This window comes from Sturnira hondurensis, unplaced genomic scaffold (assembly GCF_014824575.4).
Source record: "Sturnira hondurensis isolate 20B ecotype Veracruz unplaced genomic scaffold, ASM1482457v3 Scaffold0010428, whole genome shotgun sequence".
Classification (NCBI taxonomy): domain Eukaryota; kingdom Metazoa; phylum Chordata; class Mammalia; order Chiroptera; family Phyllostomidae; genus Sturnira; species Sturnira hondurensis.
Window position 1 is genome coordinate 6,263,806 of NW_028083059.1, and position 470,273 is coordinate 6,734,078.

The 470,273-nt window shown below is 39.2% G+C and overlaps 4 protein-coding genes and 4 pseudogenes across 6 annotated transcripts; 2 read left to right on the forward strand and 6 right to left on the reverse strand.

Annotated features, from left to right (window-relative positions):
* The first annotated feature begins 4,835 nt into the window (after positions 1 to 4,835).
* Positions 4,836 to 399,983, forward strand: CMSS1 (cms1 ribosomal small subunit homolog). The gene is made up of 10 exons (XM_037058929.1): positions 4,836 to 5,051; positions 359,351 to 359,439; positions 380,629 to 380,700; positions 382,465 to 382,594; positions 386,865 to 386,924; positions 388,301 to 388,403; positions 391,853 to 391,913; positions 393,175 to 393,262; positions 398,231 to 398,319; positions 399,651 to 399,983. The coding sequence occupies exons 1-10, from the start codon at positions 4,988 to 4,990 to the stop codon at positions 399,732 to 399,734; spliced, it is 840 nt and encodes a 279-aa protein (XP_036914824.1). The 5' UTR covers positions 4,836 to 4,987; the 3' UTR covers positions 399,735 to 399,983.
* FILIP1L (filamin A interacting protein 1 like) lies at positions 13,074 to 326,008 on the reverse strand. 3 transcript variants are annotated; one of them, XM_037058926.1, is made up of 6 exons: positions 325,570 to 326,008; positions 133,905 to 134,154; positions 132,987 to 133,160; positions 125,223 to 125,401; positions 35,020 to 37,792; positions 13,074 to 14,996 (listed from the first exon to the last, which is right to left on the reverse strand). In XM_037058926.1, exons 2-6 carry the CDS (start codon positions 134,142 to 134,144, stop codon positions 14,805 to 14,807), a joined length of 3,558 nt encoding a protein of 1,185 aa, XP_036914821.1. In that variant the 5' UTR covers positions 134,145 to 134,154; positions 325,570 to 326,008; the 3' UTR covers positions 13,074 to 14,804. The 3 variants fall into 3 exon arrangements, with proteins under 3 accessions (XP_036914821.1, XP_036914823.1, XP_036914822.1); XM_037058928.1 differs by lacking the exons at positions 125,223 to 125,401; positions 132,987 to 133,160; positions 133,905 to 134,154; positions 325,570 to 326,008 and adding an exon at positions 65,651 to 65,764; XM_037058927.1 differs by lacking the exons at positions 125,223 to 125,401; positions 132,987 to 133,160; positions 133,905 to 134,154; positions 325,570 to 326,008 and adding an exon at positions 37,903 to 38,027.
* LOC118995701 (60S acidic ribosomal protein P1-like) lies at positions 335,892 to 337,110 on the reverse strand. Its single transcript, XM_037058814.1, has 2 exons — positions 337,092 to 337,110; positions 335,892 to 336,392 (listed from the first exon to the last, which is right to left on the reverse strand). The coding sequence occupies exons 1-2, from the start codon at positions 337,108 to 337,110 to the stop codon at positions 335,926 to 335,928; spliced, it is 486 nt and encodes a 161-aa protein (XP_036914709.1). The 3' UTR covers positions 335,892 to 335,925.
* On the reverse strand, positions 370,267 to 370,707 carry LOC118995702 (ARL14 effector protein-like; annotated as a pseudogene).
* A 2,983-nt stretch (positions 399,984 to 402,966) lies between the features above and the next one.
* LOC118995728 (cell cycle control protein 50C-like) lies at positions 402,967 to 430,753 on the forward strand. Its single transcript, XM_037058825.1, has 8 exons — positions 402,967 to 403,160; positions 404,508 to 404,706; positions 410,523 to 410,633; positions 415,866 to 415,967; positions 417,182 to 417,269; positions 417,667 to 417,807; positions 426,997 to 427,206; positions 430,146 to 430,753. Exons 1-8 carry the CDS (start codon positions 402,967 to 402,969, stop codon positions 430,346 to 430,348), a joined length of 1,248 nt encoding a protein of 415 aa, XP_036914720.1. The 3' UTR covers positions 430,349 to 430,753.
* Positions 421,096 to 421,551, reverse strand: LOC118995766 (60S ribosomal protein L17-like; annotated as a pseudogene).
* Positions 430,754 to 432,736: 1,983 nt separating the features above from the next.
* LOC118995729 (60S ribosomal protein L18-like) lies at positions 432,737 to 433,383 on the reverse strand (annotated as a pseudogene).
* A 7,538-nt stretch (positions 433,384 to 440,921) lies between these two features.
* Positions 440,922 to 441,674, reverse strand: LOC118995830 (60S ribosomal protein L7-like; annotated as a pseudogene).
* Between the last annotated feature and the right edge of the window lie 28,599 nt (positions 441,675 to 470,273).

Here is a 470,273-nt window from a genome sequence, read left to right on the forward strand (position 1 = left end):
GGTCTTCCTACCCTAATGGTTCTTACTTCATGTCGGAGTCAATGTGATGGTTCTATCTACTGCAAAGTATAGCCGTCTCAATTATGCACTCAGTGACTGAAGAGATGACCAAAAATTGATGGATCTATTGGAGCCCCTGTGAACCACATTTGGGCCAGGACTCTACCACCTGGCCCCTGTATGCCCTGCTCTAACAGGAAGTTATTATGGTAGCAGTGCAGATTTCCTGCATCAATGTAGATCACCCTCTATCCAACACCCCTTGAAAGGGGTGACACTTTTTTTGACACTTTTCCCCAGTGTCAAATATCTCTGAAAAAAATGGTCATAAGTTCTGTTGGAAAAGGTTTGAGTACATACTGTATACGGGGTAGGAAAAAGTAGGTTTACAGTTAGGAGTATGCAAAACACATTTTATTCATGTATTATTGTTAATTATTGTATTTTTTCCATATGAACAACTTTAAACCTACTTTTGCCCTATCCTCTATATGATAGCCTTGCAGAGAACTTCCTCAGGGAAATTCATATTCCCTCTAGATCAATGGGCTCTTGGTTTGAGAACTGGGTCATTTTTGCAAACAGGTCCAGAGATCATACTTTTCCATCTGGTAGTTCACATCTGCCTTCTGCTCACCCGTTTTTGATTGTGTTGTTTCTGGTATGTAAATCAACCAATGCCTTCATTAGCTTGTGATCTATCTTACCTCTAGGAACATCACAGTCTGCCAGAATGCCACAAACCCCCTACATTTCAAAGATCCCTGACTGGTAATTACATTCACTTTATGATGGTTAAGTGACGCAAACTGCCCTTGCTATTCTGGAATCCTGTCATACTGATTAACGCTAGGGCCTCTCCTACTGTCATCTCTGGCCTGTACAGAACAATCACCTCTGAGCCCCTCATCTAAGTCAATACCTACTCATTACTGCAATCTTCTTGCTTTAGTGAAAGGATTGTCCTCTGGGCCCTCCCAGAGAACATGGCTGGCAAATTCTCTGGTCTCATATGATAAATCTATTCTAAGTTCACTACCCAGAGCCTCCTGACTCTTTCCTTAATAACCTGCCAAGACAGTGCTGAGGTCTCCATCTCATTTACTGTAGATTACCATTGCACCCACGCTTCAGGCTGCTATCCTCACAGGGCGTTAGGACTTGCTGAGACATTAAATCATCAGCTCCTGGATATCAACTTCATTCCTACTCAGCTTTACACACTGCCAGTCCAATACTCTCGAGATCCGTTACCTCGTGAAATCCTTGGTTCCTGCTGACATATATATCAACCTGTGGTTTTTCTTGTGAATAAATAAGTTTCTCCTGTAGTAAAAGCTGCCCTTTCCATTGTATCTACACTGAAATCTAACCCTAGCTATTCGTGAAGAAGCAGTGAGGGAAGGCAAGGGTACAATCACCTTGTGAGGCCAAGACCGAGGTGCAGCCTCGAATCACCTCTGGGTAATGGGAGTCTGCTTTTTTCCAGCAAGGAAGAAGGTGCCCTTCTGTCAGCCCAGAAGGCTAAGGAATCTGGGGTTCAGATACCTCAGGCAAACCTACCTAGGTGTCCCCATCTCAGTTCCAGAGTTTGACTTGGATTTAACATAGAAAACATGTCAGCCTGTGCATTCAATCTCTTTACAGCCCTGCCACCCTTTTGATGAATTTTTGAGCTGAACTGGAAGTACAGTATGGCCTCTAGTTGCAGAAGATAAGGGTCTCTGAATGAATAATGCTATGTTGGCGTGGATCATCTTTTAGTCAGACTGCTTTGGGAATGTTGTAAAAGCCATAGGAAGATGGGAAACCACCTACTAGATGGGTGTCAAGAGCAAGTTATGTCTCTGTGCCTTAGTTTCACCATTTATAAAATGAAGAGAGTAACAGTACAAACCTGGAGCAGATGTTTTTTTGTCCCCCCCCCCCCCAGGCGGCCTTGGAAGCAGTCCATCCTCGGAGGAAAGTTCTGGCAGCTGCCAGCATCCCACCTCAAGCAGGCAGAGGTGTATGGCTCTGCTTTTCTGCCTCAGGGCTTTCTCCAATCACAGCATCCCCTGGGACAATCCTCACCACCCCCACACTCCATGGTAGATTGCAGTGGGCGGATAAATGCCCTAGCTTCCTCCTTCCAGAGGATAATTCTGAGGCACAGTCTACATTATTTCTCAGAAAGTCCCCAAGAGGCTATAAAAGCCCGTTGTTGACCATATCAATAACCAGTTTAATGGTCACCTTTCTGCTCTCACTCTCTCTGCCTTTATTCCTATTCCCCACCTCCTCCATCACCTCCCAAATAAACTACTTGCATCTATGCCCTGCCATCGGTTCTGCTTTTCAGGGAACCCAAACGAAGCCAGGAGGGAAAATGACCACTTTAAACTGGATAATTGAAAATAATTTAGTAAAGGGATCATGAAGATGAGGTACTTAGGGAAATAATGAATGGTGCAGCACACCAGGGCTAGTAATACAGCTAAGGAGGTTAAGTGGGAGCCCTGGCCTTTTTTAGTACAGGTAGGAAGGCCAGGACTAAGACTGTAGCACCCCCAGCACAACATTTAAGAAGGCAGGGACTCTGAGGTTCATGGAAGTGCCAGCCTGAGAATAAGTGTTTCCTTAAACTTCACACCCTAGGTCTCTGCTTGCCTCACCCTGCTCCGAGCCTTGAAAAGAACATATCAGGCGTCATTTTTCTCTCATCCTTTCTTACTGATGCTTCCCATATGCTGAACCCAAAGTTCAGCAAATACCCAGGGGCATTTACATTAGCCTTCTAGAGCAGTGGTACCCAACACTGGCTCACACCAAGGATCATTTTTCTGAAGACAATTTTTCCATAGATGTGGGGGCAGGGAGGGGATGGAGCTCAGCAGCAACACTAGCGTTGGGGAGTTGGATGAAGCTTCACTATGGGGGGGCGGGAGGGCATGGAGACCCCTGTTCTAGAGCATAGAAAGGTAGAGTGTTAAACAGAAACTATCTAATTCCACACAGTGTCTCAATGGACTTATGATGATTATATGAATTAAGATATAAAGTGCTTAGAGAGGTACCTGAAACATGCTGTTCTTGTTCTTATGACTATTGTTCATAGGATGCAAAAATTTGAATATTAGGTTCATGGAGCCCCTGAAGTATATTTATAGACTGGGTTCAGGACTAAATCCCACCTTTGATTAAGTTCTTTTCATTGTATGGTGATCCTTCATAAACTGGCCTTCAAACTTTTTTTTCCCTCCACTAGTCCAGCCTTTCCCAACCTTTTTACATGATAGTACTCAGAGAAAATGGCAATATTTATATGACACTGGAATGAAGAGATGAGGTGGCCCTCAACCTGGAGTAAATGGCTCAGGGACTCTGCCCTCCCCAAAGACTGAGGGCCTCAGTATCTTAGCACACCCCTGCCAGATGGAAAGCTCTGGTGAAATCTATCATTTACCCTGCACAGTAACACCAATTTAGCTTTCCTAAAATATATACACACATCCTCATAGCAATAATGTGTAAAAATTCCTATTGATGCACATGTGCTCTGGAATTTGGTATTCCTAGACTAAATTTTGTCAATTTACTGCATGAAAACAGTATCTTGACATAGTTTTTTTTTTGTATTTGTGGATTAATAATGAGACATGGCATCTTCTCATATATTTATTATTCATGGCATTTCCTCTTCCACATTGGTATTTCTTATCCATTTTTCCTATTCAATAATCTATCAACCATCATAATCTCCTGCTACTTACATTTCCTCATGAAAGATTACAGATCATTTTACATTTGCTACACTTATATCTCCTATTTTCCCTTTTACGACACACCGGTAAAGTCTAACCTGTGCCACCTAAATAGGTCGGTGGGTTTTGGGCAATTGTTCACGTATGACTAATCCTATCCTCATCAGATTAAGATTCTCGGTCTTTGTCATTTACGAGGATGTATTCTACATTAGTTTGGACTTTTATTCTTACAAGTTCTATCTCCTCTACTCCGTGACACTGGAACGGCGCGATCGTGTCGTACACATCTTTAAACCACTACTGCAAGCTTAGCGCCAGCACACTGCGTGTATTTAATACTTTCTATGATTTGTACCGCTGTGAACAAAGGACGTCCTGAAAACATCGCCCACACTTATTTTACAACTGGCACCAACATTCAGCGACCACGGGGTTTTCCTCGCCCATCTCTGCCACTTCATGTTGAAAGTGTGCCAAGAATCACCTGCAGGTCTCTTACATACAGTTAGGCGGCAATGGGCTCCGTTCTTACCTAGTTTCTCAAAACCGAGGGAGGGGTCACGACCGAAGGGGCTGTGGCGGAGAAGATTTTCACCTCCCCCTACAACCTGGACTGTCCGCGGGCGAGCCCTTCCGGACCAATCGTTTTTCTTCACATATACAGCAGAAAAAGAGCTGAAGCTCTTTTACATTTACATCAAAGGCCCAAAATTCATGGTCATGAGTTCTCGTGCACGATTTATAAGAACATACTGGACAAACACAAGGACGCCCAAACACTAACCCACAAACGAAAACACACCCACGTGCTCGGGTCTGGTCCCGCGGCTCCAGGCCTTTGAAACTGAACAGAGAAAAATTATCTTAGCATTCTACTTCCCACTTTCGACAATAACTTTTCGGCAAAAGTAAAATCTAAAGGGTCAAATAATTGATTAAAAATTGTAATCTGTTTTGCTTCTTTATGTGTCTTCTTGTCTTTGTGTTTTTGTGCAGATTAATTTGCGTTTCCATACTGAGCCTCCCCAGGAGCACAGGTGTGGAAACTGCGACGACTGAGGCGCGGCTGCAGGAGAGGCGGGACGGAGATTGTGACGCCATCGCTGCGGGGCGGAGGCGACGCTGTCAGAGGAGAGGCTCCGAGTGCCGCTACCGCCAGACCCCCGGCTAAGAGACGGCGGGAGTCTCTGCCCCCGTGAGCTTATCCGTGGCGGTCCGCCCACGTCGAGTCCCGCGTGAAGATGGCAGACGATCTTGGAGACGACTGGTGGGAGAACCAGCCTGCTGGAGCAGCCAGCAGCCCAGGTACCCGCTCTGCCCCTCTCCTGCGGGGCCTCATCCAGCCCCCACCACCACTTCCCCACTCCCCCCGCCCCACGCTAAGCCCTTCCTGGCGCCCCCTCTGGGGCCACGGTGGGCAGTCACCGGTTCGGTCCAGCTGTGGCGCGCACAGCCGTGGGAGCTCACGAGCACAGCCGAGGAGGTGCGTGCGACTTACTGACACGTGGGACAGACAAGTATGACATCAACTAAGACCTGCCCGCCAGTCTCGAATGACCCTTTTCCAACCTTTGTTTTTCTTTCCCTTATTTCTTAATGGATAAAACAGTTTTCATAAAGGCACACATTTTGGGTGTAGTGATTAAGAACAACTTCTGGATTAGGTTCAGACTGCTTCTGTTCAAATGGCGACTACAGTCCTCTAATACTGTTTTGATTTTTCCCCCTCGTCTGTAAAATAAGAATAATAATAATGCCAATTTCATAAGGTTGTGTTGAGGATTAAATGAAGATAATATAAATGAGGCACTTTAATACAGCGCTTAGTACATAATATGTGCTTGGTAAAATAAGCTAGTTTTTCTTGCTATTATCACCATCATGATGTAATTTGGATTATTAGAGCCTAAAGGAAGCTTAGATAGATAGAGATCGTCCGTTTGAACTCACTCATTTTACAGATGAGGAACATGAGACCTAAGGATGTTAAGTAACTTGACAAGTGCACATAACTAGTTGCGGTCAGGAACAAGCCTATAATTCAGACAGTGTTTACTGTGCTATGTATACCCAATGCCAAGGCAATGAACATTTTACTCTAGAGTAGATTGCATTAATTTCTCACTGTAGGTCTGTACTTGAACTTTTCTTTTCAGGTCCCATAAGGCCTAGTACACAATTATGTACTTTATCTTTATTCAGAGTCTGCCTCTTTACTAGCTTCTGAGATTTTTTTTTTTTTTTTTAGGATAAAGCCAAAGTCTGATTTAGGTCTGTATAGTCCACAGGGCCTTGCACGTGATTGACACTTGATACATTTGCTGTGAACATTAATGTTGAAATATGAGTTGTGAGATATCTGTTAAAAACAACAAAATTCTACAAACCATGTTTCCACAAGGGCAGCTCTCAGATACAAACTGAACAGATGTTGTTTTAAAAAAGGTAGCCTTTATAATACTTCCTCCATTAAACTTCCTGATTCTTTTGCATCTTTGTTTCTAGTAAATGTATAAGTAAATGTATTTCTAGTAAATGTATTTCTAGTAAATGTATTTCTAGTAAATGTATTTGTGCCTTGTGTTTCAAGGCACAAATATCTTTCTTTGTAGCCTGTGTTGTCCCAAATTTACTCTAATAACCCTTCTCCGTAACTCAGGTGTTAAAAGCTATATTTTATGGTATGATTCAAGGGTAGAGACCACTTAAATAATTGAATTCTTTTCTAGTGGTGAACTGGATCCTAATTCTTGATTCTAGTCCTGCCTCTTGCCCCTCATCAGCTATGTGTCTCTGAAGTTAGTTATCCTTTGGAAGGAGGGAAATCAACTTATATAGAGCATCAGATGTTTTCATAAATATGAATTTATTTTATCTTTATAACATCTTTTAAAGGTGTCATTTTTATAGATGAAAAACTGAGAAAAGTATTCTAGGAATACATGGCAAGGAAAAGATCTGGGAAGAGTTTAGTCAAGAGTGCTTGACTTTCTAAGTCACAATTCCCCACTATTATTACATGGCTTGTCTGAGCCACAGTATCAGGTTCTGTAAAATGAGGGATCCCTAGGGATTATCTTTTTAGTGGTTTTACCCACCAACAGTTCTACACATTAAATCTAGTAGAACTTTAACATGTTAAAGCCTCCTTCATCTCAGTTGCCAGGATCCCCGTCAAGATAGTGCGTTGGAGTCCCCAGGATCACCTTACTTCTTAGATTCCTTCTAGCTGTAAGACTAACTATCAGTAACTAAATTTTTTGGAGGCCTTTGCTTTATTAACTGCTTTTAAATAAAGTGAGCATGTAAGCTTCCTTGAGATCTGCTTGAGTGATTATTTACTAGTAATTTGCCTAACTAATCTGTGGTTTTTCTAATTCAGAAGAAATCACAGCTGAACCAATTTAGATTTCCTGATTCTGCCTACATTAATAGGGAAAGATCAGCCTAAGATGTATAAATTATATTTTGTTTTGAAGGTCAAAGTGGAAATAGTGCCTTCAGTCAGAGAAAAGTAAGATATTTATATTGATGGTTTTATTCCTGTTGTGTATTATGCTACTTGTAAAAGTAAACATCTTTCCTTATCACCTGATCACAGTTCATACCTATGGTGATGATACAAGGGAGCATTTTAGTTACTTATTCAACAAATATTTGTTGGCTTTATACTGTGTATAACACTTGTCTAATGTATCCAGCTGTTTATTGGGTGTCTAAGAAAATGTACCATGGTTTTGCTGTTGTCATGACTTCTTAGATGCGGAATGAAATTCACAGGCTCTTACTGTGGCTCTTGACCTAAATATGACCCTTTTTACATGCATTTTATGGCTCTTCAAGACCTGTCATTTTTATATTATAATCCTGCATTGTGCTGGAGCCCAGCATGGGGCCTGGCACTTGGTGTTTCATAGATACAGCTGAATGAATGTGTGAATACATGCATACAGGATGCTGTAGAGTTCTTGGTGACCATATCCATAAGCAGGCATAATTTTTCATCCAATCTAGGCACTTTTGAGAGTGGAAGGCCATGCTATTAGAATTGTGCTGGGACTGTCCTATCCCACCTGGGATGTCTGATCACTCGTTTGGTGACGTCATTGGTGGTGATTGGAGTCACCGTCTAGGATGAGACAACTAAGAGTTACTTCTGTTGAGGAGCACGCAGTGCAGTGCAGTCTGCTTTAGGCAGGAGACCCTAGGAGTCATCTAATGGCATCTAATACTTCGTTTTATTTCACTGATTTTCTTATTCCCTGCCTACTTTAAGGAATTATTTGAATTGATTTATAGCAAAGAATGCATGCAATAGTATCATGATTGCAAACATTAATGATAAAGTCAGCAGAGGCATTTGCCTGAGATTTACTGAGACTCAGTGTGAAGCTGAAAACTGAGAGAATGTTATTCACTGCATGGATTTTGTGACTTGTGAAGTTGGAGGTGGTCACTTAATCAGTCACTGACTGAAGAGAACACTGTTTTCCCTCTTTATTCCAATAACATTAAATTACCTATTTAATTAAATTACCAAGTCAGTGCCCGGCAGGCAGCTGAGTTTGGAGCTCCAGGGTTGGGTCAGGGCTGCACATGCGGATTTAGGGATACTGGCGAGCACATAGCTTATTTTTAAAGAAGATGGTGTTAACAGTCTGCAGACTCTTAGCCTCCACTTCTTTGAGGTGGGTTTTTCATCTACTTCCCTAGCTCATTCTGAGTTTTTGATGCTATCTCTTACCAAGCACCTAACTAGAAAACTGAAGTGTGAAGACAGACACTTTCTAAGTGTAGTGTGGGAGACTGCAGATAATGATACCAATGGGAATTGTTGAGTGCTTACTGTGTGACAGATGCTGTTTTGATTGCTTTACATGTATTAGCTTATTTAATCTTCATAAGTTCACCATGAGGTAGTTAACTACTGTGGTCCCCATTTTATAGATGAGGAAATAGACGTATTAAATGGTTAAGTGATTTGCCCAATGTTTTTCGGTTGGTGAGGAGGTTGTCATTCATAGGCAGGCAATCTGAAACCAGTCTGTGCACTTAAATTTCTCATAAATAATTACTCTAATTATCAATGGTAAGAATATCATTGCTAAAATAATACTCTTTTATCAATTCATAGAGGCCCATACCTTACAAACCCTTCTGTTTATATACATCATTCTTACCAAACTGTGTCTATTAACCCCTAATCTGCTTAAGTTTACTCTTGTAAAGTATATCGATTACTCGGATACAAATATGTGGGTTGTACCATTGGACTTCGAGAACCAGCTCTTTGCCAGGAACTCAGACTTGATCCTGGAGCTCAAGGCTCACATACTGGCTGTCTTCATGAAGTCTTTACTTATTTCATGGCGTGTCAAATGCAGATGAGACCTGATTATTCCCAAACCTGCTCTTCCTCCAAAGTTCCCTATCTCAATAAATCAAATCACCAACTACCTGATTCCACAAAGACCTAGGAATATTTTGATTTATTTATTTCCTTCTCCTCTCACACCCGATCTGTCAACTCTTGTCTCTACCTCCAAAACATATTCTAAAACTTTTTAGAGTAAATCTAAAAGAATACATGCTATCATCCTTTTGTTTCCTTCACTATTGCAGTAAACTAACTGCTTCCAGTTTCCATCTTGTCCCTCTATGGACTGCTCTTCACTCAGCATCCAGAGTGATTCTTTTAAAATAGAAATTGTTCCCTCCATTGGCTCCTCCCTGACACACAGAATAAAACCGAGATTACTGATCGTGACGTGTGTCTGCCAAGTGTTCTGCTACTTACTCCACTCTATGCTGGCCCAGCACACCAGCCTTCACTTTGACTCTCAACAGGCCAAGCTCATTCGGTTTTAGGCTTTTACAGTAGCTGTTCTTTTTCCTTTCTGGGTTGTCCTTCTCAATTTCAAATGGCTAGCCTTTTAATATTAAGACTTCAGTTCAAATATCACCAAAAAGTGAACCAGTCTAGAGTAGTTCTACTAATTATCACATTATGGTAATTATCAGCAGAATGCTTACCACCAGCTTTTTTCCTTGGTAAATTATTATGGTCTCCTCACACTAGAATGTAAGCTCCATGTGAGCAGGGATTCGTTTATCTCATTCTTTGCTGCATCCTTAGGGCCTAAAGTCGTATCTCAGTAGACAAGGACACTTGTTAAGTATTTCTTCACTGAGTAATTAATTTCGTAGCCACATCTTGGAGACCTCAAAATAGGACTTGCACATCTAAAGAAATTTGGTCCACGAGAAGAGTTGTCAAAATTCTGGCTAGGGTTTTGACAATTTTCAGATGCTGCTTTTCTCTTTCAAGAATATGTTAGAAATCCTTGTTGTACAACTGTACAACGTTGTATTCTAACTGTATTTGGATTTAGTTTTATAAAGTATCTTTTGAAAGGGGACAACAGACTTTTGCACTGTAAATGAGCCAATAGTTACAGGTGACAGCTTTCATCACCTAGAACCAATGTGATCATTCTATCCACAATAGCTGAAGTGATCATTGTAAATTTTTTTGTAATGTTTATAGTATCCTTCAAATCCTGTTGCTTTATCTATGCTGAATTCTTTTTTGAAATGATGAAGTAGGGGAACACCTTGGATCTATCCTTCTAACCTGAATAACAAGGGGTTTTGGTTTTTATTCCTTTTTCACACCAAAGTTAGGCCTTTACACTATCAGTTTTACCTATAGGCAGACATGCACAGTAGATGTTGTAAAGCAGTGCCTCAACATACAAAATGCAGACTTGGAATATTAACAGTGGTTTTCAACAACATAGAACAGAGAGTCAACTTCAGGGCATGTCATTTTCAAATAATTTATTGAGTTCTCACACTTGGCCCTATTTGAGACACTTATAATGGAATTAGAGGAGGAAAATAATCTGCTTACATTAAGGGATTTATACATTGATATGGTTCAATCAAAATTCAAATAATATTATTTTAAGACACATGTTCAATGGCAAAAAATGGGCAGGATACATTTTAAAAGGGAAGATAGAGAATGGAGAGAGGGAGCACTCCACTATTAGTCATTCTTCTGAACTTGAAGACTGTAACATGGATCCACAGGTAACTGTCATTGGCTTGTTTCACTTTACTGTATATGTTAGATAGGACAAGGGTCTCAAAGTCCAGGCCATTCTGACTAAATGCTATCCTTGCTAAATGTTAAAATGTAGCACAACATTTTGCAAACCAGCTATAAATAGGATAAACTTGATGGGAACTCAACCTGATAAGTATAGCCAACTGCAAATAAGAAAGCAACATGTAAAATTGATGATATAGCGTATATAAGCAATGACTAAGCCTCCCTTCAGGGAGGCAAACCTTAGGGTATGAACACCCTGTCTCCTTGACTTACTGGAAGTAAAGAAAACTACCTTGCGATATCCACATCTCATTTTTGAATTGAGAGCACCCCAAGTGGTGAACCCCTTGAGTTCAGTAATCATTCTTGCAAATGATTAAACAAGTTCTTGAGAACAATTGTGAACGCTTAAAGATACAATTTACACAAATTTCTCCAAATCACATGGACAGTAGTAGTTATGCTGTAATTTTGCTAAATGTCTATGAATCTCTTCAAAAATACCAGGAGTTTGGAAGGCCTAGAAAGTTCTCCATTTCCTCCCTCAGATTCAACAGTAACACATTATCTTGTGGCATAAATTCTTTGATCTGTTCTTATCTGTTTTTTAATTGAATACTTTAGTGCATTCATAGAATTACATGTACATTTACTAACTATATCACAAAAAGCTTGAAATATAGTTTCCCCATTTTTGTCAGCTTTCATATAATTCTTAACTGAATTATTAGTTTTATTAGCAATTATTAGGATTGCTTTTAAAAATTAGTCAGTTAAGTTTTTCTTAAGCTCCTGTACCTGAGTTACTTGTTAGTCCAGGTCACACTAGACAGAGGGCAGCAAATGTTTTTTTGCAAAAGGCCAGATGGTATGTATTTTAGGCTTTGCTGGCCAGATATTTATTTCTGCATCTACCCAACTCTGCCATTCTAACAAAAATACAATCACAGACAATAAATATGTTAACAAACAAGTGTGACTGTGTTTCAATAGAACTTAATCTATTGACAATGAAATTTGAATTTCATGTAATTTTCACATCTTGGGAAATTTCCTTCTTTTGAGGAACAGATAGTAGGCCAAATTTGTGCCCCAGACTCAAAGTCTGAAGCCAGGCTGTATGGTACATGTCCCCTGAAGAAGGAGAAATTTAAACGTATACCAGAAGGAATTGTGTTTTATATCAATTACTCCACTACTCAGCCCATAATTATCAGTCATATATTAGAACAGTCACATTCCTGGTAAAATCAGATACAGGCACACCTCGGAGATATTGCAGGGTCAGATCCAGACCACCACAATAAAACAAGTATTGCAGTGAAGTGAGTCTGTTGGACGAGCTTGCCCTCAATTTGTAAAAACACACATCTCTGTACCTGTGCTTTATTTCACACAGTTACTAAGGAAAATAGTTCAGAAATCACTGAAACTAAATATTCGGTTGGCCAAAAACTCTGTTTTGTATTGCATATTGCTTATAATAAGTATGGTTTTGGTTGGTAATGCTTTTGTTAAAATAGACTTTGTTAGTTTAAAGACTTTTCTTTAGTTGGGATCAGAACTGTACTGTCATTTAAAGATGGATTCTTTCTTTAAATGACAACTGCTTACTGGATGGAGAAGTATTGCTATCTTCCTACCGTGTTTTAGTACTTTGTACAATATCTTGTCCTTCTTTTCTTTCTTGAGTTTGAACTTGAGCCAGCTTGCCATGAAAATATATTTTAGGGAGTTTCCTGACACAGGAGAAAACAATTTTGGAATCTCTAACATAAAACATATTTTGTGCTCCTCTTCAAGATGAAATTGTTCCCAGGGTGTTTGTATTTGCTGTGACTGTTGGTGCTTGGTGCTTTGTTTTTCCTATTTTATGCTTCTTTTCAGTCTGTTTGGTTTCCACTATAGGAGGTCCAGTGTTTTTATTCTTTCCATTAGTATAATTATCAATGTTGGATATTACGCAGCAGCATACTGTTTTTCCTGACTGTCGTACACCATCGCCGTTTCTTAGGACATCTTCTCATTTATGTGTTAACTGAATAGCTCTTTTCTCCTTCCTTTACTCATCCTCTGCTCACTTAACGTTACCTGATTTCGACAGGCACAGTGCTGAGTTCCCTACACAGTGTTTTCCCACTGCACTATCCACCTGTTACTGCCCTGCACTTCCCTCTGAATTGTCTTTTGTATTATGTTTGGTGTTACAGCTTCATCACCTTCTTTTATAGTCCACTTCTTTCTGCTATTCTCTTACCGCTTTCCTTTACCTTAGATTTTAATTCACCTGGCCTTCCTACCTTTCCCCTCTGCTATTTGCCTTCTGGAACCACTGCATGTTATCCCTCTCTTTGTCTTGCATAGCTCAGCTGCCCTTGCTTCCACTCCTTCTCCTTCTCCTTGAAATAGAGGTAGAACTGGCATCAATGCATTGAATCCGGCTTGACTGGATGGACATGGAGAATCCCAGTTTCTTTGCGCCTGCTCTATTGGCTCCATCTCGTGACAGCGGGCTGAAGCAGTGAATTTAGCCATGAGGATTTCTTCCGGGATCATGCCTCTAGTTCTCCATGCAGGATCGCAGAGAACATTGGGTCATACTCTTCGTATTTTTTTTGACTAAGCTTTATGAAATATAACTCTCTCTCGTGTCAAAAATGCTTTGTCTCAAAAGATCATGTTACTCTGTACACACTGAATTACAGACATATCTTTTTTTTCATTCAATGGTAGTTTTCAGGGTGATGAAAAGAATGACTATAGCTTACTGCTAGGGGGCTGAGTTCCACCTTGTCGATGACTGGTTGAGTTCAACATTTAGTTCGTGAACATACTCATGGGTAATGAGAAATGGAAGAGACATGAAGAATTGTTCAGCTCTCCTGTTTTACATATGAGAAACTCAAAGCCTCAACTAATGAATACCAAGCTCAGTGTCAAATGAGTGAAAAACTAAGGTTGGACTTTGAGTCTCCTGATGACAAGTTTTTGTTTAATCAACTGATTTTTCTATAGAGTTGATTCAGGGAAGAGATGTTGATTAAAGAGTGTCCTATGACATAGTATGTCATTTTATTTTAACACTTAGGACAATGATTCACATCTCCCTAAAATATCTCCATGTTATTGAACTTTAACTCTCAAATGTCCCTATTGCTTATACAATAGAAAGTAGCAATAGCAATTTGAAATGGTTTGCCTTACAGGCCTATGATTGCCTTATCGTATAATCCATGCCTGGTATGTACAGGCGGAGCAACTTACTGGAAAAATGGGATAAGTATCAGAAGTCAAGTGTGTACAGTACACCAGCAATTATCAGGTAGGCCACATAAAGGGTGTGTTCAGCTGTTACTCATTTTCATTGTTCTTTTCCTTCTTGTAACTAAGAATTACCACTTATTTTTTTCTCCAGCTCATCAGGAAATCATAGTTTTAGACCTTAAGTGCGATTTTAATTGCCCCCTTATTTTGATGGAAATATTATTACTTTCTTGAAGCAGATTAGAAATTCTTGCCAGCACATCTTCTTAGCAGAATATAATTCAGTAAAATTCTGTGGAAAGAAGGATTACTTCTGGGTTCACCAGAAAGCTTTTGAACTATTCAAGTGAATTCATTCCTGTCCTAGCATAATGTACATAGTCCCAACTTTGGGTTGGAGTACTGTAGGATGAGGATTTGAGGGGTATGTGTTGGCCAGTGATTGTGTGTATCAGCATTTGCACATATTAGTAAAAATAATTGTAGATATGCTGCTCTTTCATGATGCTCTTTCATAATATTCACAGATCCAGCCACCTATGAGTAAACTGTCTGTCATTTGCTGCTTCACCATTTCCTGGAGAGATGGCCTTTCCTCTTTGGCCTTCCATAGTGGCAGTTGCAGCTTTCCAGGTGTTTCTCTAGATGAATTTATCCAGGCAGTGCAGTGGCATGACTTACCTTTTCCCTCCCATGTGGAGGAAAGTGTTGGAGGTTACAGTCCTTATGATGTGTAGCTTCCCATAACCAGTGTGGTGAATAGGCTTATCCATTGGCCCTGGAGGAGCTTTAGGGTAAGGCTTATTGGTGCCTGTAGATCTTGGTTTAGGGATCCGCATTGGGATTCTCTGCTTGCATACCTCCTTGATCTTGAATTAAACAGAAGAACAAAGGTAGTTAATGATACAGTCGGTGGAGAAGCAGACATTTTCAGGACACAAAGTCACCTTGAGGGATTTGACTTCTTTGAAACCAGTGGGTTCTAGAGACATATCAGATTAAAGATTGTGGCGTTGAAAAAAAAAAAAAACAACGTCAGTCAAGCAATTCTGCCAACATGTGTTGAGCGTGTACTATATGCAAGTCCCTCAATAGTCTATCTAGTACTATATACAGTGATAAATAGGTTATTTTTCTTGCTTTTTAGCAATCATAGTATATGGTGGGAGATAAATAAGAACAGTGTTCCAAATTAGTCTCAAAGGGTCATGAGGTTGCCAGAGAAAGGTTAATTTAACTGAGGGGTCTAAGAGAAGCATGACTTAACTTGGGCCTCCAAAGACTTTTGGACTTTTAACAGCAGGAATAGGAGGGCATTTCAGAGTAAGGAAATACTTTTGGTAGTAGCATAAAGGAATGCTCCTGACAGTATCCATCCCTGGGATAGGAAATTAGACACAGTTGAGAAATGAAGTGACTTCACCTTAGCACCTCAGATTGTATCTGAGAGGTGGAATGGGAATGTAGATGGGGGCCAGGTAGGGAAAATTGTACTGATTCTATAGACAGTGGGTAAGTGGTGGGGGGAGGTACTGGCGGTTAATAAGATAAAGGTTGGAGGAAGACACATTGTACAGATAGACTTGTATTGATATTTGTTCACTGTTAATGAATGAGGGGTAAGCGAGGACTCAGCTAAATGATCCGGACTGGGAGAGTGGGTTGTGGAATGTGAAGAGTGAAGACTTGACTGAGTTCATATTCACTAAGAAATATACTGATTTAAGGAAAACTACTCTTGGATAAGAATACTAATTGTTAAAGAGATAGGGAAAGCTAACTGTAGTTCTTCCATTATAATCCACAGTTGATTGTTGTTATTATTATTTCCCCCTCTTTGGTAGCATTATCCTTTCCTTTCTATGAGCTCAAAAATACAAATCTTTTAAAAATGCATTTTAGTTTTCATCACATATTTCTAATTCAGTTTTTATGGGAACCCTTCTTATATTGTTTTTTTGTTTTCTCATTTTATTGTACTGATAAAGTACAATCTCTACTTATTTAATCCCTTTATCTCTACTTATTTAAAATGGAGACAGCTGTGTTTGAACAACAATAAAAAATGATTTAAAAAAAGAAACAGAAATGTACCCAAATAGAAGAATGATTAGGTGGAAGATGGCAGCTAGGTAAGAGGGAGCAGAGCCCACTTCCCCCAACACACAGGAGAGAAACCTGGCCAGTCTATGGAGGAACAGAGCAGACAGCCAATAGTACCACAGCATATATGAAAATAGGAGATCAAAAATTGTAGCAGACATTGAAAAACCAGACGGTAAGGAGAGTGCCTCAGGACAATAAGGGCCCAGGGATCAGCATGGGGACCAGGGAGGCTGAAGCCCCAGGTCCAGCACTCCCTGGGCTGGCCACAGGGCTCTTGGGAGAGAGCTGGGTTGGTGCTCCCTCCTTGACCAAGCAGGGTTTGAGCAGCACTGGGAGAGACCTGGTTGCTTGAAGTCACAGAGAGGAGAGTAAGGACTGAGTGGCAAACACACAGGGGCTGTGAGCACCCACGCACAGCCCTGGAAAGAATGTGCACCCAGAGGTGGCCTCACCTTGTGCGTGAGCAACCCCTGGGAGAGAGAGCTTTGTGGAACATGTGGGGACCATACCCATGGAGAGAGCGTGTGTGCCTCCAGAAACCCAGAGCCCACATCTGTAAACCCGCCCCTCAGCCTACTGCAGCCAGCAAGAACAGAAAAACTGATTCGGCCAGTTTGAAACTAGCAAAAGGTTTTTGGGGGGTTTTGTTTGTTTGTTTTAGTTTTTTTGTTTGTTTGATTTTTAAACTAATTTTTTATTTTTTAATCTTTATTATTTTTTATCTCTCAATTTCTTTGCTTCTTTTACCTTCTTTCTTGTTTTATTCCTTCTTCCTTTCTTTCCAATTTTATCTCTTCTACCTTTCTTAGTCTGCTTTTTTTTTTTTAAATACCCACAAATGAGACAAAAAAACCCGGAACAGAACTGTGAAAAGATCAGAGTTGGGGGCATCCCAACAGCTGAGACAGAGAGACAAATTTCACTTTGCTATTACAGAGAACCTGCAAGTTATTGGATATTTCTATTATTATTTTTATTATTCTTACATCTTGTATTTGAATAATATTTTTGTATTCCTCTTCTTTCTATTTAGTCTTCTTTGCTTGGCTGGTTATATTGTATCATTTGACAGGTTTCCCCTATTCTCTCATTCATAGTGTAGTGCTAATTTACAGTCCTTCACTTCATTTGTGTTCCATTAGCACACAACTGAAGGTCCAATTCTCCCTATTCTTGTTCTGTCACATCGATTCTGTCATATGATTGTTGCTCTAATATTATTATAAATAATACCTGTTCCATATTATTGTAAATACTACACAACACCCTTCCCAGATCTTAGCCCACTTCATGGTTTCCTGAACTCTATTACTGTAGTAGTTAACTCTATCCCTCACACACTACACCTATTTACTATTCTTTACTCTCACCTTACCTCAGAATCTAACCTCCCACAACCTCACTGCTTTCTAGATCCAACTCACAATCCTTCCCTCCCAAAGAAGAGTCTTATCTTCTGTCCATCCTTTCTAAAAAGTGGCTAGTTGGGTGAAATATCATAGTTAACACTATACATAGCCAAAGTATCTCCTATTTCTTTTTTATTGGCTGCTCCTGTAAATAGCATAGAATACTCTCTTGCTGTCTTAAACCATTTTGCCTTCCCCTCCAACTGATCACAAAAAAGAGTAAGTGGAAGCGGTGAACACCAGGATACCCAAAGGAGACTGCATGACTGAATCTCACAGGTATTCTACCACAGAAGTTCACACCATACACCCAGGGAGTCAGAATAGATCAATTTAAGGAGCTGAGGCTAACAAGAAGAGTCTCACACGACTCTTCTTGGGATAGGAAGACAAAGAAACAACCCTCAAGTGAAAGGAAAGGAGGGAGTCTCACAAAGAATGCTAAATGAAATAGAGGCAACTCAACTATTAGATACTGAGTTCCAAGCAATGGTTATCAGGAAGCTCCATGAGCTCACAGTGAATTACCGGAAACTACAGTGAACTCGCTGCAAACTACATCAACATGAAAAAAGGAAATAGAAACTATCAAGGGCCAAGAGGAAACGAAGAATACAACATCTGAACTGAAGAACACAGTAGAAAGAATCAAAATCAAGATCGATGCAGCAGAAGATCAGATCGGCGAGCTGGAGGACAAAGTAGAAAAAAAACACCCAGAAAGAGCAAGAAAAGGAAAAGAGGCTCAGAAAGAATGAAGAGGGATTAAGAGAAATACAAGACAATATGAAACGCAGTAATATCCAAATAATAGGGGTACCAGAAGGAAAAGAAGAGGAGAAAGGATGGGAAACCTATTCGAAAAAGTAATGATGGAAAACCCTAATTTGATGAGAGTCACACAAATCCAGGAAACACAGAGAGTCTCAGTCAAGAGGAACCCAAAGAGGCCCACTTCAAGACACATCATAATAAAAATGGCAAAATTCCATGACAAACAGAGAATCTTAAAGGCAGCAAGGGAGAAAAAGGAAGGGAGCACCGATAAGGTTAGCAACTGACTTCTCAATGGAAACACTCCAAGCCAGAAAAGAATGGCAAGAAATATTCCAAGTAATGAGAACCAGAGGACTACAACCAAGGCTACTTTACCCAGCAAGGCTCTCAATCAAGATAGAAGGCCAAATAAGGAGCTTTCCAGACAAAAGAAGTCTAAAAGAATACACCTCCACCAAACCAGCTCTGCAAGACATGATAAAGGGACTGCTTTAAGGAAAGGAAGGAAAAGAGAGAGAGAGAGGAACACAGATATGAAAATGACAATGAATAAGTACCTATCAATAATAACCTTCAACGTAAATGGATTAAATGCTCCAATCAAAGGACATAGAATAGCTGAATGGATAAGAAAGCATGACCCACACATATGCTGCCTACAAGAGACCCACCTCAGGACAAAAGACCTACACAGACTGAAAGTGAAGGGCTGGAAACAAATTTTCCAAGCAAACGGACAAGAAAAAAAGGCCAGGGTAGCAATATCAGACAAAATAGACTGCAAAAAAAGGGCCATAAAGAGAGATCCAGAAGGTCACTTCAAAATACTCAAGGGAAGAATCCACCAAGAAGACATAAACATTGTAAATATATATGCACCCAATGTAGGAGCACCCAAATAGGTAAAGAAAATCTTAAAGGACTTCAAGAAAGATATTGACAGCAACACAATTATAGTAGGGGATTTTTAATACCCCACTGTCAAAAATGGACAGATCTTCCAAACAAAATATCAACAAAGATATTGTGGCATTGAACAAAGCCCTAGATGAAATGGACTTAACTGATATATATAGAGCCCTTCATCCCAAAGAAGCTAAATGCACATTCTTTTCAAATGCACATGGAACATTTTCAAAGATAGACCACATGATAGGACACAAAACAAGCCTCAACAAATTCAAGAAAATTGAAATCACACCAAGCATTTCCTCTGACCACAAGGGACTGAAATTGAAAACCAACCCCAAAGGAAAAAAACCAAAATACCCCAAATCATGGAGACTGAATGGTATGCTGTTAAACAATGAATGGGTCAAGAATGAAATTAGGAAAGAAATAAAAAAGTTTCTGGAAACAAATGAAAATGAACTCACAACAACCCCAAACCTGTGGGACACAGTGAAGGCAGTCCTGAGAGGGAAGTTCATAGCAATACAGGCTTACCTAAAGAAGATAGAAACAATTCAAACAAACAATAGGTTTGAAATGCCTGCAAGAACTCAAGGAACAACAACAAAGATAGCCCAGAGCCAGTAGAAGGAAGGAAATAACCAAGATCAGAGCAGAATTAAATAACATAGAGACGAAAAGCACAATTCTAAGGATCAGTGAATCCAGGACCTGTTTTTTTGAAAAGATAAACAAAATTGACAAGCCTTTAAGTAGTCTCATCAAAAAAAAAAAAAAGAGGACCCAAATAAACACAATCAGAAGTGAAAGAGGAAAGATTACAACTGATACCACAAACATACAAAGGATTGTAAGAAATTACTATGAAAAACTGTATGCCAAGAAATTTCAAAACTTAGGTGAAATGGACAAATTTCTAGAAAATATATAATCTTCCCAAACTGAATGAAGAAGAAGCAGAAAGCCTGAACAGACTAATAACAGCAGAAGAAATTGAAGTAGTAATCAAAAAACTCCCGACATACAGAAGCCCTGGACCAAATGGTTCCACAGGAGAATTCTACAAAACATTTAAGGAAGTTTTTGGAATGATGTTAAGGAAATTTTAACATCATTGTAATGTTAAAATGAGCCTTGTAAGCATCTGATTATTTCCTAGATCTTGATAAACACAACTAACCTATTCTCCTAATCATCAAAAGGCTACCCATCTCACCAAACCATTACTAGGCATTGAATTTATTTTTAAAAAAAACAGCTTTGCCTATTTGGAGTATAAGACTACAAAAATCAGGATGGAATAAAGGAATTATGCCATGATTATTTGAAAATATTATGCTTAAAATATTTGAGTAAATGATGCTTTTGAAGATAAACAGTTTATTCAGAAATGTTAAGAGGAGGATTCAAAACTATATACATGCTTTAACTATGAATGTGCGAAGAGAAAATACTAGAGAACATACACCAGTGCCATCAGTGGTTAACTGGTTAGGAGTTACAGATTTTTATTCTTACATTTTATATATTATCTACATTTTCTATAGTAAGTATGCAATTACAAAAGACAACATTAAGTTATACTAAGGGATAAAAAAGGAAGGAGGCACTTCAGAAATCAGAACATTTTTGTGAACATCTACTGTGTATTGTTCAAACCATGCGCAATAGCAGCTGCAGTTGAAATTAGCAGTGGACTAATTGAAGTCAGCTGACCTTGTGACCATAGCATTAATTATAGCCTTTCTAAGATAGGTTTCTGTGATGTCTTTTAATTTTGTCAAGATTTAGATTAGTTCTGCCTATTCAGTATACAATAATCTATGTTGTGGTTCTATTTAAATTATAAACTGCTGTGTCTTCCTCTTAGAAATTATAATTCATTTGTCTGTGGATATGACTAGTAACCCACACTTTAATAAACTCCCAGGGTGATTCGTCTGATGCAGCTGGTCTGCCTGCCACACTTTGAGAAACACCTCCATAGAACCTCCTTTAGACGCCAGCTTTAAGGTTTCTTTCACTGAGAACTCGGGCCTGCCTGGATATGGGAGGTTCAACACTGTGAAAGGCCAAGGCTTCCTGGCCCAGTGGTTTCCTAGATGCTTATCAGAATCACCTGTGGAGCCTTTAAAACAGTGCACATCCGGATCACACCCCAGAACCTACTGACTCTCACTGTCTAGGGCATATGGGCATGTGAACTTTTAATGAGCACCACAGGTTATTCAGAACTGAAATCTGTTTGATAAACCAGTTGACATAGAACACAGTATTGATGGGGCTTGTTTTTTTAAAAGCTGTGCTTATATGTGTTGGTGAAGACCAAAGCCTGGGATAGTGGTCACTGTTAGGGTCAACTGCCCAAGTTGCTTTTCCCTTGTTTCTACACCATTGATGCTGCAAGTGATTTTTTTTTTTTGGTAATTCTGACTTTACTGCATAGACTTACCTTTAGATGGCAGCAAAAGCCAGCAAAGGCTGGTTATTTTATTGGAATGACCCTAAATGTCATTCCCAAATCTTACAAAAAGATGCTGAGTCTTTTCTGTTTGTTTTTGTTTTCTCATATGAATTTTATACTCGGATATGTTTCAGTAAATGAGGTATGGACCTTTAAAATATGTCATCTCTTGGACCATTTTTATAGAACAGTATATCAAATAGCTCCAAGAAAGTTTTATCCCAATTTGGAGTGCATATTGAAAGAAGAATCTGTGCATGTGGCTCTTTTAAGACCACACAGCAAATGTTCTACTCAGAGTTGGAGACTCCTGGATTTCATTAGAAAGCAGATGTCTTGGAGGAGATTAAGGAAGTTGGTAAGCTCATTCTTAGAAGAAAAAAATTTTTTTTTAGTGTTTAACTCAATTCAACATGGAAATTGGGGTTTGGAATGGATTACACATCTGAAGGGTGCTTAGTTCAGTGAGACAGAGGCATTGGTTCTGTCTGTAGAGCAGTAGAAAGAAAAGTGTATTTGAGGAACGTATTCCATAAATTCGTAAAATGTTGGCTTATTTGGTCCATAGGTTCCAAAATGAACCGAGCAACCTACAAGACTTCCTGGTTATAGTAATTCATTAGATGGCAGTGAATTTTAGTGACCAAAAGAAGTACAAAAAGGTGAAGATATTTTCAGTTTTATTTGAAATCTTAGTTCTAGATCCTGGTTTCTACTTTATCCTTGTATTCTTTCATGTTATCATGGACGGCAAACATCTGAGAATATACTGAAACAAAATGGCATTTATGAGGAAGTTATCAGGTCCTAGTTACACAGCTGGAGTCAGGATGCTTTTTTTTCCTAAATGAAATTAATTTTGTAAGTGCTTTGAACTTTTGGAGATATATTGACAACATATTGTGTGAGAAAGCAGTGCTCCCTCCGGAGTGTTCCTGACTGCACGGACTGCAGGGCCCTCGCCCTCGTTACAGCTCTAGCTCTAGAGGTTGAAAGACTCAAGACTCCTAAAGAGATCAGATCATTTTGATTTGTGGTCATTGGGGTGGTTCGGGTGAGGGGTTCAAACCTCACTCCCTCAGGGACGCAGCTGTGGAATGCATGGTCGAGGCTGAATGTTATCAGAATGACAGTTTTTTGTGTGTTTTTGTTTTTTTAAATCTCTGTTTAATGGGAAAGTGCCTGGATAATGATGATGGATATGGTAATGAAAAGGAGGAAATGTAAACTGGAGAAAAATATCTTTGAAATATTATTTCTCCTTTTGTCTCTTGTGTTATTTGATAAATCACTGCTAATATTGTAAAAAAGGAGGGGGCAGGGGTGGAATAGCAGATAATGACTCTGGCAGATAGCCCAGGATATTATGTGCTGCTTTGGCAGTTTTCTCTTGATTTTCTCAGAATTTCTTCATTAAACAGTAAAACTTTATCACTAAACATTTTATAGTTTTGAATGGCAAGAGGCCCTTGAAAAGGAAACTGTGTAGTTTGATTAGCTCATTTTCATTAACCTCCTGTGAGAGAACATTTGGTTTTAAATATTGTTACAGTGCTATGATTTATATTAAAGAGTTGTCCGGTTTCTGAGATGAGGGTTAGAGGAAATTGATGCCTTTGAAAAATAATATAACATGGTTTGTTATTTTATCTATTCACCTCCCAACCTCTCTGTGGTCATTACACCATGGGCAGAGAGGGCAGTCCGAGAATAAACACTGAAATACAGTTTTGAGAAATCCTTCCTAACCCCAGTTGCTCCATTTTATGCTCCAGACACACAGCATCGCATGTAGAAATAGTATGTTAAAATAAAGAATGCTCGCCTTGACATGTCTTCCTTCTTTTATCCCCTTCTTTTTATTCATCTGTTAGTGTTTCATCTTAGCTTTCTTATTGTAACCTCTCCCTTATTTTTTATTCCTTTATTTGCACCAATTTTCTTTTTAAAAATCATTTTCAGGCTTATATATTACAACATCTGCAGCTTAGTGGCTCGAGCACAGGCTGCAGAGCCAAATAGACTTGGCCCTTCATTCTGGTCTGGCAGCAGCTGGTTGTGTGTCCTTGAGCAAGCCAGTTAGCTTTGCACACCTCAGTGGCCACATCTGTAGTCCGTGTCTGGGAATAGAATACCTGTTGGCAAGTTCTCTGGGAAGTAGACAGAATTGTTTCAGAAATTCCCTAGCACATCCAAAGTGCCAGATAAGGGTTTGTTGTTAATAATGCCAACATTGTCATCTTTGTCTTCTTTCCTTATATCTCCTAAGACGTCTATTTCTTGATCATAATCATAACTTATCTTCTTTGATTATTTTACCTTTCTTGTTTTTCTGCCCTGCCCCTTGTTCCTCCTCCCTTGGATTACTTATTGGAGATACGTTACCAAGCCTAGTAGTTGAAGCAGTGCCAAGTCCTAGGCTGTGTTTTTAACCACCTCTGGCCAGAAAAGGATCCCGACACACATCCTTTTCCCTCCTTACTCTACTTGATTTGGCCATTGTGACTCTTTTTTAGAGTTCCCCTGCAGACATTACTTTCTACTCTTTCCTGTCTTTTCCTATCCTTTAATTGACAAATGAAGCATTTATACCACCTATAAAGTCCTTTGGCCCTGACATTCTGTGATTCTAGGAAAAGAACAAATGCTGGTCTGCTAAGGCCACCAGGTGTGTTGTTAGCCGGGTGTGTCTTTGTTGAGCATGAGTAACATAAGGTCTGTTCTGAAATGTTATATGACCCAGGTAGCTTGTTAAGATGCAGATATCCTGCATTGGAAATCTGCACAGTCCTAGGTGCTTCTGATAAAGATGATCAATGACTACATTTAGAAAAATATTGACATGAGTGTGAAAAATAAATGATAGCTGTTTCTTGCTCTCAAGTAATTATAGGATGGAAAGAGTGACAAAGAATTATAACAGGAGGCAAAATGAAGTGCTATAGTACAGGCATGGAGAGAAGCGTTTTGGAAATTCAGAGGAAGGTTGCAAAAAAATGAGTGTTTTCCAGAGTGAATGGCACTTAAGTAATAGGTTTTCAACATGAGGAACAAAGAGAGAGGAGCATCCCAGCCCTTGGAAGAGCATGAGCATAGGAACAGGGTAAGAAAGTGTCATGGTATTTGCGAGGATGGTCAGTACCGTGTGCTGGTGAAGATATAGGGCATGTGCAGAATTTCAAAGGGAGATGAGGTGAGAGATGGAGGCCTAGTAGAAGGTTTGGACTTTGGGCACTTAGTAATGTAAGTGCTAAGTAAGTAATGTTTTGGGGGGACTAGAGAATTGCCATGATCAGAAAAGTGTTCTAGAAAGATCACTAACAGCACTACTGAAGGTTGGATTAGAGAAGTGAGGGGTTAAATGTAGTATATTAACTGTGTTACATACAGTACTGTCTGTACCCAGGGCTGGGGACTTGGGGAGCAGCAGCACAAAGAAAAGCGGGCAGGGCGGAGGAAGAGTGACAGTGCACTGCAGAGTTGGGTGCATGCTTAGCTTGAATGTAGTTGGAGCCTCTGCGTGAACTGTTTGGTAGGCTTTGAAAATTAAAGGTGCTGCTTTGAGAATCATCATAGAGAAATTGTTGATACCATGTGAGTGTCTGAGACAGCCCTGGGAGAAAATGTACTTCTTCCTCACTTTCCAGTCCTCTTCTCCCACCACGGGTGCTTTTACATCTGTTTCCCAAAGTGTGAGAGTTGAATTTTATCTGGCCGTTTTCTGTGCCCATCCCTTACACAAGGTTGTTGATCTTATTAACTGGTAAGAGTGTAATTAGTTCTGAGAGCAGCTCCCTAGGGAGGCATTTCTTTCCAGTACTTGAACAATGCACAGTGCATGAGTCATTATCCAGGCACTGATTGGCTAGCTGAGGGAAAGGAAATCCTGTCCCTCTCCTCCCGTGACCAGGCTGGCCCCTCAGCCATTGTGTCTGTCCTGAGCAGACAGATCACATAAACTTGTACTCTGTGGGAAGATCTGCCACGTCTTGGACCAGGAGTGTTCAGTTAAGGACAGGATGGCCCTCTCAAAGCACATTTCCTTCCTTTCTGGCAGTCTGAGAAAACCTGGAATAGGGCCATAGTTGATAGGTTGGCCTAAAAAAAATAGTAATAATTGCCCATTGTTCTCCCTAGTCCTCTCATTACCCTTTTTAGAAGCTAAAAGCAGCAGTCCTGGCAGCATTTATATTTTCCAAAATTTTTGTAACAAATATGTATTATTCTTATAGTCAGAAAAAATGTTTTACATAAAAAATATTGTTCTGTTTCTGTCACTGACGAAAGATGTCATCCTCCTCAGTGTGATTCCTATCCACCGACTCTGCCCTGTTGCCCTGTGGAAATGTCAGGTATTTACATGTTTCTTATGTTATGGACCCTTTAGAAATCTGTTGAAGTTGTTCATTAACTCCTTTCTGTAAAATTGCCCTTCTGTGTGGCTTTAAAACTGACTAATACCATTGAATTCAGGCAAAAACTCCATTGGAAGGCACAGAAAAGGAATAGCTCTGTATTTTTTTAAGAGAAGGGAAAAACCAATTAATTCACTAATAATGAAGGGTAGTAATTCATTCTTGAGGAATTTTTTGAATTGTTTGAAAAGTGGTTGCATTGAGTCAGGTTTTTAAATGTACTTCATTGTTATGAGAGATGCACTGAAGAACAGCTTGAAGATTCAACTCTAAAATGGCAATTTCATTTGGGATGCTTTCCTGGTTTACAGTTTTTTTATCCTGAATTGGAAGCAGAATTTGGAGACTGACAAGGTTGAACCCTAACACTTCTCTCCCTGAGCTGGGAAAATACACAATGCTTTTTTAAAGTGATTTTTGGACTACTAGTCTTTTTTTTAATAAGTTATGATGTTGCTTGAGAAATGGACACCCTAAATGAGGGTATCCCATCTAGGAAAATTTTCTAGGCTCCTACAAAGCCAGCAGTCCCAGCATCTCTGGGCTACACTGATGGTATTTATCTTTATGTGGCTAGACCTTGATCCCTCCACTGCCTTTTCTGGTGATCTTGGATCTGTATAAGGACTATACGATGGCCTCCTACTTAAAAGCTCTGATGTGCATGATTGTGATGCTCCTTCTATGCATCATCTTTACTCTGTTGCTTTTCTTTCCAGTCAACCTCTGAGGTCCATCAGGTACCCTCCTGCTCTGCACATGTTGATACACTGTCCAAGCTCATTCTTCAGACACTTGTGCCTCTGCTTGTAGAATCTTGCTTTAGAATGGAGTGGACTTTGACTGCAGTTCTTGTACTCTGAGCCCCTGACAATGAGGACTGGTGCTTCTCCTTAGTCATACTTTCTCCCATCTCCTCTCCACAGAACCACCCCCAGGTCCCTCTTCCCCATGCCTCCTCACTTGTGTGGAGCTTGGCCTCTCACACTGATTACCTCTTGTTACCTAACAGTGGCCTCCGGGAGATGGGAGGAGTTGGAAGGGTGGCAGATCAGTCTTGGCTATGGTAATCATGGAAGGTCTTAGAAGAGGTGAGGCTCCAGCCAGACCGTTCAGTGTGGGTAACTTAATTATTGAGGAGAATTCTGTCCATGTGGAGCAGTGAGGGGCAGAAAGGGGATAACCTTGCTTATCTTTAGGGGCAGAGTGTTGCCATGGAAGGAGAATGGGACAATGAAGTGAGATCTATGTTCATATCTCATTTTTGTCACATGCTAACAGAATGATCTGGTACAATTTTCCTTCTCAGAATTTAAATTTCTTCATGTTTAAAATTGGATAATACCCCCTTTATAGGATTGTTGTGGAATGAACTAATGTTGTATAAAGCAGGGGTTTCTAACCTTTAGCCCTTGGACGAGTAAGGTCCCTGGCCTGTTAGGAACTGGGCTACACAGCATGAGGTGAGCTTGAATGTAATGCATTTGAATCATCCTGAAACCATCCCCATTCCCTACCCCCAGTCCATGGAAAAACTGTCTTCCCCAAAACCAGTCCCTAGTACCAAAAATGTTGGAGACCACTGTGCAAAGGATTAATTTTCTCCCCTTTGTTATATGGTCTTACTACCCAGAAGCCTGTTCTGGGGACGCAGAACACTCCCTAGCACTGAGTCAAGGCCTTCACAGCCTGACAGAACTATGCCCTTTGATCCTTGTCCCTGCCCCAACCATCTCACCCTCAGCCCTACTGCACTGCTCAGTGTTCTGTGAACGTTGATTTTCTGCTCTCCTGCCTTGCCTTCACACTTCTGCTCTTGGGGACATCTCCTAGGAATACCTTTTATCCTCTACCCGTGTTCTTCATTCCCTAGCCCCTGATCAAATACTATCTGTTCCTGAAATCTAACCCCCATACTCTGCCCCAGAGCAACCCGCTCCAGATTCCTGTCGTACAGTACTTACTAACTATAGATTTCCTTTTCTGTGTTGTGCTCTTAATTACCTTTTAAGGTTGTCCTTGACTCCCACCTTCAATTCTAAATCTTTTACCTGTAAAGCTGCCTAGCATAGCAATGGGTAATATTAGGTACATCATAAATATTTGTCAGTTTAATCTTGTAGGTGACTTGTTGAGAAATGAATAAAACTTGTATCCTACGAGAAGACATTTATACCTGTGGTGGTTATAATCTAATACAGAGGGAATTAAAACTCCTCAAAGAGGACTTTTTAGAGAGTTTTAAATAGTAAAGAGAGTTATTTCTTAAGTTCTTGGTTAATCCTCCTGAAGATCATTTTTTTCCTCAACTCATTTTTCCCTCCTTTAAGGCAAAGGTGGTTGGTTGTCAAGACTTCTCTTTGCTCATCTGAAAAGTCTAGCTTATAATGTGGTATCTTTGAAAGAGACAAAAAGGTAAAAGGTATTAATACAAACATAAATGTTTAAATATTCACATGCTTTGGGCCAATCTGTCAAGTGAGTGGAAACAATCTTTATGCAACTGTAATCTTCAAGGCAGATACTTAGATTTGCTTTGAGACTTATGTTTTGTCAGATTCAAGATTCTCTTCTCAACACACCAGGCATCTAAGAGTTTTCAAGTGAGCTGTCGAATTTTTTCCACAGCAAGTAATATAAAGGAGGAACTGGCCTATAGGGTCAGTCTGTCTGTCTCTGGAATGCAGCAGTTCTCAACCAGGGCAATTTTGCACCCCAGGCATTTGGCTGTCAGGAGACATTTTTGTTTATCACAGTTGGGGGATGTCAGTTGGCATCTAGTGGGTGGAGACCAAAAATGCTTCTAAACATCCTACAATGCATGTGACACCCCCCACAACAAAGAATCACCGGACTCAAACTGTTAATAGTCCTGAGAAACTTTGCTCAAATGAAAAAAGGGAGCTGATCTGGTGAAGATAAAAGGACATTAATTCATAGACTCTTAAAGAAAAAAGCAAATCTTTAGAGACAATCTCATACATCACCTACAGTCTGGAAAATGAGGAAGGAGAAATTTCATTTCTGAAAGGAAAGAGACTCATGCAGGTAATTGGTTTGTTTATTTATGTCCCAACTTTATTTCCCAAGGAAGTTTTTATACTATTAGAATGGTAAGACCTGGAGACAGTTCAGAAATCTTTGAAAGTTAGAATTAGGTGTGATCTTAGAGATCACCAAGTCCAGTTCTCTTTATTTGACAAAAATTAAATGATTTGCCCAGGACCCCACAGCTGATTGGACAGGCCACGAACTGGAACCTGATCTTCTGTTTGCTGGTCTCAGATGCATCCCCCCCACACAGCCCTGCCCATCACTCCACTTGCCTAACTCTTTCCTTGCCCGGTTTCAAGTCTTAATTGTTAGATGAAGCCTTGTTAATCTACTGTAGTCCCCTTAATCTCTAGATTTATTGTAGGAAACTTAATTTTCCACTTCATTAAATACTATCTGATGCTCTTATTTCATGTCTCCTTTCTTTGCCCATAATAATTAGCTCTTCAAAGATCGTGAATCTTTTGTCTCCATAATAATCTGCCCCAGTGCTGGGCAGGAGGTAGGCAGTTCATTATGCCATGATCAGTGGATCGATCAGCTGTGCCCACGTGAGGCTTTGAAGAGAAGATACTGGGTGCCGAGACACCGTGCATGTCACTGAGACACTGTGCATGTCACTGAGACACCAGTGGTACGTCAGTTGGTAAACCCACTCCATGTTTCCGGAGGCCTAAGGAATGGCAGAAAGTGAGGCAGCCTTTCCAGGCCTATATGCATTGTTAGTTATTCAAAGATGAAAACAAAAACAAAAGTCTGAGATTTTTTTAAAAAAGGTTATCCTGGTAACCTTAACAAATATGCAGGGAAAGTACAGATTCAAAAATGGTGGGTACAAAAGAATCACAGGATGTAAAGTACAGCATAGGAAATACAGTCAATAATATTGTAATAACTGTGTATGGTGCCAGGTATGTACTGGAAACAGCAGGGGAATGCTTTTTAAACTATATGATTGTCCACCACTGTGCTGACACCTGAAACTAGTACAAAATGATATTGAATATAAACTGTAATTGAAAAAATTTAAAAATTTTAAAAATATATAGGACCATTTGGTTATGGGGGAAGGGAACTCACAAACATAAAACCAATTTAAGGCTTTCAAAAAATTGTCTCAAATAATCAGATAAATTTTATTTTTCATGCCAAATAATTTTGTGGAAAAAATAAGTGAAATTTCAAAATGAAGACACATGTAAAGAGGATTACCCCCAGGATAGCTGATTGTAATGCCAGAGTCGATTTTTATGGTACCTTTTTAAGTGTAAAACTGTGTGCCCTGATGGAATGTTGGCAGATTTGTATGTGCTGCCATATAAACAGTGTTAATTCATTATCAAATTATAAAGTACTTAGCAGTGTTGGCCAGTTAACTTGCTGAACTCCCTAAGGATTCCTTATCCTACGGCGTTGCCTTTGGGGGATGCTGCTCTCAAATATTCTACTGCATGAAAGCTTTTCCCTGCTTGTCTGAGCTTGAAGAGTAGAAGGGTCCAGCAGTTGGAAAGGAAAGGACTTGGAGTGTAATCTAAATGAAAATGAATTTTAAAGGGGTTTAAGGTTTGTAGACTTTAATGAACTACTTGTTTTCTTTGCTCTTTCTTGCATTTGCTTCACTGTGGCCTGAGGTGAATGGAGTCCTTTGTTTTGGTTCATCCAAACTGCTCTCCTTAATGTGTGTTCTGGACCATTACCAAGAAACGCTGTAGGCTTACGTTGAAGGCCTGGGACCTGAGAAAGAAACGGAGCTTGAAGGTGTCAGACAGCCTGCTACCGCTGTTAAGGATTCGGGCATCTACGCTTTGCTAAAGTTGTAACACTGGGAACCTTCCCTCCCCATAAAATGGTAGTTTTTAATGTGTGTGTGTGTGTGTGTTTAATCCATCTTGTCTTTTGAATAAAAAGAAAACCTGAGGAACAAGCCTTCTATTTGTCACGCCACCAGAGGGCAGAATAGTCACATTTCGTGGGACAAGTGTAATTCATTATGATTAAGTGAGATTACAGTCAGGACACATTTACTAATGTTTACAATATAGGAATTTATAAAAACAATGGAGTTCCTACTTTAGGGTGCGTACTAATCAGTGGAAAACCTTATAAAATGCAGCTCTGTGGGCCTCTACCCTCAGAGATTCTGATTCGATAGCTTTGAGTGGCATCCCGGATTCTCTTACAAGTATCTTGGATTTTATTTTAACCAATACTTTTCTTAATGTTTTGGACATGCATTGTTACCTGATTTTTTTGATTATTTTGGAGGAAAAACTTAATAGAAAGCAAAGTATAGGGAAACTAGAATGCTGTTAATATAAAGATTTTTGTTTAAGAAGTTTTTAAAAATTTTTCTGTATCTCTTCTGTAAAAAATTATTTTATTTTTGTTCAAGTAGGTTTAACAAGTTTCAAAGGGGACTGGCTTTGTAAAGATTCAGAATCAAACAAGCTACTAAAACTTGTTTTTGTGTGGAGTTAAACTTTAATCAATAAAGATCACAGAATCCTTAGACTACAAGTCTGAGAAATTTTCATTATGAGAATAATTTTCATTATTCTCTTTTATGGCCTTCTCACAGTGCAACCTAAGGACAAAATTAACCGTTGGATGTCCTAAAGACCTCATGTAAAATGCCTTGGCATTGTGAACTGTAGATACAGAGACCTTCATAGTTTGTGGAATCCAGTCATCATCTTGAACAAGTATTGAGGCTTTCCTTTATATGTAAAGGTCCAACTATAGTAATGCACATTGTCCTTCTCCTGAGGGTGATGATTTTATTTTCACCAGCCCCTCCAGGGAGTAGTGCATCCTGGAGGGGAAAGATTTGCCATTGCTTACAAATGGAAAGAAGAATGTGGTAAAATCACTGAAGTCTGTGATAGGTTGCCACAGCTCAAAAAGTTAAAGAGAAAGGGAGATGAGTGAAATGAAACTTGGTTCTGAAGCTGGGGCTCTGACCAGTGAAGGGAAGACACTATTTTTTTAAGATGTATATAAAAGCAGTCTATCTTCATGACCCTCTCCTGGGCCTTCTTTTCTCGAAGAATGCAACCCTCCACCCTCACATGTCTCCTACCAGGATTTTTTAGTGTCACTTCCTCTCTCCTTCCTAGTTTTCAGGGTTCTTCTGTGATTACCTGTGGGTGTAAGCTCTGTAACCACACACACAACGGATATAAACAAATTATTTTTGAAATTAAAGGTTACAAATTTAGAATGTCATTTTAGGGATGATTTTGTAGAAACAGGAATGATTTCTCTTAGAAATGATGCTCTCTTTATAATAGGCTTTAATTAGTAGCACTTTGAATAATCTGTATATGTTGTTAATCTGACAGTGCTCCTAAATTTTGATGCTGATATGAATTATTATACTGAAGTAATCTTCCCAGTAGAACTTCAGAAGGAGGTTGGTACCTTGAAAGTTCAGTAAATTCAATGTTAATCACTTGGAAAGCCTATTTATAGTTAATATCTGGAACAGATGGTAAAATGAGAATCTGTGCATTATAATGGACTTGTGGTATGAACTTTATTGTAGAGAATTGCCCTGGCTCATATAGTATAAAAAAGTTGAATCTTTATAAAATGGAAGGACTGATAAATAGCCCAGAACTCCTCAAACTCTCTTAATTACAGGTATATCAAGAATGAATCTTCCCTTCAGCACTTGGGGCCAGGAGGAACCTGGGGGTGACAGGGGCCCTTGGCTGATCATCTCTGCTTCTTCATCCACTTCCCCCCAGGGCTATGGAAACGTTTTTCTGTTTGTGCCATTATGTGACAAAGGTTGGGAAGCCCTGGAAAGACCTTGTCCTTTAATTCTTTCTAGTTTCTGTTAATAATTTTATGGTCATTTGCTCAGTACCCTTCAAACAGTACCCTCTCTTGATTATTACCTAGAAATGCATCTCATACAGCGGCATTATCAATGTCTACTTTGTAATATGTAAAATGAAATATGCAGTTCCTTCTAACATTCTAGCCCAAGGTGACTTAAAAATAAAAATAGTTTTGAAAAACATTTAGGCGGTCATGTATTTTGTAATACAGTTGGGTCACTGCCGATTCCCAAGATAAATGTGTTTAAACAGAAGCTTTCTCATTCATCACCAGCCTAAACTTTCATCCACATTTATTCAATGATGATGCAAGCCCACAGCATTGGTGTTATAGTTCATCACCATGGAAGTGTTTCTGTCAACAAATCCTCGCTTTGCTATCATGAAACTGATTTTACAGGGAAAAGAAGGATAACTGTGAAAGATTTCTTTTACTTCTAAAGATCTTTACAGTTTGCCTGGGTGTTTAAATGAATTGTGTTTAAAACCAATAACTAGCAATAACATTAATCATACTAAATTAACAGGAGTTTGGAAAAGGGAAAATGGCAAAGAGCTACTTTGTCTGAAACCATCTCTTTGGAATTTCACTTGGGGACTAGATTTATAATTTAAAATGTTCCTTTGAAAGTTGTTCTCTGCTACAGAAGTATGGATTATGCTGAGAGTCCCATGAGCTGGGTATCAGATTTTTTTAGGCTGCCTTGGATGAGATTTTATCACCTACCTTGTAAGTGGCAAAGTGGCATAACAATAATCAAAAGAAACATCCTTAACATACTTGAAGATCTTTTAAAAACATTTCTTTTCTATAACTTGTGTTTGTAACTTTCTTTGGCTTTTATTTGCTTGAGGTTAAAGACAAGACATGATTAAGTGGAAAGCTTCTAAAGGCAGCCCACTTACAAGCAAGATGGGGAGCACCTACCTTAAGTAATCCAAATGATTTGGGGACTCGAATAGGAAAAAGGAACAAAATGACATTTTTGCGTTGGGGTAGACTGTTCAAGAGCACATGTCATACTGGCTGATTCTTGGTCTGAATGTATGCATATATATTTTATGGGGATTTTCATCTATGGTAGAAATACAGTCAACTCTTGATTTTCAAGGTAACTTGTATTTCCAAATGTGCTTTTTCTGGCTTCCTAGCACATTTCAAAGCTTTTTACTTTCACCATCTGCTCATGTGCTCACAAAAGCAAATTATTTAATATTATTTTATTCAGTTGTTATCAGCACATTAAGTTCCTAACACGTGCAAAGCACTGTGCTGAGCCCCGAAGACACTGAGACACATCTCAATCATGAAGTTAAGTTCGTTCCTGAGAGATCTTATAGTTCACGTTGAAATCAAAGAGACATAAATTTTTATTTATTTAAACTTTTCTCTTCCTCTGATATATGATCAAAAGTTGACTGTAAATGGGAAGTAGGTTCTGTTGTTTTTTTTTAAAGGAAGAATTAATAGACATTATGAACAGGAAATAAAATTCTACTGTACATGCAAAAATATAACACAAAATGACCAAAGAAAATTCAGCAAGCAATGGTAAAAACAACAAATTATTTACTGCTTTATAATGTTAAAGTATTTCACCAAAACAAGTTGCAATCAAATTAATGTGAGTTATGGAAAATGAAACACATAAAGATGGATTTATACAAGTGCAGACTACATGTTTTTTATACAGGTATGTAAATGAAAAGATATACAGTAAGTGCACACTTGATATGACTATGCAGGCAACAGTTAGTTCAGATACTCTTGAACAGTTCATGCACAAACCTTCCCAAAGTACAAGTGGAGTCAGTCTCTGGGGGATGTGGAGGAATAATTAAAGAGGACTGAGTTCTTTGCAATAATATCAGTATACATTGGATGAGGGTCAGTTATATATATTACTTACTGTAATTTGTGATTGTCGAGGAAGAGGTGTGGCTGTTGGTGTGATAGTAATACTGCTGGTGACTTTATTGGTTGTTTTGTTTAGTGCTCCGTTAGTTAAGCATTGAGTTCGGTTGTCCTGCGGTGGTGTTGAAGGGCTGGCAGGTCTCACAGGGCTGGCTACAGCTTGCATGTAAGGACTTCCTAAGTGAATGTGGATTTTATTATCCTCAGTAGTTATCACACTTGAACTATTACTGTTTGAACGTTGAAACTGCCATGATGACTGCCGGTCTGGGGAGACTCTGAAAATTGCGTGCTTGGCACTGATTTCTATGGGCTCTGGGGAGCGTCCCTGCTCAGGAGAGCCAGCGGAACCAGTCACAGCCAAAACCTGAATGGGTGACATTGTCCTTTCTGGAGTTATAGAACCACTAGACTCTGGGGTCTGTGCTCTAGCAAAGGCTGCCATGGTAACTGGGGACATGCCTTGCTCTAAATTCATGAGGCCTTCAGCAGAGGTTTTGGGCTTCACTGGTGTTATGGAGGCATTTTGGAGGATGGTTATCCTTTGCTTTGGGGTGCCACAATTTGGTATCACCGCAGTGCTTGTGTAAGAGTGAGGACTTTCCGTGATCGGACTTGTGATTTCAAGAGTGGCTGTGTTTTGGATGTGGTCTGGAGTAACTTTTATATGAAGCGGCTGCCCAGGTGTGTGGCTTAGGACTAAATCTCCAGGTTGCACGAAGTTGCCATTGGGTTTAGTTTGTATTTTTCCATTCTGAGGATGGCCGTCCTTGGATTTCATCCAAGGAATCCACAGCTTCCTGTTAACAGGACAGGGAATAGATGAATTGCATTTGAAGGAGAGCACAGATTCCTCCTCATTAGGATCCTCATCCTGGTCCTCACTCTCATAAAACTGACCATTGATGACTGCTCGTTCCAGAGGAATGAGACTCTTATAATCGGGTGGTTCATTGTCTACTGCTTCTGTTTGCACTTCTTTGGAAAATACTTGAGGGTCAGAGATTTTTCTTCCATTGAGACTAGGTCGTAGGCTCTTACTGAAATGCCGGTACCTCTCTAACTCTGTAGTGAGGTTTTCAATCTCTCTTCCTAAATCTCTGTTCCTGTTTTCTTGTTGATTGAGTTTCTTTTGCAGAACTGAATGGTCTCCCTGGAGGTGACATATCAGGTCCTCAGTTGCCATGTATTCATGAATTTTCTCTTTCAGTGCTTCTACTTCTCTTGAGAGATGCCCTGATTTAGCTTCTTCTTCTTGTAGCCTTTTGAAAAGCCATTGTTCATGGCTGGACTCTGTCTTTTCTGCTAACTGGTACTTGGCAAGTTCCATTTTAACATGCTCCAGCTCTTCAGATAAAATTTGAGCTTTGTCTCGTTCGTTAGCATACCTTCGTTCTAGAGTCTCATACTCATCTTCTGTTTTCATGAGGTCATCCTCAATGGCTTTCATATCCTTTAACCTCAGTCTCAGTCTTTCTACTTCTTGAGAAAGCTCTTTAATCTTATTGTTTTCTTGGTGTAATGCTGTTGTGGACTTACTAGAATCCTGATTTAGTTTGTTTTTAAGGAAATCTTTCTCAATTGCTTCCAATGATTGAAGCTTGTTTTTCAACATATTAACTTTGGACAGGAGATCATTTCCTTTCTCTTCTTCTGCTTTCAGTTTGTTTTTTAGATCATCTCTCTCCTTGGTTACACTGTACATTTTTTCTTCCACCTCGGTCTTTGACTTCAGGGCCCTTTTAGTTTCCTCAATTAACTTTTCAGTGACTGTTGTCACTTTATTTTGTTCCACTTGAAGCTGAGAAGAAGCAGCTTGTAAGTTATCTTCAGTTTGCTTTAATTTTTCACTCATTGTTTTCCGTTCATCTACCAGCATCACAGTTAATGTTTTCAGTTTAGTTAAATCTTCTTTTAGGGTGAATTCTGTCTTTTCCAGCCGACTTTCAATGGCTTCTAGCTCTTTGATCCTTATTTTTAAACTCTCCAGTTCTTGAGACAACTGCTTTGTGGTCATCCTTTCTTTTTCTAAGTTGCATTTTAGAGAGTAACATTCTTGTTTGCTTTTGTTGAAAGCATCTTCTAATTTCTCCAGAGCCATAATCCTTTTATTGAGCTTTTCAACCTCGAGTTTAAAGTCTTTACTCTGTGATGTTTCCTTTTCGAGCCTCTTATTGAGATCTCTGCACTGCTCCTCCATTTTTATGAGCTCTTCATCCTTCCCTTCCATTTCTAGCACACGTTTCCTGAGCTCTTCCACCTCGGCCATGATACTGGAATTTCCATATTCTCCCTTGTTTATTTTTTCTTTTATATCTTGGAGCTCCTCTTCTGCTTTTCGTAAAGATCTGTTTGTCTCTTCTAACTCATCAATTTGCCGGCTGAGTGCTGCCAGCTTTTGTCGAAGCTGTCGATTTTGGCTGTCCTCATTGGTGAGCTTCGCCATAATTATTTCTTGGTTCTGGTGAAACTTTGTGGTCTGTGTTTGCAGTTCTTCCTCTAGTCTGGTTGCCTTCTGCTCTTCTTCCTGAACTCTGGCTTCAGCAAGGGCTAGTTTTGCATGTGTTTCCTTCGTACTTGTGGTTAGGTCTAGGATTTTTTGTCTTTGAAGGGCAAGCTGTGCTGTTAGCCTTTGTTGTTCGTCTACCACCATCAAAGCAAAAGACTTCAGTTTGGTCAACTCCTCTTTCAGGGCGGCGACCCTTTTTTCCTTTTCTTGTTCCTTCTTCTCCTGGAATTCAGTTTCTTGGTCAATTAGCTTCTTTAATCTGAAAAATACAAAAATGCATTCTATTTTGTAATTGGTGCTTTAGTAACTTATCAGCTATGATTAAATTCTTATGTAATTTTAATTTAGAAAGATTGTATCAGTTCTTACAGAATATAGAAACTCTTGAATTTGATGGGAGAGGAGAATCTTGATAAACAGTTATCTTCCTTTTCTGCTTTCACTACCATCAATCCCCCTGACCCTCTCTGATGGGTAACAGTTGCAGTTCACCAGGAGCCTTAGTAGAAAAGTAATGGCAAGAATATTTGGGTTAAATTGCTTGTGTAGTTTGTAATCCATAGGCAGTCTAGCCTGAAGGCGGTAAACACGGTCACAAGTTTGAGACTCAGTTGGACCTGGCTCAGGACTGGCCCTGCTCTTACTAGCTGCTTAATCTGGACAATCATTTAATATCTCTGAGCTTCAATTTCCTCATGAAAAATGAAGGCAATAATTATACTGTATTATCTCAAGGGTCATTTGTGGAAATTAAATGAGATCATTAATCTAAGATTGTCACAGTGCTGGCACATAGTTAGCATATGGTGTTAGTTATAATGATTCTTTTTATTGATGTGGCTATTATTATATTTATCAAATGGTTTCCTTGAATCATTACAATATGTTTACATTAATGTTTGGTGCTCAACTTCCTGATTCATAGTTAAGGTAAAATTTTGTTCACATTGCTTAGAAGTTGTGTAGTCCATTGATAGACTTCTCTGCCAATTCAGGCTTGGTTTACACTAGCATGACAGTGTTCCAGGAATCGTTTCCCATATATCTTTATCCCCATAGTGGATGGTAGTTGAATGAGGGGGAATTGAGAGGCATCTGAAGGGGTTTACGGGTTTTTGTAATATGTGGAGAGAGCACAGGGTTTGATAGGAAAGCTTGTTTGTTTATTTATTTACTTATTTTAATCCTCGCTTGAGGATATATTTATTGATTTTGGACAGAGAGAAACATCGATCTGTTGCCTCCTGTAGCACCCTGACTAGGAATTGAACCCGCAACCTTTTTATATGGGATGATGCTCCAACCAACTGATCCACCTAGCCAGGGGAGGAAAGAGCTTATTGATGACAGTCAGATGCTAGAAAGGATGGAGGAAAAATTTTATATCAGGAATATAATGATACCCTCTTAAAAATGATTCTATTGTAGCTTTTTTTTTTTGCATTTTAAATTTGTCAGCATTACAGGAGGGCACTTTACATGAAACATTAACTGTCTCTCTTCCATACACTTTTTTCCTCAGTAGTAAGCTCATGGTTTTAAATTTGTGGTACTCTTAATTATGCTGGGAATGGGCTGATTATAGAGAGTGTAATTATAGTTTTGAAGTATTGTTATGCAGAAGCTAAAATAGAATGGAATCCCTGAAGAACTGAACTGAAGTACTTGTCATGGATGAAAGTTATAAATATTTATTTTCTGGTCAAGCATGAAAAGTTCATAATATTTTAATACATCTTTTTTCTTAGGAATGAGTTAATTATGCATTGGATAATTATTGGATAATTATCCTTGCCATTGCCAGAGAACTTTCTTTTTGAAAGTTGTTTAAGGACCAGAGAGGACATTTTAAAAGGGAACTAATATGGGTCAGGATTTTTGGAAATAAGAGAGTATGTTTGAGATCCTAATCTGCTCTTCTATAATTACACAAAAGGAACATGTTTAAAATAACTGTATAATGTAAGAATTCCAAACTTTTTTGTGGGAAGCATCCACTTTTAGTTTTCCCTGTTTTGAGAACCTGGCAGGAGGCTGGGCCAAGGGCTGTGGCCTCTGAAATTTTGAAGAAGCTGGGCTGGATGTTTGGGTGGGGTTAATGATGATCTCATCAAAGTCTTGGCAAAAGACTTGCCCATGGTTTACAGCCCTGTCCCACTGCCTATTTGAGACACCTGGGAGCCTGAGAATAGAAATATGGCAGCTCCTTCCTGCATGGTCATGGAACTTCTCAAACTGGTGACAGAGTCCGTGGGTGAACTGCTTTAGTGGTGAAATAGTTATAGGGACTTCAGCAAAGTGCTACTTTTCTCCAACCTTTGCATTAGAATTTGTATTAAACAATGTGCTGAGCATAACTGCAGCTTCATAAAAGCTTTTCAAGATTTCTTTCCAATTTATTAAAATAAAACCATATGTCATTTCATTTTCATGAGAAGGGGGTGTGTTTTCTTAGGATGTAAAGGCGGGGGAGATTGTTTCGCAGTGTAATGAAAAGACCACTAAAATTTAATGGTGATTAGTGAATCTTGGATGCGCTATGACAGACAAGAAGGGTTTTGAAAAAAGTTTAAAATGTTCCCATTGTGTTCAGTGTTTTTAGCAACAAGCATGATGCATGTTTCTCGGCATGGTGCAACCTCACATATCTCTGTGGTTTCTGGAAATTGGTGGGCATCCCCATCTATTCCCAAGCCCTATCTTACAAGGTAGGCACACAAAAATGTCAATTTGAATACATCTGCTCTCAGCATTTCCTTACTACTTTCTTCCTAACAACTTACTATTTCCCTGCGCCAGTCTCATGAGCACAGTGTATGACAGTCAACAAGCAAGTCAGGTAAAGCCTGTGTGGATGGAAACAGGAGTTAATGTGCAGAAAGAGTTACACCCCCAGCCATCATTTAGGGCAGACAACCAGTAATGTAACCCTTTCGGAGCCAGATGGGTGCTTGTAAAGCTATTACACTGTGGCACTGTGTACACATATGAGAAAAAGACAGACAGAGGAAGAGAGAGACAACAGACTAGTTATGCTACTATATTGAAATTAGCACTTCTGGTATGGCGAATGAGCTTACCCTAAATCATTCTCTCTTTCTTGCTTTATATCCAGAAGCATTTAAAGCTTGAAGTTTCAGGTTAGTTTATGGTCTGTAGAAAAGTGTTTTTTTGCAAAGTTAGCTGATCTTAATAGAATTCGAAGATACAAGCCCAGCCTACTGTATGCAGTGCCCTAATGTAGGGATATGTATGTGCGTGCATATATGTCTCCCTTTGTGTGTGTACATAAAAGTATACACACATATTTGACTAGCTGTATTTCTTTCAACTACATATATACATATGAATGCTTTCAGCAAATATTTGCTGAGTGCTAACTATATTTTAGTAATTGAAATCCACAATCATTGTCCAAAACTCTTTAAGTCATGTGTTTTCAAAAACCCTGAAGTTTTCAAATTTTATTTTTTAATGAATTTATTGGAATGACATTGGTTAATAAAATTATTTAGGTTTCAGGGGTACAATTCTATAATACATCATGTATATATTGTATTGTGTGTTCACCAGCCCAATTCAATCATCAATCATTTCCTCCCATCATCATTTATCTCCCACTTTACCCTCTCCTACCTCCCCCCAGTTTTCAAATTTTAGAAAGGCTGGAAGGAGTACCCACCATATATTATGTAATAGCTCCAGCAAAGCCTGTGGCACCACCTTCTAAGCAAACCTCTAACTATTTCTGCAGTGAACCATGTGAATGGTTACATTAAGTGGGATAATTAAGATAATAAGTAGCCTCAAATCTATTCAGGTTTTGCTGCTAAATGAGTTCAGGTAAGAAGCTTTGCTACCACAATTTAGCAAAAACTTTGGTGTAGTCTTTAGGTTTTTGAAATTGCAGACAAGGGATTGTATACAATGAAGGTACAGACTGTTGGAGTCTTTGGGGTAAGGAGGTTATGTAGGTGAGGATCTAAGTCCACCCTTCTTCAGTAGGATTGGGTTTTAAACTAAACAGTAACTTACTTTTCTGTCTCCATTATTTTTCTTTGCTTAACAGGTTTTAGACATTGACGCTGACTGACTTTATATACTTATACAGGTTATCATGGACTCTGGGTTTGCTAGGAAAAGCAAGTAAGTGGTTTTGAGAGCTTTTAACCAGGGTACGCATAATCTTGAAAGCAGTGTAGAGCTTGAGATGCAGAATGTCCACATATGAAATTCATTCCCACAGAGATGTGTAGTCAAATTATTGTTCCTATTTCCATGAATAGTTTCCCCTATTGACATTTTGGGCCAAATGATTCTTTGTTGTGGGGAATGCCCTGTGCATTGTAAGATGTTTGAGCAGCATCCCTACCTAGCCTCTACTCACTAGATGCCATTAGCAACCCAGTTGTGACAACCAAAAATGTCTCCAAACATTGCCCATTGTCTTCTAGGAGGTAGGGGAGGGGGAGAGGGCAGCTGTCCCCAGCTGAGAACCACTGATCTATGCGTGCGTGTTTTTGTTCATATGTCAGTCTATCATTAGAAATTAGGCTCTCCATAGTCCTGCCTTACTCTGCTTTAATTAAACAGATGCAAGAGAAAATTCCCACCTGAGTTACATACACACCTGGTGTTTTCTGTGTGAAGGGCCTGTTCTTTACCAGTGCTTATCACAGTTTTAGGTACATTTAAATCACTTGGGAATCTTGAGTATATGTCAGAAATGGTGTTCTGACTGAGTATTGATGCAGCCAGTTCTTCCTTATTGATTATACCACAATCTGTGCACACAGCCTATATTCCTAACCTACATGGCCATTCATTTTTTCACAGGGAACATCATGACTGAATTAGCTAACATCTGTCCACATTACTGGAAAAATGAATGAATATGCATATTATAGGTGGTTGATCAGTAGCTAAATTTTCACCTAAAAAGGGGAGTAAATAATTTCAGTTCTAATTTGTGATTTTCCTCACATAGCCCAAAGACTAAAATTTGGAGACTATATAATAACTAGCATTCTTTAGTGTCAGTGATGTGTTGCCAAGCTGAGCTAAATGCATACATCTACTGGTTCTAATTATCATGGTAAATTTTTAGGGCTTGGGATTATTATTTCTATTTTTCAGCTCTGAAAATCAAGGGTCAGGAAGGGCAAAGACTGTTTCTGCGTATCACATTGCCTCTCTGACAAAGAACAAAAACTATGGCAGGGACCTGGTCCACATACAAAGTGTCTTTCTCCAGGAACACTCTCTGTATTAGAAAAACTTGAAGAAAAAGTCTCACCATTGTGCATGCATTCTTTTTAGTTCATATCGCACAGAGCAGCAATTTTCAAATGTTTGCTCTTTCCTCTCCTGAAATAATTATTTTATTATGTGCAGTTAGTTCGTTCATATAAGAAGTAATCATGGCACATCCCTTTAGCACATGTTATCCACTTTTTAAATTTAGCTCACTGGGGTATGAGTGAAAAATAAAGTCAGATACTCAAAGTATATATTATTTGATATATACATAAATTGTGAAAGGATTCCCATCTAATTAACACATTAACACATCCATCACCTCATATATGCACCTTTTCCCGTGTGTGTGAGAACACTTAAGTTCCACTCTTAGCCAGTTTCAGTTGTGTCACACAGTACTGTCAACTGTAGTCACGTGTTACACATTAGATCCCCAGACTTGATTCACACTATTACTGTGCCCTTTTACCAGACTCTCCCCATTTCCCCCACCCCACCCCCAGCCCCCGGCAACCACCATTCTACTGTGTTTCTATGAGTTACACTATCTTTCTAAGGATTTTATTTCTTTTTTTTAGAGAGAGGGGAGGGGAGGGTGATTGAGAGGGATAGAAATATCAATGTGAGTGAGAAACATCAATTTGTGGCCTGTTGTAGGTGCCCCTAGCGAGGACCAAACCTGCAACGCAGGCAAGTGCCCCGACAGGGAATCCTGCCAGTGACCTTTTTCTTTGCAGAAAGACGCCCAACCTAGTGAGCCATACTGGTCAGGGAAACTTTTTTTTTTAGGTTCCACATATAAGTGATACTATGCAGAACACACCTGTCTTTCTTTGCCTGGCTTATTTCATTTACTATAATTCCCTCCATTTATATCCACATTATCGCAAATGTCAGGATTTCCTTTTTTTTCCAATGGGTGAGTAATACTACATTGTATATACAGGGCCTGGCACAAATAATGCCCCTGTTTTATTACAAAATCTTTTATTACAAAATCATATGCATGTAATTCTGTAACATAACAGTATCACACTCAAGCACACCATAAGACATTCTAGATGAAATGTTCAAAATAAAAATATAAATTATTCCACCCATGGTATTACCCTACCAACCACACTCAAGCAGGCATTACTTCTGCCGGACCCTGTGTATATATATATGTGCATTCAAGGGTGGGCAAAAGTAGGTTTACAGTTGTTCATATAAAAATAACACAATAATTAATAGTACAAGAATAAATTGTGTTTTGTGTACTTATAAATGTAAACCTACTTTTGCCCACTGCTGTGTGTGTGTGCAGTCATATTTTCTTTATCCATTCCTCTGTTGCTGGACACTGGTTTCTCCACCTTGGTTATTGTGAATAATGGCGCAGTGAACACAGAAGCGTAGCTATCTCTTCAAGATAGTGATTTTACTTACTTTGGATATAGACCCAGAAGTGGGATGACTCAATCTAGTTCTATTATTAATTTTTTGAGGAACTCCCATACTTTTTCATATTGACTATACCAGTTTACATTCCCACCAACAATGAACAAGAGTGCCCTTGTCTCTATATCCTGGCTAGCATTTGTTGCCTCCTTTTGATAATAGACATTTCAACAGGTGTGACTGATATCTCATTTGTGGTTTTGATTTGTGTTTCCCTGATGGTTAATGATGTTGAGCACTTTTTTGTGTACCTGTTGGCCAGTTATGTGTCTTTGGAAAAATGTCTATTTAGGTGGTTTGCCCATTTTTCACTGGGTTATTTGGTTCTTTGCTATTGAGTTATATGAGTTCCTTGTGTATTTTGGATAGTAATTCCTTATCACATAGGTGGTTTGAAAATATTTTCTCCCATTCCACAGGTTACCATTTTATTTTGTTGTAGTTTCCTTTGCTGTGCAGAAACTTTTACTTTGGTGTAACCCTGGTTGTTTAATTTGTTTGGGTGTGAATGCCAAAATATCACTGCCAAGACCAGTGTCAAGGAGTTTGCTCCCTATGTTTTCTTCTTACAGTTTCAGGTCCTGGTTTCAAATCTTTAATCCATTTTGAGTTCATTTTTTATAATGTTTATGATGTAAGTCCAGTTTCATTCCTTTGCATGTGAATATCTAGCTTTCCCAGCACCCACTTCTTGAAGAGACTATCCTTTCCCCATTGTATATTCTTGGTTCCTTTGTTGATAATTAATTGATCATATATGGATAGGTTTATTTCTGGGCTTTCTATTCTGTTCCACTGGTCTCTGTGTCTGTTTTTATGCCAGTTCCATACTGTTTTTGATTACTATAGCTTTGCACTGTGGTTTAAAATCAGGACATGTGATGCCTCCAGTTTTGTTCTACTTTCTCAAGATTGCTATGGCTCTTTGGGGTCTTTTGTGATTCCATATACCTTTTTGGATTTAAATTTTTTTTTTCTGTGAAAAATGCCATCAGAATTTAATGGAGATTTCACTGAATCCAGATCACTTTGGATAGTATGGACATTTTAATATTAATTATTTTAATTCATGAACACAGAATATCTTTCTATTTATTTGTGTCTTTGGTTTATTTCATCAATGTCTTGTAGTTTTTACTGTACAGACTGTTTACCTCCTTGATTAAATTTATTTCTAAGAGTTTTATTATTTTTTATGCTATTGTAAATGGGATAGTTTTTAAAATTTTTTCTTCAGTCCTGGCTGGTATGGCTTAGTGGATTGAGTGCCCACCTGCAAACCAAAGGGTCACTGGTTCAATTCCCAGTCAGGGCACATGCCTGGGTTGTGGGCCAGGTCCCCAGTAGGGGGCAGTGAGAGGCAACCACACATTGATATTTCTCTCCCTCTCTTTCTCCCTCCCCTCCCCTCTGTCTAAAAATAAACTAAATTAAAAAAATTTTTTTCTCTTCAGTACTTTGTTCCAAAAGAATTTTTAAATGCTAAGTACCCCTTCACACATTTTAAAATTGGTATCTGGAATTTTTTATTCAAGGTTAAATACTTTGAAAAGATACATATTAACCTCTGGCATATAATCTAGAGTCGTCATTGGCAAACCAGTCACCCAAATATGATATGCAGGAAAAGTCTGACTTTATTATTTTTTTTTAACTTAAGTAAGTGTATAAATACCATTGACTTCTTAAAAAGCTGAGGCATACGGGCTTGTCTGAATTTGCCTAGATGAAGTAATAGACATTGCTCCATCCAGTGGTGGGTTCTGAAACTGCAGCTGTTCTCTCATTGGACCCTCTCAGGAGTCTTTCCAGTTTCCCCCTTGTCTGTGCCCCAGAGGGGTTTCCAACCCATAAAGAGGCATTTGGTAAGATTTTAAGTAATAAGATTATTTTGAAAGGGTTGTTGGAAGGGGAGAACTCAGAGCACAAGTACTTTTCCTGGCAGATCAGTTTTGGAAAGCACATGTGTGTGAACTGCAGATGTAGACATTGATTCCCTTAAAGCTCTCCAATGCTTGTACCTCTGGAAAGTCTTCGCTGTCCTCAGGGGTGTGTGTACTCCAGTTTGAGGACTACTGTCTTGGAGTACTCATATTCATGTTCAAGTATTGACACCACAGGATTATAGGAACATTCATTGAATCCTGTCCAATAAAAACAGGTTGTGGAAGCTGGTTTTATGGACACAAATGTGAGGCAGTTAAATCCAAACTGGCTTAAAGCAGTATCTTATTACAGCTTTTCTTTACAGTTTGTTATGGCTTAGAACTGTTATAACTTACTGTGGTTTATCACTATTAATATGCAATACCATTTTCTTGTTTGTTTTTTTTTCAAAATATCACATCTATCATCTTGAATGTTCTTTGGTACTAACTATGGTACTGGTTCTTTATTACAAATTATACATTCTGAGGGTGTTTTCAGTTTTTATTTATACACACATGTCAGCGTGTGTGTGATACACTGAGTGTTGATAATAATATGCATTTATATAACACACATATGAAACATATGGTGTGCTCAAATGCTTATGGTAATGTCAGCCATGCCCATAATAATTTATATTGCTGAATATAGTTCTCACCACTTTTAATTTGGTCTTATTTTTGTTCATTACTATCAACCCTACTAAAATATAAGCCTGTTAAAAATAGGACACACGTCTGATTCATTTTTGTCTTGTATAGTGTCCACTACAAAGTCCTTAACCTGTAGAGGGCACTAAGTGAGTATGTTTTGAATAAATGAAAGAATAAGCAAATATACCTTCCTGTTGAAAATACTGTAACATTGTTCTAAGTCAGCTTATTCATCTTTTAAATAGGATGCTCTGTTTTTTACCATATGCATGATTTTAGATATTTAAGAAAATGAGGTGTAAACATTTTTCTCATTGGTGTTCTCCAAGTACATTAGCCTCTAAAGAGAATGGAGACTTGGAGCATCTCTGTCTCTTCCCTCTTCAGATCCCTGTGTTAGAACAGTATGTGCTCACTGGTTGGAGAAGAGAGATGGGCAAACAATGTCTACATCCTGGCCCCTCACTCTCCTTTGGTTATTTCATCTCTGCCAAGATGTGGTTCCTTTATTTATTTTTCTCAGAGTCCAGAACTCTACTGGGCAAATATGCTTGTTTATCACAAGGAATATTACATAAACAGTGAATGAAATTAAAATGGAAATATTCATCTATAATCTGACCATCTCAACACATTAATTACATTTCTACTTTTCCAGATTCTTATCCAGTTTTTCAGACAATGGGCCCATATAAACTTAGAGTGATTATCTAGCAGTAAAGTCAATTCCACAAGCCATTAATGACATTATGTTGTTTCTGTTAGCTATAGAAATCAACCCATAAGTAGTGAACAACTCCAAAAACTTGACTATATTCACTATGTGGATCTTGAATTTAAAGTTTTGATATTATGAATGTGGCAACACCTTTGCTCATTTACTTTGCAAACACTAAATGACTATAGTTAGTACTGGGGCTGTGCTGCGATGAAAAAGGGAGGGTTTCCTGTTCCTTGAGTCTGCGGCTGTTTGGGAAAGAATGAGCAGATAGTTCCAGTGCAATTCAGTACAAGGTCCAGAGTGGTAGTTCTCAAATTTTTGGTCTTGTGACTCCTTTACACTCTTCAAAATTACTGAGGGCTCTAAAGAGCTCTTGATTGTATGGGCTATATATACCAATATTTACTATTTTAGAAATTCAGAGGAAGGCACTATAAAAATATGCATTTATTCATTAATAAAACTATTATATGTTAACATAAATAGCATGTTTTATAAAATAACTTTTTCAAACCAAAACAGTGGGAAAGTTGTATTGTTTTATATGTCTGTGAACTCTAATGTCTGGCTTAACTGAAGACAGCTGGATTCTCAAATCTGTTTCATATATGCCATTAGCTGTCACAGTCCTGAGGTCACCACACGTCGTGTAGCCTCTGGAAAACTCCTTGCACACTTGTGAGAAAATGAGAATTAAAAAGATAGTGTTGTTATGAAAATAGCTTTGACCTTACAGACTTCTTGAAAGGGGCCACACTTTGAGAACCATTTCTCACAAGGACAGACCATTGAAGCCTAAATGGTAAATGTGTCTTTCTCTGGAAAAGTCTCTGGTTTACTAAGCAGTCGCTTTCTTCAAACTGTTACTAAGCAAGCCCTTTGCTTCAGTCTGATGAAGTCGCCAGATTTACTGGCCTAGTCACCATTTCAATGTTTCCATCATTAATAAAACTAGTTGTTTGCTCCCTACCACAGATGGAAGACTCTCTGCTTTGAAATCCCTCTCCCAGTTCTTGGAGAAACCCTAAAGGACAAAACTGTCTCCATAAGATACTGGGTTTTGTTGGAAGCCCCTCTTTGAAATACAGGCATTGAAACCACTGAGTTGCCTGGTTTTTAAATGGGCCCGTCTGCAGTGAGGTGCATGCAGGTCAGCTGACATTCATTTCAGATCTTTATGAGGCAATTACATTGAGCACCTACTATGTGCAAGGTACTGTGCTTTAACTTATCAGTTTACCTTTTTCAGTCAAAACCTGCTTGTATACTTGCATAGATCACTCTGGTCATAACCTATTATAGTTTCCCATCAACAACCAAATAGCATGATATCAAATCTTGCTTGGCTTTTTTCTTAAAGTATATGAAATATTATATCTCTTTTAGTCCAAAATTTGTAACTTCACTTTAACAGAGGTCAATTCCTGTATTTGCTTTCATTCTTCCAGAGATAGTTTAATACATTACTTTTTCTTATGGATTTACATGTTAATTACTAAGCAGAAAACTATATATATATATCTATATATATATATATATACATACATACATACATATATATATCACTGCTTTATTTGATTTTACATCTTCTCTCACACCTAGACTTTGATAATCTGGTTATGATTGTGTCCCACCATCTTACAGCAATTTTTACCTAATGTGTGACTTTAGGTGTTGCATTGCATTGATAGCAGCTATATTCATGGTTAAATAACCACAGAGTTCTAAGCAGTTTGCAGAGTAGTTACATAGCATTTATTGGAAAGGTTCCTTGGGCTGAGATAAATTCTTGGTAACTGGGCCTATAATTTGTTTCCTTGTACTACTCCCTTTTTCAATGGGACTTTTCACTATTTAGTCTAAATTTTAGGGGCACTCTTAAAAATAGCTATGACTAGTCTTTGTTTAATTCCATGTATGCTGCTTCCTTTTATTTCTCTCACAAGTCAAAGGTTTTTTAAAAATTACAGCTACAGCATACCATAGTCATAATGTAATGCTCAATTCCTTTGACTTGGTCAGCAAGATATAGAAGAACAGTAACACTTTTTTTGGCATCTGCTAGCTGAATATGAGTGTACATCTGTGTCTGTTTTATGTCCTTGTTACCGAAAATCCTGTCATCATTATTGAGATCATTTCGAGACACCAAAAATGGGTCCAGACCCAGCAAGCTGGATTACCATTTTCCTTCCTTGTGAAGTAAGGAAAGAAAATGGTAACTTCCTTGTGAAGTTAGGGCATGGAGTGATGGAGGAGTCTTCAGGTGCTACCAGAGGGATAGACAGTATAAACACTGGATATCACGAGTCAGGACTTTTCCTCATCTGAATAATCTTGTTTAGCTCCCCAGAGAATGGGAAAAGGAAAAAAGAAGATACAAATAATCAGATGACCTATTAATTTTCAGGTGCTTGAGAGCTTTTAACAGAGAAATTGGAACTTCAGAGTTCACGAAATCCTCAAATTGAGCAGAGGGACCTGGGTTTAGGGTAAATCTCATTCTTTTTTAAAAGGAGGGGAAAAAAAGGAAAGGAACTAACTGAGACAAAGGCTCTCCTAGAAAGAAAAACTGAAGATGAATGAGGTTTCAGAACCAGAAAGAAACAGTCTGAAAGCTAATGGACACAGCTCGGGGAGTGAGGCTATAAGGAGACTACTTTCAGTTTGAAACCATGGACTCGGGCCTGGAAACGGAAGACTGCATCTCAGTCAAAGGGCCAGGTAGACTTGAAAAGGGAAAGAAAATGGGAACTAATACAGAAACTACCACAGCAGTGACAACAAAGGACAGCATGGGTAAATCTGTACTGGGATAACCACTTTGAGCCTGAATCATGTGCTGTCGGGTCTTCAGTGCTGTATTGTCATTTAAGGAGCTTTTTAGAAAGAACCCTCAGATGATGGATGTTCATTTAACACCACCAAGCTATGCCTCCCCATCCCACATTTCAATTTGTCATTAAAAAATATCTACACAGATGGATTTTTTCCTTTTTGCAATTTACTCAGGTGGATTTTTTGGTCTTGCTTTGAGTGTAGTATAGTACAGCTATCAAGAGAAAACTTTTTAAAAACCAATTACTGTGAATACACTACTATGCTTACTTAAGAGCCTACTCACTTTTCCTTTTGCATTCTTAATTATTTGAAAAAGAGTCCTAAGCCCTCGCTTGGTGGCTCAGTTGGTTGCAGTGCCGTCCCATGCACCAAAGGTAGATTCAATTCCCAGCTGGAGCACACACCTAGGTTGTAGGTTCCATCCCCTGTTGGGGCACATATGGGAGCCAACCAATCGATGTTTCTCTTCACATAAATGTTTCTCATTCTCTTTCTCTTTCTCCACTTTCCTCTTTTTCTCTCCCCCTCCCCTCTCTCTAAAATCAATAACTACATCCTTGAAAAGAGTCCTCTAACATAACACTTTTTTCCAGATTTTCCATTTTAATTACTACTACTATGTCTACCACTACACACGCACACACGCACACACGCACACACGCACACACACACACAACCTAGCCTGTCTTTCATTAGATTGAGACTCCAGGTCTGTGGCAGACTGAAAGTTTCAGGTTGGTACCTCCCTGATCTTTCAAGACCTATCTGGATCTAAGGTAGCCATGATGCCTTCCTCTGGCTGCCTTGCCCCTCTCTAAGGAGAAGCATTCAAAAAGCTACCCAGCATGTGAAGCTTTGGATTGTCACAGGTGTGTGTGTGTGTGTGTGTGCATGCTTTTGAACTCTTAAGAATATCTTGCCTGGCACATAGCATGCACAGCTGCCTTTAAGTTTCAGTTGGTAATATGATGGTGATAGAGGGCTTATCCCCAGATTCCTAGTACTTTCACTCTTGACCATTCTCCCCATTCCTTCCTGCCCTTTTCTGTGGTTGATTTTGTACTCCTTGTGACCTCTGTTCTTTAGTGTCTTACCTGCTTGCCCCATGGTAGCCAGCCCCCTTCTGCCTATTCCCTACTGCCACAGCAAATAACAGTAAACAGTGCAGGTGGCTGAGTAGCAAGAGGCAGCCAGGATGACTGAAAGGGAGCAAGTATGCTCGCTAACACTGAAGCACGAGTAGGAAAGAGGCAATGGAACACTATGGGTGGCGGGGTAGTTGCTGGGAGGAGAAACTCAGATTCTGGAGTTCAATTTTCAGAGTTCAATCTTGGCTTCTCCACTTCTACCTAGTGTGACAGAGCAAGCTATCTGACTGCATTTTCTTCATCTGTAGAATGGGGATAATACTGGATCCTCCTTCATAGTAGTGTCATTCAGACACTAAGTAAAATAATCCAGACAAAAAAGCTCCTAGCCTACTGCCTGTCATAATACATCCATTACTATTAGAAGGAGAAAATTGTACTGATGGTGAGACAACACAGAAGAGCACCTTGGCCACAATGCGCTGGCCTGAGGTAGAGGCCACCTGAATTTACACCGCAATGAATTTACGGTGGTATCTTTACATAATCTGTTTACTCTCGTTTGCCTTTAGGCCATTCACGCATCTGTTCAGCCATGCACATGGGTAGCCATACTGTTTGTCATTTTAGGCCAGGGTTGCTCAGCCTTAGCACAGTGGACATTTTAAAACAATTCTTTGTTATGGGGGTTGTCCTGTGAGTTTAGCAGCATCCCTGACCTCTACTTACTGATGCCAGAAATAACCTAGGAACCCCAGCTCAGCTATGACAACCAAGAAAGGTCTCCTCCCAACATTGTTAAAAAATCTGAGAATAAAAATCACCTCTGGCGGAAAACCAGCATTTTAAGGCATGTTAATATTTTTGAAAAAATTCTGCTTGATCTTTTTCTATAAGCTGTCTCTGACATTTATAACCATTCTTCATTGTCTGCTGCTCAAGTGTATTTGGAACCAGCCAGTATTTTCCATTTCTTTACAGATCTATACCATAGCTCTTCTCCCCTCATGGGAGAAAATGATACTTTGAATGTTCATTATCTGTTGAAATGCCAGCAAATCACAGTGGATGCTAACTGCTGGCCTTCCCAAAGCCTCTCTGATGTTCTGCTCATCTTAGCCCATCCTTCGTCCCTTGAGTGTGAATGTGCACTTTCTTTGTTGGGATCAGATAACTCCTAGACATGTCTATTTGGGGACTCAAATGGGGTGGGCTGACCTATTTGGCACAGACCTGAATGGACTCTTTTTCTATATGTGCTACTTTTGGGGTTAGTTTCCATAGTGAAAAAGATGGAGAAAACTATTGAAGATATTTTATAAAGTATTTGAGCACTTCAGAAACAATACAAAATAATAGGTTGAGGGATGCCCAAACTACCCAAGAAATAGGTCATTTTCAGTTTTTATATTGTTGTATAATTAACTTTGTAATTATACAAAGTTCATTTTGTTCATTTTTAACAAAGCATGTCTAAATTTTACTCTCAGATTTTAAATTAGCATTTCTAAATACATGACATATATTTCAAAGTATGTATATTAAAAGGTATACTATAAAGTCTCTTCCTCCCACCTCATTATTCCATCTGCCCATTCTCCCTCCAACCCATAACCATTGATTAGTTTCTTATGTGTCCTTTCAGAATATCTAATATGAGTAAACAAGCAAATATAAATAAAGGTTCTTATTCTCTCCCTTTTTTATCCAAAAATACAGCTTACTATAAACACAGTTCATCTTGATTTTTGCAACTAAACATTGTCTTGGTAACCCTTCCATTAGACCAGTGTTCTTAAGCAGGGGCAGGAAAGGGAAGTGAAACATGGCTGCCAAATAGATCTTTACTGCTCCATGCTAAAACAGTTAAGATTTACAGGGTATTTTATCAGGTGATGTTGAAGAATAGGAGCCACATACTTTTGTTGTTTTGAAACTTTAAATACCAAGACAAACTATAAAAGTAATGTTATTTGATTATAATTTTAAAACAGCACTTTGACTATTAGTTATATATCTGTGTTTATAAGGTCTGTGTGTGTAGCACCTGCACTTTCTTAGTTGAGAAACTGAGGCCCAGGAAGATTAAATATAAGGATTTACTTAATCCTAATCCAATGATTATTTTTAACATTTTACAGATGAGGCTAGAGACCAAAACACTAAAATTTAGAGTGGTTAAATAATTACCAAACAGCATAAAAACCAAACCAGAATAAAAACTCACTGACTGCAAAGCATGTGTTCTTTCCACTTTACCAGGCTACATTCCAGAAAGCCCAGACAGAGTACTGACCTCAACAGAGTTTCCTCTTTATCCTGTCCCATGTTTTTAGCATTCATTTGTTCATCCCTGCACTCTGTCCTCACCTCTTCAGCTCCCTGACCCCTCCTACCTTTGCTCACGCTGCTCCAATCGCACCAGCTTCCATATTATTCCTTGAACACAACAGAACCTGTGGCTTTGTACTGGCTGCTTCCCCAGGGAGCTTCTGGACTCCTTCCTTCATCTCTTCTAGTATCATCTGACATACTACTATATTTTACTTATTTGATCACTGGCTATCTATCCTGCTATAATGTAACTTTCATGGAAGTAGGGGGACAGGAGTGTGTGTGTGTGTTTTATTCAATAACTGGTCAGCTATTTGTTTTATTCAGTGTTGTATTTCTAGCTTAAGTACAGTGCCTGGCTCCTAATTGGTATTCAGTAAATATTGGTTAAATTTTTAACTACACTTATTCTAGTTTTGAACTAGGTACCATTTAGGGAGTAACTATACAACAGTCACATGGTAAGTAGTTTCTTCTCTTTACAGGCTGTGAATGACATAATTACCATTTATTGAGCAATAATTACCATATTATTGTATGTCATGTAGCATGTTAGTCCTGCAAACAGTCATAGCAGGCAAGTATTACTGTCCTTATTTTACAAATAAGCAACTGAGGCTCAGAATGTTAAATAATTTTCCAAAGATAATGCTAGTAACTGGCAGAACCACAATGCCAACTCCAAATCCTGTTTCTTACCACCATGATATACATCCACACCTCCCATCTCATGCGTGTACCATCATCCTCTGCAGTGAATTTGTGTGTTGCAATATTCTGTCTGTCAAAAGCACAGAAAATCACCACCACTGGCAACCCACTGTTTGGTCACAGTATTTCCTGTAGGTTCATGGCTACTTTGAGCCTTGATCGTGAGACATTAGCAAACATTCTCTTAATCACTGTAATAATAAAGAAAGTTTAGTCATTTGGCATAAATACATAATTATTTTTGGATAGTTTAAAAATTTGTGACTTTGCCAGTAATAACATATCATGTTCCCCAGAGGAGGTGGGTTTGTCATAAATACCATTTCCATAAAACATTTCAAGGAACTTAAAATTCTTGGAAAATATTTTTAACAGGCAGCCTTTTCTCAGACGGGCTTCAAGGGCATAGTACTGTAAACCCTTAAAAGTGTATGTGTTTTATCTTACTAAAAAATTTATATGTATCTCTCTTATTGCTCAAAATCCATTTTGTATCTTGTATCTTAGTACATTGAGGAAAACAAATTAATTCTTCAGAAGAGCATTCTGATGTACCTTCAGAATTTACAGGTTTTAATTTTCATTAGTCCTTTTTTTCTCTTCCCAGATCAGTTTGTTTTCAAACAGATATTGTAAATAGGTGTTTTGGAGGATTAGCATAGTTCCTTTCTCTTAATACTTACTTATTTTTTGGTAGGTTGCTTTTCTTCTTTCCCTTTTAAAAAGTTTCCAAATCTTATTCTGGGCCAAAAAAAAATTTTTTTTTAAGCCTCTAGTTCCTGTAGGTCTTTAAGAAAAAGGCTTTCCTCCTTTATTTGGCTTTCATGCGTTAATTCACTGGTGTTCAGTTTGTCAGATTTAACATGAAAGGCCAAAGCTGGGACCAGTCATGTGCCAAAGGGGATGAGTTCACTGATTTTCTTTCACCTTGTAGTGTGGCTGCCTGCACAGAGGCAGCGGCTAATGTGGTATGCTTGGGAAACCAAAAGTTTCCTAACTTGTTAGTGGGAAATTCAAACTACAGAAATTTAGAAACCACAACAACAGAGGCTTAGGTTTTATTGTAACTATTGAAGTCATACAGTTTGCCATGAGAAATGGTAGACAGGAGCTGAAAGAGTGTAAAATATGAAACGTTTTTATACCTCAAGAACTTTCTTTTTATCCCCCAGTTTATTTTAGCTACAGTAAATCAGTAAATAGGGGAACCCAGAACTGTGAACATTTAAGAGCACTGAATAGTATGTTTAGATGTCAGGGCCACTGGAGGATGAAGGCTGATTCCTGGTCTGGCTTCCTGCTGAGCAGTCAGATCATGAACCACAGTGAGTATCCCCTGTGTACCCTCACCCACCTTTCCTGGCTCCTGAGGGTGATGGTTTCTGCTCCCTCCATGATGTTTTAGAGGGCTCGAGATTGGGCCATATGTAAAGTTTAGTTCCACACGGGTGTTATTCTAGAATCTGTTGAAATGTAAGTGATCATTTTTCTTGTGGTCTGTGTTTTACACGTCCTCTTGTGTACACTACAAAATTAAAATTATTTTGGTTACCCGAGCCTTAATTTTCCCAACTCTAAATTTGACAGTTCAGAGTTGTTTGCATTACATTTTCCTTTTCTGTCACTTCCAAGCAGGAGAAGACAGAATCCATGAACACAGAGTGTGATCCTATCCTCTCTTCTCTAATTTGGCTTCTTTTAAGATGGTGTTGTAAAGGACAGTGTGTGGTGAGGGGCAAGTCAATTGAGATGTTAATGTTACAGTGGTTAGCAACAGGCCTGCTAGAGATGAGAGCAATGACTTGACACTTCACTTCCCTTGGCCCTGGGTCTGTTGCTGGTTTTGTACTTGAGCAAGAGTTTGACCCATTTAGTTATGTTTAACTGTGAGAAAAACTCTGTTTATAGCAGAATTGAAGAAAAGGCTACAGTGTCCCTCATGTATGTGTTACATGAATACCCATCCATTTTTGCCCTGACCATATCTTGTGATTTGAATTCTAAGGGAGGGCAAACTATTTCAAACTATGTAGTTGAAAAAAAAAGTGTTCTTAAAAAAACTACTGACTTCACTATACCTCACTTTTAAAGTTCACACATTCACAGCTAAAAACAGAAAAAAAGCAAAACTCCAATCCTCAATAGGAAAGCCACTTTCAGAAGAGCCGTGTATTCCAATAGATAGGGAACATTAGACACAATCTGCTATGAATTCTGTGACCTTGCCTCATTTGCCTGTCACCTCAGCTGCAACATGGGGAAAGCAATACAATTTATTCTCTTAGGTTTCCCAAGATATTGATGGTCCTCAAATATCAGTTCCATAGAATAAACCCCCCCCCATGAAATATTTAAAGTCCTTTCCCTTAGCATTGAATACAAATTTGCATGTCAAAAATGTATGTTTCATTCCATCAGAAGAGATTTTATGACCTGTCAAGTCTCAGTGGTTCATAACTATATGAAAACTCTAATAGGAATTTCACAGGATTCAGATTTATTTTTGGTTCTTTATATGTCAAACATTTGTTCTCAAGATTATAAGTGTGCTGTAAAAGTAAAGAAGTAAATCTTTGAGTGTCTAACTCTAAAAATGTTATGCTAAATTGAAAGTACAATTAACACCTGGGAAGCAGTATTGAGACTATTAGTTTCTAAAAAGGGAATCTTCATTATCTATGTCTAGGATATGATATAGCCTATTGGGTTGGCCAAAACATCTGTTTAATTTTTTTTTGTAAAATAAAAGACACATTTTTCATTTTGGCCAATAACTTTATTGATTTGCATATTTTGAGTATGTCCACTATCTCCTGCGTGGTATAACATTGTTTTCAATGAATGTGTTGATTTGATCGCTATCAACTTCAATTTGTCTACCCAACCCTTGAGCATCATCCAGAGAGAAATCTCCAGCATGAAACTTCACAAACCCCTTTTGACATGTTCAATCTGTTACAGAACCTTCTCCATACACCACACAAATCTCTTTTTGCATTTCAGTTGCCTTTTTACCTTTCCTGAAATAATAAAGCATAATATGCAGAAAAGGTTGTGTATTTTCTTGCATTTTCAATATTAAAATGGCTACATGAAAATTCACCAATTTTGATAAGTTTTTGTTTTAATGCATGCTGATAGGACAGCTGCCACAATACAATCTAACAAAATTGTTTGGAGTGAAGTTCAAGACAACTAGACACTACTACAGCCATTGTATAGAAAAAAAACAAACAACCCATTGGGCCAACCCAATATTTAGTCCAAGTTGTAAGATTTCTCTTAGGTGTTTGTTTTTGTGTGTGTACCTCTCAGGCATGGTAGGACTTTCCAGGTAAAACAGAAATTTCAGGCTAGCTTTTAAACCTTTATCTCTTTGGTCCTTAACTACTCAGTATCTTATTTCTTATCTCAGGCAACGTATTTAGGAACACTCATGGGTTTCTCACAGGAGGAATTCCCTTCTATCAGGGAAATCAGGATAAAGGATAACCTTAGTTTTTCGAGTGGCTGTTTCAGAGAGATTAGGCACTAAAGAAATGGATTTACTCTAACGAGCTTAACCTTTTGCTTCACTTTATGGCTGGGTGTAAGAGAACAACACCTATAAGGCACTTCTTCTTTGGCCCTGAGGCAATGCCTTGTTGCCCCAGCCTGGCAGAAGCCTGTAGCCCCCCATGAGGGTGGAACACCATTTTGTGGGAGGCTGACGTAACTGGAGTGTAATAGGGTACCATTTACTGAATGGCTGTTATGGTTCTGCCACAGTGCCAACTGCTTTTTCACTTTAACCGTCACTGTAAGGTGCCTTCCTATGAATGTCAAGGTTGTTTTGTTTTATTTTTTTAAAGGTTTTTATTTAATTAATTTTTTAGAGAGGGGAAGGGAGCGAGAAAGAGAGGGAGAAAAACATCAATATGTGGTTGCCTCCCACGCCCCCTACTGGGAACTTGGCCTGTAACCCAGGCATGTGCCCTGACTGGGATTCAAACCAGTGGCCCCTTAATTTGCAGGTCTGCACTCAATCCACTGAGCCACACAAGCCAGGGCAAGGTTGTTTTAAATACCAGAATTTGGGTTTTCTGATCATGGTTCAAGCCTTCTTTCTCTTTTTACCTCATATGCCCTTTTCATAGTAGACTTCCAAGGAATAAATTTGGAATGCTGTATTCAGTAGCCTCCACTTACATTTCAGTTCCCATCTTTTCCATGAATGTTACCTAACTTGTCTGACCCTAGCTGATTCCCACTTTCTGATTCCCTACAGTCCTTACAGTTTTGTGATGCAAATACTCTATATTGTTTTATAGCACTTTCTAATTTGTTTTAGTATATTTGTTTTGCTCTTAAACTAACTGTAAACTCCTTGAAGATGTAATACCTCTCTACCCCCTCTATGGGTCTGAGCTCCTTATATACCTGATAACCAAATGATTGTGGGGAGAGAAGAACCATTTCTGAGGGGAACATAACCCCTGTTAAGCTGAATGACTGTAAAGTTCTCAGAATTCACTTATTACAAGAGCAGAAGAAGGGTGTTGTTCCTCTTGTTCCTGTCACTTCTCAGGAGGGAGATCCATTCAGTGAAATGAGGAAATCACTTAGAGACAAATTTAAATAAAGTTCAGATGCAGGAAATATAGCCAGAGAATCTTAGCTCTGCTGCCTACGATTCTTTGCATCTTTGCTCAACCCACTGAATTTTATGGGACTAAAGAACCTTGTGAGGCCTAATTTTAGGAAAAATGAGTGGAACTCCAAATAACTTGACAAGGTTGTTCTCAACTTTATCTGAAATATCTCAGTGTGCCACATAGCCAGTTGCATGAAAGCCTGAAGGATAATATGTAACCTCAAATATAATGTATGTCTTTTAATAATATGAGTTTTTAACCATCTTGCTAGTAAACTGATGTATTTTTAAGGAATGGATAATCTTTTTTTTATCAGCAAAAGATTAATTTTCACAAAACTCCACAGTGAACTTACTTCACTGTGAATTACCCGCACAGTGAAGGGACCGGACCGGCACAGCATCTCACTGCATAGCCCTTTGTCTTAAGCAAAAAAAACTGAGAACTTTCTCATGCTCTCCCCAATCTCCTAGGCCAAGCAGCCCCTTCTTTTTCTTTAAATGTAATAGCAGCAGCCACTTAAGTCTTGTCAACCCAAATGTGATGAATGTTTTACATTCCTCTTAGGATTTCTGCTCAGAGGTTTGTTTTTGTTTTGACTTTTAAAAAAAGAATTTTAGAGAGAGAGAGAGAGAAACTTAGTTCACCTTTAAACTTTTGTTCCAAGACTGGTGGGCCATGAGATAAGATAAATCTGGCAGATTTGCTCCTGTCAGAGCAGCCAGTCCTGGAGGGCTGACCTCATCCTTGAGGCTGCTCTTGGTGTAATGGTTCAGAGTTCTCACATGCTCATGAACTGCAGTTATGTTCATCTCTGTGCTTGAGGACGGACTTTTTTCCCTCACATTCTTTCCATTTTCTTCAGCTGAATTGTCTCGGTAATGATACAATCAGTAGCTTATAATTTTGTCCTAGTTACTGCCCACTATTCTGTCTTTCCCAGCATTGAGAGAGAACTTACGGTGGATGACACTGTTCCTTTGTATAGGTTTGTGCAAGCGAAGGCTACAGGAAGCTTACCTAGTGAATGGACGGCAGAGCCAGGAAAAGCAGGATTTGGATTTATGAACCATTATTCCTGCTCTTTAGTCTTACCATTGAGATAACACTATTTGTCCATGTTAGTTTAGTATCACTAGTAAGAAGCAAGCTTGAAGACTGACTGTATTCTGCTGAATGTTTTTAAAGAGTCCCATACTGTTTATCCTTACTTAATTTTTATGTACAACTGACCTGTCTTATCTATATTGTTTATCAGTGCATTAAGAAAGAACAGAAAAGTACTTTAGCTGTAGTCAGAGGTGTGTCAAAAGATCCTGGACCATGACCGAGCCCTTGGGCAAAAGCAGCTGGTGATCTTATTAGTCCTTGTCATCAGCACAGTGCCAGTTGGTGCTAAGAGGTAAAGCTGTGTTAGTGACATGGAGTGGCGTGTAGAGAACTCAGTTGCTGGTCTATTGTCCTGCCTGTGCTTAGCACAAGGCTGCTTCTGAGGAGTTATGAGCCCTAGGCTGGCTTTATAGGTTAACATTGGAGTTATCTAACTTTAAAAAAATAGAGGAAAATCACTTTGTTTTCTGTACAATCTGGTAGATGTATGGGACTACTCACAGGAACTTTGGAATCCAAGTGTATGACTGGAAAAAGGCAATCTGAAAGTTTCTAGTTACTGTAAGGACAAACTATTGGGCCCAGTGACTGCATCTTCCAGGTCTACAGCTGAGGCACAGACATTAGGAAATTAGGAAAAACAGAGGAATCTATCCTTCATTAAAGACAAACCATTACAGTCTGCTCCTTCATTGCATTAGAGTTCATTCCATGCCCCAGGGCAATTCACCTGGTATTCTTTGACCACCTCTATTCTCATTATTTTGGGAAGAAGTTAAAGTAAGGTAGGCGGAGGTGGGCAGCAGCAGAGAAGCATCTGACTTAGTCTGCTTCAACAACAGGCACTGTACAGTACAAAGCAGATTGGACTGTCATGACTTCATCTGAGTCTAATATGGTTTCTGGGTTTTGTGTTTGTCAGTCAGTTCTATGTGGTTACCTCAAATAGTGGCAGAGATTTGTTTTGGGCTCCTGACAAAATCTAGGAGAAGGGGCCCTTCTTAGTCCACTTTTCTCAGAAATACTCTTTTCTTACCAAATAAGAAGCTTCTAATTGTAATTTATTTGTTTGTACATTTATCTAACACCCTTTTGACACACCTCTGAAGGTGTGTATAGTATAGCTAGAGTACTTTTCTATGTGCTAGGGTTAAATTGGTTACACAATTGACTCTTAAGGAGTTTCCAGTCCAGGAGACAGACAATAACCAAATAAGCAATTAATGTGTAATTTTATGTCATGTAGCAGTGCAGAGTGTGCACGTGGGATAAAGTAAAGCAGAATAAACTTCCTCTGCTGGTTTTGGGGAGTTGTTTTTAAGGTATTAAGTCACTTTCAAGTTTGAAAGAGAACCTACTAGTTGGGGAGGTCTGGGGAATGCAAAATGCTTAGTTGGAAGATACAGAGAAAAAGTCACTTGTCAAGTTACTGGTTCAGACATAAATGTCTTTGACTGTACAGCACAGACTTTTTCCAGTGCACCTCTCAGATTCAAAGCAGACTGAGCTTTGCCATCCTGAAAACCTTTATGTACATTTGTTTGTTTTCTCTGTCCCCACTTTATCACTCCCTTCCCATTGTTGCAGCCTGGTTGAACTACATTGACTTCACCTCCTTTCCTTCTGCCTTCTTACTGCCTATACTTACTAACAATAACTTTGAACCTTTTATTTTCTTTTTTAAATGGGTTTTATATCCAAATTAACACTCACAGTGTCAAGACTTCTGGGGCTTCTGTATTATTCTCTTCCTACCACTAGTTTACAGAGAAACTAAAGGCTGTAACCTCAAAATCAAGGGGCCCTGGCTCTGCCTCTGAGAAGCTGTGTCTGAAGCAAGTCACACTGTGGATATCAGCTTCTTCTGTAAGGTGAAGCATTTGGATCAGATGGCCTCCAAAGGCCTCTTGCAGCTATACAGTTTTCCTGCCAGTTGTGCGTGTTTGTGTGTACATCTGTGGAGTTGAGTGTTCGGTATTTCTCATGTAATATATGCTCTCTTTTACTGATGGCAACTGTCCTTTAGGCTAGAATCAGTAGTTATCATAAACAGAAACAAGGAGTTGGGTGTATGTTTGTCTGCACTCTTACCTGCGCCAATAAATCACTTACCACTTACTCCTCTACACACTTCACTACCCGCCCCCCACACAAATGTCATTCCCCAAGCTTATTATAAAAAGATAATAATTGTATCTTTAAGATGTAATCTTATTTTGGAACCAGTGGGGCATAGGAATGTGAGGACAGTCAGATTGGAGAAAGGAGATTACTAATGTGCTATTCTCTGTTCTTGCGCTCAGTTAAAACTGCTGCTGTCCTGTCTTAATCTGCTAAAGCATCTGAGAGAACGTCATGAAAGGGGAGTGCTTCCCCATATCTGAAAAAGAACCAAGGGACTTTCCTTGGCGAGCCTTCCCACTTTTGTTTGCCAGGCTTTCTTTCCCAGTCAGAGATAACGTTAGTGCATAAGTCCAGGGAGAGAAAATATCAACTCTGTTTTTAAGAAAAAGGGATGTAGGAGTGCTTACAACAGTGTCAGTGACCACTGCTAGGAATTAGTGCATCTAACATTCAAAGTAGAAACTGACCAGCTAGAGGACGTTTAAAAATCTTTGTAGCCCACATCAAGCTTAAGGACTGGGTTGGTGGCCACATATACTGTAATGATGGCAGAAGCAGTCATGGAAATATTTCTTCAGAAGTTTGTGATGCTGGCTGTATATGCATGCAGTGTCTCTTCATCTCTAAATCCTTATTTAAACATAATTTATAAAAACTAAATAGTTTAAATTAAAGCTAAATTCATAGTCAAATACAAACTAAATTCTAAAGACATTTAAAATTAATGATATGCCTGAGAGGATAGGTAAGATGTGTTAGATGTTTTAAGAGATAATGACTGGCTATGAGAACAACAGATTTCAGTCTCTCAAGCAGGTTGAAACCAATATTTCTTTACATCCTCAGATTATTACTCCACAATATCCAGTCTTTTATAAACAGTTCTCTTCCTGCTCCCCTTCCTTTTTCCTTAAATAGGAGGCTGTGTTTTGTTTCCTCTCTTCATCTTATAAAAGCATTTACTTTGCCCTGAAGCACTAGATATAGACAGAACATGACCTAAGAAGAATTAATGGAATTTTATTCTTCCACATTTTATTTTACCTCAAAATACATTTATTACCAAAGTCACTTTTGGGGGGGTGGGGGAGGAAAGGTATCAGGGAGTCCTAAAGCAAAATTTACAGCCTTTTCAGAAAGCAAGTTAATGGTAATTGCAAGTAGACTTAAAAATTAGGAAGCTCGAAGCTTAATTCATGTTTTTATATTGGATGTTACTATAGACCCCATCACAGCATTAGGAAAATATCACAAAGATACCAGTGGCTTAAAAGTTTTATGGCTTAATCACCATAAGAGAGCAAGTGAATTTAATTAAGCATAAAATTAATATATGCTTTATTTGACAATGTAAAAAATCACATTAATTCTATGTATAACATTTTTTCCATCATATAGATTGTCTGAAGGGCTAAGAAATGCTCACTCAGAGAGCCATTGTGGCATTGCATATCCACGATAAATCTTGTTTAACTTTGAGTTTTAAAAGAGGTCTTAAATGGATGATTTTCTTTGAACATGCTTTTAAGTTAATAAAAGGGAAACTATGGAATATCGAAGTGTGTCATTTAAATTTTTTTTCAAAATTGATGCTTGCCTGTTTTAAAAAAATAAAATGCAGACTCTGGGAAACACAGCTGTTAGAGCTTTGATAGAGGTTATGATTTTCAACAGTTGAGCTACAGTTTATGGTACAGATGGTACTTTGGGTATAGCTGAAACAATAATTGATGGTTTCTGTTTCCCTCCTCCTCTGTTAGATTCAAAAGGGTGGAATACCTTTTTCCCAAGGCAGGACTTTTTCAGTTTCCAATTACAGCCTATATCAGATAAACAACTTTTCTATTGCATATTCCATACTTCACAGTAACCTGGGTGTTGTCTCTCTCTCTCTTCATTATGGTAGGCTTCCCTAGATTTGAAATAATAGTTTTAGGAAAATCCTACTTCTTGTTACTAACCTGCAGTTTATACAGCCTATCTTCAGGACAAATAACATATAATTTCTCTTTTAGAATACTAAAGCCAAAATCTTGTATTGCTCTAAACAAAATTAGCAACAAAAACAAAATCCTATGAAGCAAAAATGGTAGACACCAATGTCTTATACTTTAAAAAACTCACACAGGAATTACTAGAAACACAGATATATCCCAATTTAAGCATATAAAAATATGATGTTTCAAATGATAAATAAAACAGGCTATTTTAAATGGGAAATAATTCTGTCACAATTACTTAAAAGTTTTGTTTTACAATATATGTTCAAATCAAATAAAGTTTGAGTGGTAAATCAGTTTTCATCTCTGATTCTAGTGTTTTTAACTTGACACAACATATTTTATTTTAGTTATTCTGCTTATTTTTATTCTGTAAAATGTGTAGATTTTCAGCATCTACCAAGTGTTCAGTTATCAGACTTTATGGGTTCATTTATAGCAATAACCTGTTCAGGGTTTAAATGTAACTAATTGTGGTTTGAAATGCCACTGATTAGCAAAAGTCTCCCATTGGTTTTATCTTTTAAATTAGTTTTGTACATAATAAACTAATGCCCAAAATTTACTCTAAAGAAACTAGTTTATCTTTAATTTTCAGTGCAGTATGTCATTTATTCACTGACTGGAGTTGAAGTAAAAAATTATAACTCAAAACTGTGATAGTTGTTACTTCCTTTTGGAAACTGATGTACACTTTTAAGACAGAAAAGCGTTTGTAAGAGTTTTTTGTAACTTGAAGACTTACATTTCTCTTAATTACAAGATGTATTCCCAGCAGGAGTTTTTTAGTCTTTTATATTAAGATTTACAAAAGGCGTGCGGGCGGGTGGGGGGGTGTTTCACTAACAAATCCTTTACCATGTGGCAGTGTTTCACACTCTGCTCTTGTAAAATTTAAGGGAGTTCTAGTCCGAGGGGAGAGATCTGGAGATAGAGTTGTATTGCAAATATACTCCCTCCACCCTTTCCCCAAAGATTTCTTAATGCAGGTAGGATTCCATGTGTAGCTCACTTGGGAAGTCTGTGTAATACATAATTATACCCCATTTCTCATCATTTAAAATTAAATCCCAGTCTGTTTTCTCCATGGAGAAAACTTTTACTTTCAAATTTTGTAGCAGTTGGACAATATTTTGAACCTAGAGTTCACTGGACGCGCTTTTCGAAACCTGTCTGCAGTTCATGATGCTGATACCTTTAAAATTCACCTACTGACTATCTGGCATTCTGACAGTAGTGCCCCTTGCTGGAGCAGAGCGGCTCTCGGGCTTACCTGAGCTCCCCGCGCCGGGGCCGGGCTGGGGCCGCAGTCGCGCCGCGCTGCTGGGAGCGGGCTGTGCGCGCTCCGGGAGTCGCCCGAACAATGCGAGCTGGGCGCCGAGCGCGCCCGGCCTATGGGCGTTACGTCACTGCGCTGCCTTATAAGGCGCTCCGCGTGTGCGGCGCGGACGGCGGGGGCGCCGGTGACAGCCAGCCCCGAGGCGGCGGCAGCGCAGCTAGCGCCGGAGTCCACGCTGAGACCGTGTGAAAGGACCTAGGGTCCCAGGTTCCCCGCAGAGAATGGGCGGCGGGCCCGGGTCGCCGGAGCCCTACTGCAGGACAAACCAAGTGTTTGGGGTTCATGGTTAATCCGCTTGTAACTTTTCCTCCTCTGCTGTTGGGCTCTAAAGCTTCTGTTATTGCTTTGGGTTCTTAAGTACACATCCTGTTACTGAATATTTTTAATTTTATTAATTTTATCTTTAATTACAGTTTATATTAAATATTTTGAATTAGCTTCAGGCCTACAGCATAGTGGTTAGACAATCATGCTTCACACACACACACGCACACACACACACACACACACATTGTTATTCTATTTAAACTTTTGTAAATGCATTCTTTTACATTTGTCTTTTGGTTGCTGAGGGGAGTCAGGAAAGGAAAGCCAGAAGTCTTTTTTTTTTTTTTTGAGACATCTCTAGGGGGGACTTAGACTTCAAACTTTCTCTTTCCTCTTCGTAAAGAGTAAGGGTCCTCAGAGGATAGTATTTTATTTCCTGATGATGTAACTACCAAACAATTCTTCAAGTGATGATGGGAAGGCCAGATGAAATCTTATTTTTTCAGTGTTTTTCCTGAAAGAACCTCTTCGTTCCTCATTTCTGCTTGCCTGTGTTTTAATGAAAGTAGAACTAATCAGTTAGGGAGGGAAAATATTTATTAAAGAAGTTAAGTGTTTCCAAGACCAAGTATAAAAATAAGTTTAGAACTGGTTTTAATCCATTTGTTCTCTTCCATCAGCAACAAAATAAAAAATAAAGATATGAGCAGAAAAAGGAAACTGACCAAGTACTACTGAATTAAGCTCGTTACCCTGTAGTACAGGGCAGATTTACTTACATAAATCCTCTTTTTCTGATAAATGAGATTTAGCCTCCCAATTACTTTGCACATCAGTAAGAGAGGTAATCTCTGAAGTATCAGCCAACTATATGAATCTGCTAAATAAATTAGATATGTGGCTGCCTTATTGGCAAGCTTCATATGAGTTGAGTAGTTTTTATTACTTGAGTCTATTTAACTCTTTTTAAATTACATTAAGATAAGATTGCTTCCTATTATGATGTACATATGTTTCTAAAACTAATGTTTCCTTATATTTTGTCACACAAGAATAATGAAAATAGTGTGCTTGTTTTTTAGTAAGCAGTGGGGAAAGTCTGGTTGCAGAGAATGTAAAATTAGTGAAAATGGTGTGCAAAAAAGATATAGGGCATAAAAATAAATGTGTGTCATCATTGCTAAACCGTGGGCTCACTTAATAACCACTCTGCCTATCTACTGAAAAGCCTAAATTAAACTAACCTTTACTTTTCATATATACTGTTTTAAGAGAGATGAATGACCATCCCCTTCAACTGAATTTCATATTTGATTAGCAGTGTTGTATTAACCTTTTAGATGTTGGTTTGTCAGTTTTACTATTCTTAATACTTGTAAAGTACATTTGAATCATTTTTAGTCTCATGCTTGCCTTGTACTTACTAAACATCCTTTTTGAGACTTTTATGCTAGATTTGCTTTGTTGCAACTAAGATGAAATGATTGTCATGAAAGTTGCATGAAGCATAAACACCTGAATCTCAGCTCCAAACTGGTAACATAAACTACCTTTACTTCATGATAGGATTTGTAACTTGTTCTGCCTCCTTTTCTCCATTGGTGGGTACAGAGGGTTCTTAACATTTGACACTGCCTTTTATTTCTTTTTCATGCCTTTTTGTACTCATGCTTAGCATTTATATTCATTCTTTTGACTTCCAGTTCCCCTGTAAAAGTTGCCAGTATTATTTCCTCCTTTTATTTTCCACTTGGGTAACTGCGAAATGGAGAAGTTAAGTGGAAACAAGAGTTGTCTAGGGCTTTTGTAGGAAGAGAAAAAAGGATCAGGACTCCTACTCCTTGTGTGCCCTGCCTGGTACCCTGTAGTACTGGTCTCTAACCCAGTTCTGACTCGGTGTTCCAGCTGAGATTGTGGTATGTGAACATTCTCTTTAGAAGCCAATATTAACTCATTTATTGATCTTTTAATTCAGATGCATGCCAAACACTATACTTAGTGTTCTATGTGTAGTGTGTCATTTAATCTGCACAAAACATTTTGGGGTGGTATTAATCATACTTTTCAGATAACACATTTGGAGAAATAAAATGACTTGACCAAATTCATGCTGCTACTAAAGTAATGAATGCAGGGATTTGAACCAGACTTAGTCCCATCTTCTCTTAATGGTTTAAGATTCTCTCAAAGGTGTTGCTGGTAAAGAAGTGTTCTGATTTAACTGAGAAATTTGCATCTCTATTTTCCAGACTGAATGTTGAACTAAGAATACCAAGACTCTCTCTCTTCCTAGGCTGTACACTGAGCTGCCGTGATTGTGCACTAACTGTAGGGAGTGTGTTGTTCACGTCGAATCTGTCTATTCACTAAGGCAGTCTTCTTGATGATGTTAGCAACATGTCTTGTCCTGATGAAATTAGAATGACAGTTTCCCAAATGATCAAAGTCAAGGGTCTTAAAGAAAGAGGATCTTTGACACAAGAACACCTGGGTCTTGTGTCACGAACTCCAGCCAGCCATTGGCATTGCGCTCCATTGGCCATATAAGTTGAAGAGTAGACTTTTATTTCTTTTCCACTTTCTACCAATATCGTCTTTGAGATGTAATTTTGTTCTCTTGACTTCTGACATATATTTATTATGAAAAGAATGAATAGAGTTATGACCACTGTGCCTCAGTCTTGGCTAAGAAATTTTACTTCCTTTTATTGAAAGTTTTACTCAACCATTGCTATATGACTCTTCTTATTTTATAATCAGGAATTTCTTACAAATAATCATGTCTACAAATCAAAGTCCTTTCTTCAACTAGTAGTCTGGATTTATGATCTGAATCAGCAACAGGTTTAAGTTGTTATTTGGAAATAGTACAAAGGAATTTTCCTACCAATCTAATTACTCTCTAATGTGAAAGAAGGGTTTGTAGGCTACAAGGCTGACAACTAAGATGTATTGATTTGATTGAACTGTGTAAAGTCACTTGTTAGATAGTCAAAAACATTTGAATATCAACAATTTCCCATGATTCAAACTAACACCAAGTTATCACAATGACCACAGCAATTAGTATTAGTAATATCCATGATATTTGTATTATTTAACCGTTTTAAAATACCATTAACATGTTACTAAGCATGTCAAAGCTAGTTCTTCTTTGTGAAGTAACTGTTCTTATTTTCTTTCATGTCCTGTCTCCCGGCCTTTGTTTCTTCTTAGGACTGGTAAAGTCTTCTAGTCATCCAAATAAGTGCCAGAGAGGTAGTATTCATAATTAATGGAACCTTTCTTGCAGTTGCCCACAATTTTTATTACTGGTTCTTTCATCACTTCAGGGGTGATGTACACTGCTGCCTGAAAGCTGTGCTTCAGGATATGGGATGGTAATGCTAACTTCAAATGTTGGCTCCTTTACCTCTGTAACATAGCATATGTGGTAACACTATAACATGCAAAGAAAAACAACAATTCCTAGTATAAACATGGTCCTATATGAGAAACTGAACAGAGTGGAGACAGATCCAGGACAGCATGGGAAGAAACAGAATTCTGTGATCCTGCATAGCCTTAGGCTGGAGTTAATTGGCCAAAGCGCCTCAGTGCCCTTGGCACTAATGTATTCCATCTCATGGAATATTCTGGCACCTCACTTGCATCCTTCTTGCAAAACAGCTTTGCCTCCTTGCCTTGGGCAAACCTGCTGTGGATCCAGTGGTGACCCCTCTGCTGCCCCACAACTTAGGAGAAAGGCTGAAGGGACTGAGCACACAGGTGGGCAGTTTTAGAACGGGGAGCCGAAAGGAAAGACTGAGGGCTAAAAGCATGTTCTCTCCATGCTGGGCGCCATTTTCTAACTACCCTCTTTCTTTCAGTTCCCCAAGTGGCATCTGCCTAACTCTGTAATGTAAATGCCCACAGAATATACATCCCCAGGCAGCGCAGCACTTAACACTGAGCACTGAGAGCCTTCCACCAGCAGTTAATGACCAGAGAACTTGAATTTACCTATAGACCCTCTCACTTCTCTACAGCCCAAATCTCCTGTCCCAGAGCTGCATAGTTCTGAAAGTTTCTAGAGCTCTGCAGCTGTTCCTATTCGTAGTCCATCTAACTTTGATTTTAGAACAGGGACCAATACCCTTGAGAGCTCACTTGGGCTGATTACAGCAACAGTGTCAGTGGTGATACTGAAGAATGGAAATCCATTTACTAACATGAAAGTGAATGCTGTTTTGTGGCTTTAAAAATTAATTTTTTAATTCTTTGAGTTTAAAGAGAGAGGAAGGGGAAGAGAGAGAAACATCGATTTGTTGTTCTACTTATTTATGCATTCATTGGTTGACTCTTTCAACTACCCCATCAGGATCAAACCTGCAACCTCAGCTTATCAGAACAGCTCTCTAACTGAGCTTCCCTGCCAGGGCTAAAAAGGAATTTCAGAATAGTCCAGTGCCCATGATAATTTGCAAAATGTAAAACACTCAAAGACATTTTACGCTTAGTCCTACTCTATGAATACTGCCAACTATTAACAATTTGATGTACTGTATTCCTTTTTAGTCTTTCTCTAAACATTTATAAAACAATTGTTTTCATACTGTGGGTATATGTGTATGTTATGCCTTACCTTTTACCTTTATTAAATATATTTTAATCATGTGTAGACATTGGATTATTTAAAAGCAAATATTTGTCTGTTTTCCCTAGAAATGGTGTCACAAGGTCAGTCACTGCATGCTTTCCCAGTTATCATCCCTGCCATCCCACCCCGGTATTGCCATGGTGTATAAAGCAGGGGTGTCTGTATTTAATAGGGAATCCCCTGCTGATCATAGATCTTCTGGTCTTGGTTTACAGGGGTGCTATGAGTTGGCTATGGGACTCTAGTGAGCTACAAGTAGGTGAGCAAAAATGGCTTGGAGAGAATGAAGAATTGATCATATGATGCCACCATAGATTATTAAATGGGAAGCAGGAAAATCCTGCTATTTAGGTCCAGTCCATTTGCTTATTTATTCCTTCAAACATTTTGAGTTTCCTTGGTAACTAATAATAGTTTTGAGAAGTTGTTGAACTCACAAGTATTACTGCAGGAGTAAAAAAATCCTCAAATCACAGAAATTAGAGACGGAAAAGACCTATTAGATCATCTTTGTCCCTTGCCAGTACAGATTGTTCTCAATGCTTTGTCCAGTCCATTTTTTAAAGGGACCTTGTAAAATAGTTTGTACACCTTATCTGTTTTAAGAAATGTTTTTTTAAAGAAACCACTCTTTCTGTGTAGTTGTGGAGCTTGATTTCAGGGTAAATATTTGTGGAAAAAATACCTTTGAATTTAAAGTACAATTTAACAGGTTTTATTAGTTGGAAGTCATTGTAACTATTAAGTATATAATTGGAATAGTCCACCAGCTAAGGGTGAATAAATGGGTAAGTTACATTTAGTATATGTTTTCTTTGTCATTGGAAATTTAAGTATAGCAATGCATGAGTATTAACTTTCAATGGTATAAACTAATTAAAATGGATTTAGAAAGCCTGAGGAAATTAAGCACCTAAGAGGTAAAGAAAAGTAAGTAAAATAGTTCATTCTAAAATTAATTTTATGAAAGAGACATTTTTAAATCTCTTTTCCTGTCCCCAATTCTGCTTTGTCCATTATTTTACAATAAATATTGCTTGACATTATGTTGAGCGAAATAAGCCAGGCGGTGAAAGACAAATACCATATGATCTCACCTTTAACAGGAATGTAAACAACAAAACAAACAAGCAAGCAAAATATGACCAATGACACTCAAATACGGAACAGGCTGACAGGGTCCAGAGGGGAGAGGGGAGAGAATCATAGGGGAAAAGGGGAAGGACTCACATGAATAAGTATAAAGGACACATGGACAATAATTAAGGTGGGGGGCAGAAATGGGAGGGAGGTGGGGAGCACTGTGGGGGCGCAGGGCAGGGAATATAAAACAGAAAACTGTACTTGAATAAGAATTAAGTAAATTTAAAAAAATAAAAATAAAAAATATTGCTTGATATGAAGGTGGCTTTTAACAGTAAAATCCTTTCCTTCAGTTGGGCAACTTCTTCCAAACCCCACCAAGGATAGAATTAAATTGTCTCATAAAGCACTCGGTGGTGGTGTTATAGACTAAGTGCTTCAGTTTCCCATGTCATGGCTAAAGACGTCTTCACTAGGAAAAATGATGACAAATTAAAACTAAGAAATATACTTTGAGTTTTATTATGAAAGATGATTGTTTCATAAAATCACATTTTAGAGTAAAAAGGACCTTAAAAAACATCTACTCTATTTATTGCCTCTTCTTGTTCCTTCCTTTTAAATAGATGAGATCATTGGAGCTCAAAGAGGCTCAAGGACTAGCCCCAAGGTCAACAGTAAACTGGTGACTCAGTCACTACTATGTTTTCTGGGTTTGCATGTCTGTGTTTCGAAATGTCAAAAAAAAGGCTTAAACAGTGGGATTAGAACTGTCTAAAAGAGTATGTCTGAAACCCTGATTAATATTACATCAATTGACCTAGGTTTATACTAACTACAGAACTAATTTGGAGCATTAATGACCTAGTTTTTTACTTTATTGATTAACAATGCAGCTGTTTGTTGCATTTCTTTTAAATTGGAGATTTATATATTACTGATAATCAACTCAAGCCATTAAGATTGGCCATTTGTTGAAAATTCTGGCCAAAAATTTAATGGAGAGTCCTAAACTTTTAATATTAATTCTCTGTTATTATTTAACACCATTGTCTTGCATGCTTGTCAATTGTTCATTCTCTATGTGAGCAATCCTTTTATAATTTGTCATCATACATCCCATCTACATCATAAAATATAGAATTGGAAGGGATTTCAAAAGTTGTGTGTCCACCCTTATGATACTGAATTCTCTTTCAGGTGAGAACTTCAACTTCTTTCCAGGAGTTGGTACATGCGTGTTAGTTGTCATTAGTTTTATTAGTTAGTACAGAACAGTTGCAGGCATTTGTTACCCAACAAGTCTGTTTTATTTCAAACATAAAAGTAGCTACTTCATAAGTTAATTGGTCACAGTTTAAACTTACCAAATTTTAATCATCTTCTAAAAAATTTAAGGACCTTAGAATACTGCAACTCTGAGCATACCCTCCCCATTAATATATTGTTGTTGTTGTTATATATTACTAGTTCTTTTTTAACTCCACAGATGCTATCATCATCTATTACTATTCTTTTAGTCAGTGTTTCTTTAGATATACCAATATGTTTACCACTTTCTTTGCTCATCATTCCTTCTTTTGTTCCAGACTTCCATCTGGGATCACTTTCCTTCAATCTAAATGCATCCTTTGAAGTTCCTTTACTTGAAGTTGGCTCTTTGCAGATGCTCTCTTTTTATTTATTTGAACATGTTTTTATTTTATACCGTTATTATTGGGAAGATTTAAATTTTGAGTACAGACTTCTGGATGGACACTTGGTTTTGGTCAGCCTATTGAAGATCTTTTCCAGCTGACTTCTGGCATCCCATATTACTGGGGTTTTTGTTTGTTTTTAAGATTTTATTTATTTATCTTTAGAGGGTAAGGGAAGGAGAGAGGGAGAAAAATATCAATGTATGGTTGCCTCTCGTGAGTCCCCTGCTGGGAACTGGTCTGCAACCCAGACGTGTGCTCTGACTGGGAATCAAACTGTGATTGTGCGGTTCACAGGCCCCAGCTCAATCCACAGAGCTACACCAGCCAGGGCCCATGTTACTGTTTACAGTCAGTTATCAGTCTAAAGTAATTCCTTTTCTCTCTGGCTGCTTTTACAATTTTCCCTTTGTCTTTGATATTCTGCAGCTTCATTATTAGCCACTTAAGTATACATTTAGTTTTATCCATTCTGTGTTTCATTGAGGTTCCTGAATATGTGGATCAATACCTTTTTTTCAGTTCTGAAAAATTCTCAGCCAATACTGACTCATCAACTATGACTTCTCCAATTTTTTTCTCTCTTTACCTCTTAAAACACACACACATGTTAGACCTTTTTACTCTTTCTTCATATGCCTTAACTACTGTTTCAGTTATTTCATCTCATTAGCTTTTCAGACTGTGTTGTATAATTTCCTAAGATTTTTCTTCCAGTTCACTATTCTCATTGCTGATCTGGAATTGTATATTTCATTTTCAGAAGTTTCTTTTCCCCCTAATTTTCTTGGCCTTTAATAGTCTGTTACTCTTTTTTAAATATATATTATTGATTATGCTATTACAGTTGTCCCATTTTTCTTCCCTTTATGCCCCTCCACCCTGCACACCCCTCCCACCAGCATTCCCTCCCTACCTTAGTTCATGTCCATGGGTTGTATATATAAGTTCTTTGGTTTCTCCATTTCCTGTACTATACTTAACTTCCCCCTGTTTATTTTATACCTGCCATTTGTGCTTCTTATTCCCTGTACCTTTTCCCCTATTCTCCCCCCTCTCTCTCCCCCCACTGATAACCCTCCATGTGATGTCCATTTCTGTGATTCTGTTCCTGTTCTAGTTGTTTGCATAGTTTGATTTTGTTTCTGATTTTTAGGGTCAATTCTCAATAGTTGTCAGTTTCTTATCATTTTACTGTTCATATTTTTGATCATCATCTTTTCTTAGTTAAGTCCCTTTAACATTTTATATAATTAGGCCTTGGTGATGATGAACTCCTTTAACTTGACCTTATCGGGGAAGCACTTCAGCTGCCCTTCCATTCTAAATGATACCTTTGCTGGATAGAATAATCTTGGATGTAGCTCCTTGCCTTTTATCATGTCAAATACTTCTTTCAGCCCCTACTCTCCTGCAAGGTTTCTTTGGAGAAATCAGCTGATAGCCTTATGGAAACTCCTTTGTAGGGAACTGTCTCCTTTTCTCTTGCTGCTTTTAAGATTCTCTCCTCTTTAATCATGGGTAACTTAATGATGACGTGCCTTGGCGTGTTCTTCCTTGGGTCTACCTTCTTTGGGACTCTCTGAGCTTCCTGGACTTCCTGGAAGTCTATTTCCTTTGCCAGGTTGGGGGATTTCTCCTTCATTACTTTTTCAAATAAGTTTTCCATTTTCTGCTCTTCTTCTTCTCCTTCTAGCACCCCTATAGTTCGGTTATTGGAATGTTTAAAGTTGTCCTAGAGGTTCCTAAGCCTCTCCTCATTTCTCTGAATTCTGGTGTCTTTATTCTATTCTGTTTGAATGTTTCTTTCTTCCTTCTGCTCCAAATCGTCGATTGAGTCTTTCCTTTCCCCAAGGAACCACTGTTGGTTCCTCGTACACTTTTCTTTATTTTACTTTTCATAGCTTTTACTTCTTCCTCTATTTTGCAACCATACTCAACCAGTTCTGTGAGCATCCTGATTACCAGTGTTTTGAACTCTGAATCTGATAGGTTGGCTGTCTCTTCATTGCTTAGTTCTATTTTTGGAACTTTGATTTGTTCTTTGGTTAGGGCCATATTTTTTTTTGTCTCTGCATAGCTGGTATGGTATAAGTGGCAGAGCCTTAGATATTCACCAGGGCAGAGCAACCCACATGGCTGCATTGTGGCGCTATCTGTGAGGGTGGTGTCAGAAAGGAATCAGTGCTGCTTGCCTGGCTCTTGGCTGGCTTTCAGTCACCTCCCCTGCTACCCAAGCAAATTGGGCCCTTCTGGTGCTGATTCTCAGGTAGGTGGTTTTGTGTATGTTCTAGGACATTGTGGGTCTCTCCAATGAACTCTCCTGTGAGGCTGGGAGTTTCTCCTGCCACCCCAAACCCCACAGATTTTTGTAGCCTGAGATTTTGAGGCATTCTTCCCCTGGGCTGGAACCCTGGGTTGTGCAGTCTGTCTTACTCCCCAGTTGTTCCTCCCAGTTTATCTGCACACAAACGTGGGACTGCCCAGTCTGCCAGCCACTGCCTTGCTCCCCTTGTCCTCCAGCTGAAGGGCATCATTTCCACCCCTCCTATCAGTCTGAATAAATGTTTCTTCTTTAACTCCTTGTTTGTCAGACTTCCATACAGCTTGATTTTTCTGGCAGTTCTAGTTATTTTTTGTTTTTAAAGTTGTCCTTCTTTTAGTTGGGCAAGAAGGCAAAGTGTACCTATGCCTCCATCTTGGCTGGAAGTGCTCTATTACTCTTTTAACAAGAAATGTTGACCCATCCTTTTTATTTTTAACATATTAAGTATGTTTTGTATTCTGTCTGATCATTTAAATGTCTGGGGTCTTTCAGTATCAGCAGCCCTGATTCTACTGCCATTTCTCTGACTTTCAATCATTGTGCATTATTTTCTACTGTGTTTTTTGAAATTTTTGATATGAAGTCATACACCATAAAACTTTATATGTGGGGATTCTTTTATTCCCGGGCTGAAGGTGGCTTTCTCTAGAGAGGATTTACATTTGTTTTTTGCCAGATGCCAGAATCTCTAAGCCCAGGTTTTCACTTCTATTCAGCCTTTGATCTTTGAATGTTCCTTGATAACTTGCCATCAGAGAAAGGTATCTTTTATAATATTTTATGTTTTATTTAGCACTTAAGTGGGAATTTTTATTTTGTTTTTAAGTGAGACAATAGCTTAGAGTAGCTAATCAATTTAATTGTCAGAAATGGACATTAGTACAATATAATCTAATACTGAAAATCAATCTGAAAAATGTAGGAAATATCTAAAAGGGAATATTTCAAATTAATATGTTAGAACCAATAGTTTGGTCTTTGTTAGGTCCACATGTTAGTGGAAATACAGGTCTGCTGTCTAGGATTGCTGTGATCTCCTTCCACTTCCTAGTTATGTTTGTATTAAATATAATCATTTCTCTGAGTTTTCACAGTTGTTACTCCTTGTTTAGGCAGACATAAAAAGAGAGATGCTCTAAGAGAATTAAAGGAAGCTTTCTTTATACTTTTAATGCTTTTTATACTTTTCTCGTATACCGAGTATCATTGAAATCTCATTCCCAGTGTTTCAAAAGGAAGTTATTCTCATGGGAAGCATGCCACTTTGTGAGGCAGCTCCAACTTAAATCCAAAAGCTTTTGACAGAGCTTTAGACAAACCTCTAACTTTGTATAGAATACCATATAATGTAAGATGGCTTCACATTTTGGAAGAGCTCCCAGCATATGGTGACTTTAACTTGTTTGTCTCCATTGAGAACCGTCCTCCAAGTAGTCTAGAATGTGAGTAACCAAAAGGAAATGACACATTAGCTAGGATGCTTCCAGCTGCAGGCAACAAAAAACCTGAACTCCCTTTGGCTCGAACAGTGGCGAAATATATTGTCTCACAACAAAAAATCCAAACCTAGGCTTCTGACATAACATGTTGATTCTGCTTTTCTGTGGGTTTTTTTTGTTTTTTTTTTGTTTTTTTTTTGTTTTTTTTTTTGTTTTTGTGGCTCTGGCCTATCACCCTGGATGGCTTTATTGATACTTTGGTAGCAATATGGCCTCAGCAGTTCTAGGCATTACGTCCCGACCAAGAGGTAAAAACAAGAAACAAGGACCATCTCTTCTGGTGTCTCCTGAAGAGACAATAGACATTTCCCATAACTCTGTGCCTCCTCTGCCACCCACTCAGAGGTTTTCCCTTGTGTGTTATTGTATGGAACTGTCAGAGAAAAGAAGGGTGACATGACTGGTTTATAGACCAATCAGATTTTATTCCTGACCTGAACATAGGTTCACACTCATATAAGTCACATGGCCTCAGTGGATTATTAGCCTTGTTTCTCTTTTGTATAAATTTTGAGTATAACATTTACCTATACTTTTCTCCAAAAAGGGTGTGGACACCCCTATTGATGCTGATCCCCACAAAGAGAGCTGCAGGGATGCTATGCTGAGCATACTGTAGCAGTGTTCACAGATTGGATGCATTGAATGGTACTAACAAACTAGTTCAGTGGTCTGGGCCTTCATATTGCTGTCTTTAAATTACCAGGTGACTTGTACATAGTTCTAAGTAAGTGAGTGACCCATTGTTCTATGAAGTAAATTTTAAGGCCAAAATAGGAAGTTAGGAAGTAGTCATATTTGAAATTCTATTTTGTACTCACAAATGCATGATTTTCATTTTTTGCCTCCCCCAACCCCAAATTAGAGATGATTAGGCTTAAAGCTTTGTGGCATTTAAGTCCATCAGTCTTTTTTTAAAAATTATTTTATTGTTGTTCCATTGTAGGTGTCTGCATTTCCCCCCCACAATTACCCTTACTCCAGCCAATCCCACCTCCCTCCCTTGCTTCCACCCTCCCCCTTGGTTTTGTCCATGTGTCCTTTATAGTAGTTCCTGAAATCCCTTCCCCCCATTATCCACTCTCACCTCCCCTCTGGTTACTGTCAGATTTTTCTTAATTTCAATATCTCTGATTATATTTTGCTTGCTTTTTTCTTTTGTTGATTATATTCCAGTTAAAAGTGAGATTGTATGGTATTTGTCCCTCACTGCCTGGCTTATTTCACTTAGCGTAATGCTCTCCAGTTCCATCCACGCTGTCGCAAAGGGTAGGAGCTCCTTTTTTCCCCCCCTCTCTCTCTGCTATATAGTATTCCATTGTGTAAATGTACCATAATTTTTTGATCCACTCATTTACTGATGAGCACTTAGGTTGCTTCTAGCACTTGGCTATTGTAAATTTTGCTGCTGTGAACATTGGGGTGCACAGGTTCTTTTGGATTGGTGTTTCAGGGTTCTTAGGATATTATCCCAGTGGTGGAACTGCTGGGTCAAAAGGCAGTTCCATTTTTTAGTTTTCTGAGGAAATTCCATACTGTTTTCTATAGTGGTTGCACTAGTCTGCATTCCCACCAACAGTGCACTAGGGTTCCCTTTTCTCCACATCCTCTCCAACACTTGTTTGTTGATTTGTTTATGATGGCCATTCTCACTGGTGTGAAGTGGTATCTCATTGTGAATTTAACTTGCATGTTTCTGATGGCTAGTCATGCTGAGCATTTTTTCATATGTCTATGGGCCCTCTGTATGTCCTCCTTGGAGAAGTGTCTGTTCAAGTCCTTTGTCCATTGTTTAACGGGTTGTTGTCTTCCTTGAGTGGATTCGTGTGAGTTCTTTATATATTTTGGAGATTAAACTCTTGTCCCAGGTATCATTGGCAAATATGTTTTCCCATATAGTTGTTTCTCTTTTCATTTTAATGTTGTTTTCTTTAGCCATACAGAAGCTTTTTCATATGATGAGGTCCCATCTGTTTATTCTTTCCTTTATGTCCCTTGCTTTAGGGGACATATCAGTGAAGATCTTACTACATGGAATGTCTGAGATTTTCCTGCCAATGTTTTCCTCTAGGACTTGTATGGTGTCACAACTTATACTTAAGCCTTTAATCCACTTTGAATTTATTTTTGTGTATGGTGTAAGTTGGTGATTGAGTTTCTGTTTTTTGCATGTAGGTGTCCAGATCTCCCAACTCCATTTGTTGAAGAGGCTATTTTTACACCTTTTTATGCTTCTTCACTATTTGTCAAGTATTAATTGACCATAGAGACTTGGATTTATTTCTGAGCTCTCTGTTGTGTTCCATTGGTCTATGTGCCTGTTCTTATACCAGTACCAGGCTGTTTTGATTACAGTGGCCTTGTAATATAGTTTGATATCAGGTATTGTGATCCCTCCTTCTTTGTTATTCTTTCTCAAAATTGCTGCAGCTATTTGGGGTCATTTATGATTTCATATAAATTTTTGAAAAAAATCTATCAGTCTTGAAACTAAAACATCACTACCATTTTGGGGAGGAAAAATCCCCTCTGATTTCTAACTCTTGCCATTAATTTTAGAGACTCTTCCTTACCCTTGGCCTTTAGTAGCCATGGAATAGAAGCAACAGATATAATGCTGTATTGGTAAAATCAGAAATTTCTTTTTTCTGTGAAAAGTGAATGTTAATATTGTGTTGATCTTTTAATCTTTTTCTTTAGACAATATAACATTTTTCTGTAGGCTAAATGTATTCTGCTTATTCTCATAGAATATTAAACGCTTGACAAAGTGAATTTAGACCTCTTTACTTCTACTGCCTCCATAATACTATGTGTGGAAGATTATGTAGCTCATGGGAAGAATATCACATGTGGTTTTATGAAGTTTGTGTGAGAATGTATTGTTAGTGCTTCTTAAGAATATCAGCTGTAAATAATAATGAAATTGATCATTATGCTGGTATAGTGGCTCATGTTCCTATATGCTGTAGTTCTGATATAGAAAAAAATCAGGTAATAAATTTACTTCCTTTCTCCCCAGATCATTCCCTTTATCCTAATTCACTGTCATTCTTTTACCCTTAAAAAAATGGAAGCTAGCCCTGGATTGAGCACGGGCCTGTGAACCACACAATCGCGGTTCAATTCCCAGTCAGGGCACATGCCTGGGTTGCAGGCCAGATCTCAGCAGGGGACTCATGAGAGGCAACCATACATTGCTATTTCTCTCCTTCTCTCCTTCCCTTCCTCTCTAAAGATAAATAAATAAATAAATAAATTTTAAAAATGGAAGATAGTTTTAGAGTAGAAACAGAGGAGTAATAAAATCGAAGAGGTTCAATGGATAGAAATATTTTCAAGGGTTCTGCTGGCATGTTTTCTGATTTTGCTAAAGCCTAAACTTTCTAGTTAGAAGAAACAAGCCACCTGTCTAGGGCTATTTATTGGGATGTTGCCATATATTATTGCCAGATCATTCATGATATGATTTGGTGAATAAATTTGTTTTAAATGCCATAGAAACCATTTATTTGTGTTTGCATATTTTTAGTCATTCGTTATCTTTAAGTAGATGAATCTGAGTACATGCACATGTGTGCAAATACTTGTTATAGTACCTGCTTGTGTGTGTTTGTGTGTTTTCATTATAACTGTATTGCAGTTGCTTTATCCTCAGCTAGAAGTTGGGAGAATGAGATTCTGAAGATAATTTTGGGGAGGGAATGACTTGAAATTCTTAACAATGTATTATAACTATCAAGTGAATAGGTCTGCAGTCCTCATCTCAAGTCAAACCTTCGTGTTTGATGGTCCTGGTCAGCCTTCAAAGAACAAAGCCAATGGCTATTTCCAAAGAAGAGGTGGGGGACTCCAGTGGTACCTGTGGACTAGGAGTGGCAATGCCTTGCTTCGATGAATGCAGGATGCTTTCTGTGTCTGTTCTTTTAAAGTGTTCCTTTGAGAAAATCTGGGGGCTCTTAGGACACATCCTTCTGTGTTCAGGTGTCTCCTTTTCTAGTAACAACATTTTAGAATCTAGGTATTTTAAATGGTAAGCTCAAAAATATTATTGTATGTTTTGTAGAATTTCAAGTCTTCTCTCCAATCTAAGACTAGATAATAGCTATTTAAATATGAGATTTATGGATTTTTTTCTGCCATAGTGGACATCTAAGGATTATGTAGTTTGTTTAAAAGCAAGATAGCTCATTCTTTTAATGTAAGTCATCAGAATTGGCTCTTTTCATAAAGTACCTTCAAATGTCTTAATCTTTACAACCCTTTAGGCTTTTTAGGAAATTGATTTACATGCTTTTATGAAAGAAGTAAAGTTCTATACTAATGAGAATGATTTTTGTTTATCAACATCTCTTTATAGAATATATAGATATTTAAAAATACAATTAGATTTTACCACTAACCCCAAAGGCATTTTTAAGGTAAAAAATTTTATTCCCTCTTTTCTGAATCCACAAATGTTTCATTAATTTCTTCACAGTTTTCTTCTTATTGAAGTTGGGTGACTACACATACAACATTTACTTATTAAATATCTACTATTTTAAGTGAGATAAATTTGAGGTTTTACTTAACATAAAACCAGCATATAAGTAAGGTTCATTAAACTTAGTTCCTTTCCTTTCCATTGTTATATCCAAAGCTTTTTGCTCTGTGGTGGAAAGTAAGACAATCCCTCTGCTTCAAGAAATTTACATCTAAGACTTGGTTGGAGAAGTATTAGTATGGAAGAGGAGACTGACTAGTTAAAAACTAAGTGAGTTGCACAGGTACATAAGTAAAGTGCCCTTTCCATGCAGAGGGAGACGTTCTGTATCTGGAGAGGTGTGAGAAAAGGTGGCACTCAGAACTTCAGGTAGAAAGTTCTGCCCCATTTACTTCTCTGCTGTGGGTACATAAAATGTACAGTCACTGAGGAGGAGCTGGTCTGGTGACAGTTCTGGGTAGGCAGTAGGGACTCACTGACCCCGTTACTCTCATGTGCTGTTCTCTTTTTTCCCTGAACAACCATTTCTTGTTGTTGGTGGTGATGGTGGGGGAGAGTTATGTTTTTAAAGTCTGTGCTGCTTATAGTTTCTTTTGCTTTTGGGATAATGCTCAATATACATAGGTCTTAGAGCAATTTGCATTCTTACAGCAAGAAGGAAAGTGAATGCTTTAATCTTCAAAGTGTAGGAAGTTCCCCATCTTGCAAAAAATACTTTCAAAGGTTTATTTGTAAGATTTCCCACTAAGTAGAGTTGACTCTCACACTATGACAAGAAGGCTTACTAAACCTACAATAAAGCTGAAAACCTGTATGTAGGTAGCTGCGATTGAATGGTGATATTGTAACACAGTAACATAGTTCACAAGATTTATACATATGTGATTATTACAGCATGTGCTGAAGAACAATATTCTTGTAAATGTATAAAATTCAAACTATTTGGAGTTAGCTAGCTTTGCAGGCACTAGCTGGGAGCCCATGTTTTATATAAAACACTATTTATTAGTAAGTGTGCATCATGTTCATACTTTGGATTCCAGGTGAATACCTCCCTGCCATGTCCATGACGGCCCCTGGCCAACTGGCCTGAAGAAAATTAAGTAGCTCTGGAAATACACTTGCCTTCCAGGGGTCTCCTGTTGAGCAGAATGTGGGGCTGACTTTTTACATAGAGGGAACCTTCAATAGTCGGGTGTTTGTAACCCAGAGAGTGCCTGTCTGTAATTTATGTAGCCAGAATCATTCAACTTAATATATTTTATTCCCAGCTCTCCGAGGTTCAAACATGACAGCATGTTCATTTAGGCAGCTTGCAGTCAACCCGTGTCGATGGCTGGAAAAGCTGAAACTATTCCCTTTTAAAGGATGAATCATAATTCAACTACCTTTGCAGTTGTCTTCGTAGATTTGGTGGGCTGTCACTCGGGAGGACTGCTTTTTGTTTGCTACCATATCCATAACGAATGAATGGTAATATTTGTGGATTCTTCAGGGTACTGTATTTCCTTTTTGTGCATGACCAAGAGCTTATTTTTTTTGGCCTATCTCCTTTAACAGAAAAGACCAAATTCCTAGTAGTATCAGCCAGATACAGTTCAGAAACTTAGTTCAACAATAACCTAACTATTAATCCATGGTAATGCTTTTGACCTACAGATTGGTTTCAGTAAGCCAAAATAGGACAGTCAATAAAGACTGAGGACTTCCAGCCAAGATGGAGCCATAGATAGATACACTTTGCCTCCTCACACAACCAAAAGCAGGACAACAACAAATTTAAAAACAGAAAGCAACCAGAACTGCCAGAAAATTGAACTGCATGAAAGTCCAACAACTTAGAGAAGAAACATTCATTCAGACTGCTAGGAGGGGCAGAGATAGGCAGCCAGGGCAGAGAGGACGTGCAGCAAGGAGGTGGTGGGTGGACCGGGCAGTCTCACATTTGTGTGTGGGTACTGGGGAACAACTGGGGAACAAGACAAGTGACTAGACCCAGGGTTCCAGCATGAGAAAATAAAGTCTCAAAACCTCTGGTAATAAAAACTGGTGGCAGGGGAAACTCCCAGCCTCACAGGAGAGTTCATTGGAGAGACCCACAATGTCCTAGAATGTACACAAACCCAACCACCTGGGAATCAGCACAAGAAGGGCCCAATTTACTTGTGGGGAGCAGGGGAAGCGACGGGAAGCCTGTGGAGAGCTGGGAAAGCAGGATTGTCCCCTTTCAGACCCCACTGCCACATACAAAGGCTGTGCAAAGTAAAATAAAGAAAAATGTACAAGGAACCAACAGTGAAGGGAAAGACTCAGTCAACGATTTGGAGCAGAAGGAAGACAGAAACATTCGACCAGAACGGAATGAAGAAACCAGAATTCAGAGAAATGAAGAGAGGCTTAGGAACCTCCAGGACAGCTTTAAACGTTCCAACAACTGAACTGTAAGGGTGCCAGAAGGAGAAGAAGAAGAGCAAGAAATGGAAAACTTACTTGAAAAAGTAATGAAGGAGAAATCCCCCAATCTGGCAAAGGAAATAGACTTCCAGGAAGTCCAGGAAGCTCAGAGAGTCCCAAAGAAGGTAGACCCAAGGAAGAACATGCCAAGGTACATTGTCATTAAGTTACCCGTGATTAAAGAGAAGGAGAGAATCTTAAAAGCAGCAAGAGAAAAGGAGAGAGTTCCCTACAAAGGAGTTTCCATAAGGCTATCAGCTGATATCTCCAAAGAAACCTTGCAGGAGAGAAGGATCTGAAAGAAGTATTTGACGTGATAAAAGGCAAGGAGCTACATCCAAGATTATTCTATCCAACAAAGCTACCATTTAGAACTAGAAGGGCAGCTGAAGTGCTTCCCCGATAAGGTCAAGTTAAAGGAGTTCATCATTCCTAAACCGTTATTATATTAAATGTTAAAGGGACTTAAATAAGAAAAAGATGATCAAAAATATGAATAGTAAAATGACAACAAACTGACAACTATTGAGAACTGACCCTAAAAATTAAAAACAAAAACAAACCAAACAACTAGAACAGGAACAGAATCACAGAAATGGAGATCACAGGAAGGGTTATCAGTGGGGAGAGAGAGGAGGAGAATAGGGGGGAAAGTGCAGGGAATAAGAAGCCTAAATGGTAGGTACAAAATAGACAGGGGGAAGTTAAGAACAGTATAGGAAATAGAGAGTGCAAAGAGCTTATATGTACATCCCATGGATGTGAACTAAGGGGGGGTAATGTGGGTGGGAGTAGGGATGCAGGACAGAGGGGAAATAAGGGGGAAAATGGGACAACTGTAATAGCATAATCAATTAAAAATAAAGACTGAATAAGTATTCATTTCTTGTTACTGTACGTATTATACCAGACTTCCACATTTTTATCTCCATAAATACCTTTCATCTTTGGCAGAAAACCCATTCTTTTTTACTAATCTCCATAGTGTTTTCTCCTCTTGACTCAGGGCAATCAATCCCCTAGCAACCTGAACCCATGGAGCAGGTGGGATATTAAAAGAGTGTAGGTAAATGTTGGATAAACTCTAGCAGAGATTGCTAGAAAAGAAGAGAATGTTGATATTTGGTGATGGTTTGACAAAGGAGCCCCTCACCTATGTTTGATCAAGTGCTGAGCTGTAAAGATAGGCTTTTTGTTGAGGAGGCATGTGGCTCAGGGGAAAAGAGAACCATTTGCTCTACAGGGAATTTCTGTGGTTCCATATTCTAAAGCATGAGTCATGGATGTCTTTATGATTACACATCCCTCCAAGCATATGAGGAATAAACTTTAGAGAAAAGGAAGTTAAGAGAAAACAGAGTGTGAATAACTGCTAATGGGGCTCTCTCTGGCTCCGTTCCGTCTGCCATTTCATCATACATAAAGAGGGTAGTTCAGAGATTCCTTTCCTGGCAAATAAGTGGCAACATATGTTTGAAACAGTGAATGGAAACTATAAGGAGAAAATGACAGGCATATGGCAATAGGAAGGCAAGGGAAAATTTGTTGCCCTCATGTTAGCCACATAATTGGTATGCGCCTCCATAGAGGGGCTGTTTTACTTAAAAAGTCTGTATGCCTCATTAGGAGAGCATTCCTGTGTGTGGAATGTATATACTTTCTAGGGGTTTCGTTTTTGTTTTTGTTTTGTTTTTTGTTTTTTGAGAGAAAGATCCTTAAAAGGAGAAAGAACATAGTCAGGAAATTTGATGATTTTTTTTCTGATTCTTTATTAAAGTAGTAAAAACAAAAAATGGGGAAGCACTTAAGAGTCACTTTGAAGGGCTGAAAACGTACTGTCTTCAGGCATGCTCTTATTTTAACTGATAATTTTACAATAACAATATTTATGATATATTTGTTGTCATAGCAACTAAATCTTTGCTCAATAGTTTAAGATTCCACAAGTTACCTTAAAAGGCAAGGGTTTGATTTTTTTTTGTTTCACAAACTACATATTAGCCAATATTTACCTTCTATCAGATTGAAAGCACATGATTTTGAAAAAAAAAAAGAAAGAAAGAAAGCACATGATTTTGTTTGGGGAAAAAAAATTTTTCTTAACCAAAAAAAGTCAATTTGTATTAAGGGCACTGAAGCGCATTTTTAATTGCATGTATAGCATACATGGCTAATAAATAGGAAATGTGTTTCAAGTCTCTAAAATTTAATGACAGCCTATTGTTCTATCAGTGAAAAATACTAGAGAGAAACATGATTTTTTCTTATAGAAATGATTATGACAACACTATCAGCCTTTAAGTTTCTAGTATTTAATTAACTGCTTGATAAAACTTTAGTTGTTCAGGTTGTGGGGGAAAAATTAGTGTTATTTTTTATTTGGACCTTGATGATCAATAATATTGGCATAAACAAAGGACTTTTAAATATGTATATGTCTATAAATATGGTTTAAACACTTGTCAGTGCTATAAAACCCAGGTATTCTGTACTTTCTTTCCCACTATCCTGTTTTATTATTATTGGCATGACTTTTTTAAATGTCTTACCTCGTGCTTCAAAAATAGATACCCAAGAAGATAGTATCAGTAAAATGTTTTGTTTTTAGTCAGAAATTTTTATGTATATTTACATGTACAGCAGGACATGCCAGAGAGAAGACATGATTAAGTTTTATATTCTGCCCACTACCAATTTTTGTACCACCCACAAGCTAAGAATGATTTTCACATTTTAAAACAGTTGGAGCCCTGGCCAGTGTGGCTCAGTTGGTTGGCATTGTACTTCAAACTGAAAGATCATGGGTTCGATTCCTAGTCGTGGCACATGCCTGGGTTTCAGGTTTGGTGCCCAGTTGCGGTGCATGTAAGAGACAACTGAATGAAATTTGTCTCTTACATTACTGTTTCTCTCTATCTCTTTCTCCTTCCCTCTCCCTCTCTCTAGAAGCAATAAAAGAAAAAAAAAATTAAATAGTTGGAAAATGTCAAAATAATGATATTTCATTATATGTGAACATTATGCGAAATTCACATTGTAGAGCCCGTGAAGTTATTTTTTGGAACACAGCCACACCCATTTGTTTACATGTTATCTATTTTCCTGCTACAACAGCAAGACTGAGTAGTTACAATAAGGCCATTTGACAACACAAAGCATAAAATATTTAGCACCTGAACTTTGCAGGGAAAGTTTTCTGACCACTGTTCTGTAGCTGTGGCAACAAATATAGTGCAAAACAAAGCAAAAAAAAGGGGGGGTGGCAACTAAAAGTTGTGCTTTATATATCAACTAATTTGTGTTTATTTGCCTGATACCAACATTTACATTTTTGGTACTAACTCTTTTTCAATTTCAAATAGTTTATATTCTCTGAAGGTTAAATTTACTGCCAAGACAGTTGATACCTTTTGATTAAATAGTTAGGTAATGTAGTATATTTGAGGGGAAATCTAGAATAGTGAAAATAGAAAACTAATATTTTGGTTTTAAGACTAATGGAAAGCAATGAGGTTCTCAACTGGTTATATTTAGTTTCCTATGTTCCTGTCACGTCACTTCCTCTCCTTCTACCTTGCCCAGAAAGGGGATGTTCAGAATGGATGGTGATGATTATAGGACAATTCTCTAAGAAACCCCACTCCCATGATATATCAGAGCTTTTTGCTCAAGTGTATACAGCAAAAAAAACCACTGTGAAAGGGTCCAGTGCTCGCCACTAAATGAAGGTTTTCTTGTCTGTTATCACTTATGAACAACTGAGGACTGACTATGTTAAGAAAAGATCCTACCTCCAATTTAGATGCCTCATAAGTATTAAATTTAATATTCTAACACTGGTATTTTTATTCCTGAATAAACCATCCAAATGTATTTCTAAAACATATGTATATGTAAAAAAATAAAAAATGTATTTCTAAGTAGACTTAATGTAATTTATCAGACTTTCAGAAAAAAAGGAAATACTGAAACACAGCCTTGTATAAATTGTAGCTTATTTGAGAGTTTAGATGTGATACATTAGGGATTTGTTTTGGGGGGGCATATTTTGAAAGGTTGTTAAGAAAATAAAAGCTGTATTTCCATATTGTAGATAGCATTATTATTTGAGATGTGTTATGGGTATATGAAATAAAAGATATTTTAAATAAATTGGTTGACATGGAATAGCACAGTACCCAGGACCTATTTGCTCCGATTCTTCATACTCAATCTCATCCTTTCCAACATCCCCTTAACAATGGGTACCTAAGAAGATTGGCTTAACAAAAATTTTTTTTTGTAAAGACCAATTTCTAACAGATGACATTTTTTTACAATTCTATAATATATTATCTGTATATTGTATTGTGTAGTTCACCACCAAGTCAGATCTCCTTCCATAACCAATTATCCCCCTTAAACCTCCTTCTGTAGATCCCCCACCCCACTTTCCCTCTAGTAATCACCATACTGTTGTCTGTGTCTGTGAGGTCTTTTTGTTTTTATTTTTTGCTTAATCCTTTCACTTTTTCTCACCCAGCTGCGAAACCCTCCTCCCGTCTGATAGCTGTCAGTCTATTCTTTATGTAGCATGCTCTTTCTATTTTGTTAGTTAGTCACATATAAGTGAAATCATGCGGTACTTGTCTTTGTGTGCCTAGCTTCACTTAGCATAATGCTCTCCAGGTCCATCCATGCTCTCACAAAGGGTAAGATTCCCTTCTTTTTTATGGCTGAGTAGTATTCCATTGTGTAGATGTATCACAGTTTTATTTATCCATTCATCTACTGGTGGACACTTCAGGTATTTCCAAATCTTGACTATTGTAAATAACTGTAGGGAACATAGTGGTGTGCATTTTCTTTTGAATTTGTGTTTCAGGTTTCTTTGGATATATTCCCAGAAGTGAGAGCACTGGATCATGAGGCTGTTTCATCTTTAATTTGTTGAGGAAACCTCATACTGCTTTCCACAATGGCTGCACCATTCTGCATTCCCACCAATAGTGTACAAGGGTTTCCTTTTCTCCGCATCCTTGTCAACACTTGTGGTTAGTTGACTTATTGATGATAGCCATTCTGACAGGTGTGAGGTGATATCTCATTGTGGTTTTAATTCACATTTGTCTGATGCTTAGTAACATTGAGCAACTATTTATGTGTCTCTTTGCCATCTATATGTCCTCTTTGGATAAGTGTTTATTCAGGTCCTTTTCCAGATGGACTTCTGACATATATATACTCACACATAAAAATGCATAAATATTTTTCATATTTTCCTAGTAGGTTTGTTTTGTTTTATTTTAATATGACTTGGACTATCACAAAAATATTAGAAGAAGGTACAATTAAATGAGATACATTCCACAAACACTGAATCTGAAGATCTCACAGAAGTTTAAGTAAATTTTAAGCTACTCTGTTATTAGGTGATTATTAATATTAGCTCCAATCAGATTTCTATTGAGATTTTAAATCACTAGAAAAGGGATGTGGCTAAACACACATACAGAAAAAGATGTAGTCACTTTATTTTACTTAGGGCTTTAGAGACGGCACAATGAATGTGCTTTGATTGTATTAGGTGGAGATTTTTATATGTGCATTTATTTAGAACTTTAAACTAGAAACTCATTCCTTTTATCTAAAAATTTTTAAGAGAAAGTAATTTTTGATTTTTGTTGACCTTCATTTTACATCATATAAAAAGTCTTTAATTTTGAACAAACATTTGGCTATAGTTTTTAATGTTACATTACTGGTTTCCAATATCAGGTTATACACTTTGCAGGTGTTTTGGTCATTTCTTAACATGAATACATACTTGTAGCCTTAATAAGCACTACTAATGCACTAGAGTACAAAATGGAAATTGCATATTTTAAAGTCATATGAGAAATATTCCACCTAATTCTTTCTACAGAGAAGTTCTTCATAAATTATATCGACTATGTAATTAAAATAATCAGAAGTTATTGTATAGAAAGGTTTGGGGGTTTTGTGAAGTCTCTGATTACTGCTTATTCTTTTTTCTAGCACTTTCCTAGCCCCTACTGCATCCTGAACAAAATATATCAAAGGTAAAAGATGAGGGATAACGTAGAAGGTATACTGTTTCCTGAAATTGTTATGATGGACATTTTGGACTCCCGCCTCCATCTTAATTGTGACTCCACTGTGGTCCACTTCAAGGCATCTTTCCTCAGTGCACATTAACGTGACAGGGATGGCCCTGGAAGCAGACTCTCTGTGTTTGATCTTGAGTTTTTCATGTATCAGTGATATACGCTTTTTTGTACCTTTGTTTCCTCATCTATAAAACAGAGATAGTGAGAGTACCTTCCTCACAGGTTTGTTGTAGTGAAGGAGTTACGGCCTGTAAGTGCTTAGAGTCATACCTACACATAGTGAGTAGTCACCTAGTTAGCTCTAATTATACATTGCTAAGATGCCATCTGTGATGTTCTGGTTGTGTTGGATCTTTGAAACCCTATCTCTCATTCTAAGGTCAGAGCAGTCTGGCAGTATTTTAGAATGAAATAAATATAAATGTACATGAATGCTTTTTGAAAAGTTAGAATGTACCCACATCTAGAACAGTGTTAGACACATAGTAGATACTCAGTAAGTAAATATTTATAAAATGAATGAATTAAAAATTAAAAATATACACATGCAACAGCAATGTCATTTTTAAAAGTTGTAATGACTAAATTATGGAAATAATGCTATTTAAGTCTCATGTTTAGGAGAGGTCTTTCAATTCTTGGGTATGTTAATGAGCTGTGAATAGCAATGATGGTGATGGAGGATATTAAGAACAATACATACTAGGTGCTTACTCTATAAAAAATGCTGTTCTAAACAAACACCTTATATTTACCTAATATTTACATAGATTAATTCCTTTCATCTTTACAGCAACCTATAAGGTAGGTTCTACTATTGTCCTTGTTGAATAGATGAAGAAACTGTCTGAGAGAGTATAAATTTCTAGGATTCAAACCTAGGACGTTTGGCTTTAGAATCCATGCTCTTAATTCCATGTCATAAATAAGCTATAATTTAACAACAGCTATCAACATATAATCCACCCACTTTTTTTCTCTACTTAATGTTCATCAGAACAACTGTACAGTACCAAAGGTGCTGATCATTGCTTAGCCCTGCCTCATTCTGCTCACCCATGCAAGTCTAAAAAACTAATACTCAAACTGTGTAGCACATAGCATGACAGGTGCTTTCATCATTACTGATGCGTTGATCTTAGAGATTCTAGTTTAATTGGTGGGTTTTTAAAAGCTCCAGTGATTCTAGCACCTAGCAAAACTTTAGGTCCGCCGGACTGAAGGAGAAAGAAATTGGTATAGGCTGTAGGCAGGGTGTCCAACCTGCGGCCCGTGGAATGCATGTGGCTCAGAGTGGCTCTGAATGTGGCCCAACCCAAATTTCAATATACTTAAAATTTTATGACTTTTTTGTGATTACGTGTCACCATGTATTTAATGTGTGGCCCAAGACAACTCTTATTCTTCCAGTGTGTCCCAGAGACACCAAAAGTTTGAACATTTCTGCTAGAGCATGCCTAAGGAGAGGGTGTGAAGGTATTGGACTGGCCAAAAAGATCGTTTGTTTTTTCCTGTAAGATGGCTCTAGTAGCACTTAGTTGTCTTTAACTTCATTTGAAACTATTTTGTTAGATTTTATTGTGACAGATGTCATATCAGCATGCATTAAAAAAATACTTACCAAGATCGGTGAATTTTGTGTAGCCATTTTAATATTGAAAATGCAAGGCAATACACAGCCTTTTCTGCATATTACGCTTTATTATTTCAAGAAAGGTAAAAATACAACTGAAACATAAAAAGAGATTTGTGCAGTGTGTGTAAAAGGTGCTGTGACTGATCGAACGTGTCAAAAGTGGTTTGCGAAGTTTCGTGCTGGAGATTTCTCATTGGATGATGCACCAGGGTTGGGTAGACCAGTTAAAGTTTATAGTGATCAAATCAAGACATTAATTGAGAGCAATCAATGTTATGCCACATGCCACACAGGAGGTAGCTCACATACTCAAAATATCCAAATCAATAAAAGTTATTGGTGAAAATGAAAAAATGTCTCTTATTTTATGGAAAAAAACATATAGACTTTTTGGCCAACCCAGTAGTAAGACCTAGTAGTAGGACCATTGCACACAGACCACTGGGTAGAAATACTAGGTGATAATGGGTCCATAATTTACTCAGGGATTAAATTATGTATACTATTCTTTATACTTCTTATAAGAAAAATCACATAGGCTTTAGCATTGCTTTAGACATGGGGCCTTACACAGCCATTGAAAATGTTTAGGAAACTTATTTAGAAAAAACAAAATGGCTATAAATGGGAACAGGATAGTGCCTTCCTTTAGGGTTACCAGCTTATTGCTCTAATGAGAAGAGTAGCCTGACTTTACTAAACTGTTTAGGAAAATTGATATTTATTTCAATTGTTTATGGTTTATCATCTCAGAAGATTAATGCCAAATCCTCAAAAATGTTGTGACGAGCAATGACTCATTTTAGCTCATGTCAAAACAATGCACTTTTGTAATTTTCCTGTCCCTGGAGAAGCTATTAAACACTAAACAAAATGCCTCAGAGTGAAACTGATTGAGTGTTTTAAATTATGTACTTTTGCTTGGCTATTAGCCAGACATTCTTTGTAAAAGCTCATTGCACATCAGGACTTGTGATTTGTGCTGACAATGATACTACACAGTTTATGCTGTTTAAATATCAGCGGTGTGTATTCTGAAGCTAAATAGTCAAACACAGCACAGTCTTCTTTGTATAAACAATTTGTGTAACTCTACTCTGAGCCAAGTGATTTTCTCTTTGTTAAACTCTGGACAGGATATACCTAATGGATAAGGTATTTTTCTCTGCATTATCTTGTTGATATATAATACAGACTCCAATAAGCTTGAGCATAGTTTTATATATATATATATATATATATTTAAGACTTACTGTTTGTTTCTGTGTAAGGAGTACTACATATCTTGTCCCCAGGAGAGCTCAATATAGTGTTTTGTATGTAATAGGCACATAAAATACATGTGTTCCTGATAATAATGATATCAATAAAAGAGTGGCTTTTCCACTTATTTCCTACAGTCTGTCTGCCAGGACTGTATGAGGCCTTTTAAGAATCAGCATTAAGCTAAGTACATTTTATTTTTTAAGAGCAAAACATTTAAATGATTGACTTGCTTTCACCGACCTCCTAAGTAAAGAGGATATTTACAATGTTAGATGAGACATTTTAAAACATCACTGTATAGTTGGCTCTTAATATTAGCAACCAAGACATTCTTAATACCCTGTGGCTTTTTTTTTTTGAGTAGGCATTTGGGGGCATTGTTCCCTGACAGCTAAACATGTGGGGTCACTCAGAGAGTTTCTGTCACACCCAGTACTTAGAAAACAGTAAGTACTTAACACATATTTGTTGAATTGAACAGATGTTCTACTCATACTGATTTCTTATGCAATAAGAATGAATTTCTCAAATGCAGTTCTGTGAGAGGACATGAAAAAGGTAGTGAAAATTAAATACCTTTAGTGTGATTCCATAACATGGTGATAAACTGTCATTCCTAAGGAAGTTATTCTGATGCATGGGAGTATCTAGCTATCAGCCCACCCTAAGTTGGCAAATGGTATGAAGAGTTTAAGCTGCATCTGAAAACTATAGTTTTGATCCAGGGAAGAAACCTTGGATTACAGTCACTTGTTACCAATAGACTGTGGACAGCCAGAAGGGTTAACAAGTCAACAAAATACTTGTTAGGAGGGATTCACATTAAATCAATAGCATTATACTTGTTATTAAAAATGTAGCATATTCACAAGTTATACTTTCTGCCATTTTAGTTACCTGTCCTGATAAAGGTTTAACCAGAGTTGGAGGTTTCACAGAAGTGCAAACAATATGGTAATGAGGTAATATCCATGTGAAGATAGTAAAAAATTTAGATTATATCACCTGGCTGTGTGGTTCAGTGGATTGAGTGCTGGCCTGCAAACTGAAAGGTCACTGGTTCAATGACCCATCTGGCTATAAGGGGGGTCAGAGTAGTGGATCAGATTGAGGGAGCAGAGGAGGGCAGGAGAAGAGGGAAGGAGGCAGAGAATCTCCGAAAATAGCAAAGCATATTGCCCACAGCCTGTGGTTGGGGGATGGGGGAAGGGAATGATATGGCACTTAAGATACTTTTTCAGAACAATGGCAAATTGATAGCTGTGCTGCCACCCCTGGCAAAAGGTCTTTGTGATTTTCAGACTCAGACTGGTGACATCCCTGGGCACTTTACCACACCCGCACAGGAGGCAGGGAGGCCGAGGCTCCCCTGTCACAGGGTGCTCTTGCCCTGACTAAAGATGGCAGCCAAAAGAAGGTAAAAGATATAGGGGAACTGGTGAAAGTAACACACTGTAGAAGGGGCCACATATGAGTTCATGTAGGAAGCTCTGGGTCGGCATTTAAAACAAGCATGGGCAGAGAGAGAGCAAGAGGGATTCTGCCATGCTATCTGTAGTGAAAGAGAAGCTACTTCTGCTTCTCTGGGAATTCCACCATGAGGGCCAAAAAGTAGGGTAATAGGCATGTGGTTTGAAAGGGTGTAGAAGGGCCACTCTATCTGCCATAAAGTCAGTAGTAAGTGGCAGCCATAGTAAAGCAACCATGAGGAAAGAGACATGAAGTAGGAGAATTTAGCCATAAGACTTGGAATAAGGAAATGCTGTGTAGTTTTGAATTAAAAGCTGGAGTTAGACAGAGAAGACCTGCCGGGAAGCTGATGGAGCTAGGAATTGCAAGAGCCTGCCTAACCAAGCATGGATTCCTGGGAAATGCCTGGAATGCTGAACTGTGAATGGGGAATGCTAACTTCTGATTCTCTGAAGAACATGTGGAGAGGCCACTCTCCTGGGACATGTGCCTTCCTGGACTCCATCGTGATTCCATGTAACACAGCATGTTTTCCTGGACTACTGCATAAAGGTTGAGGACAACATACCCCAGATCCTGAAGGAGAGAGCTGCTGCAAAAGAATGGCTGTTCTGAAACCCACAAGCGTGCCTTCCAAAGGGGACGGAGGGCTATAGACACGGCTGGTTTAAGAACAGATGAGGAACTGGGGAACTTCTGGGCATGCTTTAGGCTTGCAGCCTAGTGGGGAGCAAGAGAAGTGCTGGGTCCCATTGAAGAATGGGCTCTAAGCAGAAGCGTTCCCAGTGTCCCCAAGGTTGGAATCCTGCAAATAAAAACCGATTTCCCTCAACAGTAATTGTTGGGCCATGCATCTAGGCTCCACGTGCACAAGCACCTGTTTCCTCAGTTACAAGGCCACATACCTGGGGTGTGAGCCAGGTTGCAAGTTGGGACTATGTGAGAGTCAACCTATCAATGTTTCTCTCACACACTGCTGTTTCTCTCCCTCTCTTTCTCCCTCCCTTTCCCTTGCTCTAAAAAATAAATTAATAAAATCTTTTTAACATTTAGATTATGGCCCTGGCTGGTGTGGCTCAGTGGATTGAGCATGGGCTGTGAACCAAAGGGTCTCCAGTTTGATCCCCAGTCAGGGCACATGCCTAGGTTGCGGGCTGGGTCCCCAGTAGGAGTCATGTGAGAGGCAGCCCCACGTTGATGTTTCTTGCCCTTTCTCCTTATCCTCTCTCTAAAAATAAATAAATAAAATCTTAAAAAAATCAATTAGATTGCAAATTGCAAAGATGAAAGTGAAAAAAGGACATAATTAAAATCTGTAAAATCACAAGCATGGTGGCAGGGCAAACACACCCTCAATCACCCAAACCTAGAACTGTTAGAATCAGTCCAGAAGGAAGTGCCTGTACTCAAAAAGCAGTACACTAAAGGCAATACAGACAAATGGCCCAACAGTAGGGTTCATCGTACCTCCCTGCCCATTTCTAGCTCTGTGTTCTTAGGCACCTTATTTATTTTCCCAGGCCTCAGTTTCTTTATTAGTAAAATGCTGCTAATAATAGTACTTATCTCAAAGGGTTGTTATGAGGATGAAGGGTTAAGTGAAAAGCACTCAAAGCAATGGTTGGCAGAGAGTCACTTGTGTGCATACACATGTGTTTTAAAGCATCTGCCATATTGGTTGGTGGGCTAAAAAAGAAGTCGGTTTAAAGGAACTTGATAGAATTATGGATGAAATTCAAAATTGGCTATTAGGAGTAATTCACCTGTTAAGGTTGCATTTTCGCTAGCCCCTTGCATGACTTCATTGGCATACACTATAGGATGCCAGGACCCTGGGCTGGTTGATTGAGTGACATGATCCAAACACGTATTTGATTCTGCTTTTACTAAGATGCTTCTCACTGAAAACTACACAATGCTTCTTTTTTATTTCCCAAGGTGAAATAATGTTAAAGTTGTTGTTCCTGCTGCTTCATTTATTTCTACTAATTTGTCCTAAATGAAAAAGTCTTCATTTGGTATGGCTTCAATTAATTGAAGCAAGCCTAAGCTAATTGAGTTAAGCAAGATCTTTGGCCAGGAAAAGTAACACTTGAGATATGCATCTTGCTTTTCCAAGCAAATACTCCTACTTAAGGTTCTGAGTGGGCCTTAATCCGATTACCTGGCTGAGTTGCCCAGTTTTCAGACAACACTTTACATTTCGGACAGCAATGAGTGTGATGAATGTTTTTGTTATTGTTGCTGTTAATGATAATTGTGTGGTTTTTATTCTCACTGTGAACAAAGGTTTGTAAGGACCATGGACCAAATTGTTTCTCCATTAGAATGTGCTTGTTTTGTTATTTCCATCATTTGCTAGTATTTTGGTTCCTAATCTTGAAATAGATCTTTAAGTAGCAAAAGAAAAACATTGCTTTTCAATCAAGTATTTATAACCACTTTAACTAGTAGAACCTGGCTGATAAAAATTTACTCAGTTTCTATCAAGGCAGTTTTTTGCCACCGGTGTTTTTCAATAACCAAATTAAACAGGACCTTTTATACTCCTTTACAATAGCATATTCCATTAAAATGAGGCCAGAGCCTTCTAAACATTAATTTTTGTTTGTTTGACATCTTCCTATTCCAAACCTAAGAAGCATAGAGGTTTTTTCTACACTTCTTTGCCCTCCTCCCCCTTTTTAATGACTGCTAATTGCTTCTCAGTCAACCTGAGATTCATGCTTATTTCAGCTCCTTGTCACTGTCTTGAAGATACTCCTCTGCCTTTCCTCCATGCCCACTTGTCTTCCCTGGGACTTGGCTCTGTCTGTCGTCTTATTCCAGGATCTTCAGCTTCAGTTGGCTCTTTTCCCTAACTTCATTGTTTGTACAAGTAACCATCCTCTCTCTTCCCTTCTAGTCCCTGACAAACTTCTTGAAAGAATATTACCATACTCAGTGTGTCTACATCCTTACTATCCTCTTTAGATCCTGTCATCAGCACCTGCCATTCTGATGAAATTGTTTTCCCAGAGGTCATTGATTACTCCATCATCAGATCCAGCAGGCTTCATTCTCTGGCTTCTGCTATGCTACTTCTCTAAGCCAGTTACCACCATTGACTTTCTACCCACTCTTTGAAACTTTCCCTTTGGCTTCAAAGACTCTGGGCTCTCCAAATTCTTTTTCTACATCTTTTCTATTTTCCTTCATAGCTTATCCCTCTCTGAATGTAGCTATTTGTCTGGACAATCCAGTCCTTGTTTTTCTGTACTGCTTCCCATTGGTAATTTCATCTACTCCTACTGTTTCAACATTTCCCTCTGTGCTGTAATTCCCAAATCTTTATCTTTAGCTACTGTTTGCCTAGATCTATTCAGTCCCATTTGTTCATTTACTCCTAAACATCTCACCAGCTTCTCAAGCACAATACGCCAAAGTCAAAAACTCATCTGCCTCCCCCAGTCTTCCAGTTGCAGTTATTAGGACCAATCTTCTTGTCAGCAAGCACTAACAGTTGCTGCAAGTCTAGTCATTTCTGTCTTTTCGACCTTTAGAATGTGTAACATACCCCATTCTGCAGTCTATAATCTAAGCACTATTTTTCCACTTTCCTCTTTTATTGAGGTATAATTTACATTTAGTTATGTGTACAAATTTAAACATACAGTGATGATTTTCACATATGTGTGTACCTGTGTAAACTGTCCAGTTCCAAATATGGAATATTTCCACCTTTGCCGCAGGCTTCCTTTATGCTACCTTCCAGGTAATATCTACTCTTTTTCCCAGACGGTAACCACCATTTTGACATCTATTACCATAGATTACGTTTGTCTATTTTGAGCTGCATGTAAATAGACTCTCATATTAATGGAAACTCAACTTCATATAAATGGAACTTATACTCGTATTGCTACCAGAAATGCATGCAAGTCACAGTTGTTCCACGTACTCATCTATACTTGATGTCTTTTTAATTTTAGCCTTTTTGGCAGGTATCTCACCATAGTTTAATTTGCATGTCTCTGTTGATTAATAACGTTAAAATTCTTTTTCACATGCTTACTGGATATCCTCTTTCACAAAGCATCTCTTTACCTTTTTTATATTGGGTTGTCAGTCTTTTTATTAATTTGTAGACCTTCTTTATGTATTCTGGATATTTGTTGATTATACATATACAGATATCTTTTCTAAATGTGGCTTGCCTTTTCATTCAATTGTTGTATTTCAACTAACAAGTTATTGATTTTATTATTTTAATAAAGTCCAACTTATTAATCCTTTATGATTGGTGCTTTTTGTGTTTTTTTTTTCAAGAAATGTTTACCTTCTTCAATATCATAAAAGTAGGTTGAGGCACAGAGAAGTTGATTGGTTTGCACTAAGATTGTGGCAGAGTGTTAGTTTTCTTTAAAATATAATTGTCTCTTTCCTCCTGAGCATATATCTGGCTGCCCAACCAGACTTTTTTTAAAAATTGATTTGAGAGAGAGAGAAACATCAATTTTGTTGTTCCACTTATTTATGAATGCATAAATTCTTGTATGTGCCCTGACCTGGGATTGAACCTGCAACCTTGACAAAGGGGGACTGGTGCTGTAAACAACTAAGCTACCTGTTCGGGGCCCAACCAGATATTTCTAGCTTTTTCTGTATTGGGAACTGGTTCTGTTAGTTTGAATTGAATTAGTAGGATGTGTACAGAAGAGATGGTCACCTCCAACTTGAAAGCAACATACTTTTCTTGTATTTTACCCTTCTTACCTACCCTCTCCACCCCCCATGCACTATAATGTAGACATTATAGGGGTTTAGTTTTGTTGATTTAAATGAAGGCAACACTCTGATCTCAAGGAGCAGAGTTCATATGTTTGTTTAAATAATATTTAAAGTTGTTTAAATAATAAAGTTAGCTCAAATGCTGCCTTTTTCATGAAGATGTTCCTGATCACCCTAATTAGTATTTACCTTTTTTCTACTGCCTGAATGCTTTTCTGCTCCTGAGGACAGGGATCATGAGTTCGGACTAGTGCCCTGCACATGGTAGGCATTCAGTAACTATTTTTAAATGAATGAATAAATTAATTAGAGATAAGTGAATTTTTCCAGGAGTTAACACTGTATATTTAATATTAAGAAATGTGAATCAGTCATGCAATGAGTGTAGACTAGCTGGGAACTTAAGCTCTCCCCACCTTGGTTCTGTGCTTTCTCTGTGGTAAGGTTTTGACTCAGCAGTTCTGAATCAGCAGATTTGCTGTGCTGTATCACTTTCATCTTCCCTAACACAGCCCATACAGCTGGGAATCTTGATACTAATTGCTGACATAGTATGACCATGACCTCATTTGGCCTTTCAGCAAACAAGACCTTTCTGACTGCCGTTTAGTAAGAAAAGGTTCATGTGGGCAAAGAGATGCTATTTTCTATTTGAGGCAAGTGACTTGACTTAGACAGCTATGTGACAACTGACTTCACTCGGGTTCTCTTGGCATCTTAAAAGAACATTTAGACCATATTTGAGATGCCATTGTGTTCCTATCTTCCAGATGCCACAGTTGGAGATTCTGATTCAGTAAGTTTGGGATTGGGCCCAGAATGTACATTTTTAAACAGTTCCCCTGGCAACTCTGATGACCACTTACTTAGTTTTGGGAATCACTGGCAGATAAGGGTTAGGAGCCCAGAATTAGGAGTCAGAGACACCCAGGTCCTAATTTTCTATACTATTACTAGCAGTATAATTTCAGGAAAGATAATGTCTTAAAGTTTAAATTTGATTATCTGAATATTAAGTAGCCAGTAGCAATACTCACTTTAAAAGATTATTATGAGGATTAAATAAGAATCCCTCTCAGGTGCTTAACACAGTGTTTGACAGTAAACATTCAGTAAACTGTAACTATTGTCAGTATTGTTATTATTATAACTAATTATCAAGTTCTTTTAAGGGACCTTTCCTTGTATTGTTTTATAATATAATGTATAAAATAGAACCTACTATCTACCAAAAAAAGGATATCTGTTGTGAGTAAGATGTGTGTGGTCTTTCTCTAAATTGGGTTCTTAGTTTAATTCAAGTTTTAGGATGTGTACAGAAGAGATGGTCACCTCCAACTTGAGAGCAACATACTTTTCTTGTATTTTACCCTTCTTACCTACCCTCTCCACCTCCAGTTAATCTCAGTTTCTCTTCATGAGTAATTTACCAATTAGCCACTCTTTTTAAAAAAAAAATTATTGAGGGGTTATTTCTCCCTCTCCCTCTCTCTTTCACTTTCTTTCTCTTACTCTGTGTATGTATATGAGAGAGAGAGACAGAAAGAGGGAGAGAGAATTACAAAGAAGTGCTATCTGGAAAATTTAAGAGCCGAATGTTCTACTGCATCATTGTCAAATAAGTGGATAGTTAACATGTCATGATTTAGGGACTGGAAGTTGAGGCTGTGGGTAAAAAAAAAATGTAGAGAGCTACCCATCTCAATTTCTTGTCTCTGGTCTCTTTTCATGTAATTCTTTGTCTGGTCCAACATCAGAGAATGGAGCAGAGGTATTCTGAGCTATGTTTTGGTGGTGCCATCTACAAACTAAACTTGAACTTTTGATCTGCATGTAGGCGAAGTTCATGTATACAGGGAGAAGTGATGTGGGATCCTTGGGGCAGGAGGAAGGAACAGGAGTAGGAAGAGGCACCTTGTCAAAAGGTTGTAGGGCCCCTCCTCACACCTTAGTTTATTTGTTGTGTATTTACTCCCAACCTGAACAGTGAATAATGGAACAGAAACACTCTTTCATGGCAGGGGCACGATTTCTGTTAGATTAAAGCAGAAACTCTCCAGGGCAAGAAAATGAGTGGATTCATATGAAGTGTCTTCTTTGCGTAGAGAAGTAATACTGTCTAAGAATAGGGTGTCAAAAGAGGAATATGTAATCTCTGAGTCCACATGTATGCCTTTCGACTACATAGATTAAACAGTCTATCACATTGCAAACTTTGATTACTCTTACAATAACTTAAAGTTGCTATCAGTTCTGCTTAATTTAGGTAACTTGGACATGTTTTGCCACATTGATCCTGTTTGCGTTCAGCTGCTCATTGAGTTCTCCAACTGCCTGGAGAACAGGTGATGAGAGTCACAGTCTACAGCTCTTTCCCTGTAGTGAGCCCGTCTCAGAGTTAATTCATCATCATCCACAAAGAGATGTCGATGTTAACCAGAGTGGGGAGAAATTTCAGTTCTTGGAACAAGAAGTATATTTAGAACTGAAATTTTAATTAGAAGTAAGGTTGATTAATTAACAGTTAAGGTCTTCATTTTGAGGTCAGATTACCTTCATTGGTCTTTAAACTATTAGACATTCTTAGCTATCCAGGACCCATGAAATTCATAACAGTTGATTTACATTTAATTTCTACTCTTTGACTCATATGAACTTAAATCTTGTCTAAAAACCTGTATGGATTTCAGAGACTTAGTGAGGATTAGAAGTCTGTAAAATTTTAAATAACTTCATCTATGGAGCATGTTTACCTAAATGTGTCATCATACCTCTCAGTTTTCTGGTTAGAAAACCGGTTTGGGACAGGCTGACTCACACTGTTGACTGATAGAATGCAAACACATTCAGAATTCTCCTGGCAAGACTAATTCTACAAAAACAGAGTGCTGTGAGCTTTTAGAGATGAAGTGTTCCATTTTTCTAATAAATCTTCCTATCACTAAGAGCTTTCAAAATAAACACATGTCTTCATGGTTGTTAGGTGCTGGGTGAGGTGACATAGGGATACTGATATATCTAATACCCCCTTGCTGAGTAGGGGGTATTAAGGGAGTAAAGGAAATAATTTTTAAAGGTAATCTGGGAAATAGTAGTAGTTAGTCCTTGGATTGACAAAGGTAATAATACTCTGTTATTCTAGATGTTACCTTCATGTATAAATAAACATTGTACTGTGTTTATATTTCACTTTTGACCCATAAATATCAAAATCTTTGCCCAAATAGTTACACATATTCTTCTCTATTAGCCCTTGTGCAAGGAAGGTACATAACAGAAATATTTCTGCCTATTTTGCAGATGGAAACCTTAGCACAGAACTCGTCATTTTTTTAAATCAAGTTTGCTCAACAAATTTCAGGCCAAACTGAAAAGATGGTCAATGACAGTGATAGTCTCTAAGTAAGATTAGCTGAGTTGCTCTTTTTAAGGATGGAGGGATAGAGATTGGAATGTCATCTTGGCAGAGGTCAAGGTACTGTTGCTTTCTCCTTTTCAGTTATATCTCACTGCCATTTGTTCACATGGTTGCAGTAATTAGCCAGCTTAAGGCCAGACAAAATGTCTTCGGTAGCACATTCCACACCCACACCTCCGTTTTTGAGATTTTAGTATGAAATGAGATTTTCTTTTCTGTTTACTTTAGCCAAATGGACAATTACTTCTTCAGTCCCATTTTGTTCTAAAATAAGTCTTTATCAGGAAGTTGTACAGTCATGTATAACATGGAAGCCATTTCTAAAGAGCCTTGCTCTGTTTGGTGTTTCCCTTATAATAGTAACTTTCTGGTTATCGTTGCTACTCTTACTATAATTGATATGCTCTTTCCCAGTTTGACTGGAACACCTAACATGTGTGCTGTGGATTCTCTGACAAGTTAGCAGTGGTGGGTCGAGATTTTCTGCATGACAAATTTCTCTTGGACTCAGGAGAAAGGGGAAACCTGGGCTAATCGCACACAGGGTCTGCACACCCTAGTCCTCAAACACTCATCTTGCAACAGAAATTTAACTCCACATAGTTGTCTTTTTTGTTTGTTTGTACCAGTGGGTGCATCTTTCTGCCTGGAACATCTTTTCCCCCTTCTCTTATACTCAGTCTTCAAGTTAATTGCTCCCTGCTGTGATGGCTTCCCAAACAGACCTATTCCACCCTCAAACAGAGCACTCCCTGAGCGCTCTGTACTCGCCTTCGTTGCAGCCCACAGTTAACTGCCTTATGCAACCTATGTATGTTCTGGGGCCTCATAGAGAGAATCCATGTCTTATTCTTTATTCCCCCCCTACATCCTAGTTTCATGCGTGGTATTAGGTTAAATGAATGTCAGATGGGTGAACAAATAGATGATAGATATCTTCATTGTCCATCTCTTTAATATAGAGAACAAAAATGCTCTTTTTTCTTTTTCCCCCAGCAAATGTGGTAGTCCCCCATTATGTGGATCATATGGTAACTTTATATTGAACTGTTTGAGAAACTTTCAAACTGTTTTCCAGAGAAGCTGCATCAGTTTATATTCCCACCCAGCTGTGTATGAAGATTCCAATTTTCCCACATCCTCATCAACTCTTATGATTAGTCTTTTTGTTGTAGTCATCCTAATGGCTTTGAAGTGATACCTCATTGTGGTTTTGATTTGCATTTTCCTGATGGCTAATAATATTGAGCATTTTTTTCATGTACGTATTGCCCATTTATATATATGTGTGCCCATATATATGTGTGTGTGTGTGTGTGTGTGTGTGTGTGTATGTAGAGAGAGAGAGGCAGAGACAGAGACAGAGAGACAGAGACATATATATTTTTTCTTTTGGAGAACTATCTATATAGATTCTTTTCCAATTTTTTAAAAAGATTTATTTATCTATTTTTAGACAGAGGGGAAGGGACTAAGAAAGAGAGGGAGAGAAATATCAGTGTGTGGTCGCCTCTTGTGCACCCCACCCCGAGTAACCTTGCCCACAACCCAGGCGTGTGCCCTGACTGGGAATCAAACCTGTGACTCTTTGGTTCACAGGCCAGTGCTCAATCCACTGAGCCACACCAGCTAGGGCTTTTTTTCCCCAATTTTTTATTGTATTTTTGTCTTTTTTATTATTGAGTTGTAGGAGACCTTTGTTTATTCTGGATACAAGCACCTTATTAGATAAAATATTTGCAAATACTTTCAATCGTTTTATGGCCTTTCAGCTTTCTTGATGGTTGTCTTTTGAAGCACAAATGTTTTTATTTTGATGATGTTTGTCCAGTTTGTTTACTTGTTTTTGTTGCTTGTGTTTTTGGTGTTATATCTAAGTCTCATTGCCTAATTTTCTTGCCTAATTAAGTTCATGAAAACTTATGCCTATGTTTTCTCCTAAGAACTTTATAATTTTAGGTCTTTCATATATTTTCAGTTAAATTTTAGATGTGATATGAGGTGTAGAGGTCCAGCTTTTTTCTTCTGCTTGTGAACATCAGTTCGTCCCAGCAACATCTATATAGGAGACTGTTCTTTTCCTCCATTGACTTGTCTTGGCACACACTTAAAATCAGTTGACTATCAACATGACAGTTTATTTCTGGACTCTTAGTTCTGTTCCATTGATTGACTTGCGTGTTTTTTGCCGGTACCATACTATCTTGATTGCTGTATCTTGGTAGTAAGTTTTGGAATTGGGAAGTAGCAATCGTCCAGCTTGGACTTTCTTTTTCAAGACTTTTGGTTATTCCTGGGTTACTTTAATTTCCTTGTGAATTAAATTGGAATCAGCACATCAGTTTCTGCAAAGAATTCATCTGGGATTTTGACAGATCAGATCTCATGTTAAATCTCTAGATCATCTAATTTGTGGGGTATTACTATATTAAAAATGATAAGTCTTTTGATCCATGAACATAGGATATCTTGCCATTTATTTAGGCCTTTAATTCTGTCAACATTGTTTTGTAGTTTCCAGAATATAAGTCTTAAACTTCTGTTTATTCCCAAGTGATTTATTTGTGATTGATGCTGTTGTAAATAGAATTGTTTTCTTAATTTTATATTTTGGTTTGCTCATTGCTACTCTATAGAAATACAATTGATTTTTTAGTTTTCTAGTTTCTTAGGATCTAATTATCATCAATATTGTTATCATCGCATTAGTTAACTTCCAAAGTGAAAATGTCCTGAGATTGTTTGTCTTTCATAAACAGGAAAGCATTAGTTTTATTCGTTTGCTAGGAATGTACATTAGCTACTTTATCTCTACCTAGATGTAAATTTTTATGATTTTATGTGTACTTTATATGTATATATCATCTCTCTTATTTTTGTATTTTGAAGAGAAACTCTATTTCACCTATAATCAGTGTTTACATATATTTAAAACTATTCTCAGTGGACATTTTTAATCTTACTGTAAAACTTAGAATAGTTTAGAAAACAATTATCATCTATATCATTTTCTTTGAAAGAGGAAAGTTGTCATGCATGGCAGTGACTCATAGATTAATAATAGTTTTAACCTCTTATTTGGCTTTATTTCTCCTTCCCCAGAAAAAATCTAGGACAATTTGTGTATGAATTACCTTGTATTTACCTCAGTCGTAGTGTTCTGTCCAAATAAGCAGCATCCCTTCTATTTGGGAACATAAAGAAAGCTCTGGGGGAGGACAAACTTTCCTTTACCCTCTATCTTCTCCTGGCTGGTCTAATCAAATAGACTGGAGACAGATTAGCAAGGAAATGTAGCCAAATTTAATATATACATATGTATTAATACAAATTTAATACATACATATGTCCCCACATACATATGGGGACACCACATACATAAGAGAGAGACCCCACCTGCGCAAGAGGTTCAGAGATACAGTGGGAACATGGATGTGTAACACATCAGGAGCTAGGAATGAGGTAAGGTGCCTTGAGGGCTTAAAGGCCACTGCAGTATGATAAGGAGACCAAACATCTAGTATATAAAAGTTTGCACTGCCCTACAGATAGGTCAAAAGAAGTTGTCTCCCATAGTGGCTTATATTATGGGTAAGGACCCTAATTCAAGTTCTAGGTAGTTAGAGGGAGGGGCAGAAGAGTAGGAGATGCACTCTTCTCTTGTGCCTGAGGCTAAAGTTGCCTTTAGCTCAATAATCTGCATGCCAGTGGGCTCTTTCTGAACCCCCACGAAGCTTATGTGGGCTTTGCTTTTATAAGTCTTTGTTTCTTCTGTACTACCCTGCTGGCAAGTAACAGAATATGCCACCCCCAAATATGCCTCTTTGGCATAAGGGTTATTTTGACTTGATCATTTTCAGAAACATCCCATGCAGAAGTTCTAAAATTGAAAGTAGAATTACCCTTTTCCAAAGGAAATTTTACATTTATGAAAAATATTTTGTAAGAGTGTCTCACTTTTCAGTACCTGGAAGAGAAGGATAACTAAATCACAAGAGAACCTTATCAGTAGAAAAGACAGCAATTTAAGTCTGTATAATGCCTTGGTTGGAGTATCATTCTGATATGCCAGGGTTTTGTGTTCCATTCCTGGTCAGGGCACATACAGGAAGCAATCATTGAGTGCATTAGTAAGTGGAACAACAAATTAATGTTTCTCTCTCTTTCTCTCAAAATCAGTAAATACAAATTTTTAAGTTACTAAGTCTGCATAATAAACTTTTACCCTTGCTTTTCCTGATACCTTCCTGCAGCTCCCCCTACCCCATCTTTCCTTTTGTCTTTAGCTGAAGGTGGTATTTAAGTTGGTGGTTTAGGTCATCTTTGCAGTTACTCGTTTTTCCTGGGTGTCTCCTATATATGTATATGTAAGGTATTATATGTGTTAATAAACTTCTGTTTGTTTTTCAGATATATTTTAAAAGAAAATAATTATTAATGAATACAGCATCTGTGAGAAAAGTTTGAATAGGCTATTGCCATTTAATAAAACCAGAACTTCAAGATTGTGAAACATTTTGAAATGTGGTTTCATCTGAATTGTCTGTGTGAACAAAAAGAGATTCTAAGGAAAGTAACCTCAGAGGGTAATCTGATCACAAATTCCTAACCCGGCAGGTCATAGTTGGTAGTCATTCCCCAGGCATGTAACTTCTTTAGTTAAGGGCTTATCTTTGTCTTTAGTAAGGCCTGTCCATTGTTCATCTAGGTTAACACATCTTGGAAATGCCTCTTTTCAGATGCCTCCTTCTAAAGCTTGAGCACCCTCAAGAGAGCACAGAATCTTGTTAACTACCCTGTAATCCAATCTGCCTTGCTTTCTCTAACCTTCATGTAAAGAAGAAGCTGCAAACTGTCATTTGGAGTCATTTATCTCAGTCTGTTGAGGTCTTGCTTCCAGGAGTATTCTCTATGTGTAGCTCAAATAACTTTTGATAAAAATCCTCTATAGACTTGGGCATTTTTACGTCAACATATGTATGTTTGTACTATTTTCCCCCTCTCTAACCTTCCATCTTGTATGCTATATTTGAACTCTAAAGAAACTAACCAACTTTCTTGGGGTCCTTTGTATGATTTGGGCAGTTCTGAAGGCTCAGCCATGGCACAAGAAAAGTCTGTTTTGAAATCACAAATCTCTGTGTATTCTTAAGGCTTCTTTCTGGAACTGGAAGTGAGAGGTAACTGACTGTCCCACATGTTTCCCTAACAAACAAAATAAGAGTATAGTCAGTCTAAAACAATACAAGCCTATTTAGAGGAGACAGGAAGACATGTTTAAAGACAAGATTAAACTTTCGTCTAGAAGAGAATTCTCTTCCTGCCATCCATATTTCAGATGAAGTTTATCTGATCTGCTTGTTCTGTTATTATCGAGTCATGCCTCACTTAGACTTCAACACAGATGAAGATTAAGGAGTAATTTTTCCCCTTCCAACATTTTTTGTTATTCTGTGCCTCGTACTTTGTTTATTGATTAAAAAAATCTTAGGCACCAAAGAAATGATAAGAATCAGCCACTGAATTCTGCATGAAGAAGCCAGTGGAATTCGCTATCTTAGTCTCTACAAATAAACACATAAAAAGACCATCCATTTAATCTAAATACTGTCCTAATGGTTTAATATTATCATGTTTGAAAGTATGGCTACAGAACAGCTGGAGTGTTTTTGAGCAGATGATATGCTGGAGTTCTGATGAATCAACAAATCTGTTTAGAGTAGTAAATTGACATAAAGCAGATGACAGATGTGCCCTATGGAGAAATACTCATTTGTTTGTTTGTTCTTTCTTTTTCTTTTTTCTTTTTTCCTCCCCTTCTACTTTCCAAATAATAGGAAATTATATTTAATAATTTTTCTTTTAAAACATGCAGGCATTTATATGTGTTTTTCTTTTTAATAAATTTTTGTTTTTCAATACATTTTTGCTTTTCAATTATAGTTGATGTATATTATAATAGTTTCAGGTATACAATCCAGTGATTAGACATTTATGTACATTACTTATGAAGTGATTACCCTGATAAATCTAGTACCCACCTGACACCGTGCACAGTTATTACAATATTATTGGCTGTGCTCCCTGTGCTGTACTTCACATCCCTATGACTGTTCTGTAACTACCAATTTGTACTTCTTAATCTCTTCACCTTTTTCACCAATCCCCTCAGTCCCTCTCTTCATCTGACAACCATCAAAATGTTCTCTGTATCTATGAGTCGTTTCTGTTCTGCTTGTTGGTTTATCTTGCTCTTTAGATTCATATTTAAATGATTCACATCTAATTTAAATGAAATAATCTGGCATATGTCCTTCTCTGTCCAACTTATTTCAGTCAGCACAATACCCTCTATGTCCCTTCATGTTGTTGCAGATGGCAAGATTTCATTCTTTTTTTATGGCTGAGTCATATTCCATGGTATATATGCACTTCTTTATTCATTTATCTGTTGATGGGCACTTAGATTACTTCCATATTTTGGCTATTGTAAATAATGCTGCAATGAATATATGGATGATATACTTATTGCCATTTTATTATTCATATTTTTATCTTTTTTTAGCCTAACCCAAGGACATTTTTTCATTGCTTTTAGGGAGAGAGGAAGGGAGATAAAGAAGCATCAATTGGTAGCCTCCCATATACAACCTCACTGGGGATTGCATATGCCCAGATCAGGGATTGGCCTGAAACCCAGGCATGTGCATTGGTCAGGAATCAAACCTGCAACCTTTCAGTTATGGGAGATCATCCAACCAACTGAGTCACACCAGCCATGGTTCTTCTTCTTAAAGAAGACCCTATAATATTTCTTATAATACTGGTTTGGGGGTGAAGAACTCCTTTAGCTTTTTCTTCTTTGACAAACTGTTTATCTCTCCTTTGATTATAAATGATAGCTTTGCTGGGTATATTAATCTTGGTTGTAGGACCTTACTCTCGATCACTTTCAATATTCTTTATGAATCCCTTCTAGCCTGCTAAGTTTCTATTGAGAAATCTGCTGATAATCTTATGGGAGCTCCCTAATAGGTAACTGCTTTTCTCTTGCTGCTTTTAAGATTCTGTCTTTATCTTTAACATTTGGCATTTTAATTATGATATGTCTTGGTGTGGTCCTCTTTGGGTTCATCTTGTTTGGGACTTGTGTGTCTCTTTCCTTCACCAGGTTAGAAAAGTTTTCAGCCATTACTTTTTCCAAATAGGTTTTTAATTTATTGCTCCCTGTCTTCCTATTTGGACACCCCCATGATGTTAATGTTGGTGTGCTTGAAGTTGTCCCAGAGGTGCTCCTTAACCTATCCTCATTTTTTTTTGGATTCTTTTTTCTTTGCCGCTCTGATTGGGTGTTCTATGCTTCTCTATCTGCCAAATTGCTGACTTAATCCCCCACTCTACCATCTATTCTACAGTTGATTTCCTATAATGTCTTCTTCATTTCTAATGGGTTCTTTTTAAATGTTTTCTAGCTTCATTTTTATATTTCTTATTCCTTTGTTGAAGTTCTCACTGTGATCACTGAGCATCATTATAATCAGTGGTAGATTGCTTATTTAGTTCTTTTTCTAGAGTTTTGTCCTATTCTGTCATTTGGGACATGTTTCTTTGTTACCTCATGTTGGCTGCCTCCTTGTGTTTGTTTCTGGTATTATGTAGAGCTGCTATGTCTTCTGGTCTTGGTAGGTGCCCTTATGTGATAAGTGTCCTGTAGGGCTCAGAAGCACAGCCTCCCTGATCACCCAAGCTGGGCACTCCAGGTATGCCCCTTATGTGGACTGTGTGTGCCTTCCTGTTGTATTTGAGCCTTCATTGCCGTCCATGGAAGGCATTTACCTACAGGCTAGTTGGCTGCAAGGACTGGCTGTGATCATAGCAGATCTGCTTTGTGGGGGTTAATTATAGACTAAAAGTTGATTCAGCAGGGCTCTAGTGCCCTTGAGTGTGTTGCTTGTGGTGGTGGTTGGTTGTTGCTGTCCAGTGTTGCGCTTCATTGCTGTCCACTGGGTGCTTTGGCAGGATTCCCAGGAGGTGCAGGCCAAGGTTAGGCACCTCGCGCCCTGCCTGGGGCCACCTATGGTGATCTGTAGATAGCTGCTACTTGTGCTGAACTTGGAGGTTCCAGGTGAGGCCAAACTCTGAACCAAGGCCTGCTACTGCTAGTGCCAGGCTTGGGGCCACTTAGCAAGAGGTGGGAGACACATCAAGACAACATGTTGCTTATCTGAGAGATTTTAGGAAGGTTAGCAGCACGAGCCAAGACAGGACATTTGTATGGAAAAAATACTGGAAAGGGCTTGGGTGGGCCCAGATGTTGGATGAAGCAGGGGGAGGGGGTGATGAGGGGAGATGGTGGTAGCCAGACTGATGGAGGCTCAGATATGGCATCCTGCCTGAAGGGTCTGGGGGCAGGGGGTGATGGCGCAGCAAAAGAACAAATGGCCTCTGCCAGTACTTCGGTCTGGGAGAAAATTGCCCCACCAGCCCTCATCCCGCAGCCAGATAATTCAGTTTCTCCCCATATGTCCCTGGCCCTGAAGCTCAGAGCATGTGAGTCCTGAGTCCAAGTAAGTTCGTGTGCAAGTCCTTTAAATAGAATAGACTCCAGCATCCTTCAGTCTCACTTAGCCACTATCACCACTGGTTTTCACAAGCAGAAGTTTAAGGGACCTCTCTTCCTGGCACTGGAACCCTAGGCTGGGAGTTCTGGTGTGGGGCTCCGAAGCTTCAGTTTTCAGGGAGTACCTCTGCAACCAAGATACCCTCCTGATTTTTAAACATCACACAGGGGTGCAGGACCAAAGGGAAAAAGTCATTAAACCATAATGGGTTAAATGGGTGCAGCCATCCCCACCCTTCTTATCAGTCTCAGTGTGGTGGCTTCTTTATATCCTTAGTTATAGGAATTCTGTTCAGCTAGATTAAGAGATTTTGAAGGATGGCTGTTCTTTAGTTTACAGTAATTGTAATTTTGATGTGGTGGTTGGAGGTTTTGAGTATTGTGTTTACCTATGCTATCATCTTGATTGGAAACCTGGTTATTTTTTCTTTTTAATTGCACTTGTATTTGGTCCTCGCTATTGACTCAAATGGTAAATATTCCATTTTGAGTTTTCTCTGCTATCTTTGAAGGAAATGTTTACTAAACAGTGTTTTGATAGCCACATGAAATTTTCCCATTACTTATACATATGCCAGTTTTTATTATGGCATGAAATGTCTTTAATGCCATATTTACTCAGAACAATAGATGTGTGTGATATGAAGTGACAAAACTGTGAGTTAGAAATCACTTATTTTTAAGAAAATGTGTCAGCTTCATAAATGTTGCTAATATGTTTCTTCTGAAACATCTTCTTAAGGTATAAATTACTTTTCCTCAGGTACTGCAGATATTTCATGCTGTTACTGGGGAATGGAAAATGCTATGGGTATAAATCTATGTGCATGATAAATAGGGAAGAAATGAGAGTTGGTGAGTATAAATTGGGTTTTAAAAGGGGCAAATTGGTGTGAAATTCTTACATACTTCAAACCAACTGAATTATCAGAGAGGGAATTTGACAAAGTGAAGGCTGGATTCTGTAATTTTAAACAAACAAACTTGTTAGTACCCTGTAAGGCCAGTGCTATAAGAATTGAGAACTATTGCCAAATGCCTCATGTGGAGGGAAAGGTGAGCGAGGATCCTGGATTTGAACTCTAAGGCATAGCATGGAGTTGTACTGATGGAGGTTTCAGGCCATTTAGAGGAGTTATAGGAGCAGGTGTTTGGAAGACCAATGATACTTGGCCCTCAAAATCTGACTTTGATGGGGAAAAGGAAATATAAGGAAATTATATTGACAATGGCAAAATACTCTTTCAAGAAAATGTTGTGTTTAAGAACAAACTGACAATGAACAGCAAACAGTGGGTAATGGACAAGCAGAGGAACACGAATAGAGGACTCATGGGCATGGGCAGTGGTGGGGACTGACTGTGGGCGTGGGGAGGCAGGGCAGGGGAAAGCAGTGGGTAAAAGGCGGGGCAACTGTAACTGAACAACAGAAAAAAAAGGGAGAAAAGAGATGTTGTGTTTAAGTATAGTTTTGATGCTATGTGTTAGGACTTTTTTTCCAGAAGTAACACATCTCTAAAATCAAAGTCCAAGTCAGTGTGAAAGTCTGATACGTGTTAGTAACATTCACTTTACATACTATTAAACATACCATGTTTAAAATGTGGTCATATTCAACATTAGTCCCAACGTTATAAAGTAAGACATGGATACTCTCCTTCATTGCTAATAATATACAAATAGAGTCTATTTAATGAGTGCTATTTAGATACAGTTTTCAAATCCTTAAAAGGTTCATAACTTTGGCCCAGCAATTCCACATTTAAGAATTTATTCTAAGGCAACAATAGGAAGGTGTAAAAATTAATTGAAGTCTGAGGCTTTTCATCATAGTGTTCTTTATAAAAATGAAAAAGGAGGGGGAACCTAAATACCCACAATAGGGAATCTGTTAAATAAATTACATCTGTATGAAGCAGTGTTGTTCATGAACTTAAAACTTATGGTATGACTACAGATGATCATATAGGTGAGTTGCTATTGGTTTAGGTATATATCATGATATTTTTGTTAGTGAAAAAAATAGTATACCAAAAAGTACAAATGGAGACTTGTTTTCAGATTTTTTGTAGTTAATGTTTCTGATGTTGTTTAACTTTAAAACCCTTTATAGGATTAGTTTTTCTTCCTGCCCTCTCTTTTTTCTGTCTACCCTCTGTGGGACAATCACAAAGCACTCAAGCTTGTTAGCCTTCCCTGTCAAAATTGGTTTTGTTTTATATACTAGTATTCTCCAAAGCTGAACTAATGGAGATAACAAATCCAGAAGATAATTTATGGTAAGATAGCAATGAAAAATAGTAGATTAAAATGTAACAACTTTTTCTGCATTTCCATCATTTATTCAACAAATTGTATTTCTATGCTCTTGGCCCTGCAGAAGAAACTGTGAAAGTAAGTCCACTTACCATACAGAGGGAATATGTGATTTTTCACAATCACTTTAGGCAAGTCAATATGATAAGTGTAGGGATCTTGTGACAGTGGCAGGCCAGAGAGCAAGTGGCGTCTTTCAGTGCACTAAAAAACCACTACAGCGGAGTTCCCTCAGGTAGTATGCCCATGCCTTCCCCCTCCCCACCCTCCACTCCTCTTCCCCCAGGCACTTTATTGTTCTCTCCCCTAAGCTCTGCCCTTCTTTTGCTTCTGTAACTCATTTCCTGAGCCTACCCAGCTCAGTTGGCTCACTTCTACTACCTCAGTAATCTTCTAAATAAACTTTCTCTTATAATTTAAAAAAATAACCTACCATAATGGGTGACTTTTAATTTTGTATGTGTTGTACATTGTGCTCTTCATCATACAGTGAGAATATACAGAGAAATGTATTTTAAAAAATTTCCTTGAGGGGAAGGATTCACAGAAACTAGTATAAAGGACACATGGAGAACAACTAAGGGGGGTGGAAACGGGAGGGAGGGGGGGAGCACTATGGTGTGGGCTGGGATGGAGTGGGGGATGGAAAACTGTACTTGAACAATAATTAAATTAAAAAAATAAATTTAAAAAAATTCCTTGAGCATATAGTGCCCAGCCCAGTGTTATAGTGTTAGGTCATTAGAACATTCAGTAATATCCCTACTCTGACGGAAATAAGATACAACCAAGCCTGAAGAATGATCTCTTGTTTTTGCCTTCTCTATTTCCTGTTGTCATTGTACCTATAACATGACATTTCACTTGCTTTTCTGTTTGTTTGCATCATACTGAAATGAAGGGTATCCCCCTTGAGCACTCTTACTCATCATCATATCCTTAGCACCCTGCACAGGGTCTAATTAAATGCCTTCTTGGTAATCCTAAAAATGCCCAGTGGTGTGACACAGGATAAAGAAATAACCTACTTTGAAGAAAGGCAAATTTGAAGAGAGTTACAAATGTCTACTGAGTGCTACCTCTGTGGCAGACACCATACTTAGCACTTTCTGAGTATTATTTAGTTTAGTAGTACCAGGAACCTGAGATTCATATTGTTTTTTTAACAGATAGGAAAACTGAGACTTACAGAGATTAAGTTCAAGGTAGAAACATAGTTCAAGCTCTTGTTCTATGTGTCTGTGCCTTTAACTGCAATACCCTACAGTCTTCCAAGGAAAGTCCTTTCTGGAAGGTCATATTTACTCCTTATTTATGCCAGGCATCTCCATCCTCATGGCCGACCAAAGCTATTTATTTGGCTTCAACTTCCCATGAGGAAAAAATATACTTGCCAGGAAAGTTTACCTGCAAGTTGTGAATTCAGGATACAGTCTAATCCTGTTCCACCTTGATTTCCATTTATGAGGCAAAAATTTCCTTTTTGTTATGGTTTAATGACTTTTTCCTGTTTATATTTTATAAGCGGATGGAATAGAAGTTTGAGGTTGCCTTTCCACATTCAGTCTTTGCTTTCTGTTTTAAGGGGCTAGTAAATTAGTAGCTTTGGACTGATTAGATGTATTTGCCCAATGTTTAACATGTGATACATCCTCCATTCTCCTAGGGCTGTGCTGGATGGGATAATTACAGTTTTTAATATTCTTTTTGCCTGACCTTCCATAATGTCGAAACACTGGTATCAGTAATGAATACTGAATAGAATGAATACCTGAATCCTCATTGAATGATTTATAGATTATTTTATGAGGGCCTTGTGTCTTTGACTATATTATATCAATAATTATGTCTTACATTTCTTCTGGACCTCCCAACACCAAGAACAAGGCGTGAGCCTGGTAATGGTTCTAGGGAGAATAGTTCCAAATATGTTATCAGGAGAGCTAGTCTCCAGTCTGGATCTACTACTACTCACTAGCAAGATTTGGTGATNTGTCGAAACACTGGTATCAGTAATGAATACTGAATAGAATGAATACCTGAATCCTCATTGAATGATTTATAGATTATTTTATGAGGGCCTTGTGTCTTTGACTATATTATATCAATAATTATGTCTTACATTTCTTCTGGACCTCCCAACACCAAGAACAAGGCGTGAACCTGGTAATGGTTCTAGGGAGAATAGTTCCAAATAGTTCATATCAGAATAGTCTCCTGATATGTTATCAGGAGAGCTAGTCTCCAGTCTGGATCTACTACTACTCACTAGCAAGATTTGATGATGGCTTTAGCTGAGACCTGATGGGCCTTGTTTTTCATAATCAAAAATCAGAGGGTTGTCTAGATTGCTTGATCTTTTCCAGTTTACGTTTGGGATACAGAGAGATCTCCGTAGTTTTTTGTTTGTTCTTCTTTATGGTTAAGCTGGTAGTCCAAGTCATTGTGGGGGCATTAACAGGAATAGAAACGCTGTAAATTGGCCTGGATCTGCAAAGATAATATTAAGTTCAGTTTTGAATATTTGACATTCAAGAATGTGGTTTGGTGTACCTAAATCTAGATAGCCTTTAAGAGTGAAAGTAGATTGAATTTTTCAGTTGATGATAGCTGTCATTCTCACTGACCTCTTTTTTTAAATAAATAAATGTCACCCCAATGAATTTAATAAAAAGAAATTATTTGAGAAAAGCTAAGGATATTTTAAGAAAGAAAAACTGAGGAAACCTAATCTCAGAGAATTTAAGTTACTTGCCCCAAACCAGACCAGACAATCAGGTAAACATGAAATTAAACCAGGCCTGTCCGACATTATTAAGAAATTCTCTCAACTCGGATGGCTTGTGATATGAAATCGTATTTTGCTCATATTAATATCAAATTTGTCTTAGTAAGGAACTTGACATTCCTGAATATTCCTTATTCCTTCCATCCTGAAATCTCACTTTCTTCTGTCTTTTTTCTTTTCTTTTGATAGGTGTATGTTTGTCTTCCCTTCTTTCTGCCAATACCTTTTCCTCTTACATATTGATATTCTGCCACTTCTACTTTTTGAGTTCTTTTTGTGTATCTGGGTAGGGATTTCTTTGGGTTTATCCTATTTGAGGACTCTGATCTTCTTAAGCCTGTAGGCATGTCTTTCATCAAATTTGGGAGGTTTTAAGACATAATTTCTTTAAAAGTTTTTTTGCACTTTTCCCCTTATTCTTCTGTTACTCTAATGACATAAATATTCGATCTTTTAGTATTATTTCCTAGATGCCTGAGCATTTGCTCATTTGTTGAAGATAAGTTTTGTCCCTGTTTTCCAGACTTCACAGACCTCTTTTGATAGTATGGATTAGAATCATAGGCTTGAAGTAAAAGGACTTACTCATAATAATCATATAATCAAATCACAGATTTTTAGATCTGAAAGAGATGTAGAAATCATATAACCTATCTCATATGTCTCATATTTAAATTGAAGAATGGAATCTGCCCAAAGTTACACCCTAGTTAGCTACAGATGGTCTGCTGACCACAGCCCCCCATCTCTAAGCTCCTGGTTCGTACCTTACTGTGCTTATGTTTCCTTCAGATTGCATTTTAACATTTGTAGTACTCTTTTGCAAGCAATAAATTCACTAATCATTATGTATCCAGATACACATCCAAAATTATTTGTAAAATTTTAGCTCAGTTTTCTGGGAAGGAAAAGCAACCAAATAGCATCATCACTATATCCGAATTGTGACAATCAAATGATGTGGTAAGGAAACAGCTGAATTGTGTGCAGTTACAAGGGTATGGTTTTATGATATCTCTTGAAAGTTAAGTCATGGTGTACAGTCCTCAATAGTTTTTTGGTATTCTTATGAGATATTAATCTCTCTGCCTCCCTGCCCAGATCCTATATTAGGTCTGGGGCATATGAAATATAAGCTGATCATGTTGTGACTCTTTATAGAATTATGATACCAAAATATGTGTTTGTGGTGGGTCTTCATTTTTTTCTGACAAAGAACTGTATATCCATGACAAAGGTCAAATGGAGATCTGGCATCCATTTCACTACTTACAAGACATAATCTCAAGAATATGTAATACACATAACTCTTTGCCAGAAAACTGAAAGGAAATGATTGCATTTAAGTACAATGTATTCTACAACAATAGTTTAGTGTGCATGAAATTTAAAACTGCTGGTTTCTAAGTATGATTTTTAAAAAGCAGAGTTATTTATTGTTTAAAATACTGTACCGACTGTGTTATGCTTTGTAGAATTTTCTTAATAGATGAAATTTAAGACTAAAGAAATTAAAAATATTAATGGTAATAGTTTGCAAGACATGGAATTCTCTAGTACTCTAGTTTAACAAAAAAAAACACAAATTTATTGATTTCTCCTGAATGTTCTATTTTCACGAGCATTGCATGTTATTATGTTATTTTATCATAATACTGCCTTTTCTTGATGCTATTCATCATGATCACCAGGGTCTGTGGGAGAATTAGTATTAAGTTTTAAAGTCTGCAGTGGTGTCTCTGTTTCACATATACACAAACTAGTTGGGATTTTATGTAGGTAGAGAACAAATCTACCTCCTTCACCTAGTTATCTAGTATAGGACCTGATAAGTAGCAAGCATTTAATTCATTGGGTTTGGGGTTTTGGTTTAGAGGGGTTATTTTTGAGAGACTGAATTAAAATTCAAATTATATTTTATTATTATGTTATTACAGTTGTCCCAATTTTCCCCCCTATATCTCCTCCACCCAGACCCCTCCACTCCCTCAGGTAACCCCCATACCATTTTCCAAGTTCATGGGCCATGGATATGATTCTTTGGCTATGGTATTCCGTATGCTGTTCTTTACATCCCCATGACTATTCTTATAGTCAACAACCAATTTATACTTTTTAATCCCTTCACCTTTTTTGCCCATACCCCCAACCTCCTTCTCATCTGGCAACCATCAAAACATTCTCTGTATTTATGATTGTGTTCTGTTCTGCTTGTTTGTTTATTTTGTTTTTTAGGCTCAATTATTGATAAGTATATATTTATTACTATTTTATTGTTCATATTTTTTACCTTCTTCTTAAAGAAGACCATTTAACATTCCATGTAATACTGGTTTGGTGGTGAAGAACTCCTTCAGCTTTTTCTTGTCTGGGAAGCTCTTTATCCGTCCTCAGATTCTAAATGATAGCTTTGGTGGGTAGAATAATCTTGGTTGTAGGTCATTACTTTTCATCTTTGCATATTGCATGCCATTCCCTTCTAGCCTGCAGAGTTTCTTTTGCAAAATCAGCTGACAGTCTTATGGGAGCTTCCTTGTAGGTACTTAACTGCCTTTCTCTTGCTGCTTTTAAGGTTCTCTCTTTGTCTCTAACCTTTGGCAATTTAATTATGATGTGTCTTGGTGTGGGTCTCTTTGGCTTCATCTTGTTTAGGACTCTGTTCTTCCTAATCACATATGTCTACTTCCTTCAAATTGATTTTCAGTTTTTTGCTCTCTCTCTTCTCCTTCCAGCATCCCCATGATATTAGTGTTGGTATGCTTAACGTTGTCCCAGAGGCTCCTTACAACAAACTCATTTTTAATACTTTTTCTTCTTGCTGTTTTGATTAAATGTTTTTTGCTTCCTTATTTCAAATCAGTGATTTGATTTTCAGCTTCATCCGCTATACTGTTTATTACCTGCAAATTGTTCTTCATTTCAGTTAGTGTATCCTTTTTTTCTGACTATTTTTTATGGTTTACATGTTCTTTTTTATATGTTGAACCAAGACAAACCATTGGTACAGAAAAGCCACTGGAAACAGTTTGGGTGGGCTCAAAAGTTGGGCGAGGCAGAGCTTCAGGGAATCACCAGGATTGGGCAAAGAGTGTGAGCTAGGTGGATGGAATCTCAGATGTTGCCGGCTTGTTGGCTCTGTAGGGGTAGGACTCAGAAAAAGAACAGTGGCCTCTGCCAGTACTACTGTCTGGGAGAAAGCTGCCCCCCAACACTTGTCCTGATGCCATATACTCCAGTTCCTCCCTATATGTACCTGGTGCCTTTCAAGCCTCTGCCCCAGCACTAGAGCTCAAAGGGAGTGAGTCTGAGTAAGTCTGTGTGCAGGCCCTTTAAGAAGAGCTGCCTGGGACTCCAGTAGTTTCTGTGTTCCACAGCCTCAATCCCCAGTGGTTTTTACAGCCATAAGTTATGGGGACTAATCTCCTGGCACAGGAAAGCTGGACTGGGGGACCAGGTGTGGGGCAAGGAACCTTTGCTCTTGAGATATCCTTGAGGATGTGGGACCATCCCATTCCACGTGTCTGCCCCTCGTATCAGTCTCAATGTGGTTTCTTTATTTCCATAGTTGTAAGGACTTCCATTCAGCTCAATTTCTTGTGGTTCTGAATAATCATTTTTCTCTAGTTGTTAATTTGACGTAGTTTTGATGTGAGGAGGTGAGCCCTGTTTACCTACACTGTCATCTTGCTGAAAGTCCTATATGCCATTTTATATAAGGGACTTGAGCATATGCAAATTTTGGTATCTGGCATATTTGACAGGGTAGGGAGTAGGGCCTCCTGGAACCAATTCCCCATGGCTACTGAGAGACAACTGTTTGTTCAGTTTTGGGGGAATCAAAAGTTATGTGTAGATTTTCAACTGCTCAGGGGTCGGTGCCCTTAACCCTTTCATTATTCAAGGGTCAGCTGTACTCATTCAAGAGGAGGGTCAAATATGGTTTAGTGTTTCAGTCACCTGTCTGATGTCAGTTTGGAAAACAGGCTTCTTGTTGGCAGAGAAGGGTTGATGATGCAAGTGCTTTTTACAAAGTTGTTTCAGCTAATGGGAAAGGTAGAGGGCTTTGTTTCTTGTTTGTTTTAATTTTTATTTATTGGTGTGTGTTTTTTTTGAGAAATAGAGAGAGAGAAAGATCAATTTATTGTTGGATTTATTTATGCATTCATTGGTTGCTTCCTGTATACATTACTTGAAGTCTATGCCCTGACCAGGGATCAAACCTTCAACCTGTTGTATTGGGACAATGCTCTAACTAACTGAGCTATCTAGCCAGGGCAGAAGAGCTTTGTCCCTTGCTCAAACCTGAACAGCATAGGACTTAGCCTAATGTGTAGGCTTCAGCCACCCTTGAAGCGGGGTCCCTGGTGGCTTTCCTCCAAAGACCCCTCTGCATCCTGAGCCAGTGCTCTCTCTAGTCACACCTAGGAAGGCAAGGAACAAGAAGTTAATTCTGCCTGTGATTCCTGACTCATTCATTATGTGGCTTTTGAAAAGCTATCATTTGAACTCTTGCTTTGTAAAATAGGACTATCAGTACTAACCTACTTGGCCCAGATATTATGAAAAGTAATTTAAGGCTTTAAAAGAATCCATGTTTGAAGCCACATTTTTATACAGAGTTGCCATAACAATACTTGTTTCTCACATTAGTGATTACTTCAAGACCAGAATGCAGTAATGTATTTGGTTAGTATACATGGTTTGTTTTAGTATTTTTTTAAAGAATGCATGGTTTCAAAAAAAGGAAAACTTTTTTTTTGTCTTCACAGCCTTTTACCCCATTGAACTGAAAAAGGAAAAAAAATGCAAACTTTATGAAAGTACAGAAAAATTGGCGTTTCACTTATGGGAAAATTTTGCAAAATTGCACTGACTAAAAGTGATTTCTGTTTTGGCTTTCCTGTGAAGCCATCCAGAAAGGCCAAAAATTACTGGCATTGCTTTTGTATAAAACCTTTCACATAGACTCGACTTGTGATTCAGCCAAGTACATAATTCAAATCACTGGTGACACACATATCCACACGTTGGAGCTGGTCAGTGAACAGAAAGTTGTCATGAAATGTGGATATTATATTATCTTATGGACAGACCAAACCGCATAGATTACAGTGAAGGGAACTGCATTAACATGCTTAAGAACAGGGTTTCCTGAGCTGATCCCTGTCCTGCAGTCCCTCAGTGGGAAAGCCAATTGTTTACTGATTACAACGAAGACATCACTTGGCAAACATTTTGGCCTAAACTCAATGTATGACATCAGTCTCCTTTAGGATTTTCCACATAAAACGAATTCTCCAAAGAAAACACAGAAATTGAGACTCAATTTGAAATCTAAGGTTTCAAGTTAACTATCTCAATCATATACTTCTTAATTTTTATTTTATGTCCAAGTAAATATTATCCAACACTTAAAATACAAGCACTGAACTTTCACAGTGTTTTGCAGAGCTTCCATCAGATAGTCCTTTATAGCTGTTGTCACCCAACCCCCTTTTATGGGGGTGATGTCTTTCTTTGTTTCTCAGTACAGAAGGTCACTGATTTGGGAGTGGTTTTCCAACACTTTGAGGAAGGAAGTAAACGTTATTCTTTGACCCCTTAGGACAAGTTAGCCTTGCTTTTGTGAGGGGTGGCTATGTGCTTGAGAAGATGTACTCTCCCTAAAGTTAGAGAGGCTCAGTAATGATGCATGTTTTGTCCTCTGTTGTTCAAAAATGAGACACATGAATGGTATTTTACTCTATTGTGTAAACACCTCTTCTGTGTATATTTATCTGAAATTATTAGTTTGCCCCACTTCCTGTTTTGTTCATTTAATACTTTGATGCATGTGGCCTTAATCCAGGTGGAAGTGAGTTATGCTTTATGAGGTCCATAGTTTCCCTGCTAAAGGTGGGGGAGCCGGAAGGACCAATTCACCAGCAGTGCCAAGGTAAGGAAATCATGATGATATACAAGAGGGGCAGGGGAATAATTATCTATCTCGGGATGAGAATAGGTTTAATGTAATCATGGCCAAGGACCTCTGTCTGTAAGCTATTCCTTAGCAAACAGAAATAGGTGAATATTGTCATATTTTATGGAATGGCTAGACAGAGAATGAGAGTCACTCCAGCCATGTTTTCCTATTTTTTGGTGATAGTATGTTCACTTTCATTATCCTTCAAGACAAAGTCACTTTGTGTCCTATAAGACTAAGAAATATGATCTTTAATATTTTTCCTCCCGAACTGCTTAAATGCATGTAGAAATACCATTCCTAACATGTTGATTTCATGGTGTGCGGTTTACTTTCACCTCATTTTCTTTTTCCTTTAGCCCATGGCCTTTATTCCCACTGATCTCTTGTTCTCATTTCTCAGTGTTCTTGTCTGCTGTCTCTTGCTTTAAATAATCTTCACCATCTGCCTCCCATGGTTACAATTTTACTTCTGTGTAGCACTTTTCAGCCTTTTGCAGAAGATAGTAGACATACAACAGCAAATATTAGAACGATACTACCAAAAGCCCTCTGCATTCCCATCCTCTATGTGTACATTTTGCATCTCCATTAATGTGGTGAGCCCTCTGGGTAGGGACAGCCAGGGCCTCTCTGTTCTCTGTTAGGCAGGTTACCGACCATGGTCAGCAAAGGGTCATAATAGTGAGAGATGAACGGAAGTGTTGGTCTTCAGCAAGTTAGTGCCAAAGAAGTGTGGAGGCCAAATGAGGCCTCCAGTGCCAAACCACAGGGGTTTGAAATAATATTTAATATGACATTGCCTCACCGAGTATGATCTTATATAGTAATATTTGAGTCAAATCTTCCCTTGGTGGCAGGCTTCTTATGCTCCTTTAACCCTCCCCTGAAGATATTGCAAGTTCATGAGGGCAAAGTGCAATAACAAGATCCCACTCTGTGTAGTGTGTAGACAACAAGCCTCCAGATGAATGTGGAAAATGAAATTGGGTATGAGGGCCATGGATTCTTTATCACTCTTACCAAGTGTCTACCATGAAGTACGTCGAAAAGAAGTAAAAGTGTGCCTTTAACCCAGCTATTATGTAACTTCAGTTACCTACCTAAAATATGAATTGTAAGGAGTTAAGTAAAGCAATTAAGAATACTGGTATTTTAGAAAAAGGAGCTCACAAGTAATTTTTTCCTGCATTTTTCTATAATTGTTAGAAATCAGCATCATTAGCTCTGTAACTCATAAAAGAAGTATACATGGAATAACAAGTGAATTGATGATCCAGGAAAAATTTGTTGTTGTAAATGGTTATTTTCTATCTTTGCAATATCAATAGGGAGTCAATTATCCTTTTAATTAATATGGACACTCATACTTTCTACACTGGTTCAGAACAGGGAGGTCAAAGTGGAGCAAAATAACCTGCCTTCTATATGGTTATAAATGTTTTCCAACCAACCTCCCCATTTTTGCAGCCAAGATTCTCAAAATGCTAATTTACATTTTACGTTTCTCATCCTTTTCTGGAGTATTTGCTGTGATTTGACTGCTTGCTCTTTCTTGAAAGTCTTTCCTTGCTTGATTTCTTTGCTTTATTTCCCTTCTGGTTTTACTAGCCCTTCACCATCTTTCTTAGCTTCTTTTCTTCACCTATCTTCCTTCAGAAAATCACCAAACATTGGTGTTTTTTAGAGTTCTTTTCTCAGAATTCTCCTCACCACACCAACACCCATAGCTTTGGCTAGCACTGGTTGCAAATTCACATCACCAAGCCCATCTTTTTTCCAGATGTATATTTTCAACTATGGGTTGTCTTCAGACGTGCTGTTCTCTCCTCTCTCCAAACATTGGAACTCACTGGGTACCTCACACTCAACATGTCTAAAACAGAACTCATCTCCTACCCCCCGACCTTCACCTTGTGAACCATCCTCCCCCACCCAAATTCTTCAGCAACAAAAAGCTGTGTCCTATTCCTATATTCTGTACCTTGGTGAATAGCTAGTATTTCTCAATAACTTCCTGTTTTCCTTGTTCTGCTCTCCACTCTCATTAGTCATTAATTCAAGGTAACTATACATCATAAATATTTCTTATTTATATTTTATCCTTTTTATCCCCATTGCCATTGAAAAACGTATACTCCTCTTGTCTTTCCTCCATGTTGCCTTAATGGTTCCTTAAGAAAACATACCTGATCAATTCATTCCTCTTCGCACAATGTGTCCTCTGCTCCTTGCCAACAGTATTAAATCCAGTTGTTTGTGGCTAGCCTTTTCTTTCCTCACTCTGCAATAACACCCTGTGCTGTAGCCATGTGGAAAGCTTGAGTTCCCTCAGGACCCACATCTGTTTTCTTCCTCTGTGATGTGACACCTATTTCTGCCAGTGCTTTGTATATAGTTTCCATTCTTGTTTGTATAGAGACTAAACCCATCACCTTCTCTGGTGCAGCTTTTAGAGGGTGGTCGTTTGCAGAATTAGGTGCCCAACATTTGTGTTTCCAGAGCCCTTATTATACCTGGTTATTCTTGCATTGCACTGATAAGTGTCTTTTAACACGTCTTTTTCATCCCCCTGGACCATGAGATCTTTTAGAGCAGAGGCTGTGTCATATGCATCTTTGTATCTCTATCCCTCAGCCAGTAGTGAGAGGTTAGTAAGAGTACAGTATGGTTCATTGTCTTGTTCAAAGTAGCCTTACCTTTCACATTCCTGTTCTAGTAAGCTTATGAACTCATCACTCTTCTCCATGTATTCTTTATGTTTTCTCTTTTCTTCCTCCAACTCCAATATGGTTTGCCTGTGAGATTTTTCTACCATTGAAAGCTGTTCCAGGATTCGTCTGTGAGTTTCTCTGTGTTTTTCCACAACTTTGTCCAACTACAAAAGAAAATAAATTTATAGTCTGTTAACTACAAATTATTCATAATACTGCCATCTTTCACTCTTAGAAATGTCCAGGTTTTGACTAATTAATTCAGCAATGGCTTCTGATCTCTTTTAGTTTTTAACATTCCTCTTGTTCACTGATACTTTTTGATGCATTTCAACACAAATGTATTCTTTTTACTGTCATTTTTTCCCAGAGAGAATAATTGGTGCCTCTGTAGCTATCAGAACAGTTCCCTTATACTCCCTTTCTGACACTTCCTTTTCTCTCTAGGGAAACTATATCAGAGGAATGATATGCCCAATGTTTGCAACTGCAGCTGCCCTAGTGACCTCTCCTGCCCAGCCCTTCCTATAGTAATCTACCAGTGTATGCCTCTTGGATCCCATGGTCTGTTTTTCTTTGTATTATACATCAAGCTCTTTGAGTGTTTAAGCATTTGGTAATCAACTATGTGCTATTAGTGGTGTGAATGTGACCAAATATAAGTATCAGATTCTTTCCGGCTTTCATGGCCTACATACATGTCTATTATAAAGCTGTCACTCTGTGCCTGATTTATGTATTTGTCTTCCCTAACTGGACTATGAACTCCCTGAAGACAGGGCCTACATTCTATTTTTCTTAACTTCTTAGTGTCGTCTTACAAAGTGACTTGCTTACGTAGGTGCCTAGTATGTGTTTTCAGATTGAAAACAAAGTAAGCAAGCAAAGAATCAAGAAAGAAAAGAGGTTGGTTGAAACAAATGTGGCTCAGGATCTTTGGCCGGTGATAAATTGATATCCAATTCAGAACATGGTTTTGAAAGAATGTAACTTTCTAGTTTGTTGAATACTAAGTGCTCTAACTGATAATATGGGTTGATTTTATCCTTTGCCTTTATCATAAAACATTGAAAATTTGTGACTCTGAATTAGAAGCCAGTTTAAATCATAAAACGTTAAAAAGCACATACTTGACAAGGACTCCAAAATAGCCAAGCCATTTCAGAAAAAGAGTAGAAAAAAATATGTAACAGTGTATAGGACCTAATTGTCTTGGACCCCTAAATCCTAAGGCTGGTTGTCTAGTTTTCTACTATTGGTTTATAATGGTGCTTTAATACACATAAAATGCTTTATTAGTCCATGTGGTATTGATAATTTTTAATAAATGTAACCAGTCCTTTTGTGGAAGCTGAAAGTGCTAAACTGTATTTGCCTGACGGCAGGGTCACTGTTAACTAATGACCGTATTCTGAGAGGAAGGTTGTAGCGTTTAATTGTCCTGGGGCTCAAACCCAAACTTTAGAGCGAATTGTAAAGGAAATTCAAATGAACTGCTTTTGGAATTTGAGAATGAAATAGTGATAGGATCAGCCTTCCTTTAGGAAAGTTGTTAGTTGACTTATGAAGACATTTAATTTAATTTGCATAAGATCAGCCCTAGAATTAATGAGTAAATGAATGCTTAAGGGAAGCTTCTTAAGTGCAAGCAAAATGTCTTTCTTTAGATAGCATCTTGTAATTATATGGACATGTGTATTACATTTTATTTGCCTCAGAGAGAACATGTAAGACTTAGTTAATCCACTATTGTTTTTCCATTGCAATTTTGCCTCCTTACATTGTGTGTCTGTATAAAGGGACAAGAAGGGAAGGTTGGAAAGAATCATTGCCCTTCATTTACTACATGATCTTTTTAAAAAAAACATTTTATTTATTTATTTATTTTTAGAGAGAGGGAAAGGGAGAGAAACAACAACGTGTGGTTGGTTGCCTTTCATGTGCCCCAGTAGGGGGACCTGGCCCACAACCCAGGCATGAGTTCTGATTGGGAATCAAACTGGTGACCCTCCGGTTCATAGGTTGGCACTCAATCCACTCAATCCAGAAGAACCACCCCAGCCAGGTCAAGACTGTACTTTTATTTTTTTAATTAATTTTTAATTTTAAGATTTTTATTTATTTATCTTTAGAGGGGAAGGGAAGGAAGGAGAGAGGGAGAGAAATATCAATGTATGGTTGCCTCTCCTGGGTCCCCCGCCAGGGACCGGCCTGCAACCCAGGCATGTGCCCTGACTGGGAATCGAACCGAGATCGTCTGGTTCGCAGGCCTGCGCTCAATCCACTGAGCTACTCCAGCCAGGCATTTACTACGTGATCTTTTAAGTGGTCTCCCAACCTCATCCCCTTCCTGCCTGTTCTCATCAGTGACATTGTGATCTTTCCACCAATGGAATTACACCACTCTCCTGTCCAGAGCCAAAAGGTGTTTTCACCACTGGTCTCCTAACACTTCCCTATTCTCACTGCATACCTTAACATTTTTCTCACCCACTGGACTTCAGGAAATTCTTAGAACATACCATGGTGGTTCAAGACTGCTTTTTCCAGTGCTGAAACCTGGACATGTTTTTACCTTTCCACTCAAAACTTTCCAGTTCTTTTTTTTTTTTGTAGGTTTCTCTGATTATTCCTGGGTAGAATTGTTTGTTCCTTCATATCAGTAAAATGCCTGATTCTCTGAGTTTTCCTTCTTTCACATTTCATGATCTTGGAAGATGGCTTGAACTTATACTTCATGCCGTTTGGTAACTTCATGCAACGGTGATAATTGCAAAGACGTTGAATAGTATTCTGGGAAAGGAAAAGCTCCCATAGAAAGATTTGATGATTCTAGAGATGTTTTAGTGTATATCTGAAGTTTTAGTCTGTGCCTTCGTTTTTCCATGCCCAGAATTCCTTTAGGAAATACGTCAGTGGTTCTCAGTTCAGTCTCTTCTTCATTCCTGACAGATCCAGTGATGGACTGGAGTCTCCCCGAACTCATTTCAGTTCTCACCACCTGTAAGTGTGTGAGCTTGACCAAGTCACTTAACCATTCTCTATTTCAGATTTCTCGTTTATAAATTAAGTGGTTGGACTTAATTTTTAAGATCACTTCTTGCATCAGTTTTCCCAAGGCAACAAGTATTTATTGGGTCTGTTATGCTCTATGGACCCAGTGTTATGATAGTTGCCATGGGGAATAAAAGAGAAGTTTGAAGTCACAGTGCTTATACTTTCACTAGGAAGATAAGATACACATGCAAACAGTTAGGAGAGCAGTGTCAGGTGGTGTATCACTAAGTACTTAGGGACTATCAGAGAGCCACTGTCCCCTTTTTATCTCTCCCCACCTACTGAATGAAGCCTGGGAAAGAAAACGGGAAAAATGATCAGTCATTTCAGGGAGTGACAGGGGAAGAAAAAGTGAAAGATGGTTCCTTAGTGTTTACTGTTCAGTGAGAAGCTTCCTGCTGATCATTTTAACCTCCCTGGTGTTCTGTCCTTTTCCAGCCTCTAATACAAGTTAACTCTTTGCCTAGGATGAAAGAAGCACAATGTGTTTCATTAGGTTGGATTTCTGGTGATTCTTCCATGGTTAGACAGAATGAAGAACGGAGAGGTTTTCCGTATTTTTACTTTAAGTTGCTTGTATGTTTTAAAATGAATAATGACCTTTGTTTTAAAACCACCAGAGGCACAGACCACCCTGTTAGGTTTGAATTGTTTCTGTACTATGGCTTTGGTTCCATGTGTTCTTTTTCTTTGGCTCTGTGAAGATTGTCCTTTTCAATAAAGCTAATCCACAGAGCAGAGAAATTGGCCATTTTAGTAGATCAACAATAACCAAAAACACTATTTATAAAATATCCCTTCTTGTCTTTATTGAAGCCTGCTTTTCGTGGATAACACTGGGATCTCAATTATATAGAGACCGATCGTTGTATCAGTATCTCAGAATCTGGAACTGACATCATGATTCACATGGCTCTCCCCTACCACTACCAGATCCTTCTGAGAGCGCTTCCTTGTTTCCATTGTCACTCGTAATAGTGGTAGTCTTCTCTCATTCTCGTCTAGGTCGTCTACTGAGCTTCAGGTCACTCCCTTTACAATGTACCTTTCCACCTTCAATCTTGGTAGCATTCTGGGTGATTTTCAGATTTAGCCAGACCTTCCACACGGCTCTTTCCCTGTGCCCGCAACAGCCTTTCTGTTTCCTCAAGCCTATTTGAAGTTCATGCTGTTCTCTCTAAACACTAGATCTGAGCACATCATTGCCTTCTTTTTATCGCCTACTTAACTGAATAGACTCTACCAAACACACAGGCTCTTTTTCTTTCTAGTTCTTCTCTTAACTTACCTATAGTCTTCTACATTCTTAATCACCTCACTTATATGAACTTCTTTGCTCCGCCCCTTTTTTCTTCTTCCAGCCCTTGTTTTGTCTATGAATGTCTCTTTCCTATGTCTTTGACCCCACCTCTGTCTCTTCAAAGCATGCCTACAAACATAGTCAAGTCTTCCTTTCTAAAAACATACACATGTGCTCACACACAACGAGAGAGAGGGGAGGAGGATTTACCATGCAGCTTAGCTTTTAGGGTCCTTCACTTGCATGGCTATTTTCCAAGGCCCTGTCAGGGTCCCAGCAGTGTGTTCACCTAATCATATATTTTGTAAAATTTCAAAAGTAATACATTTTCATTATAATCAGTTAAGACCTCCATCTTTCCTTTTATTTTTACTTACCCACCATCATATTTAGTTTCATGTCAGGTAATTTTGGAGAGGCTGTGAGCATTTGTGGGATCCTGCTAAAGGGAAGTTCAGTTGGTCTCACAGTAACTTCCATGTATAGGCAAGTTACTGCTAACAATCTCAGTGTACCAAAGGCTTCCAAAAATGCCTTTATTGGCCACTGCGCCAGCTTACCTGGTCATTGTTGAATAAAGGTGGAAGGCCAGAAACTATATTCCAAAATGAATGTGCCCTTTGGTTCTCAGCAATAGAAGTTTGTGGATTGAGAGGAGAAAGATTCAAAATACTTGGAGCCAGAAGCTAGTGTACATACATTTCCCACTTAGTCCCTAGCTTCAGAATTTCTCTTGCTTCCATGTCAGCTCATACGTATATTGAAGAATGTGTTAGTTTATCTAACTTTTTTGTTTTTGTGTATTTTTGGTGATATAATTTCACTGGACATGTAGTTCACAATATTGCTAGAAATGGAATTTCTTTATGTTCTACCTGATTAACACCTACTCATTCTCTGGATCTTGGCTTTCCTGATTCGTCTATCCAAATCCGATCCTCCGTCACACTCTCTCATAGTGCTTCTTGGTTTTAGCCACAGAAATTAATGTATGTGTAACTATACACTTGTGTGGTCATGTTGTTTGTCATTCTTTTAGACATTAAACACCCTGGAAGAAGAACCACATCTATTTTCATATATCAACCCTTCAATAAATATTAAATAAATGAATAAAATGAGATTTAAAATCTAAATTATATGTTGTTTAAAATAAGTATTCTAAAGATTTCCATAGGGTAATACTAATAAAGTATTAAAGTATGCAGGTTCTTTTATGTTCTTATATTTTTCTTAATATCTTTTCTGGAAGAACTAAGAATATGTTAGGCCATTAACTCAAGTATGTTTTTAAAGGTAACTTCTTGTATGGAACCCTAGGTTGGAAACCAATAGGAGGTTAAATCTGTGTGGACCCTGAGTTCTTGGGTCTCCCTCTCTCTTGACAGCCCAGCTACCACTTCCCCATTATCTTCCTCTCTTGTAGGTCCTCTGCCTCCATCAGTTTTTCATCTTAAGTTAGTATTTCTGTCATGTGATATAACTGAGAACAGTTTGTTCTTTTATTTTGACTTACGAATAGATAAATTCATTTTAGTATACCCTAGACATGTTTAAGATTTTTACATTTTCCCAAAAGAACATTGTGAAGAAAATAAAAAGTAGGAGTAGTTTATATCCCACGATGGGAAAAAGAAAAAGGTTATTTTTTTCTTTAGCATGCAGATCCTTATTCTGATGTAACTAGGGTGTAGTCTTAGTGGAAACACTGCCTTCTCTTCAGCCCTATCTAGGGAATTCCCCTTAGCTGTTTATTCTCTGGATATCTTCCTCTTCACCTATTCCTTCCCATCAGATACAAGAAGAGGGTAGACAACTGGGTTTTGGGTAGGGAGAGTTCTATGGGCATCCAGGAATTTGATAGACTGATAGCTGAGGAGAGATAAATCTACAATGAAAAAGTAGAAGGCAAGAGAAGAAAGTGGGCAAACCATGGAGGTGGGAATGTGAGGTGTGTGTGTGTGTATATATGTAGGGGTATCTGTTTAGGGAGTAATCTAAAAAGGTTGTATTTGTAAAGCAGGGCTAAATTATGGATAACTTTCAGGGATGAGCATTTGTAGAGGGTCAGGGTGTTTCCCGTTTTGCATGTGTGCAGTAGAATTATTTTGTAACAACTTTTTCCTACCGATCTCAGCATAAGTTTGGAAACATTTTGTTTCATTTCACATTGAACACATTGAAGTGTTGAGGGGTTGTGTCATTCGTGGAGTTTTGACAGGATATGTTCAGTATCATTAATTTGCATTTGTGCTCATAATGGGTTGGGGAATTTGTGCCTAATGCTGCTTCACAGTCACTATGTCGGGAGCCAGGATACAGTTTCAACACTGTTGACTTGCAGCTTCAGTTCCTCTGTTTAAAATTTGGATTAAAGCACAAGTTAACAGACTTTGGGTGGTCTCATGCTCACCACTCAGAAGCAGATCCATATGACCAAACCCCTTCACAATTTGGCAAGACAGTAGTCTTCTCTCATGAGACACCCAAGACGAGAATAGCAAGGACATTGGAGGTCAGTCCTGAGGTAGGTTGCCAGAGCTTATGTGGGGGAAATTTGTCCAAAACTTGCTTTCATTCTCTCCAGTCTTAACTCATGCTCCTAGTTGTTTCCTTTTTATAAAAATGAAAAATTATGAAATTTTCCATTGAGGTCTCAGAGGAAAATAGAAGAATAAAAGAAGGATGCCAAAGAGTTTTCAAAGTGTCAGCAAGAAAAAGAGCAAGCAGTAGAGCAACTTTGTGCAGTGGTGGCCATTTCGGGGCTGCTCCGCTTTGCTCTCATCATTGCTGAGCACATGTGGTAGGGGAGAGGTCTTTGTTGTCATTAAACTTCTGAAGTGAAAGGAAGATACGCACTCATCTAAAATATGTGATTTCTACAACTCTATTTTTTTTGACAGATCTTCATATCATTTCTATTCATGGTCAAAATTTCTATGACATAGTATTTCAGTGTTTTCAAAGAAACTAACCTCTACAGTCGAGCTTTATCTGGTTTTTATTATAACTGGAATAGCATTCAATCCCCTAAAAGAGTTCAGACCTCTGTGTGTGTGTGTGTGTGTTTGCATGTGTGCATGTGTGTGCGGTGAGAGAGAGAATGAGAGAGAGAGAAGGGAAGGAAAGAGGGGGAGAGATTCTCTTGCATCTGTTAGGTTTCAATCTGATGTGAAGAAGCAGACCTAGTGAAAACATCCTGTCCATGATTTATTCTCACTTTCTTTCCTGTAGAACATGATATTTATCTACCTTGGGTAGATTTTAAATGACTTAGAGTGTAAAACTTTAATCAAAAACGAGTTATATGTCATGTTCAACTGCCAGGCCTAGCGCTTGGCCAGCCAGTGAACTTCTACCTCCCAGGTGCACAGCCCTAATGCTATACATACCTCGTTCATTGGTTTCTCATAGATGTCCTCCTGCCAAGGGGCAGATTTTGCTTGAAAAGCATCTCGCTGAAGAGCCTCTAACACCTTTTTTGGAGTGACAAATCCATACTGAGCTTCCAGCAAAGCCAAGTCCATTTTTTCAGCCTTTAAAATGCCTATGACTTCATCTCGAGCCTGTAGCAACAAAAGGCACTTGAGAAAACCACTTTATCTCCCAGCAGTCTCCGAAAGTGATTTCTTAGTAGAGTTGAGTGTGTTTTTTATTTCTCTTTCAAATATAAACAAATTATATTTAGTTATAGCACCTTTTTGAAAAGATAGCAAAACTATGTCCCTTCATCCTTCTTACAATATAATTACACATTAATAATGTTTTTAAAAGTGATCGGTATACAACATTGAGGAACTCTACATTTTTTATTATGTTTGACAAGCAGGTATAATATGATACCCTTCAGTGGCCTGGCATTTGTTTTTTCAGGGTTAGGAAACAAGAGTCTCCTATATGTGTAGCAGCTGTTTTGGGGTTATTATGTAGGTTAATGTTGCCAGGGCAAGTCTTTAGAGCTAGTTCACCTTGGGTACAAAAGCACCTATTGTTATTTTAACCAACCCAGGAGTCATCTGGTATTATTGTTACCCATACATGCCTATGCACTGAATCTTGTGAGCAGCATGGGCAGAGGATATGACCTTTCACAACATGCATGCCAATAGAGTGTCATTCAACAGCCCTTTTAAATGTGATTACTTTCCCTTCAAGTTGGCAGAAGAGAATCCTGTGTATGTGTACTTACACTTTCTTTCATGCATACACAAGTATGAACCATAGATACATATTTCTGTGGCAGCAAACACAGCAAATTCACAAGCAGCCTTCCCCTTAAAGCACTGTGGGATAATTTGAACTTAGCTGACCTGTAGTTCTCCCTCCAAAATGCTTAGAAGAAATAATAGGTCATCCCTTGAGAGGTCTTCTCCTTGGTGGCCATTACCACTGTGTGGAGTAGGATGTAGAATTGCATCCGACTCACTCGTGGAGTCTTTGTCTCGTTGCCTCTGCTTCATGTCTTCAGGCCCTCGGAAACTGTGGTCTTTACTATGTCTTGGAAATTGCTTTAGGGCTGAGCCCTCTGTGTCGCTGCTTCTGGAACGCATTCTTTAAGGACTGGAAGGAAGGAAGACAATTTGTGACTCTTAATAGAAGTGGAATTTTTAATAAGGGCACCTATTACTGCTTTAACAAGTCTGCAGTCTTGTATTTACAGCAGAGAACAGCATTATCAGATTCACAAATCACGGTCTTACTTACATCTTCGCTTTTTAAAATCAACATTTAAAAAAATGTGTTCTGCAGAGAGCCCAGAAATAAACCCAAATCTCTAAAGTCAATTAATATTCGACAAAGGGGGCAATAACATAAAATGGAGTAAAGACAGCCTCTTCAACAAATGGTGTTGGGAGAACTGGACAGCCACATGCAAAAAAATGAAACTCGAGCACCAACTTACACCATACACCAAAATAAATTCAAGGTGGATAAAAGACTTAAATATAAGCTGGGAAACCATTAAAGTCCTAGAGGAGAGCATTGGCAGGAAAATCTCAGATATTCCACGCAGCAATATTTTTACTGATACGTCCCCTAGAACAAGGAACATAACGGAAAGAATAAACGAATGGGATCTCATCAAACTTAAAAGCTTCTGCATGGCCAAGGAAAACAATATCAAGATAAAAAGAGAAGCAACAGTTTGGGAAAACGTATTTGCCAATGATACCTCAGACAAAGGTTTAATCTCCAAAATATACAAAGAACTCATACGACTCTACTCAAAGAAGACGAGCAACCCAATTAAAAAATGGGCAAAGGACTTGAACAGACACTTCGCCAAGGAGGACATACAGAGGATCCAGAGACACATGAAAAGATGCTCGATATCACTAGCTATCAGAGAGATGCAGATCAAAACCACAATGAGATACCACTTAACACCAGTCAGAATGGCTACCATGAACAAAGAAACAAACAACAAGTGTTGGAGAGGTTGTGGGGAAAAGGGGACTCTAGTTCACTGTTGGTGGGATTGCAGACTGGTACAACCACTATGGAAAGCAGTATGGAATTTTCTAAGAAAACTAAAATTGGACGTGCCTTTTGACCCAGCAATTCCACTGCTAGGAGTATATCCTAAGAACCCTGAAACACCAATCCAAAAGAACCTATGCACCCCGATGTTCATAGCAGCACAATTTACAATAGCCAAGAGTTGGAAGCAACCTAAATGCCCATCGGTCGATGACTGGATCAAAAAACTATGGTACATTTACACAATGGAATTCTATGCTGCAGAAAGGAAGAAGGAGCTCCTACCCTTTGCAACATCATGGATGGAGCTGGAAAGCATTATGCTGAGCGAAATAAGCCAGGCAGTGAAAGACAAATACCATATGATATCACCTTTAACAGGAATCTAAACAACAAAACAAACAAGCAAGCAAAATGTAACCAAAGACACTGAAATACAGAACGTGCTGACAGGGTCCAGAGGGTAGAGGGGAGAGAATCACAGGGGAAAAGGGGATGGACTCACATGAATAAGTATGAAGGACACATGGACAATAACTAAGGTGGGGGGCAGAGATGGGAGGGAGGTGGGGAGCACTGGGCGGGGGGCAGGGCTGGGAATACAAGAAAGAAAACTGTACTTGAACAAGAGTTAAGTAAAAAAAAAAAATCCATGCAAAAAAAAAATGTGTTCTGCTTTGATTAAGGCCACCATATTCATGGGTAAACAGTGCTTAAAGTTCATCTACCAATCAACCAACCTCAGGGTCCCATTAAGATAGAAGTATCAGAATTACTGCTACAAAATACTTTGGGCTATTCTGTTGTGATGATGAAGCCTAATAATAAAGGAATTAAGGCTTGGTTCCTGGCTGTATCTCTGAACTTCTGCTAAAATTTCAGGTCTATCCTTGGATAAGTCAAAAAGTTGTATTTAGGACCCTCATCTCTAAAATGTGGCCACTACTGCCTATAGTAGTTGATCATTATAGAAACAATAGAAAACAAGTTACTATTTCACATCTGATTGTATAATTGTCCAAACTAATTTATAACTAAGAAAAATTGGCCTACCTTTGATATTTCTAATGTAAAGAGATTGTCAATTGAGCTCATAGTCTGTGTTAATAATGTACTGATTATTAATTTTAGTCATTCCTACAAATCATGAAATTAACTATCAGTAATGCTTTACTTTTATTTGTAATATTACTTTAAAATTCTGAAAAAACTCAAGCATACAGGAAAGTATGGAAAGTATAATGAACCACTACATGCGACCATACAAATTCGTAAAATTTTTGTTTACTATATATACTGGAAAATATTTTTAAGTAAAATATTAGAGATGCAGTTGAAGCCCCTTATGTATCTCTTCCTTAACCTGCTCTCTATCCTTCCCACCCCAGAAATAACCATCTTTAATTTGGCATGTTTCATCCCTATGCATGTTTTATACTTTAAAATATGTATATATGTTGCTGAACAATATATAGTATTGCTTTGCATATTTCTAAACCTTGTATAAGTAGCATATTATATGTATCATTCTAAAACATGCTTTTATATTCTGTATTCTTCCTTATTCCATTTTATTTTAGTTTATGCATTTGATGGCTATATAGCATTTCATTATATGACTGGTCCACACTTTACCTACCCATTTTACTCTTGATGGAAATTTAAATAGTTTACATTTTTTCAGTATTAGAAAAACTGTTGCTATGAACATTCCTGTACATGTTTTTCTTGTGTTCACTTTTCTAGGGAATATTCTTTGGACATAGGAGTAGAATTTTGGGAATATAGAGTATGTGTGTTCTCAACATTACTAGGGATTGTTGCTCTCCTAAATGGAGTGCCCATTTATAGCAGAGTAGGAGAGTTCTCATTGCCCCATATCTTCATCGGCACTTTCTATTAATGAATTTATATTTTTTTCCAATTTGATAAATGAAATTTTTAATTTTTACCATTATTTTTAGTGAGGTGACATCCTTTTCCGTGTTGAGAAGCCACTTAGGTTTCTGTATAAGTTGTTTGTTTTCATGGTCTTTGCCCCTTTTTCATTTGTAATGGCTGTCTTTTTCTTATGGATTTGTGAGAATTAATTACATATTCTATAAATTACTGTTTTGTTGATTAAATGTTTTGCTATTATCTTTTCTAGTCTGCATCTTGCATTTTCACTTCACTGTGTCTATTATGGTATGGTTTTTCTTTATTTTTTTAATCCTCACTGAGGATATATTTATTGTTCCCAGGGAGAGAGAGAGAGAGAAAAAAAACATCTATGTGAGAGAAACATTGATCGGTTTTCTCCTCTGTGTGCCTGGCCTGGGGACCAAGCCCAGAACCTCGGCGTATGCCCCGACTGGGAATTTAACCTGCCATCTTTCAGTTTATGGGACAACACTCCAACCAACTGAGCCACATTGAAGTTTTAAATTTTAACTTAGTCAAATTTATCAATTTTTAATACTAAAAAAATAATTTGTACTGGAACCCTGGCTGGTTTAGAGTTAGTGGATTGAGCACCAGCCTGCGAACCAGAGGGTTGCTAGTTTGATTCCCAATCAGAGCATGTGCCTGGGTTGCGGTCCAGGTCCCAGGTGGGGGGCATGTGAGAGGCAACCACACATTGATGTTTCTCTCCCTTTCTTTCTCCCTCCCTTCCCTTCAATCTAAAAATAAATAAATAAATAATAATAATAATAATTTGTACTGGAAACTAAAACTTGAACAGTGACTTGATAAAAAAGGGGTTAAAAACCATGTACTCAGGAACCATACTGCCTGAATTCAAATACTTACTCCATTAGTTATTGGCTATAACACTTTGGGCAAGTTAGTTAATCTTCTATGAATCAGTTTTCTCATCTATAAAGTGAAGATGATAATAGTGTGTTTGTAACCTAAAGTTGCTGTGAGAATTAAATGTCAACAGATGTCAAAAGTTTGCAAAATGGCTGGTACATAATTAGCACTCAACAGCGAGTATCTATTATTAATATTATGAATTTATTTTTATTCTTAAAACATATAGAGTGAATCTATGTTCCCTTTATAGTTCAGGGAAAAACTCAAGAAAAGAAGCAAGTTTTTTTAATTGTCTCTTTTATTAAATGAGATGTGAGGCATGATTACAGGAGAAAAAGGACTTTGTGTTTTTATGGGGTTCTCTGTTTAAGAAGTGATTCTTCTCAACAGCCTCAGGTTGCAGGCACCACTTGGGAGACTTGATGGTCAGGTCTTGAGGACTTCACACCAGCCAGCTAGGCCTCCATTCATCCTCAGCTCATCCTTCCGCAGGCATATATGGAACCCACTGTGTGTCATGCACTAAGTTGGTTATTTATGGTGTGGCTTTCTTACTTTTCTTAATACAAATGACATACTTTCTCTCAAAAGGTTTATGGGAGTAGACTCTAAAACTGTGGTCATGAGAAATGCGCTGAACTAGACAGAAGTCAAAGGAAAAGAATTACCAGCTGTGGGACTTTGTTAAGACACTAATCCTCTCTGATCCCAGCATCCTGATCTGTGAAGTGAGGGAGAGGGCGATATCTATGACCCCTTTGCCTGTGATTATATAACAATTTCTGCCACTCTGCCTTTCTTCTAGTGTAGGTTGTCAGCAGTATACTTAGAAGAGATGGACGTATGAGTCTGAATCTTATAAGAAATCCACAAAAATCTAAATACTACATGTGGATATGCTGTAAACCTGTGTCTGATGATTTCCACCAGGGGAGAGATTATAGTTAAAAAAACACAGTGCTTAAGGAAGAAATCCCCAGTAATAATTTTCAGCTGAGAATTACTTTATAGTCTCACCATTATCAGGCTATAAAAGCAGAACTCAAAGGTTTTATTGTCTTACATGCTTATTATTTACATGTTTTATTTGTCAGTAACACACCAACTGTCAGCTGATACTAGTGAGCCACTTTGCCTTGAAGTTATATTATCCTGAAATTTAAAACAGTCATTTTCAAAATTTTAACAAGTCACGTATTGTATTTGTTCTATAAGTTATGTTCTTCTCACTTCCCTCCATCTAACATGTAGTGTATTAAACATTGGAGACAGGAAAGCGGTGGCGGTGGTGTTGATGGTCGTGAGAGGGATGGTAATGAGGAGGGGAGCTGATACTTACGAGCACTTATTATGGTGCCAGGCATTCTTCTAAGCATTTGACATGTATTAACTCGTTCTAGTCTCACAACAACTTTATGAGACAGGAAATATTATCTCCATTTATAGCAAAGAAGTAGAAGCACAGATAACTTACTGAAGGTTGCCCAGCTAATAAGGGGTAAAATTGGTATTTGGATCCAGGCAGCCTGGCTCCAGAACCTGCATTCTTAAAAATCATGCCGTGATGCCATTATGCTGTACTGCAAAGACAAATGGTTACGGATTCCTTGTCTGTGTAGCCTCGCTGAAGTGACTGTTTATCAACAGTACAGATGAACAATGATCTGTGACAGTAGCTACCACTGATTCTTCCCTAGGTAGCTACAGAAACATTCATGTATCTGAGAAAAGTGAAGACATAGAAGAGGTATGTTTCTGTGAAGGGTGGAAAGTTGAAGATGTGTGGGAGATACATGTGGTCTGTCCAGAAAGTATTCAGCTCTGCAGTATGATAAAGAGAGACATTTATTGAAGAAGATACAAGAAACATTGTACATAGGATAGTGATACCTCCGTTCCCTTCAAAGTAGGCATCTTGGTACCTCACATAGTTCTCCCAATTGCCATTAGCTGCCCCATCATATTTTCCTGAATCTCATCAACAGTCTGAAATCTCTTGCCTTTCAAAGGTGATTTTAGTTTTGAGAAAAGCCAGAAGTCACAGGGCACTAAATCTGGGCTGTAGGGGGTCTGAATCACCTGGGTGATTTGATACCAGTTTTACCAAAACCACTGCAGGAGATGTGATGCATCACGCATTGTCGTGATGAAGCTGCCAACCACAAGTTGCCCATAGCTGCAGCCTTCTAAATCATCTGAATAGTTTCATGGAGGAATGTTGAAGCTTAATGCAAAATTTAATGCAGATTTTGTTGCTCTACTTGCTCTGTCATTTTGAATGTGATGGCCACACAGTACACATGCTCACTCAACAGTGTCTACCACCCCCACTGTCTAATACAGTGAAGTTGTCATTGTCCACGTATGTGCATTCCCATCCATACTTCTTAGCTGCCAGCTTACATTGAAGTTGCACAAACCATTCTCGTTATATTATCAATGGTTGGACTTTTTCCAGATAGACCTTGTCAGTGGAAAACCCTACAATGTATGTGTTTATGTATTTATAAATTATGTTAATGAACTACCATATACAATATATGATGTGTACTGTATGAGACTATGTGTATAATGTACCTTATGAAAATATTTGAAGAATCAAAGGGGAAAATATTAATTAAAAATAATAAATTATTTGGTTATTTTTCTCTTACCCCACTGGATTGTCTTGAACACTCCAGAAAGACCCTTGCTTGGCTTGTAGGAATAATGGAAGGTTGTTAAAACAAGTAAGTACTATATGCCACTTCAGTTGTGAATATGTTTGCATATGAAGGACAGGTCTATTTAGTCATGTAGTCAATATTATTAATCTTCATTTATGTCTCTTAGGGAGTATCTGACCCGGTTCATCATATATAATGGGTGTTCTGCAAGGTGACTGATGTGCTCCTTCTACTTTGTGGCCTACCCGAAAACTTAGGTAGAGCCTAAACAACAGTGACTTAAAATTCTGAGTCACTCTGTAGTGTCAGTTATCTGGCAGCTCAGGTGGGATGGTTGGTCTCAGATGGGCTCACTCACATATCTGGCCATCACCTCCTTGGGCTAGGAGACTTCAGCTGGATCCGCTTATCTCTGCTATACAGGGGTTCCGAGCCTCTGGTAGGCTAGACTAGGCTTCCCCACGTGGTGATCTCAGGACAGCATTCAAAGAATGTGAGAGCAGAAACTCCAGAGTCTCGTTTTTTTTTGCTGAAAGAACATTACAAGGTCAGTCTCAATTCAAGCAGTGGGAAAATAAATTCTGCCTCTTCATGGGAGAAGCTGCAAAGAATGGGAAGGTTACCTGCAGCCATTGTTAGAAAACTGTCGTTTTACCACACCTACAGTTTCATGTTTCTATAAAAATCTAATAAAAGTCTAGTTTAAAGGAGGAGATAAAGAATTTTTGGCTTTTTACTTCTTTCAGTATCCTAGGATTGTATGTTCATTTTTGTTACTGATATTATGCATTACTGTGCTTTCCTCTTGCCCACATACACTCACATGTGGAACAATAGCCCACTGACAAGAATCATCTCGTGCGCTGCTGCTAATCACTAAGTATTTCTCTGCCATCATTAATTTTAACCACAGTATTCCTTCCAAAATTTCAAGGTAATGTTAACGCTATTTAGCAGAGACTGCTAAGCTTTGCTCGTACGTAATGCCCTTTGAGTTCAAGACAACTTCGAACTGCTACAGAAAACTGAATGGAACTCCGTAAGTCCTAGGTTCCTGTGCCCACTCTTAAAGTGGGTTAGGTGAAATCTGCTGGGAGAGCACAGGTCATTTGCCAGTGATGATATGGATGAGTGATTTAAAAAGGAATGACACGAAATATTTTTATACTGTGTTTATTCTTTTTAAACTGATCAGAGTTTTGCAGGGTGGGATAGTAGTATGAACATTCTCATTGGCATGCACTTTGGATTTGTGAACAGACCTATCATGTGCAGACCTCTGATCTACTGAGTAGGTGTGTCTCTGCATGTTTATAGTGGTGGAGTTTCCTGGCCCTTCTGCCAACAACCACAAAATGATTGGTAATGAGAAATAATTATGTATCTAGAGGAAGAAAACAAAGACATGAATTTCATGACACTCATGCTTTGTATTATCAGTTACTTCATTGTTTCTCTTGGCAAATTTTTAATACATCTGTGCTTTGCCCAGAGGTGCATACTGAGGAAAAGAAAAATTTTGCAACAGCAACAGTGCTTTGACATTTTCAGGTTACCCCCCACCCCCAGAAAAAAGGAATGGAAAGTTGCTTTTGTTTAAACCAAATAATAACACCTTACTACTTTCATAAAGTGCCGGCAGTGACATGATGCCTGATGGTTTCACAAGGAGGAAAACTGCTTAGTTGTCAGTTTAACACAGACAGATGTGTTTTTACCAGTAACTGCATAGCCATAGAATGGCAGCCGTCAGGAATGTAAAAGAACGATGGATAAACTGCGAATCAGGAAACCTGGCTTCTGATCCCAGCTCTTCCTTTAATTAGCCAGGCTCAGGGATGTCACTTATAAAATGAGGATATTGGGTTAAGTTGACCCCACGAGGTCATTTATAATTGAACAAGGATGAGGGTTCTTTCCACTGACCTCTACTCTGTTCCTCCTCCCTTACAGATCCCCAAATGGCAGGATTTGGACCTGGGACTGAATGATCTCTGAGGTCCTGGTACTTCCCACTTTAGAATTCTGTGATTCTCTGTTGTCTAGTCTCTATGGATACAAATGCAGTGCAGTTGGCCCTGAGAAGCGGATTCTGCTTTGTTTTTCTATGTGGTGACCTCAGTCAGTTTTTCTTGGGTTTAGCTGATTGAAATTGTGGTGAGTCTTGGTAAGGATGTGTCCATGTTGGAGAAGGACTAGTGGAAAAATTGCAATTATTTACTTAATTTAGTTACCAGGAATTGGCTAAATGTAAATAGCAGCCTATTCTACCTACTGCCTTCCCTCAACACGCAACCAAACCAGCCAACTCTTTACTAGAAAAGTTAAATTTTCTTAATCATTCTTTATCAACCTTACATATCAAAAATTGCTTATTCTTCATAATTGGGCGCTGTTTAGACATAACTTAGTCTCCATGTTCTTGTTTCTTTTCCTGTTTGAATGGTGGAAAGGAGTATATTTTGTTTATATAAAGGAACTTCAAACAGCCTCAAAGAAAAAAGTGTTTTTTTATCTTGATCATTTACTATGTGATATTGAGGTAGCCAATCAAATTTACTCTGATTCAAGAAGAAAAATGCTAATAATAATGACAGCTTTCATGTATTCAGGACTTAGCAATATACTTCTTTTCTAAATGCTTTCCTTTGAATAATTCGTTTAGTCTCCACAAACACTGTTGTTTACCCTCATTTTGCAGATAAAGAAACTGAGCCTCATAGCTATTAAGTAACTTGACGAAGGTCATACAGCTAGAAAATGGCCAAGGCAGGTCCTAACCTTGTCGGTCTGGCTCCAGAGTCCAGTGAATCATTACATCATAACTACTTAGGGTCTCGTAAGAAGGCAAACATAGTAAAGGAAAAGTCCTGATTCAACTTTATTAATCAACAAACACATATGAAACACAGACACTTGACAAACATCTATGTCAAGTATAGTGCTTGGCAATTTATACTAGCTTATTTTGGTATCTGGACTAATCTCCCATTTATTGCCATGGGGGAAGTTAATTCTAGGTCCCCAGAATTACACACAAATCTGAATAACATAAATTCACCACTCACTGGCCCTTTCAGTAATTTGTCCATTCAGTGAAGGTGTTTTGTTTTTATACATTATTTGTGTACAGAAACTTATTCGAATGGACTGTCATTCTTTAACATGATTTTCTCTACTACTTTGCTGGCATCATAGGGGTGACGAGAGGCAGAGCATAATGGAAAGAGTATGAGATTGTGAAATCAGGTGGAACTGCAGCTAAATTTCAGTATGTTAGCTCTGTGGCCTTGCACAAATTCCTAAGGCACCCTGAGCCTTCAGATGTAAAATGGAGATGATAGTACCTAGTAATAGATTTAGTGCTCACACTCTGAGTACAGGGCCCCCGTTGTTCATATTTATATCCACAGCGTCTGACAGAGTTGGCCCTCAGTAGGAATTCACTGAACGACTGAATCGTGCAGTCCTGAGTAGGAACTGCCTCATGGTAAAAATGATTCATCTGTGAACCACTGACGAGAAATTTAGAAAAATGGTGCTGAGAATCTAATAATAAAAGTAGCTACTTCTCTTACCGCATGCCAGACACTGTTTTAAGTGCTTTGTGTGTATTATCTTATTTAATATTAAAGAGTTTTAGCTTCAAAGAGCTTGCTAAGGGTAAATGAAGGGTGGTGACTATGGTAGGAGATATCAAAGACAAAGAAATTAATATTGCTGTCGGGGCAGTTGTCCTGGTGCCTACCCAAAGTTCAGAGAGCACGCATGAAAGAGAGCACACTCACATGTGCTGGTGGGAAGTGAGACTAGGTCCCCAAAACTTAATAGAAATCTCCAGGTAATGTCACTGAACTTTGAAAACCTTTGATCATGTAGTTCCTGACCTGCTTGTTCTTCCTCATCCCAAGCTTCCCACATATACCCTTATGTGCCTAAAATAAGCTGAACATCCACTACATGCCTTCTTTTATTTAACACTTTTAACAATCGTTAATCCTCTTTTTTAAAAATCTGTGTGAGATTTTATAATGCAGTGTTGTTTAAACTTGGTTTGGTAGGAGATTTCAGGGGTGAATTGTTTTTTTTTAAGATTTTATTTATTTATTTATCTTTAGAGGGGAAGGAGAGAGGGAGAGAAACATCAATGTATGGTTGCCTTTTGTGCGTCCCCTGCTGGTAGTTAGCCTGCAAGAAACCAGCCTGCAACCCAGGCATGTGGCCTGACTGGGAATCGAACTGCGATTGTCTGATTCGCAGGCCCGAGCTCAATCCACTGAGCTACTCCAGCCAGCACTAGGGCTGAATTGTTTTGATGGCAAGATGGCTGCATGATGCAGAGCCAGCCTGTGCAAACTGTAGGTCACTCCTCACCAAGGCACAGACTTGGAAGGGCTCAAGGCCTTAAGTTGAATGTGTTTAACGTCCCATAGTTTGCTGAATTTAGGGAGCAGGCTGTCTGCTAGCTTTACATTTCCACTTGGATTCCCCCCTCTCTCTTTGTGGAACCATTAAGCTATAACCTAGTTCCCTAGAAGGAAATGGAAAGAGATGTAGTAAGGTTGTTGGGTTCTCAGCAGAGCTGGTCAAGCCCTTAATATTAACTGTCTCATGGTAAATGTGATTCATCTATGAAAATACTGGCTATAAATAGATGTTAACAGTGCTCAGTTGCAAACCAGCCAGCTTGTGCTTGCATGGCCACATTTGGGAAAAAATCCTGTGGAGTATTTTATTTGGTTTCTCTTAAAATAAAAATAAAAAATTTGTTTCCTTTTATTGCCCTAGTCACCCCCATTTGAAGCCACTAAACTCACCCAGCTGCAATAAAGCCAGCTGACGGCTAAAACAGGTGCAGTGACAACAAGATAACCTAATTTAGCAATAGCCACCTTTATCTTTTTCTTCCACTTTCAGTAAAAGTCATTGAAACATTTTCTTAATATTGTTTTTCCTTGTAGGGAAGGTGAGGGTAGCTCTTCAAAGAAGGTAATGAAACTTGAGAATGTGCGATTTGGGTTTGTATTCCAAAGGATTCTGAGTCCTAAGAGAATGTCAAAGTTACAGAAAGAAAAATCAAATAATCAAGTGTAGAAGACAATGTCATAGTCATCTCATCTGTCCCATCTCACCCATGATTTCTGTAATCACTTGCTCCATTGTGACACAGATCTAAGCATCTGAAAGTGCTTCCTTGTAGACTGAAACCTCTCTCCCAGGAACTTCATTCAGTTATCCTGCTTCTGCCTCCAGACCTTAATCAAGCAGGGCTACTCCTCTTGCCACATTGCAGTCCTTCAGTGGAAGGGTCTATTTCTTATTTTTCCAATGAAACACCTTCAGCTTCTCCAACCAGTCCTCATACCTCCTAGTTTAGACGGTCACCCGACACACAGTGTCACACACACATTCGATTATACCCCGTTAGACCTATTCTTCATTAGACATGGTGTTTCTTAAATAATACATGGAGTTAGACAAAATTTTTCAGAAATTAAACACAACAAATGCAGTGAAGTGGTCAGAGTATATATTGGTGGGAGATATCAGTAGCTCTTCTGATTTTGATTTCAGCTGGAATTTTTTAAGTATGGTCTAGAAACTTGAAAGTAAGCATTTAATGAAGATTTATTCCAGTTTATCAGGTCAGTGATTACAATACCTTTCATGTGTATTTTGCTTGATACATCAGTAGACAGGTAATTATTTGCCCTGTGTTTCAAGATAAACTTGAGATTCACAAAGCTTAAATAACTTTGACTAATAAACCTTGGAACAGAGATGAAAAGTTACGTTTTCTGATGCCTGTTTCATTCTAGGTTCATGCTAATCAAAAACTCACACTTTTGTGTGTCTGTGACTTGAATGTTTTCTTTGGTTACTTGTCCACTAAGTGCTGGTCAGAGAAGCTGGTAGGTTGTAGATACAGAATAAATAGCCTGCCAGTGAGGTCTGATAGAGCACACTTACATCATGGCCTTTGTTAGCTGTGTGTTCTGAAGAGAGGACAAAAAAAATGTAAAAATCTCAGAATATAAATAGTTGATTTATCTGAGTTTTCCATTACAAATCAGTGGCTCTTTAAAGATTCTTTTCTCATCTAAGGTTGACACAGGACTGGGAATGTTTTCCAGATATTTGTGGAATACAAAAGAAAAAGAAAATTATTTTCATATAGTCCCAGATAGCTTTAAATTTATTTTTAAATGCCATATTCCCAGCACTAGATCAGAGCTCTTGAAAAATCATGATTCTTTTAACAGTTTCAAACTACATCACTTTTCATGTTTCTTCCAATTCTGCTTTCTGGTTTTTCTTAGAAGTACAGTGATACTGAGCCAGTCACTTAACCTTTCTATTCTCTTTGAATTGTTGTCCCTTCAGCTCTCGGAACCAATTTCGTTCAGTCTCCTTACTCTGCAGCTGAGGCCCAGCGTAGTTAACTGAAGTGCCCTTGGTCATATCCTGAACCAGCTCCAGAACTCAGATCTCTTGCCTACAGCTCTGTTGCTATTTTCCACAGCAACACTGCCTGTTCATAGGCCAACCCGTTTCTTCCAGCTCTAGAAAGATGTGAATCCTGAAAAATTGAAATGCACCGTTCAGAGCACCCTCACTCTTCCACAAAATTTTCTTAACTTTCTCCACCTCTTCCTCACACATTAGTCTCCCTGAGCATTTTCAGGCCTCCTCTAGACACACCCGACATAATGAAGATCTCAGAGGTGAATGAGAGACTCATAGGTCAAGAGTTTCCATCTACAAATTACAACATGACATTTTTCCTTTCTCTTTTATCTAAAGACCTGTGAGTAGAATAAATAGATGTGTGTTACAGAGAAAACATTGCAACTGGTAAAGTCTCTGGGGTGTACTAGACCTTGTAGCCATTTTACTCCTTTCCCAGAATCTCTGGTATACTTAGTTTAGACTCAGTTTAACAGGGGAAAGTTTGACTCCTTGCCTCCAGGCATATAAGTCAAGTCTGACACATTTATACTTTCTTTTTTTTCACATTTTTTATTGTTGCTCAATACAGTTGTCTCCATTTTCCTCCTAACATTCCCCCCACTCCAGCCGTCCCTACTTCCCACCCTTGATCCTACCCTTTTTGGTTTTGTCCATGACACATTTATACTTTCTTTTATTAGGGGAAAAGAAGGAAACCAGGAAAGCCCCGATTATCTGTCAGATAATATGATTCATAATTTCTGTTCTTTTTATCTTTTTTTAAATTTGGACACATGGAGTTGGTATTATCATCCTTATTTTACAGATGAAATACTGAGGTGTTGAGAAACACACAACTACCACAACTTAGTGTGGTAGCTATCCCACCAGTTCATGACTAAATACAAAATACCAGGAAATACTATAAAAAATAATGCACTGTACAAAGTGTTTTGGGAACATTTGAAATGAATGACTAACTTTGCCAAAGAGATTAGTATAAGCACCTCAGGGATAAGTTTTTCTTGGAGGATAAGAAAAAGTGCAGGTAGATGGCAAACACGATGTGTGGTGAATGTGAAACGGTCCCTGTCGCTGAAGCACTGCAGGTGTTCACTGGCAAAAGATGAGGGTAGAAAAGTACACCGTGGGCGTGGTTAAAGCTGTTGTCACACAGTTGTTTAAACTAATGAAGGTGAAACAACCAAGTGTCCAGTAATGGGAAATAATTACATAAATTATGGACTATCTCTGTGCTAGCCAATTAGGCAGCAAGTAAGTGTCAAGTATTCAAAGAATATTAAATTATTAATGGGAAATATTCTCAATATATAATAAGTTAAAAACTACAAAAATTAAGGTAATTTATTGAGTCATATTGTTTTCACATTTTGAGGCCTTTTTCAGAGGAGAGAAAATGACAAGTGAGACAAAGCCTTTCAAGTTGTCAGCAAGGCAGTGAAGGTTGTTGCCTTGGCAGTAGCTGTTGACTCTTGATGGAATGTGAGGAAAGAAGACCAAGGAAGTCTGAATGGGGACTATATATTAGATGATAGTAAGAAGTTACTTTTAGTTTTGTTAGATGTCTTAATGGCGCTGTATTTATGTTTGAGATGTCCTTTTATTTTTCTAGATATAAAGAAATGTCTAAGTGCAAGATGACATGATGTCTTGAGATTTACTTCTAAATATTCCAGAAAAAATAAAGGTAGAGGGTAAAAGAGAAACAAATAATAAGGATTGTTGAAGATGGATGATGGACACATGAGCTTTGTTACATCATTTTTTCTACTTTTTGTATAGTTAGAAATGGTGATAATAAGAAGTAGTTCTCTTTAAAAAGGGGAGGGGGAGTAGTGCAAGATAGAGGAAAGAAGAAGGAAGCCCACCAATGCTCAAGTAGCCAGCAGAGACATAGAAGCAGAAGACTGAGCTGTGTCCAGGAGCCGAGAATGAAATGTTTACAAAGAGCAGGAAGCTGCTTTGACCTCATTTTAACAACATTGCCACTAAGAACAGCTTTGGAACTCCACTTTTGGGGTTTTCTGTTTTGGAATATCTCTCAGCATGGCAAAATCTGGTCCACTGAAGGTGAATTTGACTTCTGACAACAGGGAAAGTTCCTTGGAATCAAGTCTAGTGAATCAAGTAAGAGTTTGGGTCAGCTAATACTAGTTTTGGTCAAAGAATCAATTGTGACCTTAAAATAATGGGATTGGCTTTTGTATGTGGCCTTGAAGGGGTTTTGAAGACATTTCCAAAATCTGTCAGCCAGGACACATTTTCTAAATAAGCTTCATAAGAGAATACTTTCAACAAAATGACACATTTGGATTTATAACTTAGTTTTGTTTTTAATATTTGTGTTTTTAATATTTCATTTACATTAGCTACATATCAAAATCCTGGTATCCTGAAGCTTCCGATTGTTTTCGAGAACCCTAGTGTGAGCAGAAACAGCAGGAACAGCATGGTGTGTGGCAGAGTTGAAAGAGCACAGGCTCCAGAGCTGGCCAGGCCCAGTTACAGCCCTGCCTCCATCTCTGCGTGATGCCCAATTTGGGGCAAGTTACTTCATTTCCTCAAGACTCAGTGTCTTTCATGGTTGTTGGGAGGCTTCGGGATCTTATGTATGAACGCTATGCTCAGCATCTGGCAAGTGATAGGAACACGTAATTCATCTTTGACATATCATGATACAGTTTTATCTGTTGGTTCATCAGACATGCCATCCCTCTTGGGGCATCAAATGAGATAAGAAAATTGCTAATGAACATTGCCTTTTAGCATCATGAGGAGAGTATATTACTCAGCCTTACATCGCTGAAGGGGGAGCTCTTTTAGTCAGTGCTAAACCTGTATTTTCGGAGTGCTATTTTATGCCTTGCCAAGATGGAGATTGGCAAGCTGAGGACACTGGAATTTTGCCAGCAATTGGTGCCTGTTGTTTAACAGAGAGGTGATAGGGGACTATGATCCTGCCAGTTTGGAGGGATTTAACATAAAGTGATGGACCTCTTGGTCCAAACTGGCCATAACTGTTCTGAACAAGATGACTAAGTCTGGTGGTTCAAATGGGTTTATTCACACAGACTCTGGCTGGTGTGCCCCTCCCACCAACCAACACTTTTAAAATCTTCTCTAACACAACAGTGGCACACAGCTTGCTGTCTTCCTGGCCAGACACTGTGTGTGCAAAAGCCCATTAGATGCACTGTTCCCTTTGTTACTGAAAACAGCTTCATCAGGCAAATACTATTAACTTGCACTTTTTGGAAAATCAGTAGTCCATCTGGCCTAAGCCACAAAACTGGTAAGTGACAGAGTAGGATATCCAGCTGGCTGGATCAGACTTCACAAGCCTACATGCTGTTGCCTGAGTTCTTCTCATTAGGAATAATGACTTGTGTAAAGACGGAGAGACACATTCTCGACACTCATGGTACAGCTTTGACTATGTTGCAAGGTGAACACTTGTCCTAGGTAGTGTGACTCTGGTTAGACCCTGTGAGTTTGGGCCAAACTGTATCACGGTTCTTCAAACTGATATCAGGGCTCTCTGTACAGCCTGCTCTGAGAAGGGTGTACCAAACCCTTTCCAAGGCTCTTAGCCCCATTGAGCTCTATGAAGAAGAGCATTTCCAGTGCTTTTTAATTAGAGGAGACCCCTTCTGAGTCCTGTTGAGATCTGTACCTCCAGAGACCATGGGACTGGTTCGATTGAGCGAGGGTGTTCTACTCGCTGTGTGTGGTTCTGCACAGCCCTTTGTTAGAAAGCGCCCAAGGCAGCCAGAGAGGGCTTGTTGACCGAGGAGGGCAGTGACTGCTGCTAGGAGCTGTAAGTAAATAAATGAATGTCAGAAGCTTACAATTAGAGGGGTTGGGGGAAGGGAACAAAGAATCATTACCCTCCCTTGAGCATGTTGCTTTGGATGTTTTGTTAATGATTGTGAAGCATTTACACACAGACTAAACGAAGCTCTTTGTGTTCTTTGCAAGGTGGAGAGCTTGCCAAGTCAATTTTAGCATGCAAAGCTCAGAAAATTATTCTTTTGGCATTTAGGGGCCACCAGTGTTTTTGCTGGGGTTGGGAACGGGCAGCCTGTTGACACAGGAAGGTTTTATAAGGGAAAAACAAGGGCAACTTTACCCCTTACTTTACAGGAGGAAAAAAAAGTCAGAGTTCCTATGTCCCTGCCTCTCATGCTAAAGCTCTGTCACAGAGCCAACAGACAAAAGCCTCCGGCTCAGAAATGCCTCACACACTTTGGTGCCCACAATGTGTGACTACTTCGTGGATGTTTTCATTTCCTCTGTCTAGCACCTCACCATGAAACTGTGTATTTCTTTCATGAGTGTGTGCATGCAGACGGTTGATAGCTGTATTTATATTGATAACCATTGGAGAGAGAACATTCTTGAGAATATGGCCTTGGTCCATTACGTAATACATGCTTTGCAGCCGTTGTTTTCAACCTGTGAACGGGAACACTAAGGAGCTTTCATACATGTCAGTGGGCTTTCCCATCCATATTCCAAAAGCGGTATAAAAACTGCCCTTGCCAGCTTGGCTCAGTGGGTTAAACATAGTCCCACAAGGCCAAAGATCACTGGTTTGATTCTCAGTCAGGACATATGCCTGGGTCACGGGTCTCATCCGCGGTTGGGATCCATGTGAGAGGCAGCCAGTGGATGCTTCTCTCACAATCAGTGTTCCCCTCTCTCTCTTTTTCCCTCCCTTCCCCTCTCTCTAAAATACATCAAATCTTTTTTTTAATAAAGCAACTAAGGATGTAAGCTCTCTCCAGAATAGTTATGGTTACCGTTGTGATTGATACCATACAAGGCATTTACATGATTTCTGAATTTGTTTTAGGCTTTTGTGGTTATATCTTTTTTCAGTCCATGGATAGGAAAATTTACAACTACCATCAGTGGGGAATGAGGAAACTTTTTGTTATGGAAAAGGAGTTCTCATCCTGGAAAGGATGGGTAAACAGTGTCTGAAGGTCTTGTTGTAGCTAAACACAAGGCTCCTGTTTCCTTGTTGTTGAACCTTTCAGTGCTGCTTCCTGATGCCCACGGTTTCACGTCTGGATCAGAATTCCCTAATGGTTGCAGTTGCAGCTGAGGAGTGGGCTGGAGACATTTGGCCTTGCAGACTGTTGATCTTAAAAACTAAAGGATGCTTTTTTTTATTAGTGTCAGAAAGGACCTCATGTATCTACCCTGCTGTCTTCAGTGCAATTTAATGTATACACCCTAATTACTTTCAGGTGAAAAATGATTGCAGTTTTACCTGGTCGTGGCTACATGTTGAGGTCTGGATCAGAATATTCTTATTTTCAGCCCTTAGTAGAGTTCGCTTTTTCTAGCATGTTGGCTATAATTTTTTAAATAGAAGTCTGCTGGCTCAGAAGCCCCAAATTGACAAGCATACACACTGTCCCCATCAGAGGGGTGCGAGCAAGGTCATTGCACAGGCGCTAACACTTGCCTGCCTTCTGCAGTGTTTTGTTGTTATTGTAAATGATAAGTTTTAAAAATAAAACATTTCCCTTTTTGTTATTATTGTGTTGTTTTCTTTTCCCTTTTCTGTCACATTTCCCTTTTTTAAAAATTCCTAATTAAAAAGTAATGTGTTAAGCACTAAAAAATGGGGAAGCAAGCATAAGAAAAAAAATTATCTTTAATCCAACCATGCTGAGACTTCTACTCTTTATCTTTTTTGTATAGTTTCTTCCAGGTTTCTCTTCTGTGTCTGTTATAATGGGCATGCTGTATTGGGAACATTATCCATTGTCATTATTCTTCCATACCACAATTTTCAATGGTTGCATAATGTGTCATTGTATAACATTATAACCATTATTAATATAATTATTCTCCTATTTTCTGGATGTTTAGTTTACTATCCTCTTCTGTGTCCTTTCTTTACCCCTCCCTTCATTTTCGCCTTAGAGGCCTGTAGCCTGTGGATTCAGAAGGGATCCAGACCTAACGAGGGAGCTTGACCACTTATCTGGGCTTTATGAAAATAGCTGGAGTCCGTGAGAATGTCTTGGCTCAGGAAAATACCTATTTGTTTTTTTAAAGACATGATTTTGGCCTTTGTATGATTTAATCATAACTCATAATCATTATTCTACCTCCCTTCTAAATTCTTTCCCCTTTACTAAATTAAAAATATTTTGAATACTTTTAAAAAGTCAAAAAGTATAAATACAGCTACAATCACTAGGTACTGTTAGACCACTGTAGCACCTTTTTTAGGCCCTGAAAGTTGAGAATTTGGAAATGAAATAAGAATTGGGGTATGTATCCAAGTAATTCATCTTTAACAGTGGAAGAATGTTTATTTTCACAAATGTTTTCCTTTTGTGGAAGAGGCTGCTATTATATTTACAGATTACTTCATTATGTACGCTTGAATTCAAAAAGATGAGAATCAAACTTGGGGAGTGTATTTTTAAAAAAGTAAAAGCAAAGCTGTATCGACGTTGCTGGGGGTAAGATAAATACTTTTTCCTTTAAAGCAGCTACATTGTTTCTTATCTCTAGAATGAGTGTGTCACTATTATAATAGTCCTTTGTTACCAAAAGACAGTATTTTGTATATAAAACATGGTTACTAAGCAACGTACCAAATATTAAATTGTTATGTGACTTAGGACGTGCAGAAAAGGACTAAATTGGCTTAGAAAAGAGTCTCAGCATCATAAAACATCATCAGAGCTGGAAGAGCTTGGAGATGGGTTTGCCCAGCTCCTTCCAGGGGAGCATGGGGAGGGGGTGGGGAGCACCCTCCTCTGTAAGTGTGCATTTTTAATAACTGCATGCTTTTGAAAACATAGCCAATTTTTTTCAAGATGAGTGCAGAATTCTTTACCCCATAACACTGTTATAGTGACTGCTATATGGCAGTCTAATTCTTTACCTCAGAACACTGTTAGTTGACTGCTATATGGTAATATAAGTTATGGTGAGTAAACTTCAAAGAATTAGAGGAAAGATTTTCTGTATGTGAACGCAGGGAAAAGTTGCCTCAGACTGAGCAAATGACCAGAGTGATTTATCATTAAGGGCATAACATACAAAAATTTTGTCACTGTAAGCTCCTAGTTCTAAAAATGTTGAGGCTAGTCTTGACTGGTGTGACTCAGTAGTTTGGGCGTCACCCCTCAAACGAAAATGTTGCTGGTTCAATTCCTGGTCAGGGCACATGCCTGGGTTATGGGCCAGGCCCCTGGGTTGAGGGCGTGTGAGAGGTAACCAGTCAATGTTTCTGTTGCACATGGATGATTCTCACCCTCTCTTTCTCCTTCTCTTCCCCTCTCTCTAAAAAATAAAAAATATACATTTAATAAATAAATACATAAAAGTGTTGAAGCTAGGCCTATGAAGAAACCTTAGTCTGTTTCCCTACATTCTATTTGGATGTATCAGTACTATTCAGTTTGGTTGTTTTTATTAAAATGACTTTAAATAAAACCTCCCCTAATTGGCAACAGTCTTCTTGCTTAAATATTTAAAATGCTTTAGATTTTTGTCTTTCCACTTTATCTCAATGCTCAGTTGTATAGTGAGGTTTGATTATTCCTTTGGGGAAGCGAGGAATCAGTGTCTGCCTGTGCTTCCATCTGCAATTCCTCAACAAGGCCACTTCCCTCTCAGTGCCTTGTATCAGTTGAGAGAAGGACAAACAAATAATCCAATTGCAACCTCAGGCTCCTTCTCAGAACACTAACCTGGCTACATTTCAAAGGACTTAGTGTTTTCCTAAAAGGTATAAAGAAGGATATAGTGTTCACATTAGCATTTCCTGATCAAAAAGGTATAACACTTAAAGACAGAGTTGCACAATAAAACATTTCTAGTGCTTTTTTAAAGCCCTCTATGTCTGAAGTATAATTTTTATTTTTTTAGTTTTGTGGTTTAAGAATCAGTAAGGCCGATTTCATATGTAAACATAATTACTTTCTTTGATATTGCCAATCTTCACATTAAAACCAGGCACCATGCTTCCCAAGGACATCCTTGGCAGCCAGGCGCGCAGCACATGCACACATGTTGGGAAGAATGGGAGGTGTCTGGCTGAGGCATGTATTTTTTAGCTTACAAATATTCTCAAACGTATCATTAATTATTATCCAAAATGACCTTCAATTCCATAATCAAAAGTACATCTCCACCTTTGACTTTATGTATTTTGCCACCTGCTTAGAAGAGTTGGAGATAAAGTCACTTTAAGGTATTAGTCATTGTGAGTCATTAGGTTAGAGAACAAAAGTCTGTAAATTTTACTATAAGCACTCTAATACAACCAGGATCCACCTACTATAATTGCAGATAAGACTTTTCCACCTTTACTTCCTTATCTGCATCTTCTATAGCTACTTGCACCGGTCTGTATACATCAGAAAAGGAAGAAAACTGATTAGATCTCCTGTTAGATGTTAGAAACGTTTTACATTATTTTACTTAATTCTCTTAACAATCCTGTGATGGATTGTGTTTTACTTAATTCTCTTAACAATTCTGTGATTATACTCATTTTCACAAATGGGGAAACCAGAACTCAGAAAACGTAGGTAACTTGCCCAAGCTCACATACTTGGTAAGTGGCTAAGCTAGATCCACATGTCCTGTTCCTGGGGTCTTCTCCTTGTCTATATTACCTCCTATTTTCTGTAGTCCCCCTGGTGCCTTTCCTTGTCTATTAGCTGCAAGATACTATTCATCGAATAGTATACTTGAAGTTTAAAATTTTGCTGTTCCCAGCAGGAAGCAGCTCATGGTTGTGTGAATATTCCTACCCACTCACCTTCTCAAACGCGGAGAGGAACATTTAAACATGTTTAATACATTAACAAAAAGCCACTTAGTAAATTCTTCTTGTTTTTTTGCTTTTCAACTTATTTTTCTCAGTTCTTAAAGATTCAGTGATATATAACATTATGTTAATTTAAAACATGCAAGTAAATTCATTATTATCTTTTTTCTTTGTTTTTTGCTCACTGAATATGATGAAGACTTACATGAATTGTTTAAATAGAGCTTGATTTTGGTTAGGGTTTTTAAAAGATAGAAAGAAGTGGAGAGGAATGAAAAGGAGAGGGGAGGGGAAAGGGAGAAAGAAAAGGAAAGACGATGGGAGGGGAGGAAAAGGGAGGGGAAGAGGAGGAGAAAAACACTAACTGATCATGAAGACAGTAGTTGCTAAAGGGAAAAGACTGTCACCCCGGGGTTACTAGGTTTAAGTCTGCCTTTAGAGGCGGCGTCCCCAACCACAAGGCCGCTGACTGCCAATGTCCCTGGCCTGTTAGGAACAGGGCTGCACAGTAGGAGGTGAGGGACAGGGACACTAAGCACAGCTTCTTCTGTACTTACAGCCACTCCCATGGCTTGCATTACCACCTGAGCTCTGCCTCCTGTCAGACCAGTGGCGGCATTAGATTCTGAGAAGTGGACACACAAGGAATCTGAGGTGGAGCTGAGGCAGTGATGCTAGCAATGGGGAGAGCTGCAAATACAGATTATTATTAGCAGAGAGGTTCGACTGCACTGAGACCACAGTAAAGCAATTGCTTACAGACTCATATCAAAACCTTTTCAGTGAGTGGTAAGTGACAATTAAGCTGTATCTGATGGCAGGCTATAAAACCACTCCCCAACCCCCAACCTCTTCATCTGTGGAAAAATTGTCTTCCACAAAACCAGTCCCCAGTGCCAAAAGATAGGGGGCCACTACATTAGAGTAACTCAAAATCTGTTTCTGGCACTTCCCAGGCCCTGCTTAATCTGGCCCATAATTTCACCGCGTACCCTTTCCTTCCCTCCTCTTTCTGCTCCAAATGTTCACACTTTTTCTAGCTTCCACCCACATTTCTCCCTATCATCCCTAGGCCTCTGCCTGTGTTGTGCCCTCAGTTTGAACTGCTTTCCTCTGTTCCTCACAAGGTTCACTCCTCCCACCCAGCCTCAGCGCTAGTCATACTTCCTTGAGAAGTCCGTCCTGACTTTTTTTTGACTACGTCATAACCCATTCTATATTCTAGTGGTGCATGACCTCTCATAAACCAATTTTAGTAGCAATTTAATACATACGTACACACACAGATATATAGATATATATCTATATATATAGATATATATAGATATATACCCACACACATATCTGTATTACCTAAAGAATTTCCACCTCCTCCACTAGACTATTAGTTCCATGTGTGCAGATACAGTCTGTTTGCTCACCATTATGTCCCTGGTACTTGGCACACAGCATGCACTCAGTCTATTGAATGAGCAAATAAATGAGTTTATCTCATCATCAAATGACCAAATTTTGTTTTAATCCAGTCTTCCTGGCAAAATTCACATGGACTTAACCCAACCCAGCTCATGTATGTACAGAGCTGTTGGATAGTAGATCAAGGTGGCACAAAGCAATGAGGCAAGTGCTTGTGGGGCACTGTTTCTGCCCAGCCACCTCCGCCGCCAGCATGTCTAACTTGACTACATGACATCTCTTTCCTAATGACATTCTAGTGACCAGTTGGTCCAACAGGAACCCCTAGATCAGGGGCCAGCAAATTTTTTCTGTAAAGTTCCAAATAGTAAATATGTTAGGCTTTGCAAGCCCTTATTTTTTGTCACAACCATTCAGTTCTGTGTTGCCATAAAGCAGCCATAGAACAGTGCACAAATGAATGGCCACAGCTATATTCCAATGCAACTTCATTTACCAAAACAGCAATATTTTGCTGAGCCCTGCCTTACATGGGGTTTTGAAGCCATTGTGATGGAATTTAGGACTAAGTCAATCTAAAGAAAAGAGTGATTCTCCACCCCTTTAGATGAAATTTGTTCACAAAGGTATTATTTATCCCAGTGAGATATGTATAACTGTGTGTAAGACCTAGGGCCAATTTCGAAGCTGTTAAATGCAAGATAAAAAAGTAGCGTGGGCACCACCAGAAGCTGTGAGAGCCACGACATTACATAGACCTCAGTCTCCTGTGGATGTGACTTCTTCACTGATTTAATAAGGGGGATAAGGGACAGTTGCTGTTGGAGATCTGATATAGTCTCTGATGACAAAATCCCTGTCCCTAAATCTAACTAGGGCAAGTTCTGTGGAGTTATTTTTGGCTTTTCTAGGTAGATGTCTGAAGTCTTTGTGATGAGCAAGTTGTAGTTTTGCACTGCAGTATTCATTTTCCTCACCTGTTCTTCAGCAGTCATTTTTTTCTGTTCGAATCCTCCCAACCCCACAAAAAAAAAAAAAAAAGAATTTTTCTGGCTGATCCTATCCCAGCCCAGAAATTCTAATTCAGGATCTGTGTTAAGTTCATTCATGGCTGGTTTAGTCATTGTGGAAGAGAAGCCACGTGGAACAGATCATTTATATTCTCAGATTATCGACCTTTCCATTCTAGAAAACACTGTGCTACAGTTCTTGGAGAAATGCACAGCTTTTAAACATATATACAAGCATAGAGAGAGCCATAGAGGAAGCACAAATTTCCTTTTCCCACCCTAGATTTTCTTTTCTTTTTATTGTTAACACTATTATAGGTGTCCCTATTTTTCCTCTCTTTGCCCACCTCCACCCATCCCCCACACTTCCTTCCCTCTGGCTATCACCCAATCTTCTTATAATGTCTATATTTATTACTTTGAAGAAAGAAGAAAATAAACCTTTAGGTTCTTTAGTTAAATTGCTCATTAATTAAGTTGCTCATTCCTACGGGGATATTAAAGAAATTTTTTTCTCATGTATTTCATTTGAATCAGTTGAGGTGGTTGAGGATGTTAATCTTTATATTTTGAATTATTTTTCTGCTGCATGGTGACAAAGTGAACACTATTGACGTGTATCCCTAAAATGGACAATAGAATTGTAGATAGGCTTGCAAAGAATACAGAGTAACATTTTATCGAGTTTGGTTTTGTTATTGAACCAGGTTTTCTGTGAAGGTGAATTTTCCAACAACTATTTTCCCTATGAAATACCAGAACTCTTTTTAAAAAATAAGGTTTAATGTTTGGATATTTGTAAAGGTAAATTTATATTTCCTTGCTTAAAGTTTGGTGGTGTTTCTATGAACAACATTTGGAGTATTAAATTATAATATATTATTATAGTTTGTTTTCTCCCTCCTCTGTGTCAAATTATAGCCAAGCATTTATTTGCTCCTCATCTGCCTTTACCTTCTACCTTATTTCTAATTTTTGCCTTGAGATCTTCCATGGGGTGATAGAGCAGGTAACCTACAAGGTTCTAAGGTGTGAAAAAATGTTTTTGCTGCAGAGATATTGAGAGAGTTATTTGAGGTACAAATGCCTTTACATCCTTTTGTCTGGATTGGAGTTGTATGAAAATTATGCCCCAGTCACCTATCTCTATTTCATGATACAATGACCATTTTATCTTTGAACAGAGTCCCAAATCTCTACATTTAAAAAGAAAACCAAATCCAACCAGTCTCTTCTAAGGTGACTTTATTAGTATTTGTAAGATTTGTCCCCATTGTTCTGCGTATAGGAAGACGCTATAAATATCTTTGAAACACTTCTTACTCATCATTCCTGCTGGAAGGTGCTTTTCCTAGATATGAAGTCACAGAGATAGCCTTCCCAGGAATTCAGTTGACATTCATAGAGAACTGCCTCAAGCCGTCAACAGGAGCAATTAGCTAGCTTGTTCATTTATAGCTTTTTATGGGAACTCCTTTCTTTTCCTAAATGCCCAAATAATCCATCCATGCTGAAATCAGAAGCCAACAAAGCACATCTGCCATGCTGACCTGATCTGTAGTTAACAGTGCCTCCTTTTCCACATAGTAGGTGTCTTAAATTTCCCCTGCAAACTTCTAAGAAGTGACGTTCCTTATTTTTGTTGTTCTCTAAAGAGAGTTACCACGTGGTCCTCAAAGAAGGAAAGGAGATAGCGCCTTGCTTTGTAGCAGCCTTAGTCTTTCTAAGGAATCCTCTCAGTTAATCCCTTAGTAATTCTGTGAGGTGCCGGTATTAGTCTTCATATTTTATAGGTGAGGAAATTGAGGCTCAGAGAGGTGAAGCACATGCCCAGTGTCACAGATAACAAGACACAGAGCTGGGCTTTGAGCCCAGGTCATTTGATTCCACAATTCAGGTTCTTTCTACTACCTACTGTACCTCCAAAAAGGAAAAGCAGATTTGTGGCAGGTGAGCTTTAGGCCAGTATCTCACATAATCTTCCCATCTACCTTGTGAGGTAGGTATTGTAATTGTTCCCAGTTTGTACAAAGGCATGTGAGACTTGGTAACCTAATGATACTCACACATCAGTAAATGTTAAAGTCAGAACAGGAACTTAACCTCTGCTTGGCTCTCAGCTTCTCTAAGCCTCCATTTTCTCATTGTAAAAGAATAATAATGTCACCAATCTCTTAGGATTATTGTTAAGTCCAAAAAGAGATAATCCTTGTAAAGTGCTTAGCACAATGCCTGACATGTAATAAGCCCTCAATAAATATTAATTATAGCTAGTATAGAACAGAAAAGACAAAGTTGTTTTGAATAGAAAAATCCTGCTCTTTCACTGTCTATTTCATTGTTATAAAGATTCTGTTACATTAATAGTAAAAATGAAAGGGCGTCTCCTTGCACTTAAAAAGCTAAATCAAGTGATGGGTTATACACCCTCCATCACCTGAATGATTACACAAGTGATTCAATGTCCCTTTCAACTCTGTGACTGTACTTTCTAGTGATGGAGTGTTTTTCCTATTAAAGAAGCTTAGTACAGAGGACAGAACAGAGCCCATTAGCAAAGCTTAGTACAGACTTTGATTTTCAGAGTTATAAATGGCAAGGAGTATGCAGAGTGAGGCCTTTGAAATATTTGTTTCTCATTGAAAGATAAGATATCTACAGCATTTTTAAGATGGAACAAAGCCCAGATAATTTTATTTTTTAAGCAAAGGTATTTAAGAAAATACTTCTTTTGTGCTTGGTGCTACAAGTAATAATTAAACCAGAATTTAGTGGCCCAAGTTGGATCAGGAAACCAGTTCCCCCAAATATTTCCCACCAGTGCTTGAGAACTCTAACAAGATGTATGCCACAGCCATATACTTTTTTGCCTGTGAAAAGATTGTGGAATTTTTTGTTTCTATCATATTGCTGTGGAACTCTGTCTTACCTGTCAGACACATTGGTGATCATGAAAATTACATCCTCAGGCATTGATGGTCAAGATCCCCCAGTACTGTTGTGTACAATTACTTGAGTTCACATGAAACATGGTTAAATACCTTTCTCATTAGTGCATCCTAAAGGGTAATGGGATGGAGATCCAATGGCCCATTCTCTATTCTCACAGTTACAGATAGGACTATGTTCATAATTTAGGCAGCTCCTCCTGTAGGAAACTATATCCCTTCTCACCCCTGGATTAAATGCATCTTCTCTCTTCTCCCATGCATCATAGGTAGATCTCTAACATAGAATTTGCTACCTGACCTTATGGACCTTTACTTGCCTGACATCCTGATGGAACCCAATCTTCACTGACCAATTGAATGACCTACTTAAAGAACATGTTTTTAAACTTCCAGCTTCAAATGGGCTCTCACTGTCAGTAATAGTTTTATTCATTCCACATTGCTGGAATTCATTCCTCACTGCTGGAATGAGACATTCCTCATCTCATTCCTAAACCATGATTCTAAACCTTTCCACTCGTCTTACTCCCTCTCTTACCACTCTTGCCCTTAAAGATAACCATTCTTTCTTCCTCCCTTGCTCCGCCCCCCAAGTTCTCCCCATCTTTACACATTTTTTCTCTTCCTATCTTAAAGAATGTTCCTCTTGGTTTCCAAGTCTGTCCCCTCATCTGAGCTTGGTATCAGAGGCATCTCTGGAATCTTGCCCCATCATATACCTCCTTTTCCTTGTGTGCCTATAGGGTTTTTTCTCTTCTCACTGTCGATTTTTTTCTGTAACTACATAACACATCCAGTTGTCCTGTTTTCTAATAAAATCTTCTCTCTCACATTCCTACCTGTAATTGTCAATTTCTGTCCCACCTTCATGTTGCCTGAACTTATTCTGTTAGTCTCTGACTTCCCACCCTCACACACACACTTGTAGACCAGCTTCTGCCTTCACTAGTGGCTTCCTAATTTCCAAATCGACAAACCTCTTGTTAGTCTTCATATTTCTGCCTAGGCTTCTAGCTGAATGGAATGATGCTATCTTTTCTCCAGATAGCCAGGCTAGAAATCTTGGTCCTGTTTTCCACTCCCCTCTCCCTGCCTTAACATACTCCCTTCTATAATAATAAAAGTACTTGTGTGTATGTTTGTAAGTTTATTTTTATGTGATATACAACAAAAGATATGTATAGTAGAGGAGTGACTTGAAAACATTCTTCAGGTATTCTGATTTGGCAGTACCATATTGGTACACACAAAAGGCCAAGCCAGTGAGAAAGCATGGAAAATAGTAAAAGTAGTGAATGAACCACGTGCATTGTGTGCATAGCAGGCTATTCTTGAAAGTTCCAATTTCCACATCTTCTAAGTACTAACAGAAAGTATCTAGTTGAAGAAAGGCCAACCCAACTAAGGCTTGGAGCCAGAATGTTCTGGTTTTTCACAAATACTTATGACATTAAAAAAATACTAACACAAATTTTATGTATTTACATATATACACAAGTTCCTCATTATGTTTTTATATGATAACATCAAAAGTCTTTTAAAGAACAAAACAGTGCTTTTAGTCACGTCGTGTGTAATTGGAATTCCTTGCCTTTGGGGCCTCCGGGACCGTCTGCAGCGCGATTCAGCCCTCAGACTGGAGGTTAAGCTGCTCTCGTAGTTGCTGTGCCTGCCGCCCTCCCTCACCCTTTTACAACACGGAGCCAGCTGCCCACTTGATCTCCTGTGCTCCTCTGTTTTGTTGTTGTTGTTTGCTTGTTCATTTGTTTTAAGTAAAATGAAGAAGGCTTAATTTGAATTTAAGGGAATAGAAACAGAAGAGGGACGTAATCAGCTACCCAGTGTCTGTTTTTACTTCCCCCAGATGGGCAAAGCCATGAAGGTACAGACCAGGGCTTGTCACTCGACCATGAAGCAGTGTATTACTGAGGCGCAGCAGGAAAGGTGTTTACGTAGAACTTGGTCCTACCTTTTAAGTGCTCACAGAGAAAGAGGACATTTGTGAACCAAGAAAGAACTGTGCTATGTTGTGTTCCACCAAAGGGTAGAGAGGTCCATGGGAGGAATTGCTCACAGGTGGTCCACAGTTAGTAGACTAAGATAGCATCTCAGAAAATACTTGAAGTGAAGCTTGGTCTGAATCTCAGTGTTCATGCAGGGGAAGAAGGTAGCTGGGGGCAGAGAGGGCGTCGTGAGATGCAGAGGCATGAACCAGCAGAGCTTGTCCAGGAAACTGCAGAGCAGATCACTGGGCTAGACCTTGAGGTAGGGAGGCTTGTGATATGCTGGTGGAAGGGAGGAGAGACATGGGAGATGTCCGAATGAATTGGAGAGGAAGCCGTATTGACACTCATCTAGCGTCTTAAGTTATTTTTACTTTATGCTTAGGGTAGTGGAGAGCCATCACATGTTTCTAAGCAAGTCATTTTTTATCTATAAAGATGGGAATAATGAGCTCTGCAACACTGAGGTCTTAGGAGTAATACCATAGTAAATAGTCATGCCTTGATAAACATTTGCTCCTTTACTTTTTTCATCACATAAATTATTGAACTATGTTGTAAATCTAATAAAATTTTAAAAGCATGTTAAGATCTAATCATAATTTTTAAAAAATATTAGTGTATTTTTTTAAATGTTCAGGCCATTTTCCCTACTTTAAACATTCTAGTTTATGTATAAATGTAAAAAAGATGAAGACAAATTGGGTTATTAAATTTTTGTCTGGTTCTAATTCATTTTATATCTTGCATCAATTCTCTGGGCCTCCTTGAGCTTTCGTTCTCCATGTGTAAAATTTCTTTTGCAAACTGAATTGAATTAGGAACCTGTAGAACAAAATGCTACAGCCCGTAAAGAGGCTTTAGTGATGTAAAAACCAAAATTAGTCATAATAGGCACACTTTATTTCTGACAAACTCCAAAGATAGAGCAATAGTGAGTCTGCAGCAAACGATCAGGTTGGCTCCCAGAGGGTGTGGGACAATTGTGTAGAGAACGATTAAAGAAAAGAACTTTAGTAGTATAATTTTTTTTGAATTACCTAATAGAACCATGAGCATGGTTCTTAGGCGGAGACTCCAAGTTCATTCGTGTGGTTCGAATAAGACTCAGACCACCCCCCAGGAGGGGCAGGGGAGTGGCATTAAGGGGGCATGTCTGTCTCTCTTGCAAAAAGAAATTTAGGATTTTACCTAGTATTCTCTTTTACATTTTGTCTTTTCCTGCCTTCCTCCTTCCTTCATACATTAATTATCTACAGTGTGTACAGCACCATGCCTCTTACTATTTTACAGATGAACTCCTCCATATGCTGGGCTAAGTTCAACGTCGAAAAAACAGTGGTAGCTCAACCAGCCGGACACCAGAGAGGGCAGCAGTTCTTTTCTCTCCGAACAGATGAAATCTTTGAGGTTTTCTGTGTGTTTTTCCAGTTGTTTTAGTCACCTTTGCACACATGGTTTTAGTTGTTGCTCTTAACAGTGCTATGAGGTAGATTTTAGGATCCCCACTTTACGCAGGAGGACACTAAGGCTTAGAAAAGTTAAGTACAGAAAGTTGATGACAGTGATACCAATGTTAATCCAGAGGCTGCCCATCCCAGCACAGCCCTCTTTCCACGGCCGCTTCTCAGGTTTGCAGCCCAGATGTGTAAGATTTTGAATACTTGTTGATATAGCACTTCTGGTAAAGAATACAGGGTGGGGGAAAAGTAACTTAGTAGTTATGAGTATACAAAAAATAGTTTTTCCTTGTATTATTATTTATTAATTATTGTATTGTTTTCCATCCAAACAACTGTAAGCCTGCATTCGCCCCACCCTGTATAAAAGCCCAGAGGGCTTCCTGAGGTTGCAGTATGAAGATGAGATTGTCTCCCACTTATGCCCGATCTCCTGCAGGTCTTGCCCAAGTCATTCTTAGGGCTCCGTCCTCTACCCCTCTCTCTCTCTTGACCATTTGCCTACCTGCTCTGATCCTTACCTTGCCTTCTGGGGCAGGGAGCTGGGGTACTAGGGTAGGTAGGGGTGGGGAGATCACTTTTGTAGTTACAACGTCCATGCTTACTTTTGTATGATGTAGTAGTTTCTGTTACTCACTTTATGTTTACTTACTGTCTGAATCCATGTCCGTGTGTGTGCCTTTGGCTCTGAACCACCGTTTATATATTTCTGTGTTGTTAATATTTTTAATTGCTGTTTTTAAAGTAGATGTACTCTGCGTGTTTGGCAGACCAACAAAGTGGAATGTAAAAAAGGTCGATTTTGTTTAACCATATAAGGTGAAAAGTCCCTTTTTGTGGGGGTTCATGTGTGCACATTGCAGGTTTTATCAGCCCGATATTCATTAGTGTTTGTTGTAACGTTTGCCGTGTGGCCCCTTGAATCCCTCTGGATTATATGTGTAGTCCAAATGACGTAACTTTGGAAAATGCAATAAATTTTAAAGTTGAAACCACTTCTAATGGGAAGTTTCTTGAAAGTTGTAAAGCTAAATTGCCTCCTCCAGGATGAAGGAGGTGGTGTGAAGGACGTCCCAGGAGGCCCAGATTTTCCTCTTACCAGCCTTGTCCCGTGTTGGAATGCTGGGTTTGCCTTTGGATTCCTTTGTTTGTTTGTTTTGTTTAAAATCCTCTGACTGTTTTTTAGCCTGACATACCCCTTGGTGTGGCAGACCCATGGGGACATTAATATATGATCTATGATTTTCTCTTTTCAGGGCATAGTCAGGGTGATTCTTATCCTGCCACGCGTACGCAGGTGCCCAGAAGTAGAGTTGTATGAGTCACAGAATCTGACTCTGTAAGGAGATTAAGCATCACTCAGTTCGTTTTTGCCAGCCCCTGTGTGAACTCCTCCACTTATATGCAGCTGAGTAGTGGTCAAAGTATCTTATGTTGTACATTTTAGAAAGGTCTTTGCTGTATTGTTTTGAAATATGGCTCCCCAGAGCCTGCCTGCATCGTTGGTCCTGGTGTCTCTTTCTGAAGCTATATAGAATAAATAGTCTTCCATGATATTTGTAGATGTTTAAAACCATTGACAATGACCTTGCCTTTCCCCCTTTTGAGATGTCAAACATCTCCAAGTCTATCAAACTGTTTTCTTATGCTATAGTGCATTTGTCCATATGTAGAGTATAAATTGTGTCAGACACAGCTAGAAACTATGGAAGCAGAGGGGGTAGGCTGTGATCCTGACCCTTTGAGAATTCTGGTCTAATTAATAAAAGAGTGGTAAGAGCTATAGAAGGGGCACCAAACTCTTGGTGATTGGAGATTGAGGATGTCGAGAAAATTTTTCTGGAGGGTATACCATGTAATGGACGTCCAGAAGAATACAATGATTTGCCCAAAGGAGCAGGATAAGTGAGGGGAGTAAATTGTTTAGGGACAAAGGATGGCTTGTTGGAAAAGCTGAAGGTGAGACAGTACATGAGGAGTTCAGGGAAGTGAGGATGGTTCAGTCTGAGTGAGGTGATAAATGAGGAGGCAGTGGGTAGGGAGGAAGATGCAGCAGTGCTGGACCAGAAAGCCAGGCTGAGAAGATGGGGTCAGACATAGGAAGACAGAGAATGATGGACACATAGCCCTGATGAGGAAGGACATTTATTATTCTCTAAGTTACACAGTATCTCTGGGAAACACAACAGGTTCGCTTTGAGGTTATATAGATTTGGAAATATTTTGCATATTCTGTTTCATTGTTAGAGCAAATAGTTTCAGTCATTAGGGTTAGACTAATATGGCTCATTCAGTAGCAAGACCACCTCTCCATCAGCAATGTATTTGGAGAAAGAACAGAAGGAAAGAGATAATACAATTTTAATGTCCTTCTGATTGTGAGAAAATTTGGAGATAGGACAACAACAACAATAATAATAGCAAACATATATCACTATGGTCTCAGGCCTGTTATACTAACAAATTTAAGGCCCACATTAACTCTATGAGGTAGGTATTGTCCCCAGGTACACAGTTAAATAATTTACTGGACGTTAGAAAGCTAAATGGCAGAGCTACTGTTTGACTCTGGGCCCTAAGAACATGTGGGAAGAGATTTAAGTTTTAGAAAAAGGAATGAACTGAGCCTGCAAAATTAATGACATCTTTATATGTGGCTCCTGATGGCTGTTGATGGTCATGATGACGCACTCAGTGGAGTGGTCGTGACTAGCATAAATAAAGCCAAGTATTCACACATCCATGTTTCACGCCTTACCCACAGGCGTTACTACATGGATGGAGCAGGTCATGCTCCTGATGGCTTTCAGGAGTTGGCCTGAGTTTTGCTAGCAGTTGTGGCTACCTGCAGCTTCAGTTGGTCTCCCTGCTTCCTGCCACTGTCAGAGAGGGTTCAGCCTGCCTAGAGAGCGTAAGATAATTAGGGTAACAGTGAACCAAAGAAGGTTTGGAATACCCTTACTTTCTATGGAAACAGAATTGCCTAGCAGTTTTTCTAGGCCAGGCCAGTTACTGCTGGCAACCATGATAAATATACAGTCACCCTGGTTTCAAACATGTGCTTTTCCTCTAAGGTTAATTGTTTCTGTGTTGTGTGTGTACAGATGAGTGCTTCTTGGGGACAGAAGAGATGAAGGTAAGTGAGGGAGAGGTTGCAGTGATGATCCTTGGAGCCTGTGTGTTGGGTAGAAAAAGAAGTGAAAGTACAAGGGTCGATGCAGTAGGATCTGAGAGAGAAGTAAAGGGATTAGGGTCTCTCTGGGTCCAAAAAGTGAGGTGGGAACAATTGCTTGAAAAGATTAGAAAAAATATCAAAGAATGTTGAGTGAGTGGTATATATGAACTTTTTTTAGAAAAGAACTCAGCACTCCTCGCTTTAGTTGGTGTTATCTGAACATACGTCAGTTTGATATGACCTAAGTAAAATGTCTCATGATGAAAATGTTACATAGGCAAGGCCTGAGCTCCCGGGTACAATCAAGTGTAGCTTATCTCTTCAGATCACATGAGTTTATAATCTTCGAGCACGTTTGAATATTTGAACATGATAGTTATTCTGTTGTGTGATTAATAAAAGTGGAGGTCATTAACTAGTTCTGTGATGCAAATTTACACTATAGATTTATATGTCCTGTAGGAAGTGCCATTGAGGTACCATAAACAATGATAATTTCAGTCCTCCAAATTCATTGCACCTCAGTTTGATTTTATATTTACTCATTATTATTTGTCTTTATTAATGATCTCATCTCTAGCTGGATTACAGGTTCTTTGAGTATAGGGGCAGTGTCTGTGTCAACCTCTACAAGATTCCCCTATAGCCCATAGGCCAGCATGAGGCTGATGAGCCCTCATACTGGCCTAACACAGACGTAGGGGTCTCATGTTAGATGAGCCCTTAGAGAAGATCAAAGCAAATCATTTTGCTATCCCTAAGGCAGTTGAGGTCCTGACAGGTAGAGCATCAGCTCAGGGTTCAGGGCTAGGTAGTGACAAAGCCTGAGCCACTACCCAAATCTTATTCCCACTTCTGCTTTTTGCCCCCTATAAAACCTACTCAGCTCAGTCAATCAAGTTTTTACAGTGATATGTGTGTGTGTGTGTGTGTGTGTGTGTGTGTGTGTGTGTGTGGTCAAAAGAAAGTTAGTGTTCCCTAAACTAGTGCTTCCCAGATGATGTTTCCCAATATAGAGAAGATGCTGATGTTTGTTTAGGACATTAGGACAAATAGAGGAAGCTTTTGGTGGGAAACTGAAGCAAGTTACGAGATTTTTGTTTTGTCTTTTAACAGAGAAAATTCTTGTTTCCTTCTTATCTTCCTCTCTTCTTTATTTTCTTCACTTTCTTGTTCTCTTTCCCCTTCTGTTCAACCTAAGGCATCATCCCTCCAGATAAATGTAATTTTGTGGGGGAGAGGGTATATAAAGTTTGAGGACATAGCGCTAGCTATAATTCAGTCTAGCAGATTTCTACTTCTCTATAAATGATTGCTGTTGTGCAGGGCTTATCAAAATAGTTTGGAAACTTAGAATCATCCTAATAAATGCAGTGTGTCAGACTTGAAAAACTATTTGGAAAGTAGGATCTCTGTTATGTGGGCCACCTGTATGAGATGTAACTGAAGAGAATGAATTCAGTGGAGCATGCTGTACTTGGACAACACAGCGATTTACTCAAACTGAATGAACTCAAGCTGGCAGAGACTGGAGTTGCTTTGATTGAGAACCCCAGATAGAAGTTAGATGGAACTGACTGAGCTGTACTACCCCAGATGCTGCACAGATGGGGCATTGGGTAGCTCTTCCATGACCATGACATTCTTTTTTTGTTACCTTTTGAGAAGGAAAAGTTGATAGGAGGGAAAGAGGAATGGAGCACCAAAAAAGAAAGGATAAAATTCTTAAGACTCTTCACACTCTCAGAAAGACTTTTTGAAAAGCTTGTATTAGGTCTGGCAATGGATACAGGCACAAGACTCTTGGAGTATGTTCTTGGCTTTTATCACTGCCTCTGACTTTGAGCGAATCAGCTGACTTCTCTGCCTGTAAAATAATATTCCCTCTGACATTAATACTTACCTCATGAGGTTAACTAGAGGATAATGTTAGTAATAATGTCTTGTGTTTACATCAGTCCTTTCACAGAAAGCTCAAAGCACTTTATATACATTGAAAGTGAAGTTTCTTGTGAGAACTGAATATAAGCACTCAAATTTTGGAAATGAACTTAGACTCTGAGAGCCTAAATTTAACACACTGCAGGAGGATATATGGTATATAGCGATCCTGTGAGTCAAATGAATTTTTTATTCCACTAATAGTCTCATCTCCCTTCTTGTTCTATTAATTGAGAGAATGCAATGAGCCACATATACACATAGGAGATCTCACATGTGCAATCTGAGTGGTCTCTCATGGCACATCTAGATCTTGAAGAATAGTCAGAACATCTTTGATAACACTCTCTGGACCTTGGGAAATCTTAGACACTTGGTAGATCTTAGCCCTGAATGACATACCACCACCAAAGAACCAGAGATAGAACATTTAAATATGGGAGTATTTTCTCTGTTCATTTCAACTCAAATCAACCAGTATGTCTTGAGTGCTTACTATATACATGATTTTGAGGAGTATGGAGAATGAAAGAAGCACAGCATGCTCAAACAATTAAAGTGGCATTAGAGAGAGGAATGAGATTTACAAACAGATATATGTGGCAGTACTAAAGAGAGTAAGAAAACTACAGGATTTCAAGTGTTTAAAGAGGGGAAAGATTACATCTAGCTGAGTAACTAGAGTTCCTCAAACATTTATTACCAAGCTACCTGCTGTTGTTGGAGAGACATGATCCCTGCCCTGAAGACTCAGTGGGGAAGATATGTGGTAATAGTTGGTTTTAGCACATCCAAGGCAACACAGTGATTAAGATGACTGGCCCAGAATGGGAATTTAGAGAAAGCTTCTTGGAAGGCGAGACTTCTCCTAAAGTCTAAAAAAATGAGAAGAAAATGGAAATGAATACCATGCTGAAAGATTGTCATGTGCAAAGCTCTTCTCCCCCAATGTTTAGCCTTCTTTCAATAGAAAATGGCAAGCTGCACAGTTTGGCATCATTATAGCCTAAAGTTTAATTGGGAGAGTAGTGAGAAATAAGGCTTGAGATGAAGGGCCCTGTCTTGCTGCCTTGTTTATTGCTGAATACTGTGAAGTATGAAGTATGGATCATCAATAAGTATTTTTAAAAAACTGAATGAATGATATACTGGGTTTAAGTTCCTGTGGACTGTCCAAGTAAATAAACATGGTGGGCAGTGGGAGAGATTTGGGGCTGGATATATGATGGAGGGCCAAAAAATAGAATTTATTTGTAAAAAAAATTGTGTATTTTTACATATTTAAACTCAATCACCTTCAAAGTACTCTTCATTTGATGCAATACACCTATTGAGGCATTTTTCCATTGCTCAAAACAGTTTTTGAACTTGTCCATTTTGATGCCTTTTAGTGCTTCTGCCATTTTTTGTTTCACTTCTTCCATATCAGCAAAAATGTTTCCCTTTGAGGAGTTTCATCAATTGGGGAAACAAAAAAAGTCACTTGGGACAAGATTGATTGGGCGACTAGGGAGGGTGGGGCATGGGGGTCATGCCATTTTTTATCACAAACTGCTGAACACACAGCGCCATGTGAGAACGTGCACTCATAAATCACCCATTTCATTTGTGAAATGAGCAAACACATTGAAAGCTTCTTAAAAAAATATTCACTGAAACTAAACACAGCTTCTCACGACAACGCCAGCTGGTACACTGATACTAATGGGTTCCTAGAACACTCACCTAATGGAAAGTCTGTACTACAAGGGGCCTGCCCTTCAGAAGATAATTATGGTTTTGGGGGGATACCCCCTTGTACAGACTGTAAAATCACATAATGTCAATAATGTTTAAAATCAAGAGCAAATGAAATTGTATAAATAGAGTATGTACAATGAGCAAAGTACCAAGGGTGAAGCCTTGAGACATACAGACATTTAAAGGTCAAAAAAAAGAAGTTCCCCATGAAGGAGACTGGAAAGGAAAAGACAGAGAAGTAAGAAAAAAATAGAAGAGATTTGATATATGTCCATTAGGTAAGGCATTACAGGGTTCATTGGTGGGCTCACAAGAGACATTTTCAGTGCAACGACGAGGACAGAAGTTTGACTATGGCTTGTTGAAGAGTAAATGAAGAGTAAAAGGTGAGGAAGTTGAGAGAGAAGGTGAGCATAGACCTCTGTTTCAAGTCACTTAGCTCAGAAGAGAAGGAAGGGGGTGGTTTCTAGGGGCAACCCAGGTTCAAGAAGAAAAAATTACCTTAATGTGATAAAAGATTTAAATATGATGCTTCTGGGCTAATGGGAAGGAGCAAATAGGCAATGAGAAATTGAAGATTTTGGCAAATAAAGGGAATATTGATAGAACAAGGTCCTAGAAGAGATGAAAAAAGAATGGGGCCCTGGGTGGAGAGCTGAGCCTTGAGCCAGAGGAAGAATAGATACCTCATCCTCTGAACTGGAGGAAAGAATACAAGGATAGGTCCAGAGATGTCTAGAAAGGGGAAGGGGAGGATGCTGAGATAATGTGTGTGTAATTGTCTCACTGAAGTAAATGATGTCATCTGCTGAGAAGGATATGGCTTTGGTTAGGATCTTGAGCATGATGACAGTTTCGAAGTGTTGCTGAGTAAAATAAGAGTAAGCTAAGCAAGGATGAGTAAAAGATTGAACAGAGTTGATTGCCTACTTGAGATTAAGGGCTGCAAAGTTATTGAAAGCTGGTTTTCTCCAACTGTGCTCAACAGCTGGGTCAAAAAAATATAGAAACTATTTTTTTGAATTGATTCTCTATTGAGATTTTGTTATACAAGTGAAGGAAAAAGAGTTTCAATGTAGTTGAAGATATTGGTGAGAGAGTCATTTGGGCAATGAGCCCTGCTATTCCAGCTGTGTAAAGCAGTGAGGCTAGGAGAAAGGTCAAGAAACTATGTTTTTTCTGGGATCGAAGAGCAAAGGTGGTGAGAGCAGAGGCAGGGGAAGACTGGGAGGGTCACAGATTTGGGTCATCTTTAGCTATCAGCAGCCCTACTTGCTGATCAACACCAGGGTATGGCATTGCTGTGCATGACTGTGGAAGAGAGGAAGGTGAGTAATTAGATAGGTGGTCTAGTTGGATATGGAAGTCACCCAGGATAGTGAGAGGGCAGGGAATATGTTAAAGAATGTAGCCAAGTGCCCTAGTGTTGTAAAGGAACCAGATTAGTAAGGGGATCTCAATGAGAAAAGACCATTGGGTGCTATGAACCTTAATAAATAAGAGCTGTTACATCAGAGGCATTAAGGAATGATGGTTTAGAAGCATCTGTGAGAAGAAATAATAACATTTTTTGAGTGTGTGCTATTCGGTAGACATAGTTTTAAATGGTTGAATCGTGTGGACTTGCTGATGTGTGATCATTTTGACCCATAGAAATGCTAATTTCATATAGTGTAGCCTCATACTTTGTATATGCTAACTCATTCATTCTCACAACTATCTTCGAAGTAGATTACCATTTAGCAGCTAAGGAAGCAGAAGCACAGGAATAACAAGTAACTGGCCCAAGGTCCCCTGCTAAGTAGTACAGCCTGCTTTCAGACCCTGGCAGTCTGGCTCCAGAGCCTGCAGTCTTTCTCTGAGAAGGGAATGCACCTCCTACCCATACTGCCAGCCTCATGGTGTATGAGGTATGTGAGAGTAAATTCCTCTCCAGTGTATGACAAACAGATGAATGCCGTAAAGGAAATGAACGTGGTTCTCTCAGCATTCCTGAAGTCTCATACCTCTGTGTATTATGTCCTCCCGCACTTCCAAATTGTGTATGGCAAAGTATAGGCATATCTCAGGGATATTGCAAGCTTGGTTCCAGAGCACCACAGTAAAGCTAGTATTGCAGTAAAGCAAGTTGTACTCTTTTTGCTGATGGAGGTTCTTGCTTTCAGCTTGTAAAAAAACCCATCCATGAAGCACAATAAAAAGAGGTATGCCTCTACCTTTCTGTGCCTCCTTGCCCAACTTAAACCTAGTGTGTTCCTAGTTTCCTTTCAGGAGTTCACCAGCAGAGAAGCAGGAAAGGGAATTCTCAGCATTGCACATACATGGCTGTAGGAATTTGAGAAATAGCCAGGAACAGAGTTCACTCAGAAAACAAGATATTCTCTGTATGGGACACAAATCGGGATAGTGGGAAAGGTAGAGTTTGTACGAGAGAGTAATAGAGGTTTTCTAAGTCAGAAGCTGGGGTTGATCTTGAAAGACTTTTTACCATTTTAAAGAACTTGAACATTATCCTCTATGTTATTAGCCAGCCGTTGAAAACTGCCGTGAACAAACTATGGCTAAGTTTCTATATGGATGCAATTAAAAGGGGGAAGACTAGAGGCAGGAAGATGAGTTAGGAAGTTTTGCAATCATCCATGTGAAGGGATAGGGCTTGGCAATGATCCTATCTATGTGACTGAAGAATAATTTCCTAACATAAATGAATGAAGAATAATCACATTGGGGGGCCTCTGAATTTAGGTCATCCTAAAAAAGCCATCTGTACACTCTCCTTTGGGGGGATTTGTAGAGGCAGAATTATATAGACCTAGTTCCTGACCGAAATGTACTTGATCTAGATCGAAAATGTGGATTAGGCATGTAATTAGCATACTGACAAGGAGTATGGTCAACAAATGGGTAAATTGGTTAGATCTGACTAAGATTGCTAGATAAGTAGATCTTATCTAATCTAATAAGTGAATCAGTGAGAATATTATCAATGAAAGAGACCTGGTTCTGATAGGAACAGGATAATATTGCAGGACATAAAAAAGTATTGACAAACATACAAAAATGGGAAAAGAATGTGGAAAAGGATGTTATTTAAATGAGCCCTTTCATGAGCTTAATAAATTTTATAAAGAAAGACAGCCGGTTTTTGCCTTCCCACGTGAGTGATGCAGTGGACTTCCCTAGTCCTGTTCATTTGCCGAATTGACTTAGCTTCCAGGGATTTGTGCCTGTGGAAAGCTAATGCCATAGCAGGATTACCAGACCGAAAGTTCATCGGGAAGTCTGACGGTACCATAGACAGTGAGCAGCAGCGTCCTGCAGCAGGCTCAGAAACCTCCCCGTTTGCTCTAGCGTTAGTGGTCCATTTTATTTCTGTCCATTAGTTGTTACAATCACGACATATTGGCCACACAGCCCCACTTTCTGCTGCTAGAGCTGTCTACTGCTGGGCACAGCTGCTCCCAGTCATTCTTTCCAGTGTAAATAATGGTTCATGTTTCCACAGGCTGTTGTGAGATGTTTCTGTGCTTGTGAAAGGAGCCCATGTCACCACCCTGTTGGGGAAGATTGAAGATATGGGTGACGCCAAAGAACCGAATAATAAAGCCAGATCAGCCCCCCACCCTAAGAGATGTTTTTTGCTCTTAATGACTTTTAGATTGACTAGATGTTGATGATGTGAGTTTTCATGAGTGTAGGGCAAGAAAATTCAAATGCATCTGTCTGGTGCAGGCCTTTTATTCTGGAACTTCTTCTTTCATGTTAGATGTAAATAATGAAATCCTTTGTTGTGAGATGGTAAGTTACAGGCAGTAAACACTTCAGCAAAGAGCATCTTTTGATCTTCACGCCTTTGGCAATAAAAGCTGAGAGCCAGAAATAGGCCAGAGAATTTGAGGCAGAAAACACTAAAAGCTTCCCTTTTATCTATTCACAAAATTAGGTACAGAACTATAAGAGTAATGGTTGCAATGACAATTATTAAGAAAGATAAAGGGCAATGAGGCCACCTGAATGCTAAAAGCTTTAGTTTGGATTTTAAGATCCATTTTAGAACCCAGTGAATTCTTTGAGAAATTAGGAGCATTATGTAGACATGGCATAAAGGAAATGAGTAAAAATTTTTCTCTTTTGCTGTGATCTTTATAAGGACTTAGTGGGTGTCTTAAAAAAAATTTTAAATACCAGTTTGAGAATTTGTCAGTAGGTAAACACTCAATTTTTTTTGCATGTGTGGGCAAACTTACACATTTTAAAAACTGTTCTGTTTTAATGCCCTAGTTCTGCAAATCCTATTTCAATATGATTATTAATCAATCTCCCAAATATTGAACCATGTATTTTTATCAAAGAGAAATTTAAAATATACAGTGCAACCTTCTTATCTTGCATATTTTTGACATTGTAAATTGTATTGCCAGATGTTATTAGCAAACACCTAACGTTTGCTTTGCTGTATGAAATTTACCAATATTTCCACCCCAGATCTTAGAGAATTCATACCCACATCCTGCAGGTAAGTAATAGACTGAAAATTAAAACCCCGACCGTGGTAAGGGGAACAACAAATACCATACACACTTGACGAGGGGCGAATGAACTTGCACTTAAACTCCTATTTACTTGAGTGGACATCTTCCCCTAGTTCCTGCAGTGGTGAGGAAGACCGAGACTTGGGGTGCGGTATTCTGTCAGGTGTTCAGTACCCCTGCTCCTAGGCCTGGTGTAACCCCACGCCAACGTGGGGTTACGAGGCAGATTGGCTCTAAAGTTCAGCTGTCCTTGACTGATAATATATAATTGATAAATAACTTTTAAAAGATCCTGCATAGTTTTCCATTTTATTTTTATTCCACATTTTCCTGTAGTGTACAGTTTCAAATAGCTGACGGAATTGCTCTGTGATAAAAGGAAATCTGAGACTATGTACCATACTTCTTCCAAGTTTTAAGACCAAGAAGGTCCTCTGAATATTTTTCAGAGACAGATTGAGAGAACTGTGCTCCATTTTAATGGCCTTTTAATTTGAAAGTTAAACTCAATCCTTCTAATTGCTTGTAGGTATTGGACAATATGAGTATTTCCATTGGATAATATGGAGGGGACAATTTATCATTAAAGGACTTCTCATTTTTATCTTAGCCGAATCAGGTGCCAGTATATACAGTTTGTGCTTTCAAGCACAGGTTGATTTATTATGGTGTGGACCTGCAGTTTTTAGAGGACTTCATAAAACTAGATTTTTTTGTAACTTAGTAAAGCCCACGCTTTGCCATGTTGACTTTAAAGCTGTCGTTATGGGGTCACACAAGTCAGAAAGCAAGAATAAAAACCCAAATATGGAGGGAAGAGCCCATCATTTTATGACATATAATAAAAATTCATTCCATTTTTTTCAACTAAAGATCATAATTTAGGCAAGATGAACTAATAATGAGGGTACGAAACAAGCCTCAAGGAGACAGACAGCGAGCATTTCAGTGTTCTTCCCCACCTCTGGGTTCAGGCTCCTGTGTCTCCCGAACCTGGGTGGATTGAATGTCACCACTTCCTAACACCAGAATAGTGGGCATACTGTTTGACCTTTCTCAGTTTGCAAAACTGAAAATGGTAGCATCCTGACAGGTTTGTTCAGATGAGTTCATGAGATAGGAACAATGATGAATAATTATAGGTATGATGAATAATTACTATTGGGCATCTGCTAATGTTCCAGGGACAGTGTTGAACATTTCAGATTATGACAGGTAAACCAATTAAGCACTTTCACAAGGGCATTCAACTTCTACCAGCTTCTGCTCTTTCCCACCCCAGGTTTACCAAATTCCTTAGGTGAAATGGATTTCTTTTATTTGTTCATATATTTACCCATTCATTTCTGCACTTATTCAACAAATACATAATGAACTCCTAGTTCCAAGAATTACTCTAAGGGCTGAAAATATAACAAGGAGTGACCAAGTCCCTATTGTCATACATTCTAGTGCAGTAGACTGACAGTGGACAGACAGGTAAATAAAAAATATGATACTTTAGCCCTGGCTGGTGTAGCTCAGTGGATTGAGCGCGGGCCAGTGAACCAAAGGATCTAGGTTCAGTTCCCAGTCAGGGCACATGTCTGGGTTGCAGGCCAGTTCCCAGGAGGGGACACACGAGAGGCAATCACACATTGATGTTTCTCTCCTTCTCTCCTTCCCTTCCCCTCTAAAGATAAATAAATAAAAGCTTTTAAAAAATATGATACTTTATGTAGTAATAAATGCTATAAAATTAACTAGGTAAGCAGATAGAAAGTGACCACAGTAGGAGACATGGAAGAGAGTGCTATTTTACATAGAACAGCCTAGGGCAGCAATTTTCAACCTGTGTGCCACAGCACACTGGTGTGCTGCAAGAATTTTTAAAACACGCAGTGCCTGACTATTTATTGAGGGTCAATGACCTCTTTTCTCTTAGATTATCAAATTTTTTTTAAAAAAATACAACAGCCAACGCAACAATAGCTGTCCAGTGTGAATGAATCAAAGTTATACCTATTTCATCAGACTGGCAAAAAATATAATATATTTTTGGTGTCTCAAAATTTTAATAATTAGTTTATGTGTGCCATGAGATGAAAAAGGTTGAAAATCACTGGTCCAGGGAAAGAGAGATTTCAGCAGTCCTGAGTATACTCGTGTTAAGGTCTTTCTAAAAGTAACATTCTTACTTGGATATAGAAATCAAACATGCGATGAATTGTAGAAAGAAAGTTTAGAAAAATTAGCAGTATACATTATTTTATATTTTCTTTGAGCTAGCAAGCAAACAGTAATATAGTGTTTCTTTCAATATATATAAAGCACTTAGAAAGTAAAGCACACTAAGATTGCATAGGTGTGTCCAATTATCAGTCTATTTGAGGAGAGTAAAAAGATACTGTGACCTACAAACACTGCTCATTCCTGCTTATAACTAAACAATAATCATACAGAAAGGATACATAGAGAGTAGAATTGGATGGTAACATGGTGATGTATTTATTAGATGTGTTAGGAAAATTATTAAGCCATGTCTAAAACAAATACAATACGTAGACACCATGAATTTAGGAATAGTCATTCCACAGGGGAACTGCAGCCGGATTACTGATAGGGTTCTTGGTGGATCTAGGCTTTACTACAAGAGCTAAGTCTTAGTCCAGTGGTTTTCTTTCAGCACTTGAAGATGGCACCTCATTGTCTTCTGGCTTGTATAGTTTGTGGCAAGAAGTTTGCTACAATTCTTTGTTCCTCTCTATATAATGTCTTTTCTTTTTCTGGCTGCCTTTAGGATTTTCTCCTTATTTTTAGTTTTCAAGTAGTTTGAATATGACGATTTGTTTATGTTGTTAATGATGATCCTACTTAGGATTCTCTGTGTTTTTCAGATCTATGGTTTGATGTCTTCAATTACTTTTTGGAAAAATTTTTTACTGTTGTCCTTTCCAACATTTCTTCTGTCTTGTTCTCTCCTGTTGAGAGGTTTTTTCTGGTTTCCCACCCTGCTTCCACATTTCTCGTGAGCATCCAGTGGGGGTCCAGGGAGATGAGTTTGGGAGTAGATTTGTACATCCCGTGATTACAGTCCCCAAGAATCGTGTACTCTCACTCCAGCCTAGAATTGTCCTTTAGGAATTCCTTAAAGACTTAGCTAAATTCTTTTTAACTACTTACAGCACCTGGTGTCTCTTGCTCTGTGTTCTGCTACAGATGAGCCAGTCTACAGTTCCAAATTTACTTGGAAGAGTCTGTCCCTTTTTGGATGTTAAGATGTTTTCCCTGTGACTTAAGTTCTCTGGGCTCAAAAGGTTTTTATGTTTTATTCAGCTTTGATTCTTTTGGGGGTGAATCTGACACTCTTTTCACCTTTCTGTACATACACTAGGTGAAATCAAAATTCAAGTTCAGTGGTTGTTAAATAGTTCTACAGACATACTTCAGAAGTTCCACAAACATAATTTAAATTTTAACTGTATAAAAATTGTAATAAAATAAGTGAAGCTAAAATGTTTTATATACTAAAGTCATCACATTGGAGAACTACCAATTTAGATAATTGTGTTGCTCTGTTAACTTGTCTGGTTTTTTTCCCCAGACCTCGTGAGTCTCCTGCCACCCCTTCACATTATCATTGAACTTCTGTCACACTTGGCATTGGTTAGCACGGGTGTGGCTCTGCACACCATTCAACTTCTACCAGCTTCTGCTCTTTCCCACCCCAGGTTTACCAAATTCCTTAGGTGAAAGTGATTTCTTCTATTTGTTCATATATTTACCCATTCATTTCTGCACTTATTCAACAAATACATGATGAACTCCTACACACACTCCTACACACACTTCAACCTTGTGTGTGTCCACACATGTAAAATTCCGAAAGCAGGGGCCACTGGTAAAAGCATGTACACACAGCAGTTATTTAAATGCCAGGCAGGATCCAGGGCACCTGCCTTCATTGCACACAGTTGGTTATGCAGGGACAAGTAAGTGGAGAGCATGCTACATCATGACGTTATGTTCTTAACACGTATTGTTCTTTTCCTGTTACAGACTTATCATAAGGACGTAAACAGTTCTTAAATATTTCTGATAATTCTTTGAAAAAAATTCTTGCCCTTCCTGTTTTAAGCCTTTGGCTCAATTTAATTGAAGACATTTTTTTTTAAGCTTTGCAACTACTTATCTGTGTAAATCAAAATTTTCTTGGCATTATGCAACAAAAATGAAGTATGGGAATAGTAAGATAGAGGTTAAGGATAATTAAAACATAGAAGTATCATCTCTCAAATTAGAAATTTTTATGTGAAAAATCTTGTTAACTGATTAACTTAAAACTACATTATATATTTAAATATATGATATAATTTTTTAGTAAAAACTTTATTTTCCTGTTTGTTTATTGGGGTCCTGCATGATGTTTTGTTTGTTCTTAAAGATTTTATTTATCTCTAGAGAGAGGGGGAGGGAGGAAGAAAGATAGGGAGAGAAACATCAATCCGTTGCTCATGCCCCGAGCTGGGGACCCGGCCCACAACCCAGGCATGTGCCCTGACTGGGAATCAAATGGGCAGCCTTTTGGTTCACAGGTCAGCACTCAGTCCACCAGCCAGAGCATGTTTGGTTTTCAAGAAGGAATTCCACTGCCAAAATACGCTTGCCCTCATTCTAGTTCTCAAAATAAATTTGCCATATTTTGCCATATATAATGTGCAATTTTTTACCCAAGTTTTTGAGGGGAAAATAAGGATGTTCACTATACATGAGTAGTCCTAATTCCTTATCTACATAATTGTTTTTAATTCTTTTATTTATGCTTATGTGTTAAAAGTATAATTCTAGAAAGCAGTAATAATATTTGTGTGAAAAATAATGCCCTGGAATATGGTAATTGGTTTTGTTTTGTTTCTAAATATAAATAAATAATTGAATTAAAAAATTAAAAGGAAAAAAATTTTTTCTGAAAGTTTGGGCCAAAAATGTGAGTGTTCGTTGTACATGGGAGCACATAATATGCATGGGAGCACATTATGCACATTGTGCAAAACCAGCACATTTCACTGGTTTGGTGGAAAGGATGATGACAATGATGGTAACCACTTAAATAGAACTTACGATAAGTCACAATTTTCTGTGCATTTTATATATGTTATTTAATCTTTATATCAACCTTGTGAAGTAGGTATATATCATCCTCATTAATTAGATGAGGGAAATAGACACACTAATTAGATAAGGGAAATGAGATCACATAGCGAATAAATAACAGACCTAGGATTTAAACCTAGGCAGTCTGGTTCCAGAGTGTGGATTTCTAACCATGGACTATGAACTATACTGGTAGATAAAATATTAAAATGAAAATCCAAGTTCATTGTGAAATTTTGTACTTTTTCCTGTACAATGCATCTCTCTCTCCTCCCCTATTCCCTTCATACTTTCATGTTTCCACTTGTAGATTAAGGGACAGATGTGCTATTTTTCCTTAGGGACACAATGAGACAATAACTAAATGCTTTTAAATGTACCATAAGGGTCAGAAAGTAAAGAGCAAACAAATATAGCATAATGGTTGAAGGTAGCTAGGTTTTGGTCTGTTCTTTCCTGAGCGAATTTAAGACACTGTATACATCAACAGAATTGTGTTCATCCCACCACCTCCACCTGCTACCGTGGACATTTTCATTCATTCTTCATTAAACTGGTTCTCACTGAACAGTCACTAGGTGCCTGAGGCGCGGAGTAACAAGGACCTTGAGAATTAGGTAGCTTAAGACGCCTTCTTGCTTGGAGGCGTGCCCTCCTCAGGTCACAGGTCCTGGTGCTCGCAGTTGAGGCACTAGGTGCGCTTATTAAGTGATATTCAAAATCTTTGCTATGGAAGAAATGTCCCTAAGGAATAGCATTTAATTTTAATGGTAAAATTTTGTGTGGGGCTTTTTTAAATCAAAAAATATTTCTCGGATTAAGAAATTAAGCAAAACTTGCTTGCTTGCTTGCTTTATTTATGTAAAGCAGCCTTTCAGCAAACGCCATTGAAAACCATATTTTAAATCAAGTCCTCCATGGCTGGACTTGAAAGGACTTTAAAATTATTCACCTTTGAAGTATGCCTATGGGTTTTATTTTTGCTAAACACGGTGAAGTGGAAAGGAGGGAAAGCCACATGGCCTCTAGTGCTGCCGTGTGTTCTCTCTGTGCTTCTGGGTGTCTTCCTTCTGGAAGTCAGCTGTACATGTCCTGGGTATAAAATATCACGAAATAGTCAAAAATAGATACTTTGCTAGAAAGGTGTATTTTTGCATAGGTATATTTGACATTTTCCTGTCTCACGAGACTGGATTTATGCTTGGAATTCATAAGAATTAATGGTAATATTAAACATGAATGTATACTTAGAGACATTATCTTTCTTTCAGAGGCAGACTCTCATTATTTGGTATATACAGTGTAAAGAGCAGGCATACTCTACACATTTTTAAGAAACTTCCTTTCATTTATAATTTGACAATTTCTTTCCTCCATAGAGTATGCTTTGTTGGCTAACATTTTTATAGGAAATTTTGCAGAAATTGTTTTGTCCAAATAATGATAGAGGAACATAACTGCATTTTGAAACCTTGTTAAATGAGTAAACAAATTTAATATTTTTATGATAGTGTAGATTTGTTCCTGGGGTGCAAATCAGAATTACTTAGTGCTAAATCCTAAAACCCGAGTGTTTTAGATAAGAGCAGCATATGTAGGATCTATTATTTCTGGTGCACTTCTCCCAAAAGTCATTTTCTAATTGAATGTCTGGCTTGAGAGCACTAATAATACAGGTGCATATGCAGATAAAGTGGGAGACCAGCAGAAGTTGCCATGACAGCCAGAGTCCAGGGAAGCCAGAGATTTTAGTTGAAACCGAATGTTTATCAGAGGCTCCACACCTTAGCCCAACCAACAGATGTCAAGAGAGATAGTTAAATTTGAGATTTGTGGCTATTTCTTGTCCTCTGAATGAAGAGAACAGCATGGGCACTAACACAGAGGAATGAAGCAACCTGGCATGAACAGTTCCACTGTAAGGAGCATGGAGCCAGACGACCAGGTGGGCAGCATAGCACGGAAGGAGAGTCAGCCACACTGTGCAGCTGACCATCCCAGAAACATGGAAGCCAGGAAAGAGATTTAAACCAGAAAATAGTATTTATGGCATTACATTTTAGGAAGGTCATTCTGGCAGCTGAGTGCAGGGCAAATTTGGAGGGTGGAGGAATCTGAGGCAGGGAAGCAAATTAAAGGTGGGTTGCAGCAGTTCAGCATGTTCGGATGAGAGTTCATAAGCAATAGAGTGGATTCAGAGAGGAGCTGGATGGATTGAATATGAGAGATGTTAAAGAAGACAGTCAATAGACCGAAATGATTTGTTTTCATGGGGTTTTGCCTTTAAAAGAAATAAAACTCTTCTCTGGTTTTTCCGTGAAATACGTTTCAACGGTAACAACAACAACAAAAATACTCGATTTTAGCACATAGACCTGGAAATGTAGAGTACAAATAGTACAATATCTTGAACTACCTGTTTTTAACTTCCAGAAAAATAATAGAATGAAATATTTTGAGTGGAACACGATACTGCTAAGATCAGGACTGTTGGCTGGGTTTCTTTATGGACCAATTAATTTACTTTGTTTGATGGCCTAATTCTAGCTAGTTATTTACAAAACTGGATGGAATATGAGGAATCCATTACTATTACTAGAAAGCCAATTCAAAGTACATAATATGAATATATCCATCATTAACCTAAAACAAAAGGCTGTAAGAAAAAGAAAAATTGGTTAGTGCATGGGCACTAACACAGAGGAATGAAGCAACCTGGCATGAACAGTTCCACTGTAAGGAGCATGGAGCCAGACGACCAGGTGGGCAGCATAGCACGGAAGGAGAGTCAGCCACACTGTGCAGCTGACCATCCCAGAAACATGGAAGCCAGGAAAGAGATTTAAACCAGAAAATAGTATTTATGGCATTACATTTTAGGAAGGTCATTCTGGCAGCTGAGTGCAGGGCAAATTTGGAGGGTGGAGGAATCTGAGGCAGGGAAGCAAATTAAAGGTGGGTTGCAGCAGTTCAGCATGTTCGGATGAGAGTTCATAGGCAATAGAGTGGATTCAGAGAGGAGCTGGATGGATTGAATATGAGAGATGTTAAAGAAGACAGTCAATAGACTGTCTATAATAAAGAAGACAGTCAATAGACTGTCTATAGACTGTCTATAATAAATTTGCAAATTATTATATCAGCTGTTCCTCTTTTAAATTAATACTCTTTTTAAAAGTATCTCATAGTTTTGTTGCAGGTCATCCTTTTCACAAAATAAAAATGGACCTTTCAAAAGAAAGCACTGTTTTAAGCCCTACCTCTGGAAAATACTAGAAATAAATTCTTAATAGCAAATCATTTAGAATTGTTATATCCAGAATAGGATATAAATATAAAATGTTATCTCCAAAAATTTCCTCAGGGAAACAAAATTAAAATTCTCAAATCCAATTATTTCCTAGAAACTGGTTAAGAATTAAAAAAATGAGAAAGACTACCTAAAATTTCACAGTGTTATCTTTTTATGGCCAACTTTTCGGGCAACACCAAAAATATAAAAAACTTATCTGGATATATGGCTCAGTTAAAAGATGCTAACCAAATTTGTGCTTATGGAAAGTTTTTAAAGATATTACATTATATTTACTTTTCTAAGGATAATTTTTGGGTGGGAACTAGAAGTCAAGGTGATGAGCCAGCATTGGAATCTAGATATTTGTAAGTGAAAATGATTTATTTTTCTTTCCCTATGTTTTAAGGCTCCATTTCGTGAGAAACAGGGGAAAAAATCTTTATGAAAATTCCCCCTGAAAATGGTAATGTTTTAAAAAGGAAAAGACTAAAGCTGTCATTGTGTAAGTGTTAAACATCATCTATATATATTAATACAAAATCATTCATTAAAATTAGCTTTTTATTCTTGCAACCAACATGTACAGAACAATGAAGATAAGCATGGCAGTGGTCTAGGTCTGTGGGGACATGAAGATGAATTGTGCACAGTCCCTCACAGCCCTGAAAGAAGTGACAATTTAGTTAGGAGACAGATTACAACTAGCTATGATGAGGTTGAATTTCTCTAGTGCCCTAGAGAGAGAGAGAGAGAGAAGGTACTCTAAAGGGTGTGGTAGAAAACTCATTTGTGACTGAGGGAATCCAGAACATTGTCTGGGAACTCTAGACACTTAAATTGAGCCTGAAAGGACAGGTAGATATTGTTCAAGCAGTGTCGAAGGAAGGGAATTCTGAGCAGAGATAACTTAGAAGTTTGGAAAGCAGAGGCTGTATCTGACAAGCCATGAGAAGCCTTCGGCGGGTGAAGCAGTAAGGCTAATAAAGTGAGACTCACAGTACTGGAGAGGTGTCTTTGGAAGTCTTTGGGGTTTATTGGACACTCAGAGCAAGTTTAGTGAAATCCTTAAGAATTTAACTAAATTCTTTAGGCGCTAAAGCAGGATTGCTTGGGTTTGAGCCCTGGGTCTACAAAATCTTAGCTATGTGGAGTTAGACAAGTTACTTAACCTCTCTGTGTCTCAGCTTGCTCATATCTGAAACTCTTGCATCTTTTGTTTTGAATTTCAGAATTTTTCAGTTTTTAGGAAGATTATATTGTATAGTGATTAGATGTGTTAGGTAACCTCCCCATGGAGGTCTGACACAGTGCCTCATAACCAACACATTTGTATCACCATAGCAGGCAATATCAGGGATTTATAATAAGTGAGATAAAGATGATACATGCCCTTCTGTACATTCAGTTCAGGTTTTATTCAAGTGACTTTATAAACTTATATAAAACTACTGGCTTTCAGTACTTTTTAGATCTTGGAATTGTGGATAAGGATTTGGGGGTTATAGTAGTACCATTTTTATGTTATAAGAATCAAATGGGACAGTACATTTGCAGAGCTTGTACCCTGCCTGGCACTGGGTAAGTGTTCATTGTTCATATTTCTGCATTATTAGTTACAAGTGACATGAGAGAGCAAGCAGCATTTTTGAAGTCCCTAGTTATTCAACAGTTGACCAGGACAGGAGCTGCCCAAACTAGTGCTTCTTCCAGGCAAGCTAGGCTGGAGTCAAATCATTGAAAGCATTCACTGCTTGTGGAGCATTGTTTGCTGAACAGTTGGAATCCTTCCAACCAAATGAGGTATAATGAAGGCATGAACTTTAGTAGAATAGTGAGACCATAAGATAATGGCCTTGCTAATGAGATAAAGAGGTGATGAGGAGGCAAAGATGACCCCAAGGGTTTGAGAACAAATGACCTTGCATTTGTGTGAGTAAATATTCCCCACTCTGTGAAAGCATTGTCTCATGCATTGGTTTGGTGAGCCTCACACTTTCCCACCTCCCTACCTGTATGTAACCTCGCTGCCTCCACAGCCCAAACCCAACTCCCCCCAGCCTCCTGGCACGCTCCTACTTCATCCCCAGAACTAAGCTTGAATGTTACCTTGTCAGTGAAGCCTTTCTTAAATGATTTATGAAGGGTCAAACCCTCCATCCTCCAGGCCTCCGTGGCACCCGTACCTGTACAGCATTTGGCTGTAGTTGCTGTAGTTCCTCATCTCTCTGTTCTGTCTCTCAGTCATTCTCCTCACTCTTCCCAGCACCCTCAGTGATACATAGCTGGCTTTTAATAGAAAGGAACGAGTGAATCCCCACTTTACAAGTGGAAAATTCAGTGTTTCAGTAACTTTTCCAGCATTGGACAGCATTTAAACCCCATTAGTTGGAAATGGGGTTTAAACCAGGGCTGCCCGACTCCAAAGTCTATTGTTTTTTCATCTTCACCCAAAGGAGGGAAAACTGGGTATAGATGTTTATTCATGTACAGGTGTAAATACTAGTAAAGGTACATGAGAGGCTATTATAAAGCCAAGCATGATGATTTTTGTGTTTGTAGTTTTCTGACAAATACAGTATGCTCTTTTGGTCATTTATACCTAAATAGAAACTTGCGCTTTTGTGATAGTTGTTTAAAAGTCTTAATTGTTTCTACAAATCTAATATGATCTTTGGTTTAAACCACCAAAACAATATAGGAAAATGGGAAGAAGTCAGTAAATTGCCCAAGATCTACTGCCCAGGAATAACCTTCATAAGATGTTAGTGAGCACATTCTAGATACTTCTTCATGCATTATAGACCTGTTTGGAATTTACATAGTGGGAATACGATGGTGTGTAGAAATAGAGATAAATTTTTACTTTCAATACATTTTTAGTGTAGTAATACTCTTATCTTAGAAAGCCTCAGACATGCCAGGTCTAGCCCGACTTTCAAGTCTCTTGACCAGCTGCTCAGCACTCTGCCTAGAATACTGTCCCCCAGAACTGCTTGGCTGATATTCTGGATTCCTTCCAGTTTTGCTCAGAGCGGCCTTTTCAGGATGCCTACCTGACACTTTCAGTCCTTAGACTACTTTTTTTCTTCTTTTTTCCCATAACACTTAACAACTTCTAGTCTGCAGTATCATTAGTTGCTTATTATTGGGTTCACCAAAAGTGTCTGTATGGTTTTCTCCAAAAATAAAAGACACATTTTCCATTTTTACCAGTTACTTTATTGATTTGGATATTTTGTGTATGTCAGCTGTCTTCCACATGCTATAACATTGTTTGTTCTCAGTGCCTCAGTTTTATCACTATCAACTTTAACTGGTCTAACTGACTGTGGAGCATCATCCATTGAGAAATCTCCAGCACAAAACTTCACAAACCATTTTTGACATGTTCAATCAGTCACAACACCTTCTCCGTACACTGCACAAATCTTTTTGGTGTGTTGTAGTTGCATCTTATCTCTCTTGAAATAATAAAGGGTAATACCCTGAAAATGTTGTGTATTTTATCTACAATATTAAAGTGTCTATGCAAAAATTCACCAATTTTAATAACTTTTTAAAAAAATGCTGCTGAGCCCTGGCTGGTGTAGCTCAGTGGATTGAGCTCAGGCCTGAGAACCAGAGGATCGCGGTTCGATCCCCAGTCAGGTACATGCCTGGGTTGCAGGCCAATTCCCAGCAGGGGACACACAAGAGGCAACCATATATTGATATTTCTCTCCCTTTCTCCTTTCCTTCTCCTCTAAAAAGAAATAAATAAAATCTTAAAAAAATGCTGATATAACACTGATATAACATCTGTCACAATACAGTCTAGCAAAATTGTTTCAAATAAAGTTAAAGACAACTAAGTGCTACTAGAACCATCATACAGAAAAACCCAAACAAACTCTTTGATGAACCCAGTATTGTGTGTTTCTCCCTAGACTATCAGGTCCACAGAGGTGGGGGTTCCATCTCTTTTGTTCACTGAAGTATCTCTTTTGTTTCTCGTCCCTATAGTTCATGAGATACATGAAGATGTACATGAGGCACCTAGAGCAGCACCCAGCACATAGGCATTCAGATGATACAGGGGTGGGCAAAAGTGGGTTTGCAGTTGTTTGTATAGAAGGTAATACAACAATTAATAAGTAATAATCCAAGAATAAACTCTGTTTCTTGTACTCACAACTGTAAACCTACTTTTTCCTACCTGTATTTGTCAAATGAATGGAAATGTTACAGAACAGAGTTCTGAATACAATTTCGTAGCTGGTTAGTTGAGGCTTTGTCCTCCCCTTATTTAGTAAATTTATATGAGTTAATGGATTCTTTAGTATTTAGTGAACTCAACAGTAAATTAGAGCTGCAGATGTCTTCCATCTTTACTGAAAAGACAACTGAATAGTCCTAGCTATTTTTTAAATATTTTTATTTATTTATTTTTAGAGGGGAAGGGAAGGAGAGAAGGACAGAAACATCAATGTATGGTTGCCTCCTGTGGGTCCCCTGCTGGGAACTGGCCTGCAACCCAGGCATGCGCCCCGACTGGGAATCGAACTGCGATCATGTGGTTCGCAGGCCCGTGCTCAATCCACTGAGCCACACCAGCCAGGGCAGTCCTAGCTATTCAGGTACATTACCAAATCTGATACTATTAAGAATTTGTTACTTAGAAATTAAAGAGTTTGGCTAAGAATGAATGAAGCACATTTCATATCTGGAATATATACTATTCTATAGTAAATTACCTCATAGATAATTAAGGCTTTTGTTCTATGGACACTTCATTCTTTCTAGAATCCAGAATACTTCATACTTTATCAGAATTCAGAGATGAGCCCAGGCCAGTGGTATTTAAGAGCAATTCATTCTCTGTTTTATTCTAGTTCTGCTTGTTGTCTACAATACTTGTTGTCTATTTGAAAAGATTAATTCCTATGGAGACATGTGGAAATTTAGGGTGGAATTCTATAGAAGTATTTTAATATATGTCCCTTAGTGTATGTCCTTTAATCATATTATTTATAGGTATACATTTTTTCATTTCTTTGTTGTATCATGGTCTCTTTTTTATGATGGTCATGCATATTACACATGTCACATCCACCAATTTAATCCAAGCTTATGTATTTATGAGCAAGTACACATTTTACTTCAGGTAATTTTGAAACTATTTTTGAATCATTGAATTGTTTATTCATAGAAATAACCAGACCGGAATTCATTTGCGTGCATCTTTTAATGCCATATGTAGTATTTCATAGAATGATCCTTTCTCATTTTTCAAAAATGTGCTTATAAAATTTGTGATGACAATTGAACAGCCCAACCCTGTGAAATGGTAATTTATGTAGCAATAAAAAATAAATAAATCCATGTAATGTGGGCTTGCAGCTGAAGGCAGCTGTGTTAAGCATGTTTTTAAGTCTCTTACATCAAAGTAATACATGCAGTGCTATGTGAGAATGTGTAGGGCAGACGTCTTTGAAGTACCCCCATTATCTGTGCTTTTGTGCCCACTCCATGAATATGAGAGAAGTTACTGTTCTGTGTCCATCAGAAATGATTTACACGATTATGAGCATATCAGAAATGCTTTTCTTTCAGAGTGTTCAAAGCATTTCAGCCATTCTCTCACTTGTCTTCAGTGCCTTTGAAAACAATTTCTCAAGGACATTGTTCTTTAACTTATCTGAATTACTGAAGTAGCCAAGAAAGATGTCTTTAGCATTAATGCAAAGAAATTAGAGCATCAAAATGTTCACCTAGCCCTAGCTGGTGTGGCTCAGTGGATTGAGCACGGGCCTGTGAAGCAAAGGGTCGCTGGTTCGGTTCCCAGTCAGGGCACATGCCTGGGTTGCCGGCCAGATCCCCAGTAGGGGACACATGAGAGGCAACCACACATTGATGCTTCTCTCCCACTCTTTCTCCTTCCCTTCCCCTCTCTGTAAAAATAAATAAATAAAAAATATTTCAAATGTTCACCTAGAGTCTTCATTCCCATCCATTCAAACTGATATTCCATATGACTCTGCAGTAGTTACTGAGGAAAGTAGAATCAGAGGACAAAAGCAAAGGAGAATAGGTCTTCTGACAGGATAATTTCAGAATGTGGAAGAACTTGCCAAAAGTAGCAGGAACATGGGTTTTGTCTGAAAATAGGCTAAAGAACAGCCAAGAGAGGAAAAAAATTTATATTACATGATAAAAATCAATTACTTAATAGATTTTCTTTTATTGTTCCATTGGTTAATTTCTTGACTTTTGTAATGTCAATTAGCATGAAGAAGGGATGTGTGTGTGTGTGTGTGTGTGTGTAAAACACAGGGTAGAACAAAACTGAGTTCTGCCAAAGGTTTAGGTGTGAAGTGATTGATCCAAATTTCCAGAAGTACATCACAATTGGCTTAATCAGACTTTTTTAAGGTAAAATTAGAATGTGATTGTTGGGAGCTACAAAATTCAATATTTGAGTACAATTTTACTAGTAGCAGTTCATTTTTTATTATGCAGGATGTCTTCTCAAACTATAGGTTATACAGCAAATGAAATTGAAGCAGTAATCAAAAAACTCCCATCACACAAAAGCCCCAGACCAGATGGTTTCACAGGAGAATTCTACAAAGCATTTAAGGAAGAGCTAACCCCTATTCTTCACAGACTATTCCAAAAAATCCAAAATGATGGGAAACTCCCAAACTCTTTTTATGAAGCCAGCATCATCCGAATTCCAAAACCAGATAGAGACACAACAAAGAAAGAAAACTTTAGGCCAATATTGCTGATGAACATAGATGCTAAAATCCTCAACAGAATATTGGCAAATCACATCCAACAATACATCAAAAAGATCATACACCACGACCAAGTGGGATTCATCCCAGGGATGCAAGGATGGTTCAATATCCACAAATCAGTAAATGTAATACACCACATAAACAAAAGCAAAGACAAAAACCACATGGTCATATCAATAGACACAGAAAAAGCTTTTGATAAGGTATAACACCCATTTATGATAAAGGTACTCAGCAAAGTGGGAATAGAGGGAGCATTCCTCAATATAATAAAGGCCATATATGAAAGACCTACGGCCAACATCATACCCAATGGGCAAAAACTAAAAGCTTTTCCACTAAGATCAGGAACAAGACAAGGTTGTCCACTTTCACCACTTCTATTTAATATAGTATTGGAAGTTTTAGCCTCAGTGATTAGGCAAGAAAAGGAAATAAAACTCATTCAAATTGGAAAGGAGAAAACAAAACTGGCATTGTTTGCAGATGACATGATAGTGTACATTGAAAATCCTATAGACTCTACCAAAAACCTGCCCGAACTAATAAATCAATTTGGCAAAACAGCGGGATACAAAGTCAATATCCAGAAATCAAAGGCATTTTCGTATACTAACAATGAATCAGCAGAAGCAGAAATCAAGAAAAAAATCCCATTTGATATAGCAAAAACAAAAATAAAATATCTGGGAATAAATATAACCAAGGAGGTAAAAGATCTGTATGCAGAAAACTACACAACACTGAAGAAAGAAATCAAGGAAGACACAAACAAATGGAGACATATACCGTGTTCATGAATTGGAAGAATTAAATTAACATCATCAAAATGTCCATACTACCCAAGCAATGTACAGATTCAATGCAATACCTATTAAAGTACCAATGGCATATTTCACAGACATAGAACAAACACTTCAAAAATTTATATGGAACCATAAAATATCCCAAATAGCAGCCGCAATTTTGAGAAAGAAGAACAAAGTAGGAAGGATCATAATACCCGATATCAAACTGTATTACAAGGCCACTGTAATCAGAACAGCCTGGTACTGGCATAAAAACAGGCACATAGACCAATGGAACAGAACAAAGAGCCCAGAAATAAACCCAACTCTCTACGGTCAATTAATATTCGACAAAGAGGGCAGTAACATAAAATGGGGTAAAGATAACCTCTTCAACAAATGGTGTTGGGAGAACTGGACAGCTACATGCAAAAAAAAATGAAACTCGAGCACCAACTTACATCGTACACCAAAATAAAATCAAGGTGGATTAAAGACTTAAATATAAGCCGTGACACCATTAAAGTCCTAGAGGAGAACATTGGCAGGAAAATATCAGATATTTCACGCAGCAACATTTTTACTGATATGTCCCCTAGAGCAAGGAATATAAAGGAAAGAATAAACAAATGGGATCTCATCAAAATAAAAAGCTTCTGCACAGCTAAAGAAAACAGCATTAAAATTAAAAGACAACCAACTATATGGGAAAACATATTTGCCAGTGATACCTCAGACAAAGGTTTAATCTCCAAAATATACAAAGAACTCACACAACTTCACTCTAAGAAGACAACTAACCTAATTAAAAAATGGGGAAAGGACTTGAACAGACACTTCTCCAAGGAGGACATACAGAGGATCCAGAGACACATGAAGAGATGCTCAATATCACTAGCTATCAGAGAGATGCAAATTAAAACCACAGTGAGATACCACTTTACACCAGTCAGAATGGCCATCATAAACAAAGCAATAAACAACAAATGTTGGAGAGGGTGCGGGGAAAAGGGGACTCTGGTCCACTGTTGGTGGAATTGCAGACTGGTACAACCATTATGGAAAACAGTATGGAATTTTCTCAGAAAACTAAAATTGGACTTGCCTTTTGACTCAGCAGTTCCACTGCTAGGATTGTATCCTAAGAACCCTAAAACACCAATCCCAAAGAACCTATGCACCCTAATGTTCATAGCAGCACAATTTACAATAGCCAAGAGTTGGAAGCAGCCTAGGTGCCCATCAGTAAATGAATGGATCAAAAAACTATGGTACATATACACAATGGAATTTTATGCTGCAGAAAGAAAGAAGGAGCTCCTACCTTTTGCAACATCATGGATGGAACTGTAAAGCATTATGCTGAGTGAAATAAGCCAGGTGTTGAAGGACAAATACCATATGATCTCACCTCTAACAGGAAGCTAAACAGCAAAACAAACAAGCAAGCAAAATATAACCAAAGACACTGAAATAGAGAACAGGCTGACAGTGACCAGAGGGGAGAAGGGAGGGAATTTCAGGGGAAATAGGGGAGGGATTTAGAGGAACATATATAAAGGATACATGGACAACAAGTGAGAAGGGTGGAAATGGGAAGGAGGGGGGAGCACGGGGGTGGGATGAGATGGGAGTAATAGAAAACTGTAGTTGAAAAATAATTAAATAAAAAAATTGGGGGGAAAAATTAAATTAAGTTTTAAAAACTTAAAAAAATAACCTAAAGGTTATATTTTGTTTTCTCTACAAGTAATCTAGGGCCAAGAAGAAAACCGCGTAGTATATTTTTAGGTTTTAACCACTTAGTATGACAGATAATGGCAGGACAGAAACAGAAGGTACCAGTTAGTCTGCATTAGCTCATGATCCTGGGATAACTTTTTTGTGACCTCTGAAAGTTTGTGAAATTCTATCACTTGCATTAGCTTTCTGATGTGGTCTGCTGTCCTCTATCCCTGGTCATTGCAAGTCATTCTGCACACCACCAAGGGGTTTCTGTCCTCAGTAAATTTTTGCCAAGTATTTCTCCTTCAGATGCTTTTTGGAAAGAATGAGCACCTTTCCCAAATAAACTAAGCCTCCTCTCTGGTCAAACACTTTAAGCTCTTTGAGGGAAGGATCCCAACATGTAGAAGAGAAAGAGTTGTGAAGTAATAAAAGGAAATCTTATTTTTTTATTTATAATCCTGCCTGATTGAGAAAATAAGGATATGATAAAAATCAAGAAGCATGTACAGCTAACATTTATTGAGGACCTTCTGTGTTGCCAAATACCAGCCCCAAACGGTATATATAGCTTTTACTAAAGCTGAAATGGTCCTATAATTCTAGCACATATGAAATAAGGCCTTTAGATCTGGGTGCCATATTTTAAAAAGGATATTAACATACAAATGACCACAGTAATAAGGAATTTGGACAACTGGAATTTCAGATTTAAGTGAACTGAGGATATTGCTCTTGGAAGAAAAGATTCAGTGGGAACAAGATAAAGCTTGTTAAATATAATTACTTAAAGGGTGTACCATGGGAAAGATACAGGGGTGGGAGTGCAGGAGGAGGTCTGCCCAGAAATAGTTCAGCCATTGTTAATGTAATGAGAATGATTTGCAGACATCGATGTAACCTGGCAGCCAAGGAGAGGCCGGAGTCCTAGTGAATTGGAATGTGGGTGTGTGAACAATGATGACTTCACTGTACTAATCAGTGAGAACAGTAGGCGCCACTGAGTGAGCATGTGTACTGTGTGGCCATCACATCCAAAATGACTGAGTAGAGCAATGAATTTGCATCAAATTTTATGTTAAGCTTGAACATTCCTCTATGGAAACTTACAAAGATGATTCAGAAGGCCACAGCTATCTGCAGCTTGTGATTGGTAGCTTCAGCAGAGCAACATGCCGGCTCATGAATCATGTCTCATGCAGTTTTTTGGCAAAACGTAAAATCACCCAGGTGACTCAGCCCCTCCTATAGCCCATACTTGGCATCCTGTGACTTCTGGCTTTTCCCAAAGCTAAAAATCCCCTTTGAAAAGGAAGGGATTTCAGACCATCCATGAGATTCAGGAAAATACTACAGGGCAGCTGATGGTGACTGGAAGAACCATGTGAAGTCACAGGGTGCCTACTTTGAAGGGGACTGAGGCGTCATTGTCTTATGTGCAGTGTTTCTTTTATCTTCTTCAAGGTGTCTATTTTTCCTAGTACATGGCTGGATACTTTCTGGACAGACCTCATATGTAATTAGAAAGAGCATATATAATGTCTTTTTCTTTATAAAACATATACTACCAAAAGTAAAGTTTAGTAGAACTTGGATTAATTGGAATAAAGAGAGAATTGAGTGAAAAATCATCCTAGAGGAGATCAAGTTTTGCTTTGTTTTGTTTGTTTTTAATGTTGAAGAACATCCAAAGAGCTCCAGAAATGGAATGGTTGTCTGGAAAGATAATAAGTCTTAAGAAGGTGAGCTAGCCTAACTGTACTTTTTAAAATAAGTTTGAAATTTCAGTCTGCTGAGTTTCGCATATAATCATAAGAAAATCTTGGTGTCCAAGGTCATTTCTAAAGTCCTATTGCATATATCCATAAAGCACTTTGAAGGCTGAAGCTAGATTGACCATAGAACACATTTGTATTACAATGCTTTCATACTAATAGGACCTCATGAGATACAATTTGCACATTTACCTAAGTCAGTAGCAAGAAATGTATTCAAGATGCATTAATCGCTATGAGATAATAAAATGTCTTTTCATATGTGTTTTTATGTTTTTAACAAGACACAAGGTAGCCTATTTAATCATTTTCATTTTAATAAGAACCAAATACCCCAAATTGGGTACTGAAATCCTAAGACATAAACATAGCTTACATCAGTGGGGTGGTTGATGGATGGTGCTGCACATGGGTATGTGAATTGATTGTGATGTATCTGTGGGTCAGAGGGTCTTTAATGAAGCTTGCTTCATTAACTGTATGGCCCTCCACCCCATGGCTATGAAGACATGCTATTTTATAAAATAAAGAGAATAATGATATGTGTTCTTGTTGAGTTTTATACCTTTAAAAAATAAAATTATCTCACCAGCATAGGTTACTTTTAACAACACGGTTTGAGAAGTGCTGGTAAAGGTTAGTCTTTGTAAAAGTTCCTAGAGAATGAAAACACAGAGAGCTATAACTACATAGTTGCAGAACTTGAGGTTGGTTGATTAGTATGTTTATATTTTCTTAATTGAGGAAGAATTGAGATGTTAATTTGTCAGAGGGACGAATCCAGGTTTCATAGGGGGGAGGAGAGAGAGAGATTGACTGACTGAGATAAAATGAAGTGGTGATGGGTATGGACCCAAAAACTGAAGTGGAGGGAAGAGAATGTTTCTTTTCCTAGTTAAGTGGTTCTCAGTTGAGGACACCTTAGCCTTCTAGGGCACATTTGTCAATGCCTGCTGACAGTTTTGGTTATCACAACTGGGGCTGTGTGGTGCTGTAGCATCTAGTAAGTACAGTCCAGGGATGCTGCTAAACATCCTACAATGTACAGGACAGCCCCTACGACAAAGTATGGCCCAGTCCAAAATGTCCATAGTGCCCAAGTTGAGAAACCCGGACCTAGTTGGGAGAGCAAGAACATATTGGGAGACTATACAAAGAGATATTTCTGTGCTAGAGATTTAAGCTACATAAATTTGAACCCTATGCCCTTAATTGTATTAAAACAGAAAGCCACATGCCTGACAAGACTAAGAGTTCTGTTATTAACATGAACCAAAAATAAGAATTAGTTTAGCATAGTCTTAAGGCCTCAGTTACTTTTCTTCATGAGTGTATGCAATAAAAGTATTTTGAAATTTCACTTTAAATTGTATGCATATGTTCAATGAGCAAGTCAGCAAAAATGCTCTTGTTAACTTAAAATAACACTCTAGCAGTAAACATTTCATTAGCTTTATCTGGAAATCAATAATATACATAGTTCTAAAACAGAGCTGGGGATCTCTTATCCTATTGGATTCTTAAAAGATTTCTAGGGTAGCATTCTTCCGGGCTATTATTCTGTTTCTGAGGAATGGCTATATTTTGCTAATCAAATCAAAGTAAAAAAAAATGGAATACCAGACCACAAAGATAAGCTTCATTTTCATTGCTTGTCAATATATGCTTCATAAAATTCTTGTTTTTACCTTTGTTCTACTTCAACAACTTTTAAATTTTATTACAAATAAATAAAAACTGAAAGAATTGTTAAAAGGTCTTTTACTTCATTCCAAACCATTTCTTTAGAAAGTGACAAATTTCAATTTTCTGAATTTCTCTTATAAGAACTGTGTTTTAAAAGTCATTTAAAAAATCCTATTTCATAATGATTAGTTCAGTCTTGACTGACAGCTACGTGGTACAGAAAAACAAAAAATGTAACCCCTTCCACTGGCTTCCCCCAAACATAGAAAAGTGGGGACTGCCTGGATTGCCTCTCTCCTTTTTACAGAAACACCCCTGGGTAACACTTTTAACTCCCACCATTGGCCCGTTCTTGGGATCAGCTCTTCCGTTTTTAATTTTGTGCCTTGATCCTGAATCTGGGAGGTGCCTTCACTCTGCTGGCTTCTGCCTTGGTTTTTACTGAAACTTGTTTCAGAGTACCAAGTGATTGGGAACTTTCTGTGTTTCCCGATTTTTGTATGGAATTGTTAGAAATGTGGTATAACTGTGTTTATACCTTTAGAGCTAGGTAGATTTTCTCATGGAGGTCAAAGGAGAAATTGGGGATGATTTTGTTTTCTCAACAAATTCTTCAGTCTAAAGTAACAACATTTATCTAGTGATTATAGTTCATAGAGCACTTTCTTATACATTATCTTGTTTAGATCTAGCAACAAATGTATGAAGTGAGTATTATTATCATTATATTCTTGGAGATAAATCAACTGTCAATTTAAGTGAGGCTTATGACTCACAAAGTCCAAACTGAGCCTCTAGAAATTCACAGCCAGGTGTTCAGACTCCTGCTTTATGTTCTGCAGTCCTGAGTTCTGCTCTGCTTTCTCAGGGATTCCCAGCCACATTTCTGGGACTCCAGGTAATAAAATGGGGGTGGGAGGAAACAGGAAAATTCCCTAGAGAAGTTCATCTGTTCCTATCTAGTAACCTATTTAGGGTGTCCCCACCCCCACCCCATTCTTCTGGAGCCCCACTACTGCAGAAATCTGTCTCGGCCAGTTTCTCCCGCTTCCTTCAGCTCTCCGACTCATTCCTCCGTCTAAGCTGTGACCCTGTTCTCTTCGTCCTCCCCTTGCTGCATTTCAGTGCTCATGCCAGCTACTTTGCCTTCATAATGATACATTTTTTAATTGTGGGAGCAGTTTTTTAAAATAATTTATTAATTCAGTCTCCTTAATAACTTCTGCAAAAAAACACTAAGGTGTAAGGAGTAAGGTAATCATGTTTTAATATGCTAGTATGCTATCAGGAAGTTAATATTAAAAGTGAGGCATTCATGTGATAGGAAGGAAAGTGGAAGTAACAAACCTTTACTTACTCAGACTGGTTTAACAAAACTCACTACTATATATAGTCAATATTAAGGTCTCAGGTGGATAAAGAGAGTGGAATCGTCCTTCAGTTGTAAAGCACTTGGCACCTTCTTACTAGGGAATTATACCCAGCAAGAACAACAGTGCTCTTTCTGAATGTAAATTAAGAAGGTTGAGTCTTAAAATCCCATAAAGGGATTATAGGTGCAATTCTCTATTTGCATTTGTGTTTGTGTGTGAAAGAGAAAAATAAATATATTAAACTCAGAGTTACTGAGCAGTTATTATATGCCAGATATTGCTTAAAGCCTTGAACTACTGTCGTGAACAAAATAGAAAGTGCCAGTCCTATAGCATTTCCACTGGGAGGCAGGGAAGGTGGTCAAGAGAGGAGAGGAAGGCAAAGACAGAGAGATATATATCACACATTGTGTTTCCACATCAGAACCTGGACCAGCAGCCCAGCTGAGTCACGCACATCACAGAACTTCCATTCACCCACCTGTTCACTGTACCACCAGACTTGACACTGAGAGCCTCGCACAAGGTGAACATTGAGTGCTCAATCCCCAAACCCAACCACAACTCCCAACTTAAAATCAGATTAACGCATACTTATCAAATACCTATTATGTGCTCCAGAAGGTTTCAGTCCTGACTACAACTAGAATTACTGGAAAGCCTTTGTAAAATACCCGTATTTATGCTCTAGTTAAAACCAATTGAATCAGAATCTTGAAGATGAATCCTGACATCAGTATTTTTCCAAAGCTCCCCAGTGTGATTCTGATATACAGCCAGAGTTGAAAACACATTTCCAACCAGTGTCCAAAGGGAAGAAAACAAAAAAGTAAGAAGAAAAACCTACCCATGTTTTTCAAAAAGAGAGTACCTTTCTGGAATTCCATAAAGAAGCCAGGGGTTGGGGGTGGGAGAGCAAACATTTAATTTCCCTTCGTATTTTTATCTAACAAATATTCGTTGACTCCCATGAGCAGGAAGGAGTTGGAAAAAGTACAAAGCATGTCCTTTCCTTCAAGGCACTTAATTTATTGTTAGATATAAAAGTCAGAGAGTCTAGAGAATTAAAAATACAAGAGTGCTCAAGAAATATCCCCAAATGGTAAAAGGCACATAATCTAGTCTATGAATTTCCGTAATGGCAAAGTACACTTGTGGGTCAAGATCTTCTCTGATGCAAAACCAGAAGAACAACATCCACACCACATTAACTGTGAAAAAATTAATCTACTCATTAGTTTTGCAGCAGAAAATTACTGCTCATTTACAAATAGGCAACCCATGTCTCTTTAAAGAGAGATATTCTCATTAGGAATTTGTGAGCATTTCAAATGGCTGATCCACGTATTTGTGAATGTGATACCTACTTGCAGGAACATACACCTTGCAAAATCTTTAGAACAGTCTGGGTACACAGTGAGGTTTTTAATGAATAAATAAGATTTTTCAGGAATTTAATAATATATAGGAATAAATTTAGGAATATAATAATTGTTCAAGAACTATTCCCATTGTTAAAAATATATGAAGTGATTTCTTTTTTTAAAAAAAATATTTATGTATTCTTAGAAAGAGGGGAAGAGAGGGAGAAAGAGAGAGACAGAAACATCAGGTGGTTGGTTCTCACATATGCCCCAACCTAGGACAGGGCCCACAACCCAGGCTTGTGCCCTGACGAAGACTCAAACCAGCGGCCTTTCATTTTGTGGGCCCAACACCCAGCCAACTGAGCTGCATTGGTCCAAGCTGAAGTGATTTCATTTATCTTATTTAATCCTCACAAGTGTATTATTGAGAAAATGAATCATATGTCACTGTTAAGTGACAAATCCAGGATTCGAATTTAAGTCTTCCTAGTTCTTTGTTATTTCTTATACCCCATTGGTTCTCAGTCTTAACTACACAGCTGAATATCTAGGGAAGTTTTTCAAAATTGTCCACAGCCCAGTTCACCATTAGTTCTTACAATAGGTAGATGGTGGAAGGGGAGATTATTGGGGATAGGGGGTGTAAGAGGGAAATAAGATGGGTGCTTCAAAAAAATATTTTAGTGATCTTTACTGTCGTTTTCTTTCAAATGAATAATAGATTTGTTAACAGACAAAAAACTTTGTACACAACTATGAAATGAGAAAATACTTCTGAAAAGATAAAATAAGAATAGCATGAGGTAACAGAGCTTTGATATACCGTAAATACCAAATATCTAACTTCTAAATCTCTCAAACTTTTAAAAACATAAATTAAATATAATGTCTTTTAAAGATAATTGCTTTGAAAAGGTGGCCAGGCTTCCCATGTAAAGAATCAAAATCGAGTTGGATAAAATGTTTCAGAAGAGTTGTGTCCATCTCTGGCTGGACCATGGAGTTGAAACCAGTTAATCTTGTATGGAAGTTCAGAATCGTGTGCATTACTGAATGAGTATTTAATCTAAGCAGGATCTGTTACTGTCTGACACAAAATAGTACATCCTTGTTTAGGGATAAATCTACCCTAGACATCCCTATTTTAGATCTAAAAGTATTTTCTTATAATGTTTCAGTAGTAGCCCATTGAAAACCCCTTTAAATAGGATGAGTTTTCATCCATTTTGTCTGTATTTAAGTGTATCAACCCATTCCATGAATGGAGAGAAGGAGATTATGTACACCATATCCAAAGACTGCATTTTGGAATTAGGCATTTACCAAACACAGTTTGCAAGGGAAGGACGATTTGCGGGTGATACCACTTTTCTAGGAGAGAGCGTGCCCTATTCCCAATTTTGTAGAGCTTGGTTATCTTGTAGCCTGTGTAGACCTTTGATCATCCTCATACTTTTATGTCTAGATGCCTTTTGATCACATAACCTACTAAAATTTCTGCAGGCTAATTAAAGGAAGATGAAACTCGAAGCTTTTACTCTTCCTATTAATCACTTGGTATCCACTTCCAGAGAATGAGGAGTTCCTTTTCTTACCCAAGTTAAACTCACTTTATAATCTATGTTCTTAATTCCATTATTGCTGATTTACTATAGGATGGACACCTTCAAGCTGGCCCTCTGTCCTATGTATCTTCAGCCTCCCCTTTTCTTTCCACCATCTTCTTTCCCTCCACCTAAAAACATGCTCAGACTCTTCCATTCCAACTGGTAGGGGTGAGGAGAAAGCTTCCTTGACCTCCCTTTATCTCCTCACACCCAATTTCTCCTACAGCCCCTTCCCTCCCAGCAATACGATCTGCTCTCTCCAAGTCTCCTTCATTCCTCAGTCCACACTTGGGCTGTCACCTCAGAGGTCGTTGCAATGTCCTCATAGTCATACCCAGTGGACACTTTTCTACCTTCATTAATCTTGTATCACCTTTCAACAACATTTATCACTGTAGACCCCTCTGTCTTATTTCTTCCCTTACAGTCTGTGACCTCTTTTGCTCTGTTTTCTCCCTCCTTGTATGACTGCTTTTTCTTAAGCCCCTTTCCTGGCTCATCTTCTGTCCATCTCTTAAATGTTCCAAACTTCTCGGGTTTTACTCTTGCTCTTCATTTTGTCCCTGGATAATTTTGTTCGTCCTTGGCTTCTGCCAGTGGTGTGTTGGAGCCAACTTCTAAGAAGCTGTTGCGCACATCTTTTCTCAACTCTTGATTCAACGACTGTCATGTTGGAAGCTTTAAATTGGCCAAGGGAGTATTTATGCCATGGAAATGGGCAACTCCTACCAATGAGGGAGGGGGTCTGTGAGAGTTAGTTTAAGGCACACCAGTGGCTTTAGCAATGACGTATGTGCTGCCAATTCCCAAACCCGTGTCTCACACTTTCTGAGCTCCACTCATTATTTCCAGCTGATTTCTAGCCAGCTCCACTTGAATGCCCAAATGGAACTCACTTCAGTAGTCTTCCCTTACCCATGGTTCCACTTCCACAGTTTGAGTTACCTGCAGTCAGCTGTGGTCTGAAAATATTAAATGGAAAATTATAGAAGTAAACATGTCATAAGTTTAAAATTGTGCACAGTTGTGAGTAGCATGATGAAATCTCACACCGTCCCACTCCATCCTGTGACTCATCCCTTTGTCCAGCACATACACCCTGAATAGGCTTTCTTCTTGTCAGTTACCTAGCAGTCGTCTCAGTTATCAGAGCTACCGTCGCAAGTATCACAGTGCTCATGTTCAGGTCGGCCTCGCTCTGTTTAACAGTGGCCCCAAAGTGAAGAGCAGAGATGCTGGCCATTTGTATATGCCAAAGAGAAGCCGTGAAGTGCTTCTTTTAAGTGAAAAGGTGAATATGATACAGTACGATATTTTAAGAGAGAGAGGGGCCTCATTCACATAACTTTTATGCAGCACATTGTTACAATTGTTTTATTATTGTTATTGTTACTCTCTTACTGTGTCTAATTTATACTTTAAACTTCACATAGGTATGTATAGGAAAAAAACAGTAAATGTAGGTTTCCGTACTATATAAAATTTCAGGCATCCACTGGGATCACATATTTCCCACAGATAAAGAGGTACTACAGCTGTATCTTCTTCCAAATAGCCCTCTCCTGCACTGGTCAGTGCTTCGGCTAATGGCCCCACTAGTTCTCCTGTCGTCCTTGTAGAAAACCCATGTTTCTCTCTTCCTTGACCATTGTATCTAATTAATTACAATGTATGTTTGTCTCCACCTTGTTTCACAAAAGATTTAAGTTAGCTGACCTATATATACTACTACAGGACAGAATAATTTCTCTCACAGTGATGGTAAAGGAAGGAATCTGGGCAAAAGAGAAGTAAGCACAAGAAAAAGAGAGGAACTCAGAACAGGGGTGGGTGCACGAAACACGTGCCATGAAGCCCAGACAGCTGTATCCTGCCGATTGATTGAACGTCCCGAATTGCTGTGGACCCATCTCTGCTAAGAACTGTGACAGCCTAGTTACTCACCACCCTGCCCGCAGACCTACTGCTTTCCCACCATGCCATTCACTTTTCACAGTGCTCCAGAGAAGGATTCCTAAACTCTAATCTGGTTCTGTCACACCACCTTATCTTCAATTTAGAAACTTTTAATAGCTCTCCCACTGCTTTTGAGATAAAGTCCAAACACACACCCAGAGGAAACTTCCTCCAGAAGATTTTTGGATCATCCTTTAAGATTCATCTCAGATATCACCCCTCTGTGAAACCTTCCCTGACTCCCGTTGGCACTTCTACCGTTCATCTATATCCCTCCTGTGTATCTGTTATTTGACCCAGCTTACAGTTGTGGAATGCCTGCCCTATGCCACGAACTGTATTTGGTATTAAGGATACAGAGTAAAGCAGTCTTTGTTTTTTAAGGACCTCTAGTTGAGAAAACATTTAAGCAAATTACAGAAAGTGTAATTGAGTGTAGAAGAGAGTCCAAGTTTCCGAGATAACAAGGAAGAAGAGGGGCACTTCATCCCCGCACATGTCACGTTCTGTTGTGACCATTACTTGTGTTTCTCTCCCACTGGAATGGGAGAAGTGTGTGTTACATGCACCACAGTGCAAAGGACAGGGTAGGTGTGCAATGGTAGGTTTATGTTAGCTGGATGGGTGATTGAGAGGACATTGCAACAACAGTCTGAAATCATTTAGAATATTATGGACAAGTTCGAATGATTCTTGCTTTCCTTGCCACCTGTTACCAACCTTATTTAGAGTTGGATGAGTGGGGATGTATAAAAATGACAACATTTATATTCTTACACTATATAGGCTCAATCCTTGCCTTGGGAACTTTTCTTTGTGGTTGAGCAAGTTTTGAATCTGTTAGCCTTCAAGGAGGAGCTCAGAGCCTAGCCTTTTCAATCAGCCCTTTGCTAAACACATCAAAGAAATCTGTCTCTTGATGGTTCATTTGCTTTACAGCTTGCCAGAGGCTCAGGCAAAAGTTCCCAATTAAAAGATCTGTGTGTTTCTGTGGTCTCTTACTCAATGGTAAGGGAAGAATTCCCAGGGCTTCATCACATCGTGAAACAATGCATCCACTTAATCTTACTGGATTAAACAAAAAAAGCCCCACACCATTCTAAAACTTTACAGTTCGGTTTCACCCATAGTCCAATTTCCTCTAATCTCTGAAGATTTCTGTTCATGCTGATATAAAACTGTCTAGACTCTAGAACATTATTTCTCACTCCTGGATTTAAAAAAAAAAAAAAAAGGAAGGTAAAGGGAAAATAAAAGAAAGAAAAGCAGTATCAGTCAGGCTGCGCCTCCAGAGAATTGCTGGCCTGCACTGGGGCCCAAGCATCAGAATTTCTGAAAATACCTTAGTTGATTTTAATGTGTAACCAGATTTGAAAACACTGGCTTAGAGTCATAACCAGAATACTTAGCCTGGATATTACTTCAAAAGACTGCCACCTTCTTGTCCTGCAGGCCTCGACCTAAATGTTTCCTTCTCAATAGGGCCTCCCCCATCACCTGATCGCTCAGAACATTTACCACCATCTGAAAAGAACTTGTGCATTTATTTTTTTTCTTGTTTCTTCTCTACCCCTCCTCCTAGATTAGGAACTTTATAACTTGTTGTCATCTACTGTTCCATGAACGTGAGCTGCAAGTCTAGGAATATGTGACTGCTGCTAGACTTCATCAACAGAGGGGAGCAGGAGCTGGAAAAAGGAGTGAAAGCTTAAAGGCAAGAAACTCTGTACACAGAACGCCTTCCCTGTTTGATGAAAGTCAGGAGATAGTACTGAACTGCAGTGTACTATCTGCATGTAGATTGCATGCCTCTACCACTTCTTTACAAATGAAAATAAAACACCTTTCTATTCACAAAGTAATATGTTTGTAAAAAATTCAAGCAGCACTGCTAAAAGTGAAATTTCTAACCCCCATTTTCCAGAAGTAACCATTGTTTATACTTACATGTTTATCATTTAAAGTATTTTACAATGTGTACACAAGTAATATACAGGTTGATTAAAATAGAATTGAACACTTTCAAAATGTGTTACTCAGTAACTGTGTTTTATATAAACATGTAATTAAAGCCTGGAGTTGTCCTATGGTAAGACACCTATAAGGGTAAGTTTATGATTTAGTACAAAGTACATTTTTATAAGATAACCTAGTTACTGAGTGATAGATTCTCAAAAGTCTTCGATTTCTTTTGAATTACCCTGTATTTTATACACACACCCCCCAAAAAATAGGTTCTTAACACACCCATTATTAATGAAGGTTAGTTATTTTAGAAGTTAGTTGTACTCCCAAAACTGAAGATTAGATTTAAATTGGTTTAAGCAGTGAAAATTTTGGTAGTACCTTCTCACTTTATCACAGATCAGCTATTTGGAAACACAGAGCAAGCCATGTATGTGCCTGTCAAATCCAACCCTTCCCCGTTTTTGTAAATAAAGGTTTATTGCAAAATAGCTATGCTCATCTATTTACATATTGTATATAGCTTCTTCTGTAATGTAGTGGTGGAGATGAAGAGTTGTGATAGAGAACATATAGCCCGTAAAATCTGAAATATTTACTGTCTGGTTATTTAGGGAAAAAGTTGGCTGAATCCTGCCCTAATTAATCAAAAAGATTATACCATCAGCAGTGGCTGGTGTGGCTCAGTGGACTAAGCACTGGCCTGCGAACCAAAGAATCACCAGTTCAATTCCCAGTCAGGGCACATGCCTGGGTTGTGGGCCAGGTCCCCAGTGGGGCTGGCACACGAGAGGCAACCACATATTGATGTTTTTCTCCCTCTCTCTCTTTCTCCCTCCCATCCCCTATGTCTAAAACTAAACAAAAAAATCTTTTATTTTAAATTATACCATCAATAAACAATCAGAACAAACCAACCAAGCCTAGTATATAAGCATATGAGCATGTGTTAGTGGTTCTGAGGTTTTATATTCTAAAGTGGACTGTACACATCTGATTGCTTCTCATAGGAAGGAAGTCTGCCAAAGCATTGGTGGGTGATGGGTGGAGAAGGAGCAAAAAGACATGTTCTGTCTAGCTGGGTCCTATCTTGTTAGGCAGGTCACATCTTCTCCCTTTCTATTCTCTTCCCTCGCAAGGGGAGCAGTGCTCATTGCTGATGTGGCCACAGTTTTCAGAACACTTGTAGGTTGGATCCTTTGAATACAGACCGGTCTGCCCTGTCTCTGCTGCCCAGCTTCATAAAGCATTTGGTTGAACAATTAAAAAGTTGGGCAACTTTTTGAACCTGCTCCAGGTGCAGTGCGATCACCCTGTCCCCTCCACAGCTGCTCAGCATGCAAGGTAGGAGACCCCGCACAGTGGCAGCTGTGAGGGAGACACTACAAGACATTTGGTTTTCGTCTCCACTGGGTTCATCTTTTTCCCTCCAATCCAAAATATGCTGGGAATGCCCCTCCAGAGATTCCACTGCAAATCTTCCAGCGGCAGGTGTCTAAGTGTTTGCACTGACCAGCACTGGAAAGGTGTAGTGCCATGATGGTGGGGAGGCATTATAGCAGGACAGGCTTGCGAGGCTGACCACTTCCTCTTAGCTCTGTGTTGGTCCCTAATAAGTGTTTCCTTCTTGTGGAGCTTGTGGTTTGTGAGCTCACAAGCTGCTATCTTTTGGGTAAATCCTATACAGACTGGCCCTGAATTTGATTTAGGGTGCCAACATCCATCTTAAGGTATGAAATATTTGGAGGTTGGACTAGCCTCTCTCTTCTCCCTTTACCCCCTCCTTTTTTTTTTTTTTGCATCCCTTGCGACTCCTTGTTCAAATATTGCCCCTACAGAAAATAGGTGTTAATACTTTATAGCCCCTTAAAAGTATTTGCTTTTAAGCTTCTATGGTTTAGAGTATCCCTATAATTTTTTGTGTGAACATTCACATTTTCTGGAACTATCAATTCTTCCATTTTTTGCCTTGCTTTCACAAGCTTCATACACAGCTACACACTACTAATAATTCAAAAAAAGGATGAAAATAGCCAAAAATTTGAATGATCTATATAGCTGGAAATAAATAAAGCTGATTATATGTTTGGCTTGTATAACCAAACATTTATATCCATTGCATAGGTGTGATTGGCCTGAATCTTTAATGGTGAAATTGCAGAACTGAAAGGCACCTTGAAGACGAAGTAAATTGTACAGATGTGGAAAGGCCCTATGGACCTGGAGTGACTGGTCCAAATGATGAATCCTTGCGCCGTAGGCCTTTAGACCAGAAGGCTTAATCTATAGTTACACATTCTATCCATAAAACTTCCCCTCTAAAGCATGATTTAAACAAAGCAAATACCAGAAACTTCACTTTGGGTTTATATTGCTTTCTCTGATGAGTATGTGTGTGATCTGAGACTCTCTCTGCTGTCTGCAAATCAGACATTCTTGCTGGATTGCATCAGAGTCCAGGCGACATGATTGATGAAGAAAGGGCAGAGGAGGGATGACGTAATGGCTCGTGCAACGTTTACCTGCGAATTATCTCTAGCTGTGTACGGCTTGGTGTCTGTGTGACTCATGCACTGAGGCACTGCCATCCCTGTTATTCAGCACTGTAGTCTCACACTTACCTCACCCTATGTTTCTCTCCTTTCTTGCCAAATCTGATTAGAAGCACTTTTGTTTTAAGCCGTGTTTATGAAGCCATAAGAGGACTTTGTACCAATGACCATGTGGAGAAAATAAAAGACTGTTAGAACAAGCAAATTACATACTGACTTGGTCAAATCTGCTTGATGCCTCTCTCAGTTTAGTTCAGTAAATGCTTACATAGCACCTACTATGTGCCTTGTAGTATTGATTCTGATAGTTTTTTTACTCACAAGGCTGTTTTGTCTGTCAGCTTCAGTTTCACAGATTGACAGCAAACAAATCTATACCATGCCAGTTACTAGGTACATGTTTTCACATATATTTCTTGTAAACCTCAAAGCAAAGCAGTTCAATTTGTACTCATTATAGAGGTAAAGACACTGGCTCAGTTTATTAGCAAATATGTCAGAATTTGAATTGGAACCCTAGTCTCTTGACACCATGTACAGTATTTTTTTCACTATGTTACAAGTGTCTTTGATTTAGATACTCAAGGAATTTTTTCGAGAAAAATGCTCAGTTCTCTCAAGTTGGTCTTCATACTTGAAATAGTCTCTGCCTCCGTTCTTTGTTTAAGCTTGGGACAGAACGAGTGAAGAGAGTGGACGTACACACACACATGGTCTCTCCAGAAAGTAGTCCTCCATGTAATAGGAAAAACAGAGACATTTACTGAAGAAGATACAAGATACAAGAAACACTGTACATAGGACAATGATGCCTCAGTCCCCTTCAAAAGAGGCACCTTGGGACCTCACACAGTTCTCCTAGTCTCCATCAGCTGTCCTATAGTATTTTCCTGAATCTCATTGATGGTCTGAAATCTCTTCCCTTTCAAAGGTGATTTTAGTTTTAGGAAAAGCCAGAAGTCGCAGGGTGGCAAGTCTGGACTGTAGAGAGGGGACCGAGTCACCTGGGTGATTATATGTTTTGCCCAAAACCTCTGCATGAGATGTGATGCATGAGTGGGCATGTTGTCTAGTGAAGTTGCCAATCACCAGTTGCCCATAGCTGTGGCCTTCTGAATCATCTGAATGGTTTCCACAGAGGAATATTCAAACTTAATGCAAAATTTGATTCAGATTCATTGCTCTACTCACTCAGTCATTATAAATGCAATGACCACACAGTACCCATGATCACTGAGTGGCATCTACCACACCCATAGCGAAGTCATTATTGTTCACACATGTGTATTCCAGTTCACTCTCCTTGGCTGCCAGGTTACATCAATGTCACACAAACCTTTCTCATTAAATTAACAACGTTTTCTAGGCTGACCTCATCTATCTTTGTGTATATGTATGTACACACATATACATATATGTTATATGTTCTATGGTGGGTTTGTATTATGTGAACACTAAATTCATTGTATATATTGGTGGCTAAGTATATCTTCCATTTTTTTGTTTGTTGTGCCAACTTGGAAGGATTAATACCAAGGAGATGAGTGTACTGTATTCATAAGAGAATTGTGTTATCATTGAGCCCAGGGGAGGAGAACCAACAGAAGAATAGTGCAGTCACCCACAGTGTAGTGGAGGAGGGTGAAATAAGAAAAGCCCATTGAATTTAGCCACCGTCGACCTTTCAGAGAATAGTTGTGATCCATCATAAGATCAGAAGCAAAATACAAGATATTGAGCATCATCTAATATCAGATTGAAGTAGTCAGGAGGATATTGTGAGTCCAAGAAAGAGAGGGCACAGGGCTGGGAGTTGAGGTCTGGAAACCAGAGCTGGGTGATGGTAGTACCTATAAATGTTAGAATTTGGAGGTTAAAAGCAGAAGCAAATGATGTCTTCAAGAAGAATTCCGGCTTCTGAGATTCCTGCTATGGTTCTCGGGGGATGGTCCAGCCTCTGAGGGGGTAGAGGCAGGAGAATCGTTGGTGCCTATTGGCAAGCAGCTCCTTGCAGCCTTGTACCCATTGCATAGTGGATTTCATGCAGTTATTACTTTTCTAAATAGTTAGGTAATTTGCTTGCTGTTTAGGAAATCAAGGCTGGCTCTCCAAGGATGTCATTGGGTTGGAGAAGAGAGTGCCAGAAGTTAGTATAAGTGGAAGGCCAGTGAAAGTTCAACTCTCATAAATAGAAAAACCAACTCATTCATAATACCAAACCTCATCATATTCAAGGAAGCAGAGTTAAAGGGCACCTCCCTTTCCTGTATTTGTGTAGCTAAATAGCACTTTGCATTCTTAAAAGTCAAATCCTGTTAGTGATCATTTTCTTTCTCTCAGATTGCTCACTTCATACTTTTCACTCACTGTGCAGTGTGAACTGTACAAGGCTTCTCGACTCCTGTCACCGAGAAGCAGGCTGCCTTGGAGAAGTTGAAGCTTGGAGTCTAGGGCACTGCGTTTAAGACAGGGTCTTGCAGTGGGGCTCCTGTATCCCTGACGTATGTGTATGAGAATCCCTTTGGTTGCTTATTAAAAATGTAGATTCCATGCCCTGACCAGTGTGGCTCAGTTGGGCATTGACCCTCGAAGCAAAGGGTTGCCAGTTGGATTCCCAGTCAGAGCACATGCCTGAGTTGTGGGCTCAGTCCCTGATTGGGGAGCATGCAAGGGGCAACCAATCGATCTTCCTCTCTTGCACTGATGTTTCTTTCCCTTTCTTTATCCCTTCCTTCCCACCTCTCTAAATAAATAGATAAATATATTTTCTGAAATGTAGATTCTTGAGCCCCTCTCTAGGCCAACTAAATATAAATCCACGATCAGATGTGGCTCAAGAACACGTATATTAGTAAGCACCCCGAGAAGCCTTATGGAGCCTGTAATTTAAGCACTGCTGGTCTAGGAAATGTGTTTGGGCTGTAATAAGCCAAATTCTAGAAAAGTAACCTCTTTTACAAACCGAATTCTTATTCTGAAGTTAACCTTTATCAATATATAATATGACCAGGCTGATTTTCTTTAATGAAAATTTATAAATCTGTTTGAAACTCTTAGGAGAAAAGTTTAAGTGCAAGCTACATGCAAAATGTTAGCAGTTAGTAGTAAATAAAACAAACACTCGGGGATGAGGAAAGGCAACTTTTATGGATGCTGAAAGGCTGTGTGTTTTGTGAAATTTCTGTCATTTCCCATGAAGGGGTGAAGGAGGGGAGAACACAGGGGAAAGCTTTCCTCGGCTTTGAGGATCCAGATCCTTCCTTGTGCTTGCTTCCAAAATGCAGCTGCTTCCTACTCACAGTCCTCTCACAGGCCAGCTGCGTCTCCTTTATTCCCGTATCCACTACCATTACTCAGCCCTTATACACCCCAACTAGAGTGGAGATTAGCAGAAAAGAGGAGCAAGTTGATAGAAAATAGAACTGCAGCTTTGTAGAAAAGAGGGAGGCAATGATTCTGAGTTCCGAAAAGACCTAACGCCTTAGACCAGAAAGCCCTTAGCCATAGACCTCTGGGTAAAACCGTTTGCTGTCATTAAACTATGGGGAGAGGGGCAGTAAGAGAGACTGGTCCAGTTCCACTGTCCCAACTGAGATCCCCTCAGAAAGTAACTCAAACTAATCTCTCCCCACCCCTCATCTGATCTTTGGCTCTTACTTAAATTTTGTTTTTGTTGTGTTTAAATTGTTAACTTTGTATAAGTCATTTCCCCAAGTAATCTCTAAATTTCTTTATGGTGGAAACTGTTATGTACTTCTTTTAAGTACATTCACAACACACTTCTTTCTTCCTTTCCCATAATCATCATCACCACTACCCACAGCTGGATAAATTGGAGTTTCCCCTTTCACCTCTTTTCATCAAATTATCATCTGTATTTTTCATCTGTAATTGCTTCTTTAAAAAAATTCTTCTATATAGTCACTGAAGCCATCATTTAAATCCCAGAAGTTTTAGATTTCCTCTCTTTATTTTATATTTAAAACTCAGCTTTGGAATGATAAGAATCCAGCTTGTTTATCTTACATCTTCTCTTCCCGTAAGAAAATCCCAATTTGGGATGTACTCAGCCCTAAGCGTAGTGACTTCTACAATTTGCTACTTAGGTTAAGAAATTCATGCTAAGAGCAAATGTTTCTGGCACTGTTTTAAATCAGATAACCAAATTAATGCGGTATGTCAGCCAAAGCAAGCACTCTTGATAGGCAGAACCATGATGCATTGTCTTGAGCGGTTTGATCACTAAACCACTGGAAGCTCCTAAAAGTGACCTATTATTAATATGCATTGTCAGGGATTTAATTTTTTTTTTTGCTTTTAAAGTGTTTTTGAATGGTCTCATTTTATGTACTCTTTGTCCAAAATCTGACCATATTCATCTTCATAACTTTCAGTATTACTGGCTTTCTTAGTGTTTTATTTAGCTGGTATTTGTTTTGTATGAGGTTTACCCCATCTCCTGGCCTCTGATTTTTCCTGACTTGCTGTTTATTATGTCCTTGGCATTCACTAGCCTATTGATGGGTGTTTGAAATGGGAAGAAAAGCAGAAATCACCTGTCTACAAGCCTTATCCCATTTTCCTATTTTCTCTTTGTGAGCATGAGAGTCAAGGATTTTAGTCTCTCAGAGTCAGTGTTTTTATCTATTATTTATTGAAATTAACATATCTTCTTGACTAAAATTTTTGTGACTAGAAAAACCACGTGTATTAGAGCCTTAGTGACATTTTTGTAAAACTGATGTCTTCATGTTCACTCATCCATTTTTGTATGAAATATCAAATTCTAAAAATCTGTGCTTGTACACTTCCCACCACGAAAAGATGATGCAGTAAGAGAAACCAAATCATGAAGGATGCAGAAATCCAGTCGGGGAAACCATAAGCGACACATTACACAGTGAAGAACAGAGGCAGAGGGAGGCCTAGAACTGGCCCGGGAAAGTGACTTTGCTCTGGTTGCAATTAAGGCCGACCTCCAAAGTGCTTTAAGTAGGCAAGTGCTTCACTAGTGGAAGTTAGAGTGTTGTATAAGCAAAATAGGCCTTGTTGCTTTCAGTACCATTGTAATTAATTGTAATATGGGACTGATGGGAATCATTGGGAAAGATACGTTAGTAATCTGGTGGCAACAGGGAGTTGGCAAGAGCTGGCCACAGAGGGAGTAGGGACAGATGTCTGTTGGTATCTGTTGGTGAGCAGATTATCATGGCCTCCCACTCACTCATTATTACAGAACGTGGGGTTATTAGTTTTCTCAGTAGGTACATGCTAATTTTCTTGCAGTTTGGGAAACTGAGGCCTGCCTTGGGGTTAGGATCAGAGTTGGTTTCCCCAGCACCACCTTCCCATAAGATCCTCTACCAAGTTGTCAAACTATTTTCCACCCTCCTGAGCTTTATACTATCATAATTACAATAAACCGCCTGTGCCCTTGGAGATAATCTGTTTTCTCGCATCTGGGTTTTAGTCTTTCAGTAAAGCTGCTTAAAGTAGTGGGGAGGAAGGAGTCTTTCCACAAAGTTAAAGTTCTTCCTGATAAAGGTAACTCCACCCCTCCTTCCCAATTAGTTCCCTGCCAGCAATAGCATAGACTTGAGCCAGTGCCATATGTTTTAATACCATAAGGACTCACTTGATAAAGGCTGTGCATGGCAAAGGGAAAAAGCAGCCAAAGTTTCTAAGCTAAAATTTTCCAAGATTTCCATATGAGATGCAGCCAGGGCACCCTTCATCTAATTGTTACCATGTGTTTGCTGTAGTCATTGGTACCTTGCAATTCTCATTCTCCAGCACTTCTAGAGATTAGACATTACGGGAAGTACAAGCCATGTCACAATGGAAATCTACTGTAGCTACAGAGAATTTGGTCTTTGACAAAATGAAGTACAATGCAAAGACAGGGAACAACTGGGTTTAATTCTGTGATCTTTCCAAATAATTACTAAGTAATTATTGGTCTGTTAGTCAGGAGCATTCAGTATTATGTTTCATTGTTCTATTAATATTTGGCATGTGTTTGCTAGCTTTGCTTTCCTTTTTGTTATGTGCTCTAAATAGGAAAAGGATTATTGTCTTGCTTCAGTCCTTGTATTTTGCATGGAGAACTACACAGCACAGGGATGCCAACACTAGGTAGCTGTTAGTATCTGACTAGTTGGAGCAAAATTATTTCATAGATTCCTGGGCCTAGGAGAGATTAATTAATGAATAATAATTGCAAAATACTCAGATGATTTGGAAGCCTGTATACCTACAAATATAAGAAAGTTATTTTTCGCCCTGGCTGGTGTAGCTCAGTGGATTGAGCGTGGGCCTGCGAACCACACCATCGCAGTTCGATTCCCAGTCAGGGCACATGCCTGGGTTGCAGGCCAGTTCCCAGCAGGGGACTCATGAGAGGCAACCATACATTGATATTTCTCTCCCTCTCTCCTTTCTTTCCCCTCTAAAGATAAATAAATAAAATATTTTTTTAAAAAAAAGAAAGTTATTTTTCTCAATGTGGCTGATATTTTCAGATCTCATATAATGATAATTTTAGCCTCAATATCCACCAAACTTTGTCATACTTGCTAATGAATAATAAAATTGACTGGTTTATGGTAGGCTCAAAAGGAAATATAAAAGATTTATGACCATTAAATACTAGAATGTTCCTGAATGAGAATTCAATTTGCCCACTCAAGTCTTTGCCTCCTGTTTTAAGAAATTAATGGATTTTTTTTTCTCAGAAAACTAAAATTGGACTTGCCTTTTGACCCAGCAATTCCACTGCTGGGATTGTATCCTAAGAACCCTAAAACACCAATCCCAAAGAACCTCTATGCACCCCAATGTTCATAGCAGCACAATTTACAATAGCCAAGAGTTGGAAGCAACCTAGGTGCCCGTCAGTAAATGAATGGATCAAAAAACTATGGTACATATACACAATGGAATTTTATGCTGCAGAAAGAAAGAAGGAGCTCCTACCTTTTGCAACAACATGGATGGAACTGGAAAGCATTATGCTGAGTGAAATAAGCCAGGTGTTGAAGGACAAATACCATATGATCTCACCTCTAACAGGAAGCTAAACAGCAAAACAAACAAGCAAGCAAAATATAACCAAAGACACTGAAATAGAGAACAGGCTGACAGTGACCAGAGGGGAGAGGGGAGGGAATTTCAGGGGAAATAGGGGAGGGATTTAGAGGAACCTATATAAAGGATACATGGACAACAAGTGAGAAGGGTGGAAATGGGAGGGAGGGGGGAGGATGGGGGGTGGGATGGGATGGGAGTAATAGACTGAAAACTGTAGTTGAAAAATAATTAAATAAAAAAAAAATTTTTTAAAAAAGAAAATGTAGAAACCAGGAAAAAAAAAAGAAATTAATGGATGTTAACCAAACCTGCAATATTACTTAACAACATAACATTCATCTTCAGTTCTGCTTATTTTCCTATTGTATTTTACTGAAACAAAAATGATAGCTAATGTAAATTTCCACGTAATTTCTCTGAGCAAGTTAGAGCTCACAGTGATGGTAATAATAATAGTAGCATTAAAAGCAAGAACAAGATTGCCTGCCCCTGTTAGCAACCTAAGCAGTTAAAGGTATTAATGGTCCATGAAAACTGGAGAGTTGGGGTGACCGTGGGTCAGAGCTAAGATACATAGGCAAGCACAGTATAGGAGAAACTTTCATCACCTTCACTACACTGAGCCTTTTCTCTTGATAGAGCAAGCTCTTAATTTCCTCAGGTTGTTAATCTGGCACCTTTCATGAACATCAGTGTTCACTTTGGAAAATAAAAAAAGGAAACAGCCAAAACATCTAAGTGTTAAGGTGGAAAGAAAATCAACAGAGGAAATTGCAGTAGCACTTGATACAGTGGCACCTTTTTCTTGAGTCATATGAGGTGAAGAGATTTGAAAGTTTGCAGCGTTAACAGTCTCTCTTTAAGACAGTAACCAAAGGTCTTGGGAGGGAATGTGGCATATGTATACTGCCACAGTTTAGCTATGGCTTTTAATGCATATGTGCCCACATTTTGAAAATTGGCCTCTTAAAATGTATGTGGGAGTCAAGTGATTTGAAAGCAAATACCACTTCCTTTCCCCTTTGCTTTTGCTCCCTGTTTGCCATTTCCTTTCTAAGGTTAATTACCTTTTCTAAAGGAATTGGTGTTTCCTAGCCTGGTATAGTTTCTGTTTGTTTTGGATAGTCAGTACACCTTCCATAGCTTATGGAATCTAGTATACCTAGGGTTTGATTGTGATACCAAGTTTTCACTTTATTCTCTCTTGTTTTCAGGTAAGTCATCGGATCAGAATAACATTTAACGGAATTTTCCATTTGGTAATGTATTACTATTTTTGTCAAATGATGTAATCTTTCATTTTTGTGATTTCTCAGTCTGTGTTTTCCCACACATTTGACCTCTGTAGTACACTCTGTATGGGAGGCAAAGGGCATGGGGGTGGCTGGGAAACAAGCAAAAAGGCATAGAACTAAATATATTTATAAGTCAAACAAACACTGGGGAAAGAAACCTACCCCTTTATAGCTATCGCCATCAAATTGGGCTTTTAGAAAATGGAAATGCAAGTTATTATATTTAAAAATATTTAGAAAAGTGGGCTTACTGCAGACCCCGCACCAAGTTTTGAACAATGTCTCTCCATTTGTTCTCGGTGGAAACGTGGTGTTCCTCCAAATGGTGCTCTTCGTCTTGGGAAAACATTTATATCATCAAAGAGCTTTTCTTTTGAATCATAGCTTTGAGTCTTCAGATATTTGTTTATTTTACACACAGTTGTTGAATAGAAGAAACAAAATACATAGTTTAAAAGTATAAAACCAGGATTCTGTGGCACACAGATGGTACCAGTGCTATGGTCCATAATAACAGAAGATTAGAGTCTCCAAGAGTGAGCAGAATGAGAGGGACAAGGGGACACATCGAAACATCGGATGGCTTCTCCCTGGTGTTCTGGGGCTTTTCACTAGGAGGAAGGATGTGTGTATATGGTTTCCTGCCGTATACACTTACCCACTTTCTGCAAAGGTAGGCGGGCTAGTTGTGAATCCTAACAATTCTTTTCCCTTGGGAGAATGTTTCTTTCTATAGAACTAGGCATGTATAATCTATTGAGCAATGAGCAACCAGAATCTAAAAAATCCTACTCCCAACATCACACCTTTCCCAGTGTTTTTGACTGGGAATCTTTTGTAGGTTTTATTTTAGAGATTAACCTTATAAAAAAAATATAATACCCAGAGAATCAGCGGGGTGCCATATTCCTTCAATTCTACTATTCTGTTATCTCTTCCCTTTCACCAGTTTTAATTTTTCAAACTAAATACCTGGTAATTTAGTGGCCCTGGTAATTAGTAGTTATAAATCCTATTGAGACCATGAAACATTCATTGGCGTTTATTGTTGCTGACTGAGAAGAGTCACAGTCCTTGTACACTGGATGAAGCAGTGAGGGGACGACATTAACGTTTGATTTTAAAAATGTGGTGGTTGAAGCAAGCTTCTTACTAGATCAGCAGGCTACCCCTTCCTTACTTGGATATAGGCCTCTTCCCGCAATTTCAAGAGCATATAGGTTGGGGACCATTTCTACTCTGCTTTTGGTTGAATGAATAAATAGATGGATGAGTGAATAAATGGATAAATACATATACATTCATATTAGAAATTTTTTTGAGTTTTAATATTTTAATATTAGAAACTTTAAAAATATAACTTCCCATTTTAGTCACAGTTGCCTTGTGTTTGACAACAGGATATTGTATGGATGATTTTTCATATTAATAATTTGCATATCAACAGTCATATACCTATGTTAGATTTTTTTAAATATCTTTGTGAGGGGAAAAGTAGGTGGCAAGAAACGCTTAAATGGTATCCTTTAACTCAAAGTATTCAAAAACAATTTAGAAAAAAAAGTGTTGGTTGATTCTGTACTTCAATTGTATTTTTAACACTTTCCTCTGTCTTTTATGTTCCAAAAGGATAAAATACCTAAAAATTCTTTCTGGTCCTTTTATATCTTTACACTAGAAAGGATATTGGTAGAATGACTATCTTGTCAACTACTCGTAAAGTCTGCTAATTATGAGTTGTATAGAAATAAATTAATTTGAATGATGTTATTCCTTTTTCTTTCTTGAAAATCTAATTTTCTTATTAATGTCATTAAAAGCCCAAAGCCAAACAGAGTATTCTTTGTATTTCCTGAGAAATTGTTATCCAGAGGACACTCCAGCCTTCTAGTATAGTATTTTAGAACTTTGGAGAAAACGAGGAGCTTTTGGAAGAATACATACCATCTAGTAAAAGGCAGGATCAGCTGGGAATAAGAATTCCTAATACTGTGGGGACTGGGTAAGGACTGGGAGATGTTAAGGAGGAATTCAGATCCCCGCACCCACCCTGTGCCAAATTAAGTATTTTATGCAATTCAGCTGAGCTCCAATCAGGACAGGCAGGGACATGCAGGTTCCTCAGTTATAAAATGAGTTGATATCAAAAGTAAGTCACCAGTAATGGATTGATTTCTGTATCCCTAAGCATATTCTGAGAACCATCTCATTTCAAGGCCAATACATTGTATTAGATAAAATATGCAGAAACTGCTCGAAATTAAATTTAATCGAAAATGGAATGACCAAATTTTTAGTTTCTTTTCTAAAATAAGGTTCTTCTAAACGATTGAACAGTATTTTCAAATATTCTCAATCTCAAGTTCATTGCTTCTAGAATTCTGATGATTCTTGAAACTGAGTGCTGAGATTATTGAAGTAAAGTTGCTACAGCTGTGACTGACATTACAGAAGAGACACTGGCTCTTAAATTCTGTATGCCTCGGTTTTCCTCATCAGTTTTCCTTCACTGGGCTGAAAGCCCCAGTTAGGGACTGTGTGTGCTTTTGCTTACTTTTTTACTCAGAGCTCTTGCCACACTGCCAGGTACACAGTAGGTACTCACTGAGTATCTGATAAATGAGGAGAGATATCAAATGTCAGTTTCCACCGCGTATGAGAGTTGTGAGAAATGAGAGGAGATATGTATATCCAAAAATGAGTGCTCAAAAATAGATTTTTAAAAAATGTATTATCCATGCTAATTTAATTCACACATACCAGGGCAACCCTGTTAATTTGAGGCGGATGGCACCTTGTACCTGATAGAAGAGCTAGGGTTGCTTGTATTGTAGTTATTTATGTATTCTCCCTGATAGTGAATATATCTACTTAAGAGAATTAATTACAACTCAGAAATTGCTTGAATATGACATGAGAATAAGGGGAATGTATTAAAACAGGCTGATATTTCCCCTTTTTATTCTAAAGTTTCTATTCCAAATTCGGACCATACCTCCCTTTGAGTAGTGCTAGATAAACTAACAAGGTTTTATAACCCAGTTTGTATATATATTTTAATCTGTGAGGGTTCTATTACTGCAGGCCAGACATTCTCTGATTTTTCCTACAAATATATCCCACTGATCACCTTCATTAGATGAAGAAGTGCCACCTGTAGTCATTTTTAATACATCAACCACTTTCTAACCACTCTAGGTTTGACTGGTAACTTTTTTCTGACCTTGTTCCCTGTTTTGATCTTGAAGTCCACTTTGCACCTTCTATTCCTGTGTTTTGTATTATGGAAAACAGTAGCATTAGTGATCAGGAAAAACCAATATGAGAGCTAATTTGATACTTTTTCAAATACTATTTGTTTCAGTAACTACATATTAAATGTCTATTGTATGGGCATCCTGGAATGTGATTCAACAACAAGTAACATAAATCATGACGATTTGTGAGTTGTAAAACTGAAAGCATAGATTTTCCCTGTGTTCTAGATCTCAAATCCTAGAACAAGAAGGATGCCATGATATCTGGAAGTGTTTCCCAAAGTGTGTTCTATGGAACACCAGTCCTGTGGCATGTACTAACAAAAGCCAAATAAATTTAAGAAAAATAGCAATCAATACTCTTGAAGAGCCACGGTGCAAATATGGTAAATTTTGTAAAATATTTACAAATAACTTTCTAAAATATTATATACAAAGAGACAGATTTAGCTTTGTTGAAATAATTTGATTGGGGATATACTTGGAAGAAAACTAAGAATAGTAATGATACATTTAGAAGCTTATAATTCACTCATTCTATTTTTATTTTGATTCTGTAACAATGAAAAATGATTACCTGAGAAGGTGTTTTCCGTATGTAATAAATGGAGTTAAAATCTGTATTGGAAGAACTTCTCTTTTTCACTTTATATACACAAATTGCTATTGTTTCTATCGTGTTTTTACCATGGATTATTAAGTTTAAAAGTTTAACTACTGCACTCAAAAAAAATAAGTTATGAAGATATTTGCACTATAGAAAAACTCCCAACTCTCTAGAAACTTTGAATGGTGATTTTAGATAGTAAAATTTTCTTCATTCTTAAAGGAACTTCCCCCAACACCACCATAAACTCCAAAACTTCAAAAGTATATATTATTTTAACTGGTTTAGAAGAAAATGTTTCTAAAACATTTCCATTAAGTTGCCTTAAAAGAACATATATGCTGACCATAATTTAAACTTTTTTGATGACCCAGTCTAGTTCACTTTGCATTTCAGCAAGTGCTTATTCTGCACCTCCCGTGGGTGATGATCCTGTGAGGCCCTTTTGTTTACTTAAGTCTGTTCATCTCCACTAGCTGCTGAGTGCTGTGCTTTGGGGCTGTCAGGTCAACTTTTTATAATAGCATTTCTGATTCCCTTGCTGTGAAGACTGGCAGACACCTGTGACGGTGCCCCGCTGAAGCTCACCTTCTAATGTGATGCTGCTGTTCCTCTATGAGTGTGAAGCTGAAACGACCAAACATATGAACATGCATATAAAACAAAAACACACAAGGAAGTTCTTTCATGTGTGAAGGCCATGAAATTTGTAGATTTTGGCTGCTCGAGAGTCCCTCTTTTCCTCATTTTTGAAACTCTGAAATTGTTAACCAAACATTTTAAATACATGAAATGTTGCTATAAATTTATGAAGCAGACACGTCCTTGATCCCTTTCCTTAGTAATGCTTCTAGGAATAGATTCAGAGTTTATATCACCTATCTGTGTTATCTTATGACCTAGCGAGATTTGGTTATGTCTGAAATATCAATCAGCATGCCCTGGCTGGTGTAGCTCAGTGGATTGAGCACGGGCCTGCCAACCACACCATCGCGGTTCAATTCCCAGTCAGGGCACATGCCTGGGTTGCAGGCCAGTTCCCAGCAGGGGACTCATGAGAGGCAACCATACATCGATATTTCTCTCCTTCTCTCCTTCCCTTCCCCTCTAAAGATAAATAAATAAATCTTTAAAAAATAATAAGAAATAAAATAAAATATCAATCAGCATATTTTCATCTAATTATAGTTCAGAACTTTCTTATGAACCATTTCATATTTGCCTGAAACTTGGTTTAATTTCGAACTATAATGGAGACCTTTAAAACCATTCTTATTAGTTTTTCAAATTCATAGTTTGTGAATGTATATATATATATATATGTATGTTTACATTTTGTCATATTACATATACACACATATGCCATAGAATTCTTCATAAAGGCTTATATACCACGCTTATTTTGATATTCTCCTTTGTCAAGTTGATATGTCCTGAGACTATCACTAAAAATCAATATTTACAAAATATTTGTTAATTTATATGAATGTGATAACCCATTAAGCTAAAAGTGAATTGAGTGCTGGAGTGAAGGCCAGCCTCAGGTGTATATGGTACAGAGCTGAAAGAACTGACATGTTAGATCAGGAAAGATTTCCAAGGCTGTGGTACAGATTGGAGCAGTAAAGCTAGATGAGGATTTTAGCACCTGCCAGTGACCATGTTAATCATACCTGTTCTGCAGTTACCTCTCTCTTTATTCACCAGTGTTAACTAGCTCATCACATCCTTCAGCATCTTTTTACCTCCTTAACCCTCTGCTGTATTTACATGTCCAAATCAACCTGGCACCCATATTACTGAGTGTGAGAACAAGCAAAAGGCACTATAATAACAGAAGAATGAAACTCCTATGTGTATGCTTTGTGTTATAAGCAATGTATACTGAGATTTTTTTTAAGTCAGTTAAAGAAGAAATGTGAGAATCTTAGGTTATTTGCCATTTAAAATTAAATTGTGGTATTTTGGTCTAGTTAAAGAGTGTAGCAGATCCTTTTCTTTTTCTCTAAAATTATTTCTAGACTTCTTGAGTACAGCTATTATCTTTCCATTCCTTTTCTACTTAAAAGTCTTCCCTTTTTAAACCATATGAATGTAGGCCAATGCTTGTTTGTATTAGAGTGTGATTTGTGTTTGTATGAAAGTGTGATTCATTCTATAGGACTATAATCTTTCAAGCCATTATCACAACATTAAGGAGAGAATTTTCGTCATATTTCTATCAGGTTTTATGGCTTATTTTAATTTGATTTTTTTTAATTCACTTGGGATTTACGGGAGAGAATTCCAGAAAGCTACAGTTGTTCTTTTTTTTCTTTTTTTCTTCAGTTAGAGGAAGTGGCTAGAGGGAGATTGAGGGCAGGGAGAGTGTGGCACGAGGAAACTGGCTTGAAACCTCTACATGTTAACTGCAATTTTATTTCTGAGTGTATCTCTGATTGAATAATCACCCTGGGCAGTAGCCATACAAATTTTATTCCTTGGAAAGTCTTACTATAATTGAGAAGTTTGCTAGCCTATCATGTACCATGTAATTTTATTTTCTAAAATTATGTGGCACTTAATGTCTTCATTTCTCCATTCAACCTTTTAAAATCCTTGTATCTTCATTTATTGCTCCCACACCCTTTTTCTGTTTTATCTATTTTTTTTTGTTATTCGTTTAGCTATTTTGCAAATAAACCTTTTGCAGATTTTCTGAAAGCTGGATTATCTCACTATGGCCTGATCATGTGGTTTCTTAGTAGAAGACAAGTTTACAACGGGAAGCTGTAAGTTTCTTAAGTTCAAAATCTGTACGAGTTTACATTAGAAAGCCAAAATATTTCCTCTGTAATCACCAAACTTCCAAAAGAAGGCAGATACCATCTACACATAAACCAAGTTGATTCCTTAAGCTTCTGGGTATTTTAAAGGCCTGAGATAGGGGATGTGAGACCCTGCATTGTTTTGGTCTTTTCCTTTTTTTTTTTTTTTTTTTTTGAGAGCTGCGAGATGGGGTATCTTTTGCCAATATCTAAGAGACATAAAAATATAAATTGGCAGGAAGGTAGCCTCTCTTTCGCCCTGTTTTATCCCCCCCCCAAAAGCAGGTTAAAAATGAATAATGAATAACATTTTTTTCAAATAGTCTTAAAAGTTTTTTTAGTGTTTATTTTTTAAATTTATTTTTTTTATTTAACTCTTGTTCAAGTAGTTTTCTTTCTTGTATTCCAAGCCCTGCCCCCCCCAGTGCTCCCCACCTCCCTCCCATCTCTGCCCCCCACCTTAGTTATTGTCCATGTGTCCTTTATACTTGTTCATGGGAGTCCTTCCCCTTTTCCTCTGTGATTCTCTCCCCTCTCCCCTCTGGACCCTGTCAGCACGTTCTGTATTTCAGTGTCTTTGGTTACATTTTGCTTGCTTGTTTATTTTGTTGTTTAGATTCCTGTTAAAGGTGATATCATATGGTATTTGTCTTTCACTGCCTGGCTTATTTCGCTCAGCATAATGCTTTCCAGTTCCATCCATGATGTTGCAAAGGGTAGGAGCTCCTTCTTCCTTTCTGCAGCATAGAATTCCATTGTGTAAATGTACCATAGTTTTTTGATACAGTCATTGACTAATGGGCATTTAGGTTGCTTCCAACTCTTGGCTATCATAAATTGTGCTGCTATGAACATCGGGGTGCATAGGTTCTTTTGGATTGGTGTTTCAGGTTTCTTAGGATATACTCCTAGCAGTGGAATTGCTGGGTCAAAAGGCATGTCCAATTTTAGTTTTCTTAGAAAATTCCATACTGCTTTCCATAATGGTTGTACCAGTCTGTAATCCCACCAACAGTGAACTAGAGTCCCCTTTTCCCCACAACCTCTCCAACACTTGTTGTTTGTTTCTTTGTTCATGGTAGCCATTCTGACTGGTGTTAAGTGGTATCTCATTGTGGTTTTGATTTGCATCTCTCTGATAGCTAGCGATATCGAGCATCTTTTCATGTGTCTCTGGATCCTCTGTATGTCCTCCTTGGAGAAATGTCTGTTCAAGTCCTTTGCCCATTTTTTAATTGGGTTGCTCGTCTTCTTTGAGTAGAGTAGTGTGAGTTCTTTGTATATTTTGGAGATTAAACCTTTGTCTGAGGTATCATTGGCAGAGAAGGAGAGAAATATCAATGAACAGTTGCCCCTCGTGAGTCCCCTGCTGGGAACTGGCCTGCAACCCAGGCATGTACCCTGACTGGGAATCGAACCGGGATCGTGTGGTTCGCAGGCCCGCACTCAATCCACTGAGCTACACCAGCCAGGGCTTAGTGTTTATTTTAATGATTTATTTTAAAATTTACCAGGTCAGTATATGTGTTGCTATTTTCTAAGAAATAAATTAGAGGGTAACAAATAATTTTGAGTTTTCTTTGTAGTACGGTGTTCTACTTTTTTAGGCCTATTGATTGCCTAGACCTCATAGCCCCATGCAAAATTCCCCAGGTTACTCCTCACCGGGAGAAAATTGGAGAACAGTCATCCCTATGTCACTGCTCTTGTAGGCATTAAACAAAACTGTTAAAAGTACTTGAGTTTCTAGTAACACTCTAGAACTGTCCTTCTATATAATAAGTTCATTGTTCTTTGAAATTGCTAAGAAAGTGACACTAAGTTTTTGTGCTCTCAAATATATCCCTCTTGGTTTACTGTTTCCTTCCAAATCGTGCATCTTTAGCACCATCACTCCCAGAAATAAGCTAATGGTGCACAGGATTAGGCAAGAAGCTTCAGGAGAGAATGAACCCTTCCCAGAATTTCAGAAATGCTTCATTGTAGAGAACATTTTAGAACTCGATTTTAGAAAAGTACTGGTTCTCCATAAAGCAATGCTTTTAACAAATTAGTGAATTTTATATCAGATGTCTTAGTCACTTGTATTTTTTAAATCTCAGAATATGCAGAAAGAGAATTCAATAGAAGTCTTTTTCATTCTTTCTAAAGAAAGAATATGTAATTCTTGCTGTTTAAAGAAAGAATATCTAATACTTTATGAAACTCTGATCTTTTTAATGGAGAAAGAATAGCTTGGATTCTAGCTCTCAGCTCACAGGTGTGCATGTGTATGCATGCGCGCTAGTGAGAGAGGGGACAAGAGACAGACCTAGTTACGCTCATCTCCTTTTTTCGCAAAGCATTTGCAGTAACTTGGAAACAAAACATACAATAAAATTGGCATAGGAATTTTAAGTAAGAATTGAGAGGGAATGCTAGGGGAAAAGAATGGTATTAGAATAACTTTGGGTCTCTCAGGAATCCTACAGGTCTTTTGATTCAGATACAGTTAGTAACCGTAGCATTAAGAGGGGAGTCAAAGTGCAGTCCTCTTCTGAAGAAAACAGCAGACCTTCCAGTGGTCCTCCCATGGTGCTAGCCTACGTTGAACAAGTGCCAAGTCCACTACCAGCCCATGGGTTTTACCTGGCCATTCTAGCTCCTCTGGCTTTGCCTGCACACTTGTTATGGCTTGGATGTGCCAGAGTGTTCACAATATTGCTTTGGAAAGGCCTGCACTTTCAACAATTGTGCATCCCATTCAGGAACAGCATTGGGTATGAGTTTGGAAAACATTGCACGTGCATTTTATATTGAGCTTGAGTGTTTAAGAGGCCTTCAAAACATCACTCAGTTTATTATTCTGTTGCCTTCACAGGTGCTTCCATAGGACTGATATAGGTAAGGGGCACCCAGAAACTGGCCAAGCACAGGGGAAAGGAAAGTGAGATTCCATTCAGCATGCCTCAGCTGTATTAGGTAGAAAACCTAAGGATATTTTTCTTCAGTGATCTCCATTCCATCATTTGTTCTCATAGTTATTTTTCCCACCCAGTTGTTATTTGCATTTGTTTCCCAACATCAGTGAGGAGCCTTAAGAGGCAAAGAGAATTGTGATGCTACACGAGTCTAAGAAAATTCAAAGTTTCAGACTGAGGTCCCCACCTCTGAACTCACGCTTTTTTATTACAGTGTTTAGCTGAAGATCTTGACACTAGATGCACTGTAACCATTGCAAAGGTAGTGCAATCTCTTGCTTCCTAGATTTCTGTTGGCATTTTTGCCTGTTGCTAGGCTAACCACGCCTTTCCATGAGTTTCAGGTGTTTTAACCATTTTGGAAAAAGAGGGGAGGGGAAGGAAAAAGAATTGGTGGTAAGGAGATGGCACCTAAAAATGGAAAGGTCATGGATGAAAGTGGAGTACGTGTTACCTTCTGGCTCAGGCCAAGAGGTTGGGTGTGGATGTCATGTGTGTCCCTTGTGCAGTCACCCTTGCAGTGGCAATTCTTCCAGTTTAGCCACCATGAAGTATTGTTCCTTGTTTTTCTATAGTGCTTGTCAAAATGCTATGACAACTGGCTGGTTTTACACAAACAGAGCCTGGCTCTCAAGAGACAGTGTGTCTGAAAGTCAAACATGGATGGCAGCCATTGGCAAGCAAAGGAGTCAGAAACCAGATTGTTTTCTCGTTGGACGAACAGCTTAAAGCAACGTAAAGTTAATTGAAGAATTCCTTGAAAGTGAAGTCAGACTAAAAGAAATGTTCTGAGTCTATAATTTACTAAATGTGAAAGATCTGTAAGTGGTAGTGAGACTAAAAGAGTTCAGAGGGGAAAAAAGAACATTTTTGTAAACAGATCTGGCTTGTATTATTGCCTAAGCACTTTTAATTATTTGCTCTAATAATGTAAATCTGCAGAAGAATCTCTAATTAGGTAAAGCTTGATTTATAGAGTTGGCCTCAAATAAACCATGATGTCATGGTGTGTTGCAGAAAATTACAGGCCTGGTCTTGCCATTGAAAACTATTATTTCTACCTGGGACTACTCACACTCTGCATGTCTTACTGTCACGAAACCAAAGTGTCCTGCGTTCTCCTTCTCAGTGCCTGTTGCCCAGGTATACTCAAAGTATGTTATTGCTCATTAAGTAGTTTATCAAATGTATATTTTAAAAACTGAGGAGACAGGGGCAGTGTTTAACTACTAACTATAGTAGTTAAAAAAGTCTTGGGAACTTAGCGAAGACCAGCCTGGGATCCTCTGCAGAGTGGATTCATTCGCTCGTTAACTGACAGACGAGCGAGGACATGCCACCCTGTCGAATGCCGTATATCTATGGATCTGTCTGCCCTTTCCTGTAACAACCCTAAACTCATGCTCCACGTTTCCTCTCCCTCCCTAGCCACTTCCTGGAAAACCATTCCAGTGCCATCGCTGCCTATGTCAGATGGTTTTAAATAAGAGCATGGGCTTCTGTAACATTTCACCATGGCGCTCGTTCCTTCTACCATTACAGTGGAGCCTTGATGTAGGGCCAAGGCCTTTCCTTTGATTCTAGGTCTGCTGATCGTAATTTCCTAACGTTTTTCTTGCATTAATTATACCTTAATGATTACATTTTCTGTGGCTTCCCATTTCAGTTTTGTTGGGGTAGAAAAGACTTTAGAAGAAACCCTTAGATTTTATACAATTTTTTTTCATTAGACAATTCTATTTTGAGATTTGCCTTTATCAGACATTCTCAAACTATTCTGTGTGCTTTGCATAGAAAACAATTCTTGCCTTTCATTGTCATATTTCATCAGTTTACATAATATGTGATTACATTATGTAATTGTAATAACAAGTCCAACAGGCATTAACAGGTTTAGAAACAAACACAACTCTTTAAATAGTTGGAAGAAGTGCATGGGATGTACTAGAGAATTGTCTTCTAGCCTCCAGCATTCAGTATGTGTGGGCTCAGTTCTGATTTAAACAAAGGGATAAAACTGGGTAAACGGAGCTCAGTTATGAGAACTGAAAATCATGCTCCACATTCTGAATCTCTGTAAGCTCCACATTCTCTTTATTTCACAGATGCAACCTGATGGTTACAGGAATTTCCCAAGATTGTGTAACTAGTTGGTAGTCAAGCTGGTGTCCTGCCTTCCAAGCCAGGATTTTCCCCTGGGACCAGAGGAGAACTGATATGCTGGCCGTTTTTTATATTTGTCTGGCTTTTGGTTGAATACAGGTTTACAGACAATACTTTGATTTATTACCACAAAATATCTGTCTTTATATTTCCCTTACCCATAGTTTTTGTGTTACAGATAAACATATGTTTTTCTTTTAATTCTTCTTCATATCAAAACTAATCCTTTATTTTTCTTATTTTTAAATATTTTATTTGGAAATTAAGTATATTTTTATGATTATGCTATTACAGTTGTCCCATTTTTTTCTTCCCTTTATCCCTGCTCTGCCGTTCACCCCCAACCCTCTAGCATTCCCCCGCCCCGCCACTTAGTTCATGTTCATGGGTTATGCATGTGAGTGCTTTGGCTTCTCCATTTCTCATACTATTCTTAATCTCTCCCTGTCTATTTTATGCCTACCAATTAAGCTTCTTATTCCCTGTACCTTTTCCACCCATTTTCCCCTTATTCCTCCCTGGTGATAACTCTCCATGAGATCTCCATTTCTGTGATTCTGTTCCTTTTCTAGTCGTTTGCTTAGTTTGTTTTTGTTTTTATTTCTGTTTTTAGGTTTGGTTGTTGATAGTTGTGAGTTTGTTGTCATTTTACTGTTTATAGTTTTTGATCGTCTATTTCTTAGATAAGTTCCTTTAACATTTCTTATAATAAGGTCTTGGTGATGATAAACTCCTTTAGCTTGACCTTATTTGGAAAGCACTTTATCTGCCCTTCTATTTTAAATGATAGCTTTGCTAGATAGAGTATTCTTGGATGTATTCTTAGAGTATTCTTTCATGATTTAGAATACATCTTTCCAGCCCCTTCTTTCCTGTAAGGGCTCTTTTGAGAAATCAGCTGTGGGAACTCCTTTGTAGGTAACTCTCTCCTTTCCTCTTGCTGCTTTTAAGATTCTCTCTTTATCTTTAATCATAGGTAATTATGATGTGCCTTGGTGTGTTTTTCCTTGGGTCCAACTTCTTTGGGACTCTCTGAGCTTCCTGGCTTTCCTGGGAGTGTATTTCCTTTGCCAGATTGGGGAAATTTTCCTTCATTATTTGTCCAAATAAGTTTTCTATTTCTTGCTCTTCCTCTTCTCCTTCTGTCATCCCTATGATTTGGATGTTGGAACATTTAAAGTTGTCTCTCAGCCTCTCCTCGTTTTTTTTAATTTTTATTTCCTCATTTTGTTCCAGTTAGATGTTTATTTCTTCCTTTTGTTCCAAGTCATTGATTTGAGTCCCAGCTTCATTCCCTTCACTGTTGGTTTCCTGTGTATTTTTCTTTATTTCACTTTGCATAGCCTTCACTTCTTCCTTCATTTTGTGGCCGTACTCAATCACTTCTGTGAGCATCCCAATTACCAGTATTTTGAAGTCCGAATCTGACAGGTTGTCTATTTCCTTGTCGCTTAGTTCTTTTTCTGGAGTTTTGATCTGTTCTTTCATTTGTGCCGTATTTCTTTCTCTCTACACCTGTTATGTCGTACGGGGGTGGACCCTTAGATATTTGCCATGGCAAGGCAACCCTCTTTGCTCCTTTGTTGCACTGAATGTGGGGAAGAGATCGGAGAGGGAACAATGCCATTCACCTGCTCCACTCTAGCCCCACTTTCCATCCCTTGTCCTACTACCCACAAGCAGATCGTGCCCTTTCAGGTGCTGATTCCCAGGTGGGTGGGCTTGTATATGTTCTAGGACCCCATTGGTCTCTCCAATGAACTCTCCTGTGAGACTGGGAGTTTCTCCCACCTCCACCACCCCCAGGGGATTTTACAGCTAGAGGTTTTGAGTCTTTAGTTTCTGTGTCACCCAAGTGGTCCACTGCTTTGCTGTAAGTCCACTCTGCCCGGCTGCCTGTCTCCACCCCTCCTATCAGTCTAGATGAGTGTTTCTTTAACTCCTTGGTTGTCAGAGTTCCATGCAGTTTGATTTTCTGGTGGTTCTGGTTATTGATCGTTTCTATATTGATTGTTATCCTTCTTTTGGTTGTGCAAGGAAGTGAAGGGTTTCTACCTACACCTTCATCTTGGCCAGAACTCCAGAAATTATCTGTCCCTTTTTTATTTTTGGGAGTTAATTCAGGTCATGAAATTTGTTTACTTCTGTCTCTAAGTAATTATAATTAGATAAGAAAGAGAGAGGCTTCGTGGAAGAAATTTTCTAGCAGGGTTTGTCCTTCTCACTAGTCTGTAGCCCCATTTTGTTCATGGCTGCTTTTGTCCATCTAAAGGCAGTTTTTAAAGGCCATAGGCCTCTGAGACAAAGCTGTTTGGGGGGTAATGCAGAGCTCTAAGGTTTATATTATTTACTGTCTTTCACAAACTGTGTATCCTGATGTTTCTAGTATATAGTTGGATTTTTTAATACCACTTTTCTTTTTTCTATTTATTCCAGTGCTTCCCTTCTATTCTACTTGTTTTCATAAAATATTTGATATTGCCAAGAATCAAAATGTACCTACAAGTGGGCAGTTAAAAATAAAATCAAAACCATTCAAATTAATATGAAGGAAGGGGGGAAATGTTGTACTGAAGGTAAAATGGTTTTGTTACCAAATACTGCATTTAGCTCTGAGCTTCCTGACAGACAAAGCAAAGCAAGATATTTGGGTTCACATTCTTCTCATTTGTTGTAGGAAAACATTATAAGGTCTCCCACAGAAATACTGGTACTAAGCACTTTATTCTAAGCCAAGGACCCTGATGTAAGTGAAGCTGAATAACCATCCAGAGCAGGGGATTCACACACATATTAGAGTTTAAGAATCCCTGTGATAGTCCATCTCCATTGTTTCTTGATGAGTAACAGAAACCAGAGAACATAAGTAACTTACCAGTCAGCAGGCTTGTTGGGAATAGCACCAGCCTGGAACCAATATTCCTCACCAACATGGGACTCAGAGCACCCTTGTTTAGAAATCACAGGTATAGTAGGATATGCTACTGAACCTGATATGGTCCAGCACCATATCTCCCCAGAGGGCACTGCAGACATAGACTGTAAAGTGAGTGGGATTTAGACTTGACAAAGTCACAATATGCAGAAAGTCATTCCTTCAAATAGCTTCTCTGTTCATTGAGAAGAGAGACAGAGAATGGATCTCTGTCCCAGGTTGCTGTCAAATCACTATGGAAAGAAAAATCTATAATAATAGGTGCCCTTTTCAATATCCTGTTTCCCTGTTTTTAAATAAAAACTTTGTCAAAACTTCCCTTTCTTTAGTCAAAGTTATGGGCAAGTTTGTGTTCTATTGTATGACAATAAGTATATGAGATAACTTTGGGTAGGGGTCCCAAACTCAACTGCAGCAGTTAGACAGATACAAACAGCTTTTTACCCAGAAGGCCAAGTGTAAGACACCAGGGAGCAAGACGTACAATGCATCAGAAGGCCAGTGTCCTCCCCTTAGGGGACAGCTACTTCCCAGCTTCAGCTGATTTTTGTCTTTTAGATAATGTAGATATGTAGTTGGCCATATCTCCTAGTATTTTCAGAATAGCTGGAAGTATGGATTATTAAATCTGGGTTTAAATGTTGGCAACTCCTTTCTTCCCTTGCTCAGCCCAGAAAACTTGGAGTTGTCCTTGACTCCTCTCTTCCTTTTAAAACCCACATGTAATCCATCTAGAAATCTTATTGCCTCCACCTTCAAAATATATTCAGAATCTGATCACTTTTTACAGATCTCTGATGCACTACAGCAGCTTAAACCACCATCATCTCGCTCCAGGATAACTGCCGTAGCCTCCCAACTGGTCTCTCTTCCATGCTTTCTCTCCTACAGTCAGAGAGATCTTACTTACTCCTCTGCTCACAACCCTTCAAAGGCTTTCCGTCTCACTCAGAGTGAAAGCCAAAGGCTTCCCAATATTTTAAGAGCCTATCGGACCTCATCACTGCAGCCAGTGGTCTCCTACCTATTCTCAAATACACCAGCTCATTTCTTTATCATGACCTTCACCCTTGCTGTCCCCATGCTGGAATGCTCTTTCCCCAGGTATCTCCACAGCCTATTCACTCCCTCCAACCCTTTGCTCTAATGCCATCTTCTCTGAGGCCTTCCTTAGCCTCACTATCTAAACTTGTAGGCAAACTTATGCATCCTACCTCTCCCCTTCTCAGCTGTTTTCTCCTTAGGACATGCCATGATCTAGTGTACTTCATGTTTTTCCAGACTATAGTTTTCAAAACTATAAGTTTGTATATTTTTGTGTATTTTTTCACTGCTGTATACTTAACATCTAGAAATGCCCTTAACACTGGGTATGTAATCAATAAATTTTTTTCATTGCATTTTATTGATTATGCTATTACAGTTGTCTTAAATTTTCCCCCTTTGTCTCCCTCCACCTAGCACCCCCTACTCCCTCAGGCAACTCCCCCACCATTGTTTATGTCCACAGGTCACACGTAAGTTTTTTGGCTACTGTACTCCATTTCCTATACTGTACTGTATATCCCCATGGCTATTCTATAACTACCTATTTTTACTTCTTAATCCCCTCACCTTTTCACCCATTCTCCCCCTCCCTCCTCCCATCTGGCAACCATCTCGTAACTAATGCCTTTTCTCTTGCTGCTTTTAAGAGTCTCTCTTTATCTTTAACCTTTGGCCTTTTAATTATGATGTGTCTTGGAATAGGCCTCTCTGCATCCATCTTGTTTGGGACTCTCTGTTCTTCCTGGACTTGCATGTCTATTTCCTTCCCCAAATTAGGGAAGTTTTTTTTCCACAATTTTTTCAGATAGATTTCCAGTTTCTTACTCTTTCTCTTCTCATTCTGGCACCCCTATAATGTGAATGTTGGACCTCTTGAAGTTGTCCCAGTGGCTATTTATGCTATCCTCAATTTTTTAGATTCTTTTTACCTCTTATTCTGCATGGTTGTTTTTGGCTTCCTTATGTTCCAAATCATTGATTTAATTCTTTTCTCATCCATTCTACTGTCATTTCCCTGTACATTGTTCTTTATTTCAATTGTATCCTTCATTTCTGAGTCTTTTTTTAACCACTGAAGTCCTCACTAAGTTCCTTGACCATCCTTATAAATAGTATTTTGAACTCTGCATCTGACAGATTGCTTATCTCCATTTCATTTAGCTCTTTTTCTGGAGTTTTGATTTATTCTTTCATTTGGGCGATGTTTCTTTGTCTCCTCATTTTGACAGCCTCCCTGTGTTTGTTTCCATGTATTAAGTAGAGCTGCTTTGACTCCATTATCTTGGTAGTGTGGCCTAATGTAGTAGATAATCCTATAGGATCCAGTGGCACAGACGCCCCTATCACCAAGCTGGGCATCTGAGGTGTGCTCTTTGTGTGGGCTGAGTACACCTTCCTCTTGTAGTTAAGCCTTGGTTGCTGTTGGCAGATCAATGGGAGGGATCCACCTAGACCAGTCAGCTGCAAGGACTGGCTGTGATCACTTACCACAAACCTCCACCCGCTATGGAGGATCAACTGTGCAGGAGCAGGGTGGTGGCGCTCCAATGTGGTATATAGCTGTCCACTGGGTGTGCTGGCCCCAGGGTTTCCTGAGTGGTATAGGTCAAGGTCAGCCCCCACCTGTGTTTTGTTTGAGGTACCCTGCCTAAGCTGTAGAGAAATGTGAGATGGCTGCTACTTATGCTGGTCTTGGAGATTCCCAGGTGAAGCCAAGCTGTGAATCTAATCTGGCTGCCACTAGGGCTCACTGAAGCCAGGTGTTGCTTGTTTGAGAGGATTTAGGAGCCAAGAATAGCCATTGTTTTGGAAAAGCAGCTTGGGTTAGTTTGTAAATTGGGTGGGGCAGAGCCTCTGGGGAACTCCAAGGTGGGTCAAACCAGGTTAGCCAGGTTGCTGGAGTCACAGATACCGCACTAACTTACTGGCTATGTGGGAGGAGGGTTCAGCAAAGCGACAATGGCCTCTGCCCACCTTGATGCTAGACATTTCATTTTTCTCCCTATATACCATTGGTACCTTTCAAGCTGCTACGCCAGTGCTAGAGCACAAAGGGATTAAGTCTGAGTAGGTAAGTCCTGGTGTGCATTCTTTTAGAGGAACTGCTTGGGGCTCCAACAGTTTCTCCCACCAACTCAAACCCTGCTTGTTTTTGCATCCAGAAGTTATCTGAATTTATCTTCCTGGTACTGGAATCCTGGGCTGGGGGAGCTGGTAATTCTTGCGCCCAAGATATCCCTTGCAAATTATTATCCACCACACATGAGTGTGGGACCAGCCCCTTCCACATCTGTGTCCCTCCTACCAGTCAGGATGAATGTGGTTTCTTTAATTCCGTAGTTGTAAGACGTCTATTCAACTCATTTTCATAGTCTCAGACTTCTACTCAGCTTGATTTCTGACATTCCTGAGTGATGGTTGTTGTATATTTTAATTGTAGTTTTGATGTGGTTGTGCGCAGAGGTGAGTCATGTCTCCCTAAGCCACCATCTTGACCAAGTGTTCAATAAATGTTTGGTGAATAAATGAATCTTAAAAAAAAAAAACTGTTTTCAACTTGGGGCCAAACAGAACTCTCTAGTGGGTCAAACCCAGCTTATACCTGCTTTGAGCTAGAGTGAAAAAAAGAGTAAACAGTTCTCCAGCTGCATCTAATATCTTGGAGAAAGACTTCATGGCAGCATCCTGACACTTCCCTGCTCCAAAAAACTTAGAAGAATTCTTCCACTCCACTCTTACATTGTATCTTTCTGCACCCACGTCCTGACCTTTAATGCATGCTTATTATTTTATGTCTCATCACTATTTTCCCAGTGAATTGCTGTGTAGAATATGGAGAATGTTCTGTGATTTAGTTGAGCCTCCTAAGTGAATTTTCAAACCTCTAAAGGTAGGAAACATTTGAATAATTTGACTTGCTTTCCACAACACAGAGTTTAGAGCTAGAGAAGCAATGAGGAAGAGGAAGACCACTACAAATTGAGGGAAGAGCTTGTGTAATGACAAAACTCAGGTAGAAAAAACCTCGATGCTCTGGAAGATAGCAAGTGAAACTATAGCAGGGGGTAAAGTGGACAAGTACTTTAGAAACGTAGGCAGAACCAAATCCCATAGGCTGTGGTAAAAACTTTGGGTGTTATCACTAAGTCCAATTGGGAGACCAGAACTTACGAACTATTCATAATGGTAATTGTTTTAAATATAGTTTTTTACTGAAGTATGAAGTATGATGTGTATACATCTTGTGATGTTTTTCAAGCAAGTCAGTCATTTCAGCACTTAGATTCCATTCCTTTTGTTTTAAGAAATTTTAGGACTTAATTTGCTTTAAAAATATTGTTTGTTTTCACATTTATAACTAAAATATTTGTTTTAAAATACATTACTAAAATAAGTAAATGTCTTTGCACATAAAACAAACTTTGTTTTAGTTACATAACACTATAGAGTTAGATTATTATGATCATTTAATAAAGTAAGGTTCCCCAGGCACATTCAGTCTTTTTAATTGTATTTACTTTAGTTACATAAATAAAATGATAGTCATTCATTTTACTGTTGTATTCCCAATCTTTTCCAAGTTACTATTGCATTCAAACATGTGATTTTTACAACAAAATATTTTCTTGTAAAAATACAATTTTATTGAGTTGGCCAGAAAGTTCATTTGGTTGTTTGTTTTTTTTTCCATAAGATGGCTGTAGTAGCACTTAGTTGTCATGAACGTCATTCAAAACAACTTTGTTAGATTGTATTGTCACAGCTATCATATAAACATGCATTTTAGAATAACATCAAAATTGGTGAATTTTTGCATAGCCATTTTAATATTAAAGATGGAAGAAAGTAAGCAACATTTCTTGCACATTGTGCTTTATTATTTAAGCATAATATGCTTAAGGTAAAAATGCAACTGAAACACAAAAAAAGATTTGTGCAGTGTATGGAGAAGGTGCTCTGTCTGATCAAATGTGTCAAAAGTGCTTTGCAAAGTTTCATGCTGAAGATTTCTCACTGGACAATACTTTATAGTTGGATAGACCATTTGAAATTGATAGCAACCAAATAGAGACATTAATTGAAAACAATCAACATTATACTGTGTGGGAGATAGCTGACAAACTCAGAATATCCAAATCAGTAGTTATTGGTGAAAAAATGAAAAATGTGTCTTTTTATTAGAAACTGACTTTTGGCCAACCCAATCTATACTTACACTGTACCAAATGTATGTTTATTGCAGTTTTCAGAAAAGGTATAGCTTTTATAAAAGGCAAAGCTCAAGGTTTCTTCCATCCTATTTGTTTCAATCATAAAATAGAATCGTATATTGAGCAGTATACTACCATTCCATAGAAGATAAAACAAAACTTTTTTTTAGTTCAGTATATGAGAACAGAAAAACATTATTCATGTGTTTTGGGGTGTTTTTAACTAAAGAATTCTGCAGGCCAAACTGAGCTACTTGGGGGGATTTTGTAGCTTAATCTTGGCTATCTGTTGGCTAAAAGTATAGATTGAGTCATGATAACATTTTAAGATATCAATAGTCAAAGCAAAATCAAGCTATAGATAAACTGGAAAGCTGATATAAAGACAACATGTTAGGCTGGAGTTTAGAAAGTCTTACATTATTCATAGGTAGCCCAGGTGTGATCTGAGAACTATAAGAAGAAAGAGACTTCTGGCCAAGACAGAGGCATAGATAGATATGCTTCACCTCCTCATCCAACCATTAGAAGGATAACAATCAAGCTAAAAACAAAAATCAACCAGAACTGCCAGAAAAGTTGAACTGTATAGAAGTCCAACGACCAATGAGTTCAAGAAGAAACATTCATCCAGACAGGCAGGAGAGGTGAAGATGTGCTGCTGGGGTGGAGAGGATGCATGGTGAGGCAGCTGGCAGAATGGGCAGTCCCACATTCAAGTGTGTATAGAAACCAGGAGGGACAACTGGGGAACAAGCAATTCCAGCCCAGGACAGAGAGTGCAACCCAGAGTTTCAGCACTGGGAATAACCTCTGTCTGTAAAAATCTGTAGGAGTTGCAGCAGTGGAAGACTTTCCAGTCTCTCAGGAAAGTCCATTTGAGGGGCCCACAGGTTCCTATAATATACACAAGCCCACGCATTCAGGGGATCAGCACCAAGGCAGCAGCTGGAAGGGCACCAGTTGCCTACGGGAACTAAAGGAAGTGACTGAAAGGCGAGCAAGAGTCATCAAGAGGCATTGTTCATTCTCTGACCCTTCCCCCACATACAGCACCACAACACAATGAAATAGGTTGCCCACCCTGGTGAATACCTAAGGCTCTGACCCTTACAATGTAACAAGTCCACTGACAAGCTGGAAACAAAGAACTAAGGCCCAAATGAAAGAACAGATCAAAACTCCAGAAAAAGAACTAAGTGACAAGGGGATAACTAACAAATGAGATGCAGACTTCAAAACATTGGTAATTGGGATGCTCACAGAAATGATTGAGTATGGCCACAAAATAAAGGAAGACATGAAGGCTATACCAAATGAAATAAAGGAAAATGTACAGGGAACCAACAGTGAAGGGAAGGAAACCAGGACTCAAATCAACCATTTGGAGCAAAAGGAAGAACTAAACATTCAACTGGAACAGAATTAAGAAACAAGAATTCAAGAATTCTGGGACAAGAATTTCCCAGAGGCTTAGGAACCTCTGGGAAAACTTTAAATGTACCAACATCCAAATCATAAGGGTGCCAGAAGGAGAAGAGGAAGAGCAAGAAATTGAAAACTTTATTAAAAAAATGGTGAAAGAAAACTTCCCCAATCTGATGAAGGAAATAGATGTTCAAGTCCAGGAAGTTCAGAAAGTCCCAAACAAGTTGAAGCCAAAGAGGGCCACACAAAGACACATCATAATTAAAAGGCTAAAGATAAAAGAGAGTCTTAAACACAGCAAGAGAAAGGCAGAGCGTTACTTACAAAGCAGTTACCGTCAGACTATCAGCTGATTTCTCAAAAGAAACCTTGCAGAAAAGAAGAGGCTAGAAAGAAGTAATCAAAGTCATGAAAGGCATGAACCTACATCCAAAATGAGTCTATCCAGCAAAGCTATCATTTAGATGGGAAGGGCAAATAAACTGCTTCCCAGCAAAGTAAAGCTAGAGTTCATTCACATCATCAATCCCTTATTATATGAAATGTTAAAGGGGCTTATCTAAGAAAAAGAACAACAAAACTATGAACAGTAAAATGAGAACAAACTCATAATTATCAATAACTGAATCTAAAAAACAAAAACAAACTAAGCAAACAACTAGAACAGGAACAGAATCAGAAATGGAGATCACTTGGAAAGCTATCAGTGGGGAGGACAAGGGAGGAGAATGGGGGAAAAGGTGCAGGGAATAAGAAACATAAATGGTAGGAACAAAATAGACAGGGGGAGGGCAAGAATAGTATAGGAAATGAAGAAGCCGAGGAACTTATATGTACAACCCATGGACATGAACCAAGGTGGGGGGTGTCTCTGGAGGAAATGGGGGTACCAAGCAGAAGGAGAAAAAGGGGGATAATCAGACAACTGTAATAGCATAATCAATAAAATATACTTTAAAAAATATAATAAAATATCAACATTTATGTGAAGAACTATAAGAAGAAAAATTTCACAGCTCTTCATAGGTTTCTCAGCAGATTTTTTTATTTCAGTACCATGAAACGGATATTAAAGAAGTAGAAAAATTTAGAACTGGAAAAGACTATAGAGACTGTTTTACAGATGAGGAAACTGAGGCCCAGAAAGGAACAAAGACTTGCTCAGTGTCACACAACTAGGGTTAATGTAGAAACTGAACTTGGAATTTGGAACTCCTATTTTCTAGCTCACTATTCTTCTCTCTACTTTTCTGGGCATTTTTTTAACTCTGTTGTCAGTCAAGTTATAGTAGAATGGAATGAGCTGGCTTGGGTAAGGACAGGAACTCTCTGCCACCAGAAGTAAGTTATTGGGCAGAAGCTGAACTATGGCTGCTGGATATGCATGTTGATTTGCCATGAAGGAAATGGATTCAGAATCCTTTAAAAGTTGTTCCAACTATAATTTTAATGAGTATAAATAATTTTCATCATATTTGTAATTATCTAATTATTTGATCTTTCTACCTACAACAGTTAGTGTTCATTCTCATTCATGTAGATTTTATCCAGTCTATTCACAGAGCCTGTTTTCCCTTTGAGGGCACCTGTTCCAAAGTTGCTTAGTAATGAGGTATGACTGAAAAACAGGCCAAGACTCCAAGCTCTGTTCACCACTTGGAATAATGAGTAATCATTTTACCCATAATTAATTTAACCTTCTGCATTAGATGAGTATCCAATAACTGCTGATTTTCTTCTACCACACAAATACAAAATTAGGTATGTATTAGCAAGAGGAAGATCCATGACAATGGAGTCAGTCAGCTTTCCTACCCTATAGCGAGGCCTTGGAATGGTAAGCATTTTGGTGATTTCATAACCCAGTAAGATGTAAATGATTTTTAAATTATATCATGGTAAAGTTTCTTTACTGTGCAACTATACAGCCTACTCTTGGCTTAGGAATGATAATGTATAGTTTTGTATTACAATATAAAAAGCATGAGATAGGGTATGAAGTCTGATTAGAAATGCACTTGTCAACTGATGTCTATGTGAATAGAAAATCTCTGCATATTGCTCTGTTTTGAATATGCAGTTATCTCTGGCCATCCCATCTCCATCCCTTCGTCTAGCTTTAAACCCTATTTTTTCCTCTATAATTTAGAAAGTATTTTCCCAGACATTAACATTTTTAAATTATGTGCTTAGCAGTCATATTTATAATAGGGAATTACCAGAAACAAGTGATTCAGTCTCATATGCACTAAGTATCCCCATTCTCCAGGGGAAGACCATGGTGAATTATTCATTGTAGTGTACACGGTCACACTGTGACCTGTCTGCATAAACTTAAAACTGTGTTTTAAACTTTCATCCTGCAGTCCTACAGGAAGGTTACTAATATCCTTATTTCCTTCACTTCCACTGACCCTGAATTTGGAATTTGGGAAGTAGGATGAGAGAGAAGATGGTAGGGTTTCACATATTATCGTGGTGATTCAGTAAGGCGGTGAAGGACTGACTCTGTTTTCTCAAAGTAAAGGAAACTGAGAGCCCAACAAGGGAGAAGCCATGGTAAAGGACTAGAGGAGAGTGCTTAATTGCCCAGAAGGAAGATAAAAACAAAACCCGAGACCCACATCTCCTGGCTCTTGTGTCAGTTCTTTTTTTTTTCCTGATCCCATTTTACCCCTACCAATAAGTCAAGCTAGACTCCAAAGCTAAAGTCAGGCCCTGTGTCTTATGTGTGTTTGCCTCACTTTCTCCCAAGAAGAAGACCGTGCAGGCAGTGTTGACAGACTTTTGTAATTTCAGATATTAAATATTTTAGGATTTGCCAGGCCTGTGTTCTCCATAGCAACGACTCAACTCTGTCATACACAAAAGTAGCCACAGATGACAATGTGAACAAGTGAGCATGGCTGTGAGCCAGTAGAACTTTATTTATGGTCACTGAAATTTCAATTTTGTGTACTTTTCCTACGACATGAAAAATTATTCTAATTTTGATTTTTTACCAACCATTTAAAAATGTAAAAGTTATCCTCATGAGATCTACGAAAACAGACTCTGATAGAAATTTTGGCCCAGTAGCCATAGTTTGCTAAGCCCTATGCTGGAGGGAATAAGTCATGAAGGATGAGGAAGACTGTAGGTGTTAAACACAAAGGGACAAAATGTGATCCTTTTTGTCAGATGGACAGATGACTTAAATACAGTAGGGAAAATGACTGATGGGTGTGCGTATGCTGGGAGAAAAGGATGGATGCCCTGACCCTCGATTCTATTTTAGATCATCTTGGTTGGTACTCAATCAAATTCCAGACTGCTTATTTTGATTTATTCTCCTAAAATTTACAAAAGGCAGGTTTTAGCTGGCCTTAGAGAAGAAAAGCAGATACAAGAAGAGTACATGGGATTTAGAGTTTGCTCTTCAGTATGTAGAGCCAACAGAAAAGTTTATTGGAAATGGCAGCTGGTGGTTTTTGTTATCAGTGAATCATTGTGAAGTCTGTCTGAGGCAAGGGGGAGGCAGCTAGCTGTATTCCTTGGCAAAATTAGTTCATAACATTGCAACACTCTCCTAGACAGACTTTTTCTGCCTAGAGGTCTTTTGCCGCTCTGAAAGAATCCATAATAATCTCTAGTTTTATGACATAAAAGCTATATTGATAAACTTTAAATTAAAAGGCCTATAAACTCAAAACCATTAAGGGCCATTTTAAAAAATAGTATGGATGCTTACATGCAATGAATATAGCTTTGTTTTTCTGCAGGTCAAATCACCAGTAATTGCACACATGGTAGTTTGGTTATTTATAACAAAGCAACATTAATTATTATGATAATGATAATATAATTACCATTTTTTGAGCAGCTGTCTGCTGCTACCTGAATACATTATCTCATTTATTCCCACAACAACACAGCAAGGACTCTCCTGTTGAAGATGAAACCGAGGCCTAGTCACACACACTAAGTAACAGGACTAGCTCTTCCTGACTAGAAAGTTTTTGCTGCTTCCACTACACCATTACCATGATGAGAAACAGTGGCAAAACAAACAGAATTTGGAAAAAACATCCTGGACTACATTTCTGGCTATTATTACTTTATGCTAATCTTACTCCACATGGTTACTATATAGTAAAAAATAGTAATTACTTCAGCCCCTTAAAACCTTGAAAAATCAAACCAGTTGTGTCTTTTAACATCTGTGGTTTGTGTGTCCATTCATTGCCCGTACCTTCTAAGCAGGCTGCAGCCTTGAACTATTTTCACTGTCTGAACTTGCCCTCAAAGAATTCTTCCTCCCACTCTGCCTCTATCAAGTAACAACCAATGAAAAACCCACAAGCTCAGCAGCTGCAGCTCTGGAAAACTTCCATCAAAACCCTCATTCCTATATCCCCTTTGAAAATCAGTTCCTAGAACTTGCTGTTACCTTCTTGAAGGTCACAACTAATGCTTTTAACATTGTAAAACTTCCACTACACACACTGTCTGCAAGACCCAGATTCCTAATCTTGAGCTCTGCGTTAACTTACCAATAACAAGACATTTACTGCTGTATCCCAAATTCTTACCTAGTGATCAGGAAAGCCAGTACTAGGATATGAGTGTTTTAAGTAGTCAATAGGAAAACTGGAGAGCTTAATGAATTTCAGAAAGTGCTTCTTTGACAGACTGGAATTGAATAAAAATCCCTGTCATATTGAGAATCCTAGGTGACTCAGCCCTGTTCTTGTTTCTCTAAATTTTTTTCTCTCCATGAATTGGGTTTAGGATTCAGAGATCAAGTATCCAGCATACCTGTCTCAAAGGAAACAATTTTATTTTTCTTAAATGTGGAAATGTAGTGCAAAAGTGGCTGTTTTATGTATGACTGAGTGATACCAAAATCTAGTTTCCAACAGCCTTTTCATATGTGAATCGTGTTATTTAATCCAGATTTCTTTGAAACCACAACCAGACACGCAGTATGGATATTTGATTGAAGAAATATGGTTGCTATTATTCACCCTGCCATGCTTTATTTTGCTTACATTAATGACCCAATATACTTAAGAAAAAAAGTAAATTTGCATCATCAGCTATTGAAATTAATAAGACTGGATGCTGGTGATTACCCACACAAGACTGCATCAAGAGATAATTTCCTGATCTGTTTGTATCACAAAACACTGATTTTTCTAGACTGTCCCACAAATATGTCCAGAAACTTGAGAGAAAAAGCCTGCATCCAGGAGACAAGTATGTGCTAATGCAGCACTTACTGTCTGGAGAAAGTGTATGTTCATGGCAGCAGTGAGGAATTATTTGGTTTGCATTTGTTTACTATGAGCAGGCTGCCAAATGTTAGCACTCTGAGTACGCCCAGACGTTATGGAAGGAACTCACTAGCACTTTCTCACTAGCTTTAGTATGGAATACACCTTTTGAATCAACATTGATTAAAAGGTTTTCATTTAGTTCCAATAATTTCAAAGGGTTTTTTATGTTCTCTAAACAATGGAGAAAATGATTTGGAATTTTCAATCCCATCTGAATTGACTGTTCTTGGTCACATAAGCATATTTCCTTATCAGTAAATCTGAGCAAACATTTTTTTAATTTGACAGAAAAATAGATACTTTTTAGGTAAGACAGTGAGTTTAGATTTATAGTGAGGAAACCCTCATAATTCAAAAGACATTGTCTTAAGAAAAAACATTGATAAAGACTATGTGTGTCAGTTTTCCTAATGGAAAGGAGCCAAGGTTTTCTGTTAAATAAGCAGCCTCAGGAGGATGCCCACTTACATCAGTGAGCAGTATATACATATATATATGTGTGTGTGTATATATGTATATGTATATATATATATGTATATATATGTATATGTATGCATATATATGTATATACACACACACACATACACACACACTCATTTGGGTGAGACTCTCTGTGCTCCCCACCCCTACCAGAGTAGGATATTTTAATGCAATTTTCTAGTCTCCTGTTTTGGTATTTTGACTATTGGTTAAATTTAAGTGTCAGAAAACAACTTGGGATGTCAAAAAAAAATCTTTGTACGTTTTGTCAGTAAAATGCTGGGGCTTGTCTTTGTCCAGTTATCTCTAAGGCCTATTTGTCATACATTATTATATTTTTTAGAGGTCAATGTAGCATCAGAAATGTACAGCACAAATAACACCCCTTTTATTATAAAATATTTTATTACAAAATCATAAGCATATAATTCTATAACATAATATCACACTCAAGTACACCATATGACATTTTAGCTGAAATGCTCAGATTAAAACTATAAATTACTACACCTATATTATTACCCTACCAACCACACTCAAGCAGGCCTTACTTTTGTCAGACCCTGTATATAGAAAATGACTATCCACATTATTTGTGTTTCAAGTGGGTGCTTTCCAAGATGAATTGACTAGTGGTTTGACATAGAAAATCATAGACATTTTCAAGTCCCATAGACCAAATATACTAAAAAGTTATGTTCATAAGTGAGTGAGCCTTGTATAAGCAGTTTTTTTCTTCAATTTTAAATGAAGAGGCATTCACTTTAACCTTATACTGCCGTCTGGTTCCTGGTAATCCAAACCCCTCGATGTTTTTCACCACACCAAACTGATAAGAAATTGAGTCGTAGATGAGGCAGAAACTTTTTTCGTTTGTGTAAGGGAGCATTTGTTTCTTGACTGCCTTTAAGTTATTTCATTATTATGCAAAATTTCTTACTCAAAAAAAGGACCCCTGTGACAGCTGCAGCAGCCTCATGGCCTCCTGCATTATCTCTCCCACACAGGATTCCTTTCCCCCACACTACATTCCTGGGAAGCAAGTCCCAGACATCATATAATTTCTATGGATTGTCTATTATGTGATTTGAACTTTGTTGGGCATTGATTTTTTACAAATGAGTGAGACATGGTTCTTGTTCTTAGAGATCTCATGAAATCCATCTATAATCGATGTAATTATAATGATAGTGCATGGTGACATAGACAAAACACTAAAACCCTTAAACCAGCTCTCAACTTAGCAAACCTAATGTAAAAGGAATAATTGTATAATGAGTTCCTGGAACAAAATTTACAAAAATTTTTTAAAGTATGAAAATTTTCCTGGTTCCATTTGCTACAAGGGCCTTGAAGCAATGGCACCCAGTAACAATGAACACACATACCACCTAGATTTTGGCTTCTAAATATCCTTTCCCCACTGAAAGGAAGTAGTGCTCCTTGGAGAAATGGCTTCTTACTCCAGGGCTGATGGAGGAAATGAAGATGAGCCTTGGAATATCTTTTCATACCAGGATGCTAGGAAGTAGTCAGAAAAAAAAATGAGGATAACATGTCAAAAGGACCAAGGAACCAGCTTGAAAGGACTCTCACTAGCCAAATCTGAGGCAACTTGAGCAACACAGTAACTAATAATAATAATGGAATATAGCTCATTGAATAAAATAAGAATCCATGAGTGACTTCATAGTGATAATAATTGGATGCTACATACATAAGAAAGAAAAGCTTTCTTTGCAGTAGGCCAGTTAATGATTGATAGAATAGAAAATTCTTTTGCAACCATGATATCACAAGAAGTATCAGTGGATGCCAAAACTTGGAAGTAAAAGTGAGGTACAGGATATTTACATATTTCAAAGAGTACACAAATTACTTATTATTAGGGATAGTAGCTTTAGAGTGGAGAGGTCTGACAGTGAAGTCTTAACCAAATGATCAAAATTATATTCACCAGTAATGGAACAAATTGACATCATGTACCTCTTGATCGTATGCATTAAGAAAGGCATCGGTGATATTCTCACCCACAAAAAGGGATAATAATATTAAGGAAATAGGCAAGTCCAAATGCAGTTAAAAATGGCAGTGACCTGAAACACAAAGAAAAGCTCAGGAGCTGTTTCAGATTAAAGGAAACCAAAGAGATATGAAAACTAAATGTATGTGTGATCCTGGATTGGATCCTAGACTAGGAAAAGACATGAAGAAAGAACATTATTGGGGCAGTAGGTAGGCCTGTGGATTAAATAATAATATTGTGACTATGTACATTTCCTGATTTTGACCATTGTACTCTCATTAGGTAAATGGTTATCCTTGTTCTTAGGAAATATGCATTGAAATATGCATAAATACTTAGGACATGATGTCTGCAACTTAACCAGATGGTTTAAAAGAACAATGCATATATGGAAAGAATAAAATACATAAGTAGCAAATTCTAACAATTGCTGAAAATAGGTGGAGTATAGAAGAATTTAGTGTTCTGTTGCAATTTTTAAGTTTGAAGTTATTACAAAATAATAAAATTGTAAATGCTAAAATAAAACACATAACACACCTACATACACACCATACACATGAGTACACAGAGTTATCTTCACTTTGAGTAAAGCCAGTTCAAAATATAGAAATCTGAAAATTATACCCGTATCCAAATATAAATTGAGGACATTTATTTTTATTCTTTAAAAAAATCGCAACAGAAATCTTTGAAATAGCATCCTTTATCTGTAAATTATAAAATCTATAAAAATTTAATAAGTATAGAAACACAGTTTTCCAAACCCCCATCTGCAGATTGAGTCACACCTGTATTTGGTTTTCTTTGTCGTGGTACAGTAATAGTTGCTGTGCGCACCTGACTTGCTTTGGGGAACTCCTTGCACAGAGCTGTGTATGAGTGCATGCTTACATCCTTTGAGGAAAATAGTGGTGATGGTATCCTGCACCAAAATACAAACTAACACCATTGTGGAACTAAGGCTCAACTTCAGATTTCTGTCTCCCAGCTATCTGATAGCTTTTTAGGTTAATTGAAGCCAGGTTTTAGGAAACCTGCTCCTTCCACTAACTTGATCTGAACCTCTTGGATTTTCCCTTTTACCTCTTTTCTTCTCATTAAAATACAACTTCTAGAAGCATGAGAACAGTAATAATGTTATGAGGTTATTATTTTGAGCCTATCCAAATATATATTAATTACTAGTCACAGAAAAGAGTAAGATCTTCAATTTTCCAAAAGCTGATTAGCCAAGAACTTGTTTTGCCTCTCTGCTTTCTATTTTTTTCTATCATTTCACCACTCAGAGAAATAGAGCAGGAAGTAGAAACAAGTAAAAGTAGTCAACTGTAGTTTCTTATAAACAGTTTGTTTTAATTTTAAAATTGCAGGCATTGTGTATACTAGTAAAAGTACAAAATGTATTAGCAAAAGTAACCGAAATGTATTTCTGTAGGAACTGGTTGATACTGGTAGAGTACTATGCTTCCATTAACAAAGACTGGAAAGGGCTTTGTGTATTGATATGGAAAGATCTCCAACATGTAATGTCAAGTCCAAAAAGTACAGTACAGATCGATCTATGTTGAATCTACCTTTTGCATATAATAAGAGGAGGAAATAATATTATACTATATGTATATGTGTGTGTTTATACCAAGATATATACAAAATATCTCCAGAAAGATATACAGACATAAAACCGTATGCCTAAGGAGATGAGAATATGGCATTGGGGCAAAAGTTCATTAATTTTAAAATTAATAGATGTTGAAAACTCATAAATTGAATGCTAATAGAAAAAAAACAGGAAATTGCATTTTTACCACTGTTTTATCGCTATAGAAATTACTGTCCTATAATGATAATTCAAAGACATAGCAACACTCTGAGACACTTCACTGTAGTGATGAAAACCATTACGCATTTTACATGATCCAGTCGGTCTAGTTCACTTACTAACTTGATCTCAGAAAACTTGTCAACATTTTCTTCTTAAGTGTTTTTGGTCACAGGAGTACATTCTCTGAATGATGACAAGACTAGCAGGCTGCAGGACGATTAAAGACCCAAAGGGTATGAAGCCGGTTTCAGTAGAGTGCTACCAAAACACCAATATAGTTTAATACCCCATGGGAAGTAGAGGGGTAACACTTATTTTAGATTAGTTCATGTGAGATTCAGTGTTCTCATAATATTAAAGAATATGTGGAATGCCAGGAGTGTCTCAGAACCTCCAGAAACCAAGTGAGACCTAGGAAATGTTTAGGAATCCAAAAGACTATAGAAGAGCATCCTCCCTGGAACTGAAATGTTCATCTGTCATCAGTTTCTTTTCAGCCGAGATCTCAAACAGGGTATTCAATGGCTTGTAGTAATGTTTTCCCTTAATGGTAATCTTTGTACTTTAACAGCCTTCTTTCTTAGTCCACCTGCACTTTATAAGTGGTTACATAGAATCACTCCAGGTTGTCTGAAAGTCCTTTTCTTCCTGCATCTGCCAAAGTCAATCTAAAACAGTAGGAACAGTAAGAACCTAAAACAGTCTCTGGAACAGGTAACAGTCTATTGTCGTTTACCATCATAAAATTAAACAGAGAAACTTTTGTGGCTTATCTGTATATTTCATGGTTCTCCTGTTTAACTCCTTCTTTACATAAATTTATTATCATTCCAATGAAAACTGCTCATCCCCCCCTATATATAGTATATCAAAGCTCTCTCTGCTGAGACTTATTTGTATAGTTCTGCTGCATTTTAATAGGGAAAAGTACATAGTTGTGACATCAGTTTTGGAAACAACTTCGGTAACACCAAGAAACAGCTGTACATTTTTTCCCACAGTCTGATTAACAAAGTAGTGCTTTGTACATCCTTCTCTACATCTGCTCTTTCCCTCCTTCCTTATTTCAGCACATCTAGGTGATTAGTAAATTGAATAGTTTGTATGTGCATTCTGACAGCCACAAGGACTGTCAGAGTTGATAATATACACATCACCCAGTGCTGTGATGAAGCACCTGGTTGGGGGCCCTATACCAGGGCGCTGTGGCAGTTCGAGAGGGTGATGCTAGGAGCTATTTTCTCAGGGAACCATGGAGTCAGTGGCTGGGCAGGTGTTCAGACTCTTGAGATGGGATTTTGCATTTAAAGAAATAGTTTCTTTGCCTTAGAGAAGAGAATGTAGTCTCATCATCTTAAAAAGTAAAGCCTCTTTATCTTAAAAAGTAAAAGGAACAATTTTAATAACTACTTCATTCATTACACTGTGAATTGTGCTGAGAGATCTGTTGTGTGTAAAGCATGTCTCTGCTGCCACGTCCCACGTTTAGCGGTTACCAAAGTGGACTGTATGACCTTTTACATTTTCCATAGGTTGGATGTGATCACAGAAAACTGTTTGCCAAGGTTTTATTTCAGTTCAGATATAACTAAATGCACCTTTATTTTGCCTGCCCCACCCTAAATCACCATTTTGGGGAAAAGTTATGGGATCTACAAAATGGTCTGCCTCTGTTCCAAGTTAGTTTTAAGAATTACTTTTTACGTCTGGTTTATAGTCTCTTTAGAAAAGTAGAACTATGATGGAAACACTGTGACATCCTAAGCTGTAACAAGTAAGCTGTTCTTGGAGATAAATGTAACTTCATGTCTGTGAAGCTATATGTTTACAGATGATTTAGTTTATCTCTGATCCTTTCCACACTAGGCTTACTCTTTCCATGCATCTCTTCATCTCCAAGCTACTTTTTTGTAGCCCTGTTATATCAGTGTTTTGTGATGTTACAAAAAAGCAAAGAGTATGAGGTCAAATTTTCCATTACATACCTCAACAAGAATGCTAGGGAACCTAGCCAAACTAAGTCTACAAAAAATAAAAATTACAGGAAAGATGATTCATTAATCAACAATCACCCTACCAAAAAAATTAGTTGCATTTGGTTTGGGGGAGCAAGGAATTAGTGCAGACAGACCAGCTATGGGGCAAAATGGGTTATTTTGTGCCTACATTGCATGTATTTAATCTATGAAGGATTTTTTATACTGTAAAATCCAGGGAAAGAATAACTGACTTTGTGCCTTAATTTCTCTCAACTTTTTCTCCTTGCAAAATGAAAGTAGATACTGACTTCAACTACAAATTTATTTTTTTTAAATAAAAGCTGCTGAAAGATACCAAAGGAAGGCACGGACTGCAGCTCATGAGCCATGAGGATATGAGCTGTTCCCTTTCTCTCCCTTCTCTGCCACGTGGTCTTCGTTCTTCCTCTTCCTTGGACATTCTACTCCTCTGTTCCCCTTTCTTTTGCCATAAATTCAAGATCTTGGACCCTGCTTAAAATGTTGCAGATGAATAGAAATGCTAGACTTTTGTTTTCTGAAGTTATTCCTAAATATTAAAGGAACTGAAAAGGGTAAAAATTCTGACATGGAGGGAAAAAAATTAGTCACTGAAATTAGAAAAAGCCCCCAAGCTCCTAACCAAACAGAATGATCTGATCACAGAACTATTACCATAAATTTCAAACTCAATGTGAAGCTTCACTTTTTGGACTGCTAATGAGAAAACCAGCCAGTAACAAACACAGACGGCTCTGTGACCCTCAGTGATAGATACTATGCACTGTGTTATCTAGCGTTTCATCAGCCAGCGCCTGAGCACCATCATGCAAATGTTCAAAACAGTGACCCAGAGTGCTTTGCACACCTCTGACTCACCAAAGAAAGGTCATGTTAGGGTCCTGTATCATTCTATTAATAAGTGTATTTTATTGTAATTCTTTGAGAATTAGTATGCAATGTGTGGTTTAGACACTATTAACCAGAATATGTAATTAGAACAATTCCAAACATGTTCAATAATGCTGAATTTACGAAGATTTTTGTTGCCTTTTATGGAGAACATGAGTGAGAAATGGAGAACAGGTCTTTTTTATTCTTTTGTCAGAAAACTCATCACCCAATTATTATCATTTCATTGACACAAAGACACAGCAATACAAGAAAGAAACTTTTTAAATGTCCTAATAATTGAGTGTTTCTTGTGAGAAACTGGGACAGTTCAAGAAGAGGAACAAAGCCAGCATTCCCAGACTTTGACAACTAGGGCAAACGTAAGAACTTCCCATCCACTGTGGAAACAGGTCAAGTCCTACGCACTTTTAGAATCAGAACCCTTGACTGCAGCAACAGAACCTGGCTGCAGGTCCTCCTGCACACATTTAGCAAGGAGAAAAGTAAAGATCTGTGTAGTAAGTTTTCTCCCCCTTTAATAAGATTATATTTTATTAATCTTATTATTTTGTCTTTTCAGAATCTCTCTGCCTTTGCTCTTTTCAGAGTCATGAAAGGTTTGTTTCCTTGGTTTTTAAATCTCATTTTGTTCAGCCAAATAGCAACTCAGCAGTCCCTAATGATGCCTTTCTCTCATCCATGCTCTCATTTCTGTATTATGACTGCTCATGTAGGCCAGTAGATGCTTCTTACATCACATGTACTACAGGAGGCCGGTTTCGCCCCACCCCAGCATACTCCCAGACCGTATTCCTTTTATCTGTCTAACCTTCCATCCATCCAATCATCTACTTATTTGAGGCAGAGGGACTTTGAAACTTGGGAAATTGACATCCCTGAAACTAATTATATGTTGAATATATAAGGAACCCTTTTTCTGCTTTGAAAGATTTTAAAAGAGAATGCACTTTAGAATAACACAGATCTGAGTTTGAATACTGTGTGACCTTGAGCAAGTCCCTTTCATTTAACAAATATTTGTTGAGAATTTCTGAGTGCCAGGCATTGCGATAGGCATGGTGGGTACTTACTGACAGGACAGACATGGCCATTTACCTCATTGAGTTTGTACCACAGTTAGGGAAACTAGAGAAAAACTTCTAAATAAATTTCTCATTTTTAGTAAAAACAATGAAACAGGGGGAGTCTATCAGAGGGAAATAGCCCTGATAGTCTCCTCCTATCAGAGGAGCAGGGAAGACTATTTTTGTGAAGTAATATTTAGGCTGAGGATCAAAGAATAGCTAGGAGTTAGCTAATCAAAGAGGGAGTGTAAGAGCATTGCCAGCTGAAGAGCAGCTTGTTCTAAGACCCAAAGTTGGAAAGGAACTTGGGTACAGAAGAGGAATGACTGAAGATGGGCTGGACAGAAACCCAGTGAATAAGAGGAAAGTAGAAAGATACAGAAGCATGGCCTTGTAGGTGCCAACAGGAATTTTGGTCTTTTCTACAAGCAATGAGTAGCCATTGGAAGTTTTTTTTCTGGGGGAAGAGCATGATCATATTCATGCTTGGATCACTCTGTTGTATCTCATCCCAAAGTAGGTTACAGGAGTGTAGGCTAATGTCGCTTTCCACATGACAGATGATGGTGGCAGTCAGTGGAGAAACAGATGGACCCAGGGCAGATTTAGGAATAGAGTTTACAGGGCTTTCATTCCCTGGGTTGGTGGCATTGCAGAAGGGGAGAATGTTTCTAATGACTTCCAGTTTCCTGACATGAAGTCCTGTTTCCTGACATGAAAATTTTTAGAAAAGAACTTTAGCCTGGGGGTGGAGTGAGGTAGGGGATACAAGTAGATCCCAAGTTCAGTTTTAGAAATGTTTGATCTGAGATGCTTGTCATGCATTCCAGTGGAGATGCCATGTAGGTAATTGTAAAAATCAGGCTCAAAGCTCAGAGCATGAAAATATAAATTGGGTAGCAGTTGACAGACAATATTTAAAGCCATGAGTATGGACGGGATCACCTAGGAAGAGAACATGTTTCCAGAAGAGAGCCCAAGCCACCTCTTTGAGCCTCAGTTGTCTCATCTGTAACATGGAAGTAGTGACCTGTCTGGGCAAGGAGGTTGAGAGGCATGCGTACAGTAGCTAGCCCTGTGTTCAACTCATAGTAGGCACTCAGTAGATGGTAATTGCTAGTATTATTACATGCAATAAAATCCCACAGCCTTGTTCTCTGTAATGAGTTGGCAGTAATTCACAGAGTGGAGAAGAGTGAATGAATGCATGAAGAAATGAACATTAATCCATAGGAATATGCCTGTAAAAATTGAGATGAAAGCATTAGCTTTTCTTGTGACATTATGTTAGAAACAGTTTTCCTAATTTTCATTTTCTAGGCAGCCCTCCTCTTGCAAACAAGTTTCTGTAATTCCTCCCCTGAAAAATCGGGGACCTTCATGTTTTCTAAAATGAGACTTTAGAAATGACCTGTGAGGCTACCACCAGGTTTATCATCTTGGTGGGTTCTCATCATTGTTGCTACAGTCACTGATGAGTTTGTTAAGAAACATCTAAATGTTGTTTTGGTAACATTATTTTTAGGAAGGCAAAGCCTTACATTTGCAGACAGCAACTTCTTTGTGAATGTGGGCAGACCACAGAGCTGTAACACATTGCACATGTCGACAAGGCCGTCAAGGCTGTCTGGGCCTCTTGGCATTACTGATGATGATAATGATCCCACTTGGTGGAGGCAGACCCTCCCTGCAGCTGGTGTCCTTTCTGCGCAAACATGAGATCACTTGGTGGGGAGGGGTGAGATGGAGCTCTGGGGGAGGAGAGGAGAAAGGGAAGAAGGTGTCACATCTGCATTCTTGGTGGAAAAGTAGAAGCATATTTGCCACGTGCTTGACTTATTTACTCATTCACTTATTTTTAAGACACAGGAATGGAAAGGCATGTGGATGGTGAGGAATTGGAAAACGGTGACAGCTCAGTTTTCGCCCCAAACTGCACCAGCTATCAGTGTATCATCATTCACAGTACCAAACAAATGAGATCTCTGGGGTACTGATAGCCCTACGAATCTGATCTCTAGAATTTTTGAAACCGCTTAGATGTTCCAACAATTTAGATCCTAGTAACTTCTTTTAGGCTTCTAAAAGCCTAATTCTAGACAGCTCACTTTTCATTCTGCCTCAAATGTGCGTAAAAAAGAAAAATTTAGAAATACCTTTTTTGGAAATATACTTAATGGCATCAGATTGTTCTTCATTCATTTCTCAATGTCATCACCAAAAATAAATAAAGCATGTTTTTTTTTTAGTTTACCAGTAATAGTCTAATTAGTGAAACATAGGTTTATTTCCAGAACTTGTGTACACAATGACTGTATGTGTCCATGGTTTGGAGTTATTGTTACAGTTGGTTGTTGTTGAGAGTTTTTTTAAGAAGAGCTGTTAGTGAAAGAGGGGTCACTTTGACACCCCAGCAAAAGACCCTACCCTGGGCACAACGAGCCCTTCACAATTAACCATTTGGCCCTATCTGCCTGAGGTTGTAGAAGTGAGTCAACTCTGATTGAAATGAAGAAAATACTGCCCTGGCTGGTGTAGCTCAGTGGATTGAGTGTGGACTGAAAACCAAAGGGTCACCAGTTTGATTCCCAGTCAGGGCACATGCCTGGGTTGTGGACCAGGTCCTCGGGGCGGGGGGGGGGGGAGCACCTGAGAGGCAACCACACGTTGATGTTTCTCTCCCTCTCTTTCTCCCTCCCTTCCCCTCTGTCTAAAAATAAAAGGAAATAAAATCTAAAAAATTTGAAGAAAATACTAAGAATGTTCTCAAAATGTTTTTGAGCCCTTCAAAAGCAAGGCTAGGTCCTCAGTGACTGCGTCCTCAGTGACTCAGTCAGGGCCTAAGACAAAGTAAGTGCTCAGTGAATGCTAAGCGTGCAAGTGACCTTGTGTGCCCATCTAGCTTGGCTCAGGACTATCATTGTTAGCAAGTACAAATGGCCATGAGTGGTTATGTGGAAGAAAAAAAAATAGTATTTTGTACTAACTGCTGGAGAGAGGCTGAATTATTTCAGTGTAATTATTGACTTTCAACAGTGCTCCTGACTTGAGTTTTCAAGACACAATGTAGAGAATATTGACTAGACTGGAGGTTTGAAACCTGACCCTCCAGAAAACCACTAAAATTTCTTAACCTCAGTTTCCTTGTAAATAAAATGGGGATAATAATATTTTCTCTGCCTACTCTTAGGGTTATTTTTAAGATTAAATCCTATCAAGGAAGTGAAACTGGTAACTATAAGGGATATGGTGTTATTGGCTTCTTTTCAGAAGACTATATCTTTAAATATTTTTAGAAGAACAGATTTTTAATTTCTTGAAGAAAATATTTTTGAAAAGCATGTTTATTGGTGCTATTGTTAATTGTTGCTACTCTCTTTAAGCTTTATTTTTTTTTATTTTTTTATTTTTTTTAAATGACAACTCTTCTCTCCCTTTCTGGAAAGCTTCTGTGATTTAACTCCAGATTTTATGTGCTTAAAAATCAAAGTATCATTTTGTTTGCTTGTTCATTTTGTTGATTTGGTTCCAGTTAAAGGTGAGATCATATGGTATTTGTCTTTCACTGCCTGGCTTATTTCACTTAGCATAGTGCTATCCAGTTCCACCCATGGTGTCACAAAGGGTAGGAGCTCCTTCTTTCTTTCTGCTACATAGAATTCCATTGTGTAAATGTACCATAGTTTTTTTATCCATTCATTTGCTGGTGGGCATCTAGGTTGCTTCCAGCACTTGGCTATTGTAAATTGTACTGCTATGAACAAACAAACAAAATATAACCAAAGACACTGACATTGAGAACAGGCTGATAGTGACCAAAGAGGAGAGGGGAGGAAATTTCAGGGGAAAAGGGTGAAGAGTTTGCAGCAACAGTTATAGAGGACACATGGACAATAACCAGTGGGGGTACACATGGACAAGAAACAGGTGAGGGAGGTAGGGAAGGCTGAGGTGTTGGGCTGGGGTGGGGGAAAAGGCAGAAAACTGTACTTGAACAACAATAAAAAATAAATTTTAAAAAATCAAAGTATCAGGTTCTCCTTGAAAAATACCATTATTGTTATTAATGACCTCTGAAACCAGCAACAGTTATGAAGCTATTGACTGCATATGATTAAGTGGTCACAAGAAAACACAGGTGTTACCACATGTAAATTCTTTCCCTGCAGTTTTAGCCTCTGCAACAACAGGTGTCTCTTGTGGACTAGTAGAATTTTGCCCCAGAAAGAGCACTGCATGCGATATTAAGAACAACACCTCAGCCACGTTCTAGCTATGGCTTTAATGAAATTATTTAACCTCTCTCAGCTTCATCTTCCTTATTTCATAACTGAGAGAGCACCTGGTGGCCCTGCATCAAGGTTTTACTGCTTTCCCCAGAAAGCATTTGAGGAGAGAGGGCATTTGGTGCTATCAAAGTGATAGGGTGGATGTATGCTGCTGGCATTTAATGGGCAGAAGGAAGTCTGCTAAACCTTCTAGAGTGAGCAGAGCAGTCTAATGAAAGGAAGAATTCTTTCCCAGTAGTATAATGTGCCCTCCTAAGAAATGTTGGACCAGAGGTTTCAAGAGGGAAAGGAGACACAATTATTAGTGTCTCAGGCAAAGGAATATATAGACCACCTAGCCGCAGTTCAAGGCCACTTTTGTTTGCACTGTCTTCTTACATTCTTGCCCTGTCCTCCCAGATAGCAAGATCCCAAGCAATGCTGAGTAGACCCTACGTGGAAGGGGACAGACAAGTCTGGACTACATACCTTCTCCGGTCTCTATTTTACCAGGAAAACTGGCAGTAGAGTTCAAGTTAGCTCACCTATTCATCCCTCAATTTTGTTATGCTTTAGAAATGAGCCCCTCTCATTTTTCCTTTCCCCTCAGCCTCAGAGTCTTGCTCCACCAGGGCTCAAGTGTGGCAGCCTCCTGAAGCATTTGTTTGGGGTGAGTGGGGAAAGAGGAAGGAGAGTGGAGCCAGTTCTTCCCTGCAGCTGCAGCTAACCAAAGCAAGCTGCCGTCACAGACAGCTCACTCCATTGCAGGGCCACCCTGAAGCCATATTTGTGGGTGCAAAATTATTGTGACACATTTCACCATGGGATGTGAGGGGAGAAACTGCACATGGCAATAAAGGTGCCAGATGATTCTTAACACTACTTTTTTAGACTACCATTTAGAGAGGGAGAAGAAAACCGGAGTCAGGAATCCCACACTGTTGACACCTCCACTGAAGGAAGCAGTCGTGTCTAGATGGGCTTTATTCGGTGCATGGATAAAGACTGGGATTCCAGAATTTTCTGTTTAGTCCCATGGTTTTCTCCTAGTTAAATTTACCTTTAGCTTTTTAAATTGTATTTTACTCTTTAAAGAAAATCTGTTGGGGGGGGCAGGGAATATAAAAGAGAAAACTGTACTTGAATAAGAATTAAATAAATTTTTAAAAAAGAAAAAAAAAGAAAAACTGTTGTGCAGAATCATATAAGGGTTGACATGATGGTATAGACTAATTGCTTAAATATGGACTTGGCAAATTGCTGGTAATTTTGTTTGTGTCATTGAAGGAAAGTTACCACATACACAATAGTTTCTTTTCAAACCTAAATTAATTACCTCTTTAAGGGAATAAAAGAGCATAGCAAAAAAAATTAGGAATAAATGTATTACACCAGAAACAAAGTTGATATTTAAATTCAACTGGAAAGAACGGTGGAAATTTGCCTCTGACATTGACAGACAGGTCTCTTTCCTCTTTTGTGTTTGAAATCAAGTCTTTTGGAATATGTGACTTCTCTACATTATGGAAAAGTGACAAGTATAAGCCATGGTAGCAGACAGACCAATTCTTGTTTTATTTAACATTACTTCAAAGGAATATCACCTTGCTTTCAGGATAAAATCAGGGGTTTGGCCATTGCTATTCTAACTTTCCCATGAAACCCTAGGATTTTCCAGAATTTACCAAAGGTAGAAGAGTTAATTTGGGGAGAATTTTTTTTAATCACAGTGTTGTAGGAGAGTTAACAGACACTAGAGTTTCATGTTTTTAAAAGGGATTCTTCTTTTTATTTATTAATCAGTTATACCTCCCATCTAAAGAACATGCAATACAGAAGATAAAATAGTTAGTTGAGGGAATTCAGGTAATTGGAATATGAAGCCAGAGATGAGAGTGAAAAAGAGAAATAAATATTACTTGGTCATTTTTGATGGTTAGAAGTAAATGTAGAAGTAAATTTAGCTGTAAGCTTCCTAATGACCTTGGTAAAAAGGAACATTCTATTTTAATCACCCAGACTCATCCTATAGAATAAAGTTATTAAGGGCATCATGTGGCATTGTTCAGGAGAAAATAGTTTTTTGTTTGTTCATTTACCAACATTTGTTGAGCACCTTCTAATGTACTTATATTAACAGCCAGCTTGGATAATATCTGAGAAAGGCACATCTTCATTAGATTTGTGTGAAATGCTCTCTGTGGAAGTGTAAAATCTCTAAAATTTAATTTAACTATGTTTTAACATAGAATAGAATGTTTTGGGGTTTTTTTAAGACTTTTATTTATTTATCTTTAGAGGGGAAGGGAAGGAGAGAGGGAGAGAAATATCAATGTATGGTTGCCTCTCGTGGATCTCCTGCCAGGAACTGGCCTGCAACCCAGGCATGTGCCCTGACTGGGAATCGAACCTCTATCGTCTAGTTCGCAGGCCCGTGCTCAATCCACTAAGCTACACCAGCCAGGGCCTCATAGAATAGAATGTTGATCTGTTTATGGACAAATCCAGATCAGATCAGACATTTTTTCTATTTTCTTTTTCAGAGAAGTCTCTGTAAACTTCCCCAGGGCTTGTTAAATTACCACCTTTGACCCCAAAAGATGGCACATCTCTGTGAGACAAGTTCCTTGGAACCCAGTAGTTAAAAGTCTTCAGAGTCAGGACTGGGTTTAAAAGCAGCTGTGGAGCGCCCTGTACTAAACTCGCTTTCACATGTTTTAGGCAGCAACATCCCGCCTCACAAACAATGTCATGCTCACTCTCAGTATAGAAAACACATATATAAGTGACATTTCAGTAACATAAATTTATTTCTTAAATTGTCACGTATCTACCTATTATTGAGACACTTGCTAAGACCAATGAAATGTCTTCCATAAATCAGAAATTTGAATGCATGTTAACTGTTTTCTGTCATTCCCAGCATCTTATTCTTTCCCCACATTCTGTTTTGTTACAGTTTTTAAAAACTCATTTTGATACCTCGATATATGCTATGCAATTAGACTCATCCTGAATCTTGATAAAAGAGTAGAAATCATTTTATTGTGGAGTTAAATAACTAATAAAAACCAACTAGTCACATTCCTAAAAACATACACATTATAAATGTGTAACTTAACATTATATATAATCTTATAAATATATTTTCTGTTAAATCATACAAAATATATTAAATATTTTACATATTATATAAATATAGATTATAAATATATAATACATACAAAATGTGTTAACAGGAAGAATACAAAGCTTATCAATACACCATGATCTATAATACACAGTGAGGCAAAAGTAGGTTTCCAGTTGTGAGTACACAAAAGAGTTCATTCTTATATTATTATTTATTAATTATTGTATTACATTTCCCATACAAACAACTGTAAACCTACTTTTGCCCTGCCCTGTATTATCATGGCATATGTATTTGTAAGGTTATGTAGGCTATCAATGGGCATAATTTATGGTCTGAGAAGTCAGCTCTCACAGAACTGACCAAGACTGAGATACAAATTGGAATAAACAGATATGTTCAAGCTTTTCTTGACATGTAATTAAGATTGACACACATTTGCTATAGTAATGTATTTTATTGGAGTTTTACATGAGCAGACATCCACAATCCAGAAATCAACCAGACTGATATAGAGCAATACCCTTCCTAATGAATGGCACATTTAAAAGAGATTCATTTATGGGTACCAAAATTGCAGGAGGAGTGTTGGGTCCAAGATCTGGGTGGTGGTTTGGTGGCTGGTAGTGATAATGTGGATGTGTGTTAGTCCTCCTAGAACTGAGTCCCTCCAGCTGGAGGATGGGCTTTGTGGCATTGTTACTGTGGCTTTGGTCATTGGGCATCATAAGTGAGACTCTTGAAGCCTCTACTCCCTTTCTCTGGGCTTAGATGAGAAATTCCAGGCTGGCATGGTGGATAGAGACCCCCATGAAAATACAAAACCAAAGAGAAAGTATTGACACTGAAAACTCGAGGATAAATTTATGTTTTGTTTCTATGTTTTTAAATGGTACATAGCTCTTCAACCTTTTGGCTAAGATCAAGTGCAATTTTAAATGGTGCAAAAGCAAAATGAAAGGCACCCCTCCAACATGTAAACCCGTTGTTTGAGTGTATACTATATAAGGAAAACTTCCTGCATATGGGGCAAAGTTGTAAGTAAGTTAGTTAATACTTAATCTTGTTCTTTACATACATAAAGAAAATAAAATACCTGTAGTTATTTTCTTGGTTTTTCACAGTAAGGAAACTAACTTGCACAGAGATAGGATGGCTGAAGTTTTTTTAAATTTGTAATGTGTAAGCTCCCTTAAATTTAGTGCAACTTTGGGATAAATGTTACATATAGCACCACTGGAGTTTGAGTCCTGCTATCCATTTGGTTACCAGTCATTACTTCTCATTTCCATTCTCTCCAGAAACAAGTGTTTTTACGCTCTGTTGATGGTATGTTTCCTGTGCCTTTATCTCTGATACCCTGCATATTGCTCCAATTTGGGGCATAACTGTAAGTCATTGTACAATTCACCATAGCAAATCTTCCATCCCAGAAGAGGCTTGAAAATGCATAGTTTCCTAGGGTGGCCGTAACAAATTACCACAAACTGGGTGGCTTATAACAATAGAAATTTGCTCTCTCCCAGTTCTGGAGGCTAGAAGGCTGAAATCAAAGAGCCAGTGGGGCATTGCTTTTCTCCAAAGGCTCTTGGGGAGCATGATTGCTTTCCTGTAGCATCTGGTTGTTGCCAGTAATCGTTGGCACTTTTGGGGGGTGGGGCGGAGGGTGAGGGGCATAACTCCAAAATCTGCCTCTGTCTTCTCATGGTTGTCTTCTTTCAGTGTGTGTCTGTGTCTAAATTCCATCTTGTAAGGACACCAGTCATTTGATTAGCGCCCACCCTCATCCCACATGAACTCATCTCAACTTGTTTACATCTGCAAAGACTGGGTTTCTAATAGATTCACATTTACAGGTTCCCAGTGAACATGAATGAGGGAGGGGGGAGAGTGACAAACTCTTTCACCCAGTACAGGTAGTGAGAATCTTGTTCAATCCTTTCACTTCCGTGAGTATTTAGGGGTCTGCCCTTGAGCACTTCTGTTTTTCTAGTCTCAAACAAAGCATCATTGAGTTTTTCCGTCCACTGGGATGTGGATATTTGTTTTCAACGTAATATCTTTTACCTGAGAATCTACCCAAAGCCTCAGAAACCCTAAGTAATCAACTCTAGTCACTGGCATGGCACATGCTGTATCTGTATCATGTCTATATCATTTTTTAAAACTGACCCTGGGGGCCAGGTTTTGTTCTCCAGTATTCATATGCAATTTCCTACTGGAATCAAAGTGAATCACATGCAAGTGTTTTCAAGCTTTGACTCTGGTCCATGCTTAACTCCTTCCCTCTGGGAAGGAGTTCCTTCTGTACTTTGTTCTTTGTACATCTGGACATTAGGCTCACTTAAACTTCTGTAATAATCTCCCCAAGGGCATTAGCTGTGAGGAGCTACATTATCCCAGATGCTTTTACCACCTGAGCTTTCCTAGCGTTGTGAAGGCTGGCCAAAGGTCGAATATTTGGGTACTTTCATGATAGCATGTAGTGTTTAAACCTCTCCCTTAGCAAAAGTTGCAAGTGTACTGAGGAGAGGGCGTCCAGGGAAAAGATTACAAACTAGCTTAGGCCCAGCATTCCTCCCCAGATACATTTTCTTTGATCTGCATAATGTTTTTTTAAAGAATTTGAATTACTTACTAACAATAGCAGATTTCACAAAGAAACCCAGATATCTGTCTTCTGAAAACTACGATTTGACAACCCTGGGCCCATATTTCCTCAGCTGTCCCTTCTGACAGCATGGACTTTCACCCACACCAGGACCTCTCTGCACCAGACCACTTCATTTGTTTATGTCACTTGTCTGGCCCTTGTTGGCATCCAAGCTGTCCACCCCTGGCCCAAGACTTAGGAATTCAACCTTAATTTTCCTAATGTGGTTCAAAGAAACTATATTGAACACATTGGGACAAAGGAAGGCAAGTCAGTGGTTTACTCTTCCCTCAGTTGTGCACTGTCTTTTGGCAGATATCCACCAATACGTCTAAGCTCAGGGCGAGATGCACACCTGCAGCCACAGTGCCTCCGGATTCTGTAGCCTTCTCACCCTTTTTCTCCCCATCTCTGGTGTTACAGTTGCATTCAAATGCAAGAGCTGACATTTTCAGAAGTGGGAGATGATTTCAAGTTCTGTCTCATGTTTCTTTCTTCTGTAACAGCACAGTCCCTTCCTGAAATTTTTAAATGCCCTGTTGTAGCTTGTGAAGCCTCTTTTGGCCCTCCTGCTCCCGTCTATTCTGTTTCTATGATCCACCCTTTACCTTTTGGTTCACAGTATTTTGGCTTCAGGTTATAGACACTTGTCTTTCCCTATAGAACAGCTCTGGTCAGTCCCTAGCCTGAGGGTAGGGTCTGCCAGTTCTCCCTGTTAAGGTTTCCTACAATTTCTTCTTGCACCTAAGTGTACCAGTAGAGGCTGTCACTCCAAGGTCTAACCTCAGGATCCTGAATAACACCTCTCTAGCTTTCCTCAGAATCAATGACACTAAAGTACCTTCCTAGTTCTTCATTATCCCCAACCCCATTGGCACATCCATGCCATTCAGCCAGTGGAAGATGATACTCACTTTGCCATCCACTGGGCTGCATGCTCTTCCTGGGGCTCACAGACACACCGTCATCACAGCACTCACTGTCTGGTGCTGGAAACACCCTCATCTGTCCTTCCTCAGGTATTTGTGAATTCTAGAGACCTTGTATTTACCTTTATCTTAAAGCTTCTTAGAGTTTCTCTCTGTAATATGTTCAAACAGGAAGCTAAACAACAAAACAAACAAGCAAGCAAAATATAACCAAAGACACTGAAATAGAGAACAGGCTGACAGTGACCAGGGGGGAGAGGGGAGGGAATTTCAGGGGAAATAGGGGAGGGATTTAGAGGAACATATATAAAGGATATATGGACAACAACTGAGAAGGGTGGAAATGGGAGGGAGGTGGGGAGCACAGGGGTGGGATGGGATGGGAGTAATAGAAAACTGTACTTGAAAAATAATTAAATAAAAAATTGGGGGGGGGAGAGTAATATGTTCATTGCAAAGAATGTGGGAAATACGCAAAGATGCAAAGATAAAACAGTATTACCCATAAGTGCACCTCCTAGAGATAACCACTGCTAGCACATTGATATGTTTATTTTCACATTTACATTTTAATCTCTTCCATTCCCAGTTCTTTAGTCCTCAAACACTCTTGAGAGAAGGGTAATTTTTGTGGTTATCTCAAAAATTTAGAAAAAAAATTATGTAACTCAAGAAAATTCTAATCTTAACATTTCCAAATCTAATCAATATTGTACACATTTTTGCATGTTTTATGTCAAATTATTTTATCCTTAAACAATATGATGAATGTTAGGATTTTTATAACTACATTTGGGGAGTCCAGAGATTATCTGTACAGTCCCCTCATTTTTCTGATTGGATGATTTATATTATGACAACCCATAGATGCAAAGCCTTGGCTTAGTTTCAGGCATTTCTTGTAGTCTGCTTGTGTACTACTCACCCCAAATTCTTATGATGGACCCTCCCAACTGCCCACAGTGTGATGGTATGAGGAGGGGGTTCCTTTGGGAGGTAGTGAGAATTACATGAGATCATGAGGGCAGAGTTCTCATGAATGAGTTTAGTGTCCTTACAAGAATCATGAGAGACTGCTTTCCTCTTTGCTCTCTACCATGTGGATATGAAAAGCTGGCATTCTACAGTCCAGAAGCATGCCCTCTGGACCATGCTGACACCCTTATCTCAGACTTCCAGTCTCCAGAATTGTGAGAAAAAAATGTTTGTTGTTTATAAGACACTTGGTCTATGATATCCTGTTACAGCAGCTGGAACTAAGACAGCATTCAAGGAACAAGGTCCTTCTTTAAATGCTGTCTAGCTGTGGACATAAGATACAGATATAAGACTGTATATACTTGCCCAAAGTAGCATGTGGGTACCAGGTTAATGGTAGGTCATGAGTGACAACTGGGGTGGACCAAGATCTTAATTAAGCTGGGGCTTGAAGAGAATAAAAGACTGGGAGGAGGAGAGCTACTTAAGTACATTTTATGATAGGAAAATGTTAGAGTATCAAAGAATTATAACTGGCTGAGAGTGTGGCAAGACCCTGGGTGAAAACCAAATCGGACTCTTTGCTCTGGGATTTCCTCACAACATTTCCAGCTGATGAACTGACAAATCTCCAATATATCATTCCATAAATACTATTAAAATATCTAAACTTCACATCTACTTTTTTAAGGTATATTTATTTACTTATTCAGAGAGAGCAGGAAAGGGAGGGAGAAAGAGAAGAAAAGAAACATTGATATAAGAGAGAAACATCAGTTGGCTACCTCTCCCATGCCCCCAACCAGGGACCTTGCCCACAACCCAGGCATGAGTCCTGACTGGCAATCAAACTAGCGACCTTTCGGTTCACAGGCCAATGCCCAGTCCAGCGCCCAAAGTAAATGTGAGCCACACTAGCCAGGGCTCACATCTACTTTTTTCCACATCTACCTTTTAAAGTTTTATGTGAGAGTTTGTAGGAAATTTTTAGTTAAAAACCCAGAAATCTATGTTAAACAAAATATTAAACTCAGTATTAAAATAAATGCATCACAGTTTCTGACTGCTTATTAGCTGGTGATACAAAGTTAAGAAAAGTTCATAATATATTCTAGTTGAGTGCAAAAGAAATATTCCAACATTTTAGCATCTAGGTGAGAATTGCTTCTAGCACTTGCTGGTTTATGTGCTACGAATTAACAAGTGTGTCATTATAATCAACATGGCTGATGTTGGATTTATAGGCAGATGTAAACAAATGTCTCATCGCTTTGGACATCCATACAACCTGGTGGCAGTTCCAGACTATAAAAAGTATGAACAAGTCATTTCATTCTCACAACTTTTGGGTAGCTCTGTGAGAGGAATTGCTGATTGGATGGCTCAGGGTGGCAGATTGCAATGGGAAGCCCAGACCTGAAGTCGGAGAAACTCTAGTGCTGACAGAGCCAACACTTAGCTGTATGATCTTTGTGCATTACATAGTTTCTTTGCTCCTCCATGAACTGAATAAACCCTAAAGACTTTTAGTTCTACTATTCTGCAACTCTGTATTCTTCAAGTGTATTTCTTTTAAAAAACAAGAATACAGTGAAATGTTACTTTAAGGAAAGATGACGTGATCTCTAGTTCTGAGCTTCATCCAGCCATAGGCATGTCAATTTCAGGTACTCATTACATCATCAGGGAAAGAAGCCAATAAAAAACCCATACCTCTCAGGCTGTAGAATCTGCTTATAAATTAGAGTGGACAGAATAGCTGCGGTTTTTCCAAACTCTGAAACATTACATGTTCTTGGGTATTACTAAAATGTATTTTGTGTTCTGCGTCTTGTTAAAGTTTTTGTGACGTGTCCCTGTAAAGGTCTGCTGAACTCCTGCGAGCAGGAACCATGCCTTTGGTTATCTGTTACCAGTTAGCTCAGCTGGATAAAATCCAAGGCTGTGGGACCCAGCTCCAAATGGGAGAGTTGGCTTCATGGAAAGCAGTTCCCTCTTGCCCGATCGATTCAGAAATGCTTGCATTCAATCACTGAGGCCAGAGGCGTGAGCATGGCTGGCTCAGCCTACTGGAAAAATCACTCAGAGCCCATGTTCCTCTGACAGGGGTTATTGACCTCAACCTTGTTTAGAATTACCAACTGTGAGCAAAATGCCAAGCCAGTGTATGTATGATTTGAAGTGCCTGATGACCTTTTACCCAACTGACCGTCTAAATCTTTCTACATTATGAGAAACTCTGAAGAAAATAGCTTGTTTTTGGAGCTTGACTCTCTGAAAGGTGCTGTGCTAAGTAGTCTGCATGCATTTTCTCACTCACACCTCAGAGTAATTCCATGCAGTACGCACTATTTTTATCCTCCTTTTCTAGGTGAGAAAACTGTAGCTGCAAGAAGTTGTGTGACTTTCCTAAGGCCCCACATCCACTGACTGGCACAGCCAGGACTCCGAGCTCAGTCTCATCTGAGCCCATACTATTACCCCGTACGCTCTAATGCAGGGGTGTCAAATTCATTTCAGTGGGGGCCACATCAGCCTTGTGGTTGCCTTCAAAGGGCCAAATGTAATTTTAGGACTGTATAAATGTAACTACTCTTTAACAGTTAAGCGAGAGCGCAATGCAGGTGCAAGGCTGGATAAAGCAAGGTGCAGGGCCAGGTTTGGCCCTCGGGCCTTTTGTTTGCCACCTGTGATCTAATGCCTCTGCCAGGATATTGCACGGGGCACCAGTTTGAGATTTTGTCTCAAATTTTGATAAGCCCCTACCTATGGAATGAAAGTTTCCACACTGAGATGCTTACCGGTGGTTATGAGTTTTAAGTTGTAATTTCTTGAAATGAAATGGGTCACCTCTGCAGGCAAAGAAAACTTAACAAGTACTCAAGTGAGGCAGATGTCTGTTCTTGGGTGCTTTCTCACATTTTCCATTCATGACCTCCTCTCTGTCCCAGAAGCTTGAGAAACATCTCAAACCTAAAGCTTTGCTCAGCATTATTTCTTCAAACTTCTAGTTCAAAACACAACTCTCATAGTGGACAAATTAAAAAATCTTTCCACTCTTCTAAATTCCCCAGCACCTCACCACCAACTCAACTCACTGTATACCCTCAAACCCAGGCATCAACAGATCAGTGAGGCAAATTTTTCCTGACTGTTCTGCTCAGCAGTAAAATTACAGAGGCTTTTCAATAGGAGGGGGAAGCCGTAAAGCCTCCTGGGTTAGAACATTGAGTTTAGCTCTGACTTCTCTGAAGCTACAATTTCATGATGTTTTACTTAAAGTTTAGTTATTAGGTGATGTGTTTAGTATTCTGGAACCTTGTTCTTCCTTACCTTCTGAACTTCTCTCTCATTTGAGGGAAAAGGGACAGCTTATATTATAGGGCACACAGAAGCATTTGGTGCAAGTTCGGGAAAAGGACCGTGGTAACATGCATCTCTTACTGTGTATTCCTTTTGAGATTTTATAGGTAGACATGAAACAAAGGTGGCCTTTAGGGTAATTCCTCTTTTACCTAGTCAGCAGTACAAAGTAAGGCATAAAGCTCTGTGGTTTTTCCTTTTAAAAAGGATACAGTGACTCACTTCACTGTTGACATGGTAAAGTACACTCAGAGTTGAAGAGCCTCCTTAGATAACCTAAGTTGTTACTTTAAGTTGGGAAGTTATTTTTTTTAATGAAATACCTCATTAACTACCATTTGAAACTATAAAAGAACAAGGTCTTCCATTTCACGCTCTTTCTGAGGCACTACAAAATGCTTCACTCACGTGTCCTTACCTTTGCTCTCCTTCTATCCTCATCTCCCTGATCCATCACTTTCAGCTGCTTCTTTACTTCTGGCCGTTCTCCCTTCCATTCAGGAAGTCGTTTTTAGCAGCTGGTATGTAAATAGCAGTGTGCTAGGCACTGAGGAAGGGAGGAGATGAAGACACAGGCAGTGTCTTCCACAGACTTAGAGTCAAAGGTTGCAAGCTTAAAGGACTGCAGGAGACAGTACGTTCTGTGAGAGAATGAAAGGGGCCAGACGCAGCACAGAGGAGAGTGTAGTAGCATCACACAACTCCAGCCAATTGAAATCCTTCAGGAGCACGGATCCAGCATTGTCAGAGCTTTCAGTTTGACAAGAAAAATCAGAAATCCAGATTTTTATTATGTGCCATCTCCTGATTTTTTAAAAATGCTGGCAACTAATTCAAATTCTTCAAAAACATTGTGTGGGCCAAACAAAACATGTATGTGGGCTGAATTCAACCCATGGGCCTCCAATTTGGGGAGTTCTGGTCTGGTTAGTGAGGTAAATCACGCATGTATGAAATCATTCACTGAAAATGTGGCCCATATGACTAAGAGTCCTAATGAGTGACACAGACAGTTTGTGCTAGAGGAGTTCAGAGAAAGGAGAAGAAAGAGAAGAAGGACGAGGGCAGAGACAAGAGAAAGATGAGCTCCAGGTGCCGAGGCCTCAGCGCTGCCAGGCACACTGTGGGGCTGTGAGGAAACGGAAGGGTGTCTGTTAGGAATTCGAGGGACGCACTGAGGCCATGTGGTGGACAGCATCCAATGTTAGGCTGAGGAGGTTAGGCTTTATCTTCTGTGTCATGGGAAGCCACTAAATGTTTGTTGATTTGCTATTTCAGGAAATGAACACTGTTGGTGGGTAGAGGGTTAGAGCAGCATGCAAGGGAAAGCCATCAGGAGACCTTTCTCCAGCCCACCTCCCTTTCCACCTGCTGTCTGCGGCACATGCCCAAACCTCCCACCTAGTGCACTTCTTCTGGGGAGAAGCCTCCCTCCAGCGAGGGAGCTTTAAAGTATGCCAATGCCCTAAGCCAGAAAAAGAAAATGAAATCAGACCAAATTAGAATGGCACCCCCACCAAGAAAATAAGTAAACCCTAGGCCACCACCTTACGCTGAGTAAAACCCCCTGTTTAAAAAAGAGGGCATCTCTTTGAGCCATATAGATCTATCTAATTAGCAAGGCTTGTGTGGCTCTAGAATGAAGATGGAAAGGTACAGAGCTACGTTCTCATTAGGTACACATTGATCAGGACTAGCTCCGAAATAGCCACAATCAGAAACCACACACTTTGCACTAACATTGATTAGGAAAGTTCTCTTACTTAAGTAACTGATAGAGATGTGCACAGAAAGTACAGGAAGGCACTGTTATAAAAATATATATTTTAAGGAAGAAAAGGTACAAATTTTTAGGTATTAAAATATATAGCAATCTTCCAGATAAACCTAAAGCATTGAAAATGAGTTACCCCTAAGTACCCAGTGAGTGTGTTTGCAGGATGGTAGGCTGCCCTTGTGTATTCACTGGACAGTTAGTTGCCTGGGCCCCACCTCTGGCCAATCAGAGCTGGTTAGTGTGCGGTGGGGCCAAGCAGGTGGACTTTTGAAAAATCTTCACAGGTGATTCAGAACCCTACACAATTTTGCTCAGAGACTGGCATTTCAATGTTTGGTTGATGTAGGCAGTTCTTGGTTATTCCAGTCCTGGTTGTGCAGGATGTTAATTTTCCAGGGCCCTTGTTTTACTTATTCTTTCTACCTATGTTTTCCCCATTATATTTTTATGCATACTTGAATAGAGAATGAGAAAAGAAAGAGGTCAGAACTTTTTAAAAATTTATCATTTTACCACATAATAGAGCAACAATAATAATTACAACCAATAACAACAGCTAGTATATCTTAAACATTGATTATATCAGGCATTGTTCTGAATGCTTCATACATATTAATTCATTCTATTCTCACCAAACCTATGAGGTACATGCCATTATCCTTCCCATTTTGAGATGAGAAAATTGAAGCACAGAGAGATTATTACATTTACCCAAGGTCTCACAGTTAGGAAGTTGAAGAGGCACAATTTGAACTCAATAGGACTAAATCTGTATATTTAACTTTTTCGGTGATAAAATATATATAACAAAATCTATCATTTTAACCATTTTAACTGTACAATTCAGTGGCATTAAGTACATTCACAACATTTTCCCAACTGAGAGCCTATACTTTTACTTTCTCCCAGTACTATTTAGAGATCTGGAAATGTTTACTACTTGTGGCAGTCCTCACTTCTTTTAACACAAAAGGTTCAGTGCCTTTGCATTCATAGCATCACTGCACTCCACGTGTCCTCTGTGCCACTGTGTGCACTGCAGCCAGCCCCTCACATAGTCACACCAGCCTCTCCATGCTCCACAACGCTACCCCTCTTCCCAGAGATTTGGGTGTTAGCAATGGCAGCTACATCACCTAATCTGCTTCTCTTTTGACATTTATTCTAAGCTTTACCCTAACATCAGAAATCTTTAATGAAAGTTTCAAGGCCATGTAAGTATTTTTAAGCTTGAGGAAACCCAGCGTTCTTCCAGGCTGAGCTGGCACTGCAAAGCAGCTTTGCCCCGGTTCCTCAGCATTCACCCCACCCTCACTCTGTTCCAAGCTTCATCCCCTCTGGCCTAGATTACTGTCATCACTGGTCTCCCAGTTCTCAGTTGCTTTAAACTGGACACAGAACCTCGTTCTAGTCCTGTACCTTAAGCAGTGTGTTTCATCTCTCTGAGCCAGTAGACCATTCAGCAGGAGTGGAGCACAGAAGTAGATGTTTCCTTTTGATGCATGAGACCAAGATTCCAGTCTTCAGGCATCCTCAAGAGGGGATTCGCTGCCACAGTCAAAAGAACTTAAGTCTAGATTAAATGTGTCTTTGTCATTACTTCACCACTTGGTGCCCTGTTTTCTTTGGTGCTGAGGTACCAGTGCCCTTTTCTGCTACTTTTTGGCCATCTAAAAAACTTTTTTACCCCATGAATTCACCTCTTTCCACTTGTTCCCAAATAATCCCTGGTATTTCTTCTCCTTTTTCCCTATTTTCACATTTTAAAGAAATTTAACAAAAAACATTGGCTCTATCATTAATAATGATTTCAGCCAACCTTTAAGGATCTGTATGGCCTATTACTGTGTATTATATAGCTATGTTATTACTATGAGTGTAATAATTATTACTGTCTTATTATTAATATACAGGGTCTGGTTGGTTGGGGTACGTGAATGTCTCACAGGAGATGGACAGCAATTTGAACGTTTCACCTAAAATGTCATATGGTGTGTTTGAGTGTGATATTGTTATGTTGCAGAATTATATGCTCATGACTTTGTAATGAGATATTTTGTAATAAAAGGAGGGGCGTTATTTGTGTCTGACCCTGTATTATCTGAATAGCTTATTACTGTAATTCAAAGAATAACAACCTTAATTTTCTCTGGGTGAATTCATATGTGTAATATATGTATTATATATATAAATATATATAGTATATATTTATATATATAATATATGCGTGTTTACTTTATATATACATATATATAAAACTAAGAGCTATACATTTTATATATTTTTTTAATTGTGAAGGAACTCCATAAACCAAACTTAAAGACTCTTGAAATACGCTACCCTGAACAATTAGCAGCTAATGTTCAGAGAGGAATGTTTTTTATCCAGAGTTTGACAGTCTTTCTTTTAAGAATTATTTGAATTTGGGGGCTTGACTTTTCATTTAAACAACTTGATTAGCTAGTCTGGTTTTTGTTTGTTTGTTTTTTGGTTTACAAGGTCACCTGCATAACACCTCACCAGAACTCTGGACTTTAGAGCACAGTGGATAACCGATTTTTAAAAGCATCTCATTTCTTCTTTCTGTAAAGAGGCTCCAGTTAAAGAGATGAAGTGACTCATCCTGTTATTTGAAGTAGGCTTCACACCTAATCAAATGTTAAAATCTCTTGACATATCTGCCCCCTAAGAATATCACAAATAAATACTGTCAACCATAACCATTGTTAGTACTGAATGCTCACACCTAAGGTTGAAAAAGTTGTTTCTAGTCCTTCTCTCAAAGCTCAGCTTTCAACCTTATAGAAGCATGTGGAAGAGCCCTTGTTTTATTTTGTTTTGCTCTCTGTTTCACCGCTGCTGAGCCAGAGATCGCAGAAGAAGAGATGTTGAAGGTGAATGTGAGTCTGGTGTAAATGTCCAAGGGCTCTCTTTCTTTTAAGAGTTACTGGATTTTCTCCTGAGAATGTATTTGGGATGCAGTGGATTTGGAAAGACAGAGGATGTATCAAAGTAAACATTGTATGAGCTTATACTTTGTAGTTTAATTTACTAAGTAGACAAAACCTCTGAGTATTTCCTGTGTATCTTAAAGGGTAAATTTGTCACCTGCTCCCAGACCCCACTGACTCTCTCTCTCCAACTACCCTCCTCCGACCCCCACACACATATCTTACCATTACAGCCACTTGTCAGATGGCGTGTGCATTTGCCCAAACCCTGCTAGACTGTGTGTTCTAGCCTAATGGGATTCATGGTGTAAACCAATTTTAATTCTTTATCTTTTAAAATGCAGCCCAGTATTCAATACAGAGAACTTAAACAGCCTGCAGCTCTCAAGGGGACAGAAGGCCCTGGAGTGGAGGAAGGGAGACTCTGGCAGAGGGCTTGGAAAATGCTTACAGTCCTAATGGAACTTGTGATTTTCACTTGCTGGTTTTCTTTAGCCTCAGATTCATTGGGGGCATGTTGACAAGTCATACTCATATGTAGGAGCACTTTTAATAAGTTCTGTGTTGCCATCTACCATTAGACTGATTTTGCCAAACAACTAATTTTTAAAGAAATTCAGCAGTTTGATTTACACACAGTGAAGAGATTGATAGAGGGCAGATTTGAGCAGAAAAACCTACATAAAAATAAATATGTATTCGTGTTGCTTTATATATGCTTTATAGTCAAGCCACCAACATGTTATACACCCATACACATACACACACATGTGCTAGGCATTATGTGTATCATAAGGAGGAACAAGACACAGTCCTTGCTTTAGGGTGAGTCTGATAGTGTTGAAAACCGTGAGCTGCAGTGACATAGGAAAGTGATGTACACTGAGAAAGTGAGGTGTGCACTGAGAAAGTTCCTCGGTGTATTGTTTAGTGGCAGCGGGAAGTGCTGCTCAGTGCAGTCCAAAAGCTCGCTGCATCAGCTTCGGAAATGCGGGTTCTCGGGCTCTGTTCCAGAACCTGCTGATTCTGAATCTTGGGGGTGTGACCCAGCAATCTGTACTTTAGAAGGTATCTATGTTTTAACCAGAATCTCCAAGTGATTCTTAAGCCCAACAAAGTTTGAGAACCACTGTTCTAAATTACAGTTCCCAGGGCGCTCCAGTTCTCACAGTTGGTGTTATCGTTTACAGCACAGGTGAAGGAAGGGAGAGTCAGAGATTTAAGTAGTTTTGTCAAAAGCATACTGCTGACATTATGCCAGTCTAAATCCAGTCCCCGTTCTGTTGAACCATATAACCTGTACTCTTTCTCTGCTCTGTTGTCTCCTTCTAGAAATTATTGTCAACCATGAAAACCATTTTTCTAAAGATTCCTTTTTTGGTTTTCCACTTTCCATGTTACTCTTTCTGCCTATCTAGAAAGGTACTCACTTTAATCATTTTACCACTGCCATAGTGCCCCGTAGCTGTTACCACTGTGATGCTGAGGTGCAGATGACACTTTTGAGGTTTTTGCTTGCCATGGTACCACCTGTAACTATGCTCCCATGTCACCAGTATAGGTGGGTGGGGACTCATTGGCTGTTTTGAAGTCTCCCAGTTTGAGAACCACTGCTGTGAGAGATGTGAGAAGGAGACAGTCTTTACTCCTAAAGATTTTATCATTTTAACTTGCCCACCTGTCAGTGGCTAAAGTTAAAATGAGGTTTTTGAGGGCCGACTGCTGATAGGGGTGTTATGATTTCTCTTTACTATGTCTTCAAAAATTTGAAATGCCCCCTGCAGCTCTCGGTGGGTTTTGTTTCTTCTTCCTCTTTTCATGAGAGTCAGCCACTCATTTATAAAACCACTTACAGAAATTTCAGTATGTTTTAGATGGCAATTACAGTTTTTTCTGTCTCCAGGGGCCTCAGCTGCAGAGAATTCTTATAGAACTGAATTGTTTTGTTTGTGTAGGCAGTCGTTTGCCATGTGGTGAGCTTCAGAATGGACTAAATAAGCGGTTTGCACGGTGATGTCATGGACAGTGGTGATTAAAGCAAAGGCAATGCAGATGGCTGTGCTTCCCAAACACCCAGGACCAGACGGACTTCTGAAATCTTGGGTCACAGTTTGAAGATTTTTGTGTGTCTATATTTATAGCCATTCGTTCGGGGTTTTTTTCTCTCAGAATATTTTGTTTCAAGAGAAAGCTGTTTGCCTTCTTCAGAGAGACATCTGAAAATGTGTATGCCACACAGATTTCCTGCCCGGGTATGTTTTGTATGTAGAAGAGCAAGCCTGGCCTAGGATGAGACTGGCCTTCACAGAGTCACCCCCATTCACAGTCCTGGAGAACCAGTCACGTGAAATACAAGAGCTTTACGCTTTGGTGGCCCCACCTCCATTTTCAAATCTTATTTATAAAATAGGGAACTTTCCAGTGCTCCCAGTTTACCTAAATTAGGGGATCCCTATTCAGACTGAATTATACGGACCTTTTCTCTCTCTTCTTGCTTTTTCTCAGCATTTTCACAAGGTACCTGGGTCTCTCTCCTGGGGGGAGAGAGACCCAGGTACCTTGTGAAAATGAAAGAATAGAAAGAATAAATAGAATAGACACTCATACGTTGGAAAACTAGGACTTACACAGTCTGCAACAAGTGTTATTTGTAAATAAGCAAGGTAGACTTTAGAATACCTGTTGAGTCCCTGGGTCTGATTTGTCCTGTGCCTCGCTGGTGTACATGACTGATTTGCAGGTGAAGTGAATGATTGAAAAGTGAGTGATTTGCAGGTGAAGTCTGACCTAAAGTCACTTAGCTAAAATGTTTCAGGTCATCTGCATTTTGCAAATGGTATTCAAATGAGGTTTAATGTCAACATAAACCCTTATGAAGAAGGAAGAACACCTGGAACTCAGATGATCTAGGCTATCCAAGTTGGTATTGTACTGGTTCTGGTAATAAACTATGTATTTTGCTCTGAGTAGGTGATGAACAGTAGTTTAAAATATAATCCCTGAGCTCTCTACCCATGCCTTAAGCCATGAGGGCTGCTATTTCAAAGAGGCTTTGTGGGCTACCTTGGAGGCCTCTGGGTTTAGTATAGTAGAGGAGCACTGTATAGAAACATAATACAGTAAACAGATACAGTGAAAGCCACCCCCACACCACACAACTCATTCCATGCTTTTGTGCTTTGGGTCGTTTTCCAAAGGCCCAAGGAACCTCCAAAGACCTTTTCAAGCTCCTCCACAACACAAAACCTCACAGGGGGTCCTGGAAAGAGGATAAGCTCTGAAGTCAGACCTGGATCTACCCCTAATCATGGGAATTAGGAATAACTGCTTCATTAAATTGTGGGAGATTATGTAGAGCCTATCAAAATCCAGACAGAGAAATGCATGTTTAATTGAATGAATACCATTTTAACATATCAAACTGGCAATTCTGTTAATGATCATACAGGGAAAGAAGTGCTCTTGCACACTGCTGTTGGGAGTGTAAATTACCTTTAAGGCAATTTTGCAATGTTATCATAAACACAAATGGATGATGGATAGACAGACATATCCAAAGACAAGGTCTTTTGACCCAGCAATTACATTTTAAGTTATTTATCCCAAAGAAATCATAAGGGATGTGATGCAAAGATTTAGCTACCAGGCTATTTATCACACTATTGTTTATAATATTGAAAAACTCGAAGTCATTAACATAGGGCTATAACTTTGTCAATATTGGGCGATACTTATTCCCTCCCACCTACTCGGGAACCCCATCCACTGTCACTCGTATCACTATTCCATCCCAGTGCAAACAGTAAGAAAACTGGGGTTAAAAATGTTATGCATCTTCCACAAAACCCCCAGAGCAAGATAACCACCCGTGTTTCAGCCATCTGAGGACACCTGTGCTGGCCCCTGATTTGCCTCTTTTTCATTAAAAGTCAAGAGTGGCTTGTTCAGGCCCATAATCCATTATCCTCAATTCTGAAACCCCAAAATCCCCCGAAACACAAACCTGTTAAGAGGTTTTATACAGACTTCTTTGACAACAAAACCTGAACTGCCACAAGTCCGTGTAAAGTCTTTACCCATTTAGTGTGACTATAACTTACTGCAGGAATATTAATGTTTGATTACTGGGTGCTGCCCAAGATCCCATTAGAAGTTTCACATAATATATACTATTTTATGTTGCTAAAATCTGAAAAATTCTGAAATACTTTCAGCCTAGAAGTTTCTGGTGAAGCAATTTGGGCCCTTAGCTGCTCCAACAAGGAGAAATCAACATATCTATCTATTCCAGGTTAAATGAACAATGCTTAGGATACGACCTAATTTCTTTTTAACATTCCTCAGATAGAACCTAATGCTTTATGTGCAGTGAATCTTTAGCCATACTTTTCTTTTTTATTAGCTGCCCAGAGTTTAGGTGTTTACTATGTTGATGCTGGATATTAAATGTTTTCCTGAAGAGGGTTAATTATGAGTTAATTATAATTAACTTCACCTAGAAGGGACACTTACATTGCTCTCTGCTCTCTTAAAGATAATGAGAAAACCATTCAGCTTTTAAAGGTTATGATTCAGATGACCTATCTGTTAAGATGAGCATGTAGCTATTCAGCATGCAAGGCCCATATTTTACGATCTTGGTTTTAATGCTCCTATTTCCTGTTTGGATGTCGCAAAGGAAATACTCATCACTGGGCTGCGGATGGCTAGGACGGCAGCAGCAATGCAGAGGGCCATCTCCTTCGTTGTGAACTTGCCATCATAGAAAGCCTTGTTTCTCAGTGCTTTGTGTGCAGTGGAAAGAGTGAAGACTTTTCTCCTTTCTTTGAATTCGTAGGTTATGTATCAATCTGAGAAACAGAGTTCAGCTCCTTCCACCGTCACCCAGCAGGTGGTGCTGTGAAGTAGAGGGAAGTGACATTGCTTGGAGCTAGCTGCCTTTCTGCTCCACAAACCCAGTCAGAACCTAGCAAATACCCCCACGACTTTGGCACTTTAATACTATTTCAGCTGAAAGTATCCTAAAGGTCCAGTGCCTCAAATAAGTCTTGTTTAATTTAGTTTCCAGTCTCCTGTAAAGCTCCTACTTCAAGATCAGCTGTGTCAAATGCTCACAATGTGTCTCTAGCATTAGTAGAATCACTAAGGTCCTTTAAAAGGCTATAGTTCTGTTTCCGCACCTGGATGTCAGAATGGATCCTGTCTTCCTGTGTGTGGGGAAAGCCCGCTGTCCTCTTCCAGGTGCAGGCCTTTTGACCGCTCCTTTGTACTGTTGAGGAAAGGATCCATTAACTATTTGAATGAATTAACTGATCTGTGGAACAGCCTTCGCTGAGCCAGCCGTCAGCTGCCTGCTCAGCTGCTCTACTCGGGGCAAGACAGTGATTAAGCGAAAGGGAAGAAAAACTCTGTTGTGTCTCCCAGACCTTTCTTTTCGGAAATTCATTTTCCTTTTCTCCGCTGATAGTGGGGTTGTGGAGCTCTGATACAGCGGCCAGTCAAATCAGTGCCACAGTCTCTAAAGACCAGTGGTTCCTTCAGGCTGCAGTCTCCTGGGCACCGGGCAGTGTATGTTCATAAGAACGTTCACTTCTTTCTCACAGACATTAATAGTTTCCTGGCACTGCCTTTCAGGAAATGTCGTCATGATCTGGAGGAACCAATAAAAATACAAGTAACCTGTTTTGACAGGTCTTTTTTTCTTCCAGAAATTTCGGAATTGGGGGGCCAGGTGAAGGGGGAGGAGGAGTGGCAAACCAGTCCATTTGTGGGCACATAGGAGAAATTGTGGATTTGCCATTAGAAAAGGGGGTGGTAGCTGCCCTGCACATGGCACAGAGAGAGCTCTGCAGCTGAAAAGGCATCTGGCTCATTTTGGAAAACTAAAGTCTGATTTGGTAGGGCAGTTCAAGTCTATGGTACATTAGGAGATTTATGTCATTTTTTTCCTTTTCATTTCAAGCACAATTTTTAACTCTTTTGATCCTCCAATAACAAATGCACACATGAAAATCAACAGCGCCGGACTGTGGAGGCACACGTGGCGTTGCCATAAGGGATGCAGGAAAGAGGCCATGGCTTCAGATAATGCTCACCAAAGGGCGACCCCAGCTGCTCTTTGCACAGCCCCGTTGTGGCCAGAGCAGGAATCTGAACCCCATCAATGTGAGAAACAATGAATGTTGCTCGAGGACATGGAACTTAGTGTGGTTTTATTTTGTGGGGCAGGGTAGGGGGAGTTCAATTGCTACTCCCTTGAAAGTTTTTGAGGAAAGTCGATCATCACGATACTAAAAGAATGTGCTAAGAGTAAAACTGATGAGACATCGGATATGATTGTGTCCTGTTTTCTAACCAGTGAATTAAAAATATTTTTTCAAGCCCCGGCTGGTGTGGCTCAGTGGATTGAGCGCGGGCCTGCGAACCACACGATCGAGGTTCGATTCCCAGTCAGGGCACATGCCTGGGTTGCAGGCCAGTTCCCGGCCCCTGGCAGGGGGCACCCAAGAGGCAACCATACATTGATATTTCTCTCTCTCTCTCTCTCTCTCCTTCCCTTCCACTCTAAGATAAATAAATAAAATCTTTAAAAAAAAATAAAATAAAAAAAATAAAAATATTTTTTCACACTAGTGCTGAATTTCTGAATACTCTGCTTTTTCTTAGGACTAGTTTTAAATAATAATGCTTTACTCTCCAAATCAGTTTAAACTTCAACCTAAATATAATGCAAGATGTGTAACTTAAAGATTAAACCTTATGCCAATTTAACAGAGTGTATGGGGTTGTAATAAGAGGTTGCCCCAAACCCATCAAAAGTTACCTGAGTAAAGATTTAGAATCAGCAATAGCATGGTTTTCTCTGTGTGTGCTTTTCCTTATTAAAGTCTCTCCTATGCAATGTCCTTTTTTTTTTCATTAAAAGAATTTCTTGCTTTTCTATTTGGTTTTACAGAGAAGGTACTCTTCTTACTGGTTGAACTAGCATTTCCAATCCTCCTTTTTATGTCAAGTCCTTGTAATTGCCCCCATTTCAGACATATCACTATCAATTTATGTTGGGGCAGTAAGGGAAAAATAGATTTTATCCTGGTTTTCACTCATCCACTCCACCTTTTAATTAAGAGCCTGCATTTGCTACACAACTAGCTGGATATGGTGGAGAAGTTTATAGGTCAAGAAGAAAGCCAAGAACAGGGACTAGGTCCTCCTGTTCCCCTGGGGTAGAGTTGCCTCTGGAGATGTTTAGTCACTGCTAGACTGTCAGCTTCTTCCATCTTGCTGTCACCGGGACTCGAGAAATGCAATCAGAGTGGGTATTTTTTCCTTGCTAAGCTCTCCCAGTTTTCAAAGTATTCACTAAACTTTGCTTGGAGGAAGTCATAGAGGAAGTTCAGAAAAGCCCAGGAGTGTGACTTCATACTCCTGATTCCAGCCAGAACCAAGCCCCATCTTGAATGTGCTGGGGCCAGCAGCCATGGAGGCTGACCTTAGACAGACCTTTCTTGGTCTGTGTTCAGGCCTTTCTCTCACACTGCTTCAAAAGTGCCCTATCCTGTCCAAGACTGTTCCTACCCAAATGATCCTGTCTAGCTTTCTCCCTTGCTTTCAACTGTTGTCATCCCCTTCTTCCACCCTCATGTATTTTCCTCATAGCTGCCACTGGCTCTTGGTTTCCACCTGAAGAGAGCGTGTCTGTGACAGCTTTCAACCTGGAGAGGGGATGAAGCTCTCATGGTTCACATGCATTAGGAGCCCAACTGCATTACTCCCCAGGTGTGAACCAATGACCTGTCATCAGATGTCTTTAGGGGGGCTTTGCCATGTCAGCTAGTTAATTACATTTTTATAGTTTGCTAATCTTGATCCACAAACTGAAACTGAAATATAGAGAACTTACCTACAGAGGTTCATAGGACCATTCTTCCCACAAAATGGGAAAGGTAAGTAGTACATTGTGATAAAAGTCCTCTCTGGTGGTCTTAGGGCTGTCATTCTTCCAGGGGATGTACCACTCACTTGAGTGTTTCATAGACCATATTTTAGGGCAAAGCACCAGGCAGTAAACTCTGAATTAAAGGTCCACTGGTCTCAGCCATTTTAAATCTTGTCTGCAAGTTCCCTCAGCTCTTGTTTCCCCAAACCCATGGATTATTCAGTTGAAAAGAGAATGTGCCTAGAATGAATGGGAGACAGTTTTATCAGTGACCACCTGCCTTAGTGGGTTCTCTGGATTTTCAGATCTAGACTCACACTTGGGCTTAGTCCTGGGCTCCCACTGACAAGCTTGGGACCTAGATATGAGCTGTCTCTGGCCAGTTTCCTCTAAGTGGTCCTAACTGACTGATTTCTGCATTTTTCTTATGACTCTAAATTTGTCAATTCAGTGTTTTGAATGATGAAGAAAAAGTTTGTTCATCTCTGACCGACAGCAAAATGAAACAAGCTTTCACATCACTAACATACACATTTAAATACAAATAATGTAGGCTTTATCTGCAACTTCCTGGAAAACACTGGGGTAGAGGAGGCAAGAGAGGAAATCTGTAGGCCTAGGTTATGAAAACAAATCTTGAGATTTTTCTTTTTGACCTTTAGTCCAAAACTAAATAAGGAATTTGGGCCCAGGGTGCAAGAAAGTGAATTCTATGAGTAAATATCTTCATTTGGCACATGTTGTTAGGGCTTCTCGGAGGCCAGGAAATGTTCAGTGCCAAGCTCCGACCTCAGGGGATCCTGGGAAATAGCCTGCTGGTCTCCCTACTAACTTGACAGCTAGTATTCACTTTAACATTCAAAGTGAAGAGCAGTTCATGCCGGGCGAGACCTGCCCTTTGATGCTCCTGTGGATTGTGGCATCAGGAAGACATTGTTAAGAGCCCTTTCTATTCATTTGTTCTTCTGAAGCTTGCATCCCTTTTCTTTTAAAAGCCTAGAGTTCAGCATTACCTCTCTCCCTTTGATTACCCACACACAGAGGAAGTAATGTTTTTCCTGTTTCCTTTCTGGAGACATTAGCATACTGTGGTTCTACTCTCTTTTTCTCAGTCCTGCATGTGAGTCAAAGTAGGTCTTCCACAATTAACTGCAGGAAAAGGTTTGTGGGAGCCTTTTTTCCTTGCCTTCCCTCCTCCACAACTGGAAAATATGAGGCAGATCCTGTTTATGTATGCTCTAACCTCAAACGAACGAGCTGATATGCTGTTGTCATTAAAGAAGAATCCGGAGCTGTTTATCCTGAAGAGGAGCAGCAAAGGTCCCTCCAGGCAGACTGTGGAGAGCTCTTCGCCACTCTCCTAAACTGCTGCAAAATGAAAGGCAACATTTCTGCTACTGAATCTGCTTCCTGTGCTCTGGCAACAGCCAAGATGTCAGAGTTGTGCCTTCATAAGAAAGCAGAGGCCTTCTTCCTTTGTGTTAACTTGTTCTTTGAAATCTGTTTTCCAGAGTCTTTTGCACTCCAAAATGTAACTTGAATGCATAATCTTCCTTCCACTGCTTTCTCTATGGATCTTTAATCATGTTCCAGAAATCATTTTGTAAGTCAATTCTATAGCCAATAAATTTGGCAAATTGTAATAAAATGAGCCTTTCCCTGAACACTAGTAAAGCTGTGCTTTGGGAATATATCTTTCTTTTGAAGTTTACTTTCCAATTTTTCTTGTGTTTTTTGATCATCTAATTTTCTATGTATGTCAAAAAACATACTCTGTTTTGTAATAATGATTTTTATTATAAGCTATGTTTATATAAGGCTAATTTAACCTGTTATAATGTTCAATAATATACTTTATTGATTCCTGTTCTCTTTTGGTTTGGTTTGCCTTGAGGGCAAACCCAGGTGCCCACTATAAGATTAGAAATTGTCAAACCAGTAATGGCCAACCTGAGACATTCCCTGGCCAACTCTTACTAGAAGAGGGCATTCTGGTGCAATGTGACTGCTTTTCAAATAACAGACCCTTAGTGAGATGAGAGAGGTGTCCAGAACATGCCGATTGCTGCATCTATTCCTCAGAAATAGTTACGGATACAATCCACAATCTGGTTCTCATCCATATGTCCTTCACCCTGTAGGCCTGTGACAAGGCAGAGATCTTACATTTTTTAGGAAGCTAAAATGTTAAGGAATGACTGAAATTTATTCTTTGAACTTCTCTTCCTTTATCATGTTCTCTTTTTATGGAAGCTTTATTATACTTTTAAAAATGATTTCTTTTTCTAATACTCAAAAGAAGACAGAAGTTAAAAGCCATTGTAAATCAAGGAATCTAAAAGGTGTTGGAATTCAAAAACTGTCACACAGTTATAGGAACAAGGAATATGAGAGATTTGGTGTAATTTCTTTAAATCCTGTGGGCAGATTTTGAGTTGCTGGAACAATAAGTCTGTGAGCATTGAGAAACTATAAGGAAAACCTTTGAGTGCAGAACATCGTGTGGTTCTGTCTTCCACTGCTTTACGTGGCACTCTGTATTCATAAGTAATTTAGCGTTTGGAGAGTGGGTCCTCACAGTGCCATCCCCCGTGTGGTGGCCCAGAGGGAACTTTCCATTTACCCATCTCATGCCCATCTCCTCCAAGATGGCAGATTCCAAGGTAGGCCCTGAGTTGGGGGGGGCGGGGGGATAGGCGGGGGTTGCACAGCCATTCCTGAAATCACCTGGCCCCTCTTTCAAGATGAGTTTATACAAGGTCTATGGGATTAAACCAAACCTACTTATTAACCTCAGTATCCTTTTAGGGCCAGTTTCTTTCTTTCTTTTTTCTAAGTGTATGTTTGGCTGATGGGGGGAAGGGGAAGGGAGTACAGGACTAAAGGCCTTTCTATTGAGACAGTGTTTTAACTTCATGCATTTAAATATTATGGTATCAGCCTGGCTGGTGTAACTCAGTGGATTGAGCACGGGCCTGTGAACAAGAGAATTGTGGTTCAATTCCCAGTCAGGGCACATGCCTGGGTTGCAGGCCAGTTCCCAGCAAGGGACACACAAGAGGCAACCATACATTGATATTTCTCTCACTCTCTCCTTTCCCTCCCCTCTAAAGATAAATAAATACAAATCTTTTAAATAAACAAATAAATAAATATTATGGTGCCTTAATCAGAGGCTAGTCATTTCTGACCAGCTGAGTTTTTCCTATTTCCCTATCTTTGTTCTCTATTTTCTTTCATCTCCCCTCCCTTATTACCCAAGTATTAAATGAAACAACATCTAGAATATGAATTAAATTATCGGAAGATTACATAATACAATAATAAAGGCAATTTATAGATTTGAGGAAAGTGGTGGTATCAGCCTTGGACCAGGACCCTGCACAACTTACCTCTGTGGGCCTGGGTTTACTTATCAGTAGGAAGAGGCCCTCAAACTCTGCAAGCTGCCCAGGCCAATCCCCCTGGCACATTAGGGTCCAGGATGGCTGAGAAAGCTTCTTTTTTAACAAGCTCTCTAGGCAGTTCTGTTCGGTGGCCTGCAGACCTCACTTTGAAGGCACCAAACTAGATCATCTCTAAGATTCCATGATCATGAGACTTATTAGTTTTTTTCTTTTTTAAGATTTTATTTATTTATTTTTAGGGAGTTGGAGAGAAACATCGCTGAGTTGCCTCTCCTACATGCCCCAACCAGGAATGGGGCCCTGGCGTGTGCCCTGACCAGGAATCAAATGTGCAGCCGTTTGATTCACAGGACGAAACCCAACCAGCTGAGCCACACCAGTCAGGCGAGACTTCTTTAATTACATGGTTTTGTGCCTGGTGCTTCTTGTAAATTTGCTTTTTCATCACCATATATAGAACCAAAAAATATATTTGTTAATTGTCTTGCCTGGAAAACCCTTAAATGTAAACAATAATTTGATCAGAGCTAAATACCTCTTTTTGCCCGTTGCTCAGCAGAGTTTTTTGTTTCATTCTTTTAATCTCTCATCACATGCCTATTTCTGTATAAAATTTTCCCTCTAAATCTCTCGCAGGTGTTTTTCTTCTTGCTGAAAAACATATTTAAATCAAAGCAGAAGGTATCTACACTCTTGGACCCAAAAACTAAGTTGTTGCTACTCACGTAATTTTTTTAACCACCATCATCATTTTCTGAGGCTCTCCGATGGGCAGCTGAGATAGAATTTATGTATGGCTATTTCTGTTATATTGCAAAATCCTATCTGTTCTACAGGTTACAATATCCATCTAGTTGCTTTTCATACTTTTGAGGTTTTATCCCCATTGTCTTTCCCCTCCCCTCCCCCCACGTAGTGAATAACAATCTTCTGAGTTAGTTTTTCCTGGATGCTTGTACTTCACTGTATTTTGCCAGACTGAATTCATGGTGTACTTACTTTACTGCCTATGTTTGTAATCTCCATGGGTTTGTTAATATTTGGCCTCACCTGTCTTTCCCACCATCTTCACGTTTATTGCTGTCTGAGGAACTTATTAATGCAATGTCCACTCAAGTTTCCAGATCATTAATGAAGTTGTATAATGAGATCATTATGCAACCTGGCCATTATGCAGGTTTAATTTTTTACAGGTCTGCTATTGTTTCCTGTCTGGCATTGTATCCTGTGTAGTTACAGGTACGATACAGACAAAGGATACTCTTCAAGTTATGGCCCAGACAAGAGATGCCTCTTCCCAAAAAACCCTTTGCTGTTCCACATTGGAAATCAAAACTGTCATTTACTTAGGCCTTTTAGTACAAGATTGGCCAGGGTGTGCTTACATAAGCTTGTTTGCAAATTCTGGTTAGGTCTTCCAAGGTCACAGACAGCTGTTATGAAATTTGCATCCTTTGAAAGAAGAGTAGATGCTGGAATAGCTCTTTTTTAATGTGTGAATACCAGACATTAACACATTGTTCCTAGGTTTATAGGCTAATAGGAGCAAGTGGCAACACGGCCATCCTGTGTTTCTGTCATTATCCTTGTGATTTCCCACGTAGTGGTGCGTTGTGTTTTTAAGGTGTAGGTTCTGGGGAAAGGACCATTGCTGTCTCTCTCTTGGAACCTGAGAAGCAGAAGCATTTGCACCTTGCTTGTGTTTCAGGGCAGCAGCCAGATTCAAAATGTGAAAGCAATTAAACAAGTGGTATTTAGCTACTAGACCATGGCTATATCCAGCCTTAAAGGAGTTTTTAGCATAAAAATTTAATGCGAATCAGTGTGTATTAAATCTTAATTTAAGATTAAGAAGATTTAGGCAGATGGAGAGGGAAGAAAGTAACATTCCAGGTAGAAGAATTACAAAATAACGTTCATCACCAAGAGTTAACTTGGAATGTAAATAACCCAGAATGAAATAAGTTTATTAAGAATAATAAGAAATTGTTAAAATAGAGATTGGCCAGCTAAAAGATTATTAATCATATTAAGAGTATTGAGTTATTCTACTTATAACTTAGAATGGGGCTTTTTAAAAGATAATAGTACCTACTAGTTTGATAAAAATTTCATCTCAGCATTTGAAATAAACATTATATTGATGGAAATATATTTAGTCCCACTTCTCAGTTGGAACAACTAAAGAAACAGAAAATAAGTGAGATTCTCAAAGCCTCGAAGTATATTGAAGAGAAAATAACAGTTCTTATTGAAGTGAAATGCCCATGAAAAATACAGTCTTTAATACTAAACTGTTTGTATTTTAGCCAGCAGTTGACTAATCTAGAGCAAATATAAAAACTTTATATTTTTCTCTGTTTTAATTTTAAGACTTAGAACAGTGACTAGTGTAATACATAGTTGTTTTAAACTATGCTGCAAAGCAAACCACTCCAAAATGTAGTGGTTTAAAACAACAATTTATTGACTGGGCTCAGCCAGGGGTCTCTTCCCTTCCACCAGTATGGCCGGGCTCTCTGCAGCAGCGTTCATCCAAGAGTTCAGCCCAGGCTGGAATGTATAAAATAGCCCCTTCCCTTCCCAGGCCTCTCTCCCGCAGTCTTCTCCGCACCCGGCAGTCTAGGGCAGACTTTTTTACAGCATTGTGACTGGCTTGCGAGAGCGCAAAAGTGAAACCTGCCAGGCCATTTTAAAGCTAACTTAGAGCCAAGAAGTGACAGGGGGTCATTTTTTATACTCCCTGTTGGTCAAAGATGGTATAAGGCCAGCCTAGATCCAAAGGGAGAGGAAGTAGCCAGTACCTCTCACCTCTGGACGGGACAAATGGCAAAGAATTGGTGACCGTCTTTAATTTACTGTCTAGTTACTTAGTATTTGTTGACTGATTGTACAGACACTGCATTTGAAGTTCCTTATGTCCTTGATTGTATCTGAAGTGATGTTGTGCTACAGAATTATTTTATAGTTCATGAAAAATCAGAAGAAATATTTTACCATGTCAGCAAAAAAATCGCTTTTTTTGGATAGAGACAGTAAATATGACTCACAGCTCTTTGTAAGGTTATACAATGAGGAGTCTTTCAAAGCCTTCTGATTTTCTCTTTGTTGTGGGGTTGTATTATTTTATATGAGATTGTAAATTGCCAGAGTGTTAGATATCTATACGCACATTTCAGAACAAAAGTTAATCTCACAATAGAACACAGGTTGGGGAAGTTCCTGCCATTTTATGATTTCTATGGTTCATTACTCTTATGGTAACTTAAAAATCAAGTTTTGATAACTTTCTTATTTAAAAGAAGTCACACAGAATAAAATAGTTATGGATGTATTTTTATTTACTATATTAAAATATCGTAAACTATATATGGCTTAATCTCTATCAAAGATTCCCATGGCATGTTGAGAAACAGAGTTAAAGCTTGACGGAGGTGGATCGAGAACTCGCCATGTAAGAAATTCAGTGCATCAAAAACTTAGTCTCAACCTTGGTCTTCCACAGTCTCTCTTAACCTTTACTTCATCCCCCTGCTGAAATGAGCTAGCCTCTGTTCTTAAACCTCTCATAACTAGCTTAGAGGGGAAAATGTAACTCTAGGGTTCTAATTCTCCCTAAACAGATTCTCTCTACAAAGAGTTTCATCAAAAAATACCCGGAGAACATGTTAAAATGCAGATTCCTGAGCATATATCTAGACAACTCCAACTGTATAGTGAGGGATGGAACACGGGAATCTGAATTTAGTACCATGGGCAATATGGATAGAGTGGTCTGCAGACCAAATTTTGAGAATTCCAGCTTTGATCTTCTCCTACCAACCCTAGAAAGGTTAAAACAAGTTAGGTTTGAAAGGTGATGCCTTGTCCTGTTCCTCCACTGGCAAGAAGCAACTGAGGTGGCAGAAAGGCAATACATGGGTTCAGGAATAATTGGAACTGATGTCATTTCTTGGGCAATATCAGCTAATTCTTTATTTGTGTTGGATAGGGAAGGCCTGTGAGAACAGATATGGAATGTTATATTTATTCACCAGTCGGTTATTACCCAAATAAGGTATGAACTGAGTTTTCATGCTTGGTCCTATTTTGAGATACATATGTATGCTTTCCTACCAGAGTTACCAAAACAATCCATTTGAAACTGGCTCTTACTGCTGTCCTAAAGTATGAGTTTAGCATACAAATTGGTTTGAGGTCTGTATTTGCAAAATATAGAATCATGTGTTTCTATCATTCTTCATTTACTTATTCAGGAAACGTCTGTTGAGCATGTTTTATGAGGCATCGTTCAGGCACTGCCCACAGCCAGTGTTATCTCCACTCGTCTTGCTGATATTCTAGCCCTCCATCTGATGCTCCCTCATTTTAGATGAAAAAGATTGCAGGGCCTCAAACCCCTTCCATTGTCCATAATTCTCTTTCATAAGATGGAGCTTTACCAAGCCACCCAAGAGTCCTTTTTCTGATCTCAACATTTTGAAGATTCTTTAGTACAGTGTATAGTCTGACATTCTTCACAATCTCTGCCTGTCTTATACCTAGTCTTAATCCATACTAGTGCAATTAAAGAAGACTTCTTTTATGTCAGCAATGAAGATGGAGAACAGTGGATCACCTTTCATATAAAACAGATTGTATACCACCATTTATTATTATTCAGCAGACATACTGATGGTTAATATATGTCCTTGGAAACCTAACAATACTTTTTGAAAGCCCAATGTTGTTCTCTTGGGCAGACTGTACACTTTCCTCTCAGTGCTAGCCTCTTAAAAGAGTATGACTATACTTGGTACCCCTTGTCTTCCATGGTTATTTGTGTAGAATGATCTCTCTAAGCTTAGGGATTAAGAATTTATGAAGATTCTTTGGTTTGGGGCTGAGATCTTATAGCTTAGCCTCTGCACCCTAATTTTTGCATCCTAAAACCTACTTGCCAGTATATTTGGATTTTATTAGTGTGACTGTCACAAAAAGTTCTCAAGAAAGTGAATTTCTTATAAACAGTAACACAAGAAAATAGAATGTTTACCAGAATGGTTAAGCTGGCTATGTAACTATTTATATCATGTCTTTTTATTATTAATGTGATTTCTTAGTTGTTTTAAGAGCAGGGTTTTTCAGCAACAGAACTACTGACCTTCTGTGCTGGGTAGATCTTAGTTTTGGGGGGTTGTCCTATGCGTTGCAGGAGGTTTAGCAGCATCCTTGGCCCTCACCTACCAGATGTGAGTAGCACCCTCCACTATGACAATTAAAAATATCTCCTAACATTCCCAAATGTCTCCCAGGGACAAAATTGCCTCAGTCTCAGCACCACTGTTGTAAAGTAGGAGGCCTGGCATATTCAGACCTTAGGCTATCTGCAAAAGAACTGTGCCAATATCTTGTCATATTCCCTCTCTATCTTTGAAAAACTACTACTTAACGTTCTGAAAGTAAGATTACACAAAGATGGCATGCTTCTAGACATAAGTTCCACTGCATCATTAGAATGGAATTGCAAAATACAAGAGCTTCTTGATTCTTCATTATGTTATTTACAAGCCAAGAATGTTATTAAACTAAGGAGTCCTATAATGATAGAATAAAGTATGCTACATAGCTTTCGTAGATTAGAATCTATTCTCTGTAACATACTAAAACCACACTTGTAAAAAGTAAATACTACTTAATACTAATAACTCATAGGCAAGGATTTACAAATACAATGCAGCAAAAACTTAAAAGAGCTCTTCTATACTGTTAGGGAGAAAAAATAACCATTACAGATTCATTCATAAAACTTATAGCTAAAAGGTAGTAATTAGTTAATAGTTTTGATCCTCTTTTATCAGTAAGATATTATGCATTTACAGAAATGTCTTGGAGAAGGTGGTATATGATATCTGGGTGAGGCCTGAGCCACCTGTGACGGGCCGTAGCAGCCTGGCATCTGCATTTCTGGTCAGAAGAATGCAGATCTGGAAGGCATCCTCCAGGGTAGCCACCTTTTACAAGCTCCAACAACTTTTCTGCAGTGAAACTTTACAGGCCGCACTCAAACACACCCATTTCGTAACCCTTGTCTAAATTTATTGTTACATGTTTCTGTTTCTGTGAGGTCCATAAATGTCACAAAATTTGCTTCTCAGCATGATGGTCAAAGACTTGCTTTTACTGATTTAAGATGCCATCGAGTTTGAAGAGGTGTAATTCACCCTCAGGATTTATTTTGTGAGAATGGCTGATTGTACATCTTTCAGTCTGCAGAATTAGCTTGCCTGTGGTTTTGAAATAAGAATAAATGGAGAACTCTTGCCCTTGTGGTTTTATTTAATGTTTAGAAAAGTTCAAGTTTAATCTCGTAATTTAGAATGTGTATGTTTGACTGCCTATATTTATGAAATTACAGTTCTTTAGTAGTAGTTTAAAACTCTGAAAACTTGTGTGGGTTTTATTGTTCAGGGTCAGACATGTTGGCAGTAGTACCTGACAGAGTCAAAATTGTCTAGAAAATTATTCAAAAAAGGATTTTTACTCAATCTAAAGAGTACTAGTGCCTGTAGCATTTTTTTTTTTAATCTTTACCAACTAGCTGGTTGCTAAAGGGTGTTTTTTAGATGAGCAGTTCTCAAAGTATGTTTCCTGGAACAGCGGTATCAGCGTCACCTGGGAACTAGTTGGAAATGTACATTTCTAGCCCTTACTGGTGTGGCTCAGTTGGCTGGGCATCGTTGTGCAAAGCAAAAGGCACTGATTTGATTCTGGTCAGGGCGCGTGCCTGGGTTGCCAGTTCAGTCCCCAGTGGTCTGGGGGTGCACACGAAAGGCGATTGGTCCATGTTTCTCTCCCTTTCTTTCTCCCTTCCTTCCTTTTGCTCTAAAAATAAATAAATATTTTTAAAAATAAACATACATTTCTGGGCCTCATCCCCAGAGCCTGTAGTTCAACAGGCTCTCCAGGTGATTCTGTTACACAACAAAATTTGAGAACCATTGTTTCAGACTATCATACTCATTGTAGTATTTTTTTCTGCCTGATTTGATGATTGTTCTCTCTGATACCATATAAAGCAGATGGTTTTAACTAAGAAGGAAATATTATTTGCTTAGAAGCACTTTATTCTCTTTATAATATGGGGTCTGCATTTACTGTAACATTAAAAAAAGTACTAGAATAATTAGTCTTAACTGAGTTCTGTTTTCAACTTTATAAAAAATTTTTAAACATCACCATTTCTTTGATTATTGCCATAGATATTCTACACTGGCTGTTGAACTGAAGTATTATGGTTGTGAGCATAATTATTACAATAAAAATTGTGTATCCTGAAACTGACAACTGGTTCACAAAAAACATTTCACTAAGTCATCAGTGATTTATGTTATTTCTTCCTTTCACAAAATAATGATAACACCGCGTTAAGACTCTATTTACCCTGCTACAGTCTCGCCAGCAGGAAGGTGCTCAGTATTTACGGAAAATCGGATGGTGCGTCCCACCTCACTTGCTGCGGGTCTGGGCTTCCACTGCACATGTACTCCAGTTAAGTCACTGAATGAGTTCATCATATATGTGTATAGTTTAATGACAATCTTTTGAATGGCTCATTTAAAAGGCCCTGTTAATCTCCTTCATCGTATTTTTTACTAACCCATAGGGAAGAGATTTTTTTTATACCACACTCTTAAAAGTATGCAAGTATTTTTAAGCTCAGGTCAACTTAACTGGTTAACTTGATCCTAAATATGAATTCTGATCAAGGTTGCTTATAAATTCACACTTTGGGCTCACTTTGAGATACATTAAAAATTAAAAGAAAATCTGTAAAGTTATGCAAAGATTTGTTTAAAGGAAGCATCCACTAAAAACTAGAAGACAATATGATATTATGGGAAATAAGTACCTTGTGGGGCCTGTGTCTATTCAGGGGAGCTTTATAAACAGAAACTGGTATGGTTTTATTCTACATATCCAAAGGATTTGACCATAAAAATTACTAGTTAGAGAAATTATTACTTGTATATAAGCACCAGCATATACAGTTGGACCTCACTTTTTCCACTTAGATGGGTTCCTAAAATGTCAAATGAAAACAGGATATTTATAAGTTAAATCATAGTTTTCAGTTGGCTCGTAGTATCTAAGAGGTGCTATACCTTCTCTTCTGCTAGCCTAGGTAGAATGCAGCTGCCAAATATCTACCTATCCCCAGTTAACCTGAGCTAAGCATCCAGTGAGTGAATTATACAGTAGCCACCATTTAAAGAATGGCTTGAGAAAATTCTTTCATAACATAGAAATTCATTCCTGGTCCATCTTTAGCTTCAGCTTTTTCTGTAAAGTTTGTTGAATTATGGCACACTTTCAAATATGTATATGTGTGGTTGAAGGTCTTAGCTGATTCTCCTAACCAAACCATATCCCCAAAACACTAGTTTGCAGCTCCCCCTACTCAACAGAATCACAAAAGGTACTTTTGTAAAAAATATTTTATTTATTTATTTTTAGGTAGAGGGAAAGGGAAGGAGAGAAAGTGGGAGAGAAACATCAATGTGTGGTTGCCTCTCGTGTGTCCCCTACTTGGCACCTGGACTGCAACCCAGGCATGTGCCCTGACTGGGAATCGAACCAGCGACCCTTTGCTTCACAGGCCTGTGCTCAATCCACTGAGCTACACCAGCCAGGGCCACAAAAGGTACCTTTAAAACTACTGATGCCTGATCACAACCCTAATCGATGGAATTAGAATCACTAGGGATGGAATTGCTTAAGGTGATTCCATTGTGCAGGCAGAGTTGATGACCTTGGACCTGAAGAGAATGTTGATATTTTTGGACAGCTACATGATGTGACCATAAACTAATGAGAGTATTTCACACCAAGATAGCTGATGTTTTTGTATCTTCCCTCCTTTAAAACTTCATGTCTTATTATGTTTCTTCATTATGGAAAAATTACTATGTTTCACTGTGTGGCAGAGTCATTTTACACATGTGTTGTCAATCTGGGAATATGATTTTTTTTCTAAGTATTTATAATTTCTCAAAACTGAATGCCAACCCAAATTTTCTTTCCCCTTTTATCTCAGAAGCAAAAGTGTTCCTACTCCTTCCTCTCTCGTCACTAAAACCCTGCTATGATGCTCCTCCATCCTGCCTGTGAGCACAGCCCTAAGGTATGAGCAGATAACATCCTCAGAGATAGGCTTCTCAACTCTAGTGAGGGAGTTAAGTACCTATCCTCCCACTGAAATGTTTCTCAAGTATTTTTCAGCCACCTAAGTGTTATGTCACTTTTGTCTGTCACCTAAGGTCTTCCATAGTAGCCAAGTAGAAGAAATGATATGTCCTCTATTCATTTAGTGTTTCTCTGGAGACCTCCATTAACAGGAACAGAGGTGGTTACTTTTTTGTGAAAGTAACATACCCCCATGTTGGATTTTAATGGATAACTTGGATCCTGGTTAAATTCTTTGGCAAAAAGATTAGTACATTTAATGTGGGGTGTCAGGAATTTATCACTGGATGAGTCACTCAAATGGTTGCAGTTCAAAAGTACTCATCTGCATTTGGATAAAATATGACTCATGTTAGAGAACTAACCTTGACATTTGGTTTCTCCAGGTAATAAAATAACTTCTGATGAGATAAACATGTACCTTTCTGCAGCACACCCGCATAAAGCGCATAGATGGTGACATTTCCTCACTGGCAGTGGTGGGGAATCTTTGACCTGCAGCAGGCTGCTTCATTTTATTTCGTCTCAAGTATTTCACCTGGTTAGCTGATTAGCAGAACAGTTTGGAGCCATTGTCAGTACCACGGATGAAAGGAATAGAAAAGTCCCAAAGTTTGTTGTATCTGTTTGGACATCAGCATCACTGATTATTGTAAGTGCTCCTGCTGAGAAGTCAGCTTCCCCGTGTGTACCTCTAACACTGTTTAGGGTCGAAAGCAAGTTCTCTTGTCTGTATTTGGTCACTTGTCACAGTACCTGACCCCTAATGACACCCTTAATACTTTCTAAAATTTAAATAATTAAAATTCTGTAAAATGTATTATCTACCAGTCTACAGTCAAAAATATAGTGTCTGTTTCTATGGATCATTACAACAATTTAATGTAGAACCCCTTAAAAATTTTTATTGAGTTTATTGGGGTGACATTGGTTAATAAAATTATACCACCCTAAGTCAAGTCTCCTATCACCATGTATCTCTTAACATTTTTTATAAAGACTTGGTTTACTTAGAGGGCAAAGGAGGGAGAAAGAGAGGAAGGGAAACATCGATATGTGAGAGAAACATTCATCTGTTGCCTCTCCCCCCCACCCAACCAGGGACCTGTCCCACAACCCAGGCATGTGCCTGGAGTGGGAATTGAATGGAGATCGTTCGGTATGTGGGACAATGCCCAACCCACTGAGCCACATCAGTTAGGGCTGTCCCCTTAAAATCTGTAACAAAAGTCCCTGTAGAATTGGAAACAATGACTGACATTTTTTCACTTTTTAAAAATTGACATACACTAAAATTTACTTTTTGTGTATAGTGCTGTGATTTATTTCTTTTAGCAACCATCAATTTATTTGTTTTTAAAGTATATTTTATTGATTATGCCATTACAGTTGTGCCTGTTTTTTCTTCTTTATCCCCTTCCACCCTGTACCCACCCTCCCACTAGCATTCCCCCGCACCTTAGTTCATGTTTATGGGTCATACATGTAAGTTCTTTGGCTTCTCCATTTTCCACACTATTCTTAACCTCTTCCTCTCTATTTTGTACCTACCATTTATGCTTCTTATTCCCTGTACCTTAACCCATTCTCCCTGCCTGCCTCCCCACAAATAACCCTCCGTGTGGTCTCCATTTCTGTGACTCTGCTCCTGTCCTAGTTGTTTGCTTTGTTTGCTTTTGTTTTTGTTTTAGGTTCAGTTGTTGATAGTTGTGAGTTTGTTGTCATTTTACTGTTCATAGTTTTGATCATCTTCTTTTTCTTAGTTAAGCTCCTTTAAATTTTCATATAATAAGGGTTGGTGGTGATGAACTCCTTTAACTTGACTTTATCTGGGAAGCACTTTATCTGCCCTTCCAGTCTAAATGAAAGCTTTGCTGGATAAAGCAATCTTGGATGTAGGTCCTTTGCCTTTCATGACTTGGAATACTTCTTTCTAGCCTCTTCTTGCCTGTAAGGTTTCTTCTGAGAAATCAGCTGATAGTCTTATGGGAACTCCTTTTTAGATAATTGTCTCCTTTTCTCTTGCTGCTTTTAAGATTCTCTCCTTCTCTTTAATCTTGGCTACTGTAATTATGATGTGCCTTGGTGTGTGCTTCCTTGGGTCCAACTTCTTTGGGACTCTCTGAGCTTCCTGGACCTCCTGGAAGTCTATTTTCTTCATCAGATTGGGGGAGTTCTTCATTATTTGTTCAAATAAGTTTTCAATTTCTTGCTCTTCTTCTTCTCCTTCTGGTATTGATTCAGAAATTGAAATTTTTAAAGTTGTCCCATAGGTTCCTCAGCCTTTCATTTTTTTGAATTTTTGTTTCTTTATTTTGTTCTGGTTGAATGTTTATTTCTTCCTTCTGTTCCAAATTGTTGATTTCCATCCCAGTTTCCTTCCCTTCACTGCTAGTTCCTTGTATATTTTTCTTTATTTCACTTTTCATAGTCATTACTTTTTCCCCTGTTTTGTGACCATACTCAACCATTTCTCTGAGAGCTTCCTGATTACCAGTGTTTTGAACTCTGCATCTGATAGGTTGGCTATCTTTTCCTCGCTTAGTTGGTGGGGTTTTTTTGTTTTTTTAGTTTTGATCTGTTCTTTCATTTGGGCCATATCTCTTTGTCTTGGTGCACCTTTTATGTCATAAGGGGCAGAGCCTTAGGTATTTGCCATGCAGCTGCGTCATGACACTGTATGTGGGGGAGGGGTCAGAGAGGGAACAATGCCTCTTGCTCGGCTCTCAGCTGGCTTTCAGTCACTTCCCCCACTACCTAAGCAAATTGGGTCCTTCTGGTGCTGATTCCCAGTGGAGTGGGTTTGTGTACATTCTAGGACCCTGTGGGTCTCTCCAACAACTCTCCTCTGAGGCTGGGAGTTTCTCCCACTGCTGCAACCCCCATAGGTTTTTATAGCCAGAGGTTTTGAGGCTTTATTTCTCCACACTGGAACCCTGGGCTGTGTGGTCTGTCTTGCTCCTCAGTTGTTCCTCCCAGTTTATCTGCACACAAATGTGGGACAGCCTGGTCAGCCAGCCACCACCTCACCTGCTGGGTCTTCCAGCTGCCTCCTTGCTGCACGTCCTCTCTGCCCTGGTTGCCTATCTCCACCCCTCCTACCAGTCTGGATGAATGTTTCTTCTTTAACTGATTGGTTATTTGACCTCCATACAGTTCGATTTTCTGGCAGTTCTGGTTGTTTTTTGTGTTTTAATTTGTTGTCCTTCTTTTGGTTTTGCCAGGAGGCAAAGTATATCTACCTACACCTCCATCTTGGCTGGAAGTCTCCTAGATCTATGATTTAGATAGATGCATACAGTGATGTACCACCACCACAATCAAAACACAGAATACTTTCATCACTCCTAAAAATTCACCCATGCTGGCTTTTTAAATTAACCCCTCTCCCCATTCTCAACCCCCGGTAATCACTTGGTTTTCTTCTCTTCTAATTTCACCTTCTCCTTAATGTCATATATAGAGTCATAGCATTTTAAATTTTGGTTTTTTCACTTAACATAATATACTTGAGATTCATCCAAGTTTTTATGTATACCAGTAGTTTGTTGCTCTTTACTGCTGTGTAATATTCCATGATACAGATATATCCTACTTTAGTTACTCACCAGTTGGAGGACATTGGGATTGTTACTTGTTTGTTGCAGTTATGGATAAAAACACTGTTCATGGCCAGGTTTTTAGGTGAATGAGACTTTTTGTTTCTCTGAGATGTTTCTCTGGAAGTAAGATTTGTATGTTTTACTCTAAATGTATGTTTAGCATGTTATAAAGAACTGCCAAACTGTTTTACACAGTGGCTGTACCACAGGCCACAGGCACTGAATTCCAGTTGCTCCCAATCCTCACTAGCACTTGGTGTTGTCGGTGTTTGTTTGGCTCTTTTTTTTTTTAATCGGTTGGTTTTATTTGTTTTCTTTTGTTTTTTTAGGCATTATCTTTTAGCTGTTCTTATCTTTGCTCCTTCCAGCTTTAATTTACATTTCCCTAATAGACTAATGATACACAGTATCTTTTCATTGTTTGAAATGAAGCAGTATACTTTTTGAAAGTATACTTTGAAAGGTATCTTTTTGTTGTTTGTCTTATTGAGTTTCGAGATGTATTTATTCTGAATAGAAGTGTTTTTCAGATAAGTGATTTGCCAGGTATTTTCCCCAGTCTGCATCTTGACTTTTCCTTTTCTTAACAGTGTCTTTCACAGAAGAGAAGTTATTAATTTAGATGAAGTCCAGGTTGTCAATGTTTTCTTTTATAGACTTTGGTATCACACCTTAGAAATCTTTACTGAGACATGGTTGGTGTGGCTCGGTGAATTGAGTGCTGACCTGTGAACCAGAGGGCTGCTGGTTTGATTCCCAGTCAGGACACATGCCTGGGTTGTGGGCCAAGTGCCCAGAAGGGGGCACATGAGAAGCAACCACACTTTGATGTTTCTCTCCCTCTGTTTCTCCTTGCATCCCCTTTCTCTAAAAATAAATAAATAAAATCTTTTAAAAAATCTTTACTGAACCCAAGGTTACAAAGGTTTTCTCCTGAAAAAAAAAATTTGTAAGTATTTTATAGGTTTTTAAAGTTAAATTTAGGAGCTTATTGGGAGCTAGGAGGCAATACAGAAAAAGAGGTTCTCATTACATGTGTTCCCTAAATATCTCTTAACTAAATCAAAAGCTTAATTTGATATGAAAAAATTAGTTTCACATTTGAAACTAATATAGGTTTTCACATAGCCTTCAGACATTATGGAATGAGCACATCTCATTATGGAATGAAGGCTTCCCGAGTTAAAAATAATTCAATGGAAAAAATTCCTATTATCAAAGAAAATATGTCAGACATAACTCATATACAGGCAGATTTCTTTCTGGTCTCAAAATAAATTTCTAAAACCTAAATCATTCCTTTCTGCATATCCAAAATATTAACATTTATAGAAAATACTTTATTCACTAATAATTCATAATAAATTACTGAGAAAAATGGTTACATTTTCAAAACTGTTAGAACAAACAATTAAAAGCCTTGAGGAGGAAATAGAAAGATTTTTCTGCATTCCACTATAGGTCAAAGCCTTATGTCAGGCAAAAAAATATAATGAAACAGGGAAGAGTTTTTAAATAATCATGCTTTAGTTTAACAGAATGGAATGAAGCATTCTTTATTATGGTTCTTTATATGGTATTCTGTAACCCAATTATTTTTTTATCTTATCTTTGAGGGGAACAATACCTCTCTACAGAAGTGGTATAATATAAATAGCAATTTCACTAAACATTTGTATAAAGTAAGAAATTCTTATTCCTTAGTAATCTGGAGGAGAAGATGTACGGGATCTCTGCCCCAAAGCCCCCCTCCCCACCACAGATGAGAATAAGTCTCCCAAGATGTGATCTGCTTGGGAAGGAAAGGTGGTAGATCTCTCAAAGGACAAGGGCCAGGAGCCTGTTCCTCAATAGGCTTTTATTGGGTTTAATTTGCATAGGAATACAGGGTGTCTGTGTAAAGCTCATCAATCATTGTCAGACAATAATGATCAAATAATAGATAACATTCAGAGAACTTCGAGGGCTTATTCTGAGTCAGGGTCAGATAGCTAAAGGGCCATAATACTTTGGGGAACAAACTCATTTCATGTTTGGACCCTTATCATTTTAATTGGGGATACTAGCAAAGCAGGTTTTACAGGATTTTATGCATTCTTTCTTAGGCCTGATCACCCAGGGAACCCATCCTTTCCAGCATAACCACCTCTGGCATTGTTTCAGCCTTAAGCCAGGCAGGGGAAGTAAGGCAGCCAAGAGATCAGGAGGCTTCTTGCAGACAGAATGAGGACTCGGGCTATGTCAAAGCCAAGGGGCGAGAGTCCATCACCTCCTTTTTCTATAGCCCTGCCCCAAGTCCTTCCCTGAGGGCCCCTTCATGACCGTGCCTGTCTTAGGTCGTCCCTCCCTTGAGGAATCTTACCCAACATTGGCTAACCAGTCATCTGCCCAGGGCCAAGCAGGGTGAAGTAAAAGGGGACAGAGGCAGCACCCCTACAAGGAACATAAGCTTTGTCTCTTTAATGGCTTATGGTCCCAAGGTCTTTTTACTCCACCTTAGCCACGGGGGAATTACAGTTTCTGAAACCAGGCAGGGCGGTTCCCATCAAGAAGACACCAGGTATATAACTGGGGAAGATTTGGACAGGCTTTTTAAGTTACACATGAAGTAGAAATAGTTGGGTTCTAGTCTTTATTTTGCTACCTACTAACTAGTTTGGTAGCTGAGATAGAGCAAGTTAGCTTGTCTCTGATTTTCCATTACCTCAACTGAAGTGTAGCAATTGAATTAGATGATTTTTAAGGTCTCTTGGTTCTAAACAGAATTCCAGGCGGGTGAAATTCACACATTTATGTTCCACACCCCACCCCACCCCGAAGCCAGCCAGTTTTTCTCATAATAGACATAGTAGTGCCTATAGCCACAGAACACCGTATTGAGATTTTCTCAAAGCTCTTCAGTTCACTGTTCTGTGCTCGTGGTTGCCCCAGTTCAGTCCAGGGCAGTGACTCCCTGGGCTCTAACACACCCTGTAAGCACCCGCTCTAGTACAGCCCCAGGCCACTTTGTTCGCCTGGGTCCACAGTGCAGCTGTTTGCTGTGGTTTTCTTCAAGATTCACATTTAATTGTCCTGCTCTTCTAAGTCTTTAAGATAGTCAAGGGAACATTAGGTCACTGGAAGTAATTGAAAACACCTTTTGGAAAGTGCAGCTGGGAATGCAAGTATGAGATTCAGTCATGCTGATCATGGTTTTCAGGGGAGAGGTTATTTCTCTACCGTGTAATATTTTCTAATAAATTTCAAGAAGCAGTCTCACCTCAGATTTTCTGAGTCATAGACATTCGGAGCAAGACAGGCCATAGAGACGTGTGACTTCCCCAGGGCCTCCAGATGGTAGGCTGTAAAGCTCTCCCAGGATCCCTCCCTGGGCTTTCTCTGCCTCCCCAGCCTGCTTTTCCAAGCCATGCAGGCCATCCTGGGGTTACAGACAGTCAGGCTGACTCTAGCATTTCCCTCCTCTGACCCACTCTGAGCATGAGTTTCGCCAAATGGAGAAACAGGATTTTCATCAGTAGCCCACCTGAATGTGAAGGAAAATGCCTCCAAAGAACTGCACAAACTGTCCCACCATCACTCTGAGGAGCAGTTTGCAGGTGTGCCAGTGCCGACAGGCCCGGCTCACCCCGGGAGTGCCGTGTCTCCAGTCCTCCCCAGAGCTTGCCTGCTGCATTCCATCCCATGTAGTCTGAGGTGTATTTTAAGAACACTTGACATTAGTGTAGAGGTTAAACTTTGGCAAAACAACCTAGGCTTCCAGGTACTTTTAACACCAGGTCATTTAGAAAATGTCATTCTTGTAACCCTACCCTACCTTTGGGGGTTGTGTGTGTGATGTGTGCTCTTCTTCCCAAATAAAATGCTTTAATAAATGAATTCTGTGGAATTTGATTAGAAAGACTTCTTGTTATGTAAGGGAAGGACAATGTGGGAAATTATGGAAACCTAGAAAGAGCGTTCACTTTTAAAGATACTTAGGAGTAAAAGGCTCCTACCATATTCCCAAGTAATAAGCAGATCATAAGTTGTTCTGTCACTGAAAATATAAACAAGTTCTGATGTAAGTGCCCAGCCAACTTTTTAAAAACATAATGGCTCCTCAATTTTCCAGATGGTCTTTGTATTTGAACCTACTGGAGCACCCCAAATCCCTGTTCCTGCCGTCTCTGGAAGAGAATAAAAATAATACTGGGAAACTAACAATTTTCTACCAGAATCAAGCTAAACTTGTCATTGTGGACATTTTCTAATATTTTCTTAAGACAGAATTTTTGTTCAGTATTTCCTGTCATGAATCCTGCACATTGTTCTGATTTCGTGGCGGGACTAAGTTGGAATTAGGAAGACAATATAATATATGTTAGGGGGTGGTTAAGGACTCTGGATCCCCTGGGGCCAGGTTTCTCAGGTTAGAATCTTAATTCTGACCTTTAAAACTGTGTGTTTTAGGGCAAATTGCTTAACCTCTCTGAGCCTCATTAGTGCAACGTCTGTAAAATGGAGATGAAAATATTAATATCTACCTTATAGGGTTGTTAGGAGCAGTGGTCTTCAAAAATGTACTTTCAGAATAATTTAGAAAAACTCTGTACTTTGTAAAACATTTTTACAAAGTGAATATAAAACAGTTGAATATAAAACAGTTCATCATAGGCTTTAGCTTATTTCTGGTAAGAGGTAGAAAGAAGTAAATATTACATAACATGAAATGAGATGAGAATTGCCTGTGGCTGAAAGAGTTGACGTGACTGGCAAAAATGAGTTTTACCTGCTTTGTTGGATAATTCAAAGGGAATTGGAAAGAAATGATGAGAAAAGTTATCCATATGTTTTAGGTATGTGTTTTGAGTAATTTAGCATTCCCAGAAGACATATACATAACATGTAAAAGAGTCAACATCCTTACCATATTTCACTCTGACTGTTGTTAAGAATTTAGAACATCTCAACACTGATTATAAAACCAGTAGTATTTCTAACCATAACATTTGTTGGATTCCAGGAGGTTTGTATACCCTGAGACGATGAACTATAGTAAGATTAGTCTTTGATGAGGACTTCGCCTTTTAGTAAAGTGAAAGGGCAGATATGAATGGTAGGTTCTCAGGAAGTTAAAAAGTAAAGTACAGAAAATTAAGAGAATTAGAAGGTCTGGAGGCTAATTTCCTTAAAATACCCTTGCATGGGCACATCTTGCAAGACATTGGCATACACAGTGCACACAGCGCAGTTTGAAGACTACTAGTGATGATGATTGAATGGGTCAGATGAGCTCTCAGAACAATCCCTGCTACCCAGTAAGCACTGAACAGAAGTAACTTATTGTTGTTGATGGTGGTGGTGGTGGTGGTGGTGTTAGGCTCCCCTTCAGAAAGAATTTTGCATACTCACTGTATTTCAAGTTCCTACCTTGTCCTCAGATCTTCTCTGTCTGCATTCAGCATTTGTTAGAATTAAGTGACTAAGTATGAGAAAAATCTGTTACCTCAGTATTTGAATCACAGTTCCATTCGTCTCATGAGACAAACTCATTCCAAGTATAAGGTATGGAACTTTCTGGTCAAATTCCTTTTAGTTTGGCTATCCATAAATGTGCTATTTTCCTGGGTACACTTAACTTTCTCTATGAATGGATCTAGCCTGATGCTAAGGTCCCATAAATCGGGCCTCTGTGATTTCATAAGTACCTTGAGAGATTCGAAATTACTGGATAACTGAAGAAACAGAATACAGAGTGGGGGAAAATTTGAAATGTTAAGTTTAAAAGGAAAGGACAACTCATTTTAAACATTCTGTGCAAGCCACTGGACCCCTTAAAATCTCAAAATCAAGACAGGGCCTGACCTAACATATTAGTAAGAATTCTGAGTTTGACTGATTAGATCATTAGAACTTAAGTCTGTTCTCATAGCCAATGTCTCTCTTAACTTTTTAATTAGCAAAGTAATGTATGTTCATTGTAGAAGAAAATAAAAGTCACTGATTCACTACTACCAGAGGAAAAGATTGATATATATCTACACATTCTTTTCTTATGTAAAGACAAAAACATATACTTTTGCTATTTTTCATTGAACAGTGTACTTTGAGACACTTGTAGTGGCATGCAATTGTAAGAAACCATGTGGCAAGAACCATGGATGTTCCTTATTCAGTTTCCTCTAATGGCGATATCTTACAAAACCACAGTACAGTATCACAACAAAGATATTAACACTGATGCAGTCAAGATACAGAACATGTCCATCATCCCAAGGTTGATAACCGCTTAGGACCACAGCCATTTCCCTCACACCTCCACCATCTCTTCAAAACCCTGCAACTGCTTTCTGTTATCCGTCTCTGTACATGGAATCGTGTAAGATATAACCTTTGGGATTGACTTCCACTCTGAATAATTCTCTGGAGATTCATCTAGGTGGTTATGTGTTGCAGTAGTCGGTTCCTTTTATTTGTTGAGTTACAATCTACAGTATGGGTATAATCATATCATTGATCATTAAGGAACATCTAGGTTGTTTCCAGTTTGGGGCCATTAAAATAAAGCTGCCATAAACTTTTGTGTACAGGCTGCTGTGTGAACGTAAGTTTTCAGTTCTCTGGGATCTATGCCCAGAGCTGCAATTGCTGGGTCATATTTTAGTTTTTTAATAAGCTGCCAAATTGTTTTCCAGAGTGACTGCACCAATGTACACCCACCAGCTAGCTACGTATNCCACAGCCATTTCCCTCACACCTCCACCATCTCTTCAAAACCCTGCAACTGCTTTCTGTTATCCGTCTCTGTACATGGAATCGTGTAAGATATAACCTTTGGGATTGACTTCCACTCTGAATAATTCTCTGGAGATTCATCTAGGTGGTTATGTGTTGCAGTAGTCGGTTCCTTTTATTTGTTGAGTTATAATCTACAGTATGGGTATAATCATATCATTTATCATTAAGGAACATCTAGGTTGTTTCCAGTTTGGGGCCATTAAAATAAAGCTGCCATAAACTTTTGTGTACAGGCTGCTGTGTGAACGTAAGTTTTCATTTCTCTGGGATCTATGCCCAGAGCTGCAATTGCTGGGTCGTATTTTAGTTTTTTAATAAGCTGCCAAATTGTTTTCCAGAGTGACTGCACCAATTTACACCCACCAGCTAGCTACGTATGAGTAATCTCGTTTTTCTGAAGCCTCACCAGAAGTTGGTATTGTCACTATTTTTTAATTTTAGCCATTCTGATAAGTGCGTAGTAAGATCTCATTTGCATTTGCATTTTCTTAGTGACTAATGATGTGGAATATCTGTTCATATGCCTATCTGCCATCTCTATATCCCTTTGGTAGAATGTCTGTTTTTGCCTTTTGCCCATTTTCTAATTGGATTGTTTGTCTTTTACTGTTAAATCTTGAGGTGTCTTTATATATTCTAGATGGATGTCCTTTGTCAGATATGTGATTTGCAAATAATTTCTTCCAATCTCAAGATTCTATTTTCATCCTCTTAAAAAGGGTCTTTTGCAGAGCAAAAATTTGACATTTTGGTTAAATCTAATCTGTCTGTTTCTCCCCCCGTGGATTGTGCTTTTAGTGTCAAGTGCAGCCTTAGATCCCAAAGATTTTACTCTTACTTTTTCTCTCAGTGTTTTACAATTTTATACTTTACGTTTAAGTCCGTGATCTGTTTTCAGTTACTTTTTCGGGTGAGGTGGTAGATTGAGATTGTAGTTCATTTTTTCTGTCTGTGTGTTCAATTGCTCTAACACTGTTTATTGAAAAGGCTTATCTTTTTCTCTTTTTTTTTTGGTGGTGCTGCATTTCCACCATTTTGAAAAATCAGTTAGGTGTATTCGCATGAGTTCTTTCTGAGTTCTCTGTTCTGTTCCATCAAGACATGTGTCTGTCTGTCCACCAGTACACACAGTCTTGATCAGTGTACCCTACATAAATTTTGAAACTAGGTATATTCTGTCATCCCACTTTTTCCTTATCTTTCAACATTGTTTGTTTTAGCTATTCTATTTTTTTGCCTTTAATTATCTTGTCTATATATACAAAAATTGCTACATATTTTGTTGAAATTGAATCAAATCTGTATATCAATTTGGGGCAAATAGACATATTTGCTATTTTGTGTTCTAATCCATGAACATAGTGTGTCTCTCCATTCACTTTTTAAACATTTTTAAAGGTTTTATTTGTTTATTTTTAGAGAGTGGGGAGGGGGGAAAGAGAGGGAGAGAAACTTCTATATGCAAGAAAAACATCCATCAGTTGCCTCTTGCACACCCCCAACCAGGGGTCTGGCCTGAAACCCAGGCATGCGCCCTGACTGGGAATCGAACCAGTGACCTTTCAGTTTGCAGGATGATGCCCAACCCACTTAGCCACACCAGTGAGGGCTAGTGGGTCTCTCCATTTAAATCTTTGATGACTTTCATTAGCATTTTATAGTTTTTAACGTGCAAGGACTATACATGTTTTATTAGATTTGTATGTAAAAAATGGGATCACACTCTGTTTCAGACCCACTTTTTTATAAGGCTATGTGTCATAAACATTTTCCAAACCATTATTTTTCACATCATTTTTCATTGACACTAATAATTAGCTCTGGGTTTGGATATTCTTCATTATTCAGCTAATATCACAAAGATTTATTCCTTGGTTTTAAAATTTTCCTCAACCCAAGATTGGGCCTCTGTTCCAACAAAATATTCAGTTAGGATATTTGATACCCTCTAAGTTGTAATGGTTTTATTGCATTTTTTTTCTGAATAGCTTCATGGTTTTTTTTTTACTCATTAGAAACCTTTATCAGTTAATTTGTTGTTGTTGTTTTTTTCAATTTTATCAACAATGGCATCTCTTGTCAGGTGATAATAATTTTGAGTGTTTAGCTAGGCCCAGTGACGATACATGCTACATTGCCATTTGAAAAATCTAGTAAAATCAAAATAGCAACAAGACCATAGGTCAGTGACTGCTTTGACTCCTGTCTGTGATATAATTTGTCATTGTCACACCATTGGCCTCTGCTGGGCTGACGGCAGCACAGCCTGCTGAAAACCCACCTGTGCGTCCCTCCGCAGTTAGCAGGTTCATACTGACAGTGGGCAAGAAAAATAAAGTGAGTTGGTGGTGAGATGCTTTAGTTGGAGATAATGAGATGGAATGGAATAAGTACTGTGTTTTAGTCCCAATTCTACCATTTAACCAGCTCTTTGACTTGAGGCAAGTTACTGAATCTCTCAGGCTCAGGTTCCTCATCTGTTACATGGTGATTGTAATACCTACCTCATAACATTCTTAGAATTGAATAGGTTATTGTATTAAAGTATTCAGCACAGCACTTGGCATACAGTGAGCACTTAGATGTTAGCTATTATTGTCATTTATTTTTATTAATAATAATTGAACTTTGGCTCTTGCTGTCAGTAGATATCAATACATGCCAAGGAAACTTGCTTGTAGTATGGATATGTTTTTGCATTTCTCTCTTCAGTACTGGAGTGTAAGTCCCTATAACCAGAAAACTTTGTGTCACTTAGAGTCTAACAGCGGTGCTTTCCTAAAGAATGTTGAATTTCACAAAAATCATTGCCATATACAGGAGTGGAAACATAACATTAAAATAAACCACTAACTGTAATCCCACCTTTTTTAAATGGCTTCCTTTAACTAGGAAAATATTTTAAAAATTACAAATGCCTCAGATAAGAAAGATTTTTCATTCATTCATTCACTTGGGACTGTAAATCAGATTCCAGTTAAGAATTTAGGACTCGTTTATGTATGGGACGTTGTGTAGACTGGTTCAGCGGGCAGTTTTGTTTTGCCAATTGCATGAGGGAGTTGTATATATAAAAAGGTAGTTTTCAAATTATTGCCAATGGTCATGTTTCATTGGTAACCCAGAAGAGTTTTGAATTGTCATTTTGTGGGCTTTTTCAGAAAGCTTAAATCCAGGATTAAATTAAATCAGAGAACACAAGATTGGATTCCTGCATTTTCCAGTTTTACAATCTACTTAATGTGAGTAATAGAGTGAACATTTATCATGTTAGTGTTCACATTGGGGGCAATGAAATATAACATTACACAGTTCTTTTAAGAAGATCATGGGAGTTTAACCTACAGTCTGGTGGCAGGAGGCCTTGGGAGCACAGACATGCATAATCCTCTCAGAACCATTCATATGTACATGGGATGAAGAAGCTATCATCCTTCTGATTTTTCTTTTTCCCTTTCACAAAAGAACAAGTAAGGAAGGAAAGGGAAGGGAAGGGAAGAAGAGGGCTATTCTTATAGCTGGGATGGTAGGAAAAACCCAGCTGGCCTTTAGGTGGTTGGTTATTATAGACATACCATATAACCTTGAGTAAGTCACTGAACTTTTCTGAGCCTCAATTCAGTATTTACAGAGGGGAATTGTAATACTGTTTCTACCTTCCTAAAGCAGTACTCAAAGGAAATAATAGAGAAGCATATTGCAAACTGAAAAAAAAAGTTAAAATGTACCATGTTATTCATTCTATAAATACTTATTAAACACCTACTGTGTACCAGACTCTGTCTAGGAATAAGGATAAAAGTCAAATAAAATGTGGTATCCAGTGGTGAGGAGCTGAAGTTCATGAAGGAGAGACAGACGTGTGAACCACTTAAGTATAGTCAAGTAACACAGGTGGGCACAGGTGGAACTTTCCTGGTATAGCTATGAAACTGGATTGCTGAAGTGAAGTGTGCACAGGACTTTAGAGTCAAGAAACTCTGGAGTCTCGTTATTGTAAAGGTTATCCATATTCAAAAAGTTGTGGCTACTCACAATGGGGAAGGAATTAGGAAGGAAAAGTTTGACCCAGTTGCCAGTCCTTATTAAGTAGATGGAATGATGAGGAGAGGATGGTAGGCAGAACTGGGGACCGGACAAGCATGGTATGAGTTGATAGCTTGAGTCTTGAGAAAGGATGGGTTTTGATGTGGAAAGGAATGGCCTGGAAGCAGCACTGTGGGGCCTGTAGAATGCTGCTACCCCTCACTTGGTGCTCCCCATGCTCCCACTCATGGGCGGTGGGAGCATGAAGTCTTCTCTTGAGAGACTGAGATGTTGTTCATCCTGGAGGAAGGGTTGGACAAGAGATGGAATGAGAGGAGGGAAGAAGAGTCTGTGAGAAGAGTAAGCATGTGGAAATTCCAGTAACAGCAGTATCTGTCATTTCTTAAGCACCTGGGATAAGCCAGGCATTATACTTGTTTTATGCATTTAATTTTTGCAGGACTCTACAGACTAATTACTGTCCTCTGGATTTTACTGGTGAGAACATAAGACACAGAGAGGCTTCGTGCATCATTTAGAGTCACACAGAAAGTCCATATTAGAATTAATAAATCCAGATCTGCCTGACTGCATAGCTGTGCTTTTGCACGATTCCACATGTCTTAAAACAGTCAATACCATGGGAAGAATTTAAAGGGAAGTCAGAGAGGAAGGGAAGAACCTGAGGGAGAAAGCAGAGTTGTATGGGTATGAAAATACAGTAGAAGAGAGAATAATTGACTAGAGATGGCTGGGTTTTGCTGCTGTCTGGGAATGCAGGCTGTGAGGTCTCTGATAGAGTCTGGGGCCCGGTAAGGCTAGTGATTGCCTTGCTGCAGGTTCAGGTGAACTGCTGCTGTGAAGGTGTCCTAGGCATTTAGTGAAGAGGGCCTCCCTTTCCTGACCTCTCCCATTCCGGTGGAGTGGTCCACAGATGCTTAGTTAGCTCCTGAGGTGTCAGGAGGCAGTCCTTTAGCCCAGGTAATGCAGAGCAGAGAAGGAAGTGTGGGATGATGCTGGCCTCTCACTTGCATGTAGGGAGCCAATCAGACTTTGGGGTACCTTGGCTGCTTTCTACCTGGAGAATTCTGGAGCTGTGTGGTGCAAATTGGAATTCTCATTAGACTATGGTGAAAAGCAAACAAGCAACAACCTCTTCTGAGTGTAGGTTACCAATTACTGTCCAAGACAGCTTTATACAGAAAGTGGGGAAGGAAATATTTTTTTCTTCCTCCCCTTCCAGGCACAGCTGCTGTCCTACTTTCCATGACTAAGGGACAATTAATGCTACAGCTGAAATGGCAACTCCTCCTTGTCCACAAGAAGAGGTGGTATGCTGGCCATAGGCACAAGAAAGGACCAGAGACTTTTCTGGAAGCAAGCTTTGCTACTTGGCTGGGAAGAGAGGTGCAGCTCTGCAGCTGGGTGAGAATGGCCTCGGGCAGGGGCACCAGGTTAGGAGAAGCGAAGAAAAGGCAGAGGGTAAACAGCTGAAGAAAAGTTATAGCCTTGCTTCCAGCAAAGTGCTTCCATTGGAATTCCTGATTGTAGTGAAAATAAATATGCCCTGCAATGTAACTCCTGTGCCATCCGATCCACTCCATGACAGGAGGGATTGGGGTGGTGAGAGAATGAATAAATGTCCTCAGAGAGGGGATAAAAAGGAGAGCAGAAGTAACCTTAAAAGCCTTCCCTCTGCATAGGGTGCTTGTGGAGGAAATCGGATCCCTATAGTAAACGTGATTTCTGTTTCTCCACCAATGGGCGCTCTCCCCTTTGAATCTCCCCAGCACATTTTATCTCTTGCGATACTTTTCCTATTCTCTACTATTTAATAGTTTGTATGTTTTTTCTAGTTCTTCTGCTAAACTTACAGTCCCTCAAGGGCAGGGATTAGTGCTTCATTCCATTCTGTCTCTCCCACAGTGCTTTGCGTTCAGTCGCTATTCAGTGATTGACTGACAGAACAAGCCCAAGGACACTGTGAATCCTCTGAATTTGTTAGGTCTTTACTTGGCTACCGCAGACAACACCATACAAAGCCAACTTTCTCCTTTTTCTGGGGTCAGAGACTGAATTACAATTTTTAAATGTTCTATAATACTTTGAGTACATAGGAAAGATATTTTCTGTTTAGGGAATGTTGCTAAGCCCTCTCATCAAAAATAGCCTTTCCTTCTACCTTCGAGCTCTGCCAAGGCAGAGCAGATTGGCACAGGCACTTTAAAGGAAAAGGCAGTGTAATGCCTTCTGCTCGTGGCTGTGTAGGTGCCAGTGGAGGAGAAAAATATATGTGGTTGATGCTTGGGATGCTAAATGCTATAAAAATGAAGCCAAACACTGACTAGGAGGTGCATAGATCTACACTTTGTGAAAGACCTTCTCCAACTTTTGTGTATTCCTGTGCACTCTGTGATCCTATGCCAGGAGTCTTTAAAAGGCAACTAGTGATTAGAAGTCTCACCACATAAACAGAGTGGCTCTTCGAGAGGAACCCAATCAGGCCACGAAGAAAGCAGCAGCTCAGAATGGCAGTGAGAGCTGGCCCGAGAGACAAGCAGGGAATCCTGAGTCCTGAGCAGAACAGCTCCATTCTGAAGGCTGTCATTGCTCTTTTAGAGATGCCGCACAGGTATTGGCATGGAACCAAACCACTGAAGCATAAGCATTTTAATTTTCCCAAAATCTACTCTCAGCATGAGTCTTCTATGTACCTAAAGATCTAGAGTGTTTAGGGGCTTCTTCCCCAAATCTTGAGCCAGGTTTTTCTAGCAAAGTTGGAAGCATGGATTTGGCAGATGACGAAACCATTCTGAGTGTTGAGCACAAAGGAGGTATGGTCAGAGGAGGGCCGTAGTAGGGATGGGGAGATGCATGCTGGCTGCTAGCACAGACTGAACTAGAAGCCCTAGAATGGACACTTCCAGTGGCTATTACAAACTTCTCCCTGGGAAACTGACAGGAAAACCTTGGGGTTTGGCCTGACTGGCTTTGCAGTAAGCAGGTTTGTTCAAATAGACTGTTGCATTAAAATGGATCTGCCTCTTTACCCTAAAGGGAAAGGTCTTTGTACACTGAATGCTGGAGACATTATTAAAGAACAGCTGATCTTTGTGTGCAGATGAACCCCCACTAGTCAGAACCATGAGCATGGAGCTTCCAGGATTCCCAATAGCTTGTTTAATCAGCTGCCTTAATGCAGAGATTTTCTATTATTAGAAGTGTCCATTTGTACCCCTTTTTTGCTTGTAGGCCCAGAGGCCAGGTAACCAGATTGGGGCTTCTAGTAATCCTCTGCGAAGAGGTTGTTTCTTATTTCCCTGAGATGAAGATAACTACTGTCTGTGTGTGTCGGGGTTGGAGAGGTAGGCTGTAGTGAAGACAGCCCTCCCTAGCCACTCCCACCCCACAGTCGTGCAGGTTGCATGGTGGGGGCTGCTTAGAGGGTGGCTCCAGCAGTGTATCCAGATGGACTGGTTGGAGGCCCCTTCACTGAGTGACCCACCCTGACCTCTGCCCAAGCAAGTATCAGAAGACCAAGATCTTCTGTGGTCACGCAAAGACTGTTAACTACATCAGTTATCTTTATATGTTTATTTAAAAACTCTGAGCTGCTTCTTTTTTTTAACAACGAATTTGAACCAGATTTTGTTTGAGATACCCCAGAGAGATTTAGCAATGTGGTTACCATTCTTATAAACTTTTAAACAAAACTGTTGGTTCACAACTTTGTTTAAAGGACAATGGCTTGGAGCACAGGCTTGTCTTCTAAAGACCAAGAGGACAGTGACCAAGGCAGAGAAGAATCCAGTGCAGTGACCAAGGCCTGCTTTTGCAAAACCTAGGAATCCAAAGGTTAGAGGTGAGGGCCTCCTCCCCTTCTGCAGGAGTGGCAGAAAGTGTAGCCCTGTCGCTTTAGTGATGGCACCAAGTGCCCTTACCTTTTGACTCTCCTCAAGTGGAAAGAAATTCAGGAAAAGTAGGGATAAAAACCATCGCCTCTGTTGTTTTCCTCTTCCCCTGGAGAGTGGCTGAGAACAATCATTTGCACCACTGTGGGCTTGCTGTCTGGCCACTGCCACCCCTGATTCTTCCCATTTTCCACCTCTGTTGTCACTTCTGTTGCTAGCAGCCACACTTCACCTGCGCATTCATTCTGATCTCTCTGTTACAATGTTTGCTTGTATCTAACTCTCTCCTCATGGTATGACTTATATTTGTAGGAAACTTGGAGTGTGATTTGTTTATTCTGCTATACTTAGCTATAGCTATTGTCTTGCACAGAGTGTTCACAAGAAATCTTAACAAGTATTATTTAAGTCTCGAATATTCCTCTAACAGCCTGCAAATATTCATGCCTATATCACTTTTTCTAGCCCATTTACAAAGCTGTTTTAGCACATAATGTATTCTCCTATCAAACATTAAAATTGAAATGGCCTATGACTGACCCTGACCAATAGTATTGATTTGGGGGTAGCAACATTCAATTTCCAAGTACATGAAACACATACAGATTTTAGGAGTTTAGACTAATAACATCCTTTTTGACATGTTTTTGCAAATTTAGTTTACCCTCCAAGAAGAATTTTTCTTTTTTAGACTATAACTAAAATGTTAATGAATTCTGAGGTAAAAGGGAATTCCAGGAAGACTCAGTAGTCACTGAAAGGGTTAGTTAAGTGGCTGTGAGATTTTTAACCTAACATGCAAAATTTTTAACCTAACATGCAAAATTTCTCATGTATTATTTAAGCAGGACCGACATGGCATTACCTGGAGATTAATGGCACTCCAGGTCAATGTGCTGAGGGAAGGTCATTAATCCTCACCCAAAGGTGGTCTGGAACATGGAAATGAAAAACAACTGCTAGGTGAAGCCGATGCCGTCCCAGGATGTGTTCCAGAGGAGTGGTTCCCTTTATAGGAGCCCACACTTGCTGCTGTTCTCGCTCTTCCCTCTCTATATGGCACACCTTAGACTCAGTTGGCAGCCTCCTCTGATGCAATTAAGCTTTTGAAAGTAGCTTGTAATCTCTCCTTTTAACAATGAGCTATTTCTTCTCATTCTTTCTTACTTAAAACCCACCTTGGAAGTCATTCATTTTACATAGCTTCTCACCATCAGACTTATTTATTGGTTTGGACAGAATTGTGCTTGGGAATCTAGAAACCAGGTCAGTCTTGAAGAGAAAACATCTGTGTGTGCTATGCACAAGATCTGCAGAAAATACGGAATTTCTGTCAGTGGAGGACTGGGATAGAGGAACAATCAGACCTGGACACTTCAGTAAATCAGAAGGGGTTGACTCCTTGAAGGGACACAAAAACAAGTTGGTACAGTCAGGACACCTTTATAAGCAGAAGTACAGCCTTCCAGAGTGTGGAATACCCTACAGACATGCGCTCGCAGGTGATGGTGTCAGACTTGGTGGGAGCTCAGTCCTCCTCCAGGCCAGCCTAGGCTGCACCCATTCTGTGTATTGGCTAATCAGGATCTGTTCCACTGACCCTCCTATCTGGCCAGATTTGTTAATCTCAGCATTGCTGGAGATACAGTATGACTTCTAGAGCAAGAACTCTTGTAGAGATGGCAGGAAATGGTGGCAAAGGATCTGGAGCCAGTCTGTGAGGGGATGTCTTACAAAGCCCCACTTTGGCTCTTTCCCCAAAGAAAGGTTGAGAACTGAAGAATGAGTCCTTAGTTGCACAAGGGGATCTCTTTTTGTGCGTGGGCGACATCCTCTGTAATTCTGTTTCCCTAGTAAGGGCTTTAGGGCCCAGAAACTTGCACCCGTGACTGTTCTAGGGCATGTTGCTCACCTTCTGCTGAGAATGTAAGCTTCCCCTGGAATCCTTCAGATGAGTTAAATCTCCTCTGATTCATCTATGGGGTGCCTGACTGGTTGTGTCACTAATCCCTGTACTCTGATCCCTGTAATACATTTTCACATTTGGAAAATTTTAAACACCAGAGGCTATTTTGCTGCTTTAAAAAAACCTGCATTTGGCCCTCTGTAACCACAGGTTCCTCATCCACCAATTCAATCAACCATAGTTAGAAAATATTGGAAGAAAAACGTTATGTCATTGCTGATGTGTACTATTTATTATAGTTAGGCCTATGATGTTTGCATCTGTGCTGAACATGTAGACACTTTTTCTTGTCACTATTCCCTAAACAATACAGTATAACAACTATTTACATAGCATTTACATTTTTAGGTATTATAAGTGATCTAGAGATAATTTAAAGTATACAGGGTTATATATAAATACTGTGCCATTTTATGTAAGGGATTTGAGCATCCACAGATTTTGATGTGGTGGTCCTGGAAACAATCCCCTGTGGGTACTGAGGTATGAATTTACTGAAAATTAGTAATATAGCCAAAATATGCCGAAGGAAACTCTAAGAAAAATGTTTTCTGGTCAAGTGGGGCAAAGGGTAGAAATGCAAAAGCCCCATTAGTATGGCAACTGGCATTTTGCCACTAGAATGTATCTGATCTAACTCTGAACTTATTAAATACCTGTGTATTTTGTAACACAGCCAAGAGATATAAATTTGTAGCTACCAGTTCAAGCTGAGCTACTGTTTTAGAGTTACAAGTACAAGTGAAAATCTTTATGTTCTTCCCTGGTGTTAAAAAAAATTCTTGTTTTTATACAAATTAATTCCACTAGACCTAGCTGGACCTTTCGAATTCTCTTTTCAGTTGAAATTGCCTTGTACAAATGAACTATCCAGATGTACATGGGAATATAATAATAGAATTCTCATTGAAATAACGATATTACTTAGGTCATGATTGCAGTTTTATGATACCATCTGGGAAAATTACCAAGTGCATATGAATTTGAGGTAAACTAAAGAGACATTATGGCCTCTTTCAGCACTTAGCTAGGAGTCCACCTTCCTGGTCATTTTGTTCCCTTTTAAGGGTATCTGCCTCACCATTGCTGAAAAGAGAGACAAGACTGGCAGCCAAACAGACAATGTCTGAAAAGATCTCTAGGTGACATGACTGGAAGAGTCTTTGTACTTAAAGATAATACAACATGAAAAAAATGATGGATCTACAGCTCCCATCTGGCCAGTTTTTTTAATCTCAGGGTTGTGCAAGATACAGTATAGTTTGAGCTGGAGCCTTCCTTCCACACACTGGGCAGGTTTTTAATGCATTGGTGCAGTTTTTCTGAAACCTGACCTAGCCATTTACAAGTAGGATAGCAAAACATTGCTGTTTTGTGTGTGCAATTGCTGTCTTTCCAAATTAGGAAAGAACAAGTAAAACTCCATGGAAGTCCCTTGTTTTAAAAGGAGTAATTTAATGCTTTCCCATTAACATTCTCCCAAGGTAGTGTTGTATAAATAATCCCTGCGACACAGGAAGAGTCATTTCCCATTCTGAAATAATTTACACACATTTAGCAATTTCATTGTCTGCTCAGAATCCTCTGGGCCGTGAGCCCATAAATTATAACATTGTGAGTGTGGAACTTTCATTACATGATTTAAATTTTATGGCAGGAGACAGCAAGATAATTGGAAAAAATAGTTACTTGACTGTGGCTAGAGAATCTCAGGGAATAGAAAAGAATATTTCTACTTCTTTAATATAGACCAAGGAAATGTATGGTTTGCATTTAATAATAAACTTCCTAGGTTTTTTAAATGGGAAGACCACAAAATTTGGCATTTTTAATTCATACCTGTGCATGGGCATCTAGTATTTAAGGAAGTGGTTCTTAGGGTCCCAAAGAAAACACATCATTTCACTGCCAGCTCCCTGGGTTTTTAAATGATGTTTCTAGCTCCAGTCTTATTAATCTGGTCCAAGGGATCCAAGGTTTTGTGTCTTTGTGTATTCTGGGCCTTGTAGCATTGTTTGTTTCTCAGAAGGATCTGGCATACTACATTCTTAAGGCTGAATCTTGTTAGACCCAATCTGTACCACCACAGTGGGAGTTTTCTGTCTTGATAATAATAGCTCCTGATTGTTGAACACTGACTGTACTTATATTTCTCATTTATTGCTCTCCACAAGGCAAGTACATTATTATCACCATTTTATGATTGAGGAAACTGAAGGCTTTGAGAGGTTGAGTAACTTCAGATCACACAGAACTGGAATTAGAACTCATGATGTCATCTGGGAAAACCCATGCTCTTAGACATTATGCATTAGAATAAACACATGCATCTATTGGTTTAGTTCTAACTGGGATTTTATCTGATAATTCTGTATTCAAACAGCCCTTACTATGTTGTAGTCGTGAGCATTGCTCTTTATCTCATTGCTACTGTGTTGTCATTCCAAGATCAACATTGGATTGTAGGACCCAGAAAGTGCCTGGCATTTGTTTGTAACATAAATAAGTAAATAAATGAACAAATGGCTGCCCCTCCCAAATATGACCAGGGTCATCTTCTTTTGTGCCACCCTCCCACAGTGAGTAAGGGCTGTGGTGCTAGTGGTGGTAGGGTGGTGGCTGTTGTTTTTCACAGATACAATGTATACAATATTGCCTAGCAACTACTAAAACCAGCTGATTTTCCCTCGTAATTATGTATTTGTCAGAAGCCAGCAGCCTTTGGCCAATTTCTCAACACAGCATTTGGAAGGCAGCTACTTAGACTTTTTTGCATAGTTTTGCCCATGCCTTTTTTCATCAGACAGTGCAGTTTTAACAATCAGTGTCACACAAGAGTAGAGAGTTGAATTTCTGTAGCTTCATCATTTTTAATGTCTCTAGAAAAACAAGTATCTTTCGTCCCAAGACTGGGAAAACTCCCACAGGTCTCAATTCCTTATCTGTAAAAGGAGGGATAAGAGTGGAGTATGTCAGTTATTTGCCACAGTTATTTGTTTTTTTCTTTGTTTATTTTAGTACTCTATAATTGTGTTTTATTTTTTCCCACTGAAAACCTCTGTAAGAATTCCATATATCAACACAAAAGTAGAATATGCTCATTGAAATTTGCAATGGAGGGCTTTTAATGCAAAGCAAAAAGATGGTGATTCTTAACATCTCTTTTGCATTTATTTTATTAAGGTTTGATTTATATGCAAGGAAGACCTATATAAATTTCAGAGAAATTACAAATACTTAGCTTAAAACATTTTAAAAGAAATGGGCTTTGTTTTGTATTGCATTTACTTTTGTTTCAACTCTATGTAGCTTCAGGAAGTGGATCTTTGTCTCTAATTATCAAAATTCAAAAGGAAAGCCATGGCAGAATCCAACATGGAGAAGGAGTTAAATGGAAGCTATGCTAACCTCCTCCAGGACAAAATGGAATTACAACTAAGAGAAATTATAATTATTTCTCTATAATTACAATTATAGAGAAATCATCCTGAATAACCAACTGAGCACTAGCTGAAGAGAAGCCTTATAACCACGGACAGAGAGAAGAAACCTCTTCACCACAACAAGACTGGCAGGGAGAGTGGAGGAGACATGAAATGGCAGACTGGGCTCGCAGCAGCTGAAGTGCAAGAGGGATGGTTCAGCAGCCAGGGGATTCCCCCTGAGAAGTGTTGGGTCTAAACCCAAGCTGGGCTCCCAACCCTATAGCACCAGAGCTGGAAAGGAACCCATATAACATCCAGTTGTGAAAAGCAGTGGTGTTTCTGTCTGTCAGGGAGAGACAGATTGAGACACAGAGAGCCTCTTAAAGGGCCAACACACAAAATTTTGTTTGCAGGAACTTTTACTGGGCTCCAGCAGAGGGAGGGCAGAGAAGACTAGAGACATTTCAGAACAGTCAGAGGTCAGTGGCTCTATGGAGAGAACTAAAGGAAGAGCCATGAGGATGCCTGTGCTGAGTCATTCCTCATACTACAGAAACCATCTTTCTTAAGCAGAGCACTTCTCTCCAAGTGGCATCAGCCTGAAGGGAAGCAATAGCCCCACCCACAAAAAAATACCCTGCCCTGCCCTGTGGTGCTTAAACTCAATTGCACATTACAGTTTGAGGGAATATCACTGATCAGCAGTTCCCCACTGCTGGGGTCAGGGGTGGAAGGATACAAAGAAGCATCCAAAATGGGAAGGCAAAGGAACAGACCCCAAATGAAAAACAAGAGAATTCTCCAGAAGAAGAACAAATGGAGGCAAGCAGTTTATCAGATAGTTTAGAGTAATAATTACAAGGATACTCAACAGTGTGAAAAATGACATAGAAACTATAAAAAAGGACCAGACATAAAGAATGCAATATCTGAAATAAATAATGCACTGGAAAGAATAAAACATGGGTTAGATCAAGCAGAGGATAGAATCAGCTATTTAGAAGACAAGATAGAAAAATATACCCAGGCAGAGTAGCAAAAAGGAAAAAAAATTTTTAAACAAAAGCTTAAGAAACATTTTGACAACATGAAGCACAACAACATCCCCATCATGGAAATACCAGAAGGAGAGGAGAGAGAGCAAGGGATCAAGACCCTATTTGAAGAAATAATGACTGAAAGCTTCCCTAATCTGCTAAAGGAAAAAGACACACAAGTCCAGAAAGCTCAGAGAGTCCCAAACAAGTTGGACCCAAACATGCCTACTCTAAGACACATCATAAGTGAAATGATAACTTTTAAAGACAAGGAGAGAATCCTTAAAGCCACAAGAGAAAAGCAGGTAGTTACCTACAAGGGAGCACTCATTAGACTGTGGTCCAATTTTCAAAGGAAACATTTCAGGCCAGAAGGGAGTGACATGAAATATTCAAGGTGATGAAAAGCAAGGACCTATAACCAAGGCTACTTTACCCAACAAGGCTATCACTTAAAATCACTGGAAAAATAAGGAGTTTGCCAGAGAAGAAAAAAACTAAAGGAGTTTGTTAACGCCAAACCAGTACTGCAAGAAATGTTAAAAGGTTTGCTTAAAGAAGAAGGAGGTGGAGGAGAGAAAGAAAGAAGAAAATAGTCTAACAATAAAATGGCATTAAATACATATTTATCAATAATCACATTAAATATAAATGGCTTCAATGCTCCATCCATGAGACACAGGGTAGCTGAATGGATAAGAAAACAAGACCCATATATTTGCTGCCTTCAAGAAACCCATCACAGATTAAAAAATACATACAGACTAAAAGTAAAGGGATGGAAAAAGATGTTTTATGCAAGTGGAAAGTGGGGCTAGCAATGCTTATATCCAAAATAATTGATTTCAAAACCAAGGCTATCATAAGAGATGAAGAAGGACATTACCTAATGATAAAGGGAACAATCTAACCAGAAGATATAAACCTAGTAAACATTTGCACATTCAACTTAGGTGTACCTAAATATGTGATGGACATGAAGGGAGAGATCAACAGAACTACAGTAATAATTGGGGATTTTAACATCCCATCAACTTTAATGGATAGATATTCCTGATAGAAAATCAACAAGGAGACAGCAACCTTAAACAACACACTAGATCAAATGGATTTAATTGATGTCTTCAGAGCATTTCATCTTAAAGCAACAGAATATACACACTTTTGAAGTGTACATGGAACATTTTCTGGGATAGACCACAGGTTAGGACAAAAAATAAATCTCAATAAATTTATGAAGATTGAAACATGTCAAGCATCTTCTCTGACCATATGCTATGAAACTAGAAATGAGCTGCAAGTAGAACACTGAAAAACACACAAAGACATGGAGGTTAAATAACATGTTATTAAACAATGAATGAGTCAACAACGAGATCAAGGAAGATGTCAAAAGATACCTTGAAACAAATGAATATGAAGACACAGTAGTGCGAAATCTGTGGGATGCTAGGAAAGCAATCCTAAGAAGGAAATTCATAGCATTACAGGCCTATCTCAAAAAAAAAAAAAAAAGAGGAAGCTCAACTAAGCAATCCAATTTTACACTTAAGGATTTCAAAAAGAATAACAAAGCCCGAAATGAGTAGAAGGAAGGAAATAATAAAGATCAGAGCAGAAATAAGCAAAATAAGACTCTTTTTAAAGTGGTACAAAAGACCAATGAATCCAAGATCTGATTCTTTGAAGAAAAAAACAAGATTGACAAACCTTTAAACAAACTTATCAAGAAAAAGACAGAGATGACCAAATAAATAAAGTCAGAAATGAAAGAGGAGAAATAACAAGTGATACCAAAGAAATAAAAATGATTTTAGGAAAGTACTAGGAACAACTATATACCAACATATTGGACAGCCTGAATGAAATGATTAAATTCCTGGAAACATACAATCTTCCAAAACTAAATCAGGAAGAATCAGAGAATGGAAATAGACAGATTATACCTTGTAAAATTGAAGCAGTACTCAAAGAACTCCCAACAAACAAAAGCCCTGGACCAGATGAATTTTACCAAATATTCTGAGAACTAACACCTCTCAAACTGTTTCATAAAATTCAAGAGAAGGGAAGGCTCCCAAACTCATTTTATAAGGACAGCATTATCCCAAAACCAGATAAAGACCTACAAAGAAAGAAAAGTATAGGCCAATATTGCTGATGAACATGTACACTAAAATTCTCAACAAAATATTAACCAATAAATATAACAATGCATCAGAAGGATCATACGTGGTGATCAAGTGAGATTTATATTGGGAAAGAAAGATTGGTACAACATTGGCAAATCAATAAATGTGATTCACCACATAAACAAAAGGAAGAATAAAACCACATGAGCATATTAATAGATGCAGAAAAAGCATTTGATAAACCCAGCACCCATTTATGATAAAAACTCTCAGCAAAGTGGGAAAGAGAACACACCCAAACATAATAAAAGCCATATATGACAAACCCACTGCCAGCATCTTACTCAGTGGGCAAAAGATTGGGAATGAGACAAGGATGTCTGCTTTCACCTCTCTTATTCAACATAGTACTAGAAGTCCTGGCCACAGCAATCAGACAAGAAGAAATTAAAGGCATCTAAATTGGGAAGGAAGAAGTACAACTGCTGTTATTCGCAGATGACGTGGTACTGTACATAGTAAACCCCAAAGATTCCACCAAGAAACTCTAGAACTGATAAATGGATTCACCAAAGTAGCAGGATACAAAGTTAATACCAGAAATCAGTTGCATTTTTATATGCCGGTTAATGAACTAACAGAAAGGGATACTGAGGAAACAATCCCATTCACAAATGCTACAAAAAGAATAAAATACATAGGAATAAAACTAAGCAAGGATGTAAAAAAACTGTACTTGGAAAATTATAAGACACTGAAGAAGATACAAATGAGTGGAAGAACATATTGTGTTCATGGATAGGAAGAGTTAACATTAAAATGTCCATACTACCCAAAGCAATCAATAGATTCAACACAATTCCTATCAAGATTCCAATTATGTATTCCACAGAAATAGAACAAATACTTCAAAAATTTATATAGAACCACAAAACACCCTGTATAGCAACAGCCATTCCGAAAAAGAAGATCAAAGTTGGAGGAATCATGCTACCTAATACCAAACTATACTATAAGGCCATAGAAATCAAAACAGCATGGTACTGGCATAAAAACAGGCACATAGATCAATGAAACAGAATATAGAACCCAGAAATAAACCCACACCTTTAGAATCAATTAATACTCAACAGCATACACAATGTACTAAAGATAGTTTATTTAATAAGTGGTGTTTGGAAAATTGGGCAGATACATGCAGAAAAATGAAACTAGACCACCTTCTTATACCATACACAAGAATAAATTCAAAATGGATCAAAGATTTAAATGTTAGACCTGAAACCATAAAAATCACAGAAGAAAACATAGGCAGCAAACTCGGGTGCATTGCTCTTAGATATATGTTATAGGATGTATCTCCCTAAGCAAGAAAAACAAATGGGACTATATCAAACTAAGAAGTTCTTACATAGCAAATAAAATCATCAACAAAATAAAAAGACAACCCACAGGATGTGATAACATGTTTGCTAATACATCTGATGAGGGTTAATATCCAAAATTTATCAAGAACTTACAAATCTCAACACCAAAACAACAAACAACCCAATTGTAAAATGGACAAAGGACCTGAATAGACACTTCTTTAAAGAGGACATACAGATGGCCAATAGACAAATGAAAAGATGTTCAACATCACTAATCATCATAGAAATGCAAAATAAAGCCACAATGGGATATTATCTCACACTTGTCAGAATGGCTATCATCAATAAATCAATAAACGAGTGTTGGCAATGATGTGGAGAAAGGGCAACCATTTTGCACAGTTTATGGGAATGCAGATTGGTGCAGCCCCTGTGGAAAGCAGTATGGAGATACCTCCAAAAATTAAGAAAGGAACTGTGTTTTAACACAGCAATCCTAATTCAGGAAATGTATCTGAAGGAACCCAAAACACTAATTTGAAAGAACATAAGCACTCCTGTGTTCATCGCAGCATTATTTACAATTGCCAAGATATGGAGCAGTCCCAGTGTCCATCAGCAGGTGAGTGGATAAAATGACTATGAGACATTTACACAGTGGAATTATACTTGGTGTGAGAAAAGAAAATTTTACCCTTCGAGACAGTATGGATGGACCTAGAGAACATTATGCTAAGTGACATAAGTCAGTCAGAGAAAAACAAATGCCATATGATTTTGCTCATATATGTAGAATCTAATGAACACATTGAACTAACAAGGAAAATGGGATGGACTTACAGATGGAGAGCAGATGACAGCTGGAGGCGGGGGATAAGGGGGTGGAGAGATTGAGCAAAAAAGAAAAAGAACTCGTGGACAACAGTGTGGTGATATGGGGGATGGAGAGTTATAAAAGGACTATGGTAATAGAAAAAAATATGATAAAGATTAAATTTAAAAAGTAAAGTAGACATTGGCAAACAAAAAAAAAGATGGAAACAACAGTTTAATGTTGTCAGACAACCCTACATGTTCATAATATACAGTGGTATTCTTGTCAGCAATATTCTAACAATAATAAGTAGGATATTATGGGCCTAAGCATAGTTATGTATTATCCTAACTCTAGCCAAATGGTTTTATTTTTTTATATTTTTAACCAAAATTGCTAAACAGTTATTATGATGAAAGAAAATATCAGTGATTTTTAAAATTCAACTCCTAAAAACTTAATTTTATTTAAGAAACAAGTCTCCATCTCCATAACATACTTTTCTTCTTTAGTATAATGTTATTTTTGCATTAGCTGGAGTGATATACAATAATAATTTTCAAAATTCTGAACTACTAACTGCACCTGCTTAGGATCTAAAACTGAAATGGAAAACACAAGGCTTAACCCCATGTGCCCCCTGATCAAATGCAAAGGTTCTTAAAATAGTTTTGTATGAAGATGTTCAGAGCAGCTGAAAACCAAGATGTTGGTGTCCCTAGTCACAACCTGTTAGTTTAATACCATGGCTCAAAGGCAGCTGCCTCTTTGTTTCTGGGCCAGAGCAGCAACTCAAAGAAGCACACAGAAGCAGCCTCTTCTCGGTCCACCTTGCCATCCTCCCCTGAGTCTATTTTCCTAGTCAAGGGATTGTCTCTAGACCCCTTTTAAAGACCCAAGACATTCATTTTAAGCCACCAAAACCAGAGAAGAGAGGCTTAACAACAGTCTCTTACAATGTAGCTTACCTCCAAACAATGACAAGAAACTTTAAATAAGTTCTCAATAAATTCCAGGAAAAATGCAAGGAAGAATTGAAGTCTTGTCTGTTTGGCCATTACTAGTAACAGTACTAATTAATTATATGTCTGGTAGCCCACACACCATTACCCTCAGGAGCTTAGTTACCAGATCAGTGTATTCTCTCAAAATCTATCAAAAAGATCTTCTTCATCCATTTGTGACTGCTCTGTTCAGCTCTGTGTATCTGATATTGCTCTTGGTTAACCATGCTTACCATTTTTCCACATAAAGAATGTTCTTCCTGTGCTCTTCCCTCTTACCCAGAATACACTTTTCTCAAGGACCAACTTATGTTTCCTCCAGAAGCAGAATCAAAACTGGGTGGTGATTGGTCTGATCTGATGAGAGTGTTTTATGTTGCCAGGCCAGTGGCAGCACTAATGAGCAGTTTAAAACTCCATTTGCATTCCCATCCAGGTGAAGATACTAGTGTACTGTACCATTTCTGCACCCACCCCTACAAAGGAAAAATACAGTAGCTTTCATCTATTTTAGCTACTAACCTGATTTTTTAAGGGTCAGAGGAAAGAACTGAAGTGTGAGTACCTACCTAGAAGGGAAACAGAGGCAGGATGAGGGTGGGGTGTGGGGAGAGGCCTGAAACTCTCCTCTGGTGGCATAGTTTCCACCATCTGCACCTTCGTCAGTGAGTTGGAGCTGGGAGTACACATGTTGAGAACTCAGAATTCTAGTCTTTCATTTGAGAAGTTACTTAATGAGACTGTGCATCAGAAAGAAATTAACCGGGCTAGTCCCTTAACATATAAAACCTAGTTTTTCCACCTGCTGAACAGGGACTAAGACCTGCCTTTCTTTTTGTGCAGGGTCACCATAGGCTCAGGTGAGTGACTGATACTGCAATTTATAAACAATGTAAAACACTTCATAAGTATAAAAATGACGTTGTTGTTATGAGTAGTATCTTCAACCAAATAATGCCCCTCTTTCAGATGTGGCCTCCAGCGATTGACTAGTTTTGTCAGACAGATTAGATAGAAACATCTTAAATTTCCATCACACTTGAACCCCAAATAGCTATGAGATTATAGTGCAAATTGTGTTCTACTGTCTTCTTTATGGACTTCCTCTCTGACCCAGTTCTAAAGGAACACCTGTCGGTATATGGCCTTTTGTGCAGTCTAGGTCAGCAGAATTGTCCTTTGAACATCCTTCAAAGAAGGCTCAGGTACTTGCACTTAAATGTATATTCAACTTGATTATTGGATTATTTGGTGGGTAACATTGTCTCCATATCTCACAGACACTAAATAACCTTTAAAAAGTAGGAAACGTAATTTTGGGAGTGTCCTTAACTTTTCTTTTAACCAGAAAGGAGGGAGAAAGCACTTACATGGTAAACAATATGAACAATATATGTGTTCAAATCACTAGTAATTGCCCCCTCTGTGAAGATTCCTACACTTGGCACATAGAAACCATATTTGCCTTGTCCACTCCGCATGGTAGGCACTCTCAAACATTTGCCGAATGAGTAAACAAATGAGAAAACAAATGAAGCCCTTTACTACAAATGTGCTTCCCTTAATTATAATGAAACAGGGGCGGGGAAGCTGTTTTGTGCTTATTATGAATGATTACTAAATGCTGGTGGTCAATAGTTCCTACCATAAAGCAAATAAAAGCAACTAATATTGTTTAAATATTTTGTAATGTGGTATCTTAGAGAAGCAAGGAGCTGTATGTCATTGGCAGTGAAAATTGTGCTTTAAGTTAAAACAAATAATATGGACTCTATCCTGAAGAGAGAACACAGGGCCCTTTACTTTTTTCCCATTCTTCAAAACTAAGCTCTTTTAAAAAATTATACTTCTTTGTTTATAATCAATACTTTGCTTTGCTCTAGAATTTTTACAGGGTATTTTTGCATTATCATATAAGCCCAAACCACATTGCTTTGGAAAATTACTTGGAAAACTGTCGTCAAGAATAATCCTGTCTTAATTGCCCTACACATTTGTTTTAAAGAAGTGGGAATGACCTGTGACCATTGTTTGCCTTTAGAAATTTTCAAGAGCAAACAAGTATGCTAACTTTTAATAAAGTATAATGGGAGTTTCATAACAGTATCAATTGGTACTGTGGAGGGATATTTACTTGGAATATTTGAGGGACGATTGATCATCTCAGAGATATTGCAAGTTCAGGTTCAGACCACTGCAATAAAGTGAGTATCACACCAAAGCGGGTCATAATCATTTTGCTGGTGGAGGACTTTGCCTTTGGTTTAAAATTTTAAAAAACCATGGCATCTGTGAAGTGCAATGGAGCAGAGAACAATCAAACGAGGGATGCCTGCACACTGGAAAGTTCCATCACAGGAAAGGCATTCTTCGTTGCACCTAGAGGAACATTGCCTTGACTTGAGAGAGCCCTCCAGGGGTATGATACCCCATGCCCTCTTTTACACAAACCTAACACACACATAAACATGATGAATGTAGGGTGTGTGTATTGCACATCTTGAAGTCCTTCGGACTTGCACAGATACTGAAAAAAAGATATATGTCATCGTGAAGAGAAATAAAAATGATGATGTCGAGCATTTTAGCTGACATATTTATATTCTCTGTTGATTGGGGCTATGGTATTCAAACCAGGCAGTCACCCTAAACACTAATAGTCCCATTGAACAAGTACAGTGAGCAGAACTTTGTCCGGTATCATTTGGCAGCAATTCAGCATCGTTTCCTGTTGACATTGAGATGTGATGTGCCAAGGATATTCAATCATGTTCTGTGAGGTGGTAGGTGACCCCAAAGACCTTCCAAAAGCCCTGCCTCAAAAATATGCTTGTGTTTTTTGGCTGCAACTCATCAAATCTTAGTATCAAAGAAATATGAAGAAGAGTAAAGAAAAAAGAGTGCAATCTAGTTGCAATTTTAAGAGACTAGTTTCTTCTGTCTTTCCATGAAAAGAGAATTCTTCTCCCTAATCTAGTCTATCCAGTATAATTCTCTGTTTTCATAACATCATGATGGTTTTGAAATTGTATATTGATCATTCACAGCAGCTTATAAAATCAAGCTATTAACAAGGAAGGTTATTTGCCTGAACCATTTTTAAAATTTTTAACCATTTGTCCTAAGAGGATAATAATTTAAATTTTTATTTTGGTTTACTTTCAAGCCTACCATTTTGGCAAAACTTATTGTCTGAATAGTCCTTCTATTTTGCAAGCAGCTCTTACTCATATCAGTTTAAAAGTCATCATCCTCATAAGCTCTTAATCGTACCTGAGATTACTGCATCCCCTTGCATAATATCCAGAAGATCCTGCTTTTGGACAGTGGTGTTGGCGATTTCCAGATGTCGGGTTGCACAGAAACGTCCCCAAAGCCCTTCCTCAGCAGCAACAGGGACACTTACCTTACTGTACAGCCACCTTTGCTTGATCAAGCCTGGCAGTCCTCTCTTCTCATTCCCACCAAGGCCCAATAGTGGAATCCAGGAACCAACACCAATGTTTTCTTCTCTTCTTTTTGGACACTCTCTCAGTTTTTGTCCTGTGAACTTCAAAGCCACAGAGGATTTGCAGCCAGGGGCCACTGACAGTTCTATAAAGGAGAGGCAGTGGGGAGCCCAGGCCTGACTGGGCCCGAACACTAAATATAAGCCTCTTCACTTGCGGGGCAGCGTCCTTCATGCTCCGAAGACAGGCGACCTTGCAGAATCTCTCACCCCACGGCTTGCCAGTCTCCACTGAAGAAAGGGTCTAACTGGACGGGGCTTCAGGATGAGGCAACCCAAAAGCCAGGAGCCATCTGTGCAGAGCAGACAAGTAGAGGCAGGTATAGGCTCTGCAAATGTCTGTGTGTGTGTTTGCGTGCCGGTGCCCAGCAGCTGTTCTCCAGTTCAGAAGACACCACTCTTTGGCAGGCAGCTCTGAAACACCCTCTTGGGTAATTTCAAATTCATGTGCACATCTTGGCTGAGAGAAGAAACTTCCCAGTCACAACCTAGGTCCCCTTCTCTAACCTGTCACTTCCCCAAATACACTGTGAACCACAAACACAGCAGTGCCAGCATCTTAGGAACAGTTGCCCAGATGGACATTAAATTGCACCTCATTTTGTACCTTGCAGCCATGAACCACTGCAAGCTTTGTTTGAGATTTAGGTAGCAAGGGCATGACCTCTTCTTTGTCAGTCATAACCCAAGGCATTGTGGAGATTCGCTATTATTAACACTGTGTTGAACTTTAACTTGAATGCCTGCCTGTTCCATTCAGTGTCACATGAAACATGAGTAAAGTGCTGAACAAACTTTGAAGCAACATCCAAATGTGTGGTGGCATTTATTATTATTCAAGTTCTTGCTTTATATTATTCAGTTGTTAAGAAAATCGCATACCTTACTTAGATTGCTAAAAGTTGAAGAGTGTACTTTTCTCTAAGTAGTGTTACTTGGTCCATTTGGAGCGGAAGGGGCAGGAGTAAGGAACTTGTTCATTTTTTCAGCAAGCATGTATTGCATCATTCACTGGGTATCACGTCTTCTACCAGATAAACCCACCACCCACCAGTGCTCAATTTGTGCATTATCTTATGTTATCTTCACAGTATTCCTTTATATTAGTCCTTTATTGTTGATGAAATAAGGAAACCGAAGTTTGGGGTAATTAAATAACTTCCCTGGAGTCTCATGGATGATGAATATTAGACTGAGAATTCAAAATTGGATCTGACTCACACCAAAACCCATGCTCTTTATTTTTAACTGTTAACCATTGAAATAACTTAAAACACAGAAAATATATAAAAATAACAAAAAATTCCCATATGCACGTTTCTCAGGTTCTCCAGTTTTTAACATTTTACATTTGCTTTCTCCCTTCTGTCCCTTCCCCTCCCTCTCCTCTCTTGCTCTCCCACTTCCCCCTGCATCCCTGTATATATATATATAATGTAATACATATGTATATATATATATATATACACACACACAAATGTGTGTATGTACACATATGTGTGTGTTTGTATTTTCTGAATCAATTTATATATTTTAGGGTTACTATTCTAAAAGATAAATGCAATCTTCTACATAACCACAATCAAATTCAGTAAATTAACATTGGTATAATATTAACTTCCAATCCATAGTTCCCATTCAACTTTTTACCAAAGTAATAATAGTAATAATAGTATGTTTTAGTGGGAAAAATTGTTTTTTCCTTTGGTCCAGGATTATATGTTACAGTTAGTTGTCGTGGGACTCCTTGAATCTTAAACAGTTCTGCAGCCTTTCCTTATCTTTTGTGATTTAACATTTTTGAAGAGTAAAATGTTCCTCAAATTTAGGGTCACATGATGTTTTCTCATAATAAAACAGCATTTGTGCATTGTTTTGGCAGGAATACTGTAGCACAGGGGTGTCAAATTTATTTCCACCTGGGGCCACATCAGCCTCGCAGTTGCCTTCAAAGGGTCGAGTGTAGAGCTCCTTGCCCCTAGTTAAGGCGTAGTTGCATTTATACAGTCCTAAAGTTACAGCTGGCCCTTCGAAGGGAACCGTGAGGCTGATGTGGCCCCAGGTGGAAATGAGTTTGACACCCCTGCTGTAGCAGCAACGCTGCTCTCTTCTTAGTTAATCGTATCAGGAGACACATTAATGGAGTCGGTCCACACCAGCCCTACTTGGTTAAGGTGGTATCTGCCATATTCCTCCACTGGGAAGTTAGTTTTTCCCTTTGCAATTAATAAATGTTTTGTGGAAAGATACTTTAAGATTGTAAATATATTGCTCCCAAGTCAATTGTCTAATGCAAGAATGAGCTTTCCCCTCTCCCCTATTTATTTTTATATTTATTTATATCAGTATGCACATGTAGATTCCTATTTTAATCAATGGGTTATAATCAGTTAATACCATTATTTATTTTGATGCCCCAATAATCTCAGATTTGTTCAGTGGGAACCCCCTCAAGCTGTGTTCTTTTGACAAGTCCTCATATTTTCTGGGTACTTTCTTACTTTATGATAGAAGAAAATGTTCTATATGTATCTTGTACTTTCTCTACCAGCCTTGGAATTAGCTACATCTTCAAGAAGGCCTGGGTCCATTATGGAAAATAATATGTGGAAATCAAGATCTGGGCCTTGAGTGTGCACACTGGACTAGAACGTGTCCATTGCTAACAGACCCTCTCAACCAAAAGAACTAGGGAATAGACCCCCACGTACACACATAGCCATGTCTATTACTCTGTCTACCTGTATTAAATATAATGATTAATGCATCTTGATAGCTCCAGTTCCAATCTAATACTGTGGGAGCAGTCTGGCTGTTTACCCTTTCCAGGTCTATAACTTCCTTACCCAACAGTGGTTTCTAGTATCCTCAAACTCTTATTCACTCATAGTCCCTGTGTGTAACCCGTCTTCCCACCCTGCCAGCTACCTTCTCAGTCCTGATGGTTTCCAGCTCCATCAGCCCTAGTCCCTCAAGGAAAGGGAACAGATTCTCTAAAAGTTTGTATTCCTGCCTACCCACAGGCAAGCAAACAACCAAGAAGAGAAATATGAAGGAAAAATAGTCCTTCTCCTTTAGTGGTCATTTTTTCATTGACTCTAAACTTCTCTTCTGTGAAGGTATTGCACTAAAAAAAGGTTGTATCTTAGCGCCATTCGGGCACTAACATTCTGTGAGTCTGTCAGTCGATGACTTGGAAATGATCCAGGAAAACCTAACCCTTGTTTGCTCGACTCTTGCTAGTATTACTACTGCAGATGTCTGGAAAGTGTAGAAAAAGATAAGTAGTACTAGTTCTTGAAAATATATGGTAAAGTTTAAACTAATTTGTCCTCTTTGTTTGTTTTGATGAATTGCAAAAAAATGTAAAAAGGAATTTGTAGTTCTTGATAGCAGAGCTGGGTCACAGCACACCAGAAACCATGCTCCCTAGCACACCTCGCTTTTTCTTGGCCTAGATTCCAGATCCCATCCTTCCTACTGTCCTCTCCCCACCCCAGGTTGGTTATGTTCCTCCGTGGTATTCCCAAGGCACCCAGAGTTTAACCATGCCTTTCGCTCAATCTCACTTTATTGCAATTGCCAGCATACTTACCGCTCCCCTGATAGACTGGGAGTTCCTGAAGTGCAGGGTGCACCTTCTGACACTGCAGCTCCAGCTCCTAGCCCACAGCCAGTGCATAGTAAATGTGTACTAACTAGAGGAAGCATCACTGACCACTTTGTCCAAGTGGTCAAAGGAAAGAAGTGATCCTAGAATAAAGCAATTTTGGAACAGCACCTCAGTGAGCTGGAAGGTAAAGAAATAAGAAAAACACACATATTAAACCTATCCATCATGTTAAATTCCAGGGTGTTAAAGTTTTTTTCTAACAGACATTTTACCAGCAGCAAAATTGACAGATTTAAATGTCAGATATTATCCTCTCCTTCACGTTCTCTACCGATGGGATTAATGACCTATACATAAAAATAAAAGGTCTAGATAATCCACAAAATAAAAAAGTATCTCCAAATAAACAAGTATGTTTAGGAAAATCTGGTATAATTAGTCATGCCGCTCACTTCCTTTGAAACCAACATGTACACAATGTTTTGGAATTTTACACATTTGGGGGCTTCATATTTTTCAGAAGTGAAATGACACTAACAGTTTAACTTCAAGAGAGTGAAAGAGAGATAGAGATAGATGAGGAAAACATATTCTGACCTTGGAATCTTGTTTTTGCAAATAATTTGTACTCTTCAGTTTCCAGGGGCTATTTCTTCATATACTTCAAGAATGCCAAAATACCAGGTGACAGCTGCTTAAGCTCTGAGGCATTCCTCAAGTGTCCTATTTTGATGTCATTATGTAATGCTTTTCTCTTGGCATAGCTGCCATCACTCAATAGCTTTGTTGATATATATCATTGAATGGCTGTCTTCATTTTTGCGTCTATATTACTTTTCCAAATGGGCATGGAGTCTCTGAAAACTAGAAAAAAAAGGAGAGAAGGAATAACTCCAGCAACATCTCAAAATGGACCAACATTTTCTCTTTGGCTAGACGTTCCTTTGTGAACAGGAAAATATGAGTTAGAAGTCTTTATCCCCTTTCAGCCCTTCTTCCTGTTAAAAATGTTAGTTCATTCTTGTCTTTTCTTTTTCTTAAGAGATATTATATGGCCCTGGCCTGTGTGGCTCAGTTGGTTGGAGCATTGCCCCGTGAACCAAAAGGTCATGGGTTTGATTACTGGTTGGGGCACATACAAGAAGGCAACCAATCAATGTTGATGTCTTAAATTGTTGTTTCTCTCTCTCCCTCTCTCTCTGGCTCTCTCTCAGTCCTTCTCTCTTACCCCCTTCCTCTCTCTCTAAAAAAAAAGGAAATTAAAAAGTGTCCTCTGGTAAGGATTTATAAGGAGAGATGTTGTATCAGCAAAGAATCTATTTAATTTTTCAGCTCAAAGCTTGCCTTACTAACTGTTGTCTCTGAAAGCCTAAAGGACAGATGTACACATCCGTAGGTACCCAATTTTCAACTAAGGTGTTTGCTGAGTGCCCTCAATATGCCATGTGCTATGCAAGGTCTTGGTGCTATGTAGATAAAATATTACACCATCCCGTTCCTCAAAAACAGTCTAATAGGACATCAAAATTCTGATTTTAATGTGCCAGTGTTATAACATATGGCTAAACGTAATTCTGCCCAAGTATACCTGAGCTGCAGAATAGGGAAGCTGCACGGGGTGGAGGTGGGGTGGAAATATTTACACTGGAGACCTTGGGGGAGGAGTAGTGATTTCTGCCAGGGAAGGGCCAGGAGGACGTTCTCGGCAGAGGACATGATGTAGGCACGTGGCAGGAAAGCACGTGCTGTGTTCAGCGGTGGCAAGCTGCTCCTGTGCCTGGAGGTCAGGGTTGCGGTATCCAGCTTGGGATGAGGTAAAGTGCAATTTTTATTTGCTCCCAGTATGTTAAAGACCTTAGGTATTTTGATGCTAGAAGTTGTAACTATACTCCAGGCACACAGTGGGGAACCACCAGAGGTGTTTTTGCAGGAAAGTATAGTCAAGGAGGTGAAGTGGGAAACACATAGCGTTTGGAACCTGATGGCTCTTTCTGGGATACTGGAATGTTACACCTGAAAAGAAACTCTGGGCTCATCTAATTTTAGCCTCTTGTTTTACTCATGAAAACTGTGTGACCTGGCTTTAAATGTCACACCATTGGGTTTCCTGTACTTAACATGAGCCTTAGAGAAGCCACTATGTCACAGCGTCCCCAGAGTAATGGCCAAGTTTAAGCAAGGCTATCCTGTGCGCTGAAGGGGCCACTAGTGTCTCCATGTGCTGTTACTGATGAAGCATGCTGGGACCTCAGAGGCCGGCTGTGAGGTGCACATGAAAAATGGGTGAGTCCGCCCCAGCAAGGGGATGAGTGGCATAGATTACAAGTGGGTACGTTAACCCCGCAGGGAGAGTGTGAGCAGGTGGCCGCAGTATTGTTCCAGGTGAGTTGCCTGCATTGGGGCCAGATCCCAAGCACCAGCTAGGGAATGGGGAGCAGGTGACATGGAAAGACAAGAATTGTGCAAGGAAGCTGAACCCCATCCAAATAAACTAGAAGCTGAGCAACTATGGACCTAGCAGAGAAATTAAACACACTGAGGAGAAAGAGCAATCCTAGGGGCTGAGCAAATCAGGCCACTGGAGAAAGGCAGCTGTTCACCTGGTAGACAAGCACCAGGGACCCTGTCCAGGCTCCAGAGAGCATCCCTAAACAGGAAAACAATTCTAGGCCCCCTTCGGTGGTATGGCCAGGCTCCTGGAAGCCTGCCAGATGTGGTCCTTACCGACCAAAGAACCAGGCAGGGCACAGCCCGAAGGCTGCAGATCCTTATTTTTAGCTCTTGGGCAGGGTTGGGGAGGCAGGGACAGTCACCCAGGGCACTTCTGAGTTTCCCCAACTCCGTGGTCCGTCATTCCAGACTAGAGCTAAATGGCAGGGTGAACAAGGTATCCACTCAGACCAGTTTCACACTAACTTCCCAGGAAAACATTGTGTGGTCTTCATTCTGAGTGTTCTGGTGCTTGACTTTAAGGTTCTTTTGTGATTTTTCTTAAGGAACTACATGATACATGCATAAGAGCAATTCTGCTTTCAACCACAAATGAAAGGAGAGAGAGCTAATCCCCCCTATTCAAAATGCATTATATGCCAAACCTGGTGGTTTCAGGCAATCCCTCTGAAACTTTCTAATTGTAGCCATAAGTTAGGTCTCCATTCTCTCAGCCTCTCAAGTTCAGGCAGGGTGGTCCTGGTTAAATGAGTACATGAAAACTTCCAACAGAATTTGAAGCTTTACTTTAGTATAACAGTATTTATGGTGGTAAAGACATGAAATAAAATAAAAAGATGTCCCTCTTACATTGTTTCTTTTTAATTTATTATTTGCAACTTGATTCACATCTCTCCTCTGGTTAAGGATGGCTTACTGCAGCTCTGCCGGGCTGGGGCACTGTCACGCACGCTGGGGACATGGCGTGAAAAGGCGGTGTTATTGGTTCCAGCTGTCTTAGTTTTAAAGTCTATGGGACGAATCAAATAAAAACGAGTTAACAAGTAAGTCAGATAATTGCAATTTGGAACAGCACCAGGAGAAAAAAGTAAAAGAAAATCATGGCCTATTTTTGATGACAGAGGAGACCTGAGTAGTGTGAAGGAGCAAGCCCAGGAGCAGTCAAGGTGTGGGAACAATAAGCAAAAGGGCTCTGAGATAAGAAAAGAGTTCTAGGAACCCCAGGAGGTCAGTGTGGCTTGGGGTGTAGTGGGGCAAGTAGGAGAACCCGGGAGTCCGTGGGGGTAAATAGAAGCCCAGTCAGGGCAGGGCCTTGTGGTTTGTGGTAGGGAATATGGGTGTTATTCTAAGTATAAAATCAAACTGCTGTGGAATTTTAACCTGGAAGGTTACACAATCCCATTTACATTTGAAAAAGATCTTTCTGGCTCCTGTGGAGAATGTAAAGGGTCGGAGCAGTTGCTGGGGGATCCAACGCTGCAGGAGCGAGGAACTGCCAGGTCCCTCTCTGGGCTTTTCCTGAGGTTGGTGACATGAGAGTTCTTGGGCTCTAGGAAACCAGGCATTGACTTTTCTTTGCACTGCTTTTCCTCTAAATGCCCAAACCACTTCCCTCTTTGATAGATACTAGAAGAAAAGATGCCAGAGGCACTGTCTTCAGGTAAGCTAGGTAGGGTGCTGGCCCTGACCAGAATTCTGTTTTCACGTGTCATTTTCACTTTGCAAGTTGGCTATATTCATGCCAACTTCTTACTGTCCTTCAACTTTGCTCCTGGTACACAGAAAGTATTCAGTGCATGTTTGTTAAGTTCATTTGGAGTTGGATTCCCAGCGATGTGAGTAGAGAGAGAGACTTAGAAAGGCTGATGGGCTCTTCTTTACATCTGCTCTGGAGATTGTGTCAGTGGGTTACCATCACTCTTAAAAGAGTTAATATTTTCAGTCTATGTGGATACAGTTCAGGGGTGAATAAAATGACTCTGCTAGAGTAAAAGGTGCTATGTACATGCAAAAAAAAAAAGCTTTTAAAGAGCATCTGGTTAGAGTTTAATGTGGCTGAAAACATCTCTATTTTTTTCATGTTTCAATTACGCAAATATGGCTAAAGTGTGCTTTGGAGATTTTCCAAAATAAAAACATTGGAGGTGAGAGAAATTTCAGCCCCAACAATAACTTGAAAATTGGAAGTTGGAATAGCAACTGTTTTTTCAACTGTCTTAACTCTGTCACCGACACTGTGATGATTTGATTGCATGTGACAAGTCCGGTTTCTGGCCACTAAACTGCACACTTCAGCTATAGGCATCAGTCTTTCCCTTCTTTCCTTTAACCCTGTGTCAATTTGGGTGCAGAAATGAGAAGGTTAGTAGAAAGCAAGAGATTGTGGAACCTTCCCATTGGCCTCAGGTCAAAGCTGGTGACCCTGACCTTCTCAGCAGCCTCATGTGATTCAGGGCCTGTGGGCAAACCAGTTACAGGATCACTCTCTTCCCTTCCTCACAGTCCTCACCATCCCCCTTGTTTTTCATGTGCTGTTAGCCTCCTTGAACTTCAAGGACACCCCAGAAGGGGAATTACTTCCCCAAATGGCAAAGGGCCACCCGGGAGCTGTGTGGGAAGGAAGAGCCAGCACTTGTCAGTGAGGTCGTGGACATGAAGCTCTCGGTGCAGCCCCTGGCACAGAGCAGTCACTTAATGTACGCTGACAGCAGCTGCTGCCGCCTTTGTTTTTCTTATTGATGAATGCTTTATAAATTGATAACAGTGTATATGAGTAGTCTCACGTTGTCAGAGACCAGCTTTCATATCTACTGTTTCTCATACCCACCACCCCCTTGGGCATTCTTTAAGTTAGGGAACTGTTGTCCTTATTTATTCCTTGTATTTTAGAGTCATTCTTGTTCATGGTACTGTTGTTATTCCAAAATCTCCATCTGGAAATTGGCATTTCTTCTTATTGCCACTCTGAATGTCTTTGTTGGGGAAAGATAAACCTTCAGAAGTTCAAAGGTACATACCTGTACCATTCTAGCCATACTGTTCATGCCCTGGCTTCCTCCTCTTTCTTATACAATGGGTTGTTTTGTTACCATCTCACCTCCAGGCTTCTCACGATAGAAATTAACTCAATTAACTTATTCAGTCATCTTTTGCACTTTGCTAAAGAGCTCTGAGATCTCATTTTGCTGGAAAAGGGGGAGCATGATACATCCGATCCCCCCCTTAAAGAGGCAGGAAGTCATTTCGCTTATGGGCCTGGGAGACATAATCTACTTATAAAAGAAAGCTATTTCTCTGACTGTTTGCTGTCTTCTACCTGCCCCCAAGCCCACCCTTGGAAGTCCTGGCTGGGCATCTCTCTCAGTGAAATAAATATTGTAATGGGTCAAGTAATTAGCGAGCAGAATGATGTTTAGGCTGTAACCTGACTCTAATTGCTGACCTCAGAGAATTAATTTCATATGACATAGCACCTTAGCAGTGTGCTGGCTTAGAAGTTTCCACTTGTCTCTCCCTTTCAGCCAGATTGCTTATTCTATTTCTGGGCTTGTCGTGCCCATGAGTCAGATGGCCCCAGACTCTTCCTGTGGATGGAAGGGGCATACCTGACTTGGACGTATTCTCTGCATACATAAATTATAAAAAGGAAAAACTCTGTGTCTGTTCCTTGGCATAAAAGTAAGGGAAACTAGAGGGTTGAGTGAGGAAAGTATAAAATAGCCAATGTAAATAAAGCCTGGCCATGTGGCCTGAAGGCAGCAAGATGTGTAGCATAAGAAACAGCATTCGGGAATAATGGTGTTCTATACTAAAAACAATCATCAGGAACATAACATGTATCAGGTCCTGTTAATTTTTGCCACCACATCCTAATCATAAAGTCAAAACATGTCGCAAAGTAAAATAAAACATCTCTATGAAGACCTGTTTATTTCCACAGCACCATGGGTGGGTTTTTGTCTCTTCCCCGTTGTTGAGTATAGAAATAGTCACCGGTCCCATTTCCCTGGGTCCTGAAACTATTTCAACAACTGATGACTTCAACGGGGTCTTACCTGCTTTGATTGCCATAAATGGGGTTTGCCACAGGAGTTTGGAGACTGTTGTATACTGACAAAACTCTGTGAGACCCAGAATCACCTTCCCCCTGCCCCGAGTTCAGTTTTTGTTGAGTGTGTTACAAAAGAGGTTTAGTCAAAAAGACAAAAGCCCATGTCATCATCAGACTCCTCCGATTCTTTTTTGTTTACTTTCACTTTCTTCTTAGCTGGGGCAGCAGTGATGACGAGGGAGGGACCTTCTCCTTGAGCCACACCAGCTGCTGGGGCAGGTCCACCAGCTCCTGCCTTGCAGATGAGGCTCCCCATGTTGACCTTGGCCAGAGCCTTTGCAAACAAGCCTGGCCAGAAAGGTTCAACATTTACACCAGCTGCTTTAATGAGGGCATTGATCTTATCCTCCATCACCATCACCTCATCATCAAGCAGGATAAGGGCTGAGTAGGTGCAGGCAAGTTCTGAGAAACGGAGGCCACGGTGTGAGCGAGTGCAAAAGCGAGCGCTGCTGGGTGCAGTGCTAGTCCCCAGACGCAGAGAGAGAGCTTCACCCCAGTGCAGCCTTAGCTTCCTCAGAAAGACCCAGTACTGGCCCCCAGCAGCTGAGGAAAGGGGCCAGAATCACCTTTTAAGGCCTAGTTCAAAGCTCTTAAATTATCAAAGGGAGTTGCTGTGTATCATGACCTCTGTTGTATTTATTAAAACACTAAATCGTTGCCTTTCTGAGAAATTGATTGTGTGGTAGTTGTTTAAGCCTATGGCTACTCCCATGGGTTTGAAAGTATCTGAGAGGCATCAACAGGTCCTCACCGAAGGAGAGGGGAGTTCTCTCCTCCTCATCCTGCACATGGCATTTTAATTGTGTGTCACAAGATTTATTATTAGAAACTATAGTATGATTTGATCAAGAAATCAAAAAATATAATTCCCCCTAAAAAGAAAATGATGAGATATGGTACAGAGGTGGTTCGTGTTGATTACAGCTATAAGTAAACACCATAAGAAATCGTATGCTGTGAAAGATAAGCCAAGACCATGGAATACATACTTTTATTGAGGTATAATTTAAATTTATTGAAGTACTCAATAAGTCTTAAGTGTTCTTTTCCATCAGTTTTGACCAAGACCTAGGATATTTCAGTCACACTGGAAGGTGCCCTGGGGCCCCTGCCCAGTCGGTCCCTACCCCGTGCCACCCCGTGCACAAGGCAGCCACTGCCCTGCTTCCGTCACTCTGTGTCAGCGCTGCCTGCTCCCGAAATTCACGTGAATGCAGTCGGACAGGACGTGCCTCAGTTTACCCTGCTTTTCTTCCGTCATGATGTTGAGACTTATCCATGGTGTTACCATTTACCAGTAGTCTGTTCCTTTTATTGCTCAGTGGTATTCCATTACTCAAATATACCATAGCTTATTTATCTGAATTCCTGTTGATAGGCATCTCTCACATTGTATTTTCTATTTTAAGTTATTATACAGTAAAGTTAGTCTGTTTTTCTTTCAACGTACAGGCTTTATGAATTCAGCGCCCACATAGATTTCTGTGACTGCTGCCACAATCAGTACTATGCACACAGTTTCATCACCTTAGAAAACTCCCTAACGCTATCTCTTTCTAGTCCCACTTTCCCCGCAAAAGTACCTCATCACTTCATATTTGTTCTCCATCACTACAACATCACGTTGCATTTTAATCACTTATGCACATTTGTCATTCTCACTTGCCAGCTTCTCAGAATAAGGACCATATCTTATTCATCTCACTTCCTCTGGGCTTAGCACAGTACCAGGTACATAGCAGGTGCTCATTAAATATTTGAAGCATGGATGAATTATGTGTCCATATGTGTCCATATGGGCACATAATGAGTCCTTTCATAATTCTTAAGAGGGAAGGGGAAGTAGAAAACTAAAGGGAACCAACATTTTGTTCTTTTTAAGAAAATTTTGGGTCCTTTTTTGACAATAATAATTTTATGATTTGAAAACATTCTAAAGAGTGCTGTTTGGTAATTCCACTTGAGAGAATATGTTGAATCACACAAAATGAGTAATCACCCATAAAAGGAGTTCAACAAATGTTTAAGTATACCAAATATATCACTTCTGGTTAAGTTTGAACATGGAAATTAAAAGGAGTAAGTTTAACATGGTTCTTTGTCTACTTACTACCTATTTTTAAGTGTGTTCCAGAACTCTAAAGTTCTCCTCCAGAGTCTTCAATATATTTCCCAGGCATTCTTAGCTCCACGGGGATTCTCTACACTGTATTCAGAGAAACTCAATATTCACACTTAACTTTTGAATGACATTTTGGTTTTCATATGTTCTCCAAAACCAGTGTCATCTTTATCTGAAATTTATTTTAATAAATCCATTATTATTGCAAGTGATACTTGGTTCTTGTCATTAGTGCCTTCCCTGGGGTATATTCAGTTCCTTTCAGCTTCAACTTTTCTTTTTTTCCCTTCAGTGTTTATTGGTGTTTCCTTTTTCATTCATCAGAACGCTGAAATGACTCTGTATATGTACTTTTTGTCCTCTTAATTTCACCCACCAAGACATTATCTCTTACACACGGAGCCCTTTGGCAACTCCACATCACAGTTCAAGCAAATAAATTTTCTCCATATGTTTAGCATATACCCCTGAACCCTGTAGCCACTTCCTTTTTTAAAGCAGAAATGGAGAAACAGCTGTTTCTCAGTTCCTATAAAGTGTGTCCTGTTTTATCAATCATGCTGGACAGCTCTGTTTTGATGTCTGCAATATTACTTGGTCCTTGAAATTGTGTGTTTGCTGGACCTGAATTTCCCTCTCACATTTGGGGGAGAAAGATTAATTCTACTAGATGTTTCAATGTGTTACACAGGCCATGAGGTCTTCTCTGTAGTTTGTCTTGGGAGCTACTGAAGAGCTCACATGAAAGAAATTCCTTCTTCCTTGTAGCACAACAAAGTTTTTAACTGTTAAGATTGATATTGTGTGGTCGTCTTATCCTGTGTTTCAGGAAATGTTGTTTGACTAAGTCCTCCAGATTCTCTTCTCCATGCAAAGCACACAGGCATGAAAAGACACCCAGCTCCCAGACAGCCTACAGTCCAGGAGCGGGGACAGATGCAGTATGATGAGTGGTCTAATTAAGTGATGCCTGAGCTGGAACAACCACCTAGAGGAGGAGTTAGTAAGCTGTGGTCCATGGGCTGGCTGCCTATTTTGTATATAAAGTTTTATTGTAATACAGCCATGTCTACTCATGTATATATTTTCAATGGATGATTTCATGATTCAATGTATGGAGATTTGTGTGTCCTACAAGCCTAGAGGAGTAACTATTTGGTCCTCTAATACAAAATTTGCCAACTTCTGTCTTAGGAGAAGGAACATGAGGAGAGTGTATGGTCACTAAAGAATAGGGTAGGGGAGGATGACTTGGAGAATGCCAGCATTTTTAGGGATAGGTGAAAGAAGATAGTGTGCAAAGTGATATTTGAGAACTAAATCATAGTATGCCAGAAAACAAGGGAGGGAGGTCAAAAAGTTGAGGGTCAATAATACTGTCAAATGTCCAGAGCAATCAACTGAAATGATGGTTATCGGGACCATGTCCTGAGAATTAACTTGTGTGCCAAGCTGTATGCAAAGCAATTTACATTCATATCAGGATTCCATGTAACAGCATTATAAGGTATGAACTATTAGTGCCCCCATTTTATAAATCAGGAAATTAAGGCACAGAATGAGCAAGTAACTTTTCCAAGGTCACACTGCTTGTAAACGGCAGAAAAGGTGTTTTAATGTAGGCAACCTGATTCTAGAGAGCCTATAATTTTAATCCTTGTGCCATATTGACTTCACATGTAGGGAATCATTGATGTCCTTTGCAAGATTAATTTTAGTGGCATGATGAAGGTGGAAGATGGCTTAAAATAAGTGATAATGATGTTTGCCATGGGCTATGCATTGGTCTAAGAGTTTTAAACTAAATCATTTTATCCTCTCAACAACTTCATTATATAAGGAAACCATGACACAAGAGGATGAATTTACTTATCCTAAGCTGAAGAGCTATTGAGTGACAGAGGTGTATTTGGACATCTGGGGAAAAATTGCTTACCCTCCACACCTATATCCTTACTGACCTTCATCTGTCCCTGGCACTTTGCCAGCTCTTTCAAAGATTATGGCCTGAATCTGGAGCTCTCCCTCTGGCTACTCACTGTACCCTAATGTGATAGCCACTTAGGAATACAAAAAAGAAGGAAACTCAGTATGGTTTTTAGAATAATATTATAGTATGGTGCCCATAGAAGACTCAGAGGCAGATCAGTGGAACCAGATTCTAATATATGTTTGCTTTATGTTTTTATTTGTTTATTTCAAGAGTTTGTTGATTTTTTTAAGAGAAGGAAACATTGATTTCTTGTTATACTTATTTATACATTCATTGGTTGATTCTTTAATGTGCCCTGACCAGGGATCAAACCCACAACCTTGGTATATTGGATGACACTCCAACCAAATTACCCAGCCAGGGTGTATGCTTTACATTTTGATTAAATGGAAATGCTAGGACAAGACAGTGAGGAAGGGAAGCATCATTCAGGAAGATGTTAGGACAGTTGATTAAATATTTAGAAAAATAATAAAGTTAGAGTTCGCTTTATACCATGCAACAAAATAGATTGAAATTAATCTATTAATTTCATAGGATTGAAATTAAATGTTAAAAAATATATTATCCCAATTTTGGTTTTAGCTGGTGTGGTTCAGTGTATTGAGCACTGGCCTGCAGACCAGGGGGTTGCCAGTTCAATTCCCAGTCAGGGCACATGCCTGGGTTGTGGTCCAGGTCCGCAGTGGGGGGGTGAGTGCAAGAGGCAACCACACATTGATGTTTCCCTTCCTCTCTTTCTCCTTCTCCCCTCTGTCTAAAAATAAAGTCTATTTTTATTTTAAAAATATTAAGTCATCTTTTTAAAAAAATAAAATTTTGAGAACCGAATCATTAATATGGACATTGACTGCTAGACTATCATGTCATTGTCCAAACTGTTTTGCTCACTTGAGTTTTTGTATCTATTTATTTTTATAGTTTTCTCTTCCTCAATTTAAGGATATGCACTATCACTTTTTGCTTCCCTCAAATCTCTGTCTTTCAAAACCTGTGTTCCTTCTTATAAATTACTGCCTTTAATATCAAGACTTTCTGATAATGAAACAATAATACTTGCTATAATAATTTGTAAGAAAACTAGATAAAAGTATCTGTTTTGGAATGGGGGGAACTTTTCTAAGCATAATTGCAATGAAAAAATAGGATATATTTTATCTCATTACAATTTAAAACATCTGTAGATCAAAAATAATTTTTAAATTAACCTTAACATGAAAAGACTCATTTAATTGATAAGGAAAATATTAAAACTCTTTTTGATAAATGAACAAAAGTACATTCTATTCATATAAGGAATACACACAGCCAATAAAAACAGTAAAATATTTACCCTCAAATGAATAAAAACTAAAATGCAATATCATTTTAACCTCTTAGCAATGTTTAAAAATTCAATGTTTGTGGAGGGTGTTGCAACAGGTATTTTTATACATGTTGATGACTTGAAAATTGATCCAAAACCTTTTGTAAATATTCTCTAAGTTAAAACCCTTAGGAACATGCATAAAATTATACAATGTATTTTTCTAGAAATCTATTGTAGTCAGAAATACATAAAATGTTACAAAAATATATATTACAACATATTTGCAAAGGCAAAATTTGAGAAATAATCTAAGTAGTGATAAAAGGACAAATAAATGTAGTGTAGGCAAACAGTGTTTTGTCATACAGCCATTGAAAAAGCTTTCCAAGACTAGTGGATGTGGGAAAATGCTCATGATAGAATATTAAAGTATTTGTTTAGGCTGTGTAATTCCAGATCTGTGAAGTTGTGTGCATATGTGTATATATGCATACATATATTGATATGCACAGAGAAGAAAAAGGTAGAATTAAATGTGTCAAAATTATAATACATTTCTTTTTATAGTGGGACCATCTTTTTAAAGTACTACTATCTTTTTGTTTCTTTTCACTTTTTTAATTTTCTCAATCTCTACAATTAGTATGTATTACCTTTATATCAGGAAAAAGGGTAAAAAATTTTTAATGATGACCCCGTCAAATTGGTAGTATAATATGAACAATTCAGATCTTATTTTAGATTTTAGTCTCTCTTATTTATTTACCTCATTAGATTGTTACATCTCAGCTTTATCCTTCATCGTGTAACAGCTGAGAGCTGTGGTTCTTGAAGGTCATTCTGAACGCAAATCCCTCTATATATTTCCCATGTCGTGGGTGATGATGTGATAGGTAACTATCTCTAAGTCTAGTTTGCCAGTAAGAAACTTTAAAGGTGAAGTAGTCAAGTACATTGTCCTAAGCTACACAAAAAGGCCATTAAGATCTCGTTTTTTCCACTGAGAAGCTAGGTAAGAAAGTTAAGCATTCTGAAGCAGGGCATGTGAACATTACACCCTCTTTTAACAATTCACAAAAGGTACATTAAGAGCATACATTAAGTAATGTAATAGGAAGTTGAAGTCTCTGTGAAGGCTGTAGGGCAGTCTTAATAGAAACAGTGTGCTTTTCCATTGTAACATTTCTCTTCCTTGGGGTCACACTTTATAGCAAGGGTGAGTGTATAGCAGCTCTAACTGCAGCCTCACAGGCTTTTTCCCTATGAAATTTCTGTTCAGAGGACATGATGTAACTCACCCATATAACGGGCCATGTTCTCCTATATATATTTTTAATTTTACCTTATGCCTCTGTACTTCAGCATTCCACCTCACTCTGGAAATTTTGACTTGTCCAGGGATACAGCATTTTTAATAGAAATTGGCCTAAACCAGAAGAGAATCATAAATCACAGCACTATGACTTCAGTTCACAAATGGGAAAACACAAAAGTTGGAACTAGGATTTAAGCCTTCTAGGACCTCCTTCATCACTCCTCTCCACTGGCACTTCCAAAAATGTGCACACAGAGGACTGTTGTGGAGCGTTACAGTCGTGCTGCGTGGACCAGAGGTCAGGGGTCTGAAAAGTCTGAGGATGACATTTTCATTCCCGCACTTGGATAGTAACATGTGTTAATACATTAAAGAATCCTTGCAATAAGACTCATACTAAGCTAGATAAGATGTGGGAACGACAGGCATAAACCAGGACTAGCCTAGGCAAAGCAGAATGTATTTTCTCCCCAGAGAAAATATAGAGTGGGTTGGGGTAGCAGGTGTGGGGGAGGGGAGCGCACAGAGTTACTGACACATCTGGACAGATTGGGTGCGTTTGTTTGCTGTAGTGGAACATAGCTCAGCACTTACAGCAGCTTCTGGCGCAATTAGATGAGTGTTATTCAAATATAAGACATACTCTATCACGTTAAACTGAATTCTACTCACAAAGCCTCATGAATTCCAATACAATGCTTAGAGACCAGGACCACTGGAAGGCTACCCAGTTTGCTTTTTTAAAGTTAGAGGGGCAGCACTGCACAGCGATTAAGAGCAGACTCTGAATCAAGACTGCCTTGATCTAAACCCTGGCGCTGACTTTTATTAACCTTGGGCATGTGCCTCAGGTCTCCACCTCTGAAAAACATTATAATAATAGTACCTGTCTCATAAGATTGATGTGAGAGTTAAATGTCAGTGTATGCAGAGCATTTAGAAGAGTGTCTTGCACAAAATATGCTAGAGGTATTATAATCATTATAGTTTATTCTAGGAACAGAGAATTTATATGGCACTGTTTCCAAATGTATCAAGTATGTTCATCCAATTAACACAACAGTTCTATTACCCAAAATGCCACTGCCGGCATTCATGGGTCTTGAATGCAGATCTAAGAGTGAAGGACCAGGGCTGAGTGACTGTTGGGGGGATAGAATGTGCAGTGCAATACACAGGACAAAGGGATGCTTCCTGTCCTGGGAAGGATGGAGCGAGGTTTCACAGCACTGCTCAGAATGGTGCACAATTTAGCGCTATGGATTACTTACTTTTGGACCACGGCTGACCCTAAGTAACTGAAACTGTAGAAACCAAAACCATGGACAAGGAAAGACTACTGTCTATAAATGTTCCAACATTTAAAACAAACTAGAAAGGAAGAAGGGTGGAGCTCTCATACTCAAGACTGAAGTTGAGGTCCTGCTGCTTAAACTTACCTAATTTCTTTCCTTAAGCTAAAATTAAATAGGATAAAAGAAAAATGCCTTATTGCAGAACAGACAGCGTGCGGGTAGCTGTTCTTCCTGCAAAGTTGTCCTCTGAGAGCTGTATGATCTCCAGCGCATTGTTGTAATGTAAAGATAAGACAGAGTCCTGTAGTACCTTGATAATTGGCATCCAAGGCCCCTCCACTGGCACTGCAGCCAGGCTTAAGAGTGAGCCTTTACACAAGAGGTCAGACCCCTGTGGCTCTGGGTGCTTTGTTCTGATGCGGAATGATGATTCCTGAGGATGTTGTCCTGTGAACATTTTTAGAAATTAGTAAATGAACTATTACTAACCCAGAAGTCAAAATTTCGGAAAACAACACTCCGAATTTAATTCTGCTGATACGTAACTGGTGACACAAATCTTGTAGCATCTAAGCTCCCCACAGAAAGGAGGTGAAACATTTTTCCTCAGTCATGTATTTTTGAGATGAACTTACCGGTCTTAGTATTTTATCTTCTTTCAGAGTTTCAGGAACTATAAAGCAACTCCAGTTTAGAGTTTTGCCATCTTATTCCACATTTTCTATCTTTAAAGTTTCTGTAGGAACTGGCAACATATTTTGTAAGCCAGGTCTGGGTCCACTGCTAGGAACATCTTCACCTGTGAAAAGAACCTTTTGGGGAAGTAGATCAGGCTGTAGCGGTTGACACTAGAGATGGCAAAATCAAAGGCGGTAATAGATTCCCTCACTCCACATTCCAGTTCAGAATGACAACAAAATTTGGTAGAAGCAACTCGCATTCAGAAATACTTGTTTTGTCAAATCTTTTGGAGAGAGGAAGGCATCTTAAAGAGCCTAAGAGATGGAAGAGATAGATCATGCCTAGTTTCTTGCTGGCTATGGGAGTACAAAAAGAAAAAGGAAAAGATGGTAGCTAGGAAGGAAGAACAAAACAGAACAAAACCGGAGAGGTTTTGCTAGTGTAAAACCTGATGAACCACCAGCCTGGAAAAGACTTTGAGTAGTTCAGTGTTCCCAAACCTGGACCTGGACTGCATGGCCAGAAAAGGCTGTGAGACTGATGACTGAGCCTGCCCAAGCTTCTCTGAGCAGCCCCTTCAAAGCAGCCAGAGGGCCTGCAGTAGGCATCACAAACTTGGCCTTGGATTTTCTGCTCCTCCTGCCTCCTGTCACTGAATTCTTCATTTGTACAGTAGATCCTAGTCTTCTTTTCTCCACATTTTCCTTTCTCAGTGAAAATTGTGGCTCCTCGGAAGGTCTTTACAAAGGAGGTGAAACTTTAGCTGAATTTGGGAGGAAAGAGTAAGAATTTGATAGAAAAGCAGAAATGACAAGGATAAAGGGAGAGGTGGCATTCTGAACTGTTAAATGAGAGATGCATTTGCAGACAGTATGATCGCTTTCTGGTTTGTACTAGTTGATTATAAGTCATTATTGTCTGATCATCACATAGCTGTAGTAATTATTTTGAAGAGCGTACACAAGTAAAGGATGGAACACGACCCTAGGTCCTCCCCTCCACTCCTCTCCCATCTTCTCCCCTCCACTGCCCTGTGTTCTGTTTTGCTGGCTTGGCCTTAGGACCTTCACTAAGCTCACTCTTCACAGAGCCTGTTCTTTGGAATGTGGGAATTGTGTTCTTTCTTAGTGATGCTGGTGGGAGTCCCTTAATGAACTGGGAACATAGTTCTTAAAGAGCAGTTCCCAGCCCTGCCTCTCCCGGCCAAATAAAACATTCTGACTCCAAGGGATGAGTAAATTTTAGCAAAATACTTGAGACTGTTGAAGTACAGCTGTGTCTCCAGCATTAGTTGACAGTGCGTATAGTTCAATTTCTCAGAGAACAGCTGACCGCCTCTAGAGATATAGAATACCCCACAATAAGTGAAATTGAACTACATTAAACAAAGAAAATTTTAAAAAACTGAGTCACAACATAATAATAAAAGGAACAATTCAACCAACAGGAAGTTTAAACAATTCTCAACTTGCATGCACCTAATATTATACCATAATGCTTGTTACATTAGAAAAAGGAAAACTTAGTGAGCTAAATACCCAACTTCAAATGTTATAAAATCAATAGAGTAAACCTTAAGAAAGTAAAGAACATTACTTACTGTAATAGAAGTTGAAGATGTAACGCAAAGTATCTATAAACAGAGTACCTGTTTTTCTTAAAGTTTTCTCCAAGGTTGAGCAAGAAAAAAGAAGATGCAATTTTTAAAATGGGAGAAAAGAAAAGGAGACATAGCTACACATAATGATCAACTCTTACCGATGAATTTGAAAGGTTAGAGAAAACAACCAATTACCTAGAAAAATATCACCCAAACAGTGAAAAATAACTAGAAAAAAACGAATAATCATATAACCATTAGAAATTGAAGCATTTGTTAAACAATACTACCCCACCTCACATACACACACAAAGCACCCTGAGGACTTCCAGTCAAGATGGAGGCATAGGTAGACATACTTCACCTTCTCACACAACCATAGAAAAAAGTGCAATCAGATCTCAAAAACAAATAACACCCAGAACCATGAGAAAAATCAAGCTAACCCTGGCTGGTGTAGCTCAGTGGATTGAGCATGGGCCTGCGAACCAGACGATCGCGGTTCGATTCCCAGTCAGGGCACATTCCTAGGTTGCAGGCCAGTTCCTGGCAGGGGCCAGTTCCCAGCAGGGGATGCACAAGAAGCAACTATACATTGATGTTTCTCTTCCTCTCTCTTTCCCTTCCCCTCTAAAGATAAATAAATAAAATATTAAAAAAGAAAGAAAGAAAAATCAAGCTGTATGGATGGCCAGCACCAAGGATTTAAAGAGGCCACATTTATCCAGACAGGTAGGAGGAGTGGAGTTGCGAAGCCAGGGTGGAGAAGGCACAGTAAGGCACAGAGGCAGTGGAAGCAACAACAGAACAGATGGTCCCACATGTGGTGAATAAAAATTGGGAGAGATACCTTGGGAGTGAGTGATCACAGCCCCAGGCCAGACCACATAACCCAGGGTTCCAGCACCAGGAAGATACCAGTGGGAGTTAGGGCAGCAAAAGAAACTGACAGATTTTCACCACTTGAAAGGGCCCTATGGGCTTAGAAGGTATACAGACCCCACCGTAGCAGCTGGAAGGACACCAATCACATACAGGAGGTGAGTGAGGTGGGGCGTACTGAAAGTGGGACAAGGGTGGGGCAGGCCTCCAGAAGCCAGGGAGTGGCACTGACCCTCTCTGAGCTCCATACCCCTACACACTCACTGCCACAAAATAGTGAAGCAGATTGCCCCACCCTGGCAATTACCTAAGACTCTGCCCCACATGATTTACAAGTGCCTTTTCTATATAAGCCATGGTACTAAGAGTAAAAGCAGCTTTACCTAATACACACACACAAACACAGGAAGGCTGCCAAATTAAGGAGGCAAAGAAATACTGCCCAAATGAAAGAACAGAACAAAACCCCAGAAAAAGAACTAAGTGAAATGGAGATAGCCAACCTATCAAGTTCAAAACACTGGTGATCAGGATGCTCAGAGACCTCAATGAATATGGCCACAAAATAAAGGAAGAAATGAAGGATACATAAAAATATACAGGTTACCAAGAGTGAAGGGAAGGAGACTGGGGTTCAAATCAATGACTTGGAACAAAAGGAAGAAATAAATATTCAACCAGAACAGAAAGAAGAAACAAGAATTAAAAAAAATGAGGAGAGGCTTAGGAAACTATACAACATCTTTAAACATGCTAAGATCCGAATCATAGGGGTGCCAGGAGGAGAAGAGGAAGAGCGTGAAATTGAAAACTTACTTGAAAAAATAATGAAAGAAAACTTAACCTAATTTGGTTGAGGAAACAGACATAGAATTCAAGGAAGTACAGAGAGTCCCAAACAAGTTGGACCCAAACAAGACACCTCATAATTAAAATGCCAAAGGTTAAAGATAAAGAGAGAATCTTAAAAGCAACCAGAGAAAAGCAGTTAGTTACTACAAAGACGTTCCCATAAGACTGTCAGACTGTCAGCTGATTTCTCAAAAGAAAGTTTGCAGGCAAGAAGCGGCTGGCAAGAAGTATTCAGTGATGAAAGGCAAGGACCTACAACCAAGATTACTCTATCCAGAAAAGCTATCATTTAGAATGGAAGGGTAAATAAAGTTCTTCCCAGACAAGGTAAAACTAAAGGAATTCATTATCACCAAACCATTATTACATGAAATGTTAAAGGGATTTATTTAAGGAAAAGAAGACCAAAACTATGAACATTAAAATGACAACAAACTCAAAACTATCAACAACTGAATCTAAAAAACAAAAACACACTAAGCAAACAACCAGAACAGGAACAGAATTATAGATATGGAGATCATTTGGAGGGTTAGCAGGGGGAAGGGGGAGAACAGGGAAAAGGTGCAAGGATTTAGAAGCATAATTGATAGGCACAAAATAGACAGGGGGATGTTAAGATTAGTATAGGAAATGGAGAAGCCAAAGAACTTACACGTTTGACCCATGGCCCTGAACTAAGTGTGGGGGGACATTGCTGGAGGGAAGGGGGTACTGGGCAGGCAGGGCCAAAGAGGGAAAAATGGGACAATTGTAATAGCATAATCAATAAAATATACTAAAAAAAGAAAAAACTCTCTGTTTTACTGTAAGATTTTACCAAGTGTCAAGGAACAGATTAATCTCAACTATATATACTATTTCAGAGGATAGAAAACAAGTAGATATTTCCAACTTCTAATATAACCTCAAGATTTAAACTAGACAAAACAGTACTAGAAAGGAAAACTATGTCATCCTCACTTTTAAACATTGATGAGGACTTCCGCCAAGATGGAGGCATAGGTGGAAACACTGTGCCTTCTCCCACAACCAAGTTTGAATACAACAAAGGTTTGAAGAAACAAAGACACAACCAAAAGACAGAAAATTGAATTATACGGAAGTCCAACTACATCTAACTGTTCAACAGGGACGGTAAGAGGGGCGGAGCCAGCAGCGAGCAGGGTCGGGCAGGACACGGCCCCGACCCAGGCGCGCACGCAGACGGGAACCAGTTGGGGTGCGGGGCAGACCGCGGGCGCATATTCGTGCACAGTGAGACAGACCACGCAGGCCCCAGGGGGCGAGGGCTGACGGCGGTGGCACACTCGCATGCACTGGGACGAAACGTGTGGGCCCGGTGACGGCAGCAACTGCGGCACCGGTGAGGGCCGTGGCGGCAGACAGGACGCCATAGTCCCTCTTTGACCCCGCACCCACATACAGCGTCACAACTCAGCGACTTAGTTGCCCTTCGGCACCGGTGAGGGCCAGGGCAGCAGGCGGCAGGCGGCAGACGGAACGCCAGAGTCCCTCTTTGACCCCGCACCCACGTACAGCATCACAACCCAGCGATTTAGTTGCCCTGCAAGACCAGTGAGAGCCATTGTCCCTCTTTGACCCCGCCCCCACCTACAACGTCACAACCCAGCGACTGAGTTGCCCTGTTCTAGTGAACACTTTAGGGCTCTGATCCTGCTATGGAACAGGCACGAACAGCCCAAAAGATGGCGCAAGAAGAACTCAAAGTCCCAGAGCCAATAACTCTAAGCGACCGAGAAATTGCCAGCCTCTCAGAAGCACAATTCAAGACACTATTTATCAGGATGCTCACAGAACTGGTAGATTATAGTCACAAATTAGAGGAACATAGTCACAAATTAGAGGAACATATGAAGGCTAAACTAATTGAAATGAAGGGAGATGCACAGGAAACCAATAGTGATGGAAAGGAAACTGGGACTCAAATCAATGGAATGGACCAGAAGGAAGAACAAAACATCCCACCAGAAAGGAATGAAGAAATGAGAATTCAAAAAAATGAGGAGAGGCTTAGGAACCTCCAGGACATCTTTAAACGTTCCAACATCCGGATTATAGGGGTACCAGAAGGGGGAAAGAAACAGCCACGAGTGGAAAACGTATTTGAACAAATAATAAAGGAGAACTTCCCCAGTCTGGCAAAGGAAATAGACTTCCAGGAAATCCAGGAAGCTCAGAGAGTCCCAAAGAAGTTGGACCCAAGAAGGAACACACCAAGGCACATCATAATTACATTAGCCAAGACCAAAATGAAGGAGAGAATCCTAGAAGCAGCAAGGGATAAGGGGACAGTCACCTACAAAGGAGTACCCATCAGACTGTCAGCGGATTTCTCAAAAGAGACCTTACAGGCAAGAAGGGGCTGGAAAGAAGTATACCAAGTCATGAAATCCAAAGACCTACAGCCAAGATTGCTTTATCCAGCAAAACTTTCATTTAGAATGGAAGGACAGATAAAGTGCTTCTCAGATAAGGTCAAGTTCACGGAGTTCATCATCACCAAGCCTTTATTATATGAAATGCTAAAGGGACTTATATAAGAAAAAGAAGATGAAAAATATGAACAGTGAAAGGACAGCAAACTCACAGTTATTAACAACCACACCTAAAACAAAAGCAAACCAAGAAGACAGCTAGATCAGGAGTGGAACTATAGAAATGAAGAACACATGGAGGGTTAGAAACAGGGGGGTGGGAGGGGGAGAAGAGGGGAGAAGGCACAGAAAATAGCATAGATGGTAGGCAGAAAATAGATAGGGGGGAGGGCAAGAATAGTGGGAGAAATATAGAATCCAAAGAACTTGAGACACGTGGTTATAAACTAAGGGGGGGAGAATGGTGGGGGAGGGAGGGTGTGGGTGGAGGGGATTGAAGGGGGGGAATAGAACAACTAATGATATAATCAATAAAATATATTTTAAAAAAAAAAGACTAGATGGAGGGAGTGAGGGTCCCCAAATGAACGCATAGAGCAGCAGTGGCCTGTGACCTGTGTGAAAAAGAAACTTTTACTGCGACAGCCACTGACACACTGGCATGTTTTCTTGTTGCACTAGCAATTTATCCTAATATAAAAAGGGGGGAAATCTTATTTTACTGTCTAGGATACAGTGACATCAAATATTTTAAATAATAAAAAGATGAAAGAAAAAAATAAAAAATAAAAAATAAACATTGATGAAAAAAGTGCTAACTCCCCCAAAAGGATTATTAAAAAAGAAATAAATCATGACCAATTGTGATTTATCCTAGTATTAATATCTTTATAATTCATCACATTAACAGAATATAGGGAAGAAAACATATGATCATCTTAATAAATGTAAAAACAAAGATCACTGCATTAAATTTAACATATGGTCATGATTTAAAGGGATAAAAATGAATTTTGGCAAACAAGGAATAAAAGGAAACATCATTACAAGTGGATAAAGGTATAGTGCACACAGGGTAGGCAAAAGTAGGGTTACAGTTCATACAGAAAACAATACAATAGATAAGAAATAGTAACACAAGAATAAACTCTGTTTTGCACACTAATAACTATGAATATTTTTGTCCCACCCTGCGTATGCAGTGGAATATTACTTGACCATAAAAAATGAAATTTACCATTTGTGACAATGTATGTAGACCTAGAGGGTTTTGTGTTAAGGGAAATAAGTCAGACAAAGAAAGAAAAATAGCACATGGTTCCACTTATTTGTAGGATCTAAAAAGTAAAATAAACAAACAAAACAAAAACAGCGTCATAGATACAGAGACAAAAAACTGATGGTTGCCAGATGGAATGGAATTTGGGAGGCTGGGTGAAAATGTGAAGAGATTAACTATAAATTGGGAGTTAAAAAATAGTCACAGGAATGTAAAGTACAGCATAGGGAATATAGTCAGTAATATTGTAATAATTATGTAGGTTGCCAGGATCATGTCATAAGTTATATAAATGTCTAACCACTATGCTGAACACATGAAACTAATGTAATATTCAATGTCAACTATAATTGAAAAAATCAAAATTTTAAAAAAAAGAAACATTACTAGGCTGTAAGAGGCATCTTTCCATGAAGAGCTATATTAAGATTGTGGACTCCAGGTTTAGTATAGCTGGGATTCGATCCTACCCCTGCCAATTACTAGTTGTGTTATATTGTGCAATCATTACAAATTGTTTATGAGAGTTAGCTTCTATTATTTTTTAAGTAAGGTTTATTGACAAGTAATTTACATATAATAAAATTAGCCTTTTGCCATGTACAGTTTTATAAATTTTGGTTAACTCATAGAGTTGTGTGGCCACCACAACAATTTAGAGGACGTTTCCATCACCACCTTGCCAGAGATCTCCCATCTCCGGTGCTCAGTGACTGTTGATCTGCTTTTTGTCCCTGTGGTTTTAAATAAACTGGAGTGTTAAATAAATGGAATCACACATCATGTGGCCTCTTGAATCAGTCTTCTTTTGTTTAGCATTAGGCTTTTGGAACTTACTCATGTTGTGTGTTTTAGTAATTTGTTTTGTGAGAACTAATAAGAGAGGATTTAGTAGGTTGCTCACCAGGGCAGACCTAGGCCTTTGTGAATCTTGAAGCTTGTATAATTCGGGGTCCCTCTCCTAGAAAAAATATAAAATTATTGATATAAAATTAGGTATGAGAGAAGTTATTTTATTTTTTTAAGATTTTATTTATTTACTTTAATCCTGAGGACTTCCGCCAAGATGGAGGCATAGGTGGAAACACTGTGCCTTCTCCCACAACCAGGTTTGAACACAACAAAGGTTTGGAGAACTAGAACACACCCAAAGACCAGAAAACGGAATTATACGGGAGTCCGACAACTACGAACCGTTCAACGGGGATGGTAAGAGAGGCGGAACCAGCAGCGGAGCTGGGTTGGGCAGGACAGATCCCCCGACCTAGGCGCACAGGCAGCCCGGAACCGGTCGGGGTGTGGGGCAGACTGACTGCATTCGCGCACAGTGAGAGGACCACACAGGCCCCAGGGGGCGAACCCAGTGGTGGAGGGCTGATGGCGGTGGCACACTCGTGTGCAGTGGAACGAAATGCGTGGGACTGGTGATGATGGTGGCTGCGGCGCCAGGGCCGCGGCGGCAGGTGGCAGACAGGAACCCATTGTCCCTCTTTGACCCCGCCCCCACATACAACGCCACAACCCAGCGACTGAGTTGCCCTGTTCTAGTGAACACTTTAGGGCTCTGATCCTGCTATGGAACAGGCACGAACAGCCCAAAAGTTGGTGCAAGAAGAACTCAAAGTCCCAGAGCCAATAACTCTAAGCGACCGAGAAATTGCCAGCCTCTCAGAAGCACAATTCAAGACACTATTTATCAGGATGCTCACAGAACTGGTAGATTATAGTCACAAATTAGAGGAACATAGTCACAAATTAGAGGAACATATGAAGGCTAAACTAATTGAAATGAAGGGAGATGCACAGGAAACCAATAGTGATGGAAAGGAAACTGGGACTCAAATCAATGGAATGGACCAGAAGGAAGAACAAAACATCCCACCAGAAAGGAATGAAGAAATGAGAATTCAAAAAAATGAGGAGAGGCTTAGGAACCTCCAGGACATCTTTAAACGTTCCAACATCCGGATTATAGGGGTACCAGAAGGGGGAAAGAAACAGCCACGAGTGGAAAACGTATTTGAACAAATAATAAAGGAGAACTTCCCCAGTCTGGCAAAGGAAATAGACTTCCAGGAAATCCAGGAAGCTCAGAGAGTGCCAAAGAAGTTGGACCCAAGAAGGAACACACCAAGGCACATCATAATTACATTAGCCAAGACCAAAATGAAGGAGAGAATCCTAGAAGCAGCAAGGGATAAGGGGACAGTCACCTACAAAGGAGTACCCATCAGACTGTCAGCGGATTTCTCAAAAGAGACCTTACAGGCAAGAAGGGGCTGGAAAGAAGTATTCCAAGTCATAAAATCCAAAGACCTACAGCCAAGATTGCTTTATCCAGCAAAACTTTCATTTAGAATGGAAGGACAGATAAAGTGCTTCTCAGATAAGGTCAAGTTCAAGGAGTTCATCATCACCAAGCCCTTATTATATGAAATGCTAAAGGGACTTATATAAGAAAAAGAAGATGAAAAATATGAACAGTGAAAGGACAGCAAACACTCAGTTATTAACAACCACACCTAAAACAAAAGCAAACCAAGAGGACAGCTAGATCAGGAGTGGAACCATAGAAATGAAGAACACATGGAGGGTTAGAAACAGGGGGGTGGGAGGAGGAGAAGGGGGGAGAAGGCACAGAAAATAGCATAGATGGTAGGTAGAAAATAGATAGGGGGGAGGGCGAGAATAGTGGGGGAAATATAGAATCTAAAGAACTTGAGACATGTGGTTATAAACTAAGGGGGGAGAATGGTGGGGGAGGGAGTGTGCGGGTGGAGGGGAATGAAGGGGGGGAATAGAACAACTGTAATGGTATAATCAATAAAATATATTTTTAAAAAAGATTTTATTTATTTGTCTTTAGAGGGGAAGGGAAGAAGCAAGGGAGAGAAATATCAGTGTATGGTTGCCTCTTGTGAGTTCCTTGCTGGGAACTGGCCTGCATTCCGGACATGTGCCCTGACTGGGAATCGAACTACGATCGTGTGGTTCGCAGGCCCGCGCTCAATCCACTGAGCTACACCAGTCAGGGCTGAGAGAAGTTATTTTAAATAAGAAATCACAACTGTACTGCTGAAAACAAAGGAATTCTGAAAATTTTTATTTTATTCACCTCATCAAATAAGAAATTAGCCCAGCTCTTTTGACTCAGGGGATTGAGTGCCTGCTTGCAAACCAAAGGCTCGCCAGTTCGATTCCCATTCAGGGCACATGCCAGGATTGTAGACCAGGTCCCCAGGAGAGGCAACCACACATTGATGTTTCTCTCCCTCTCTTCCTCCCTCCTTTCCCCTCTCTAAAAATAACTAAATAAAATCTTTAAACAAAATAAGAAATTAAAAATATGATTTCTTTAAAAACTATATAAAATACACCATCTGTTCCTACAGGAAAGACCTTCCATTTTGAATAGACAAAAATTTTCTGCTTAGTTTTACATTTTTGATGATTGGAAGAATTTTTCACTGACTAGTTTCTGGTTCTGTGCATGCCAAACCTGGCTTCTCTTCCACCTCCCACGTGTCTCTAGGATGAGTGCAACAGGCACATTCGTCCATGATCCATAACATCTGGTCCCGCTCTCTCTGTAGCAGGGTGTCTGTTAGCACAGGGTGGAAGGATTGTTTATTCCTTGCAGCAGTCCTGCCCTAGAACAGTCAGCAATAACTTAACTACAGACTGTATTATTGTGAACCACGTAATATCCCATTGTACTCACACTAAATGTGTGGTCAACCAACTTCCTCTGTATCCCCAAAAGTCTCACGTCCACCCGACACCACTCACTAGGGATATGTGACAAAGAGAATTCCGACTGGAACTAGACAGTGATCTTAACATATTGTAGTTAAAACACCTTTCTTTTGCAAATTTTTAAAGAAAATTTGACTCTATGATTTATTGCCAGGGTTCCTCCCAGAACCTAGAAAAGGTTCATGCAAGCAAGTACTTGGAAGCTAAGGAAATTGCTGGGAAATTGGACTTGATATTTCTCATCAAGAGGACAAAGACAGGGATTGAGGGAAAGGAACCTTTTAATTTCAGCCTGCTCTTTTTGCTATATATTTAAAAAGAACAGTGTACTTGAGTACTTTTTTTGGAAGAATTCAACAAATTTTCATCTTTTTTAATATTTTAAAGTACACTCAGTGATTTGGAGACTAGGTGGCACCATCTCAGTGGCTCCATTCCATGGGCTCAGTCAACCACTGGGTCTGATGGGCACCGGTCTGGTGTCACCTCCTCAAATGCCAGCAATTCTAGAGCAGCCCTGGTGCAGGACCCAGGCTGGGTAGCTTGGGTCTCCGTACTTTTCTCTAAGTGTTTTCTTAATGGAAATCACAGAACTAGCATCCTCAATTCAGGAAACCACTGTACTCTTTTGGAACCAAAAAACAACTGATGTATTCAATCTATGGTGATATGAGATGATGTCATTTTATATAGTAAAAGGTTGCAGATGAAATAATTTTTGGAACAAGAACTAATTCATATTTAGAGCACTTGATTAACAAGGTATTTTAAATATTTCCCATGGGTTTTTGTTGTGTAAGAGTCACACACCTTTAAAAATATGCTATTTTCAGCTAGATTGCTTAAATACAAACGATGTACACTTCAGTTTCCAGACTCTGGGCAGTGGATAAATACGGAATTCAGAAAATATTTTTAAAGAGCATTGCTTGATTTTTAAATATTTATGGGTTTCATACCAACAGTTACCTATTTGTATTTCATCCTTCTATCTTGAAGTATCTTGAAGTATTTTTAAAGCTAATAAAAGTATAGAAGCTTTAAGTAAGGGTGTAATGTTTTACAGAGAATACATATTACTTTTGTAATAGAAATGTACATAAAGTGTTATACAGGAGTGCCTTTTACTTGTGATCAACACCAGGTCAAGTACTTGAGGTACTCATGGGTAACTCTCAAACTGTGAGGTGGAGAAAAAGCAAACATTTGTGCAATACCAGCACACACTGTGAGGAAGGATAAAATTACATGCTGATTTATAAGGTACAGTAAGTATAAGTACAGAGGCAAAAGGAAGGAGGGCTGTATAGTTCTAGCAAAGGCTTACCTGAATGATTCCCAATGAAGATGGGTTGGAGGGTATTAAGAGAAAGGGGACACCATGAATGGAACCCAGTAAAAGGATTTTCCCTGGACCGAATGAAGGTTGTCTTTTCTGGGGAAGGATATTCCCCGGGTAGGATTGCCAGATTTAACAAGTAATAATATACAACAACCCATCAAATTTGAATTTTAGGTAAATAGTAATTTAGATCTTCCCCATGTAGTATTTGAGACTTGCCTATACTAAAACATTATTCAGTGTTTCTGTGCAATTCAAATTTAATGGGGAATTCTATGTTTTATCTCACCCTCGTCCTCAAGCTTTTTTTTTTTTTAAATGCCACGTGGCCTCCCCGGGTTGACTGTGGTTCTCTGAACCCAGCTGCCCTCCTAGCTCAGAGTCAGGACTGCAGTGACAGGGTACCCAGCAGCGGGGTGCCGCCGTAGTCCGGGCTGCGGCCAACCACATGCTTCTTAGCGTTTCCACATAATAATTTTTGGCTTCCTGAAGAAAAGGATGAATTTCCTTTAAAGATTATTTTAATTGAACTTTTCATTTTGAAATCATTGTAGATTCACATGCAGTTGTTAAAAACAATACAGAGAAATCACATGTCCCCTTTCCAAGATTCCCTCAGTGATAACAACTTGCCAAACTATAGGACAATATCAAAATAAGGATATTGACATGAATACAGTTAGGATGCTGAATATTTCCATCCCAACAAGAATATTACTTGTTGGTCTTCTGTAGTCACACCCCTTTCCGAGACTTCCTGTTTTGTTTAATATATTGGGTTGGCCAAAAAGTTCATTTGGTTTTTTTCCATAAGATGGCTCTAGTAGTGCTTAGTTGTCTTTAACTTCATTCAAAACAACTTTGTTAGATTACATTGTGACAGCTGTCATATAAGATTTCCTTTTAAAGAACTATTCAAAATTGGTGAATTCTTGTGTGGCCATTTTAATATTGAAGATGGAAGAAAATAAACATTTTATGTATTATGCTTTATTATTTCAAGAAAGATAAAAATGCAACTAAACGCAAAAAAAAAAAGATTGGTGCAGTGAATGGAGAAGGTGCTGTGACTGATCAAACATGTTGAAAGTGGTCTGCAAAGTTTCATGCTGCAGATTCGTTGCTGGACGATGCTCCACAGTTCGGTAGACCATTTGAAGTTGATAGCAATCAAATCAAGACATTAATTGAGAACAATCAATGTTATACCACATGGAAGAGATAGCAGACATACTCAAAATATCCAAATCAATAAAGTTATTGGTGAAAATGAAAAATGTGCCTTATTTTACAGAAAAAATACAGACTTTTTGGCCAACTCATGTAATGCCCAGGATTTTTAGCTGTACTTAGCAGGAAGAATAGGGGAAAATATGATTACTAATATTATCTCCCCAAAGGGAGAAGTTCTATAAATACTTTCAATACCAACTTAATCACTCGTTGAAAAATTTCCTGTTAATCTACCACTCCATTGAGGAGAGTTCTTTTTTTTCATACTAAACAGCTGAAAGTATGTGTATTGATCAGGGTTCTCTAGGAAAACAGAAGCAATAGGAGGTAGAAATCTATATATCTATCTGTATCTATATATTTGGATGTAGATATAAAGTAAGGAATTGGTTCATGCAATTATAGATGCTGACAGGTCCCCAAATTGCCAGGACAGATTGGCAAGCTGGAGAGCCAGGAGAGCTGATGGTGTGGTTCCAGTGTGAGGTCTGGGCTGACACACTCCAGATCCAGGGAGAGCCCATGTTTCAGTTCAAGTGCAAAAGCAGGAAATATTCTTACTCAGAGGAAGGTCAGCTGATTCAGGCTTTCATCTGATGTTTTATTCCCGTGGAATAAAACCGTATGCCCATGGAAATGTTTATCTCGAGAAATGCCCTCACAGAAACTCCCAGGATGACATTTGACCAAGTACATAGGCATCCCAAGTCTCAATCGAGTTGACACAAAATTAATCATCATGGTATGCAAACATTTAAAAACTCAAGACTACCAAATGGGGTAATTTGGATCTTAATACGAATTCTGACCAATGTTTACTCACCAAATACCCTTTGGGGCTGATGTTGAGATATACAGAGAAACTCAAAGGGAATGTTGAAAGTGGTTAAAACCTTTTAAAGATTCAAAAGTGTATTTACAGAGAGCAGCCGCTGTAATCTGGAAGGCAGTATGACATTATGGAAAGTAAGAAATTTATGGTTGCCATGTTTCTTCGAGAGAACTTTATAAACAGGAAAACTATTAAAACTTTTATTTTTCCCAATTTTTTGAGTAAAAATGTATCTTTTTGTTGAAAGATTTTTAAAATTTAAAATCAGAATTTCTCATGAACTATAATCCTCTCTAAGCAGCAGCTTTTTTTATCTGAAAAGGAAGCATTTTATATCTAAAATCAGTGTGAGTGTTCCATAATTAAACATTCTCTAATGTTGGACATCTGGATAATCTTCAGTGTTGTGGCTTTATAAGTAAGACTGCTATCTTGGTTCTGAAATCTCTATCTTCATTTTGAATCATTTCCTTAACTACCTCTTCCTAGAGATGGAATTGCTAAGGAATAGAAGCTTCTAGAAGGGTGGTGTACCAAGATTGTCCTAGCAGTGGTAGCAATTGGGGGCGAGGGGAGAGGTTTTTCTAATTTTTAAACTTTATATCTTCCAGAAGCATCAGCTGATGAAGGAGGAGGAGACATAGAAATGACACAGCCAGAGACAGCTCCAGTTTCTGCCCCGTCAAAGAAAACCAAACAGGTGACAGTCGCTGTGGGAAAGTCACAGCTGTTAGATTCTGCAGTTACCCTCTTCTACCCTCTACAGTATTTCCTGGGCCTTAACATCAGTTGTTGGTCACATTCCAGGGAAACTTTTACCTTCTCTGCCTTTGAAAAAGCCATGTTTCCCCAGTTACAAACAGGCAAGGTTTATTTTTTCCCCTAATACATTTTTTATGATATAAATATATTTTTACAACAATGGTATCTTAGATTTCTGTGTCACATTTTCACCAAAAATCCAGTCTTATTCTTTTAGGTACAGTTCCTAAAAGGAGACAGATTCCATAAAAATATTCAAGATTACCCGCCCCCCCACGCACACAGCAATGCATGACTGCAGCACCCTGCCATGCCGCCTGCACCCTGCCATGCCGCCTGCACCCTGCCATGCCGCCTGCACCCCGCCATGCCGCCTGCACCCCGCCATGCCGCCAGCACCCCGCCATGCCGCCAGCACCCTGCCATGCCGCCTGCACCCTGCCATGCCGCCAGCACCCCGCCATGCCGCCAGCACACTGCCATGCCGCCAGCACACTGCCATGCCGCCAGCAGGTTCCCAGCCCACATGCCACCCAGCGCTATGGTCCGTTGGGTGAATTCTTATCACAGGATCTGCCACCTTCACAGAACCACCAGTGGCCATTTGATAAACTGTATTTCCTGGACCTGTGACCTTTTATTTCTTTTTAACCTTCCTACTACCTATTCACATCCGTTTGCAGCTTTTCCGCATATATCCCTCAAACCTGATTGATTACCATGTGTGATTTTTTTCCTCTGGAAATTTTATTTGTTTTTAACATTTCTTATTTTTAAATTACAGTCGACATACAATAGTATATTACTTTGAATTGTACAACCCCGTTATTAGACATTAAGGTTGTATAACTTACAAAGTGATCACCCCAATAAATCTAGTACCCATCTAACATCATGTAGTTATTACAATATTGTTGACTATATTCCTTGTGCTATATTTTACATCCCCATACTTATTGTGTAATTACCAATTTGTACTTAGTCCCTTCACCATTTTCACCCAGTCCATTAACACCCCTCCTATCTGGCAACCATCACAGTGTTCTCTGTATCTATGAGTCTGTTTCTGTTCTGCTTGTTTATTTTGATTTTTAGATTCCACATATAAGAGAAATCATATGGTATTTGTCTTTCTCTGTCTGACTTCACTCAGCACAATACCCTCTAGGTCTATCATGTTGTTGGAGATGCAAGATTTCATTCTCTTGTATGGCTGACTCATACTCCATTGCATGTATGTACCACTAGTTCATCCTTTCACCTATCAATGGACACTTAGGTTGCTTTCATATCTGGGCTATTGTGGATAATGCTTCAATAAACATATTGATGTATATGGCTTTTTCATTTAGTATTTTAGGTTTCTTTGGATAAATGCCCAGAAGTGGAATTGCTAGGTCCTTACTTGTTTCCTGTTATAGCCTTTGTTTGAAAGTATTTTGTCTTGTATAAGCATTGCTATCCCAGCTTTGTTTGTTTGTTTGCCTTTTCATAAAATATCTTTTTTCCATCCTGTTACTTTCAGTTTGTGTGTGTATTTCTATCTAAAATGAACCTATTGTAGACAACATATGTAAGGGTCTTGTTTTGTTATGCATCCAGCCACTGTATACCTTTTTTTTAAATCCTCGACCAAGGATATGTTCACTGATTTTAGAAGAGAGGAAAGGAGAGAAAGAGACATTGATGTGAGAGAGAAACATCGATTAGTTGCCTCCTATGTGTGCCCTGACCAGAGATCAAACCCACAAGCCAGGTGTGCGCCCTGTCCAAGAATGGAACCTGCACCTCTTGGTGTACAGGGCGACATTAAACAGAGCCACCCTGCCAGAGCTCCACTGTGTCTTTTGATTGGAGCATTTAATCCATTTGCATTTAAAATAATTGTTGATGGATAGGTTTTTATTTCCATTTTTTGTTCATATTCTTTATCTTTTTTCTTCTTAAAGAAGACCCTTTAACATTTGAGTGTAATACTGGTTTGGTGGTGAAGAACTCCTTTAGCTTTTTCTTGTCCGGGAAGCTCTTTATCTGTCCTTCGATTCTAAATGATAGCTTTGCTCAATAGAGTAATCTTGGTTGTAGGTCCTTGCTTTTCATCACTTTGAATATTTCTTTCCAATCCCTATGGCCTGCAAAGTTTCTGTTGAGAAATCAACTGCAGCCTTGTAGGTAACTGCTTTTCTCTTGCTGCTTAAAAGATTCACTCTTTGTCTTTAACCTTTGGTGTTTCAATTATGATGTGTCTTAATATGGGCCCTCTTTAGGTTCGTCTTGTTTGGGACTCCACTTCCTGGACTTTCAGGTCTATTTCCTTCACCAGGTTAGGGAAGTTTTCCATCATACTTTTTTCAAGTAATTTTTTAAATATATAATCTTCATTCTTTTTTTCCCATTACCATTGTGTAAATGTACAATAGTTGTTGTTGAGGGTTTTTTTAACTTTTTTTATTGTTGTTCAAGTGAAGTTGTCTCCATTTTCCCCCCAACTCCCCTCCACTTCAGCCATCCCCACTTCCCACCCTTGCTCCTACCCCACTTTGGCTTTGTTCATGTGTCCTTTATAGGTGTTCCTAAAAATTCTTCCCCCTTGCCCCCCCATTATCCCCTCTCACCTCCTCTCTGGTTAGTGTCGGTTTGTTCTTAATTTCAATGTCTCTGGTTATATTTTGCCTGCTTGTTTGTTTTGTTGATGATTAGATTCCACTTATAGGTGAGATCATGTGGTATTTGTCTTTCACCACCTGGCTTATTTCACTTAGCATAATGCTCTCCAGTTCCATCCATGCTGTTGCAAAAGGTAGGAGCTCCTCCTTTCTTTCTGCTTTGTAGTATTCCATTGTGTAAATGTACCACAATTTTGAACCACTCATTTACTGATGGGCACTTAGGTTGCTTCTAGCACTTGGCTATTGTGTATCATGCTGCTATGAATATTGGGGTACATAGGTTCTTGTGGATTCGTGTTTCAGGATTCTTAGGGTATAATCCCAGCAGTGTTGGGAATTGCTGGGTCAAAAGGCAACTCCATTTTTAGTTTTCTGAGGAAATTCCATACTATTTTTTATAGTGGTTGCACCAGTCTACATTCCCACCAACAGTGCCCTAGGGTTCCCTTTTCTCCACATCCTCTCCAACCCTAACTGTGTATTGATTTGTTTGTTCAGGTCCTTTGCCCATGGGTTATTTATTTGGTGTTGAGTTTTGTAAGTACTTTATAAATTTTGGATATTAACTCCTTATCAGATGTATTGGCGAATATGTTCTCTCATTCTGTGGGTAGTCATTTTATTTTGTTGATGTTTTCCTCTGCTGAGCAAAAACTTTAGTTTGATATAATCCCATTTGTTTCTTTTTTCTTTTGTTTCCATTGCCTGGGGAGATATATCCCACAAAAAATTTCTGTGAGCACTGTCTGAGATTTTCTGCCTATATTTTCTTCTAGGATTTTTATGGTTTCAGGTTTAACATTTAATTTTTTAATATATTTTGAATTTATTCTATTTCTTTGCTCTCTCTTCTCCTTATAGGTCCCCCATGATGCAAATGTTGGTACACTTGAAGATGTCCCATAGGATCCTTACACTATCCTCATTTTTTTAATTATTTTTTCTTTTGCTGTTCTGAAGGGATATTTTCTACTTCCTTATTTTCCAAATCATTGATTTGATCCTTGGCATCATCTACTCTACTGTTGAGTCCCTGTAATGTATTCTTTATTTCAGTTAGTATTCTCATCATTTATACTCTTCATTTCTGACTGGTTCTTTCTTTATGTTTTCTATCTGCACTTTTATGTTTCCTATCTTTTTGCTGAAGTTCTCACTATGTTCCCGTACTCCTTCCCTAAGACCACTGAACATTCTTATAACCAATCTTTTGAACTCTGTGTCTATTAGATTGCTTGTCTAAATTTTGTTAGTTCTTTTTCTGGAGTTTTGTTCTGTTCTTTCATTTTGGGACATGTTTCTTTGTCTCCTCATTTTGGCTGCCTCGCTGTGTTCATTTCTAAGTATTAGGTAGAGTTACTACATCTCCAAGTCCTGCCTGAATGGCCCTATGTACTAGGTGTCCTACAGAGCCCAGAGGTGTAGACTCCCAGTCACCTGAGATAGATATTCCAAATGTGCCCTCCATGTGGGTTATGTGCACCCTATTGTAGTTGAGCCTGGATTTCTGTTAGCACCTCTGGCTCCTACAGAGCCCAGAGGTGTAGACTCCCAGTCACCTGAGATAGATATTCCAAATGTGCCCTCCATGTGGGTTATGTGCACCCTATTGTAGTTGAGCCTGGATTTCTGTTAGCACGTCAATGGGAGGAGTTTACCCCCGGGCTGATGGGCTGTGAGGACTGCCTGAGACCACAATAGAGGATCTGCTGTGCAGGAGCTGACCCCACAAAGAAGAACTCACTTTATCAGGGCTTAGGTTCCCCACCAAGTTCAATCCTTGGGTATGTCACTGATGGAGGTGGTAGCATGGTGCTTTGCCATGGTCTGAAGATGTCCACTTGGTGTACTGGCTCTGGAGCCTCCTAGGAATTTCAGGCCAAGGTCAGCTGCTGCCTATACCCTGACAGGGGCCACCTGGCATGAGCTACAAAGCAGTCTGCAGGCGGCTGCTATGTGTGTTGGACTTGGAGGTACCTAGGAGAAGCCAAGCTGCAAACCAAATTTGGCTGCTGCTAGTGCTGGGCCTGGAGCCATTTAACAAAAGGTACAGGGTACACAGAGGCCAGATGTTCCTTATTTGAGAAGTTTTAGAAAAGTCAGCAACATGAACCAAAACATGGAAAAGCCATTAGAAACGGCTTGGGTGGGCCTGAACATTGGGTGGGGCAGGATCTCAGGGAATCACCAGGGCAGGTCAACAGTGTTAGGCTGGTTGATGGAGACACATGGCACCCATAGGCAGGTTCTGTGTACGGAGGGCTCAGCAAAGGAGCAAAGGCCTCTGCCTGCACTTCTGTCTGAGAGAAAGCTACCCCTCAGTCCTCATCCTGAAGGCAAACAATTCAGCTGCCTGCCATTTGTCCTGACATCTTTCATGTGGCTGCCCTTGCACTGGAGCTCAGAGCAAGTGAGTCTGAGTAAGTCCATGCTGGGGCCCTGTAAGAAAAACTGCCTGGGACTCCAAAAACCTTCTCTTACTCAGCTACAATCCCTGCTGGTTTTCATAGCCAGAAGTTATGGGGTCTTCTCTTCCCAGCACTGGAATCCTGGGTTGGGGGTTCAGGGATGGGGGTGGTGCCCCTGGCTTCCCAACAGACTTCTGCAGCAAAGACATCCCTCCCAATTTTTAGATGCCTTACATGAATGCGGGACCAACCTGTTGGCATCCCTGCCCCTCTTCTCAGTCTTAGTGTCTTCTTCTCTGTGTCTTTAGTCCTTTTGGACTTCTGTTCAGCTACATTTTGAGCAGTTCTAAATGATGGTTGTTCTGTAGTTTGGTTATAATTTTAATGTGGCTGTGGAAGGAAGCCAGTACTACATTGACTTGCACTGCCATCTTGACCCGAAACCCCCCATCTTTGATTTTTAAGGGACTATCTACTGTCAATCCAAAGTTACCATCTTTGTAATAATGATCTGTGGTCTTATTGTAAGTGGCCCTAAACTCTTTCCACTAAAGGGTGACTCTACCCAAAGTGTATGACCAGTTTGTGAAGCAGATGGCATAGTGGTTACCTACCTACAAGATGTGGAGCCTTAAAGAAATTAAGTTCTCTGTGCCTCAGTCTCCTTACTGGTAAAATGATGACAGTAATTGTATTTTCCTCATAAAGTTGCAGTGAGTACCAAATGATTAATACTTATAAAGCACTTTCAATAATGGTTGGCAAAAAGAGTAAACACTGAAGTGTTAATGATTATAGTGAAATACATACTTCAAGTCTCTCTTATTTTTTCCTTCAGGGAAGGAGGAAGGCAGAAAGATATTTTATGTATAGTCATCTTGGTTTTCTCTCCAGCCATTAAAGTGTTTGCCCAAAGGCCCTATATCAGTGTTACTTTTAACCATTCTTTCAAAGACCTACAGGTCCACATCCTTAGCTTTCAGAAAGGTGAGGTATGATTTTTCCCTACATCGCACTGACTATGGCATAGCCATGACCTTCCTGCAGAACTTGTTTCCAAATAGTCTTCATACCTCATTTGGCTTTCTTTTTCTTTACTTTCTCCTTTGGTATTCTTCTTGCTTGCTGCTCACGTTTTCTGGACTCATTGCTAAAAGAAGTTCGCATTGATAAGTTTGCCCATAGCTACATCTTTCCCGTCTTTTCACTGATGGAGCCATCTGTGTTGCTAACCTTGCTGTTTTTAGCTGCTACTTCTTTGCCTCTTCTTTTCCCACAACTGTCACATTAAGATAAATGGCAGGGAACCACAGGAAAAGGAGGACAAAATGGGGGAGGAAAAAGTTAAATATGTTCTTCATTTCTTGAGCATTCACCTATCTTTCTGCGACCCACTTTTCAATAATAAAGGCCACTTATTAGACATTTAATACAAGCAATGTGCAGAGCACTGTGACTTACATAATCCTCACAGCTACCCTATGAAATACAAGCTATCTCTTTTGACAAATTACCTGAAACTCAGAGAGCTGGGTTCTTGGAGTCATGGCCCACTTGGGTGGCTATGTGCCAGGTGCTAAAGATGCTGCTACTTCCACTTCCCTTTTCAACGGTCTTTTCTCTTGCAACTTTGAAACATTGGATTCACCAGGTCCTCATGTGCGTCAATGATTGCATGCCATGGCTATTTTCTGCTAAGAACAAAAAAACTACAAAGGCTTATTTTATGGCCCATTTTATCTATTTTCCTCTTGCTCTAATTTTTTTTTGCTATCAAATTACTTTAAAGAATTCAAGACCTAGGTAGATATAAAATGCCCTAACTCCTTCCTTCAAGCCTCTTCTCATTTCCCTTGCCAGAGAATTTACAAGGGAATCTCCTGTGTCCTGCCTTGTTAGTGTTAACGGTTTAACCCCCCACCTGGCTCTACATCTCGAGGAAAGTGTTATCTGCATCTCCACAGCACCTGGCGCAGAATCTTGCCCCGAATTGATGCTTATTATTTGTGAAATGAAGGACTGAGTGGCTGTAGCAGTATTCCAGTTTTCTCACCACTCTTCCCCTCTCAACAATTTATGTCCCTGTCATCAGCTCCCTGACACTGCTGCCTGCAGAGGTCTTTCAGACCCTGGAGATCCACTGTCCCTCTTCAGTCCACCTCCTGGAGAGGTTTCCTCGCCTGAGCATTCCCCCCACTGAGACAACCACCTGAACTGGGGCTTCTCTTCCTCTGCCTGACCACCCATTGGCTCCTCTGTGGCCCCCTACCTTCTCCCCCTGGGCTTCATCTTACCACCCCCAAGGATGACTTTCATGCCAGACAGACTGTTCTTTCTTGAACCTTCTTCTAGATGTCTATGCACGCACAGCTTGAGTGTCCAACTAGTTAATAAGACCCTTGGGGGCCAGGGCCTTTGTGTTCACTACAGTACCTAGCACAGTGCTAGGCAATTGACTCATTTGGTAGATGTGACTGGATATGTTTTTTAACAGTAATTACATTTTTTCCAGAATCAAAAGAAAAAAATTTTATGCTCTATTTAAATTTTCTAATTTTTTAAAATCAGCTTAGTCACTTTGTCATTCTTTGTATTTTGAGGGGCGTTTATGCTTGCATAGGAACTGCCTGGCACTGTGCTGCCAGCTCTAATGTACACTTAGCTTCAGTTTCACCAGGTGAGTACCTGTCAAGTTGGACAGTATTCCCTCCCGTGCCATAGCTGGCCTCACATTTTCGTTACTGAGCCCATGCTTCTCATCTGTCCAACATTTCAAGCCCCAGATTTATAACTTTATAAAAGTTTTTTACCCATGCAACTACATCATCTCTAGCAACCATTTCACATCTAAATAGTCATCCTTGGCCTACTTAATCATGTAAGTATAAAGATTTGCCAGCGGTTCTTGTTTTTCCAGACATTGCTTCCAAAATAAATGATGAATTCTCCCACTCCTAGAGATTGCATCACCCTCTTCCTTCCTCCACATCAGTTATTTCAGAGCCAGCCCCAGTGACTTTGTAATTATGGTTCCCTGACGGAATATAATCTCTTAGGAGGGGTTTCGTGACTTTTCACTGACGCCTCCATGATGTCAGTGTCCCTTCATGATTCCATGACCCATCCTTTCCCCCTCAAAGACCGCACTGTATTTCTTTTTTTCTTAAGCCAGCCTTTTGTTTATCTCCTTGGTTTATAAAGGAATCTTCAGCAAGATTATTATATCTTTTTCTCCTATTCACCTTTCTCTACTGTTGTATTTTCTTACTATTTCCTATTTCAACATTGATGACTTTATATCTCCCCCACTTTTTAAGATTACCCTTGATGATTTTAAGTGAAAAGACTATGTGCTAGCCACTCTTTTATTTACCTTCTTTGTTTCCGTGCTAGTCTCAATTCTGTCCCTCTTTATAGCAATCTATTGTAAAACAAATTGATGCAGAAGTTAGTAGCTTAAAACATAAAAAATGTTACCTCATACTTGCTCATATCTGACAAACATGGCTTAACCCAGTCCTCTGGCTCTACCTCTCTCATCAGGTGCCAGTCAAGTTGTGGGTGGGGATTGGGGGGTTCCGCCTCATTGTAGGCAGGCCTCAGTCCCTCACTGTGTGAGCCTCTCCACAGGGGTGCCTCACAGCACTGCCACTGCCACAACCACAGGTCTTTTCCAGATCAGCTCTTCTCTACCTGTCAGGGGAATTGAGGAACAAAGCCCCTTAAGCTTGCTAGACGCATGTTTGAGAAATTCTGTGAGGCAGACCTTTCATTTCTTTACAGAGCTCTTCGAATGTAGCTAAATAGTACTCTGAGGTCCTCCTGAGGTCTGAACAAACGGATTTGCAGCCATACTCATGACTTCTTTGATAACCCTTCTCCTAATTGAACTCTCTCCTTGTGCATTTATACTCTAAGCCACAGGAAGAAGTCAGGTGATACCTTCAACAATATTTGGGTCTTCTTCACCAAATAACCCACAGCATTTGAGATATTTACTATGTTTCATGCAAGTGGAGACACCAGGATTGCTAAACTTTCTACCACTACATAACAAAGATTCTATCTTCTGTTTTCAGTCATGTTTTCTTCATTTTCTCTAAGTCCTCACCGTCACTGTCCTCTAAACTCAGAAATCTGCAAAATCAGTACACTTTTCCCAGACACTTCACCATGCATATCATTAACAAATTTCAAGATTTAAAGACTGTTTGTCCTTTTGAGGTAAACAAAACATACAATAAAATGCACAAACATCAAATTTACCATTCAGTAAGTTCTGTCCAGTGTATGCAGTTTCTCAAACCCCTACAGGTTACGAACATTGCCATCACCCCAGAACCCTTTCAGGCCCCCTCCCAAGTGGTTACCATTCTTACCTTCCTTTCCCAGAGGCAGCCCCTGTTCTCACAGCTCCCCAAGTCAGTTTCTCCTGTTCTAGAATCTCATGAAAGTGAAAGTATATAGGATATGGTCTTCATTCAAGGCTTCTTTTATCCAGCACAATGTTGATGTGTAGTGGTTCTTTTTTTAACTGGGTGGCTTTTAAAAAAATTATTGAATGTATTAGGTGACATTGGTTAATAAAATATTTTAGGTTTCAAGTGTACATTTCTATAGTACATCATCTGTATATTGTATTGTTCACCACCCAAAGTCAAGTCTCCTTTCATCACCATTTATCTCACCTTTACCCTTTTCTACCTCACCACACCCTCCTTTTTGTCAGGTAATCACCATGCTATTGTCTGTGTTTATGAGGGTTTTTTTTGTGTTAGCTTAATCCCTTGACCTTTCTCACCCAGCCCCAACTCCCCTCTGACAGCTGCCAGTCTATTCTCTATATCTATGAGTCTGTTTCTATTTCGTTAGTTTGTTTTATTCATTAGACACCACATGTAAGTGAAATCATATGATATTTGTCCTTCTCTGATTGGCTTATTTCACTTAGCATAATAATTTCTAGGTCCATCCATGTTGTTGCAAAGTGTAAGAGTTCCTTCTTTTTATGGCCAAGTAGTATTCCACTGTGTAAATGTACCATAGCTGTTTTATCTACTCATCTACTGATGGGCACTTCAGCTACTTCCAGATCTTAACTAGTGTAAAATGCTGCCATGAGCTTAGGGGCACATATACTCTTTTGAATTAGTGTTTTAGATCTCTTCTTTATTTAACCAAATTTAATTTAATGTTATTAAAATAACAATGAAATGAAACTATGAATATACCATGCAAAGTCACAAGTTGGGTTTTTTTTTCAGTCCAAATAGCAATTCTGATTTTGGACTAGTGAGGTGGACTATTCTCAGTATAACTAGATATTATAAATTTATAATTCTATATTTAAAAAACTCTCAGCTGCAAAATTTAGAAAATCTTAAAATTACATTTTTCAGATACCAGCAGAGAGGAGAGATATTTTTAATTAGAGGGCAGAGTAGAGATGGGAGTATTGGTGAGAGAGAATGAATACATTCACTGTCACATTCTTTGGCTACAAGTAGAGGAATTTGAGAAGACAGAGGAAGAAGGTTATAGAATGACTGCCCATTCTACATTGTTCTGCAGCTTTGGAGAACATGCCTCTGAAGTATGTTTTTTTTTCAGTATTTCCCCCCAAGCCCTAGAATTCACCAGAAGAAAAGGGTTGACTTAAATATAAAGAAGAAATATATCAATTAATCTTTAACAGCTCCTAGTCAGGGGCATAAATTGCAGTGTGCTGATGACCTCTCCAGATTGGGTGACAGTGACATCAGACACCCACTTCCAGCTGCAGTGACACTCAAGCCCACACCTATTGGAGTTGCACTTGGGGCAGTTCTTCCCCAGGCAGTTGCACAGGCCCGCATCATTACAGATCCGCTTGCCGCTTTTGTCATTCTCCTTAACTTTGTATTTTACAGAAAAATACTCATTCACCTTTGATATACGTGCTTGCTTTTTCTGCTGCTGTGCTGCAGGATTAAAGTCTGCTCCCTGTGGTCCAGGGTTTTGAAAGGTCAAGCATCATAACTGCCGCTCTATCTGTTGCAGTTGCTTTTGTCTGGTTTGACAATTTTTCTCAGAACTTTGACCTGTGTGTCCCTCTTCACTGGAATTATTTTTTTCTGATTATTCACTCATTTCTAACCATTAAAAAAAGTAACCAAGTTGGTTATTAAGCCTCTCTCTTGGTTCCAAATCCACCTTTGTGATTTCCCTGTTTCAAGTTTCTTCTGATATATTCCTAAAATAGGAATTTAGAAATATATCAGTGTATAAGGCACTGCTGTGTTATAAGACAGTTCCATTTTTTTTTGAGGTAACTCCATACTGCTTTCCATTGTGGCTGCACCAATCTGCATTCTTGCCAACAGTGCATGAAGGTTTTCTTCTCTCCACAGCCTCACCAGCAATTGGTGTGAGGTGATATCTCATTGTGGTTTCAATTTGCATTTCTCTGAAGATGAGTGATATTGAGCATCTTTTTATATGTCTATATTTCTTACAGTTCTAGAGGCTGGAAGTCACAGATCAAGGTGTGGGCAGATTTGGGTTCTCGTGAGGGCATTCTCCTTGGCTTGTAGATGGCCTCTTGCTGTGTCCTCCCGGGGTTTTTCCTCTGTGCACATCCCTGGTTTCTCATCCTCCTCATAAAAAGAAGTCCTATTGGATTAGGATCACATTCTTATGACCTCACTTAACCTTAATTATCTCTTTAAAGGCTCTATCTACAAATACAGTTGTATAGGAGAGTTAGGACTTTAACATATGAATTGGAGGTAGCACAATTCAGTCCAATTATATAAATATACTACAGTTTGTTTATGCACTTTTCTATGATGGATTCCTGAGGCTATTTCCTGTTTGGGGCTCTTGTGAATAAATTTACCATGAATATTCATATATAAGTCTTTTAGTGAATATATATGTATATATTTTATATATAGTGAATATATTTTATATATAGTAAACATATATATTTTTTATCCTCACTTAAGAACATTTTTTCATTGCTTTTAAAAAGAGTGGAAGGGACAAAGAGAGAAACATCAATGTGAGAGAGAAACATTGATTGTTGCCTTCTCATGCATGTTCCAACCAGGGATTGAACCTCCAACCTGGGTATGTGCCCTGACCAGGAATCAAACTCGCAACCCTTCGGTCTGTGGGCAGACACTCCAACCAACTGAGCCACAGTGGGTATTTTTCTTGAGTAGATACCTAGAAATGGAATTGCTAAATTATGTTTAGGTTTTTAAAAACTGCTAGGCTTTTTTCCCAAAATGATTGTACCATTCTTTCACTCCCACCACCAGTATATAAGACTTTTGGTTGCTTTATATCCTTATCAGCATTTGGAGTTATCAGTCTGTTAATTTTAAAGATTTTGATGGGTGTGTTTTGAATAACTTTTGACCAAACCCAAAAGAAACTAAAAGGCTACTTCTAAATTGTTTTTCTTTTTACAATGAACACTGTTGTTTTTGTTACAAAATGGCAATTTAAATTTTTTTTATCAAGGTGATACTCAAACACTATTAAAGTTTTAATAAAAAAACAGCAATCCCTTCCCCTGCTGTTACCTTAGGTCCTTTCTCAGAGGCAGTCGCCCTCAACTTGTAGTCGTTGTTTTTTATTTGCTACCTTATACTTTTTTACTGCTCTTTCTTGATTTATCAATATCTGACATAATATTTAACTTCTCGAAGTAGAATATAAGGACATAGCTCTCCCATCTACCCTATAATCCTTCTTCAACTGCTACATGCTTTGCCAACACAATATCACACTTTGGTTAAAACAGTTGTCATTATTTCATATTACAACCATGGAAATACAGTTCAATCCTGAAAAAAAGAGAGGCTGCAATCATCCCTCCTTTCTTACATAACTCTTTATTTTAATGACATTAATAATTACCGCATTTCTTCGTTCGTCTAGCTTGCTGTGTTCCTGCTTTTAATTGTTCTCATGTGTTTCAACATCTCTTCCAAATGCCCATGCATAATATTTTCCATATGCTCAAATAGATTATTGTCCTTTTCTACAGACCTCCATGCTCCTATTTCACTCTGAGTTGGTTATTCTCCAGGCCTGTTGAACAATTGAGACTCTCTTTACTGCCCCTTCAACACTCTTCTGGGTTAGTCTCCCTATCTGATGAATCGCATATCTTTCTTTGTATTTGGTTTAAGCCTTTATTTTGCTGGGCTACAGATTTCAGTATCTCTTGGTGGAAGTTAAAATTTTTGAGACCTTAATGTACCATTGATCGATAGTTTGGCTGGGTATAAAAGTCTAATTTGAAAATGATTTAGAATAATAAATTAGAATAATTTTGAAGGCATTATTACAATGAGTTCTAGCATCCAGTAATGCTATTGTAAGATCTGGAACCACTATGTTTTTCTGACCGTTTTTTATTTTGTATGTTATTATTTTGCTCTTTGGAAATTTTTAGAATCTCTTATTTGTCCATAATGTTTTCTGATTTCATGGTGATGCTCCTTGGTGCATCTTATTTTCTTACTTATTATATTCTGTATTTTCTTTATTATATTTTCTTATTTATTATATTCTGTACCTAATAGGTCTTCACTTTTGAGTTTCATGTTCTAGGAAGTTTTCTTCATTTCTATACAGTTTTTCTTGTATTATTTCTTTTATCCCTCCCTCCTCACTATTATATGTGACCCCTTTATCTGAAATACTTTTTATTGGAATGTTGACTCTCTTGGGCTGATACTTCATTTTCTTACTATTTTAAAAGTCTTTCTGGGAGATTTCCTCTATTTTATCTTTAAGCCTTCCTCATACATTTTTATTCCAACTTTTTAATTTGCTTTAATGTTTAAATGTTTTCTGATTGTATCTTTTTTACAGCATCTTGGTTTTTCTTTTATGGATGCAAATTCCTCCCTTATCTGTCTGAGAATATTAATTGTAATTATTTTGAAGAAATAGCCTTTCCTCAGGATTCTTTTTTTGTTGTTCTTTATTCTCTCTTAGGGTGGAGACTCTCTTTAGCTGTCCGATGAACTTTAGCTGTCTATTCATATTAAAAAGAGATACACTAAACAGTTGATAGAAAATTTTAGTACATAGTAAGTCTCATTGATTATCAGACTTTATGGTAGGATGATAGGATAATAAGCTAGATTTTTAGTATGGTACCCTCAAATGTCACTCTGTTGTGGCATTTCTCTTAAGCCATTTCATTTCTCCAGAGAAGAATTTAGTGGTCTCCTGCCTGTGATATATAAGCCTGGATTGAAACATTCTAAAAGAGGGACAGGGAAAGGAAGTGAGCCTCAACCTCTGTTCTGTCTCCCCTATGCCAGACTTCTTGGTCCTCTGGTCCTCTCCAGAAAACAAACCTCCAGTCTGATGCCAGGAAGAGCAGATGAGAAGGAGCAGTAATAAGAGTGTTGCTTAGTTGCCTGGAGAGGAGATACAGCTCTGTGGGAGGTGTGAAGGAATATAATCTATCTAAACATAAACTTTCAAAAACACTTCTTTTTTTAAAAACACTTCCTTCTCTATAGTACATTGTTCGTCCCACTGCTAAACTTTTTCAGAATTCAACAGGTCCGACTCACTTATTATTAGCTTCCATCTCTCTAGAAACCCAGGTGCTAACTTTCTCTTTCTGTTGAATCACTTACATCCAATCTTCATCACTTTCTATTTCCCCAAAACATGTTGAAATCTCTCCAATATTATTATCCTCTCTCCTTATTTTTAAGTTCTTACAGGTTTATGCCTTTCCACTTTTCTTTATTTTCAGTATATTGCTATTTTGAGGTTGATTTGCCACATTTAACCAGAAGAATTGGTTTGAGAGAGGAAGAGATGGAGAGAGAGAGATCAATTATTTGTTCTTATTTATGCATTCCTTGGTTGATTCGTGTATGTTGATCCCTTGACTGGGGTTTGAACCCACAATCTTGGAGTATTGGTACAATGCTCTAACCAACTGACCTACCCAGCCAGGGCTCAGAAGAACTATTATTAAAGAATATAATTTCCCTAAATATCTAGCTAGTTAGTTAGTTAGTTAGTTAGTTTTAGAGAAAAAGGAAGGGAAAAAAAGACAGGGACAGAAACATTTATGTGAGAGAGAAACATCAATTTGTTGCCTCTCATACATGCCTCGACTGGGAACCAAGCCTGCAATCCAGGGAATCAACCAGTGACTCCTCACTTTACCATCAGCTGAGCCATACTGGTCAGGGCAAGAATATAATTTTTGATAATTTAAGGAATTCAGTATATGCCCCAATCACTTCATGTAAAAGCTTAATTTTTAAAATATATTTTTAGGAAGTATGCTTTCTCTAATATTTAAACTACATAGAAGAGATCCAAGATGGTGGAGGAGTAAGTGAAGCTACACTAGCCTCCTCCCAGGACCAATCTGGAATTACAACTAAATTTCAGAAAAATCGTCCTGAATAACCAACTGAACACTGGCAAGAAAGAAGCCCTGTAACCAAGGACAGAGAGAAGAAACCACTTGCCACAATGTGACTGGTAGGGAGTGCAAAGGAGGCACAAGAGGGCTGGCTGGGCTGGCACAAGTGGCAGTTGAAGTTCCAGAGGAATATTTCAGCAGCTAGGGGATTCCCCTAAGAAGTGTGACATCCAAGACCCCAAGCTGAGCTCCCCAGCCAATAGCACCAGAGCTAGAAAGGAACCCAGATAACATCTAGATGTGAAAAGCAGCTGGGTTCCTGTCTGCCAGGGATAGATGGCTAGAGACCCAGAGAATGTCTTAAAGGTCCAATACACAAAATTTCTTTTGCAGCTAATTACCCTGGGCTCCAGGAGAGGGAGGGCAGAGTGGACTAGAGACTCTTGAGGAGAGTCTAGGGTTGGCAGCTCTGAGCAGAGAACTGAAGGAATGGCCACCATGATCCCTGTGCTGAGTCATTCCCCATATTATAGAAGCTGTTTTTCTCAGGCAGAGCACTCCTCTCCCTGTGGCTTCAGCATGAGGGGAAGTAATAGCCCCATCTGCAGGAATTACTCTGCCCCACCCTGTGGAGCTTAAGTTGGGCTGCTGATTACAGCATGATTAGCTTAACAACTGGTCAGTTTAACATCAAAGGTAGAAAATGCAAAGAAGCAGCTAAATGGGAGAACAAAGAAAAGGCCCCCAAGAGAAAGAACAAGAGAATTCTCCAGAAAAACTAGATGAAATGGAGGTAAGCAATTTATCAGATATAGAGTTCAAAGTAATGATTATAAGGATGCTCAACAGCATGAAAAAAGACATAGGAACCATAAAAAAAGGACCATTCAGAAACAAAGAATGTGATATGTGAGGTATATAATACACTGGAAGGAATAAACAGTAGGTTAGATGAAGCAGAGGATCAAATCAGTGATTTTGAAGACAAGGTGGGAAAAAATCACCCAGAGAGAGCAGCAAAAGGAAAAAAGAATTTTTGAAAAATGAGGAGGGCTTAAGAAACATTTTGGACAACATGAAGCATAACAAGATCCACATCATGAGAATACCAGAAGGCAAAGATAGTGAGGAAAGGATCAAGAGCCTATTTTAAGAAATTATGATGGAAAAATCCTGAATTTGATGAAGGAAAAAAGATACAAGTCCAGGAAGCTCAGAGAGTCCCAAACAAGTTAGTAGCCTACCCAAAAAGACCTACACTGAGATCATCATAATTAAAATGACAAGGAAAAGAATCCTAAAAGCTGCAAAAGAAAAGCAGGTAATTTCCTACAAGGGGGCCACAATTAGACTGTCATCTGATTACTCATCAGAAACATTTCAGGCTGGAACGGAGTGGTGTGAAATATTCAAGGTGATAAAAAGGAAGGACCTACAATCAAGACTACTTTACCCAGCAATGCTGGCATTTAGAATTGAAGGAGAAAAAGGAGCTTCCCAGACAACAAAAAGCTAAAGGAGTTTGTTAATATGAAACTAGTACTGCAACAAATGTTAAAGGGCTTGCTTTAAGAAGAAAAGGAGGGGAAAAAAGGAGGGAAACAGTCTAACAATAGAATGGCACTACATACATATCTATCAATAATCACCTTAAATGTAAATGGCTTAAATGCTCCAACCAAAAGACAAAAGGTAGCTGAATGGATAAAAAAGTAAAAGGATGAAAAAAGATATTTCACACAAATGGAAAGAAACAAAAAGCTAGAGTAGCAGTACTTATATCCAACAAAACAGACTTTAAAACCAAGGCTATACTAAGAAACAAAGAAGGATACTACATACAAAGGGAATAATCCACCAAGAGGGTATAACCCTAGTAAATATTTATATACCCAATATAGGAGCACTTAATATGTAAATCAAATCTTGATGGACATAAAGGAAGAGATTGACTGAAATACGATCATAATTAGGGATTTTAACACCCCGCTGACTTTAAAGAATAGATTTTCCAGACAGAAAATCAATGAGAGACAGCAGCCTTAAACCGCACACTACATCAAATGAATTTGATACCTTTGGAGCATGTCACCCCAAAGCAGCAGAATATACATACTTTTGAAGTACACATGGAATGTTTTCTAGGATAGACCACATGCTAGGACACAAAACAAATCTCAGTAAATTTAAGAAGATTGAAATTATATCAAGCCTCTTCTCTGACCACACTGCTATGAACTGCAGTTTCTGGGAATGCAGATTGGTGCAGCCACCGCTCCCCACTATCAGCCATCCCAACCTCCCGCTATGGAAATGAGTATGGAGTTTCCTCAAAAAGTCAAAAATGGATCTGCTTTTTGGCTCAGTGGTCCCACTTTTGGTAATATATCCTAATTTGAATATAATTAGAATATATTGGAATTAGAATATATCCTATATTCTAATTTGAAAGAACATAAGCCACCCCTATGCTCATTACAACATTATTTACAATCACCAAGATATGGAAGCAGCCCAAATGTCCATCAATAGATGAATGGATAAAACAACTATGGGACATTTACACAGTGGAATACTACTTAACCGTAAAAAGGGAGAAGGAGAAGAAAATTTTACCATTTGTGACAGTATGAATGGACCTGGAGAAAATTATGCTGAGAGAAATAAGCTAGTCAGAGAAAGAACCATATAATTTCACTCATATGGGTCATCTAATGAACAAACTGAACTAACAAAAGTTAGGAAAATGGGGACAGACTCATACGTGGAGAGCAGGATGACAGCTAGTAGAAGGGGGGAAGTGTGGGGGTAGATGGACTGAGCATAAAGGAAAAAGGACTCATGGACATGGACAGCAGAGTGAGCATTGCTAGGGGCAGTAAGGTATAAGGGGACTAAATGGTAATGGGAAAAAGTACAACAGAGATTACAAAAAGAATTTTTAAATAAACTACATATTTTGCTACATATTAAAAATCACTATAGTTCATATAATGACATTACTTATCAACTATCAAAAACATATACTGTTGGGATTGGTTTCCAGAAATGGTTAGTTAGCCTGGCCTGCACTTTCCACATCTTCTTACCTAGTCTCTCTGAGTGTAAATATCACCATTCATAAGACAGTTAAGTTGAGGAATTTTCTTTTTTATTATTATTACTGATTGATTGATTTTTATTTTCCTTTTTAAATTTATTTTTTTTTTAAATATTGTTCAAGTACAGTTGTCTCCATTTCCCCCCCACCACTACCCTCCACCCCAACCATCCCCACCTCCTACCCTCAACCCTACTACCCTTTGGCTTTGTCCATGTATCCTTTATACATGTTCCTTGACAAACTTTTCACCTTCTCCCCACACTATCTCCACTCACCTCTTCTCTGGTAACTGTGAGTTTGTTCTTAATTTCAATGTTTCTGGTTATATTTTGCTTGCTTATTTCTTGTGTTGCTTAGGCTTTATTTATAGGTGAAATCATGTGGTACTTGTCTTTCACTGCCTGGTTTATTTCACTTAGCATCATGCTCTCTAGTTCCATCCATGCTATCACAAAGGGTAGGAACTCCTTTTTTCTGCTCCATAGTATTCCATTGTATAGATGCACCACAGTTTTATGATCCACTTATTTACTGATGGGCACTTAGGTTGCTTCTAGCACTTGGCTATTGTAAATTGTGCTATGAACATTGAGGTGCATAGGTTCTTTTGGATTGGTGTTTCAGAATTCTTAGGGTATAATCACAGCAGTTGAATTGCCAGGTTAACAGGCAATTAATTTCATTTTTAATACTATGAATTTGTAGTTTTTCATAAAGCCATCTCACCACAATGAAAATTGATTCAATAAATGTGGCTTCCTCATTAGAACCCTACCTCAACCAGCTAAGGTAACTGCTCCCAGAAAACAAATATTAAACTGCATTTTCTTTAGGATGATCAAAGAATTTGAACCTAATATGTAACCTAATTCTGTATCTTGACTAGAGCAATTCATCAAACATGTTTGTTTTCCCCATGTATGATTCAGAATTACATCTTTATTTTTCTTCCAGAGTCTGAATCCTTGTAGCTGATTTCATTTCCATATTTTTGTCATGTTGAGTTGATTGGCTTTGTAAACCTAGCATAAATGCAACCCAGCACTTTGAACATACCTTAAAGAGCACCCCCCCCCAATTGCTAAGTAAGAAAATGGAACAAGTTTCCGCCTACATCTGCTTCGCAAACACCTTGATACCAGTGACAAGATACTGCAGTATCTTGATGCCTTGATGGATCTGCTAATCATATCCAGGCCTTTGCCTCAGGAGCATGAGCTGAATGTTGGCCTGGTGTGTAATTGGACTCTTAGTACCATCTGGCAGCTTCTGTGACATATTAGTGGCCTTGGCCCAGTTTCTAATTGGCGTGTATCTGCTGCATCCACAAGACTGCTTAACCTTCTAAGCAAGCGAGGTCATAATATCTTTTTATTCGTTAGCTATGGTGCAATTGCTCTCTGCAGGTTTTTTGTTTTAACTGAGAAGAAGCTAAAATTTCAAGATTCCATGTTACTTTAATCTTAAGCCTTTTGAATCTACTTCTCTACTAACTGAAACAGAGTCTAGAAACCACAGATCCTGGTCCCATGTCTTGAAGAAATTATGTAGCATTATATATCTCTCTCTGGCTGCAGGCCACGAGCCTTCTTAATCTGCAGACTGTCTGCAAACTTTAATAGAAAGCTTCATCTGTAATCATTTTAAACAGAGCCAGTGGAGACAAGATTGCTTTAGTTAGTAGCTTACCAGCTTAAACTGAGTACTCTCTAGTTGGAATGGAAATTTAAGGAAAAATTCAGAATAAGTTTTCACTTACATTTTATATCTTACTTGGCAACTTGTTTGAAAATGTTGCATAAAAGATCCAACACAGGAAACATTTTATATTCCTGCTTATGATTAATAAATATGGAATCCGAGGCATTCTATTTTATAAATCGAGCCTCAGTCCAGATTTCCTGTTTTCCTATATTTAAAAAAAGAGACAGGGTAAAAATAGCACTCAACTGTATAGAGTACTCAGGAGTCAAGGCAACAGGCAGAACTGACTACTCAAGATGCCATGGTGCTGAGATTTCTCAGACCATCAGGAGAAACATTCACTTTATAGTCACTGTAGAGAGATAAGACATTTGTTGCAGGTTTTATAAAAATATAACTAAATATATTCTACTTCAGATTTTCTATGCTTTATTGAGAAAAGGAAAGAATAAAAAATAAATAATAAACCAGTGACTTGAAAATACAGGCTCGCACACTGATAGCTCATGGAAAATGCCAGTCTAAACAGTCAAATTTTATTACATCTTCATTTTCATCACATCTATTTCTGCCTGTATTTACAAACCTGGCTGTTGTCTTTAATCTTTAAGACCCTGCACCCCCACCCAAACACACATGTGCACTCGCACATTCGGACCTTTGTTCAAAGATCTTCCCGTCTGTGTGACAGCCCACAGTGGGTCTTCTAGCATCTGTCTGCAGAATATTACCAAGATTCGCCAGAGAATATGTTTATGGAAGTAGGTGTTTTGGGATTGTTACCATTAGTTGACACCTCATCATGCTAAGAGGAAAGTTTTCTCATTTGTATTTTTTATAGCCTAAGGAATGTTTCTTGGTACAACCAAAGGAAACAAATGAAGACACCACCAAGACCAGGAAGAGGAAAAAGGTAATACTAATGATTATTTACAATGGTATGGCCCTAAGTGGTTTACATCACCCTTTTTTATAGAGTACTTTGATGAAGCAATTATTGTAATCACCACTTTAGTGAGGCAAAAATTGTAAGATTCAGTAAGATTGGGTGACTTTCCTAAGGTCACTTGTAATAAGAGTTTCTGCTGGAGTTAAAAATAAATCCTTCTGATTCCTGTTTCAGTTTTGTGGGGCACTAAATGTCTTTCTTACCCACCCTGTGTTTTCCCTGTGGTTCGCAGTCAGACATGGGTTTCTAATTCTAGAAGGGCCACAGAGCTGTCCTGCCCTCTGGCCCCCTGGCTCTGTCCAAGGAAAGAAGTTCGCCAACTTCCTTTCCTTAACCATTTCAAGTTTTGAAACCTTTTATCTTAGAGTATTAAAAGAGAAAATAATAAGCAGATGAAGGTAGTATAAGATATTTCTGACTCTCACTTGGAAGCATAATTTAAAGCAAAAGGGCCCCCTTGTATTTTAATACTTGGCTGTGAGCATATGGAAGGAAGACTCTTTTGCTCCTACACAAACTTTCTTATGGCTCGGACTTGGAGAAAGTGTGGTTAGCTTTGACCTTCCACCACAGTTGTGAAAACAGGAGTGCAATTCTCTCCCTGCCAAGAAGGGTCTACTGCTGAAGTCAGCAGAGGAAATATGATTGAGATTAGAGGAAAGAAGATGGACTCAAACCAATTACTTAACAGCAAGCTTTTAGAAAACTGTAGTGTGTGTGCATATGTTTTCTTTGCTTGCAAATGGCCAAATAGGAAGATAGGCGATGCCAAATTGGCTGAGGTTTGGCAAGTCCTTAAAGAAGTAACTTTAACTTCTCTTTGATAGTTTGTGCATTAATGGCCTTCAGGAGTGTTAAGTTCTTGGCGGCTCAAGGTCAGAGCTCTAGCTAGATAGTTTAGCCTTGGATGAGGTCATGCTAATGTGTGCCCACTGATGACATATTTTAAAAAGTTACTTCATGTGACAGGACTCTGACCATTCTTGGCAGTGGTATAAAAATGAGGATATTGTGGAAGGAGGGGGAAAAAAGCTGGGGCTAGGGGAGGATGGGAAATGGCTCTTTCTAGATCTTTGGTGAAACATTACAAGGAAATGAGAAGGGAAGTTTATGATGAAAGATTGTGTGTTCCTAGTACATTGCAGGCATTCAGTAAGTGCTGCGCAAATAAGTCCAGATCAAAATAGATGTTGTCCTATATTTTCTGTTCTGATTTCCCGAGGACCACTTTAAGACTGTCTCCGAGGGCTTGAAAATTGAGGGTCTAAAAGTTCCCCTTTTCAGTGGGTCTTGTGCTCAGATGGCTTCTGCAGCTTTTACTTTAACCCCAGAAATCCAGACTGAGAGTCAGTGCCTTAAAAACCAGGTTAGGCAAGCAGCTCTCAAAATTCTGCTCTCCCAGGCATGGGGAGGGTTCCACAGCGACAAGCTTTCTTGACTTTTACCAGAAAATAATACCCTATTTTGGAGAGTCCTATAACAATGTCAGTTCTCCTAGAAGTCTTTGTAACTAACAGTTACCAGGAGTCTTTGAGATCACCCATTCATTTTTCAAAGCAGTAATGTCCAAGAAATATCTGTTCAGTTTTCTCAAATCTGTTTATTCACATTCATCCTCAGCCATCACTGAACTATGTACAGTTTAAATGCCAGAGGAATCAATCTCTCCTAAGCCAGATGTCATTCTAAAATTTTTCCTCCCTCGTTTTCTTTCTTCTTGTGTCTTAGAAGAAAATTACCGACATTCTCGCAAAATCAGAGCCCAAACCAGGGACACCTGAAGACCTGCAGAAACTAATGAAGGACTATTACAGCAGCAGTCGTTCAGTGATTGAATTAGAAGAACTTAAGCTACCAGGTATAGCCAGGCCTCTTTGGTTTGGTTTGGTTTGGTTTGGTTTGGTTTGGTTTGGTTTGGTTTGGTTTGGTTGGTTTGGTTTGGTTTGGTTTGGTTTGAAGGGGCGGGCATGGTTCTCTTTTTTTCCTTACTATTCAGAGGTTAGTCATTCAGAAGGACCCACTGTTATTGCTAACAATTTTCCTGATGAGGAGGAGCAAAACAGATTCATCTTTACACTGTAGCAAGGTACCTCAGCCAGACATTAATAATACAGGGTCTGACAAAAGTAAGGCCTGGGGCCCTGGCTGGTGTAGCTCAGTGGATTGAGCACGGGCTGCGAACCAAAGTGTCACTGGTTCAATTCCCAGTCAGGGCACAGACCTGGGTTGCAGGCCAGGTCCCCAGTGGGGAGGCAACCACACATTGATGTTTCTCTCCCTCTCTTTCTCCTTCCCTTCCCCTCTCTCTAAAAATAAATAAATAAACAAATCTAAAAAAAAAAGTAAGGCCTGCTTGAGTGTGGTTGGTAGGGTGATTACATGGGTGTAATAATCTATAGCTTTAATTTGAACATTTCACCAACATGTCATATGGTATGTTTCATTATGTTACAGAATTACATGCTTATGATTTTGTAATAAAAGATCGTGTAAAAAAAAGAGGGCATTATTTGTGCCAGACCCTAAATATTCCCCATGCTAATACTCCTTTCCTCAGCCTTGTAGTTTTAATTCTTGGATGATTTTTTTGTTAAGACGCTAAATGATGTTTGTTCAATCTAATAGAAAGATTTTATTCATTGTATTTTTACTCAAAAGGCTAATTGTTGGTCATGCATTGTTTTAGAAGAATCTTTGAGGAGTAAGAATTCCTAAGGAGGATAGATAGTACATAAAATTAAAGTTAAACCATGCATTTAAAAGTATAGATATGAAACATGAATTTATTCATCCTTTATAGACAAGAATGTTGGCTTTAATGAGCAGCTTAGTTGCTGCTCTTGTCATGGATATCTAATTATGCTTTTGTTTTTAGGATAGTTTTTGGGTCCCAGCCCAGAGTTTTTCAAGCAAACCATCTAAAGATAGGGTCAAAATCCTGCATTTTTAGCAAGGCTGACACCTCACCTCAGGTGATTCTTCAGCCTAGTATCATTTGAAATCTGCTGTCTTAGGGTATTTATAATTAAGTTCAAAGATAATGCAAAATTCTTAAAACAACATATTTTAACTAGTTTCAAATCTGTGAAACATCCTATGACTCTTGGGCAGAGATGGAGGAGACACTGTCGTAAGCTCAGACACACGCGTCTGGGTGCCGTGCCTAGATGGGCAGTCTGTAGATTCCCAAGGCTATCTAATGCTGCTGCTGGGAAAAGTCAAGGGTAGTTTGATTTCCTTTTTCCATTTCAACTTTATGCTTTCTAGGGGCTTGAGAATCTGAAAAACAGCCCATTCCCTGAATTTTCATAATTCCTTTGTGATGCGCTTTTTAATAAAATGCACATTGGATTGGAGGCATGAGCGCCCCGTCTGTTTCCTTTCCAAGAGGGACAGCCTTTAGGGAACTGAAGGGGTGCATTTCCTCATGAGCAAGACCCGGAGTTGTTGACTTGCTGAGCCCAGAGGGCTCCACCAGCAGTGAGAAACCAGTCTTCCCCACCCAGCAGTTCCTACGGAGGAGGGGTTCTGATTGCTCTTTCTCAGGAAGCACATGTTATAGCAAAGCCACTTTGCAAGGTTCAAGTGAAAGTTTGGTTTTGCTGTGGGTCAGTTTTTCTTTCTAGTTTTTAGTGGGGGCAAACCTCCAACTTTGGAAGGACTGGGGAGATAATGGGACCACCACAACTCTGTAGCCCTTATAGAATATCATAACCCTTGTTGCATCCACCAACCGTGAGAACAAATGTCGGAGACTTTCAGGGTTTCAGAGATGTTACTTTATTGGCCAAGTTTAACCTGCGCAGGGGCGAACTCTCAAAGTGTCCAGAGACACAGTGCCCACAAGGGCTGCAAACGAGAGTCGCGCGCAGTGCTTACAGCTAAGTCCTTATATAGAGGCAAGCAAGCAAGCGTTGCACAGAAGCAGATGTGGCGGTTAGCTGTTGGCTCACAGAGCCCAAGCGCGGGAACAGGGTGGGGTCTGACTCAACTGAGAAGAAAATTTTGAAACTAAACAGATGGCAATCAACTTACAGGATGTTTGCTAGGGACGCAGGCTCCTTGGGGCTGAGACTATTTTTCTTGTTCCCAACAACCCTTAATTTACTAGACCTGTAGATAGATGAGGGTCAGAAGATACCTTTGAGGAGTCATTTGAGTTCCATAGTGAGTTTACATTATATTATTTCTGAATTAGAGTTCAGTAATGCAATAAGCAAGAATGTGTGGTCATGTGCTGGTTGAGGGAGGAAGAAAAATGGTAAATATGTTTCAAATACTGTTACAGCCAAAAAGAACAGGTTTGATTTTCAGTTAAGACATTAGGCCATTCTGATTCCCAGTGATCAAAGGCATCGTAGGAAGGTTGTAGAGAAAAGGCCCGTCACTACACGCATGGGACCAAGGACAGAGAGGAAGTCTGTGCTAGGTGAGAGGAGGGACACACCATGTGTTATTTGGTGCAGGCTCGGGAAAGGGCATAAACATAAAGGGGCTAAAAATAATGAAGTATTTTTTCTGCTTAGTTTGCTGAGTGTGTGACTTGGTTTTGATCTGAGCTGGTTTGTGTCTGTAGGACAGGACTGAGTCTTTTCAGTTGGTGCAGTCCCTGTGCGTTGTTAATGTCACACACAGGGGCACTTGATTAGGGTTTCAAGGCAGGAGTCACTCTGAGCGAACCTGCTGTCCTCCTGAGGGCTACATCATGGTCTAGGTCAGTGCTAGCTGCACCCGAACCACCTGCCAACTTAAAAAGCAAATCCCCAGGCTCACCCCCAAGGAACTCCAAGTCACCACGAGAAAGGAAGTCAGCCCCAGGAATCTGTATCTTCTGTAAAGCTCTCCAAGTGAATCTCGCCGTATCCAGGCTTGGGAAAGTAGTTTTAAAGACCAGTGAAGGCTGCACAACAGTACAGGAGGCAGCATCTTTGAAGTTCGTTACTCACATAATGCATAAATGCTAGGTTACAATGTAAATGTCATTTAATTTAGTAATAATTTACTCTGCTGTGTTTATAGACAAATGTTTCCTTGTAGAAAAAATTAGGACAATAAACATGATGCTGTTCTTTATCCATCTCAGTTACAGAGTTGATAATACTTCATAATTGCTAGACCATGGTTGTCACTGGTTGAGTGAGCTTCATGTTTTAGTGTTACGCAGCCTTTTATTGTGGTGTTATATTCCGTTTGACATACTATTTCCTAACGCACACTCCAGTTCCCTTTCCCTATAGGCATTCACTCTTAATCAGTGGTTTTAAATGTAAAATATGTCATGTTGCTCTAGGTGTGTACATTTTACAATTTTTCTAAATGATTTTGTACGGAACCACTCATTCTGTGTCTTCCTGACTTAACACTTTTTTGATATATGCCTATATGGCTTTATGAACATCTAGTTGAGTTCTTCAAAATGCTGCATAGTATTCCAGTGACTTCATCTATCACCTGTTACCCATCCATGTTCTCAGATATGGACACCTAGGTCGCTTCCAGTTCCCCACTATCACAAATAATGCTGGGGTGAATATACTTGTGTATGTTGCTTTACAGAATTTCTTTCCATTATTTACTCAGAAATGTAATCCTGAGGTCACAGGGTGGTGTGCATCCTATTTTTACTACTTTCCAAAATAGCTACACCAGCCTGCACCTTCACCAACAGTTCACAGGAGTTTCTGTCACCCTGCGCTCTAGACAGCACTTGGTGTTATACATCCAACAGTTGCCCTCCTCTTGTGTGTGTAAAAGTTATTGTGTCCTAATCTGCACACCTGTGATGACTAGTGAGTTTGAACACCTCCGCATAGATTTGTTAGCTGTTTCAGCTTTGCCTTTGTACGTTATCTGTTCTTTGGATTTGAAAATAAAGATGCTTCATCACTCCAATGAATACTACAATAGCTTTTATTTCACTATTCTATGAAACTAGGGATAAAGTTTACTTGTTGTTGCTGCTGCTGCTGCTATTGTCTTAAATACTAGACAACGCTTTAAAATACATAATAAGCCCCCAAATCACAAATTTTTACAACCCTATTCAAGAAGACACTCTTTACATTTAATCTATTTTTATTATGTTTGTTTGCAAAATTCTCAACAAAGCACATTTCTCATGTTTCTAGACTCCTGTTTCCTCAAGGCCAATGATTTGACTCACAGTCTTTCATCATACCTAAAAGAAAGTAAGTAAACTTTCATTTAAAAAAAATTGTTCACCAAGTTGTTTTTACATTAAAACATAACTTCAGTCTCTATAAAAACTGTCAAAACTACATTTAAAATAAACTTTCCACATTTTTTTAAAAAAGTTTCCACCTTAAATGGATTTTAAATGCAGGATCTTAAATGGATTTTAAAGGGGAAGCACTCACATGAACAAGTATAAAGGACACATGGACAATAACTAAGGTGGGGGGCACTGGGGGGCAGGGCTGGGAATATAAGACAGAAAACTGTACTTGAACAAGAATTAAATTTTAAAAAATTTTAAAAACTGAAAGTAATGGACAATAATATAAAAAAATAAAAAATAAAAAAACAGAATTTTTTGTGTCTCTCTTGATATTTTTTATTTATTTAACATTATTCTTGTTTTGCTCTGTCTTTGGTAATTTGGGATTTGGTCTCATTTTGTTTTATAACACATTGGAAGTATTGGTCTAGGAATCCAGATGCTAATTACTGTTCTAATCGCAGGTCCCCACTAATTTTCTGTTTGACCTGGGACAAGTCACCGAGTACTCTCTGGGACTTGATTTTCTTACCTGAAAGATAAGGAAGGGGACTGTCTGACCTCTGCTCCAGTCAGGAGATTCTGAAATTCTGTTCACATCTTTAGAACTCAGACCTTGGGTATTATAGAGTCAATCTAATTTGAGTTTTTCAATATGTATTGTGTTGTAGTCAGTAATAACTAGATTATTCACACGAGCTAGTCATTTATTTGTAACCAACAATGAAATAGTTTTGATGTAACATTCAGAGATTTAGCATTCTTCTTTCAAACTCTAATCAATTCTGATGACTCTCAGCTTGAGTTTATAAACCTTTCTCAGCCCCAAATTCAGCAAATATAAATGTAGATAATCAAGTCAACCTCACTGGGTTAGCATCAAACAAGAGAATACATGTAAAGTGCCTGATACAATGTCACACTTTAACAAATGTTTGCTATTATTTTAATGTCATTTTTGTTTTATATTTTATGCTGTGTCCCTTTAAAAGTAAATACTATTGACTCGTATTTCTTCTCCTACTCAATCTTGACTTCAAGCATCAAACAGATTAAAATATTGCAAATGCATCATTCCAAACTTTTTTTAGTTAGTCTTGAAACTAGTCCCATTTAGCTACTTGCCATATAATATATGTTTTGTGTTGTAAGTTAATGATATTTCATTTTAATCTAATACCTAGAATAACCAGCAAATAGAATCTAAATAGTGCTCATGTTTTATTTTACTTAAACACTAGCAAAGAAATAATTGGAGAACATTCAACTTTGGGGGCCCTATTTTGCCACATTTAAAATAATATTTTTCTTATGGTCTTTTTTCAGTCTGTCCTAAGTGGGCAAAGCTTCGGAAAAACCATACTGAGAAGAAATCAGTCCTAATGCTGATCATCTGCAGCTCTGCCGTCCGAGCCCTGGAGCTTATTAGGTTGGAAGCATCACCTATTATTCGTAAACATTTTCTGAAGATCCCTTTGACATGCTGTGTACCTGGAGATGGACTACAGAGCATGAACCAAACAGAGTCCACTCTCTCATAGAACTTTCCGTGAGGAACACAGACAATTAAAAGTCAATATACATTATAATGTCAGGTAGCGGTAAGTCATATAAGAAAAATACAGCATGTCAAAGGGATAGAAGTGGATGGGGGCTTCTTTTAAAAGGGTGGTCCCAGAAAGCTTCTCCACAGAGAAGACATGTGAGCAGAGCCTTAAGCAAACTGAAGGAGAAAGCCAAGCAGATATGTAAGAGCACTCCAGGCAGAGGGGGCAGTGAGGATGATCTGAATAATCATTCTAAAGGGTCGCTTTGGCTGCTGTGTGGGGGCACGCGTTGCAGAGGGCAGGGTGAAAACAGAGCATGGGAGCAGTAACCAGTCAGAAGGAAAAATAGAAGAAAGATCTAATTTAAAGTAAGGAAAGAAAGAACACCAAGAAATAAACTTACCAAAGCCTGTATAAGGGAAATACTGTGCACGCAATGCAGAAGACGTTGAACAAACAAAAAGCCATGCTAGATTCTTGAATAATCTGACTCAATGTTGGAAAAATTCTGCTTTACCTAGGATAATCTACAAGTTCCACAGATTCCCAAAGAAACTCTAAAAAATTGTTTCTATACTAAACTGTTTCTGAGTTCTTATAAGAAGAAATAGGTCCTCGGGGAAATACTGAAAAAGATACTATGAGCAGATGCTATGCCTATAATATCAGATTTTTTAAAAAATCATATTACAGTATGGGACTAGCACATGAATGACAGACAGATCAGTGGACCAGAACTGACAGTTCAGAAATAGACCCATATGTATATGAAAATGTAGCCTATGGCAAAGGTGGCGAATCAGTAGGGAAAGATGGATTATTTAATACACCGTGCTGGAACAAGTACGTAGCATATCTCAGTCACTTCCTATACCAAGATAAACTCCGAATGGGCCAAAGTTGAAATGTAGAAATTAGGCTTTCAAGATAATTTGTCAGTGCTTTTACTGTTTCTTTCACCTACTTTTTCACTTACTGTAGTTGTGTAGAGTCAATGAAAAGGCCTCAGCTGTGTCCGGGTGACACTCAGCCTTCAGAGAAGAACCATCAGAGTAAAAGGGGATTTACTGAGACTTGCCCTCTCCCACAGGCGGGCTCTGTGCCAGGTTTTGACATAAGACAAAGTGAAGGGGAAATGTAAGTCCTGAAAAAGAGGAACTTGATCAAGTAGACTAAGGTGCAAATGTAGACACTTGGTAGTTATCCAGAATCTGTTTTTCCAAATGAACAAATTTGATCATAAATTTAGAAAAGTAGTCGTTATTAAGCTTTGTTAATAGTTATTCATTCAGACTCTCCATTCCCCATTAGGCACACACAAAAGTGATCTTTCAGCTATTTCTGTTTTAAACATAATTGATATTCACGACTCCATCTGCTCCTGGGAAGCTGTATTTCAAATCGTAGGAGTGTACACAGACTTTTCAGTGTTTTAAAATCACAACCACAGAACTTATTTCGTATTCAAACACTAATGACAAAGACATTGGTCTCAAGGTGGCCTCTTAAAAGCAAGTTGTCAAATTGATTTGAATGTTTACTATACATAAATGCCTTTCTGAGGGGCATAAAAGCACTATGTTGTCGCACCTCATTTACCAATTCTCAGTGTTTTTCTGTGTTCCCAAGCAAATACTATTATCTATTTCTAGGTTAGGTGATTTGTAAAAGGTGATTTTTGAGCAAGCACAATGAGCCCTATTCATAAAGACTAATGGAGAATAATTATGACTTTTGTAAGAATCTGCTCCCTTGAGAACCATGAGTTATGTTAAATACGTCCCCTAAATTGTCTTCCTACTTAACCTTGCCATGGAGAAAGCTTGTGTATAAGTAAAAAATCAAGTGCAAGAGGACCTGTATAACATGATTTACTATTTGTGAACTCATAGATTCCTATTGGTCAGTAATATTTCCCAAAACATAATGATATATAAAGGAAAGAAATACTCTTAAGCAGTTTTACCATGGTGGTTCTTGCCCCAAACATCAACTAAAAGATTTGGTTATTTGATACCCATTTATATGTGAAGCGTATCTACATATAAAATTTCATGGAAAAGCTCCCTCTGCACAGTGAGTAGAAGTGGGTTGCTCTGATGAAGGACACGAGCTGTCTCAGCACTGCCAGTCATCTCGTCCCTGTCGCCCCCTCAACCACAAACAACTTTTGTACGTGCCCCTGGGCTCCACAGAGCACAGGCTGGCACCACTGCTGTGTGATACTGGGCTGGCCAAAAAGTTCATTTCGTTTTTTCCACGTGAGGGCTCTAGCAGTGCTTCGTTGTCTTTAACTTCATTCAAAACAGTTTTGTTAGACTGCATTGTGACAGTTGTCTTATCAGCGAGCATTTTTTTAAAAAATCAGCCCTGGCTGGTGTGGCTCAGTGGATTGAGTGTCAGCCTGCAAACCAAAGGGTTGCCAGTTCAATTCCCAGTCAGGGAAAATGCCTGGGTTGCAGGCCAGGTCCCCAGTTGGGGGGTGTATGAGAGATGACTACACATTTATGTTTCTGTCCCTTTCTTTTTCCTTCATTCCCTCTCTCTAAAAATAAACAAAATATTTTTTTTAGAAAACTGGTGAATTTTTGTGTGGCCATTTAAATATTAAAATGGAAGAAGATACACAACAGTTTCAGTGTATTATGCTTTATTATCTCAAGCAAGGTGAAAACAACTGAAAGATTAAAAAAATGATTTGCAGTATATGGAGGTGATGTGACTGATCGAAGGTGTCAGGAGTGGTGTGCAAAGTTTTTGCTGCGGGGCTGTCTTATGCATTGGAAAATGTTTAGCAGCACCCCCAGCCTCAATCCACTAGAAGCCAATAGCAGGAGATAGCTGACATATTCAAAATATCCAAATCAATAAAGTTATTGGTGAAAATGAAAATTATATCTTTTATTTTACAGAAAAAACTAAATGAACTTTTTGGCCAACCCAATCGTTCTCACAACCAAATATTGTATGAAAAATATACTGCAGAGGTTGAAGATAAGTTCTCTGCCAGGGACCTGAAATGCAGAAATTGTTTTGCAAGTAAAGTGTAGATCTGTGTTTCAATGGTCAAGAGAACTAAGTAAAGCTAACCTTAAGTGTGAGAGTTACAAGCCTGATTAAAAGGCTACCCCACTTCCAATTCAGAGATGGCTAACCTGAAAATCTCAGAATTTTTATGTGTGTGTACACATAAAATATAGGTACATATGTGCATGTATACATACATAAATGCACATATTCTTTTGAATAAAGTAAGATATAATACTTAAGTTGTCAACATAGCCCAGAATGAGAGACTTTTCGTATGGATTAATCTATTTCTTTTCATTAGGTCAATGACATCATTCAGAGGAGACAGCAAAGTTATGAAATTATTTGCAAAACACATAAAGGTGAGCAAAGGGCCCGTGGTTCTTGGTGAGAGAGGTCAGTGATCCTTACGGGCCACTTGTAGACTTCAGCTTTTCCCTCCAATCTCTACTTATCTCCTTAGCAAGCATTTGCTTTGGTGCCCCCTTATATAACATGCTTAACGAGTCTGGTTTTCTTTGCATTCCTGCCTCTGCACTCCCACCTCTCCTCCCAGCAGTCACTGCTCTGCTCCTCCATGCTCCAAGATTCCTCTGCAGAGGCTGAGGTTTGACCCCTGGATTCTTTGAAGACTTACCAGTTTTCTTCTATCTTGATATTAACCTTCTTTGCCCTGGAAGTTGACCCTAGACAAGGGTAGACCCTTTTGCTCTTTAACTCTAACTTTTACATAAAATGCTCGAAATTGGCCTATGATTGATTATACTTTCTAATGACTCTTTGAAATATATGGGAGAGGTACTTCCTCATACATCCAAGAAATGCCCTGGACACTACTAGCTTGATGTACTACAGTGCAACTCAATTCTGGTATTATCTACCTACAGGCACATCAGATTTCACAGGTTAGGGGTTCAGTCCTGCAAGACTGCATAGACATCCCCAACCCCAAATTTCACACGCCAGTAGCAAGCCCAGGCTATTACCTATACTTCTGACCAACTGGTTATAAATTAGAGGTTCCTACCACCCCCTCCTTTGAATTCAATTAATTCGCTAAAATAGCTCACAAAACTCAGAAAACATTTTACTTACTAGATCACCAGCTTGTTATAAGAGCACGTAACTGGGGAACAGCCAGATGGAAGACACGCAGGGCAAGGTATGGGAAAGAGTAGGAGCTTCCATGCCCTCTCCAGGCACAACACGCTTCCCGGTCTCCACATGTTCTCCAGCCCGGAAGTTCTTCACACCCCTTCCTCTCCAATATTTTGTGGAGGTTTCAATACATAGGCATAATTGATTAAATCAACACTAGCCATTTGCAGTTGATTCAACCTTCAGCCCCTCTCCTCTCCCTGGAGGTTGGGAGTGGGACTGAAAGTTCCAACCCTCTAATTACATGATTGGTTCTCCTGGACCCAGTCCCCATCCTCAGGTGCTCCCAAAAGTCACCTCATTCAAATAACAAAAGACAGTTTTATCACTCTCAATGTTTAGGAAATTGCAAGGGCTTGGGGAGTTGTGAGTCAGGAACTGTGGACGAAGGCCACATTTATATGAGGATAAATGGTAGTGTGCCTCAAATCACAATTCTCTTTATTCTCTTCCATCTTGAAATAGGTCCAGGAGCAGGTAAAGTTGCTGGAGAAGCGTGCTGTGCACCTGGGCGTAGGGACTCCAGGGAGGATTAAAGACCTCGTTAAACAAGGTATGAAAAGAGCCAGTAGTGCTCTTCAGAGCTAGGAGCTTGCCTTGCCCCCACGTGAGTTTTGGGATACCGCATGTGTGATGTATCAGATCAGATCTCTGTGCTAACTCAGAAGTTGGAAACGCTGCCCTCAGTCTCTACAGTCAGCCAACAGGTGGAATAGGGAGGGATAAGGACTGTGGCAAATGGCAGTACATGTACTCACCTGAGTACCTTCAGGTTTCAACTGCTTTAAGCAGGTTAGTGGATCTACAATTAATTCCATCAGTTTGCGCCCTCTGGAATTTGTAGAACTGAATATGTTGAGTATTTCCCTCTCACTTAATTGAGGCTTTGTTTTCCCAGACTCCTGTTCCACTTAAGAGCTGGTATATAAACCATGTTGAAAGAAAAATGCAGTTCCTGTGCATGAAATACTGGCATTCTGGAATATTTCTCTCAAATGCATTTTTCTTTTAGTGCTTTACTTAGAAAGTATTCCAGACAACATCCACCTGCTAACCTGCTGATGATCTTATTACCTGTTATACCTGCCAGACAGATTAATGATTTCTTGTCATTACTCATTTCCAAATTACTTATTTAATATAGTAATACAACATTGTTTTATAACTGACAGGAGCTATTCCATGTTTTTAAAAATATCTTGCAGTAATGTGTTCCAGTACAGTAGTGTTTCTCTCCAGATAAAAGCTTTTCAGTTAATGAACACACCGTATACAGGGCTTTTTACAATTACAAGTGACAAACTGGAGGCCCCAGATGAGGAAGGGAAACAAATATTTTTTGAGTTCTTATTTGTACTAAATGGTATTCTTGACACGCTTACATTGATCTCCTTTATCATTCAAAACATCCTTGTAGATTGGCATTCTTATTTCTTAGGAGAGAAAAACTAAAGCTCTGGAGGGTTAAGTGCCCCTCCCAAAGTCACTCAGTTTAGGCCTTCCCAGTTCCTGAGCCTTTCCCGGTCAGGGAGCTGCTGATCCTGTTGAAGAGATAAGTACGCAAAGAGACAGTAAGGGCCAAGGGCCAGATGAGCATTTCTGAGGCTAGAAGAGTTGAAATGAGGGAGAGATTGACATGGTTCCTGAATCGCAGGGAAGGCTTTACAGAGGAAAGAGTTTTTAACTGATCTTTAAAGTATGGGGAGATTGAAATAGGATTTTTGAGGTGCGCAGATGTGAGAAGAGCATTCAGGAATGGGAGAACAGCTGGATCAGAGGAGGGCAGGCAGAGATGCGAGTGTGTGTCTGGAGGAGGTGGTAAGTGAGCAAACCTGTGTTGGGTTTTAGAGCCCCTGTTATGGACTTGGGCCTCCCTGTCTAGATCCTGGGCCCAGTAACATACCACACGGGCTCTGTGACCGTGACAAGCTCCTCACCCTTTCCAAACTTGTTTCTCTGTCCATTTGACAGAGATAATAATTGCACCTTTCTCAAAGGATTACTATGGAAATTGAATGTCAATAAAGAGCTCAACACAGTGCGTGTTATTCCTTAAGAATGCAACAAATATTAGTTGTTATTTATATGAAAGAGACCGCCTTTCTTACTTGGAGACTTCATGGGCCATACTAGCCAGTGATTCAGTGGGAAAGAAAGACTGTGGAGGAAGGGCCTGCAACAGTAAACTAAGGAGTTCAGATTTTTTTCTAATAGGTATGAAAATTCAGCTATTTTTTACTTATTATTATTTTTAGAGAGAGAGAAAAGGAGGGAGAAAAAGAGGGAGAGAAACATCGATGTGCAAGAGATACATTGATCAGTTGCCTCACACACACCCCCTGCCGGACCTGGCCCACAACCCACCCATGTGCCCTGATTGGGAATTGAACCGGTGACTTTTTGGTTCAGAGTCTGACACTCAATCCACTGAGCAACATCAGCCAGGGTAGAAGTTTGCACTTTCGTCTTGTGAACATAAAAGTCAGTGAAAATGAAGGAACAGATGAGATGTGCTCATAGTCCGTCTGTGAGACACAGAATTGGCAGAGCTCAGCTGGGCCCCAGGAGAGGCCAGGGATGGATAGATACCCTGTTCCCCATGAGCCCTAGCCAACGAGTCACCTCTCCCTTTCTGGGAGTACAGGTGGTTTTCAGTGTTTCACCAGCCCCCATGCAGTGGAGGCCTGTTCTCTGTATTTAAAGGGGGGGGGGGGCTGAGAAACCAAAGCTATACAGATTATTGAAATTAGATTTCTGTGAGAACTCAATATGAAAGATTATCTCATTTAAGAAGTAGGAAAATCACTTAGAATACTAATAAAGATAATTTTTACTTCTGATTCTGGTTGAATGAATGGTATAATATTTATTAACCAGAGGTGATAGGCTACATACAAAGTGTTTAAAGAGAACAAATTCCAGTGCTCTACAAACTGAAAATCTAGCAAAGCAAGACAAAGAGCACGTAACTCATTGTGTGGAGCTATTTATGACTTACGCATTTATGTGGATCGTACGCATCAAGGAGAGGTTCCAGACGTCAGGTCTCTCATGACATTGGGGCCTGTACAATTGTAGACAGAATGATATTGCTTTAATGTAATAATGAAGGGGATTTGTTTACTGTAAGGGCCTTCGAAAATGCAAAAAAATACAGAAAATAAAATAATCCACTTTAGAGATAATTTCTTGTTAGCTTATATGTCCATTTAATCTTTTTTCTGGGCATTTCCTTTATTTTTGGAAGTAGAGCTCATGTTGTATCATTACCCAGTGACCTCCATTTGCCACATACTCTATCTCATGAGTACTTTCCTTGTCATGAAATAGTTTCAATTTTTATTTTTAATGGCTATATAATCTTCTATTATATAGTTTTTTCTAGGTTTATTGAGCTGTAATTAACATACAATACTGTATTAGTCTCAGATGTACATCATAGTGATTCAATATATGTATATATTGCAAAACGATTGCCACCACAAGTTTAGTTAACACCGGTCACCTCACATAATTACATTTCTTTTCTTGTGATAATTGTTAAGATCTCCTCTCCTAGTGGCTTTCACATACACAGTTAGCTATACCACCATGCTGTACATTATATCCCAGAACTTATTTTTTATCTTATAACTGGAAATTTTTGTCTTTTGACCACTTTTGGGTATTCTCCCCACCCCCACCTCTGGCAAACATCAATTTTTTCTCTGTACCTGTAAGTTTGGTTTTTCTAGACTCCCCATATAAGTGAGGTCATACAATATTTGTCTTCCTCTGTTTGATTTATTTCACTTAGTTTAATGCCCTTAAGGTTCATCTATGTTGTTGCACATGACGGGATCTCCTTTTTTTATGGCTGAACAATATTCTATTGTATATGCATGTCACTTTTTTAATCACTCATTCATTGATGGAGAGTTTGGTGGTTTTTATTCCTTGGCTGCTGTAATAATGCTTCAGTGGACATGGGGGTGCAGATATCTTTTTGAGAGAGTAATTTCATTCCCTTTGACTATATACCCAGAAATGGTATTGCCAGATCTTGTGGCAATAATATTTTCAGTGTTTTGAGAAGTTTCCCATACTCTTTTCTATAGTGGCTGCACCAATTTCCATTCCCACCAGCAGTGTACAAGGGTTCCTTTTCTCCCCAACTCGCCAGCCCTTGTTGTCTTTTGTCTTTTTGATAATGGGTGGGAGGTGATGTCTCGCTGTGGTATTGATACACATTTTCCTGATTATAAGTGATGTTGATCACCTTGTACTTCTTCGCCATTTGGATGTCTTTTTCAGAAAAAAAGTCTATTCAGTTCCTCTGTTCATTTTAAATCAGATTGTTTTTTGCTATGGAGTTAGACAAGTTCTTTGTATATTTCGTATGTTAAAACCAAGTTAGATTGTTTTTTTACAGTTCTATTATGCCAGAATATTTGGATTGTTTCTGATTTTTTGCTATTATAAATAATAATGTAGTGATCATCTTTGCAAGTAACTGTGTTTAAATTTCTGATATTTTTATTGGGATACATCATAGAAGGAAAACTATTCCATCAAATGGGAAGCATTTGAAAGCTTCTATTCTGTAATGCCTCATTGCCTTCTGGAGAGGTGGTGTGTTTGCTCTTCCACCAGCAGTAAGTTATTTTTAAGGGAAGAATGTCAACCCATTGTCATTCTTTACCATTTTTAATTTTTCAGAAAGCTATACAGGAGGCATTGTAATTATAAGAAGCATGAAAAATTCTTTTGGGCAGAGAGGAAAACACTGAAATAACCACAAAGTTGAAGGGAAGTGCTGCAGCTCTGTGAAGGAGGCCTCAGCTGTGTTTCCCCGTGAAACACGGAACAGCGTGGGGCTGGGGCAGTTCATGGGGAGTGAGAAGAGCTAACTGTGTCCAACTCCGAGGCCTCTGAGACTCAGACCATCCCAGAGGTGCTCCCCAGAGGAGCCACATTCCATTACTTTCTCTGGACAGAAAGGACCACAGTGGAAATGGAGTCCTTAGGCGGTTTAGCCATCTCCCCAAAGGAGAGCAGCCTCTGCGTAGGACCCATCCGCCTTAACTTCCTTTTCTTCCCCAAATTTACCTCCCAGCCCTGTCCTCATCCTTTTGCCCACTCACCTCCTCAGTCACATGGACTCAGTAGACTCAACTCCTCTGAAGGGCTGCTACCCCAAACTGCAGGAATCTTACCAAATCCCTGTCAGGAATGAAATTCACCCTCTGGGGCCTCCTGGAGGCTCAGGATTGATTCTTTGCCAGAACCTGAGCACTGGACAAGTTTAGCCAGAGTGGCTTCTCTGCTACTCTCAGAATCAGTGATAAGATTATAAGGAGAGTAAGTCGTCTCAGAGACGCGTTTGTTTTCCATCGGGTAAGAGCAGCGTTTAATGAGCAAAGATTAGTTACTGGGGGAGAGGACAGCAAATGAAGCAAAAAGCAGCCAGGAGAAAAAAACATTTTAATTAGCTTATGCCACGATGTCTTTACTGCAGTAACTCTCTCCCTGTCTCTTTCAGGTGGCCTTAACTTGAACCCCTTAAAGTTTCTGGTTTTTGACTGGAATTGGAGAGATCAGAAGTTGCGGAGGATGATGGACATCCCCGAGGTACCGTGTAACCAGCAATTGCCTTTAATCTTTTTTTTTATTTGAACTTGAGTTCAAACACAGTAACAAAGCCTTTGACATGAGGAACCAGCACATCCTGGCCTTTGACAGTTACTGTAATGTAACAGTTACAGTGGCCATCTCACCCCTTACACACACTTCTGTCCTTTCCGAGTGTTTTCTGGGAATTAGTTTCACTCCTTCATTAAATGGCCGGTGGCTTCTCCCCCCTAGGCACCGCACCTTTACTGGCCTTTCAGAAACAGGAAGGTCTGGAGGATGGGGCACATTTCCCGTGCCTCACAGCCCACGTCTCCACATTCCCTGAAAACCCGCTTACTTAATTTAGAGGCTGTTTTGGTTTAGGGGCATGGGGAAATTTTTGACATTTTCAGCGAATTGAAACTAAAATGCCTTTGTGGGCACAGCATTAGCTCATATATTTATGAAAGCAATTCATTATCATCATCATGTGAAAAAATTGATTTGCTACCAACCACGTTATCATGAGGCTAGTTTGTCAGCTGGCCAATTGATTGTTTACAAGTAGCTGTTGCAGAGAAAAGGACCTGTGCAGCCGCAGACGGACTGCCTGCCAGTCTCCAGCAGGGGGCGAATCACGGCGATGACTGGAGGGGCGACTTGGGGTCACTCCTCCGGCCACGCTGAAGGGATTCGTTCACCACATAGAGCTGCCATCCCAGAGTGACCACACCTGGTTATAACTGATCAGTGAATTCTATCAGGTATCAGTTCACGTTGAGAGAGAGTTTTCTCAGTTTCCTACTTGCTTGCACGTGCGTGCGTGCACTCTGTCCCCTCTGCTGACTGGTTTTTTAAAACTGGTTTAATCAATTTGATGTCCAACACATGAGGCCATATTTGATTACTTCACTTTTAATATTAAATCTGAGTAATCCACCACTAGTTTTCTAATTACAATAATAAGGAGAAATGGTAACAAAAAAACCCCTTTGTTGCCCATAGCTGCTTTCATTATGTTGGTGTTATTATTATCAGTTATCCTGTATCAAAATATTGTGTATAATTTGGGTACACTTTGGATGTCTTTGCATGAGATGTCCCTATATGAGGTTTTGCTTTGGGTGGCTGCACACAAAAGAGCACTTTAATGAGATTGATGATTTGTATAATACAAATCCTCTATTTGTGTGACTATTCCAACTCTGGGCAAAACATGGGTTAGGATTTTTACCCTCCCTGACTCTGGCCATAACAGCTGCATGAATACCACGGAGTCCAGATGGTTGAATTGATCCACCAAGACCATCTTTTCTTGATCTTAACCTTTTTTCTTTTCTCTCATTTAGATAAGAAAGGAGGTTTTTGAACTTCTGGAAACGGGAGTCCTCAGTCTGTGCAAGTCAGAATCTTTGAAGCTGGGCCTTTTCTAAGTCCGTGTCTTCATGAGAATCCCAGTTTTCCTTGTGGGATTTGCATCTCGTTTAATGGCTCTGGCACACTGCATACTCTCAGTACATATCAGCTATTGTGTTCCTGTGTTAGCTGCATCACCACGTGGATTGCTGGGAATATTTGATGGGGCCCTTTTGACCAAAATGAGTGTGTCCTCCTGGCTGGTGTGGCTCAGTGGATTGAGTGCCAGCCTGCGAACCAGAAGGTCACCTTTTGGATTCCCAGTCAGGGCACATGCCTGGGTTGTGGGCCAGGTCCCCAGTAGAGGGCGCACAAGAGGCAACCACAGGTCGATGTTTCTCTTTTTCACTCCCTTCCCTTCTCTCTAAAAATAAATAAATAAATAACATCGTTTTTAAGCAACGAGTGTGTCCTTTGCCAACTCCCTGTATAATAAAGTATCACCAGCTTGTTTTCCTCTCACCAACTGGCCTCTGATGTGACTGCAGAAGAGAAGGGAAAAAGCAAACTGCTTTCCTCTCTGAGCCACAGCTTCGGCAGCTGCGAAACAGGAATGACGTTTCTCAGGACTGTTGAGGATTCCGTCCTATGGGACTTGTGGAGCAGATCTGTCAGCTGCAAAGCCTGGTCTCAGCATGAAGCTGGAGGCAGCAGTAATGGGAAGAGCTGCAAGTGTGTGGCACTTTATAAACATAAAAGAGAGCACTGTAACTACACCTGTCTTACTCCTTTATTATCTCACTTGTTATTTTGAAATAATTTCAAATTTATAGATAAGTCACAAAAATAATATAGAGAACTTCAATATGCCCTTCCATATGCTTCTCCCAATGTTAACATCATATATGACCACAGTACAGTTATCAAAACTAAGAAATCAATGTTGGTACAATATAGTATAGTTAATGGAACTAGAGACTTTGATTTCACCAGTTTTTCCACTGATGTCCATTTTCTATTTTATATTCCAGGATCTAGTCAAGGATCTCACACTGGGTGTAGCTGTCATATCTCCTTAGCTTCCTCAGACTGGGACTGTTCTTCGGTCTTTCCTTTGTTTCATGATCTTGACCCTTGAAGAGTACCAATCAGGTATTTCGTGGAATGTTCCTCAGTGTGAGTTTCTCTGTTGTTTTCCGTGTTGTTTGGCCAGAATACCACAGACTTGCTATCTCCTTCTGAGGCATCACAGCAGGGAGAAAGAGTGTTTACCAGTCTTCCTAGTGGTGATATCAACCTCATCCACCTGGATAGAGTGGTGCCTGCTCTATTTGTCCCCTGTAGGGTCTCTATTTTTCCCTTTGTAATTAATGTATATCTTGGGAGAAATACTTCGATGCTACACAGATATCCTATTTTCCCTCATACTTTGCTATTAATTTTAGCAGCATTAGTAGTTCTTGCCTGAAATCATTATTACATGGTGATTTTTCTCTTTCCCTCATTGCTTCAACTTTATTCTTTGGAATTCTTCTGCAAGAAAGAGCTGTTTCTCTTCCCCATTTGCTTCTTGTTCACTTGTTTATTTACATCAGTATGGGTACATGAATATTTAGTTTGTTCTATGGGTTATAACCCAATACTAATGGTTTTGGTTTTGTTGCTCCAATTCACTTTTTTACTCATTTAAATAATGTTTATTGCATAATCATCTGTGTCAAGCATTGTTTAGGGCTTTCACTTACACATAGTCTGTTGTATTTAACCGTTGACACAGTCTTGAAGAAAAAGTATTATTCACATTTTCTGATGTTGAAAAGGACTCTCAGAAAACATACAGTAGTTTTAAGAAGCAGAATCAGAAGTCCCCAGACCCCCTATATTCACTCTGGACAGCATGATTGCCTATCTAGGGATTTAGGCATGTAAATCAAATAAGAGATTTTTTAAAGGCAAATAGATGCCACTAATGGCATATAAAATTCCATATTTAAATACTGTGAATATTAAGTGAGCCTGGCAGTCTAGCAAATCGAACTCCAACAAACACACACTTCCACACACCAGTAGCTTTTTGCTGCACTTCTGTTGTCTGGAAGCCACACGCAGGGACTCAAGAAAAGAAAAGCAAGTTCTATTCTGTAGGACCCTGCCTCGGCCCCAACAAGTTAGAGGAAAAAGAAAAAAGCCACCACAATATAAAGATTTATTTAGCTATGGCTAAATTTAGCCCTATTGTTTTCATCCCTTTAATCCTAACATGTGAGATGTTCTTGGCCAATGGTAAGGAAAAAAGTGGATCACATGCTTTCCCACTATAGGCATTTAACTTCCTGTCGGTGAATATGTCTTAGATCAGCCTGGAAGAGAACATCGAGCATAATTGCATGAGAGGACAGATTTGCAAATTGAGACATGTAGTATGTGCATTTCGGAATTCACACCAATCCACCAAGCCACTACGATATACCAAAACCAAAAAATGAGACCATCATGATTACTAGGTTTGCATATAAATATATGTGGGTGTGAGTGTACTACACACAAGCAACAACTTCCTGATTCTACATGCCTATTTAGTGCGTTTGCATCCCAGCAGTTACTAGGAAAAGGCCGTGAAATATGGGGCAACTCCATGCATTCAAAGTGACTGGCAATGCCTAAAAAGGCTATCTATCTACACAGCAAGAAAAGAGAATTGAAAACAAGGACTTTAAAAATCACTCTCTGAAGTTTCTACTGACACAATGCAACAGCTGCTAACAGATCATGGTATCCATATCAATTTGGAGCAGTAGTTATCAACCTGAGGCGATTTTGTCCCCCAGGGGCCATTGCCACGTCTGGAGACACATTTCATTGTCACAACCAGGGTGCTACTGGCATCTAGTGAGGGGGTCCTGACTGGCATTTAGTGGGCGCAGGCCAGGGACACTACTCAACATCCTACAACCCTGCCGGACAGCCCCTCACAACAAAGGTGTCCTGCCCAAAATGTCAGTGTTGCTGGAGGTGAGGAGCTCTGTTCTAGGAATTTGAAAAGCAGAGCATATGAAGCATTGTACGGTTAAAATTGGTTTATTTAGAAGCAAGAAATATATAAATACAAAAATACTTATAAAATGTGTATCTGGCTATCTCTCAAGAATGTTGCCCTAGAAATGTTTTTCTGACTCCCTGTGCCGACTTGACTGGGCCATAGAGTGCCCAGATAACCGATCAGATATTCTGGCTGTTTCTGTAAGTATGCTTTTGGATGAGGTTAACATTTACACTGGCGGACTTTAGTGAAGCAGACAGCCCTCCATCATGGGGGTGGGCCTCGTTGTGTCCACTGAAGACCTAAGTAGAACAAAGGTCGAGTCCTCCCTCTCCCATCCCAACCCCCAAGTAGGAAAGAACTCTGCCTTCCAACTGAAACATCAGCTCTTCCTGGCTGATGGCCTTCAAGCTGGGACATCGGTTCTGCAGATTTTGGACTTGCCAGTCTCTTCCATAATCGCGTGAGCCAATTTCTCTCTCTCTCTCTCTCTCTCTCTCTCTCTCTCTCTTTCAACCAATGTTTGATCAAGTACCTAGATTGCAAACATACCTGGTATTTTCTGGGCTAACCTTGCACATATAACCTCATTTTATGGGCTGTTACCAGCTTTTAAACCCAAGCTTTTGACCATGTTTATTTAGTAAAACAAGTAGTAGATGCAAAGGAGAAGTGTTCACTGCTGCCTCCTTACACAGGCTGCCTCATACCAACAGCCACACTACCCTCCTCGCCGCCTCCCACACTGGGAAGCTTCCACTGGCAGTATGCTTTTTCCCCAATTTTGCCAGTGGGAAGCTTCGACTCTGAATTGGAAATCTCCTAATAGAAGTATTTGCATTTGTTTTGTATTCTTTTAAACTAGGGACATTCGCCAAAGTTATTGCCTTCTTTAGTACAAAAATAGTCCAGCGTGACTTCCCTGTCTAATGAAAATAAAAAAGGAGGACTAGAAACTCACCTAACCTTTTAGGAATCCTAATTCTACATCTTAAATGCATCTTAAGAAAAGGAAGTAATTTAATTAACAGCCAAATGAAAATAATGTTAGTGGATTTCTAATATGTGAGAAAAAAGAAACAATAATTACATATTACAGTGTTGAACATTTCATTGTTATCTTCTTCTTTTGCCTCATTTGGGCTACTCCAAAGCATGCACTTGGGAAAAGGTTAGGAGAAATATTTTAATCTACATTTTTTTTCCTGTAGTATTTCTTGTGGATGAAAAAATGGAAGCTGTTGAGATTAGACATCTGTATTCTACAATCCCTGTTTGCATCTCTCTGATTATCGCGAATAGAAAAGTTAGCTGTAATCTGAGAGCATTTTCCCAACTTAATTTATATTCATGCTGTGGGATAGCCACATTTGGAAAAAAGCTGACAATCCTAACTTTTATTTTTCGTATAAATTTCCAAGGACTTAGGCGAGTTTTAAAGATGAATTCGGTTTCCCCCTCTCAGGCAGGTCTTGCCTTGAATTAGTCACCACATCCTAGCAGTAGCCCATTGGAACTGCTTCTCAGTGTCAACAGATGCTGGTGTACCCAGACCCTGCTGCAGAGTTTCCCCCTCAGGATGGCGTTTAGCTCAAGCTCTTTGAGCCTAGGGACAATATACCATGCAGTGGCCGATTGAAGAGAGCTGCGCTCCTGCTAAATGTCAGGTTGGTTAAGAAATAATTCAGGAAGCCAAAAGGCTGCAACTAGAAAGGGAGGTCACAGTATTCTTAAGTTAATAGTACCATTATATGGGATCACTGTGAGTAGTAATGTAAATGACTTAAAACTACATCTCGGTCACCTGCAGGACCAAAATGGACAGGACCCCCCAGAGCTGCCGGTCCAGATCGCCAGACAACACTGCCTTGAAGCAGCAGCGATTACCTGCCTACCGGCTGCAGCTCTCAGCCGCCAAAGTCCTCTCTGGCTTTTTTGCCACAGGGGCATTCTGCCTTGGCATAGGCATCGTCCTTATATTGTCTGCAAAGAGCATCAAGGAGATAGAGGTCTGCCTCCTCTTACATGTCTAATGCAATTTGTAAGAATTCTCATTTGGGGACTATAAGTGGGTGGTCCATTTAAGAACACAGCTTCTCAACAGGGAACTAAATGAAACTAGGCCATCCTGTTTCAACCGGCAGGTGCAGATGGTGACAGAGCTTCATTCATCCCCATTGCCTCTTGATAACAGTGCTTGTCACTGTCGCACTGGTCGGCCCAGCCATGCTGGTTTACAGGGGTCTGGGAAGTCAGAAGGTTTTTATGCTGGCAGAGGGCTGAATGAGCAGTTGGTAGAGGTGGGAGGCGGAGAGGCAAGGCCAGGTGCCTGCCAGGTACCCATGAATCATGCCAGTGAGTATGAAGAGCCAAAGATAGAGGTCTTCAATTTTGCCCCACTTTCAAGTATAGTAACTATGTGTTTGCAGATGAATTCTCTCTGAGATCATCACCATCTAGGAAAGGCAAGAACCCAAATCTTTCTGGCCTCTTAAGGACACTTACCAAAATTAAACAAGTTCTACTCAGTGAGTAAAGCTGAAGCTAAGGGCATACACCTCAGGCACAAGCCTTTCGCCAATGTGACTAACAAGCTGCTGGAGGATGAAACCCCCGCCCCAGAAGCTGGTCCGAGGAGGGGGAATGAGAGCTGGCCTAAAGCTAAATTGGCCATGCCCTTAGTCAGTCAAATGAATTCAGCAAATGTCTTATTTAAATCAGCTCTGAGCAGATTACCAGACACCTCAAACTGTGTGACCTTCCCTCCAAAGGCAGTCATGGGAAGCTGACCTGTTCCGTCTTCCCATGTGGCTAGTGATGAAATTATGAAGGCCAAGTATGTCAACATTGATTTCACATTCATGATTATGTGATGGTGCTAAGAGTTCTGTTGGGCATGCAGATGAGTCAGATAAGTAAAAGTTGATTTCCGCCCTCAATGAGCTAATAATGCTAGAGTAGGTAGGACTGTGTGGTAGCAACAGAGACCTCAGCTGTGGCGGGCTTGTTCACAGTATCCACAGCCCCTTCCAGGTGCGTTGCCCAGTGCATGACAGGCACAAGGGTACTGAAAGAATGAATTACTGCAAATAGTAATAGTGTGGACTTCAAAAAAGAGAATGTCAGTTCAGGTCCTGTTCCTATTGCTTTTCTACTTAATATTTTCTGCTGTCCCTCCCAGCTACCCCCATCGTATCTCTCCAGGAATCAGGTGCCCCTAAATCTTTCAAGTCCTCCAGTGTGATTTGGAAACCAGCAGGCCCCACCAGGCAGCAGAGGCAAAATGGCAGGAAGAAATTAAATTTGCCTTGTGGAAAGGGATAATAAAGGGCTTACAAGGTTAATACTCATTTCCACAAACAGCTCCACCTGTTAACTCCTCTGTTTTCTTCTTCACCAACCCCTTTCTGGTTCTTCCCCCACTTCCTATGTCCTCCTTGCTTCCTTCCTTCTGGTCACCGCCGCACCCACTGTGAAGCACAGCCTCTGTGAAGAGGCAGCTGCTGCTGAATGATGTAGCCTCCTGCATGTGAGGAGGACCTCACCCCTTGGTTCCCTAAGGCCACTCTGCAAACAACTTGAAACAATGTTTTTATCGTGATGTTAAGGGGAGGGGCAGTTCCAGTTGTTTTGTTGGGGGCGGGGGGAGGTTAGTCACTTTGGACAGAACTAACAGTTCTGTTTTTGACAGAACTGTCAAAAGTTCTAACACTTTGCTTTTATACAAGAAAACCAGAAGCCCCCCAGAGAGAGGGATGCCCTTCTACACATGGAAGTGTTTCGTCATGTCGGGTGATAAGGTGAAGCGCATACCCCAGGGCAGTGTGGTCAAGCACAGACCTCGCTGAAAGAAGTTCTGAGTGGGCCTTGCTCTTCTCACTTAGCCCTGGGGCACAACTAGGAAGTACCCTTTTTGGAGGATTTTGGAGGGGCAAGAGTGATAATTTCTGCCCCTCCAAAATTCTATGAGGAACCGACTGGAATCTGTGCTGTCATTTTAGAGCTATAGGCTTACCAAGCCATTTGAGCACCAAAGTAGACAATAGGGAAGAGTTATATTGTCCTCATAAAATTTTTGGAGCTAGAAGGCACCCTAGGTATCATATACCCAAGAATCATTTGACCATGAAACACATTCTTTTTTCTAATCCTGCATTGACAGAATCCATGGAGTAGCATGTGAACTACAACGATCTGTCAACGTAAGAAACATTCAAACCTGTACGGAATTTTTGGTCGAGCAACTGATGACAATTGCAGGGAAGCAAATTCTCAACGGACTGAGAACTGCCCTGGAGAATGGCAGTTCGGCACCTATTTTGTACATTACGACCAAAAGAGGATGCAAGGGGGTTGCAAGAAATCCATTGGTGATAGATTAGGGGGGCAGGAGAAAACAAAGGGGGGGAACTTCTGGGATTGGACAAAAGTAGTAGACCATCTACTACTAGATGAAATAGTAGACCATCTTTTCCATAGATGGGCACAGGGTAGTTAACAGTCGATAATTAACCTGGTAATAATAGCAATGAGGGGATCTGTGGTCTCTCCCTGGTGCACTGCCTGTGCTTTGAGAGATCCAGGAAGAAGAAATTTGACATTCCAAATGTATGTTATCATAGATGCTAAAAGACAACTGACAGGCTCAATTAATGTAAAAACTGGCCTTTGTTAGGGAGAAATACTGGCCTGGGATATGGCTACCTGCCATGAACTGCTTTAGTTAGAAAGTAAATTTTAATTTCAGACCATCCTATGTGGTTAGGTCTCCGAGTTTGTCTCGGAGAGTTTGGTCTCCCACAAGATCCAGCACTTCCCCTGCTCCCCACCAGGCTGTAAGCCAAAACCATGCCCAGAAGTTCCCTATATCCTTACCTGTTGTTAAACCAGCAACCAGGTCTCCATTCCCTCTGGCACGTACATTCGTGGGTTACAGGGTCCCCATCCTCTCCCAGCAGCTCTCTCCTTCAGGCTCTAGAGTACATTGTCTTCAGCCTCCATGTAATGGCTCAGGGAAATGTGTGCTGCATTGCACTGAATCATGGTAAGTCCAGGGAGGCACATGTCCCAAGAGAGTGGCTTCTCTGTATGCCCTTCAGAGAAGCAGAAGTCTACAGTTCAGTTCAGCTCCAAGCATCTCCCACAGATCCATGCTTGGTTAGGCCAGTCTCGCACAGCTCCCTCAGCTCTGCCTGGTCCCTGCACAGCTCCATCAGCTCTCTCTTTACACCCTTTCCTCCCACATGGCTTCCACTACTTCACTACAGACCACGTGGCTCCTTCTTTCTTCTGACACCAGGCTGCATGGTGGAATTTCCTTCTCTTTCAGCCCAACCTTATTTTAGATGCTTGGCCTGGAACTTATTATGTGACCTCATATCCGACCCTCCTATGATGTGCTACTTTGCCAGGTTCCCCATATCTTTTACCTTCTTTTGGCTGCCATCTTTGGTCAGGGCAAGAGTTCCCCATGACACAGGGGCATCTGCCTCCCCTGGCTGTCTCACAAGTCACTATACGCTCTTAAAGTCACGTACTCCTTTTGCATATACTTCTGAGGGAGCACAGCTATTAACTTGCCATGGTTATGCAAAGTACCTCAAACACTGTATGTCTACTCCCCCGTCTCCCAATCCAGGTTTGTGGGGAATATGCCCTCCTATTTGGGGGGACCCCCGCTCCACATTACATTGCTGCCTGTTTAAAGAATGATTTAAGTAAGTATAAGCATCTAAATACGATTAAGTGGTCTTTTGCCTAATCTTTAATTTGGTACTGACACTTTACCTATTTGGCTTCAAAACTCCCAGTGGTTTTGCAAGGAGTTAAAATTCCTTCTGTCTTGTTAGTCTTTCCTCCCAAGGAACCCTAAATCCCATTGGCCATTTACCAAGGAGAAAGTCACTGCCTTGCTTCCCTGCTCCTCCCCCATTTCCCATAATCTTTGTTTTTTTGGTTTTTTGTTTTTTCACAACATGTGTTCTTTTCTACTTCATCACTTCTAAAATAGCGTCTTCCTTTTAGAAAGTTCAAGACTGGAACAAGAGTTGCAAATACTGCAAATTCATCAGCAGAGTTAAGAATCAAAGTTTTTTCTTTAAGTTTGAGAACACAGGGAGAAATAAAATAGATTATAACCCTCATTTGACCTGATTTGTAAAAGGTCATCCCAGCTGTCTTCAGTCCTGCTGTCTCCAGATAGGGTCGCAGCAGGGGTTTGTGTCACTCAGTCTGCCCACCGTAGGTTGGGTAGGATAGTCCATTGTCACAGCCCAGATACCACGTTTCATGCTGGACTGCTCGACTGGCATTTGGCTTTACATTCCATTGTCCTTGGTGAACAGTGCTTTCCAGGGAGGCTGGCAGGGTTATGGCCTCTGTTGTAAACGTTCCAAGTCTGTGAAAATTTTCTTACTGACTGTTGCAAACCTTGAGTCAGCATGTGGTAATGCCAAGAAGGTGCTGGGCAACCTTGGACCCAATGTACATTATTTCTAGGTCCTTGGATAACAGCCTTATTGGTGGAGTGACTGGTTCCATCAATATGTTGAGTATTCAAAACCACTTGGTCTGGATGAACTGGGATCCCTCTCCTTTCTGAAGGTACCATTCTGAAGGTCTTCAGTGTCATCTTCTCAGTACTTTCCAACACACAGAGAAAAGCAGGAGCTCACAGCAGCCCCCACAACAACCCCGGGTGCCTGAGAGGAGCATTTCCTGTAGCAGGGAGGAGCGCAGCCTCTGTGGCCTCTCACCCAGCCCCCCTTCCTTCCTCTTCCTCCAGCTAGCTGCACCTTCACACAACTGAGTCCCTCAACCAAATCGCACAGGATTTGCTTGTTTGGGACATACTGTCCTTTTTTTATAGTGTCCACTCTACCACTTTTACAGAATTCAACTTTTAAAAAAACAGGTGTTAACAACATTTCAAAATCAGAATGATTCCACACATGTCAATAACCCTACACTTTGGAAACAGTTCTTTTTCTATGTTTGGTCATTTTTAATATCTTCCTCTATATGCCACGTAGAAGAATTCATTAGTGTAAATATTTTCCATACACTAAAATGGAAAAACAGTGAAGTGACTTCCCCATAAAGCTGATTAGACTCAGGCCGTAGGCCCAGCTCTTATGAGACATTGACTAATACTTTCCTAATGACACCTCTTTATGATCCAGGCATAAAGCTTCATCACAACAGGTTACATAAATATGCAATAAAAGCACTGAATTCCAGGTCAGTGGCAAAATGCGGCAGGTCCCAGAATGGACTGCACGAGGTCCCACGCCCCCAGAGCATCTGCAGAAACGCTCGTCCTCGGAAGTGGGCTGCTCTGTACTCATGGCCACACAGCACGCCCTTGACCCAGACAGCTTGAAGGCTCTGGTGGACTCAGGGCTTGAATTTTAAGATATATACTCATGTAATTTCTTTTTATTTTTCAGTAAATTTATTGGTGTGACCATGGTTAGTAAGATTATATAGGTTTCCAGTGTACAGGTTCTATGATATGTCATCTGTATATTGATTGCACTGTGTGTCCACCACTCAAAGTTAATTCTTTTTTAATAAAGAAATTTCTTCATCAAATTCTTTTTTATTTTATTTATAGATTTTAGAGAGAGAGAGAGGAAGGGGAGAGAGGGAGAGAGACCGATTAGTATTCCAGTTATTTGGGCATTCATTGGTTGATTTTTATATAGAACGAGGATACAGGAGATCCCACAACCTTGGTGCATCAGGATGATGCTCTAAGCAACTGAACTACCCAAGCAGGGCCCAAAGTCAGATCTTCCTAATTTTTCTTTTTCCTACCTGACAGATTAATTACACAAATATATGTGCAAATTGTGCAGAATTGCGGGAAAACGCTGTTAATTTTGACAAAGAATGCACCTGCTCCATTCCTTTTTACCTGCCAGACACAATGCAAGTAAGTGAAATTTAAGAGACTTCAATTGGCTATGTGCTCATCTCTTCCTATTTCAGACCTTGCAGTAAGTTCATGATTTCCATCAAATGCTTCTCCAAATTGAAAATACAGAAAATCAGACAGGATGAGGGTAGGGGGTCTTACAAAGTTTTGAGTTCATGTATGACTCTTCCTCCCTTTTTTCTCCTTTGGAATTTTGTTCCTTTTGTTTTTAAGTTTCCAGATTCTTTACTTACCCAACTTTGTAACACAATTCTTAACATCAGTCAAACAGGTTTTACTCCAGTGTCAGCACAAGAGAGTATAGAGATCATGCAATCTAACCACTCATTTTATAGTGAGAAAATTAATGGACTGAGAGGTTAAGTGACTTGACCAAGGTCACACAGTGAGTTAGCGTCAGGGGTCACACCTGGTGGGACTCTCCTTGGGTCTCCCCAAGTCATTCTACATATGCAATTGCATAATCCCTAAGGCAAGTCTTGGCCTGCCTCTCAGGCACTGTGAGAAATGCCAAAGAAATAGTAAGAGAGTCTCTACTCTTGGGATGATTAAACTCATGTGTTAGTTAGTCCAGGTCCTCTAAGAAGCTGATGCCAAGACAGGATTAGACATGCAAGAGATTTACTGTGGGAACTGCCTGTAAGGGAAAATGGGGAGGGGGCTGGTGGAGGCTGCGAGAGCTGTCAGACCACCACATAGCTCTGACCCTAAGAAGGAGAGGGACGGGAAAAGAAGGATGGAAGCTAGGTCTTAGACAGTAGTGTATTCTTAAGAAAGTTTCAACAAGGCTCTGTGGAATTGCAAGGTTACTGATGACTTCCATGGGGATAAATCCAACAGTGAGTCCTTGGTGCCTTGTCAGCCCACTGGACAAGGTGATGGATCACTCCCTCGTCCTTGACACACTTTCTTCTCTTGGCTTTTAGGATACGGCACTCTCTTGGAATTCCTCCTTGCTCTCTGGCTGCCCATCTGTGGTTTCTTGCTGTTCCTCCTGCTTTCCTCAAACTCTGTGTTTCGAGAGCTGCAGGATTTTAGTCTTAGTCTTCGGACTTCTCCTCCCTATGTGCACTCGCTTCCTTGGAAATGTCATCAACCTCCTGGCTTTAAATGCCATCTGTTGCTAACACTTCTATATCTCTAGCCCAAACTTCTCTCCCAATATCCACACTTGTATTTCCAATTGCGGTCCTGATATCTAAATTTGGATGACTAACAGATATGTGAAGCTCGACATTTCCAAAACTGAACTCCTGACACCCATTTCTTCCCTCGAAAACAACCCTTTTCCACCCACAGACTGCTCCTTTTCCACCCACAGCTGATAGCAGCTCCATCCTTCTGGTGAGAAGGCCAAAGGCTCAGGAGCCATTCTTAACTCCTTCTGCTCTCTTCCACCTCACATCCACTCTCCCTTTTTACTCCCATTTACCCTTCCTTCAAAATACCGGGTCCCACAGAAGTAATGCCTGCTTGAGTGTGGTTGGTAGGGTAATAATAGAGGTGTAATAATTTATAGTTTCAATTTGAACATGTCACCTAAAGTGTCATATGATATGCTTCAGTGGGATATTGTTATGTTACAGAATTACATGATTTTGTAACAGAAGATTTTGTAATAAAAAAAGGGCCGTTATTTGTGCTGGACCCTGTATATCCAGTCTGCCCACTTCACACCTCTGCTACTGCTACCTAGCTCCACGCTGCAGTCAACTCCCACCTGAATTTCTGCAATAGTCTCCTAACAGGTCTTCCTGCTTGTGTCTGTGTCTCAACAGTGCAGCTAGAGTAAGCTTTCTTAAGCATAAGATATATTATGTTATTCCTTTGTTTAAAAATTCCTGCAGTGGTTCCTCTTTCTGCTCAGTGAAAAAGCCTAAGGCTTTACAAGGCCTTATGTGATCTGGTCTCATATTTCCTTCTAACCCAATCTCTCCATTCTCTGCCACCCACCTTGTTTCTCACATGCTCTTCTTGCCTTGCACCCTGAGCCTGATGTCCACTCAGCTAACTTCCAGCCTCCTTCAGGTCGTGGCTCAGCTCTCACCTTAGCAAGGCTGCGCTGGCCAACCTGTCTAGTGCTACAGCCCATATACCCACCCCACCCCTGCACTCCTGATCCTTGTTACCTTGTCGTGGTTTCTATTTTACCCATAGTACTTATCACCTTCTAGTATGCTATAGAAATTAACAGTTTATTATAAACATGTATTGTTTGTTGTCTCTCAGTGTTGTATCGTAAGTACCTGTAACAGTGTCTGGCACACAGTGGGTGCTCGATTATGTTTACTGACTGAGAATATGAATCTTCGCCTCCCCCACCCTGCACAGCACAGTGCATTTCACATGGCAGATATGCCAAAAATGTTTGCTACAATGTTAAGTGAATGGAGGAAAGATAAAGCGCTATATTGCTTTATGTTCTAGGAAGCTTTGGTTTTATGTGTCTCTTTCTTATGCCCCCCCCCTTAATCCCAGAAGAAAGTATGTTGATGTCAGTAATATTCTAAATATATCTGTATTGATTATGGGTAGCTCTAATCATTTTTGTAAGTCAGATATAAATTATAAGGAAATTATTGAGTTGTACTTCAGTTATAACTGACATCTATATAAAGTCAGTGGGGGAACTTTTACAAATGTGTTCTTTTATTATAGGTCAAAATTCTAGTTCTCTATAGCTAAACCCTCTCTTGTCTTCCTCAGCTCCCTCCCCCCTCAAAGTAAAAGTGAGTGTCACTTAATTCGGGGGATGGGAGGCTTAAAACAACAGATATGTATTCTCTCACGGTACAGGAAGTTAGAAACCTGAAGTCAATATGTCAAGCAGGGTTGTTTCTTCTTGGGGGCTCAGAGTACTTACATTTTTTGAAGAATAAGACACAAAGGGCTTCGGTTCTCATCTATGTTCTTTGAAACCCTAAAGGCAAATGAAGCGTTACCAGCTGCTAACCATTCCTTTCAGGCAACGGCTTTCCCGTAAAAATTCAACCCACTACTTAGGGCAATGACAGGGCCTTCCACTCTGCAGTCAGCACACGAGGCCTGTGCTTGGTGACGAGTCCACGTGAGACTCGAGGCCCTAAACTCGGATCCTGCACCGCGTGCCGCTGGTGTAAACAGAGGGAACTCCTTAATAAAGTGCGTGCCTCCAGGTCTAATGGAAACGATGATGATCTGTGAGGTCTTGTTAAACTAAATCCTGGGCAAAGAATTATTGAAAAAAGGTTATAAAAACACTCCTGTCCCTGGTGTGGTTATTGTTCTCTGCCTATTTATTTCATCATTTATATGAATATATAACTTTGGGTAAGTAGAATTCTCTTTTTAGCTTCCAAGAAAATGTATGGTAAATTCCTTTCTGTGGGTTTCATGTTTTTGTAGTTAAGGGTCAACAACAGAGGTTTCCTCCTTGGGTGAGGAAATGTAATCAGCCATTCCCACTATGCCTGGCTTGTTCGCCTTCCCATCCCTGCTCTCTGTTCAGTGTGTTACCCCTGCCTCTTTGTCATGGCCCGGCATCTCCCCTTCTCAGCATCCAGAGATTTTTCTCTCACAGGTGACTGAGCTCACCAGCTTTTGTTGTTTCTCTAACTGGCCACACTTACTGTTGCCTTTATTTCCAGCCAGCCCTGGGTACCAGTTCCCATTTTCCATACTCAGCCTCCTAAAGATCCTAAGGGTGGGGCCAAAAGCCTTCCAAGTGCTGTTTTGCAGAGTGTAAGAAAATCAATTGACTCGGGGAATTGCAAAGAATACTTTTGTGTTTTTGGCACTGAATGTAGCACCTAACATTTGCGAGGCACTTTAAATAAATGTTAAGCCATCATATATTTTTGGGTTCCTCATTATTTTGGAGGTAGCTCGTATGTTAATTATAAACAGGGACACTGGCCACTTATTTTGCATTATATATGCTATCAGTAAAATCTGCATCAAGTCTGCCTAGAGAATTTCCAGAGCCTTGGTACATCATATTACCATACAGGTAGAAGCGTGATAGTAGCCTGTGCCTGGGCAGCCTCACACAGCAGTGTGCATGAGAAGACACGATCCTCACAGCAACAAGTCTGCTTGTAGCTAAGGTGAAAATCACCTTTCTGGGGACAAGTGAATTATTCCATCTATTTTTTCCCATAACAAGTGGCTCACAATTTCTTGAGTGAGTACTGTGTGCCAGGTACTGTGCTAGATCCTAGGGATAAAAAAACAATGGGAACCAGATCATGAAGAACCAGCACACACATCACAGTGGGTCCAATTTTAATTTGCACTTTGTGGGTTTTCTTTGAAATCACGTGACTTTGACACCTACTACAACTCCAGACAAGACATTTGTCTAGTACTACTGGGAAATAACAACATTTGTAAAGTCAAATTTTATATATATTGAGAATACAAAGACTGGTTATAAAAATTTTTTTCAAGGCAGGAGTGCAGTAGCCCTTATAAAAACTAAAAATAAGTTATTTAGTCATTTTAATGGTTCTTTATAGACCAGGATATTTCAACCCTGATTTTTATTTTTATATTTTAATTTTTTTCAATTCCAATTGGCATTCAATTCAATATTACATCCAACACTGATTTTTAAAAATGATTTCTTAGCAGCACAATTTACAATAGCCCAGTGCTAGAAGCAACCTAAGTGCCCATCAGCAAATGAGTGGATCAAAAAACCATGGTACATTTACACAATAGAATTCTACCCAGCAGAGACAAAGAAGGAGCTCCTACCCTTTGTGACAGCATGGATGGAACTGGAGAGCATTATGCTAAGTGAAATAAGCCAGGCAGTGAAAGATAAATACCATATGATCTCACCTATAAGTGGAACCTAATCAACAAAATGAACAAGCAAGCAAAATATAAACAGAGACATTGAAATAAAGAACAAGCTGACAGTAACCAGAGGAGGGGGGGAATAATGGGAGGGGGGAGGGGGAAGGGTTGTCAAGGAACATGTATAAAGGACACACAGACAAAGCCAAAGGATCAAGGGTGGGAAGCAGAGACGGGTGGGGCAGAGAGGGGAGTGGTGGGGAGGATATGGAGACAACTTGAACAAAAACAGTGATTTCTTGCGTTTCTATTTGATATAAAGAAACTTTCAGTCCCCATCATTTTTTTCTTTACTAGTTTTCATATTTTGAAAATTCTGGCCATATTTATTAATATCCCAATTTATTTTTCTTACTCTCTGTTACTTTCCCCTTTTCTCCTTTACAGGGTAATGTTTATATGTACTACAAATTATACGGCTTCCATCAGAACCTCTATCAGTACATTCTATCCAGAAGTAATAGCCAACTGATGGGTAGAGATGTAAAGGTAGGTAAGGCTTCATTTATTTTGGCATAATGCAATACTCCTTTTTAAAAACCAGATGGATCTCTCAGTCTAAAAGAGAATACGGAAAATAAATTCAAGACAGAAATGCTCATTTCATTCTTGCATAAATTGAAGGGACTGGGTAATCAGGATAACTGCTGTTGAAAAAATGAGTGCTTCCCCCCTTTGGAGCAGTAATGTGAATCTTGTCTAATCAAAAGGTTATGCTTTCATGCACCAACCATTTTTTTATTTGACCTCATTTCATATTAAAATTGGATGCATATAGGGTTGTTCAAATCTTAGTAATGATGAATGTGTCAGAAGGGCAAATCTTTAAACACCTTTCAACCACAATTCAGGATTTTATGTTTTTGTTCATAAAGATGGCATAGTAAGTGGACACATTGATTTCAATATTATTTCTTCACACTCACTATCTATAGTTATCTTTAAATTTGCGCCATTTAGTGGATGAATTCACCATCCATTTTGAAGGTAACTTTGAGCAGTTTCATCTTAATTGAGGTCACACTCCGTCTAGCATTGTCTTTCCTATACTTGGAGCCTTTAATCCAGACAACTTTAAGAAATTGGGCTCTACTTGAACAAAAAGCCTTTGGTTTAATTGAATACCCTTGCAAATCTAGGATTGCAAAATTTTATTCTTTATAGATGATATTCAGCATCTTGGCCAGAAAAGCTAGAAGCAAACCTTTTTTCCATACTGACATTAATATATGAACATAACAAACATTATTTTTAGCAACAATTCTTTTAAAAATATATTTTGTTTTTTAGGTAGATGGATTTCCTATAATAAGTCATCTAGCTATAGATTCATGATTTTGATACCTTTTGGAGTATAAATTATACTTCAATAAAAATGTTTTAAAATGTATTTCATTGTAAATTTAGGGTGATAATTAAAACAGCCAGCAAGGTAAATTTCCTTCCTACAGATGTATTTGGTGTGGTACGTACTCTTAATGAGAAAAAAACTACGCACACATACACACACACACACACATCCCTCCAAAACACAAAACTGGTCTAGTCTAAGTGAAGCCTGGGAAACATCAGTCAGTCATCCATAATTTTGGTCTGTGTCAACAAAGCAGTGTGGGTTGATTTACACTGCCATCGTGCTCACTTTCATCATTCTAAAGGAGGTTACAAAAGCACTTCTCAACCATATATCATCTTGCCTTCAGGATGTTGGAAACTGTGATTCATTCAGAAAGACCCACAACGGGACCCCCATCTGTCCTTGTGGAGCTATTGCCAACAGCATATTCAATGGTGGGTGACTTTTTCTCTCTCCGTGGTGTGCCCTTTCATAAGTGTGAAACCTAAAAGTCCAGAAGATCATCTCTGCAGCTGAGCGGCAGTTTTCTTTAAAAAATTTGTGTCCATTATCCACTGGCTTATGGTACTTCATTTGCAAGTAAGTTCTTCATTACCAGAGATTCAAAGTATTCAGAGCATGAGTTAAATGGAGCTTAAGTGTATTTTTCAATAACTGGGACCTTAGCAAGAAATTTCAAATAAAAATAGTGTTGTAATTTCAGCATCTGTGGCATGTAGGCAGGTGGAGTCTGCAAAAACCTTGGTTTATTTTTCTTGTCTAGTTTTGCGTGTCAGAAGGCGGCAAAAATGCTCACTTGCATCTTTAACACAACTTTTCATTTCCCTATAGACACCATTATTCTTTCATACAACCTTAACTCATCTATACGTATCAAAGTCCCAATGTTATCAAGTGGAATTACATGGTGGACAGATAAGTTCATCAAGTTTCAGAATCCAAATTCCAGTAATCTTCCTAGTGCATTTGCAGGTAAGATCTATACATTAATTTAATGTTTTTCATTTCTTTATAGAAACTTTGGGTTATGTGTGAGGAGATACTTATAATTCCCCCACCTTTCCTTCTCTGTTGACTTCCTTTTTGTTCTACCTCTCCCTTCCTGTGAGCACGTCCATCACGCACCGATGAGGAACACGAGGCATTGGTGCCCGTCTTCCTTGGTTTACTTCAATAAAAAGGCAGTGTTTTAAGAAACTTGTTACTTCATCTAAAATTAAGTTGACCATGTAGTTTTTGCTCTGAACTGGTGCACTTTTGAGAATGAAAAGGGGGTACTAGAATAACTAAAGTTATATATTTATTTGAAATTTGTATTTATTGATCAGTAAATTGACATGACCATTTTGGTAGACCTATAAACTAATTCTATTACAAACTACTTTAAAAATGAAAGTATGTAAAATGTTAAAATATGTCTCTGTACGTTAAACCAACTTTTAAAAAAACTACTCGGTTACCTAAACATTAAAAGATAACATAAGTGCCCTGACTGGTGTGTGTCAGTGGGTTGGAGCATCGTCCCACAAACAGAAAGGTCACTGGTTTAATTCCCAGTCAGGGTATGTGCCTGGGTTGCTGGCCAGGTCTTCAGGTTGGGGTACATGTGGGAGGCAACCAATAGACATTTCTCTCCCTCTCTTTCTGCCTCCCTTCCCCCTCACTAAATATAAATAAAAACTTTTTTAAAAAAATAAGCAAAATAATAATTCTGGATGCATAATCACAGACTTTAATCAGTTTCTCAGCCATATCTGTCTTCATTACATGCCCCTGTGTTTTTCTAATGAAATTTTTCTTTAAAAAATATTTTATTAAAATATTCTTTTAGCCCTGGCTGGTGTAGCTCAGTAGATTGAGCGCGGGCCTGCGAACCACACGATCGCGGTTTGATTCCCAGTCAGGGCACATGCCTGGGTTGCAGGCCAGTTCCCAGTTCCTGGTTCCCGGGAGCGGACACATGAGAGGCAACCATACATTGATATTTCCCTCCCTCTCTCCTTCCCTTCCCCTCTAAAGATAAATAAATAAAATCTTTAAAAAATATATTCTTTTTATCTTTTTTTACAAAATTGTCTACAATCTTTTTTAAGTTGCATTTTGTGGTTAATCAATTTGTATTTATTAACACCTTTAACTGATTCTTCTCTTTTGATCCCAATTTTTTTAAATTGAGAAAATGCCTACAGGTGCTGAGGTACCTATTATACTCACAGCCAATTTTACTAAATGGAGGACATTCTCAGTTTCAGTTTTTGTATTAAAATGTGCTGACATTTCATCCCAAATATTTTCATGGGGACTGTCTTTTCGACCTCACTTTTTTCTATTTATGATTCTTTTGAATGTATTATTAAATGTAGATGCTACAAAATGTTAGACTGTCTTGATATTATTTAATTCTGGTGGAGAAGAAAATTTTATTTAGTTAAAAATAGATGCTCCATCAAAATATACATTGAGATATTCTAAAGTACAATTATATAATTAAACCGTCTTGCTTTTATAGGGGTAAATTTCAATATCTTCTTCTTTGAATTTACTAAATCTTCAAACACTAAAGTTTTTTGGCATTCTAGATTTTAGATACTTTAAAATCTTTTTCAACTATTTTGAACAGAAGACAACCAAAAATTGGATGGCTCATTTACCAAAACAAGTTCAGGATCCTCGTAGGACATGTCATTTGATGTACAAATCAGTCCTGCAAGGGCCCAAACATTTCTAAAATTCTGGTTGATGATATGGAGAAAGACAGACCACATGTCCTACTGTGCTGAAACATTTCTTTCACTTAGCACCCATGTCACTGAAAAAATTTCACAATTCAGTTTCTGTACTGTGAAAATGTAAAAATATTCAAATTTTCACAACAACTCTTTGATTCATAAAATATTGTAGCTTGTTTAGGTATAATTGTAAATTGTGTATGTACCTCAAGTGATTTTAAGTACAGTTCTCTTTGAGTTTCTCAACTAACCAAGAAAATTATCTTTATTCAGGTGTTGTGTTCCACCGAATTGTCATTTATGTTATCACCACAAAATCAAAAAATTTACATTTGATTGTTGACTCTTTACATTGAATTTACAGTAATATTTGTTATAGTGCAAAGGTTTCATTTTCCAAATTTGAATATCAAAAATCTTTGCTCTGATTTCATAAAGAAAACCAAAAAAAGCCATTATTATAATTAACTTATTCTGATTTTTCTGTGAAGCATCTAAAGACACTGCTGTGAAACTGGCCTCTTTTAACTGTTGACAAAGTTCTTTTGTGCTAATGGAGCTAACGCATCCAAGGTTTCCTTTGCCTACAAAAAAAATTTCTAATAAAGTGAAACAAGAGGGAAACTCATTTGATCTAAATGAAAAGTCATGACCACATACTGATATAAATGGACCTTCTGTAGCTGCACAAGGTAAAGTACTGTCTTTGGACACACTCTTAAAAATAAGCACAAAATTTCGAAGTAGATTACAATGCCCTGCAGCAGATTTAGGTCTTTTGATTTTCATGTGGGTCATTGACGTCAGGACGGTTCCCATGGTGGGGAGTAAATGCCAACCAACTTTGCAAATACCACATATATTAACTTCCTTGAGAAACTGTACTTAATCTTACACCAAACACACAGATTTCATTTTTTAGCTCTGTATGTCTAAAGGGATTTACCAGCAAATAAAAGAACTGATACCAAACAATAAAATAGTTATATATTTACATTATCTGATAAATAACAAAACCGATGCTGCAAGACAGTTCAAACTACTCTCAGTGAGACCACTCAGCATCTGTTCCCTACACTCTCCCAAGTACATATAACTTAACCTGTAACTTCCCAAGGTTCCCCCTGACCCCCCTGACTTGCAGCTTGCTGGCTTCATGCATCTCATAGGCCAAGACAGAGGCTATGGCCTAACTGGCTGGAATGGCAAGCAGCTGGCAGGGTTCACAGGGACATGTCATTTTGACTAAAAGGGTCTCTGGTTATCTTTCATTAATCACACGTTAAAGTAAGCACTCCATTCATTCACTGCACATGGGTATCTCACACACTATAACTAAGACCATGGTTAGAAGCTAGAAGGATAAAATTATACGTACATTATTTGTTTGGAATAAGTGCTAAATCAGATGCGATAACAGACAGTAGGCATAAACTTAGGCAAAATGGCATGTATGTCCAAAAATAATGGAATTCCTAGCATTTAGAGTTTTACTCTTTTTACTTTTGTTAGCATTTATTTTATGCACACTTTACTCCTGGGCCATAAGTGTTTGTTTCCTCAGTTTTTTCTGGAATAGCTTTTCCTCCTGTGCAGCCTCCTCTTCTAGTTTAGGAACAACCTGCTCTTTTTCAGTAAGGATCATCTCAGTGCGGCAGGGAAAGCTCATGTGGGGGTGCATCTGCCCACGAGCTCCATAAGTTCTATGCCGCATCCTGGGAGCTTTGTTCGCCTGGATGTGCTCAATGATCAGAGAATCTACATCTACACCCTTAAGTTCAGCATTACTCTCTGCATTTTTAAGCATGTCCAGCAAAAAGTCAGCACTCTTTTGGGGCCACCAACCCTATGTGTCCAGCCCCACTCTGGCCTGGGCGCACCTGACAACTCCAGCATTATAACAAGGGCATGGCACACATGGCTTCTGAGAAGTGATGTCCTTCAGGTACTTGGTGGCTTTTCAGGGATGCATGCCCTTGGTGGCCTGGGCAGTTTCATGGGTGTTCTTAAAGTGAACACGAAGATTCGAACTTCTTGATTTGCATGATTTTCTAGGCCAAGTGAATAGCAAATCATTTTCAGAGTTCACCTCAGGCTGCTTAGGAGAAGAGCAAATTCCCAGTTTTTGAAAGGAACTTGACAATATTCTATTCTTTGTCTTACCACATAACCACAGGCTGTAACACAAAAGGTCCTTGGCTTTCTCTTATCTCTCACTGCCCTTTGTTTCTGCCTTTATTGTAAAAGTTACCACGTTTTACTATAATTATCTGCTTGAATACCTGTCATTCCCACTACATTCTGTGAATTCCTTGAAGTAAGGGGTGGCATCTAGTGCTGTTTTGTATCCCTGGTGCTTGATACATAGTGAGCAATCAAGAAATGCTTATTGTTGGACTTCCGGCCAAGATGGAGGCGTAGGTGGAAACACTGTGCCTCCTCACACAACTAAGTTTAAAAACAACAAAGTTTTAGTAACAAAAATGCAGCCAAAACACAGAAAATTGATCTGTTCGGAAGTGCAACAACAACGAACCACTCAGCCAGACCGGTAAGAGGGGCACAGTTAGCTGCGGAGTGGGGTCGGGCAGGAAAGATGTTTTGGTCCGACCCACCCAGGAGCATAGTCGGCGGCGGTTGGCTGATCCCAGGCGTGGGGTGGCAATGGGTGGACCCAGTGAGGGTGGCTGACTGCAGTCACACATTCACACGCACATAAACCAAGCAAAGGAGAGAACAGTGAGACAGACCACTCAGGCTAGGCCCCAGCGATGAGAATTAGAGGCTGAAAGCACCAATTGGAAAGACTTTTGGGGTCAAGGTGCCAGGAGAGGCTCACAGGGTCACAGAGAGTTCTTTGGAGAGACCCACAGAGTCTTGGAGGGTACACAAAGCCACACCCCCGGGAATCAGCACCAGAAGGGCCCAATTTGCCTATGGGAAGCCACAGAGGGGACAGAAATCTCAGAGAGAGAGGAGCAAAGCGCCATGTTTTCCCTCTCTGATCTGGCCCTCACACACAGCATCACAACCCAGAGACTGGGTCACCCCGCCCTGGTGAACACCCAAGGCTCCACCTTTCATATATAACAGGTGCAAACAGAGTGAAACATTATGGCTCAAGAACTCAAAGCCCCAGAGCCAGTAATTCTAAGCAACCAAGAAATAGCCAACCTTTCAGATGCACAGTTCAAAATACTGGTGATCAGGATGCTCACAGAATTGGTTAATTTTAGTCACAAATTAGAGGAACAAATGAAGGCTAAACTAATTGAAATGAAGGGAAACGCACAGGAAACCAATAGTGATGGGAAGAAAACTGGGACTCAAATCAATCAAGTGGACCAGAAGGAAGAAAAAAATGACCAAACAGAAAAGAATGAGGAAACAGAATTAAAAAAAATGAGGAGAGGCTTAGGAACCTCCAGGACATCTTTAAACGTTCCAACATGCAAAGTATAGGAGTACCAGAAGAGGAGGAGGAACAGCCACAAGTGGAAAACTTATTTGAACAAATAAGAAAGAACTTTCCCAATCTGGCAAAGGAAATAGACTTCCAGGAAATCCAGGAAGCTCAGAGAGTCCCAAAGAAGTTGGACCCAAAAAGGAACACACCAAGGCACATCAAAATTACATTAGCCAAGATGAAGATGAAGGAGAGAATTCTAGAAGCAGCAAGAGATAAGGGGACAGTCACCTACAAAGGAGTTCCCATCAGGCTGTCAGCTGATTTCTCAAAAGAGACCTTACAGGCAAGAAGGGACTGGAAAGAAGTATTCCAAGTCATGAAATCCAAAGACCTACGTCCAAGATTGCTCTATCGAGCAAAGTTTTCATTTAGAATGGAAGGGCAGATAAAGTGCTTCTAAGATAAGGTCAAATTCAAGGAGTTTATCATCACCAAGCCCTTATTATATGACATGTTAAAGGGACTTATCTAAGAGAAAGAAGATAAAAAATATGAACAGTGAAAGGACAGCAAACTCAGTTATTAACAACCACACCTAAAACAAAAGCAAACTAAGAGGACAGCTAGATCAGGAGCAGAACCATAGAAATGGAGATCACGTGGAGGGTTAGCAACAGGGGAGTGAGGGGAGAAGAAGGGGGGCAAGGTACAGAGAATAAGTAGCATAGATGGTAGGTAGAAAATAGGGAGGAGGGCAAGAATACTATGGGAAATACAGAATCTAGAGAACTTGTGACACATGGACATAAACCAAAGCAGGGGGAATGATGAGGAGGAGTGTGCAGGGTGGAGGGGAATGAAGGGGGGAATAGGACAGCTATAATGGCATAATAATAAAATATATTTTTTTAAAAATCAAAAAAAGAAATAAATGCTTATTGTTGAATGAATGGATGACTACAAATGACCCAACCAAACTTGGGAAATGAAGGACGTTGTTGCCTCTCTGACCATGCTTCTCATACTCTCTTGGAGACAGGGGCTCACATGGAGTCATGAGTTAGTAAAGGAAGGTGTACTTGAACCTGCCTTCTTAACAGGCTCCCTGGGTGATTCAGATATCAGTACCTCATAAGACAAATTGCCTGGGTTGTGAGCACTGGCTAAAGTGAGAAAGGGTCCCTGTTTATCATTCTGGATTCTACAACAGTAGAACCAGTTTTATCGAAGTGAACAGTTCATTAACCAATTTTTTCTTGTTGACTAGCTCTTTAAAATTCAGTGTGGTTTTTACCCAAGTCTCTATGGTCAATTAATATTTGACAAAGGGGGAAGAAGCATAAAATGGAGTAAAAATAGCCTCTTCAACAAATGATATTGAGAGAGCTGGACACCTACATGTAAACTCAAACTGCAAAGTGAACATGCAAAATGAACATGCAAAATGAAATTCGAACACCAACCTACACCATACACAAAAATAAATTCAAGGTGGATAAAAGACTTAAATATAAGTTGTGACATCATAAAAGACCTAGAAGAAAACATCGGCAGGAAAATCTCAAACATTCCACACAGCAACATCTTCACTGATATGTCCCCTAGAGCAAGGGACATAAAGGAAAGAATAAACAGATGGGATCTCATCAAAATAAAAAGCTTCCACATGGCTAAACAAAACAGCATTAAAATGAAAAGAGAACCAACTATATGGGAAAACATATTTGCCAATAATACCTCAGGCAAGGGTTTGATCTCCAAAATACATAAAAAACTCACACAACTCCCCTCCAGGAAGACAAAAAAATTTAAAAATGGGCAAAGGACATGGACAGACACTTCTCCAAGGAGGACATACAAAGGATCCAGAGACATATGAAAAGATGCTCAGTATCACTAGCCATCAGAGAGATGCAAATTAGAACCACAATGAGATACCACTTCACACCAGTCAGAATGGTCATCATAAATCAACAAACAAATGTTGGAGAGGATGTGGAGAAAAGGGAACCCTAGTGCACTGTTGGTAGAAATGCAGACTGGTGCAGCCACTATGGAAAACAGTATGGAATTTCCTCAGAAAACTAAAAATGAACGTGCCTTTTGACCCAGCAATTCCACTGCTGGGACTATACCCTAAGAATCCTGAAACACCAATCCAAAAGAATCTATGCAGCCCAAACTTCATAGCAGCACAATATATAATAGCCTAATGCTAGATGCAACCTAAGTGCCCATCAGTAAATAGGGAATCAAAAAACGAAGGTACATTTACACAATGGAATACTATGCAGCAGAGAGAAAGAAGAAGCTCCTACCTTGTGTGGCAGCATGGATGGAAATGGATGGCATTATGCTAATTGAAATAAGCCAGGTGGTAAAAGGACAGATACCATATGATCTCACCTTTAACTGGAACATAATCAACAAAAGAAAAAAAGCAAACAAAATATACCCAGAGTCATTGAAATTAAGAACAATCTAACAATAGGCAGAGGGGAAGGGGGAGGGTAAACATTTTCAGGAACACAGGGACAAAATCAAGGGGGAGGGTGGAAGCAAGGGAGGGAGGTGGATTTGGCTGGGTTCAGAGGGAGTGATGAGGTAAATGCAGACAACTGTAATTGAAAAACAATAAAATAATTAAAAATAAATAAATAAATGAAATTCATTGTGGTTTTTATTAGCAACTTCTATAAGCTTTAATTGGAATCTCTCATCCCTTGATCAAGCATTTATTGAATACTTACTATGTGCCAGGCACTAAATGTGAAAAAAGACGATAAGATACTATACTCAGGAGTCCACTGTAATGTGAGAGACAGACATGACCTCCATGGTAAAAAGAGGGCAGTGTGAGACTGAGGGAAAACTCAGCAGAATCACCCCCTGGTGCCGGCCCTCAGATGGTGCTGCCAGCGCTGCTACAGCACTCACATGCACCAGGCCTCCTGGCATCAGAACAGGCTTGCAACCCCGTTATCTCCGCCTCCTCCCATCTAACAATTCCTCACACCTGTCCACATGCCTGTCTGCCCTATACGAGATTTTCCATTTCCGCTGCCTCATGGATGGTTGTTTTTCTTTTTCCTTTAAATATTAACCCAGTNTACTCAGGAGTCCACTGTAATGTGAGAGACAGACATGACCTCCATGGTAAAAAGAGGGCAGTGTGAGACTGAGGGAAAACTCAGCAGAATCACCCCCTGGTGCCGGCCCTCAGATGGTGCTGCCAGCGCTGCTACAGCACTCACATGCGCCAGGCCTCCTGGCATCAGAACAGGCTTGCAACCCCGTTATCTCCGCCTCCTCCCATCTAACAATTCCTCACACCTGTCCACATGCCTGTCTGCCCTATACAAGATTTTCCATTTCCGCTGCCTCATGGATGGTTGTTTTTCTTTTTCCTTTAAATATTAACCCAGTATCTTGTTTTAATTTTTTCACTTCAAGTTACTAGTGAAGTTTTGATGCTATCAGAGAATGTGATGCTATCACAGAATACAACCACAATTATTTTGCTCTACCTATTTTCAGTGCTTTATTTTTGGTATATAATATAAAATATACATAACTTGGTATTGTACTTTTAATCTTATCAAAATATCAACATGCCCCTTAGAGTCTTTGTAACCATTATTTTTAATGATTGCATACTCAGGCAGTTTATATACATACACACTTTTTTTAAAGATTTTATTTATTTATCATTAGAGGGGAAGGGAAGGAGAGAAGGAGAGAAATGTCAATGTATGGTTGCCTCTCATGAGTCCCCTGCTGGGAACTGGCTTGCAACCCAGGCATGTGCCCTGACTGGGAATCACACCACGAACGTGTGGTTTGCAGGCCCGTGCTCAATCCACTGAGCTACACCAGCCACGTATACACATACACACCTTTTTTAAAAGTCTAATTTCTATTTCTCCTCAAGAACCCGAAAATTATTTCATTCTCTACATTCTAAGAAAAACTGAAGGGGGCAGGTGATTTTTCTCCACCACATCCATCATTCTCTTCCCACAGGAACTGCAAAGCCCCCTTACTGGCCTAAGCCTGTGTATGAACTGGACAAAGAGGATTCGGGAAACAGTGGCTTCATCAACGAGGACTTCATCGTGTGGATGCGGACAGCTGCCTTCCCCACCTTCAAAAAGCTGCACCGTCAACTCAACCGAATACATTATTTTACTGAAGGCTTGCCTGCTGGTAACTATAGTTTCAACATAACCTACAGTATCCTTTCAAGCTACTTCTTTTTGCATTGAAGGAAAATCAGTGTTCATCTGGGTACTAGTTGTTGATTGATTTCATCCTGTGCTTTTCTCTTCTTCAATCGAATCTATGTAAAGACATACATAGATGACACTGTTTTTCCTTCACCGTATAGCCATTTGTCTCCACTTTATGTAATGAAACGTGTACTTTTTTAAGGGCTAACAATTAATAGTAGCAGTATCAAGTAAGCAGATACAGGGAAGTAGGGAAGTGGATATCTGTCCCCCCCAAAATGATTAAATAACACGGCCTAGAGATCTAAAACAGTAAGCAGGAGCCTGCTGTATACGATGTGATGAGATGGGGGACTGTGAAATAAAGGGAGAGTGCTTTAATGAGCAGTAAATTTGGAGTGTGGACTAAAAATAACTAAAACTGAGAGATACTGTAGAACCTTTTATTCGAGACAAAAGCACCATAGACCAAAGGAGCCCTAGACTCAAGGGCAGCTCCAGTTCATCCAACCCACATGGGGAGCCCTCCGAGCCCTGCCCTGCAGAGCTGTGCTCCCCGCCTGGGGGTAGGAAGCCAGCCTGTGCGAGTCGGGGCCTTTGGGNGTGATGAGATGGGGGACTGTGAAATAAAGGGAGAGTGCTTTAATGAGCAGTAAATTTGGAGTGTGGACTAAAAATAACTAAAACTGAGAGATACTGTAGAACCTTTTATTCGAGACAAAAGCACCATAGACCAAAGGAGCCCTAGACTCAAGGGCAGCTCCAGTTCATCCAACCCACATGGGGAGCCCTCCGAGCCCCGCCCTGCAGAGCTGTGCTCCCCGCCTGGGGGTAGGAAGCCAGCCTGTGGGAGTCGGGGCCTTTGGGTTATGGGCAGTCCAAGTTGGGAGACATATGCCTAATATGAGCTTCTGAATTTTCCACTTAATTCAAAAATACAAATGTGACTCTTGATTTTAAAACAAAAAGGATTTCCCTTCAAAATGACACCAAACATTATCTTTCAAAATATTGTATAGTGAAACACAATTTACCCTAACTCTGGTCTTCAGGCTTAAATTCTCTTCCTGATTCCCCCTGAGGCAGAAGTCTCTGGGAGGCAGAATCTTTCCAGGGCTTGTCCACGGCTCCGAGACCTCAGCCCTGGGGCCTGTCAGGGCTGCTGTTAAGAGTGACTCCTGGGACCCCAGCAGGACCCAGCACCAAATGCTAAGGTCTTCCATTTCTTTACCTCTTGGGGAGCTCGAATGAGAAATTCTTGGGGACAGTGAATGACTGCTTGTGCTCCAGTTCCCTGTTCCATCTTTTCTACAGTAGAGTAGAGTGAAGGTACTTTTCTCCTGACAGGGAGTGGGGACGTTCCTCAGTCAGTCATACCCCCACTGATGGGACACTAGATGCCTGCCAGTTTGCTGCCTCATTTTGTTTACTGGCCAGGAGTATGTTTTGCCTTAGTTCTTTCCTTTAGCAGGGCTTCTATTCCAGTCTGTGAATATGAAAGCCATAAATTGCTCTCTTGCAACATTATATATACAGATCAAAGGGTAAGCCATTGAATAATGTCTTTTAAATAAGATTTCTACAACCCCTCCTTCCCTGCCCCCCAAAAACTTGAAATCAAAAGTTGTTTACAATGGTCTCTAGAGCTGGACCTTCTGACTCTCTCGAGTCTGTCTGTGATGGCCTTGCCATAAAGCAGTTACAGCTGCAGTCAAGAAACAGGGTTGGGGGAGGGGAAAGCCATCAGCCTGTCCTTACAGTACAGGGCTGTGAGCTTGGGCAGAGGGAGAGGAAGGGTGTCTGCGTGCCAAACAAAGGAGACACTCTATTTCTCCCCTGCATGACTGCGCTCACAGTCATATTTTAATGCTGATGACTCTCAAAATCGAAATCTTCCACACACAGCCTCAGTCTGGAGCCTCAGTCCCATCCGTGCTCTGCCTGGGTTGAGCCCCCGCGTGAGTGTTACCCAACCAGCCTCGCAGCCTGGCTGATGCGCACAGAGAACTAAGCCTGAGCTGCCGAAACTGCCTACCAGTTCTAACAGAGAAAAGATGTTCTTTGTGTGAGGGAAAGACCTTCTCATAGAGCTGAGGCAGATGAGTGGAGGTGGCACCCAAGGACCTGGTGACAGTGAGGAATTTTGATGCTAAGAGAGAGACCTGGTTTCCTAACAAGGTTCCTGGTCCTTTAACACACAGCATGCTGCCAAGGGATGTGAGGCCTTTTGAGAGCTTTGCTGGGAAATGTTGCTGCCCTGTGCCGTTGCTATGAGAAGCCTTTATTTGTTTATTAGTTGGTTTACAAAAGGCACCAGATGTTTAAAAACCTCAGACCACATGCATAATCAAAATGACATCATTAAAATGCTAACGATAGCAAATCCACTTCAAACTCTTTCTCCCCAGCAGTGAGGGATGCTGGCCTTTTTAAAACTCAGACCAATGTCCCACCTTTAATGTGCCCACCAAAAATGCTTTGCCATCTAGCTCACTGTTTTTTGTTCTTCATGCCTCTTGAAGAATTTTCCCTGAGGTAGGAATTCAAACCTTACTTTGTGTATGAAGGACTTTACCCTGCCCTGGGTCTCCTGATTCATAAAACAAAAATTTAGGTTTACTATAAAACCTATCTGTATACTTTTCATTTTCTTGGGTTTAAATGTATTTGTTCATTTTTTTTGTTTGTAAATCACTCAGATCTATGTGTGTCAGAATCTCTTTTGTGCATTACAACTATGTAGAGAGAAGGCTCATTTTCACTTAATTTCATTCCAGTAAGACACTGTTTGGTAAATATAGACTGTATGAAACTGAATCACCAACCCTGTTTTTACCTACAAAAACAGGGATTGTGTATGGTTCAACCGAATGAAGCTAGGATATTCAATGGTATGCAGATCTGAGAAGTGTGAAGACAGATCCTTAACAGATCTTTCCTTAGACTTTCCAGTAACCAGATTCCAAGGAGAAAAATCTGTCGTTCTTTCCACCCTGACTTGGAGTGGAGGCAGTAGCCTTTTCTTAGGTCTTGCCTACACGGTGACAGGAGCCATGACATGGTTGGCTTCTTTTTCAATGATGGCCATTCACCTGATGCAGAAAGAAAAGAAAATGTTCTTCCCCAGCTGTCAAGTCAAGCTTTAAAAAGAAAAGCAGAAAACACAGAAATGGATGGTGAAGTAATGGAGCCAAAGATTTCTGACAAGGCTTGAAGTAACTGGGCCATTTTTCATCGAGGGGAACTGCGTTGGTGAACCAAGTACAATCCCAGGTGGATAAATGAGGGTTTCAGAGTGAAGAAGAGGAGGTGGGGGAGGAAGAGGAAAAGGCATAATTATGTATAGTAAAATGCCCCTGGGGATTATAAATCATCCTTTAGCTCTAAACCAAGTCTCAGATATTTATTTAAAGCCCTGTGCCTAAAGGCAGGTGAATGCCTAGGAACATGCCATCACCAAACAAGAGCAAGCAGGCCAGGGGCCCAAGATTAGCTGAATCCTTTCAACCATCAGTCAAGGCTCGGACCATGTGTCTTTATTGGCTGCTTAAAATTATTGTAGACTGTGCTACAACAATTGCTGAGCATTGAATTGAGCAATCGGGATGATGTTGAAATCAGATTTAGTCAATGTTCTTTCTCTTCTGTGGAGTCAGAACTAAGTTTCCTCTGTTAAAAATAAGCAAGGCAAAGGTTGTGGCAGTGTCCCAAGCACACATAGCCCGGCAACACGCTGTGCATTCCAGAGAGAAGCACTGGCAGTGACTGATTGCCTCAGAAATGGTCCTTAGCACAACACAATTCCACACCTTATACTAGGGTAACATGCTCTAGAATGCAATGGTGACATGGAGTTATGACACTTGAATTCCTATGTGTTGAGGGAGCTCCTCAAAGTCTATCTCAAAAGGTTTGATTTCCTGCTAAAAATCAGTCACAGGAGACTCAACAAAGTACTTGGTAAGGCCACCAGGTCAACAGGTACATGGAGCTGTGTGCCCAGATGAGCAGAATATTGTACTTTTAGAAACACACTACTTCATTTTTAGTTTTGAGGTGAAGGAAGCTGTACTTTGTGATGACACTAGGAGCAGAATTTTCGTTGTTAAAGGAACATACAGCACCAGCAGGTATTTGTCCCTTTAGCGACCAAGAAAGCGTTTCTTAGTGGCAACTTTCTGTGTTCACCAAACAGTTGAGTACTTTTCCAAAAAACCCAAAGTGGTTTCAAGTACCAACTCTAAACTCTTGGAATCCCTCCCTGATCGAACCTTCCTTGTGTAACCAGTGACATGTCTGACCAGGTGTGTCAGCCTGAAAAATGCCCCACCCCTACTCCAAAGATACCCCTGTTTTAATCCCCAAAAGCTGTGAATGTTGCCTTCTATGAGGTCTGTCCAGAAGGTATCCAGCCATGTAATATGAAAAATAGAGACATTTGTTGAAAAAGATACAAATACAAGAAACATTGTACATAGGACAGTGATGCCTCAGTCCCCTTCAAAGTAGGCACCTTGGGACCTCACACCGTTTTCCCAATCACCACCCACTGCCCTGTCACATTTTCCTGAATCTCATCAATGGTCTGAAATCTCTTCCTTTTCAAAGGGGATTTTGGTTTGGGGAAAAACCAGAAGTCACAGGGCACCAAATTTGGGCTATAGGGGAGTGAGTCACCTGGATGATTTTATGTTTCACCCAAAAAATCTGCACAAGACATGATGCATGAGCAGGCATGTTTTCTTGATGAAGCTGCCAATCTCTACCTGCCCACAGGTATGGCCTTCTAAATCATCTGAATAGTTTCTTCGGAGGAATGTTCAAGCTTAATGCAAAATATGATGCAGATTGATTGCTCTACTCACTCAGTTATTTTGAATGTGGCGGCCACACAGTACATGTGCTCACTCAGCACGTTTACCCCACTGACTAGTACAGTGAGGTCATCATTGATCCTGCATGTGCATTCCAGTCCACTCTCCTTGGCTGCCAGGTTACATCGATGTCATACTGATGCACACACCAGCCTGCAGTGTACACATCATTATGGATGAAATGAGACATTCATATGGACTATCAAGGCTGGCGGAGGAAAAGAGACAGCATGGCTTTTCTCTCAAGGGGAGCAAAACCCATGGCCCTTGCCATGGCCAGCCTTTATTGGGTTTCCCAGCACATTACATGATGGTCCTCATTTACTATGCACAGGTTGCTTTAGGTGGTTTCCTTTTATAGAAAACAAAGGAGCCAATGCTGCTAATCACATCACAGAAGAGGGATACTTGCAAATGAAAAGGGCAAAAGTGGTTGAACTGGTTACGCTTGTCTTTGGAAGGTTTAGCATGGATTTTAGGAAGTTACTTTGCAGTAAATGTTTGTCACTGGGAGCTGGGCCCACACCATGCAGACTGGTCTCCTACATCGTACCAACTATTCTCGTTACATTAACAATGGCTAAACTTTTTCCTGGGACAGATGTCTGTCAAAAGAGACTTTGCTGATCTGATTAAATTAAAGAGATTGCTATAGGAAGATTATCCTGGATTACCTGAGTCGCCCCAATATAATAACTTTTTTCCAGCACCCAAAATCTTTTTAATTGCAAGGTAGGATCTGGGGTTAGTTTTTGTAGTTGGGCTGGCTCTTCAGCCCCCCACATGCTTGAACTCACAGCCTTTGGATAGTAGGAAGGGTTTGCGTGCGGCTGCGAGGAGTCCCAGGGCCTTCCCAAAAAGCCTGTATGACTCTCAGCCCTTGCAAGGACCAGAAAGCAAGACACTGCCACAGCGATTGAGGGAATCCAGGGCCTGCTTGTCCAAGATGAGAATCTTGCCCCCAAACTTGAGGTTGTGGCTCCAGGCACAACTGCTCACACATAGTGCACACACTTTCAGTTTGGGAAACCCCTGAACATGCACATCATTGCTTATAATCCCCACAACCACAGTGATTTTGCCCTCAGAGCCAGGAAGCTGCATCTTCCAGATCATCAGGAAAAGGGACAGAGACAGCCTGTTGATGCAACTCATGAACAACCTCTTCAGTAAACTTGGTTGAAAGGGAAGTTGGTTCTCTGGCCATAAATCTGTATAGCTTGACCAACAGCCTAGGAGATGTCCTGGCTCTGGGGCTCCTTGCACTGAAACTTTCGTTCTTCGTTGTGGGTGATGTCCACTCCCATGGTGGTGCCTCCTGTTCCAGCGGGTCCAGAAAGCAATCACTAGAGTTCATGTGAGGGATGCAGGAGAGCAGAAGGCTAGTGGGAAACGTGATAACAGAAGCAAGAGGTTGGACTGATGGAAGGAAGGGGCCAAAATCCAAAGAATAAAGGCAGCCTCTATTCCTTTTTTTTTAATTTGTTGATTTTTGAGAGAGAGGAAAGGATAAAGAGAGATGGAAACATCAATTTGTTTTTCCACTTATTTATGTATTCATTGGTTGATTCTTATGTGTTCCCTGACTGGGGATCAACCTACAATCTTGGCGTATCTGGATGATGCTCTAACCAACTGAGCTACATGGCCAGAGCTTCAGGCGGCCTCTAGCAGCTGATAAAAGCAAGAAACAGATCCTCCACTGAAGCCTTCAGAAGCTGTGCTATCATCTTGATTTGAGACTTCTGACATCCAGAACTCTAAGAGAATATTTTTGAAACTCAGTGTGTGGTAATTTGTTACAGCAACAAAGCAAACTAGTCAATCAGGAGTTGGCAATGCTCTGGTCATCTGAGCAACTGTTGTTACTCCAGCTTGGAGAGCTATGCAGGGCAGAGACTAGAAAGGAACAGAGCTCACACATGAAAGGTGGCCCAGTGACCTCATATCCTGGATCCACACTCACAGTGCTAACTGGAAAAAGGCGTAAGCACATTGTTACATCCCAACCTTGTTTGTCAGCTTATAGAATACTAAGGGTGCTGCAAAGAAACAACCACTAGTGTGTTTGTGTGTGTGTGTTTACTTAATCTTTATTGTATGTTCTTTTTAAAAATTGTGTTAGTATTGTTCAAGTACAGTTTGCATTTACCCCCCACCCCTCCCCCTTTCCCAGCCATCTCCACCTCCCTCCCCTGCTTCCATCCTCCCCCTTGGTTTTGTCCATGTATCCTTTAGAGTTGTTCCTGAACACCCTTTCCCCATTGCCCCCTCCCACCTCCCCTCTTGTTACTGTCAGATTTTTCTTAATTTCAATGCCTCTGGTTATATAACAAACGAGCAAGCAAAATGTGTTTTCTTCCATTACCATTTAGTCTCTTTTTAGTCCCCTCCCCCAGCAATCACCACACTGTTGTCCATGTCCATGAGTCCTTTTTCCTTTTTGCTCAGTCCCTCTACCCACTAACCTCCCCTCTCCCTCAATAGCTGTCATCCTGCCCCCCCTCTATGAGTCTGTCCCCATTGTCCTTGTTCAGTTTGTTCATTGGATTCCACATGTGACTAAAATCATACGGTAGTTGTCTTTCTCTGAATGGCTTATTTCACTTAGCATAATGTTCTCCAGGTCCATCCATACTGTCACAAATGATAAAATTTTCTTTTTTTTACAGCTGAGTAGTATTCCACTGTGTAGATGCCCCAGAGTTGTTTTATCCACTGATGTGCTGATGGGCACTTGGGCTGCTTCCATATCTTGGCAACCGTAAATAACACTGCAATGAACATAGGGGTACTTCTGTTATTTTGAATTAGTGTTTTGGATTCCTTTGGATATATTCACAGAAGTGAAATTGCTGGGTCAAAAGGCAGATCTATTTTTAATTTTTTAAGTTATCTCCATACTGCTTTCCACAGTAGCTACACCTGTCTGCCCTCCCACCAATGGTGCAAAAGTGTTCGCCTTTCTCTGCATCCTCATCAGTAGTTGTGGATTTATTGATGATAGCCATTTTGACAGGTGTGAGATGGTATCTCACTGTGGCTTTAATTTGCATTTCTCTGATGATTAGTGACATTGAAATCTTTTCATATGTCTATTGGCCACCTGTATGTCCTCCTTAGATAAATATCTATTCAAGTCCTGTGCAAAAACTTTTAGTTTGATGCAGTCACATTTGTTTTTCTTTTGTTTCTCTTGCCTGGGGAGATAGGTCTGATAAAATATTGTTACAAGTGATATTGCTGCCTGTGTTTTCTTCTAAGATTTTTATGGTTTCAGGTCTAACATTTAAGTGTTTGATCCATTTTGAATTTGTTGTGTGTAGTTTCATTTTTCTGCATGTATTTGTCAAATTTTCCCAACATCATTTATTGAATAAATTATCCTTAGCCCATTGTATGTTCTTGCTTGTTTTGTCAAACATTAATTGACTCTAAAGGTGTGAGTTAATTTCTAGGTTCTCTATTCTGTTCCATTGATCTGTTTCTGTTTTTATGTCAGTACCATGCTGTTTCGATGACTATGACCTTATAGGATAAAATGATATTAGGTAGGATGATTCCTCCAACTTGTGTTCCTCTTTCTTAGGATCACTGTTGCTATGCAGAGCCTTTTGTGGTTCCACATACATTTTTTAAATATTTATTCTAGTTCTGTGAAATATGTCCTTGGAATCTTGATAGGAATTACATTGAATCCATAGACTGCTTTGAGTACTATGGACATTTTAATGATGTTAATTCTTCCAGCCATGAATTGTATGTGCTTCCAGTTATTTGTATCTTCTTCCATTTCTTTCTTCAGTGTCTTACAATTTTCCATCCTTTTACATCCTTGGTTAGGTTTATTCCTAGGTATTTTATTCTTTTTGAAGCAATTGTGAGTGAGATTGTTTTCTTAATTTCCCTTTCTGTTAGTTCATTATTGGCATATAAAAATGCAACTGTATTCTGGATATCAATTTTGTATCCTGCTACTTTGCTGAATTCATTTATCAGTTCTAGCAGCTTCTAGGTGGAATCTTTGGGGTTCTTTATGTACAGTATCATGTCATCTGCAAATAAAGACAGTCTTACTTCTTCCTTTCCAATTTGGATGCCTTTTATTTCTTCTTTTTGTCTGATTGCTATGACTAGGATATCCGGTACAGTGTTGACTAAGAAAGGTAAAAGCAGACATTCCTATCTTGTTCCCAATCTTAGGAGAATCCTTGTAGTTTTTGCCCATTGAGTATGATGCTATCAGTGGGTTTGTCATAGATGACCTTTATTATGTTTACGTATGTTCCCTCAAATCCCACTTTACTGAGAGTTTTCATCATAAATGGGTGCTGGATTTTATCAAATGCTTTTTCTGTACCTATTGATATGATTCTATGGTCTTTATCTTTTATTTTATTCTTGTGGTGTATCACATTTATTGCCTTGCAAATGCTGTGCCACATTGCATTCCCAGAATCCCACTTGATCATGATGTATGATCTTTTTGATGCATAGCTGTATTCAGTTTGCTAATATTTTGTTGAGGATTTTAGCATCTATATTCATGAGGAATGTGGCCTGTAATTTTCTTTCTTTGTGGTGTCTTTATCTGGTTTTGGAATTAGGATAATGCTGGCCTCATAAAATGAATTTGGAAGCTTTCCCTCTTTTGAATGTTATGAAATAGTTTGAGAAGGAGCGGTGTTAGTTCTTCTTGCAATGTTTGGTAAAATTCATTTGTGAAGCCATCCAGTCCAGGGCTTTGGTTTGTACTGCTTCAATTTCACTAGGTGTAATTCTGTCTCTTCAGATTCTCTGATCCTTCCTGATTTAGTCTTGGAAGATTACATGTTTCTAGGAATTTATCCATTTCATCCAAGTTGTTGGCATATAGTTGTTCATAATATTTTCTCACAATCCCTTGTATTTCTTTGGTGACAGTTGTTATATCTCATCTTACGTTTCTGGCTTTATTTATTTGGGTCCTATCTCTTTTTTTCTTGATGAATCTGGTTAAAGGTTTATCAATCTTGCTTGTCTTTTCAAAGAACCAATTCTTGGTTCTTTGATCTTTTGTATCTTCTTTCAGACTCTATTTATTTCTGCTCTGATCTTTATTATTTCCTTCTATTCATTTTGGGCTTTGTTGGTGTTCTTTTTCAAGTACCTTTAAGTGTGAAGTTAGATTTTTTTAATTAAATAATTTTATTGATTATGCCATTACAGTTGTCCTATTCCCCCCTTCATTCCCCCCACTCTGCACACCCCCTCCCCCACCATTCCCCCCCTTTCATTTATGTACATGTGTCTCAAGTTCTTTAGATTCTTTATTTCCCATACTATTCTTGCCCTCTCCCCTATCTATTTTCTACCTACCGTCTATGCTATTATCTGTACCTTCTCCCCCCTTCTCCTCCTCCCACTCCCCTGTTGCTAACCCTCCTTATGATCTCCATTTCTATGGTTCTGCTCCTGATCTAGCTGTCCTCTTAGTTTGCTTTTATTTTAGGTGTGGTTGTTAATAACTGTGAGTTTGCTGTCCTTTCATTGTTGATATTTTTTATCTTCTTTTTCTTATATAAGTCCCTTTAACATTTCATATAATAAGGGCTTGGTGATGATGAACTCCTTGAATTTGACCTTATCTTAGAAGCACTTTATCTGCCCTTCCATTCTAAATGAAAGCTTTGTTGGATAGAGCAATCTTGGATGTAGGTCTTTGGATTTCATGACTTGGAATACTTCTTTCCATCCCCTTCATTCCTGTAAGGTCTCTTTTGAGAAATCAGCTGACAGTCTGATGGGAACTCCTTTGTAGGTAACTGTCCCCTTATCTCTTGCTGCTTCTAGGATCCTCTCCTTCATTTTAATCTTGGCTAATGTAATTATGATGTGCCTTGGTGTGTTCCTTTTTGAGTCCAACTTCTTTGGGACTCTCTGAGCTTCCTGGATTTCCTGGAAGTCTATTTCCTTTGCCAGATTGGGGAAGTTCTCCTTTATTATTTATTCAAATAAGTTTTCCACTCGTGGCTGTTCCTCTTCTCCCTCTGGTACCCCTATAATTCGGATGTTGGAATGTTTAAAGATGTCCTGGAGGTTCCTAAGCCTCTCCTCATTTTTTTTTGAATTCTTGTTTCTTCATTCTTTTCTGTTTGGTCATTTTTTTTTTCCTTCTGGTCCACTTGATTGATTTGAGTTCCAGTTTTCTTCCCATCACTATTGGTTTCCTGTGCATTTCCCTTCATTTCAATTAGTTTAGCCTTCATTTGTTCCTCTAATTTGTGACTAAAATCAAGCAGTTCTGTGAGCATCCTGATCACCATTGTTTTGAACTGTGCATCTGAAAGGTTCTATTTCTCAGTTGCTTAGAATTATAGGCTCTGGGGGTTTGAGTTCTTCTTGAGCCATAATGTTTCACTCTGTTTGCACCTGTTATGTATGAAAGGTGGAGCCTTAGGTGTTCACCAGGGCGGGGCAACCCAGTCACTGGGTTGTGACACTGTACAGGGGGGCAGGGTCAGAGAGGGAAAAAAGATGGTGCTTTGCTCCACTCTCTCTCAGATTTCTGTCCCTTCCTCAGCTTCCCACAAGCAAATTGGGCCCTTCTGGTGCTGGTTCCCAGGTATGTGGGCTTGTGTACCCTCCAGGACCCTGTGGGTCTCTCGAATGAACTCTCTGTGAGCCTGGGAGCCTCTACCAGCACCTCGACCCCAAAAGTCTTTCCAATTGGTGCTTTCAGCCTCTAATTCCCGTTGCTGGGGCTCTGGCCTGAGCGGTCTGTCTCACTGTTCACTCCTTTACTTGGTTTATGTGCGCGCGAATGTGTGACTGCAGTCAGCCAGCCGCCCTGCACCCTCACTGGGTCCACCCGTTGCCACCCCATGCCTGGGATCCACCAACTGCTGCCGACTACAGTCCTGGGTTGGTACCGAAGGATTGGTCCTGCCCGACCCTGCTCTGCCGCTGACTCTGCCCCTCTTACCTGTCTGGCTGAATGGTTCGTTGTTGTGGACTCCCGTACAGTTCAATTTTCTGTGTTTTGGCTGCATTTTTGTTACTAAAACTTCATTGTCTTTAAACTTAGTTATGCGAGGAGGCACAGTGTTTCCACCTAGGCCTCCATCTGGGCCGGAAGTTGAAGTTAGATTTTTATTTGAGCATTTACTTGTTTTTTGAGATACTCCTGTAATGCTATGAATTTCCCTTTTAGGAATGCTTTCCTAGTGTCCTTCAGGTTTTTGATTGTTGTATCCTCATTTTCATTTGTTTCAAGGTATCTTTTGATTTCTTCCTTGATCTCATTGTTCACCCACTAATTGTTTAATAACACATTATTTAGCTTCCATGTCTTTACATGTTTTTTCAGTTTTCTTCTTGTGATTAATTTCTAGTGTCATAACATTGTAGTCAGGAAAGATGTCCAATATGATGTAATCTTCTTAAATTTATCATGATTTGTTTTGTGTCCTAAAATGTGGTCTGTTCTAGAAAATTTTCCATGTGCTCTTGAAAAGTATGTATCCTACTGCTTTAGGGTGAAATGCTCTGAAGATACCAATTAAATCCATTTGATTTAGCATGTCTTTTAAGGCCACTGTCTCCTTGTTGATTTTCTGTCTGGAAGATCTATCCACTGAAATCAATGGGGTGTTAAAATCACCAATTATGACTTTATTTCTGTCAATTTCTTGCTTCTATCAAGACTTGCTTTACATATTTAGGTGCTCCTGTGTTGGGTATATAAATGTTTACTGGGGTTACAACCTCTCGGATTGTTCCATTTATAATTAACCAGTGTCCTTTTTTTCCCTCATACTATGGCTCTGGTTTTAAAGTCCATTTTGTCATGTGTACATACTGCTACCCCAGCTTATATTCCCTTTCCATTTGCATGAAATATCTTTTTCCATCCCTTTACTTTTAGTCTGTGTCTGTCTTTCTATGTGAGGTGGGTCTCTTGGAAGCAGATGGATATGTGTCTTATTTTCTTATCCATTCAGCTACCCTATGTCTTTTGGTCGGAGCATTTAAGCCATTTACATATAAGGTGATTATTGATAGATATGTATTTAGTGCCATTTTATTTTTAGACAATTTTCTTCTATTTGTCCCTCCTCCTCCTTCCCCTCCTCCTTCTCCTCCTCTTCCTCCTTCTTCTTCTTCTCTTCCCTCTTCTTCTCCTCCTCCTCCTCCTCCTTCTCCTCCTTCTCTTCCTCCTTCTTCTTCTTCATCTTCCTTCTTCTTCTTCTTTATTCTTTTTTCTTCCTTCTTCCTCTTCTTCCTCCTCTTCTTCCTCCTCCTCTTCTTCTTCTTCTTTTTCTTCCTCTTCCTCCTCCTCCTCCTCCTCCTCCTTTCTTCCAAGCCTTTTAACATTTGTTGCAGTACTGGTTTGGGGTTAACAAACTTCTTTAGCTTTTCCTTGTCTGAGAAGCACCTTATTTCTCCTTCAATTTTATATGATACCCTCGCTGGGTAAAGTAGCGTTGGTTGTAAGTCCTTGCTTTTCATCACCTTGAATATTTCATGCCCACTCCCTTCTAGCCTGAACTGTTTCTAATGAGTAATCAGATGACAGTCGAATTCATGCTCCTTTGTAGGTAACTACCTACCTTTCTCTTGTGTCTTTTAGGATTCTCTCCTTAGCTTTAAGCCTTGTCAGTTTAATTATAATGTGTCTCAGTGTAGGCTTATTTGGGACCAACTTGTTTGGGACTTTCTGAGTTTCCTGGACTCGTGTCTCTTGTTTTCTCATCAAAAGGGATTTTTCTTCAAATAAGTTCTCCATCCCTTGCATGCTCTGTTCTCCAACTGATATTCCCTTTTTTCGATTTTAAAGGAGTTCCTGTTTATTAACTGACCAGATTACAAAAATGATGATGGTAGATACCTTAGTTTATCCTTCTAGTAAGCCTGTTGATCTGGTCCTCCCTGTTACCAGCATCTCCTCCTTCTACAAAATGGGTGGTGTTTTTCTTCATTCCACCTTATGGAGAAGATAATTTGAAGGGTCACAGGAAGTTGCTTGCTTCTTTGAAGCATTTTCCAACAGTATAGATCTCATGAATCAGATCCTCCATGCAGATGATGCCATATTTACCAAGAGATGAAGCAATCAATGCGTTATCTGTCAGGGAAATTCATTTTTTTGTTTCTTTTCCCATAACAATGCTTGTAGATCAGTTCATTTACTGACTTCAGGTTAGGGTACCACCATCCAATGGTTCCACAATTCTCAACATGCTATTCAAAGACTTGTTGAGCTTAACGAAGGTGCCACTGAAGATCCGATGAAGGCAAAGAAGCTGTAGCACCGTTTGGACCTTTGGCCTCACACCACTGATCCTCTTATCCTGATGACAATTGCAAATTTGGTTTCTGCAGGTACATAGAAATTGCCAGCTTTTCTTGCCATTCTAATCTCAGTTCTGTACATCTGCTTATATTCTTCGTGATAGTGCTTAACTTTTTCATAGTTAAGTTTCCTCCTTGCCCTTTGAAACATCTTTTGGGCAAACTTTTTTCTCAGTTGCTTGATTTTCAACTCTGTGAAATTCCTTCACTTTTTCTTAAGGGTTTTTGGCACAGCACAAATCTTCTTCTCTTCTGCTCCCTCCATGGTTCCAGCTGGAAAAAGAGGAAGTTGGTGCATGCTCCAACTTTGATGTGCATTGCATGTTGTTATGCTTCATGTTGTTCAAAATGTTTCTTAAGCTTTCCTCATTTGTTTTTAATTCTTTTTTTCTTTTTGCTGCTCTGCCTGGGTATTTTTTTCTACCTTGTCTTCAAAATCACTGATTCAATCCTCTGCTTTATATAACCTACTGTTTATTCCTTCCAATTAATTTGTATTAATTTCAGATATTGTAATCTTTATTTCTGAATGGTCCTTTTTTATGGTTTCTGTCTTTTCTCATGCTGTTGAGTATCATTATAACTATTACTCTAAACACTCTAGCTGATGAATTGCTTGCCTCCACTTCATCCTCTTCTTCTTTGGAGAATTCTCTTGTTCTTTCACTTGGGGTTTGTTTCTTTGTCTTCCCACGTTGGCTGCTTTTTGTACTTTCTGCCTTAGTTGTTAAACTGAGGAATATATAGCCTCAAACTGTAATCAGCAGCCTCAGGGTGGGCCAGACTAATTCCTAGAGGTGGGGTTATTGCTTCCCCTCAGGCTGATGCCACTTGGAGGGGAGTGCTCTGCCTGAGAAAGATGGTTTCTGCACTATAGGGAATGACTCAGCATAGGGTTCCTGGAAGCTGTTCTTCCAATTCTCTCCCCAGAGCCACCATCCCCAGAGTCTCCACAAGCATCTGTAGTTGACTCTGTCCTTCCTTTGTCAGAGCTCAGGATAAGTGGCTGCAAACAAAAATTCATGCATTGGACCTTTAAGAGGTTCTCTGTGTCTCTGACCATCACTTCCTGGCAGATTGAAATCCTCTGCTTTTCACAGCTCGATGGGGGTTCCTTTCTGTCTCTGGTGCTATAGGCTGGGGAGCCCAGTTTGGAGTTTAGACTCACACTTCTCAGGGTGAAACCCCCTGGCTACTGAAATATCCCTTAGGCACCTCTGCTGCCACCTATGGGAGCCCAGCCAGCTCTCTTGTGCTTCCTCCACACTCCCTACCAGTTTCATTGTGGTGAAGTAGTTTTCTCTTTCTGTCCTTGGTTATAAGGCTTCTCTCCAGCTAGTGTTCAGTTGGTTATTCTGGATGATTTCTCTACAATGTAGTTGTAATTCCAGATTGGTCCTGGGAAGAAGTTAACGTAGCTTCCACCCACTCCTCTGCCATCTTGGATCTTCCCCTCTGTGTGTGTTTTTAAAGGGTTTATTTTAAGGAATCTGCTCACATGATTGTGGAGTCATGGCAAGTACAAATTCCAATGGGGGAGGCTGGAGGCCTCCAAATTCTGATGGAAATCCAGGAAGAGTCAATGTTGCAGATGAAGTCTGAAGTCCATCTGCTGGGGAATTCCCTCTTGCTCAGGTGAGATCAGCGTTTTGTTTAATCAGCCCTTCAACTGATTGGATGAGACCCACCCACATTATGGAGGACAATCTGCTTTACTTCATCTACCCATTTAAACGTAAATCTTATCTGAAAACATTCTGACAGAAACATTGAAAATAGGGATTGACCCAAGAATCCTGAACACCATGCCCCAATCAAGTTGACATGTAAAATTAATCATCACAGAAGGCATCTGCATTCACCAATTAATCAAAACTTTTTTAAAAAGTACCCCTCATCTCACTTTGTGCTGGAGTTGACTCAGTGACAAAGAACTATACAAAATATAAGTCTATCCACAATATATGAGAATAAATGCACAGAGTTAACCTTTAAATGAAATTTACCAATTAATTTCCTACCTTGCGTGACAAATTTGCAAAGCCAAAGATACCAAAATGAGCCAGCTGGTACTCCTGCTCTCAAGGGCCTTACATCACACACATCTTTGTGTCCTTCTGAACCCAGCTGCACTTGCCCCAAACAGTTGTACATGAATTCCACACTCACCTAGGTTTCTGTCAGTTTCCTGAGTATCTGGCATCCTCCACGGAGCACAGAGTATGTTCCCACAGTGCAGCACCAGGCTTCCCACTCCCTCTGTGTGACCCTAAAGCACATCAGTCCATGATGGGCAAAGACAGGTTTTCAAGTTGATTATTAAAAAAAAAAAAAGCAAAACCAAAAAAACCTCTTGACTTGGACACAACAACCTAATCTTTCCCAGCCAGCAAGGCTTTCCTCCTGAAGACTGGCTTTCCATCCGGTTTGTTTCATGGTATAGACTTAACCAAGTGTTAGTAAAAGAACCCCACTTCAGACAACTGCAGGTGGTTTTCCTTTGCAGTGTGTCCAACAGAATCCCATAGGGCCGTGGCCTACAGCTGTCAACATAGTTTGTCTCTGGATGTTCGTGAATGAAAGGACTGATGAGCAGATTTCTTCTGCCTTCTCCAGCAGGTGCAATACAGGGGAGCCACTCAGGAGCTCAGCCTCAGGTCCCTCTCAACAGGACTGGGTCAGAGTCTATTGCTAAATCAGCCTTGCTTTGGCAAATGGAACATGGCCCTTTGAAGTCCTTATCACTACTAATCAGGTTTCCAAAATCTTCATTCTCCTTTTACCTATTTACAGTGTCTGTGTTTCACTGGCACTTGTTTGTTAAGTGCATTTTTAGGTAAGCTGTGGCCTCCTTTTCCTCTCTACCTGCATTCTCACCCTGTTAAAATAGCTATCTGGTGAAATGATTAGAAGAGGAGGTAAAATTATGAGAGTTGGACTGCAGTGACTCAGAGAGCAGCAAGAAGAGCTCACTCAGTTAATAAGAAAATCATTTCTGCAAAGGGTCTGGCTTGTACGATATCACCATTCACATCCTGTGTCAGTCCATGAGATGATTCAGAGCCACTCTGACAAGTCTAGGAACTCTTCAAAGTCTGGAGTGTGAAATATTGTCTTATAATGAAGCTTCCTTTTTGATTAGTGCTTGCTTTTTTGTATCGTGCTTCCAGAGGCAGTATCCAGTTTTTTTATTCATTTTCACCACAGTGGGAGTGGAAAAACTGAAGTCATCCCTCTGATGGGAAGAAACATCTCGTGGTGCTTACAGAGCCAGCAGCCGGTGCAGACAGGGGTGCTTTTTGCTCCTTTTCTGTATGAAAAAGCTTCACTCCACTGAAACAAATGGTTTTTAACATTGTAAGGTTAACGTTGTAAAAATAACTTATACTCTTGTCAGTTTTTTGTTTATAAAGATTTTGAGTTTCTTATTTATAACAACATTCATGGACTGGCTATAAAAATGTATTCTTCAGTCTGAAGTCAGGAACTTTCTTGACAGGTCAGGGAGTTCCAAATGGTTTGTAGAAACTAGAGCTGTAGAACTCCAAAAAGCAGGTTGGGGTGGAAGAGACAAGCAGTGCCTTTGTTTAGGGAAGGTAAGAAAACTTTTGGATTTCTACTTTTCTTCGGGAGCTGATAAATGAGGAAGGAAACCTGAAGAAGAGAGTGGGAGAAATGAAGTAAAGAAATGAGAGGGGAGCCTTTCAAATGCCCATTCCAGTGAAGTACGCCTTATCCACAGTACTGCATTCAATCCTCAACAATAGAGTGAGGCAGGTCTGTTATCCTCTGATGAGTCATTTCTCTTAGGACACTCCCTCATGACGCTGCTTCGTCCGTCCTGTCAAAGCCCACTTCACATCAGTATAAAAATGCTGGATATGTCGTGTGAGCAACAGACCCATTTCTGATCATGGAACATAAGAGAAATTCTGTTGGGGGGATTTAGGAAAAGATTTTCTTCCAAGACAAAACAAAACAAACAAAAAAAACCCCACACACACATGAGAAAAGCTTTTTTGACACCTTACCTGTCCCCTGCTTACTAAATATGAATGTAATTGTATGAAGACATGATGCCTGGGGCTGTAGCATCCATATTGCAACCAAGAGGTGAAAAATCTGAGGGCCAAAAGCTTTCCTACTGAGGGTAGTGGAATGGAGGATGGAACAACCTGGATTCTTCATCCCATTGTTGAGACCATTGATTCAATCCTAGAACCACCTACTTGTGGAGACATTTTTATGTGAATAAGAAACTCTTATTATTAAAACAGCCACTTTTAGTTGAGTATTCTGTTACTTGAAGCCAAAAACATCCTAAGAGATTAAATATGACTATTTCCATTTTATTCACTAGATGTATTTCATCTAACATACCAAAAAAATTAACTCACTGGTCACTGCAGTGGAAATAAGACAACTGCTTTAGAATCTGTTGGAAATCACCTTATATGCAGTCCTATAGTTTTCAGCTTAATACATTTCCTCCTCATTGTCCTTTACATGTTGATGATAACACATAGCAGTCCATGAAATTATGTACCACAGACGATAACCTCACTTCATATTACTTCTCGTGACCCAGTTGCTAAAGGTTTGGTCCCAACTTTCAACCATTTGTCTTATACTTTGGCTAACATTCTTCCCAACAGACTGACACATTCAGAGACTGATGCTCTGAGGCCAGTACAACATATGAATCTATAGTAAAGGTCTCCTACATAATGATGGCATGAGGTTAATGATTTAGGATAGTTCTTTGTTCAAAATGGTTGCTAGCAAAGTCATCAGTCACACTTGGGCTTCTACTCATCGTGTTATGCAGTGTATGACATTCTCAAAAAGACAAAACTGTAGTAATGAAGATTAGTGGTTACTGAGAATTCAAGGTAGGGGGAGAATGTGACAATATAGGGCTAAAGCCAGGGGTTTTTTCAGGGTAATGGAACTGTTCTGTATCCTGATTGTGGTGGTAGAAACCTGAATCTATACGTGTGTCTATTCATAGACCTATATACCCCCGAAAAGTCAATTTTACTGTATGATAATTTAAAAATTAAATTATTTTAGCCCTGGATAATGTGTCTCAGTTGGTTCAGTGTTGACTCACAAGGTAAAGGGTTGCCAGTTCAATCCCTGGTCAGGACACATGCCTGGGTAGCACATTGGTCCCCCCATCAAGATGCATATGCGAGACAACTGATTAATGTGTCTCTCCCTCTTCTTCTCCCTTCCTCCCCCTCTCTAAAAATTGTTTTTAATAAAAAGAAGTAAATAAAATTAAATTTATTTTCATAAAAACTGTTCCCAGCCAGTCATTTACTGATAAGTCCAAATCAATTTACCTTTTCTTCTGTTAGCAAGAAAGAAGGGGATGCTATCATAAGCTATTGCCTAGCTTGAGAAAACAGTAGCCAGATCATAGAAGGGGAATACCTAGATCTAGCTCCTGCAATTGACAACTGTGGTTGGCTTCTCTTAAGAGGTATAGAAGAAAGCAGAATTTCATGAAATAAAACTTTAACTTAACTTTTTTTTTTTGACTCTCCCAATATCTTCTGAGCTATGAATTAGAAACCATTTCCCTGGTTACAGAATTTCAGTGTCCACAATCTCAACTGATGCAGAAAATGCATTTAACAAAATTAAACACCTTTCAAAATAAAACTCAACAAACTAAGAATGGAAACTAATTATTTCAACATGATAAAGGCCGTATATAAAAAACCCACAGCTAACATCATACTCAATTGTGAAAGACTGAAAGCTTTTCCTCCAAGATCAGAACCAAGAGAGGGATGCCTCCTTTCATCACTTCTATTCAACATAACACTGGAAGTTCTAGCCAGAGCAATTAGACAAGAAAAAGAAATAAAAGGCATCTAATTTGGAAAGGAAGAAGTAAATTATCTTTTTTCATAAGTGACAAGATCTTATATACAGGAAACCCTAAAAATTTCTCTCTCTCTCTCACACACACACACACACAAACATGTTTGAACTAGTAAGAGATTGCAGCAAAGTTGCAAGATACAAAAATCACCCCCAAATTACTTGCAATTCTATATACTGACAACAAATAATCCAAAAGGAAATTAAAACAATTTCATTTACAAGAGCATCAAAAGAACACAATGCTTGGGAATAAACTTAATCAAGGAGATGAAAACTGACACATCAAAAAATATAATAAAACATTGCTGAATGAAATTAAAGGCGCTGAAAGATATTCCATGTGTGTGGGTTATAAAGCTTAATATTGTTAATATGTAAATACTACCCAAAGTGATCTACATATTTGTTGCAATCCTTATCAAAATCTCAACATATTTTGCATAAATATATAATCCATTCTGAAATTCATGTGAAATCTCAAGGGACCCTGTGTAGTCAAAACAATCTTGAAAAAGAAGAAACAACGCTCAAGGTATCACAGTCCTGATTTCAAAACTTACCACAATGCTGTGGCAATCCAAAAAGTGTGGTACTGGCATAAAGACAAACATGTAGACCATATAGTGGAATAGAGTAGAGAACCAAGAAATAAACCCTTGTGATTTTCAGTAAGTGTGCCAAGACTCTTCAGTGAGGAAAGGACTGTCTTTGCAACAAATAATGCTGGGAAAACAATCCCACATGCAAAAAATGAAGTTGGACACTTACCTTATATTATATACCAAATCCACTAAAATGAATCAGAGACTTAGATGTTAGACCTAAAACTATAAATCTCATAGAAGAAAACATAGGACAAAAGAAAGCTTCATAACATCGGATTTGATCATTATTTCTTGAATATGACACCAAAAGCACAGGCATGGACTTCATCAAAATTAGGAACTTTTGTACACCAAAAGACTACTAACAGAGTGAAAAGGTAACCTCCACAATGGGAGGTTATGTGATTCACAAATCATATAACTAATAAGGGATTAATTTTAAGAATATAGTTTTTAAAATACAACCCAACAACCAAAAATTTAAAATGGGTGAAGAATTTGAATAGGCATCTCCAAAGAAGATATACAAAAGGCCACTAGCACGTGAAAATATGCTCAATATGCAATCTTTACAGAAATTCAAATCAAACCATAATGAGACATCTCTTCACATCCATTAGGATGGTTATCATTAAAAAAGAAGTAAAGGAAAATGTGTTGGCAAGGATGTGAAGAAAGTAGAACCCATTGCTAATGGGAATGTAAGATGGTGCAGCCATTGTGGGAAATGGTATGGTGATTTTTCACAGAATAAAAATAGAGCTACAATATGACCTAGCAATTTCACTTCTAGATATACACAGATACCCTAAAGAATTGAAAATGATAACTTGAACAGGTCCTTGCATAACCTTGTTCATAGCAGCATTATCCTTAATAGCCAAAAGATAGAAGCAACTCAAATGTTCATCAACGGACAAATAGATACACACATTGTGATTGAGATATCTATATCTATAGTAGTATATCATTGGGCCTTAGAAAGCAACAAACTTCTATCACATGCTGCAACATGGATGAACCTAGAAAACATTATGCTACATGAAATAAGCTGGTAGCATAAGGACAAAGATTGTAGGGTTCCACTTGTATGAGATACCTAGAGTCATCAAACTTAATACAGGCAGAAAGTATAATGATGGGTGTCAGAGTCTGGGAGAGGCTTTGTTTGAGGAATGCAGAGTTTCATTTTGTGAAGGTGAAGTTCTGGGATAGATGGTGGTGATGGTTGTACAACAATATGAAAATACTTAATTCTGAACTCTATGCTTCAAATGGTTAAAAAGGTAAATTTTATGTTGTGTATATTTTACCACCACAACAAACAAACAGAGTCTCAGGGTCAGTGTGCCATGCTTGGAACTTAGAATGGCAGAGACCAAAAAGCCTTTTTGAGTTGCTTTTACACATATCCCAAGCATTTAAACAAGCCAGGTATCAGCAAAGAGCGTGGAGTGAGGAAGGCTGTGGCTTTCAGCTGCAGCATCTTCCAACACGTTAGGACAGCGTGTTTGTTGTGTGAGATTCCTGTCTTGCTGGTTTCATTGCAAATGAATAGTCTCCACATCAGCGGGGAGTTTTATTAACTAGGGTTTATTGGGTTCAATAAATCAGTCCCATTATTTAACCACTCAAAAAGTTTTTCAGTCACAGACATCTTATGTCACTACATCACCAAACAGAACTCCAAGATGCTCTGTAGATAACTTGTTAGCACAAGGAATGCATTCTCCTGGGAACACACTGAAGCCTCCACACAGCTCTTAAGAGGACACTGACGTCTTTGAAACTAGGACTGCAAGATCCAGAGGAGAGGGGATGACTTCCAGTTGCAAAGATTCTTCTGAACCCTGGTTCTCAGAAAGATTAAATGAAGGACTAATAGGAAGACCCAAAATAGAATCTGTCACATACTGATCCTATGAGGTAATGCATGATCTTATAGCAGCATTACGAAGAAGGAAGATGGATAATCTGGGCCTTTTTTAATGAGATTTATTGGCTTCTAGAGACTCAAAGACTGGAAAAATCCTTCTGTAAGAATATATTAAAATATATAGATTTAAGTGGAAAATAATAGTTAAATCCTAGGATCAGGACTGGCATTAGCACAAGAAAGAAGGAATTTCTGACCTCCCAACATCCTTCCCACCAGTGCAGATACCATCAGTCTCCTAGCCAACATAGAAACAGAGTCTGTATATCAAGATTTTCATCTTTGACCTTACTGTCTACAACATGAAATAGCATTGTCAGGGGTTTTAGATAGCCTATAGCTATCATGCAAGCTTCTTTGGTTCACACCACTGAGTTTCCCATATGGACTGAGGGCAATTCTTGACCTCTGGAACCCTCCACATGTTATCCTCAAGGCAGCTGCCTTCTTCCTTATAAATTAGCTGTGTATTTTCTGGGATCAACCACATCCTTGGAAAACTGACTGCAGCTCATCCAAGAAATTTGGCTTCTGTTCCGTACTCTCCAGAGACAGCTGTGTGAAAGTTTCAGGAGGAATAACTCAGGCAGAGAGGGTCCCTATGGTCAGGGAGCCCAAATTTGGATAAGAGTTCACTTGAATATTCATTGGTTTGAGCAGTTTGGCAAAGGAAGGCAAGGACTCCTAGTTCCATGGGGTCAAGTATCCTCCCTGCAACTAAAATGGAAAAGATGAACTGATTCATGGAAAGGATTTTATGGTGAACCTAATGTCCTGGGGCCACTTCCAGAATAGTGCCTCCTCTTCTCACACTCATTTCCCTTGTGTGTCTTTTGAATAATATTATTTCAAGGATTTAATAAACATTTCTCTGTTAGCAGTCCAAATCCAATCTTCTAGAGGAACTGGTACATTGTTTGAAAAGTCCAGTGTCCACCATTCCAGTGAAGTATAGGAGTAAAGAGGATGTAATGAGCAAGATGTCAGTTGACCTGAAACCAACAGCACCCTGGGACCTGAAGGAATTAAGAGATATCAGCCCAATGGTGATGTTTAAACAGATTGGAATTAGATGATATTGGCATGCAGGTAGCAAAAAAGCACATGAAAGGACACTCAACATCATATGTCATTAAGGAGTTGCAAATTAAAACGATGACATGTTATGACCTTCCTCTTAGAATAGCTAAAATCCAAACATCCACCACACCAATTGCTGACAGTAGAAAGTGTGGTGGTTGCTAAGGGTTTGGGGAAAAGGAAGAAGGGATGAATTGGTAGAGCACAGGAAGTTTTTCGGGCATCTGTGGGAACTGTCTCCACTTTCTGGTCAACTTTTCTGTAAATCTAAAACTTTTCTAAAAAATAATGTCTGTTAAAAAAAAAAAAGCTGTTGCCAGGAGGGCTGGTAATGCTTGTCTGAATGAGGATGGCCCAGCAGAGGTTTACCTCTTCTGTCCCATGGAGTATTTGAGCAGCTATCAAATGAGGGTTCTCAGAAGGAGGTCCAAGAACCACCTCCATCAGCATCTACTGGGTTGACTGTTCAATGCAGACTCCTGGGTCCTGAGCCAGACGACCGAGTGAAAGTCTCTTGGAGTGAAACTTGGAAATCTCCACTTAGAACACTCCAGTGATTCCTGTATCGATCTACTAAACTGTTGGTGTTCTGTTTTATTTTTGCACACATGAGGAATAAAGTGAAAATGTCCATTAAATTGTTATCAAATATATGTAACATGCCTATGAAAAGGGCGGCTGGAGTTGGGAAGCATGGGATGGACACGTACAGGTAAGGCTGGCCCAGTGGAAGATAACTCACAAGCTTTGAGTCAAGGAGTCATGGGCAATTTCCAGGAGAAATATGAAAGCATACCAAAACAAACACACACACACACACACATACAAAAAAATGCACCCCCAAATCAAAACAAACACCCAAAACAAAGAAGTAATAATATGAAAAATGAGAATTTTCCCTCAGAGATGTTACATTCATATATTTGCCAGATTGTGGTTTTCTTTCTACTTGAATAAATTACTTTAATTGTAGACTGAGGCTAAAGTAACAAAGTAAATAAGAATGCCATATCCCAGTCAGGGCACATACCCTTGGTTGCCGGCCAGTTCCCGGTTCCCGGCAGGGGATGCACGAGAGGCAACCACACATTGATATTTCTCTCTCTCTCTCTTCTTCCCTTCCCCTCTAAGATAAATAAAATCTTAATAAATAAATAAATAAATAAAAATTTTATGCCCTGAAAAAAAAAATGCCATAGAAGGGAGAATGAAACATCTTTTCATTTCTACAGCATCCACTTGTGTAACAAACTAAGGTCCTTTTATGTTTATGTAATGCTTTGTTTTTGCTATTTTAGCACTCACAGCCAGATGCATACCTATGTATCTCCTTTACTAGGCTGTGAACTCTTTAAAGGCTCTCATTTTCCTCTGAGTTCTCAGGGTCAGGCACATAGAGGGTATTCTGTATTTACATAATACGTGCAGACTCCTGGGCCCTGAGCCCAGGCTTTGTTCATTAAAACAACTCAGAATAGAGTCACACTCTGCGTTGGAAGTTGGGTTGTATAAATAAGAGGAACATCAAAACCTCATTGATTAAGCAGGCAGAAGGGAAGAATGAAGTGGTAAGGAAGGTTAGGAGTCAGCAACTGCCAAGACTAAGGAGGAAGATGGTGGTGAGGAACTAGAGTTCTCGCTTGAGAATTCTCGCTTGAGAATTTCTGTCAGATTATGGAATAGACCTGCATCTGTGCTTGGTCTGCTAACTACCACAGCCATCGTTAAGTATAGGTTTTCCCCTTCTCCTCTATCCAACATTTATCTTTAATAATAAAATAAAATAAAATAAAATAAAATAAAATAAAATAAAATAAAATAAAATAAATTAAAATAAATTAAAATAAATAAATAAATAAAATAAAAAAGTAAACCTCTAGCAGAACTACTCAAAGTCAGATGTAGAGAAGTCAGCTAGTGGGTGTATAAGAATTGGATGAATTTTGTCCTTAGCATCTGGGTTACTAACTTTGCATAGAAAATTAGATTTTCATTTTAAGTGCATGCATTTTTTGTGTGCTAAATTTTCCTGGCCTGTAGTATATATACAGTTGGGCATCTCAGGCTTATGAATTGGGAGGTAGTAGCCTCTGTTGTGTATAGAACATAGTTAGTGTTTCTGAGAAATGTGCAAGGAAGATCAGAAGTTGATTCATTTGGGTTATTTGGCTTACTTTTATTTGAACTAACAAAGGCTGCCCAGAGACAGTAACAGTCTGAAGAGAGCTTGTCCAAATGGAAGCAGCATTCACAGTGCTATTTTTGAGTCACTTTACATTTCTGAGGAACAAGACAAGTAAGCTAGTACAATAAAGTTGGGAAACATCTTGTACTTGAAGGACAGCTGTGGTTTATGAAATGATTTTGTGTATATTAAATCCTAACACAGAATATACCAAGGGTTGGCAAAGATGCGAAGCATCCAGATGTCTCATATGAAGGGGGACCCCCAAAAGCCAGAATTTCTTTATTAAAAATTGTTCATGTTTAAGCTCCAGTCACCTTCACAGAACTCTTCATCTGATGCACTACAACCATGGAGAGAGAATATGGGTATACTCAATAATATTGTAATAACTATTGTGTAGTGCTGTAACAGGCTGCAGCCAAGAGGGCGCCCCAAATAGGGATTTGGGATGGGGCCCAGAATTCAGGGTGTCCAGGAAATATTAGACATGTAAGATGTCCTCATCTCCCCCCATGTGAGTTGGGGGAAGGGACAAATGGAGCAGAGCCATTGAGAGCTTTTTCATATAGCAACAGCTTTGTAGCTAACCTCTGACATGGTCATTTAACATATCTATAACCTTTAACTGGTTGCATAGATATGTGAAATAGCAGTGGCCATGCTTGGAGCCAGGGGGGATGGAAGTCACTTCTACCAGAGATGTAACTGGGGGGCAGGTCCCCCTAGTTTCAGCAACTGCGTGAGTGCTTGGAGATGATTGGCTCCACACCATGGTGCCACACCTGCCCAGACCCACTATGGCAGACCAGTAAAGCTGGAAGGATAAGGGAGTGCTGGTAAGTGTAGCTGATTGTGGGAGGAGTCGGAAATGGGGCTGCAGAGGAGGATTGGTGCAAGGATTTAAATTGAGAATTGGCAGCCATTGAGGAGAGAGCCATGGGCTTCTGGCAGAGTGGGGACCCCTGCAGCCATGTGGGAAAGCTACATGCTTTTGGCCAGAGTGGGGACCCCCACGGCTTGGGTGGAGAGAATCACCATGTGGCTTTGGCAGAGTGGTGACCCCCCACGCCCCACAGCTTTTTTGTCCAGAAGAACTATGTGGTTTTGGCAAGAGTGGGATACCTGTAGCTTTGGTAGAAGAGGACCGCAGGGCTTTGGCCACGTGGCCTGGGAAGCAGGCAGAGAGACTTTGCCTGGAAGAAGGGTGAAAGGACTCTTGCCAGTAGACCATGAGAAGGTGCCACATGGTTTTGGATCAATTAGAGATCCTGCTTGGACAGTGACACAGCTGATGGAGCAGCAGCCAGAGTCAGAGACTTCTACTTCTTTTCCTGAGTTACGGTACCCCAAATTAGGGCAGGTGGAGAAGGAGGCACTGGGGGCATCTGTGAGTATCCTAAAGGACTTTGATATTTTAATGAAGACATTAGGTCACTACTTTAAGTCTGTATAGCTTTAAATAAACCTTTCCTTTCCTTTTCACAAATCTCTGGCATTGACAGACATCTTTGCTAAGGCAGCAAACAAACAAACCTAGTGGGGGGTCCTTTTGGTAATAGTATGTCATGCCCACCTTTGGCCTTGCTGTGTGTTCTGTAACAGTGCCAGGTAGGTGCTAGAAATATCAGGGGAAACACTTTCAAAGTGTATGATTATCTAATCACTATGCTGTACACCTGAAACTAATACACAATAAAATTGAATATCAACTTTAATTGAAAAATTAAAAGCAAAGTAATAAATAAAATAAAAGCAAACATAAAAGTATTCACTAGCAAATTTTTATTCTAAACAAAACCAAAGAAACCAAACCAAAAATCAGTCATATTTTGGGGCATAATTAATATTTTACATATAAAGTTGTATACCTAAAGTTCTCATTTTCTGTGAAAGAAAATCTGAGTAAGAGATAAGCTAAAATATCTTACATGCAATTAGCCACCAGAGCTAATCCTAATATAAAGCAAGAGAAAAGATGATTTCCTGCACCATCAGTCTTAGAACAAATCAAGTCTGACAAAGTTTACAATTATACAATCATTAAAGGAGAAGACAAAGTGGTAAGAAAATGGCCAGAAGTCAACAACCTGAATGCCCTCAAAAGCACTGTAAAGTTAAAGTAAAATCTTAATTTGAAAATAGAATTATAATTATAAACAAATTCCCAAAGGTGAGATTAAGTTTATCTTTTGTTAGTTTTAATCTTTAAAGTTATCACATGACAGAGTTTATGCAATTTTTTCTTTAAAATATCTATTTTCTTACTGAAAAGCCAATAAATAAGTAAAATCAAAAAGTGTTATGGAAAAACTTTAAACAACTAAAATTTTGCTCCATAGTGGAATAACAATTTTTGCACTGTCTTCCAGGTGACTAATGGAAATCCTAAGGTGTGTCCTTTTTTGTGAAATTTCTTTTTACATGAAAATAGCAATATTATACGTGCTCCCTGAAATGTTTTCAAGTAATAGAAGTATGCAAAGTAAAAGGGAAATTTCTGTGCCTCTCCAGCCCCACTCAGGAGGAAGCACTGAAGCACATCCCCCTTTTCCTTGTGCACTCACGCATACACACCCCCTATTTTGTCTTTGGTGACTACCACCTAACATTTTCCCATGTTTCTGCATATCTGCTATTTTTTAAGGATGCATACCATTCCTTTCTGTGCATGTAGTAAGTAGGGCTCTTCATTGTAAGTGATAGAAACCCGACTTAAACTAGCATAACAAAAATAAAGGCTTAATGACTTGTGTAATGGAGTGAGCATGGGTGGAAGTGATGATAGGTATGACTGGATCCAAGGCTCAAACGATGTTTTCAGGAACGTGTGGGCTCAGCCTGTGTCCCTCTTCATCTTTTGCTTCTGCTTTCATATTGGTCTTACTTAGTTTTACCACAGCCACGCTTTCTGCATATAGCTCACAATGGTAGCACCATATTTTTTCCAGTCCTTCACGATAGAAGCAAGATGAGGTTCGCTTGATTAATTCTAAAGGAAAAGTCTTAGAAAAGGACTTTTATTGGCTCGTCTCTAAAACAATCACTGTGGGCTACGGAGATGGGACAATCTGATTGGTCATCCTAGGTCATATGCCTACCCCTGTATTTAAGAGAGATGAAGGCAGTGGTAAGGAAGAAACATGCTAGGCAGGCAGAAATAGTACCTTTCACAGACATTAAATGTGGGCCTTTGAGATTAATTTAGTATTTTAACTGTGATTGATAACCTTAAGAACATCTTCAAGGATGTTGCTCCTATAGGATTTTTTTCTTTATGAAAAATTCTTTGGAGTAAAATTACTGAATCAAACAGCATCACACAGAGATATTCCTATGATTCTTGTTATATGTTGTTTTATTGTCTTCCAAAAGAATCGTGCCAAAGACATAGCTTATAAAAAATGAGGTCCTATTAAAATTTTAAAGTCAATTTATTAATTCAACAAATATTTGTTAAGCTAAACACCAGGCATTATGTCCATCTCACACGTCACACTGAAGTCAGCAGTGTCTAAATCCAAACCCACCTGAATGATCTGCCTATGTCATAACAAGAAGAGGACATGTCTAGATACATTGATTTCTGTTTACAAGTCACTGTGGATCCCTGTGGGTAAGCAGAGGGGCTTGAGATGGATCTATCAATTATGAACTTTCTTAGAAAGGTTTTAGCCATTTTTCAGTTGCTTAAATGATTCCTTTTCATTCAAAAACTTTATTCAACTTAACTTTGCAGGCACAAATTAAATTGTAATCTGAGGCACCATTATCCACCACCTAATTTTTTCATTACTCTGAGCTTTGGTTTGCTCATCTCTGAATGAGAATATCTGTCAAGTTCCCTCCTCAGGGCCACGGAGGGGATCAAAGGTGGAGAAGGAGGGGACAAGGTGATGAGGTGCTTAAGGAGTGAAGAGAAGTGGTTTAGAAGAGCCAATGAGGTGCATGTGGTAGAAAATTGAAAAACTCTCAAGATAAATTTGTTAAACTGTAAAGCACGATATGAATGCAAGATATACTGATAGGGAGAAGTGCTACAATAGCAGGGGGTTTTCATAGAAATATGACATAAAATTATTACTATGGAATATAAAGCTGGGTTTTGAAATTCTGTCAGCACCTTTGCAAAAAAAATCATAGGGAAAGAACATTTCTGAAAATGCCTCTTCCTTTAATTTCTTAGAAAGTTTTATTAGGTTATGACCATTTTATTAAATGTGTAGATGGAATGATGAGTTAATAAAAACAAATGGGTGGATTCACATAGAGTTTCTCTAACTTCCTCCCAGATTTGAGTCACATTAATGGGCAAGAATTTACCATATAAGGCCTAAATAACAGGGCATGTGAATTCTATTCAGGTTTTTCAGCATTAGAGCCACAGATTTTATTTCTTCATGACTGAAAGCAACCTTAGAGATCATTTAGTTCAATTCCCTCATTTTACACACTATTTTGGTTCCATTGCTTTAGCAGAAACTTTCAATATATGCTTCCACTTGGTTAATATCCTCTATTTCAAAAAGACATGTTTGTTTAATTCTCCTTGGCAATGTTGTGGCTCTTTTTGAAAGGGACTTACATAGGGAAACCATTAGAATTATTATGGAGCAGTTGAAATTGTTTAGAAAAACATTTTCATCATGTAATCACAAGATTTAAAAATAGTTGGCATTTACACTAAAAGGTTTGTAAAATGCTTTATAAATGAAGGCCTCATTAATCTCTAAAATGTGTTCACGGTTGTTAGGTTCCATTATTAGTAGGTGGGAATGGAAATTCTAGAATCTCAAACCTATTGTTCAATTTTCAACATATGGTTCAAAGATTTGCGTACTGTTGGGACCACAAGCTGTTTAGAAGCTTCTTTCTGGTCTTGTCGCATATTTACACTATCAAGTGGTTTCAGTTGATTAAAAGCCAAATTCTAGCAGAAAGGAAGATTAATTAAGAGCTTAATTATCATTTCTGCTAAATTGCATTTGTTTAACTCATGCTTTATAATTTTGTCACCAATGTTAGCATATACTAATAATGGCTAATGTTGTTCTCGTGGTAAGAAATTGAAGGCTTATGGAACTCAAATGGTTCCCAAATGATACCCAAACACAGTACCATTTATCACAAGTCGTGGATACCTCAAATCAAGGTAAAAAAATTACAATAAGATGTTTGAAAGGAACACAGAACATTTACAAACTAGCTAATCATCCTTCTTGTAATATTAGGTCCAGTCTTTAGAAGTAAATAAAGCAAGTGAAAATTGTAATTTCACCATTTTGATTGAAGTATGACATGGAGAATCTTTTCTTCAAATTTGATCATTAAATTGTGAGATCTTGGGCAGTTGGCAACACTTAGTACAGACAGAACCACACGACATCACACAAAGTATACAGACTTCAGAGGTGACCAGACTTGGGTTTGTGCCTTGCAATTGGCCATTGGTTGGTCCCATCACTTATCTGATCCCTCTGTTGAGCATCATCTGTGTGTTAGGCGTGGCCCAGAAAGTGGAGCTACAAAGCTACAGAAATGAATCAGATGTAATATTTGCCCTCAGAGAACATGTTTAGTGGCAAGAGATAGGCAACAAATAAATCTATAAAATAGAATTATTAAAACCTACAAGTGAGAGTACTATAAAAATTCAGCTGATAGATATAAAATATATACATATGTAAAGAATGACATATAATATATATAAAACACTTGACACTATCCCTAGCCTACAATAGGCATATAACAAATTCAGTTCTTCATTCAATTATTTATTCATTCAACAATTGTTTTCAGTGCTGAATAAGTTCATGACACTGTTCTGGGCATTGAGCAAGAGTCAGAGTAGTGCAAGTCACAGCCCAGCCCTCAAGCGTTACCATGTAAAAGAGGGGGGAAGAAAAGTGGATGTGAGTGTTTCAAATGTATAGCTGTCTCCAGCAGAAGACAGTGTGGGATAAATGCCAATAATCTCCTACAACTTAAACACAATGTAAGTGAAACAGGGAGGTCACAAGAGCTGGGTACAAGGATTGCAACCATAAATGCCTTGATGAAATTGGCAGTCACAGAAGTGTAGTTTCCCATACAGTAGTTTTACACAATTTTTCAAGTAAGGCTCATCACTCAAGTTTCTCAGGAAAGCAGACTGTGGAGTGACTCAGAGTTAGAAATCAGTCTTTCAGCCATGAGAATCAAAGGATTGAGAAGAACAAGAGAAAGCAACATTAAAATGCCAGACTCTTGAGTCCAAGCTGCTAAACCTTGCTAGGGAGGTAAGAGAAAACAGAAGGAGGTGACTGAAATAGGGGTCACAGAGGGTGGGAGGAGCAGCATGTTCAGTGCTCAGAGGGGAAGTGGATGGTATGTAAGGACACAAGTTTGTAGTGAGAGAAAAGGAACTAATAATAGTGAGATATAGTCTGTACCATAGACTATAGTATAGTCTATAGTGGTGGCTCAGGTGGAGTCCTATTAGGAGCCAGTCAGGGTCCCATTTCTAAGAAAGGACTTGCTAGGTCATAAACATATTTTAAATTTGAGATGATAGAAAGGAGAGGACTATGAAATTAGAAGCATGTAATTAGTGAAAGTAGCTGGTAAACGACAACAGGCATCCACAGATTCAAAAGCTCTTCTTGATAAAAAGGAGGGCCCAAGCAGTCTTCCTACAAACAACTGCATTATTTCTCAAGTTGTACCCAGCAGCTCCCTGGGTCTTTAAGGGACAGAGGGAGCCTGGCAGCCAACATGCCCCAACTGCTCCCTGTTGGAGTTACATGAGTGCCACCTAGTGTTACTTGTTAAAGCTGAAGGGTGCTGGATGGACCATCCAGTTCAGTTCACCTTTTCTGAGGAAACTGAGGCCCTGAGAGCAGGGGTGCTTTAAGCAGCACCACAGTCCACTTGACCGGTGGCTGGGCCAGAACTAGAAATCTGATGTCCTGACCCACAGTCTTCTCAACTGGTGGGAACCTCTGGAGTTTGGGAGTCCGGAGTCCTGGCACCTCAACTGGGCCAAAGAATAAAGCCTAAACCTTCCAGGGCCTGAGTTCCTATGAGTTAACTTCCAAAATAATATTTGTTTGTTCTTAAAGCATCTGAGACCGGAGAGTAACAAGTAACGGAGCACAAAATCAGTATAGGTCGCAATTGCCACAGGCATTTAATCTGTCCCTCTCCTCCGTGAACAATGGCCCTTAATCCAGCTGTATAAGTAACCAAACTATCTCCTCCAAGCAAGTGCTCTGGTCGAGTCAGCAGCCTAAAGTCAGGATGATGCCTCAGCTATCACATTTTTAGGCTTTCTGCCTTCAATCTCTACCTTTCTGAATAAAGCCAGTCTGACACCATCTTAGTGACCAGTGCTGTTAGAACCATTCAGATTTTGATTTCCTGAAGTCAGTTTTCTCGAAGTAGAGTGTCTGTTCCAAGATTAATCTAGGTCAGTGGTTCTCGATGCTGCCTGAATATGAGCATCACCCAAGGAACTTTTGGAACATGCCTGTGCTTGGGTCTGACCCTACACCAGCGGAGTCAGTATCTGTGGGTGCCAAGTCCCCACATCGTTTTTTTAAAGCTCTTTGGGTTATTCCAGTGCTCGGAGGATTGAAAATCACAGTGAGGGGCTGAGCTTGCACTGAATAAAAGTAAAAAAGGTAAAAATAGAAAAGGTGGGGGGTAGATAAAGTCCTCCTCTCCAGGGTCTGGAATAGAACTTGGTGTATACTGAAGTGCTTAATAAATAATTGGTGAAAGGAACTTGTCCAAAGAGAAATGAGATAATAATACTGAAGGAGTTCATAGTCTACTAATGACTTCAGAATTCTCTAAATGCCCTTTATAAGAAACATCTATGAAGAACCACAAATAAATCTAAAGGCAAGAGAAACAGATAGACAAGAAAACACAGCTCAAGAAGAAATGTTTCAAAACATGAGAACCACCACTAAAGTACACATCACCCTCCACTTTCCTTCTCCTCTCCCACTTTTAATTTTCTGCTCCCCCCATTCAGATCACACGTAGTGTCTCTAAAGATGTTCATAACAAAGGGTCTTTCTGTATACTGAAAGGCTACCCTGTCACTGCTCTGAGGCAGTGGTAATTAAGCTGAGGTGTGAAGTAGGAGAAGGCCGTAAATATGTTGGGGTCTGTGTGTGTGCAGGGGTGGGGGGATTTTTCAAGGCAGAGACAGCATGTGCAAAGGCCCTATGTTAAGGGGCTTATTCAAGGAGCCCAGAGGAGGGCAGTGTGAGAAGGGAAAAGGGGTGGGAGAGAGGACTGCACTGTTCAGGAGCAGCCAAACCAGGCGGAGTCTCATCCACTCGCTTCCACATACAGCTACATCATGTGCTCCTCAGACACAACGGAAGTCCATCATGTCTTCTCCTGCCTTGCTTTGATCTATTTTTATGATCTCACATTTAGTATCAGTGACTGGATGCTTTCTTAAGAAAATATGTAAATGATTTTTTAAATCCCAACCCTGTATCCTTATTACAAACATAAGACATGCTCACTGGAAAAAATACTAACAATCTATCTATGTGTAAGGTGAATGTTCCCCCAAGTCCTACCAACCAAAAACTATCACAGTTAACAATTCCACATATTCTTTTAGACCTCGCTAGTTTATGCCCGAATGTATATCTCACTTTTTTAAAAAAGTGACATCATGCTATGCACACCGTTATGAAGTTTGCTTCCCCCCAAGTCTTTTATTTTATTTTAAAATAAATAAATAACATAGTTAACACAATTTCCAGGGAGGGAAAGTGACTTGCTTTTGGACGCAGCTTTTTAACCCCAGATAGAACCAGAAACACACCAATGGACTATTCTGTCAGTGGTTGGGAAATGCTTAAGAGGTTTCTTTACTTGAAATTTTTTACAGCTTTACTGAGGTATAATAAATAAAATGAGAAGATATTTAAAGTGTACGTGGTGATGATGTACATACATTGTAAAAGGATTCCTTCCATCCAGTTAGTTGACACATCCTGCAACTTGCTTATTTAACTTAATAGATCGTAGACATCTTTTGTGTCAGTATCCATAGCTTTACCTGTTCTATTTTAGCTATAATATGGTGTTTTATCATAACGATATACCATTCAGTGATGGATAACTTAGTTGATTCAATTTTTTTAACCATTACAAGCCAAACAGTACATCAATGGACATCCTTGTATGTATTCTTGCTCAATTGTACAAATATCACTATAAGGAAAATTCTGCAGAGCCTGTTTCAATGGGTATATCTTTTAGATGTTGATGAGTATTTCCAAATTCCCATCCAAAAATACTGTACCAATTCAGCTCACCTAGCTGCATATGAACATGCCTATTGCCTTTTGGGCTCCTGAACTTAGCTTACATGAAAGAGACTAGAATCAAAATTGTACAGGATTTGGATCCTTAGACCTACTGAGCCATGGCCCTGTTTCCACCAGCCTACTACATCCAATTTCCATCAAACCTCTATCTTCAACAGGTCACCCTCCTGAGGCTCTGCTCCTCCTGTGGCCACTGGCATCCGGATAACTCCCCCTCGCCTTGTCTCTCATATCTAGTCAGGGACTCTGTCTCTCATAATCTTTCTCTTCTCAGTCTCTCACTTTCATTACTTTTCTTCCAGCTCTGTGGCTAACATCCCAGTTCAGAATCTTACTGCCTCCTTCCTGACCCCCGCATCCCCGATCTCTTCCACCTTCAGTCCAACCTGAACTTAAGTGTACAATCATCTTTGTAAAACTCTTTGGATCATATGGGCCTCTCCTACTTGGGAATCTTTAGTGACTCTCGATTCTTGGCCAAATCCTGGCTGGACTTTCTCTCCCATCACTGGCCTACTCTGCTAATCACCAGCATGCCTGGTGCTTGTCTGCACTTGATCATGTTAGTCCTTCCCTGAAGTTTTTTTTCCATATTTCTGCCTAGGAACACTATTCAAGTGAACCATCAAGATGTCTGAGAGAAGATCTTTCCAGATGGAGGGAATGTTGGGGTTGCAGATTATGTAACGTCTCATAGGACATTGTAAAGATTATGACTAGGCAAAATTTAAGCATTATCATTATATATAAATATATAATGTCTCTGCTGACAGATTCTCACTAAATGCTTTGTACAAATTCATAGTTTTAAAAAAATATTTTTATGGCAGGAAGAAATTATCTTGCTTTAGACTAAAGATGGACAAAAGATTTTGCCTCTCCCAGATAGGATTTCATTAACCAGAAGCAGAAACTTCAATTTAGCAACGGCATCTACTTGTGATAAAAAGGACCCTGAAGTAATGTCTTCCTTATTGTTCATCTTTTCTGTGTATTTATTAACTTATTTTTCTTATTTAATACAAATGACAATCATTTCTCTTTTGAAGAGGTGATTCTTAAATTATGATAGAAAACTACTTGCCTATTTTATTTAACTTGAATTTAGATTATATATTTATTTATTGCTAATTCATAGGGTTGTTGGGAGTATTAAATGAGTTCATAAAAGTGCTTAGAACAATGCCTGGCTTATAGTAAATGCTCTCTAAGTATTTGCAGCAATAATGTTATATGTATATGAGGTATGTCCGGGAAAAGTCCAGCCATTTTCAGTATGGTTTGCAAGACATCCATGTGACCTGGCAGCCAAAGAGAGTGGACTGGAATGTACATGTGTGAACAATGACAACTTCACTGTGCTAGTCAGTGGGAGTGGTAGATGCTGTTGAGTGAGCATGTGTACTGTGTGGCTATCACATTCAAAATGACTGAGTGAGTAGAGCGACAAATCTGCATCAAATTTTGTATTAGGCTTGGATAGTCCTCCATGGAAACTATTCAGATGATTCAGAAGGTTGCAGCTATGGGCAACTGGTGATTGGCAACTTCATCAAGAAAACGTGCCCACTCATGCATCACATCTCGTACAGAGTTTTTTGGTGAAACATCAAATCACCCAGGTGACTCAGCACCCCCACAGCCCAGATTTGGCACTCTTTGACTTCTGGATTTTCCCAAAACTAAAACCACCTTTGAAAGGGAAGAGATTTCAGACCATTGATGAGATTCATGAAAATATAACTGGGCAGCTGATGGTGATGGGGAGAACTGTGTGAGGTCCCAAGGTGCCTACTTTGAAGGGGACTAAGGCATTGCTGCCCTCTGTACAGTGTCTCTTGTATCTGGTATCTTCTTCAATAAATGTCTCTATTTTTCATATTACATAGCTCTGTACCTTCTGGATAGTCCTTGTATATACTATCCATTCACTCGTTTATTCATACAGCTAGCTAATTACAACTATGTGCCGAGTATTATGTCAAGCACCAGAAATTAAAGGCATATTAAGTTGGCTTCAAGGATCCCATGTCTAGTGGAGAAAATAAATGTATAAACACATAGTTAAAATAAAGTGTGATAAATTCAATAACTAAGGTATATTTAAGGGGAAGTGGTTGTTAAAGGGCAAAAGGAATAATTCTGGTTGAGAAAGAAAGTTACAGAGAAAATGTTGCTCCCAGCCATTTGGTTAGGTATAACTCGTTGATGAAAGTTGGTAGAATGTAACAAAACAGAGGAAATGACCTTTAACAAAAACATCAAGTCATGGAGCAGTGGGGTGTATGTGGAGCCTATAAACATGGAATGGCTGAAGTATACTGTATGTATACTTCAAACAGCACAGGGAAGAGGGAAAAGTACTTGAGATTCTGAGTGTAAGGTAAGGAATTTGAACATTCCTTATAAGGGACAGTGAGCAATTGAAAGATTTTAGGTAGATTTCCATTTTGGAAACAAGCAACAAGAGGCACAAATTCAATACCTTGAAGGACTAAGCAAGTACCAACATGTAAATTGGGGGCTGGTCTAAAGTGCTGGGAAGTGGTGGGGAGACAAACTGAAAAGTGTGTAAAGACATTTAGGTGATTAAATGCTACAACAAAATTGAAGTTGCTAAGAAAATAAATCCAGTCTGAGAGCTGCCAGTTTGAGCCCCTGGTATAGAGGCTTGGGGAACAGAATGGAAGGAGGAGGGAATGAATTAAGGAACCCCTTCATGTACAACACAATGAGAAGCAAGAGAAAAGCTGCAGGGGTGGAGAAGGACCAGAACTGAAAAATATTTCCGGAGGAGATCCATAGGCCCTAATGGCCCACGGTAAAGTAGAAGGAAAGAAGCTGGAAAATTTCCACATTTCTGGCTTAGATGACTGGATATATGGTAAAACTATTCACTTCTGTAGAGATGGTGGAGACTCAGAAGCAGGTGGACATAATGAGTTTGGTTTTAGAATATTTAGTTAGGGGTGTTTGTGGGTCATCCAGGTGTAAGCTCTCAGTAGAAAGCTAGATTTATAGATGCAAAGTACAAAAGAAAGGCTAGGGTTGGAAAGACAGATATAGGAGTTGTTGGGTTATAGGTGGGAATTAACAACAGAAAAGTGGGTGATATTGTCCAAGAAAAAAAGTGTGAGCAAAATTATAGGAATAAATTCTTTACCTAAAAATCTTAATACTTTTTGTATCTGTGGTCATTTTCATATTCATTATACCCTAAAATTTTATTTAACTTTGTATCCTTATGCAAATTTAAAATATAGAATTGACAGTGATAACCTATACAATTTACCATGGGTATTAGAGAAACCAGCCTGTAAATAACATATATAGAAATTGTAACACATACCTATATTTTTTACACATATTTCTAAAAGTATATATAATCCAAAGTGTATATAATTTTGTACAATTACCCTAGATGGACCCTTGCTATTTTATTTGGCAAGACAGACAGCTACAAGGGTGGGTGCAAGTGCATGAGGTATCTGGGGACCAAGGGAACAGCGCAGTCATGGTCTGAGGACACTGCTCACAGACAGTGTGTGCGCACATGTGAGTGTGTTTGTGCTCGCAAAAAGCAAGAAGTTAAGCTTTAAAAACCAAAGCTAATTCCAGCTCATGTATTGTTTACTGTCCCTGTTTCCAAGTAGCAGTGACTCAGCCATAATAAGCGTGTTTTGTCTCAAACATTAGGGAACAAATTTGGACTGAGGAAAGGGGGGACGGAGCTCTCACATTAAAGAACATCCATCCCAAAACCAAAAATGGGTCGATCCCTATCCAAATGTTTCCTTTGGGTCTCTCTATCCATAATCTTAAAGAGTTGACTTCAATTAGCAGGGAGAAATACTGGAAGGATAATGGAGAAACATTATGGCTGCCAGCTCCTTTTAATCACTGTTTGCTCAACACTTTTAAATGAATTAAAAGCAGATGTTTAAATTGCTGCCAACTGTTCACTTGTCAGCAGTAAATGGTAATTAATTTGGTTTTGTTCGTCATTAAATTAAATGTTAGACTTCAGTAGTTTAAAGAGTATTGGAATGCAGGTCCTGATGAGATTTTAAAGTTACAAGTAAGAAGTAATTTTGGTAACTGTGAAAACATTTGTTGTTGTAAGATAACAATAAAAATTCTGAAACTCTCACACAACATCTCACTAAACAAAAATCAATTTTGTGTTATTCAACAAGAACTTTTGGGTGCCACCTGTACCTTCAGTCCTGCATTTGCCATAGTGGAGAGTATGAAAGAACTTAACAATGTTTGCCATTCTTGGTGTTAAAGAATACAAGATTGCACCCTGGCCGGTGCCCACTCACTTGGTAAGGGTGCTTCCCAGTAAACCGACTCCCAGTCAGGGTGCATACCTAGGTGGCAGGTTGGATCCCTCGTCAGGGCTTGTACAGGAGGCAACCAATCGATGTTTCTCACATCACTATTTCTCTCTCTCCTTTCCTCTCTCTCTAAAAGCTATGAAAAATGTTTTTAGAAGAGGATTAGATCATTGTTTTAATTAAAAGAAATTTAATTACACCTTGTCTTCATTGTCATCGCAGAAGCAAGTTTGGTTGGACAAAGTAGAATGTTCAGGATTTAGTATTACCTCAAGTGGCAGCCAGCCTCTGCAATGGCAGCCAGCCTCAGTGATTCTTGCCTTTGGGTATTCAGGCCTTTTGTAGTTCCCCCACTTGTTGAATAGAACTGACCAGTGAACCAATAGGCTCTTGCAGAAATGATGGGAGTGTGATATTTGAAGCAAGGTCATAAAAAATATTGGGGCTTCAGTTTTGGTCTCTCTTGAACTCTCACTTTAGGGCAGCAATTTCCAACTTCTTTCATCTCATGGCACACATGAACTAATTACTAAAATTCTGTGGCACGCAAAAATATATTTTTTCTCTTTTTAAAAGAAATGCTATGATATTATAAGAAAAATGAAGTAAACTTTTCTACACTAACACAAGAACTGACCACAGAGCTGGGCGCACAGATCCAGATGGCCACCATTAACATCACCTTACCACAGCATGAGGTCTACGGAGAAAGAGATTCCAACTCCCTCTGCTCCAGAGGAATATAAAGAAATAGAAAAGTGCCCTGGCTGGTGTGGCTCAGTGCACTGAGTACGGGCCTGCGAACCAAAGTGCTGTCGTTTGATTCCAGTCGGGGCACATGCTTCTGTGCTCTCCAGGTCCCCATCAGGGGGGTGCAAGAGACAACCACACACTGATGTTCTCTCTCTCTTTCTCCCTCTCTTCCCCTCCGTCTAAAAATAAATAAATAAAATCTTTAAAAAATGAAGTAGAAAAGCAGAGAGCGCTCTTAGTATTGTTAGGTAGCAGTTAGGAAAGAGTGGCCAGAAAGGAAATAAAGGGAGGGTCCTCGCCATTACAATGCAACAAAGAACTTGACACAGGAGGCAAGAAGCCAAAGAAAAATATGGCTCATCAATTAACTTCGCAGTGCTGAGTTCAGCTTGATAAGATTGAAAAGTGTCCTGAACTTCACAAGCAGGACTCATACAGGAAGCTGTGGGGGAGCAGTCCTTGAGATTCTACGCTGGGAAAAGCAGCTGCTCATGTAACAATTTCACTGACACAAAGTGGCTTTACCAACTGAGAAAGAAAACCTTCGTAGCTGTACATTATTCCTAAAATTTAGAAGACAGAGAAGGAGGGGTACCTTTGGAAGCTAGCAAATTATATAACCCCAATAGTCACAGTGCTGAGACTAGCTAAGTACCCACTTGTATCCTCGGCACAAGTGTATAGAACAAACTTAGTAATAAACTTACTAACAACTTTCTTACCTCTATATGTGGGGCATTTAGACTTGCCGGGTGCCTGCTTTGCAGCTTTGCGCTTGTATGTGTTTTATAAATAAACTTGCTATCTCATTCCGCTATACATGTTTGTCTCTTGCTTGAATTATTTTCTTGTGGGCAAGACAAGGCCTCCTGACTCAGGCCTCTCTTCCCATCTGTAACAGTATTGTTGGTGAAATCTTCTTACAAAAGGAGAAAAGATTAATGTAAGAAAATACAGGCAGATAACATCATCATAAAATTTTATCTAGCTCTTGAAAAGTTTTTTATTTTAAGCAGAAATCTACTATTAGAACTTAACAAATTCTATAATAATCCGGTTAAATAGCAAGACTTAGAGTTTTTTTTTTTAGTACAAAAATACTCAGAAAGTTACACCTGTAAAAATTTGCATCCACCTAGAAAATGTTCTGTGGGCATAGTGTGGTCCTTGTCATCTCAGGGAGTGAGGCACATTGGGGAAAATATGGTCAAACCTGATCCAGAGCAAGAGGAAGAACTCATGATCAGAAAGCTTATCAGCCAAGCGTTGTACACTAGCTCAGCAACCTGAAGATCAACAACCCAGTGTGGTGTTTGTCACTTAGAAGACAAGGCAAAGTGAGGAGAAGGTATAGATGACCCTGATTTAGAGCAAGAGAAAGAGGAGAAAGGGCTTATGGGAAGAATACTCATCCACCATTGAGATCTGCAGTAAGTCAACAGCCTGTATATCAACAGTCTAAACCGAAGCAAACACTATAAAGAGTGAACCAGTGGAACCTGTTCAAGCAAAAGGAACCAAAGACATACCAAGTTCAAGGCCTTGACCTAACAACCAGATTCCTAGAATTACCACTGGAGGAAGAGGATGCCATTTTGGTGAATATCACAACCTCAGAGAATGCTCAGTAGAGCACAGAACAGGTTAATGAGTAAAGGACAGATGACAAATATTCCACAAAATATCATGGCTAAACATTTTCAATTGAAACCTTGTCCCCCAATGGGTTATACATTAATATCATATTGACCCTATCTAGGACGGGCTACATAATTTGTGGCAGGCCTAGTGCAAAATAAAAATGAGGAGCCTCTTGTTCCAAAATTATTATGAATTTCAAGATGGCGATCGCGAAGAACTAAACCAAGTACCAGGCCCTTCCAAGAATAGGGCCTTGTGGTATTGCACAAGTTGTATGCCCATGAAGCTGACTCCGACCCTTTCTACAGAATGAAGAACTGCTTGAAAATGTCAAGTAATATATTCTTAATAGAATAATATTTTTACCACATGGTGTATAAAGCAGTCAATGATTTAATTACACTCAAATAAATTGCAGCACTGGCCCGTGTGGCTCATTTGGTTGGAGTGTTGTCTGGTAAACCAGAAAGTTACAGGTTCAATTCCCAGTCAGGGCACATGCCTGGGTTGTGGTTTCTGACCCTGGTCATGGCAACTGATCTATGTTTCTCTCTCACATCAATATTCCTCTTCCCCTCCCTTCCCCTGACTCTAAAACACTCAATAAACATGTCCTCAGTTGAGGATAATAAGTAAGTAAGTAAATAAATAAATAAATAAAATTTAAAAATGAATTCCCTGTAAGGGAATTAGAATCACCTTAACCAATGAACAACTGCTTGCTATGCCACTGAATTAATAGTTTTTTAAACCTCCTGAAATTTAGAGAATGTTCTGACAAGCCACTAACAGGAATCGAAGGGAACCAGCAGAATTCCTGAAATTAGGACAGTAATTTGACCTTGATTTATACCTTTTAGTCTTCCTGATAGCTGTGATCTAAACCCTCATTCCATGTTAAAAGAAACTTTCCCCATAGAAAAACTGAACGGCATGCAGATCCTGGGCTTGGAAGTACGTGCAATAACATGTGGCTCTGTATTATCCCTCTTTGGGAAAGAGAGTGAACGTGTTTTTGATTCTAAACAAATAGCTGTACTATGATTTGTGCTGATTTTAATCAAATATTTTCTAAAATTATGGGA

Bases quoted from the DNA above. Each gene is read 5' to 3' on its own strand.
- CMSS1 (XM_037058929.1), top strand. From the start codon at position 4,988: ATGGCAGACGATCTTGGAGACGACTGGTGGGAGAACCAGCCTGCTGGA. The intron at 386,925-388,300 runs GTAAGTAAACTT...GTCTTTTTTCAG, and splicing joins TTCATCATACCTAAAAGAAA to TCTGTCCTAAGTGGGCAAAG. The intron at 398,320-399,650 runs GTACCGTGTAAC...TCTCTCATTTAG, and splicing joins GGATGATGGACATCCCCGAG to ATAAGAAAGGAGGTTTTTGA.
- FILIP1L (XM_037058926.1), bottom strand. From the start codon at position 134,144: ATGCGTTCCAGAAGCAGCGACACAGAGGGCTCAGCCCTAAAGCAATTT. The intron at 125,402-132,986 runs GTATGTATAGCA...TTTCTTTTGTAG, and splicing joins ATGAGAAACCAATGAACGAG to TTGGACAAAGTTGTGGAAAA. The intron at 14,997-35,019 runs GTAAGTAATATA...GTTTAATTCAAG, and splicing joins CTCGACAATCACAAATTACA to ATCAAGGAGGTATGCAAGCA.
- LOC118995728 (XM_037058825.1), top strand. From the start codon at position 402,967: ATGGGGGTGGGCCTCGTTGTGTCCACTGAAGACCTAAGTAGAACAAAG. The intron at 417,808-426,996 runs GTAAGATCTATA...CTCTTCCCACAG, and splicing joins TCTTCCTAGTGCATTTGCAG to GAACTGCAAAGCCCCCTTAC. The intron at 427,207-430,145 runs GTATCCTTTCAA...ATCTTTCCTTAG, and splicing joins TAGTTTCAACATAACCTACA to ACTTTCCAGTAACCAGATTC.